The 455,666-nt window shown below is 55.5% G+C and overlaps 5 protein-coding genes, 2 long non-coding RNA genes, 2 other non-coding genes and 1 pseudogene across 16 annotated transcripts; 4 read left to right on the forward strand and 6 right to left on the reverse strand.

Annotated features, from left to right (window-relative positions):
- Window positions 1–24,594: 24,594 nt before the first annotated feature.
- TRNAQ-CUG (transfer RNA glutamine (anticodon CUG)) lies at window positions 24,595–24,667 on the reverse strand. The gene has a single exon. It is a non-coding gene; the product is annotated as a tRNA-Gln (tRNA).
- A 60,950-nt stretch (window positions 24,668–85,617) lies between these two features.
- On the forward strand, window positions 85,618–224,651 carry CASZ1 (castor zinc finger 1). 5 transcript variants are annotated; one of them, XM_072751221.1, is made up of 22 exons: window positions 85,618–85,768; window positions 115,861–116,009; window positions 163,331–163,382; window positions 175,700–175,738; window positions 201,437–201,913; window positions 204,720–205,554; window positions 206,451–206,519; window positions 207,949–208,039; window positions 208,747–208,911; window positions 209,822–209,994; window positions 210,236–211,089; window positions 213,368–213,503; window positions 213,723–213,786; window positions 215,097–215,251; window positions 215,361–215,483; window positions 216,386–216,724; window positions 218,179–218,377; window positions 218,988–219,159; window positions 220,680–220,831; window positions 220,951–221,092; window positions 221,578–221,877; window positions 223,377–224,651. In XM_072751221.1, exons 4-22 carry the CDS (start codon window positions 175,723–175,725, stop codon window positions 224,516–224,518), a joined length of 5,604 nt encoding a protein of 1,867 aa, XP_072607322.1. In that variant the 5' UTR covers window positions 85,618–85,768; window positions 115,861–116,009; window positions 163,331–163,382; window positions 175,700–175,722; the 3' UTR covers window positions 224,519–224,651. The 5 variants fall into 5 exon arrangements, with proteins under 5 accessions (XP_072607322.1, XP_072607323.1, XP_072607325.1 ...); XM_072751222.1 differs by having other exon boundaries at window positions 201,470–201,913; XM_072751220.1 differs by lacking the exons at window positions 85,618–85,768; window positions 115,861–116,009; window positions 163,331–163,382 and adding an exon at window positions 175,078–175,253.
- Window positions 224,652–230,651: 6,000 nt separating this feature from the next.
- PEX14 (peroxisomal biogenesis factor 14) lies at window positions 230,652–371,384 on the reverse strand. Its single transcript, XM_026011907.2, has 9 exons — window positions 371,033–371,384; window positions 352,614–352,661; window positions 316,537–316,621; window positions 256,895–257,023; window positions 239,943–240,028; window positions 236,845–236,947; window positions 235,590–235,687; window positions 232,135–232,226; window positions 230,652–231,504 (listed from the first exon to the last, which is right to left on the reverse strand). Exons 1-9 carry the CDS (start codon window positions 371,066–371,068, stop codon window positions 231,057–231,059), a joined length of 1,125 nt encoding a protein of 374 aa, XP_025867692.1. The 5' UTR covers window positions 371,069–371,384; the 3' UTR covers window positions 230,652–231,056.
- Window positions 257,194–258,838, reverse strand: LOC140598021 (uncharacterized). The gene is made up of 3 exons (XR_012000189.1): window positions 258,652–258,838; window positions 257,971–258,139; window positions 257,194–257,875 (listed from the first exon to the last, which is right to left on the reverse strand). It is a non-coding gene; the product is annotated as an uncharacterized lncRNA (long non-coding RNA).
- LOC112929854 (U6 spliceosomal RNA) lies at window positions 359,718–359,820 on the forward strand. The gene has a single exon (XR_003237004.1). It is a non-coding gene; the product is annotated as a U6 spliceosomal RNA (small nuclear RNA).
- A 1,712-nt stretch (window positions 371,385–373,096) lies between the features above and the next one.
- On the forward strand, window positions 373,097–381,744 carry DFFA (DNA fragmentation factor subunit alpha). 2 transcript variants are annotated; one of them, XM_072751226.1, is made up of 6 exons: window positions 373,097–373,343; window positions 375,278–375,439; window positions 376,920–377,062; window positions 379,840–380,029; window positions 380,213–380,364; window positions 380,969–381,744. In XM_072751226.1, the coding sequence occupies exons 1-6, from the start codon at window positions 373,220–373,222 to the stop codon at window positions 381,176–381,178; spliced, it is 981 nt and encodes a 326-aa protein (XP_072607327.1). In that variant the 5' UTR covers window positions 373,097–373,219; the 3' UTR covers window positions 381,179–381,744. The 2 variants fall into 2 exon arrangements, with proteins under 2 accessions (XP_072607327.1, XP_072607326.1); XM_072751225.1 differs by having other exon boundaries at window positions 373,137–373,343; window positions 380,800–381,744.
- Window positions 381,745–385,432: 3,688 nt separating this feature from the next.
- Window positions 385,433–397,812, reverse strand: CENPS (centromere protein S). Of its 2 annotated transcripts, XM_026011905.2 has the most exons (6): window positions 397,656–397,812; window positions 394,990–395,113; window positions 394,376–394,409; window positions 390,466–390,532; window positions 388,606–388,797; window positions 385,433–388,319 (listed from the first exon to the last, which is right to left on the reverse strand). In XM_026011905.2, exons 1-6 carry the CDS (start codon window positions 397,704–397,706, stop codon window positions 388,266–388,268), a joined length of 522 nt encoding a protein of 173 aa, XP_025867690.1. In that variant the 5' UTR covers window positions 397,707–397,812; the 3' UTR covers window positions 385,433–388,265. The 2 variants fall into 2 exon arrangements, with proteins under 2 accessions (XP_025867690.1, XP_025867691.1); XM_026011906.2 differs by lacking the exon at window positions 385,433–388,319 and having other exon boundaries at window positions 388,444–388,797.
- Window positions 397,813–397,912: 100 nt separating this feature from the next.
- Window positions 397,913–405,883, forward strand: LOC112929733 (uncharacterized). Of its 2 annotated transcripts, none has more exons than XR_012000190.1 (4): window positions 397,913–398,186; window positions 398,269–400,771; window positions 402,049–402,197; window positions 403,188–405,883. It is a non-coding gene; the product is annotated as an uncharacterized lncRNA (long non-coding RNA). The 2 variants fall into 2 exon arrangements; XR_012000191.1 differs by having other exon boundaries at window positions 398,269–400,215.
- PGD (phosphogluconate dehydrogenase) lies at window positions 402,198–418,056 on the reverse strand. Its single transcript, XM_026011904.2, has 13 exons — window positions 417,922–418,056; window positions 416,839–416,914; window positions 416,165–416,344; window positions 413,807–413,872; window positions 412,738–412,856; window positions 410,494–410,563; window positions 408,218–408,352; window positions 406,527–406,716; window positions 403,863–403,993; window positions 403,540–403,673; window positions 403,095–403,194; window positions 402,834–402,956; window positions 402,198–402,736 (listed from the first exon to the last, which is right to left on the reverse strand). Exons 1-13 carry the CDS (start codon window positions 417,927–417,929, stop codon window positions 402,617–402,619), a joined length of 1,452 nt encoding a protein of 483 aa, XP_025867689.1. The 5' UTR covers window positions 417,930–418,056; the 3' UTR covers window positions 402,198–402,616.
- Window positions 418,057–422,629: 4,573 nt separating this feature from the next.
- LOC112929730 (profilin-1 pseudogene) lies at window positions 422,630–423,541 on the reverse strand (annotated as a pseudogene).
- Window positions 423,542–455,666: the final 32,125 nt, after the last annotated feature.

Consider the following 455,666-nt stretch of genomic DNA (forward strand, 5'->3'; position numbering starts at 1 on the left):
GGCCTGCCTTTTTCTGGCTGGGCCTCAGACTTATGTCTCTCCAGTAGTGTCTTCTTGCTAAATTTTTCAGTGTTTTTAACATCAGACTGATGTTACGTATAATTACCAACTTTGCACCCAAATTATATTTGACATGGCTTGTGTGGGAAATTAGACCATTTCAGCGCCTACAAATTCACCTGGGGAAGCCAAGGCAGGCATGAGGGCGTGCTGAGGGGAAGTAATTTAAATATTACATGTGCCCTCGTGAAAATGCCAAAACTCTTTAAACTGTCAGGAAGAAGGCTGTCTCCCCCTCGACCTGCCCCCCGCCCCCGACTCCCTGAGCGCGCTGGGCGACGACGACGACGGGAGAGCCAGGCTCCGCGTGGTGCGTGGGGGGCGTGGGGAGCCCTTCCCACCCGGGCACGTGCGGGGGGCCTGGTTGGCAGGGGAGGGGTCTGCAGAGACCCCCCCGCGGGGCTGGGGGGCCCTGGGGTCACGGCCACTGCACTGTTAGGAGTCTGTCGGGGTGTCGGCCTCTCCCCTCTCCCCCCACCCACTGCCTTCACCCTTGCTCTGGACGGGGGTGGGGGAGGGGACCCCCAGGCCCCAGGCCCCCCGACCCGTCAAGGCTGGGGCTCCGTTATCCGGTCTAAGCAAGAGCCGTCGGACCAGACAGGCCCTCGGGGGACCCCCATCGTCACTTCAGTTCCACAAATGCTGACCCCGCACGATGCGCTGGGCATTGGGGATCCAGGGAGCACGAAACTCGTCCATTCACTCATTCACTCATTCATTCATTCCTCCAATAAACGCCTCTTGAGCATCTACAGCTGCCGAGCACCGTGCTCCGCACCAGGAATGTAGGTGTTTAAAAGATTCATTAATCTGGGCGCCTTGGGGGGCTCAGCGGTTCAGCGACGCCTTCGTCCCGGGGCGTGACCCCGGGGTCCCGGGATCGAGTCCCCATCGGGCTCTCCGCATGGAGCCTGCTTCTCCCTCTGCCTGTGTCTCTGCCTCTCTCCGTGTGTCATGAATAAATAAATAGAATCTTTAAAAAAGAGAGATCCATCCATTCTTTCATTTCCTCGTTTGCCACTTGACTCGCTAGGTGCCGGGTCTGTGCGCGGCCGCGGAGATGACGCAGGACCCACCCTCGGCTGCTGCCCCGGAGCTGGGCCACGCTCCTCCAGGCAGATGAGCAGCGAGTGCCTTTGCGAGGCTGGGAGGCCGAGGCCTGGTCGGTGCCCGGCTGCCCCGGGGGCAGGGGCCGGCCCCGAGGTCTTGCAACCTGTGAGGCTGACAGGACGCCCCGTCCACCTGAGCCCCCGGGGCGGGAGGTGCAAGGCCCAGGCTGGCGGGTGCTGGGCGCTGGGAGGGGCACCGGCTTCTCCTACCCAGCCCGTCCCTTCTGGGGGCCCATGGGGGGCAGGTGCTCCGCGGGAGCGTTCCCGCCGGCTGGGGGTGCCCTGGGCCTGCTCGGGGCATGGCGTGGGAGCCAGGAGCCCCCGCTGCTGCCCCTCCTGCCTGTGCCCAGCGAGCTGTGGCACCTCCCAGGCTTCCCAGGCCCCGCGCGTGGGTTCAAGGCCCTGGGGATGGGGACGGCCAGCATCCTGGGTGCACCACCCCGAAACCCTAACCTGAGATGCGAGCTTCTGCCCCGAAGGGTGAGCGGCCCCCGTGGGTCCCCGCCACTGCCGCTCTGGACCCCCTGGGAGGCTCTTCTCCGCCTCTGAGCTGGGGGGGTCACCCTGAGCCCCGCACGCAGGACACCCCTGGCAGCCGTTGCCTTCCAGATACGCGGCCACCGGCTCTCGCCCCACACGTGCGCCTGGGGCGGTTGCGACGGTCCTGCCGTCCAGTGCTGGGGTCCGTGACCCCCCCTTGAGTGTGGACGGACTTTGTGAGTGCCCGGACCCGCGGACGTGACGGCAGCGAGGCCGAATGGCTGCGACGCAGGATGGTCACAGCCCCATACACTTGTGTCGTGTGTGGGGACAGCAGCCTTGGGGACCTCGGCACCACGCTCAGCCCTGGGGAGGGACCACAGCGGGGGGTGCACGGGGTTCTGGCCAGGAGCCCGCCGAGGCCGGCCGAGGCCAGGTGCACAGCAAGCCGTCCCTGCCCAGCTCCCGAGTCTTCCAGACGGGCCCATGGAATCACGGGACAGATGCCCCCACGTCCCACTCAGTCGTGGGCCTTGTGCCCCTGAGTCCTGGGGTGGCTGTGATGCAGCCGCAGTTCCTAGGACCGGCTCACCTGGGCTCCTCCATTCTCTCTGCAGACGGAATAGACCCAGTTCCCCAACCCCGTGTACCCCCAACTCCTGGCCCCCCGGGCCCCCCCGGGCCCCCCCGGGCAGGTGCGGGCTCCGTCCGCGGGCCTCAGCTCACTGGCCTCCACTGCTTGAGTGACCCCAGTTTCTCCCAGCAGGCCGTGAGCTTTGGGGGGGCAGCCCGCACGCCCTGCTGCTCCCCGCCCCGGCCTCCTGCCCTGGCCCCCCTGCGCCCGGCAGAGGCGTGGCCCGACAGGTGGGGAGGCGCGGAGAGTGTGTGCCGGGCCCTCAAGCTCGCGCGGCTCCTGCCTGAGCTCCCGGGGTCGGGGTCACCGTGGGACACCAGGGCCAGGCCTGGGCTCTCAGTGACCTGGGCTCAGGCTCTCAGGCTTTCCCACTCCCGGGACCCAGTTCCTACCCCGGGAAATGAGGACGTTGGGTGTAGTGGAGGCTGGGGACCCTCCAGCTCCTCTGCTCTGGGCCCCTCCGAAGCGCCGGGGCTGAAGGATGGGAACCACACAGGGGTCGGGGGCGGGGATGGGGACAGGGATGGGGATGGGGATGGGGACAGGGACGGGGATGGGGATGGGGACAGGGATGGGATGGACAGGGAGGAGGTTGTGTGTGGCCGTCCTAGTTCCTTTCCACGGACTTTGAAGTCTGGTGACACGGAGCAGAAGGCGGCCCAGGGCTGAACTGGGGCAGGATGGAGGGTGGGCTGGGAGCGGGTGCACCCTGGGCGCGGGGTCAGGACCCCGAGGGCAGGGGGCGGGGCCTGCCTGAGTCGCTTCTCTTCCTCACCATGTGCGGGTGCAGGCCCCCCGCCAGGCCTCCGTTTCCTCGTCTGGAGACGGGACAGCTGTGCGGCAACCTCAGAGGACTTGGAGGCTGGGGGAGGGGGGTGCAGCCCCCGTGTCCCCGCCAGGGAGGCCGTCAGCGCAGCAGAAGCGCCGCGGGCCCGCGTCACCCACTCTCAGGACGCCAGCTCCCCGGAACCCCCGAATCCCCCAGTTCGTAGGGAACGAGGCTCAGAGAGGCTGCGCGGCTGCCCGAGGCCAGAGCCGGGGGACGGGGGTGGGGGGGTGGGGGGGGTTGGAAATCAGCACCTGGGTCGGGCTCAGAGGAGTCACCAGCTCACCTGAGGCCACACGGCGGGGGCAGAGCCAGGCAGCCGGGCCCCCCCGCCCCGGGCCTCATCCCCGCTGTGATGCTGTGGCCACTGTGTGGCCCTTGCCAGCTGCTCCGTCACCGCCCCCCGCGCCACCCCGCCCGCCCCAGGGCCCCCCAGCACTTTAAGCGTCTGTGCTGCTTTAAACACACTGGATTTGAGCTCTTTGCTCCCCGCCACCTCCCCCCCCCACCGTGGTGCAAACCCCGTAGACTCCCTAGCGAGGTCTGGCCCCTTGTCCCCAGAGTCCCGGCATCCCGCGGGCACCGCGCTGCTTGGAAGGACGGTGCATAAGGCGGGGCCTCCCGGTGGGGGCGCACACGGCCTCTTGCTGTCCCGGGTCCCGGGAGGGAGGCCTGTGACGCAGGACCTGGGGCCACAGATGTCTGAGCTGCAGCCGGGGGCTGACGGGAGTGCCTGAGCGGGGCGCTGAGGGCCCCGGGCTGGCCTCTCCCTCTGTTCTCCCCCCGGGACACCAGGCGGGGGGCACACAGGCCCCGGGCAGCGCCTGGGCAGGAGGGGGGACCCCTGTTCCTGGCTGCCTCCTGGACCCCTGCTGCCCCCGGGCCCCTCCTGCCCCTGCCCGGCCCCCTGCTGCCCCTGCCTACCACTAGGTGGCACCAAGTGCCCTGAGACACTGGGGAGCGGCCCCCGGAGGCCTCAGGGGTGGGTTGGTCCCAGAATCCCTGTCCTGGTGCTGGTGCCCGTCCCAGTGCCCGTCCTGGTGCCCGTCTTGGTGCCCATCCTGGTGCTGGTGCCCGTCCTGGTGCCCATCCTGGTGCCCATCCCGGTGCCTGTCCTGGTGCCGGGTGCTGCTGCCGGTGCCGTCGCCCACCGGGCTTCCTGCCGCCCTGGCCCCCCTTAGAACAGCTACCAGCCCCTAAGCGCTGAGCCCCGTGCCGGTGGGTCTTCCCAGCCGCCTCACCCCAGCAGCCTCACAAAGGCCTGAGGGCTCGACCCCATCCCTCCCCCATTTTACAGATGAGGAACCTGGGCGTGGAGAGGCTGAAGCAGCGTCCCAAGTCCACAGCTAATAAGAAGCAGGGCCTGGGGCTTATTTTTTTTAAAGATTTTATTCATTTATTTGTGAGAGAGAGCGCGAGAGCCGGAGGAGGGGGAGGGGGAGGGGGGAGGGGGAGGGGGAGGGGGAAGCAGACGCCCCGCTGAGCAGGGAGCCCGCTGTGGGGCTGGATCCCGGGACCCGGATCATGACCTGAGCAGAGGGCAGACGCTTCATGGGCTGAGCCCCCCGGGCGCCCCAAGCCTGGTCTCTTCTTAACTGATGCCTCCCCGAAGCTCCCGTCTAAGGGTCAGGGCCCCCCCGAGTGAATACGGGTCCTCGGGGGACGCTGCTTGGGGCCTGGGGAGGCTGTGGAGGGAGGAATGGGGCCTCCCGGCAGGGTGGAAGAGTCCCTCCTGCTCTGCCAGCAGCCGCCCCCCAAGGGGCAGGAAGTGGAGGAAGGAGTCCCAGGAGGGGGTCGGGGCGGGACGGTGGGGAGCAGAGCCAGCGCCCTGGGGTGCCAGGAACAGCTGGGAGAAACTTCCGGGTGGGGGGAGGGCGCAGGATGGAGGAGGAGTCATTTCAGATGTTACGGGAGGTCCCGGGTCCACATGGTGCTGGAATTAGGAGCCGGGTCTGACTGCAGGCTGCCGTGGGCCGGGCCCCGACGGGGGCGCTGGCTCGGTCGGCGCGGCGGGACCCCCGAACGAGGGGAGCTGGGCCTGCCTGGGGCTTTGGGGACCGAGCGGGATGGGCCATGGGCCAGAAGTGCCTGGGCTCGGCCGTGCTCTCGGCTTGGCCACCATGGCAGCAGGAGGCAGCGCGTGCGTCGCCCACCTGTCCCTTCCGTCTGCACACGGGAGGTGCCGGGCACTGGGGCAGCGCGGGGAGCGAGCAGTGGGACCCTTGTCCCCGAGGGGTTACGCTCTGGTTTGGGAGAAATTGGCGATAAACAAGTCAACTACAACAGAGCAATAAGGGGACCCCCGGTGGCTCAGTGGGTGAGCACCTGCCTTCAGCCCAGGGCATGACCCTGGGGTCCTGGCATCAAGTCCCACATCGGGCTCCCTGCATGGAGCCTGCTTCTCCCTCTGCCTGCGTCTCTGCCTCTCTCTGTGTTTCCATGAATAAATAAATAAAATCCTAAAAAAAAAAAAAAAAAGAAAGAAAAACCTGAGCAATAAGATGAAAAGTAATGGAGAGTCTAGTTCAGATTGGATGATCCAGGAGGACTTCCTGGAGGAGGCAGTATTTGATGGAAAGGCCCGGAAAAGACTTCAGGCAGAGGGAACAGCTGGAGCCCGTACTCTACGGGCACAGCAAGCTCGGTGGCTGGAGCAAAGGTCGTGGCCCTGCCACAGGTGAGCAAGGGGCAGGGGCGGGAGTGAGGGCAGCAGAGGAGGGCAGGGGGCAGGGGGCAGGGCCAGACCAGGAGGGTCCCGGGGCAGGATGCTCCCCGCTCCCGGGTGGGATGGAATGTGCCTGGAGAGCCACAGACTCCACATTTTGGAAGAGGACACTGGTTGGGGTTGGCGAGTGGACTCTGGGGCAAGTGGACTCGGGGGTCGGGGCGCAGGTGGGTCCAGGGCACGGGTGGGGTCAGGGCGCAGATGGGCTCAGGGCGCAGGTGGGGTGGGGGCGCTGTGGGGTTGGGGCACAGGTAGGGCCGAGGTGCAGGTGGGGTCGGGGCGCAGGTGGGGTCAGGGCACAGATGGGGTCGGAGTGTTGGTGGGGCCGGGGCGCGGCCGGCCGGGATGGGGCAGGACTAAGGGCCAGCGCGTCCCAAGCCGCAGGCGCAGAGGGTGAGGCCGGAGGGTGGGAGGCGCGGAGGGTGAAGCCCTGAGCCCGGGCTACTTTGGGAGGAGGACCTTGAGGCGCCCCCGGGGTCCCCCGGCTCCGGCTCCCAGTCCCGAGCCGGATCCCAGCGCGCTGACCCCAGGGCCGCCGCGCCGCCCCCAACCCCGTGTCCCTCCATCTGGTTTTCCCCTCGCATCTCCTTTTTAAAATAAAAACGCCGGCCGCTCGCGGCCCGCTGATGTTTATGCCTCAGTAATACATTATGTATTATTTTGTTTTAAGCACAGCTTTTGCATCCTGACAGTAACAATAAAATGTGACTATGGGATTGCTAATACAGACAGACTAATGTTTCCATCGCCCGCCTCTTTTTTTTGCGTCCTAAGCACTTTTGAAAAGGCTCCTTTTATATTCCTAATAAAATTATAGCAAAATACATCGATTTACTGGAAAAGAGTTTAGGGTCGGAGTTGAGTTTTTTCTCTCCCCCTCCCCTCGTGTGGGCTTCTTTCTTTTCCCCCCAAAGCCTGATGAATATTCTGAATCAAAGCTTCTAAGTGCTTTTTGACCTGGGTCTCAGCCGTGCCCGCCGTCGGGGAGCTGCGTGCTCACCCGGCCCCCGGCCAGCGTCAGGGCAGGGGCGCGTGCGCTGGGCACGGCGGGGGCTGGGGGCAGAGGTGACGGTGGTCCGACTGCTCGAGGTCCCGGCTGGCGAGCACCCGTGTGAACGTTTCTGGAGGGGGTGCTGGGCGGTAGGGGCCCATGTGGGGGACCCTGGCGTCACTGGCGGTGAGGCCCACCCCGGTGATGCGGTGCCTGGGCTGAGAGGTGTCAGCGGAGGTCAGGGACCAAACAGGAGGCCAGGTCCCCGTCGGGGGGACGCATGTTGGCTGTTGCCAAAAAAATTACAGATGCAAGAGTCACTTTCCACCTGCAAAATGGGGCCTCCCCGTGGCGGGCCACTCATCCCTTCCCATGTAGCCGCGTGCGTGCGTGCGTGTGTCTACCTGGGGCTCTGCGGGGTCTGGCCGTGTGTGAGCCCGCGGTGGCAAAGTGCTCCCACGCGTACGGGGACCACCGCCGGCGGGTGTGCGGGGCGGGACGGAGGCAGGCATCATCCCGGGAGGCTGCGGTGGCCTCCTGGGCGGAGGTGTAGGGGCAGCAGGTAGGGCCAGGGTCCCAGGCCCTGCGGAGGACACACTGTGGCCGGAGAGAAGGGACGGGGGCCCCGGGGGGGCTGATGAGCCACACTCAGCATCTTGGCCAGCATCGCTGCTGGAGGGTGGGTGCAGGTGCTGGGGGCCGAGCCAGAGGTGGGTGGTGGCCCACACCGTCCGCCTGGGGATGCAGAATCCCGGCGGGGGCGGGGGGAGCCTCTCTTTCTGGCTCCTTCGGTGTCGGTTTCCAGGGACCAGACCCTACCAGCTTGCACCCGACCCCACAATCACAAATCTGGGGAAATAAGGAGACCCTCAGTCCCCGGGGACCCCTCAGCCAGGCTCTGCCTCCGGGGTGCCGAGCTCGGGGGGGCCCCACAGAGAACCACGGCTCCCCTACACCCCCGCTCCGGCTGCGCCCAGCGCCCGCGCTCCGCCTGCCTCTCCAGCCGAGCCTCCCTTCCACCCCGCCCTCCCCGCTCACCCTCCCCGGAGTATATGTGGATTTGCACGATTCAGAAACAGGGAAGGAAAAAAAAAAAAAAAAGAATTGGGTTTTGTGTACTAAGCACTTTTGAGGGCAATCTGGGGCCCCCTAATCCAGAGGTTTATAACCTCCCCAGCTAATGCTCTCTGACACTGTGTTTTGATATCATTACTACATTATACTCACAATTTTTGAGTGAAAAAATACAGTACTTAGAAAGTCGAAATTCATAAATAAATTCATGTCAAACCGCACTTAATATTGATTTTGTTAGTGTTCAGATTCAATAATAAGGTACTGCGTGCATGAATATTTAAATATAATCATCATTTCTGCATCTCCTAATGGCCTCTGCTCCTCTACACTCAATTTAAACACAATTTAAAAACTATAATGTATTGAAAAATACTAGGATTTAGCAATAAATCATCATCGGGAGATTCCAGGCCTCTTATAGGGTGGCTCGATATGGGTTTCTCCGGGGACTGTACAATTAGATTCATGTTTTTAAACTTCTCAATTATCCATATACCATAATTTTATGTGAAAGTTTGTTTCGCTCCCCCCACCGCCGCCCGCCTCGCCCCCCACCCCGCGCCCCCCCGCCCCCCCAGCCTCTCTCTGTAGGAAGCGGTAAAATAGCGCTTAAGTGTTCTCTTAGCCAGAGTGGAGTGGGGTCAAAGGTGGCCGTCCTCAAACTGAATTAGAGGCCAGGCCTGCCAGAGGCAGCCGGCGCTGAGTCACTTAATCACATTATTTGGGAAAAATATAGGGGGGAAAGAGATAAAATGACTTAAAATGAACTTGCCAAGGAGGAAGTGGAGTTTTTTAGATTTATTTAAAAAGCAATCCTTGGCTTGATGAAATAGACCCAGGGCTGCCGGCAGGATGTGGTCAGGGCCGAGCGGGGGCGGGGGGACGGGGTGGGGGGGCGTCCGTGCGGCCCCTGGGCCCAGGCCTCCGGGAGGAGCCTCCGCGGGTGCCCAGGGCCCCGGGCTGCGGGTGCGGGGTGCCCTGCTGCGGCCCCTCCCCTGGGGCCCGATGGGCTGGAGCTCGGGACGGGCCGGGGCGTCTGGGCCACAGGGTGCCCTGATGGCAGCGGCGGCGGCGGCTGTGCTGACAGACGGGTGCAGGGGCCCACAGCACCCGGGCCTGCGGGTGAAGCCCACGCTCGAGCCCGGACCCCATGGCTCACAGGGTGGCCGTATCACCCCCCACTCCTCCAGGCACCTACTGTGCGCTGGGAGCTTCCCACGCGGCTCCGGGAGCCGTTCGCTGGGAGGCGCGGTCGTGCCCATTTCACGGAGGAGAGAGCGGGGCTCAGGTGCTGCGGCGCGTTCCCACGGCCACACGGCTGGGGCGCGGCACGACTTGCCGGAGCCAGCTCTTTCTGGAGCCCACGTTCCTGCGATGGGTCCACGCTGCTGGGAGGGTGCGGGCGGAGGGCGGGATGGCGGGGGCTCGGGCCCAGGGCTCCGGCCTGCTCCGGGTTGCGCGGACGGTCACAGCCCCGGGGGCGGGAGGGCCCGGCGCTCGGCCAGCTGGATTCTGGACCCCTAGGTGAGGGGCCCCTGCACTCGGGTGGGGCCAGCGCGAGAGGAAAACCGAGCGCTGGGCTGACAGAGGGAAGCCCCGGACAGTGACGTCCCCGAGGACCCGCCCGAGAACACACAGGGCAGCAGCTGGCGGCGGAGGAGACCGTCCCTGTTGGGCAGAAACGCCAGGACAGGAGCTCCCGCTGGGGGGCACGAGGGGCACCCCACCCGTCACGGCCCCGCGAGGGCGGCAGCCAGGAGGACCCCACGTACCCGCGTCCTGCGCCCAACACCCGTCAGCCTCTGAGTCTCACGTCACATCCGTGAAATGGGGAGAGAGACGGCCCGGGCCTGGGCGGCCGGTCCCAGCAGGTGCCCGCTGGTGTGCTGGTGGCTCCGCGGGGGCAGCAATCACGGCTCCAGACCTTGCAAGGAGGGAGACGTCGCTCTTCTGGTCCACCTGCCGTCGTCTCCCCGGGGGGGTTCAGGGTGCAGGGCTGGCTGCCAGAGAACCGGGCCTCGCACTGGGGGACCGCCAGGCTGGCTTCCAGGGGGACGCCCCTAGGGCTGCACCAGCAGGTGGCCCGTCGCCGCCCTGGGGCATGGGGGAGGCAGGGGGCAGGGCAGGGGGCATCGGGGCCTGGTGCCAGCCCTGCGGCCTGAGGGGCGGACTCCCGCCGAGGGTGCTCACTCGCTGCTCCGTCGTGGGGCACATGCCCGCGGTAGTGCAGCCACGGGTACGCACAGGAGCAAGGCAGCCCCCGGGGCCCGAGACACAGCCTCTGCCTCGGCCCGTGTCCCGCTGGCCGAGCGCTGCGACAGCACCGAGGTGCACGGGCCGCCCAAAGCTGCCTCGAGCGAGCTGTTGCGCTTTTTCCGATCGATGGACCCGACAAGACGCTCTCGGACCAGATTGTTTGTCTGTGTCCTCGCCAGGCTGAGGCCCCCGGGGCCAAGGGCCCGAGCAGAGGGGTCACGGGGTCCACTGTGGGACTTTGGGGAGTGGAGCCACGGGGGCTCTCGGGCCGCAGTGAGTCCCCGCAGGGGCCGTCCAGGCGGCCGTTCCCAGGCCCGGGGAGGCCGCTCCCGCAGAGGCCAGGGGCTCAGGGCCCGCGGGAGGGACCCGGGAAGGCGTCCCGCTGCCCTGCCCGCCGCCCCGCTCCCTGCTCCCGACCTGGCTGTAGGCCCACCGTAGGGTGGCACGGGAGGGAAAGGGCGCTCCCCGCTCCCTCGAGGTAGGCCCTGTGTCGGGCAGGAAGGGGGGCGCCGGGGAGCACACAGGCTGCGACCACACGGGGTCCCTCCCCCGACACCCTGACTCTCCCCCGGGAGCCCTGAGCCTGCGAGCCCCGCGCGGCCTCCAGTGGGCCTCCACCACGGCTGTCGCGGCCTTCCCGCCTCCGCAGACCTCGGCCGGCCGAGGGGGGCGCCCACGGCCCTGGGGAGGAGCCGCGTCCCAAGGCCACTGACGGCTGCTGAGGACTCGGGCGGCCCGGCGACCAGGCCACGGGAGGGCCGATGCCTCCCTCGGCTCTGTCACTCCACATCCAGGGCCCGTTTTTTTCTGGAAAACAAGCGACATTCATCATGAGTGACAGCCGGGCCCTAATGCAATCTGGGCTGGAGCCATGAATTGCAAATGCGCTGCAGCGAGGAGGCTGCTCCATTAGGCCCCCGGGGAGGTCACACACCCTGCGCCCCAGGGTGCTGGGCAGGGCCCGGGACCCCCAGGCCACTCAGCGGGGTCTGGGGCTCCCTGCGGTCACCCTGGGCCGGCCCCAGTGTCCCAGCGTCCTGGGCCCTGGGGAGGGTGGGGGCAGGCTCCCGGCTCCAGAGTGGATGGGAGTGGGGGCCGCTTCCTGGTGACTCAGAACCTGCCCGTGTCCCTCCGGGAGATTCACGGGGAAAAAATCAAACAGGCCGGCAATTAGCTGGAGCGAGTCAGGTGCGTGGGACCGGGCGGGGCTGCCTGGTGGTCGGAGGACCTCGCCCGGCCCGGATCGGGGAGCCCTGCCCGCTGCCCCCTGTGCCCCTCTGCCCCCGCCTGCCCCACGTCCCGCAGCCTTGGTCCGGGCGCCCACGCCCAGGGCCCTGGTCCGCCCGGTGAGCTGTGCCCCGCTCCATCCCGGGGCCGCAGGCCCCCCACGAGGGGACCGGCCCTTCCGGTTGGAGCTCTGGCCTCACGTACCTGCTGGGGGCCCCCGAGCCCCAGCCCGGCCCCCTGCCAGTCCAGCGCCAAGTCGGGGCGCGCCAGCCCGCCTCTGGCACCCGGTGTAGACGGGTGGGTTTGTTTTTCCCTGTGTTTTGGGTTCAGGAAAAAAAAAATCCCCAAATGAGCTCTCCCTGGGGCACTGTTCCCTTCATTTTTTCTGCCCAGGTGTCTCTAAAGGGAACTTCATTGTCTGTTTCAAATTCATTTGCACTTAACTCATCTGGAAGTTTTGCAAGAGCCGTTTGATGTCCAAGAAGCCTCTGAGCACCCCCTACACACGCTCCCCACCCCTGTAATGAGCCCTTTAACCCTTGGAGACCCAGAGCCCCCTCAGGGCCTGGCTCAGAAGGGCAGGGGAGGCCGCGCTCGGAGGGAGGGGCTGCGGGAGGAGCTGCCCCGTCCCCCCCCCCCGCCGCCCCCCGCACCCCGGGCATCTCTCGGCAGCCCCTGACCAGGGAGCGGCCGGCCCTGCTGGGCGCAGCTCCCAGCTGTTGGGGTTAGAGCTTCCCCCACTAATTAATGGGTGCCTGTGAGGGCTGACCCAATCAAGCACCCAAATTAATCTCAATTACCGCGATTTGGTAACTGCAGAGCTCACCAGCCCTACTGAGCCGGGTGGGGATTTCGTCACCCGAGAATGGGGAGCCGGGACAGCTCAGCCCCGATGTTATCAGGAGGGCGGAGGGTGCTGGGTGGGGCTCAGGGGCCCCAGGCGGCCCAGCCTTTATCAGCACCATCAAATTAGTTCACACCGGCTCGTATCCACGCTGGCGGCCTGGCCCGGGGAGGGTGGAGGCGGCTCCGTGCGTCCCGGCTGTGGCTCGGTCCCCACCTCCGCCCCAGCGCCCAGCAGCTCGGAGCCTGGGGGTGCGGGGGGCGGGGGGCAAGCTTGCGGCTCTGCTACTCCCAGCTGGCGAGCCCGCGGCCTCAGCACCCGGGTCCAGCTGGGCCCCCCCACGGGGGGCAGAGACGGTGGAGGGAGGGCAGCCGGCCCAGGGCTCCCGCGGTTTCCAGAACTGTCGGAGCCAGTAACACTGGTTCGCTCCCTACAACGTCCCGCAGGGCAGGGCAGGGCAGGGCAGGGGTTATTAACTCCATTTTACAGAAGGAGAAGTAGAGGCCCGGGGAGGAGCCACAGCTTGCCGGGCGAGCCAGTGCAGGAGCCAGGGCTCTACACGGGCTGTAGGACTCCTGGTCTAGTGCTCTTCCCACGAGAACGCAGCCTCCCGGGAGACGGTCCTCCTGCTCCCACGCCAGCCCCCGCAGGCTCTCTGCACACTGGGCCCCTCGCCCTGTGCCTCCGGGGCGCCTGCCCCGACCCTTTGCCTTCACTCCTGTGTTCAGGCAGGTGACCCGGCGGCCCCTGCTCCCTGCCGCCCTCACCGGGCACGCTGCCCCTGCACCTGAGTCCCAACCGGGGGCACTTCCCGTGACAAGTGGGGCCGCGGAGGTCACCCCTCTGGTGGGCAGACGGCTCTTAGTGGTGGATGCAGGGGTGAGGCCCGGAGCAGGTGCCTGGGGCTGTCCCTCGCCCTCAGCGCCCTGCCCCACCCCCCACGAGGCCCGCACCCTAACACCCAGCTCCTGGAGGCCTGTGGGGTTGTGGGGGGCTCCTGAGCACGAGGAGGAAAGAATCGGGTCCAGCTTCCCACTTGGGGGGCTGCATGGCCTGCCCCCCAGCCCCAGCCTCCTGGGGGCCGTGCAGGGTCCAGCCGCATCCGCCCCCCACCTGACCCGTGCCCACTCCACACGCCCAGCTCAGGGCCCGGCCCCAGGGAGGGAGCCTAGGACTTGGGATGAGGTGTGCTGGGGTGGCCGCCCCGTCCTCCGCCTGCACCGGCGGCCCCCCCGGGGAGCGGGCGCCCCGAGAGCCCTCCTGCCTGCCCCCGCTTCCCGCAAACGAGGCAGCAGGATGATTGATTTTCAGGAAGAGCGGCCACCGGGGAGGGGTGTGGGGCGCCAGGGGTCCTCACTCCATTTGTTCGTGGCTGTGAGTCAAAGCTAGGTCTCCCTGGGCGGGGCCGAGGTGTTCCCTCGTTGTGGGGGGCGGGGGGCCCTGCGGGTCCGGCAACGTGGGGAGGGGGCCCCTCAGGCCGCAGCCCTTCCCCCAGAGCGGCCCGCCTGGCTCGGGGAGCGGGATGCCCTGGCTGTCCCTTGCATGGCCTGAATTCTGCAGCGACTCCTGGGGCCGGGAGCATCTGCCCCATGGCCCCGAGCATGCCCCGGGACGGCTGGGACTGCGGCCCTGAGACCCGGAGACCCACGGAGCTCACCAGGGGCCGCTGGGGGAGGAGGGAGCTCAGGCATCGGGGAGCCACGGGCGCACGTGCTCCCGGCACAGGACATGCACAAACCTGTGCCGGTTTCCCGGCGTTCACACTCGTGAGCTTGGGCGTCTTACAAAGGCTCCTAGTGGCCCTAGATCCCCCGTCCGCCTCGACACACGTCCACCCACCGACACGCACTCACGTGTGCACAGGGCCAGGCCTTGGGCATCACACCCAAACAGCGAGCACCCACGCAGGTCGCCCCCGGAAGACCCGTGGCAGGAGGGACCGCGCAGCCCCCGGCAGGACCCGGCGTGCGTGATGACGAGGAGCAGGAATTTCTTTTTTCCGAACCAAATCCGAGGAAAGAGTCATGATGCGGCCCCTGCCCCTGGGCGCCAGGGCGGCCAGCAGAGCCTGGGAGGCCCCTGACTCCTGGCGCCCGGGGCCGGCGCTGCAGGAGGCGAGGACTTACGAAAATAAAACCTTTTTTAACATTTTTTAATTTTTTATTTAATTTTTATTTATTTATTATAGTCACAGAGAGAGAGAGAGAGAGAGAGAGAGAGACACAGGCAGAGGGAGAAGCAGGCTCCATGCACCGGGAGCCCGACGTGGGACTCGATCCCGGGTCTCCAGGATCAGGCCCTGGGCCAAAGGCAGGCGCCAAACCACTGCGCCACCCAGGGGTCCCCGAAAATAAAATCTTAAAGGAAATCGGCTCCTCCCTGCGTGGCGATGCTCAGCTGCGCGTGGCCCCACGGCCGGGACGCTGAGTGAACTGCTTCACATTCCACGGTAGTAAGTGGCAAAGCTGGGTCCCAAGGCCGAGCTCCTGGCCACTGTGCCACCCATGCTTTGGTTTGCTCGTCTCGTCCTACAAAAGTGCCTCGGTGCACCTACTGCGTGCCAGGCCCTCTTCCAGGTGGCAGGTATGAACGGCTCTGCCCTACACTCCACCTGGGGAGAGACACGGTAAACACAATCAGGGGAATCCTAGACGGTTAGAAAGTGGGACGTCTCCCTGCAAGAAGGAAAACGGAGGAGAAATGCAGGGGTAGGTGTGCGATTTAAGACGTGGGGGTCAGGGGTCAGGGAAGGACTGACCCCTGAGCAGAGACGGTAGAACGATGTGCCGGTGCCAAGGCCCTGAGGCAGCACTGGGCTGACCGGGAGAGGGGCAGCACGGAGGCCGGGGAGGCCGGAGCGTGGGAGGAGGTGACTTCCGACGGGTCACGGAGGGTCTGAGCCCAGGGCCCCCCCCCCCCCCCCCCGCCCCCGTGGAGGCCGGAGATGGTGGCTCAGCCCACGTGGGCACGTGGGGAGGTGGGGGGCGGGGGGGAGCGGTTTCCCTCCCGATGTGGTGTGTGAAGCGGAGTGCACAGGAGTCACAGAGGCTCGGCTCGGGGTGAGGGTTCAGGAATGTCTCCCCGGGAGCCGGGCGCAGCGCGGTGTGGACAGGTGAGCCGCCGCTGGGTGCGGAGCAGACGCCCCGGGCCTGCGGGAGGGGGACCGCGCCCCCTGAGGGCGAGTGTGGCCTGGGACTCCGGCGGCCTCCTCGCCCCCGCCCCTGCGCCCCGCCGTGGGAGCTGCGCCGGCCGGGGTGGTCACCCCCGGAGCCCTGCGCCGTCGCCAGACACGTCCCACCAGAAATAAACGTTGGTTGTACTGGGACATGAGGTTCTGGTGTCGGTTATTATTATTTTTAAAAGACGTGTTCATTGATTTTAGAGAAAGAGAGTGGGGGGGGGGGGCGGGGGGCGAGGGAGAGTCGCCAAGCAGACCCCCGCTGCAGGAGCCAGCTGACGGCTGAGTCCGGCCTGCGGTCCCGGCCCGAGCGGACGATCAAGAGCCAGACGCCGCCTGGACGGAGCCCCCGGGCGCCCAGTTCCTCCCCGAGGCCCAGAGGCCTTGGCGGCGGGACTGCTCCGGGTCCGGGCTTTCGGGCCTGACTCCCGCCCCGATGGCCCGAGCCTGGCCCCGCCGGCCGCAGCCCCCTGGAAACCCCGGCAGATCTGGGCCCGGCTGAGGGGTGAGCGAGGGGGCACAGCCATGCTCCAGAAGCTTCCCTGCTTCCTAACGGGATACATATGCTTTGGCTACAGATTTAACAAGAAGTCTGATTTATGGAACTGCCATTCATGTGAGGGTGAGCTCGGTGCTACCGATCAGCCCGGGGCTGGCGCTCGCCGCGGCTCCCCCGCTCCCCCGCGGCCTGGTCCGTCCTTCCTACGAGGGCCAGCGCCTGCCCCGGGTGGGGGGGGTGGGGGGGTGGGGGGGCAGCGCCTTTGGCCTTCCTTCCCAAGCCCTTTTCTTAGGGAAACAGGTTATTGGCGAGCGGGGCCTGCGGAGGGAGGTCTGAGCTGGAGACGCAGAGCCGGGGGTGTCCCGCACACCGTGTGGAAGTGCCGGGCGCTGGGGGGTCACCGAGCGGGGAGCTACCTGGGGAGGACATGCCCCGGGCCTCTGGCTGGTGGAGACCAGAGCAGCGGCTGGGAAAGGGGCAGGACCAAGTAAGAGGCTTCCCAGGGGACCAGGGGACCCCGACCCTGGGAGGGCCGAGAGCGGACAAGTGACCACGGGGGTTAGCCGCACGGTGTCCTGCAGCAGAGCGGCCGCGGGGCCTCGGCTCCAGAGGACAGGGTGGGGGGACTGGAGAGGACGAGGCTCGTTGCTCGGACCAAGGTGCGGGGTGGGGGGGGGTGGCGGGCACCCGGGCTCGAGGAAGGGCTGATGGGCGCCACAACGGAGAAGCCGACGAGAAAGAGCCTGAAGGCAGGACAGTTCTGGGCGCAGAGGGCCGCCAGCAGCAGCGTGTGGGGATGGCCCGTTCCCACCCTCCCTGCACACCCCACCCTCGTTGGAGCATCTCATGCCCCCGGGGAGAAGCCTTATGGGGTTTCCATGCCCCTTCCTAGCCTGGGCACTAATCCCTGGGGTGGGGGTGGGGGGCAGGAATTGGGATTCACCCCTGGATGGTGCTGCAGATGGGGAAACAGAGGCCCGGAGAGGCCAAACAGTCCGCCCAAGGTCGCACAGCTATTAGGTGGCCTAGACCACCTACCCTCAGTGCCCAACAGCCTCCCCGGGCTCAGAGAAGCAGAGGGGTCCGAGCTCCTGGGCCAGGGGCTGTGGCTCCGCACCCGCCTCCTCCCACTAGTGTTGGCGGGAGATGCTCACGGCAGGGCTGGCCCAGGCCGTGAGGCCGGGAGGGCCCCCAAGGGCTCGGGACCAGCTAGAGGGAGCCACCAGGGTCCCCAGTACCAGCCGGGAAGCCAGGGGTCGGTGAGAAGCGCAGGGGGAGCCCAGCAGGTCTGGGGGGGCATGGGGCTCGGGAAGGCCTGGGGGGTGGGGTCCCTGCAAGGGCCTGGAGGGGAAGGGAGGGGGTGTGGGAGGGGATGGGGGTGGGGCGTGGGGGGTCCTGCATCCCCGGGCCGCACCCTCTGGCCCGCCCGCTGCAGGTTCCGGGGAGCATCCCCGCCAGCAGGCAGCTGGTGCCCCCACGCTGACCCCGGCCCGATCAATACGCAGGGCTGGAGCGCCTCTCCCCCTGCGCCCCTCCCCGGGCCCTCCCTGGCGCCTCTGCCTGGAGATCCGGGGGCTGGGGTGGCGGAGCCCCAGGTGGGGAGGGGGCGCCCAGGTCAGGGGCTCCTCTGTGCCGCTGTCTGCAGCCTCTGGCCCCTCCCCTTCCCCCCCCCTCCTCCCCTGCTCTTGCCCCTGCCCTCCTGTCCTCCCCTGCCCCTGCCCTCCCCTGCCTGTCCTGTCCCCCCTCCTCCCCTGCCCTTGCCCCTGCCCCTGTCCCATCTCCCTCCCTCCTCCCCTGCCTCTGTCCCTCCCCTGCCGTGTGCCTTCCACCCTCCACCATGGGCCCCAGGCCTCCCACTCCACTCCACGTCTCTGTCTCTCCATCCAGGCCTTGGGGAGGACCAGGACTGGTCAGCTGCCCTGGCGGGTGACACTGCGGCCTCCTGCCCCCCTTCCCCGGCTGGGGCTCCCCTTCACAAGCCCTCTCCCCCCTGGGAGCCCAGGAGTCCCAGGTGGACAAAGCCAAGGCCAGGGAGACTCACATGGGGCGCATGAAGCATTCAGCCCAAACTTGAGGAGCGTCCCCCCACAAATTCCTCAGAAATCAAGATAAAAATAACACTTTCATGCAATATTTTCAGAAAGAGACCTGATGCAAAGAAGTCTGCGGTGAACAAAATATCAGTATTTTATTTATGTATTTTTAAGATTTTATTCATTTATTCATTCATCAAAGACAGAGAGGGAGAGGGAGGCAGAGACACAGGCCGAGGGAGACGCCGGCTCCGTGCGGGGAGCCCAACGAGGGACTCGATCCCGATCCCGAGGCTCCAGGATGAGGCTGGGCTGGAGGCGGCGCTAAACCGCTGGGCCCCGGGATTCCAAATACCAACACCTTAAACGCAGGGTCTGTAACTGCCGAGCGGAGCTGGGCCGGGCCCTGCAGCAGCGGAAACGTCAGGAAGAGGGTCCTGTTTTGTTTAAAATGTTGGTGTTTCGGGGAGCCTGGCTGGCCGGTCCGCGGCATGCAGGGCTCTCGGTCTCCGGTTGTGGGTTCCAGCCCCACGTTCAGTGTAGAGGTTACTTAAAATCTTTTAAAATAAAATAGAAGGAAGCAGTGGTGGTTTGTCCACCTGGGGCTGTCCCCGAGGGCAGGGAGCCTGACGCGGGTTCGCGGACCCTCCTACCCTAACCAGTAAGAGGGCGGCGGGCGAGCACCTTCATTGGCGTTTGGATCCTTTACGTACCGTCCAGTTCACCGGGGCACAGCGTCCAAGTCAACGGTTTCCGGTACATTGGAGTTGTGCGACCATCACCACATCCTTCTGGAACATTCTCATCACCCCTCAACGAATCCCTGCGCCCACCGGGCTCAGCTCTCCATCCTGGATTTCCCCAGCCCTCGGCAAGCTCTAATCTCTTGGTCTCTGCGGATTTGCCTATTCCGGATCCTTCGTGTAAATGGAACCCCAGGGCAGGCGGTGTCCTGTGTCGGGCTTTTCCACGGACTATCGTGCTCTCTAGGCCCCATATCCGGCCCTTTGAGGAGCTGCTGGGCTGTTTCCCCGAGCGGCTCCTGCAGCCCCATCAGCTGTGGGCCGGGCTCCGCGTCTTCACCAACACTTGTATTATCTTTTCTTTTAAAGATTTTATCTATTTATTCATGAGAGACAGAGAGAGGCAGAGACCCAGGCAGAGGGAGACGCAGGCTCCATGCAGGGAGCCCGACGCGGGACTCGATCCCGGGACCCCGGGGTCACGCCCTGAGCCGAAGGCAGATGCCCAACCGCTGGGCCCCCCGGGCGCCCCCAGTGATCTGTCGTTTTGATTATAGCTTCCGGGGCGTGCGGAGTGGTTTCTCACTGAGGTTTGGACGAGCTCATCCCTGAGGCTAATGACGGCGAACACCTTTTCACTTGCTTTTTGGACGTTTGTGTATCTTCTCGAAGAAATGTCTGTTCAAACCCTTTGCCCCTTTTTGAAACGTCTTAATTATCTTCTAACCAGACGCATCACAACCCCGTGCTGACCGGTGTCTGTGTCGGGCAGCAGGTCTGGAGATCTTTCTAGGATCGTTACACATCAGCCTCACTACTTTTTTTTAGATTTATTATTATTATTACTGTTTTAGAGTGTGGGGGGGCGGGCAGAGGGAGAGGGAGAGAGAAAACCTTCAGCAGGCCCCACGCCCAGCACAGGGCCCAACCCGGGGCTCGGCCTCACGACCCCGAGATCATGACCTGAGCTGAAATCAAGAGTCAGATGCGTAGCCCCCGAGCCGCCCAGGTGCCCCCCACTGTGTTTCAGTCGCTGTTCAGGGTTTCCTAGTGTGGCTGCAAAATAAGTATTTACCCCATTTCCGATGGATGGACATACATGGTTTCCAGAAATGTTTTCTATTACGAAAGAGGTAAATATCTTTATATCTTTGTGCACTGAATGAGGTGGTTTTTGTAAGCCCCAGAAGTGGAAATTCAGACTTATATAGTCTGGGTGTGGGTTATTTTTCTCATAGCCTGGTCTTTAATCAAACAGAAATGTTAAAATTTGATGTCATAAAAAGAGGACGACCCTCCTCCTTTTGGGCTCCTGGATTTTATGTCTTATTTTTCCTACCCCAAGATAGGAAATACTTTCCTCTAATATGTTCATATTAAAAAATAAAAGGAGGGACGCCTGGGTGGCTCAGCGGTTGGGCACCTGCCTCCAGCTCGGCTCATGATCCCGGGATCCAGGATGGAGTCTTGCATCGGGCTCCCTGCGGGGAGCCTGCTTCTCCCTCTGCCTGTGTCTCTGCCTCTCTCTGTGTCTCTCATGAAAAAATAAATAAAATATTTTTTAAAAAATTAAAAAATTAGGGGATCCCTGGGTGGCTCAGGGGTTTAGTGCCTGCCTAGGGCATGATCCTGGAGACTCGGGGTCAAGTCCCACGTTGGACTCCCTGCAGGGAGCCTGCTTCTCCCTTTGCCTGGGTCTCTGCCTCCCTCTGTGTCTCTCACGAATAAATAAATAAAATATTTAAAAAAATAAAAAAAGTTAAAAATTAAAAAAATTAACGGAGAGATATATTTTGGGTGTGATGATAACAGTGAAATAAAATAAATTCTTCTTAAATTAATTAAACTAATGCCATCTCAATGAAGTTCCCAATGTAAATTTTTATTCAATGTGTCAGAGTTCATATGAAAAAGAGAATGCACGATTTAAAAAAATTCAAAAGTAAATAGTGGAATAGCTGCCAAAATACGTATTTTGGGTCATAGTACTTAAATTACTTGGGTCATAGTAATTAAAATAGTGTGGTATTGGAGGAGCCCGGGCTGGCTCAGTCAGTGGAGGGTACAGCTCTTGATTTCAGGGTCATGAGTTCAAGCCCCATGTTGGGCATAGAGATTATTTAAGAAAAAAAAAAAAAAAGACCAATAGCAATAAGCGATAGTGTAGTATTAGAATGAGATCAAGTAGATTGATCGGTGGCAAGAAACAGGTCCGTGTTTAGATGGAAGTTCAGCTTACGATAAAGGTGACATTTTAAACAAACATGTGCACAAACGGTCCTGGTTTAAACTGCTATCCGTTTGGTGGTGACTATTTAGTCATTTATCCATCAAATACTTGTGAATGCTGAACACGGGCCGGCACCATGCACGTGGACGCTGGAGTGGAGCAGTGACCAGAACAGACAAAGGGACAAAACCCTGTGGCCTCGTGGAGCTGACGTCTGGTGAGAGAGGCAGTCAATCAATGAAATAAATAGGTAAGTTCTATAGTCTATGAGAGATAAAGGAAGGGTACGGGGTGGGGAGAGAAAGGGCGATTTAAAATAGAAAGGACTGGAAGGACGTCAATGAAAAGGTGATATTTCAGGGACGTCCGGGTGGTTCAGCGGTTGAGCATCGGCCTTCGGCTCAGGGCGTGACCCCTGGAGTCCCACGTCGGGGTCCCCGCAGGGAGCCTGCTGCTCCCTCTGCCTGTGTCTCTGCCTCTCTCCCTCTTTCTCATGAATAAATACATAAATAAAATCTTTTTTTTTTTTAAAAAGGTGATATTTCAGTTAAAACTCAAAGGCGACGAGGGCGTTGGCCTTGCAGACATCTGAAGGGCCATCTGAGCTCCGGGAGTGGGCAGGGCAAAGGCCCTGAGGCAGGAGCATGGTTGTGGGTTTTGAGCTCTAATATATGGACTTGAACTTTCACCCTGAGGGACTGGCAGGCATTGGAGGACTGAACAGCAGAGTGACAGGGGCCACTTTCTGCTTTAACCAGACCAGTGTGGGGGCTGGGGGAGCATAGGTCGTGGGCGCCAGAGCCGGGTGGTGCCTGCGGTTACCAGCTGGGCCGGCCTGGGGCTTGGACGCGTTTCGAAGATAAGCAGGATTTGCTGATAGGCTGGGTGGGCGAGGGAGGAGAGGAGCAGGGCCACTTGGGGGGCTTGATCTGAGCGTGGGGGCCGGAGCCACCATCTACAGGGGAAGGGGTGGGGGTGGAGCTGCTATCTACAGTGGCAGCAGGGAGCCGTCTATGGGGCGGCTGCAGTGGGCTGACCGCAGCTCCCCCACCCCTTCGCGTGTTCCGGAGCCTCCCGCGCCCCTCCCCAAGCCTCCCAGGCCGCCCCCCCAGGGCTCCTGCGCTTTGAGCGGCCTGAGCTGGAGCTTGGTGGCTGCACCCTGAGCCCCCAGCGCAGAGCCCCGCACGAGCCCTCGGCGTAGCCCGCTCCCCGGAGTCCAAAGGTGAAGGATGGCGGGGAAGAAGGAATGAAACAGCTCATTAATGATTGTTTTCTATTGATAAGTGGAAATGACGCTATTTTGGATATATTCGGTCAGATAAAATACAGAATTTACATTAATTTCACCCGTTTTTTTTTTTTTCACCTAAAAAAAAATGTGGCTACCAAAAAGCTGCTTCGCGGTCTAAGAGGCCTGCGTGATGTTTGTGCGGGGCAGCGCTGGTGTAGCCGGGCCCCGCGTGTCAGCCAAGGACGAGCCTGGACCCCCCCAGGTGAGGAGCTTGAGGTGGAGTCAGAGTCGGAGGGAGGCCAGAAGAGGCCTAGGCGGAGGTCGCAGGAATAGCAGGGGGCACCAGGCAACCAGCGCTGGGAGCAGGGGACTCGCCCTAGGCACCTGCCTTGCCGAGCTGGGGGCGCCCCAGGTGACCCTTGGGACAGGCGGCCGGGTCACAGCTGCTGAGAGCGACTCATTCATCCGCTGCTCCCCACTTCCCACAACTGCCTTGGCCAGAGGTGTCACAAGGGACAGGAGAGCAGCCCAGGGTGGGTGTGGGGGCGCAGAGGGTCCCCAGCCGGCGAGCTGCCAGTCACCCCAGGACAGGTCAAGGGGGGAGGTGCCAGAGCCAGGGAAGCCCAGAAGGAAGGTGCAGGGGCCCTGCCCTGGGGCTCGGGGAAAGCCCCCCGCCCAGGCCAGGCCACCCCCTCCCCCCAGGGCCCGCACCAAGGAAGAATAGAGACGCCCGCTAGGGCCCTGGCACGGGCAGAGTCCTCACAGTGTTCCTGAACCAAGTCAGGACTCGGACTCGGGGCCCTGTGGCCCCGGAGCCTGTGTCCTCAGCCACTACTCACTGCCTAGATGGCCATGGGGACACGGGCAGTGACAGAGGCTCTTCCCTCGGTCAGCCCGAGGCCCCGTCTGGCTGGCGGCTGCCCCAGCGCCGCGGCACCTGCCCGCCCAGCTCCCCGAGGGGAGACCCCGCAGCCTTTGTCCGCTCCTCCGTCCAGCGGACCAACCCACTGAGCCACCGCGCTCGCTGCCCGCAGGGACAGAGACGGGCGGGAGGCCGAAGCCCGACCACGACGACCAGGACGCAGCCAGTGTTTTGGAAAGTGCCCCCCCGGGGGCGGGGGGAGGCGGGCAGAGGAATTGGCCGTGGTCCCCAAGGGGAGTTTGGCAGGCCCTGGGGCAGGCACAGCTCCCGAGTCCCTCCCGGGTCGTGTCCCAAGAGCTCTGAGCCCCGTTCCGGTGACCCCGAAGGCCAGGCCGCCCCTCTGGCCCCCGCTGGCCCCTCCTGCCTCTGACTGTCCCCTCCGCACTGGATAAACAGCACCTCCACCCGCCTGCCTCCTCAATCCCTCACGCTTCACCAGAATTAAATTCATCATTCATTTTTTATGGTTTATACATGGTGTAATTTATGTTTTCAAATATATTGAGGTCACACTTTAGCAGAAAAAAAGTATTTCACATTGAAATTGAAGGCATGTGTGTTCCATTAAATGGGGATGTTTGGGATAATTTTAAAAGGCTAAAAGTAGTAGAAAGTAACATTAAAATAAAATTTGAGAGATGTAATTACCCCTAATCGCACCATAAAATAATCAATACTGCATTCCATTATTTCTGACTTCCCTAGTTATAGCTTTTTTTGTTAAGCTCTTGAATATTGATGAGGTGAAAGGGTCGTGTCTTCTGGCGGAGGTCTGATGGAGGTGGAATTAAGGTGGTGTCCTCCCCGATTATCCCGGGGAGACCGCGAGCCGCTCCTCCTCGGCTGTGACTCCCAGGGGCCCACCCCAACTCCCCGCTCTCTGCTCCGATGCTCCCTCGGCCCCCTCGTCCCCCGCGGGGCCTGCGGGAAGGCCGGACGCCAAGGAGGCAGGTGCACTCGCTCGGCTCCGGCCTTGGGCTCTCCCCGCGCCGAGCCCCCACGCATGGCCTCCACGACTCTTGGACAGCCCTGCGCGGTGTCGGTGAGACTCTCCCCTCTACAGGTGCGTCTGCTGAGGCCGGGGGGCGACACTTGCCAAGGGGCTGGGCTGGGAGCCGGGGCGCCAGCAGGGGCTGCGGACGGGCTGCACCCACCGGCCGAGGATCACTTGGGGCCAACCTCGAGGACCGTTGTCACTGGCCGCAGTGGTGTGGAATTAGCCAGAAAACCTCTGGTTCCCTTTGGGACACCTGAGAATTTCCACCCCTTCCCTACCATGTATGTACTTATTTATTTCTATTTTTATTTTTATTTTTAAATATTTATTTATTTATTCATAAGAGACCCAGAGAGAGAGGCAGAGACACAGGCAGAGGGAGAAGCAGTCTCCATGCCGGGAACCCGATGTGGGACTCCATCCTGGGCCTCCAGGATCACACCCCAGGCTGCAGGCAGCACTAAATGGCTGCGCCATAGGGGCTGCCCAAACTCTCATCTTAAAAACAAAAAACAAAACCAAAAAAACTCTACACCCAGCATGAGGTTCAAACTCATGACCCTGAGATCCAGAGTCCAATGCTCTACCAGCTGAGCCAGCCAGGCACACCAAACTGGTACCTTTTCAAGCTGCAGATAGTTCCCCTTGGGCTTAGGACTGGACCCTGTGGTAGTCTACCTACCTAATGTGGGCATGTGGGTGGTCTTTCAGGCCCCAGAGTTGGGATTTTGAAGTCTGTGCACCCTGACACCTTCCTGTCCAGCACCCAGACACTCTGATATCCAGCATACGCAGGTGTCTGCTCTCAGGATACTTGTGCCCCAAAATCACATCTCCCTGCTCAGAATCCAGATGAGCAAACACTCAAGATCTGGACCTCATAGCTGCTTTATTCACAGTAGCTGAAAAGTGGCAACAGCCCAAATGTCCCGGATGGATGGATGGATGGATGGATGGTGGATGGTGGATGGATGGACGGTGGATGGTGGAGGATGGATGGATGGATGGTGGATGGATGGTGGATGGATGGATGGTGGATGGTGGATGGTGGATGGATGGACGGTGGATGGTGGATGAGTGGATGGATGGATGGATGGTGGATGGTGGATGGATGGTGGATGGTGGATGGTGGATGGATGGATGGTGGATGGTGGATGAGTGGATGGATGGATGGATGGTGGATGGTGGATGGATGGTGGATGGTGGATGGTGGATGGATGGACGGTGGATGGTGGATGAGTGGATGGATGGATGGATGGTGGATGGATGGATGGTGGATGGTGGATGGTGGATGGATGGACGGTGGATGGTGGATGAGTGGATGGATGGATGGATGGTGGATGGTGGATGGATGGTGGATGGTGGATGGTGGATGGATGGACGGTGGATGGTGGATGAGTGGATGGATGGATGGATGGTGGATGGTGGATGGATGGTGGATGGTGGATGGATGGATGGTGGATGGTGGATAGTGGATGGATGGATATATGGTGGATGGATGGTGGATGGTGGATGGATGGATGGATGGATGGTGGATGGTGGATGGATGGATGGATGGATGGATGGATGGTGGATGGTGGATGGTGGATGGATGGACGGTGGATGGTGGAGGATGGATGGATGGTGGATGGATGGATGGATGGATGGTGGATGGATGGATGGTGGATGGATGGTGGATGGTGGATGGTGGATGGATGGATGGATGGATGGATGGTGGATGGTGGATGGTGGATGGATGGACGGTGGATGGTGGAGGATGGATGGATGGTGGATGGATGGATGGATGGATGGATGGTGGATGGATGGATGGTGGATGGATGGTGGATGGTGGATGGTGGATGGATGGATGGTGGATGGATGGTGGATGGTGGATGGTGGATGGATGGATGGTGGATGGATGGTGGATGGATGGATGGTGGATGGATGGATGGTGGATGGTGGATGGATGGACAGTGGATGGTGGAGGATGGATGGATGGATGGTGGATGGATGGTGGATGATGGATGGATGGATGGATGGATGGATGGATGGATGGATGGTGGATGGTGGATGGATGGTGGATGGTGGATGGATGGATGGTGGATGGATGGTGGATGATGGGTGGTGGATGGATGGTGGATGGATGGTGGATGGATGGTGGATGGTGGATGGTGGATGGATGGTGGATGGTGGATGGATGGATGGTGGATGGTGGATAGTGGATGGATGGATAGATGGTGGGTGGATGGTGGATGGTGGATGGATGGATGGTGGATAGATGATGGTGGATGATGAATGGATGGATGGTGGATGGTGGATGGATGTGGATGGTGGATGGATGGTGGATGGTGGATGGATGGATGGATGGTGGATGGATGGTGGATGGATGGTGGATGGTGGATGGATGGATGGTGGATGGATGATGGTGGATGGATGGTGGATGGTGGATGGTGGATGGATGGATGGTGGATGGATGGTGGATGATGGGTGGTGGATGGATGGTGGATGGATGGTGGATGGATGGTGGATGGTGGATGGTGGATGGATGGTGGATGGTGGATGGATGGATGGTGGATGGTGGATAGTGGATGGATGGATAGATGGTGGGTGGATGGTGGATGGTGGATGGATGGATGGTGGATAGATGATGGTGGATGATGAATGGATGGATGGTGGATGGTGGATGGATGTGGATGGTGGATGGATGGTGGATGGTGGATGGATGGATGGATGGTGGATGGATGGTGGATGGATGGTGGATGGTGGATGGATGGATGGTGGATGGATGATGGTGGATGGATGGTGGATGGTGGATGGTGGATGGATGGATGGTGGATGGATGATGGTGGATGATGAATGGATGGTAGGTGGATGGTGGATGGTGGATGGTGGATGGATGGATGGTGGATGGATGGATGGTGGATGGATGGTGGATGGTGGATGGATGGATGGATGGATGGTGGATGGATGGATGGTGGATGGATGGATGGATGGATGGTGGATGGATGGATGGTGGATGGATGGTGGATGGTGGATGGTGGATGGATGGATGGTGGATGGATGGTGGATGGTGGATGGTGGATGGATGGATGGTGGATGGATGGTGGATGGTGGATGGTGGATGGATGGATGGTGGATGGATGGTGGATGGTGGATGGTGGATGGATGGATGGTGGATGGATGGTGGATGGTGGATGGTGGATGGATGGATGGATGGTGGATGGATGGTGGATGGTGGATGGTGGATGGATGGATGGATGGTGGATGGATGGTGGATGGTGGATGGTGGATGGATGGATGGTGGATGGATGATGGTGGATGGATGGTGGATGGTGGATGGTGGATGGATGGATGGTGGATGGATGGATGGATGGTGGATGGATGGTGGATCGTGGATGGATGGATGGTGGATGGATGGATGGATGGATGGACAGATGGACGGATGGGTGGGTGGATGGACGGATGGATGGTGGATGGATGGAGGATGGTAGATGGATGGATGGACGGATGGTGGATGGTGGATGGATGGATGGACGGATGGTGGATGGCGGATGGACAGAGTGCGGTACATGCATGCAACGGAATATTATTCTGCTCTAAACCGGAATGCGGTCCTGGCCATGGCATGGATGAGCCCGGAAACGCGATGCTCAGTGAGAGCCGGACACAGAAGGCCAGATGGTGCACGACTCCATTGTGCGCAGTTCAGAGAACAGACGGATTCAGAGATGCAGAAGGAGAAGGGTGACCGGGGACTAGGGGCGGGGGGGTGGGGGTCAGCGTTTAACGGGTACGGCGGAGGCGAATCCAGCAAAGGGAGATCCACAGAGGAAGCAGGCAGATTAGTGGCTGCCCGGGGAATGGGGAAATGGGAGTGACCACTTACTGGGTATGAGGTTTCTCTTTGGGGTGATGCAAAAGTTCTGGAACTGGACGGTCACATAACAATGCAAATGCACTTAATGCCACTGGTCATGTCCTTTAAAAATGCTGACAGTGTTAAATTTTGTGTTCTGTGTATTTCCCCCCAATAAAAAACGAAAATTTAAAAAAACATCTGGATGCCCTGAGCCCGGCCCACGCCCTGTGCGGGGTTCTCGGCACCAGCCGCTCAACCCCAGCTCGCTGGGAGCGGGGACATCAGGGCGCTGACGGGCAGCCTCGCTCCCTGTGTCATTACCATTAATAATAAACAACAATGAGTGTATTTTTAAAACTTTCCCTAATGGAGATTCCCAAGCAGCAACCAGAACACTCAGGTTACCCACTGGTCCCCCAAAGACACTGACACATAAAAGCCGTCGGGCCACGAGGCAGGGGTGAGGTGGCTGCTTCCTGGCATCTGGGCAGCGCCCCTCATCCCCACACCCCGGCAGCTAGTCCCCCAGCTCTATCCGGAGGTGCCAGGGACAAAGCAAAGGGGGGTTTCTGCATCCCGCCGGGTCTCGTCAGTGCCCCCCTCGGACTCAGAGTCACCCACTAATTCCCTCTCTGCCTGTGCCTCTGGGGCCCTGGCCTGAGGGTGTTGGGGTGTAGCGGGCAGCACCGACCACCTGTGCACCCGGCACCTTCCAGCAGCCTGCAGTCACCACTAGTCCTCTGCAGCGTATTTCAGGGGGACCGGGGGCCCCGTCTGGGGGGCGCACCCTCAGGGTCTCCCCGCAAAGAAGCCACAGAGCAGGACTCAGAGCTGCCAACAGGGCCACGGTCAGCCCTAAACTTTCCTGCCGCTGCTCAGCACAGATGGAGCAGTCACCAGGGAGACCTTCCCCCGGGGAGCTCAATTCCCAGCCTCAGTTTCCTCACCTGTACAGAGAGCCACGGCGGCAGCCCCTCCCCGGCTGGGGGGCTTAGGGATGCCGCGTGTGAAGTCAGTGCTGAGCAAACAGTGCGCATCCTCCCGGGCACAAGGCCGAGGCCAGGCCGGGCGGCTCACCCCGGCCGCCTTCCCTGGTCCCCCTGGCACCCCGGCCCCTGCCCGCGGGCTGTGCCGCTCGGAGGCCCACCCTGTGCGGGCCACTCGTTACACGCCCTGTCGAGCCGTCCTCCCGGCGGCCCCGCCCCGGAAAGCCTGTCCCCCACGTCACAGAGACAGAGACAGGCCCCCCCCGGGGCCCAGAGCTTGCGGGGTGGGGGTTCCCAGCCAAGGGCCGTTGTTCCAAACACCGTGGGGTGACCTGCTGGGGTAGCAGGGTCCAGCCATAGGCAAACTCTGCGTCCATTCCTGGATTCTTAAACGGGTCAGAGACAGGCCTCTGGGTAAGTCCCGGCTCCGCACTTCGTGACTCTGCGGCCTTGGGCAAGTCGCTTCCTCCCCTGTGCCTCAGTTTCCCCATTTTTCAAACTAGGGGTTTGCCTGGAAACCTCTCGGAGGCCCCTCCAAAGCCTGTCATGCACCCCTGGATGCTCCGTTGGCCCCTCCTCCCCTCCTCCCCCCCCTCCTCCTGGTCGGAGCCTCGGGCACCTGCAGGGACGCGGGGACGTGGAGAACCTGCCGTGGGCCGGGCGTGCCGGGGAGAAGCAGCGGCCCTCAAGGGCTCTCTGTCCCCAGGTCCCCAGCACCGCCTGCCCCGCTTGCCCTGGAGGCCGGGGAGGGCCCCACCAGGCCCTGTCCAGAGGCCCCGGGGCCCCCGGGTGACCCCGGAGCCAGCCACAGCCCACCCATCGCGGGATTTAATTGGTTTCAATTGACGAGCATAACAAGGAGGCTCTTCAAGGGAGCTTCGGAAATGGAAGGGAGGCCATTAGGAAATTTACATTTGCGAATATGATGTTTAATTAGCAATACCAATAAATTAATAGGAGAATCTTGCTGCGGTTCTGGGTTCATAAAACACCAGCCTCGGTCGGCAGAAGGGGAATGCGGCAGCCGAGGCCCGAGGGGAGGGGCGGCCGAGGGCTCTCCGCCCGCACCCCGCACCTGCACCCCAGCCGTCCCTGGACCCGGAGGGGGGACGGGAGCTGCCCTCCTGGCCCGGCCGCTGGCTCCCGGGAGATGTCGCCGCCTTCTGCGCCCCCAGGTCCCCGTGTGTCCGGCGGGGACCGTGCTGATGCTGTGGGGATACTGCAAAGCCACGCGAGCGGGCTCGGGGCTCGGGGCTCAGGACGCCCGAGGTCCGTCAGGTCGGCGACCCTGGCCCCCAGCGCTGTGCCCCCGCCCCGTGACCCGGCTCCCTGACCCCCGTCCCCGGACCTCTGCCTGGGGCCCTTCTCTGCTGGTGACACCTGCTCCCTCGCAAAGGCCCAGCTGCACTGAGTCTCCCCGACGGCAGCGGCGTGGCCCGGGAAGCAGGAGGCCACAGCCGCCAGAGCCCCCGTCCCCCGTGCCCAGCAGGGTACGGGGCCTGCTGGTCGTTCCCTAGGCCGAGGCTGGTGCGGCCCCCACGAGCCCGTCCTCCCCAGGAAGCCCCCTCCGGCCTCCCCCCAGGAAAGCTTTTTCCAGCTCTTTCTCCATCTTCTCCGTTTCCACCCCACTTGGTTCATCCCTTCACCCCGTAATGGTCTGGCTCCTGGTTGCCTCTCGCCCTGGGCCCCGAGCCCTCCCATCGCAGCCCTTTCTAGGAATAGAGCCTGCTCCGCCCACCGGACGGATAAGCAAATGAATAGACCAGGATGTGGGGTTGAATGTTGCCTCCTCCAAGAAGTCCTCCCTGACTGTCCTAGCCCTGTCTGTATGCGTCGCGTGTGTTCGTCGTCTGTCTCTGCCGCCAGGTTGTCAGCTCCTCCAAGGCAGGAACCTTCGTGGCTTTTCTGGCGCCTTTCCTGGACTGGCCACAGGGCTGTGCCAACTGGCCTTCCCGGGGCCGCAAATGAACAAATGAGTGAGTGAACAGGTTTCTGAGCGAATGAGGGACCCTGCGACTGAATCAATGACTGGAGGGTGGGGGAGACACGAGCCGGAGAGTGAGCGCTCGTCCCCACGAGGGACACGCAGGAAGGACTTGCCAGGCCGTGCAGAGCCCAGCGCCCCCAGCGCCCCCTGTGCCCCGGCCCCGCCAAGATCCTGTTTCCCCAGATGTTTATTAAGTTGTGTCAAGTGCATAGAAAACACGACAATAATTAAAGCAGACACAACAACAGGCAATTAATCATATTTCCCAAATCCGATCCAGCATATGAATGAACGGGGAGGTCACAGCCGCAGTCACAGGGGCGCCCCGCGCACCCCTGCAGGGACAGGGAGGATCTGCCACGGGGCTCCTGGGGGTGGCAAGGATGACCTGGGGGTGGCAAGGATGACCCAGGAGTGGGGAGGATGACCCGGGGGTGACAAGGATGACCCGGGGGTGATGAGGACGACCTGGGGGTGATGAGGATGACCCAGGTGTGACGAGGATGACCCAGGGGTGATGAGGATGACCTGGGGGTGACAAGGATGACCCGGGGGTGATGAGGATGACCCGGGGGTGATGAGGACGACCTGGGGGTGACAAGGATGACCCAGGGGTGACGAGGACGACCCGGGGGTGACGAGGATGACCCAGGCGGCCGGTCTCGCAGCCTCCCCGTCCTCACCCCCCTTGTTCGGCCTCGGCTCCCCCGGCGCGAGGTGGGGAGGGACGACGCAGGGAAGCCCCCGCAGGAGTCTGCCCGAGGGACTCCGGGCCCTGGGAAGTCCGGTGCTCAGCCGGGACAGGGACGTGTCCTTAACCCCATCCGAGGCCTCAGGACTAGACCCTGGGGTGCTTTGCTTGAAAACGCAGAAGCTCATCCTTTCTGGAATGTTCTGAGTCAGCAGGTCTGAGTGGCCTGAGTCCCTGCTTAAAACAAGCTCTTGGGCATTCTGGAAGCTTTGGGAAGGTCTCACTGGTTAGTCTGGGGCAGCGCCTCGGGTCCTCGGGCAGCCCTGCCCTCTCTCCTCACGCCCCCCATGAGTGTCGGGGCGGGACCGGGTCTGCACCCCGCGCGGTCCTGGGGCCCCGGGCGACGGAGGCCAGCGCCAGAAGGAGCTTTGGAGGACGGGGACGTGGGGGATGAGGCCCCTAGGCCCCAGCACGGCCTCCGACTCACGGTTCTGCTAGGGAAGAGTCCCCTCCTCCAGGAAGCCTCAGCACCCAGGCTAGTGGAGGCCCCTACACGGCCGAGGGAACCCCCCTCGTCCTCAGCACTAATTCTACGGAAAAGCGGGGTTCCTCTCTACCTCCTGGCGGGGCGAGGGCTGAGTCGGGCGCCTCCGACCCCGGAGCCTCACCACGGCCCACGGTGGCACCGATGATGACAAGCGAGGCTGGCAGGCCCCTGTCCCGGAAGGCCCCTGCTGCTTTCACCGGTGGTCCCCATCGGTCCACCCAAGGACCCCGTGCCTCTCAACCAACGTGGACCTTGGTGGACAAATACCCGCTGCCCCGCCGCCGACACGCGCTCCACGGGACGGTCCTGAGCCGGGCTCCGGTCTGTGCAGGATCCTCCGGTGACGAGAGCCCCCCGGTCCACAGCAACGCCTGCACCTGACGCCCCCTCCCCGGCCCGTCTCCCCCCCCGCCCTGCAGAGCCCTCCCCGATCCTTGGTCCCGTTTGGGGAGGCCCAGACTAAAAGGGCAACCAGACGAGGACCCCCGCTAACGGGAGCCACCCCGGAGGAGGCTGGCTCGCCCCGCCAAGCCCTGCGCGTCCCTCGTCTCACTCGGCCCCTGCGAGCCTCCGTGGCGCCGGCACCGCTTTTGTCCCCATCTTTACAGATGCAGGAAGCCAGGCCACAGAGGCGCACAGAGGCGCGCAGAGGTCAGATCCTCCGGGCTAAGGGAGCAAAGTGGAAGGAAGCCGCCGGGAACCTCGGGCACTCTCGAGTGGGGCAGGATCCCAGGGTGAGGCTGCCCCCGGGCTGTCCCCACTGCCCTGAACTGCTGTTTTCTTAAGAGCCAAGACTGTTCGGGAAGTTCCTGGGGAGCCATATAGCTCCCGTGGGGGGCGTTGCCATCTGGGCCCGGGGCCCTTGAGTTTGCAGTTGGTCCCTAGTGACCCACAGGGCCTGTGGTGCAGCTGGACGTCCACGTCCAACGTTCGGGGATGGGGTCCGGGACACAAGAGGCCTCTCTGGGTGCAAGGGTGGGGCTCCTCCTCCTGGCTCCTGGTCGCCCCCCTCCATCCTAGGCTCAGGCCCTGCGGAGTGTGAGACTGAGAGCAGGTCTGCCGTGCGATCTGGGGCCCATGACGGTAGGTCTCTGGGCCTCAGTCTCCTCAACAACATGGAACTCGGGGCTTCCAATCCTACTGCAGGGCGTTGCTGGAACTAGAGATCCCAATACGTGCCGGTCCTTCAGCAGGTGCTGGACAGATGGGCTGGAGGCGGGACCCAGAGGCCCAAGGCCCCACCTCGGGAAGGTGGCCCCTCCCTTCCAGCTTCCTAAGGCGGGACAGTGGGTCAGGTGACAGCAGACCCTGGGGGGGTGTGTGGGGCTTTCAGGACAATCAGTCCTCAGTGTCCCCAGGGCCTTGCATGACTGGGAGCTCAATGGGCTGCGGGAAAGCTCCGCCCAGACCTTGCTCCCCTGCTCAGGGCCTGCTTGTCGCCAGCGGGCAGTGGGGCAGGACCCCAGAGGCCAAAGGCCGCCGTGGGGACATGCAGGCCCCGCAGGGCCCGCCCCTGGTGATCACCCTTGGCCCGCGTCCCCTGCCGCCTGGCATTTCTGGGGCGAGGGCAGCCAGGAGGCTTCATTCCCCGAGCCGGGAGCCCTGGGGAGACCCCGCAGGGCCTGATTCTAAACAGGGGGCTGCTCTCAGCTGCGCGGCCTCTCCTCCGTCTCAACTCTTTGAGAGGCGGCGCCTCACGGTTCTCGATGTTCTGCAGAAACTTGGAAACACTTGTGAAACTGCTTGCACTATTTCTTAAAAAAATATCATTAACTTAATCAGATAATTGTATATTTAGGTATTTACCATGAGCTACAGAGACAAAAGTGTCACCAAATCAGTTGTGCTAATTGTTATCGATGAATTAAGTCTGGTCCTCGGTGCTCTCCCGCCTTCCTGCGGGTCGCCCCAGGCTGCTCTCGGGGCAGGAGGAGGTGGTGGGCTTGCCTTTCCTCCCGCGGCCCCAGGCGGTGATGGGGGGTGATGGGGGTGATGGGGGATGATGGGGGGTGATGGGGGGTGATGGGGAGGTGATGGGGTGATGGGGAGGTGATGGGGGTGATGGGGGGTGATGGGGGGTGATGGGAGGGTGATGGGGGGTGATGGGGAGGTGATGGGGGGGTGATGGGGGTGATGGAGAGGTGATGGGGGTGATGGGGGGTGATGGGAGGGTGATGGGAGGGTGATGGGAGGGTGATGGGGGTGATGGGGGTGATGGGGAGGTGATGGGGAGGTGATGGGGGTGATGGGGGGTGATGGGGGATGATGGGGGGTGATGGGGGGTGATGGGGGTGATGGGGGGTGATGGGAGGGTGATAGGGAGGTGATGGGAGGGTGATGGGGAGGTGATGGGGGTGATGGGGGGTGATGGGGGTGATGGGGAGGTGATGGGGGGGTGATGGGGAGGTGATGGGGGGTGATGGGGGGTGATGGGGGGTGATAGGGAGGTGATGGGGGGTGATGGGGGTGATGGGGGGGCTGATGGGGAGGTGATGGGGGGTGGGGGGGTGATTAGGAGGTGATGGGGTGCCGGCCCTGTGCTGCCCAGAAGGTGATGGGGGGGCCCTGCGCGGCCCGCCCCGCCTGCCCCGGGCTCGGTCCTCTGTGTCGGGGTGGGTGGACCTCGGCGACCCCGGCCGACCCCCCCCACCCGGCCAGCGCCCCGGGGAGGGGAGGCGCGGAGGGAGCCCGCCCCTGGGTCCCCGCGCGCCTCCTCCGTCCCCGCCGCGCCCGCGGCCGCCGGTAGGGGGCGCCTTGGTCATGCATTATTCATCGGCTCCGCGCGGCTGCGGCTGCGGCTCCGGAGCGGGACTGGGAGCGGCGCCTTCACAGAATCGTGGCAGCTCCGCGGCCGGCGGGGCGGGGGGAGGATGCTGGGTCACGCGGCCGGGGCGCCTCGGCGGAGCGCGGACCCCGCATCCCTCCCGCATCCCTCCCGCATCCCTCCCGCATCCCTCCCTCCATCCCTCCCTCCTTCCTTCCCCCCACATCCCTCCTCCGCATCCCTCCCTCGGTCTGTCCCAGTCGGTCCGTCAGTCCGCCCTCCCCTCCAACACCCAAGCAAGCACCTCGCTGTGCGGCCACCCGGGAGCCTGGGGGGCACGGTCCCCGCCCCAACAGTACCTAATCTCCACCTGGGGGGAGCAGGTGAAAAGCGGGGACACACATCATTAAGACGATGAGGGGCCGGGACAGGTGCCTGGACCGCAACCCGCAGGCTGGGCACTGCTCAGAGAGGCCTCAGCCCGAGGTGACTGCTGAGTGCGGCCCAGGCCTGGCCTGCATGTGCCTGACCTTGCAACCTTGCGGTCCCTGGGCCCCGGGCTCCAATCTCCCGCCCCACCACGGGCCTCCTCCAGGCGACACAGGTCAGCCCCCCCATGCCAGCGGCGGGGAGAAGCTGGAGGCCCCCAGGGGCCGCGGCCCAGCCCCACGCCGTCCCCTCCAGCCGCCTCTGGGCTGCAGAGCCGAGCGAAGGCCTGGAGCGGGGGCATCTGTGTGCAGGGTGCCCCCTCCCACCCTGCGGCCCGGCCGCCACCCCCCACCTGGTGGCCCCCAGGGCCCGGCTGGCCTTGGCCGCAGGCAGGGGGCACGGAGGGCGTGGGCCGCGGTCATCTCCAGCATCGGATTTCCTTTCACTTGTGCAAAGACTCGTTGACGCCTGAGCACATCAATATCCTTAATGACAGTGAGAGGAGCCGGACTGCAGACGCCCGGCCCCCCACCCTCCCCTCGCCCCTGCCCGGCCTCTTCCTCCTTCCTCCCCATCCCGTGTCCTCTCTCCTCCTTTCTCACACAGGCCCGTCCCTGTCTCTCGCCCGTCTCTCTCTGTCCTGCTGTCTTTCCTGTCTTTCTCCTGTCTCTGCTCTGGGGTCCTGCCTCGCCTCCCCTCCCCTCCCGCCCTCCCCTCCTCTCCCTCTCCCCCCTCCAGGGACCCCACAGCTCTCCCGCATCCACAAACTTTCACCCCGAAGCTCGGGGGGCCCCAGCTGGGCCAGTCCTTCTGTCCGTCCATCCCCAGCTGGGCCCCCGGCCGCCTTCCCAGGAGGCAGGCGAGGGGAGGCAGGGCCGAGCCGTGGGGCCCAGGGAGAGGCTGCTGAATCCTGCAACCACAGCCCCGGAGGCGCACACACACCCCGGCTTGTGCCTCTTGCCCAAAGGCACACGCGCGTCTGCCTCCCTCTGCCTGGCACCCGTGCTGGGAAATTAAAGCGCCAACTTTGGGTGTGGGGCGCCACGGGAGAGGGGAGAGTTTTGGGGAGGATTTTCTGTTTTGTATTTTTTATGACCATATATAATTTCGCATTTCTCCCCTCAGCCCCTGCCTCCTTGGCTCCCAGATGTGTCCCACATTGAAGAATTATCTCTCCTCCCCAGAGTGAAATAAATGCAATCAATATGAGTATTGCTCTCAGGGCCTTGAAATATTACATTAATGTTCCATGTGGTGACATTTTAGCTGGAATTTTCAAATACATTATGATGGTTCAAATTAATATTTATCAGATCAGCTTTTATATTTTGCAAAAGAGAGAGAGAGAGGGAGAGAGGGAGAGAGGGAGAGAGGGAAAAGGAAAGACAGAGCATTATTAAAATACAAAATGCAGATCAAGTCTGAAATCGATGGTCCATTTTGCCAGCACTTTCCAGGGGCTGTCTTTAGCTTTCTGGGTTTGTTTTTAAATTTATTGGTATTTCAGGCGAATGTATTGGGCTCCCTCGGCCCCCTGGCCGGCCTCCCTCCTTGCTCCCTCTTGAAGGCTATGGGCTCTTCCTTTTCTGTCTTTCTCTCTTTATTATCCTGAAATGTAAATTACGACATTAGCCCGGTCCTTATTTTTTTTTAAACTCTCCGATGATTAAATCTGCTACACGACATCCTTGTCCTTTCTATAAATTAAATCATCTTGGCTTTGCACCTCTAGCTCAGGGCGGCCGTCGCCCGGGCGTCGAGGCATGGGGCGGCTGCGGGGAGGGCCGGGGTCCTTGTCCCCCTTGCAGCCGACACGGGGGCGGGGGGGCCTTTGTGGGGCACGGAGGCCGCGCGCCGGCTCCCCGGTTTTCTGCGACAGGCGCTGTGAGCTGGAGGGAGGAGGTGGTAGCGATCGCACATTCCACTTTATTTCAGTCACTTCCAGACTGATTACTCTGTGAAGTGGAAAATCCGGGCAGATTAATGGTTTAATTCTCTCTCTTTTCTTTTGCGTTTTCCCCTCTGCCTCCTGTTTTGTTTGGTTTTGTTTCGCCAGCCGCCCCCCTCCTCTTCCTTTTGCATCTTCTTTCCCCTTCTCAGAGTTGCGTTCACAGGCAGGCAGGCGGGGGCGCGGGGGGCACCCAGGGCCTCGCCCGGCCGGAAGCGGCGGGGTTAACGCTGCCCACGTGCGCCCTCCTCTCCTCTTTGCTCGTCTCCCGTGTCCTCCCTCGAGTTCTGAGTGAGAGTTTGACCGGCTCGAGCGTTCCCGGCGCGTGGGGAGGTGCACACACACACGCGTGCACGCCGCGTTCGCACAGCCCCGGCCCAGGGCGCCGCGAGCACCCGGGCACGGCGGGCGGCCCGCACTGGGGGGGGAGCTGCCCTCTCCCGGTGCCTCTCCGCTGCTGATCCGGCCAAAAGAACGACAGGAAACTTAAAAAGAGAAGGAGGAGGGATCGATTATTCGACCTGTACTTGAACCCGACTGAAAGAGATAAAGCAGAATTTTCAATAGGTCCCCTGCCCTTTTCACCAGGAGGGAAAGAGGAGAAGAAAAACAAGAGATATTTATATGACAGCAGCTGCTGAAAATAGCATTTCAGAGCCATAAAAAGAGGCAAAAAAGAAATTCAATGGTAGAAAAGGCAAGAAACTCCTCGTCTGCTCCCCAAAAGGCGAAGCAGGCGGCGGGCGGCCGGGCTGGAAATGCATGCATGCCTCCTATAGATCTGTTTGAAATTATACTTGTCATTGAGGGGGAATTTATGCTTCTATTGATCTGCAAAAGGAAAATATTAAATGGTTTGGTTTTGATCTTTCAGTGACCCCAAGGTCAAGGGTAGTAGCGGATTAGTATTCATAGAATTCATCACGGAATTGCAGCCTGCATCCACTTTATGCAAACACGCTCAAAACACGCCTGGTGAAGCAGGCGGCAAGCGGCCAATGACAAGGAGACGGCGGCGGCACCCCCTCGTGGGGCTCGCCCCTTCCCACCCTCTGGGGACAAGGAGAGGGGAAGAGCGAGGAGCGAGTGCGTGGACAGACGGACGGACGGCTGGGGCGCTCGGGGCTCCCGTGGGCTGCGGTTCCCCCGCGGGGCCGCCCTCAGGGAAGCACCCCCGGTGGGGACGGGGGTGGGGCCCAGGACCCAGCAGCACCGAGGGGGTGGGCCAGGCGGGCGGGAGGAGCACCCGCCCTGGAGCGGGGCGGCGACCGCACACACGTGTGCACACACTCAGCCAGGTGGGGGGTCTTTCCCGAAAGGAGGAGCGTGACGCCCCGTGCCGAGGCAGCCCGTGCCAGCGGGGGGAAAAGGAAGACCAGGCCCTGCGGCTCCATCAGTGGCCTCGAACCCGTGTCCGGACCTATGTGCCCGAGGGACACTTGCGGAGCCCCTGGGGACGGGCCACGAGCAGCCCTCCCCGCCCCGCGTCCAGCGCACAAGTGCCCTCTTCACAGCGTCTGTCCCGGGGGTGGGAACACTTGCTCAGTAACAGTCACTTGCCAGGGAACTAAAAATAGCCCACCCGGCGAGCGCGGGCGATGGCAGGCGTCCTGGCTGGCCCTTGAGCCGGCGGCCGGGGGGCGGGGGCCCAGGTCCCTGCTCCCGCTGGGGCTGTAGGGGCAGGGCTGGCGGCCTGTGGGTGTGCGACACGCAACGCTGCTCCACGCCTCGAGCTGTCCCTGCCTCATCAGCACCATCACCGCGGGCACCCCACGAGGCGGCGGTTGTCCCCACGAGGCGGCGGTTGTCCCCACGAGGCGGCGGTTGTCCCGTCGGCCGCGTCACCCCATGCAGATGCAAAGCTGAGCTCCGAGGCGCAGTCACGTGCTCACGGTCTCGGCTCCAGCCCGACACCCACGACGGCCACCGTCGCCGCCCCACTTGGCGGCCTGGCACCATTTGGGTAAATCCCGGGGTTGGCTCCCATGTCAGGCCCGGGGAGCGCGTGGGGTGAGGCCGGGGGCTCGGGAGCGCGAGGAGTGCAGGGAGGGTGGCCCACTGCCTCCTCGTCCCCGTGAAGGAGGACAGCGCTCCGACTATTAATCATGTTTCATTTATATTAGCTTGACTCGATCTACTGTATATTTGAAATGGATTTAATTTTAGATCACGCACTATGGAAGGGGGCCAGTGCGGTGTAAGGAGCATTATGAATATTTTCCATAAGCTGGATATACATTATCCAGGGACAGATATACGAGCAGCGGCCCGGGGCTCCGGGCGGGGGAAGGGGCCGCTCTCTCCTCCCGCCCCCACTCCCCTGCAGCCCGGGGCACGCGGCTTGGACGGAGCCCCTGCGCCCCACGCTGCCGTGGGGTGGGGGTATCCGGCCCCACCTCCCTCCTGCCATGAGCTCATCTCCCCTGACCTTGGTGCCGCCGCGTGTGTCCCTGCTCCGGGCCGACCGGCAGGTGTGTGCAGGGAGGGAGGAGCCCCAGGCACAGGCAGCGGCCCCCGGAGGTGCAGGCCAGGGGGTGGGACGGGAGGGGAGCGGGCTCGGGACCCCCCCTTCAACCGCAAGTTCTGGTGAAGAAGGACATGGCTTGGCTCCAGGCCGCCAGGCTGGTGAGTGGAAGCCTCCTGCTTGATGATGGGGGGGCAGATCCGAGCACCGCAGCCGCCCCCCACGCCGGGCAGGGCCGTGCGCCTTCGCCTTTGCCGAGGGCACTAGAGCCGGACACACGGTCGGGGGAGTTAGGGCTCACGGCAAAGGGCAAGTCCGCAGATGCGCGTTGGGAAGGGATCCGGGAAGGGACCTCCCGCCCCGCGGTCCTACCAGCCCTGCCACCCCAGCCTCCTCGTCAGCCCACTGGACGCTGGGTCCGTGCACCCTCGGGGTGCGTCCTGGGTGGCTCAGGGCCCCCAGCCCCACCCCTAGACCCACACCTGAGAGCGGTCGTGCTGCACAGACTGAGGCCGTCGAAGCTCAGGAAGCCGGTGACCTTCGCATCCAAACGTGAACCCGTTGCATCCCTCCCTCGTCAGGCCGCCCCCTCCCCGGCTGCTCACCTGGGATCCGCAAGCCGCGTCCCTGCCACCGCCCCAGCACGCCCAGGACCAGCCCTCCTGCAACGTTGTCCCTCAAGGCTGCCCACGTCTGTCCACCGCCACAGGCGTCTCCTGGGACGGTGCGGGCCCCCGGAGTGGCCCCAAGCCTGCTCTCTGTGCGGTGGCCGGGAGACCGTGGTGAAGTGCGTGGCGGCTGAGGCGTGGGCCCTCCTGTGCTCCCGGGGCTGATCCCGAGCCTGTGTGCCCGCCAGGAGGCCTCACCGGGGTGGCCCTGCCCACGCACCCAGGCCCGCGCCCTCCGCCCCTCAGCCCTGCCGGCCGCCTACCTGCCGTGGTCCCTCCATCACGGACGGCGGCCCCGCTGGTCACCGCTCTTCCGGCTTCGTGACCTCAGGCTCTGCTTCAGCTCCCTGGGAAGACCTCTGATCCCACCCCCGTCCCCCTAAATCCAGTCCGACTCCAGCCCCGCTTCTGCCCTTGGTGAAGCTCACCCCCACAGGGCATCGCTGGGGCCTGGCCGTCTGCGCCCAGCAGGCCAGAGCGGGCACGCGCAGGGCCCCACGGCAGGTACCCGGCCAGCCCCCGTCGTCAGCGCCATCCGCCCATCCATCAGCTCCTCAGCGACGAGGAATATAATACACCCGTCACCCACCCCAGGCTGGGCTGGCAGCCTTTCAGAAGTGGCATGCGACGCTTCCCTTATTCATTCTTAATTTAAGGTTTTGTGAGTTGTAATAACCCCCCTTTCCCCCAAATCACCGGGGATGGGACCTCCGTGTCAGCCCAGGCCAGGAGAGCTGAAGGTAATTGCATTGCACATATGCTAATGGTTGTCTGGAGGCGACAGTGACGGCTGGGACCTGGGACTGGGGGCTCCTCTGCGCTCGGAGACTGCAGGGTGGGGAGCCCGCTTCGGGCCGCGGAGGCTGCAGGCCTGAGGGAGCTGGGAGCATCTGGGGCCTGCGAGTCCATGGGCCTCAGGAGAGGGGAGGCCAAGAGGGACTAGGGTCCCGTCTGGAGGGTTTGAATGGGGACAGATGCCCTGGGAAGGGGATGCAAACCCTCTCCCTCCTCCACCTCCTCAGCCTCGCAGGACAGGAAGGTCGAGGCCGGCGGAGCGACATCGCCCCTCCCTCCTCCACGGAGCTTATCCCAGCTGGTAACTATTTGGTTTCTTGCTTATTGTCTCTGGACGGCGGGCTTCTCCGGTCCCCGGGACAGTGCCTGCCACATAGCAGGTCCTCCCGAATATTTGCTGAGTGAGGGAATAGCTGAATGAGGCCCACACGGAAGAGTGGGAGGCAAAGGGCCGTGGACGGGGGACTCGGGGGTGGGGGCGGCCTCCTGGGCCCTCCTTACTTCCGTCCTGGGCCTGCCCCGACCCCTGGGCCTGTCCCTGTTCTGTCACCAGGATGGACCTTTCCCGCCTCCCTGTGGATTCAGGAGCTGGTGCGAGGGGCTGGTGGGGCTGGTGGGGGCCACGGGTGTGCGAGGGCCCTCTCCGAGCCGGGTGCCCCCGTGTCCTCTCCCAGGCTCTCTGCCTGCCGAGTCCACACCCCGCACCTCCTGGCGGGCCCCTCCCTGGCCCCTGGGGAGGACGATGCTCCGGGACAGTTCGGCTGCCGTCCCCAGGGTCCAAGCACAGGCCTGACCCTGCTGCCCAGGGAGGCTGTCGCCCTCGGCCGTGGAGCCAAAGCCCAGTGCTCCAAGCAGGTTTTGCAGGTGCCCGTCCCCGGGGAGCCCGTGGTAGTGGCCACGGGGGATAAAGAAGGGACTTTGGCAGTGCCCCCCACAGCTCCGTCCCACCGCCACGGCCCACGGGTGCCAGTCACCCGCATCTCACGCCCACCGACTCTGGCGCCAAGGACAGGCCCCCGGCCGGCAGCCACTCACGGCCCGTGTGTCCCTGGGGGGCGGCGGGGACACCACGGGCCCAGAGAGCTGTGCCCCCACCCACGCGGGACGGGGCAGGGGGGACAGCCAGACCCAGAGGCCCGGAAAGATGGCAGGAGACAGATGGGTGTAGGAAAGATGCAGGGGGGAGCGGAGGACCGGGGCCTAGAAGCAGAGCCAGAGGCCTGGGGACGACGGAGAGGAGGGAGGAGCCCGAGTCGCCGAGACCCAGAGGGACGCGCGAGGAGGGATCCCAGAGAACGAGCTGGAGCGCGAGGCCCGCGGGAGCCCGTGTGCGGGTGTGGATCGCGGCCTACACGGCGGGTGTGGATCGCGGCCTACTCGGCCGGCACCAGGTGCTGGGCCGAGCCCCCGGGCACGCCGCTGGGCACACGGCAGCCCGGACGACGCTTTGAGTGTGACGACGACGGAGAGGTGGGGGCAGGCGTTTCGCATCCAAGAGAATGTGTGTCCTCCCCGCGGCACTGTCCCGGGCCCCTGGGATCACATGTGTGGCGTGTGCACGCACGCGAGCGTGTGACGGTGCACGGTGGGGGCAGGGCTCCGTGTCCCCGCCAGCTGTCCCGCCGCCCCGGGTGGGTGGGCGGCCCGACACACGCCCTCGCGGGAGGGAGGCCCGAGCCGCCAGCAGCCGCACCGGGCGGCAGTGAAAGTGAACCGTAAAAGGGCCACTTCTCTGGCCGCGGCTCACTTGACACTCTCTAGCCCAGAAGCCACCTGTTGGGCCATCAGTCACCCAAGGAAAACACAGCTTTCCTGAAACTGGGAATTGGACAGAGCGTCCCGGGAGGGGGTGAGCCCGGGGAAGCGCCCGCCCCTGCCACTTCCAGGGCCTCCCCCGGGCCTGGCGGGGATCCGCCTGAGGCTGGCCTGAGAGGAAGAAAAAAAAAAAACCCAAAAATCTCCATGAAAAACAAAAAACCAAAAACTTCCCGTTTGGCACCGAGGTGACCCACGTGGGGCGCTCGGGGAGAGTGGGGTCCAGAAGGGCCCGCTCTGGGGTGTCCTGGAGGAGCTGCCCGGGCTGGGGGTCGCTGGGGGTCACTGGGGGTCGCTGGGGGTCGCTGGGGGGCGAGGCCAGGGCAGGCGCGGGGCGGGGTGTCACTGGAGCCCGGCGGGCAGGAGGGACCTGGCACCGAGGCAGGCCTGGGGCTCTGCCCGGCGGAGGCGCCCCCCCCCCCCGGCCCCGCCCCGGGGGCTTGCTCCTCTCCCCGCGGAGCCCGTTTATGGCGTCCCAGTTGCTGTTGCTTTAATAAACAAGCATTTTGGTGACCTTCCCCTCCGGACATCAGCTCCGCAAGAATCCCGAGCCCTGAACATTTATAAATAAGCCTTCTCTCAAGTTCCACAACAGGTGTGACCTCTCCCCCGCCCCCCTCCTCTGTCCTGTCCGAAAACCCAACAGTTTCAACAAGCAGGGGAAGCGGCGCTGCCTTAAAGGGGTCGGTGCGGCCAGCGGCCGTGGGCGGGGTGGCAGGTCCCCGCGGGGAGGGCCGGCTGGCGGCCCCGAGCCCCGACCCCACCGCCCCAGCACCCCCGGGCTCTGGCCGAGGGCGCCCGCACCCAGTCGGGCCTCCCCACCCGCACAAGTGTTCACCAAGCTTCACCCCCACTCCCTCCAGGGTCTGCTCCTCACTCGCCCCCCCGCGGCCCCACCCGGAGAATCAGAGAGGGCCGCCCCCTTCCCTGCCCCACGCCCTCCGATTCACGATTCGCAGCATTTTGTCGTTCGCTTAAGGAGCGTGCACGGGTCCACCGGCCCTGCTGACCCCCGGCTGCGCCAGGCTCGGCGCCAGCCCGGAAAGCTGAGGGAGGCCAGCCCTGCCCCAAGGAGCTCACCCCCTCGCGGGGCAGGTGGCACAGCAGTAGGATGAGCGAGGCACGAGGCACGGTGCCCGGGCTCCCAACCCGCGTGGGCAGAGCCGCCGGGGGCAGAGAAGGGGTCCCCCTCGAGTCTTGGGGCGAAGTGCTTGCTGGAGGGGCCGGTGCATGGAGCTGTCGAGGGAGACACAGGGCGAGCAAAGGAGGCAGACAGGGCAGGGCGCAGGGCAAATAGGAATACAGCCCCGGGGGCACCTGTTCGGTGGGGCTGAGCTCAGCGGGAGGCTGGGAAGGAAGGACGCCAACAGCCCGCCGGCCGCACGCCCGTCCCTCAGACTGCCGGGGCCTCGGGTGCACGACCCCAGAAAGCGGGGGCCAGGCCCACGACCATTGGCCCCTGGGCAGGGGGTGGAATGGGCTTTAAAAAGTTCCTTTTGGGGGCACCTGGGTGGCTCAGTAGGTTAAAGCGTCTGCCTTCGGCTCAAGTCATGATCCCGAGGTCCTGGGGTCAAGTCCCACATCGAGCTTCCTGCTGGATGGGCAGCCTCGTTCTCCCTCCCCACCACTTGTGCTCTCTGCGCCGCAAATAAATAAAATATTTTTTTTTAAAAAAAAAGGTCCTTTTGTAGGTAACATAAGATGACAAGATGGTGGCAGAGTGGTGACTGAGAGAGATGGTGAGGGAGACGGGGTGTGATGATGAGATGACGACGCTGGGGCACATGGGGATGCAGATGTCGGTAAGGACAACACTGCGGTGATCACGGTGGTGGTGGTGGTGGTGACGGTGGAGGTGGTCATGGTGGGGGTGGTGGTGGTGCTGGTGGTGATGATGGTGGTGATGATGGTGGTGATGGTGGTGGTGCTGGTGGTGATGGTGGTGATGATGGTGGTGATGATGGTGGTGATGATGGTGGTGATGGTGGTGGTGATGGTGGTGGTGATGGTGGTGATGATGGTGGTGATGGTGGTGGTGCTGGTGGTGCTGGTGGTGATCACAGTGGTGGTGATGATGGCGATGGTGGTGATCCTTTGATGGTTGTCATGGTGATGCCCGAATCAAACCCGGGTGGCCCTAGGCAAGAAGGCGGTAGGTCCTGATCATGCATGAAGAGGCCACAAAGGTCACGGTTGAGTTCTACAAGCCAAGGATGACCATCAAGGTAGGGATGGCAAGAAGCGAAAGGCCTCAAGTCAGGAGGATTGAGATCTAGACAGAGTTGGGACTTCAGGGACAGGCGCAGACCCAAGTCTGTTGACAGGGAGCTGGGGCGGGAGCGGTCGTCTGCAGGGGGCCTGGCGTGGGCCCTGGCGGGGCCTCGTGACCTAGGGGACCTACAGGGCCCGGACTCGCCCCAGGTACCACAGTGTGAGCCCCGGCAGTGTGGGTCCCGGGGGCAGCCAAGGGACACAGGCCTGGGGGGGCCTGAGGACGAATCTGGGGACCTGGGCTGCTGGTCCCTGTCTGTGTTAAGGGTCTAAATACTACTTCCTCCCGCGTGACCCGCAGAACACAGAACTTCCCCTCCGTCCTCTCCTACAAACCCGCAGCCTCGCTTGGGGCTGGGCGCCGCTGTTCACTGACCGAGAGGGAACTGCTTTGCCTGGATTCAGCGTCTCCTTGGGCAGCGCGGGGGTGGGGGGTGTCCCCCGGGAGCGCCCCGGCCTCCTCCTCGGGGATGGCCGCACCCGGGCCGCGCCTGGGCCTCCTCTGGGATTGCCGCGTGGGCCGGCGATCGCTCTCACTCCACATCCGACTGCGTGTGGGTTTGCTGTGGGCAGCCAGCTGCCTCTACCTCCCCTCCGGGGCCGCGGGGGCCCGGTTCAGGAAGTGCCGCATCCGTCCTCCGTGGTCCCCAGCCGATTCGAGCACTCCCCCCCCACCCCCCGCCGCCCCTGGGTTTGGCTCTGCCACTCAGGTCTCGGGTGGGCCTGGGCCTCGGGGCCTCAGGACAGAGGACGGAGTGGGTGGGCCTGGCTCAGCGGCCCATCTTGGCCGGCAGAGGAGGACTGGGGCTGGGGGGTCGCAGCTCCTGGGCGCTGAGCCCCTCACCGCCCCTCCTGTCCCTGGGGCAGCCTGGTGGCTGCCTGGGCACGGGGACTCAACGGCGTCAGAATAAACCCTCCTCGTCTGCCCTTGACCCGTCCCTTCGCCCAGGGCCTGGGGCCTCCCGGGGGGCCTGCCTTGGAGGGGCGGCCGCTCAGGGAGGGGCGCGGGCCGGGGCTGGGCGGGAGGGCTCCCGGGCTGGGTGGGTGCGGAGGGTCCAGCGGGGCCCTGGCCAGGCACCCCGGCTCTCCAGGTCCTGGGCCTTCAGCCCGAGCCCTCGAGCTGCCCCACGTCCCAGGATTAGCCAGGGAGGGCGACGTGGGCCGGCCACCTGTACCCCCGGGGAGAGGCCCGGGCGGGGCCTAACACCTTGTGGTCCTGAGACAGGGTCCCTCGCCTTTGGCTCCGCGCTGCAGACTCGCGAAGAACAAAGTGCTTTCCTGCACCGGGTCACGGCCCGCGAGGACGCAGGGCGCGGACACTAGCGACGGTGGTGCTGGTGGCAGCTCTGCCCTCGCCCACCCGGGGCCCACGGCTCCGACGCCCTCCCCTGGCAGGTGTCCCGCTTGCTTGCCATGGGCAGCTGCCCACGCCCCGCTGTCCCGAGGTGGAAACTAAGGCCCGAGAGGAGCAGCGCGCAGCCCTCAGCTCCCCCAAACCGCCACGGGGGTGCCGGGCCGAGGTGCAGGAGCTGCCGAGCTTCCCTGGCTTCGTCCCACCACGCGCTGAGCACCCGTCGTCTGCCCTATGCCGGCTGGGCTGGGGGTGCGGTGACACACAGGCCAGGCCAGGCCCTGCTTCTGTGGCCGTTGCAGTCCAAGGGGGGGCACTGGGGAAGGGGAAACGGGGGACCCGGTGAGGGCAACCAGGCTGGGGGCGGTGGCGGGACCAGGGCGGCCTCCAGCCTCCGTCGGGGCCTCCGGGGCTCTGGCGACCGGCGGCGGCAGGGCTGGACCGCGACCTTCACCTTCAGCCCTGGCTCCTCTGCTTACTACGCCACTTCGCTTCATTCACTCATTCATTCATTCATTCATTCATTCATTCATTCTCCAGGCAATAAGCCGGGGCCGCCGTGGGACCCACCTTATTCGTTATCCTCTCAGGGACCCCCGGTCAGTCAGAGGGTACGACCCGCCCAAGTCTCCGGGGAGGCAGCATCAAGTCAGGACTGGCGCGGGGCCTGGGCTCCCGGGCCTGCGCCCTCCCTAGGGTGAAGCGGGTGGGGGGGTCCCGGGGCTTTGGGCCCGGCGGTGGGGAGTCCCGGAGCTGCCTGCGCAGCGGTGAGGGGCCAGGAACAGGGGGCAGGGCTCGTGTCGGAGCCCCAGGACGAGCCGGGCACACCTCACGTGCCGCCCGGGTCGCCCCACAGCTGTCTGCCGGGATGCCCTCCGCTTGATCCCCGGCACCCGAGGCTCAGACACGTACAGGAGCCGCAGGCTACACAGTGGGACGGGGTCTGCACCGGAGCTTCGGCCCGCCTGATGCCACTGGAGTCGTTTGGTCAAGTCAAGTCACACGCACACCAAGCTCTGGGCCCGGCGGGGCCGCCAGGGCAGTCTCTGCGCCCGAGGAGGAGGAGCGCAGTGACGGATCAGCACGCAGGCTCTCGACCAATGGCAAGTTAATCTCCAGGAGCTCGTTCTCACACTTTCTTAAGGTCTTGACCCAAAACTGCCTTCCCTCGGTGCAGCTTGCAGGCCTTGTCCAGGATCCCCCCACCCCTTTTGCTTTCTTAGGTTTTGCTTTCCCTTGGCTCTTATTATCCGGAATACCCTACACTTCATGTATTTGTCTCGGTGATTTCCCGTGTCTCCCACCAGATCAGGGGTTGGCGGACTCCGGTCCTTCAGATCTGCCTCGCTGCCCGTTTACGTATGGCTGGTGAGCTAAGGATGGTTTCTGCGTTCTTAAATGGTTAAGAAAAAATAAAAAGAAGAGTATTGGGGATCCCTGGGTGGCTCAGTGGTTTGGTGCCTGCCTTCAGCCCAGGGTGTGATCCTGGAGACCCAAGATCGAGTCCCACGTCGGGATCCCCGCATGGAGCCTGCTTCTCCCTCTGCCTGTGTCTCTGCCTCTCTCTCTCTCTCTCTCTCTCTGTGTGTTTCTCATGAATAAATAAATAAAAATAAAATCTTAAAAAAAAAGAATAGTATCTTGTGACACGTGAAAATGATATAAAATCTAAATTTCAATACCCATAAATAAAGTTCTATTGGAACACGGCCACGCTCACTCGCTTCCGTGCTGTCTCCGCTGCTCTCACGCCGTAACGGCAGGGACCGCATGTGGCACTCCCGCTGCAGCGCGCTGCTTGCTGCCCACATACTACAAATCACGGTGACATGGTTACAACTCGATTTTGCCTCTTGGCCCATGAAGCCTAAATATTTACTATCTGGCCCTTCACAGAAGCCTGCTGACCCCTGCATTAGAAAGCGAGCTTCACAGGGCGGGGGTTTTGTCTATTTACTCGCTACTGACCACGTCCCTGGCATCCAGAATGGTGATTGGACTTTTACGCTCTGGACAGATGGAGCATCAGGGCCGGACTTACCCTCTCACCCAAGGTGTTAGGAAAACTGGACAAAATCTATGAAATGGTGATTTTCAGACATTGGGCAACAGATGGCACGAGACAGAGATCCCCTAAGGGAAGGAAAACACAAAGTGAGCCCTGTCACCGCCCCCCGCTTCCCGCCGAGAGAAAAGAACCCGGCAAGGGAAGGAATGGGTGTGGGGAAGGAAAGAGGAAGCCAAGTGGAGCCTGCTGGTCTCGCTGAGTTGAAGAGACACCATTTGGGTTCAGGGAGGCTGCGCTGTGAGCCTAATACTGAAGAGGAAGCCCATGCAGAGTGTGCGTGCAGAGATGTGAGGAGAGGACCTCTCTTGCACCTCCCAGGGTGGAAAGACTTCCTGCTATGTGGGGCGCAAGCGGAGTCCTTGCAGGGGCATTGCCTTTGTAGTGGGGCCAATGGAGCCCCCCTCGAAGGCTTCGCTGAGCTGACGCTAACAAAGCTTAAAAGCAACCCTTCCTTAACGGTGTCAAACCCATTCCCCGTAGCGTAACTCATCTTGGAACGAAGCCAGGAATATTTAAAGGAATACAACCAAATCCAGTCTTCAACAATGTAAAATTCAAAATGTTGGTGGAGCAAATAAGTACGTGGGTGGAGGATGGTGGGAGCCAGACATCTTATGGTTGGAGAGGAAATTGCAGATGAGCAAGGAGGGGGAGTCAGCATGAAATCTGTGGACTAGATTAAAGACATCGATGTGAACTCGTGTGTAGCGTAACGTAGATACAGATGGATAAATGCTGAACCGGTTATCGATATGTGCATATACATGGGCCGTGTCCGGTGGGAGGACCTAGAAGCATTGATATGCTCACAAGCAAGCAAGCATCCCCAGCCAGATTTTGGTTTTTAATACGATTCTCCAATAAAAGGAGAAATGAAAGATTTTAGGATGAAAGTAGGGAAAATTCAAGATGACCCAGACCATTTTCTATCACTGGAAAGTAAGAAAGTGCTCCCAAACCCAAAGTATGGGGCACATCAAAGGGACACAGGAACCAACCTGAAAGGGCTCCCACTAACCAAGGCAGGAGCAATTTGGACAATAAAATAAATAGTGTCTATTGGATTATAATCCAAAGTGTAAATTAAATATATAAGTTGATACTGATGTAAATATAATATTGAATAAATAAAGTGTGGGGAGATTAGGTAAATCTTTCTTACTGAAGAATTCCCAAAAATATACGTCAATGCTCCTCCTATAGGAGGTAAGGCTAGGGATCCCTGGGTGGCTCAGTGGTTGGGCACCTGCCTTCAGCTCAGGTCATGACCCCAGGGTCCTGGGATCGAGTCCCACATCGGGCTCCTTGCATGGAGCCTGCTTCTCCCTCTGCCTGTGTCTCTGCCTCTCTCTGTGTCTCTCATGAATAAATAAATAAATCTTTAAAAAAAAAGGAGGTAAGGCTTAATTCTCCTTTAGTGTTGTCTAGACCTCGTGACTTGCTTCCAAAGAACAGAGTAGGGAAAAGAAAAGAAAAAACCCAGTAACCTCACAGTGGAGACACCTGACAAACACCATAACCAAGTGAAAAAGTTCGACAACGTTGGTGATGCCATGCGAATACTCGCTGCGCCTACTACGATGTCCTAGGAAGGTACCTTGATGATACTCTTTCCAGAAATCCATATCTTTAATCTAATCACGAGAAACACAACAGACACACCCAGCTCAGGGGACGTTCTATAAGACACCTGGGCCAGGACTCCTCAAGACTGTCAAGGTCATGAAAAATAAGAAGAGACTAAGAAATTGATACAAGACCAGAGGACTCTGGGGAGGCATGACAGTTCAAGGCAATGTGATATTCAGGCTTAGATCCTGGAATGGAAAGAGGACATTAATAGGAAAACCGGTGACTCCCAAATACAGTCTGAAGTTTGGTTAATCGAACGTGCTGATGGCAGTTTCTTAGTTGTGACGAACGCACTGGGGTAACGTAAGATGTCAACAACGGGAGACGTTGATCGGGAGACATACGCGAACTTTCTGCATCATCTTTGCAACTTTTCTGGAAGTCTGAAGTCATTCCAAAATAAAAAGCTTGCTTAAAAAATGCCCAGCATCCTGTAAAAATTTCCAGGTAAGCAAAGGAGAAAATTACGACCCATAACCAGGAGAAAAGGCAGTCAGTAAAGTTTTGGGGCATGTGGCCGGCTCAGTAGGTGGCGTGTGTGACTCTTGATCTCGAGACTCTTGAGCTCGAATTGCAGTTCGAGCTCCATGTTGGGTGTAGATACTACTTAAAAATAAAATCTTAAAAAAAAATGTCAATTGATAGAGGGGCCCCTGGGCGGCTCAGTGGTGGAGCGTCTGCCTTCGGCCCAGGTTGTGACCCCAGAGTCCTGGGATCGAATCCCGCATCGGGCTCCCTGCATGGAGCCTGCTTCTCCCTCTGCCTGTGTCTCTGCCTCTCTCTCTCTGTGTCTCTCATTAATAAATAAATAAAACCTTAAAAAAATGTCAATCAAGGGATCCCTGGGTGGCGCAGTGGTTTGGCGCCTGCCTTTGGCCCAGGGCGCGATCCTGGAGACCCGGGATCGAATCCCACGTCGGGCTCCTGGTGCATGGAGCCTGCTTCTCCCTCTGCCTGTGTCTCTGCCTCTCTCTCTATCTCTCTGTGACTATCATAAATAAATAAAAATTAAAAAAAAAATGTCAATCAATAGAGATAGACCCAGAAATGTCACAGGTGATAGAATCAGCAGACGAGGACATTTAGAACGACTCTTATTAAGATACTCTCCACGTTGAAGATAGTAGAGGAAAGCAGGAACACGAGGGGAGAAGTTTAAAAATGTCAGGAGGACTCTCAAATTCTAGGGGTGGAAAAGACAGTGTCTGATGTGAAAGATACGCTGGATGGAATTAACCGCGGCCGAGACACTGCTACGGTGGTCAGTGAGCCTAGGGTCACCGCAGTAGAAGTGACCTAAAACAAAACGCAAGGGGGAAGACAAGTGAGGGGTGGGAGCTGGTCGCAGAGCCGCAGGCACCTGTGGGACATCAAGAGGTCTAACACACGTGCAATTGAGTCCCACAAGGAGATGGTAGGGAAAGATATTTGAGGAAATATTGCTAAAACGTTTCCAAATTTGATGAGGACCTTATAGCCGCCAATCCCCAATGCGTCCTGAGCCCCGAGAGAAGCTGCACCTGGGAACATCAGGGGCAAATTGCTGAGAACCAATTTGTGATGGAAGAACAGTGCCTGGGAAAATCAATCAATAAATATTTGCCAACTATTGAAACAGATAAAATTAACAAAAATATAGGATGTCAAATAAAAGCTAGGAGAACAATAAAACAAGATAAGAGGAAAAGGGAGTGCCAGGGCCCGGGGAGGAAGTTTTCCACAGGGTGGGTCTGATAAGGTGAGGTCTGAGCAGAGCCCGAGGAGGCAGGGGAGCCAGAGGCTTGGGAGTCCTGGGGAAGGAGACTCCGGGGCAGAAGATGAGCGGGTCCGAGGCCCCGAGGGCCCAGGCCTGGCGTCCTCCAGGAGCAAGAGCCACCAACGCAGCCGGAGGGAGCTGGGCTTCCATCGCACGAGTCAGGAGGTTGGGTTTGCGGGCAATGTGGAGACTTTGGCTTCTACCCCGAGGCGGGTGGGAGCCTTGGAGCCACTCGAGGGGCCGCGGGTCTGAACAGGGTCTGGGAAGGTTCACCTGGGACCTCGAGGGGTGAGCTTGGCAGGAGGGAGACTGTTTAGGGGCCACTGCTCAGGGGCCATTGCGATCATCCAAGGGGGAAATGATGGTGACCCAGCCTGGGGCAGCGCCACGCGGCCGGCGAGGGGGGCGGAGCTGATCCGTATCCTTGGGAAGTAGAGACGCGGACTTGCCTACAGGGGCTGGACGGGGGGTAGACAGGACCTGGAGCCTGGGGCTGGCCGTCCAGGTGTCGAGCTACCATGTGTAGGGACGCAGGGCTTCCTGATGAGCAGCCCTGGGGTGGGGTGAGGGCAGGGGACGGCCCACACGGAGCCACCGTCCTGTCCCCGTGGCAGGCGTCACTGACCGACCCCCGCAGCCTTCTCCGCCCTGCGCGCAGGAGGCCCCAGCGGTGGCTCATGCGGGAGGCAACGGGTGCAGCCGTCAGGAGTTTGCACTCGGGGCTGAGTCCCCGGGGCCAGACCCCAGCTCAGCGCTAGGGAGCCTGTGACCTGGGGCAAGTCACTTCATCACTCGGGACCTGGTTCCCTTATGTGTCGAACGTTCCCGACTTCCCTGGTTTCTTAACCTACTGCCTCGTCCCCTTCGCTTAGCGCATCGCGTGTCTGGAGGATCAGAGGAGAGGGCGTCCCACAGCCCCCCCCCAGCGCCGGGGCGTGCCGAGCCCGCGGGCCGTGGCGGGTGGAGGCCCCAGGCTTGCCTCCGGACTCCCGAGCGCTCGGCCTGGGGGGGCCCCGTCTGGGCCTGGGGTCCTCAGGGAGAGCGCCCGAGAGCCCCCCAGGGCCCAGGTGAAGACCCTCCCGAGTCTGCCCAGGGTGGGCACTCGCGGAAACGTAAGAAGTCCCTGCAGAACAATGTCCCCGCGGCGAGCAGCGCGGGGCGGAGGGGCCGGCGTTCCCGCTCCATCGAGCGGAGTCGCAGGCTAATAAATATTTCAGAATTGGCTGCGTGCAATGCAGCCGTTGTCCCGTTTGACGTCTGTTCTCTCAGCTTTCAGGAGGAGACAGGTGCAGAGGCCGAAGGGGATTTCATTACGCACGTCCTCAACTCCCCACGCGAACGCCGCGGCCGAGCACACGCCTACAGCCACGGGGGCCCTCGGCACACGCGTGCCAGCACGGGCCGTGTCCACGCGCACACCTGCACAGCACTCACGTGGGAGCCACACGCAAGCACACGGGCACATAGTGCGTGTGGGGGAGCCCGCGCCCAACGCGGTAGGGTACCAGGGCTGTTGACGTGGGCGTGTTTGCAGTCCGCGTGTGCGGTGCTTGTGCACATCCACCTACCGTGTGCACACACAGGGGAACATACCAGCAACACAGCCACCCAGGTGCACCTGCTTACACGCGCGCGTGTGACGTTTCTGAGAAAAGGAAAATGTAAAAGTTGTGTGGTTGTCAAAGTGAATCGTCCCCTGTAGGGAAAAATCAGGCAACTGGGGTGAAAAGACAGATGAGGGGGGCATGCACGCTCTCGCTGCCTTTCACGCTGAAGGCTTCTACTTTCAGGGGCGCCCGGGGGGCTCAGGGGTGGAGCATCTGCCTCCGGCTCAGGGCGTGACCCCGGGGTCCCGGGATCGAGTCCCACGTTGGGCTCCCTGCATGGAGCCTGCTCCCTCTGCCTGGGTCTCTGCCCCTCTCTCTGTGTCTCTCATGAATAAATAAATAAAATCTTAAAAAAAAAAAAAGCTTCTACTTTCCTTGACACGTTATTGAGCACGCGCGCCCAACACATGCATGTACCCGGTGCCACAGACCTGCAGGCTCGAGGAACGTGTGCAGCCCAAGACGCACGTCCCCTCGCCTCTGCAGAGACTGTGTCATGCACGCCCGCAGCAAGCATGCCCGAGGCGGGCCACACTCTCGTGCTCACAGGCGTGTGCTCTCGTGGACACACCAACCACGCACACGCCCCTCGCCCCTGAGAACTTGCAGAGTGTCGCTGCCCTCCGGGTGGTGGGGGGACTCGGAGGCCTGGGGGAGCAGCAGTTCCCAAAGACGCCCGGGGGGCATGTGGCCGGGGGCAGAGGGAGCCAGGCCTGTGGGTCCCGTCCTAGCAGCGGGGCGGGGGGTAGGAGAAGCCGGGTCCGTGTGTCCGCTGGGCCGGTCCGCGACCTCCCCACTGCAGGTGGACGGGCCAGCACCTTCTTGGCGGCCCTATTCCTCGTTCTGGCCCGGCCTGATTCTCGGGCACCATCCCCCCACACCAGGCTGTGGGTGCTCAGCCCCCTTGTCTAGCAGAACCCAGCCATGGTTTTTTATCCCCCCAAGTGGGGCCACTGCAAGCAGACGTGTGCGTGTGCATGTGCGTGTGTGCACGCGTGTGGTGGGGGGCTTCCGAATAACCCATCAGTGGGCCTTATGGAAATGTATGCAAATGAAAGGTGCAAATCAGCCGCAGTCTTTTTGCATCTGCAGCCTCGGCCTGCCCAGGTGGGCACTTCCTTCCCTTGCAGGAAGCAGGCCTCGGCTGGGGGCCGCCCCCTCCCCGCCCCTCCCAGCCAGGTCCCGCGGCAGCCTCACCCGGGTCCACACTCGCACACCCTGTCACGCTCTTCTGACGCTCACCTAGGCAATGACTTGAGTCCCGCGGACGTGTTCACAGGTTCACTGTCCACACTCCTCTTTGCACACTGGCGTCCTCGTCTTTGCACATCCACACCCGACCCCGCCGCCCACCTGCTCACACACGCCCACCACCTGCCTGTGTCGGCGCACACCCGCCTGCACACCTGCACACACCGATCCCTGGCCTCGCAGGAAAGTGTCCCATGGGGTGGAGGGTCTGGGGTGCTGGGGGCGGCGGGGGCAGGTGCTCCCTGGGGTCCTTGCGGGCTAGAGAATGAGGTCGTCGCCCTGCCAGGAAGCGGGCCGCGCCACCAGCGGCCTTGTTCGTGGAGGGAGTGCGTGGGGTGCGAGGAGCCCGGCCTGCTCAGGGAGCCCGAGCCCCCTGGGTGGGCCCTGGGATGCTGGCCGGGCCGCGGGGGGCCTGAGAGCTGCCTCACTGCCCTTTCCCTCGACACCAGGTGCCAGACAGGCTGCTGCAGCCCTAACCAGGTGGACCCAAGTTCGAGTCCTGACTCTCCCCGTCAGCCCTGCGACCTTGGTGGAGGCCTGAACCCCTCAGCCCAGGACCCTTCCCGCAGGCAGGGCGTTCGGGACCCCCAAACCCCGTGCCTGGCTGCGCCTGCGCCTGCACCTGCAGCAAGTCCTCCTGCTAACCCCACGAGGACACTGAGGCCGGGTGGGGGGCTGCAGGGGGTGGGGAGGCCTGCAGGGCTGGGGTCCCGTGAGCATGTGGCAGGCTTGGCCTGAGAGCCCCCGTAGCAGGCTGCCCCCCGCCCCCCCGTCTGCCCTGGGCAGGGAGGCCCTCCGGACGTCCCGGGGCCCTGCCTGGTGGCCCAGGGCTGAGCTGTCACAGAAGCTCGGGAGGGCAGGCTGCGGGGTGGGGACGCCCCGGGACCCCCTGCGCCCCAGGCCCTCGCAGGATCCCTTGGGGCTCCTCCTGCCTGATGCACAGGTGCCGTGGCGGGGGCTGGGCTGGCCGGGGGGCTCCGTGCAGTCGCCCACTGCACCTCGGTCCCCCCACCTCCTCCGCAACAGGCCTGGGGCCTCAAGGCCAAGCTCCCAGGGACCCGAAGGTCGCCCCGACTGCAGGGTCTTGAGTCGCCCCGGGCCTATGAAGACAGGCCAAGCATGACCCGCCGGGGCCCGACCTCCGCGGGCCGGGAGCTCCCGCTGGACGCGTCCGGCTGCGCCACTTCCCGCCATGACCTGGGTCGGGAAGCTCAGCGCCCAGCGCCGGGCGAGGCCTCTCACGGTGCTGCTCCTTCAGGCCTCGGTGCTCTCATCTGTGAAATGGGCGTTGATGGGTCTACACTCCGGAGCTCAGAGGCCTCGGGGTGGGTGGACACATGGGCAATGGCGTGACAGGGGCCCAGCGCTGCCCTCAGCCTGGTGCTGTGACCCAGATGGGCCGGCCCTGCTCCAGGCGCCTGGGCTGTCTCCGCCTCCAGGCAGCCCTTCGCCCCAAAGCCAGAGGCGGCTCCTCTCCCGTCCACCTGCGGTCCCCTGTGCCAGGAGTACCCTTCCCTCATGGCTGCTGCCGGGCGGCTCCAGACCTCCCGGATTAACCTCCTGTTTCAAGTGGTGACCTCTGCTGCACTTCCCGCTTCCCGCCTAATCCTGCCGAGTATTCAGTGTCTGCCCCCTGCGCGGGCGTGGGGGGAGGTGGGCGCGGGCAGGGTCTGCATCTGCTTCTCTCCGCTGCGGCTGCGTTTCGGCCGAGCCTGGTGCTCAGCAAGCGCTCCGCGGTCTACAGATGAAGAAACTGAGGCCCAGGGACGTTCTGTGCGCGGCTGCAGTGGGCGGTGGGCCCAGAGCAGGGCTTCTCCGGGGTCCCCAGCCGCGGGGGGGGCCCAGCTCAGGGGGCGGGGCCTGTCCCCCATCCCCGGTGGCCTGGCAGCGGCACGCACCCCCCCAGCTCTGTCCCTCCCACCCTCTCCCACCCGGCGGGAGGAGCCACTGAAGGTGGGGAGGAGCCTGACCCCCACCCCCGCCCGGGCTGGAAATCCGACACCCGAGGCCCATCTGCCGCCCTCCTGTCCTCCCCCTGAGGCCACAGCCAGCGGCTGCGGAGCCGTGATTGTTCGGGGCTGAATGCGCAGGCCGGGCGCCCGCCAGGTGCACCATTGTGAGCCCGACACCTGCCCGGCGGCGCAGGCTGTGCGGCTGGACCCTCCGGGCTGAGAGGAGCTGCCCCCCCACCCCCCGTAGGGCACCCACCGCCCACCACACCCCAGTCCCTGTCCAGGGGCGTCTGTCTCCCCAGCCCCCGCCCCGCAGCCCCCGGGTCCCCCCTTCCCCTCTGAGCCCCCGCGAGCCCCAGCCCGCGACCTGTCCGTGAGGGGCACCACCGCTCGCCCCGCAATGGGCAAGAGACACAGGCCTGGGGCCTCGGTCTGTCGCCTGGAGAATGGGGGTAACGTGGGACACACGGCGAAGGAGCACTGGGAGGATCAGGGGCTGCGACCTGGGCCACGTTCAATACCGCGTGGTGACAGGGGAGAGCCATTATGATTATTAAGACCTGGGAGTGTGCGGACGGGAGCCCAGGGGAGCCAGGCTCAGCCCCCAGCAGGCCCAGCCCGGGGAGCCCCCTGCCCGCCCCCCGCCCGCCCCCCTGCCTGCCTCCCCTTGCCCGGCCTCCCGCCCGCTCTATGAAAATTTAATGCCGGGTAATGACAGTCTGGGCTAATGAAAGAGGCTTCTCTTCTGGCAAAAAGAGAAAAACAAACAAAAATCAACAACCTGCAAGGGGGCATTAACTTTTCATGAGATGCTCTCCCCACTGACACCGCCACCCCCCTGCCCTGGCTCACCCGGGCAGCGCCAAGCGCCCTCCTCCCTTCCTTCCCTCTCCGAGCAGCCGGGCTGGGCAGCCTGCGGGGGGGCGGCGGGGGGGTGCCGGGCGGCCGCTGGGGGGGCGTCTTCGCGGGGCTCCCCCGGCTTCAGGAGGGAGGGGCGCCCCTGGGGGCCGCCGGGGCAGGACCAGAGCCCACGGAATGTCCTGGGCAGCAGGCAGGCGCGGGGGGAACGGGCCCCCGGGGCTCAGGGCCCTGCCGCACCCCCAGCTGCCGCCGCGCAGCCCGAGGCCTCTGCTGCCTGACCGTGCGCTGCCAGCCGGGCTGGACGTGGGCAGAGGGAAGGGCAGGGACCAGGCCTCGCCGCCTTCCCCTCTTTGCGGTATCCTGGAGAGCCATCGGCTGCTGCCCGTGATACCCTGAGAGATGCGACAATTAATTTTCTTTTAATCAAGGTCGGATGAAGTAAATTGGCGCGGTTCTGCAGCCCCTTCATTTTCTGTTTTTGCAGTGATGCAAAACAAATATGATCAAATTATGCTCCTTCTCACCTTATTGAATTAGGAAGCATGAGTGATCAGAGGGAGGGGAGGTGGCCGAGGCCGCGGAGCCCCCCTCGCTCTCCGCCGCCCGGCCGCGGGCTCCCCGGGGTCACCGGGACCCACAGCCGCTCTGCCTGGGCAGCAAGCCCGGGCGCGGACGACAGCACGCGGCGCGACCCCCTCGGCGACCGAGGGATTCAGCGAGTCAACGATCGATCGATCGAGGGAGTGAGCGGCAGTCGCGGCCGTCGTCAGGCCGCGGTGGGAAGGACGCCCGCGCCGTCTCCGGAACGTCACCCGTGTGCTTCCCGTGGCCCGACACCGTCTCGTCCCCGCGTCCCGCCACACGTGCAGGGTCCGGCCCTCCTCGGGCGCTGGCCACGAGCCCCGGCATCTGGCAGGTGTTCGGTCAGCATCAGGCGGCGGCGGAGCCCACACATCCCAAGGGCGCAGCTGGACTCCTAGGTCAGCAAGGGGGACGCTCACGAGGCCCTCGGGCCACGTCCTTGGTGCACACGGGGGTCTGCACCCTGGGCCCCCCAGAGCCCTGATTCTGTGTGTCAGCCTGGAGGAGGGGACTTCAGGGCTGGTTCTGAGATGATCAGTAGGAGGTGGGCCCGGGGACGAGCCGAGGGAGAACCTTCAGGAGGGGCAGCGGGTCAGCGACCCGGGTTGTCGGGGTTGTCCGGGCCGCCCGGCAGCAGAGGCCGCCGCCAAGGGGACTCGTGTGGCCTTGAACTCAGGGGTGTGGCCCTGGGCCTCAAAAATCGTAGATGTCCTCTCACCTCCTCTGCAGTGAGGATGAGGGCTGACCGTCCGTGTGAGGAGCGAGCGAGTGACAACCACGCCCGCTGTCCTCACCGAGCGGGCGCTTGGCGGAGGTCAAGCACCCCTGCCACCATCATCTGTGTTTCTACTGGGGATGGAGGCCTCCTGGGGCTGGACCGGGGGAGGCCTTGAATGCCACACCCAGAGCAGAGGGGAAGGAGGGCTTCCCCGGAGGCTGGTCACCCAGCCCAAGGCGCCCAGGGCGCGGCGGGCAGGTCGGACCCCTGTGGACACGTCCCCCGTGCAGGGGCCAGGAGCCCCGGCGGTTTGAGGGACTGTGGCAGCGTCGGGCCTCCCCGGTCCTGGGCGGATAAGTTACAAGAGTCACTTGCTTACAGCACGTGGGCCTGGCCTGGGGTCCCAGGAATGTGCTGGAAGCCTCCGGTTGGGGGGCTTGGCGCGTCGGCGGGGACAGGACAGTCACACACGGCGATAGATGCTGTGAGGACCCCAACAAGGTGGTTCACGCACACGCACACGTGCACAGACACGCCCATGCACACGCAGCCTGAGGGCAAGAGCAAGGGCCCCGAGAGGTGACCCAGCCACGGCGTGGGGGCGAGCACAGAGCGGCTCAGGAGGCCCAATGGGGCCGGGAGGCTGCCTGGAGGAGGCCAGCGAGCTCTCAGCAGGGGAGGGAGAGGCGCTGGGGGAGCTCGGGGATGCGGGGAGTCCCAGAGGGCAGGCGGGTGGTGGGCTGGCCGCCTCTCAGCCCGGGCACCAGGCCCGCGGGGCCGCCCCTCCCGAGCGTCCCCTGCCTCCTGGGCTCGGGGAGCAGAAGGTGGCCGAGCCGCCCCTGCCAGGGCCTCGGCGAGTGACGACCGTCCGGCCCGCTCAGTGGCCCTGCAGCCCTGGGTCTGCCCTGCGTCAGGGAGGCCGCGGCCCGGCTGTGCCATAAGGAGGCGGGGACCCCACCGTGCCCACGGTGACCCTGGGCCTCCCCCGCACGTCTGTCATGTCCATGGGACCGGGCCGCAGCCTGTGGGACCAGTCTTGGGCGGGGACCTCTGCTCCCTGACTGAGTCACCGCCCCTGGGGCGCAGCTGGTGACCCAGATGGGGCGAGACCAGGGCCATTCCTTCTCCCTGCCACCTCCCCAGTGACGCCAGCTCCCCGCGCTTCCTGTGCTCATCCCCGCCCGCCGCCGGCGCGTGGGCCAGGCCGACACCGCGACTGCTCAGCCCGACGTCCCCTGCGCCAGGCGAGTTCCCTGGTCCTCCCAGGCCCCTGTCTCTTCTTCTCTGAATTCGCCGACCGTAGTCACAGCTGCCGTTGGCTGAGCACCCCCCAGTTACGCGCTGCTTTTCGTACATTGAATCTAATCACTCAGCATGCCGGGCGGGGTTGTCACTATTGTCATCATCGTACGGGGGACGGAAAGGACGCTCAGGGAGGGCGAGCGGCTTGCCACGCGGTCTTCCGCGATGCTTTGGCGGTTTGTGCGCATCGTGCCCTCCTAGCTCCCTCGCGGCCCTCCGTCCTGCCTGAGCGCCGGGGGTCCCCCCGAGCCCCTGTCCCAGGTCCAGGCCCATCGGGGCTCTGTGTTCGACGGCGTCATCTCGGCGTCAGGGGAGCCTCCGGAGACGCCGCCTGAGTCCAGGGGGCGTCTCACCCGCCGTCGCGGTGGAGGAGGTGGGGGCTCGCGGGGTCACGTCCCCACTGTCCCCCCCCGGGGCCTGCGCTGCCGGAGGGAGTGGCTCCCGGGCCGGGGGCGCCCAGCTGGTGAGCGGCGAGCCCTCCTTATCCGGCATCAGCGCCTCGCTGCCGATCCAGGTTTGAATTTCATGTCTCGTTTTCACTCTGGCCTTTGCTCACACCCGGAGGGGGTGGCAGGTGGGCCGGGGGCCGGGCCGCGGGCGAGTGGGCTCCAAGGAGAAGCCTCCCCGCGGGTATCCGCTGTCAGGAGTGATGCTCCGAGGACAAGTGACGAGCGTGGCCGCGAGCCAGGGCCCCGACGCCAGGCCCCTCCCGGCTGCCTCTTGCCCACCCTTGGGCTGCTGTTTTTTTTTGTGTTTTTCAGGCGAAAGTAGCTCTGCTGGGCGGCCCCTGAGGTCAAGGCCCGGACGCTTGTCTGTGAGGCTCAGGCCGTGGCGAAAAGCCCCCGAGCGCCCCTCCCCGTGGCCGACGGGGCCCCCGCGCCCCCGAGGTCGTCCTCCCCCGGGGACACAGGGTGCCCTGCCTCGGCCCTCGGACCGCCTGGCCCACGTCCCGTGCATTCCGGGCTCTGCTCCGGGAGAGCGACGGCCGAGCGTCCTCGCCGCGCTGGGCTCCACCCGTTCCTTCGCACTGGGCTCGGGGACGCGGCCGCCTGGTCAGGCACCTCGGCCTCACCTCGCGCTGTGTCCCCAGCCCCCGGGCCACCAGGGGTCGATGGCACGGACGGAGCCCGGGGGTGGGTGCAAGCCCCTGCGTCGAGGCGTCGCCCGGCCTCGTGTGAACCACGAGACTTGAACAAGCTCTTTATCTTTGGGAACCTCAGTTTTCCAACCTACAAAAACGGTGGGGACATAAACTCATTTTTCAGGCCAATGTGAGGAATCCGTGAGCTTTATGGGTGGGGGCCCGTCCTGAGCTGGGAGCGGAGACAAAGCCACGGCGGAGGGCTTGCCCAGGGAGGCAGGGGCAGGCCGGGCCGGGCGCTGGCGACTCCCACGCCGCCCGCCCCTCTTCCTCACGCCCGCTCATCCTCTCACTCCTATTCTTCGCTTTAAGAAAACGACACGAGGGGAAATCAGGAGACACGTAAGGATTCTAGGGAAGCAGATGAGGTTCCCCGATGGTTCGGCCCCAGTGAATTAACTACTGTGAACATTTTCTGGTCACGGGTTGAAAGCCGGAGCCTCGCCGCTCCCCCGAGGGCCGTCCGCTCCACAGCCAGGAGGTCAGGCCATGGTCGGCGGTTAAGGAGGATTGAAGGCAGACTCGGGAGGGACCGTCCCAGCCGAGAGGGTCAGCGTCCCTGGCTCGGTGACGGAGGGAAGCAGGGGAGGACCGGCCGCTTCCCGACGGAGAGAGAAGGGCCACGGAGAAGGGGCGGTGACGTTTGGAGGTGATGGCCCTGCGGGGCTGGCGGGACGGAGGGACCACGTGCAGCCAGAAGCCTGCGTGTGCGAGGGGGCTGCGGGGATGAAAGATGGTGGTGGGCTCGGAAAATGTGTGTGTCAGCAGTGGGCAGACCCCGCCGGCACTCAGCCGCCAGGCAGGAGGCACTCTCAGGGCAGGTGGAGACAGCGCCAAGGAGCCGGGTCGAGCGATAAATCTCTGGCAGGGCCCGTGCGCGCCCCGAAAGCCCCGTCTCGTCCAGCCGCCCCGGGGAGCCGGCACTGTGGGTGCCCCCGCATCCTCCATCATCCCCGCGCCATCCCTGTGTCCCCAGGAATGTCCTTCATCCGGCCCGCAGGGTTCATGTCACCCCATGGAGCGCGGGCTCCGTGCCACTGTACACTTCGGAGAATCATTAGCAGAAATCATTAGCCAGAATACAGCCTCCCCCATAAATCTCCCCTGCACCTGGATCGTTTGTCCGTGCCTAATTTCCATCTCCCGAACTTTATGATTTGTCCCTCGTTTGATGAGAGCTTCTCCCATCAATTGTGCCGTAAGTGCTTGCAGAGAAGGACCCCCCGCGCTGACCCCATCTCAGACGGACGGCTTTGGGCTCCTTGCCCTGCGTGCTGGGGGGAGGCCCCTCCCAGCCCCCTCCTTGGCTCGTCCCCCAGAGGGCAGCTTAGGGACGCGGTGCCCGCAGCCTCCCATCCCCGCGGGGCTGGACGCGAGCGGACGGAGGGAGGGCCGGCCAGGACACGCGGCCCGTCTCTGCGCCCCCGAGCCCTTGCTTTCCCGCCCGAGCCTCCACTCCCGTCGGAGGCACTGGGCTAAGCGCTGCCCGCCGCTCACGGCTACGGCCAGGGTTGAGGTCACTCGTTCACTCACTTGTGCTTTCACACATTCAGCGTCTCGGGGGCTCGTCGGCCCTGGAAGCCCCCCCCCAGGCGCCCCTGCACCAGGGCACCAGGCCGCTCTGCGCACAGGCAGGACACGCAACACTCGGGCCCCTGCGCCTGGTGCCTGCAGACGTGGTCCAGCTCCCGGCTCCACGCCGACGAGCTCTACGACCTTATGCGAGTCGTTTGCCGTCTGCAAGTGTCAGCCCCTCAGCCGTGGGACGGGGCCGGGACGAGCGGCCGTCGGAAGAGCCCCAATACGGAGCAGGCGCTTGGCTCACGGCACCAGCGGCTGTTGCCGTTTTGTGGCCGTGAGGACACAGAGACGGGGGTTTCCTGAGCCATGTAGGGAATTGGAAAATGTGAACGTAAGGAGCGGGGACGCATGGGCCCAAGGGCTTCTGCCCCGGGAGGTGGGGGAGGGACACTGTCTTATTTATTTATTTATTTATTTATTTATTAATTATTTTAAAGATTTATGCGTTTATTTTAGAGCTAGAGGCCCGCGCTCACATGTAGTTGCAAGGGGTGGGAGAAGGAGGGGCAAAGGGGGGAGAGAGAGTCCCAGAAGGATTCCCTGCCGACCCCGGAACCAACTCCGGGCTTGATCTCAAGGCCCCGGGATCACAACCTGGGCCCAAATCAAGAGTGAGCGGCCCAAGGGCCTGAGCCGAGGGCTTCGCCCCAGGAAAGGCGCGTGAGAGGACGAGAGGCCTGGAACTCAGGTTTGCACCCACGTGGGAAGGGAGGCCCTGGTCTGTCCGGCCTGGGGGCCCACGAGGCGCTCGTTTGCTGCCCCGGCGGCGGCCAAGACGGAGAACCCAGGAAATTGGGAAATCTGGCCCGCGGGTCCCTCCCGAGGCAGATCTGCAGATCTGGAAGGCTCCGCGGCCGTGACACAGGTACCTCTGGGTTTGGGGACACAGATTGAGCCCCGTCCGCCCACGGGAGGGGCTGGGAGGCGCCAGGGCGTCCGCGAGCTGGGGCAGGGCTGGAGGCTCGCTCGTGGGGAGGGTGCTGTGAGCCCCACGGGGCCGGGTGGGTGGGTCACGAGGGGGAAGCTGGGGAGGGGACACTGGTTTCATTCTGGCCTGGCCTCCACCTGGAAGGTGGGGCGCTCGGCCACAGGTGGTCACGGCACCTGCGGGGTCGGCCTCCCTCCCGCTGAGGGTGGCCAGGGAGCCCGGTGGTCGGGCGTCCGTCTGGTGGCCCCGGGGAGTCACGCGGCCTCCCTGAGCCGCGGTGTGTCCTCCCTTAGAGCCAGGGCCGAGAATCTCACAGACCCCTCGGGTCGACCTCCGGGCTCAGCGCCCGCCCCGAGGTGGGCACTGGGGGAGCGGAGGCGTCACCACCCGGAATCCAGCCTCGCTGGCACACACCTGCTTCACTCCCTCCCAGCAAAATCGCAAAGGACAAGACGTTTATGTTTGTTTGAAAGGCAGAGAAGCCGGGATGTAAATCAGCGCAGCGGACACGGCTCCAAGCAGCCAGGTGGTGGCGGAGCTGGGACCAGAGCCCCGGCCTCGCGCCCGTCTCTCAGGGCCACCTGGCCGCGGCCGGCCGCCCGGTGTCTGCCCCCAGCGCGTGAATTCCCAGGAGCTGCAAACAAAGAGCCGGGGTTGGGGTTCGGACTCATCAACACTCCCACGGGGGTGACTCACCTGGGAGCCGAGCAAGAGCACAGAGCACCTGCCCCGGCACATTCCCGCCCCCTGACCCGAGGCCCGTGTGCGCAGGGGAGGGAGGGCCCGTGGCGCAGACCGCAGGGGCTGGGGCTGCCGTCCCCGGCCTGGGGGCCCGGACCCCCGGGGACACCCAGGGCCGCGCCCTCGGTCTGAGAGCGAACGTGGACCTGGGGTGGGAGCGGGGCCTGGGGCCCAGGGCCCGGGGGTCACGGGTGGGGAAGCAGCTTGCAGATTTTACAGGTCACATTATCTTTTATGGGCATCCTAAAAAGAATGTCAGGCACTGGAGGGCTTTTTTCCCCTCTCCCTCTCCCTTCCTCTCTCCCTTCCTCTCTCCCCGTCTCTCCCTCCTTCTCTCTCTCCCTCTCCCTCTCTGATTTGCATCAGTGCAGGATTTTTATCGCAGGCCAGACCAGAAGGGCTGGGGGGCCCCAGAGGCGGCAGCCGAGGGCTGGGCCCTGGGGAGCCAGGTGTTGGGGCCCCCACCCCACGAGGCACCAGCAGGAGCGCCCAGTGCGCCCTTCCCTCGCCCGGCGCCTCCGCCCGCAGGACAGCTGGTCCGTCCAGGGGGCTGCTGGCTTCCAGCATCGGCTCCCTGCCTGCTTCTCCCGCTCCGGGGGCCTCGGACCCCCGTGAAGACCCCGACTCTCCTCATCCGTTCCCAGGTGACTCGGTTTCCCCTTGGGGCCGTCTTCTGCTGATCCTGCGCCCATGGAGCTCCCCAGAAACCGGTTTTTCGGGCGAGAGGTCCTGCCTAGACGGCCTCACCTCTGCCACCTTTAGAATGGGCTGCTCATACCCCAAAGGCATCGTATGTGGGGCCTGGCGCTTACGCTTAATCCGTCCTGGAGCAGACACAGAGAGATCCGGGGGCAAGGGTGCAGGGCCGGGGGGGAGGGTGCACTTGACCCGAGGAGGGACACTCGGAGGCTCTGGGGTCCCTGTGCGTGGTGGCCACTGGCATTGGTTTTGGGTCCCACCTCCACTACGTGACCTCTCTGAACCTCAGTTTCCCCGTCTGTAAAATGGCAGCGATGATCACAGTCTACTTGGTAGGGTCGCTGGAGGAAGCCACCGAGTTCACAGGGCCTGGCCCCTAGTAAGCGCTCAATAAACGCTAATGATCATAATTAGTGTCCTTATTAGTCAAGCCTGGGAACGTGGGAGCTGCCGTTGCGGAGCCCGGGGACTCCTGGTGAAGGGGACGCGGCCGGTGTGGCTGACGTGGGAGCGAGAGGCCCCAGGTGACGCGGCAGGAAGCACTCGGGGCCATGATACCGGCGGCGGCGGCAAGGAGCAGGGGTGTGACAGCTCTTCCCTCTGAAACGGTTAAGAAAGAGGGGAGACCAGCCAAGAAAGCCAGTGCCGCCCAGGAAAATTAGGCAGTGGGCCTAATGAAACCCAGGCAGCGGGCCAAGTAGGAATGTGACCTTCCTGCCGCCTCCCCTTCGGCCGCCGGGCCGCGCTGGGTGGGCAGGGCCTGGGCCCCCGCGGGCTCTCGGGCGGGAGGTCGGGGCAGAGGGGGCGCGGGGGACCCGGCGAGTCACACGGGGTGTCGGGGCCCCCGGAGACGCCCCAGCACTGCCAGCGTTTCACCCCCGAGGAACAAAGGCCCCTGCGGGGTGAGGGGCTCCGGCGGTGGTGGGGGCTCCCCGACTCAAGCTGGACTCTGGCTTCAGCACCCCGTCACCTCCCGGCTCTGGGCGGGGCTGGACGAACCCCGAGTCCTCTGGGTGCCCGGCTTCCTCAGGCCCCCGGAGCGCCGCCGGGAGCGCCCCTCACCTGGGCGGGGGACCCGTGAGGACCCCGTGTGGACTCGGCTCTGCTGAAGCACAGGGTGGGCCCCTCCCTGGCCTTGCCCACCAGGCCGCTGTCCTGGGGTGGTGCAGGCCTTGTCCTGCGGTCACGGCCCCCCAGGCGTGGGGCAGCAGGAGCTGGGGGTCGGCGCCCCTGCTAGAGAAGCTCCAAGGTTATCTGGGGAGGGGGGCAGATGCCCCGCTGAGCTGGGCCCCCCCCCCCCGATGCAGGGCTCCATCCCGGGACTCGGGGATCATGACCTGGGCCGAAGGCAGACGCTCCGGCGACGGAGCCCCCCAGTGCCCCCGTGGCTCGGAGGGTAACGGTCCCTGTGGGCACCGGGCTACAAACACAGGGGGGCGGTCAGTCCTGGGTGCTGCGGGTCGTCAGGGCCCGGAAGGTGCTGGCCACACAGCGGGCGCTCGAGATGCGTGTTGAGGGAGGCTGCGGGGGGCTACGGAGGCGACACCCCGGCTGCGGGTGGCAGGGTAGGAGGTGGGAGAGTAGGGACGAGCCCGGGGTCCGAGGGCACCAGGGCTGGCGGGTGGCTGCGAGAGCGGGCGGGCGTGCGTGGCCGCGCAGGGTGGCTGTCCTCCCCGAGCCGCGGTCCCTGCCCCGTCAAGGGAGAGGGTAAAGGACCCACGTGGGGGGCGCCGGGGGCCAGGAGGCAGTGCCTGCAGCCCGCGGGGGCGACGCTGCTGCTGCGGGACGGGCTGCCCCTGCCCGCGGCTGCGCCCGGGAGCACCTCGGGACCACGGCCCGCGCCCCGCCCCAGGCCCGGCCGAGCGCCCCCTTCCTGTCCCCACGCTCCTGAAGGTCGGGCCTTCCCAAGGTTATCTGTGTTTTTCTCTGGATTCTGTGAAGTCGCACAGGTCACACTCTGGGGCTGAAAAGTGTTGCTTTTTATAGCCTTCCCTGCCGGCAAGGAATGCCTGTGGGGCCCGTCCTGGGGAGGCCTGCCCGAGGCCCGGACCCGCAGGCCCCTGGGTGCCACAGGCGCGGGGAGGCTGCCCGAGGAGGACGGGGCCGGGCGCACAGCCGGGAGCGCACGTCCAACGGCGGTGCCGGGGCCAAGCCACTGTGCTTTCGGCCTCAGTCTCCCTGTCTGTGCAGTGGGGCCCCTGGGCTGCACTTGCCTCGCGTGGCAGTGGTGAGGGTCACGAGGGGTTGGAGCGAAGGGGGCAGGGGACCCGTTGCCCCCTGCCTGGACCCCGGGAGGGCGACGGGGAGAGGGAGCAGGGACAGGGCGGCAGGCCTCGCCTCACTCGACCCTCCCGGCCTGGGCCTTGGCAGGAGCAGGTGTCCATGCTGGGCTCACGGAGCTGGGGGCTCCCGGTGGCTCCCCCTGGCCGGGCCAGGCTCAGGCTCGCGCCCCCATCTGTCTCACCCCCGGGTCACCTCTTGGAGCAGCGCCGGTGACTGCTGGCAGCCGAGGGGACCGGGCGGGGCTGCGGCCGTCCTCGTGTCCCCCCACAGCAGCAGGTGCCTGCGGCTGCCCCACCAGCCCCTGCGCCCCCCGTGTCCCCGGTGTCCCCAGGAAGGGGTCCCGGCCGGGCCGGCGGAGGCCTTGCTCAGCAGCAGCAGGGCTGCCCTTTGCTTCGCTTCCGCCCGTCACCCCTCACCCCACCTCTGCCTCCCCCTCCCTCCCTTCAATCTGGTTCTTATCGGGATGATAACGTTCGGCAATAATAAACCCGACTCCACTTTCTAACAGCTGATTGCCCCACGCCCTGATGCTGCGATACGAAGCCACGTCCAGGACCCCCCCCCCCCCCGCTCCCCCGCCCCGCGGCCCACGGCTCCACGGCCACGCTCGTCCCGGCCCCTGCGAAGGATGAGGCCTCTCAGCTCTGGACGTGTCCCCGAGCTGCTCCCTTTCCTCCGGGGCCCGCGGCCCGTGCCCAGGACCCACCGCGGGCGTCCACCCATCATGCTCTCCGTGACCACGGGCGACCGCTACCATGTGTGGTCAGCTCTGTGGCGAGTGCTCCAAGCATTTTCTCAATAAAGCTTAAATAATAGGCCTCATTCTCCCAGGTTACTCAGAGGTCAGCAAACTAAAGCTGGGAGGGGTCAAGAGGCTTGCCCAAGACCACGCCTCTGGCTGGGGACGGTCAGGATGCCCACTCGGGCTGCTAGAGCCCAGGGTCCGGACTTTGGGGTGCTCCCCTCCCGCCTGGGCTCCGCCAGGTGGAGAACACCTGCCCCGCAGCATCCTGCCTCACGTGCCCCGGGGGAGCCGGCCCTGGGAACCTGCTCCTCTCTCTGCCCCGGGGCCCGGAGTGGCAGGGCCGAGGGTGGGGGTTCCTGCTGCAGCCCTGGGCTAGCTGCCAGGGCCGAGCCGGGGTGCCTGCACCCTGGGAGGACCTTTGTCCCTTTAATAGGTCCTTCTTGGTACAGGACGTCCCAGGGCAGAGGGCGCAGCCCGGGTGCCAGGCCTGGGCAAGCCCTGCCCAGGGCACTCCCCATGCTCTGGGGCTCAGGGAGCACCCACATCTCAGGCGGGCCCTGGTTTCCTTGCCCCCAGGAGCCGGGGCTCCCAGGCATCCCCAGAGCAGGACCGCGGGCTCCCAGGCACGGGGGCCACATGGGCTACTGCATCCTTCCTAAATATGATTCACAGCAAGACCCTCACCCCTAGAGTTTGGACAGATGTCCCCGGCCCCCGTCTGTTTTCCGTCCTGCGGCCCCTGCTCCCCAGCTGGAGCTGCACCCCCACCCCCACCACACTGGACAGTGCCTGCCGCCCTCCTCCCTGCAGGGTCTTCAGGGCCCTGCTCCTAGACGCCCCCCACAAGGCCTTTGGGTCTCCCGCAGCCCCGATGATCTCCTCCCCCTTCACCCCTCCCCGCCCCCTCCCCAAAGTACTAATGGAGACCCCTGTGCTGACGGAGGCCCCCTGTGTGATGTCCCCGTGTCCCTGCATCCTGCTCTCTGCAGGGAGGGGGGAGGAAGAGCATTAACGCAGCCCAGGCTTGAAGGGGAGGGACATGGCCTCATTCATTCCTGGGGCTGTTGTGTAAATAGCACGAGCCCCTCCCCCCCTCGTCCCCACCCAGGGTCCCTGGGTCCCCAGGTCCTAGTCCCCAGGGCACTTGCTCCAGGCTCAGCCCTGCTGTGAGCTCATAGTAGACGCTCAGAAAGTACTGGATAAAGAAGGAAGCGAATGAATGAGCAACGACTGTGGACTCGCCTCATTTTCTCTCCTGGAATCTAAGCTTCTTGAGGGCAGGGACCAGGTGGCCTTAGGTCAGGAAAAGCAGGTGTTGCCAGGAGCTTAGAGGAGAGACAGGTACCTGAGGCTGGGGGGGGGGGGCAGGAGGCGGCGGGGAGGAGGAGGGGACAAGGTGACAGAGGGGCCGCAGCAGGTGGGACCTCGTGTGACCCATCGGCTCGGCCCTGGGAGCCCCCGCGGGCTTGGTTCACGTTGCCGTGGGTCAGCAGGTCAGCAGGGCCGCAGCAGCGGGGGGCCAGCACCTGTGGCCTGTTCGGTGGCCCCAGCGCCCAGAGGCCGGGGCCCCCAGGCCTTAGCTCGGGGTCACTCTGGGCTCGGTCGCCTCGTGTCCAGCTTCTCGATGGGGCACAAGGCCCAGCGCCAGGGCCGGGCTGCGTCCAGTTGGAGAGGGAGCCCCGCAGGAAGCTGGGCCCAGGTCTCAGGCCAAGGGGCCCCTCCACCCCCGGAGCAAGGGAGGGTGCTGGGCGTCCAGGGCGGGGACACCTCGGGCCACAGGTGGGAGGACGGAGTGGATCCGGCGAGACCAGGGCACGGGAATGGATCGGAACCGGGGGCTGAGGATGAAGGGGATCCTGCCAGGAAATGGGGGGCGGGGCGCAGGCAGAGGGCCAGGCTGTGGGGGGAGACAGGGCAGAGCCGACATACGAGGGACCAGGGGCGCGGCGGCTGTGAGCCCGAGGCCCGGACCCCGATGGGCCCACGCTCTGCCGCCAGGGACCGCCGCCAGCCAGCGCGCCGTGCCGGGCCTCAGTTTCCCCCTCTGTGAAATGGGCTGAGGGGAGCCCAACGTGGCTGGGAGGCTTCGGTGCAGCGCGTGGGGCGGCCCCTCAGCTCAGCCAGCGCCAGGGAGACTGAGGACCCGCTCCCTCGCCCCTGGGGTGCAGGGGGGACGGAGCCCGGGGGCCAGGTCCTGCCCTTGCCTGTCCTCGGGGCACCCAGACACAGCTGCCCCAACGAGGGCCTGGGGGACCTGGGGACAAGGAAAGAGCAACAAGCCCCAGCCCAGTGTTTTTGGTTCTGGTCCTGAACAAAGCCGTCCCGGGCTGGTTGCTGAGCAAACACTGCAGGAGGCGGGCCCGGGGCTGACGCAGGCTGGGTGTGCTCAGGCTACGGGCGTCTGCCACCCTGGGACCCCGGGTGCCCCGCCTGCCACCTGTGGGAGGACCCTTCAGGGGCTGGGGTCCCAGGGAGTCCTGGCCGCAGACACGCCCGGCCGCCCCCCCCCCTCACCGGGACAACAGGGGGGGTTTTGCTCTGGACTCTGGGGTTTCTGTGATGGGACTTTTGGGGCTAGAACTGGGCCAGGCCTGAGAGAAGCAGAAGGTTGATCACCCCACGGGGGTGCAGGAATTGGGAGTCCACGGGGAAGATTTCTCGGAGATGATGACACTCACGGCACCCGCTGCTTCCACTGCCGCCACCACCTACCGAGTGGTTGGCACCGTGAGGCCCATTTTAGAGCCGGGAGGATGGAGGCTCAGAAGCTGACCCCGTGAGGCCGCGCGGCCAGGTCACCCCGGGGCGTTCCCACAGCCCTGGGTCCCCGTCCTCTCCCACCCACCCGCAGACTGACCTCGGCCAAGGCCAAGAGAGCTGGAGGGAGCCCCGTGCCCTGGTGGCTGCCCGGCGCCCCTGCCCGGCAGCACTGGGAGGCACCAGCCCTGAGCAACACGCACCAGCTGGTTTGGGGCCATGAGATGCTCCTGGCTAATCTGAAGGGCCCCAAACTTGCCCCAGACGTGGAGGGTCTGCGTGGGCCTGGACTCCTGGACTCCAGCTCCCTGGGGGCCTGCTGCCGAGTCAGCCTCAGGCTTGCTCAGCGGGACAGTCCCACTCAGGGTCCCGCCTCACTGGGCCCCAGAACCCCAGCTCCCACGGGTTTGGGGAACCTGCACCCCCTCGCCTGCGCGGGGTGGGCCTGGGGCTGCCCGCGCGGCCCCCTCCTCTCCGTCCCCTCCGCCTGGCAGGGAGGGCGCTGGCGCTCGCTCGGGGGGTCTGTTTGAGGTTTCCTCCAGCGGCTGGTGGCGGCGGGTACAGCTCACTAATTAATTAGCGCTTAAGTACTTAGCATCCTCCTGCATCGTGTCAAACGAGGATTTGAGTCTTAATTCCCTGTGTAGGTAACGGTGGGAATGTGCCTGGGAGAGCGGTCAGGACTCAGCACAAGCTTCCCCTCGCTCGCGTGCCAGCTGGGGACACGGGGGCAGCGGACGCAGGGAGCGCGGGGGGCAGAAAGCCGGGCAGGCCCACCCGCGCCCCGCACCCCGCCCGGCAGAGAGCGCGGCGCGGCGGCGGCCACACGGCGGGGGCATCGCGTGACCTCCCTGGCTGTCGCTTTGCGTGGACAGAGGTGGTGAGCGAGGGACCCGCCCGGGGCGCCCCCGCGGAGATGCGAGAGCGATTGCGGGCGGTGGGCATGTGGGGCCCCCGAACCCAGCTCTCCGCCTCTGTGTCTCCAGTGTCTCCTGCCAGACGCTCGCCCCGGCGCCCTGCGGGGCAGGCCCAGCACGTCCTGCGGCCCCAGCCTCGGTGGGAGCCCAGCAGGATGCGGCTGCTGACCGGCGGCCTCCGAGGGGAGGCCTCGGGGCCTCGGGGAGAGGCCGTGCACCCCCGCCCTCAGCTCAGGGCTGAGCCCCACTCTGCTAGGTGCTGGCCGGGCCCCAGGACGGCTGAGAGCAGGCAGGGGGCCGCCCCCTTCTCGCCCAGCTGGGCCCACAGGACCCGCCTGGAGAGGTGATCGATCCCTTGGCTGCTGGGGCACTGGGTGGGCCCCCCCAGGCGGCGTCAGGCCGTGGGGACGAGGCGTGTCGTGGAGTCCTCGTCAGGGGGCCGCGGGGCGGGCAAAGCCAGAGCCGCTCCTTCTTTTCCGGACTCTTGTCATGTGTTTGCTGTCCCTCGGCTCCACAGGGCAGGGCCGGGCCCGGGGCTGGTGTTCGCTGCCTGCCGCCACATGCTGGCCTCCAGCACGGCCCCCGCTCGGCCCCGGAGAGGGTCCCCGGCGGCACCCGGGTGCAGGTTGGGGTGGGCTGGCAGGCACAGCGGGGGCGGGCGGCCCAGGAGGACGAGACGCTGAGCCCGGGCTCTGGGTTGGCCGCCTGGCCCCGCTCCTGACCCGCAGGAAGCCCACAACTTCTCTGAGCTTCGGTTTTCGGTCCCGCAGGGGCTGAGAGCTCCGCGCGTGGAGAGCGGGTCACACGACCTCAGGGACTCTGCTATTTGGGGACCAAAACGGGCTGCCGGTCCTGCCGAAGCCTCTGTCCGCCACGGAGGCCTTTACCGGCCGAGACGCAAACGCAGCCGCACCCACCGTGGTCCTCACACCGGGTTTCCTGCTCCGTGAACATCCGAGCCGTCTCCGCAGGCCCCACTGCGTGCCCGGCATCGTGCTGAGCACTGGGCCCTCCACCCCTTCTCCCCCTCGTGGGTGACGAGACCTGGGAGCCGCGCTTCAGTCTCTCGCCCCAGTTCTTCGCCTGCTAAGAGGCGCGGCCGAGATTCAAACCCGGGTCAGCCGCAACGGGCACGGGGCGAATGTTTGCTGAGTGAATAAGCGAGCGGGTGGGCGCGTGGGGCAGGAGGCTGTTGGTCAGAGGGTAACGAGTGGGCTCCTGTTTTCAATGAAGCTGTAAAGGTCGGGGGCGGCCGGGAGAGCGCCCCCCGGCTTTCATGTTACCTCCAGGCGTCACCTGTTACTGCGCGGAGTCCGGAAGTTTAAGGGAAGAAAAGGGAAAGCCCCGGCCTGAAGGGAGGGTCCAGCCAGGGCCAGGCCGGGTCCTGCCTCACCTGGAGCAGCTGCTCCGGGCCAGGCGCTGGGACGGGCTCAGGGTGCCTCCGGCCCCCGCAGGAGGGCCTCGTGGGGGGACCACGTCGGGGGCCGCAGGGCGCTGAGACACGGGGCACTCGCGAGCCGTGCTGCGTGGACTCAGGCCGGGCCTGGTGGCACCCGCGCTCCGCTCCTCAAGCGGCAGGACGGCTCGGGTCCCCTGCACCATCCCCGAGGCCAATGGCCAGGACCTCACGGGCCTTATCTCCCTGGGCCCCCAAACAGCCCTGCTTGGCCGCAAAGCAGAGGCTGGGAGGTCACCTTGCCCAAGGTCAAACCGCTAGTAAGGCGCGGACCTGGGATTCGGCCCGGGGGTCTGAGGTCTGGGGGGCTCTGCTGCCTGGCGAGCCCCGCCCCGAGCTGGGCCAGCTCCCCACAGCCCCGTGTCATGCATCTCGGAGCACAGGACAAGTGGGGGGGGGGCAGAGGCGGGTGCCCAGGGGTGCTGGGGTCCTACCTGCGAGGGAGGGAAGGGGCTGCAGAGCCGCAAGCGCCTGGGAACTCCCAGCTCCGAGGTACGAGCAGCCTGGCCAGCCTCTCCGAAGGCTCCGCACTGTCCCTGCGGGAGCCAACTCATGTATTTTAAGGGAAAAAAAAAAAATCATTAAAGAAGTTAGGACGACGGAGAGGCCGTAAATGTAAAATATCGGTGGTTCGACAGTGTGTCCCCAGCAGCCGCAGGCACGGTTCATCCTCACAGGACAGACCACGGTCCAGGAAGTAAATCATTCTGTTTTCCCGGGATGGCTCCTCCGAACCTTCCCAGGACGTCTGCCCCAAACCTGAACCTGCCCACCTGCTCACCTGCCGCGGCCCTGATGGCCGCAGGTGCACCTGCCAGGGACAGGACGCAGGGTGGGAGATGGAGGGAGCTGCACCCCGTGGGGGCCGCGGCCCCGTCGGGCACGGGTGCCCGGGAGACCCCGTCTGCACCCCCGATGTTGGCTGTGGGCGATCGCGACCATAATGCCACGGGTACTTCCCCGCCTGGGCACTCCAGGGTGTCCTCTCCTCTGTGGCCTGGGCCCCGTAGTGGAGGATGTGCCACCACCCGGCAACCGGGTCCCCCCGCTCCCCTCTCTGGAGGAGCCATAGAGAGAACCAAATGCGCGGACTGGAAGGTGCTGCCCCCCCCACCCCCACCCCCACCCCTACCCCGGCCCTGGCAGCTCCGATCGCACCGCGGCCCAGGCCCCGACCCTGCCGGTGAACCACAGGCTGCGAGGCTGCAGGGAGGATCCCCAGGGCCCCACCGAGCCCCCAGCCCCCACATCCAGGGTGACTTCCAACAAACCACCTGACCCCCGCCCCCCTTCCCGGCTGGGAGACAGGGAGGGTGACATTGAGCGCCGGCTCTGGGGCGTCCTAAGGGTTAACTAATTAATGGTTGGAAAGTGCTTTGAAAAAATAAAGTGCTGGATAATGGGAAGGGCAATTATGTTGGGAGAAACTCCTAATTTGGCTGGAATTGATGTTAATGATAAAGTATCTGAAACATGTAGCAAGCAAGCGTGATTGTATTTTATATGACAGAGAGAGACACTCACACGCAGGGGACACGGAGAGCAGTTAATTTGGTTAAATAAAGTGAAAGATAAAAGGCACGCGGACGCCACAGAACTCGCTGTTTATCTGGACTTGGTGAACACTTCGGAATCGGCTCGGGCCCTTTGGCTCTTATTTATTTGTTTGTGATTGACACAAATGGGGAAGCGCCGGGCTTCCGGCTCGAAAAGCAAAAGCGGCCGTGGGGAGCAGGCTGTGGTTCGGGGCCTCGGCACAGGTGCCGGTGCCCCAGGAAGGAGCCCAGGTCTCTGCCGAGGGTCAGGGAGGCTGAGGACGCCCCCCCGCCCCCCCGCACCCTCCCGGAGGCAGAGGCCTCGCCCACCAGAGCCGGGGGGCCTGTGAGGGTCCCCTGCGCGCTCCCTTACCTCCCGGAGGGAGAAACCGAGCCCCAAAGGGTAAAGACTGTTCGTCGCCCTAGGAACCAACATTTCGGGCCCTCCCGTCCGCCAGGCCCCGAGGCGAGGAGCTGGGACACCGTCCTCGAGTGGGGACCCCCACGGCCACCTATGGGGGCGACACGGAAGCTCGGGGAGGTGGAGCAGCGCTCAAGGTCGCACGGGGGGGCAGGCAGGGCATGGGGCCCGGTGCCGACCGCCCCGGAGAGCCCCGCGGTGCGACTTTTGGACTAGGAGCGTCGGGCGCCGGCCTCCCACGGCGCCGCTCACCTGGGCCCCGTCTGCTTCAGCAGGAACCCGGACAAGGAAGTGGGGAGACTCACACCCGCGGCGAGGACGAGCACCAGGCCCTCCGGCCGGCACCCCGGGGGCACGGTTGAGCCTTGTTCTGTGCCGGGGAGGACAGCACGAGGTTGCCCCGGGGAAGAGCAGGAGACTCGGTTTCCGGAAGGTCTGTGAGGTCCCCGCAGGTCCAGATTAGTATTCAGTATTTATAATATTTCCATAATGGTAAAACAAAAGAAAACAAGCAGAGAGAATGCATTTTTAATCACCAATCATTTCTCTTTGTTTGTTGTGAATGAACAGCGAGGTGAAATAGTATTTCATAATCACCCCATTCGAATTTTCCTCCCCTCCAAGCACCGAGAAATCTCTAAATAAAATAAATAAACAGCCAAGGCCTTAAAATAAATTCCAGAGGGCAGAGTGCTACGTGTGGGTTATCACAGCTGTGGGGAGGCAGGGGCGGGAGGTGGGGCAGGAAGGACAAAGGGACAGGGCCCGGTCCTGGGTCCTCGGTCCTCGGGTTACCTGGGCCCAGGCGCTGCCCCAGGCTACCCACCGGCAGGCCAAGAAGAGCAGAACCCTGGTTTGAAGACCCAGGGAGCGGGGTGGAGCTGGAGCACACGCTCCACCCTTCATGGACTCTATTCTCCCAGAATTTTCTGCTCTTCACTCTCTCACTCCTCATCCTCTCACCTGCCCCCTTGGAGGGGACACTGTCCCTCTGAAAAGCCTACCCACCCAAAGAGTCCTCTCCGTATCATGTCCACTGTCCCCTGAGCTAGTCCAACTCTCTCAATTGATAGAGGAGGAAACCATAGGGAGGGAAGAGAGAATGGAGGGACGCATCCGACACCCCCCAGGACGCTGGGGGCACAGCTGGACCTGGAACGCTGGGGGCTTGACTCCCTGACAGGCCACGCCTCATGCACTCACATCACCCTCCAGGTGTCTTGCAGAAGCCTCCTGTGCCACTGAGCTTTCTCCACAGGCTTTTCCTGGTATTTTGTTTTGTGCATCGCAGCATCCCCAGACCTTCAGGTTCTAGCAAGGTTCCTGGTATATGGGGGCGCTCACCCGATGTTTGTAAGATATAAGGATCAGTGAGTGGACGGATGGGTGGATGAGGGGGTGAATGGGTGGGTAGAGGGGTGGAGGGTTGAGTGGACAGAGGGGTGGATGGATGGATGGATGGATGGATGGATGGATGGAGAGATGGAAGAATGGAGGGATAGATGGATGGGTGGACGGAGGGGTGGATGGATGATGGATGGACGGATGGAGGGAAAGATGGATGAGTGGGTGGAGGGATGGATGGATGGGTGGACGGAGGGGTGGATGGATGATGGATGGATGGAGAGATGGATGGATGGAGGGATGAGTGAATGGATGGGTGGATGGAGGGATGGATGGATGATGTATGGACGGATGGAGGGAAAGATGGATGAGTGGGCGGAGGGGTGGATGGATGGATGGAGAGATGGAAGGATGGAGGGATACATGGATGGGTGGACGGAGGGGTGGATGGATGATGGATGGACGGATGGAGGGAAAGATGGATGAGTGGGTGGAGGGATGGATGGATGGATGGAGGGATAGATGGATGGGTGGACGGAGAGGAGGTGGATGATGGATGGACGGATGGAGGGAAAGATGGATGAGTGGGCGGAGGGGTGGATGGATGGATGGATGGATGGATGGATGGGTGGAGAGATGGAAGGATGGAGGGATACATGGATGGGTGGACGGAGGGGTGGATGGATGATGGATGGACGGATGGAGGGAAAGATGGATGAGTGGGTGGAGGGATGGATGGATGGATGGAGGGATAGATGGATGGGTGGACGGAGAGGAGGTGGATGATGGATGGACGGATGGAGGGAAAGATGGATGAGTGGGCGGAGGGGTGGATGGATGGATGGATGGATGGATGGAGGGAAAGATGGATGAGTGGGCAGAGGGATGGATGGATAGATGGATGGATGGATGGAAGGATGGAGGGATAGATGGATGGGTGGACGGATGGATGGACAGATGAGTGATGGATGGACGAATAGAGGCTAAGGCTGGTTTGGTCCCCTCACTGGCCACCAGCTTATCACCAGATAGGTGAGCCCGTCACAGTGTAGTTCACTTAACCTCTGGGGTCTCCAACAGTCTCCTGAAGGACCCCAGAATAAAATCACCTTCTAGCAAGTCAGACCCCTTCCAGGTAGAAATTTGAGGCAGGGCTCTGCGGCCCGGAAGGCCTTGCTTTCAGGTGGGTCAATGGTAAGGAGCACTGGTCAGGGGTCAGAGGACCGGGGCTCTGCTCTCCTTCTGCCATGAACCTGCGCGGTCTCTCTGGCCTCGTTGCCTCCTCTGACATGGTCTCTAGTAAACGTTCTGGGCTCAGAGTCTGGTCCCGTGGGTGCAGACAACTCCGCGAACTTGGAAGCGCTCTGGGCCTGCAGCTCCTCTTCTGTAGTCTGGGCAGCCGCCTCCGGCCCCGCCCCCCGCTGTTTGGGGGAGCCACTTAGGCCTCTCGAGCCTTTCCCCTGCTCAGCGTTGGAATGGGGGTAGCTCAGAGCAGGGCTGTTCTGGCCACAGCCGAGGCCCTCACTCCCTCTGAATCCTATTGAAAAAATAATAAAAAGGTAATTACTTTGTCATTACTGAACACTGGTTTGTCTCTTTTTTTTTTTTCTTGAGCCATGACCATAAATAACCAGCCCATTACCCTTCAGAGTGGACACACATATCCATACAGGACCTGCCTCCTAAGTGCTGGCTCCCCCCGCCACCGGCCCCGGCACATACCGCACAGCCACACACGTGTCCATCCACACGGGGATGCCGCTCGTTCGCCAGACGTTCTCTAAGCATTTTGCTAGATTCTGGGAGTAAAACGACAGCCACTGTGCAGGATTCCAGGCTCAGGGCCCTGCAGGAATTGTCTCCAGTGATTCTTCTGACGATGCTGGGAGGCAGCTGCTGGTTCTGTCGCCGTTTCACAGACGGGTGCTACGAGCGGAGGCCAGGCCCTAACCGAGGCCATGCTGCCAACGCACAGTCAGCTAGTCAGTGGCAGAGCTGGGATTCGAACCCACTTACCCAGCTCAGAAATCCACGCCCCAATACACCCATTATTTAAAAACCACGCACACACCTAGTCTGCTGCGGGAAGTTAGTTATACCAGTGTGCTAAGCGCCAGGACAGGGGAAGCAAGGGGGCTGTGGGAGCCCGAATAGCAGCATCCGAGCCAGTTTTGGGGAGGAAGACCTCAGGGAAGGCTTCCTGGAAGAGGTGGTATCTGCTGTGGTCTCGACAGGTGAGAGGGCGGAAGACAAGCCAAGAAAGGGGACAGAGGCCTTCGGACAAAGGCCTGGCGGGTCCCTACGCGCCCCCTGCGCCTGAGCAGAGGGTGTGCAGGTGCACAGCCGGGAACTGGAGAGGTGAGGCTGGAGAGGCGGGCGGGCCTCGCTCACATCCGGGCCAGGCTGGCACGGCGGGCGCCCTCCCCTCCCGGCAGCGACCTGGCACGCCCGTCCGCGCGACACGAGGGCACCTCCTCCCAAGAAGGGCCCTTCCTCGCCTCCCGGCGCCCCGCCCTCGAGCCCCCGGCGGCGGTGCTGGCACCTGCGGAGGGCCCGTCGGGCAGCCCGGCCACCTCCGCAGTCTCGGAGCAGGTCCTCGCGGCCCTCCGCCTCTGCCCCCAGAGCCCCGGGCTCCCCCGGGCGCGGCCGGGGCTCTGAGCTCCCCCGGGAGCCTGGCGGAGGCTCTGAGCACAGGCGGGCCCTCCTCTTCTCCATCACCGGGGTCCCTGGCTGTCGGGCCCCAGAGGCAGGCCGCCCCTCCCCGCCAGGCTCAGGAGGCGGCAGCTGTCCCCGCGGAGCCTGGGGTAAGAGGTGACGTCAGCCCGTCACCCTGCCCTCCACCTGGCCGGTTCTCTGCGTTGGGCGGCTGCCGGTCCTCCAGTGTGCAAACAGGCGCAGCCAGGCCTCCAGGTCCTCCAGGACCAAAGCCTCCCTCAAGGCCCCCTGGGCCCACGCCTGTGGGCACCTCACGCTGCAGAGGGAGTCGGGCACGTGCCTCCCCGTGAGCCACACACGTCACTCCCAGCCACACCCCCCCCATCGCCCGCCCGCTGGGGGCCCAAAAGTGTGCCCGGTGGGTTTCATTTCAATTCATTCTTCTAATTTTTTGGAATCCAATTCACACCCAAACACAGGACTCTCTGATCGCGGGTGTTGTTGTTTTTTTTTTTTCCTGCATTGTATTTATATTTGTATTTCTCTGTGTTCCCTCAACTGCTAGCACGGAATGTGAATTACCCTTTTCTTCTGAAATTTAAGTTAGATGGTCCAGAGGGCCATGGAGATCGGAGACCCCGGGACCAGAAAAATGTTTCCTAAAAGGGAAAGAATTAGTCACCTGCAATTCTCATCCTGAGCAGGCAGGAGTAAACACAAATCCACCCCCCTCCCCACCCAAAAAAGTGAGTGAACTAGAACGAACTAGAAAGAGGAGGCTTGCACGGAGCTGAGCGAGAGCCCAGGTGGGGAAAAGGAAAGCAGGTACAAAGTATGGATCCTGAGCTTGGAAAACAGATAGTATTTATGGCACAGAAATCCCCAAGGCTCTGCTGTCGAGAGGTTTCTGGAAGGTGTGGGCGCCGAGAGGTAGGAGGGAGTGGAGCTCATCTCTGTCGAGGCTGAAACACTGAGACAGACCCCACCCTCCACCCCCAGCACTGGGGGGATGCCCAGAAGCCCCTGAAGGACCCAGACCCGCGCCGGAGCCCGGAGCTGGAGGCCGGGAGCCGGGCGAGGCTGTGGGCCCCGGGGCCATGCAGGCCTGGAGACAGCCCCTGCCTGTGGCCGGCAAGGCTCTGCTGAGGACCCATTCCTAGGGTCACAGGCGCTTTCACCCATTAAATTAACAGGGGTTAAAAATTAATTAATTAATTAATTAACAGGGGTTAAGAAAAAAGGGAGAGAGAGAGGGGGGATACTGAGGCTGGAGCGCTTGCCGGGACGCACGGCCGCGGGACAGCGGAGCACAGCCTTCCCGGGCAGGGGCCGCGGGCACCAAGAGCTTGCAGGTGTAGACACTGTCAGGGAGGCGCACGATTCTCTCTGGACCAGGATGTTCACTAGGGGTCTTCAAAACAAGGGAAAGTACTGGAAATGAGTCAGACGTCCAAAATTTTCCCAGCGAATTAGGACAAACCCCATCACCCGGCCATCAAGAATCCCGGCACGCGGGGAGAGCCGATGGCGTGAGAAAGTGTCGGTGCTGCACGCACGTGCTAGCGGAGACGACGGCGACCGCGACACTCGGCCTGGTCCCGAATTTATAAAACAAAACCCAGCGAAAGATAACAAACAAACAACCCTAGACTGGCAGGAAGTTCACCAGAACATCACCAGTGATCCTTCGTGGCGGGCGGGATGACGGGTGACGCAGGTTTTCTCCTTCCTGTTTATCTGTATTTTGTGACTTTCCTACGCTGAAGATGTGTCCCCCACGAGGGGCCAGAAACAACGACCTTGTACTTCGCAAAAAGGATGAAGACCCTCGGGGGGTCGAAGGGTTTGTCAGGTTCAGCATCTTGATGGGATTGAGGATCAGGCCTGGCTCTGGGGACGGGGCGCCGCTCCCATCCTCCCTTCCAGGACTCCCGAGAGAGGCGTTCGTAAATAAAAGAAATGCACTCAGCTTTTTTTTTTTTTTTTAATTACAACTTGCCCAGTAATCACCATAATCACTTATCTCGGGCGTTTGTTTAATTATTCAGTCACTAAGCATCTACTGAGCACCTACTGTGATGCCAGCACCAGGCCAGGCCCGGGACCAGCGAACCGACCTCGTCCACGGAGGTCAAGGCCAGGAGCCGCTTAGGAGAAAGGGAGGCGGAGCGCATGGTGGATAGTTTGTTCATTTAAAAGCCATCACTCTTTGCCAGCACTTATTGAGTGCTTACTGCATACATACAAAATCTGGTGCTCGGTCCTGTGATCTCTTTGGTTCCTTTTTCTCGTCTTTTACAACATTGAGATAAAACTGACGGTTAAAGGACGGGTCTGTGCTCCTTCCTCCCCTCGTCTCCCAACATTCAGATCTCAGCTCTGGGAGCTCAGAGGAAGAATCCCTGTGTCACGTCCCGGCCCAAGCGTGAAGAGCATGGTTCAGGCGGCCACCCCCTTGGAGGTCACTCAGTGTTGCTTCCCTCCTCCGTGTAATGGGCGGATGCCGTATCCCCCTCACCACAGTGGTCCCGAGGGTCTAAGGAGACGACACCGCCTCGTGAGGGCCACACAGATGGCTCGTCCTGCCTCCCCCCTGCCTCCGGAGGCTCCTCGTGGGGCCACAGTCTGCCAGAACCAGCTGTGGGTCCCCACTGTCCCCCCCAGCCTAACATCAAGCAGTGTGGAAACTCGGCAAAGCCCCCGGGGTCAACCCGGCGACTCCCCGGAACTCCTGGGTTGTGCAGCTCCCCCTGCTTCCCCCAAACCTTGTCCGGGAACTCGGCAGCCCTTCCCTTGCAGCACAGGCCCCTTGGAGAAGGGGCCACGAGGCCTCTCTTGATTCAGTGCCCAACTCCCAGGGGGTGAAGGGCGGCCAGGGCCAGGCCCCGTGAAGGTGCTTAGGACACGAGGGGACACAGGACAGAGTCCCTGCCCCCAAGGAGCTCCTGTTCTAGCAAGGGCACCTGGACAGGAAGCGTGGAAACAAGTGAATTAGCAAAATCATTGCAAACAGTGCAACAGGGTAGCGGGAGAGAGAAGGCTGGAGGGTTCGGGAGAGCCTCGGACCGAGGGCCGCGGGGAAGCGGGCGCCGTGGGCCTTCCGGGCAGAGGCCCCGAGGAAGGACGGGCTTCGTCCAGGACAAGAGGCCAGTGTGTCGGGACGGTGTGACTGCCAGAGGTCCAGTGCCGGGCCTTGCTGAGTGGGGACAGGCGTTTGTGTTTTATTCTAAGGAAAGCTTAGGAAGCCATAAAATGAAGCAAGTGAGGAAAAGAGCGTGTAACTTCCGCGTGGGCAAGGGGCGCGGGGCGGGGGTGGGGGCAAGACGGCGAGAGGCTCGGCTCCTTCTCGGGCCTGCGGTTCTCTCCCAGCCCTTTGCTCTGTTTGCAACACAAGTTTTGGCAACCACAACATTTCGGGCGCCTGGGTGGCTCAGTCGGTGAAGCATCTGTCCCCGGCTCAGGTCAGAGCCCCGAGCCCATGAGGCCCCCCGCTCAGCGGGGGCATCTCCTTCTCCCTCTCCCTCTGTCACCCCCTGCCCCGCTGCACCCGCTTTCTCAAATAAATAAATAAATACAATCTTTAAAGAGAATAAAAATAGAACACAATTTTTGCTTGAGTTGGGGGAGTGGGGATTGGGAAAGGCAGAGGAAGCACCCCTGTTCACCTCGCCCCAAAGTCCTCGCCACTTGCCCCATCTTGCCCCTGTTTCCAGCCCCCCCCCCCCCCGAGTTTCCTCCAGAGGAGACAGAAGGGCTCCCTGGACGATGGGAGGATCGTGAAGTGTCGGAGGAAGAATGGAGGGAAGAACAAATGTCTTCATGAAAGTTTGGTGCTGGGGACGCGGCTGCGGGGGCAGAGCCTTCCAGGGCAAGGCGGGAAGGGACCGGCCGGCTCCTTTGTGTCTTCCCCGCTCCTGCTGAAGGACGCCTGTGTGCGGGACTCCTCCGGCGGCACGTCCCGGAGGAAGGAAAGGACAGAGGGGAGGAAGCAAGGGAGAGAGGACAGGAAGAAATGAGAAGTAGAGGGAGCACCGGATGTCCCAAGGAGCAATGACAATTACTGGCATTTATCGATCACTCGCTTGGCTCAGGCACTTTCCCTACATTAACTCATTTTAGCCTCTCGACAAGCCCACGCAGTAGTTCTCTTATTATCCCCATTTTACGGTTGAGGCAACTGAGGCACAGAGGGGTCAAATGCCTTACTCAAGGTCACCCCGCTGGTGAGTAGCTGGGGTCTGACCCCAAAGCACAAGCTGTGAGCCACTTCTTTATACAGCCCCGGGAATGGAATCAACCTCACATCAAAAGCTAGAAAACCTCCCTCCCTGCTCCTCAGGTCATTACCCTCACCGTGCCTCAGTTTCTCCTTCTGCAGAATGGCAGGATTGGGCTTCGGATCTTTAGGGCCGTGTGTTCTGCTGAGTCACAAGGGTCTCATGCACAATAGGCCAGCAAGCCGACTCCTGGAACTGAGGACTTGGACCTGATTTGAGGGTGCGGGGTGGTGAGGGAGAGCAATGGGTCAGTGCTCCGGGAGGACTGTTAGTTATGGATGCGTTGCTGCTTCCTGTTAGTTACGGGGATAAAGCTGAGAGAAAAGTCTCTGAACCTGAGAGGTGTGTCTCACCCCCAAATCTGGCCATCCTGTGCCGACAAATCCCAAACATGGGATTCTCGGACCCATTCCATGCGGTAAGGAGACAAGCTGTATCCTTGAGTTGTTTTATTTTCTCAGCTAGTGTAACAGGTAGAGATCACCCAGCGGCTGCAGGATGAGGGGCGGCCCGGCCTTTTCTCTCAAATCTGGAGGCTCTATTAGGGGACAGGGCAAATCCTGGCCACCTCAGGGCCAGCGGGCCTCGGAGTCCCCAGTCTCTATGCATTTACCAATTAGCTTCCAGCTTAAGGCAGGGCATGGAATGCATCCCAGTGGATGTCTGTCTTGGCCAATTACCATCCAGGGCTTCTGGAAACTTCTGGTCTGGAGAAGCTTTGCCCAAACCTTGCTGATTACATCCCAAAGTCTGCTAGCCCACAACAACGTCTCCCAGCCCGTGGCGTTTCCTCTCTGTTCGCTGCATCCGGTTGGACACTTCTCCAAACTGGGGGTCATACTTTTTGTATTCCTTCATGCGACCCATCGTTTAGCTGCTTCGCTGACTTACTGCGGGCAGTTTTTCACTTCTCTCGCCATCCGAGTGTTTACCCGTTTCTCTCCCCGACTGACGTTATTTCCGTCACGTCCTTGTTAGAGAAGGAAAAACAGGTACAGCGACTAGCTCAGTCCTGGGACAGGGGTGGCCTGGCAGGGAAAGGCAGGACCGGAGCCACCGCGCCAGGACAGCAGCTGACCTCCAGGTCACCTGGGATGCGGGCAGCGGGGACAAAGGGACGGATGAGGGGGGCTCCTCTAGGGCAGTTCCAATGTCCCCCGCCTTTGGAGAGGCCTTTCTCCGTCACCTGGGAGGGATAAATCAGCTCTCCCAAAACGCGTTACCCTATTGCCTTATTTTCTTCACGGCCCCTTTCACTCTCTGAAATAACATTATTCATTTGTTTTAATGCTCATTGCCTTCACCCCCCCCCCCCCCAGGTTCATTCTTCGCGGCCTATCTTCCATCTCGCTCACTTGAGGGTTTATTCCTTGCACAATGGGCTGGATGAAGGACTCCCTTGCACCGAGTAAGATATCACACGGTGAGAACAGCACGTTCCTCCGGCTTCGACCATCCCAACATTCTAACTTGCAGAAAAGAGCTGGGTCTTCAGTGGGAAAGCGGGAGCAGACCGGCTGTCGGGGATCAGAACAGGTGAAAAGTAACCCGCTCCCGGCCCGGCCCCTGCTCCCCCGCCTCGCCCCGCTGTGCCCGGGGCCGGGGAGCTGCCGCGCGGCCGAGGCTCCCCGCAGGCCCCGCCGCGCGCCCCGGCCCAGCTGGGCCCCGCGGGGGGTGCGGGGAAGCCGCGAGCGCAGGTCGGGGGCGCGAGGGCGGAGCGCGGCCCGGGCCCGCGATCCGGCCCGGGTTTTGCGTGCCGCCCGCTCGCCCGCCCGGCCGCGGAGAATTCCATAATCACAGCGGGCGAGAGCGGAGACTGGGAGCGAAAAATCCGGGATCCGGCAACTTTGGGCAGCGCATGCGCGCCCGCGGCGCTCCATCCCAAACACACACACATTTTTCCCTCGGACTTGGAAAGTCACCCAAAGCCGCCCCAAGTGCAGGTAAGAGACTCGGCGCTGCCTCCGCCGCGGGCCCCCCGCGCCCCCGCCCCCGGGGCCCCCCGGGCGCGCCCCCGCCGCGCCCCCCGACCCGCGCGGCCCCCACCCCGGGCTTCGGCTGCAGCGCGGAGCGGGAGCGGGGAGCGGGGAGCGCGGAGCGGGGAGCGGGGAGCGCGGAGCCAGCAGCCTGCCTGCTGCTGCCTGCGCGCGGGCTGCCTCCCCTCTGGGCGCGCGGGCGGCGGGGGGCGCGGGGCGCGGGGCGCGGGGCGCCTGCCGCCCGGGGGTCGCTCGCCCCAGCCCAGGGGCGGGGGAGGCGCCCGCGCGAGCGCAGGACCTCGCACACAGGGTGGGGGCGCCCCCCGCGCTGCAGCCTGGGGGGCAGGTGCTCGCCGGCCCCGGGGCTCGCTCCGGCCCCTCCGCGCGCCCACCCCCTGCTGCAGGGGTGCGTGCGCCCGCCGGGGCAGAGAGGGGGGCAGGGGCGAGGGGCCGGGGTGACTTTGCAGGACTTTGCCCGCGGAAGGGGTGGGCGCGGGCCCCGCGCCGGGCTGTGGGTGCCGCCGGCAGAGGTAGGAGCGTCCGCCCGGGCGCGGGTCCGGCGGCCTCCGGGCGGGACAGGGCGGCGCGGGGCTGCTCGGCCCGGGGAGCGGCGCCCCCTCGCCACCGCCGCCTGCGAAGTTTGTCTCAAGTGCGCTGCTCCGGGCGCGGCGAGCGGCGCTCCCCGCCCCCCACCCCCCACCCCACCCCCACCCGCGGCTCCGGGGCGCAGGGCGGCGGCGGGCGGGCTCGGGGCCGGGGCGGCGGTGGGGCCGCGCCTGTGCGCCGGAGCCCGCCGGGGCCGGGAAAAGTTCGGGGAGTTGCGGCGGCGGCGCGCGCTGCGGGAGAAGTTGCGCCCGGGGATGCGGGCCGCGGGGCGGCGGCGGGCGGGCGGGCGGAGCCGGTGCGCGCCGGGGGCTCGGCGGGGCGGGGGCCCCGGGTGGGCTGCGGGGCCTGGAGGCCGGGGCCGCGCGGGGCGCAGGCGGGGAGGAGGGCAGCGCGCGGGGCGCGGGGCGCGGGGCGCGGGGCGGCGGGGGCAGCCGGGCCGCGGCCCCCGGACACCTGCGCCCGACCTCGGGGGCCGCGGGGCGCGGGGCGGCGGGCGCGCGGGCGGGGCTCGGGGGCGCGCGGCGGTGGGGCCGGGCCGGTCGCTCCCGCAGCCCGCGGGGCAGGGCCCGAGTCGCGCGCCCCGGGTGAGCCGGCCGGGCGGAGCGGCGGCCGGTTTATTTTTACTCGGTGGCATTTGCAGAATGTGCAGCTGATGGCCGTCGGCCGCCAGAAGTTTTGCTTTCTGTTCTTTCTGTCTCCGAAGCCAGCGCGGCCGGGAGCGGGCGGGCCGGGAGCGGGGCCCGGGAGGGGAGGGCGCGGGGCGCGGGGCGCGGGGCGCGGGGGGCGCGGGCCGGCGGGGGCGCGGGGGCGCGGGGGGCGCGGCGGAGCGCTGGGGCGGGCGTCGGTCCCCGCGCCGGGAGCTCCTGGCGGGGAACAGGTGTATGCGCCGTCAATCACGGCGGGAGGGACACTTGGGGGCGTAGACCGAGGTCGTGGTGATAGGCCCTTCTCTGCCCTTCTCTGGGGGGTGGGCGCGGATTCTTGCTCCGAGTCGTCCCCGACCCGGGTCCGGAGTTAGGGCGGCCCGCGAGGGCGCAGGGGGCCGCCTCGGCCGCCCCGCAAGTTCCCGGGACCGGCCTCGGCTTGGGGAGCGGCCGCGGCGCGGCGGGTGCGGGTGCGGGTGCGGGTGCGGGTGCGGGTGCGGGTGCACGACTGTCCGCCGGGGAAGCAGCGGAAACACGCCTCGGACCAGCCCGGGGCTCCCCCAGCCCAGCTGGATCACGGGGGCCCCGAGGGTCCGCGCCCGGCTGCCCCCGCGGGTCCGGGGCACGCCCCCCCCGTGTGCGGTGGGCCCGCGACTGCGACCCCGCGGACGCCCGGAGAGCCGGGGGCGGCGAGGGGCGAGGCCGAGGGGAGTCGGGCGGCAAAGTTGGCGCATGAGGACGGCTCGGAGCTGGCTCGGCGGCGCGGTAAGGGCGCGCGGGCGGCTGGAGAGCGGAGCGCAGGGTGGTCGGCGCCCCCGCCCCCGGCGCGCACACGCGGGCACACACACGCGCACATGCACACGCGCGGACACACACGCGCGGACACACACACACACACGCGCGCACGCGGGCCCCGCGCACATGCACACGCGGACGCACACGCGCCGGCCGGAGGGAGCTGTCCGGGCTGAGCGGGAGCAGCTGCGCCGGGCGTGGCGAGGGGGGTCGCCGGCTCCGGGGGCTGCGCTCCGCGTGCCCAGAGGGGGCGCTGGGCGGCGCCGAGCCCGAGCGCGGAGCCCGGGGCGAGCGGCTCGCGGGCGGCCCCAGGTGCGCCCCGCGCCCTCCGCGCGCCCCCCGCGCCCCCGCGCGCCCCCGCGCGCCCTCCCCGGCGCGTTCCTGCCCGGCTCCCGGGGCCTGCGCGCGGCCGGCCGGGGGGCTCGTCCCGTCCCCGCCCGGGCGCCCACCGGCCCTCCCGGGACCCCGCGAGCCGCACGGGCCCCCGCCCCCGTGTGTCTCGCCACCTTCCAGGCGGGCCACGAGAGTTTATGGGGAATATTGTTGAACTTCAGTAATCAGGTTTCCAGCGATCTTATGCCTCCTGTTTAATTTATTAGACTAGTTATTTATTCTGTTGATGATAATCTGTTGCTGGTTTCTATGGAGATGTTAAACTGATCTCTTTCAGAAATCAAACTCCATATGCACTAAAACGTTTAAAGGGGCAGCGCCTCTCCCTCTCTCCCCGGGCCTTTCTGATTTTCGTGTTTTAGACTTTGCACCTTGCAGAGACTTCGCGTCTCTCCCGGAGTCTCCGTGTGCACTTTATTTCCTTCTTACGAGGGAGAGGAGCCCGGAGACTCGCGCTTTGTGGCAAGTACAGCTTATTATGGCTAGGGGAGAGCGGGCGCTTTGATCTCCAAGTTGCATCATCATTTAAAACAGATCATTTCACCACCACCCCCTTCTTCCCCATCGTATAAGAGCAAAATTCTTTCAAGATCAAAGAGTCCAATCTAAAACAACAAAAAAAAAACCCCAACTATTGTCCAAAAAAAAAAAAAAAAATAGAAAGTCAAATGTGAATCTCTCCTTTATATCTGCTCCCCTTGTGTTGAAATTTTTTTCAGAAGAAAAACAAAACTTGTAGCTCAGCTAATTTTTCATACTTATTAATAGTTTATCTGCCCCCCCCCCCTTTTTTTTTAATTTAAAAAGAAGTTCAAAGTTAGATTTCCCTGCCTGTGGGGGTTGAGGTATATTTGCTTCTCTTCTAGATCCTGACCATCTGTTTTTGGAAAATTAGCCTCTGGGAAGAGGGGGAAAGTTCTTACTCAAAGTTAATGGAGTACTTAAAGAAATTAAAAAAAAAAAAGCCCAAATATTTGACAGTCCTAATTTTCCCACTTTTTTTTGGGGGGGGGGATTATCAGGAACCTCTGTCCCATGTATGAGAGCACATCAACTTTTTCTCCTTTGATCCTCCTGTCGTCTTCTCAGTTCTTTTTCTGTAGACTCCGGACTTGGAGGCGGTGGGTACAGTGAATCAAGAAAGTAAGGCAGAAAAAAAAAATTATCTTGGTTTGTGACACTCTGAAAAATTGCAAACCTACTCTGAACTCAGATATTTATCACGTTGACAGATATGATACAAAGCGATTGCATTTCCTAATGATCCTCTGGGACTAAGTTGTAGGTAAAACCATTTAATGCATTTTTAATTTTAAAGTAAGGCCTGGGTTCCATTTTCTTGGCGGTGGGGGAGTGGATGTCCCTCTGTAGAGCCGATGCTTTCTGAGTATACTGTTTTGCTTTTTCAAGTAGGATCCCCCACCTCCACCCCTTCACATTTCCATTTACTTTGGGGAGGGGTGAGGCACACACAGGGCATTTGGCTTTCATAAATAAATTTATATCTGGCCAGAAGGTCCAAAGCTTAAATAAGAGTACACTTAAAAAAAAAAAAAAAAAAAAAGGAAAGAAGCAAAAACAAACCTGACTCCACCCCTGATATAGGAAATAAAACAGAGTCAATACTTGACTCTCCCCCCCACACACACACACACACCCCATGCCATCCTGGTTCTCTTTTACATTATTTTATTTTGGGAAGGGGGTGGAGTGGTTCTTGCTTCTCAGCTCAGAGGAGAGAGGAGCCATTTCTGATCTTTCCCCCTTTGCTATATTTTTAAAATTTGTTTGATTTGGATTGCAAACAGAACAGGCTTACGGGAGAAAAGAGCACTGTGGCTTTAAACTCAGGAGTTTGCATATTCTCCTTGTATCTTTCCCCTTTGCTAATTATTGTGTTGTTTTCAGAGCAAATATGTCATATCCATGGCGACCGGGCAGGTTTATTGTCTTTCTGAAGCAATAGCTCACATAAGTAATTAATGACTTTCTTTTTTTTCCTCTGGCTTAGGTTAAACAGATCATTCAAGGAAAGTCATATCTCTCTCTTCTCCCTTCTCTCTCTCTCTCTCTCTCTTTTTTTTTTAGCCCAGTGACATAAGAACATGAGTTAGAACAAGAAAATACTTTAACCAAGAAGTCAACAGCTTATTTTCCCCCATTTCTTTTAAAAGCTGAAGTGTCAGCTTTCAGACATATGAGGCTGTCATGCTGGCAGCCGTGAGCAGAGCAATCCACGCCTGGGTTGGAAATCCATTCGAAGGTTGTGCAGCAGGGGAAGTGTTGGCATGGGGGGGGAGTAACCTGCAGGAATTTGCTTTTGAGGTGTGTGGGGGGGGAGAGCACTCCAAAATGAGTATTTCTCCTGTATTTAGCAGAATTTAATTAAATTGTTTACAGGAAAGAATTAATGAGTTGGTAGTAATGTGTCCCCCCCCCCCCTTTTCTTTTTCCTAGTCTACTTAATTGGAAAGACAAAGTTTTTCTTTTTTGATTCACCTTGAGCTTCAGCTTTCTCCAGCCTTTGTCTTCAAGTGTTTTTTCCTGGAAAAGTACCTTTTGGAATCCCCTCTGGTTAATCTTTCCAGAATTATAGCAGAGGTGTTGTTTGTTTTTTTTTTTTCCCCCCTTAGACCCACAGTTCGAAACTGGTTTCTGCTTCTTAGGAATCGACTATGCTGATTGACTAGGACTTGGATTTTTTTCACTTCTTTGGTGGGGGGAGTGGCTTTTTGTGGATGTAAAATCATATAGACGGCCTATCTCTGTCCTGTATCAAGTGACAGTGTTGTGGAAGGTGGGAGAAATGTTTTCCTTTGGAAAAAAATAAAAATCACCATGTATGTCCCACCCTTTTCAAATGGACTCTTTGCTAATGAGAAGTCTTATGATGTCACTGCTTAACTTTTGAAATACGCTGGATGTCCAACCGGATACCCTGCAGCAGCTCTCCTGCCCCCCCCTCCCGGACAGATGTGCATTAATTAAGCACACTTATACCCTGTGCCCCCTCTTGTTGAAATTCCACGTATTGCTGAGGTTCTGTGTGTGTCCTTAAGAAGGGGGAATGAGATAAAGAGAAAAGCATTTCTATTATATTTATACTCGGACACAATTAAAAAGGATCGTCGTCCTCCCTCCCGCCCCCCATTTGAAGCAAGTGAAAAAAGGACCATGAGTCAACTGAATGAATCTTGAGGCTTTTGGCATTAAAAATAAAAATATAAAGCCGAAGAGGATTTCTTTGGTATCTGGTTTCTGAAGAGGAGAAGAGAAGGCCGGGCGAGTCTGGTGCTGAGACTCCAGTGGAGTTGTAATTGAGCCCGTAACCTCTTGATGTCTATATCAGAAAAGCAGACATGAGCACAGGGAACCAGGGAGAGGCAAACAAGCCTTGTAAAGGAGGGAGCTCAGGGGGAGATGCAGAGAGAGGGAGAGAGGGAGGGAGGGAGGAGGGAGGGAGGGGGAGGGAGGGGGGAGATTTAATTTATAGACATTTTAAAAACTGTAATTTCATTAGGATCTGTTCTTCCCCTTCTCTGAAGGGCAGCCCGGCAGACCGATAAGGCCGGTCCCCGTGCTGGGACGCGTGGCGTGGCTCGGTGGGCGCAAGCTTGGCACCCTTTGCCGCCCCCACCCCCCCACCCCGGGCTCCCGCGCTCGCTGTCCGTTTGCTCGTGGCCTCCTGATTTTGGAATCAGACCCCATAGAGCCACGAGTTGAGCCCCGGCTCCTGGCTGCCCGGCCGCCCCCCGCGGGTGCCACAAGGTTCCTCAAGCGGCTCCTGCCTGGCCTTTGGCACCCGCGTGGCTTCCGCCTGGCGCTGGGCCGCAGGAAGCCCCCGGGGAGGGGGTGCCCCCGCTCTGCCCCCCTCAAGTTCACTAGTGGAGTTGCTGTGGTGCGGAGGCCACCGAGTGGGTCGGGGGGTGGCGGTCGGGGGGGACCCGAAGCCCGTCATAAATTCTGCAAAAATTAATCAACCGTTTAAGAGCTGCCCATTAACGAGGTTCTGCAGGCCCGCCGGGCCCCCTGCTCAAAGTCCAGCGGGGTGGGGGGTGGCCTGGAGGGTGGGAAAGACAAGGGGACTTGTTTTTTTTTTTTTAAATCTGAATAATTGAGAATAACTAGGGAGAAGGAAGAAGAGAGAGGGATTTATTGAATATAAATCCTTAAGTACCCTGGTTCCATATTGTTGGGATTTTTTTTTTTCCTTTTGGTCTGGATTTGTCCTGTGTGTCTTTGGTGGAAAAGACACGTAGAGAAAGAGAGCAAAGGAGGGGGTGGGGAGAGAGGGAAGGATAGAGAAGAGAGAGAGAGAGAGAGAGAGAGAGACGTGTGGCTCCTTTGGAACTCATTATCATTCTTAATAAGCCTTAAGGAATAAAGAAGAGCGTTGAGTGTAAATGCTGGGTAATCCTAACACTTCTCAAGGTGAGAGGAGTCTTGAGGACACGGAGGAAAGGGGGGCCGGCAGTCCAGGGCTCCGAGGCTCTGCAGGAGGCCTGGGGGCCGGAGCTGGGGGGGCCCGGAGATGCCCAGCCGGGCGGCGTGTGGGGTGGCACTGGGGCTCCCAGGAGAGGGCGACCCGCGGGGGCGCAGGGCAGGGCGAGGGAAGCATCTTCGCGGGGCAGCCCTGCCTCGGTTCGGGGTGGGGAGGAGGGGCCACAGGGCCTTTGCTCTCTCCTGGGCCCTGTCTGCCCTCAGGCTCGGCCCCTGCCCCTGGTCTCGGTCTCGGGTTCCTGCAGGGGGGCCTCGTCCTGCTCCCGTGGGCCCCCCGCGTTGTCCGCTCTGCTGAGCGGCAGGGACAGAGCAGCGGCCGGAGCTCAGCTCTGGACACTAGGTGGCTTAGAGGATCTTCGAGGTTTTCCGAGACGAGCAGCTGGCTCCCTCTGCTCCCGCTGGTGGGCTCGCTGTGCCCGTCCTCCGTGGGGCCCGCGGGCCGCCTGGCGGGTGGGTGGCCTCGGCAAAAGGGCCCGGCACAGCCCCCGGACTGGTGCTCCCGGAGCAGCTTCGAGGCCAGGCGGGAGGCGGCCGCGGGGGGGCCTCTGCTCCTCCTCTGGAGTTCATGTGCCCCCTCTGAGAATCCTCTTAATAAAGAAAAGTCTCATAAGCGTAAATAATGCTTATTCTTTGAGGGGTTTCGCAGATCTTACAGCCGCAGGCACGGAGCCTCCGGGGTCCCTGCTCCGGTGGCCTCCTTCCAGCTCTCCGGGACTGTGGCGGGGTAGGGACGCAAGGAGGCCACGTCAGTTCTCAGGTCCATTCCCACCTGCCTGCTGGGCTCGGGGAGCAGAGCCTGGGCGGCACCGTGAGCAGGGTCCCCTGCAGGTGGGTGGGGCCGACGCTCCGAGAAGTGCACCTGCGCAGGTAGCTTCCCCTCTGCGGGACCAAGGCCGCGGCCCTGCCACCGGGATTCCAAGGGTACTTGACGAAGGGTCTCAGCCGAGGACATGTCCAAAGCCTGCGTGATTTTCTCTGGGGCCTGACAATTCAGGTCTGACTTGCCACTGTCAGGGCGTGCGTGTCTTCACCGGAAAGCAGCTTCTGGGGAGCTCGCAGAGGGGGTGCGTGGGCGTCAGCGAGGAGGGCTGGTTGGTGACTGCGCTGGGGTGAAACCCGGGGGCAGAGCAGGACCGGGTGGGTGGATCCTGCTGTCCTGTTGTTTGAAAGCAGTGGCGACCAGATTGCACCCCGCGTGTGCTCGCTGCGCTGCCCCTGGGGGGTCTTGGGGTGGGTGTGCATGTGCGTGCGTGTGCGTGCGGTGAGCACGGGGTGGGGAACCAGCCTGCCAGGCTGGCACCCTTCCCCAGCACTAATTGCTGGCGGAGAACCCGCGGGGCCGTGCCAGCGTCTGCAGCCCGCCCGCCCCCCTTGCCCCCGGGGAGCTCAGCTGTGCAGCTCGCTCTGCGAGGGCCATTTCCGGGCCCACTAGTCCTGGAGGCTCCTTTGGGAGATTCAGGGAAATCTGATCCCAGGGGACCGCGGGCCAAGCCCCGCATCCTCAGCCTGGCACCGGGGCGGGGGGAGACCTGGGTGGTCCCGAGCTCTGCGGGGGTCGCGGGGGTCGGGGACCCGCTCCCGGGCTGGCTCTGCAGTAAATCACTGCGTGCTCTTGGGCGAGTCATTCGACCTCTCCGGGCCTCGGTTTCCTCTCTTATCAAATGGCCTCTGACCCGATTTCCCTGACAGGGTCTCCTGCTGGTCGGTTGGCCCTGTAGCTCTGAGCGTTCTTTGAAATCGTGAAACGTAATGAGGAATTTATCACGGTCACGTCGTCAAGTGCGGGTGCCCCCCGCGTCGATGAGCCCGTTTCATATAATGTGGTATCAGTGACTCCAGAAAGCCGAGGGCCTGGACGTGGCGTGTGTGGAGCTGCGGTTGCGTTTTTGTGTCAGGCTGTGGTTTGCTTCTCATCCTGGGGCGCTTGGGGCTGAAGTGTGTCGGGGGAGATGCTTATCGGGCAGCGTGGGGGGTGCCTCGGAGAGCCGTGTGTGTTACACGTCGAGCATCTGGAACCAGTTAGCTGGGCACCGAACTCCTGTCCTTACAGCAGCTATTTAACTAGCCTGTGCCTCAGTCTTCTCATCTGTAAAATGGGGATAACGCTGCCTGCCTTGTGGGTTTGATGTGAAGATCAGATCACCTGGGCTTGGGAAGTGTTTGGAACCGTCCTGGCACCTGTGGGTGTTCCAGACTCACATGGGAGGGAGTGTGGATGCACCTGCTGCCCACCGGAGCGTGCTGTGCTCTCCATCCGGGGCCTGGGATTCCCGAGGGTCTGGGGTGTGATGCTATTAGTTGGAAACTCTGATTTTGTGTTTTATCTTCCGGGGCTCCCTTGAGGTCTCCTGGTACGTTTGGTGATGCGTCAGAAGACGTCGAGAAGCAAAGTCCGACCCTAAATGGGAGGGGGGCCCTTGGTCTCTCGTCCCCATTGCGGCTGGAGTGGATGTTCCGGAGCTGGAGGCAGGGAGATTCCTCACGGGAGCTTTATGGGATGAGAGGCAAGGGGGCTGGTGGCCTCTGCTCGTGTTCCCAGAGCCTGCGAGTTCCTGCCGAGGGCCGCCGTGTGGGGGCCCCGCCGTGGCGGAGCTGGTGCGGCCAGCAGAGGCTGGCTGGACCCAACACGAGCCATGTTTCTCTTGGTTGGGCGGATTCATTTCTCTAATCCTTTGTTCCTGGGTCCATAAAATGGGGTTGGGATTCCATCTGCGGCCCCTGAGTGAAAGCACAGTAGTCACGGCTCCCATTCCCGGAGGCTTGATTTTGCGCGTCATCCGTGGAAGTCACTTGGCCGGTGAGCAGCACACAGTAGGGGCTGCGGGATGAACGTTCGAGGAGTAGCAGGCTGACCTTGGCCCGGGCCGAGCCGGCCCCTGGAGGGCCTCCTACTAAGTGCTCAGCGAGCTGGCAGGGAAGCGGGCACGGTGGGGACGGAGCCCAGGCCTCCCCCCGCCCCGCCGAGGGTGATCCTGCCCTGGGGAGCGGCCCAGCCTGGGCGGAGAAGCAGCCGAGGAGGCTCGAGGCAGTGACCTCAGGAGGCAAGGACACGGGGGCTGCGGGGCTGGGGGCACCCGAGGGGCGAGGGGCGCTGATGGAAGGCGAGGTACATGGCTCGCCCCGGCCTCTCCCATTTCACTGTGCTCTGCCAGAACACCCCGGTTCTTGTTTCACTCCCTGGATCTGGGAGCAGGTTAATTTCCATGACGAACTCCAGGCCACGTGCTCAGAGGATTTATCTAATTAAACTGATGCTTTTTCTTTTCTTTTTTTTTTTTTTCTAAGAAAGAAAGGAAGGGAGGAAGGGAGAAAAGAGAGGAAGAGAGGAAGGAAAGAAGGAAGAAGAAATGGAAGGAGAGAAGGAAGGATGGAGTGGGAAGGAGGGAGGGGCCGAGAGAGGGAGGGAGGATGGAAAGGAAGGAAAGGAAAGAAAGATGGTAGGGAGGGAGGCAGAGGAGGTGGAGGCTGAGCAGTGATTTTGGAAAGGCTGCGCCCACAGGGAGCATAGGCCGGGCGGCTGAGCCGGGCGACATCCCCGCTTCTGTCCTCTGAAGCTCCTACGCTGATGTGCAGCGTCGCTCGTGGGCTGGGAGGGCAGGCGCAGCGGCGGGCTCAGGATCTGGACCGTCCAGGACCGTGGCCTCTAAGCCCAGTGGCAGTTGAGAGGAACCGAGATGAAAAACTCAGTTCTTCAACGAACCGGCCACATTTCCTGCGCCCCAGAGGCCCCCGGGGTACCGTGGGGCAGCGCGGATGGAGGGCGTCTCCAGCTCTGTGGCACCAGGGAGGCAGGTGGGAGAGGGTGGGCGCTTCCTCCCGGAGCCTGGGCTGCGGGGATGCCCGACCCCGAGCCCTGGGGTCAGGGATTATGGGCTCCTGCCTGGGGCCAAGGCCCCCCTGCCGCCGCCTCCTCTTAGGGGCCCCTGCCCTGGGGATGGGGCCACATGGTGCGTCTCCAAGTTAGCAGAACCGGGTTGGAATCCTCTTCTCACTCGCTGTCTTCGGGGCCTGGGCAGGGGTCGTAACTGTCTACGTGGCTGTGGGTTAACGGGAGGCGGTGTTTGCGCCCGGGGTCTTGGACAGCGTGGCCCGAGCTCCTGGGGTGGGCGCAAGCCTTTAGCGTAGTGCTTGGCCCACAGTAGACACGTGGAAAATGGGGACCACGGTTTTTATAATAATCATATTATTATGGTTGATATTATTTTAATGTGATTATTGAAGAGCTTTGGTGGCTGCCAAGTTCTTGGGGACATTCCCAGACCAAATGCTAATTTCTCTATGATCAACACTTTCCAGATTTAGGTTAAAGGAGCCGCCCCCAACCCCGACCTTCTGGGAGCCTAATTTGGATCCCTTGTCATCTCTCCCCATCCCTCCTTTCTTCTGGCAAGAAGAAGAGTTGGAACTGCCCTGGGGTTACTCTTGCAAGCCCTTCTACTTGTGAGAGGCCCTGCTGCTCCCAGCGCGCATGAAGTCGTGCCCATGTGCACATACACACGTGCACATACGTGCACACACACGCACTTCTCTACTGGCCAAACTACATTAAAAAAAAAACAAAAACAAAACAAAACAAAACACAATCAACCCAAAGCATTAAAATAGGGGAGAGCAGATGTGGCCAGGCGGGGCTAGCGGATTGTTTGGGGCCGGGGTGGGGGCGGCGGCCCCTGGCAGGGACGTGTGTGTTTATTCCTGGACACTGCCCAGTGCTCTGTGTGCTAATGTGGAGCTGTAAAGTCCCCTGCATTGTGCAGGCTCCTCTCCCCGTGAAAAGGCAATTGAGTCAGTGAGTTCTGAATGGATTGGAGCTGACAGTAAATGAGAATTTGGCAGTGGGTAGGAAACAAGCTCCCCTCCCGCCCCCCACCCCAACACATACTCACTCATCCCTCCCTAAACTTCCAGAGCCTGTTGGGTTTTTAGAGGGGTTTTGAAGAAAAAAAAAAACACCAAGAGTGACGATTCCTTTTTGTACGCGTCAACGTTACCAGCAGGGGGGCGGCCCCCGCCTGCCCCCTTCCCCAGGGATGCCCTAACCCTGTCCTGTCCCCGCGGTGGCTCCACCAGCGATCCCGAACGAGTTAACGGCTGAATCAACGCTAGACTCAGCTGTACGTTTTACTCTGGGTTCCTGAATGAAGCGATGTGCTGTGCTCAGCACGATTGGAGACTGTCTGCCCCGGGTGGCCCACCGGCCGCCACCCTGCTGGGCTCCGCCAGCTTCCATGGGACCTGCTGCTGGCAATGGGGCAACCCCGTCTGGCGGTCCCCACATCCAGCCTCCCATTAGAGACCTCTTTTAATTTCAAAAGAAGGGGTGGCTCATCTTGAGCTGTACGGTCCCTGGTTTGCAAAGAAGGCTCAGGGTTTTGAGGGTTTGTACATGCCGTGCCCCCCGCCCCGTATTCCCCTCACCACCGTGCCCTCACTAGCAGATTGGTCAACAGACATCCTGGCCCCTGAAAGGTCCCATGTCCCTAGGCCTGCCCACTCGATCATTCCCAAGAGAGCCAGGCAGGGACCGGCCTTGCAGGTGCCGCCTTACAGGTGCTCCTCCCGCCCCCCCCCCTCCCCGTGTTTGTGAAATGGCAGCTCTGAGCTTACCCATCCTCTCAGGGGAGCTGCGGAGTCCCTCTTCTTCCTCAGGAGCAAAAGGCAAAGGAGCAGCACTCACTGTGGCAGGGTGACAGCCTGCTGGTGGCGGGGGGCTGTGTCCCCAGTGCCCGGGGAAGCCTCTCGGGAGTCCCTTTTTGGACGAGACCCAGTAGACTGTGGTTGTTCTCACTGCTGTACTGGGAGAAGCCCCCCTACCCCGTGCAGAGGCACCATAGAATGTTCTAGAATAATGGAGTGCACAAGTCCCAATCCCTGCTTCCTCATTTGTTAGTACTGTGACTTTGGGCCCATCCCTAACCCTCGTGAGCCTCTGTTTTTTCACTTGCAAAGGGAGAATGATGCTAGTGCCCTAAGCCCGGGGTGGCTGTTGGCATTAAAGGAAATAATGCAGCCAAGGCGCTTGGCACGAGGCCTGGCACCTGGGAGCGAGGGGCAGCGACCGTCGTGACCTTATTGTTCCTCCTCCTTGCTCCCGGCTGGAAGGAAGGGGTGAGGCAGGAAGGCGGAGGGCTCCGGAGGGCTCAGGCCTGTCCGCCCCGAGATGTCCCCAGATGCCACCTGCCAGACCGGCAGGGTGAATGTGAGGCGCCTGGACGTGTGGGCCTGGTGTGGGGCCTGGAGGGAGCAGGGGAGGGCCACCCCACCCATGGGGGCTTCCTGGACCCTCACCCAGCTGGTGGCCCGGCTGAGGCCTGGGACCTGCACGCAGCTGGTGGCTCGGCTGAGACCTGGGGACCCGCACTCAGGTGGTGGCTTGGGTGAGGCCATGGGACCCGCACCCAGCTGGCAGCCTGCTGAGGCCGTGGGACCCTCACCCAGCTGGTGGCCCGGCTGAGGCCTGGGGACCTGCACCCAGGTGGTGGCCCGCTGAAGCCTGGGACCTGCACCCAGCTGGTGGCCTGCCTGAGGCCTGGGGACCCGCACCCAGGTGATGGCCTGGCTGAGGTCTAGGACCTGCACCCAGGGGGCGGCCCGGAGGGGCTCGCCTGGGCCTGGCCCGCAGGAGGAGGTCGGAGGAGGGCCTGTCCTGTCACCCCGAGTGCCCCTCCGAGCCCTCCAGGTGAGTCGGTGGAGACGGCAGGGGCTGGGGGTGGCGGGGGGTGGCGGAACCAGGAAGGGGATGAAGGATGGAGAGGATGCGGGGAATCCTCTTGCTTTTATCCCCACAGGGCCGCCAGCAAGCTGAGGCGCTTGTACCTGTTCAGTTTCTTTCTTTCCTTTTTAAATATTTTATTTATTTATTCATGAGAGACACAGAGACACAGGCAAAGGGAGAAGCAGGCTCCGAGCGGGAGCCCGATGCGGGACTCGATCCCAGGACCCCGGGGTCAGGCCCTGAGCCCAAGGCCGTTGCTCCAACCCTGAGCCACCAGGGGCCCCACCTCTTCAGTTTCTTAAAAGGGGAAGGACAGAGACATTCCCGCGCGCCTGCTGGGTGTCAGATGCTGGGCTGTGACCTTTGCGGGACTGAAGAACACAAGGCAGGTCGGGTCGGCCCCTGTTGCGCCAGTCAGGACATAAGGGCCAGAGAGGCCAAGGAACGTCCCCGAGTTCACCCGGCGGCTGAGGGGGAGCCTGCGTCCGGCGCGTGGGCCCCTGCACACGCTGGGAAAGCACAACCACGTTTTAAGTGGCTTTTGAGAATAAATGAAGGGAAAACGTTCAGCCATAACCTAACCATTGTGGTATCACCTGCCCCGGGACCGCGTGTGTTCCGGTGTCTCTCGCCCCTTTGGTGACTGCGTGCGTTCCATAATACACATTTTACGTGATTATAGTAATAAGAAAATATGCTTTTAGTTGAGAAGCGAGAGGGTCTCCTGAGCTGGGGCCCCGGGGGGTGATTGGTTCTCAGCAAAATGGAACTTTGGCCCCGAGCCGTGTCTTCCGCAGCGAGGTTCCGAAAGTTGGGTCGGAAAAAGCAAACGGGGCGCGCGGAGGGGCGCAGAGGACCCTCGCCTTCCCCCCGGGTTGCTCGCGCGGTTAAGTGGTACCATTTTCCTTTTAACTCACTTCCTTCTTGCTCTTGACAAATGGGAATATTTGTACCATTTTCCCGAATGACCTCCTCTCCTTGGGGTAATGAGAAAATGAAAGTCTCTGCTAAGTGCTTTGAGATATTCAGATATAAAAACGGAGAGCAGAGTGCTGTCATGGGCCCTTGCTGCCAGGGCGCTCTAGAAAGAGGAAGTACGGCTCGTGGGGGTGAAGGTCGGCGTGAGGATGAAGGCCACTGGCGGAACCAGCGGCCCGGGCGGCGGCGGGCGCGGGGTGGCTGGAGCCCCTGCCCGCCCTCTGGGCCCACCCTCCGAGGCCCAGGGACCCCGACGTGTGGCCAAGGCTCCAGTGCCTGGCGCGGCCCCGTCCCCTCCGGGCTTCGTCACATCCGCCCAGGAGTAACAGGGCGGAAGAAATACCGGGTCACCTAGACGAGTAATAATGTTGAAGCTGATTTCGAAACGTGCAAAGATGTTTATTACGTGGGGGGCGGTGGGGGGGGGGGAGAAAAAACACCCAAGGCCGCGAGTGAGCGCCACGAGAGAAAGTGTACGGGGGTGGGGGGGAAGATTCACAAATGCGTACGGACGAAGCTTGAAAGGAAATCCTCCAAAATGAAAATTACAGCGTGAGCGGTGGGACCGCGGTGATTTGTTTTTTATTTCACAACATTTTCTTTAAATTCCCCCCTATGATTAAAAACCAACAAAGCCAACGTGGCGGCGCGGCAGGGAGCCTGGGGAGGGGGCGGGGGCGGGGCAGCGCCGGGCGGGAGGGCGCCTGCACCCACGGCCCCCGCAGGGTGCTGAGCTCACCGGCTGTGCCAGCCGCAGAGACCTATGAGATCTCCGGGAGCCGAGGCGTATCAGTGACTCAGACCTCCGTGGTATGCTCCTCAACAATAGCTTTTGTCCTTTGCCCAAAACCCTAGGCCAGTGTGTTAAAAAAAAATTATAAAATTATGAGATAGTTTGTACTTTCCTTATACCAGCCTGTGCCAGCTTCGGGTGCTTTATTTATTCAAGGTGGGGAGGCAGGGAAGGCGGGGTGGGGGTGAGGGGCAGACAGAGAGGAAAAGAAAAACAAGGTAGAACTCGGACAAGGCCCAAGAAACGTTTGAGCCTCAACCAACAAACTTTCTTTTGTTTCCCCCGTGGGGAGGGAAAAGAAAATAAGGCAGGGAAAAACGCAGAGGGCCGGTTTGAACCAAAGAAAACGCCTCGTGTTTGGTGCACGGGGTCGTTCCTTGCAGTGGGTTTTGCCTCTTGCTTGTTGAATAAGAAAGCTGCTTCTGGAAGCTCATCCGGGCCGGGCCGCGGGAGGGTCTGGGCAGAGAGGGCTGGAGCGGGGGCAGCCAGGCTGGGCCGCGGGGGCCTGGAGGTTTCCTTGGCTGCTGCGGCCAGTCACGGCCGCGGCCCTCGCCCCCCTCTGCTTGGGTGTAAGTAAGATTCCGACCCCTGGCGTCCCGGGGGCAGCCCTGTGCTGGGGACTCCGAGTTCCCCGCCGTCGGAGCCTGTCTCGGACCCGCTGGGCCAGGACCTGCCTCCCCGCGTCCAGCAGGAGTGAGATTCGGGAAGAACGACCTTGCGCGGGGTTAGGGTGGGAAGTGGGGCGCGTGTGCGGTCGCGCAGGTAACACGGCGTGTGACTGCCTGCGGGGCCGCGGGCGTGAGACGGAGCGTGAGAGGCCGCGAGTGTGCGCGTGCGTCCCCGGAGCGCTCTTCCCCGGGGTACTTGGGCCCAGCGCCGACCTGTCTCTCCCAGTGCCCCGGCCTGCCCGCCCCACGCCTGCCCGGGCTGTCCCCTGGCGCACCTGTCGGGCGGCCTGGCCCCCGGCTGTTGGTGATTCTTTCTTCACGGTTAGTTCAGAGGATTCTGGGGAACGAGGCGGGGTCTCGGCAGTGGTTTGACCCATAGGGAAAGGCGTCCTGTGGGTGACGGGCCGAGACGCGGCGGTGTGGGTGGCCTGGCCCGGGGCTCGGAGGCTGCAGTTCCAGCCCCACGTCCCCCATCCCAGCATATCCACAGGGTCCCCCTTACCCACAGGGTCCCCCTTACCCATGGGGGTCCCCCCTTACCCACGGGGATACCCCCTTATACATAGGGTCCCCCCTTATCCATAGGGTCCCATCTTATCCACGGGGGTTCCCCCTTATCTATAGGGTCCCCTCTTATCCATAGGGTCCCATCTTATCCACGGGGTCCCACCTTATCCATGGGGTCCCCCTTATCCACGGGGGTACCCCATTACCCATAGGGTCCCATCTTATCCAGGGGGTTCCCATCTTATCCACAGGGTCCCCCCTTATCCACAGGGATCCCACCTTACCCACGGGGTCCCCCTTATCCATGGGGTCCCCTCATCCCTGGGGTCCCCCTTATCCACGGGGGTACCCCATTACCCATAGGGTCCCATCTTATCCACAGGGCCCCCCCTTAGCCACGGGCCCCCCCTTATCCAGGCCGCCTTGGGAACAGACTGACTGTTGAGCTTCCGAGGCCCTGTGGGCTGTAAGGGGCCCCCTTGATCTTGGGGTCCCGGTGATCCCTCCCGAGAGGAAGGCAGGGTGGGGACCATCGTGCCTGTCGTACAGGCGAAGACCCTGAGGCCCGGAGAGGAGGGCACCATGTCATGGTCACGCGGCCGTCGGGCGGACCTGGAAACAGGACAGAGTTGGGGGCCGCCCGGAAATGCGGTCACCGCCGCCAGCGGCCCGGGGCGAGGCGAGGGATTCTGGGTTCTTCCTCCTCCGGGAAACACGGGGAGCCTCCCGGAGCATGGGGCGCCGTGAGGCCGGTGGGAGCGGCCGGTGTGGTTTCAGGGCCTGTCGAGCTGAGGGGGGCGCTGGCTGGAGGGCCCGGCCCCGTGGGCGCTCCCCCGGCCCCGGCCTTGCTGCCCCAGCGGCTCCTGGCTGAGCTTCCTGGCCCTGTCCTGCGCGGGCCCCCGCACCTGCTGGTCCACAGCCCGGGCCCCCTGCACCCCACAGCCTTTGGCTTGACCTCGCAGAGCCCCGGGAGGCCGAGACGCGAGGGCAGGCCGGCGGGGGAGAAGCGTCCCCTCTGCGACAGGCAGCTGCGGTGGCGGGGCAGGCGCCGTGCCCGGTGAGCGCCATCTGGGCAGGAGGCCTGGCTCCAGCTGTGGGGGCTCCGGAAGGGCACAGCCCGGGAGGAATGGTTTTGAAGCCACTACTATGGAGATTAAGGGGATGAGAATGTAAATCTCAAGTAAAAAGGTAATTGAATGTAATAGCAAACACTGCTCGCTCTATGTTAATTTTAGCTCTTCCCCTGGATACAAGGCGCTGTATTAGTGTTTTATTACCATTTTGTTTGCACTAATAAAATAGTAAAATTTATTTCAAGGAAGTTGAAGGATGGTTTTACAATGCAAATTTGAAGAAATTGGACTTTTCATTTATGCCTCTGCTATTTTAAACCCTGACGGGTGTAAATTAGCTACAGGGACCGAGCAGACCCCACTGATGGGGGCTTGGGAGGCGAGAGCCCTGGCACAGGTTCCAGACCAGCTCAGAGCAGGGAGCAGAGAGTGTCCCCCAGGAGGCTGGAGGGGCACAGGGGTCGGATTGGGAGGGCCGGGGCCATGGGTGAGGGCTCGCCAGGCCCGGATGCCTGGTGGTAGGCAAGCATGTCACCCGCTGAACCTGCAGGGAGACACACGTGACCACAGACCTCAGGCCTACATCTTTGCTCTCCGCCCTTTGGCCTCCTTCCTGTCTTGACATTGAGCCCCGATTAACCAGGTGACTCCTTGAGGGGAACTGTTAGGAAGGACGGGTAGACCAGATGTCCGGTCCTTTTTTTTTAAAAAAAAAAAAAAGGGGGCTGAAAATTGAGGGGAGCCTTAGGAGCGTGGAGGAAAGACCCTGAGCCTAAAAGGAGCTGAGGAAAATTCGGACCCTGGCAGGTATCAGCCCAGCACAGGTTCCGAGGCATGTTCCGAACCTTGTCAGCTCTTCCCTCTGACTGATGCGTGCTTACGAGTTGGGGAGCAGAGCATTTTTCAGTAAGCCAGCATCCCTTCCAGTTGGGCCCGGTGGTCCCAGGTGTGGTTGTATCTATGTGCAAAAAGCCTTGAGAACTGAATTTATTTAAAAAAAAAAAAAAAAAGGAAAGAAAATCCAGTTGTCTGAGTTTTAGGGAACCTGATGATGGCATAGGAAGGTGGAGAAGGGAAGGAAATAGATCGGAGAGTTTCATTTTGAGTTTTGGGTGAAGAATTCAGGTTGGTTCTTGTTTTATCCAAACCGGTTTGTTTATCTCTGAGAAATTATCAGCAGCAGTGGCCCGAAGCGATGCATTGGGGGACCAGCTTCCAAAGGGTAGGGACCCGAACAAGTGTACCGATGTCTGGCGAGGTCTGTGACATGTGTTGCCCAGGGTTCTTTGGCCGCCTGCCTGACGTGGGGGAAACAATGAGCTGGTGACACCGGTTTCCAGCCCCAACCCTAGGTCTGGTGGGGCTTTTGTCAGTGTGTTCTGTCTCCCTCGTTCGCAGTGGTGTGTGTGTGTGCGCGCGCGAGAGAGTGTGTGTAGTGCAAAGATTCGAAGTGTTGATACTGGCAAGACCGGAGCTGAGAAACGAGCAGAACGGTGGCAGAAGGCATTCGAAGATCCCTCGGCTGCAGACAGCGTGAGCTCTGGGTGTCAGCACTCTGTGGGTTGCAGGAAATTTGGCACCGGAGCAGAGGAGGGTGGGCACAAGCTCCCGGCCTCTGCTGATGGCTTCTCAGGGCCTATGGGGTCCTATTTGGAGCCGACTGGGTGCTGGGAAATCTCCAAGGGTCACCGGCGTCCAGCAGCAGAGCCAGCACCCCACATGGTTATTGTCAGCGCTGGAAGGTTCTGCATCGGGGCCTCTCGACTTCCTTTCGGATCAAGGGGATTTCTTGGGATCTTGGGGTTCACGTGGAAGGCAAGGGACTGCAGGCCCAGCCCCCTAACAGGTCAGGAACCTCTCTGTCCGCTGCTGGCTACGCAGAAGGCCCCGGTGGCTGATGGGACAGGCAGGGAGGACCGGAGCTGATGGTGGTGGCCGGGCGAGGACGGCTTTGAGAGGGTTGCTGGAGGAAACCGGAGACGGGGGCATTTAGAAGTGGGGTGACTTTTGGAGTAGTTTCCGATTCTCAGAGCGGCGAGATGCACCGTGGCGTACCCGAGGATGTAGAGGGTGCATGGGGTGGGGGCTCACTCCGGGTGCACTGCAATCCCAAACTGTAATTACATCAAGGAGCAGACGGAAATGGGAAAAGAGGATTAGTGGTGTGGCCCGCTTGGGCCTAGAGGTGGAGGTGGCCCCAGGAGAACCTCTCGGCCTCCACCTCTGTGCCAGAGTTGGAGCCGAGGTGCTTTGCCCCCGACGCCCGGGAACAGCGGGACCCTGGGCCCTCTCCTCTGCAGGTCTAGGCTAACAGTCCCCGGGCCACCCCCGAGAGCGGAGGCTTCCCTGCGCGGCCCTGGAGGGGCCTGCCCACCCTCCCTGCTCCTCGCCACGGCTTGCTTTCACGTCGGCTCCAGCCTGGAATAGAAGGAGGCTCCACTTGGGTTGATTTGACTTTCTCTTCGGCATGAGGTAACTCGTGCATGTCGGGGAGAGGGTGACCCTGGAGGACACCTCGGGTTGCTCTCGCAGGTGGCCCGGGGAGCCGGCTCCCTTTCCGTGGCTTCGTCCTGTTTGGCTGGTCCATAGCACCTCCCCATTTGCCCTTTCCATCGGGAGAAAAGGTAGCCAGAACTTCGAGGCCTTTGGCCCACATGCCGTGACCCTTCCTGTCATCCTGCTCAGCCTCCTGGGGTGTGACCGTGGCATCCCCAAGTATTCCAAACCCCCGGCTCACCTTTCTCTTCTCCCTGCCCCCCTTCCCTGCACCTGTCAGCTGTTTCATTGACTGTCTGGCTTGGCTGCCACCCATCCTACCTCCCAGGCCAGCTCCTCCCCCGCCCCCCTCCCCCCAGGCCCACACTCCCTCCCTTCCTGTCTCTGCCCACGTCTGTCTCTACCTGCCCGTCGCCGGCACACCTGAGGATCCGAGGCTGCCTAACGGAGTGCGGGGATGGTTCAGGGTGTTTACCAGACAGCAGGGATAAGGTATTAAATCCTGTTGCTGTCTTCCCAGGGCCAGGTTCCTCAGATGGTTTTCCAAATTCCTAATCTCGGTGCCCACATCCCTGCCCAGCCCATGTTTGATGGGAGCTTTCCTTTCCGATTGAAGCTGAACCGAGCAGGATCTGTCGTGAGGCTGGGTCTGGCTTCCCACCGGTGCACGATGACATGGAGGGCCAGCCCCTTCCTCTCTGGTTCTTCCTTCCTCTCCTCCTTCCTTTCTTCGGGAATCTTAGGAAGTGGGGGCCAGGATTCTGCTGCCAGGTGTTCTAGAGCTTTCTTGAGTGCGCCTTTCCCCACCAGTCTTGCCTTGAGGCCACCTGCCGTACCGTAGGGGAGGGGATCCCGGAGTGGGCTTCGCGTCGGGTGCAAGGGGGACCCCAGCTTGCGGATGGTCTGAGATGGGAATGAGCAGGTGAACGGCAGCCTCTCCCGAGGACATCGTTATGGTTCCTCCCGCTCAAAAATAAAACGGCCAGAGTGGAGTTGAGCTCCTGATGCCGAATACCCTGGCTTGCCCCACGAGAGTCCGCAGGCAAACCCGTTCCCCCGGGGTGTCTGTGCAGCGCTTGGAGACGCAGGACTAGGGAGGAGGTGTGCTCCTGCCTGCGCTTGTTAAGCTGGCCTGGGGGCTGGGATGAGTGACAGGAGGGCCCAGAGTCTCCGCCGTGACCTGGGACACTCAACCGCCCCCGATGTTCGCTTTCTGATATGGGGCAGAGGCAGTTTCTCTGGGATGTCCGGGGCTCATCTACCTTTCCTGGGAACTCTGTCCCCATCCTCAGCCTTCTCTTTCACAAACTAGGCTAAAGGGGCAGGTTAACTTACTTTCCCCATCCACCACCACCCCCCAGGCTGGGAACTTTCTAGAAAGGGAGGAGCAAGGCTCTACACCAGCCTTCTAAAGCTTCACCGCTGGTGGCAGCCTGGATCTACCCTCCGGGGTCGGGGGGTGGGGCCTGGGACGCATGGATGTGTCCCTTCTCTGAGCTGCCCTGTGACTTAGAGCCTGCTCCTTCCCTGGCTACGGGTTCTCTCCTCTTCCTCCTGGGTGCCCCTTCTCCTTCCTCCCCAGTGGGACAATCGCTTGGGTTTCCTTGGCCCTCCAGGTGATCTAGCGTCGTGGATCCTGCTGGTGTGCCACATCTGCGCCCTCTCCCCGTTGCCTGGGCACTCGCGGCAGGGTGCTGGGCTCCCTGTCTCCCTTCCTGAGCTCAGGGCACCCGCAGGAGCGGGGGAATCTGTGGGACTCAGCGGAGAGGGACTCAGGGTCAGGGCCAGGGTCCTCGGCCACGACGCTCACCACCGAGCTGCTTCTGGGATCCTACAAGCCGGGGCTCCTAATATTATGTTGGGGTATTCTTTTTCTAGTACATGTTGGGCAAGGATTAAAAAGTGGAATAGACAAAAAAAAAAAAAAAAAAAAAAAAAAAAAAAAAAGAGGGCCGGGAAGTTCTAGAAGGTGACAGTTGGGAGGAGGAGGAGGAGAAGGAGGAGGAGGAGGGAAGAGGTGAAATTAATTCATTAGAAAAACTTGTTTACTGGCTTTGCTTAGGCGCCTCCATTTTAAAAGTCTACGTTTACAATAAGTCGCTAATTAAAATACAAAATGAAGCAACAGCTATGTTTTTTTTTCCCTTACACTTTAATTGCATGATTTTTTGTGATGTAATTTCTGGAAACACCCAGTGTACCTCACAGGGCTGATTGTTTGATAAACTAGAAGCACCTGAAACCAACCCAAAAAATAAATATATAAATCCAGGGGAAACTTAAGGTAGATTGGCAGTGACAGAGAAAGGCAGACAGCAGGGAACCAGAAATCCATAATGTTAAGAAAAAATAAATTAAAAAGGCCCTAAAAAGTAGGGACGTTTATCCTGTTTGCCCCGAAAGGAGAACCCGTGTGCGCATCTCGGGGTGGGGGGGAGCTGAAATGGAAAGCAGACCAAGTGGGGTAATCGCTCCCTATTCCCCCCCCCCTCCAGTTGGTGCTATGGGGGAAAAAAGGGCAAAAGACGACTTGGAATCTTCCCTGGTTCCACTTCTGGCCGGGCTCAGTACTTGCTGGGGCTGCTTCCTGCATCGCAGACCTTTCAGGAGGATTTCCTTCGTGCCCCCTTGTCGTGAGCCTGGATGAAGCCCCAAGGGGGAGCAAATGGGGGCGATGACCGTCCCTCCAAGCCTCTCCTGGCCACGGAGGGAAGACGGCACGGCCCAGGCTCGGGGCCGGCGCAGAGCTCCTGGCTCCCCGGGGTTCTGGGAACGGGAGGCCCGGTGAGAGTGGCGTGTGTGCTGCTTTGCAGGTGGCCCCGTGGCCCTCTTTACGGTGCAGACCTGGGCGGTGATTGCAAAACTGCTGAGAAACCTGTCAGGAGCGGCCCGTGGGGTGGGGCCGTGAGGAAACCCGGTTGCTGCAGAATCCCAGGCCCCGCATGGTCTGTGGCCCGGCCTTCGGGTGCTGCCCGGCCTCGGGGGCCGTGTCTGTACTGGTGTCTCCTCCAGCGGCGACTTGGAGGCCGGGTGGCCTGGCGGCCCCAGAAATCCCTCTGTGCGCTCCCCACCCGGGGAGGAAGGGTTTGCCTCTTTTTAGGGCCTTTTAAATTATTTATTTTTAGAGCCTTTAAAAAAAAACACACACATCTTTCTCCCCGATTAGGACCGATGCCTATGGCTCATTAGGAAATGCAAAGAAAGCGTGAAGAAAAGAAATAAAAAATCTGCAGCGCGGTGGATAAAGGCGCCGGGCCAGCGGGCAGCCTCGCTTGCGGGGCCTCAGTCTCCTGGTCTGTAAAGTGGGCTAGTGACCGTGTGCACCTTGGAAGGCGGGCAGGCTGGCGGGTCGCTGGGCCGGGCGCGCGGCCATTTCCGACATCGGTTCCTGGCGGTGATGCCCCTGCTTTCAGACACAAGCTTCCAGATGCTTCCGTCCTCTGATGACACCTGGCCCACCTGCGCCGCCCAGTTCCGCAGCCGCGGGCCTCGCGAGGCCGTTCCGCCCGGCTGCCAGGACCCCGCCTGCGGCTCCGGGGCTCCCGCGGCTCCCGCGGCTCCCGCGGCTCCGGGGCGGCCTCCCAGCGCACGCGGTGGGGGCTCCGGGGGCTCCGGGGGAACGTGCGTCGCCGTCGCGGGCTCGAGGCTCAGGTGGCGGAGGCTGAGGCCCGGGCGGCCGCGGGGCCTGCGGGGCGGGGCCCGGGCCGTGCCGCCCCCTGATTGGTCCGCGCAGCAAGGGATTCTGGGGAGGAGCAGAGCCTTGCCTGCCGATTGGTGGGCGGGCGCGGGGGCGGGGCGGGGGCGGGGCTCCGCGGGCCGCCGCTGAGGAGGACGCGGCTGAGGAGGACGCAGCCCCCGCCGTCGCCGCCCGCCCGCCCCGTCACCTCACGGCCCGACCCACCGCGGACCACGACGGACGCGGCTGAGGCGGCGGAGTGGAGCAGCAGCGGCCCCCGCCCGCCGACCCGAGCCCCAGGTGTGCCTCGGAGCCGGGGCGCCCTCCCCGCCAGGGAGTCCCGGGGAGCGGGCGGCCGTCGGGGGGCCGGGGGCGCGGGCGGGGCGGCGGCCTCCAGAGCCAGGGAAGGGCCGGGGGGCGGCGGGCGACGAGGTGGGAGCGCCGCGCTGCAGGGAGATGGGTGCTGGGTGCTGGGTACCGGGTGCTGGGTGCTGGAAGCTGAGTGCCAGATGCTGGGTACTGAGTGCTGGATGCTGGGTGCCCGGTGCTGGGTGCCGAGTGCCGGGTGCTTCGCCGCCGCCCGACCCCTGCCGCCGGCCCCGCGGCGGGTCACGGGCCCAGGGGGCGCTCGGCGGGGCGCGACGGATGGGCCGAGCGCGGAGCGGACCTGCTGATGTGGCCCTTTCTGCCCGCGGCGGGTCGTAAAACACGGCTCCGAGTCCATCTCGGCTCTATCGATTATCCTCGGGCGGGTGAGTTATGGAGAACGTTATTGCATTTTTTTAAGAAGCGAGCGAGAGAGGAGGCCTCTGAACGAGTGGGGCGGCGGGCGGCGGGGGGCCGGGCCGCGGGCGCGCCCTCTGGGGGTCTGGGGCTCCCGCGGTCAGCCCCGGTCGCCGCCGCCTGCCCCGCCCGACCTCGGAGCGTCGCTGTCGCTGCCGCTGTCGCTGCCGCTGCGGTCCCTCAGGTCCGTGTGGGAAGAGACGTCCTGAGGCCCGTCCTCCCGCCTCCCCGCGCCCCGCGCCGTGCAGAGGTGCAGAGTGTCGGCCCTGGGGTGACCCCGGGTCACATCCCTCAGCCTCCGGCCGACTCTCCAGTTGAGCTGATGACGCACCGCCTCAGGTCCTCGTCACCACGACGCGTGTTAATGCCTCGAAGCCCCTCGTCTGTGCTGCTTCACACACAGCCGTTGCCCTCCCGCACCGTGACAGAGCCTGGCAACCCTGCCCCCGCCTTCATTTGGCCTTTTTGGTTATCGTTCCGTTTCGCAGGCGGGGAAACCGAGGCGCAGAGAGGTTAACGTTATCGGCCCGCGGTTGCCCAAACGGTAAATGGCAGCGCCTGGACTCGCACCGACGGTCCGGCTGCAGAGAACCGCCGGTGCCCTGAACCACCACCATGGTGGCGCCGCCCCGTGACCTCGCAGGGTGGCCCGCCAAGGTGTGTGTGTGCGCTCGTGGCGTCCCAGCGGCCTGCGCTCCTGGTGGGCCCGGGCCGGCCCTTCCTCCAGACCCTCCAGCTTCAGGCGGCTCCCTCAGGTCACCGGCCAGCCTGGCGGTTTCTGGGCCCGCGTCGTGCCTGCGGTGTCCCTCCCCGCCCCCAGGCCATGCCCCCCTCAGCCTGGCTTCACCTAGGCTGCCCTGAAAAGGTGGTGGTTTCCATGGTATCCGCCTCTCTCTGGCGACACGCCCTTTTTTTGTAGAACTCTGTTCCCTGGAGTCGATTGTTTTTGGCACAGGGCTCCGTAAACTCATCCAGCGGCTGGGGGGAGGGGAGGAGCAGAGAGGAGACGGATAGCAACTGGGTGAACGACGGGCGGGAGGGGCCTCTGGGGCACCGGTCCCCTGCGTGTCCCCCCGGCCGGAGCGGGACAGCACCTCAAGTGCCGCAGCGCCAGCCGGGAGTTCCGCTTGCGGAGTTCTGAGAACTCGCAGAACTCCACGTTTCCTTCCAGTTGCACCACGATCTTGTCGCCCCTTTATTTCCCCCTCGGACACTGAGGGGCCGGTCCGCAGAGCCAGCACAGCCGTCTCCGGAGGCCACCCGAAGCCCCGAGATGCCAGCTTGGACCAATTTGAATATCTGGTGCCCTTGTTTCTGGTTAATTGTGTGTTTGCTCTGTTTGTGTACCATCAAATACCAACTGCTTTGGGCGGACCCGTGGTAGGCTGTGTGAGATCACAGATGAAAAATGCAGTGAAAAACACTTTCGTGCCACAACACATCATGTAGGATTTTTGTATTAAGATGTGAATTTTTTTATTGTTTTTTTTTCCCCCTTTTCCATACAGCCTGAAGTTGGGCAACGTACACGTCTGTGTTTTTGTTTTCACTCCAGGTGGTTTATGAAATCTGCTCATTAGGGCTCTGTCCTCTCCCCATCCTGGCCTGATCTTCCAGCCCTCTGGCCTCTCAGGCGTCGATCTTTCCCCGTCACCTCCTGTTGTCTCCTCTCCTTTGGGGAGATCCTGGGTGGCTCTCTTGTCCCCATCTCACCGGATGACAGCATTGGGCAGCTCAGCCCCTCCCCCTCCAGGAGCCGTGCCCGCCGCTGGGGTCCCAGGTACCCAGTGGTCCGGGGCATCCTCACCAGAGGCCCCACCTCCCCCCATTCGCAGCCCGGCCAGAAGGAAGCACCTAAGCACGACCCCTGTCTTTCCTCCGGTTGTGATCTCTGGGTGCTTTCTGCTGGCTCTAGGGGGCTCAAGGGAGACACATCTGGGGGCCGGAGGACTGAGATGCAGGAGTGGGATGAGCGTTGGCTGTGTGTCGGTGCTGAGACCGAGGGTGGGGACAAAGGAGAACTTCCATGTGAGTTGGGCCTGGCACCCGTCAGCCCGAGTCCGGGCCTGAGAGGTTGACCTTTGGCAAGTCACTTCATATCTCTGAGCCTCCCCTCCCCTCCCTAACCGATCCCCAGGGACCCTAATCCTTCTGACCTTGTATTGTAAAGATTTGGCGAGATCACATGAGTACAACACTTAACACGGTGCCAGGTGAGCCGGCCTGTTGGCAGAGGGCGACAGGCCCGTGTGGTGTGCCCTCTGCTCCCAGGACGCTCTCTGTCCCATAGTAGGTGGTCAGTCCGTTCTTACTGGCATCGGCTGGAGGAGGATCCGGTGACAAGGGGTCCCCATGAACCTGGAGTTACTCATGGTGCCAGTGGAGGAGCTTGGGGAAGGCCCAGATGCAGGTGGGGTGTCGGGGAGCCAGAGGGAGTGGGGCAGGAAGGCAGCTGGGGAAGCATTCCGTCTCTGGAGAGGGATGATTCTGACATGAGGTCGGGGACTGGTTGAACTCCGCAAGCACTTACGCTGCCCACTGTGGGCCAGCTGTTGTGCTAAATGCTGGGGACGCAGAGATAATTAGGACCTGGTCTCTGCCCTTGAGGAGTTAAAAACCGAGTGATGGGGACAGACTCGCGAACAAATTACTTTAGTCCGGTAAGGATTTAAATGCCGCAATGAAGGATGCGCCAGGAGCGGAGCAGAGCAGAGAGGCATATGGGCCTGCTCAGAGCGGATTCTGGAAGGTTACCTTGAAGAGGTGTGGAAGAAGAAGGTGGTGGTAGTGGAGAACGTTTCTGGAGCGCTCTTACCACCTTGCACATCTCTTGACAATGGCCCAGCCCATCTGCTAGGTAGGAGGGAGGAAGGTGTTACCTCCATCTATGAGGAAATGGGGCCCTAGGGAGATCGTGTGGACTGTCCGAGGGCCCACAGCAAGTTGTGGCCGGGCTGGGACTCAGACCCACGTCTTCTGATTCTCGGCCCAGTGTTATTTCTGTACCTGCACATGGCTTCTCACCCCTTCACCCCGGAGCTGCTGGCCAGAGAGGTCTGTCCTCTGGGCTCTCCACCTACTGACCGAGATTCCTAGTGCCACCAGGGCCCTGGGGGCCGGTGCCGTGGGAGGGCCCCGTCCATGGCAGGCCCCGAGGCCTGTGCCCTGGTTTGGTAAATAGGTCAGGCCACTTGCTTGGGGACAGTCCCTGAGCAAGGCCACACCTTGGCAGGGCTGGAGGATGGCAGGAATGGGGAAGACGGACTAGGAGGGGGAGGAGAAGGCCTGGCCACACCCTTTACCCAGTCGCTTTTGCTGCCAAGGTGAGAAGCTCCCTCTGCCCTGGGTAGGCCCCTCCCTCAGCTGGAAGAGGCCAGACAAGGCCCCCAGGGCCTGGAACACCCCCTTCGCCTATAACTGGAATCCCCTTCTGAACCAGGACAGCAGAGCCTGGTATCGTTCACATTCCCATTTGTGTGTGGTCAGACTCTGGGCTCTGTAGCTCCTTGCCAGGAGTCGGGGAGGTGGGAGCGTTTCTCGTGACCTTTCCCCTGGGAAGTGTACATATGTCTGGAAGGGGACAGTGCAGGCCAGCTGCACGGGATGCTGGCTTTCAGGTGGGGCAGGGGTTGTTCTAATGGGATATTGGAATAGAGCCCTCCCCCCCCATCACCAGCAGAAGTATGTTCTGGGGGCAGGGAACCATAGGTGGGCTGAGGCACCCCTTCCTCTGGCTCGGAGATACTTGGCTGATGGGTGGGCTGCCCCGGGGCTTTGGGGGCTTCTGGACCCACAGGCAGGGCAATGTCAGAGCCCAGAAGAGTAAGTCTCCCAGTGGCCCTGAAGTTCCCATTAAAGTGTTTTTTCCTCTTTTTTAAAGAAAAAAATATTCCCAAACTGGAAAACAAAGGAAATCCACTTCCCCCAAATCACACGAAACTCACATTAGGGGCCTGGCGGGAATCCATGGAAACCAGGAAACCCGGTGTTAACCCTGTACTGTGCTGAAGGGTGGGGTGGGAGCAGGCCGGTCCAAGCCCCGGGCCACTGTCACTGGCCCATCCTGGTGGCAGTGCCCCAGAGCAGAGGTGGGGGGGAGTTGCTGCTGGAATCTGTCCCCTTCACAGCCCAGCAACCCTTCCACTCAAGGCCTAACCTCAGGAGGAGGGGGCGGGGGTGGTGGTGGTTCCTGCACTCCAGGGAGCTGGGGATCCGAGGGCTGGGCTCACTGGAGAACCTGCTGGGTAGCTGCCCACACCACGCCACACCGTAGAGTCAGGCCGAGCCCGCTCACATGCTCCGGGAACACACAGGCGCCGTGGAAGCTGCCATCCCCCGGCTGAGGGGGAAGGAAAGGACCGGAATTTCAGCCACCACCCTCCCTGATGCCAGCCCCATGTGCAGTGTGGGTGTGGGAGCAGATAGAGCAGAGCACCCCCTGGGGTTTCCACACCCCACGCTCCCATCCATGAGGCTGGACCTCCAGGCCTGGGAGCTTGTGCACCGAGGTCAGGTGCTGTGTGTGTGTGTGTGTGTGTGTTTGCACGCGCATGGACTGATTTTTCTAAAAAGGCTGAAAATATTTACAGATTTGAAGTTGAAACACAAACAGGAAAAGCCCTTTAAAAAGTGAGTGTAGTGGATATTCAAAACAGGAATCACCATGGAAACACCACAATATTTGCTTAAATTAACACAAAGGTTGCTGGTAGCAGGGCACCGACTTTCTTTGGCCACATTTTTTTGGCCCAGCACCTATCACATGAATCTCAGCAGCCCCCTCTCAGGGGTGTGTACACACCCTCTATCCTGTTTTATGGGATGAGATGGTACAGGACCAGCATGGACCTGGGGGGGGGGGGGGAGGGAAGAAACCAAACTGACCATCCTGGGTCACTGCAGAGACACCTGTTGATTCCATTTTTAGAGACTCCCACAAGGCTACTGGGGGGTCATGGGAGCAGCTGGGTTCCCGCCCTGGGAAAGTCTGGAGGGAGCGGCGGGCCGTTGGGGAGCCCAAGGCTTGGTTCGGTCGCGTGGGTCTGATCTGGCTTCCACTGTCCTCTTGGACCGCTGTCAGGCTGACCTTTTACCCGGGGTGCCGAGCCCGGGTGTGATCACTCTGTTACTACCTGGGGTGGCATCTGATTGGCCTATTATCTTGATTCTTTTGTCAGGTGTGACAGCTGCTTAGCAGTTGGCTAATAATTGTGCACAGGGTGCATTGGCTGTAGGGTCAGGCATGGCATGCACCACGGCAGCGCCGTCTGCTGATTGGCAGGCAGGGTCCGAGAATCTCTGACCAAGAACTTCTGGCCAACGGTTACCATGCGAAGTGTCAGAACCACGCCATCTGTTGTCCTCCTCTCTGGAGTCGTTTTGTGGGTCTCCACTGTAGCCTACTAATCTGTTTTCCCTTCTCATTTTGGTAGGCAAACAGACCTCGCTGACCGAAGGCAAAGACCCCTTACATCCCACCTGCCCTTCTAGCCTCCACGGTTGTCAACCCCTGCTGTAGAAGGGGATCCTGCAGCTCCAGCATTGGAGTGGACTTCGGACCCTGGCCTCTTGGGATGCAAAGGTAGCTGCTCCTGATCCCCAAGATGTGTCTGGGAAATGTGGGTGGGGGCTATGGTTGGCCAGTTTGGGGGTTCCTTCTTAGGAGAGGGCCTGGTAGGCCTTTCTCAGAGGGTCCTGACCTGGCTGGTAGCTCAGGCACCCAGATGAGAGTAAGAGGACGCAGGATTGAGGACGGACCCCTGGTCTAGGGACAGGATGCCACACGTTGGCCCTGGCTTTGACATTGAGTCACTGCTTTCTCCTCTCTGGGTCTTGGTTTCACCACCTGTAGAATAAAGAGATTGGAATAACTGGCCTTTAAGAGTCCTCCCAGCGTCACCACCGTATGACGTTGAGTGGTGCCAGCAGCACATGGTACTCTAGGTGAGGCCTGTGCCCTAGCAGACAGCACTCCTGGAGCCAAGCATGTCCCCTCTGGGGGCAGTAGGTCCAGTCCTTCTGCATGACCAGAGGCCACTGCACTGCTCTGAGCTCGTGTGTGACTTGTTGGGGCACGCTCAGGTGGTCCTCCAGCCCAGGAAGGACCCTCATAGAGGAAACCAAAGGTGTCTTTTTTTTTCCTAAAGATTTTATTCATTTTCTTAGAGAGAGAACCAGTGGCATGGGGCAGGGAGAGGGGGAGGAGGAGAGGAGGAGCCTGCGTCTCAAGCCGACTCCCTGCTGGGTGCAGAGCCCGGGAGGGCCCCACAAGGGGCTCGATCCCACGGCCCTGGCATCACGATCTGAGCTGAAATCAAGAGTCAGGCACTCACCCGACCCAGCCGCCCAGGTGCCCCCATAGGTGTCTTTTGATGAGCCACTCCCACCAGGGATGGGTGGTCCACAAGGCTGGTGCTATCACCTATCTACCTGTGGGTAGCAGACCTGGCGGTTTTTGCGGTGGGGGTTTGACACACAGTGGGTGACTTCGCGCACACTGGTTGTCAGTGTTCTCTTGGGATCCCGGGGGAACCAGGCCAGCGGGGTCAGGTGCTGAGGCAGTTGGCGGGCACGGTGTGAGGTCAGGGCTGAGGCTGAGTGCCCAGAGGTTGGCTGGGAGGGCGAGGCCGCAAGCCACGCCTCCCGTGTGTGCCAAGCAGCAGTCAGCAGCCCCAGCTTACTTCCCAGCACCGACCCGCCCTGGGGGCGCCATGGGCAGGTGTGTCTTGCCCCTCCCTCTGTGGCTGGGCTCCACAGCTCTGGACTTTGAACTTGCAGGGAGGAAACACTTGGCAGCAACGGGTGTGTTGGTGCCCACTGGGGTTTGAGAGGTCCCCAAAGCTGTAGGCCTGCTTCCTTCCAGGCCGCGCCACCTCGGGGACTAGCGGAAACCTGGTACAGGGCAGGGGTGTGCAAATCAGATGTAAATGTCGCCTCCTTGGGCTGCCGTGGTGGAGCGGCTGGGTGGCCGGCTCTTCCTGGCGTCTGGAGGCCATCATGCTTCAGGAGTGGCCTCTGCACATTTGAGATTGCCTCTGTTGTCCCCTGATGGCCATGTCGAGACTGCTGGCACCACCGTCTTGCTGGGTTTTTGGCACAAGCACCTGCATGTCTGTACCCTTGGGCTCTTCTTGCCTGACTCTGCTTCTCTGATGGTCATGGGTCCCAGGAAGGCAGGCCCTCACATCTCCGAGCCTCCGGCTGGTCTCCCTGGCCCAGCCTGGGCCCAGCGCGGGAGCAGGCTGCCAACGGGCCTGCGGAGCCCCCGCTTTGAAGGTGGAACGTGGCCCCTTCTGTTCTCAGTGACAGGCTTTTTGTTTTCTTCATTCCCTCAGCAAAACATGCCTATTAGTTTTTCCTTTTCTGAAGTTTCCACTCCCTGTTGACTCCCAGGGGTGATGCTGGCGTAGGGGACGGGCTGCGTGAGTCCTGTGGGGCTTCTGCATCCTGGCATCGGCCGTCTAAGGCTTAATAATGAAGCTCAGGAACTGGGAGGGCCCTGGAAAGGGCTGTGGTGGCCAAGGCCCTCCGCGCTCACCCGCCCCTTCCCAGGTTTGGCACCAGGCCTGCGTCCTCTGGGGCAGGGCTGACCCGTGTCTCAGAGGTGTCCTTCCTCACCCGAGCTCCGCGGGGAGTCCGTGCTCGGGCCCGGTCCGCAGACCTACTCCTGTCTGGTTCAGACTCTCCCCCTTTCTGGCGGTGCCCTGTAAGATCTGGTTATACATTTTTAAATAAGATTTTATTTATTTATTTATTTATTTATTTATTTATTTATTTATTTATTTATTTGAAAGCCAGAGCACGAGCAGCGGGAGGGGCAGAGGAGAGGGAGATGCAGACTCCCCTCTGAGCAGGGAGCCCCAGGTGGGGCCCAACCCCAGGACCCTGGGATCATGACCTGAGCTGAAGGCAGGCGCTTAACCCGCTGAGCCCCCCAGACGCCCCTCGACCTGGTTATATTCAATCAACAGCAACTGGGGGCCTGGTGTCTGCGGGCAGAGTGGGCAGGCAGCCCCCGCTCCCGTGGAGTTGTAGTTGGGCCGGCAGACAAGGAGTCCCCTAGAGGGGACGAGGAGCCCATTGGCGCAGAGTGGACATAGGATGAAGTGGTGTGAGGTGAGCAGCAGTCAGAGGAGGCCCCTTGAGGAGGTGATGGTTAGCTGAGATGGAAGGACAGGAAGTGGACAGCCACCCGAGCAGCAGGCAGAAAATGTCCCAGGAAGAGAAGATGACCAGTCTAAAGGTCCTGGGGTGGGGTGAGCTCAGTACGTTCATGGCAGAAAGAAGGTCCTGGTGGCCAGGAGGTGGTCACGGTTGGAAGGGTGGGTGTGCCAGGGGAGAGGGGTTTATTCCTTGGGGAAGCCACCGGATATTTTTGAGCATGGAGGTAATGGGATGTGGCTGGCGGGCCCCCAGGGGGGCTCAGCGGTGGAGCATCTGCCTTCGGTCCAGCGTGTGATCCTGGAGCCCCAGGATCGAGTCCCACATGGGGCTCCCTGCACGGAGCCTGCTTCTCTCTCTGCCTGTGTCTCTGCCTCTCCCTCCGTGTCTCTTGTGAATAAACAAAATCTTATTAAAAAGTAAATAAATAAAATAAATACAAAGATGGCTGGGGCTGCAGTGGGGAGCATGGGTGGCACGAGAGAGAACCTGAGAGGCTGGAGGGGAGGCTGCCGGGGCCGCTGCCTAGAGGACGTGGAAGCGCGTCGAGGCGTTAGGAGGGGTTTGTAGGGCTTCCCTGTGGGAGCAGATGGCGAACAAAGGCACCAGGTCAACGCAGGCATTCTGGGAGCCCCCACGACGACGACGTGGGCCCGCACCTCCTCCCCTCTCACGCCCCCACCCGACAGTGCCAGGAACCACCCGTGGCCCTTGGAGGCCACACATTTTGTGGATGAGGGTGAGGCACCCTGCCGCACTGTGCTGTTGGGTGGGTTGCGCACCGCTGGCCGGCACCACGTTGAGGGAAGGCCAGGGGCCCGCTCGTCTCTGGCACTGTTTTCAGTAGGGATTTCCAAGTTCGCTCTCCTTTTGGCCCAGAGACGGCCCCAGAGGGTTCAGCGCTGGCTTTGAGATTGGGTCTAGTTCATACAGTTCTTGTCACTGCGATTTGGAGCATGATCCGTGCTCTCAAGGGCTGAGCGTCTGCATGCCTTCTCCCCTGCATCCGGTCACACAGCCTAAGACCGTGTTTCCACCGGGGCCAGCTTAGTTCCAGCCCCAGTGTGTGGGCCGGGAGCCCAGCAGCCTTCACGCGTGGCCAGTCATCTCACAGTTCACGGTGTGAATTCCCGTGGGGACCCCATCAGATTAGACTTGGGCCCCCATCCCTTTCTCCCGGGCATCTGATATGAGGCTCTGCTCTCCTGGGCCTTGGTCTCATGTGCTTGGGCCAGGATGGGGAAGGCCCCCAAGCCGTGATGCACTAACAGTGAAGCGATCCTCGACCCTCGGCCGACGGCTGCACGGCTCAAACAGCAGGCCTGGCTGGAACCGGTGGGAGCTGTCACAGCCGGTGGCGGGGGCCCCAGTGAAGATTTGCCCGTGTTAGCAACATATTCCCGGCCACATGGGCCAGCTCGGCCTCCAGGGAAGCTCTGGACGCTTGACCTCCAAGGGGAGGGGCGAGGGAGCAGGAGGGCAGGCTGGCCACGTCCTGCAGGGTGACAGGCATGTCCCAGGATGCGTCTGGTGCCTCTGCCTGGCTCCCAGGGGGTGTCAGCCAGCACCCAGACCCTGGGCTCAGCCCTGGGGCGGGCATGTCTGGGTGGGCAGGTGCATGTGTCTGCGTGCTTGGGAGGCTCTTCTGCTCTCGGCCTCCACGTCTGCTCTAGATCCCTGGCCTTCACTCGTAACTGGCCTGGACAGTTCGACTCCTTCCTCCTGGGCTTTGATCTGGTGTGGGGCTGGCGCTGCAGGCAGGCAGCTGGGGTGCCGTGTGGATGGTGGGATCGGGGAGGTGCTGGCTGAGGGGCTGAGGGGACCAGCCCTGTGCCCCCCTGGGTCACCGCATGCTCTGGAGGATGGCTGAGCTGCGAGGTGTGGGGAAGGGTCCATGAAGAGGTGGGAAAGAAATAGTAAGGTGTGGGAAGTGTCGCTGACCCTTCTGATTTCTGTTCTGTGTGAGAGTTCGGCCTGATGTTGTTGACCCCCGACCCTGGGCCTCACCTCCTTCCTCAGTTGTCCCCTGTTCCCTAGCAGACCGGGGAAGCCCCTGGGTCACACCCAAGGGGAGAGGGATTGGGGAGGATGGGTGGTGCCTGCCTGCCTGGAGCTACCGAGGGGCCCCTCTTCATTTGGTGACACGAGTGCTCCAGGGGGACAACGGCCTGTGGCTTCTGGAGGGCTAAGGTCTTGTGCCCTGCCTCTGTCCTTGTGACCTTGGCACCTCCACAGGGAGAGCACTCTGGGGCATTGGGGGAGCTGGACCACAAGGTTGCATCCAGAGAGGAATGAATCCCAGTGGCTGTGGACACATCGTCCTTTATTGCAGATCTTGGAGCTCCTGCTATTCTGTGTCCCCAGCGGCCCCAGCCTCTGCTATTCCGGGATCCACTCAGGTGTAGAGCTGGTCTGGGTGAAAGCCCTTCAGCCCAGAGGACACCCCACGGGGGCCAGAGGCAGCCCAGTGTGGGGACCCTTGGCCGTCCCCCGCCATTAGCTATGGCCACTCTGCTAAGTCGGCTCAGGGCTTGTTCCTCCCCTTCTGCTGCCCACTCTGAGTTTTGGCTCTGATTTGGCCCCAACGGAGCAGACGCCGTTCCTGCCCCTGAGCCTCCGTGTGGTAGCCTGGGGTTGGGACCCCTGTGGCCTGCGGGTGGAAATGGTAAGGTGTAATTAATCACTAGTTTCTTCTCCAGAAATGCTAATCGGGAGAAGCAATTAAAAGCAACTTTTTTCCTTTAGTAATCTGCACTAAAAGCTGGTAATGAAGTTTAGGGCCGTCGTGACTCAATATTTCAGCTTCACCGACTCAAGTCAAAACAATCCAAGCCCAGGAGTTTGCCGGCAGCTGAACTGGGCCAGGGCAGCAGCTGGGAGTCCCTGCTCCCTCTCCTCACCCCTCACTGCTACCCCACCGCCCCCTGCTTCTGGGACAGAGCCCATAGGGGGCCCGGCTGGGAGGATCGGGTCTGGGTGGCCGGGAGATGGGTCCCCAAGGCCGTCCCTCAGGAGACCCAGAGTTAGAAATGCATCTTAGGGAAGACGGTAGGAGGGGGTAGGAGGAGCACCTACCTATGTGAGACCAGAGCTGGGGAAGGGGGAGTCGGTGGGAGAGGTGGCAGGTGCCGAGGGAGCCCCCAGGGCAGCCTAGGGCTCAGCCACAGTTGGCTCAGAGCTGAAGAGGTGGGGGTCCGAGTCTTGACCTTCACCTCCGTCATTCATTTGTCAAGCCTTTACTGAGAGACACGGCAAACTGGACCCGAACCGCCGCAGTGAATGAACGGAGCAAGGCCTCCTGTGCTGTGAGATTTGCATTTTAGTGGAGGGAGGCAAATGACAAACGAAATAAAGAAGTATAGTATTTGTTGGATGGCCATGTGTGTCCAGGAGAAAGCCAGCAGGTTTGGAGAGTAGTATGCAGGCAGGGTGCCATGGGGGTTTGTAATTCTAGGTGTGGCATCCGAGGGACGCAGCAGTGGGACTGCGACGTTTGGGTAAGGACAGAGGAGGGTGAGGGATCGAGTCCCCCTACTTAATACCCCAGAGAAGAGTGTTCCCACTGGGGGAGCAGCAAGTGTGAGCTCCTGGACGGACGCGAGAGTGGCCTGGCTGGTTGGAGGGCAGTTTGTGGGGTGATGCCACGTGAGGTCACAGGGATGCTTGGGGGGGCCCAGATCCCGCAGGCCTCGTAGCTGTTACCCCAAGTGAAATCAGAAGCTTTTGGAAGACCTCTGGGTGGTTTGCTCTGATTAGGCACAAGCTCTTTATCAAAAAGTGAGACCTAGCTGTCACGGCTTCTCCTCTCCCAGGTCCCGAGGTGCGTCTGCACCGTCCAGGTGTGCTCTCTAGAGCAGGGGAGGGGGTGCTGAGGGCTCTGTTGCAAACCACCCGCCCTTGTCTCTGCCTGCCCCTCGGTCCTCTTCAGGGAGCAGTTCCGAAACAGACTCTTGTCACTTTAAGCAGCCCCCCGCCCAGCTTCCCTGGCCTGCTTTATCTGAAGTCCAAGTGCATGTTGTTCTAGGACCGATCCGCTTTAGCTAATTAATAATCTGACAGGAGCCACCCAGGGGATTAGCCGCTGAGCTGAGCTCCACCAAGCCCCAGCAAATGAGCCTTGTACTCCTTGGGGACGTGGAGGTGACTTTGAGGGGTGCAGGGAGAGGGGACCCCCACAGGTGAGCTGTGGCACCAGACGGTGAGCAGTGACCATGGGAGAGGTTCGGCGAGGGGGGTGGGGGGCGGACCCACAGAGCCTCTGGAAAGAAGGATTGCTGTCCAGAGATGGGCAGGGGTCTCCATCCTCTCTCCCTGTCTGCTGCAGCCCTGCTCACCCACCTGCCAGGTGTCACCTGCTGAGAAGCGGGCTACAGTGGCCAGAGTTAGCAAATGGAAACACAGCCTGCGTGTTGTACACCTGAAATGAACATAACACTCACTGTATGTTAACTAACTGGAACTAAAATAAAAACTTAAAAAAAATACAGGGTGCTCAGTGAAATTTGAATTTCAGATAAACCACAAGTTAAGTTTTAGTTAAGTGTGTTCTATGTAATATCGGGGATGTACACTAAAAAAGTATGCCTGCCAGGTTTATGTGAAATTCAGATTTCGCCAGTCGTCTTGCATTTTCTCGACAGTCCTGAGCAGGGAGGGGCAGAGGTTGCTGGGCTCCCTCCCAGCCATAGCCTGGAGCTCCCTCTGGAAGAGGCAGCCCTTGGGGGGAGCAAGGTGGGGCCAGGGCCCAGTGGCCTCCACTGGCCTGCTGCTGCGGGATGAGGAGGGTGGAGCAAAGGTCAGCTCTATCTGGACCCAGGTGGCCCTTGGATGAGTAGAGTCCAAGTCTCCTCTGAGGAATCAGTGGCCTCCAGCCTGGGAAGGATGTCCCAGGGCCACCTCCCTTCTGGGAATAGTCTGGGCCTCTCCCAAGGGGAAGGCGGGCCGTTGCCAGGGTAATCTGGGTTAGGTGGTCATCATCTCTCTGAGCGTGGGGAGAGGTCAGCAGGAAGGGCCCCCTGGGGGGGGGGCAGACCAGGTCAGGTAGGTCAGGGACAACAGCCTGCCTGACCCCCACGTAGGACCACCTCCAGGTTCAAGGCCTCGGGGCCCTGAACAGGCACGCCCATCTGCTGACCATTCTGCGCCCACCCCAAGGTGGCCGAATAGCCCGGGCCAGGTTTCCAGGGTGCACCAGCAGTGGGGTCGGGCTGCCTGGGCTGCACTCTGGGTGGGCTTTATTGGAGTCCGTCCTTAGTACGGGATCCCACTGTGCTCCCACTGTGCCCTCGGGACCCTTCTCACCTGGCTCCTCCTCCGTTGGCAGTGCTCAGGGCCCTGGGGCCAGGAGAGGTGGGAGCCATTCTCTAGGAGTTCTCCTGTGCCCCCGGGGCCTCCTCTCTCCAGCCCGGCTGCCCCCCTCCCAGCCTTCCCGGCACAGCCAGCCAGGCAGTGGGGGCTGGGGGTGCCGAGCCGGTGGGAACCTCTTCCGCTTGCGAGCTCTCAGCCACTTCCCCAGCGTGCCCGGTGGTTTGGCCCTGTTTCGCGAACCGTCTGCTGCCCGTGCTGCCTCTGACCCACATCGTTAGCATGGGCATTTATATTTCATTAACGACATTAAGCCCAAATGGCATTAAAAGCAAAGCTGGTGATAAATAGCTTATTAATAAACAGGGAGTGCTCCGTGCTGCCGGCCTCTCCCAGCACCAGTGTTAACCCTTGCTACCCTAGGTGATGGTGTTTTGTCCCAAAGATCACCCCCCACCCCATGGGCCTGGAAGGGCCAGTCATGTGCTCTGAGGTGGGTGCCTCGTGGAGCCCAGGTGGGCCAGTTTGGGGTCACGCGGGCTCGTGACACGGCCAGAGCCCTCACAGTCTCTAATCAAATCTTCATTACCCTCTCCTCGCCGGTTTTGATTCTGGACTAAACATTTTGGGAAATGTGGCTTTTCTAGGCGGTGAGCTCAGATGTGCCCCATGACTCTGTAGCTCGGTTTGAAAAGAGGCCCACGGAGTGTTTGGAATCAAAAGGAACGATGCTCCTGAAAACGATGATAATAAGAATAATAACAGTAAAAACCGCAGCTGGCATCTCCTGGGTGCCGACCGTGAGCAGACCTGGTGCTGGCCACGGCCGTGCAGCACCTCCGGCCTGCTCCCTGCAGCCCCAGGGGTCATCCTGCTCAGGTTCCTTTTATAAGTGGGAAAACCAAGGCACCGAAGACTGAGGTTCCCCAGCAGGAGCCCACATCTCCCAGGTGCTGGCCTCCGGACACAGGGCCCGTTGCTGTCCCAACCAGGGCTGCTCAGCTGTGCCTCCAGCTTTGCTTGCCCTTGGGCCCCTGCTGTTCCCTTGCTCGATGCCCGGCTGATTGTGCTTGTACAGGCTGGCCACCTGGCGGGCACAGTCATGCCCCTGACAGGCATCACCCCACCAAGGACCCCGAGGGGTCAACAGAGAGCCAGTGGAGGAGTCGTGGTCCTGCCGAGGCCCCAGTGAGCTTTTTGCTTCTAACTAGAGCAGCTTCTGTGTGGTGCTCTCTTGGGGCAGGGTGGCCGACCCTTGATTGTTTGGGGTTTAAGTTAGTGTGTTTTGAACACAGAGTCATCGCTTAACACTTCCAAGAAATAGGGGCAGGCTCAGCCCTGGGTCCCCTTCCCCCAACCCCCACCCGAGTTGTTTGAAGGCAGGAAGAAAGTGAAGTCTTGTCTAAACTTTGCCTCCGCTTAGAACTGTCTCCACTGCAAACCTGAACCAGCGTTCTCGTTCTCCTTCCTGTCCCTCTGGGGCTCTCTGGGCCCAGGCCTGGCTGGGGGAGAGAAGGGGATTTGCGGGGTGGGGGGGGTTGCAATATAGGAAGGGAAGTTGGAGGCGAGGTGTGAGGTGAGGGTGTGAGGTGAGGGTGTGACGTCATCTTAAGGGGAGGACGGGCGTAGAGGGCACGTCTCTGGGACCATCTGGTTGTGTCTGGTGAGCACTCGGGGAAGACGCAAAGCTAATTAATTAGCAGGATTCCTGCTGCCTCTGCCAGGAGCTTGGACTGCTTCTTCCATCCCGTTCCCAAGCTAGGAAGGAAGTTGGGAAGCAGTGGCCATTGGGCTCATCCAGGAGGGATTCCACTCCCCCTAATGGATGGAAGCCTGTGAGGCCAAGGCAAGCAGCAAGGGGCCCATGGGAGGTGTGGGGGCATGCTGAGGGGGGCTGCCTTGGGAGGCCGGTTCATGTCTGCTTCTCATCCTGGGAAGACCTTCCAGCTTGCTGTGGCCATGCAGCCCTTGACCTTCACCACAGGGCGTGGTGGGGAGCTAGGAATGGAGTCGTGCTTATCACCTGCTTTACACTCTGTACAAGGGACCTGCATTAAACCAGTAACCAGAGAATCCAGCCTCCAGCAGGGAGAGGTCAGCCAGGCCTAGAACGAGTGGCCGGACACGAGAACTGGGTCGGGGAAGAGGCTGATGGAGAGAGCAGCACCTGGGCTGCCGTCCCGCCCGCCCCCGTCCATGTGTGGCCATCACTTCACCGCGCTTCACCTCCACATCCTCCTCTGTAAAATGGACACAACAGTACCGTCTTTGCAGGGATGTGGCCTCTACGGTGCTCGCAGCAGGGTCCGGGCCCCGTAGGTGCTACTGCCCCTGTTGCTGTTTGGCCTCCTGCTAACCTGTGGCTGCTGACCTTCTGTTTGAGAGCTGGGAAAGGAAGTTGGTAAAGAATACAGCATATCCGGCAGGGCACGGCCCACCACTCCAGCAGGCGGTGGTCTTGGCAGCAGGTAAGGGCTGGCCCATCCATTCGGCGGGGTTCTAGAGCACGTCCTCTTAGGAGAGGCTTAGAAGAGGCCAGCCCAGAGGAGGGCCAGGGGAGCATCATGCAGCCCGCTCAGTGAGGGCCCCTTGCGGTGGGGGAGCCAGGTGTGGGGGTGGCAGCTCCAGTTCAGGCAGCTGTGGTGATGCATGACAGCAGGACCGGGGTCTTTTTTTTTTTTTTTTTAAGATTTTATTTATTCATGAGAGACACAGAGAGAGGCAGAGACACAGGCAGAGGGAGATGCAGGCTCCATGTGGGGGGCCTGACGTGGGACTCAATCTCAGGACCCTGGGGTCATGCCCTGAGCCAGAGACAGACTCTCAACCACTGAGCCCCCCAGGTATCCCAGGACTAGGGTCTTCAGCATGGTTGCCCCACTGCCGTTGATGGCCCCAGGGAGGGGAGGCGGGGTCCGATTCGTACAGCTATCTCAGTAGCCTGCCATGCCGCAGGGGCGGGGGGCGGGGGGGGGGGTTGTGTGGCGGGTGGCAGGCTGCCCTATACTGCCTGTGGGCTGGGCCCATTCCTTCCGGGTTCTTCCCCGGCTTTGGGGTGGAATGCCTGTCTTCTGCCACTGGGGCCAGCTGTCGTTCTCACGTGGATGCAGGCCTTTGCCTCTGCAGCGCTAGGGTTCATGCTGGTCTTGGCGCTTCTCAAGATCTGCCCACCATGGGATTTGGTCAGTCTACTGGGTCATCTGTTTATATGACGGGTGAGAGTATGGACATCCTCCTCTGCACACCCCCACCTTCCTTTTTCTTCCCAGCTTCCCCCCCTCCCAGTCCAGGGTCCCCTGTGTCCTCCAAGGACCAGGGCCAGGCAGGGGCTCCAGAATGGATCATGGGGTGGCCAGCGCCGCCTGGAGCCCAGGGCTCTGCACGCTTCCCTTGCTCGGGTGGGACAGCGTGTCATCACCCCGAGGGTTCCTGAGAGCACACCCTCACCTGGAGGGACCATGTGAGGAAAGGCCTTGAGGCATCTGCTTTGCCTACATGACTCAGGGCCACCCAACTCCACAGGGACCCAGGACAAGGGTCTAGAGTCACAGCTTGGAGGACAGCTCCAGGCAATGGGAGCAGTGTCATGTGGGTAGGATTGGGCAGTGGCCAAGGAGCCAGGTCTTGTGACTTGATGGGCACATTTTTCAGTGAGTCAAAGGCCATTCCAGAACCAAAGCTTTCCCCTTTCCTTGCTCCCTCACCTCCAGGTAGGAAGAGCTCAGCCTCCCCTCAGCCTCAAGGCACCCCAATGTTGGGCCAGCCTCCGGGGCCGGGGCCTAGGAAGGCCCTGGGAGAAGGAGCCAGGACCAAGCCTGTCCCTCGCCTGGGGTGTGCAGTGCTTGGCGTGGTGCCCGCGCTCATGGAGGGCCGAGCCGACACTCCGGGGCCCAGCGCAGGAAGGGGTGCCTTCACCCAAAGCTCCTGGCCTGGGGAAGCGGGAAAGGGCCACATGCATATTCCCTCCTCGGGGAGCCTTCTCCTACGTTCATTTTCGTTTTGCCAGTTTTTTCCTGGGGTCTAATTAAAGACTTGGAGCCCTTTACAGCTTGTGGTTGGCTTTTTATTTGGGTCTTTGGCAATTACCTCCTGCCCTAAAATAAGTTTCGATGGAACAGGGGTACGATCTTTCTTTTTGGTGAAGTTCTCAGCTTTAGTTTTCTGTGCGTACGCGCTCACATGCATACACAAGTTGTGTGTGCGTGTGCATGTGTGTGATGGAATGGAATGGAATGAAGCCTTTCCGTCCCCCCGTTCCAAATCCTGCCTCCTTCTCCTTCTCACTGCCCCCATCTCAAGTGTCCTGTGGCCACAGCAGAGCCTGGACAGCAGGAACAGTATGTCCTTAGCCTTGCCCTGCCTGGAGGCGGCTCTGTGACAACAGGCAGGTCATCTGTTGACTCTGTCCCAGTTTTCTTCAATGAGAATGGGGCCAGCGGGTTGGGTATGCCAGAGGCTTCCCTTCCACAGTGCTTTGAAAGCAGACATGTTGCTACAAGGGGCAAGTCATCCTTGGGGTGGGAGGAAGCCACCACAACACGAACTGGCCTCAGTCTTTCCTCTTGGTCAGTGCACTCTGTATTTAAAGAGCGTGCAACCATGTTCCCAAAGCTCTTTGCCCACTTTGCCCCTAAGTCCTCTCCGGCCCCCGGGAAAGCAGGTGTGATCACCCCACTTGATAGGTGAGGCTCCCTGCAGCCAGAGATAATAAGTGGCTTTTCTGATGTCACTTGGCTTATAGGGGCAGAGCCTTGGGATTCACATCCAGATCCTCTGATCTCCCAAAACCCACACCTAGGACCAACCACATAATTTGCAGGGCCCAATGCAAAATGAAAATAGGGGAGATCAGAGTATCTTTTTTTTTTTTTTTTTCAAAGAATTTCATGACATGGCACCTGTGTGGCTCATTCACTTAGATGTGCAGCTCTTGGTCTGGGCTCAGGTCGTGAACTCAGGGTCCTGGGATCGAGCCCCAGCTCAGGTTCCATGCTCAGCAGGGAGTCTGCTCGGGAGTCTCTCTCTCTCTCTCCCGCTCCCTCTGCCCCTTCCCCTCCTCAAATAAATAAATCTTAAAAAAAAAAAGTTTCACAACAGTGACAGCACAGCACGTGCCCTTCTGAGTGTGGGGCCCTGGGTAGCTAGGTGGGTTGCCCACCTGGGTAGCACCCCCAGTCTCCACCCCCTTGGGTTCTGTTCCCCTATTTGCCGACCCTCCTACCTGCCTGGTGAGGCGAAGGGAGGTTCAGTAGGGGTCGCTTGTGCTCTGCGTCCCAGGCCCCCGTGGTTTTCTCCAGCAGGTGGAGGGGACTCTGGGTTCCCCTGACCCTTGGCCTGTCCCACGTGACTGCTGTCCCGTGAAGAGCCACTGCCTTAGCATGGTGCAGGCTTTCTGGGGCTCCCTGACTCTCTTACGGCCTACTTAAGGCCTTCTGAGACTTTGAGTCAGTCGGAGGTGAGGAAATACAAAAGATTTGGTAAGAACTCCATTTCCATAGGGTGGAAGGTGATGGTCTTGGGAATGGATCCTCCAGGCCCGTTCAGGAGCTCTACAGGTCTCTCTTTGTCACTTTGAAGCAGGTGGTGACCTGCCAAAATATCCAAGTCATGCTGGGCTCTGATTGCCGTGCTTGGGGTAGAAGGTCGGGCAGCCATTCCTGGGGCTGATCTGGAAACTTCCTGGTTGGTTTTTGGGGACTTGGAGTAGCTGGAGGATCCTCTGGGGCTCACTGAAGTTTCCCAGTAGTGGATGGATCGATAGAGCACCCGGTCGGGCATATTCCACGTGTGCCGCGGCGCATGTGTGTGTTCTGGTGAGATTGCCGCTCGCTGTGTGCCAGCCGGGCAGCCACTTAAAGGCTCTCGCTGGCTTCGCTGGATGGAGCTGCCTTTGCCTGGCCATCAGGGACCACGTTCCCTCGCCCCTCACATTCTTCCTCTCTCCTACTGATGCAGCCCACTCCCCACCGCAAGTCTGGGAACCAAAGCCCTGGCCGCAGGACCCCACCCCTGGCTCTCTCTGCGCACCACCTGCTTCCTACAAAACCTTCTAGATTCTGGACCTTGGATGAACTTCAGGATGAAACGTGTCCTGAAAGCCACATCAGCTGGTTTTATGGAGGGGGGGGAACTTTATCTAAAATTGGGGCACAGGGTCAGGGTGGGAACCCCACAGACGTGAGGTCTGAGGCGGTGTGACTATGGGAGGGAGAGAGTGCCCGAGTTTCCAAGGACTGATTAGATGGCATGCCAAGTGTATTAAATTTTGCAGACATTTTAACAGCAATATGCTAGATAGTTGGGTGTCCCCCGAGGCGGCTGGATTTTTTATATCCTTCACAGAAGGTCGGAACCCTCTTCTGCCTGCCTCCCCCCCATGCTCCGTGCTCCTCTCTCTCTCTCTCTCTCTCTCTCTCCCCCCCCTCCCCTCAACCATTTCCTCGCTTCTTGCTCTCGCTCCTAGAGAACCTAAGGACACCTCTGATCTCTGCCCGATGGGGCATTCCGCTCCTCCTGCTCCCGCCCCCCGTCGGGAGACCAGGGTCTCCGCTGAAGGGGATGGGCACAAAAGAGGGGCTTGATTTCTGTGTTTTCTCCCTTTCCCCTTCCTCCCCCCGTTTTGGAGACTGTCGTAAGACCTACTCCCCCACCCCTCCTTATTTTTATAGAAAAAAAAAGGCAGGAAAAGAATCCATCTGGCATATGAATAATTGAAATGGCTCAACTCTGTTCCTGTTGCTGCTGTTTGTTCTCGGCTCCCCGGCCCCCCGCCCCCGGCCCCCGGCCCCCTGAGTACAGGTCTCTAGGCACAGGGGGTGCAGGCACTCTCAGAAGGTTGTCACTGGAGACGCAGAGCCCACTCTCCCCGTGAGCCCGTTGGTCTGAGCCAGCGGCGCCCGGACATGTGCCTGGGCCCCTTCCCAGCACCCGAGTGCACAGCCAGCCTCTGGCCTGTCTGCCCAGGTAGTGCTCAAACTGAAGTGGTTCCTTCGTGCCTCGGGCCTCGAGGGGCGGCTCCCCCGACCGCCATTCCCCTCGGGGCGCCCAGAGTGCTGTGGTCCGGGCCCAGGCTCCTCCTGTCCCCAGCCTCAGCCCTTCTCTCCTCAGGGACCCCTGGGGAGCTCCTGGGGACTCCTGTTTGGGGAACTGGCCTTCGTGGCCCCCCTGCAGCTCTCTAGGCACTGACCCCAGCGGCCCCCCTGCTGCCAGCTGACCCCCGCCGCCCTGCCCCGGCCCGGCCCGCCGCACCCCTATGCGGGCCCTGAGCTGCAGGGAGGCAGCCAGCAGGCCGGGAGCTCTGTAACTTTCTCCAAGTTGGGAGAAGCCCCCGCGGCAGCAGGATGGGGGGGGCAGGGGTGGATGGACACTGGTCCCGGCCTGGCTGCAGTCGGCCGCCTGTTCTCCACAGAGCCCGGCCAGCTGCACACTGCGGCCCTGGGTCCGGACGGAGAATTCGCTGTCTCTTTAAAACCATTTAGGGGAAAAACAAAAGAACTTTAGTGCATTAATTCTAGATGAGGATGGGTCTCCAGATGACAGGCTGAGCCACATTATTCCCCACAAGACACCCCCCCCCCCGCCCCCTGCCCGGTTCTTTGTCGCCCTCCACGGTCTGTGCCAAGCTGACACAGGGGTTGCTATGAAGCGCGATCGTGTGCTTTGTGTTTGAAAAGTCAGTACTTCTGTGTGTTTGGGACATCGCGTCTGTGCCACTTGTGAGGTGCTGACTTGCAGCCGTGGGTCCTGTGGTCTAAAGTGCTGCAAGCCAGAGTGCGTCTCAGAGCCGCCGAGGGGCTGTGGGAGGCGAGGGCACGTGTGTCACTGCAGAGTGGTGCCGTGTCCCTTGCTCCTGAGCTTTGTGGGGCAGAAATGTCCCCCCAGAAAGAGGGTCTGAGCAGCACCAATGTGTTGTAGCTTTTTTTCTGGGTGCGTCACAACTGCTCGCTAAGCAGAAAATTCAGATGAAATTCAAATCAGGGTGGTTACTACACAGCCGTATCTGTGCGTATAACCATGCACACGGCGAGGTGGGCAGCGACAAGTGCGTGTCGCTATATACATCGTTTGTAAAGACTCCTACACGTGTTATAAAAGCTGCAAAATGTCTGGCATTCCAGGGCCTGGTACAAATAATTAGATATTTATATCCAATAAAACTGGTTTGATGGGGAAATCGTTTCCCTCTGTGTGGATTCTCAGTTGAGGAGTTTCGGTGGTTGGCTTTGTTTTCTCCCTTGACAATAAAACCAGGGGTTTGGCACCAAGCGGTGTCCATCGGGTAAATGTCTACATCTCTTTGCACCACGGCTTCTGCTGGGTGGCCCGCCGTGTCAGCACCGTGCCGCTGTGCCCTCCTGCCTTGCCATGTGCGCTGGACGAGAGTGCGTGTGGAGCCCGGCCCCCCGACCTCCCAACTCCCTGCCCCCTGGCCCCCCTGAACCCCCGGTCCCCCAACCCCCAAGCCCCCAACCCTGGCCCCCTGACCTCCTGACCGCCCAGCTCCCCGACCTCCCAACCCCCGACCCCCCAGCTCCTGGCCGACCTGAACCCCTGGCCCCCCGATGCCCAGGCCCCCCAACCCCAGAACCCCTGGCCCCCCGACCTCCCAACCCCCCTACCCCCCAACCCCCCGGCCCCTGGCCCACCTGAACCCCCGGCCCACCTGAACCCCCGGCCCCCTGACCCCCAGGCCCCCAACCCCGGCCCCCTGACCTCCCGGCCCCTGGCCCCCCGACCTCCCAACCCCCTGCCCCCTGGCCCCCCAACTCCAGCCCCCCGACCTCTGACCCCCCAAACCCCCGGCCCCCCTGACCTCCCAACCCCCCAACCCCAACCCCGTGACCCCCTGGCCCGCCAGCACCCCAACCCTGGGCCCCTGCAGACCCTGTGCACCTCCTGTGTGCTTTGCGCCCCCATCCTCGGCCCTTGCCCAGCCCACGGCCACTGCCCCTGGGTGCTCTCTGTCCGTTGCTCTTTTTTCCCACGCAGTGGTCTCTGGAGCGGGGCTTCGGCCTCACTGTCCCTCCAGGCCCAGTCTAAGCACTTTTCTAATTTCATGAAGCTCCTCTTATAACCCCAACCTGCAGTTTCCCTTCCTCTGTCTCAGCTTTTAGACCCTTCTCTCCTGCATGTTCCTAAACCCTGCTCAACCTCCCGGCCAGTTGCTTTCAGGGCTGTTCCTCAGTGTGGGGCGGCCCGGGGGAGCCAGGCTGCCTCACTGCCCCGGCTTGGGGAGAACAGCACCCACCGCCCCCCCCTCGATTTCCTTCCATCTGTTACACAGTTGTGAACAGATGGGGCCAGTCGGGCCGGGCTGAGTGTAGCCTCCCTCTCCCATTATACAGACGGAGAACTGAAGCCCCGCGTGGGACGGGCGGAGGCCCCGCCAGGAGGGGCAGGGCCGTGCTGGCAGCGCCACCCTTGCCCGCCAGCCGGCTCTGGGAGTAGGAGGGACCCACAGGCCCCACTGCCCCTTGGCGGGACTTCCTGTGAGACTGGGCAAGCGGCCTCCCGGCTCTGGGCCTTGCTGTTGTGTGTTTGTGACTTGGAGCTGGTTGTCCCTAAGTTGTAAGGTCCCGAGGAGAGTAAACGTGCGAGCACCGGAGAAGCCCCCACCTGGGCACCCGGCCTGGGGATGCCCTTCCACAGAAGGCGGTGGCTTCCGCGGTGCCCTGACTGTAAAACAAGGACCCGGTGTGACGCGGGGCTGACACCCTGTCCACCGAGGGTGCCACCCACACAGGGGGCTGGCCATTACCCCTTCCCCCTGAATGTCTGGGCATCGCCCCTGGAGGGGCTGGGGGCTGTGATCGGAGCCCCTGGCTGCTTCCTGAGCTCAGGTAACTTCACCGGGAAGGAGAGGCGGGAACGATGGCGGAGCATGTGCGGGAGTCGGAGCCCTGGAGCTCGCATCAGGAGCCGCAGCCCGGGGAGAGGGCCGGCCAACGGGAAGATGGCCCGCAGCAGCGGTGGCCAGGGAGCTGGGGCCGTGCTTTTGACAGAGGCCTTTCAGATCAAGAATGTGAAGTGTCTTGAAGGGTCTGCGGGAAGACCAGCAAGGGAAAGCCAGCAAGGCTGCAGAGGGCCGTGGGTCCCGTGGAGGGGCTGGGGCGCTCTGGGAGAGGTCTCTTAGCCAAGTGGGAGCCGCTGAGTTTCAATACAGAGCAGCGGGTGGAGTGGAGATCCACAGCCCTTGGCGTGCGCCCCCACCCGTGCCTCCTCCAGCCCTGGTGCCCTCCTCCAGCCCCTCCTCTCCCGGGTGCTGCCCTCCCTAGGCATTTGTGGCTGGCTGTTCCGGGCCCCTGGGAGCCTGTCCCCCAAGTGGCACGCGAAGAGCAGCACCCGCGAGCTTTGCATGCGCCCGGACCAGGGAGCAGGACCTGAGCACATGCAGGCCGGGGCTGCCCTGCACATCTTTGGTGGCTGTGGTTTAATGACACGCTTTACGCAGAGTGGATTGGACCCTGGCCTGGAATTAGAAACCACCCTTCAGAAAATTCTTGGGTGTCTTGTTTTCCTCCCTCCCTCCCTTCCTTCCGTTCTTCCTTCCTTCCTTTCTTTCTTTACTTTCTTTTTTCCTCCTGCCACCCCCCCCCCATTAAAAAAAAAAAAAAAGATAAAACTCCATGAGAAGCAGAGCCCAAGCTTCCTATGACTGGCTCTCAGAGAAGCCAGTCAAATCTCCCCTCGTTGAGAACATTTTGACAGCATAAAATTGCTGCCGGAATGTGACTTTAGTGAAAAGTAAAAAAAAAAAAAAAAAAAAAAAAGAAAGAAAGAAAAAAATCCTTCCTTCATGCATATGGAGTTTTTTGGAAAAAAAAATGGTATTTTAATGCTTTCTATTAAATTGGGACTAAAAGTGGTGTCTTAATTTGCATGCATTAGCATATTTGCATATAGATCACTGAAATGGTGGAAGAGAGAAGAGCCTTTAAATGAAAATTCTTTTAAAGGCACAGGCCTGCCTCCCTCTCCTGCTCCCTCTGGAATTTGTGCTCACTCTGCCTCTCACCTCCCAGCCCCCTGGTGTCCTGGACGCTAGCAGGTGGGTGGCCAGGGAGGGTCAAGGCCCTCTGTGTGGGGCCCTCATCACCCGTGGCCTCGCAGCTCCCACCAGGCCGCCCTGGCTCCCTTCTGTCCTGCGGCAGCTCTGGAGGAGGGGCCTGTGCTCACAGGGGCGGGGCAGGTGGCCTCATGCCCCTGGGCCTCTGCCAGCCATTGTCTCCCCGTCTCCCTTCACTCGTCCTGCCCTTCCCCAGGCCAGGGGGATGCTCTGCGCCTGCCCGGGGGCACCCATCCTGCCAGCCACTGGCCGAGGTCTGTGGGCACCTGGCACCCGAGGAGGGCGTGGGTGGGTGCCCCTCTGGCCCCTTTGCGTCAGCCCCTTGGGACCCAGACTGGAAGGCCCAGGGTGCCACGTTCCCTTTTATCAATCTGGTCTCTGGTGTTACCTCCTCAGAGGCAGCTCACGTCACCCTCCCTCCGTCCTCTGATCTCTGTATCCTGCTCCGTGTCCTACTGTCCTCTAGAACTCTGGCGTTTCTTGTCTTCGTTATCTGTTCCTCCCCAGCCCCACAGAGGCCAAGCCCCAGGAAGGCAGAGGCTTGGGTCTGTCCCGTTCCCAGCTGTAGCCCCCAGGACAGTGTCTTGCACGTCGGGGTGCTGAGGGATGTCTGTGGGATGAAGCGGTGGGCACCAGGCCCCTGGGCAGGGCTGAGACTGCTCCCGGGGTCTCAACCCGGCTGAGTGCCGCACTCAGCCCACGTGAGAGGTGCCCTTCCTGGTAGAGGAGCGGGACTGGGGATTGGTTAGCACTTTCCATTCTGATTCGAGGCCTCAATGAGAGCGTGCTAGCCTGCTCTTCCTCCTTGGGGCAGTAGGTTAGAGGCAGGCCTGACCCTGGAGGCCAGGAGCCCAGGGTGACCCATGCGCAACTTCCAGCCTAGGGGAGCAGTAGTGGCCAACGGAGCCGGAATCCCCTTGTGGCAGCCCAACCCGCAGACTCTCCCTCGAGCTCCTTCACCTCAGGTATGGAAAGTGGAGGTTCCCCTCTCTAGAAACTTCAGGACCAGCAAACGGGAACCTCAGGTTTCTATGACCAGATGGTACTCAGCAGCTGGCCTCGAGGTGGGTGAAGAGTCCTAGGGAAACCCAGCACCTTCTGCGCAGCACAGGGGCCGCCGAGTCTGCACCTCTCTGCCTCACCACTCGGGTGGGCTGGGCTCTCGGAAAGACCCCTCCAGGCTGACGGCAGGCCTGGCCCGAGGGGGGAGGGCCCGCAGGGGGAGGGGATGCTTAGGCTCGGGGTGGGGCTGTGCCTCCACCGCTAATGAAAATCGGAAACCAATTGAGCAGGACAAGGTGCCCAGCCAGCAGGTTGTGGGAACGAGGGGCCTAATGGATGTGGCTGGGGGGAGCGGATGCCTCATTGATCGCCCAGTGGCTATATTTATCCACCTTGGGCCTGTGGCCCCAGCAGCTGGATGGTGCAGGGATAAATAAATGGCCACTGAAATATTCATGAGCTGCACAAGCACATCCGTGGTCAGGGGGACCGCCACGGGCCTTCTCTTCCTTCCTCCACCTCATCTCTCTGCAGGGGCCTTTCAGGAAATTCCTCCCACCTGGGCCAGGTGACGTATGGCACAGCCCGCTGCCCCAGCCAGGTACCCCAGGGGAGTGCCTACAGCTCTGGGCTGGCTGACTCACTTTGTGGTGACCCCTGCCTTCCCTTGGTTCCCACCATTGCTCCCCTGTCTCTGTGCCCTAGTGATGGGTTGGACACGTTGGGCCATGTCTGTGTACCTGACCCTCCGTGTCCACCCTGGGCTGTGCCCTCCTCAAGGACAAGCTTGTGGTTCCCTTGGTCCCTGTGTTTCCCACGTGGCCCCACATGGTATGTGACAGCGGCCTTGGGGGGGGGGGGCACTGCACGTGGTGGGTGACTGCTGGGACGTGGCTCTGAATCTCAGTTCTGCCCTGTCTTCAAAAGTGACTTAACCCCGCTGGGCCTCCCATTCCTCCTCTGCAAACTGGGATCACACACCGTGTTGCCAGTGCCCTTTAAGTGTGGGCCTGGGACCACCTGTAGCGACCCTCTCAGGGAGCAGGTTAAAAACGTGGATTCTGGTCCCTCCAGGTGGGGAACAGGGTCTCCGAAGCTGTGGCCTGACGGCTCTGCAGGTTTAAGGAAGTTCTCCAGCGGTTCGCTGCTCACTAAAGTTTGGAACTGGCTTTATTGCCTCCTGACACCTCTGTCCAGGTAGCAGGTGGGGCTTTCATCTGTGAACCAGAGTTTTACTTTGTTCTCCAGAAGTCGAGAAACAAGGCCAGGAGCAGGAGGACAGAGGCATGGTTTTAGAGCATCTGTCAACCGGGTGTTCCGGGAAACACCTGGCCTGGGGGTTCCCAGAGACCCAGCCAGACTTGGTCCAGTCGTGCTCAGTGGCAGGGCTGCCCTCAGCAACAGGTGGGTGGCACCGGGGCCTGGGCGCCTGGGCTGCGTACGGCCAGCAGAGCCCCCAGAGGGCGTGGGCACAGTGCTCCTTGGGGTCTCTTCTGCTTTTTACTGTCCGCAGTTCAAGGAAGGCAGGGTCAGGCTGCCCTGCCCCTGGTGGGGGGAGCGGCGTCAATAGCATGGGTGCCTGACCAGCCAGATGTGCTTGTTGCCACCCACAGCCTGTCTCTGGACACCCCAGGCCGCTACCATGAATGCTGCCCACTTGGCCTGTGCTGTTTGCCTGGCGGGTGGCACGGGGCCTGTCCCCTGGTAGGCAGATGCCTGTGACTCAGAAACCATTTGACCCCGTTTAACTGAAGAGAGCGAGGTTAAGCCGGCCATCTGTGGAGGGTGCTCTGGGGCTCAGGGCACAGAACGCCGGAGAGTCATCTGGGATGGTTGAGGGTGGAACCTCTGTCCCCGGCGCTCCTTCTTGCCCGCCTGCCGCCCCCTCCCCCAGCCAAAGTTTGATCCAAACACAAGCAAACTTTGGGAACAGCCCCGGCGCTGCGTGGAGCCAGCTGAGCCTGTGAGTGGAGTGGCGGCAGGAGCAGAGGGAGGCAGCCTCGGCAGCCCTGGCGCCTGACTCCACTGGTCCCCCGTCCCCTCCAAGAGCTCCCCATCCGCGCCCGCATTTGCAGGCGCCTCTCTCGGCAGCTCAGAATGCAGCTTGGGGCCCGTGGCGGCTCAACCTTTCCCTCTCCCAGAGCCCCGGTCTAATCAACCCCTATAATTTATGCAGAAAATATGATTTATATTTAATTTCACCACACTTGCATTGTTAATTTGAGATGTAATTAACCCGTCGCCATGACAACTAATTTTGTGATGCCGTAAATTACCGCCGTCTTTTCATCAAAATTCAGTTACTTTGGCTCCTGTGTGCAATGTACTGATGCAATTAGGTTGCTAAGGGCAACTCAAAAGTGTTCAATTTCTTTTGTGCAACTGCAATGGGGTAGAAGCTCCCTTGCGTCCTCCCAGGGTCCCGTTGGCCATGGGGCGGGGAGTTGGGGGTTTGCGGCCCGCCCTAGAGGAATGTCGTTGGAAAGCCAGACTGGGTGGGCGCCTGCTGCCCCGACTTCTCTCCCTCCTCCCTCCAGTAATTATTTTTAAACAGTGACCCCTGGACACATGCTCCTTGTGCCCCTCACGGGACCCCAGAGCAGGCACAGGGACTCCCTTCCAGGCCCAGACCCTGCCCCTTATGCTTCCCTGTCCTAAACATCCTGGTGCTCCACTTAGAAAAAGAGAGAAAACCACCTCGTCTTTCTTTTCTCCTGGTGTCTAACTTGTTTATATAGATCTTCCCTTCTCCCTCTCTCTCTCTCTCTCTCTCTCTTTTTTTCTTTATTTAAAACAAAAACCCTCTGTGTTGCTTTTGTCACGTTAATTCCCATTTTGCCAACACCAGGGGCCCAGGCAGACGAGTTACCAAGGAACACAAAATTTTAATTAGTGTATTTTAATCATTCAGGCTTTCCGAGCTAATCCACATGCCCTAGAGAATTCCCGAGATGCAGCTCTGCCCTGCTTTACCATTTATTGTTGAGTCTATTATAATTACTGTTAGCAGGTGGGGACTGGGAGATGTTTATTATGAGTTTTTCATCTTTAGTATAATTACCGAAAAAAACAAAATAAAAAGATGTCGTTGTATTTTGTTTCCTAGAATTTTTTTTTTTTCCAGGGGAGGGCATGGCCGTGGGATTTTTTTCCCTGCTTCTTCCCAGGCAGGTGACTTGGAGTTTCCATTGCTGGAGGATAACACTCATTCAAGATCAGCACTAAATCGTGCTCACCGCTCCACAGACCCAGGAGAGGTGGGCAGCTGCCACCCCTGCTTGTCATCTGCTGCACTGGGCCCTGAGGTTGTCCCCTTCCAGCCCAGGGCCTGGTGTGTGGAGGGGGTCAGGGCTGAGGCTGATAGGGCCGGGGGACCTGTCAGTGCTCCCACGTGGTGTGGACCGGTCTGGGGATCTGCCCTGGCTGGACCTGGCGGGGGTAAGAGCAGGAGCTGGCTTGGTTATAAATACAACACCTCATATTTATGTGGCAGTCCTCGTCTCATGTTCTTTCTCTGCATTATTTTACTTAATTCTTCAGCAACCCTATGATGCAGATACTAATATCTCTGATGTACAGGGGAGAGGCTATGGCTTAGAATCACTGAGCCAAGAAATAGGATTCAAACCCAAGACTCCTACCACCTACACTTATCCCGTCTCTTCTGAGCAGGTCTTCCAGATACCACCTCCTCCCAAAAGCCTTCCCGGGTTACCCAAGGCCAGTTAGGGTTCTCTTCCTGTGCTCCCACAGCTTCGCAGTCAAGGTGCCTGCTCCAGTTGCCTGGTTACTTCTCTGAGACCGAGACCTGTGAGGGTGGAGGGCTTTCTGCCATTGTTCCTGATGGGCTCCTAGCCTGTAATGTGGTGCCTGGTACAAAGCAGCTCTCAGTGCTGTATGTGGGATGGATGGGCCTACAGGTGTGTCTGCTGGAGTGCTGCACCCGAGCCTCCGTGTGGGGTGTCAGGTGTTAGGAACTCCGGACACAGACGTGTGGCTGCTTGGGTGTCCAGAGGCTCCCTCTCAAATGCTGCTCTCAGCACAAGCTGTAGGGCCCGTGGGTCCCTGAGCTTCCAACCCCGGGAGGAGGTCATGCCCTGGGGCCCCGGGTCAAGTTTGGGTGCTGTCCTGGGGACTTTGTGTGTGAGGCGAAAAAGGTCATTGCAGCATTCATGTCCCCTGCGCCTGCGTTACAGCTGTGCCTGGGGAGCCCGGCCTGTCTTTTCTGTTCTTTCTCTTCTTCAAGATAGTTTCCAACTGTCTTCCCCTCTCAGTGATGATTTTGATGTTTTCCTGGGAAATTCCACATCTCTGCACCAGAGCCAAGCCTGGGGCGGGGGATCGTTGGTTTTCCCAGCCAGCACAGAGCAACGTGAGCTGGAGCCCGCCTCTGCTCATTTCCAGCCTGGTTACCCGTGGGGACCAGTGGGGGAAGGTAATTAGCACGTCCCTGGGAAGGGCCCGGGGCATCCTGTGAATGGCATGCTGGTGGCAGGATTCCCTGTTCAGCTCTAAATTCTTGGGCACCCCCTCCACTGGCTCCTCCTGACTCTCTGATGGGGCAGGGGGCCCAGGGCCTGTCACCTCTCTTGCAGCTTGCGTTCCCGCGCTGCCACCACCGCCACCCCTCCTCTCCTGGGTCAACTCGGAAGTGGCCGCCTCCTTTCCCTCTCCTTGCCAGTACTGTTTCACCCAGGTCACCATCCTGCCCAGGGTTGCCTCTCTCACCATAGGATGTGATGTGTAATTCTCCTCAAAGGCTCTTACTGAATCCAAGGCCAACTGTGGGGGCAGAGTTATCCCTCCTGGAGCCCTGCCCCACAAAGCACAGCAACGCATGCCCTCTGCCCTCTTCCTGTCTGCTCCCCCCCATGCCCTCAGCCAGTGGTTCTCGAACCGTCAGTCCTGGCACCCCTTTAAGCGCTTAAAAAGTCGAGGGCCCCAAAGGGCTTTGGTTTAATGTGGGGTATAGCCATTGGTATTTACTGTAGGAGAAATTAAAACTGAGAACAAAAATCCAAAACTTACTTATTAATTTCTGTAAAGATAACAGCAATAACACGCTGGCAGTAAGAACATATTTTCATGAGAGTTAACTATTTTCCGGAGCACAACCTTAGTGAGAAGAGTGGCACCGCGTTACCTGTTTGCAGGTTTCTTTAACGTCTGACTTAAGGGAGGGCGGCCAGACTCTCACATGTGCTTCTGTCTTCAATCCTGGCTGATATATTGTTTTGATTAGTCGATGGGAAAAAATCCAGCTTCTCACGAATGTGTATTTGGAAAAAGGAGGATTATCGAAGTAGACTTTGCAGCCCGCAGTGGGGGTTATCCTTTGCTATTACACTAAAACTCGGCAAGTGATGGTTTCCCAAAGGTCAGTCGCAGTGTGGAATCTGAAACCACAGCCGTGAACTCTGCACACTCTTCACTAAAACCCCTGGTCCGCCTGGCACCTTGAATGAATCGTTGCCCAACGCGTGATTTTGTAACCTGACGCGTGGGTCATTCAGAAAATACTGATTCGCCCAGGGGTGCAGGCCTTCCAGATGTCAACACGTTTTGTGACACGCATGATACTTTAGAAAATGATGTTCCTTGGTATCATCACCAGTCTCGTCGGAATGAGCGACTGGTCACCTGGTGGGGCGCTGGCAAAGTCACGGAGGCCTACTTTCCCAAAAGCTCATTGTCACACGAAAGCTCAGATTTTTATCACTGGCACCAAATACGGTCAGTTTTGTTCCCCCTTTGAAGTGAGTCTTACTTTGTTCACTTCTGTGAAGATGTCTCCCGGGTCCCGAGTCTGAGAAATCGTGCTCAGTCATCAGTCAGGCTAAGATGGTGTTCGGTGGAGAGCGGCTGCCCGCGGGTCGCGGGGCACCAGTCCTCGAGGCTGAGCGCCGGAAGCCAGGGCACGCGGCAGAGCAGCTCTGGGTCTATTTCCCATTTCATCCCTCTGAATATTCTAAAGACACGTCCTCAAGGGCTAAGATTTCATAAAAATTAACAATTTTTACGGCTTCCTCAAGGACATTCTAAAGCAAAAATGGCTCTTCTTTCACTGCAGGTGCATGGCGCTGATGAGCACGCGGCTGCCGGTGCGCTGGTTCGAGCGGCGGTGCTGGTGGGTTTGACCTACTGTGGCTTCCGCCATCAATGCCCAGGTCACCACAGTGACAAAAGCTGTTGTGCCTTTCATTATTATGAAAAGGTCTCCGGCACCCCAGGGGCCCGCGGGCCACACTTTGAGGACCGACCGCCCTCAGCCACCCAGTCTCTCTGTCTCTCTCACTCGCTCTCTCGCCCGCCCGCTCTGTCTCCTCTCTGGTCAGGGCTGAAGAGAAGGGCTTTGCTCTGGCACTTGGTCTCCGCCCTGAGAAAAGGCGAAGGTCTTGGCCTGATTCCCTGCCCGGGCCTGGGTCTGGGGACAGGACCCCTGCAGTGGGGTCCTCGCACGTGGCCTGGGGAGAGGGAAAGGGTCACTCCCCCAGGCTTGTCCAGCCCCGGAAGGGCCTCCTGTGGCCTCCGGCTCCCCGGGGGGCGCAGCCTGTGCAGGCCTCGCCCGCCCCCGCCCCACAGTACCGGTTTCCCAGCCGCCACCTGCCTTCCCGCTGGGGTGGGGGAGCACATGCAGGAGCCAGAGGCAGGCCCGTGCCCTCCCTCCGCTCCCCCACGGGCTTCCCCCAGCTGCCTTGCAGCCACCTCCCCCAGCGTGGCGGCCTGGCCCAGACACTGGGTTTTGTCCCCTCGATCCCGGCACCCTGAGAGTGACAGAAAATAGCTGTCCTGTGAGCGGTGGGGGAAGGCCTCTTGTTTTCACCTCCCCGTGGCTGGTCTTCTGAACTTTCCCATCCTGGCTCCTGAGGAACAAAGGGCCCCCGGCTCCCGTGTGCCGGGCCGGGCCCAGGGAGGGGACTCACCAGCAACTCTTTATTGAGTCTTCAAGCGCTGGCCAGGCACTCCATTAAAAAGCCATTCCCCTTTGTGCTGCCCGGCCCCCAGCTGTCCCCCCTCTCATGTGACGGTCGGTCACAGTTGTAAAACAACAACACACAGAGTTGGCAACTAACGAGGCTTTTTTTCAAGCCAGAGTCTCCATGGCAACCCCCGTCAATCACCCCTCAGGAGCGCTTTAACCTGACCAAGAGGGGGAAATAAAAAATAAAATAATAAAAAAAAGCCAAGAAAGAAAGACTTGGAAAGAGAGCGAGAGGCCAGTAGGCAACTCGGAGGGCGGGGAGGGGGGTACAATTCAGAAAGTTTCTGGGGTTTGCTCCCTCAGCCGGAACACAGATGAAAATTTAATCGGTTGGATGGGATTGTCCCAGTGACCGGAGGGGAAGGACATTCCTTTTAATTTTTACATCTAGTGTGTATGTTGCAACTAATTTTACAAAGGTGTCTGGCATTGTCCCGTGGTCCATAAAGTGACCAAGCATGGTTGTCTGTGGACAGAGCGGGAGGTAGGGCAGTCCTGTAGGCCGTTGCAGGGAGTGGATGGTACCATGGGCCCCAGCCCAGAGATGCCCGTTTATGGCCTCAGGCCAGCAGGGAGAACCACTCGAGCCTGGCTGGGGTCCAGCAGAGCGTCTGAATCTTCCATGTGCGGCCGGGTGCCAGTGGGGATGGCCCATGGTATGTGGTGGGCATGGTGCCAGAGGGACATTTGGGGGACCCCCAAAGTCCGTGCCACGCGAGGGGGGAGCGGACCTACCCCTGTGACATGTCAGGGGAAGCCCGGAGTGACAGGCGGTGGTAGGACCCCTACTTCTTCCTACGATGCCGTGCCAGCAGATGCCCACTCCTTGGGCACGTGGCATCCCGCCAGGGGTGAGTTCAACCTTCCACGTGTTGGCATGGTGCCGGGGGCATGGAAAGCCTGAATTCTCACCCCCCCCACCTCACCCCCTGATACTCGTACATGCTGTCTGGCCGCTAGCCAGGGGCTCCACAGGTTCCAAGGTCTGGGCACGGTCTGGGCACGGGCAGCAGGCAGCCTGGCAGCTGCTGCCTGGCCCATCTGAGAACTCTGATTGGGACATAGGCAAAGGCCAGCTTCGAGGCCCAGCCTTCATCTCTCAGGGCTGCCGACAAATGACCCCGCTGTTGGGGGCCTAGGCCTCCTTTCTCCTTGGAAGTGGTGAGAGGTCAGAAGTTGATGGTTCCCAGCTCCTCAGGAGGTCTTCCCTCGTCCCTGGAGTCTAGGAATCCAACCTGGGGTCTGAGGGGAGCGGGGAGGGGACCCCAGAGGGCAGCACCTGTCAGAGTGCGGGCTCTGTGTCTGTGTTTGCTCGGCAGCATTAGGCTGTGCTGAATCTCCCGGTCCCTGGGGATTTTAAAGGGCTGAGGTTCTTGAGCCTGTGCGTTTCTGGGAGGCTAGGTTTTCTTCTGGACTCCCAAGGCCTTGTGAAAACCTGGCACCCAGAATAGAATAGCAAACAGCAGGTGGTTGTGGATGGATGGACAGACGGATGGATGGCCCGGCCAGAGATGAGGTCCCAGAGCCACTTCCCATGCTGAGGGCTGTGGGCTGGCCTTGCGGGGCGTACCCATGCCTCCTGGCTTCGTAGCCCGTGCTCTGCATGACGACCGGAGCTGCCCAGTTCTCCCACGGCCCTCCCTGACAGGCCGTAGGCCTGGACACTGGCTCCCACTGCTCCCTGTCGGCCGTCACTTCAGTCCCGGGTCCCCTGCACTGCACTCGCACTCCTGTGCATGGATCTCTGTTGACGGGCAGGGCCAGTAAAGTGAGAACCTTTCCCTCCTGTCCCCCACCAGCCGTCAGCTCTCTCCGTTCTCCTAGCTTTGATGACAGGGAAGCTCCCGAGGCCCCATACGGCACGGCACTATTTATGTGACATCTCAGCGGGCTTGGCACGGGCTGATGCCTCTGCCCGCCCCCAGCCCTGTTCCATCTTCCCCAAGATGAGGAGGAGGCCAAGGGAGACACCCTGGTTTCAGGGCAGGCCCTGTCCAGCCTCCCTTTGGCCCCCCTTCAGAGCTCTGGATCGCTGCGGGCGTGAGGACCCTCTTGGGACCGAACAGCCTTGGCCGGGCCTCTGTCTTTGCATCTCCTTTCCTGGGTGCCCTGGGAAGCTCCTGCAGGGAAGGAATGCGAGCAATCTGCTGGTGTAGTAAGCTGGCACCGTACCCAGGCGAGGGCCGCTCAGTGCCAGAGCCGAGTAAAGACGTTGGCTAGGGCTTCTCTTCCATGCCCGGGGTTTCCTCTGTCCGGATTGGCGTGCGGCCTTCAGCTGGGCCGGAGGCAGGCGGGGAAGAGGTGGCGCCGGCAGGCCCGGCAGGCCCTGGCCTGGCCTGCCCGGAGGAGCGCACCTCCGTGCCCCCTAGCCCCAGCCCCAGCCAGAAGGACCACGGTGCGGCAATTTTGTGGCATTTGGGGGAAGGAGAAGTGGGGTGCGGGGTCAGCCAGGCAAGGTGGGGTCCTGGAGCTCCCTGGCTGTTGGTCAACAGCAGCTGGCGGTGGAGACCTGGCCTCACCTCTCAGAGCCTCACTTCCTCCCCTGTAAACGAGGATGCGGATGGCCCACCTCCCGTCTCAGGTTTCTGTTACCATTTAACGAGGTCATGGGTACAGAGGGCTTTGCGTGGCCTGGGCTGTGCTGAGCCCTCGATACCCATTAATAAGGCATGTTGGCGTCCGTAGCCCTAGTAGCCGTGGTGGTCGGGGCAGTAGCTGCCCCGGGGTGGTTTGCAGGAGTGGAGGAGCTAGAGCCGGTGAAGCACTTAATACACCGCCTGACATACAGTGAGCTCAGCAAATGTTAGCTGTCACCATTATTATTACTATTATCATTATTATTTCCTGGTGCACTGGTGTGGAGCGTGTCTCCTGCCACGTGCCACTTCCCGGGAGCCCTGCTCGTCCTCCCCTGGGATTCCGGGGATGCTGCCCCCCGCTGAGTCTGGCTGGTCCTCCCAGGATGTTCAGGAGGTCCTCTCACCCCCACATTTACTCCCCGACACCTGCCGCTGTCGTGCGGGCCTCCTGCCGGGCCCTGCGTGCCCTGTGTCGCTCTCACCCCCTGGTCCAGGGCTCCCCAGGCAACCCCCTCCTGGGGTTTCCCCTGCCCCTGCCCCAGCCTGGCCTCCCCCAGGCCCAGTCTGACTGGGACTGTAACATAGTAGCTGAATGAACTCAGGTTTCAAAGGTTAATATCAAAATCTGGAGTGGATTACCTAAAAATTACTTACAACACCATTAAAATTCTGAACTCTTTTTGTTGTGGCTGTAAATTAATTTAAAATGTCAGGTTTTTTGAGAAATCCAATAAGAAATTGAGCCAACAGAGCAATCTGCAAACTGTCTGGCAAAGAGGAAAGTGTGTCTCTTCAATCGACAAGGAAAAATATGGAGCTTAACTGGAACCATATGGCTTAGTACTTGAGAGAAATCTGCTGAAGAGGGAGGGCGGGAGGGGGGAGGCGGTGGGAGCTCAGCTGACAGCCACACACATGCAGCGGAAGGCCAGAGGGGAGCAGGGCCAGCGCTGCGGCTTTGGTGAAGCCGAGGGGCCTGGCAGGCACCTGGCGCGCGGCCTACTTGGCTGCCCCCCGTCCACGGTCACCGGGCTGCCCCAGGCGGCGACGTGGGCAGGCCGCAGCCTGACCGTGCTGTGTGTGTCCACCCGGAGCTCCTGGGCCCATTTGGGGATCCTCCCCCCCTCCTAGGGAGCCCGAGCCCCCTCCTTACAGGGACCGCGGGCATCCTGTGTCCCTGCCTGGGACAGCCACCTGTGTATCTGCGAGGGCCGAGGGAAGGCCGCCTTCCCTCGGCCCTCCGTGGGCTTCCTCCTGGCCAACATGTGGTCCCCATTACTCCCGAATTCCCCCAGATTTACAGCACATTAAGTAATTTGTAGGTTATTTCAACTCCAATCTGCCAAAGTTGAGAAAAATCAAAATGAAATTCAAACCACAAGGGAACTTCAAAGAAAGAGGAAGAGGAGGGAGACAAGAACACTTGAGTGCATTCTCTTCCTCAGGTCTCTGTGTCCCCTTACGTCATCCTCTGGGGGCCCCACTGCCTGCCTTCCCTGGTGTCCGTCCCCTTTACCTGGGCCCCCCCAGATAAGGTGGTGACCCCTGTGGCCCCTCTGAGTGTGGGTGCAGTCCAGGAGCAGGTTGGGGGCTTGGGTTAGCTGGTGTTTGGAGCCAAGGAGAAACAGCCCCTACCCCCTACTTATAACCCCGAGCCCCCCCTGCTGGTTGGGTTGTTCTGGAGCTCCAAGCCTGTCTGCTTGCCTGGCCCATTCCGGGGGACTCTGCCCCAGTGCTGCTCCAGCTCCCGGTGTCCCTGGGACAGCTGACAGCTGGTACGTACCACCTGGCCCCTCCATTTAATAGCTCAGGTTACCTTATTTTGCTTTCTACCCTTTAAAACAGCCTTGTAAATAAGCAAACACTCGGTGCCAAGCACCTTCGGCACTTCGCCAGGCTGGTAAATATTTTAGTAGTGACTTGGTAACAGTTGTGTTCACTTTGATTTCCTCGGAAAGGTTCTTGGTGCTGGGGAGGGGGCCGCAGCTCTGGGAAATGGTTTGCTGGTTATTTATAGTCCGGCTCTGACCATGTGGCCTTTGCTCTAACCCTGTGGATTGTGCTGCGGTATTTTTAAAGCTAGTGTGGCGTTAACCTTACACCCCCCTCTGCAAGGATGGAGGAACGCTTCTACCCTCCTGGAAGCGACCCATGGAGAAAGAGCTCCTAGGTCTTGGACTTGGGAAACAAGTTCTAGACTCTTCCCCACCAAGAACCTGAATGGTCTGGGAGGCTCCAGGAGATCCCGGGCTTGGGTGTGAGTTTGGGGTTGACCCATGCTGCCATGGTTCGGACTCGGTAAGAACCTCGAGGTCCTGGAGAAAGAGAGCTTTGGGGAAGGAGGTGCGTGAAACCGAGCTGAACTAGGTGGCCACCCGGGATGGCTGGTGCGAAGTGGACTGTGGGAGTAGCCAGGTTGCAGGAGTTTGGGGAAAATGCCTCAATTAGACATGTTCTCTAGGCATCTGGTTCTGGAACCATATCGTGGAGGGAAAAAATGGGAGACAGGGCCAAGGAAGGCTGAGAGAGAGAGGGAACTCCCAGTCTGGTGCCCTGGGGTCTTGACCTCCCAGATGAGGGTACCTGAAAAGGGCAGGGCCTCTCTGCCCGGTGCCAGGAAGCTGGTCTAGCTCTACCCGAACTTGATCATCACAGCTTCCATAGGTCAGGCTGCCATATCCAGCTGGGCGCGTGCTCCCAGGCTGGACACCAGGGCAAGGGTGAGGCTGGGGGTGGGGGGTGGCCAGGTAGGTGCCTGGCTTTAGCACACTGCTCAGAGCCACGGCCACTTGCTCCTTTGCTTTATGAGAAGGTCTGCTGTGCAGGTGGGTTGGCTTTGAAGGGACTCTTAAGTCATGGTGCCAGGGGACCACATGGATGTTCCCCGCCCACCAGTGCCCCACAGGCTCTGCCTGAGAGGGGCTGCGGGACGGACACATGCAAGGTAGGAACAAGGCCTGTCCCTTTTCGCTGAACCAATGGTGGAGAAGAGGCCAAGGGGAAGGTGGGCATTTCCGGCCAGGGCAAAGCCAGCCTCCTGCTCCGGGAGGACCCCTCCTCTCGTTCTGCACTGACAGGTGGGGCCCTCACACCTGGGGCTTACAGTCGGAGCACTGTTCAGCTGACCGGCCAACCTGCTGCCACTCCCCAGCCGCCTGCCCTTCCCCCTTTGGCTCCTGGCGCCATGATGCGCGCCTCCCGTCTGCACCCACGCACACCCCATTGGTGCTTAGCCGCCGTGGGCGCGAGTCAGGTGAGCGGCAGACAGAGTGGCAGACCCAGCTCACCTTCTTCCCCGCGGGACTGGTGCCAGGGCTGTGCTCTTCCCGGAAGGCTTCCAAGCTCCCCCGCATGGCATCCTGTTGAGCCTGTTCCTGGGGTGCGGGGGCAGGCCTTTTGGGGGGAGAGTGTCTGCCCTGTGCTGCCCTGGCGCCAGCTCTTCCTGGAGGCCTATGTTGGAGTTGCCAGAGGCAGCAGCTGGGCTGGGGCAGGTGAGGGGGACGTCTGAGATGGGAGTCAACTGGGATGGAGCCACCTTCCCACCACCACCGTGGCTCCACTAGGGACAGCCTCAGTGTCCTGGGCGGGTCCATGTTGGTGCCCACTAGATGGCTGTGGCTTCACTGACCCTCGTGGGACTTGCCCTGCAGGATGTGGACAGAGTCCCTCCCTGTGCCCTCAGCTGTACCCAGCACCCATGGAGGTGCCCAGGGACCCTCGTGGCTCTTTGGCCTGGCCCACCCTGGCTCCCCAACCCCCGTTTCAGTGTCCTGGGACACTCAGGGGTGTTCTAGGGAGGAGGCAAGAAGGTAGTAGAGGACTTCTGAGTTTCCAGAATGTTTGAGCTCAAATGATAAGACATTGGCCCTCCAAGCTCCCAAGCCTCCAGTCTCCCCTGGTCCACTGTGTGGGAAAGAAGGGAGCTTAAGTGAATCTTCTCCCTCTTGGCCTTGAGTTTGGAACTGCCTAACACCTGGAATCCTCTTGTCTTTCACCTGGTATCTTGAGCCAAAAAAACAGTCTTTTCCAGTTTCCTCTTGGCCTTTGGGAATAAGGATGCCTGTCGACACCCTAAAGGGTGTCCCTAAAGGACTCCCCCTAAAGGAAAAGGGGGGCTTCATGGGCCTACTGATGAGTCTAAGCGGCCCTGGGGAGCCTGGGCTGTGGCAGCTGACCCACCCACCTCAGTGCGGTCACACCATGGGGGCTGCCGTACAGGCGTCCGCCTAGCCAGAGTGCGTGCCCAGGCACCTTCAGACTCCCTGTGTCATCTCGGGGGAGGGCACCATGGCCTCTCTCGACAAGTGCTGGGAGAGATACATCTGGAGAAGCAGGAGAAGAGAGTGAGGGGTGGGCACCAAGAGGACCCAAAGGGGTTCCCTCTCCTCCCTTGGGACACTTCCTAGCAGGTGGGAGCAGATGGCAAAAGAGCACCTGGCCGGTGGGGGAAGTGAGGCAGGAAGGTGTGCTGCCTGGGGCCGCCCCCGAGCCCATCAGACCCAGCACACCCGGAGCCTCCCTCTCTGGTTGCGGGCCAGCACCTGAGTGAAGTGAGCCTTAGGAAGGCCAAGGGACTGGCAAAGTCCTGAGGAAGCCGCCCTGTGGGACCAGCAGCCAGCAGAGCCTCACTCTCAGGGGGCCCCCCCGACATAGGTCTGGTGGGGAGGGGCCGGGTGGACAGGTAGCCGGTCTGCCCTGCTTCTCCTGGATGCCTACGTGGATGAGTCCTGGTTTCGAGCTCCCTGAGAGCTAGGAATGGAGGAGATCCTATGAAAATGATGATATGTGACAATCAGTCACAGCAATTAGTGTTTTGGTTAACAGGCCTTTTTTGTTTTCTCTCACCCAGACAGAATGTCACAAATAAATCCTCTCCTGCATTTGCATATTAATTGGATCGGAGACGTCAAGCATCTTTCATTAAAGAAAATGATCTGCATATTTGGAGACATAAAATAGTTATTTTGATGGGTTTTTTTTCCTAAGATCAGGGGGTGGGGGAGGTAGGTGATGGGTGCAGTAGAAATTGAGGTAGAGTGAAGGCAAAGCCAGCCCCTCTGTCTGAGTTAACCCTGTGCAATCTGGAGTCCATGGGCCAAGCTTGGGCAGAAGATCATTAATATGTAAATAAATCCAGGAGCCCAGGGGCCCCAAAGCATCTAGGGGTTGCCCAGGAGTCTGGCTTGGCCCCGGAGTGGAATGGACCCCGACCAGAGACATGGGGGAGGAGGCAGGGTGCAGGCCTGACTGCTGTCCTGGGTGCATTTCCCCAGGGCAGGGAGTAGTGGGCACGGGGACTGGTTCGGTGCCCACCTGGGTCTTGGGGCTCTGAGCTTCTCTGTCCCCCGACCTTGACCTCTGAGTCAGCCTACTCCTCCAGCCTCCTGCTCTTCCTTTCTCCTTGGCTCACCCCCCTGCACCCCCTTTCTGCATGCTGTCTGGCCTTGGGCTTCCCTGCACCCGCCATCCTCCCTGTCCCCACATGGAAAGTTTTCTGGGGGCAGTAGGAGCAGAGCCTGGAGTCATTATCACAAGTACTCGAAATAACCCAGAAAGCTGCTGGCCCCATATTAGGGCATGAGTTCCCGAGAAAGCTGAGTGAATGTAGTTTTCGATAGGCAGATGGGGCTGCAGAAAGTCCTCGTGCTTTCCCCCTCCTGCCTGCACGGCTAGGCCCCTGCGGGCCGCTCATGCTGGGTGCTGGGCAGGCACCAGGGACAGCTTCCTCTAGACATTTCGGAGCGCCCCCAGGCTCTTTGAGGAGCACAGCAGTGAGGCCAGTCAGCAACATCTTATTTGCTCCCCAGCCTCCCTGCCCTCACTGGGCCTAAAGCCACAATCCCTTGTTCCTTATCCTGGCTAGGTGTTTAGGTGATGATGATGATGATGATGATGACGACGATGATGATGATGATGACAATGACGACAGGGATGACTGCCACCACTTTTTGCACATGGGAAATGTGCAGACACTTGGCTAAAGCTCGGCGCTCATTGTCTTCCTGAATCTTCACCGCCGCCCTCTGAGATAGGGACTATTAGCCCGTGCATCTGATAGATAAGGACACTTGACCTCAGAGAGGCCAGATAAGGTACCCATTGGTGCCATCAGGGTTCAGAAGTTGTAGCCACAGCCGCGTGCTCTTCACGCAAGGCTGTGGGGCCTCTGGGCAGTGGGGACCAGTGGGGTCTGGCTCCTGCTTTCATGGCAGCCGACTGTAATTTCCGTGTATGAAATCAGAGGACGTGGGCTGAGATTCTCAGCACTGCGGCCTCCTCCCACCCCGCCGAGAAAGCCCTGCCTGTGTTCACAAGGTTTTGCAGGCAGCTGACTCCAGTGGGTTCTGTGGGCCCCTGAGCCAGAGGGGTCTGTTTCAGGCCCACCCATGCTCCTGGGGTGTGGTTTTGCTTAGAACTGTGAAGTGCCCGCTTCGCACACCCTGCTGGTCCTTGCTGCCGGTGCCCTGGGCTCTTGGACTCCCGGGATCGGGCTGCCCCGGGGGCGTGGCCAGCTCCCTGCTTGAGCTGTGAAGCCGCGCACCTGTGCAGCTCACCTCACCTCAAAAGGTGGGCCAGCCTCTCCTTGTGCCCCGCGGTGGGTCCGAGCATCCCGTGGAAGCCTGTCGGGGTAGTGTTGCCTGTCCCACAGTGCTGCTTCTCGGGGACTGCGTCCCATAAGCACCTAGATCCTGAATATTCGGGGTGTGCAGCCCTGGGCCATCGTCTTAAACTTCAGGGTTCTTTCCTTTGGCCACCTTCACCCACTAGTGGCAGTGCTTGGACTGGAACTCTGCTCCTGGGTCTAAGGGAGAAGGCGGGGACATATGGTAGAAAGAATCAGGGCTTTTCATTCAGAATGAATCTGTTTGGACTCTGGTCTGGCTGTTCTCATGAGCTGTGCTCCTTGGGCAGGATTTCTTCCCCCGGACACGGGCTCGTCTACGTTGAGCGCCCAGTCACAGGCCTGCAATACAAGAGGCCCCCACAAATGCCGGCTGGGGCGGGGGTGCATGTGCTCAGGTCTATTGCCTGGTCCCCAGTGAGCCAGGGCCCTGGAAGGGCCTCCAGGGCTGAGCGGTGGAAGTGATGAGCTCCCACAGGGCCTGGCAGCTTTGCCCAGCTTGTTCATTTTCCTCTCTGGCCCTCAGCCACTTGGTCAGCATGTGCCCTGGCAGGCCAGGTGGGGGTGCCTAGCGGTCCTCCAATTTGGGGTTCTTGGAGAAGGAGCCTTGGGTGCCCTCCTTGAGGAGCCTGTGGACAGGCCGGGTGTTTTATGGAGTCTGGGGGAGTCCTGCAGCAGCTGTATCTGTTAAATGCCAAGAAGCCAAGTTGGTTTAATATGATTGTAGCTGCTGCTTTGATAAATCAAAATAATTAAAAATAATAAATTTGATTCCTCAACCAACAGGCTGTGTGTGGGCGCAGGGCCTGGGCTGCAGAGCTAGGGCCGGGGAGGTGGGAGGGGGCCCCGGGACACGGGAAGGCCTGTCTTTGTGGGATCATAAATGAGGAGGTGGACGTGAGCTTGGCAAATCAATTAGGGGAAGAGGGGCTCTCGCTCCTCAGAGCTGTTGGCCAGCCTGGGCTGGAGCCCCCGCTGGGCCTGCCCCTGGCTCTGTGGCCTCGGGCCACCCTCGGTTTCCTCATCCGTCCACTCACCTCTTGGGGCTGTGTGAGGAGTCAACCTCATGTGAAAGCTCGTCAGCCCCGTGTTGAGTGGGCCCCAGCAGCCCCTCTTGGTCTTCCTTTTACCCCCTTTGGCAGTGCTATGGCTGGGGCAGCCCTCAGGTACTGCTGTGGCCGAGGTGACCGGACGTGTCCACGGCAACTGAGTAACTTTGCTGGTCCAGCAGCCCGCCAGGAGCTCTTCCTCCAGCTGCCGGCTGTTGTCCTAACACAGGATTGTTCTGTTTATGAGGACATCCCCTGTTGTGGGACGTTTCTATTGATAGCTTCCTCCTGCTTCCAGAGTTGGGGCAGGAAGTGCATGCCACTCCCTGTGGCCCGGGGTCCCTGGTCTGGGTGCCGGCAGCTCTGACGTGGGTGGGTGGGTGGGAGTTGGAGAGGGCAGCTGGCCCCTGGGCTTCCCCCGTCTCCTGTCCCCTGCCCCCTCTCCGCTGCCCCCTCCACATTCTCAGGGGCTGTGTTTGGTGTCCCATCCAGAAGAGCCTGAGCGGCTGGAAATCTCAACTGAGCAGAGGGGGCAGGAGCTGGTGGGGTGGGAGGGACAGGGTGTCTGTCTCTTTAAATGCACTTTGTGTCAGTGTGATAAGGAATTTGATGGCTTTATCAGAAATACCAAAGCTTTATTTAGCAGGGTGAGGCTCACACCACTCAGCTCCACACAATCTGCTGATAAATTGCAAAAAAGAAAAAACCCAACATCTCACCAACACCCAGCACAGCAAGGAGAGAAGGCGAGGCAGGCGGAAGGGCAGAGAAGCCAACTGGGACGTTTTAGGGGTTGTGGAGTTGCGGGGGGTGAGGGTGGTGACGGGTGCGCGGGAGCCGCAGGGGCCTTGCCGAAGGTGCCGACGAGCAGTCGGTCTCCCAACCTCCACTGGTGGCCTTTGTAGATTTTTCTGGTTTTCGGCAAAAAAATACAATAAATACCTTCATTCTTCCAGGTGAAAGAGACCTTTTCGTTCTCCTTGGCTGCTTTGATCTGCGGCCCCCGGCCCTCGGGCCCCGGCCCTCGGGCCCCAGCCCACCTCAGTGTCCGGGCGAATCCTCCAGGCCAGTCTGCTGGCTGAGCTGCTGAGGGCAGGGTCCGCCGTGCAACGGGGGAATGCGAGACGGTCTGTCAGAACCGGGTGCTGCCACTTAGAGAACGGGGATCCCCCTCTGCCAAGCATAGCGTGGCCGAGGAAGCCGGGGACAGGAGGGCTGTGACCCCGTGACTCTGTGCCCGGGGCGCAGGAGGAAGCGGGAGGCCGCGTTCCAGGACTTTCCAAGCTATCTGCCAGTTGGTGGCTCTGGGGGAGCCCCTGTCCTGGCCGCTCTAGGCCCCGTAGCTCCTAGAGGAGCAGCCAAGGGGCGCACGGCACTTCCACGTCTGTGGCTTCCTCCTCAGACCTTGTCTCTGTTTGTTGTCACCTCTTTCTCTTGGGGCCTCCCCTCATCTGGCTTTCTGGGCAGCAGCACCCCGTGTTCCTGCCCAGTGACCCTGCTCCTCCTTTGCCTCTGCTCCCCGTGAACCTTTTGATGTGACCAGACCGAATTTAAGCCACAGGTCCCCACAACGCCTTTGTGCATGAGCTGTGAAGGCTTAGCCTCTTCTGGCTTCTTCCAGAGACTGCCATGGAAAAGGAGGCACGGCTGTTCCTGCGGCTTCCTGGGGCTGTCCTCCGCCCCGCCGCACGGGGCTGCCTCTAGCCCAGCTCCCCAGCCCCCTGGCCCCTCACCCCTTTCTCGGGGTGGTTACCACAGGCCAGGGCCGGGGCTGCTGCCGCTACTTTGCTCTACCCAGGGTCCCCCCCACCCCGGTACCTCATGGGGTTGGTTGAAGAGGGGACGTCTCCGCCCACACGGTGGTCCCCAAACAGGGCTACAGGGCCCACGAGCTGACCCGTCAAACAGGGTGGAGGCTGGGCGAGGCCAGAGGATGCCTCAGGGGCAGCTACAGGGAACCCAGAGTCAGGAGAACAGCTGTGCACCCAGCACCCTGTCCCTGGAGCCGAGGAGCAGAGTGTCTGTGCTCCCTGGAGGCGGTGACCCGGAGGGAGCCCAGCAGGCCCAGGCCGGGCCTTGTCCTGGGAGTTCCTAGGCTTTAGCTGCGGAGCTGCAGGGGGGGGGGGGGGGGGCGGCTGCGGAGAGGCCATGCCCAGACAGACAGGAGGAGTAAGTGGAAGTGACAGGGTCAGGCCAGACCTTTGTCCTCCAGCCTGATTAGAGAGTCTGCCCTGGATTTCTGGAACTTTGGGATGTTGTCGGACAAACTGGAGCTTAATTCTGTCAGGGCGCTGGGGAGATTAGAATTGACGTCCTGGGAGCACATTCCTGGCTGGGCACAGATCCAGCCCCGCTGGGAAACCCTGGGAGCACGGCTGCCAGTGTGGGGTGCCGGCGTGGGGGAGTGCCGGTGTGGGGTGCCGATGTGGGGGTGCCGGTGTGGGGTGCCTGGTGTGGGGGGGGGCTCTGGCGTGGGGGTGCCCGGCATGGGGGGTGCTGACGTGGGGGTGCCCGGCATGGGAGTGCCCAGCGTGGGGGGGTGCCGGCATGGGGGGCTGCCCGGTGTGGGAGTGCCTGGCATGGGGGGCCACCATTGTGGGGGTGTGCCCGGCGTCGGGGGGGTGCCTGCAGGCCCTTGGCCACTGCAGCCTTGCAGGCCACAGCCAAGCCTCGGGGGCCCGGGCTGTGCAGAGCCCCTCTGAGTCCGAGCCTGGCTCCGTGCCTCTGTCTCCGGCGCCGCCTCGCTAAGAGAGCTTGCGTTGGTTGAAGTTGTTTTCTCACCTGTGAGAGGGGGCAGGTCTGCCTTCTGGACCCACCGAACTCCCCTGCCCTTTGATGTCCGTGGCATAACCCTGGAAAGCGGGGAGGAAGGAGTCAGGCTTCCCTCGCCCAGCTGCCCAGCCTGGGGCGCCCTACAGGAGCCCGCTGCACACCCGGGGCGCCCCGCAGCCACACCATCAGCTGTGGACAGCCCGCAGCCAGCCTGAGCCCCGCGTGCCTCAGCTCCCAGGAAAGGCCCCGCGCAAACCCAGTGGGCCCGAGTGAGGGATGCGGGCCTGCCCTCCAGCAGTATCCGGTCCAGAAGGGCCCCGCGCAGACCTAGAGCTGGGGTCAGGGGACTGGCGCGGGGACCCAGCACCTTAGCCCCAAAGCAGGCTGTTTGTGGAAGCACACGGTGCCCCTCCCCGCTACCCTCCCAAGTCTAATGACTTCTAAATATTGGTAAATATTTTGGCTAATGCAGGCTCTCATGGCAGAGAGCAGAGCCGTCTGCAGTTCAGGACCTACAAATTATTTATTAAAGATCTGAGATGCGGCGCAATTATGTGGAAAGAACCCCCAAAATTAAATAAATAAGTAACAAAATAAATAAATAACAGCCACACTGGCCGCTTGCAGGCTTGGGGAGCTGCATACATGATTGCCGCCTTGATGAACTCCCCCCGGATGTAATGAGCTGATTTTCTGCTGTTAATATTGCATCTGCTGATGAAGGATTCGTTAGGATAATGGAACGAAGCTAAAATATAAATGACTCCCTGTCAAGAAGCAGCTTTTGTTTGTTGATCTCCTGACAGTTCCCGGGCCAAGGCAGGGGTTTCTGTGTGCACACGCATTCCGGATGCGGGCAGGAGGCCGGGGAGGGGGCTCGGGGGCTGCCCCCAGGGCCTGGCTCTCCCGGTCCCCTGGCTTTCCCCGCCAGGTGGGACTCCACAGTGCGGGGGGACGTCCTTGGTGCAGGCCCTCTTTCCCCTGCCGGAGGGTGGCTTGTTGCACCGAGCGGCTGGGCAGCAGCACAAGGTACCTGGGGAGCCTGGCGCAAACGATGGGATCCACACGACAGGGGCACGGTAGCCTCGGGGGATTCAGGGGCCGAGGCTCCGGGGCGGCGTGTGTGAGGGGACCCCCTTCTGGGCCATCACGGAGTGCGCCTCATGGAGGCCTGGGAGTTCTTGGGCTGTGCGCATGCCGCCGTCCAGGAGCGCGGGCCCGCGTGAGGCTGTGGTGCGTCCCCTGCCGCCCCTGGCGTCTCTGACCCTGCGCTGGGTGCCGTGGGGAGTATCTGCCTCCAGCCTCGAGCTGCCGGGCTTCTCTGGCTGTCCCGTTCTGCCCTGTTGCGGCAAAATGCACGTCAGATAAAACTTAGCTTCGTCCCCAGCTTACACTGCGCAGTCCGACAGCATGGAGTCCCTTCTCGGTGCTGCGCAGCCATCACCAACTCCAGTTCCAGAAATGTTTCATCACCGCAGACGGAAACTCTGTACCCGCCAGCAGCCACCACCCGGTCCCCCTGCCCCTACCCTGCTCTCTCCCTGGACTCGCCCGTCCTGGACATTGCGTGTGAGCAGAATCACACAGCATGTGATCCTTGCGTCTCGCTTCTCTCACTTAGCGTGTTCTCAGGTGCGTGCCTGCTGTAGTGTGTATGAGAACTTCGTTCTGTCCTGCGGCTCTGCCACCGCACGCGGCTTCTCCCTCACCCACCGATGGACGTTTGGGTTGTGGTCACCTTTCAGCTGTCGTGAAGAGCACCTACGAACACCTGTGTCCAAGTGTTTATTTGGGTCTATTTCCTGTTCTCTTGGGCAGACAGCTGGATCTTCCCCCAGCTTCTTTTGTTTTTTTAAGGATTTTATTTATTTATTCCTGAGAGACACACAGAGAGAGGCAGAGACACAGGCAGAAGGAGAAACAGGCTCCATGCGGGGAGCCCGACGCGGGACTCGATCCCGGGACCCTGGGGTCACGCCCTGGGCGGAAGGCAGATACTCCACCCCTGAGCCCCCCAGGCCTCCCACCCCCCAGCTTCTTAGAGGCAGGGAGCCTGGAAGTTAGCAACAGGACATGGATACTGAGCACTTACTCTGCCGACCACAGTGCCTGTGCATTCTTTCAGCAATCCTTCCCGACAGCCGTGAGAACGGAAGCTGCGTGGGGACTGCCTGTGGTTTCCCACAGTTCTCGAGGCCAAGGACAGTATCCAGCACTTAGTAGATACTCAAGAAATACTTACTGAACCACTGCCTTTGGGGCGGGGACTTCTGCTCCTTCTGTCCCATTAGAGAAGCTGAGTCCTGGACAAGGTGAAGCGTCTGCCCGCCAGATCCTGGGGTGATAAGTGGCAGAGGCAGGATTGCAGCCCCTGCCCTTCTCCCGTGGGCCGTACGCTTCATCTGCTCACGTCCAGCACCATGCCAGGTGCACAGTATGTGCTCAGTGGCGACCTACAGCTCCTGTGGAGCAGGGACAGAGAGAGGTCTAGGGTTGGTTTACCTGGTGGGGGGCATCTGTTTGGCAGAATGTGCCCATCTGCCCAAGGAGGCACTGCCTTGACCACATCGAGCGCCGAGCTGACGCAGCGGGAAGGAGCCTGCCAAGCGCACCTCCCGGCACCCCGAAGAAACCTCCTTGCTGACGGCCAGAATTGCCCCTGGCCTTGACCTTCAGGGTTCTCGGAGTAGAGGAGAGCAAGACCAGCCCCAGCCCGGGTCCCTCCCACCAGGAGAGGATGGGTCCCAGCAGGACGGTGTCGGGCACCTGCACTGGGTGGCCAGGCGGGGCCTCTGGGAAGTGGGAGCGTTTCTTCCCCTGCCCCGTGAGGTCTCGGGTGGGTGGGGGGGGTGGCTCCTGTCCTGGAAGCCTGAGTGCAAGGCCTGGCCGCCCAGCATAGGCCAGGCCCCGGCCAGGCAGGGCTGGGTTTCTGAGGCGGGAGAAAGGAGGGGGCAGCTGGGCAGGGGGGCTCGCAGGGCAGCGTGTGGCACAGGCCGGGCGGGAGCGCTTCGGGCCCAGCGGGCAGGCATCAGTGACTGCGTCCCTGCGTTTAGACTCACATGTTCATTAAAAACACTTCCTGATCCGAGACTTGACAGAACAAGGTGGGAAACACCTTTCCCGCCCTCCGACTGCTGGACCCTCTCTCCCTGCTGACCTTGTATGGATTTTTCAGGAATCTGGCCAAATTCTAGCCCAGACTGCATTTGGAAACGCCCCAGAGCCAACCACAAGACCCCTGCCCACTGCCCACTGGCTGCCTTGGGGCACAGGGTTCCTGTCCCGCAAGAGGGGCCAGGCCCCTGCTGCACTGTGCGGAGCCCTGGGACCCCTCTTGGTCCCACTCACCACTGTGTAAAGTTTCGGGCTTCCTTTGACCTTTCCGTTTGGCCTGGTTACGCTGCGGGTGTCGCACTGACACGCATCCCGCATCCCGCATGTTTGCTGAGGTAACTGCTCAGTCCCTTCTCGCAGGCCCTTCTATTCTTTCTTTTCTCCCCTCTGCCCCTCCCTCCCTCCTTCTCTCTCCCTCCCTCCCTGGCTCCCTCCTTCTCTCTCTCTCTTTCACTCTTTTAACATGGTTTTCCTAAAAAGTTTTTTAATCAATCAAATTTGAGGCAGAAAATAGGTTTTGTCACGCCTGGTCCCGGGGTGGTGTGGCTCTCACTCAGGCTCCTGACAGCTCCTCAATGCAGGAAGGAGGCCAAACAGAATATTTCTCGGGGAAAGTGCCCGTTTCCATGACATTGCCCCTTGTTGTCTGTGCTGCTCTCCTCCTCAAGCTGCCGCTGACATGGCCTCAGCTCCTGTGAAAGGGCCGTGGAGAGGGTGTGTGTGTGTGTGTGAGGCTGGGGGAGGGGGCCAGGGCAGCGCGGGGGGTAGAGGGGCGGCCGACAGCTGCCCCGAGCCTCCGTGGCCTGAGAGGGCTGGGGCGCAGGTAGGGGCCGCAGGGACGGGGAGCCTGGCCTGGTGCTGCATAATCAACTGAGCCTCATAAATATGGGGCTGGGGAGCCGTGGGGGAGACACTGCGAAGCCAAGTCGGGGATAGTCGGTTGCTCCAGCCAGAGGGGACCACAGCCGGGTGAGGCCTCTCCGTCCCGGTACATGGTACACGGGTCACAGCAGCTCCTTCAGCCTCCCCTCTGCCCCTGCACCCCCTCACCAGGGCAGCCCCACTCCTCCTCCTCCTCCTCCTCCTCCTCCTCCCTGGCTCTGGCCTCCCTCCCGCCCTCCTTCCAGGCCAGCGCTCCTTGAGCCTGGAGGAGCCTCCAGCACCCCACTCCCCGGCCCACTGCATCCCTACCCAGAGCTCCCAGCTGGCCCTCGGGGTCTCCCCTGTCCTTCCCACTTCCTTCTTCCTCCTCCCCACCTCAGATGTTCACCTTCTCCTCTCTCTTCTACTCTTCTTGCTCTCTTTTATAATTAATGATTAGTTTTAATTGGTTTGCTTAGGCAGCCTGACAGCAAATTAACAGAAGCCAGCCCAGGGCTGCCAGGCTGGGGGAGAGACCACTGCACTCCAGCATGGCCAGGCGAAGGCGGGCCAGGCTGCACGGGGCCCAGGGCGGCCGTGCTCCAGAAGGACAGCTCGCACAGCAAGGGCGGGCCGCACCTGGTGGGTACAGTGGCCAATGGGAGGAAGGCAACAGGACCTTGGTACACGAGGCTCAGGGTTGGCAGCTCTCCGTGCACTTCTGCTCTCCTCCGCCTCACACCCCCTGTGTTCTCATTCACATGGGACATCGTCCACATCATCGAAATTAGGGCCAGGGGCTCGGCCTTCAGACTGGGGCAGGGCTGGCTTGATCGTGAGCCTGCCCATCCTCACTCACACCCTGGGCCAACGGGGTTAGCAGCTTGATGCCTCTGGGGCCAAGCTGCTGCTTTTCATGTGGACAGGAGGGAGCCGGTCAGCGGCCCGTTGGCCTGGTCAGCTCAGCTGCCTGCCTGCGGTCCGGAAGCCCGAGGGCCTCCTTCTGTGTCTGATTTGTCGTGTGCCTCGGCACAGACCTCAGCCTTTTGGTCCTCACTTGTCCAGTCAGAGTGCTTAGGATAAGGACCGTCGGATGGGTGCATGGCCAGTGGGGCGGTGGATGCACAGCCGGCAGAGAATCCGGTGTGTTGGCCGAGATCCCGGACACATTACTCCTCTTTTTTCGCCAAATGTAGAGGCTCCTGCTCTCTGTGCTTTCCTGCTCTGTACCTGTCCCCTGGCCTTGCAGGATCCCTTCCTAAGCCCCACAGCTTTTCTGGTCCTCCACGGGGACCTGGGGGTGCCCGGCCACTAGGTCACACGGGTCAGACCATAGGTCAGGGACAGCCAGGGCAGAGACCAGAGAGGATGCCCGGGGCGGGGGCAGGGGTGAAGCTAAACTTCTCAGGGTCCCCCTGGGCCTCCGGAGTGCACCTAGCTGATGTCCCTGCTCCTGTCTGCCCTGAGAGGCCCCCAACGGCCAGCATCCCTGCCCCTCCCCCTCCCTCCTCCACCCCGGCCAACTCCCGCAAAGTTTCCTGCGATTGTTGTGTGCGATCGGATCTGCAAGTTGCTCTCTAAGCTTCTTGTCACATTTTGACTTAATGAAGTGCAACTGCTGAGGGATTTGGGTTCAGCGCTCCGGCCTCCCTCGCTCCCTTGTTGTCAGAAAACAGGGGCGGTTGGGGACGGCAGCACCGTGCAGCAAGTCGTTATCATTCCGGTCAGTCTGTTTAACACAAAATTAAACAAAGAACTAATTAGTGCCTCATGAATTAATAAATGCACAGTTGCAGGGGAGGATGGGAGGGGAGAAAAAGGTGGTGGAAGGGAGATACTGGAGTTATGGGGTTGGGGGGATTTGGGGGTTCAAGAGAGGCTGCCCAGAGCGCCCAGAGAGATGTCAGGCTGTGAGCTTGGGACGATGCACATCCGGGTTCCGACAGCCAGGCCTGCCCAGCTCCTCTCAGCGGAGGCCTGGCTCTCCAGCCCCTGCCCTGTGGCCCCGCCCTGCCCGGCCTCTGTGTCTCCCAGCTCCCCTCTCTGGCCTCTTCCCCTTTCTGCTCTCACCAGCCTCCCCCTTCCTCTCTACTGCTCCCCATCACTGTCCGCCCAGCCATCTGCAGGCCCCTGCTCTCACCCTCTGGGTCGGGGGCGCAGGAGGCCCAGGAGGCCAGCCTCCCCAGCTGCCCAGCGCCCTCCCCCTGCAGAACCCTGTGCCTGGCAGGGTGGGCTCTGCTCGGGTAGGCACCTCTGCCCAGGCAGCCTAGCAAAGGCCGCAAAAGCTGGCAGGAGACCCAGCCCTCCTTAGGAGGACTTGTCAAGTACAATTAGCATTATCTGTCTAAATATGTCCTGGGAAAGAGAGGGCGGGCGGCAGGACTGGGTGGCATTCCCGGAGCCCTGTACAAGGTCACCTCACCTCTTGCAATCCCCCCAATCTGATTTGGGGATTACACAGCCTAAGGAAATTGGTGTTATTCCTCTTGCATCATTGATAAGCCACAAATGAAGGAGTGGGGAGGAAAAAACGTAATAAACAGAAAATCCTCCCCGAATGTGGGTAGGGTTCTGAGGCCCCTGTGGGGGTGTGGGGGGGGGGGCGTGGGGGCGTGGAGGACGGCTGGGGGGCCGAGGGCTCCTTGGATTTTCTATCTACATCAGGAGTCTGTCTCATTTGAACCTGGCTCCCCAAACCCCAGCTTTGGGCAGGAGGGTCTGAGCCCGGAGAGCTGGGCTGTTATATGTTGGCTAAAGACCCTCTGTGTTGTTGGACCGTGTCCCTTTCCCTGTGTGGGCCCCCAGCGTGGCTTGCTTGTCACTGGTAGGACCTCAGGGTACGTGGTGCTGTCCTAGCCTGATCCTGGGAGGTGAGGCTTCTCGGTGCCGTGGCCCCTGGTCCACCCTTGCCCCTCTGTCACCCCCTTACTGTAGTGAACAGCTTGGCATCTGTCATTTTTATGACGGGGTGGGGGGAAAGCCCCAGGGGCTGGGGAAGAGAGTGGCGGGACGGGCGCCGCTGTATCCTGCTGTCCCCAGGCCCCTGGGTTTAGCCACGGCATCCCTCCACCCACAGACTCCTGTTTCCGCCTCTGCAGAGATGTGTGCAGTAGGGTCTGACTGTTCTCTCTTCGGTTAGGGGTGTCCCGAGGACCCTGTATACTCCCTGTCGGCTCCTCCTGCTTTCTGAATATTTTTAGGTTTTGGTTGGCATATACTTCAATGGGCCAAAATCCATCTTGACCCCCTTCCTTCGGTCCTAGAGCATCAGCCCCTCGGCCCATAGGTGGCAGGGAGCCCTTGGGCACGTAGCAGGGTGGAGGGCAGGCACCGTGTTGCTGTGGGCATCCTGCCTTGAAAGACTAACAGGGCTCCTCTCTCTCCCTCCCCAGGATGAAGTAACGCCCCTACTCTAAGAGAGGAGCCTCTAGGACCCACGACGAGGTAAGGCCTGAGAGCCCTCCCTGGTCCTGCGTCTTCCCTGCACTGGTGGCCTGGTACAAGTGTCGCTCTGGGCTGGGTCCAGCCGTGCAGAGCACCCAGGGGGGATTGGAAAGACGGAGCCCAGGCAGTGGAGCTACCCTGCCCATTTCAACCCAGCCAGAAAAGATGGCGCCAGTAGGAACGTCTCACATTGGCTCTTAGGCTGGATGGGGTACGGACGCGTGGTTTGTGGACCATGGGTATGGAATGTGTCCGAGGGCGTGTGGGCAGAAGCACCTCCGGTGCCAGGGTTCACCGCCCCTCCGGACCGTCCCCAGTGCTCCGTGGCGCTGTCCGCCCGCTGTGGCAGCTGCTGCTGGCGGTCCCTGGAAGCTTTGCTCGTTACTCCTGGGGAGCCTTGTGGACTTGGAAGCCCTGGGACTAGGATGGCAGCCTGGCCTCTGTCCTTGGAGCTGCCCGTCCCCAGTGGCCTCCTCCCCCCCGTGAGTGGCTGGTAGGGAGGAGGCCTCGGGCCGTGCGCCCGATCAGCCCAGGCTTCCCCACGCTGGCTGGGCCTTCACAGGCTGTCTCTGTCACCAAGAGGTTCGAGGAACCTCAGGGCCACCGGGCCTCGGCCCCAGGCAGCGCAGTGTCAGAGGTGACCGGTGGAACGCCAGTGTTATGTAAATAGCGGGACCTGCCCGGCGGGCGAGCTGGCTGGCTGAAGCCATCCATCATCCCAGCTCGGCAGGGCGGGGGACAGACACGGCACCGTGCGCCTGACTCCAAACCTGTTTGTTTTCCCTTTGTCTCACACGGTTCGGGCCTGGCTGTGACTGGCTCCGGGTTTTGTCCTGCCGGCCCCCTCCCCTGGGAGGATGGGGGGAAGGGAGAAGATTCGCGGCTCCCACCGCGGCATCCCTTTGGGACTTCAAAGGCTCCCCCAGCATTGTCTGTGCCTGCGGGCAGTGGCCCTGAAAACGTGATCAGAGGCGGCCGGTGTAGGGCAGGCCCGGCCCGCGCCCTGCGCTCTCGCTGGGGCCCGTAGATTCCTCCCTTTGCCGCCAGCTCCACCCTGGTTACAGCTCCGCTCCCGGGCCTCTGTCCTCGCCTTCCTCTCCCCTGGCGTCCCTTCTGGCCCGCCTGGCCCACTGCTGCCCATCCCATCCCCTTGGCGTCGTCTGTGGGACACCTCTGGGTGGCGTTGAGAGCCCTAGGACGCGGAGAGCTTCGGGTCAGCCCCGCTGGCCCCTTCGTATCCCCATGAGGATCGCACGCCAAGTGAAGGGCTTCCGGGCAGGCTAGGTGCTGGGCCAGTTCCTGGACAGGGGCTGCCCGTACCAGCGCTTGTTCTGTCTTTTTTTTATCCATCCTCTGCTGGTAACAAGAGCCTCTGCCCAGCCCTCCCTCCGCTTCTCAGCAAGGTCCAGATTGGATACCTCTGTCCCCAGGTGGCAGGACGGCATCCTGGGTCTTCAAAGTCAGCCCTAGGTGCTTCCGTTCTCTGGAAGCCCACTGCCTATTTTTGTAAATAAAGTTTTATTGGAGCATCACCCTGCCCGCTCATTTGCATATCGGTCCTGCCTACTTCTTACTCTACAGGGGCAGAGCGGAGTAGCAACAACAGAGGACGCAGGCCACAAAGACTAAATATTTACTCTCAAACCCTTTAGAGGAAGAGAGCCTCCTGACCTCTGCTCTATTTTTTTAAGTGGCAAAACATACGTTAACATGAAAATTACCATTGTGGCCAATTTTAAGTGTAGAGTTTCCTGGCACTAAGTAGGTGCACAGCATTGCCTGTCATGCTGCCCTGTGCTCTCGACTTCATGGGGTTGCGCTGGGGGCTCGGGCAGGGGTGGGAGTCCATCCCCGGGGGCCGTGGGCGGCTTGTAGACTGGGTCTGTGAGGGGCCATGCCCTCTCTCTGCCCTCCTCAGGGCCTTGTCCTCTGCAGCTCCCACCCACCTAGAAGTCCAGGCTTGTCTTCGACGCCACCATTTCCTGAGAGCTTGGCATCCCACCCCAGGAGCCCTGTGTAGCCTTCAGCCTTTTCTAAGCTCTTTTTCTCTTCAGTAAAGTGAGCAGAATAGCTTCTTCTTCTTTTTTTTTTTATTTTAAGATTTATTTATTTTAGAGAGCGTGTCTTTGGGGAAAGGGGCAGGGGGAGGGGCTGAGCGCAGAGGGAGAGAGAATCTCAAGCAGACTCCCCACCAAGTGCAGAGCCCAGCACGGGGCTCAAGCTCAGGACGCTGAGATCAGGACCCAGCAGAAATCAAGAGTCGGACGCTCACCGACTGAGCCTCCCAGGCGCCCCCAGAATAGCTACTTTGGCAGACCAGTGAGTCAGTGTGGTCAGAGGTGCCTGGCTTGGGGCCTGATGGGTCAGAAGAACTCACATTCACTCCTTCCCTCACAGCGTTTCACCTCCTAGAGCCCTGGCCGTCCCTGGGCAGGTTCCAAGGGGTTCCCCACCCCTGTCCAGGGCCCTGAGAGTCTCACTTCTTTTTTTTTTTTTTTTTTTAAATGAGATATTTTTTTTTTAATTTTTTTTTTAATTTTATTTATTTATGATAGTCATACAGAGAGAAAGAGAGAGGCAGAGACACAGGTAGAGGAAGAAGCAGGCTCCATGCGCCGGGAGCCTGATGTGGGATTCGATCCCGGGTCTCCAGGATCGCGCCCTGGGCCAAAGGCAGGCGCCAAACCGCTGCGCCACCCAGGGATCCCGAGAGTCTCACTTCTTAGGGAAGGTGAGTGCCCTCACTCTAGTGGGCACCATGGAAGGAATTGCCCCACAGGTAGCAGGCTGAGGGCATTGGGGTTCTCTGCTACAGGGCTCTGTGAGGTCCATAAGTTCTCTGGGCCCCTCTCTCTCATCCTCCATAAATGGCTGTCCTGCACATGCTCCGTGCCTCCCGGGCTGTTGCAGGCAGTGCTCGGGGAGAGCTGTGAAGGTCGCGTTCAGGGGTGCTGCTGGGAGTGAAGCAGGCCGTGGGAAGAATCTGAGTTAGAACTCAGGCCCCTTCTGGGAGAGGTGGGACTAGGCTGCAGTGGCGGTGGAGAAGGCCCGGAGGTTACGTGCTGGGCACTTGTTCCATTCACAGGCAGGGCCCAGGGCTGCTCTGACGCGTCGCTGGTGCTATGAACAGATCTGGGAGCCTGGCTTCGAGCCCTAGAGGAGCGACTGGCCTGGCGGGGAGGGAGGCCGGGCAGGGAGGATGAAGCACCGCATCCACTGGCCATGCGCTCCTGCTGCTTCTGCTGCCGGCCCTCTTAGGCCTCTTTCCATGGGCTCCTGGCCTATTGTGCATCTGTTTCCCCCTCCCGGCATCCCGCCAGCTTCTCTTCCTCCTGGCCCTCCACCACCCATACTGCCACCCCCAGTTCCATGGTGCGTGTGCTCTCTCTCTCCCTCTCCCTCTCTCTCTCTCTCTCTCCTTTTCATCTACTCCGAAGGCTTTACTTTACTTCCTTGTCACCCTAATTGATTGCATTAACCTTTCAGCGTATTGGATTCCTCGGCATCGTGCAGAGAGCCCTGTGCAATATGCTTATAATCTGAGCCATAATGGACAGTTGCAGTCAACAAGCCCCTTCTCCCTCTGTGCCATTGGCCCCGTGACATCTCTCTTGCCCAGACCACCACGGCCACTTCCTCCACCAGCAGGAGTGGGACAGTGGAATGAGGCTGGTGGAAGCAGACATAGCTCGAACCCCCCGATGGATTTCCCTGCACCTGCCCTCCTCTTGGCTCTGCTCCACGCCTCCTGGCCCGGGTCCTCCTCCAGGCCTCTGGTCGTGGAGAATCCTCTTGGCTCGGCTGTCTGCTCCTGGGACTCTTGACGGGGCCAACATGGATTTGGGGCATAAGAGAGTCCCCTAGTTGAACTAGATGGTTCTCAGAGCAAACCTTGGCTTCTGAGGAGGCTTTGGGGAAAGATAATGGTGACCATGTGAGGTGATGGAGAGATGTGATGCCGGCAGCAGAGCAATAAGCTGGAGGGAAGCCTCTGCAAGGCAAGCTGGCTTAGCCTCGCGGGAGACTTGGCGCAGGGGGAGGCAGGAGAAAATGAGCGCCAGCGTCTCAGGTCAGTAGGGATGGGCTCCCTCAGGTGGGTGCCTGGATGAACACCTCCTTGCCCAGCATCAGGCGAGGGGGCCAGTCTATGCCAGTGGCCTGATCCTGGGAGCCCAGCGAGTCCCGGCCCCGTGGGTCCTGGCTGGGGCTGCCAGCCCTCAGATCCACAGCCTGGTCAGCCCAGCCTTCATGCACAATAGGATGGATGTCGGCTTGAATACATTAGTGTCAGGCCCAGGAGCAGGACGGGAGCCCCCCTCGGCCCTGCCCCTTCAGTCCCTCCTCTCTCCTCACTGTTCCCCGGCCCCGCCCCCACCCTCTGCCCATCAGCCTCTCCTCCTGAGCACCCCCCTCCTGCCGTCACTCCATCACTCTATCACACCGAAGGGCAGGCTTTGGCAACAGGGGGCCGGACTAGGTCCTTCCTACCCTCTCCTAGGGATTTTGGGGGTGGGCAGAGGGCACAGCAGGGAGAAGCCAAGCAGCGAATTAAAGTTTGGTGATTGTCAGTGTCAGGAGAAGCTAAATAACCCTGTAACTAGTATGAAGGTGAATTCACGGTCTGCTGCACATGGAAAATATGAGTGCTCCGTGAGACGAGGAGAGTGAACGGCGGAGGCCGCCTGCCACGGTGGGCAGCCTCCTCTCCAGGGACCCGAGCAGAGAGGCAGGAGGAGGGCCGTGCCCTCTCCCATCCCTGCCAGGGGATGGCCGCCAGGACCCCATCCACGGGTGGGGGCGGCCCAGCGCTGGGGACCCAGCCCCGGCCCTCCGATGCCAACCCCTCCAGCCAGGCCCGTGTCCGTCCCTCCTCACTCGTCCTGACTGAGCACTCCCTCTGTGCCAGGCTACGTGCTACGCCCTTACGACCACTCCGTGCAGCGAGCGCTGCCATTCTCCCCCTGGTTTTGTCTGCACTTTTTTATAATCCACTTTACTGAGCTATAATTTATAAGCCAAATGTACAATTCAGTGGTTTTTTAGTATATTCCCAATATATTGCGTGATCACCATCACTCTCTGATATTTTCATCACTCCAGAAAGAAATCGCATACTCATCAGCAATCACCCTACACTCCTCCTCACCCCCCAGCCCTGGGCAGTCACTCTTTATTCTCTTTGATCCTGAGAAAATGGAGGCTCAGAGAGGGTCAGTGGGTGACTCAGTCAAGGTGGCACAGCCAGTGAGGGAGGGAGCTGGGCTTTGAACCCAGGCAGGGGGCTCCAGACTCAGTGCTCCTTGAGGGACTGCCCACCCCGGGCTCAGGCAGGCTCAGGCAGGCCCCTGCGGCAGCCCGCATCACTCCCTGGGTACACTTGCGAGTCCACACAGAAAAGCCTTGCAGCCCCGGGGGCCCAGCCAGTGTCCCAGCCCAGCTCCTGGGGCTGCAGCCGGGGAGCCCATGTGGCCAGGGAGACCCAGGTGGTTTCAGGGTTTTAAAAGGAGACTCTATCTCCATGTTGCCGTCACTGATCATTGTAGCTGAAATCCAGTGCCAACACCACATTCCAGACCAGGTCCCGCCTCGGCTGGGCCACGGGCTAGGTCGCACGGCGCCCACAGGGAACCCACATCACGCTGGATCTCCTAACGTCCTACTCTCGCGCTCTCCTGGCCTTTCTGTCCTGGCCTTCTCACCTGCTGCTTTCTTCTTTACGCTCCTGCTTTCCCTCCCCAAAACTTCAAAACAAAATTTTTTTGTGGCCATACTCTGACTTGCAAAATTTGGGAATTAATGTGAAACTCGTACTGCCTCTGATAAGAGACGAATACAAGGAGGAGAGACAAAGGGAAAGGTAGACTAGAGAATGAGTCTGTTGGATTTGGTTTGGGGTTTTTTCCTCTTTCTTCTCTCTCCCTCCAAAGCGGAGGATCCGGCCGGGCCAGTTTGGATATTTATTAAGAAAAAGCCAAAGATAATTAACTTTTTTGTTTTTGTTTTGTTTGCGGGTGCCTCCCCTGCTGGCACTCCTGCCTGCCTGGCAAATTAAACCTGCTCCCTGCTCCCTGGGTGCTGGGCTGCCGGCAACTCTGCTGCTGGCTGCCCTGGAGCTGCCGGACCCATCGGCCGCCCACCCAGCCACCCACCTTGGGTTTCAGGCCTAGGGTCACTTTATGCCACCACTGATGCCACGTCCCCAGGCTCTTCTGACTTCCAGAGCAGCCCTTAGAGCTGGGTAAGTGGCCTGTGGGGGATAGAGAGGAGGGCTACCGTTGGGGTTGTGGCCAACACTGCGCTAAAAGGAGAAGCAGTGAAAGAGTGAGTGCTGCTGTGGGGCCAGGGCATGCCCTCTGGCCAGTTGAGGGCTGCCCGCCTTCCAGAAGAGGGTGAGGAGAACAGAGAATGAGTTGCAAGTGGAGGAGAGGCCAGATTTGGGCCAGGCCCACCCCCAGCTCTTCTCCCAGGAGGCTGGTACACTGCCAGGACCCATGAGCCCTGGAAATGCTCTAGAGGAGACTCGGGGCCACAGAGCCATCCCACGATTGCTGTCCACCCTCAACGCCGGGCTCCATCCCACTGCCGCCTCTGACCCAGCACAGGCCATCTGAGGGCCCCTCCAGCGTGTGGTTGGGGCGCCCGCACTGCCTCTGCTCTGCTGCCCTAGAACCATGCAGAGCCCCGAGGCCAAGCTGTGACCTGAGCCTGCGCCCTGTCCACGGGCCAAGAAGGTGGCAGTTATAGGCCTGTCCGTGGGGGACAGAGTTGAGAGTATTTCAGGAGCTGGGACAGCCAGTGAGGAAGGCAGGTCCTCTCTCGGGGCCAGCCAAGCTGAAGCTTGGGGGTGTGGTTTGCTCCTCTGCTAAATTACCGTGCCTCAACCCCTCCCTGGCAGAGGCCTGTCTTCCGTGCCCCTGGATTCATCCCCAACTGGGCAAGTAGGCAGTGATGTGAGGTCCCTCCAGGTGGGGAACCTGCTTCGGAGCTGAGTACAGAAAGGAGGGCATTTTTTCCAAGGATTTTGCTGGCCCCCCTTTTTTTTTTCTCTGAAATATAAGGATGTGCAATTTTTTTGGTTTCAATTTAGCATTGGAGAATTTTATAATTTAGTAATTAAAATCTCTGATAGGCTTTAGAAATTGCGGCTAATTGAATTTAATGGGAAGATGATTTTCAATTTTATTTGATTACCGGGACCCCTGGCATCGGTATTTATGGGAAAAAAATGGGAAATGTGCTGTGTGGGCTAAGATGGCATAATTGAATTAGGGATAATCGGATTTCTCCGTCATGAATTTCACTATAATTTTCCTATAATTTTCCATTAGATATCTAGTTTACAAATATTCACAAAGAAATGAAGCTCTTTCGGAATGGAGATTGCTGGCTAACAGGATTACGGGGCCGAGCGTGCGGCTGTGCCAGCCCCTCTACTGCCATAATGCGATCCCTGTATCTGCCTTATACTCAGCTTGAGCCTGGCCTCGGCCCCTCGCTGCACCACCCGCTCCACTGCTCCTCTCTGCCCTGTGTCTTCTCTGACCCTGCTTGCCCCCCACCCGGGACACCCACCTGTCCAGGGCCCGCGACTTCTGGTGCCCGAGCAGACTGTCCCATCCCCGTGCCGGGGTGCTTCCTGTCCACACTTTGCTCACTCGACGCTCTCCCTGACACCCTCCCACTGTCAGCCGGAGCAGTGCACTCACACGCAAACACACGGACTCCCTCGCAGGTGCGAACATGCTTGTTCACATGTACACACAGTCCTTTGGCCAAGGCTCCTGTGCCCTGGCCCAGTCGCCTCAGAGGGAACCAGTTTATTGGGATCCTGGGGTGGGGTGCAGGAACAAAAGGAGCTTTGTTCAAGTTTATGTGAAAGTTACAAATTCAGAATGAGAGCAGATAAAGCCTGAGATACCTGGTGTGTAAACAGGCTGGTGAGTGAGAAGGCCCCGGGCTCGGGAGGGGGAGAGAATGAGTGGGCCCACTCTGGGGGTGTGAGGGGACCCGGAGCCAACCCCGGACGCGGCCTGGAGAGAGCTGACGGATTTCCCCGGGCCCGCGAGGGGCCTGGCCGCTGGGACTGCTGGGCACGGCTCTGCATTTTCTCTTGGGGATGGGATGGGGCATGTAAGGAGGTACTGGTGTCTCTGGGCCCAGGGCCTTGAGACCGGGAAGAATTGAGGCATTGGGCGGGCTTCCCGTGCCCCGAGTCCCAGGCACAGATGTCCTCCCTGGGGCCTGGCCTTGGGGTCACCGCATTGGGGTTCTCAATGCAAAAATGGGCCATAACCTTAGAGATGCCAGAGTCCTGGGCCTCTCCCCTTCCTCTGAGCACACACCCAAGGGGAGAGAGAGACACAGGAATCTGGGGACCCCCTCCATTATGCAGCCTCTGACTCACACCTCATGACCTCAATGCCTCAGCCTTCTTCTCAGACTTTCTCAAATCATAACACGCCAAGATGGCCTCATTCTCTGTGCCTCCCTGGCCTATCTGCTCTTGGGCAAGCCCTCGTAAGCCTGTAGTGGCCGACTGTGGCTCTTGCCTTGGCACAACAGAGGCTTTACAGGCAGCCCACTCCTCCCTCCACCACCGTGCTTGACGGGTCCCTCTGGCTGGCCCTGTCTGCCCTGCGTCCTTCCACCGCAGGCCCCAAAGTCACCATGCAGCCAAGTCAGCAGGCCTTGTCTAGGTGACTAGAAGGCATGCCCTGAGCCCCATCAGCAGAAGCCCAGAAGGACCTTCAGAGATAGCTAGCAGGCTGTGTGGGCCACATATGCAGGGGGCTCCCCATACGTGCATCATCAAATAAACCCAGAAATCACCCTTCCACTCCTATGTGACGTAGGTCTTCAGGCTTCCTTCCATACCCAGCTGCCCAGGTGGGGAGGCAGACACTCAGGATCGGGTTGGGACTGCCTGCCTGACGTTGCAGCCCAAAGCTGTAAGCCTTGCTTTGGAGAGTCAGAGGTGAGGGCAGCCAGAGCCGTGCGTATACTGCAGAGTAGTACCGGACGCAGAGATGCCTTCAGAGATTGGCCTGCGCCACCACTTGTCCTCACCACCTGGTAGCACATGGCTTGGTTCAGAAGCTCTGATGCTCTGCTCAGGGTTTCAGGGTCAAGGGAATCCTCAGTAAAGTGTCTGGGTCTCTCCAGCTGCTTTTCTACATAGTAACGGGCATGACTGACTGGCAGAGGGCTGCCTGTGTATAGGCAAAGGGGTCTCTCCAAGAAGGCACCGGGGAGGGCAGATAGGGAAGGGATGCTAATCTCTCTGTTGGGCCATTTGGAACAACAACAAAAAAGAAGAAAAAGAAGATGAAGAACAAAAGTAAGGGGAAAGTGGGAGAAAGAATAGACTAAGATTATTCTCTGATTTTTTTGTCCCAAGTTTTCCCTGGGCCTCTCCCTTTGCAAAACAGAAATATTGCAAAAATAAGCCAGTGCCATTTTGCTGAATCCTGCCCAAAGATCAGAGAAAACCCAGGGTCTCTTCCCCTCCCCTACCTAGAGGCAGTGTGGCCTTCCCTGAACCAGGAGGAGAGCAGAGCCCAGCGCTGGCACCCAAGGGACACAGGGAGAGCTAGTGACAGTGAGACCTAAGTACTGGGCTAGCAGAGCTGTCTACGCTCCTGCTCACCTGGCTGCCTCCTTCCTGGAGGCCCTCCAAGTCCAGTGGGTAACTTGGATCATGAAAATAAAGGAATTTCAACACATCTGGCCAGAGCCGGGACATCTGGGGACAGAGAGACCCACCAGAGTGCTCTCTCTGGGGGAAAGAGCAGGGCCTAGGAAAGTGCACAGGAGCTCTGGTCCAGAGAGGGGCTGGCAGACTGTGACCCCTGTCGGAGGGGCAGGTGGCAGGACGCTGGGGCCAAGCTCTTTATTGAGGCCTGCAGGGGCAGGAGGGCAGAGGGAGCCAAGGCAGGTGCTGGCCTGAGTCTGTGTGGGGTGACTCGAGTAAAGGCTGCCCAGTGGAGTGGGGGAACGAGGAGGTGCTGGATGCCCCTCCTGACCCCACTGTGGGGCCAGGGAGGCTGACCTTTAGGGCAGAGGAAGGGGAGAGAAGCCCTAGCGGAGAGCAGGGATGTGTAAGGGGGTCTGGGTCGGCCTGGGGCAGCTGGGGTCCGGGAGGACACCCGAGTGCTTTTCAAGGCAAAGTGGAAGCCAGGGGTCCTGGCTATCCCCGCAGTCTGCAGCGGGTGGCGCAGGGCTCCGCGAGGCCCACGCGTGTGTCCTGTCCCGCTTGCCCCACCAGGCCCACCCCCGCCCCCCGGAGCTTTAACTCCTGGGCACAGAACAGCCTCGCCACTGCCCCCACCATCAGAGTCAGCTAGGAGGGGAAACACGAGCCCGGATGTCCCCGTGCCCTGAGTCCTCAGGGCGCGCGACCCAGCAGGCACGGCCCCGCAGCGCTCACCCCTGCGCCCGCCCTCGTGGAAAAGTTTGCGTGGCCCTGTGCGCGGGGAGTCCCGGGGCCAGCCAGCGCCCGGAGCGCGGGAGCGCGCGGGGCAGGGGCGCGGAAAGGGAGCGAGTCCTCCCCCGGGTGTATGGAGGGAGCGAGGGAGGGAGCGCGGGAGCGCGCGGGGGTGGGTGGGGTTGGGAGGGGCGTGAGAGCACACGAGGGGGAGAGGAGCGCGGGAGGGAGCGCGCGGGGCAAGGGGGGAGCGCGGGAGCGCGCGGCGGGGTTGGGAGAGGGCACGGGAGCACGCCGGAGGGAGCGCGCAGGGCAAGGGCGCCGGAGCGCGCGGGGGGTGGTGTTGGGAGGGGCGCGGGAGCACGCGGGGGAGAGCGCGGGGGGTGGGGTTGGGAGAGGGCACGGGAGCACGCCGGAGGGAGCGCGCAGGGCAAGGGCGCCGGAGCGCGCGGGGGGTGGTGTTGGGAGGGGCGCGGGAGCACGCGGGGGAGAGCGCGGGAGGGAGCGCAGGAGCGCGCGGGGGGGGGGGGGCGCTCGGGGCAAGGGGGGAGCACGGGGGCGCGCGGGGGGGTGGGGTTGGGAGAGGGCACGGGAGCACGCGGGGGGGGGCGCTCGGGGCAAGGGGGGAGCACGGGGGCGCGCGGGGGGGTGGGGATGGGAGGGTCGCGGGAGCGCGCGGGGCAAGGGGGGAGCGCGCGGGGGGTGGGGTTGGCAGGGGCGCGGGAGCACGCGGGGGAGAGGAGCGCGGGAGGGAGTGCGCGGGGCAAGGGCGCGGGAGCGCGCGGGGGTGGGGTTGGGAGGGAGCGCAGGAGCGCGCGGGGGAGGGGGAGCGCGGGAGTGCGCGGGGCAGGGCGGGTGGGGAGCGCAAGGGGGGCGCGGGAGTGGGCGCGGGGACCCGAGCGCCGCCCCCCCCCCCCGCCGCCCGTCCCGCGCCGAGGCCCCGCCTCCCCCTCCCGAAGTCTGAGGTTTGGGGCGTCGCTGGGCCAATGAGGCGGGCCGGGGCGGGGGCGGCGGGGCCGCGCGTCCGCGTGGGGGCGGCGGGGGCGCGGGCGGGGGCGCGGCGGCGGGCGAGCGCGCGCCCATTCACTCTGGCGGCGGGGGCGCGGGCGGCGGGGGCGCGGGCGCGGGCGGGGGCGGGGGCGCGCACGGGCGGGCACGGGCGGGCCGCGCGCTGCTCTTTCACCTGCCGGGGCGGCGCGCGGGGCCCGGAGGAGGCGGTGCCGGGGCCGCCCTGCCAATCACCTCGGCGCCTGGCAGCGCCCCCGGCCCTCCCGCCCGCCCGCTCCCTCCTGCCAAACTGTTACCCTGAGTGTTACCGTCAGGAGCAATGACATCAGGGCTTTAAAACAACTTGTTATTCGGGGAGTAATCAGTTGCAATTAGGCATTAATTAAGTATTATGAAAGTTGATTATTTAAGTGAATTCGGCTTTCGACTCTCCGACTATGGTGAGTGCGGCGCTGGGGCGGGGGAGGGCAGGGGGCGCCGCCGCGGGGCTCGGGCCGGGCGCGGGCGGGGGGCGCGGGCGGGGGCGGGGGCGCGGGGGGCGCGGGCGGGGCGCCCCTCGGCCCGGCCGCCCGGACCCCCGACCCGGGCCGCGTCTATAAATAGTTTCTCTTTTAGTTTAGTAAAGTGGAGAGCGGAGCGGAGCTGCGGAGCGCGCGATGCCGGAGCGCGAGAGCGGCGGGGGCGGGCGGCCGGGCGGGCGGCAGAAACTTGGGCTCTGCCCGGGCCGCTGCCCCGCGCCGGGTCCGGGGACCGCTCCGGCGTCCGCGGGGGGGGGGGGGGGGGGGGCGGGCGGCGGGCCGCGGGGGCGGGGGGGCGGCGGGGGCCCCACGAGACACTAAACAGATGTTTTTTTTCTTTCCCCTTCTGTTTTTGGCGTTCCTCGAAGAGTTTGGGACCAAAGAGAGGAGCATGGATCTTGGTACAGGTACCGGCGGTGGGAACCAGGGGAGGCTCTTTCACTTTTCTTTCGGTTCTTTTACGGAAGTTAGTATTTTTAGCCCAATGAGGTAGCAGCTGAGCAGGGGTGGGGGCTGGCCTGGAGAGGGTCCGGCGCCCGCTGCGCTTCTCGCCCTGGTTTCTGGATTGCGAGGCTTCTGATGATATTATTGTTATTATTTGTTACTTGCTTAGTGACTGTGACTAATTTGATGCTTGTCATTATGAAAGAACCGAGGGGAGAGGGAGCTGGGGGGCACCCAGAGAGAGGATTTAGGGGTTTTTTGTGGGGGTTTTTGTTCTCCGCGTTTTTTGAATGGCTCCGTGTTGTGTGTGTGTGTGTGTGTGTGTGTGTGTGTGTGTGTGTGTGTTATTTTTCTCCGGCAAAGATCTCTGTGTGTCAGGCTCTGGGGTGTGTGTTTTTATTTTTTTAGTGGGGGGTGGTTTAGTTTTTGAAAGCAGCGTCCTGTTGGGAAAGGTGGTTAGTCTGGTTTCGGGGCGACTGTCTCAAGGTAAAGGAATTTAATTTATTTGGGACAAGGCTGTGTCGGATGATCAAGCTGCTTATTATGGCTAATGAGTATTTTTCACCTGAGAATCCGTGGGATGAGGCGGCTGTTATCAGTTCAAAGTGAGGGGCCCAGGACTCTCTCCCCTCCCCTTTTGTAGCTCCCCACACACACAAGGGGTACACCGGACAAACTACTGAATTTGAACTGTGGGTTTTGGGGGGGCCTAGTATGGCACAGAGACTAGGCTCCCAGGTAGCACGGTGCTGGCTTGGGGCAGTTTATCCTGATATTTTGGTGTTTTCATTGGTTTTAATCTAATTTTTTCAGTGCTTTTCTTTTCTTCCCATCTGGGGTTCCAACCGGAGCCCAGAGTGAGGTTTACCATAAGCGCCTCAGGCTTTCAATTAGCCCTCTCTTGAAACCACATTTTGACCAGGACCCTCAGATCCTGGCCTGACAAAAGCCGCTGCTTTCTTTCTCAATGTATTTTGAAAGAAGTCCGTAGTAAACAGACTGATAATTCATTGACGATGATCTCTGAACCCTCCTGTCTCATTTAGAGAAGAATAGGTGGCTGTCAGGGTTGTTGTTTGTAATGGGCCCAAGTTCATGGCGTTGCCCCTTGGGACCCATGAGCTGACATTTGACCTTCTGAGGTCAAAGGGGAGTGGGCAGAGAGAGCAGGAGGGAGGCAGTACTGGGGGGTCCAGGGTGGGTGACACGGTGGTCAGCTTTGGGAAGTGGGTGCGTGTGTGCGGGCAGGGGCAGTGGCTCCGAGTTTTGTCCGTGTCCAGCAGGTGTGATCTCAGGTACTGTGATGTGGAGGTCCTTGGGGCCTGCGTGCCCAGGAAAGGTGTGACACCCCCTGCTGGGCAAAGCTGTGAAGGTCTGTAAGGCCACTGCTGCCCCCACCCCTCCCTGGCCTCCACGCACGCCCACCCCCACTGTAATCAGGTGTAATCAGGTGTTTCATCGCCTCCTGCCCCCGGACCCCACCCCCTTTCTTCAGAAGAAGGGCCCCCGCCCAACCCAGCCCAGGAGCAGGCCTTAGAGATGGGCCAGGCGCCCTGCACCACCCCCTGCCCGGCCTGGGCTCTGCTTGTGGGCGGGCACCGCGGGCCCAGGCATTACTCAGCTGGCAGGCGGGCCCTCCTTGTCTTCCTCCTTGTAACCTGGGTGCCAGCTGGAGCTGGCATCTGTCCCCCTGCCTTACACCAATGGTCCCTCCCCGTCTGCTGGGGGCACATGACCCCAGAGCCCTCCTGGAGGGTGTCCCGGACCAGAGAGAGGCTCCTGGGCCTGTGGGAGGCAGAACCTTCTAGAGCGTCTCCGGGGCTGAGGGAGACGGACTGCTCCAGCGCCCCAGGATTAGGCTCTGGAGGAGCCACTGAGGTGGACAGGTCCCCCTCCGGAGGGAGCAGGGCTCTCCCCGCAGCCTGGAGCTCTGGCCTGTCAGCGGGCGGAGCTCGAGGTGTCCTAGCGCACACTCTTCCTGGAGGAGTCATCTGCTGCTACCAGCTCAGCCTTTTCTCTGAATTTGGAAGTTTCACTTAATTTCAGAACTTCCAAAGAAAAGCACTTTTTTCCCTCTTCACAAAAAAAGGGAAGCAGGTGGGCACTCTGAGATCCCCTGTGAGCCCATCTTGGGGTGCACCCTCAGTGCCTGGGGTGTGCTTCTGGCCCCGGCTGCGGCCGAAGGGCTCGTGGCTAGCAGGGCTCCGCACTGGTGCTGTGAGGGGCTCTGTTCTCGGGGGACCCAGGACGGCTTCCCCGAGAGCTTCTCTGGCACAGTACAGCGCAGTGTGGAGACACTAGCCCCATAGAGGTTGCTGGGCGCCAGGGGCCCTGTAAGCATGAGATCAGGGGTCGACGTCCTCTCCCGCCTGGGACAGGTCTGGGTCCTGAAGCACCCCGTCCAGAAGCCATTCAATGCTGGAGAACCTGGGCTTCTCAGGAGGGACGGCAGGACCCCAGGACCCTCAGGGGCCATGTGGACCCTTGTTCCCCTACCATAGTTCAGCCAAGGGCTGGATCAATCTGGACGTCTTTAGCAATAAAAAATGCCGATGTCGTCCTAATTCACCAGGCCCCGAGATGACAGCAAATTTACATTTTTTAATTAAACTAGCAGCCAGTTTTTATGAGAGGGGGTTGGGTTATGCAAATCAAATGGTTGTGTACGGAAGATTAGGAGAGTTTGGGAATAAATTCCACAAATGCTAATAAAAAAAAAAGGAAAGGGAAAGAGAGGAGGGAGGGAGGAGAGAGAGGAAGAGAGGAGGACATAGTTCCATTAGGCCCTTTTAGAGTGATTTCCCTGGGGGAGGGAGCAGGGCAGGGGAGGGAAGAGGGAGGGAGCTTTCAGACACAGGTAAATCCATCCTGCAGTTGGGAAGCTCCCCAGGACTAGCCCCCGCCCCCCCCCCCCCCCCAGGCTCCAGCTGGGCCCCAGCAGGACTGGAGGCCTGAAGCAACAGTAGAGCTATGAGAAGGAACTTGCCCTTGGTTCTTAGGGTCTGGTTGTGACTGCCCCGCTGTCCCCAGGGAGAGCATGAGGAGGAGAGGAGGGGCTGCCCAGGGCTGACCTGTCCATCAGTGAGGCCCTGCAGGTCAGGGGCCAAGGCGCAAGTGAGCCAGTTCAAGGGGATGGCCTCTGACAGAGAGCCAAGAGGGGTGACACTGTCCACTGGGTCACCATGGTGTCAAGGGGAGGTCAGCGGGAGGAGGGCCGGGGGGCGCACGGACACCTGCACCCCCACCGTTGCACCCCAGCCCTGGCCTCAGCTGTGCAGGAAGCCCCAGCAGGTTGTCCTCAATGTTTCTTCCTCAAGCCTTTACTTGGCTAGATACACCCACTCGACCAGTCTGCGCTGGGCCGGTCCCTGCAGTCAGGTTGGGCACCGGTTTTGCCAGTCTGCCGAGGGGTAGGTGCCATCTTGGCAGGAAGGAGCAGTCAGAGCCAAGGACAGACGGGCTGTCTCGGAAGTAGCCGGCTTCCTGGTACCATTCACACAGGCTGGCTGTGACGTTGGTGGGGCCCCGAGCATCAGAGGACCTCTCAGGCCTCTTGCTCCCTGGCTCCCAACTCCATTGTGCCGCGGAGCTTCCGCGAGGCAGCTCTGGGGGCAGGGGAGTGGACGAGGACAGAAGCACACGGCTTGGGCCTCCTCTCTGGAAGAAGGCATTGCAGACAGGTGTCTCTGGGCTGCGACGTGGCCCTTGAACCAGCTGTGGTCCTAGTCGTGAGATGTCAGAGCGCAATCCAGGGTACAAAGCCCTGGCGTAGCCGTTCTCTTGCAACAGGAGCCAGAGGCAGCAAGGGTGGCTCTGGAAGGATCCCTAGAGGGCCCACCCCAGGCCCTCTCTCCCTGGAGGGCCGGGCCAGGAGATCTTGGCTGTCCTCTCTGAGAAGGGCCCTGGGGCCACCGAGACCCTGCGCGGCCTGGCCGTCCTGCCACTGTTCGCCCAGCCCCCACGGCCAGGGAATCTGGCTGACTTGCAGCTTGGGTTTTTATGATGGAAAAATAAAATAAATGGAGACACCTTTGGAGGGCTGAGTCACGCAGCAGCATCTCCTCATTAGAGCTGCTGCCCCTGGCTCGAGTCCCTGGGCTGGGGATCGGGTGGGGCCGGGAAGAGTCCAGGCTCGGGCTCCCCTGCCCCAACCCCGCCAGGTTAGTGGGGCTGGCCCACCACCAGGCTCCTCTGGCTGGCCCGCCTGCTTCCAGGGGTCAGGCCGTTTCTCTCCAGCCCCAGGGCCCACAAGGCTGCTCCTGTCTGAGTTGGGCTTTAAACCTTGACCCCCTGGTGCCTGCCACATCTCCTCCTACCTCTCATCATCTTTGGGGGGCAAGAAGGAAGTTGCTCTGTAGTAATTCCAGCCTGTGGGTCCCCAAGGTGGGCAGCTGCTGTTCTGGGGTCGCTGGGCCACGGTACAGCAGGAGGAAGAAGGAGCAGGGGAGGAGGAGAAGGCTGGCGTCCCCGGATGGGTGGTGGAAATCGGCCACCTGGCTGCCTCAGGGCAGCCTGACATCCTCACAGCCCGCTTTGGTCCAGACATAGTGTCCCCTGTCCCAGAAGAGGCCCCCTGCGGGTGGTGAGGCCAGGGATTCAGAAGGCCTGAGGGAGCACCTGCTGGAGTTGCTGCCGTGGTGAAGCCGCAGCCGCAGCCGCTGGGGCCTTCCCTGGTCTCCAGGACCTGCCTGGTGGAGGGAGGCAGGTGTGTTCCTCTGTCACACGGCCGGGCCGGGCGAGGAGCACAGGGTGGGGAGCTCAGGGTGCTCTCTGAAGGAGTGGCCTTTGAACTTGATAAAGGATGGGAAGTAATGGGACAGGAGATAGGCAGCCAGGTGTTCTCCGCACACCCAGCACCTTGTGGACTTCCAGGTGGCCTTTCTCCCTGCTGCCTTATCGTCCTCTCCACCCCCACCCCCACCCCCACCCAGGTGCACTCCTGCTTCCCATCCTGCAACCACAGCTTTCTGCCCTTCCCATCCGGACCACCCGGCTCCCTACAGCCAGGCCCTCCAGCCTACCTGGCCCCTCCTCTTTAAAGCCTCCTACCCAGTTGGCCCTGGAAAGAGATAGGAGATAAGGTGCTGGCTGGGGGCCTGCATCTCAGAGGATCTGGTTGGGCCCACGGCAGTGGTGTGTCGGGGTGGCACTCAGACTTCTGTACCCAGGCCCCCAGAAGGTCAAGGCCAGGAAAGAACTTTGCTCTGCTGCTCCTCCTGCTCCGTTACAGTCGCTCTATGTGGACGGTTCCTCCTGGCACTGGGTACGGGGCTGGTCTCGTGCCTTCCCACTGTTAGTGCTGGCGCAGTTGATTGATTGATGTGCCTCTTCGCCAAGTGCCTCCCAGCTTCTTAGTGGGGGCAGAAGGAGGCAGGCAGGAAACGCTGGCCGATTCCCTGGGGACCTGGGTTTTAGCTCCTTGAGAGCTCTCTATAGCCTGGTTTACAGGAAGGAGTGGGGCTGGGATTAGGAATGACATGAAGGGGGCCCAGAGCTAAAGACAGCCGTTGTGTGGTTAGATGGGGCCACAGTAGCTGCTGACTGTGACCGTGGCTTGGGCCTGGGAGAGTCTTTGGCACCTGCAGCCCCCTGCGACCTGTGGGGGACCAGAGGGCGGGGGCCAGGGTGGTCTGGGACTCTACTTCCTCCCCTGCCCGTCTCCATCTCCCCGCCAACAGATCTCCCTGCAGCTTGGCCATCCGTCCTCTCCAGGTCCTGCTCCGGGTCCCAGGGCCCCTCCAGCTAGGTAGACCCAGTGGCAGGAGGAGCCCCCCACCCCCCACGTTGCTAAGACTTCAGGCCTCTGTCCCCTGGCACAGTGTTTGGGCCGTTCCTGAGCTGGCTGGGGTCCTTGGAGCTTCCGTGGGCTGCCTCCTGGGGCTGCTTCTGGCCCTACAGCCTCAGCCAGTGCCCTGGGCTCCAGGCTGTGGAGACTCCTCTGAAGGCCAAGAGGGCCCTGCGTCCCTGCTGCCTCCTGGCCTGAGGGGAGGGCATCGCTGGCTTCCGGGGAGCAGGGAGACGCGGGGGATGGGCACATTTCTGTGTCTCAGGAGACCAGGGGTTCCCAGAGGAAACCCTCTTGAGTTGAGCTTGGCCTGCGTAGGCCTTTTCTTCAGGGCTTTCTCTGTGACCTCAGGGTTGGGGGGGAGCTGCATGAGAGAGGAGAGGAGTAGGCGGGGGCTCTCACACGTCTCCGTCCCTGCGTGCCTGTCTGTGGCCCCCGTTGTCACCTCTGTGTTGGTGGGCAGCAGCGGGAGACCCCAGAGCCGGAGAGCCCAGGCCACAGCAAGCCAGGCGGGCTGCCTTGGGGAGGGGTCGGCCAGGTGCCTCCACTGCCCAGCAGGGGGCGCCCCCGAGTACCTGCCCCAGTTCTAAGGACAGGGATGCAGGGCGGCCTGGTCCAAGCCTTCTGGTCCTGCTGGGGGAGGGGGAGCCTCCCCTCCCACCCCAGAGGTTCCTTGGCTGAGTTTGTTTTGCCAGGGTGACCTGTTTAATCATCTCATTTTCTGGTGGCCGTTTATTCCTCGTTTCCACGGTTACGGCCCCATTAAGGGGAGAAGCAATAAGGCAGCGAGTCAAACAGGTAATAAAAACATTAAAGCCCATGTGCACCGAGGGAGGGCGGGTGGGTGGGAAGGGGGCTCAGTGAGGTGAGACGGCCCGGGGAGAAGCAGAGGTAAGAGGCCGCCGGCCTTGTCCTCCGGAGGCTCCCAGGAGGCTCCTGGCTTGGGGGAGGCAGAGGCCTGCCCCCCGTGCCCTTGCTTCTAGGCTGTGCCTCGTGGGGGCCGAGCCCCAGTACCCGCTCAGAACCATCCCAGCCCCCGGTGCCCTGGCAACAGGCTGTATGTTGGGAAGTAAAACAGGAAGGAGAACCGTGAGAGTGACAAAAGCCTCCCCCAGGACTCTTCCCGGCTGGCTGTGCAGCCTGGTTGCAGGCCTCACCTCACCCTCACTTGCTGGGGGTGGGGGATGATTTCTGACATTGTTTTGAGCCCTAGAACTTTTTTTCTGCCAACTTTATCAGAAAGCATATTTGTGGTGAGTGCTGCTAACAGGGCCAGTCTGGTGAGTAAATATTCCTGGTGTGGACAGCCCCGTGACCTTGAGAAGGAAGAGCAGGGCAGGGGGGCCAAGGGCACGTAGGGGAGAGGAGACCAAGTGGTCCCGTGCTGTTGGGGGGCCTCCCGGGATATGGGGTGACAGGACCGAAGGGTTTGGGTTCATCCCTAACACTTTCTTCCCGGCAGTGTGGTCCGTCTCAAGCTCAAGTGACACTTGGCTCAGGCTGGGGTGTGTGACTGTGCTGCTGGTGGACTGGGCCGGGAGCCCTTGGTGTTGCTCCCACAGAGGAGCTGCTGGCAGGTTCTCCTCTGGGCTCCATAGAGACCCAGCCCTCCCTTCCTTTCGGAGATGGAAGCGAAAAGGAGAGTCAGCCTCTTGCCAGGCCCGTCTGGGACCTGGGACACGTGCCTCCTTCCCTAGGGGCCTCCTCAGTGTCCCCAGCCCCTCTGGGTGGCCCTCGAGATCGAAGAGTGAGCAGACGGTCAGTGGGGCTGACCGAGGGGAGCGAGAGAGACTGCGAGTCTTCCTCAGCCAGGAAAAGCGGGGTTGTGGCAGCAGTGGCGGTGCCCACGTGTGCTTGGATCAGCAGCTCGGGAGGGGAGCAGAGGTCCGTCCCGGGGCCTTGGGGTGAGGGGTGTCTGCTTTATTTTCTCCCCAGTTCTCTGATCTTTGCAAAATCACCGAGGTCTGTGTCTCCAGTTACTAATTTTGAAGTTGGTTTCTGACTCGAGAGAGGGAAAGAGAGGAAGGTCTGGGAAATGGGGGAAACCCTCTGGCCGGGAAGTGTGTCTTGGGAGCGGTCCTAGATGAGTTAATATTCCTATTGAACAATTAAAAATAGAAAATGTGCCCATGGCCCCAGCTGCCGAGGCTTTTCGGCAATTGCCACCAGGAGCTTCATGGGCAGGTGGTGCTGGAAAGGCCGTCTCCCACAAACAGCAAATATCAGAGGCTTCCGTGTGCCCCCCACCCCCACGTCCCTCCCAGGACCCAGGACCGGTGTCTAGGGGCTCCCCGCTCTCCCCGAACTGCCCTCGTGGGCCTGGAGCCAGGGGTCTGTGCAGCTTCAGGGCGGCCCTTCTGCCCTGCAGGGCCCAGCCACGGCGGTGAGGTCATCGCCAGATGCCTTGCTAATTGCTTTAAGAATCTAACTCAAAATAAGATGAAAACTTATATTCCTGGGTGAGGAGTAATTTCCCATCGAGTAGTAAATTAATGGAAGGCTTGTAGCATGGGGCCTCGTTGGGAAGCCGTGCTCATCTGATAAATCCCAGAGGCTTGGGCAGAACGGGTCTAGACCGGGAGCTCCCCCAAACCTCAGGTCAGGCCCCCGCTCCTCTTGGGCTCCACCATGGCCTGCTGAGTTGAGGGACGCATTCCATGTGTGTTCAAGGTCCCTGTCCATAATGGGGGCAGCTTTTCAAATCCCCCAGGTGGAGAGGCTCGTCTGATGTCCCTGATGCATAAGAAGGCCCTGTGTGGTCCTTCACCCAGGAGCACGTCTTGGGTGTCAAGGACATGCGCTCTTGACAGGCAAGAAAGCAGAGCTTCAGGAGCACTTTCCAGCCGTCACACTGCATAGTCACCAGCATGGCGACCAGTCGCCCTGGTTTGCCCAGGACTGGAAAGACCCATGTCCCGTGAACACCTCAGTTCTGGAGGCAGGTGGATGGGCTGGTTGACATGGTGCCTCCCTTGGGGTCCTGGAGAGCCTGTGGACCAGAATATTCTCTGTCCAGGATGGGTGGGTGACAACTGGCTCCACCTAAAACACCCAGCTCCATGAGCTGCTGCATTCAGCTAGGTGCACGTGAACTCCGGGGGGTGTGACACGCACCTGCCCAGGCAGGACGAGGCACTGCCGGGGAAACCTCTGCTGGACATAGGAGAGGACTTGCACCTGTGCACCCACCTCTGCACCCCGCCCCTTTATGGCTGAGTCCTTCCCCCTATGGCGAGGATGCCACTGCACCTGTGAGCTTACCTACTACCTGCCTGCCTTCTGAGAGATGCAGAGCGTGCCACATTTAATATCCCATTTCTTGTCCTCAGTTCCCTGAGAGAAAGACAGGGAGTTGTCCTGTTTCACAGGTGGGGAAGCAGGAGTCCCGGGGACAATGATGAGTATGTTCCCAAGTGCGGGGGTAGGGCTGCCTCCCAATGGGAAGACGGGCTTTCTGGAGGACCCTTCCCCTGGTAGCCCAGCCCAGGACGTTTACTGTGCAGTCTGGCCCCCTTCCCCAAACATCTCTGGGTCCCACCTCTCTCCCACCTGTAACATGTGGACACATCCCGGGCCTTCCTGCCAAGTGAAATGCACTAGTTCATGCAGTTTGCATTCGCAGCATTTTGGAGGAAGCCTCCCCTAGAGGCCCTGGTTACTGCCTATCTCCTGAGAATGGGAGTAATCCCTTCTGTTGGCCGGAAGGGTGAAAGGAGAGTTGGAAAACATTCTGACTTGTCTCTTTGGTGAAATGGAAATGAGCGGGCCCTTCAGAACACAGGGCCCCTCAGGAAGAAAGTCTAAGTGAATGGGCTTTCTCCTAGGAGTCAGGGTGGTGGACGCATGTGTGTCAGATGTGTTTCCGTGCGAGCAGAGACTGCGCCAGAGGGGAAGGTCGGGATGGTTCCCGGGGTCATGGGAGGCCCCAGCTAGGGGGTGAATATCACCACTGGCCTTCATCGCTTCTAGAAGTGATGGGGCCCCCTTGGGAACCGTCAAGGATGAACTTGCTGCTTTACAGACAGCTGTCCCTGCATGGGGTTTGAACCTGGGGGCCGTACGGGGTGTGGCAGGTGTCATCCCAGAGAGGCCCCAGCTCCCTTCGCAGGTGTTGACCACACTGCTTTCACAAGCAGGGAGCAGCCAGGTGTCCTTGGGCCGACTGAGGCAGCTTGAGCGGCCTCTTCCACCCTCCGACCGCACACCTACCCCCCACACACCCCAGAGGAAGGAATTAAGGGGCAGTAGGACAGAGCCTATCTAGCATGAACAACTCAGGAAAGCATGCTCCCAAGAGCGCGCCAAGCCGGCACCGCAGATGCTGTGATCCCGGGCTGTAGCTCTGAGGACAGTGACTGGGAATGTTCCGTGTTATATGGCGGTTGCTGTTCAAGCAGATTGGTGAACGCCAGGCGCTGGGGCTCTGGGCAGGCCGGCCTGTGTTTGCCGCCTCTCACCCCCGGCCCCCTGGTCGGGGAGCGAGGCTGGTTGGACAGAAGGGACAGCCAGCCAGCCGGCCCTAGAAAGGCAGGTGGAAGGGGCAAGAGGCAAATAGGCAGCCTGGGAGCACCCAGCCGAACCACCGGAGGGTGAGCCTCTTGCTCGCACCGCATGGGCCCCTTTCCCTGGCCTCTCTGACGGGAAGGATCGCTCTAGGGTCGTGGGAGGCCTGCAGATGGGTGGTGGATGGGGCTCCTCCCTGGGGACCCTGGGGCAGCGCCAGGAGCACAGGGATGGAGACGGGGATGTTTTCTGTTTCCGGGTCCCTTGGGGGCCCAGGGGCAGATTGAGACAGGCTCCTTGCAGGGAAGGTGTTAACAAACAGCAGGTGATTAAACATGACAAGCGGTGACATTTCTGTGCTGGGTTCTCGGTCCCGGCAATGCCAAGAATGAAGCTATAAACCCTGACATTTTGTGTTATGCACTGAGAGGTTTTTAATAGACCTCTCTCCCTCTTCCCCAGTCAACTTCTCCTTCCCTCCTCTCTGCCCCCCGTTGTAGCCACTGCCCCACAGAAGCCTCCTGCCTCCCCATTTGGCCTGGCCTCCGGGAGCCTCCAGGCGGCCTCCCCGGCCCTCATCCCCGCTCTCCTTCCACTTCAGGGCCAGATCTCCCGCCCCCCCCCCCCCCACAGCCCCTCCCTGGCTTTGATCTCTCCCCACAGCCTGTACTCCCTTCTTCTTTTTTTGGGTCCTGATGTCACGGCCTCACCCTTGGCTGTGGCTGTCCCAGTTGTTTGCAGTGGCAGGTGGCTGTCCCCGTGCCCTCTTGTGTTCATGACCTCTCCAGACAGACTCGAGGGGCTGTAGGGCGGCGCAGGGCTCGGGATGGGATTTTGCCCCAACTTTTCTCAATTTCCTTTTCTCCTTTTCGGGACAGAGACAGGAGGTGGAGGGAGTGCACAGCCCCCAGTGCAAACAGTTGCTGGATTTATTCCGAAGGGGCCTGGCTGGCAACAGTTGTTCCTCTCCCAGAGAAATGTTGGAACAACTGGGGCCTCTTTTGTTCTCCAGGCAGAGCCCTGTGAAGGGCATTTGGAGGTGAGCCTGAGGCTCAAGAGGGCCGGGGCCCTGGGGGCTTCAGCCTTGGCAGCCCAGGGAGGAGAGATTCCTAGAGCTCGTGGGGCTTGCCTGGTGCGGCAGTCCCGCCACGCCCCCGATCCCAGCTCTTCCCCTAATGAACTTGAGAAGCACTTAGTTTTCTGTATTCATTCAGTAAATATTTATTTGGGTCAGGCGCTCTGCTAAAGCAGTAGTCCCGTCCTACGGATCCCGCGGTCCAGGGAGATGGAGGGTAATTAAACAAGTTCTTACAGAAGTGCTGCCACATGGGGCAGGGCATCGGCCGAGCACGAGGAGGAAGGGACCCTTCAGAGTGTGGTGATCTCAGAGGGCTTCCAGGAGGAAAGGAAATTTTGCCTGGGACCTCTGAAGGATGCTGGGGGCAGGGGAGGGCCCAGGGGGGTGGCCAGGTCTCTGTTCCACAGGTGCTGGCTGGCAGGCCAGAGATGGGCGGTGAGCTGTGCCAGCCCCCCAGGGCCGTGCCCCTTCAGGCTCTGGGTAACTGGCCCAGGACTTGCTCTTCTGGACGCCCTTCTACGGTCGGCCCATCTGTGCCAGGCACCGTGCTTAGGGGCCGAGCAGGAACGCAGTTCAGCCCTGTCCCTGTGGGAGGAGAGCAGCCAGGAAGTCAGCAAGTGGCACTGAGGAGTGGGCCGCTCCCACTGTTCCTCCTGCGAGGCACCTCTGCCGATGACTCACTCAAGAGGGGGGCAGGAGAAAGCTTGCCAACCCGCGTGGAGGGCCTCGCTGCAGCGGGAGCCGGAGCCGGAGCCGGGGAGCCCAGCTGGGGCCTGGCGCGTCTGTGCCTCTGCTTGTGTCTACCCCTCTTTACCTCCTGCACCTGCTGGCCTCCGGGAAGCCCTCCCGGAACTCACAGCTGGCCTCCCTCCTGTGCCTTCAGTGGTGCTGGTGTGTCTTCCCCAGTAGACTTGGGCCATCTGAAACCATGCTCCCCGAGTCCCTAGGGCCAGCGGGACCCCGGGAAGTGTCTGCCAATAGCTCCTGGGGATGTGTTTGAGAACCTCACCTGGGCCCCAGAAGAGGAGAACGTGGGCTGACCCTGAGAGCAAGACCAGTGAGGCACCAGCAGACAGAGCGCTGGGCCCCTGACGCCGGGGAGGCTAGGCTCTGGAGGTCCAGGTTCCGATTCCCTGCCCCACCCAAGCTGGCCTCACACCCACAGCCTTTGGGCCTTTGGGTAAGGCCTGCTGCCTAGGAGGGCCTCTCCAGGCCTGCCCCACCTGGCTCTGCCTTTGCCCACAGGTCAGACCCAGGACGCCCAGCCTCCATCCGGTCCAGTACCCGGGGAGGACCAAGTTAGCTTCCTGTCCCCATTAAAGGGTCCAGGGTAGACTTCAGCCATAACTCCCCTTCCCCACTGCACCCTGATCCTGCCCTTCTGCCAGAATGGGCTGGGTCCCCCGATGCCACCCAGTGTCATCCACTTGTCAGAGTCCAGCCAAGACCCTGGGAAGGACCCTGAGGCTCAGCCTCCCTGGGCCCCTGGCAGCTGAGAGGGAGGTGGCAGGCAGCTGTGGGAGGGCAGGGGAGGGGAGTCCCAGGGCCAGAACTTGGCCCCCTGCCCCTGTAGATCCGGAGCCAGGTTTTCCTGTAATCCCCACATCCTGTTGCAGATCCTTAATCAGCTGGAGCCCAGGTTGGGCCGGACCCTGTGGTGACACTCGGGGCTGTAGCGTGGAAAACGTGAAGTGGAGCTTCCGGAGTTGGGGTTGGGGGCTGCGAGGAGGAGGCAGGTGGAGAGGAGGAGAAGAGAGACCTCGCAGGCACAGGATGTGGACGGAGCCCAGAGCCGCCACCCACCCGACCCGGGCTGGGGGTGGAGGAGCAGCTGTTGCAGGCTGGGAACCAGGGACATGAGAGGACAAGGAGGGGCCCACGTGGGGCCCCCTGGAGAACACCAGGGTCTGTGGGGGCTGCTGCGTTGCCCGTCAGCACCATCCAGACAGCTGGCCCTGGAGCCGCTCAGATAGCGCTCAGGCTCTCGGCCCAGGCAACAGCAGAGAGGGGACCCGGGTGATGTGGGTTCTGGGGGTCTGCACTGGCCGGGGCCTGAGTGCCAGTCTGGAAGGACTCCTGTGTCCCTAGGAGCCCTGCTTGCTGAGGAGGGGTGAGGCAGAGGACCAGAACTGTCCGCTCGGGGCTCGGGGGGGCCTGGGCGGCCAGGGGACCAGGCTCCCCAGGGGAGCAGCAGGGGCCCCTGAGCAAGAACGCCAGGTTCTAGGATGGGCCATTCCTCCAGCCAGGAGCAGCGGGTCCTGGTCCGGGTCGTCCAGCCCGGCTCTGGCTCCTCAGGCCCCCGTGAGTCAGGGGGCGTGTGCCCCCAGGAGCAATGGTGGAGCGGGACGGGGGAATGCACAGGCCAGAGACAGCCACGGAGCGCGGGCCAGGAGCGGGCAGGCTGGCAGCGGGTGGGCAGACGGGCGTCTGTCCTGCCAGGGGCCCAGGCTGGCGATGCAGACAGCCTCTTTTCTATATGGAAATGAAGAATTTAGGCTAATGGAGCTCAACCATCTCTAATTTTGCGATGGCAGGAGGATTTTGATTGAAAGTAATTAAGCAAGCTAGCTGTAAAATTAATTAAAGCAAAAGGGGGGGATTTTTTATTGGATTGGATAGCGATATAGCGTCTGTCAGGCGGGGGACGGATGGGGGTGACCTGAATCCTCTGCCCTCCCCCCTCCCACTCGGGACGTTTATGTCACTTTAATCTCCTTACAGCGGCTGCTGTGCATTTGTTTGAAATAATCAAGGAAATATGGTCAGAAATTGTCAGCTTTCAGATCTAATTTACCTGACGGCCCCTGCGCGAGCCGGCGCGGCCCAGGGAGTGAGCGTGCGTGAGCGGGCGGGGGAGCCCGCGTGGGCACAGAGCACAGAGGACCCTGGGCTCCCGGGCCCCCCTCCCCAGCCACAGGCCCCCTCCTAGGGCAAGGGAGGGGCTTCTGGGCCTGTGGGCACCTCCCTGGGAGGGGGCCCCGCCCCACCCACCTGCTGCCTCCCCCTCGAGCTGGTAACCAGCTTTGGGTTTAGGGCTATAGGATCAGGGAGGTGACAGTAATTCCTTACTCCAGATGGCTGACAACTGCTAAACCCCTCCACCAGGGCCACTGTTTCAAAAATACTCCTAAATTAGTCCCCTCGTGTCGTTGGCGGCCTTAGCAAGGGGATTGTGGAGATGGGCTGTAGGGAGGGTGGGGTGGCAGCGTCCGGCAAGGCACCCTTCTGCCACCTGCTGCCGTCCTCGCCTTCCCTCCTGGGGCTGTCTCTTGTCCAGACCCTTCCTCTGAATCCCAGAATGCTGCTCTGCCCTGCTTGCCCCTTCGCAGCACAACTCACAAGTCCCGGGAGTCTCAATCTCTGCAAAAGGAACGTCCCCTCCCTCCCAATACGCGCACTTCTGCCCTGCATCCCACACCCTCTCCCTCGTATAGTCACCCACCCACACGTCCTGCCCCTTTCCAGCAGGTGAGCTGGGCCACAGACCCTCCAGCAGTGGGAGCCTCAGTTTTAGGCCCTGTACCCTGGAAGCGTTGCTTTAGAGCCCTTTGGGGTCCTTGCCCAGATGGGCTAGTGTGGGGCTGAAGCTTTTCCAGCAGGGAACCCTTGTGGGGTTTGGGGCCAACGGGCTACAGAAAGTTCCCCTTTGAAGCATAAATTCGTGGCAGTTTGATCCGGTCACGAGAGGGCCCCGGTGGGAGCTGAGGCTCCGGATGTGTCTGGTCCTGATGCCTTAGTGACTTGGACTTCGAGTCTCCCAACGTCCTGGGCCTCAGCTCCCCTCTAGCTCTAAAGTTCTTTGCAAATCTAGGACATGTGCCCCAGCCGCTGCCACCCTTGGGAGCTCCTAGTCCAGCAAAAGCTCCTTGCCGCACCCCCGGGACAGGGGAGAAGGTGGAGGGTTCTAGGACTAGCAGCAGTTTGCCCACATTAGAGCACACCTGTTAGGGGCCTGCTGTCCCCACCTGCCCTCCTCCCATCAGTCCTTATCCTAACCCTGAGTGTGTCTCCAACACCCCCACCCCAGCTTTGGTGCTGGATGACTCAGGGGGCCTCCTCCAGCTGCAGGAGGGTTGAGCCCCTGACCTCCTTCCAGGCTGGCTCTCCAAGGAAGCATCACCTGCCCCCCTTGTCCAGCTGAATCTGCCTGGCCCTCCACTCTCTTGTCACCGTGAGTCACTCATCTTGGGGCAGGGGGTGGAGCCCCAAAGAACTCTGCCCAGGAAAGAGGGGGAAGGGAGCTCTGCTCCACATCTTCAGGGCTGTCCCCCATGCCTAGAGCCAGGCGGCACTGAGGTCGCGTGGGCCAGCACTCCCCAGGCTGTGCCCGCAGGAGTGTGGCGAAAGGCAGGGGCATGGCTGGGCACCAGAGCCAGAGTCCCTTCCCTGTGTGCCTGGCAGCTGCCCAGGAACCAGATCCCAGGAGACACAGGGCTGGAGAGCGTGTCTGGCCCCGGCCCAGCGCCTCACCTCCACGTGTGGCTTGCAGCTGCTCACGTCACCCCCTGCAGCTGTGATGTGGAGAACCAGCCTGGGAGCCTGTGCCAGGGCCCCTGAGGGGCTGCCCTCCCCGGGCCAGGGGCCGGTTTCTGGGCTCCAAGCTGGTCCAGGCCGCTGGTGCCAGACACCGAGGTGGAGAGAAGTGACAGGAGAACTTACATCCCCAGGAGGGCCTGTGCAGGTTGAGGTGGCGGGGAGAAGTGCTCTCACGGCCCTCACTGTCCCCAAGTTGGCCCTTTGCCCTGCCCTGGTGGGAAGAACCTGAATTGAAGATGCTGTCCCTTCCTCCTCGGCCCCCCAGGCTCTTGGGGCCGGTGGAGCCTGTCCTCCCGGGCTCATCCCGGGCCTCCGCTGTCTCCGACCTCCACCGTCCCCTGCAGTCAGGTGCCTGAGCCTGTGCGGGGAGAACCAGACGGCGTGAAGGATGACCGGCTCGGCCCTGGACCCGCGCTCCAGGCCCGGCTCCCCAGGCCCCGTGTGATGAGCAGCCCCACCAGTGGGGTCCCACCCTGGCCCCCTGCTTCCTCCCTTGAGGTGGGGCCTGGCGTGCTGGGGCTGGCTGGTGGCCCCGCCACAGCGGGCGGAGGGGACGGTCTTCCCCGAGTCCCTGTGGTGGGCGCAGTGGCCAGGGGTGCCAGGTGCCCCAGCACAGGATCCGGGGGAGAAGCCGGGGGTGGGGTGGAGAACTGGGGGCCAGGCCCAGGAATCACAAACGGCAGGCCTGGCGATGCCCACGGCGCTCCCCCATCCGGGGCCAGGCTCCCGGAAGTGCTCGGGCCCCACAGAGCCTCAGCCACCGGTGGTGCCTCCTGCCGCCCTGCACCCGCCCTGCATCTCCGGGCCCCCCCTGCGCCTCGTGCTTCCTCACCCTTTGGGCCTGAAGCCGCCTGGCCCAGTCCCGGCCCGTTCTCCGTCCCCCCTGGCTTCACAGTCGCAGTTTGCTGCCAGCACAGGGCACTGAAAAACTGCTGGCACTGCCAAAAACCCTGTGTGTGCTATGACTCCCCAAACATCCCTTTATTTTTATTGTTCTGTTAATTACTGTTTAAACTTTAATAAGTCACTTCGTCAGGAGGGGGGACCTGCCGTGAGCTTTTCTGTGCAAACACGGGCCCGGGAGTGACTCGGGTGTAATATAACCCTTTATGCGATGTGGGAATGTTTAGATTGTAACAGAAACTTGTTATTTTAATGACAGTTCGGGGGGTGGGGTGGGGATCTGAACACAGAAGAAGGGGAGGGTGGGCTCCCCTTGGGTCCCCACTGCGGGCTGGGGTGGCCTGGCTACCGCAGGGGTGCTGTCTGGCTCTGCCGAGGGTCCCAAGGCCGCAGAGGGGCGCTTCTGCTCTGCCGAGGGTCAGGCTCACCTGGGCCAGGGACGCTTCCCAGGAGATGCTCTGGGGCGAGGGCACGGGCACGGGCATTCGGGTCTCAGTCGCCCAGACAGCTGACGGCCCAAGGAGAGAGCGGCGCTGTGGGAGATCTAGGGAGATCCTAGATCTCTGGGAGGCTGGACTCTGGTCCCGGAGGAAGCGCCTTCCCCCTCCCCGCCCACAGTTGCTGTCTGGGCAGGCCCCACGTGTTCCCTGCAGACACGTCCCTCGACGCCGTCCTTTCAGCAGTCCTATTTCAGACGAGGACACCGAGGCCCAGGCACAGACCTAACTAGGTTCTTACAAGTGGCGAGCTGTTAGAGGACTGAGTTCCTCCTGTCGATTTGTCTGATCTGGAAGCTGCCACAGTCCCCATGCCCAAGCGTGGTACAGGGGTCGGGGGGGCAGGCACTGTCCCCAGACGGCAAGGCGGCGGAGGCTGCAGGATCGTCCCCTCTGCTGCCCATCAGGAGGAGGGGCTGCAGGGTGAAGGGGACCCGGCAGTAAGGGCGTAGGATGCTTGTCCTCTTTGGGGAGTTGGGGCTCAGGCCCAGGGGAGGGTGGCGGCCAGGCTGTCCCCCCACCACCACCCACTGTCTCCTCACTCCAGTGCCCCCCATCCTCTGTACCCAGATGCACACCTGCCCCAGGCCCCCTTGCAGGGCTGGTGATACCTGGAGAGGGAGCCTTCCCCAGCATCGCTGGTGTCCTGCTGGGGCCTGAGGGCATCTGGGCCTGGTTTCCTAACTGTGTCTTCGCTCAGTCCCTCCGTCCAACCGTCCGTCCTTCCATCCGCAGAGCCGAGCTTCTGCTCTGTGCCAGCACTGGGTGTCAGAAAGGCACGAGTCCCGTGCCTGCCCTCAAGGGCCCGTGGCCGGTGGGGCTAGTGAGAGGGTGTGGGGGGAGAGCACGAGGGGGCCTGTCCCCTGGCTGGCCCGCCTGGGTGCTCTCGGCCAGCCAGGGCAGGGCCCCTGCCCTCCCTCTGCCCTCCCTCTGCCGGCTGCCCTGAGGCCCCCCACCCCGCGGTGGGCAGGGCCAGAGGTTCAGGGCCCCGACTCCCTGGAGCTGGAGACGAGAGCCCCCCAGATGGCGGCGGCGTAGGTCACGAATCGCTGAGGTTTTCCTTTTCCGAGCAGCGCGTTTCCCTAAATTGTCTTTGACTGCGTGCATGGGTAATGAAAGTTTATGCCCTTGTTAGAAGGACAGGCGGCCAGTTCCAGTTAGAACTGGGGCTGTCTCCCTGCCAGCCCCCCCCCCCGCAGCAGGAGAGGGAGCGGGAGGGGCACAAGCGTGTGTGTGCGTGTGCGAGTGTGTGCCCGCCCGCCTAGCCGCGCACCCGTGCACACACACCCCTCCCTGGCGGGTGAAAAGGCTGTTAGGGGAAGGGAGAGGGGACAGGGAAAAAAAGAAAAAAAAAATTTCCATATTTGTGTAAGTTGCTTTAAAAGCATTTTATCATGTCATAAAAAAGGGAAAGTACTCTCAGAAATTGATCCTCTCCGCCAGCCCATTGGACAGAAGGACGTTGGGATGTTAATGGCCATCCTGCTCCAGGGTGGCTTATTAAAAAATTTATACATAAATGCTTAAAATTGCATAAATTATTTAAAAAAAACCAACAAAGTAAGCAATTTGAATTCCCTCTTTTCCTCCCCTTCTATCGGTCCTCCTCCCGCGACCCCCGCTTTTCCGGCCCCTGAGCTGGTCCTCCTGTTCCCCGGCCCTCCCCTTGTCCCCCCCCACCCCCCTCGGGGCTCCCCTCCCACTTCTCCCACTTCCCACCGCACCCCCAGCGCCGTCCGCCCTGCCCTCCTCTGGGCTTTCCCAGCCTCACCCACAAATTAACGGAACAGCCGGCCCACCACCAAACACTCACATGCACAGTCACTAATAAAAACACCACTAATAATGCCCCAAATCGCGAAATTAAATATTAAGGCCAGAGGAGGCGGACGTGGAGCGGAGCCGCTGCCACCGTAGCTGAACTTGGAGCTGATGAGTGTGTCTCTCACAGGCGTGGAATGTCACCCACACATCCCGGAGACTGGAGTGGGGAGTTTTATGATGGTTTTTCATTGATTTGTTTCCCCAGCGCAGCTGCCGACCTCTATTGAGGGACAAACATAATCAGCACTGACGCAAATTAGATGGTTATTCGTTTTGAAAATTGACAGAAAAACAATAAAAAAGATGAAATGCTCCCAAATCAATAGATATAATGAAATTCAAATAATCCGAGAGATGAGGTCTCCATGGCAACTGATAATGTGGAAAAGAAAACAATTTAATAAAGGACAGACACACTTTGAAAACAGATTGGGCCCAGGGAGGGGGGCGGGCTGGCGGGCGGAGGGCTGGAGCGGGCTGGCAAGTGAAGGATCACTGTCCGTCCCAAGGACACCCGCCATAATTAAGCGAGGCTTTCGGCCCCAGAAAGTGCAGATTCAGGTTTTAATACACAAAATTATTTCAGGAGCAGTGAATCGGAAAGTCGTTTGTAATGACCTTCCTGAGAGGCCCGGGCGCGGGGCATGTTGGAGGCTGGGCGGCCGGGCCGGCTGAGTTATGGCATATTTGTGTTTTTATAGTGCGGAGGGGAGGGGGTGGGGGGAGGGGGGGAGAAGGTTAAACAGTATTTACAGCTCAGTTGTTTTCAGAGAGGAAAGAGAAATAGAGTTCACGGGAGATGCAGCGGGCAGGCGGGCGGGTGAGGCCTCGGGGCGAGGTGGGAGACGCGGGCCGGCCGGCCGTCCCCCCACTCGGGGTCCACACGGGAGGCCTGCAGCCTGCAGCCTTTGGGGCCTGTGTCCTCATGGCCGCATGCGGGGCCACACCTGCTGGGGTGAAGAGGTGGGGGCACCCCGAGGCCACCTGGGCGGCAGCTCTGGCCACTCTCCTGGCCTTGGCTCCCTCTGAGGTGGCCGGTGAGTCCGGGATGGTGCCACCCTCCTGGAGTCCCCTGTGTGTTGGGGGCGTGGCCGGGACTGCCCCGCTGCTGGGTCGCCTGCACCTCCCTGCTGAGTGCTCACCTCGGGCACAGCAAAGGGGGGGAGCACGGTCCTCCGGGTTTGCAGGCACAGGGGCCACAGAGAGTAGAGTGGTGGGGACCCAGCGAGTGGAGCCCCCTCCCTCGGGCTCTGACTCCCTCTGGGCCGCAGGAGCCCCGTTTGGGCTCTGTTACCACAACCACAGGCAGCAGGGCCAGTTTCCGGGCCGCTCTGCATGTGCATGTGTGACTTATAACATGATTGTACAAATACAGAGACGCCCGAGTGTGTGTGCGCGTGCTTGGTCTATGTGTGCGCCGTGTGTGTGTTTTAAATCTCCCCTGGGTGGTAGCTCTTTTTTTCTCCCCTTCCTGTTTGGCTGTGACCTGGGGGAGATTGATAGCCAGCCTGTGCGGTGGATGCTAACAGTTCCCCTGATTTATAGAGTTACTTACGCTAAGTGAGGCCACTTAGACGCGTCTGGATAGTAAACCTTTTAACTGGACTAAAAAATCATAATAAATAAATAAACAAAGGGGGGTGAGTAGGGCTCAGCGGCCGGGGCCCCCCCACTTCCCGTCTCAGAGCTGTTGGGGACCAGGGGGCGTGGTCAAGAGCCCTGGGGAGCCGTAGCCTCTGCTCCCACCTTCGAAAGCCGGGTGGCCCTTCTGTTCCGAGCTGGGGGTGGGCTCAGGCCCAAGACAGAAGGACCCTCCTCTCCTAGGGGACAGGTCCTGGCGGGGGGTGGGAGTCACAGCTGGAGAAGATGGGGGACCAAGCGATGAACGCAAAACAGGCTGGCAGTGGGGGCGAGGAGAGAGATGGGAGGGACGGTCAGGGGGCTGGGGGGCAGGGGATGCAGCACGGTCTCTAGGGACCCCTCCTCACTCCCCAGACTCGCTGCCCCTGTGGCCCCTGGACTCGCAGACAGTGCTGGTGCTTGAACTGACTTGAACGTCTGCCCCTGGTCCAGATCTGAGCTGGCGGCGATGGCGGGAACCCGGACGGTCTGTCTGTCTTGCTCACAGGGTGTCCTGAGGATAAGCCCAGGGCCCTGCCGGCACAGGGAGCTCGTGTTGAGTGGACGCAGACACATCCCCCCAAAGCCGGGGCGTGTGGCCTGGCAGGTGCAAGTTCTCAGGGATGACAGGGTGGAGGCTGCATCGTTGCCGCCCCGGTGATTGGGAGGCCGTGAGAATGGAGGCACCCGTCCCCTGGCCGTGGGGGTGCTGGACCTTGGACACCCGAGCCCCGTGGGAGTCCAGTTGCAGTACTGACCCTGGGCGACCGGAGGCAGCTGCCAGGCTCGCTGGGCTCTGCTTCCTCGTCTGGACGTGGGGACAGGTCAGAAGCCTCCTGGGCTGTCGGGGGTCAGGGAGGCGACACCGTGAAGTGCCCAGGGTGATCCCTGGCACGGCGGAGGTACTCAGAGGGTGCCAGCTGCCCTGCCACTTGGGCCTGGCGGCGTCTGTGGCCCTGGAGCTGCGTGGCGGCGGGCAGGTGGGCCCCGGAGCACCCGCAGCCCGGGGGACGGGTGCCTGGCCCCTGTCCCCCCCTGCTGTACAGCGGGCGTTAGGCTGCCCAGAGGGGACACTGCATCCTTAGGAAGAAATATGTCCTCATTTTTCTTAAACACCGTTTCCACTGAGTGAAATGTTTAGAAGGGACGCAGAGGGAGAACTTTATTTCCTACCAGGGAGTTCAGAGCCACCAGGCAGGGCCCATAAAGCACCCGGAGCCTGGTAGCTGACAGGCCGCCCGGCCCCGAAACACATTACTCACGGGGCAGGGGGGCGGGGGTGGGGGTGCCAGGCCTGCCCAGCCCCCAGGGGCTCCCCCCAAGGCAGGACCAGCAGCCTGAGACCCCGGGCTTCTCCCCTTGAGCACGGGTGGCCCAGGCACGGTGGTTCCAGCCGCCCCCACCCCCTTAGTCCCCAGAGATCAGGGGCCAGGGCCCAGGTGCAGCCCCAGGAGCCCCCGTCCCCCCGCAGCTGGCAGGAGCCCTGGCCTCCTCAGCCTGTGGAGGGAGTGATGAGATTCCTGCCATAACGGGCCTTCCTCCCGAGGCCCTCCCGTCATTGGATTTCTGAAGCTGGCTGATTTGAATATTTATAAATATCAGTAAATTATTTATTGTAGCAATCTGCTGCACCATTTTACCCATCACAGTTAACACTTTAGGGGGCTCCATGTTGTGGGAACTAGGAGTGGGGGTGAGGGGGCCATGGGGCCAAGAGGCCTGGGACTTCTGCAGCCCACCCAGGAGCCTGAGTTAAGGACACGGTGGCAGCCCTGGTGCCTCGCTCAGCCTGCGGCCCTTGTGAGCCCGGGCTCTGGGGCGTCTTTGCGGTTCCAGGATCGGTGGCCTCGTGTATCGAATGGGATGATGGCGGCACCTGCCTCACTGGGTCACCACGAGGCACAGCCTGAGATAGGACCCCAGGGATGTACCAGGAGCTCCGGGTTCTGTCCCCCTGCCTGCCGCCAGGAGAGCTGCTTGCAGGTGGTCTGGTGGAGCTTGGAGACCCCGGGAGCTGGGACGGGCCGTTCGTTGCTGAGTGGGCAGCCTGCCCCCCTCCCCCCCCCCCCCCGGGGCCCCAGCCTCTCCGCTCTCCCCTTTCTCTTCTGGACCAGATGAGGTTTCCAGGTCTTGGGATCGCCTGCCTGGATATGCACTGCACCTGCCGGCTCGGCCCTCCAGGGCTCAGCCGCCCTCTCCCAGGTCCTCGTGTGCCGGGATCCTCCCCCCTGACAGTTACCGTGGCTCTTTCACGGGGAGAGAGCCTGCCCAGGGCCCTGAGCTGGCAAGGGGGAGAGCCAGGCTGTGCCCTGGTGCCGTGCCACCTCCGAAGGCTCACCCCACGGGGCCAGAGGCTAGAGGCCAGGAGAGGCCCTGGGCCTGTGGCCTGGCTGCAGGGCCTGGCTGCTCTTTCCCGGGGCCGGACTGGGCCCCCGCAGCTGCCCCTTGTCTCCTTTCTGGAGCCCGTCCCTGAGTAAGCAGCGCAGGAGTCCCCTCGCCTTCCCACCCTCTGGCCCAAGCCTGCCTCCTGGGCAGTATTGTTCCCAGAGGAAGCGTCCAGTGTAAATAGAGCAGCGGGCAGGCTGGTGGCGGGAAGGAGATGAAAGGGGGCAGTGACAGGGCCGGGGACGGATGGCTTCCTCCCATTGAGGCCTGGCCACGGCGTTTATATTTTAGGGAAGAAAGTCGGGGGAATGTTTACATGGCCAGGAGCCTGGGGTCAGACCACGAGGGGGGTAGTCTGTATGTCCCAGGGCCCTGATGGGGGGCGGGGGAGAAGGACTCCACGGAGTAGGCCGGAAGGCGGGTGGGCAGGCGGCTTGGACCTTCGCTCTTTCATACTCTCTCCCACTGCCCTGGCCTCTGCCTCCTGCCCTGCACCCCAGACCCACATGCCTTCTCCACCTCTACCCCTGGGACCAGCAGTAGAGTCAGAGGGAGGGCAGCATCTGGAAGGCAGGTGGGCTGGGGCAGAGCAGCAGCTGGAGGGCAGGTGTGGGGGGTGTAGGCGGAGCAAAGGGGCCTGAGGGCTGGGGGTGGGCCCTGGGCTCACAGCTGCATCACAGCTGGTGGGGGCCCAGGAGGGACAGAGCCGGGCCCACGGCTGAGACCAGGAGAGGGTGGGCTGGACTGGGTGGGCCCCAGTGGCGGGAGGCTCCAGGATGGGTGGGAGCCCAGGGAGGGGGTGTCACCAGCAGCAAGTGCAGCCCTGGGAGCTTCTGCTTCCCTCTTCCTTGGGATAAATATTTATAGATCCATTTGCTGTCTGCCATACACACTTGGCTGCTTACCTCCTCCTGGTAAAAATAGAGCAGGCTCCCCGACTACCCCCTCCCCTCCCCACCGGGGCAGGGCGAAGGGGGCCAGGTGAGGCCCGCTGCCTGTAGGTCTGCTGCAGGAAGCCTGGCAACTGGCCCAGGGGTAGGGGCTGGTGTGACTAGGGGACCCGTCACTGAGCTTCGAAGAAGAGCCGCATCCGTGCTTGGAGGCCCGGGTGTGGGCAGCACGCACCCGGAGATCGGGCGTACTTGTAGAGTGGGCCCCTGGCCTGGGCAAGGCTGAGAGCCCAGAGGAGCCTTCTCTCCCTCCCTGGGCTGGGTCGCTGGCCGGGCTCCCCGCAGGCAACCGGCTTCGGGCACGTATGGCTGCCGGGCGTCGTACAAGCACCCGTGCGTACAAGCCGGTCTCCTGTGGGCGGGCAGTGTAGCCAGCCCGTCTGGGCAGGGGGGCCCTCCGGGCGCTTCCAGGTGTGGGGGTTTTCAGGGCATTGACCCATCAGAGGGAAGCCCCATAGCCCTCGGCCCTGGGAGCAGAGCCCCTGCCCTCACTCGGCCTTTTGACCACTGTGGGTGGATACTCAGACGTGCACGTTCCTCCGCTGAGGGACACGCGAGAGGCCAGCAGGCCCCCTGTGGGGTGGCTGAGCCTGTCTGCCGGGCCCACCGCAGGGGCTGGCACACATCGGGGCTAAGTGACGGAGAGGTGCAGGACAGAAGACAGACACAAATGTGTACGTGCGTCCACCCTTGGCCTGGGTGCCCCACTCGGCAGCCGTGAGGAGGCGCCAAGACCCCGGGCAGCCTAGTTAGGGATCACTTTCGGGACTTAGGCACCAATGCTACAGCTTTTGTGCCCTCTGTGGGGTCTGAGGAACCCCAGCCTGCTCCAGCTGCGGCTTCTCCAGGCTGGGAATGGGCTTCCCAGAGTCAGCCAGGCCCCAAGGACGCCGAGTGAGGTCCCCGGACAGGGACGGGCGGCTCTCCCGGGACCGTGAGGTGCTCTGCCCTTGAACGGCCCTCGCTGAGGCTTGGGGACAGGAAATGGCCAGAGAGGACGGGACTGAGGAAAAACAGAGGCCTTCAGAGGGCCCGGGTGGCTGGGGGAGCCGGAGGAGACCTCGGGGCTGTCTGGGGAGCAGAGGTGGGAGTCGGTGGGGCCCGGGCACTGGTTCTGGTGCCTGAGATGCTCAGGTGGGGAGGGTGCCAGCCACCTGTGGCCGGGCCAGAAGGCAGGAGGCTGGCGTGGGGCGGCTCGCGGGGCGGCGGGCTCACGGCTAGAGCAGGCCTGCGAACGTGCCTCAGGGTCCTTGCGTGCCCCCTCCTCTGCCCGGGATCACGCCTGGCCTGCCTCTCGGAAGAGGAGTTTAGGGAACGGGTGTAGGAGGGGCTTCCAGGAACCAGACCAGGTGCTCAGGAGGAGCCAGCCCCTCGTGTTGGAAGATGGGCCGTTGGTGTGTCCTTGAGCCTCCTCGCACACACCCGCCCTGGTGCGGGGCCTGGAGCGCGGGGCGCGGGGCGAGCCTGGCCCCTGGGGCTCACGGGCTGGGGGGGGCAGGCAGGCTGCGGGGCCCTGGGGTCAGGGGGTGGGGGGGCGCTCCCGGAGGGCTGGGCTCTGACCCCTCCGTCCACGCCCGCAGCTGAAGGCACCCGGTGCACCGACCCGCCCGCAGGCAAGCCCGCGATGGCGGCCAAGCGCAAAGGCGGCCTGAAGCTGAACGCCATCTGCGCCAAGCTGAGCCGCCAGGTGGTGGTGGAGAAGGCGGCCGACGCAGGCCCCCAGGCCGAGGGCAGCCCGCTGCGGCCGCGGGACCGGGAGGCCGGCGTGGCCCGGGGTGCCCGCAGCGAGGAGGACAAGAGGCGCGCGGTGATCGAGAAGTGGGTCAACGGCGAGTACAGCGAGGAGCCCGCGCCCGCACCTGGCCTGGGGCGGATCGTCCGTGAGGGCCTGGAGCTGCCCCCCGAGGGCGTCTACATGGTGCAGCCCCAGGGCTGCAGCGACGAGGAGGACCACGGCGAGGAGCCCCCCAAGGATGGCAGCGCCGTGGCCGAGGAGAAGGAGTCCGATGGCGCGGCCTCCAAGGACGACAGCGGCCCCGCCACCAAGCAGGCCTCAGGTAGGTGTTGGCCGCCCGGGCTGGTGGACGGAGGGGCAGAGGGCATGATGCCGTGGGGGGCCCAGCGGGAGAGGGGGGATCCTGGGGCCACGGCAAGAACAGGGGAGACTTGCTAGGGGTGGAGCGTAGCTTCCCAGGTGTGTGCGGGCTGGGGGCGGCCGTGCGCACAGTGGGTCCGGGGAAGCAACGGATGAGGATAGACTACGGTGCCCACACCTACGTCAGGGGAGCCTGCGGGGGCCGGTGGGCCCCAGGAGCGCAGAGCGGAGCTCCAGGCTGGGCCTGCTCACCCACCCGCCCCAGCCCTCTCCTGGAAGCCGTCCCCTTCCCAGGGACACTGGCTGCCCCCCCGCGGGACCTCGGGCTGGGGCACAAGGGCCGCAGGATGGCCCCAGCCGGCCAGTGTGCATATCCCGTTACACCCACCTGCCCCGGGCATGCTCCTCTGGTTGACCTCTTCCCACGAGGTGGCCGAGGCCCGGCCCTCCACTGCCTCCTTGTCCTTAGACTCAGAGCTGCCCAGAGCTCCTTCCACTGCACGGGGAGGGCCTGCAGCCTCGGGGGGACAGGGGTCACCAGCGCTAGGGTGGAACCCCGGGTCCGGGGTCCCGGCTCTGGCTCCCAGCCTCCCTCAGGCCTGTGCGTGGGTCCCCGAGCTCCCCTGCCTGCTCCCCGACCCCTTCCCCTGCAGCGAGGGGCGCATCTCATCCCTGCGCGGGGAGCCCTGCGCAGCCACATAATTATGCATATAAGATATAAACAGAGCTGTTTAATTATCCTTCGCCACATCAGTGACAGAGTAATTAACAAACATTGCAAGATCAATGAGGAAAAGTGTGACCTTCAGTTTCCTCTGATAGGAAAAGCCCTTGCCGTTCCCAGACACAAGGTGATTGTGCTGAGCCAGAGGGGAGGGAGGGACGGGGACCGGCGGTGGTCCGTCGGGGCCCCGCTCTGCCCTGCTGCTGGCCTCGCTCTCCCCAGGAGGACAGCTGGGACGTAGGGGCCGGGCTGGAACTGCCCCCGGCGCTGCTCCCCAGGCTGGAGGCGCCCTGGGACCCCGTCCAGTCCGCCCTGGGCACCAGGGAGAAGCCGCCGGAGCCCTCGCCGCCCACCAGGCGCAGACCCCTCCTCGGGGCCGGGGGCTCACGCGCGTGCAGGCCTCTGGGCTGCCCCAGACCCCCGCCGGGCCCCCTCCCTCCTCTGAGCCGCCTGCCCTTCTGAGCCTCCTCTCTGCCATATATAGTGAGGGCCAGCTGCCTCCTGCTATTTTTAGCCCCTTTCCCTGGTCCCTGAACCACTGACTCTCGCAGCCAGCGCCCACTCCTCCCAGGCCGGGCCCCCAGCCCAACGTGACCTGAGGGCAGGTCGGCGCCCCCCCCCCCAGCCACCCCGCTCCAGGGAACGGCCGTCTGCCCACCTGGGGTGCCAGGTGCTGCCTGCGACTGTCCTCTCCTTACTAGACCCCGTGGGCTGGGATGCAGGTCAGGAGGTGACCCCCATGGGTCCTGGGCTTCCCAGCCCTTCGTGGGCTGCGCCCTCCCCTACGGAGCCCTGAGGACTCGCAGCCTGGGGTCCTGCTGCTCTGAGCGCGCCCTGCTTTGCTGGCTCAGGCGACCGTGGAGGAAACACGCGTGTCCCTGAGGCCTACGGGGGCCTCTCCCCCGTGCACGCCTGCCCCCCAAGCGGGGCATGGCACGTAGGAGGTGTCAGTGTCTGCACGGGAGTGAGCACACCTGTGTACACCGGGGCCCCACACGTGTGCTGTGTGCGCAAGGAGGCAGGTCTCCACAGGAACCCCCCTGGCAGAGTGGGGTCGTCTTACCTCCACCATCATGAGACTCATCCTGGGAGACACATGTAGGGTCTGGGGTGGTTTGTGGACCTGCGAGGGTGGCCAGGGTGTGCGCACGTGTGTTTGCTCATGTCCCAGCGGGGATGTCGCTCCAGGATCTCGGTGAGGCCACAGTCAGTCCGCGGCCAGGGCTGGCGAGGCCAGCATCTCAAGCCCCAACCCTCTCCCCAGGGTGACCTTCCGTACCCAGAGCTCCAGGATGACGGGAGGAGGCTTGTAGGGTTCCCCACAGCATGACCCTCCCCTGGGGCGAGCAGCCCCAAGTGAGTCTGGGTGAAGGTGCTGGCAGGGCTCCTGCCCCCTCAGCCCTGTTCCCTGGGGCCCTCAGCAACCGTGGGGGGGGGGGGCTGGTGGGGAGACAAGAGGCCAGCTCCTGGGGATGCTGGGGCAGGCCCTCCACCTCCGGGGACGAGGGGCTGCGTGTCCACCTGGAGGGTCCGGGAGAGTCCTCCATGCAGGTGGGCTCAGCCAGTCCCGCCCCGACCGTGTCCACCCCCCGGGGGTTCCCCCCCGACTGCCCGCCGCCCCATATCGCTCCTGTCCCCAGCCCCTGTGTCACCCCAGCCCTGGAGGCAGGTTGGGATCTGGCCTTACTTCCAGTAAAGTGACTTCTCTTTCATATTAGGCCAAGGCGAGAGAGAGGAGACATTTATGAAACTTTGTTTAATGTACTGAAAAGCCATCGGCCAGAACATTTAGGAAATTGATTTTCCTGGCATTGATGAACTCGTTTTATTTTACCCCGGTATTAATTACTTTTTTTTTAAACAAATTAATTTAAGAGTCGTAAAACCTAACAAGTGAGCCAAATGTCCATAGATCATGTCGTGCTCCGCCCCCTCCCCATGCCAGCCTCCTCCCTCTGTGGGTGGCGGCTCATGGGAGGGGTGCCCCCCACCCCTTGGCGACCCTGCTGCCTCCCAGGGGTGACTGGCTCTCCCCATGCCGCAGGAGAGGCCTCCTCGCTCCGGGACTACGCTGCCTCCACCATGACCGAGTTCCTTGGCATGTTCGGCTACGACGACCAGAACACGAGGGACGAGCTGGCCAGGAAGATCAGCTTCGAGAAGCTGCACGCGGGCTCCACCCCCGAGGTGGCCACCTCCTCCGTGCTTCCCGCCTCCGAGGACGCCCTCAGCAAGCGGGCACGCTTCTCCAAATACGAGGAGTACATCCGCAAGCTCAAGGCCGGCGAGCAGCTCTCCTGGCCAGCCCACAGCAGCAAGGCCGAGGAGCGGGCGGGCAAGGAGGTTGTGGGGCCCCTGCCCGGCCTGCGGCTGCCCAGCAGCACAGCTCACCTGGAGACCAAGGCCACCATCCTGCCCCTGCCCTCCCATAGCAGTGTCCCCATGCAGGGCCTGGTGGCCCGCGCCTCCAAGTACGACTTCTTCATCCAGAAACTGAAGACAGGCGAGAACCTGCGGCCCCAGAATGGGAGCACCTATAAGAAGCCATCCAAGTACGACCTGGAGAATGTCAAATACCTACACCTCTTCAAGCCCGGGGAGGGCAGCCCCGACATGGGCGGGGCCATCGCCTTCAAGACCGGCAAGGTGGGGCGCCCCTCCAAGTACGATGTCAGAGCCATCCAGAAACCAGGTCCCGCCAAGGCTCCGCCCACCCCCAGCCTGGCTCCTGCGTCCCTCCCCAGCATGCCCAGCGCTCCCAGCGCCCCCGGGCCGGGACCTGAGCCACCTGCCTCCCTGCCTTTCAACACTCCCGAGTACCTGAAGTCGACCTTCTCCAAAACAGACTCCATCACCACGGGGACTGTCTCCACCGTCAAGTAAGGCACCCCCCATCCCGAGCCCGGGGCCCGGGCCTAGGGTCGCCAGGAAGGGAGGCCCACGTCTCTGCCTCCGAAGCCCGTCCTACCTTATGCATGTCCAGCACGCACCCCGGTTAACATACGCTCAGGTTCCCATCCACACACACACACACACTCGCTCATGCCCGGGGTGTGGACCGGATGTCTTGCTGCATGCACACTCGCTCTCACATACCGCATGCTTCTGTGCATGTGCTCATCTGCTGACACACACGCCGGGCACTACTGTGACCCCCATTTGCCAGTGACAGGCGCTCTCTGCCTCAGAGGCAGCCTTGAGCGGGGCTGGGGCAGCCCAGGTCTGAGTTAGGGGCTCTGGCTCCACCCTGGTGACCTTGGCTCCCCCGGTTGAAAGCCTGGGCCCTGGGGAAGGCAGCCTGAGAAGGCAGGAGTCTGGGGTGGGGCTGGCCACACTCATTGCTAACCCCCAGGCAATGGTAAAATTACCTGTGGCTCAGTTGTGTGGGGCTGGGAGAGGCCCTCCCCACCCCCCACCCCCACTTGAGGCAGAGCCCAAATCCTAGGAGTTGACCTAGGGAGCTACCCGCTGGCTTTGGAGCTGGGGGAGCAGGTTTCTGACCAGCTAACCGCTTGTGCTTGGCACAGCTCTCGCCCCTTCCCCTGGGGGCTTCCCAGCGTGCAACGGGGGTCAGGCCCCAGCTTCAGGGCTTCCTAGCCTGCTGGACGCCCGTCAGGCCCATAACTGAGGAGGAGCCTCAGGACACGACAGAGCAAGAGAAGGAAGGGCCAGGGCCCCAGGGCCCCAGGGCCCCAGGGCAGAGAGCTGCCCCCAGCCGCTCCCGGGGCGTGAGGCTACCCTCCGCTAATCAGCTGTGCCCTGTGTCTCTCGCCAGGAATGGATTGCCCACAGATAAACCAGCTGTCACCGAAGATGTAAACATTTACCAGAAATATATCGCCAGGTAGGCCCCTGGGGCGGAGACTGCCCCGGAGAGAAAGTGGGGTGGTGCCAGGAAGCCTGGGGCCTGTGGGACTGTAGGTGCGTGTGACGGCCAGTCCGGGGGGCCTGCTGCTTCCCCCCCCTGCACTCATGCCCTCAGATCACCCGAGGGTCTATCTGCGCCCCGTCTCAGAGTCCCTTGGGGTCTGCCCCCTTGATGTGGTCTGGGCCACACACCCTCAAGCCCTCGGCAGGGCCTGGTCGCAGGTGAGCCCAGGGTCCCACCACAGTGGACACAGAGCCTCGGTGGGATGCGGGCCAGCGCAGAACGGCATGGGGTGTGTGGGCAGGTGTCCTCTCCGGCCTCAGTGTGCTCCCTGGGCCAGGCCTTGATCCTCGCCGCCCGACTCCAGACCGGCTCCTGAACATTTTTAAGGCAGGTGAAGCACCTCCCCTCCGCAGACTCCCCAAGTCAGGCCGCCGAGGGCCGGCTTCTGACCAGGCGGCACAGGGCAGGGGCCGCTCCCGGCCTCGTCTTTCTCCTGACCTTCTAGGTTCTTCCCATCCCTCCCTGTCTTTTTAGCTTTGCTCCGTTCTCTCTGTTATTATTATTATCATTATTATTAGGGCCTCAGCAGATGGCCCGTTTGGCAGCTTCGATGTAAATGTGTGTTTGCAAGTGGGGGTGTCCGCCCCTGCCCTGCAGTCTGAGGCCAGCCTTCTCCCTGGTTGTGGGCTCTCCCCAGAGCAGCCGTCACCAAGACACATGCATGCCCCCGCGGCCTCGGGGCCCAGGCAAGGCACGGGGTTTCCTGGGCGGCGGGCAGCGGTCAGGCAGCGTGGGGCTATTGGCTGCGGAGTCGGCTGGAGAGCACGCTCCCTGCCGCAGGAAGCCGAACAGATGCTGTGCTTTAAAAATTCATAACCCTGGGCTGTTTCAAGTGTCAGGAAAGCCCAGGACAGACAGAGGCTTTAACGCCTCTCAGCAGCCGGGCCCTCCCAGCCTGCATCTCCAGCACCTGGCTTAGCACCCGGGGGGCCCACGGGCGGCACCTGCAGGATAGGCAGCGGGGCCTCACTGCCCGCCTGCCCCAGGCCTCTGCGCCTGTCTCTGCTCTGACCTCTGGCCCACCCCAGCTTCTTCCTCTCCACCTTGGTGCTAGGCCCGTGTGCCTCAGTGGGCCCTCATTCCCAGGACAGGGAGACAGGTCTGCAGTTCAGTGGCTCGAGGATTCCCCGCAGGAGCAGTCACTCCCCCTGGCCTCCTCAGGTTTCTGACACTTGACCCCATGGACTACCTGCCCCTCCTCCGCCCCAGAGCCCCTTGTTTCCCAGGGACACTGTCCCGGTGAATGGACAAAGAATTTCTTGGCTGCTCTGGCCAGGGGCCTGGGAAGAGTCCTCCTGGGGCTGCTGCCCGGAGAGGCCTGAGCTCACCGTCCTCCCTGCAGGTTCTCGGGCAGTCAGCACTGCGGCCACATCCACTGCGCCTACCAGTACCGAGAACACTACCATTGCCTGGACCCCGAGTGTAACTACCAGGTAGGACCCAGTGGGTGCCTGCCCAGCCCCTGCCCCTGAGAGGGGCTCCTCAGAAGCGGGGTGGGGGTGCTCGGTTCCACTCAGGCTGCCTGAGCTTAACTCAAGCAGGCAGAGAACCCAGAAATCTAGCAGCTGAATAGGCATCTGATGGGATCTGGAGCCATCTGCATCCCTGGGATGGTAATTGGAGCTCCCCTCCCAGGGAGCCTGCCTGGCCCCAGGGCCAGGCCAGCAGGCGTCGGCACCTTACCTGACCCCTCCTGGTGTCCTCATGAGGGCGGTAGTCCTGCCCCCTCTAACAGGATAACCCTGAGGCTCAGACTGTGACTTAGGGTCAGGGCCTCCCCTGGGGAGCACGGGGCGGGTCAATAAGAGAGGAGTGCGGGCTGTCCCCTCTCGCTCACCAAGGAGCCCAAGCTGGCACAGCCCGCGTGTGGTCCCGGGCAACCTGAGTTCTCAGCCATTGGAATCTGGGTCTGAGGGGCCCGGCCTGATTCGGCTTCTTTGCTCCTGGGCGTGACCACTGGGAGCCTGGCAGGAGGTCAGGGCCGGGTCCGTGGCTCCGGAACCCTCTGAATCGCTCCGTGTCTGGTGCCCTGTGCTGGCCTGGGGCCCTCCAGGAGCAGGAGTGCTTACGGGGAGGGCGAGGCCCAGTGCTCGGGGCAGGTGGCTGGCCCGGCCCCCACCCACGCAGCTGTCTCCCGCAGAGGTTCACGAGCAAGCAGGATGTGATCCGACACTACAACATGCACAAGAAACGCGACAACTCCCTCCAGCATGGCTTCATGCGCTTCAGCCCGCTGGACGACTGCAGCGTCTACTACCACGGCTGCCACCTCAACGGGAAGAGCACCCACTACCACTGCATGCAGGTGCCCCTCGTGCTCCCAGGGCAGGGAGGCCGGGGTTGGGGCGCGGTGGGGGACACGGCCTCGGGCGAGGGGCCTCCCTGTCTCCTGGCCCGGCACGGGGGGCGCAGGCGTGGGCAGTGGCTGGCGGGCCAGGGCGGGGCTGTCCCCATGGCCATACTTGGTGCGGGTGAAATTCAGGGAGCTGTTTATACAGACCGACATTTTTCAGGCTTTAACACCAAGAGCAGAATTGCAAATGGTTCCTGAGGAGGTTTTTGTTTAATTCTCTGTTTTAATGCCACGCAGAGTCTGGGCTTTTTCAAGGTGTCAGGTCCAGGGGGAGCGACTTGGGGTTGCAAATAGCAGCCGGCGCGCCTCCCCCGGTATTTGTCAGGGGGTTGTTATGGGCTCCGTGGAACAGCCGGGGCCGGGAGGAGAGGGGGGCTTGCTCTCCGGGCCCTGAGATGGTGCAGACACTGGCACAGCCCAGCCTTCAAGAGTGCTCAGATTCCACTGGTTTTTACTCAATATGGCAACGTTGCCTGCCTTGGCCCAGCTGGGGTGGGGTGGGGAGGGCCCCGTGCCAGCAACTGTCCACTAATCGAGTCCTGGGCTGAAGGTGACCGCTAGGCCCCCAGGTCCGGCCCTGCCCACTGCCGGGGGCTTTGGAAGTAGAGCCACAGAGTAGGACCCCGAACTCACCTCCTGTGGGACAGGACCACTGCACCTGTGCCAGCAGGTGTCCAGAGACCCGAAGGCAACTCAGCCCTCGGCAGAGGCCAGGCCAGGAGGGCCGGGGGGTGCAAGAGGCTTTCCACTGCCTGGATGGATGTTTGCGGGGCCGGTGCTGCCCCTAGGAGGGAGGTCAGCCTCTGTCTGTGGCCCAGGGTTGCCCGGCCTCTGTCCCCCTGACGGCCAGTCTGCCCTGCAGGTTGGCTGTAACAAGGTGTACACGAGCACGTCAGACGTGATGACCCACGAGAACTTCCACAAGAAGAACACCCAGCTCATCAACGATGGCTTCCAGCGCTTCCGAGCCACTGAGGACTGTGGCACGGCCGACTGCCAGTTCTATGGGCAGAAGACCACGCATTTCCACTGCAGGTGAGCAGGGCTGGCCAGGCCGCGGGGAGGGATGGGGACCAGCCATGGGGATGGGGATGGGGACGGGCCCGCGGGGAGGGATGGGGACGGGCCATGGGGATGGGGATGGGGACGGGCCCGCGGGGAGGGACGGGGACGGGCCACGGGGCCGACGGCTCAGGGGGTGTGGGCGGGGGGCCGCCCAGAAGCTCCTCCGGGTGCCCGCCTGGGCCCTGCCACAGGCTCCCCGTGTCCCGTCCAGGCGCCCTGGCTGCACGTTCACCTTCAAGAACAAGTGTGACATCGAGAAGCACAAGAGCTACCACATCAAGGATGACGCGTACGCCAAGGACGGCTTCAAGAAGTTCTACAAGTACGAGGAGTGCAGGTACGAGGGCTGCGTGTACAGCAAGGCCACCAACCATTTCCACTGCATCCGCGCCGGCTGCGGCTTCACCTTCACCTCCACCAGCCAGATGACCTCCCACAAGCGCAAGCACGAGCGCAGGCACGTCCGCTCCTCGGGCGTGCTGGGGCTGCCGTCCTCGCTGCTGGGCTCCAAGGACACGGAGCACGAGGAGTCGAGCAACGACGACCTGGTCGACTTCTCGGCCTTGAGCAGCAAGAACTCCAGCCTGAGCGCCTCCCCGACCAGCCAGCAGTCCTCCGCCTCCCTGGCCGCCGCCGCCGCCGCCACCGCCACTGCCACCGAGGCCGTGCCCAGCGCCGCCAAGCCTCCCAACAGCAAGATCCCCGGGCTGCTGTCCCAGGGCCTGCCTGCATCCATCCCGCTGGCGCTGGCTCTCTCCAACGCAGGCCTGTCCACCGCTGCCCCCTACTTCCCCATCCTGCCGGGTCGGAGCAGCACCTCCCTGCCTGTGGGCACCCCCGGCCTCCTGGGCGCCATGTCGTCGGGGGTGGCTGCCTCCGCGGCTGCTGACACCCCCACTCTGGCCGCCTCGGGAGCCGGCGACTCAGCCCCGGCGGCTGCCACCTCCGTCCCGGTGCCACCCGGCTCCATCATGGAGAGGATCTCCGCGAGCAAGGGCCTCATCTCGCCCATGATGGCCAGGCTGGCCGCGGCCGCCCTCAAGCCCTCTGCCACCTTTGACCCAGGTGAGCAGGCTGGGCTCTGCCCAGGAAGCACGCGGCTCACAGACCCCCGGAGCCCGCAGCCTGGGTGTGCAGAATGGAGCGGGAGAGGGGTGGGGGTTGGCGAGGCCCGTGTTCTCCTGCACCCGCAGCCTCTGCCTGCCCAGGCCCCCATCTTTGCCTGGTCTCTGCCTCCTACTGTTAATTTGCTTTTCGGGGCCTCTCGCTCTGGCCTGTGCACCCCACCCCGGGCAGCTCTGTTCCTTCATCTGTGAAGAGGAGGCGGTTAAGCCAGGCCTCGGCCTCGTGGGGAGCTTTTGCATCCTGGGGAATTGTTCCTCGCCAGCTGCCCTGACACCCACCCCACCTCGTCCCAGGACCAGCCCCCGAGGAGAGCAGTCCCAGAGCCCCCACGTTTCCCTGGGGCCCCCTCTCTGTCTCCTGGCAGGGGCTGTCAAGGGGTGCTTGAGATTCACACCCATCCAGCCCCACGAGGCCGGGGACATCCTTCTGGCCTCTTCCTGTCAGTCAGCGAGGTCTGATAGAACTTTCTGCCACCACGGAAATGTTCCATCCTGCGCTGTCCACCACGGCAGGCAGTAGTCACAGGGGGCTGCCAGGTGCTTGAAGTTGGCCGTGAGACCAGGGAACTGGATTTCAACTGGAATTGTTTAACGTAGTCACGCCCGGCCCTCAGCTGCCACATGGGACAGCACGGCCACAGCCTCATGGTGGCCCTGCTGCCCTCCCTCTGGCTCACCGAGGACCGCGGTTCTCCTTTCTCACGTTTTCTACTTTTTAAATAAGTCTTCTGTGTTTCTGAAACTCTCCGGCTTTTCTGTTCACCTGGCTCCTCCGCTCCCTCCCCCGTCGTGCTTAGCCGTCCAGCAGCCCTGTGCTCGGGAGGGCCTCCTGGGCAGCTGCGGGTGCGAGGGACCCAGCTGCGGGTCGAGGGCACAGTCCTGCCTGGAGGAGCTGAAGGAACAGTGGGGGCGGCCAGCTCGGGCCCCACAGTAGGAGGTGGCCAAGCCCAGACTTGCACCTCGGTGGCCCGGCTCCTGAGCCCAAGAGCCCTGCTCCCCTGTGAGACCTAAGGTCCTTGCGGCCCAGCCCAGGGACCTGCCCAGAGCTCCCGGAGGGCCTGCCAGTGCTTGGCCAGGGGGCCCAGCCATTTCCCAGGGGGTGGGGGAGCTACCGGCAGGTGGACTCAGACTCTGAAAACCGTGCTGTCCCAGTGGGACACTCCTGTCAGCAGGAAGTGGAGCGGCCCACCTTCCATCCCAGGTGCGGGAGGGACAGCAGGTCTGCCCGGGGCCGGGCCCCCCTGGGCAGCTGCCGGCCGGCTGGGGTGGGCCCCCTTCAGGGCCACGCTGGGCTCTGTGGCCACACGGGCATATTCTTCCCTTTCATTAGAAAAGTCTCCTTCCCCCAAAAGAAAGGTCAAGGGGAGGGGGCCCACTTGCCTTTATTTTTTAATAAAACGCCACTTGCTGCCTGTGACGAGGCCCTGTCAGCCGCAGCAGCGCCTCGGGGCACGGTACTAGTTCAGCCCCTTGGGGACGGCGGGGCGAACTCGGTGGACACGCTCCCGTCAGCAGCCTCCTCCGCCCCACTCTGCTCGGCCTCCCAGTCCTCTGCCCACCCGGCTGCAGCCTTCCCCCAGTGGCCGCACCCCGCCAGCCCCCTGCAGCCCACCCGGCCTGAGTGGGCCTCACGTCCCTGCCCTGGGCAGCTTGACGGCGAGGTCACATAGTTTGAACCGCTCTGATTGGCCGTCAGCTTTCGTAGCCCTGACACAGCGGATGCCCCTCCTAGGCATGCTCAGTGGAAGGCAGGGCGGTCGCCTCGGCAACAGGGGGCCGGGGACCCGCCAGGGGCGGGGGGCGCAGCTCCCAGTCTGGATCTGCCACTTCCCCTCAGCATTAACAGAGTCTTTAATAAAAGCCTAAGCGGCAGCCCCACAAATTGACTGTGACAGTCGGTGGAGAAAATGAAGGGCCCCCACCCCCGTGCCAGCCCCCTCCCCAGCCTCCCGCCCTGCTCCTCCAGGAGGCCCTGAGCCAGGACAACTTTGACATAATTTTGCAATAATTATCACTTGAAGAATTGCCACACAGGGGTAAGCGTCACAAGTGATCATGTCAGTGGGGAGAACCTCTGACCAGCAGCCGGGGCTCCCCCAGGGGCTCCTGCCCACCCAGCCCCCCCGCGCTCCCTGCCCTGGGGGTGGGGGGGTCCAGTGTGTGCCCCCCACCGAGGCCCGAGGCCCCTCTAAGGCCGTCTTCCCTCCCCTCCCCTGTAGGAAACGGGCAGCAGGCCACCCCTGCCAGGTTCCCCCCGGCCCCGGTGAAGCAGGAGCCCGGTGAGAATGCTGGCGCCCCGGTTCCCCACGAGGTCTCCCAGGACCGCAGTTTAGACCTGACGGTGAAGGAGCCCAGGTGAGGCGAGGCCGGGGCCTCCCAGCTCTGCGCCGCAGCAGGAGGCTCTGGGACCAGCTCCCTCAGAGTCAGAGTTGGACCCCACCGAGCAGGGGGCCACCCTCCTGCCTGGGTGGATGCAGCAGGCGCAGCGGGGCCCTGGGCGTGGGCTGGGACGGGTGGGAATCTGGGCTCCGTCCCACGTACATCTGAGCTAAAGCCCCTTGGTTTGTGTTCCAGTAATGAATCAAATGGCCACGCAGTCCCGGCAAATTCATCTCTTTTATCCTCGCTTATGAATAAGGTAAGAACCATCCATCACACGCCTCCCGTTCCCCCACCCAGAGAAATTAAAGCTGTGCTGGGGGGTGGGGGGGATGTGTTTGTTTTTTAATGTTTTGCCTCTAATAAGATGAGTTTGTACCATTTAAATTTTGAGGCCATTTTTCATCGGATATAATTTCAGAGCCACTGCTTACAAATTAATTTAATGAACTGGCTGAAGAAATATATTCCAGCCTCTGACACCCTTTTTTTCCCTTCAGATGGAGGGCTCCAAAAGCTTTTCCGAGCCCTCTAACTTCTTCTGCTCTCAGTTATTAATTTTATTTATTTATTTTATATATTTTTTTGTTTGTTTAAAAAGGGGGTGGGGGAGGGGCCCTAAAGTGGGAGCAAAGCATCAATTTCCACTTTTCGGGTTGAGTAATGGTCTCGGACGCCTTCCACAGAGGTCGCTCTGAAATATTTATTTTAAATAATGCAGGGTCTTTGTAAATTATACATCATCTCAAATATATTTTCCCCCTTCACATGATAAATTTGACTGTAGCAAGATTAATTTGGTTACCGCACACGAGTGACTGCCGAGGCAGCCGGGCCTGGGCCGGACCTCACGGGTGGGGGGGGTCCCGGCTGGACCCTTGGCAGCGAGGGAGCCTCCAGTGCCCTTTGCCCTCTGCGGCGGGCCCGTGCCCTCCCCTTCCCGCCCTCCCTCCTTGCTCTCTTGCTCTCCTTTTTCCTTCTCGGGTCACTGCCGCCCCCCATTCCTTCCTGTTGGCGGGGGGGGGGGGGGGGGGGGGGGCACGCGCCATGTGGGTCGAGCCTTGTCACGGGTTCACCCTCCCCACTCCCTGTTGAGGCCCAGCAGCCCTGAGCCACCCTCATCTCCCCCAAGAGCCTCCCGCCCTCCCTCTCTGCTCCTCCTTTGTGTGCCTTCTCTTGTTCTCAAGGAATTCTTAGGGGTTCCCCCTACCTCCTCCTCCTGCACTTCTTTTGAAAACCTGGCAAGAAAATAAGCAGGGAGCCACGAAGTCTGGGAAAAGCTAGGCTGGAGTGTGTGCCCAGAGTCCCGGCCTTCGCTCTAGTGATGGATCTTAGCACCACGGGGTCTGTGTGGAGGAGCCCTGGCATCTCCACGGGGCCAGGGTAGCGCCGCGCCCCGTGGCAGCATCCACCCATAGTGGGCTTGGCTGTGGCCGGAGCTGCATGGGGCCAGGCCTCCTCTCTCCTCGGCTGCGCTCATCCTCTGCGAGAGCCGTGGCAGTGCCCACAGTGGCACGTTGTGTGTCTTGAGGTCCCCAGCCTGCAGCACGGCCCCTGTCCCCTTTGCAGATGTCTCAGGGCAACCCTAACCTCGGCAGCCTGCTGAACATCAAGACGGAGGCGGAGGCCAGCGCCGCCGTGGAGTCCTCGCCCTTCCTGGGCAAGGCTGTGAAGGCGCTGGTTCAGGAGAAGCTGTCTGAGCCCTGGAAGGTGTACCTCCGAAGGTGAGGGGCTTCCTGGCAGAGCAAAGGAGCAGGGAGGGTCGTGGTGGCCGGTGCCCTGTCGTGGTGGCCGGTGCCCCAGGGTCTCCTCTGACCATGGTTCCTCTGCCAGGTTTGGCACCAAGGACTTCTGTGACGCCCAGTGTGACTTCCTCCACAAGGCCCACTTCCACTGCGTGGTGGAGGAGTGTGGCGCACTTTTCAGCACCCTGGACGGAGCCATCAAGCATGCCAAGTGAGTGGGGGTCCCGGGCCCTGCACCCCACCTTCGGGTGAGGCTGGGCGAGGCTGGGGGCTGCTCGGGCCTCCAGCTGCTTTCCAAGCAGGACCGTGTGCAGCTCCCAGCAGACCTCAGAGGCTGAGCTGGCCACTTAGAAGGTACCGCCTGAGAGAAGGCGGGCTTGCCCCATCCCTCCACCTGCTCAGCTCCTAGCAGGGTCCTCGGAGCCCGTCCAGGCGCCACTTAGAGCCCCGGAGCAGAGTCTCCTGCTGCCCCCCGCTCCCCACACCCCACCCCCTGCAGCCCGGCAGGCACCCCTACCTGATGCTCCCTGAGAGTTAGCTGCACAGACCCCTGCTCTGACCCAGGCAGGGACCCTAGGAGCAGGCCTTTCCAAGCCTAGCATCGTGGATTTGTAGATCCTCTTTGGCCTAAAAATAATGAAATTAATTTGTAAACCCATTGAGCTGAAAAGCACAGGCCAGCCGCCTGCTGTAATGGAACGCAGGACGCGCAGACATTTAAAACAGACTTTCTCTGCTGCTGGGCCCCAGCTCAGGCTCCACTTGCTGCAGGAGAGCCAACCTCGGAGGCTGAGACCCACCTTTAACTCTCAAGCAGATTCTGGAAGCACAGACTTCATGCCCCAGGGCCTGTTGTCAGGGGTGGGTCACCCCACAGCACGAGGGTCACAGGGGAAGGTGTAGTGAGGGCCAGGCCGGGAACCCAGGTGCAGGACCAGAGGACGCAGCCGTTGGCTGCCAGTCCTTCCTTCCTGGTAGGACCCCGCCCCGAGCTGGGGGCTGGGGAGGGCACCACGGCCCCTCAGGTGGATGGGGCCGACCCCAGGGAAGGGCTCCCTGCTCCGGGCTCTCGTCACTTCCCACCCGAGACGCTGGCGCCTCTGCCTGTTGCAGCTTCCACTTGCGGACGGAGGGAGGAGCTGTGAAGGGAACCGCAGAGGCCGCCTTCCCCGCCACCGCAGCAGAGACCAAACCTGCCTTGGCCCCCTCGTCCCCGTCGGCACCTCCCGTCACCACAGCCACGGTTTCCGCTCTGGAGGGTCCCACTCCCATCCCGGCCGCTGTGCCCTCCACCCCCACGCTGCTCGCCTGGAAGCAGCTGGCTTCCACCATACCCCAGATGCCTCAGATTCCAGCGCCAGTGCCTCACCTGCCCACTTCGCCCTTGGCAACGACTTCTCTAGAAAACGCCAAGCCCCAAGTCAAACCCGGATTCCTCCAGTTCCAGGAGAAGTGAGTCCCTCGATGAGCCGGGAGTCCCGTGTCCCCCGCGTGTCTCGGGAGTAGGTGCTAGCAAGGGCAGCCGCGGAGGCCACTGCCGCTCCCTCTGCAGGTAGCCCTGGCCGTCCCCAGCCTCTCTGGGACACCGTCGTCGGGCCGGGTCTTTCTAGCCAAAGACACTGCTGCTCTGACCTCCCTGCCTGCTCCCAGAGCGGGCAGCTGGCGAGGGGTGGGGGGAGATGACACTGTGAGGACCGGCTCGGGTGGGCTGGGAGGGGCGGTCGTCGCCTGGCAAGGAGGGCAGCATCGGCTCTGCGCCTCCCTGTCGGTGTCTGTGGCTCGCTCCCGCGGCCCAGCCTCTGCAGAGCAAGCTAAGTCCTGGGTCGGGGGCGAGGGGGCTAGGCCCCCTCCAGGCCCACGCCCACCTGCACGGTGGTCTGAGCTCTCAGGGGTGGAAGGGCCCTTCCTCATTGGATGGTGGTGGCGCCTTGTGGCGAGAACGGTGACTCTGTATCGTGATGTGTGCGGCTTCCTGTTCTCAATAAAAGTAATAAATTGGATGTGAACATACACGGCCTGAGTGGCAGCTGTCCTCCCTCTCTGAGCACCTGGGGCTGGGCCTGTGGCATGGAAGGGGACCTGCACTCCTCTCCGTCCCCCCGGAGCTCCCCTTCCTCCGTCCCGCCCCCCACGGCGGTAGCCCTCCCAGTTTCCCCAGCTTGGAGGATTCCCAACCCGGGGCCACCGAGGGGGCAGCCGGCCAGGGCAGGGGGCCGGGGCAGGGCACCCCCGCACCTATGTGCAGCGCAGGAGGCAGGTCGTGGGGCAGGGCAGCTGCGGCCAGGGCAGGCCGGCACGGGGGCTCCGCCCCGCACCCCACCGCCCCCCCCAGGCTCTACCACTCAGCTGGCCTGTGAGGTCCTCTGAGTGGGCGGGAGCCCCACACCCCAGGCCGACCCTGGGGGCCCCCCTGGCAGCCATGTGCCTCAGCAGGCCCCGCACCAGGTGCACATTCCCACTGGAGCTTCCTGGTAGGGCTGCCCACCCATCTGCACCCTGTCAGTCAGCCACACCCTGGGCAGTGCCCGTGCCAGGCCGCCAGGCCCTCACTGGCCCCCTGCCAGGGCTGGCCGCGCCATCTCGCACTTTCACATCCAAGAGGTTACTGCAGCCGTCCTTATCTATAATCCTGAGGTGTGGCCATGGAAACTACGTGTCCCAGCATGCAATGCTCTGGGCAGCCTGCACACTGCAATCCTTCCTGCACCTCCGAGCTCCAAAAAGAAGGCAGGACTGCATGCTGGGATCTGTAGTCTCCTCTGGCTGGAGCCACTCGTTGAGCAGAAGGGCAGCCCAGGGGCCATTCGTCCGGGCCGCACCACAGCACGAGGACTGTCAGGGCGTCAGGGTGTCGGTGGGGAGGCCCCGGGATGCCACTGATCTTCTGGGCTGTGGTTTCATTCCAGCGATCCCTGCCTCGCAACGGACTGCAAGTATGCCAACAAGTTCCACTTCCACTGTCTCTTCGGGAACTGCAAGTACGTCTGCAAAACCTCGGGCAAGGCGGAGTCGCACTGCCTGGACCACATCAACCCCAACAACAACCTGGTCAACGTGCGGGACCAGTTCGCGTACTACTCGCTTCAGTGTCTCTGTCCCAACCAGGTCAGTGCGGGGGCAGGGGGCGGGGGGGCCCAGGCCCAGCTCCCCCTGGCAGGGATTCTGTTCCTTACGCCCGTTTGGAATGGTTCTCCTCCCGTCCCTGGAGGCTGCCAGGAGCGTCCAGGTTGGTGGTCCGTCAGGAAGGTCCCGTGTTGTCATCCCTGCCCGCAGTGGGGACTCATCCGGCAGCCACTGTGCACTTGGCATCGTCCCGCCCGTCCTGGAACTATGCTCCCTTCCCCCGGACGCCTACAATTTTAAAATTCTAGGCCCGTCAGACAGCTAGAGATTGAACTGTCCGTGCCCCAGACAGGAAGGGCGGATCAAGGTCACACACAGGCGGGGCCTAGTCCTGGAGGGGGCTGGTGGGCAGAGCGCCTCGAGAAGGAGCCTGGTCCCAGGGCTGGCGGCCAGAGGACAGTGCTAGCATTGATGGAGCGATGTCTGCCCCGGGTGTGGGATTGGCTGGCAGGACCGCCAGGTAGGATGTTTCAGTCGAGTGGCCAAAGAGACACACTGCTTTCTGACCCGAGATTCTGAGCAGGGAAGGGCACATGTGCCGGGGCCTGCCACGGCCCGGTGGGAGCTCCTGACCCTCCCGCCCTCCCTGCAGCATTGCGAGTTCCGGATGCGCGGCCACTACCACTGCCTGCGGACCGGCTGCTACTTCGTGACCAACATCACCACCAAGCTGCCGTGGCACATAAAGAAGCACGAGAAAGCCGAGCGGCGCGCAGCCAACGGATTCAAGTACTTCACCAAGCGCGAGGAGTGTGGCAGGCTAGGTACTGGCGGCCGGGGTTGGGGGCAGCGGCAGGCGGCAGGGGTCGGCTCTGGCCCCCGGGGCCCTGGTGGCCTCGGCCCCCTCTCCTGGTCCCCACCTCTCAGCCCTGCCCAATGGCAGACCAGACACCGAGGGCGACTGGGGGCAATGGCCCCCTCCCTGCCCCCCGGGAACTGCCACGTGGCAGAGGCAGGCCCTGACCCTGTGCTCTTTACTTCCCCCTCAAGAGGCCACGCAGGTGACATAGGAGCTCTTGAAGTTGCCCGCCCTGGGCTCTCTTTCCAGGGCTTTCCCTCTGAGGGCTTTGTGCAGAACGGACTCTGCTTCGTCAGCTCATTGGTTCGTTCAGCAGGTGCTTAGGGAGGAACAGCTGCACGCGGAGCAGCTGTGGCAGGAGGTGGCAGGGGTGGTGGCAGTAAGGGTTTTCAGGGTCTGCTCTGGCCGGCACCACGCTTGGTGGCTTGTCTGCTGGACAAGCAGGTACACGGTGGGTCAGCCCAGAGCATGTGACCTGTGACCCAGGACGACCCAGGAGGAGGTGGCCCCGGGGCCGGGAAGGCCACACATGATGGCCCTGAGCTTTGCAGCAGATGCTGGGGAGCTGAGTCGGGGAGAGCTGGGCCCTCCGCAGGGAAGCTGTCTGGAGGCCCCCCCCGACCGAGGCCCCCCGTCACTCCCTGCTCCAGCTGCCCTGGGGATGCCCATGGGGCGGGGGGTCTGCAGGTGAAGGGCCTCAGGATAGAGCCCCATGTTCAGGGCCTGCGGGTATGGGGCGGGAATCGGTCAGGGAGACACGAGGGGCCGGGAGGCGGCTGGGGTGCTGGGCGGGCCTGCCGGGCCTCAGGTGCTGGCGCCCGGTGTGGGGGGCAGAGGTGGGGCCGCTGCCGCTGCAGACAGCCCCTCCATAGGGAAGGGGTGAGCACTCAAAGCCCCTGCCAGGAAGGGCAGGAAGCAAACCTTCCTTTCAAGTATTAATTCAGAAAGAATTCAGAGGGTTGGTAGCCGTAGCAACAGGTGTCAACATTCGGTGGCCCGTGCTGTCCTCCGGCTCCTCTGACGGGTGTCGGGGTGCTCTGGAGCCATCTGTATTTACTCAACTTTCGGGGTCGTCGGTGGTAGTTGGGGCCAAACAAAGCTGGGGATGATACAAGACACCTGGCCAGCCCCGGTGCCATAGCGACGGGCAGGCCTTCACCTGCCCCGTGCTGACACTGTTTCAGCCCTGCCTGCTGTTTGTTCTCGGCCCAGAGGGAGGCGGAGGTGGGTGGGGGCAGGGCAGGGCAGAGGCTCCCCGGCGGCGGGCAGGCCCCCGGGCTCCCACGGGGGACATGGAGACATGTCGTGCTTGCCGGAAGGGGGCGGACCTGGGGACAGGTCATCAGGGCCTCTCGCCCCGGGCCCGGGCCCTCTGAGGGCAGGGGAGGGGGCCCGGCCTGCCACTGTCACGGGCTCCACGCCAGGCCGCAGGGTGGGGCCAGGCCTGGGGGGCGCGGGGGCTGACGGCCGTGGGTGCGTCTGCAGGCTGCAAGTACAACCAGGTCAACAGCCACTTCCACTGCATCCGCGAGGGCTGCCAGTTCTCCTTCCTCCTCAAGCACCAGATGACCTCCCACGCCCGGAAGCACATGCGGAGGATGCTGGGGAAGAACTTCGACCGCGTGCCCGCCTCCCAGGTAAGGGCGGCGTCCCAGGCCGTGCCCCCTCCGCCCGAGGTGCCGACGTGGCCCGCGTCCCACTCCTGCTTCCGGCGGGTGGGCGGCCCCCTCCTGAGTGCCCTCCCACCGCCTTTCAGGGCCCCCCGAGCCTGATGGACACGGAGACCGATGAGTACATGGACTACACGGGCTGCAGCCCGGGCGCCGTGTCCTCCGAGTCGTCCACCATGGACCGAAGCTGCTCCAGCACCCCCGTGGGCAACGAGAGCACCGCGGCAGGTGAGCGGCGGCCGGGCCCGAGCAGCGGGCCAGGAAGAGACGGCCGGACCGGCCAGGTGGCCCGAGCGGGGACAGGGCCCGCCGGTCAGTGGGACATGGGTCGTGGAGGCCACCGCCCGCCGGCACCCAGGCGTCGGCTTCAGTTCCCAGGCGAGGACCCAGGCTTGTCCTCCGAGCGCCTGGACCAGCAGCACAGGCCCCGGCGGAGGGGCAGGTAGGCCGGGGACCACCAGCGCCCGGCCCGGCCCCACCCCCGCAGCGCCGCCTGAGCCCTGCGAGAGCCCCCGCACAGCCTCCCCGGCCTCTACTCCTCTGCCGTCTCCTTCCCGTCTCTCCTGGCGCCTCTCTGCTCCTCATCTGTCCACGTGTTTTCATATCATACTTGCTTCTGCCATCGGGTTTCTCATTTTGGTTCTTTTTTGTTTGTTTTTTGTTTGTTTTGGTTTTCTTTTTTTTTTTTTTCTGCTTTTCTCCACCCTCTCCAGGCTGCCCGGCTCCTCCTCCTCCTCCTCTTCCTCCTCCTGCTGCCGCTGGCGACGAGGCTGCCCGCGTGGCTCCGCAGCCCGCACTGACCCCGTCCTTCTCAGCGGCCGTGCTGCGGGCACCCCTCCCCTCCCTCCCATGCCTCTTTTCTCCGCCCTGTCTCTCATACTCTCTGCTCAGTGCCACTCTCGGAGCCACCCGGGGCCTGGGCCACCCTGTCAGCAGCCCACCCCGCTTCCCGCCCGCCACTGCCACTCCAACTCCAGTAAAAAGTGACGTCCCCGTAGTTCAGGATGCCGCAGGTAACTCGCACGTGCCTTTTCGCCAGCCTTTGTCACCCCAGCTGACCCTTGAGGCTGTGATCGGGGACCTGGCCTTTTTCCTGTGGCCTTGCTGGGCTGAGGACAGGGCCACCTGGTCCCCTGCGGACAGCTCCTCTACACTCCCGCTCTGCGCTGGGTCCGGGCGGGCTCCTGCCACCAGCCAGAACCCGCAGCCCTGGAGCCAGGCAGGAGGACAGAGGGAGGCTCTGTGGCCCAGGCCCTGGCCGTGCTCAGTGATGACTCCTGACCCCCCCCCCCGCCCCCCTGCAGATCTGATGATCTGCAGGGGTGGGACCTGCCCTCCCGGCCCTCTGGTGCACCCATCACCCGCCTCTGCACCTTCCTTTGCTCATTTGTGTCTCCCATTCTGCCTGACTGCTGGGCCAGCACGGCACCAGGTCTCAGGCTGTGGCCAAGGACAGGGCAGGGGCCCCGTGTAGGGGGTGCAGCCCATGGAAAGCCATCGCAGGCATAACCAGACGACCCTGTGACCTTGGCCCCAAAGCAGCCACTCCTCACTCACCTGACCTCCAGGCCCCAGGCCTGTGTGCTGTGCTGGGCACCCCCACCCCGCGACAGAGCTTGGTGTCCCCTGTTAAGGGTGGGTGGCTGGGTAGGGCCCCTAGGCGGATGATGCTGCCCAGCGGGGCCCCGGAGGCTCGCGGCTCTGTAGGCAGGTTGGGGCGGGCTGCACGGTCAGCCCAGGGGGAAGCCTGGAGGAAGCCCACCTTGGCCTTGCGCAGGGCCGGGCCCCAAGCTTTCTCTCTGGTTTCTAGGGTGTGGAGCAGGGAGTGCGAGGATCACGGCCTTCCCCCCGGGGGCCTGTGCCGCGCCAGGGGGCTGCTTGCCCCTCACCCTGCAGCTGTAGGGCCCATGGTGCGTCCCAGAAACGGGGTATAGGACTAACCACGCTGACGGGTGGAGGCAGGCAGCCCTGCCACTGGGGCATCTTAAGTCTAGGGGTCTTAAGTCTAGGGGAGCCGTTGGGGCACAGATGGGCGCCCCTCTGTTGGCCGAGGCCTGGCCACTCAGCAGGGCCGGTGTCTCCCAGCAAACGGGGGGCCCACGACCCCAACAAGACCAGAACGAGCCTTCTGGCAAGAAGCGGGCAGGTGTCCCTCCCGCGGGGAGTTACAGTCCCCCGGCCCCCCTGGCGGACAGGTGGGCGCCGCGGAGGAGGGGCCCTCATCAGAGGCGGTGCAGGCCCGGGCCGCGGTAGCCACGCTGCGCCGCCCACATTCCCCCTTCGGCTTCAGTCCGAGCCCGCGTCCCCACTTCCTGCCCGAACCGGCCAGAGCTGCCGAGCGCCGCCCACCGCGGAGCCTGTGCGGCCGCCCCGCAGGCGGGGGTGACCGAGGGCCGGCTGGGGGCGTGAGCGGCCGCGGGGCCCCGGGAGCCGGGGTGGGGGGGAGGCGGGCGGCGCCCTCGGGTCAGCGCTCCGGGTTGCTGACCCCGCCCCGCCCCGCCCCGCCCCGCAGGGAACACCATCTCCATGCCCGCGGCGTCCGGGGCCAAGAAGCGCTTCTGGATCATCGAGGACATGTCGCCCTTCGGCAAGCGGCGCAAGACGGCGGCGTCGCGCAAGATGCTGGACGAGGGCATGATGCTGGAGGGCTTCCGGCGCTTCGACCTGTACGAGGACTGCAAGGACGCCGCGTGCCAGTTCTCGCTCAAGGTCACGCACTACCACTGCACGCGCGAGAACTGCGGCTACAAGTTCTGCGGCCGCACGCACATGTACAAGCACGCGCAGCACCACGACCGCGTGGACAACCTGGTGCTGGACGACTTCAAGCGCTTCAAGGCGTCGCTGCGCTGCCACTTCGCCGACTGCCCGTTCTCGGGCGCGAGCACGCACTTCCACTGCCTGCGCTGCCGCTTCCGCTGCACGGACAGCACCAAGGTCACGGCGCACCGCAAGCACCACGGCAAGCAGGACGTGATCAGCGCGGCGGGCTTCCGCCAGTTCAGCTCGAGCGCCGACTGCGCCGTGGCCGACTGCAAGTACAAGCTCCGCTGCTCGCACTTCCACTGCACCTACCCCGGCTGCCGCCACACGGTGGTCGGGATGTCGCAGATGGACTCGCACAAGCGCAAGCACGACAAGCAGGAGCGCGGGGAGCCGCCCGCCGCCTCGCCCGGCCCCGCCGGCGCCCCGGACGCCGCCCTGCCGCTGGGCCCCGAGCCCGCGCTGCTCTTCCTGCCGCCCGCCGCCGCCGCCGCCCCCGCCGGCCCCGCGCCCGCCGGCCCGGGGCTGGGGCTGGGGCTGGCGCTGGGGCCGGGGCCGGGGCCGGGGCTGGGGCCGGGGCTGGGCGACCCCGGCGACCCCGGCCCGCCCGACGGCCCCCGCGACGGCCCCGCCGCGCCCGCGCCCGGCCCCGCGGCCGGGGAGTCGTCGCAGGAGGACGACGAGGAGGAGCTGGAGCTGCCCGAGGAGGACGCGGACGACGACGAGGACGACGACGAAGACGACGACGACGAGGACGACGACGACGAGGACGACGACGACGACGAGGACCTGCGCACCGACTCGGAGGAGTCGCTGCCCGAGGCGGCGGGGGCGGCGGGGCCGGGGGCGCGGAGCCCGGAGCTGGCGGCGCCCGCCGCGGCCTCGCCCTAGCCCTAGCCGGCGTCGGGGCGGGGGCGCGGGGACCGGCGGGGACCGGCGGGGGCGCCCGGGGCCGCTGCGACTCCCGCTGTACGAGACGCGATTTGTGCGTCGGCCGAGCCGGGCGCGCCCCCGCGGCCCCCGCCCCGCCCCGCCGCCCCGCAGGTGCTTCCGGACCCCGAGTCCGTCTCAGGACAGAGGCGGGGCCCCCCTCTGGTGCTCCGGGCCCCCCGCCCCCCGCCCCGCCCGCGAGGACCGGCTGCGAGCGCCCCTCCCCCCGGCTGCCGGCGGGGTCTTCTTCAGGGAAACAGAAGGTGCTCTTGTCGGGGTGTCCTCCCCCGGGGAGCGGCCCCGGGCCCCACGACCGCGCCGGCGGGACTCCTCATGCTCAGGACTGGGGGGCGCGGCCCCTGCGGCGGAGACGCGGCCCGGGGCGCGGGGCGGAGGGAGCCCAGCCGGCCCCCGGGGGTGGGGGTGGGGCGGGGGCGCCGCGCGGGGACCCCGGGGCGCGGCCTCTGCGGCGGGGGCCTCGGGGCGGGGGCGCAGGGCCCGGCGGGGCCTCGGCCACCCACGCCGTGGAACCGGAAGGATGCCGCTCTCCGGGGCTTTAATATTCAAAATGGGGAAAAACGCGAGAAAGTTGTACAGTATTTTTCCTGTAAAGGTTATTATTCTACATAGAACAAAAAAAAAAAAAAAAAAAAAACACAAAAAAAAGGCAGGCGGGCCGCGGGAGCACAGGCCGCCGCGACCCAGCCCGGTTGGACGCCGAGTGCAATCGCTCACGCGGGACTTCGTTCCACTCGTTTTCGGGGCCTTACCCGAGTGAGGCTGTCTCGACAGTAGCACTGACGGGAGCTGCGCGATTCCAACTTTTAACTTGAATTTTGTAGAAACAAGGAAAAAACGACTATTACTGTTGATACAAGTTTGTAGTTAACTTAATTTTGAGTTTTTCTCTATTGGTTATGCGTGTGGCTTTATAGGGCTTTTTGTTTTTCCAGTTTGTTATTTTTAATTTTTTTTGTTTGGGATGCTTCTTTGCTGGTGCAACCCACCCAGGCCAGGTCCCCGCGCCCCGAGCCCGCAGGTCCGAGCGGGCTTGGGAGGAAGGCCCACGCGGCAGGGGCGCCCGGGGCGGCTCGGGTCCTGGCCACCGGCCGGGCTGGGGGGACCCTGAGACTCGGCCTGTCACCCCGATCGCCGAGGGGGCCTCACGTGACGGCAGGGGGCACTGGGTTTTTTTTTTTTCTTTTTTGTCCGTGTGTGTGTGTGTGTGTGTGTGCGCGTGCGCGTGCGCGCGTGTCCTCTTGGCCGCCCACAGCCCGGGAGCCAGGACCACCTGCGCTTGGGGGGGGTTGGGGGGTCCCACTGAGCGCACCTGACGCAACAGGAGCAAATCCTTGTCCGAAACAGCCCCGCGCAGAGCCTCCCGAACTCTGTGGGCGCCGCGCTGCTGCCGAGCGCTCGCCCAGACTCTGCCCTCCACCGCCCCTGGGTGCGTGGAGGGAGTTTTGTAAAGGAAAAAAAAAAAGAAAAAAACAAAACACAAAAACATTTTTCAATGTAGCAGACTCTAAAAAAAAAATTAAAAAAAAAGAAAATCGAAGATGCCGACAGTGCGAAGTCTAGCCTTTTGTAACCTTCATATTGCACACTAGGACTATAAGCCATTGCTAGCTCATTTTGAATTTTAATGTGTAATTTTTGTTTTATTTTCTTTCTGTGGGGAAAATGCTTGATCCACCAATGCTCTTTTTAATGTTTTATAACTATGTATGTGTATATATATAAATATAAAATAATATGTATGCACATATGTGTGTGTATATATCTATATGTATATACATATATAGATATATAGAGATATATAGAGAGGTTTTGAGACGAAAACTGCAGAACGTGAAAACCGAACTGAACAGCGTGTGCTCTGATTACTTGAATCTGGTCTCCTCGGCACCTGGTTAACTGAATATTTTTCCACTTGAATTTAGCGCTATTAGAAATTTAATATATGTGTTTTATTTATTTGATTTTTTTTTTTTTTTGCATGACTGATGCAAGGTTTGACATTTTCACTCAATAAAAACTGGAAAAAAACCTATCAAGTTTTTTATTTTTAAAAGGAGCCCCAGGTGGGCTGGCGGGGAGCCGGCGGTGTGGACTGCGCGTGTGCCAGGGCGGCGCGGGGAGGGCCCGGCGGGCGGGTCTCGCCTGGGCTGGGGCCGGTTGGGGGGCGCAGGCCCTGCCCACCCGGGGCGGCCGGAGGGCACCGCGCCTGGCGAGGCCGCTGGGCAGGCGCTGGGCAGGGTCCTTCCTCCTTCCTGCAGGGACCTGCCCAGGCGGGTCGGCGCGACCCGGATCCCATCCGGATGCTGGCCCGGCTCCTGCCTGGAGCACCCGGCGGCATCGCTGGGCCTCGGAGGGAGCGGAGGCGCGGGGTCCACCGTGAGGAAGTCGGGGTGCCGCACCCCGCAGCGCGTTGCCAGCGCGGCCCCAGCCCAGGAGGCCCTTCCTTTCCTGCCTTCTCCCTGGAACGCAGCCCACGGGCTATTTACATAAACATGTTAGTAACAGACGCGAAAATATATACTTTTTTCTGTCTTATTAAAATGTTCAAGTTGGAACTCGCCTATTGTTTGTGGATATCTCGATTCTGTTAAATAAAACAGTGACTAATTTATGGGGGAAAACGCAAGTTCAACAAATTAAAACCATTATTGGAGCTTCGCAGGCCCTGGTGGGCCGAGCAGCCCTCCCGAGGGGCCTGAGGGGCGGCCCAGAGCCAAGCCCGGGCCTGGCGGACCTGGCGGCGAGGCGGTGCGGAGCGCCCGGCTGCCTGCGGCCGCGGGGGGGCCCAGAGGACGGGGCGGGCAGCGGGCCCCCGGTCTCCACGGCCCAGAGGGCCCTCGGGGTCCGCCCGCGGGGGCGGGAGGGAGGCCCAGCCTAGCTGCGGGCAGGCAGGAGGCACCAGGGCTGGGGCGGGGGTCACTGGCTCTCGGGGCGACCCTCCCCACAGCCTGAGGGCGACCAGGCCCGTGACCGGCAGGATGCCCGTCAGATGTCGCAGCAGCTCCCCGCCGGGGCCAGGCCCTGCCCGGGATGAGGACAGAACGGAGCGGCCACCCCACCCAGCGGGAGCCGCCCCACAGACCCTGTCCCCACGCCCACGACCGAGGGGCGCAAGGTGGGCCCGGGCGGCACAGCCCCGCCCTGGCTTGTTGGGCTCGGCGGGAAATGCAGTGAAACACGTCTGCGGTCCTGGATGCGGTTAGCTGCGGCGGTGTGATGCTCCCACACCAAACTGGGGCAAATTCAAGAGTTTTGTAACCTCTTGGTTAGAGCCAGAACCAGCTGCACAGGCTCACGCTGAGCTCAGCGGCCTGCCCACCTCCCACAGACCTGGCCCGGCCCGGGTGCTCCTGGCGGCTGAGTCACCCACGGCAGCTGGGCCCCGTCCCCACCTGGACCCACAGGGACAGCAGGGTCCCCTCCGACGGGCTGCAGCCCTGGGGGCCTGGGGGGCCGACCGGACAGCAAGGCTCCTGGGGGCCCTGGCACTGCGGGAGGCGGACGGGACCTGGGTGTCCTGCCCCCCGCCCCCGCTGCCACTGTGAGCCCCGCACCCCCTGCTCCTCGTGGGACACGTGTGGCCTGCGGAGTCCAAACTTGCTCCCGACTGCTGACGCCCCTTGGCCGTGGCCAGAGCCCTCCCCCTCCAGGTCACCCCGTGTCCAGCAGGCACCCCAGGGTCGCCAGCGCCCGGACTCGAGGCCTGGGCACCGAGCGCGGGTACCTTTCACTACAAAGATCCTTCCGGGCCTCTTCAGGGAGCAGGGGAAGGCTCCGGGCGTCGTCCTTACGGAACAGTAAAACCTCATCTCCTCCCCTGGAAGAGCGTGACCTCCAGGGAGCCCGAGAACCCCTGAAGTCTGTTGGGATTCGGGTGAAAGGCACCCTGGAATGCTGGGGCGCGGCGGGGGAGCTGGGCGCTGCAGAGAGCGTCCCCCTAGTGTGGGCCTCGCACGGACGCAGCGGGGGACCCCTGTGTGGGGCAGGCCTGACCCCAGGTGAGCACGACCCCGAGGCCGCAGCCACACCCGCCGCCTGACCAGCACCTTCGCCTCTGCTGCTGGAGCCCCGACCCTCCACGAAGGATTAAGTAAACTCCTGGGGATCAGGTTGTCTCCTGCCTGCCCTTCCTCCTGGGGGGGGGGGGGCTGGGGGAGGCGGGAGGGGAGGGGAGGGGAGGGGAGGGCAGGGGTGGGGGGGGGGCGAAGAGCGGGAGGTGGGGGCCCAGACCCAGGGATGCTCCTCAGCGCTCCCGGCAGAGGGCGAGGGCGGGAGGGGAGCCGGGGGAGGCCACACCACCCGGCCCACTGGGCGCGAGCCCCCCGAGCCCCCCGAGCCCCCCGCAGACACGATTCACTTCCAGGGAGACAGCAGGCCGCAGAGTCAGGCCGTGGGGGGGCTTCTCATCTTTATTAAAATAAGGGGGGACCCTTGGCCTGCGCTCCAGCCCCTGCTGTGTCCCCACCTCAGCAGCCCCCGACCTGTGCTTGCGCGACAGCAGGTCGCAGGGGCAGGTCCCCCGAGGGGCGAGGGGCGTCGGGCTGCGGGGCGAGCGCAGGGCCACGGGGGGCGGTGGGGACCCTGGGCCGTGGGGCCGCCCGACCTCCCGGTGCTGGGGCCGCTTCTTTCCTAAAAGACACTTCACAAAACTACACTGTCACTGGGTCTAAGAACCTTCCTCCTTCCAGGAAGGCCTGCGGGCGCTGCCTGCCGCTCACTTCTGCCCCTTTCCAAATATTTTTACCTTATTTGGATGAAATGCATTATTTTTCTAATGAAAGGCTTTTTTTTCAAAGGGCTGTTTTCCCTCCGTCCAGCAGCTGCCTTTATTAGGCAGCGCTCACGCCGTTTTGGGGAGGGGTTTTTTCCTCCCTGAAACCTCGCCAGGCCGCTGTCCTCCAGCGCGGACACGGGAGCCCGGGACCCGCAGGGCAAAGGCCTCCAGGTCCGTCCCCGTGTGTGCGCCGCAGGCCGGGGGGCGGCGAGGCCCGGGAGCCCTGTCCAGGAGTCCCCCACGCCCCCGCCCCCCGCCGGGCTCCCTGCCCTCTGCTCGCCCCGTCTGGTGCCCCCTCTGCAAAGCTCGAGACCCCGTCAGAGGCGACAAGTGGCCCCCAGCCTTAGAGCTGACGGGGAGACCCCTCGGCACCGTGGGGACCAGGGGCTCCCAGGCACTGACGGGGTGGTGGCAGGCCAGCGCGGGGACCGGGCCTCCGGCCTCTGCTCACTGGTCTGGGGTCCGTCCGCCTGGCTCCCCGACCCTGGGAGCTCTCGGCCGGGACAGGACGGGACGGGCTGGTTGCCCCCGCAGGCTGAGCAGACGGGCTCCTGGGGGGGCAGCAACGGGGCAGAGGGGACTCGCGATGCGGGGTACGCTCGGTCCGGGGGAGCGCGTGCTGGGAAAAGGGACGGCAGGGATGTGACAGGAGGTGCGAGCCCTGGAGGGGACACCGGAGAGCCAGGGACCGGACCCCGAGTCACCGTCACCCGCACGGGGCCCTGGGCCACGGGGCCAGCCAGGAGTCCGCAGCAGCAGGTGGGGGGCTCCGAACCCCCAGAAGGGCCCAGGGGGGAGGAAACGTCCTCAAGGCAAAGCAGCTACAGTGCGGAGCGTCTGCCCCGGGGCTCCGGGTGGGCGGGCGGCGGGCACAGCATCCTCGGCCATGCTCCCTGCACCTGGCGCCCGCCAGGCACCTGCACGCGGCCCTCCCCACGGGGCTGCAGCCCGGGCTGGGCGCAGGGGCTCCTGGGCGCAGGGGCTCCCAGGGGGAGGGTCGCGTGCATTTTCTGGGCACAGCGGAGCCGCCGTGAAGGTTCCAGAGGCGGGAGGGCGGGGAGCCGGGGAGGCGGACGAGCGGGACACACGCTCTCCCGGGAGCACTCGCGTCCATTTAAGGAAGGGGAGCTGGTCACGCTCACCCCAGGCCCAGATGCCGTGGCGAGGTCCCTTCCCCGCCGGCACCAGGAGGTCGCCCCGCGGCACGGGCACCGGGAGCAGCTCGGGACCTCGGCCTGGGCAGGGCTCAGCCCCTCCGGGCCCAGGGTGCCCGCGCACACACGGAGCGGAGGCAGCAGGTAAATAGTGACAACTCGTATTTATTACAATTATGTACAGCAGTAGCGTCTAGCGGGGCACGTTCCCGGGTGGGCAGGCAGCGAGGCCTGACGCCGGCTTGGGGAGGCAAGGACCAGTGTCGCCACAGGGGCAGCGGAGTCGCGAGGCGGAAGCAAGGCCGGCAGACGGGAGGGGGCGGCCCGGCGGCAAGGGCACGGGGTGAGGCTTCTGGAAGCGCCGATCCCGGCCCCTGGGAGGTGGGCAGCAGGGGCGGCAGCAGCCCCCGAGGGTCAGGAGCCAGGTACTTAGACTACCTCTTGTCATGCAGGTGCGAGGTCGAGGTTGGCAGGTGCTCGGCGACCAGGCCCCCGCCCCGAGCCCCGCAGGCGAGGGGGCCGCCCCGGGCCCACCGGGAGCCCCGGGCACTCAGTCCCGCTCGTGCTCGTTGCTGGCGCCCTCCGGCCGGCGCAGCTTCTCCACCTGCTCGTTGATCTGCCCGTCCCCGCCCCGGCGGTCCTCCCGCTGCACCCCGAGGCAGTCCTCCTCGTCCACGTGGCTCACGTCCTCGTCCTCCTCGTCCTCCTCGTCCTCCCTCTTCTCCTCCTCGCCCTGCACCTCCATCCTCACCTGGCCCTTCACGTCCAGCACCCCCTGGCCCTCCTCCTGGGGGCCCAGCAGGTGGTAGGTGGCCGTGGAGCCCTCGGGGCTGTGGCCCTCCTTCACGGGCGAGGACGACGTGGACTCGTTGCTGACGGGCGAGATGTCGCTGCTGCTGTGGTGGTTGGCGGCAGCAGGGCTGGAGGGTGACGGGGACTTGACGGGGATCTGCCAGGACGGGATCTTCGGGGCCGAGGGGGACGGTGGGAACTGCCTCCTGACATGGGGGACAAGAAACAGGGTTGGCGGTGCCGGGACCTGGGTCCTCCCTTGCAGAGCCCCCCCGACCCCCACCCCGGGCAGCCATGCAGGATACACGGTGACACCCAGGCCCCCAGGCCCCTCCCTTTCCCTCCAGAGACCAGGCCCTGGGGCGGCTGCACAGAGCCCCCCGCCCCCCGCAGGGTGCCTCCTCGGGGCCAGGCCTGCCTCCCCTGGGCCCCGGCCCGTGGGCGGACCCCCCTGGTCCCTCACGCCCGGGAGCGGGGTTGGGGAGAGGGTGGGCGCCTGCAGGGAGCGGAGCCCCGGCTGGAGACCGGGGCCCCATCTGCCTGGTCTGTGGCCTGGATGGGCGGGGGAAGGCCCAGGCTCAGGCTGTGGGGTCGGTGGCCTCGCGACCAGCAGGGTGACAATGCCCCACTTTGCTAGAAAACCTCCGTGTGTGACACTCGGCAGGGAGCTCAGGTCTCCGCTCCTGCTTCCTGCCCCGAGCGGCCGGCCAAGACCGAAGCCGATTCCATGGGGACCAGGGGGTCAGGTCCGCTCAGCAGGGCTCGGGGGCGCGTGGCGAGCGGCCTGGGCCCAGCCCCCTCCTCCGCTGCCCCCGGCCCGCGCCGCCCCCTCCTACCGATTTAAGAGCAGCCCCTTCAAGGAGTTGATCTCCGACTTGAGCTCATTGATATTCTGCGACTCCAGGATCCAGTTGGTAGACGTCGTGGCCTGAGGTCGAAACACGGGAGACGAGGGTCAGAGCGGGGCCCCCTCCCGCCCCGCACAGTGCTAGCCAGGGTGGCAGGAGGGGCCGCAGGCTCGGGGGGCTCAGGGTGTGAGTGCCCCACGCGGCAGCCCGGGGCCCCTGGGGACGCCCTGCCCTGCCCCTCAGGAGCCCGCCCGCCAGGCACCCCAAACCAAGCGTGTCCACCTCTCCTCCCGGACGCCATCACGCATCCGTGGGGTGTGCGGGGGAGTGAGGACGATGCTCCGACCACACAAGGAACAGCGACGCCAGAGCCCGAGTCGGCCTCCAAAAGACGTGAGCCTCGTGTTTGCAGCAGGAGAGTGAGGGGCGCGGCCTCAGCGGGGACCATGCCCGGCACGGGGTGGCGGAAGCACAGGGTCCGCCCTGCGGCCCTCCGTCCCCACGCGTGTCGGAAATATCTCGTTTAAACTAATAAAGTAAGGGAATCCCACGTCCTCACCAACCGCTGCGCCGACGGCATCGGGCGGCGCCCACGGCCTCCGGGACCGCAAGCCCAGCCCGTCTCCCTGTGCTCACGCCCCGAGCGGGGCGCCACGGGCGGTGCGTGGAAGCCTCGAGGGGCGAGCCCGTCGCCACCATCTTCCCGACGCCATTCGCTTGGCTTTGTGTCCGGGCCACGTTCCGGCACTTGTCGCGCTGCAGACTCCCATTGTCATCGTATTTGCTACAGCGACCGGTGATCAGCGACCAGGACTCGCTGGCAGCTCCGCTGACGGCTACCGTGTTTTACTTCTGTTTTTTGGCGATAAAGTACTTTCAAGGCGGGCGTGCACATTTTGGGTGCGTAACGCTCTAGCGTCCGCAGCGGAGTCCGGGACAGCGCGAACGTGACGTCTACGCGCGCTGGGAAACCGAAGAAGTCAAGTGCCTCGCTGGGCTGCGGCATCCACTCGGCTGGGCCCGGGAGCAGACCCGGCGGCCCCGCGGCACCTTCCCTCGCTGCCGGGCGGCCCGAGGCTCCCACCGCGCCCCGGGCTGTGCCCGTGATCCGCAAAGCTGCGACAGCATCGGCCCCGCCACCACCCACAGCCACTGCTGCGGGAGGCTCCGGAGGCTCCGCAGAGAAGGAAGCTGTCCCAGAACCTAAGGCCAACGGCCTCCCCGAAGAGGACCCGCGGGGGAGCTGCCACAGCGCCCCGCCCGCACAGCCGTCCCGCAGACCCTTCCCCCCTGCCCTGCACCGTTTTCCACACCTTTCTGGGGCAAACCTTGGTGGCACAGACAGAGGGGAGAGTCCCAGCGGCGGTGCCCCGGACGCAGCTGCTGGCGGCCACGCGGCCTGTGAGGGTTTCTGGGCCAGTTCCAGGCATGAGGGGCCCAGGCGTGAGGCCCTGCACCCACCAGGCCGGAGGCCACCCCAGGAGGCTCCAAGGCACGGAGTCGTCGTGCGGGGCCCCAGCTTCCCTAACGCCTCTGCCCCGGCCTGACCCAGAAAACCTGAACCGTGAGCTCAGGAGAAGACGGGGAGGCCCAGGCCGGCGGAGAGCAGGGGCCAGTGGCCGGGGGGTCCTGGAGCGAGCGCACACGGCCCCCGCCCCCCGCAAACAGCAGTCGCCGTGCACACGTCCCCTCGGGGTCTCCCCTGCAGACCAGACAGCGCAGATCCGGGAGCCACTGTTCTGGCTTCTCAGAGACCCCGAAAGCCACAGCAGCCCATTAACAAGGGAGCAGTTTCCACTCACCGGCCTACAAAGGACTCAAATTTCCAAACGCATATGGTGCCAGATGCCAGGATTTAGAAATAAAATCTGACATCTGGGGCTTTTTAGCCAGTCTCTTTAAAAAACAGTTGTAGAAAACTCCCAGCCTTCGGTTTTATGTAGGTTTTTTAATTACTTAACGCTCTTCTTTTTAATTTTTTACAGTGCTGCAGTAGGAGCTTGGAAGCCAGATATAAAAACTTACATTACAGCTGACAAAACACAGCTCTGAGTCTCTGGTTTATGGGGAAACCAAAGTCTTCACGCATGTGGGTTCAGACAGCACAGCAGTGAGCCCCGCTTCAGCGCGGGCGAGGCCGGGCGGGGCCCCGCGGGAGGGCCAGCACCACTGCGCACGCAGGCGCCGCCCGGCACAATCTGGGGCCCCCTCCCTTCTTAAAATGCAACATGTGGTCTTAATCTTGATGCTTAAGGTCTGCAAACAGTTTTCCAATTTCCGGAATGGCTTCTGGCCATTGGCAGGCCACCGCTCCCAAAGATAATAGGTCGGGGGGTGGGGGGGGTGGGGGGGTCCGTAACCAGGCCTTCCCGGCTGCTTTACGGGCCGCCCGCCCACGGGGAGCGTGCACAGTGGCTGGAGGTGGCCCCGGGCAACCGCAGCCAGCTGAGGAGGAACTGTAGGCAGCACCTCCGTGTGGGGGACCCAAGAGGCGATTCTTGGGGGCCCTCTTCACAGAAGCCACCCCAGATTCCTTCGGAAATGGAAAGATTCCTGTTTCCCTTGGTCTTCTAAATGCGAAAGATTTGAGCTCGGGCTCCCATCTGGTTCTGTGCGGGGTGGGGCTTCTCCCGGGAGAACCACTCAGAGGAGGTTCCTTAAGGGGCTGCAGAAGCAACCAGAAAGCAGCGCGGGAAAGGGGATGGGGTGGGGAGCTCTGCGGACGTCCTGCCTCGGAAGGACCCAGGCTGCAGCCTGCAATCCCGGAGCTGGAGGAGCCACGTGCCCCCGCTCCCGGCGCTCCCGGCACATGCGGCGCTCCCGGCACATGCGGCTGGTGGAGGAGGCGCCCCCACAGCTCCAGCTCCAGCTCCAGCTCCAGCTCAGGGACGGAGGAGGAAACTAAGCCTCAGCGAGGTTAAGGAACCTGCTGTGCTCACACAGCGCGCTCACCCGTGGCCCAGGAAGCCGGGTTCGAGGGTCTGCGCGGCATGGACCTGCCCGGGCAACCCCTGCTGGTGCTCCGGCAGGGAAGTCTGACTTGCTGAGGCCTGGCCTGGAGAACCCGCCCGCCGCAGCAGAGTTCACCCAGAGCCTGGGCACCGTCCCCCCACCTCCCTGTTGCCTGGACTTGCTCTTGGCGATGCCATGACCTGTGGCCTAACATGCTCGTGGAGACCACCCTGTGTCCACACCGACCACCTCCCGAGCTCGGGCGTGCGCGGCCATGGGAACGGGAGGCCCCCAGGCAGAGCTGCTTCTCCTCCCTCCTGCTAGGAGGGAACAGGGAGGCGGTGACCGCCTCTGCGGAGGGCGATGGGGGCCCCTGCTGCGTAACGGGCAGGAGGACGCAGGGGAACCCCGCACAACACAGTGGCCTGGGCCCCAGGCCCCACGGAGCCCGAACAGCGGGCCCGGATCTGGGGAGGGTCGGGGAGAAGTACCTTGGCTGCAGCCAGTTCGTGCGCGAGCTCCTGGACTTTCTGCTGCTGCTGAATCAGCAGCTCCTGGACAGACGCTAAAGTCATCTGCAGCTGAGTCACTGGGAGGAGAAAGCAGTCGCATCTCTGTTAAACGACACACAGATTCCTCCCCTCCCGGTCCACACACCTACAGCTGCCGCATCTAACTTGTCTGCAGGCACCCCCTGCCCCGCACCCCGCCCGGCGCCACGCACGGCATCTCCGTGCTCCGGACCAGGTACCTGCACCGAGTCTAACCTCTCGCATCCCCGCTCCATCTTTCCACTGGGCACGTGTCCGTGGCCAACAGTGTACCCGTCCTGAACCTCTCCCCTCCGATGACACGTGCTTATGGCTTCAGTGCTGCCCGCACGTCAGCCCCTCACGGGTCCCCGTGGAACGCTCGGGCTCCCCGAAGCCGGCAGGAACGCACCTCAGGCCTGCGATCCTGAGGGCCTGGAGAGACTACAAATCCTGCTCTCCTGCTGCCGGCCCCTCGCTGCCCTCCGCACCCAACCCCGAGGCTGCCGGAGCGCCCCCGGGTCATGGGGTCACGGGACTGAGTCTCCTTGGGCCCCCGCATCAGCCTCCCCGGGGCGGACACACCAGAGTGTTTCCGGGGCCTCTGCAAACACACCCCAGGGGGACAGACTCCCGCCTGGGACCCAAGTTCTGGCGCTTGCCTGAGTTTTTAGATTCAGAGCCTCCGTCTAGTAAACAAGTTTTTAAAGAGGAAAAGCCACCTCTAGTGCGACAGGTCCCAGCTAATCTGGGCCATCGCTGGGGCACCGGGTAATGAACGCCAGCCCCGTGGAGTCGATGACAGAGGAGGTGGCCGGGGTCCCCGGAGCCGCAGTAATTACAGCCTTTCTTGACCTTGCGTTGGATTCTTAGAGGGAAGGGGGAAAAATCACTGAAACCCCCCTGAAAACCTCACAGAAGCAGAAATTAAAAATGAACTTTACAGCCCTTAGAAAGGCTGTCATTTTATTCCCCTTATTAATATTCTGAGGTTGGGAGCCTTTCCGTAAAAACATAATTAATTGAGGCCGCGCCGACAGTAAACAAGCAATTTCAAATTAAACCGAAATGACGGCGGCTTCATTTGCAAATGTGAACAGATTCTCAGAGCAGATAAATGAAGTCACCACATAAAGTGGAGGGGGGGGGGGCGGGGCAGAGACGGGGCTGCTTACCAAGGCTCGGAGGGCGACTTGATGGAGTCATTAATCTTTACCTGTCTGTGCCACGCTGCCACTCAGCTCCGAGAGGCTCGCCTCCATCCTCTCCAGGTGCTTCCTGTCCTCTCGGCCGCCCGTGATGAGGGGGAGCAGGTATCTCTATGAGGAGCAGGCTGGGCGTGAGCCCCCAGGCGTGGGCGCTCGGGGTCGCCCCAGCAAGGTCTGGGATTCTGAGCACCCCGATCCCCCCGGCCCTCTGGGCTTGGGAACCCGACGCAGACACCGCGAACGCGGTACTCGAGTCACGAGGCTGATGAAGAAGCTTCATAAGGACGAGGACCGGGAAGTAGGGACAAGTTAAGGTCAAGTTGGTCTACTTTTGGTCCTTTTATTTAATTATCTCAATGATACTACGTATATTTCTATAACAGCAACAACAACAACAAAAATTTGAAGTTCTGCTTTAAAAGTTGTAAGATGGAAGTGTAGACGGGGATACAAGACCCGAGCCACAGGTGGCCTCAGGGAGCGGCGGAAGGCACGTTCCCACTGTACACTTCCCTGATCCTTTAGGCGTTCTGAGCCTTGCGAAATGAATTATCATTCAGAGACAAATGAGTAAAAGAAAATAAACAAAAAAATTATTGGAGAAACTGTATGGAAATCCACAGCAGATTTCTGGGCCACTGGTCCTTTCACTAGGGAATAACGTAAGGTATTCCGAGGCCGTCGAAAGAGGGCACACCTCAGTTTTTTTCTAGACCGTGCCCTGAACCCTCAGAACCAGTGTCCTTCGGGTAAGAGCCAAATGCAGTCAAATGGCCCCGGACACAAGGGCAGAAGCTGAAGACACCGACCCCGGGGAGAAGGAAGCGGACGCCACAGGGCAACCAACAAGGGGGCCCAGAATCCGGGAGCCCAGGGCAGGGTGAGGGTCCTAGGATGTTCAGAAAGAAGGCAAGGGGGACGTGGCCGGTAACCGGCTGCCTACTTTGCGGTGGGAAGGGGCAGGCGCGGGCAGCAGGGTGACGCTGGAGGCCCGCGTGACGCTACTCGCGCTTCCCCTCTGAAAGCTCAGGACTCGGCGCCTCTCGTTTCAGAAGCGTGAGCCCAGTCCCAGCTTTCTCGGGGTGCGCTGGAGGCAGCACAGCCCGGCTGGCAGGCGTGGTGACCGGCAGGCGGGACCCAAGCCCGTGGCTTTCCTGATCCGTTTGGGGCCCACATGGGGAAAAGAAAGACGGCAACTTGCCCACTGGGGTTTCTGTCCTGGGGAAGGAGAAGGAGGGCTCTCACGAGGGGTTTGCGGAGAACTCACTTCCAGAGCGGCTCCTGAGTGGAGACCGTTATTCAGCAGACGCAGAGAAGCATCTTCTATTTTGCAAAGTGCTTTCCAAGCACCGTGTGAGTTATTACCCACAACTGAGCCGAAACTCATCCAATGTGCAGCCTGACACTCCAGGTTGAAAGGTTCCTGAGATTCTTACGTGTAACAAACTACAAATTCTACCTCTGAGATCAAAAAAGCCGAAGGAAGGAGCACACACGCTAGCTGCCCCCGCCTGGATCATTACATATTCATAAGATAGTAAGGTGGTGGCTCTTACTGCTTCTTTAATTTAAAGAAACTAAAGAAATTCTCGTCAGCATTGCAACCGATCTTTCAATGTCTCTTTGATTTTTAAGGCCAAGAATAAAGATCAGAGCTTCGTGGCAAGAACCGAAGACACCTCTGCTGTGCCCTGATGGGAGCTGCACTCCACTTCCGCTGGACCCCGGCAGTCCGAGGGGGCCACGTGATGCCTGGGCCCCACTTAGTAGAACTGGGACGTTATTTTGAGGATTCTATCTTAGCTTTTTATTCTTCTCGGCGACCGTACGCAGTTAGCTACTTGGAAACAGGCTCTTCGTACACAGGGTAAGGAGGGGCGTGCATCGGGTCGCGGGAGAAGCCCCAGGACCTAGGACATTTTGCTTCGGGATTCCTGACATGGAAATTTCCAATTCCAAGAAGAGACGTTGCTCTGAAAAAATCATACTCCCCTACCCCGCTGTCACTAGCATTTGCACGAAGTCAAAAGAATCCCAGAGCACAGTGTTTAAACACGTTTCACGTACTAAAAGTTACAACAGTGACTGAATCTGGGTGTTCATTCGGATTCTTTTTTTTTTTTTAATCACCAAATAAGGGGTGGAGTTGCAGGTGGCCTCAGGGGGAAAGAGGCCTTCTCTCCGGGACCAGCAGACGGCAAGTCCTCCGGTCCCTATTTTACCTTTTGTCTCCGGGACTTAACCCGGCTCTGCATCTTCCAGAAAAGACTCACTTGCTTCAAATCAAAGTGAGGGTCTGGTAGTTTCCATCTGGCCAGTATTTGGTACCAAGGGAGTACACGCTCCCGTCATGCCTGCAGCTCTGCTGTAAGCAGTGACGTCTGGGATCCTGAGGGCTGACTATGAAGTTTGGGAAAAAATAAACCTAGGGATTTACACAGACGCCAACAAAATATATAGGAAACAAAAACAGAGCCCATAAATATGATGATACTGAGATTCCAAAGCCAGTTCCAAATACTCGAGTAGAATAATGGCACATGGAGCGATTCCTGTGTGCCGGCACATGGCGCTTTCTGAGGGTGCGCTGACCCTTGGAGCCTCACAGCGGCCTCGTGAGACCAGTACCGTTGTCCCCACTTTACAGATGGGACCACCGAGCTCCTACTAAGTGGCCGAGTCGGGATGTAACGCAGCAGCTGGGCTCAGTGTTCCTGCTCTCAACTACCTTGTCATTCTGTCTCTTAAAAACGTCCTGACTACTCAGGACGTGCGGGCACTGTTCTAAGTCCTCGACGTGGCCTGCTGACCGACGGGCCCCGGAGTCACTGCAGCGGGGTCTCTGAGGTGTGACACCCAGGGCAGCAGGTGCGCAGGGTCTGAGGTCGCCAAGGGCACCCATCCAAGCGGGGGGCAGGTGGAGACTGAACCAGTGAACCGGGCACCCCTTGCCCCCCACCCCCTGCAGAAACCGTGCTCACTGGTGCACTCTGCCTCCACACGGCCCCTCTCCTGCCATCGTGCCCCAGGGCTGAGCGTCTCGACACAGGTGAACCTTGGGACTGGGGAGAACGGGGTCGGGGGACACGGAGGGGGGCGGACATACCTTGTAGAGCTGGTGAAAGCCGAACACGATGCCTGTCGTGATGACGGCCAAGGCCCCGTAGTCTCTCCATCGGGACCCCACAGGGCCTGAGGGTGGGAGCAGAGGCGCGTCAGGAGGAGCACACGTGTCTCTCCCGGGCAGGGGAGAGCACAGGTACCGCCTCCTCCTCTCGAAGGATCGGCAACTGTGATGCGGCTGCACAGGACAGCGGGACAGTGGGGAACAGCGCTCCAGGGACGCCCCGCCTCAGCCGCACCCCTGCTGCGGGGCAGTTGGGTGGCAGAGGCGTCCACACTTGGGACCGAGGGTGCGGTGAGGCTGACGCAGACACAGGTCCCCAGGCCCTCCCTCGGACAGGGAGGAGCAAAGAGCCACCTCAGAGCCGGGGGAGGGACAGGAGGAGGCTGCATGCTGTTTGCAGGACCGCATGAGGCGTCAGCTGTGCGCCCGACAGGGTCGGGGGCCCCGGAGCGTGTGGTGGTGAGGCCCTGAGCCCCGTCTGCTCTGCCCCAGAACCACTGCAGGACGCAGCTTACAAGTGACCAAACAAGGTCAGTGCAGAGACTGCTCGAGGAGGCCCAACGGGTGGGGCGCCTGGCGGGCTCAGCCATATGACTGCAACGTACGACCCTTGACCTCGGGGTCCTGACTCGAGCCCCACGACGGGTGGAGAGAGGACTTCAATAAATAAGATCTTCAAGCAACAAGAAGGCCCAACGGGGCAATGAAAGTGGGGGAGTGTGGGGGAGGGGAGCCAGGGGCCGCAGAGCCTCGGAGGAGGCAGATGCTGAAGCATGTGGGGTCCCTGGGCCAGAGATCCAGGCAGGGGACAGCAACGTGGCGGCGCAGGCTGACCTGCGCTCAAAGGACAGAAGGCGGCCAGTGTGGCCCGAGTGAGCCCCTGGGCCTACCCAAGAGGAGAGGCCAGCAAGAACAGGGAGGGTCAGCCAGGCGGGAGCGGTGGAGGGTGGAGTGGGGGGGGAAGGAGGTGGGACACGCCGTGGCCGGGTGTGGAGCGTGGCCAAGGAACCAGATCGTGTCACAAACAGTAGGGTCACGGGAGGCTCTGAGCCCACGAGTGACCCAGTCAGCTCTGTGCTCAGGGAGAACAGCGTCGGGGACCCTCGAGGGCAGAGGGGGGTAGAGGTGGGGAGGCGGCTGCTGCCCGGGACCATGGAAGGTAAGACAGACAGGACAGGACGAGAGGCTGGGGAAAAGCGTGCTGCTGCCGTGGGGGACCCGGAGTCACGCGGGAGCAGGCCCCCGGCCTGGGGCTCCAGAACGCCACTTAGGAGATGCCCCCACTGCCGAGCAGAGTTCCGACCCCACAGGAGCACAGCGGGGTTTGCTACCTCGTAATCTTTCCCACGGACTGTTTACAAGGTGCCTGTGTGTCCATAATCTTCTCTGACGCTCTGCCTCCGCTCAAGGGATCGGCCGTGGAAGGCACTGCCCACCGTCTCCACAATGACCGACACTGCAGGACACTGGTCAGTCTGCAGAATCAGACCACGGTGCCCGTGCCAAGTCATCCAGGAGGCACCCTCTCTGCTATGACAAGGGAGCTGGGCTCCGGACGCGCATTTGGGAGGGAAAAGGTGAAGCAGGAAGAGCAATCCAAACTTCCTGAGAAGAGCGCCACTGCTCTCAGGGCAAAGCCCACGGGACGCCATGTGTCCCAGCCTCCTCCTCCCCCCCCCCCGTGCCTGCAAGCCCCCCAGGAGCCCCCCGCGTCTCCTGACCAAAGGGGAGCAGGAGAGGGACCTCCTCCAGGCTCAGCAGCAGGACGCAGGCCACCAGGGGATCCAAGGGGCCAAGACCTCCCAGGGGACGGGGTGGATGCTCCCTCCTCCCTGAGCTGCTGAATTGGGTCTTAGGAGGCAGATGTGACAGTGATGCAGGGGCCTGGAAGGGTCTCGCGTTGGCCACCTGCCCCCACTGCCGGCACAGCCTGTGGATCCCAAACCAGCCTCCCGAAGTGGCCCAGCCCTGGACTCTCCTGCACAAACTGTGATCAACAGGTGGTCTCTCCCTCAGCCCTCAACTCCCTTTCTCTGTTTTACAGCTTTTGAATCAGCCGATAGACGCATGTGGTCCAAACAGCACGTGGCTCCGTCAGTCTACTGCCAACAGGCTCCTCCACAAGAGCCACTGGAACAGCCTCCCGTCCGTCCCGCCGGAGGCTCTGAATGCACATGTGAGGCAACCCCGACATGCACCGTGTTCCTTCTGCTTCCCTACTTCGCATCCTGCTTTCCTCATAGCCGTGTGGCATTCCACTCAAGCTATCCCCCCACTGATTTCCGGCCTCTTACTATTCCCCAAGGGCCGTGTACATACGTCATCTCACGTAAGTGTTCGAGCACACCTGTACAGGTGAACTCGTAGGAGCCTGGATCGGAGGAACGCGCAATCTATAGTTTTGAGAGATCCTGTCAGGTGGTCCTCCAGGGAGCTGAGCCAGGCCGCCCCCACCAGCCACGTCCCAGAGTGCCCATCCCCTCGTGGCCACTCTAACACCACGGGCTCAGCCACTTGGACTCCGCCCACACCAGGTGGAAAGGAGTACTTCACACCCATTGTCATTTGCAACCACCTCACCGTGCGTGGGGCCTGAGCATCTGCACCGCCACGGCCCTTTCGGCACATTGTATGTGATCCCTACTCTTCTCAGTTTCTTTATCAATTTCATCAACTCGTAGAAAGTTCTTATATAGCTGAATGGAGTTTCAGGAGGCAGAGGCGACAGTGATGGAGGAGCCTGGACAATCAGTCTGTGACAAAAATCCCTCCCCGTATATTTTTCTTTTGACTCTGCCTATGGTGTCTCCTGGTGTGTAGTTTTTCCACATTGTGTATAAATGTGTCCATCTACTCTCCCACGGGCTCTGGGAAGTGGGTTATGGCAAGCCCGGACCTCCTCATTCCCTCCCAGGGTTGTGCAGGGACACTCAGGGTCCCAGGAACTGCCTCCAGAACACAGCTCCACTGGGGCGCCTGCGTGGCTCAGTCGGTTAAGCGTCTAACTCTTGATTTTGGCTCAGGTCATGATCTCAGGGTCCTGGGATGGATGGAACCTGCTTGAGAGTCTCTCTCCCTCTCCCTCTGCCCCTCCTCCATCTCCAAAAAGAGAAAGAGCTCCTTTCTGCTGCTCTGCTGTAGTGAACATCCCACCCCCATCCTACAAGCGTCTACGTGGTGTTACGTGAGCACCGCGGCTCACTCAACCCAAAGCTCTGAGACCCGTGACACAGATGGACCTCTCACCCTGACCCAGCGGAGCCAGGAGGCTCTGAGTGCTTGGCAACCTTCTCATTGGTCTCATTCCGAGCCCTCGCTGCTCCGAGCGCTCTGACGCAACAACCAAGATCCAGTACAAGCTCATTTTTAAGAGGAAAAGGTGGAGACAGAGTAACCCTGTCACTCTTCAAGAGACTCACTGGTCAGAAGAGCTTCCACACCCAGCACACCCGTCTGTGCTGTCAGAGTCCCCAGAGACAACACCTTCAAGATGGGCATGCATCCAGTATATCGTGTTTCACCACTGACTTCTCAAATCCCCACTCAATACCCTGCAAGGAAACAGCTGCAACAGGGCAAGAAACTGGACCAGAACCCAAAGTGTTCCTGGGTCCTTCTTTCCTGCAGTGTATGGCGTCTTGGGAAGCACAGCCAGTCACCGTGGGTACTGGAGCCGGGAGGCTGAGCAGGTGCTGGCAGTTCAGGGGTGCGCGAACCGGAACCCCCGCGACAGCTGCTGCCACCTTCCCAGAACTCTGACCTCCTGAAGCACCAAGCAACACCTGTGGCTCCCTGCCGGGCACACCCTTCGCCCCCCGCACTGTGGCTCGTCCCTGACATGCTCACGTTAAGAACATTTTATTGCCCCTTGGTTTTCATTATTAATGAAAAGGGACCAGAATGATCTTTCCTAAAGTTCAGAGAGTCTATAAAGACAAGAAGCCGAAATGCCATTTTACTCGTTTTGGAGATGTGTGATACAATTCTGTCTTGTGGCAAAATGAAAAAAAGAGAGAAACTAAGATAGAGGGAACTCTGACCTGCCACACGCCTTTCAAAGGGGAGCCGAGCAGAGCGACTGAGAAAGCACTCGGTGGGATCCCAAACTGGCTCAAAGCCCCAGCTCTGACCACCTGGAGTCCTCCCTGTTGCCTACCCTGGGGCCCATCTTTGCCAAGGCCAGTGCAGACCCCCACGACGGAATGGAGAGCAGGGCACCGGGTGCCCAGGCTCCCCAAATGTCGAGAATTTTACAGTCAAGAACAGAGACCAGACCAACCGCTTTTCTGCTCTTGCTCAGAAATAAAAGTAGTGCAATGAATGCGCTTTTTAGAAGCTTCAGAACCTCGTCTAGAAGCCTGTGTACAAAGAAGACAGGGAGCCTGAGATCAGAGATCCCATGGTGGTTGGAGCCACCAACCCGATGGCACCCAAGGATGTTCTTCTCTTCTTACCAAGCGGGCCACTTGACTGAGGACGGCAGAGCTTTGCTACGTTGGAAGAATGGAGGGATGGTGATGTACTTACTGTCGCTCAGACTCCAACTGTCCCCAGCGCGTCCCCAGCAGGCACGACCAGCTAACAAGCTGCATGGCCTGACACTTTACCAAGACCGCATCGCTGGCATCCCGCAAAGAATGGAGAGACCGTCAGCCACCCCCCAACTCCCCCACACTCCCGGCCCCCAGGCACTGCCCCCTGCCTCAGGCTGTGGCAAGGTCAGAGGGCAAATCGCTGCAGGGAGAAGAGCACAGGACTCTTGGAAACAAGGCCTCCTTGAACCTCCCAGGCACTCTGTCACTAGCTTGAGCTCAGATGGTCTCCACGGAGGTCTGTCGGCCCAAAGGGCCGGGGTTCAGGCGAATCCACGGCGGAAGGTGCCCCGTCAGAGGCCGGGAGACGCATCCCTGTGGCTCCTAAACCATCGATGAACACAACTAAACTGACGTTACTCCATTCTTTTAGCCAAACCTCCACTGACCAAGAGAGCCTGAGCCAGCAGGCGGGAACAGACATCAGGGAACATGGGCGGCCCGGGACTCCCACAACGACTCAGCAGCGGTGAACCCGAAGCTCCCAAGTCACGGACCTGGACTCACTGATACCGTGGAAATCCCACGATCCAGGAAAGGTTCATGAACTATACAGAGCTGGCAACCGCACAGACGCGTCCTGCTGGGAGAGGGAGGGAGACACTGGCGCAGCCCCGCGGAGGCGGACGGCCTGAGCGCAGGGCGAGGTGCTGCCAGCAATCGGGCGAGCCTCGCTGCTGTCCCCTCTGCGCTCACCCACCGGGCCTGGACTCCACGCGCTGCCGTAGCTGCTGCTCACATCAGCCCAACAAGCTACCCTGAAAATGAAGTAAGACGGGCTCTTCCACAGTGAGGTCCTGGAAAAAAAGCCAGCCTGCCAAGCCAGTGCTTGTCACAGCACGGAGTGGCAGGGCTAACTGCATGTATGGACCCGCCGGTCACACGGCGGAGCATGGCTGGCAGCGGCCGCAAGGACAGACCAACCAGAGCGCAGCGACCAGAAACACGACAGCTCTGCTCAGGACAGATGCACCTGGGCAGCGGTGAGGCAAAGGCACCACGGACGCCCCACAGTCATCACCTCTGAAAATTCAAGGCCTCTCTTCACACGAACATCACACGAAAGACAATCTTGCCACTTCTCTTGGGCTGCGGTGCTGCAGGCAGTGTCATCTTTAGGCAGGAAGGACACTGATGGTCATTACCCTCACAGATTAAAATACATGTGCTCAGTTAACCTGTAAGAATTCAGAAGAGTCCAGGAACAGACCCAGGCTTACGTAGTCAAGGGAGATAGATAGATATATATAAATATATAAATTTTTAATTTATATTTATATATTTTTAAATTTAAAATTTATATATAAATATATAGATAGATATATATAAAATATATAAATTTTTAATTTATATTTATATTTTTTTAAATTTAAAATTTATATAATTTTAATATATATATATATATATATATATTTTTTTTTTTTTTTTAAATGAGGAGGCCCAGGTACTTCTATGAGGAAAGGATAATCTGTGTAATGACTGTGCTGGTATAAGTGGAGCGCCACAGGGGAAGAAGTGAATCTCAACCTTCACCTTGTGTCATGCACAAGCATTAACTCCAAACGGATCACACCGTGAAGCCAAGAAGCAAAAGCTCTAGAGCTGCTGTAAGAAAACAGAGAAGAAAATCATTGGGGTGGGCAACCACATCTTAAAATACAAAAATAAGCCATAAAAGTGGAAAAAAGAATAAAATGGACATGATCAAAAGATTAAATTGGGGCTTTTCAAAAGATGCTGCCAAGAAAACAAAATGGAAAGTTACAGACAGGGGGAAATATCTGCAAAACATCTATTTGATAAAGAGCTACATCCACAGAACTCAACAATAAAATAGACAGAATTTAGAAAAAAGCGTGAGAAAGACTGGAAGAGATGCTCCATGAAAGACCTATGAATGGCCAATATGCACACGGAAATGTCATTAGTCATTAGGAAGATACAAATTAAAAGTACAATGAGATTCCATGACGTACGTACACATTAGAACGGCTAAACCTAAAAACGGAGAAAACCAAGTGCAGACAAGGATGTGGAGCGTCTGAAATTCTCTTGCGTTGCTGATGGGAATGTAAAATGGTACAACCACTTTGTAGGAGAGTTTTATAATTTCTTACAACGTCAAACATACACCTAACGTGTGGACAAGGCAGTCTACTCTCAGGTATGAGACTAAGAGAAAAGGAAGCACGCATACACACAAAGGCTTGGACCTGCATACGAACGTTCACAGCAGCATTTTTCTTAATAGCCTCATACTGGAAATCCAAACAACTATCAATGGTCAATGGACAAACTGTACAGTCAGTAACAGGAGTTTGCAAACTATGCCCATGTGGCGAAGCCCCACCTCGGCCTGCTTTTATTCAGCTGTGAATTCAGAATGGTTTTTATATTTTTAAAGGAATATGAGGAAGAGGAGGGTGGGGGGAGGGGACAGCCTGCCCCCTCCCCCCCCCAAAAAAAATTACACAGAAGCATGTGTATTTATAGATGTCTGTGTGTGTAATTTGATCAGTATTATATATATATATATATCTTTTTTTAAAAAAAGATTTTTTTTAAAATTTTTTTTTTTTAATTTTTATTTATTTATGATAGTCACAGAGAGAGAGAGAGAGAGAGAGAGAGAGGCAGAGACACAGGCAGAGGGAGAAGCAGGCTCCATGCACCGGGAGCCCGACGTGGGACTCGATCCCGGATCTCCAGGATCGCGCCCTGGGCCAAAGGCAGGCGCCAAACCGCTGCGCCACCCAGGGATCCCTAAAAAAAGATTTTATTTATTTATGAGAGAGAGAGAGACACACAGGCAGAGGGAGAAGCAGGCTCCATGCCTGATGCGGGACTCGATCCCGGGTCTCCAGGATCACACCCTGGGCCAAAGGCAGGTGCTCAACCACTGAGCCACCCAGGCGTCCCTTATATATATCTCAACATGGATCAGTCTCAAACAAGGAAAAGAAACCAGACACAACAGACTACAAGCTATATGATATCATTCACATGAAAATTTCTGAAAGGCAGAACTTCCATGACCCAGAATAGATTGGAGAGAGGACTGGTGCAGGGGGCGCAAAGATGATTCCTGGGGTCATGGGGATTTTCTTTTTTTAATAATTTTTTTTTTAATTTTTATTTATTTATGATAGTCACACAGAGAGAGAGAGAGAGGCAGAGACACAGGCAGAGGGAGAAGCAGGCTCCATGCACCGGGAGCCTGATGTGGGATTCGATCCCGGGTCTCCAGGATCGCGCCCTGGGCCAAAGGCAGGCGCCAAACCGCTGCGCCACCCAGGGATCCCAATGGGGATTTTCTATATTGTGAATGTAGGTGTTGGTGACATGAGTTAAATGAGTTACAATTTGGGAACCCACCAAACTATATACTTAAAACTGATTAATCCTTTTTTGATAAAAAAAAAAATCCTTTTTTGATAGATTGTGTATTTGAGAGAGAGAGTGTGCGCACCCACATGAGTGCACACGCACACACGTGGGGGAGGGGCAGAGGCAGAGGGAGAAGCAGACCCCCCATGAGCAGGGAACCCGACATGGGGCTCGATCCCAGAACCCCAAGATCATGACCTGAGCCAAAGGCACATGCTTAACCAACTGAGCTGCCCGGTGCCCCTAAAACTGATTAATCTTACTATGTATAAATTATACTTCGAAAAAGCTGACTAGAAAGACAAAAATTAATAAAAATCTAGGAATATAAAACTGCCATAGGACCTAGCAATTTAACTCCTAGAGATCTATGCAAGAGGACCATAAACATACATCCACATCAGACTTGCACACAAAGGCTCTTAGCAGTGCGACTCAGGTCAGCCAAAACTGGAGACAATCTAAATGTCCGTCAGCTGGTGAACTGCCAGACACAAGACAGCCTGCCCCCTCCGCACCATCCCCCCCAAAAAAAAAGACAGCCTGCCCATACAGTGAGTGCTCTTCAGGAATAGGAAGGAAGTGCTGCCATATGCCACCACACGGACGAACCTCAACTGTGCTCAACTCAAAGGAGGCAGGTGCATGGGACCACATAGAGTATGATTCCATTTACGTGAAACGTCCAGAAAAGGTAAATTTGTAGTGATTAGATTAGTGCTTGCCTGGGGTGGAAGGTGAGATTCTCAGAAAATGGGCACACAGAATCTTATTTGGGGGAATGAAGTGATCTAACCCTGATTATGAGTGTATCACTCAATAAGATACTAAAAGTCATCTGAAATGGGTGAGTGTTACAATATGTAAAATATATTTCACTGTTTTGTTGAAAAAACATTTTTTAAAGAAGAGTCTAGAAACAGACCCACGCATATATAAACAATTGATTTTTGATAGGACAGGTAACTCAATGGGGATAGGATAATCTTTTATACATATGGTGCTGGCACAACTGGCCATCCAGGCAGACAAAACTGAACCTTGACCTTCATTGTACCATACATAAAAATCAGCTAAAAATGAATCACAGATCTCAACATTAAAGCAAACGCTAGATAAGACTTCTAGAAGAAAAATGGGGAAAATCTCTACAACCTTGGGGAAAGGAAAGTCTTCAGAGATAGGTCACCAAAACCATAAACTGTAAAAACAAAAACAGAAAACAAACAAAACAAAAGCCCCAGAGATAAATGGACATCATAAATTCTAAAATCTTTTGCACAAGGCAGTAAAGGAAAAGAAAAAGCTAGCCACAGGCCAGGAGGAAATACTAACACACACACACATACACCTCCAACAAAACACGTGAATCCAGAAGATATAAAGAACTCTTGCAACTCAAGAAGACAATTAAAAAGAGCCAAAAGATGGAACAGTCACTTCACAAAAGAAGGCCTGCAGAAGGCACAGTAAGCATGAATGTACAAAGACACTCCACAGGATTGGCCATCCCAGAAACGTAAACTCAAACCACTAAGAGACACTACGGTGGACGCATGGAAACTACCAGTGTTAAAAAAGACCAAGGACACCACCAACAAGGCTACGCACTGACCACATCGCTCATGTGCCGCTGATGGGGACATGATATGTGCGCCCACTCTGAACCAGTCTGGCAGTTTCTTCCTGAGATAGACACGCACTTAACATGTAGCCAGAAACTGCACTCCTAGGCATTTACCCAAGAGACAGAAAGACATCCAGACCCATGCGCAAAGGTTCCTGAGAGCTTTCGGTATAAGAGCTCAGAAGTGGAAACGGCCCGCAGCCCATCCGCCAGTGAACGGACAAGCAGGTGTGGCCCGTCCGTCCTACGGAGTACTGCTCATTAATAAAAAGGAAGGGACCCCTGATATCCACAGCGACTTGGGTAAAGCTCAAAAACATCATGCTGAGCGAAAGACCAGAAAAGGGAGAGCCCACACTGTATGATTCCCATTTATATAAAGCCCCAGGAAAGAGAAGTCTAGTCAGAAGCAACAGAAGGCAGACCAAGGGTTGCCCCAGAATCATGCTGGCTGGGAACGTGGCACAAGGGAACATTCCGGGGTCCTGCAAATGTTCTACGGTGTGGTGATGCCTACACAGCAGTGTACACCTGTCAAAACTCAAAATCGTACAAATAAAATGGGTGTACTTTATTTTAGGTAAATTATACTCAATAAGGCTGATTTAGAAAAAAAACTATTAGAATTTTCTAAGATTTTATTTGTTATCTGACAGAGAGAAAGAGCAGGAGAGCACAAGCAGGGGGAGTGGCAGGCAGAGGGAGAAGCAGAAGCACACTCCAGGCTGCATGGAGAGCCTGACATGGGGCTCGAGCCCAGGATCCTGGGATCACGACCCGAGCCGAAGGCAGACGCTCAACTGACTGAGCCACTCAGGCTCTGCTGGAACTTTTAAAACAAAGAGAAAAGATGAAGGGAGCCAGCCGAGACTGTGAACAGCCAGCAGCATGGGCTCTAGGTTCTCTCTCTGCTCAGTTAGCAGCTGACACCAAGGGGAAAAAGCAAGACCTGAGAATTCGAATTCAACTTTTTAAAATCCCTCCTCTGATTTCTGACACATACAAAAGAATAAACATTTATATAACTTATGAAGCATGATAATAAAATCAGCGATCCTCGTGATGGAACGAAAGGACTCTTGCCCTGCCGTATCCCACCTGAAGTTTTATCTGTTTCCCATCAATAGTTATCGTTCGAGCACCAAACTCTACACCGATAGTCAGGTCATGCACTGGCTGAAACCTCTTGTCTGTGAACTGTAGCAACAAGCATGATTTACCAACACCTGTTTCGCCGATGATGATGTACTTCAAGAGACAGGGATGCGCCATGGCCGCGGCCGCTCGGTGCCAGGGCACACACCTAGAATCAGCAATCCTAAACCCACCTATTTCACCAGGTAAAGCTTCCCAAACTCCACTGAAACTAGCCGTGTGCGCCTTCCTGTCCACCCAGGGGAAAACCAACATCCTGAGATTAGGGTTTATTCTAATTCAAAACGTCCCGCAGGACGGGAGAAGCTGGGAACGTGTCCCGCCAGGTCCAGGGCTGCGCTTCTCAGGCTCCTACGTGGACGGGTGCGGCTGCGCGACTGATCTCCAGCCCGTGGGCAGAAAGTGAAAATGATGTGAGCGGTTTCCAGGCCGTGTCCTCGGACGGCTGCTCCTTTTCCCTCCTCGTCCCTACTCTTGCTGGGTGGACAGCAGACGGGACAACTGGCAGCCACACTGGAGCCCGGGACGGATGCCAGCCAGGTGTCAGGGATGAAGAACACAGAGACTCAACTGCCCCTGTTTACACAACTGAGAAATAGTCTTCCATTTCACGTGAGCCACTCTTACTTCGGGTTTTCTGTGATTTGTTGTGGACTCTTACAAGAGGAACACAGGCTGTACCGTGAGCACAGATATAATCCTACCCACCACCACCACCAAAGACCCTTTCAATGGCCTAAGAAACCTGAGGAATGGGCTTCTGTACTTGGTTCTTTCCTGGGACACTTGTCCTCCTTGCTATCCACAAATGGCGTTTTATGCGGCACCTGCATGGCACCATAATGGGTGTAGCACAAAGCAAACAAAACAGACAGGGCACTGGCTCTTCAAAAGCTGCTGTTCTAAACCAGTCACACGGACAAAAGAAAAACATAATTTCCTAAAAATTGGAGAAATGTTGTCTTCAATATACAGACCAGAAACTACTATATAAGCCAAAATTGAGCTCTGTCTTCATAAGTTCCAAAAGCTCTCACCATCACCCCAAGCAAGATGCCATGGGTCGGTCTTCACTTCCCCAAGCACTGGGCTTCCCACTAAATAGCTGGATGGTGGCCTCCTGAAGGCAAGGCCTGTCCTCCACCCCTGCAGCCTGCACAGCCGAGCACACAGGAGCCTCCACTCAGCGGCTCCCTGGAGAGCTCCCCCCAGCCTCTGGTATTACAAGACAACCTTTCAAATCCCAAGCATGTTTCCACCACCATCTATCCATTCAACAAGCATTTCTAGAGCACCTACTCATCAGAGCCCTGGGTTACAGAAACAAAAAAAAGCCTCTAATTCAAGTAACTCCAATTTAATAGAAAAGACAAGTGGATAAACATTTAAGTGTAGTGCAGCAGAGAACAGGGGACTGAGCAGGCCGACGGGACCTCCATCCCTCCATCCCTCCATCCCACCGAAATGGAGGCACTGGAAAGAGTTCCTGGAGGGGCTGACGGCTGCCCCCAACCCTGAGGGGCAGCAATGAGCAGGCCAGCCAAAGAGCGTCTGGACAACACCTCGTGCACTCCCAGAGTGTCTTCCCCAACTCCCCACACTGCATCTTCTGGGATGATACAAGAGTTTTAATACTAGTCTAAGAGTAACATGGTCAAATAGACAACATAGCCTCAAAGGTAATCAGATGACGCATTTTGAAGTTAAAAAAAAAAAAAAATCCACGTGCTTCTGACTGCCATCCATTAGGGTGATGGCCTGGCTGCCACCTCCCTCTCCAGGCGTCTCTTCCAACACCGCCATCCCAGACTCCAGCCACTGAACGTCCCGTGGGTCATGTCCATATGCCTTTGCCTCAGCCTGGTTGGTCTTGTCCATGTTGGCTGGTCAATGAACTGACCCTATTCCCCATCCCCACCTCCCCACCCCCGCCATCCAGTTAAACAGCCCCTGCTCTCTGAAGTGCCCCTTTGCCTCATCTGTGCCACTGGCCTCAGGTCCCGTTGGCCTGGACCTACCCCACAGGCACTGCTGTTTGCCTAACTGCCTTTCCTTTTTTTTTTTTTTAAGATTTACTTATTTATTTATTCATGAGAGACACAGAAAGAGAGGCAAAGACACAGGCAGAGGGAGAAGCAGGCTCCATGCAGGGAGCCTGACGTGGGACTCGATCCCTGGACCCCGGGGTCACGCCCTGGCAGAGTCACCCAGGCGTCCCTTAACTGCCTTTCCTATTAGATAGGGAAGACTGGAGAGGGCAAGGGGGCCTTAGTAATCGTTTCACTGACGGGGGCCTAGCACAGTGTCTGGCCCATAGCAGGTATAGGATAATAAATGCTTGCTCAGCAAATGAAGATAATCAAGGGTAAGTATACACTACTAAACAGGGCTAATAAGAAATAAAGTGAGAAAGACCCCACACTCTTAGGATTTCTTTCTTTTTTTTTTTTTTAAGATTTTATTTATTTATTCATAGAGATACAGAGAGAGAGAGAGAGAGAGAGGCAGAGACACAGGCAGAGGGAGAAGCAGGCTCCATGCAGAGAGCCCGACGTGGGACTCGATCCAGAGTCTCCAGGATCACGCCCTGGGCTGCAGGCGGCGCTAAACCACTGGGCCACTGGGGCTGCCCACTCTTAGGATTTCTAATCAAATGTCAAAGCCTTCCAACAACCTCACACACAAACATCCTAACTGAAGCTATACAGGTTAATCTTTGAAGGACCTAAGTTGGTTATCAAAGACAGTGAGAGAAAATATTTGAGCCTAAGGGGGAAAGAAAAAAACATTATCCTACAAAATTTACACTGGCCCTGCCTAAATCCCAAAGCTACCGTGCTTCTTGTTTCTTTGGGAGGAACAAAGAAATCAAGCAAGCATTTATCAGAACTTTATGTTCGGGACTGGGTAGGTGCTGTGTAGCCTGATTCAAAGTCAAACAGAAAGAAAGCAAAACGAGAAGCAGAGAATGTCAGATTTCCTTTCAAATCCCAGCCTGACTTTTCCTGAGCTCTGCCCGACTTGCCTTAGAGCCCTGACAACACTGGTGTATTCTCACATCAGGTGACACCAAGCTTCCCCTCAGCGTCAACCTCCTACTGCTCTCACAAAGCCTTCTCTGACTTTCCTAGCCCACATTAATTTTTCTCTTTTCTGTATTCTTATGGAATTTCTTGTCTGTATAATTAATCTTGGCATTAAATCACAATGTCTTATATTATTATCCTTTTCTTAAGAGTCTATCTTTTCTCTCCCAGAGAGCCTATAAGATTTTTAAGGATCACGTTTTGCATTTCTGACGATACTGTGCTAAGCACACAGTAGACGCTTAATAAACACGGATGGATTGACCCCAGTACCTTCCTGGCAGGTGTCCAAGTTCTCTCCGCTGACATGGGAGGCATTTACTACCGTCTCAAGGTCAACCACGTTCACCAAAGAACAGAGATACCAAAAGAGGTACAAAGTGGGACACCTGCCACCAAGCAGAAGGGCTGGCGAGTGCAGAGGTGACACTCCAAGAGCACCAAGCTCCCTGGAGTCATCTTGCAAAAGCTTACACTTCCCTGAGACGTGAGCGTCTGGGACTGCGCCCAGAGAATCCCATTTTCCAGGATTGGGTTCAGAGATGGAATGTCTGTCCTTAAAGAGCCAAGACAAGGGAAGGAAGGGGCTCTAGATATAAAATAGGCAGGAACACACATGAGTGGAGGCCATAAATCCCTCCCAGGACGCAGACAATGCCTCAGTGATAAGCATGCAGATTGCACACCTAGTTCAGAAACTCCCCTGAGTTTGCTTGTAATTAAGGGGGTTAGAAAGGTAAAAAAAATATATAAACCCAATTAATCATTTAAATATTTAAAGTCAGATTTTTTTCCTCACTCCAGGATTAGTATATTTCATAACGCCAGCAGCAGACAGCCCTGGTTTTTACTGGGGTTCATTTTAGAGCATGTTTAAACTAGTCAGATTGAGTGATGCTTCCAGCAACTAATCGCATGTCAAATAAAAGATATTTTATGTAATAAATTACCGCTACAAGTAATTCAAATGTCATTTATCAGTTTTATTATCAGTCAGGCAAAGTCTTGTTTCTCTATATTAATCAAAATCAAGCTTTCTTTTTTTTTCTTTTCTTTCTTTCTTTTTTTTTTTTTTTTTTTTTTTTTTTTTTTTTTTTGAGCAGTTTTGACACCTCTTGGCAAAAGTACAGAAGTGAAGAGGTAGAGAGAGTCACCCCCGGAGCTGAAAGGAGCAGTGTAACAGTACAAGAGGAATGAAGCTCAACAATGACAGGTAGAAACTTCAGGGATTTAAAATTGCCATTACCATTGTTTTTATACTAGCGTCAGAGCAGGAAGGAGTCTGTCTCTAAGATGTATTTTATTTTTAGGGCTGGGAGACTCTTAAAAATACTCCTACCTAAATACCTAAACGCGTAATGCTTTTTCTCAGAGAGACCTGGACAGAAGAATTCAGAGGACAGCACTGTCTGCACCACCCCCCACCCCAGCCTTTTCAGCCCTTTCTTTTGCCTCTTTCAGAAAGGCCCACAGTTTAACCCTTTGTGCCTACCAGAAAGTAGGCGCGTGCAAGATGTTTTAGGCCAACTCTGTGACCAACCAGAACAATGTGTTCTGAGCAAGAGGTTTCCAAGTAGCCGAGAGACCTGTTTGGTTTTAAGCCATGGAGGAAACAGCTGGAATGGAACAGATGTGCATCTTAGAAAATTCTGCACCCCAGCTGCCAGTGCCTGTCCTCAACAAATCCCATTAACTGTCTGGGCCCAGGGACACAACTAAAGAAAAAGTGTGGAGACCTAGCCTTTGGATAGAAGGAAGCACGGAGAGCATGTTCAGCGACCCAAAACAAAAACGGTAGATGGGCAAGAACGCTGGCCAGGAGGGAGACGTGAGTCCCAGGCCGACAAGTAGTTGCTACTGACTCAGTGGCTCCAACACAAGGCTCACCGCTGAGCACCATTTCTTGGGTCTCAGAGGTCACCTGTGAGTGGTTTGTGAGACAAGGTGACCACGGATGAGGTGAACTTGAGCTCGGGCTACTCGATCTCACCCATTCAGCCCTATCCAGAAAGCTCGAGAACGGGCATATCTAAATGGGATCTGAGACATCATGATCCACCTCCTGCCCCTCCCTTGGCCCCCGACTGAGCCAGTGAGGAAGACAGCAAAGCAAGGGCCAGAGGGGCACTCCAGACCACGTGGTGGGGGTCAAAACAAGCCTGGCATTTTAAGTTATGCCTTCCAATATCTGGCATCTAACACTTTTAAATTAACATGTTTTGAAAAACTAAAACTTCTGAGATAGACAATTAAAATGAAGATAATGATAGAAAAACCATTTTGAAAGACAACAGATCCAAGGCTGAGTTATGTTAAAGACACAAAACTTGAGCTATTTTCCATCACTTTGAAGTAATTTTAACCTTTTCAGACTTTTTATAAGTGACTTAAAGAAGGGGTTCTGGCTGCATTTTGGAGATTGAACACTTATTAGTAGTTTGAAGAACCATTATTCTTCAAACAGCTTCACTTAAAAACATGGGTCATGTTCTCATGTAATAATTAAAAGCTAATTCAAAAAGGACCTTTACATTTAACCTGAAATTCTCTAACAGACTGTCACCACATAAATATACATGGCACAGCCAGGACAGGGAAGGAGGGAAGGAGGGAAGGAAGAAAGGAAGGAAGGGTGGAGAGGCCACCCCAAGTCTGCTAATATTAACTTTAAAAAATAAAATTAGAAGTGGAGTCATTTCAGGGAACAAACAAGAATGCAGCCATGAATCAGATGTTCAGGTTCTTGTTCGTGAAAGAGTGACACACAAAAGCATGATGTAAGTAAATAGAAACAGAACCAAGAAATACTTTTATAGATTCTTACTTGTAACCAAAATATTTGAAACAACACAATAAACTCATTTATTCTGGTCCCTCATCTCTTCTTAAACCTTTGTCGCATACTTAAAAGTTTTTCTAGGAGAGGATTTGGGTGTGTCACATTCTTTTGGAAGAACCCAAGAACGGTCTATTAGTCCCGGTTTCTCCCGGCTTGCTGAGTCTGGGAGATGGGAAGCCCTGCTCTCTGGCCGGAATCCCGAACCCCAGTCAAGGTTAAAGCAGGAGTTTGAGCGGGTGACTTACTGTACGGCTGAGAAATGAGGTGAGGGGGCTGGACAGGAACCACCTGTGTGGCTGGGCCCAAGGACGAAGGCTCGTCGGCAGCCGTGCCCGACTGCTGGAAAGCCAAATCAATCTCTTCATCTGTCAGCCCTGGGGGGAGAAGAGGACATAATTGCAGGTGAATACCTTTTGCCACCGTCCCAGGCTGCAAGGAAATCTCCCCTGAGACAAGACCCTGGGAGCCACAGAGTGCCTAGGATCCCGGTAAGCTTCCACCCCGATTTCGGATTCTCCGGAACCTCTCTCAGTTGCAATTTAACCTTAAGCGACAGAATATTAGCCTCCACACTGCTTCCAAATGTGGCTCATTCAATTTCCTTAATTTATCCTTGAGTTTATTGCTGCTTTTGAAGTCGCTCCGTACTGCAATTCTCCATTCTTCCCCCGAAAACAGATACCATCAACTGCAAATGTGACTCATTTTAATCTGTAATGGTGTTAAAAAAAGAGGGGGAAAAACTAACAATAATGCATGAAAACAGACAGGGAAACAAAAAACTAATTATTGGGTGAGACGACTAATTAGTCTCGATCGTTTCCGAAGACGGGAATAATTTGCTTTATTTTATGACAAATGCAGAAATAAAAAGAAAAATCAGGACTGACTGTGATTAGTATGAATGGGATATAGAATGTAAAGAAGAAAATAAAACAAGAAAACAGATCAAAACAAGGCCAGGCCCAAACTTTCAGATGGTTATTGCTCTAGCCTAGCCGAGGCTGCCTGTATCGCCGTCGGCTAGCTTTTCTGCTTCCCTTTGTTTTAATCTTCCCGACATGAAGGCACACTGCGCTCGGGACAGCAGGGGACAGCAGGGGACAGCAGGGCGCCGCCTGCAGTGGCTACGCCCCGTGGAGAGGATCTGCCCACGGGAGGGTACCGGGCCGGGCAGCACCCATTTCCAGGGGGCACGCGGCTGAGGCGGACCGGGGACGCGGGCCCTGGGGGAAGAGGACAAGGGTGTCAACCAAGGGGAAGAACAGGAAAGAGGCGTGAGAAAGGCCCCCCACAGGGCCGCCCCCCCACAAGCGGGTACCGTGGGTGCAGACGTGCTCGGGCGCTGGGCCGGCAGCGCAGGGAGGGGACTGCCAGGTCTGCAGAGGGCCCCCCCAAGCCGGGCTGTCCAGGGGTCCCGTATCCCATGCAGCCGCCACGGGGGCCTTCACACCAGGGCCGAGGGCTTCTTCGGTCCGGGCCGCAGCTCCCTGGGGTGGATGAAGTACCCGGAGCTTCGGGGATCAGCACCTCCGAGCTCGCGCCCACTCCGCCCAGGGGCTGATGCACCGGGCACTTTACTGCGCCAAGCGCCGCGCGGCCCCACGCCGCTGCCGGGAAGTTGGCCGAGCGCCTCTGCAACTGGTCAGGCCCTGCCCTCGGCCCCCTCCCTCCGCCCAACAGGTGAGGGCTGTCCCCCACCTTGAAACTGCAGCCCTGCCCCTTCCCCTCCCCCCGGGGGGAGCCCGAGTGGAGTGCTGCGGGGGGGGGGGCCGCGCACCCCGCTCTCAACACACGGCCGGGCAGGTGAAAGGGCAGGTGACAGCACCCTCGGGCCCGTGGGGCTATATGGCCGCTGCGTTCCTCCTCCCAAGCTCCCCAGCTGGCCACAAAGGCCCCCCGAGAGAGACCAAGGCAGGGCAGACGGCCAAGCCCCCAGGAAGGGAAAACTCATCAGGTACCCTGAGCGCCGCCTCTCAGGCTCCATCCACCTGGGACTGACCTCCGGTCAACTTCCAAAGACAAGGGGAGGCCCTTTCAGAGTTCTCGAAGGAAAGACACGGTTTTAACCAGTGCATCCTCCGCCGCAGGGGAGGCAGGCACGCGTGCGGCGTCAGCAGGACGGACGGTCACTGGGACACCATGGAATTTCATAAACCTGGTGCTTCATGTGCCTTGTCAGCCGCTGGCTGCAAATGAGGATAATTTTCCCAAAAGGAGCATTCAGTTGCTTTCTCATGTTCCCTTTTGGCTCTTTCAAATATAAACAAGTACGATAATGTTTAACGCTGGGGAAATATACAGTAAGTCACAGGCTGTGCTGCGGCCCTGAGAGCCAGAGCCGGTTAAAGGGACAGCGCTCCCTGCCCGCTGCTCTGCCCTCTGGCCCCGAGCTCTTACGAAGCCTATTTTCCTAATAAAACATGTTCCTTGCATTATTGCAGCCGAGCCCACTAGTGAGGCCGTGGTATAAAGGGCATCAGCACTTCCTTCCAAGCTCTTGTTTTTCAGAGACCTTATCATTTGATGCTCTAAATTTACATTGGCTGGAATTCTGATATGCCCAGTCCTCCAGAGAGTTAGGGTTTTGATTTAGTTACATAAAATGAATCACTTTTCTTCTTGTAAAAAAAAAAAAAAAAGCATTTTCATGATCTCACTGAATAATACAATTTCAGAGCTGGACCATGATCCCAGCCATCGTGTTCATTTAACAGATAAAGAACAACAAGTAAGGCTGGAGGATGGTGGAAACGGGCCTCAGACCCCACGATGCAGGGCATGGTGCTGCAGGCTCTCCATCTGCCCCGGTGACCTCCCTCCCCCTCTAGCACAGAAACCACTAATGGCAGATTCTGAAATCACGTCTTAAGTCTCCCAGCTGGTGAGAGGTCGAGAACAGCGCGAAATGGTCTCTCTCAGCCCCACCTGGCACCCCATCCACAGGTGAGAGCCGGTGAATGGTGTTTGGGGGCCTAAATCAAAACAACACAGGATCCTATCTGCAAGTGACACCTGAACAACTTTTCTGAACCCCAGAATGACAAGGGGAGAGTGTCCCTGTCCCCGTCTCGTTCTAATATTCTAGCTCCCAATAAATCCAAAGGCCTCTCATAGCCCGGTGCCTATGCTTCCCTTACAGCCCTCTTCCTTGGGGCACCCCCAGCTTGGGGGTGGGGGTGGGGCACTGGCCAGCCAGGTTCAGGCCTCTCTCCACTCAGGTGAGTCATCTGGAACTCACGGAGACTTGGCGGGAAGGGGTGTCATCTCCTGCAGAATACAACAGTTATCCACCCAGACGGCCCTGTGCTCCTGGTGCTGAATCGACCCTGCCCTCAGGGAAGAGGGACTGCCCCAGGACCCACACACAGGGCCTCCAGGTCCACCCTCCCCACCCCCGCTCCCCACGAGACAAACAGCAGAGAGCTTAGACTGAGACCTTGCAGAATCCCAAAGGTTAAAAGGAATAATAAAGGAAACCGCCAATTGGAAGTGAATTATATTTGGCTGCGAAAGCTGAGGCACAGGCTATATTATAAAAGGCATCTCTTTGCGTTGTTTACCATCACCCTGACTAATGCAGACCTTTTTTTTTGTTGTTGTTTTAAATAATCTCATGCAAATTAGACACACACACTTCCTTCCAGTTGATTGCTATCTGCAAGGAATAATCTAACCGCAGAGGGACCTAGCAAGGGCTGAGCAGAGCAGAGACGGGGGCAAAGGGTGTCGCTGTCCTGTGGCGGGCAAACCTCCTGCCCTCCCCGTGCACCACCTCAAGTCTTTCCTTTAGCTGCTGCTTTTGGAAGAATTAACTAATTTCAATAAAGCCTACGATTTCCTTTTAGCTGGGGTGTCAGTTTGCATTATCCGATATCACTAGCACTTTGCACTGAGATGCTTTCAGTAACTTCACCTCTGCCACTTGCCAATTCCAAGAGCTACCAGCCCTGGTCTGTGACAATTAAAACGTATCACTGCTAGAGAGTAAAACTAAGAAAGTCCTGCTCAGTTATTCCATCCACTCGCTAGCTTTGGCCAAGAGGAGGAGAAAGGAGCGAGGGCACCTGTCCAAAGTGAGCGGGAGGCCAGGACGCCTGCCTGTGAGAGGCAGTGTCATTTCACCTCTAAGACCACCGCTCCCTGACTGGCAAACCCAAGAGGTCTCAATTCACATTATGCAAACGAAGGTCCCAAGCACCCCCCGGAATCCACATGGACTCCTTGTTCTCTCAGTTCTCTGGAACCTACTTCCAGAACCGGTGCCCTTTACAAGGAGACCGTGCTGCCCCTGTGCAGAAGCTGGCCAAAGATTTTCTTTTCCAACACTTTCCCCAGGGTGGGATTCTTTTAAAAGAACGGAGCAAGCAAGCTACAAGCTATTGATTAATAAAGCCCCTTGTTCCTGCTGTGGCAACTGAAGTGAAAGGCCTGGGGGAGGGGGCAGCTGCTGCACCTGCTTATTTATATCCCCTAGAAGATACACAGATCTGTTTTCTTTTTCTAAAGGTTTCGGTTCAAATGCAAACAAAACCAAACTGGTTGACTTTGTGAGCTGGGAGCGTTACCACTGCAGGTCCCTTCCCACGGAATCAGACAAAACCGGGCATTGGGAGGAGCTGACTTTTTCCTGCGGGACCTGACTGTGCAAGAGCTTCTCAGAATAAGTCAGCTCGATGCTGTCCCCAGTAACTGCTGGACACTGCCACGGGGCCTGGCCCTATGCAGGTGAAGCAGAAAGACAGTTGACAGCGGACAGCAGCATCCCTTGCATCTCGTAGGTCAAACAGCAACCAGGACAGTAGGGGTAGAATAGTTTGGAAATAAGCAAGGTGATGAACACCCAATGGCAACTTCCAGCCCGGCCTGAGTTTTATAATAAAAATGTCAAGTCTGGCTGGGATCAGGGAACAGGGCCAGAGGGCCAGCAGCAAAGGGCGGCCGTCACAGGCTGGCCACCGGGGCCATCTTCCTCCCCGGTGCACAGGACGTGGGTGATTCATCTGGGACGCGCAGAAACCATGCGGGGGTCACCTCTCTGAGAACACTACGAGTTATCTCCCCATGCACACTCTGAGAGGAGATGAGGCAGAGAAGACAGCTGGCTAAAAATACTCCCCAAATTAAAAGAAAAATCAACTCTCTCAGAGAAGGCTAGGGGAGGGAAGAGGGAAAAAAGTATTTTTATTTTATTTTATTAACATTTCGTTGGAACAGTAGAGTACAATAAGGACTCTCAGAGCCTCTAAAAGTCGTTGGATGACCTGTAGACCCCTATTTCCCAGTGCCTTGTATAAAATTGAATTTTTTAAACATAAATTACACGTAATGACGACACTGTAAAAACTAACAGTAATGGAAAGCTGTGCTGTATTTCATTAGCCTGTATTATTCCGTGCCACCTGATCCAGCCGGGCCTTGTTTATGAGTTAGTGTGTTAGCAGATGCCGATGGAAGCATTTGCTTCGACCTTGCTCTTCTCATTGGGGCATGAAATTACGACGGCAGCACCTTGATATTACAGCCATAAATACAGTAAACTGCAAATTTAAGCCAACGGCTCCTATTGTCTCTGAACATAAAGCTGATCGGTATTTATTTAAAAGGAGAACAAAAAAAATATTATATATCACCTTGTTTATGGGGCCTCCCCCACCCACTTTCTTATCCCCTCCCCCAGCCCCCCAACCTGTCTAATTCACTCGGTTAAAATATTAAGCAAATAAGCCAAGTGCTTTCTCCTCTACTGATTAACTATTCCCAAGCGGTGAAAACAGTTTTTGAGAAAACTAGTTCCAAATATCATTACCCCCTGAATGAAAGAGTTTTTTAATAAAAATTGATGCCATGTTAGGCCGGTTCCCACCATCCTGATGCTAATATGTAAATTCAGGAACAAGACATGAGACTTTGCTGTCTCCTTAAATGAGGAAAGTTCAAACAACAGGAGAAAAGTTGCTGATGATGCCCTGAAATTCAATGTCCTCTCGGTACCCTTCTAAAAATCGTTAGGTAGAAATGCTATTTCAAAAAGCAGCAAAACACTGCCTCCTGCCACCTAAGGAAAGAAAGAAAGATACCTAACCAAGAATATAATTCTCATCTCAACGCAGGGAGCCGGGGACCTCTCATTAAAACTTGCACCCACCCCACCCCCTTATCCCAGTGAACCATAAAGACAATATATCCTTTAAATACATTAAATGTGCAAGAAAAATAAACACAAAGACAAAAGGACACTGGATATCACCCAGCCACGTCTCCTAGTATAAATCACTGAGTAAAAAGCCAGTGCAAAATGTACTGCGCTGTTAGCTTCGAGCCTGTGGAAGCCGGCGGCCTCTCTCCGCCGTGAAGTCTGAAAAGGGAAGGCAGGCAGCTCTCCTGATGTAGTGCAAGAGGCTCTCTGGGCGTCTCCGAGAGGCAGACGAGAGATGTGAAAACTCAGCCAAGTCCAAGTTTGGAGGTTTCAAACCGCTGGGGAAAAGCCCCGCACGCCAGCGGCGGGCTGTGCAGGCCCCACCGGCCAGGCACGCGGGGCTGTCCACGCGGTGATGTCCCCCAAGTCCGGGGGAGCAGTTTCATTCCAAAGCGGACAGGCCGGGGCCACGGGACCCCGCTCAGCAGGATCAATGACCAGGATCACAAGTTTGTACCTTTCCTTCAGATCCGTTAGTCCGCCGGAGCCCTAAATTACTTCAGGCACACCAGTCACCGAGCTTAGCTCCTTCCGCAGAAGGAGGAAACTTCCCTATAAAATTTATTGAGCTTCTCTGGGGAGTAGTATAACTGGTGAACAAGACAGAAGTGAGCTGCCCCTCTGTGTAACACAAATTGAGATCTCTCCTCTGAAAGACTGGGAGGGCTTCCAATCAGCATCCACAGTGTCTGCTTTTAGATCTATAGTCTAAAGGGTTTTTTTTTTTTTTCCTTTTAATCCCTCTCCGCTAAATTAAAAACAAAAGCAAAGAGGAGTTGATTTTGTTATTTGATCATCAATTCCAAAGGATTCATAGCATGGCAAACACCGTCACCGGCTACTGTGGACGGCAGCATCTAAGCTGGCAGGGCCCTGGCAACAGGCTGAGAAGTCAGCCCTGCGCCCGAACAAGTCCTGGGGCAGGAACTGTGTCTTTAAAGCCTGAAGGGCGTGATAATCAGGAATCATAGCTACTTGGATGCCAAGGGCCAGATATGCCAAAGTTATGTTTGTGCATATGCAGAATAGTCAAATTAATAAGCACTTTTAATTATACTTGAATCCTGCTCCTGTTTTAGAAGAAGCAGAGAAGTGTATTTTTAAAAAAAATTTTTCTTTTTTTTCCCACCTTTTAACAACCATACCAAGAAACAAGAGATTCAGATCTGGAAGAAAAGCTGAAGCTCATCTGGTTGCTCTGCTCTTTTCCTTTCCTTTTTCTTGTGTTTTAAAATCAAGAGAAAAGGACACAGAGAGGGACAGTGACTCACCCACAGCCCCTGGTGAGCCCCAGAGGCAGATCCAGATTCTCAACAGTAAGTTCTTTTTACGGGGCGGTGGTGGGGTGTGTGTGTCAAATACAAGCAGCCTGACATGCCTGCTCCCCTCTACTGTTTGACACACCTAGCACATTTTTAGTAAGCAAATTCTTAGAATCAATGGTCTTGAAAAGGAAGAAAAATAAAAAGAATATATATGAAGCATAGGGTGAAAACAAGGTAAATGGTATACAGAACCTCTATTAAAAAAAAAAAAAAAGAATGTATACGTCTACACACACAAACACACCTATTTAGTTGTGTGAACAGGCATAAAATAGAGAGGACACAGGTAACGCTGGTTACAGACAGCGAGGGGACTGGTAGCTGGGGACAGAGCCTGAAGGCAGACTTTTCACTGTCTGTCCTTAGGAACTGTATTCCATTTCCCATTCAAAGGGATAAATTATTTTTTAGGAACAGAGAGACTATCTGGAAGTGGGGGTGGGGGGGACCCTCCCTGAATCCTGAGCAAAATCACTTAAAACGGTTATCCCCATTTTCTGGAAGAGAAAAACCAAGACAGAAAAAAGGTACAGAGCTGGGCCCAGAAACTGGGATTAGAATATTATCCACATTTTCTAATTTCTTGCTTAACCCATTGTGGCTGTAATCATAGCAGCCAAGAACAAGGTGGCTTTCTTTTCCTTCTTTGTGTGTGTGTGTGTGTGTGTGTGTGTGTGTGTGTGTGTTTAAAGACAGGCATCTGTTCTATTTTGACACATCCTGGCCGCCCAAATGTTTCTTTCAGCTCTAAATATTTGCTTCACCAATGGAAATGTTTCCATCACTGCAACAAAACAAACATTTGCTTTGGGATGGTAGGGACAGCCATACGCTCTGTTTCGTATGTTACTGATTTGGGAAACAACTTACTGTGGGTCCCAAATCAAGGTGGAGATTTTTGTTCCTTAAGGAGAAGCTGGCACAAGCGCTCAGTGTACCAAGACACTCTTCAGACACAGCTGAATGCAGTGATGGTTCAATGTACATTTGGGGTTTTCTTTAACATATTGAATCTTAAATATATGATCAGAAGGCTTATGATTTGGCATTCAACTTACTTCCTCAAGTTTTTTTTTTTTTTTTAAGATTTTATTTATTCATGAGAGACAGAGAGAGACAGAGAGGCAGAGACACAGGCAGAAGGAGAAGCAGGCTCCATGAAGGGAGCCCGACGTGGGACTCGATCCCAGGTCTCCAGGATCGTGCCCTGGGCCGAAGGCAGACACGCAAGCGCCGTGCCACCCAAGCGTCCCATTCCTAAAGTTCTAAATTACCATGCAGCTATCAGACTTTTTTGAAGTCCTCATATTAATCTGATATTAACACATTAAAACATGCTATGTCCTAATAGGTCAATATAGTACATAAATTATTTTGTCACCACCTATTTGTATAGTTCAAATGAATTTGGTATTGGTTGCTATAGTCAACATTACTAGCGTAGAGATAAATATTTAGTACTCAACCAAATCCATAAATATTTGAGTGCTTATTTTGCTAGGCAATGTGAAAGCCAAGACCTCATCTTCCCTACCTGTTAAATGGCAGCCTCCCTAAGACCTCTTCTCCAAGAAACTTCCCCGTAGTTTCTTATGCTGAAAGAGTATTTTGTCTGTCTTCTATTTTTAATACATGTAATATTGTATAATATATAAACAGAAGATCTATAATACATAGACCCGCCTATCTACTGAGGGTAAAAATAACACCTATTCGTATAGTTCAAATGAATTTGAATTTTCAACTACAGAAAAAAAACACGGAAAATAAAGAAAAACATGGAAAGTAAAAATCATTTGTATTTCCATCATCCACCTAGAAATAACAGCCAAAATTAATTAAGCTCAAGTGTTCAAATAATAATTTTAGGAGCTTTTTACATTTTAAACTGTTTGAATCCCAAACAGCAGCACGGCCACCAAGGAGAGCAACTCTGGGGCTCCATGTCACTGTGCCCGGGGCACCTTGTGAGCCTGTGCAGTGTTTAGCCCAGGTGGCCAGAGGTGGCAGGGGTGGCCCCTTTGGCTCCCAATTTCCAGGTAAGGAAGCGGGGCTACCGGGACAGTAAGCAGTCTATCTCAGGTCCTACTGTCTATGGGCGCAGATGGACAGGAGTTTGCACGACTCCAGCCAACACAGGGGAAGTATTCCAAACCTGTTCATGTTGAAAGGAGACACTGACATTCCACCCTGACTCCTGGTGTATCATTCAGACGTGTTGGTAAGATTATTAAGACTGAATTTTTTCTAAATAAAAATGACATTTTTGGCATTAGAATACCAAAGCTGGCAAAGGTGCTGTGGAAGTGCAAACTGAGAAGCTTCCAGAAGACAATTCGGCACTCTATCTCAGGAGTATTTAAAAATACTGTTCAGGGGCACCTGGGCGACTCAGTTCGTTGAGCATCCGACTCTTGATTTTAGCTTGGGTCACGATCTCAGGGTCACAAGACTGAGTCCCACGTTGGGCTCTGTGCTCCACATGGCGTCTGCTTGAGACTCTCTCTCTCCCTCACCCTCTGCCCCCCCCCCCGCCAATAGGAAATAAAATCTTAAAAATAAAGAAATAAAGAAATAAAATCTTAAAAAATAAAAATGTTCATAACCCTTTGACTCAACAATTTTACTTCAAGGAAATAATTAAATACGGTAGTATAAGACCAATGCACAAAGATGGTTCCTCACTATATTTTCAAGAAGAGCATAACATTTAAACAACGTAAATGTCCAAAGAGGGCTGATTAGACAAATTAGGACACATTTCAGTAATGTGATATTATTCAACTGTGCACATTCTCACAAACAATTTCTGATAGCATGGGAAAATGCTTTTGGTACATTAAGACATAAAAAGCAGATGTTATATTCATAGCTTGATCTTAATTACATTTTAAAAAAGAACAAAAGGAAGCAGGAGAGTTGCATCACTTTTAACTTAATCTGAATCCAACTTATAGATGTTGAGAAAAGAAAAATTACACTACAAGCAGCAGGGAGGGCCCTCCACTCCATTCAAGGAGTGCTGTGTTTGCAAGCGGGTGCAACATAGGACGTCTGAATTTGCCGTCTGACCGTCAGCTCACTGTACACACCCAGCAGTGTGAGCACCTTGCCACGGGGAACTTTTCCCCCATACATCTTGGCACCCACATGCAAAAAGCCAACTGTGTCATCTGGTGTTAAACCGGAGATCTGTTTCAATGTGAAAAAGAACGTGGCCATACCAGACTTACTGAGAAGTGATACAGTGGTATCCTGCAAAACACTTTTCTGTAGAATTTTTAACAATTGTTTTAAAAATTAATATTTAAAAGATATATTCCCATAGTACAATTCTGTACTCTAAAGATGCAAGGAGTATACAGTGCAAAGGTGCCTCCCTCCCACTCCTACCACCTGGCCATCCAGTTAGATCTTCCAGAGAAGATCTAACCACTGCTACTAGGCTCTCACATGCCTCCTAGAGACAGTCTATGAATAGGAAAGTGCCTTTCTATATCCATGTAATAGACATTTTATGTATTAGTGTATACATGTGCATGTATATTTTTTGTACAAATAATATCATGGTGTAAACATTATGCTACAACTTGCTATTTTTAATTCATTTATCTTTTTTATTTTTATTATTTTTTAGAGATTTTATTTATTTATTCATGAGAAATACAGAGAGAGAGACAGACAGACAGAGACACAGGCAGAAGGAGAAGCAGGTTCCCTACAGGGAACCTAATGTGGGACTCAATTCCGGTACCCAGGGATCACACACTGAGCCGAAGGCAGATGCTCAACTACTGAGCCACCCAGGCGTCCCTAATTCATTGATCTTTAGAGCATTCCTTATTACTACCTGTACCACTCTCTCATTCTCCTTAGGGGCTATCAGGCATTCCATTTTGTGGACATGCCATAATTTATTTAACTCGTCCCCTACAGAACACGTATCACAAAGCCCCAAAACAAGTCCTTGTATGTGCCATTCGTACATGTGCGAGTTGTCCCCAGGAGTGGGCCCAGATATGTGCAGTTTTAATTTTGATAAACACTGACTAACCCTTCCTCCTCGGAATGGTTTCCACTCCCTTCCCACCGGTGTGTGTGTTTCCACAACCTGCCTTCCTGATGCTACCAAGATTTTTCTTTGTCATCCTGAAAGATAAAAAAATGGCCTTATTGTAGTTTTAAGTACATCTGTTGGTGTTCAACAAATATATAGACGAGTACACATTTTATTTTTTTATTTAATTTTTAAAAATTTTTGTTTATTCATGAGAGACAGAGAGAGACAGAGAGACAGAGAGAGGGAGAGGCAGAGACACAGGAGGAGGGAGCAGCAGGCTCCATGCGGGAGCCCGACGCGGGACTCGATCCCTGGACTCCAGGCCCAGGCCCTGGGCTAAGCCGCTGAGCCCCCCGGGCCGCCACGAGCGCCCCGCATAAGCCCACGGCTTGACATATTTTCACACGGTGTAAATATCCTTGTGGATACCACCCAGATTTTTTTAAAAAATAATAAAGCAAGAGCCTCCGGCAACAGCCCTCCTGTGTCCTCTCCCCGCCAGGAGGAACTGGGTCTGTTTTGAACGACGCAGAAAGGGCGCTGCAGAGCAGAAAGTCTCTCACGGGACGCGCCGCGCTCCGCCCGCCCTGACTGCCCAGAGTCGCCTCCACAGGACAAGCCCGAGCTGCAGTTTACCCGTCTGTCCCACAGCAGTGCTGCTGATCACATTTTTACACGCAGACTTCGGGGGAACTGCCGGATCACACGGGGGTGCGTATTCTCGGTGGAGCAGACACTGTCAGCGTTCCGGGGTGGTCAGGCCGATTCACACGCACCCCAGGAGTGCCGGAGACTTCCAGCTGTTCCACAGCCAACACCGAAGTCCAAGGGTTTTCCATCTCGGCCATTCTGGTGGGTGTGAAGTGATCATCTCATTCTGAACTTAATTTGCATTTCTCTGATGACTAATGAGGTTGAACGTCTTTTTGCATATTTAGTGTCTTGGTTTGGTGCAGTGTGTGTCAATACACACTGTTTTATATACACAGCCACTGCGTGTGTAACAAACTATCCTAAGTCTGTGAACTGTGCTGTTAGAAACTTCACTGCTGTCTGTCTGTACAATCAATTAAGAAAGAGGTTTTAAAACTTTCCCTTGTGATAGCAGATCTGTCTAGTTCTCCTTCAGTTCTGTCCATTTTTGCTTTCGCATAATGAAGTGATGCTATTTGGTATATACATACTTACAAAGGTCAAATCTTCCTGGTGATTGATCATTCTGAAATCTCCTTATCTCTCACTCCATTCGTAAGTCCATCTTGTCTGATATCAGTACATGGTTTCTTTTGGTTAGTGTTTGTGTAGTATCTTTTCCCATTGTTTAACTCTTAATCCTATGTCTTTTCATTAAAGCTGTGTTTGCTGTAAGCAGCACTGAATGGGGGTTAGATTTTTTTTTTTTAATAAAATCTAATCTTGACAAACTTTGCTTTTAATGGAGTAGTTAGTCTATTTACATTTAACATGACTACTGAAATTTGGGGGTTTATCTCTTTCATCTCACAATTTGTTTTCCTTTTGATCTGTTTAATGCCCTCCTTTCTCTTCTTGCCAACTTTTTAATTCAGCTTTCCCCTCCATTGGCTTGTAGTCAAGGTGGCTTTTGATGGATTTCTTCACTGTAGTGTTACTAACTTTCCTTTTGTAGTTATAAAACAGCTTGGAGGAGAGACTCTCAAACTTCCACCTCTAATTTCAGCATCTGTCAGTGGACTGTGTGTCTGCAATGATAATTACCATTGTGTTTGCCTAATGGGGGAATCCTCGATTTTTAAGAGTGAAAGGGGTCCTAGGTTGGAAATGTCTGAGAACTGATGCCCTAGATACCACAACACACCCTTGACTATCATTTCACAGAAATGAGAAATGTTACCATTTTGCCAATAATTCCAACACTTCATCCATCCTTCTGCCTGTGTTATCATCATACATCTCAATTATACATGGTTTTTTTAAAATTTTTAAGTGCTTTCTTAATTTTTTTTTTTTTTTAAGATTTTATTTATCCATGAGAGACACACAGAGAGAGGCAGAGACGCAGGCAGAGGGAGAAGCAGGCTCCATGCAGGGAGCACAATGTGGGACTCAACCCCAGGATTCTGGGATCACTGAGCTACCCAGGTGTCCCAATTATAGATGTTTTAAACCCCACAAGAGGGGATCCCGGGGTGTCTCAGCGGTTTAGCACCTGCCTTAGGCCCAGGGCATGATCCTGGAGTCCCATGATCGAGTCCTGCATCAGGTTCCCCAAAGGGAGCCTGCTTCTCCCTCTGCCTCTCTCTGTATCTCTCATGAATAAATAAATAAAATCTAAAAAAAATAAAATAAACCCCACAAGAAAGACATTGTTATTTTACACAGCCAATCTCCATTTCTATTTGTCCCTTCCCTTTGCCTGTCTGCATTTCTGTGTCTTCAGGTAAGATCATTTTCTTTCTGCCTGAAAACCCCATTAGTTCTTTTCAGTCCAGGTGTGCCAGCAATGAATTCCCTCAGTTTTGTTTATCTGAAATGTCTATATTTTTACTTCGCTTTTAAAAAGTGTTCTATTGTGAAATAATTTCAGGCTTACAGAAGAGGTGCAAGAATAGTACAAAGAATTCTCATATATCTTCCACCCAGATTCTTTAAATGCTAAATTTGCTTTATTATTTACTCTATCAATCTATCTATATATTTTCCCCAAACTGTTTAAGATTAAGTTACAGTTAAGATTAAGTTCTTTCTCCTAAGTATTTCAGTATTTATTTCCTAATTCTTGGGCAGGGAGCCTATGCTCATATATAACCACAATACAATCAGCAAAATCAAGAAGTTAACGTTGTTTAAATTTGTATCTGTAGCTGAGACCTCCCCTCTGTACTCGATTCACACTAACCCGTCTGCCCACTTGGGATCTCCACTCGCCTCCCTGATAGAGACCCCAAACCTACTGTGTCTAACACTGAGCTCCTCATCTTGCCCCACCAAGATTAATGCCAACTCCATCCTTCTAGTCACAAGGTCAAAACCCTTAGAGCCATCTTTAACTTCTGCTTCTCTTTCAGACTTCAGATCCAACAGATCAGGATATTCTGCTGGATTTACGGTCATACGTTATGTTAGCCAAGGGATGTGACTGGGAACTTATCATCTGACTGCTCTCCCAGTTTCCATCATTGTTCTCCAACTGTCTACTCTTAACGTGGCAGCCAAGGTGATCCTGAAAAAGCTTAAGTCAGATTATGTAAGTCCTCTGCTTAAACCCTATGATGGTCTCCCGTTTTATTAAAAGTAAAACCAAAGCCCTCACGTGGATCAACACTGCTCTATACGACCTCACCTCCTGTCAATGCTGCGATCTCAGCTCTCACTGCGCTCCACCTTGCCTGCACTCTGGCCTCCTTTCTGTTCCTAGAATTTGCCAAACATGCTCCCTCTTCAGGCTTTGTACAGGTGGTTCCCTTTTCCTAGAACTCTTTCTGCCCAGAAATTTGCATGGCTTGCTTCCTCATTTTCTTCCAAGTTTTTGCTTAAATGTCATCTTGGTGGAGACTTTCCAGACGATTCCACTTAAAATTGCAACCTTCCAAGAACTCTCTATTGCTCTTATTCCACTTATATTATGGTTCCATTTTATTGCCCTAATGATCTCCTTTCCTCACCACCACTAGAATATAAGCTCCATGAAGGCAGAACTTGGGGGCTATTTTATTCACTGCTATACTCCCAGCAACTAGAATACTGCTTTGATTCTACTGGCACTGGTAAGTGTTCAACAAAATTGTGTAGAAGGAATAAATAAATAAATAAATAAATGGAACTTAATATGCAAAAGAGCTGCTTAGGTTTGGGGAGAGACACCTGGCGCATGGAGCAAACACAGAGTCCCACCTTCTTGATCCCTCTTTGCCCCTGAAACATCTCTTTAGAACCTCCGAGGAGCCCCAGAGCTGAGTGTAAAACAGTAGCCATATATTCACCCTGCACTAGCCCGACGGGCCTTGCACTCCTCACTCTACCCTGATGCTCCACCCACTGCAGACTCCTTCCAGTCCTACTCCTACCTTGTCCCTTGTCCTGGGCTCTCTCCCACCATCAGAGCTTTCTCTGGTCACCCGAGGCAGACACTTGTCCGTGGTGATTGCCATCTATACGATATTCCCCTGGTTGCCAAACTTAGATAGCTTTGTAACCTTCCTTTTGTCTTGAACGGTCTTCTAAGGATTCTAATGTTGTTTAACTTTTACTGTCTTATTCACTGCTGTATCCCCTAAGCCTAACCTATGGATCAACTTGTAGTGGGCATTCACTGAACACTTGTTCAACTTGTGAATAAACGTGAATAAAAGCAAACTTAAATTTAATGGACTGCAGACCGTTAATAGCTGAAAGATATATTTGTAACACTTGGGGACAATCTATTTTTTCTCTCTTTAAAATCATATTTTAACATAAAACTCATTACCACTGCCACAATCAACATATAACATTATTTTTGAAGTTCCATCCCATGCAATAAGGCAGGACATAAAATATTTAAGAATTGGAAAAAATATCAAAAATAATCAGTTGTAGATAATAAGATAACATATCCAGAAAAATCAATTCAAAAAATGTTTTTTTTTCAAAAAATGTTTAATGAAATGGCTAGATTTGTTATACTTAAAAAAATTCAATAGCATTCCTATGTACCAGCAACAATTAAAAAAAAAAAAAGAAAAATTCCTTTCACAGTAGTCACAAGAAACACAAAATTACTATGAAAAATCTTTAAATATATTAGATCTATATAAAGAAACCTTGCAAGAGAAATAAGAATGGTGAAATAAATGGAATAGACTTTTCAAATTATTTTGAAAGATTTGATCCAATAGAAACTCCAATATTTTTTTATTTTTTCAAAAGTTCCAAAAGTTTACCTTGCAAAAGCACATAAAAACGTACAAGTGAGGATAGTAAGGAATGTTTGGGAGTTCATTCGGTCTCCTCTTCTGAACATTTAAATATACTTCTTTGTATTTTATTTAGACTAGCTCCTCTAGGGATTTCAGTATGCTTCCTTAACTCGTCAGAATCTACTGTGAATTAATGTTATACCGCTTCACATATTAAGGACCTTAAAATGATACATATCATTATATCTGCATATAGTGTACGTACTGACATGTTTTACTAAAAATCAACTTCAGTTACACCCCCTTGTGCCTTTTGTGTTGTTGTTCTAATGTTCATCACATTTACGTATATGTTTGTGTTATAAATCCAAAAAACATCTTATTATTGCTTTAGACAACATTTACAAAATTTAAGAATAAAAATAGTATTTTATATTCACCCACAAATTTCACATTTCCCATGCTCTTTATCCATCTGAGGACCCAAATTTCCACTGGTATCATTTTCTCTTCAGTATGAAGATCTTCCCTTGATATTTATTATGCTGACAGCAGTCTCAGCTTTTGCCGAGAAACAGTTATTTCTTCATATTTGATGGGTATTTTTACTGTGTATAGAATTCTAGGTCGACAGTCTTTTCTTTCAGTGTTTTGAAGATGTTCTTCCACTACCTCGTGGGCTAACCGGCTTCCGACTGTAACTCAGCCATCAGACTGATGACTGTTCCCTTTTCTTGTCTTTAGTATCCAGCAGCTTCACTATAATATAATAGATGTGATTTTCTCTGTATTTATCCTGCTTGAGGTCGGCCACGCTTCCTGGTTGCTGTGTGTGTGCATGCTGTAATCAAAACTGGAAGTTTTTCAGCCAACATTTCTTCAAATATGTTTTATGTCTCATTTTTCTCAGATTTTGGGACTGTGATTACCTGAATGTTAGGCAACTTGATCAGTGAAGCTCTGGTCCTGTTTTTTCAATCCCCACACCCACTTTGTACTTTAGTTTGGATGATTTCTACTGACCTGTTTTCAAGATTGCTGATCCTTTCTTCTCTCATGCCAAATTGGCTATTAATCCCATCCAGTGAAATTTCAGTGGCAGGTTTAATCTTTTTCAGTCCTAAGATTTCACTTGGTTCTTTTTTATAGCTTCCATATCTTTAAGATACTCCACACCTCTTCATCCTTTCACTCATATTTTTCACATACATTCTTTCGATATATTTTTTCAGTTATTTTAAAGTGGTTGTCTTTTGTTTGAGCCTATTTCTATTGATTTTCACTTCAAGTAAGGGTCACAGGTTCTTGTGCGCTCATCTTCACATGTCTAGAAAGTTTTTATTTTATACTGGGCATTGTGGATGATAGGTTTTAGAGGCTGTGGGTCCTGCTGTCTCCTTCTGAAGAACTGAGTTTTGTCCCAGTAGGTAGTCAAATTACTGGCAGATCACCCTAATCTGGGGCAGGCCATTTTATACTTTCTTTCTTTTCTGCGCTTAATCCTAGGGAAAATGTCACAGATGTAGGCATTTCCTACTTCTCCTCCTAATGGGTGTTCCTTCTGGGGATTCAAATGAAAGTCCAAGGGGTTTACCAAGACTCCCTAACTTGATAAGGCTCAAGCTCTAAATGCTGCCTTTTCCACAGTAGGTGGCCGCTGAAATCAGCCTGAAACCTGTGACACCTGCCCTGTATGTGGGCAGTTCAGGAGATAGCCTAGAATTTGAAGAGCACTTATATGCAGGCTGGGGTTACTCCCTCCAAAGTTTTCTTCTTCCTGCAACTTCTATTTCAAGTTCTAGCCACTCTGGCATCCTTGAAATCCATCCCCCAATTCTTCAAACAAACATGCTGGCAGCTTCTTGTTTAACTTCTATTTGCTAGAACCCGATGGACTGGAAATCCCTCAAGCAAAAAGTCGTAAGATTTGGTTCTCACTCAGAGTTGTTCCTTCTCTCAAGAATCAAAAACACTCCATTTTCTGGTTGTATTTGGTTGCTTTCTTGTGCCTTCAAATAACATTTTCTTTTTTTTTTTTTTAATCTTTTTTTTTTCTTTTTTTTTTTTTTTTTATGATAGTCACACGGAGAGAGAGAGAGGCAGAGACACAGGCAGCGGGAGAAGCAGGCTCCATGCACCGGAAGCCCGACGTGGGATTCGATCCCAGGTCTCCAGGATCGCGCCCCGGGCCAAAGGCAGGCGCTAAACCGCTGCACCACCCAGGGATCCCTCAAACAACATTTTCAAAATATTTTGTCCAGAACTTATATCTGTTATTGGTGAGAATGTTATTCTGATACAAGCTACTTGGTTATTACTAAAAGCCAGAACTCTAACTCAGAATGTTTAGGTTTTTGTTTTTGTTTTTTAAGATTTTATTTATTTATTCATGAGAGACACACACAGAGAGAAGGCAGAGACACAGGCAGAGGGAGAAGCAGGCTCCATGCAGGGAGTGCGACTCGATCCCCGGACTCCAGGATCACACCCTGGGCCAAAGGTAGATGCTCAACCGCTGAGCCACCCAGGCATCTCTGTTTGGGGTTTTTAAAAAAGATTTATATTGGAGAGAGACAGTATGTGCATGTGCAAGCAAGGGAGAGGGAGAGAGAAAATCTCGAGCAGACTCCCTGCTGAGCATGTGGCTGGATCCCACGACCCTGGGATCATGACCTGAGCTGAAATCAAGAGTTAGACACTTAACCAACTGAGCCACCCAGGCACCCCTCAGAATGTCTTTGAAAAAGAAAAATGATGGGAGTGAATTTTGTTCTTATACATATTAATACTGATGATAAAGATACAGAAATTAAAACATTGTGGCAATTGTGCAAGAGTGCATAGGTTAATAAATACAACAGATATTCCTGAAAGAGACTTTGTTATATACTAAAATTTAATATATAATAAATGAAGCAAAACAAACAAATAGGAAAAGACTATTTGAAGAACAGTTTTGGGAAAACTAATGTTTGAAAAGAGTGTCACTTCATATCATTTCATTAAATTCAAGAATCAAAGAGTTAAATATAAAAATACAAACCCACATACTAGAATAAAATGTGTGTGAATATTTAACTTATTGCTGTTTTGGTGTTTGTGGATAAACTACTGAACCTCTCTCATTAGTTTCTTTCTCAAATGCAAGAAGATAATAAAAAAAATACCCACCTCACAGGGTTCTTGTGATTAAATAAAGCCACTTAGCCCATTGCCTGACACATAATCACCCCTCAATAAATGTTAGCTGTTGCTGTTGTTGTTACTATAATTATTATTATTTAATAATTATGGGGAAGGAATCTCTTTCATAAAAATAATAGAGAAGTTATTAGAAGATTGATAGATTTGATTATATGAAAATAATCACTTTTATATATTAAAAAACATAAAAGGCAAGGAACAATGGGGAAAATGTTTGCAAACATGACAAAGAATTAATATTCTTAATATATAAAGGGCATTTAAAAATCAATAAGCAAAGCACTAATATCCCAGCAGAAAATAAAGGATTGAATAAACATTTCTGAGAAGAAATAAACATATTTTAAAAGTTCAACTGTGCTATTAATCAAATAAATGCAAATGAAAGTAATCTGAGAAAGTGGTCTTGTTCCTGTTTTGTTGTTTTTTAGGGACCAGACACATTTAGTATATTAAGAAGGATACTCTCAGACTCTGGTGAAGGAATTGGTAAAAATATGTGGAAAACTACTGCTATGTTTCCAGAGTCAATAAAATCATACCCTATGTTCAATACTTCCTCATTTCAGTAATCTATTTTGAGGGAATACCAGACTTCTCTGTTTTTTTTTTTTTTTTTTCTAATTCCTAAAATAAAAATTAAGGGGCATCTGAGTGGTTCGGTTGGTAGAGTGCCTTCAGCTCAGGTCATGATCCCAGGGTCCTGGGATCGAGCCCTGAGTCAGGCTCCCTGCTCAACAGGGAGCCTGCTTCTCCCTCTCCTGCTTCCCCTGCTTGTGTTCTCTCTCTCTCTGTCAAATAAAGTAAATAAAATATGTTTTTTAAATTAAAAAAGAAAAAGAAGTAAAAAAAATAAAATTAAGAAAGAAAAGAAAAGAAATTAAATACTCATATCAAGAAACTAAAAGAAGAATGTCAGAAAAATCCAAAGTAGATGAAGGGAATTCTGTAGAAGAATGTTTTAAATTTTCCAAGTGGCCAAAGTTTCTTGCAGGTCTTCTTATTGTAAATTCTACTTTCATTGTCTTCTAGTCAGAGAAAGGGGTGCTATGTGATTTCTGCCTTTCGACTTTGAGATTTTTTTTGCGGTCAATTTACCTAACTTTTTATAAATGTACTATAGGTACTGAAAAATTAAATATTCCATTTGGTGGGTATAAAATTCTATATATTTATATACCACACAAGTTTATTCATTGTTATCTGATTATTTCACATTCTTATTTATTTTGTGACTGTTGATATGTTAAATTCTGAAATATGTTAATATCTTCAGCTATATGATTTTAAATTCTTGTATGTCTAATAGCTTTTGCTTTATATAGTTTTATAAAATGTTTTCAAGTACATTAAGTTACATGATTATTATGCCTTCTGGGTGGAGTGAACTTTGTAATGGTATAAACTGACTATTCTTTCTAATATTTTCTAACTTGGAATTTCTAATCTGCAAATATGAATACTGCCAATTCTGCTTCTTTTGGATTGTGTTTGCTCACTATATACGGCCCATTGCTCATTTTAAATTTTCCTATGTTGTTTCATTTCAGATGTTTCTCCTGTAAACAGCATAAAACTGGCCCTTTTTTCCGTCAGGTTGTAGTGGGTCTGGAATCTGTTGTTTAAAAAGGAATTGTTTTATTGCATGAATATTTATTATATTCACTGCCTCTAGTTTTATAGTTTTTGTTTTTCCTTTCCTGACCTTTGTCGATCTGATCATCTTTTCTTCCCTCTGAATGCAAAGTTCCAACTTCTATTTTCCTCTAGTCTAATGAGTCCTGTTTTTTTCTAAATTGAGAGATAATATACTAGTTAATTTTATGTACACAACTTGAAGAATTTGTACATATGCATATATTGTGTAACCACTACTCAGATGGAGACCCAGAAATATCCTACTACACCAAAAGGCAGCCCTTCCCATCTACACATTCCTCAAGGCAATGCTATTACTCTGATCCTTAATACTAGTCTTCCCTGTTCTGGAATTTCATATAAATGATATGTATTCTTTTACATCTGACTTCTTTGACAAAATTCTTTAGGATTCATCCATTTGGCGGCACAAAGCAATAACTGATCCTTTTTTTCTGTGTAATATTCTGTTATGTGTTTATATCACAAATTACCCATTATTCTGTTGATGGACATTTCCTCCCAAGTTTGGACTATTTTTTTAAAAGATTTTATTTATTTATTCATGAGACACACACACACACAGAGGTACAGACACAGGCAGAGGGAGAAGCAGGTTCCCTGCAGGGAGCCTGACGTGGGACTCGATCCTGGGTCTCTAGGACCACACCCAGGGCTGAAGGCTGCGCTAAACCACTGAGCCACCTGGGCTGAGTTTGGGCTATTTTTAATAAAAATTAAAACTGCTACATAAATTTAGGTACATGTCTCTTCATGGAGATTTCCTTTGGGTCTATACCTAGTACTGGAATTGCTAGGTCACAGAATAAGGATATATCTAAGTTTAATGGGAAGTGACAGTTTTTTCAAAGTAACCGCACTCTCACCGGCAATGTATGGGAGGGTTACAGCTGCTCCACATTCATGTTAACACTTAGTATTCTCAGTTTTTAAAATTTTAGTCATTCTGGTGGGTGTATAATGGTGACTTGCTGCAGTTTTGTATATTACCCCAATAAGTAATGATATAGGCATCTTTTTTATATGCTCGTCAACCATTTGGAAATGCTCTTTAATAAAACATCTGTTCAAATCTTCTGAACACTTTTTTTTTTAAGATTTTATTTATTTGAGGGAGAAAGAGCACATGAGTGAGCACAAGCGATGGGGGCGGGGCGGGGGAAGGAATCAAGCAGATTCCACGCTGAGCATGGAACCTGATCTGATGCAGGGCTCAATTTCATGACCCTGAGATCATGATCTGAGCTGAAATCAAGACTTTGCCACCCAGGTGCCACTTTTGAACACTTTTTAAATTTAGGTTATTTGACTTTTTCTTACTGATTTGTAGGAGCTCTTTATACATTTTTTTTTAAAGATTTTTAATTTTTTATTTATTTATTTATTTATTTATTTATTTATGATAGTCACACAGAGAGAGAGAGAGAGGCAGAGACACAGGCAGAGGGAGAAGCAGGCTCCATGCACCGGGAGCCCGACGTGGGATTCGATCCCGGGTCTCCAGGATCGCGCCCCGGGCCAAAGGCAGGCGCCAAACCCCTGCGCCACCCAGGGATCCCTCTTTATACATTCTAAATATGAGACCTCTGTTGAATACATATATCATGAGTAACTTTTTCCAGAAATATTGTTTGTCCTCTCGCTCCGTTATTGCTTCATGAACAGAAGTTTTTACTTTTTTTATTATTATTATTTACTTATTCATGAGAGACACAGAGGGAGAGAGCCAGAGACACAGGCAGAGGGAGAGGGAAAAGCAGGCTCCATGCAGGGCGCCCAATGTGGGACTCGATCCCGGACCCTGGGATCAGGTCCTGAGTCAAAGTCAAACACTCAACCGCTGAGCCACCCAGGCATCCCAGAAGTTTTTACTTTTGATGTAGCCCTTTTTTTTTTTCTTTATATGGTAGTAGGTTTCACAGCCTAAATAAGAAATCTTTTCTTACCTAAAGAATATGAAGATACTCTTCTGTGTTTTTCTAGAAACTTCACAGATTTACCTTTATTATTTATGTATATTGTGAGGTAAGAGTCAAAGTTGATTTTTTCACATGGCTATCTGGTTATTCCAAAACCATTTTTTTGGAGCAATGGCACATTTTGTTAACTTATTTATCCATCAACATATATAGCAGAGAGCCTACTAAATCAGACACTGTGTTGGAGCTGAAGACCAATCAGTAAACAAGAAAGATAGCATTCTTGCCCTCATGGAATCTAGTGAGCAGTTTAACAAGTTGGCTATGTCAACTCTTAATTTCAGAAGATTCTTGGTCTGAGGAAACAGCTGATCTAGCTGTTTGTGTCCAGGATCTAGCCACCTGATTGCACTAAAATAATTAAACTCCATGTTCTGCTTCAATTTTTCCAAATATCCTACAGACTGATGATGTTTAAGGGAAGGAAAATGGAGAACACCCACTGCTTTTGATATTTTTCTGATCATGAAAGTAATATTCCAAAACTGAAAACAACTGTTTTAACAGAGAAAAACTGAAAGAAGCCAAATGAGAAAAATCACCTGCAGCCTGTCATCCAAAAACAATTACTGTTGATTTGTTGGACATAAAATGAAATCACATCATAGCCAGAGATTTTAGTTATGTATAATACAGTAAAAATTTTGTATAATCAAAATTGCTCTTGAAATCCCTTTTTAAAGGAGACTTCCAGCTGGACACATGGCAGTTTGAACACCTCGCTCTGATTTTTATTTTAACTCATTCTATATTAACATGCTAAAAAGGATTCATGCCCAGGGACCTTCCAATTAGTTTTTTCACAGCCTCTGTCTTAAATGTTAGACAGCAAAAGACTGCCAGACATTTTTCTTTTTTTGACTACCAGACATTTAAAGGAAATCTCAAAAATAAAAATCAGAGCCCTGAAAACAATAAAAAAAGAACTGAGTGGAAACAAATTATTTAGACAACAGGAAAAAATAATAATATTCTCAGGGAAAAAAAAGAGATGCTGCATCCAAGAAACAAGAACAGAATGCCAGAAAAAAGAACACTCAGAGAAAAAAGAAGTCACTTAAAGATCTGAGAAAAAAAATCTTTTCACAAGAGAAATATTGGAAGATAAAATTATTACAAGATAAAATATTGGAAGGAACTGTCCACAAAGTAGAGCAAAAAAATCAAAATGATGGAAAACAGGAAATAAAAAGTTTAAAAAATATATTTGAGAATCAACCAGGACATCTAACATCCAACAGGAATTCTTGGAAAACAAAAGAGAACACAAAGGAGAGAAAATGATTAAAGAAAGAATATAGGAACATGCCACAGAGCTAAAGGATATGAGTTTTCTAATGAAAGGATCAACAAATGATGAACACAGTGAATGGAAGAAAATCTCCCTAATGCACAGGGAAAATTTCAGTGAAATTTCAGAATATATAGAATAATGATAAGAAGTAAGGCATCTGGGTGGCTCAGCAGATTAATAAGCATCTGCCTTCAGCTCAGATCATGACCTCTGGGTCCTGGGATCAAGCCACGTTATCGGGCTCCCCGCTCAGGGAGGAGTCTTCCTCCTCTCTCAAATAAATAAATAAAATCTTTAAAACAAATAAACAAACAAAAAAAACAAAAAAAGAAGTAAACCTTTCAGGGGCACCTGGGTGGCTCAGTGAGTTAAACATCTGCCTTCAGCTCAGGTCATGATCCCAGGGTCCTGGGATTGAGCCCCACATTGGGCTCCCTGCTTAGCAGCGAGTCAGCTTCTCCCTCTCCCACTGCTCCTCCCCGTAATTCATGCTCATTTTCTCTCTCAAATAAATAAAATCTTAAAAAAAAAAAAAAAAAAGAAAAGAATTAAACACTTCAGAGGGAAACAAACAGTTCACAAAGAAAGGATCAGGGATCTGAACGGCATCAGACTTCTCAGCATCAACACTGGAAGGTTAGAAGACAATAGAAGGTACCCACCCTCAAAATTCTGATGCAACATTATTTCCAATCTAGAATTCTAAATCTAGCCAATCTAAAAATGGAAAGTGAGGGTAAAATTATGAACATTTTCAGAAATGGTTGGTCTAAAAATGTTTACTCTCCCACTCCCCCTCCCACCTCACCTGCTTCTTAGGAAGCTTCTGAAGGATTTGTTCTACCAAACCAAAAAAGCAATCCAAGAAAGAACACAGAGAAACCAGACGAGGAAACTGATCAAAGGGAGAGATAAAGGGACTACCCAAAATAATGGCAGAGGATGACAGCTACACAGCAGGTCTTTAGAGCAAAAAGTTCAGACTAGAGCAGGAGAGCAAATGGCACCAAGAAAAAAATAAGTCACCTGATGTCTTCGGTGATACCAGGGGGAATTTTACAGCTCCAGCCGAAATTCTGAGGATTATTTAGTGATTAGTACACAAAATACTCAGCAACCTGCCCCACCACAGAAATAGTTCTGGGGGGATCCCTGGGTGGCACAGCGGTTTGGCGCCTGCCTTTGGCCCAGGGCGCGATCCTGGAGACCCGGGATCGAATCCCACATCAGGCTCCCGGTGCATGGAGCCTGCTTCTCCCTCCGCCTGTGTCTCTGCCTCTCTCTCTCTCTCTCTGTGACTATCATAAATAAATAAAAAAATTAAAAAAAATTAAAAAAAAAAAGAAATAGTTCTGGGATCTCTTAATAAATATTTTTATGATATATTAATAAAAACTCTTAATAAATATTTTCTTAAAAAAAAGATTTTATTTATTCATAAGAGAGACAGAGACAGTGAGAGAGAGAGAGAGAGAGAGAGAGAGAGAGAGAGGCAGAGACACAGGCAGAGAGAGAAGCAGGCCCCATGCAGGAAGCCGGATGCAGGACTCGATCCCAGGACTCCAGGATCACACCCTGGGCCGAAAGCAGGCACCAAACCGCTGAGCTGCCCAGGGATCCCCTAATAAATATTTTCTTAACATGATGGGAGGCTGGGGAGATGCAGACAGACAGATTTACGTGCGTTAGTGTCACTATCCAAAGCTGACATCATGTTTAACAGGGAAACATAAATGCATGTTATTTAGAGCCAAGAATAGGACACAGATATTTACAAAGCATCACATTATTTACCACTTTTCTAGAGGCATAAACTGATGCCACTGGACAAGAAAAGACAGAAACACTGTAAAAAATAGGTAAAATGTGATTTCCCAATATGTGTTTTTACCTGGAAAAATGATACACCAGAAAAACTAATATGAATCAACTAAAAAAAGAAAAAACATCTTTTATAAATCATATAGTTTTATATTGACATTGAAAATTAGTACAACTGACTCTGAACAACATGAGTTTGAACTGCGTGGGTCCACTTACATGCAGTTTTTCGGTCCGGTACTGGAAATGTAATTTCTCTTCCTTATGATTTCCTTAATAACATTTTCTTTTTTCTAGTTTATTATTATAAGAATATAGTATATAATATATACAACACATAAAATCTGTATTAATCAACTGTTTATGTCATCAGTATGGCTTCTAATCAACAGTAGGCTATTAGTGAGATTTTGGGGTAGTCAAAAGTTATACAGATTTTCAACTGCACAGGATGGGGGGGGGTGATACCCCTAAGGCCCACACTGATCAAGGGCCAACTATATATGAAAATCACTTTTAAATTTAAAGGCCAAGTGCACCTGGGTGGCTCAGCTGGTTAAGCATCTGACTCTTTGATTTCAGCTAAAGCCATGACCTCATGGTCATGAGATCAAGCCCCACATCAGGCTCTGCACTCAGCAGGGAGTCTGCTTGAGATTCTCTCTCTCCATCTCCTTTTGCCTCTTCCCCTGGGCATTCACGTATTCTCCCTCTCTCTCCCTCTCTCTCTCAAAAATAAATAATCTTCAAAAAAAATAAAAATAAATTTAAGGGCTGGATAGAAGATATAATGAAAGAACAGATACAACACTAAACAGCAAAAAAAGACAAAATATCAGAACATAAATTTAAAAGTAAATGGGCAAGATCTATATAAAGATAATGGGGGATATTAAAGAAACCTTGAATAACTGGAAAGGATTACCTTATTCTTATACAGGAAGTGTCAATATTATAAAGATTTCATCTGTCCTAAACAAATCTATAAATGTAATGTGATTCTAATACTTAAAACATCAACAGTCTTATGTCTCTTTTCTAACTAGTCAAGCTAATTTTGAAAATTTTACAGAAAGTAATAATAGCAGTCAAAAAAAATTCTGAATAATGGAAAAGACAATGTGGGAAGATTAACCCTAAGAGATAATAAAACATATTCTAAGATAATGTGGCACTGGTACACAGAGAGATCAATCAGAGTAGATGCAAAGGAATCAAACAGAAACTCTACAACTGTAAAATGTTTAAGAACTCAATAGATAGTTTAACAGCAAATTGGACGCAGCAGAAGAGAGGATTAGTTAACTAGAAGATAGGTCAGTAAAGAGAAAGAAGAGGAAATGGATGGACAACACAGAATAGAGCATAAAAGACATACAGAACGTGGAGAAAACACCCTAACATAATTATAACTGGAGTCCAAGAAAGAGAACTGAACAAGAGCAAGGCAGAAGGCATATTTAAAGATATAATGGTCAATAATTTTATAAAGCTAACAAAAGGCAATCAAGCCACATATTCAAAGGCTCTATAAAACTCAAGCAGGATAACTATAAAGAAAACCATCTTAGGCAAATCACAGTAAAACTGCTTTAAAAATAAAAAGAAAAATCTTAAAAGCGGCTAGGGAAGAAAAAGACATATTACCTTCAAAGGAGCAATAATGAGACTGATAAATAACAATGGGAGCCAGAAAATAACACAATAACGTCTTCACAGTGCTGAAAGAAAACAGCTGCCAATCTAGAATTCTGTACCAGCAAGAACATATTTCAAAAGAAAGAATTAGAAAATCACCAGTCAGCAATCCTCATAATAATTGATCTGAGGCAACTAATATGAAGATTCAGCAATCCTCACAAGAACTGATTAAAAATCATTAATGGGTGGCAAAAAGAGTAGATGCAAGTTGATGAAAAATAGGATGTTTACATGATCTCAAACTATCTCCCCAAAAGATACTTATTAATTACAAAGGGGAAAAATAGTAAATTTATAGTAGAGGAACATTGGGAGGCACACAACCTACACCGGCAGAGCAAAATGAAAGCAACACCAGTGGGACAGACCGATGTCGCACACCGCCTACCATGATGCAATGAGAACACCACGGTATATCACTGTAGTGGTATTCCCACTCGGAAGTGCATGAACTAAATCTAGCCATCAGGACACACCAGAAATGCAAACCAATGTACAGGGTACAAGACTGTCCTATCTCCTACAAGAATGTCAGGACGAAGCTTTTCATGTTTCAAGTCAGAGGAGGCTAAGGAGACAACGGGAGTCATAAGCAACTCATGATTATGGCCTGGATGGCAAACCAGGAAAGAAATTTCTTTTTTACTGCAAACGACATTATAATAAGACAACTGACTCTATTTTGAACAAAGTGCATTGATTCTAATTCTATATTCTAATATAGAACTTTATCAAACTATTTTCCTGATTCTAATACATGCACACACATGTGTATAGGAAGGGAGAGAGAGGCCAAGAGAGGGAGGGAAGGAAGGAGGGAGGGTGAGAGAAGTGGGCAGAAAGAGTATATATAGTGAAGTAAATCTTAACATTTGAGGAATCTGGGTGAAAGGTATATGGGAACTCATTGTGCTACTATTGCAATTTATTTAAAAATATTAAGGAGGGGGGATCCCTGGGTGGCTCAGCGGTTTAGCGCCTGCCTTTGGCCCAGGGCGCGATCCTGGAGTCCTGGGATCGAGTCCCGCGTCGGGCTCCCGGCGTGGAGCCTGCTTCTCCCTCCTCCTGTGTCTCTGCCTCTCTCTCTCTCTCTCTGTCTATCATAAATAAATAAATAAATCTTTAAAAAAATATTAAGGAGGGACAACTGGGTGACTCGGTCAGTTGAGTGACCAACTCTTAGTTTTGGCTCAGGTCATGATCTCAGGGTCGTGAGATCAAGCCCCATGACAGGCTCCACACTCAGCACAGCGTCTGCTTGACACTCTCTCCCTCTGCCCCTCCCCCTGCTCACACATGCTTTCTCTCTAATAAATAAACTCTTTAAAAAAATAATTTCAAAATTAGAAAGCCTTTTTAAAAATGAAGAGAAATGAAGTCATTTTTATTTTATTTTTATTTTTTTTATTTTTATTTATGATAGTCACAGAGAGAAAGAGAGAGGCAGAGACATAGGCAGAGGGAGAAGCAGGCTCCATGCACCGGGAGCCCGACGTGGGATTCGATCCCGGGTCTCCAGGATTGCGCCCTGGGCCAAAGGCAGGCGCCAAACCGCTGCGCCACCCAGGGATCCCATGAAGTCATTTTTAGACATAAAATCAGAGCAATCATCACTAGCACACCGACACTAAATGAAACACTCAAGGAATTCTTCAGACAGAAGAAAATGATCCTAGACAGAAGGCGGAAATGCAGGAAAGGGGGTGCCTGTGTGGCTTAGTCAGTTAAGCATCTGCTTTGGCTCAGGTCAGGATCCCAGAGTCTTGGGATTGAGCCCTGAGTCAGGCTCTCTGCTCAGTAAAGAGTCTGCTTCTCGCTCTCCCTCTGCCCAACCCCTGCTTTGCTGTTTCTTTCTCTCCCTCAAATACATAAATAGAATCTTAAAAAAAAAATAAAAAGAAATTCAAGAAGTTATGAGGAACAAAGGAAAAAACAAATACAAATAAATATTGATTGTATAAAACAACCCTAACTATATAGTACTAAATAAATCTATATAGTACTAAATAAATATATAGTAGTGAATAAATCTATATAGTACTAAACTACAAAAAAATCCCACAACACAAGAGGGAGGAAGAGAGTAAACGGAAGTGTTGTAAGGGGCATGTTGGGAAGCAGTAAAGATCCTCACTGATATGAGACTTCAAATCTCATATCTTCATCAGGAAAATATAGAAAATATGAACAGGATTACTATTACTATTACTAGTAATGAAATTGAATCAATAATCAAAAAACTCTCAACAAACAAAGTCCATGACCAGATGGCTTCACAGGTAAATTCTACCAAACACGTTAAGAGTTAACATTTATCATTCTCAAACTGTCCAAAAAACTCAAGAAGAAGAAATGCTTCCATGCTCACTCTATGAAACCAGCATTACCCTGATACCTAAACTAGACGAAGACACTACAAAACAAAATAAAACCACCACCAACAAAAACCCCACATAAGCCAATATCCCTGATGAACATAGGTGCAAATACCTGCAAAACTGAATTCAGCAATATGTTAAGAGTATCATAATCCATGACCATGCGGAATTTAATCCAGGGATGCAAGCATGGTTCAATATCCACAAATCAATCAACACAACATATCACATCAACAAAATGAAGGATAAAAATCGGGTCATCGGGCAGCCCGGGTGGCTCAGCGGTTTAGCCCCGCCTTCGGCCCAGGACATGATCCTGGAGGTCCTGGATAAAGTCCTACATCGGGCTCCCTGCATGGGGCCTGCTTCTCCCTCTGCCTGTGTCTCTGCCTCTGTGTGTGTGTGTGTGTGTGTGTCTCATGAATAAGTAAACAAAATCTTTAAAAAAATTAGGTTATCTGGGGCGCCTGCGTGGCTCAGATGGCTAAGTGTCCAACTCTGATTTCAGCTCAGGTCATGATGTCAGGGTTGTGAGACCAAGTCTCACGTTGGGCTCTACCCTCAGCGAAGAGTCTGCTGGAGATTCTTCTCTTTCTTTCCCTCTCCCTCTGGTCCTCCCCTCACTCTCTTTCTCCCTCTCTCTGAAATAAGTCTTTTTAAAAAAATCAGATCATCTCAGTTGATGCAGAAAAAGCACTTGAAAAATTCAGCATCCATTTATGATAAAAACTCTCAACTAAGTAGGTAGGGAATGTACCTCAACATAATAAAAGCCCTATATTACAAACACCCACAACAAATACCATATTCAATAGTGAAAAGTTAAAAGTTTTTCCTCTAAGATCAAGAATAAGACAAGGATGTCCACTCTTGCTTCTTTTAGTCAATACAGAATTGGAAGTCCTAACCACAGCAATCAGGCTAGGCAAGGGAAAGAAATGGACAACATCCATGTTGGTAGGGAGGAAGTAGAACTGTCACTATTTGTAGATGACATGACACTACGTACGGAAAACCCTAAAGCCTCCGTCCAGAAATTATCAGAATAAATGAATTCCGTAAAGCTGCAGGATATAAAATCAATATACAGAATCTGTTGTGTTTCTATATATCAATAACTACCAGAAAGAGAAATTAAGAAAACAATCCCATTTATAATTGCATCCAAAAGAATAAATGATCTAGGAATATATTAAACCGAGAAGGTGAAAGACCTATACTCTGAAAACTATGACACTGATAAAAGAAATTGAAGACAACACAAATAAATAGAAAGATACACCATGTTCACGGATTGGAAGAATTAAGAATTAATATCGTTAAGGGGGCACCTAGGTGTCTCAGTCAGTTAAGTGTCTGCCTTCGACTCAGGTCATGATCTCCGGATCCTGGGATCAAGCCCTGCATTGGGCTCCTTGCTCAGCGGGGAGTCTGCTTCTCCCTCTCCCTCTTCCACTAACCCCACTTGTGCTCTTTTTCTCTCTCTCAAACAAATGAATATCCTTTTTTTAAAAAAAGAATATTGTTAAAATATCCATAGTACCCAAAGCAATCTACAGATTCAATACAATTCCTATCAAAACACCAGTTTGTATTTTTCACAGAACTAGAACAAATAATCCTAAAATTTGTATGGAACCACAAAAAGGCCCTAAATACCTAAAGTGATCTTGAGAAAGAATACGTTGGAGAATATATTATGCTCCTAGATTTCAGACTACACTACAAAGCTACAATAATCAACAGAATGGGACTTGCACAAAAACAGATGCAAAGATTAACGGAACAGAACAAAGATCCTGGAAATAAGCCCAATATAAATGGTCAATTAGTCTACAATCAAGAAGATAAGAATATACAATTGGGAAAAGGTAGTCTTCAATAAATGGTACTGAGAAAACTGGACACCTACATGTAAAAAGATGAAACTTTTTTTGCTTTTTAATAAAATGCATCTCCCATTTTTTTTTAGATTTTATTTATTTATTTATTCATGAGATATCAGAGAGAGAGAGAGACAGAGAGAGGCAGAGACACAGGCAGAGGGAGAAGCAGGCTCCATACAGGGAGACCGATGTGGGACTAGATCCCAGGTCTCCAGGATCATGCCCTGGGCTTAAGGCAGGCACTAAACCACTGAGCCACCTGGGCTGCCCAAGATGAAACTTTCTTACACCATAAACAAAAATTAGTTCAAAATGGATTAAAGATTTAAATTAAGACCTGAAACCATAAAGTTCCCAGAAGAAAACATGCAGTAAGTTCTTTGACGTTGGTCTTAGCAATATTCTTCTATATCTGTCTCCTCAGAGAAGGACAACAAAAGTAGAAAAAACAAATGGCACTATGTCAAACTGAAAAGATTTTACACAGCGAAGGAAACCATCAAAGAAACAAAAAGACAACCTACTGAATGGGAGAAGATATTTGCAGATGATATATCCAATATAAACATACAAATAATTTATATAAATCAGTATAAAAATCAATCCAATTTTTAAAAATGAGCAGAGAACCTAAAAATAGACATTTTTTCAAAGAGGACATACAGATGGCCAACAGGCACATAAAAAGATGCTCAACATCACTAACCACCTAAGAAATGCAAATCAAAACCATAATAAAATATCACCTCACACCAGAAGGGCTGTTATCAAAAAGACATGAACTAATAAGTGTTGGCAAAGATACAGAGAAAATGGAACCCTCTTGCACTGTTGGTGGGAATGTAAATTGGTGCAACCACTATGGAAAACAGTATGGAGGTTCCTCAAAACATTGAAAATAAAACTATCCTACAATCTAGCAATTCCACTTCTAGGTGTTTATCCAAAGAAAATGAAAACTCTAATTCAAAAAGATATATACGCTCCTATGTTCACCACAGCATTATCTATAATAGCCAAGATCTAAGGGAAGTGTCTACCAAAAGATGAATGGATAAAGAAAATGTGGTATATGTACAATAGGATATTTAAAAAAACGAATGAAATCTTGCCATTTACAATAACATGGACAGACCTAGAGGATGTTAGACTAAGTGAAATAAGTTAGACAAAGACAAATACCGTTTGATTTCATTTATATATGGAATCTAAAAAATAAAGCATTAATAAACTAATAGAAACAGAACTGACGGCTGCCAGAGGGAAGGGTTAAGGGAGAGGTGAACAGAACAGGAGAAGGGATTAAGATGTACAACCTTCCAGTTATAAAATAAATAAGACATAGGGATATAATAATGTACGGCATAGGGAATATAGTCATAATACTGCAACTTTGTTGGTTTTTTTTTTTAAGATTTTATTTATTTATTTATTCATAAGAGACAGAGAGAGAGGGACAGAGACACAGACAGAGGGAGAAGCAGGCTCCATGCGGGGAGCCTGACGTGGGACTCGATCCCGGGTCTCCAAGATCACACCCTGGGCCGAAGGCAAACGCTAAACCGCTGAGCCACCCGGGCTGCCCACTACAACAATGTTGTATGTGACAGATAGTAACTAGACTTATTCTGGCAACCATTTCATAATGTACATAAATGCTAAGTCACTATGTTGTACACCTGAAACTAATACAATATTTTATGTCAATTATTCTTCAATTAAAATTCAAAACTGAAGGGGCGCTTGGCTGGCTCAATCAAAAGAGCATGACTCTTGATCTCAGGGTTGTGAGTTTGAACTCTGCGTTGGGTGTAGAGATTATTTAAAAATAAAAAATCTTTACAAAAAATCAAAGCTGAGAAATTTATTATGTGTTAATATGAATAACATTTTTATTTTAAAAAACATAACCAGGAGCTCCTTGGTGGCACAGCAGGTTAAGCGTCTGACTCTCGGTTTCAGCTCAAGTCATGATCTCATGTGTCCTGAGACTGACACTGACATCAGGCTCCATGTTCAGTGGGGAGTCTGCTTGAAGATTCTCGCCCTCTGCCCCTCTCCCCACTTGCATGCACACTCACACTCTCTCTCTTTCAAATAACCTTAAAAAAAAAAAATAACTAGTTTCCAGAACAAAAAATGGCTAGTGAGGAGAGTAGCACAATTTAGCTTTTCTGCAAATCTCTTTTGCATCTGGCTTAATAGAAGACAACTGGATGCTCATATCTGCTTCTGCATTCCATCTGTTGCGATATGTTGGTTTGGTTAAAGCAAATGAAGAAAATACAGTCTAATACAAATATACAGTACAAAAAGAGAGGAGTCTTTTAAGAGCTTTCTCAGATAACTGTGGGTATTGTTCTGTGATACTACACCAAAACTCCACAAGCGGCAGTTTCTTAAGGATCAGTTGCAATGTGGTACCTGAAATCATTTCAAGAAACTTTCATATCCTGTTCCATTAAAATCCATTGGTCTATCTCGCACTTTGGACATTTTACTCACTGTGTAATTTTATAAAATCATGTGTTGACCTTTCAGGAAATACTGGTTCACTAAGTTATGCAGAGCTTCCAAATGTTGACATACTTTGTATACGCTATCAAAACAGCACGCTCATTAGCATCACCATGGTCTCATCAGAATTCTTTTAACTACGGGGAAACTGCCTAGTTCATGGTGGTGGATACATGTTTTTCCAAAATTCTAATTTCATTTGAAGGTTCAACTTTTATTATTGACAACAAATATCGTCCGGTATGTTTTCCACAAAACAACAGGCTCACTTTATTCATTTTTTGAGAAAATGTCTTCTAAATACTAAAGTCTGACTTTATCACAGTTCCTGTCATTCCCTCAAGTAAAAATGATATCCAAGAGAAAAGCAGCCAGTTCAGCTCATAACTCAACCAATCACACAAGAACTTCTCCTCAGGTAACCACTCTGCTGCGTACACAGAAGGGCTTTATGCTGATTTCCTATTTTGTCACATGAACATTACAAAGATGCATACTCAAGTGGCAAGTTTTAATAAAATTAATCATTTTTACTCTTTTATCAAGGACGGTCTTCAATGAAATGGCTTTAAAAAAAAAAAAAAAAGCTGCAAGTGCACAGCAATAAAAACTACAGCGAGAGGCCAGCAGGTTTACCCACCATTACTTCTGCACTGTCACTGCAGATGTCAACACAGTGACATGGGGAAATCATGTCTTATTGCTGGCTATGAAAGTCATTTTCGGGACACCTGAGTGGCTCAGTGGCTGAGAGTCTGTCTTCGGCTCAGGGTGTAATCCTGGGATCCCGAGATTCAGTCCCACATCGTGCTCTTTGCATGGAGCCTGCTTCTCCCTGTCTGTGTCTGTGTCTCTCATGATTAAATAAATAACATCTTTAAAAAAGAAATAAAAAAAAATAAATAAATAAATAAAAAAAATAAAAAAATAAAAAAGAAAGAAAGAAAATCACGTTGATCTGACTCCCTGTGAGGGTGTCAGGGGGCCCTAGGGGTCTATCAAAAACTTTGAAAACTGCTAAACTGATCCAAGGACAGAAAGATCTGCAAAGATGGCTCAAACTTTTTTCAACTCCTCAGTAAGAGAAATGTTGATAATAATATTAGTTTGTAACTTAAAAACCATTTTTATTAGAAACAATAAAAGATAACCATTATCAAATGTCAGAATCCAGTTTTTCACTGTAATATATAAATGCAAAATAAAGAGATGTTAAGGAAAACCCTGTAATATTCAGCTTGAATTGTGTATATGTACATACATATGCATGTACCATGTGAATAAATATAAATAAAATTGTGTGTGTGTAAAACCAGTGTGTAGATCCCAGCTTCCAAGTACATTCCTACTAAATGATACTTGAGGAAAATATCTAATTCCTGGCTTCAGGCTCAGATAGGTGCACCCGAGACATTTGTGTTGAAAAGCTAGGGACCCAGGAGCTAACCTGAACAGGCACCCACTGATCTAACTTCAAATAATGTGAGCATTAAAATGAAATATGATAAAAAGGGACTATAACACTCTGAACTCTTTAGTATATACTCTTTAGTATATGGTGATACTCAAAGTAAGAGCAAGAATGAGAGACAGAAGAGGGAATGTAAGAAAGTTCTTCTTTACAGAAAAATACTAGACAAATAAATGTATAAAAAATAATAAAATTAGAAAGTCACTATTTCTAAAATCCTCAAAAAAATAGTTGATTCAAGCAAGAATCTCCAATGGTCACTAAAACCACTGAATGACAGGTTGTTGTGTAATAAGAGAACATGTTCTTTGAGATGCACTTCTCAGCTGACGTATTCCTTACAAAGGAGAAAATGTGCCTTTACAGTGGAGAAATCTGGTAGCCACCTGACAAACCAAGTGATTGACTTAACGCCACATTAGGAAGAATGTAACGTTTCTCACCTTCTGACTTGATGCAATAATAAGGACACGATACTGCTTATCAAGTATCCTTGCCAAAAATGTTTAATTTCAATCTTATCAAGGGGAAACAATGAGACAAATCCAGTATGTATGATATTCTATAAAACTGACCTGACTAACCTTTTCAAAGCAGTCAATGACAAGTAAAACGAGAAAAGGCAAGAGAATGGTTCCTGATGAAGAGACCTGGCAGTGAAATGCCCTGAATGAACTCTGATGACAAGGTACAGGAGAAATCTGGGGACTGGGAAAATTTAAGTATGGACTAAACATGAGATGATTTTACAGAATGAGTGTTAATTTCTTAGGTGTGACAATGTGGTATACTTATGTGAGGGAACGCCCTATTTTAGGTGACATGCTGATGTAACTGGGGTTGAAGTATCATGATATCTGCAGCTTACTTTTAAAACAGAAAGAAAAATTGTGTAGGAAGAGAGTGAGAGAGAGGGAGAAAGCAAATGTGGTAAAATGTTAACTGAGAGACTGGATAAAAGATATCTAGATGTTCAGTGCACCATTCAATTCTTCTATAGTTCTGAAATTGTTCAAAATTTAAAAACGGCAAAAAAATAAATAAATAAAACCAGGTTGGAAAGAGTATACACAGGCAGGATTTGATCCTACAAGAAATGAAGAACTAAAGGTGCACGTGGGTGGCAAAGTCAGTTGAGCTGTTGGTTTTGGCTCAAGTCATGATCTTGGGGTCGTGAGATTGCACCCTGCATTGGGCCCGGCGCACAGCATGGAGGCTGCTTGGGATTCTCTCTCTCCCTCTGCTCTTCCCACTCATGCTCTCTCAATGAAAGAAAGAAAGAAAGAAAGAAAGAAAGAAAGAAAGAAAGAAAGAAAGAAAGAAAGAAAGAAAGAAAGAAAGAAAGAAAGGAAAGAAAGGAAAGAAAGGAAGGAAAGGAAGGAAAGGAAAGGAAGGAAAGGAAAGGAAGGAAGGAAAGGAAGGAAGGAAAGGAAGGAAGGAAAGGAAGGAAGGAAAGGAAGGAAGGAAAGGAAGGAAGGAAAGGAAGGAAGGAAAGGAAGGAAGGAAAGGAAGGAAGGAAAGGAAGGAAGGAAAGGAAGGAAGGAAAGGAAGGAAGGAAAGGAAGGAAGGAAAGGAAGGAAGGAAAGGAAGGAAGGAAAGGAAGGAAGGAAAGGAAGGAAGGAAAGGAAGGAAGGAAAGGAAGGAAGGAAAGGAAGGAAGGAAAGGAAGGAAAGGAAGGAAGGAAAGGAAGGAAGGAAAGGAAGGAAGGAAAGGAAGGAAGGAAAGGAAGGAAGGAAAGGAAGGAAGGAAAGGAAGGAAGGAAAGGAAGGAAGGAAAGGAAGGAAGGAAAGAAAGGAAGGAAAGAAAGGAAGGAAAGAAAGGAAGGAAAGAAAGGAAGGAAAGAAAGGAAGGAAAGAAAGGAAGGAAAGAAAGGAAGGAAAGAAAGGAAGGAAAGAAAGGAAGGAAAGAAAGGAAGGAAAGAAAGGAAGGAAAGAAAGGAAGGAAGGAAAGGAAGGAAGGAAAGGAAGGAAGGAAAGGAAGGAAGGAAAGAAAGGAAGGAAAGAAAGGAAGGAAAGAAAGGAAGGAAAGAAAGGAAGGAAAGAAAGGAAGGAAAGAAAGGAAGGAAAGAAAGGAAGGAAAGAAAGGAAGGAAAGAAAGGAAGGAAAGAAAGGAAGGAAAGAAAGGAAGGAAAGAAAGGAAGGAAAGAGAGGAAGGAAAGAGAGGAAGGAAAGAGAGGAAGGAAAGAGAGAAAGGAAAGAGAGAAAGGAAAGAGAGAAAGGAAAGAAAGAAAGGAAAGAAAGGAAAGAAAGGAAAGAAAGGAAAGAAAGGAAAGAAAGGAAAGAAAGGAAAGAAAGGAAAGAAAGGAAAGAAAGGAAAGAAAGGAAAGAAAGGAAAGAAAGGAAAGAAAGAAAGAAAGAAAGAAAGAAAGAAAGAACTACCCAAAGTTTCCGTGCAGGAAAGAGCTAAAAGCAGAGTTCGGATCTTACCATCTGATGACAATGGAAGCACAAGTGCCCCTTACCTGCGCTGCACAATTAATAAAAACACATTAATAAAACAACTCCATGTCCCATCCATTGCCATAATGTGTCTCGGGGTGAGGGTAGCAGCAGCCTGATGACACAGAAGCTGCCTTTAGTGCACACATCCCTGAGAATGGAGAGGTCTCTACTTCTGTAGAGATGTCCTACAGTATTCACGTTCTCTTTAAGTCAAAAACTTGCCCTTTTCTCCCCAGACTTTACACTGCAGGGAGGGCCGTGGCAGTGCTGGCGAGTGGCAGCAGCTCTATTTAACCACCAGCCCCCCTCCTTCTCCCTCTCCAAGGCAGTGGCTCTGCTTCATGCAAGGAGCAACAATTCTGGAGTCTAGTCATTGATCTATTGGCCAAGTGACTTTGGAAATCATGTCCACTGTCTTTCAGCTTTCCCATCTGAAAAAAATTGAAATAATGTTGACTTTCTAGTCTAACACAAAGTTGTTATGAGTATGTCAAACAATTTTGGCCAAAGAATACATAATGGCCAACACAGGTGAAAAGTCCAGGGATCATTATTATTTCTTTCATATTCCTCTGCCCTTCATTTCTAAACTGATGCTTTGAAGAAAAGCATTTTACCTCCTTAAGCACATGTACTTAATTAATCCTCTTCTGGAAGGCACAGCCAAAATAATAACGAAGTCACAGAACACTGGAAAGTGAAAATGTTATTTTCACATAATGTGTTACTGAGAAAACCTAAGAAAAGTACCTAAGATAAGAACAACTAGGACTATTAGAAAGAACACAGTAAGATAATTTTTAAAACATAAAAACCATAGCTTTTCTAAATATCAGCAAAGATCAATTTAAAAATATAATGAAAACAAAGACCCAAAAGTGTAAATACAAGAACTGTCAAACTTTATCAGTGAGGAATATATTTTACTTGAAAGATACACCACATCCATGAGTGGAAAATGCACACCACAAAGATGCTGATTCTCTTCAAAGCCATTTCTAAACTGGATATTATAATATAAATCCCAAAAGGATTTTATTTTTGATTGCCGTGGGAAGGGGAGGGGTGGGATCAAGGAGAAGAGGAGGAAATGTGATACGATGATTCTGACAGGAGCTGAGAAGGACACAAGGGCCAGAAGACCCAGGAATATTCTTCAAAAGAACAAAGGAAGAATACAATTTAGGCTACACGGATTAAAAAAAAAAAAAAGTAACAAATCTACAACAATCAAGATAACAACAAGCAATATATACATCTGAGAACAAGAACAGAACATCCTTGATCACACATCAGCATCTTTAAGAGTTTCATATATGATAGTGGTGATATGCGACATGAGTGGGAACTGTCCGAAAAATGGTGCTGGAACAATTCAGTTGGTCACTAGGAAAAAACAAAATTATACTCCCTGTTACTCTACTAACAACAAAGCAAATTCCATAAAAGAAAACTAAATCCATAGAAAAAAAGCAGGTGAATATTTCTATGCTTTTGAGGTGTGTGTGTGTGTGTGTGTGTGTGTGTCTGAATAGGAGGTTCTACGCTTGATCAAAAGACGGTGCAGTGAAGACGACATGCCTGACGACAAGGAGCCCGCGCTCGGGCTCAAGGGCACCACCAATGGCAGCTGCTGACGTGGGAACCGGCACAGCCTGCCAGGGTGCAGGCCAGCACTGCACAGTAAGGCGAAGACGAGCCCATTTCCCTAACCCAGAGATCCACTCTAAGGTTTTTACCCTAAAAAAGGTAATCGCAAAAGTAAGAAAATGCCTATTTCTCAAGGACATTAAAGAAGAGTCGCTATATTGGTAAGAAACATAGTCTAGATGCCCATCAAGGGGACTGGCTGAAATGAACAGGGGCAGAGACTCCAGCAGCAATCAAGACTGATCGATCACAGGGGTCTGTATTGATGAGCATGAACTTAGGTCCCAGATGTAGTGTCCAGTGGGGATCAGGGGGAAGGATGGGAGGGGAAGCAAAACCCAGGTGACTGTGTGGCCCCCGTCCGGCCCGGGTCACAGATTCTTCCAGGTGCCTCAGTTTCTCAGTCTATGAAACGGAAAGTAAGAGACAGCCCTGCCCTTCTGATCCTCTGCACTGTCCCCAGGGTGCTCTGAGGATTAATTAGCTGCTGTCTGTAGGGTGAGGTGCTGCACTGAGTCATTACAGAAAATTTCCATTAGGTTCATCAGCTCTTTAAAGTTCTTAAGCAAAACCGAAGAAGTCTTGATGAAATGCCCCAAAGACAAGCAAGACTGATAATAATGAGGCCGGAGAAGAAACACCCTGCCCCCCCCCAGGCGGCGCGGAGCCTTTCGTCAGCTCTCCCTCAGGACGGGCCGGGCACACTGCCTCGGGCCCTCCCCTCCAGGGGACGATCGTCGCGGTAACCGGCGTCCCCAGGGCTCCTTATTCGTGTAACAGAGAAACCATCCGTGCTCGCGAACCGACCCGGGACCGTCCCCGTGAGCCTGGAGGGGACACGAGTGTCAGCAGCCGCGCCCCAGTAACCGAAGAGCTCGTCCCTAGCGAGGGCGCGGGGCAGACGTGCGCGGCAGCCCCACGCCGGGGGTCGGCCTGTCCGTGGGCTCTGGAGCCGCCGAGCTGCGGGGCTTCTAGACAACAGAGCAGGGGCCAGAGGGCCGCAGCGTCCGCACCACCAGCCTCCAGCCGGGGCTGCGGAGACGGGGTCACGGCGCCGTCGGGGCAGACGGACACTCGGCCGATCCCTGCCCGCACGCAGGCCCCTCACGCAGGCCCCTCACCCCTCACGCAGGCCCCGCACGCAGGCCCCGCACGCAGGCCCCTCGCCCCGCACGCAGGCCCCGCACGCAGGCCCCTCACGCAGGCCCCTCGCCCCTCACGCAGGCCCCTCGCCCCTCACGCAGGCCCCTCACGCAGGCCCCTCACGCAGGCCCCTCACGCAGGCCCCTCGCCCCTCACGCAGGCCCCGCACGCAGGCCCCTCACGCAGGCCCCTCGCCCCTCACGCAGGCCCCTCACGCAGGCCCCTCGCCCCTCACGCAGGCCCCGCACGCAGGCCCCTCACGCAGGCCCCTCACCCCTCACGCAGGCCCCTCGCCCCTCACGCAGGCCCCTCACGCAGGCCCCTCACGCAGGCCCCTCGCCCCTCACGCAGGCCCCTCACGCAGGCCCCTCACGCAGGCCCCTCACCCCTCACGCAGGCCCCTCGCCCCTCACGCAGGCCCCTCGCCCCGCACGCAGGCCCCTCACGCAGGCCCCTCGCCCCGCACGCAGGCCCCTCACGCAGGCCCCTCGCCCCTCACGCAGGCCCCGCACGCAGGCCCCTCACGCAGGCCCCTCGCCCCGCACGCAGGCCCCTCGCCCCGCACGCAGGCCCCTCACGCAGGCCCCTCGCCCCGCACGCAGGCCCCTCACGCAGGCCCCGGGGCTGCTCCGGCAGGGTCAACCCCGCCCACGGCCCTGGGCGCTGCCAGAGGACGAGGAGGCCCGACGACGGCCTGGGCCGCCCCGAGGTCCCGGGGCCGGGGAGCAGCGGGCCCCACGGCCATGGCGCAGCGCCGGCCACGGGCACGGACTGTTCCGGGAGCCCAGTGAGCCCAGGGACCGGGCGGCAGCGGCCCGTGTGCCGACCGCTCCAGGTCCGACAAGGCCGACCCCGACCCCGGGGGCTCTCGGGAGACGCGCGCGCCCGGCCCCTCCCGCTCACGGGCTCGCGCACACGCAGGCGCAGGCGCACGACAGCCCCCGCGGCTCAGCTCCCGCGCCCCCCGCGCCCCCCGCGCCCCCCGCGCCCCGAGAACAGACTGTCGGACGATTCTCTCCCTGAGGACTAGAGCTGTGATTTCAGACCCGCAGCTCCCCGGCTTGTCGCTCACATGCAGAACATTCTGATAGGTTAAACGCTGCCACTTAATTACTATAATGACAGGTGCTTTTTTTGGGTTTCCTTAAACACTGATCTTTCCCTCTCGTTTTACACTGGAAGTCACCTCCAGCATGTTCTCTCCGTGATTCCCCCCCCGCCCCCGCCCCCGCCACGTGCAAAGCGAGGGAGGAAGGAGAGAGGCTCTTCGGGTCGATGTCTAGAGAAGTCACCAGACGCGAATGGACGGGAATACAACACCCAAACCACTCGTTGACCATTTCTTGTTAATAAAATGTTTAAAAATTTTAATTTAAAAAGGCGGAAGGAAGAGGCAAAAGCCCCCACAGCGGACGCCAACAGTGACCATCCCAGACAGACACTGTCGGCGGGAGACCCGGCAGGGCGGGGGGCGTCCTGCAGGGGACGAAGGAGGGGACCGACCAGAGGGCCGGACCCTGCAGACGTCCAGCTTTAAAGCAGCCCCGAATCAAACAAGGAGGCTGTTTTCTCTGAAAGGGCTGGACAAAAGCCAACTGAGCCAGACACCTACAGGAAAGAAACTTGCTTCCACATACACTTTTTTCTTTCTTAAGGTGTCTAACATATATGCTTTTTAAAACTGCAGATCATAATCTCGCCCCAGAACAAGTGCACGCTGCCCCAGGCACAGGCACGGCCCGGGGGGGGGCTGCAGGGCAGGAGGCAGGAGGCAGGAGGCTGAGTGCCTGGGCCTGGGGGGGCGTCGGACCAGCAGCAGAGGAGGAGCCGGAGGAAGCGAAACACTCTTCCCAGCCCTCCTCCAGGGGACCTGCGCTGAGTCCTGACCTGAGCACTAACAGCACCAACTGGGGCTCTTTCACCCTCACTCCTGCCTTAGGCTTCCTGCCCTAGCTCCACAGCCGTTTTACCCTCTGACTCATCAATCCCTAAGAGTTAAGGTACGGAGAAGGCCATCTGCTACCAGAAAACCAAAGCACACGCAGGGTCAGGTTGCTGTAAGCATCAGGTCGTACGCTGTGCAGGGACGCCCTGACACCCATGGAGACCACATCAGCAGAGCCTACTGGCCATCATGAGTAGATCACTGGAAATACACACAGACATAAATGGACCAAATAAAAAAAGTAAAATAAACAGCCAAACTCAGGGAAGAACAAATAAGGAACAGAGAGATGGCAGGGGGAGAGAGGAACTTTCTGGAAGAAGCATTTTCAGTGGCAGCCCACCGTGATCATGGTCTGATTTGGTGGGACCCTCTTCTTGGAAAGGAGAGGCCGGCTCCACCACAAAGCAGTGACAGCCTTCTCACGGAGAACTTGCTTCACAAATACCATCTTCTCTTTCTTCAGGGAGCTTAAAATTTCAGTGAAACCATTTACCAAGGTCTCTCCGCACAGAGAGCAAGCCTGACAGTCACCCGTGGCAGCGGCACGACAGCCAGGAGACCCACACCACACAGCTGGTGTCTGGTGTTTACATACCGTGGCGCAGCCAACAGCAGCCAACAGCGTAAGCGCTGAGCACACCACAGGGGGCTCCAGGGCTTCCTCAGGGCCCGCCTCTGGACACCGCGTCGTGGTCGTCTGACTCCCCACCCGGCACGCTCTCCACTCTCTTCTCCTCTATCCAGGTCCACAGGCCAAAAACCTTGGCAGTGAGCGCAGACACCTCCCTCGCCTTCACTCCTTGCATCATTTCATTCAGCCACCAACTCCCACAGACTCGACTTCACACCCTCGCTAATCCACCCTCTCCAACCCCGTACCACCTGCCCTTGTCCATCCATCACTTCTCATCTGAATTACTGCCGTGAACTCCCCACTGCCCACCCTGCCTTCAGAGAGAGCTTTCCGAAACGCAAACAGGATATATTATTCTACATAAAACTCTTCATAGCTTCACCACTGAGCACGTAATAAAACCCAAACACATAAGGTCTGACCCCTGCCTACCTCTCCAACTTCCCAGTCTGTTTCCTAAATATCCAGGCCATTCCTGGTCTCAGAGACAATGTTCCCATCCCATCCCTGCAGAGATTAAAGTCAGCACGCTCGCCAAAGCCTAGAGACAACTAATCCTCTCGGGGACTCCTATGAGGGTAACCTCCCCTATAATGACACCTTTTCTAACCCCTCCACTCCGATCCTCCTCCACCAGCACAAGACTGATCTCCTCCTCCCTTGGGCCCCTATAAGTACGCCTACTACAGCCCCCTATATATAGTACACCTACTATAAGTACACCCGTGTGACACCTGTTTGCATATAACAGAACCTCGCTAGACCACTAATATTAAATCCTCCATTTTTAGTGCTTGGCACAGCACAGATGTTGCCACGGAGGAAACGGACATTCAGTAAATTAGAGAGTGGATGGACAGATTTTCCCACTCTATCGTACTGTCTCTGTGTATGAAATTCAGAACTAGCAATTCAGACAAACACATGGATAGACATATATAACAATCCATATAAAAAAGAAACAAACTCAGAGCAATGATTCTAAGAAGCAGATAATTTAAAAATGTTTTCTTCACTTAAACATGCACTATAACTTCCTGATTGAGTTTGTTGTGAGACTGACATGAAAACTAGTTAGCATCCCACATCCATCACTGGTTGGAAAGGGGACAGAGCTACTGAGAATTAAAGACCTGATTTAAGATTAAACTTCTGTGATGAATACTCGCCAGCAAATAGCTGAGAACTAACCATACGTGTGTACTACTCTTGATTCATCACGAACTGCTTTTAAACAAACACCTACCATTTCCTCAAAACAAACAGAGTGATTATGGTAAGGCCTTGTTAGCGTTCAGCTGTATACACGGTACACATTAACAGCCCTGGAACCACCTCGAAACAGTCTCGAAGCCAGATCTGTGTCAGTGGGGCAAGGCTTCCTAGGTCCTGCGCAACGTAATGACAGCCGAGCCGAGGTGTGCGAGCTCTGCTCAACTGAGGTTCAACTCCTGAGAGTGGATCTTAAAGGTGAGGCACGGCGGCTTGGGAGAAAGTCGATTTAATTTGTTTAACATCATAAAAAGGGACATTTCCACATGGACAGCAAGGACATGAATATCATGTGTGTACGGCAGAATTATAAACGCATTTTTGGCGAAATTCAATAAAGCTGATTCTACTGCATAAGGTCAGCAATTTACTATAAAAAATGATATGATTGCAATTTTTAATATAACCCATGTATTTGCTGCAAGATGCTCTAGAAGATTGTGTAACGTAGCCGTTCGACCTCTCCACTGGAGCAGAGATCACCCTATTTACCCTTTATTGTCCTGATGGAAGCCTCCACACAGAACAACAGTCACCGGCACTTAGGAACGCAGCCACCCCCTCAACCCCGACCCTTCCTCTCCTCAAGCGCAAGAACGAGCTCTCTGGGCGAAAGCCCTCGCGGAGGCAGCCAGAAAGCCTCCCCGACTAAATAAAACTAGAATTACGTTCACCTTCTATTCCTGATAACAGAAATGAAAGGGGTGCATGAAATAAATGACCTCCATGGTCACTCCGGATTTTATTTCTAATACTGGGACCCTTCCCGGAGGGCATCCCAGCAGGTGGTGCGCAGCACGTCGATGGCTCAGGGTGACAGACGCCCGTGCCTCAGACTCCGTGGGTGGCCCGAAGCCTCCGTGCTCATGGGCACTATTTTTGAGAACTAATTTGGGTCACCATGAAGAGTAAATGAGTCAGGATATGTGAGAATGCTTTTTTACCTATAGCGCAAACTGCCTAGGCCAGAGGCGATCCTACAGGCTCGACATCGAGCCACCCTGAGCTTGCTAACTAATTGCAGGAACCGTATCCCTGGTCATTTCTACGGTCTCACCACCAGGTCCTCCACTGGCCTGGGCCCTTTGTGTCCTCACTGTGGGCACCTAGCATAGCGCCCAGCACACTGCACACTAGGAATGCCTGGTGACCGGGGATGAACTTGCTCACTGATGGAACAAAAAAATTACAGACTGAGGGATATGAAACTCCAACAGAACTTTTCTTTTCAATGGCATCTCTAGGATGGAAGCTGGGTAAGATGTCACTCTTCCTTTCCCTCATGCTTACTATGGGTTCTTGGATCAAATCAGCCTCCTCTCCTGCCCTGCCATCTTTGAGCTGGCTGTCACTCGGCCAGCACGGAGTACTCTGGTTTCTGCAACCCTCCCGATGCAAACCTCCCCACCCCACCGGAGCACCTTGCTTAACTGCAACAATTCTGCACATTTCACATTTCTGTCTCCACCCCCAGAACGCTGTGTCTTATTAACCCTGAGATTCTTGGTCCTAGGGCCGGCACAATGCCTTGTAAAAAATATGCTCAATAAATATTTGCTGGGATGAATGCATGAATGAATGGTAAAAATCTTCCAAAATCAGGTATTCAGGTCTTGCACACAACTGCACTATTTTCTGTTCTATTTTAATACTTAGTCTGCTCTTATCAGGACTGCTTCACGGAGAGGCTCTGACTGAAAAAAATTTAAGTAAATATCAGAAATGGACTCAAAAGAGGTCATCATGAATCTCCATATTTATTCTCTTTCAATTACATTCTGTACAAATTAGCTCCATTTGTAAGTTAAACCGATTTTTCTAACAGCCTCTTCTTCAAACTCAACCTGTGTTCTTTCGGCCAAGACCCCAAATTTTGCAATTAGAATAATTTAATTGACAATTCTGTTTGTGACTCGCAAAGCAGGAGAGGGTATGGCTTTGTTCTTTAGCTTCATATTCCTGTCAGTGGTAAAATATTTTTCTTGTTGGCTGAGAGTACAGATCCAGCTTGAAGCCAAAAACAGAGTGGACGGGAGTCCCGTTCCTCTGCACTTTTAGGTTTCATTGAAAAGATGACATTTGTGTGGTTGTGATATTTAATTTATCACAGAGGGTCATGATTTTTTCCCCTGAAATGCCATGATAAGGTAAACTTCAACTTTATGAATGAAAGCCTCTGCAATCACTTAAACTAAAAATCTACACAAAATTTAAAGACCACCGTCTTAGTACAATCTCCTCAACAATCTAATTACAGAAAGATGGCTCGAAAGGGTTTTAAAACTAAACAGAGTAATTAACAGTAAGAGACCAGAGCATTCGCAAGTCTTCTGTCTGAAGAAAGGGGCGTCATCTGAGAAGACTAGTTCCTACTAGAAAGGTTTAGAAACCAGACACATGCCTGTGGAAAGTTGGAAGGGAAAAAGTAGTCAAGTTGTTCATTTTATTTTATTATTTTTTTAAAAGATTTTTATCTATCCATTCATGAGAGACAGAGAGGCAGAGACACAGGCAGAGGGAGAAGCAGGCTCCACGCAGGAACCCGATGTGGGACTCGATCCCAGGACTCCAGGATCATGCCCTGAGCCAAAGGCCGGCGCCCAACCGCTGAGCCACCAGGTGTCCTAAGTTGTTCATTTTAAATAGGAGCCTAGGTGCCCCAGCATGCCACTGCCTGAGGACCGTTAGGAGCGACATCTACTTAACTATCACTAATGGGAAGAAGATAAAGCTGTCGACTGACCAATCTAGCAAGCCTACTATGAAAAGTAAATTTAAAATAAAAGCACACTAACTCATGCTTCACAAATACAGATCCTCTTAACACACACACACACACACACACACACAAAGCAGGAGAGGCTCAAAAATGTTACTAAAACAATGGATTGGTACATTAATGAATGCCAGTCCAAGTTACTTTCTAACCAGAGTCCCATCAAGATAAAATATCATAGCGATTGCCTAATGTCGGACGGACCGTAGCTTAAGTTTCTGAAGTCTCTGCGTCCGACTTTTCCAGACAAACCCACATATCATGCAGTCCCTTTGCTGAAAACCCGCTTGCCCGCCCTCAGCCGCTAAATCTCATTACAACTCCCATCCCCAAGTGAGCCAGAGAGGAGTGACAAGTGTTCTTACAACCATCTCACGAAGCCACCGGCGATAAGGACCACGTCAATATTTATCTCCTGGACAAACTAGAAAATACATCGCCACAGCTTTTGTTAAAAATTAAAGGCACAGCTTTTTCTCAAAAACAAAAATAGTTGACTAAAAAAAAAAATCCTTCTTTCACATATACATACAATTTGCTCTTTGTTGAATGAAATAACTTCAGATTTACAACTAAACCGCTGCCACCTGCTTAAACACTGAAACCACGAACTCTCTTTTGGATGACTTTTTTTATTAGCCAGCTTTGGAGCCAAATGAATGCTTCCCTCATTTTGTGGGCCGTTTACCTAAATGGCCTGAAAAATTCCAAGTTAAGCCTTCGGTAAGAAAGAGGCTTGTGACAAATAGATGCTTAGACGCTGTTTTGGGGGCGAAGGCGCTGTGCGGGTGAGTCTTCCTCTTCCACGGCTCCTCCGACGGCACTCCGCGTCTGTTCCCACCTCTTCCTCGAGCGCCTTCCTCCGTAGGAGAGGCCGGCTACTAAAGCTGCCCTTCCCAGACTCCTTGGCACAGAGAGTTCTGGATGGGAGTTAGGTACACTCACCGGTGATATGGAAAGTGGAAACGAGGTGACAGACCTGTACCTGCTGCTTTAGACGGTGGCAAACATGGGCCAATCGGCAGGCAGGACACGGGTAATACCTAGGTTCCCTACGGCGAGGCCCGACCTCAGGCCTCCTTCACGGGCGTCAAGGGGCACTTTTATAGATGCAGAAGCCAAGCTCGCACTCCAATGTCCTGTCACTGTTTGTATGAATGTCGGACGCGCTGCAGTGGGCGCAGCGGCAACTTCCTGACCCCTGAGTCACAGCTACGAAGCGCGCTCTTCAACTGGAACGTGCCGGTGGCAGCCTCCCGATGATTCCCCACTCTCCTGACGGAAACAGGAGGGCGGAGCGGCTCCCCTGGCCAGTCAGTCCTTCCATGTTCTGAAAGTCATTCCTGGAGACCAGGCCTTGGTTCCACTCCTCTGGCCCTTTCTAGAGTGAGCAAGCTCCTAACTGCTGATATTAAATCCCTCTCCGCTCAAAATTCCTAGACGTTCCTGTGACATGAATCTTTATGATACCAACACCTTTGTCTTTTTAACATGACATCACAGCAAACTCTCTACAGCCCGTTAAGAGTAGGCCTTCCAAGAAGATACACTCTGTCATACTGTGGTCATTGTCAACCAAGCCCTTATTTTCAGCGCCAGGCAGTCTGTTAAGTGCTTTTCACCTTATTTTCATTTAACTCTTACAAGAACCTTTTGTAGTAAATGCTACCTCGAACTCCATTTTACAGATAAAGAAATCACAGCACAGTGATGTTCAGTATTTTATCCAGAGTCACATAGCTAGAAAGTGGTGACGCTAGCATTTCAAACCAGGCAGTTTGCACTATTACCTCCCATGCTAGAGTACTCCACACATGACCTATTATTTAGTCTCTCTCTCTCTCTCTCTCTCTTTCTTTTTAAAGATTTTATTTATTTATTCATGAGAGACACACAGAGAGAGGCAGAGACACAGGCAGAGGGAGAAACAGCCTCCCTGCAGGGAGCCCGATGCAGGACTCAATCCCAGGACCCTGGGGTCACGCCCTGAGCCAAAGGCAGACAGTCAACCACTGAGCCCCCCAGGCGTCCTATTTAGTCTCTCCTAACACTGCTTCCGAAGCCATGTGGCTTTACCACTGGACAAACATTACAAATATGATACCTACACCTTCCTCTTTTCCAGGTTCCAAACCCTGCACACTCATACACAACTATGGAGAACATACAATGACACAAGCATTTTGAAAAACAGTCTGGAAATCTGTTCAGGAGTTAGACATACATGATCCACCACATGATCCAGACATTCCATCCCTCAGTACCTGCTCAAGAGAGAAAGATTCATATGTCCCTGCAAGATTTATACACAAATATTCAGAGAAGCTTTATTTTTAATAGCTAAAAAACAGACACTCAAGTATTCAACAACAGGTGAATGGATAAACAAGCTGTACTATATCCAAACAATGGAATGCTATTCAGCAATAAAAAGGAATGAAGCTCTAATGCATGTAACGATGTAGATGATGCTCAAAATAATTATGCTATATGAAAAAAGCCAGATAAAGTACAGATACCATACAGTCCCATTTGTATAAAATTCTGGAAAATGCAGAGTAATCCATATGAAAGAAAGCAAATTGGTGCTTGTGTGGGAACCAGAGTGGCAGTGTGGGCGTGTGGCAGGAGGAAGGCAGGAGGAAACGTTTCGGGCTGATTAGGGTGCTCACTATCGTGACTGCAATGATGGTTTCCCAGCTATATATGTGTCAAAGTCATAAATCTTGCACAACTTAAATACGTATAGTTTATTATATGTCAGTTATCCCTCTATACAGCTATACACACCAAAACCACCCTAAGAGTCACCTTTCGTCCTGTCTCCTCCACCTCACACCCCTAATCTACTACTGAGAACGGCTTATTCTTTTTCCTACAAAGTCTGTGGCTCTGTCCTTCCTTCCCAGAAAGTACATGGTAGAGTTCAAGGCATTCTAGTCAGAAGACTTGGTCCTACTTCTACTTCTGCCACATATTTGCACTACTTAATCTTTCTGAGCCTCTGTGTCCTCATCTGTAAAATGGAGATTTGTTAAATCATGTATTCATTCATTCAACAAATATTTATTAACTTGGGATCCCTGGGTGGCTCAGCGGTTTAGCGCTGCCTTCGGCCCGGGATGTAATTCTGGGGTCCTGGGATCGAGTCCCATGTCGGGCTCCCTGCATGGAGCCTGCTTCTCCCTCTGCTTGTGTCTCTGCCTCTCTCCCTCTCTCTCTCTCTCTCTGTCTCTCATGAATAAATAAAATCTTTAAAAATATATATTTATTAACTTGCCTACTAAAAGACCATGGTGAAGAAGAAATTAATCTGTCTTTTGTAAACCACAAAGTTTTGGGTTTTTTTTTTTAAAGATTTTTATCTATTTGAGAAAGAGGTAAGAGATGGCAACAGACAGCACAGGAGCTGGGAGGAGGAGAAGCAGGCTCCCCGCTGAGCAGGGGGCCCACTGTGGCGCTTGATCCCAGGACCCTGAGAGCATGACCTGAGCTGACGGCAGACACCCAGGCGCCCCTAAGCTGGCATTTTTATTTCCATCTTTGCTGCCACCTCCCCAGTCCAGATCCTCCACACTTGACAACGGACTTGGCAGTGCCTTCTTTGTGGCTGGTTCTACCACTGCCAGGCCTATTCGGTTTAAATATAGAGCCCAGAGTTAACTTCCTCGATAGCACTGTCACAGTTTCAACTGGTTCAAGTAATGTTGTCAAGCGTGATTTGTAATAGAGTCCGAAGGCTGCCTCCTCCCTCGCTGCCCATCTCACCAACCTTAATTCTGTCTCCTATGGAGCCCACAGGCCAATCCAGCCAACAGCACCTTGAGCCTCCACATGAGCCTCTCTCACCAACGCTTTCTTCCGCACTCTCCTCTGACCATTTACAACCCCTGCCGCTCACTCCATGTCTGCGTTAGGGCGGTTAAGAAAACTCTGCCAACCTAAGTCGCTGGAAAAGCGCATTTTCACTGGATACTGTAAGGCTAAAGACAGAAAGGACTGCATGCAAACACTGTACTCTAGTTTGGCAACGGCGTTCAGGCAGGCAGCCCTGAAACCACCTTACAGGTGCACCAGAGATGAACAGGTATGTGCAGTGTAGACTTAAGAAAAGCTGAGCTCCTCCTGCAACTTGTCCTGGTAAGTGCCTTCTAGTTCTGTTTTGCTCAGCCCCTCCCTCATTAGCCTCTCGAACCTGGGCTGGGGGCTGGCTCTGCTGGGCGTGGAGGAAGCTGGGAAGAACGAGACCCAGTCTCTGCCCTCGAGGGACTCACGGCCCAGTGAGCTTGATACTCCAGTCTCTGCTGGTCGGACAGGACCAACTTCTAACTGCCACCCTGCCACCCTTCGTGGATCAGTGTAGACACAGTTCCGGAGCACTCCGCCCCCATCCCTGCCCCCTTTTAATGAGCCTTTTGCGCCGTGGAAGACAGGTGCTTCATTTTTCTCTCAGCAACAGCCTAATGTGATAATATTCCACAAACAACAGGTACTGAATAAAGGCCGACCCCCTGACCGACGGCCAAGGACCCATGAAACGTCCAATAATGACAAAAGAAAATGAAACCATGTGTTTCATTTGGAACAAATTGTAACTACGTTTCTGAAGCTTTCCGTTTATTCAAATTTTCAAAAATTAAACTTAATGAGCCTATATCCCTTCAAAAACGGGCTAAAAAAGGATTCTTTTAGAAAGAAAGCATTTTTCTTGTAACCAGTGATCCGAAAGTCCCCTCAGAATCCAAATCTGTGCTAAGCGTTAACAATTTGTTACGCAGCCTTTTTTCTCTACTTTCTACCTATAGTCATGTTTATAATAGAAAACAGTTTTATGTTCTTTATATTCATAGTCTCACAAAATTTTAAGCAAGAAAAATATACCCTTGCCTACTCACATATGCAAAACACTTTTTAATTTTTTTTTTTTTAATTTATGATAGTCACACAGAGAGAGAGAGAGAGGCAGAGACACAGGCAGAGGAAGAAGCAGGCCCCATGCACGGGGAGCCCGATGTGGGATTCGATCCTGGGTCTCCAGGATCGCGCCCTGGGCCAAAGGCAAGCACCAAACCACTGTGCCACCCAGGGATCCCAAAACACTTTTACATTAACCTAGTGCCAGACCCAGGGCCAACGATATCTATAGAAGAATATTTACCGGGGCATCATCGGAAATGGCAGAAGGTAGGAACCAGTCTAAATGTCCACTAATTTGGAACTGGTTTAAAAAAATTCTGATACATGCTCATCCTGGAGTACTACGCAGCCACTGAGAAGAATGAATCTAATCTGCAGGTGCTGATGTGGAATGAATGCCCAAATGTAATGTCAAGTGTAAAGGTGAAGTGTAAAATATGCTACTACTGCATTTAAAATTGTTTGTGTTTCTCTGGGAGAACTAATAAATATTAACATTCCTTTATATGGATAGATGATCTTGGGAATGATACATAAGAAACTGAATAAACAAGCATCCTCTGGAAAAGAGAATGAGTGGTGGGATGGGAACAAGAGACAGAAGGAAGACTAGTTTTCACTGTATATGCTTCTTTACAGTTTGAATTTTTGAAGCCACATACATAGCTTACCTTTCCAAAAAATAGGAAGGAAGGAAGGAAGGAAGGAAGGAAGGAAGGAAGGCAGGCTTCAAAAATACTACTACCATACATGACAATGTCACTTTGGGTTTCTTTGCAGCACTGTCACAGACACACAAGGCTAAGAAAAATCATTCTTCATTTTTAGGGAAAACCTGAAAGCAATTGGGTAAATCCAAAAGAGCTTTGTTTTCTTCCCCACAAGCTCCTCTGGGCCACAGTCCCCCCAGGGCAGGGTGAAGTGTAGGCACCTAATGACCCAGTCTTTTGGGGGTAGCAAGTGTACCAGCTCCCCCTCTGGACAGGGAAGCCATGGTGCCCCCATTTCCATGGCCTTCAGTCGGTCTAGCGGCTGCAGCTCTCATCCTGGATGCTGAAAAAAAATCTCTGGAGTTCAAAACAAGTTTGGATAACAAGGGGAGCAGGAAAATTGATGGGGGGAACACCAGTCAGTGTGATGAATAGGCTGGTCCAGAACAGCAGGTGACGGATATGCAGATGCAAGACTGGCGGGGAAGGAAGATGGTCCGTTCACAACAGATGGATGGAGGTGCTCAATCATCCTCAGGAACAAGCCCGAGGCTGCCATACACAGCCCTGCCTGCTCCTTACTCACCTGCAGGGCATGGCCCCAGCCCCAGAGACTCTCTGTACCTGGGGCCCCAGAGGCTCCCTGTGCAGGATCACACCACACCAGGGCGGGGCCTGCGGGAGTGACAGCAGGCAGTGTTTGAGGAAATGCCACTTGGCTGCAGGCGGGATTTGACCTGGGGACCGATTTCCGGTGAACTTCTTCCTCCAGCTTCCAAAAAAACCCACACTTGTCTGTCTCGATAGCTCGCACTCAGGGGTAAGGCTTGCCCTGCCAGGGTGTGACCTGTTTGTGCAGGCCTAAGGGGTACAGGAATCCCAGGACACAGGAATTCCAGTGTTAAAGCCAGGACAGTGTTGAGCAAACGGGGACCAGTGGACACCCTACTTACCAGCCACCATCCTCTCCTTTTTCTTTCCCTATTCATCATCAGTGAGAAAGAACCTAGATCACCAAATGCAGTTCAAGCTCATGACTGAGCACAACTCCTCAGGTAGGGTATTTGGTTTCTCCCAGTCATCTAAGACTAACAGATAAGACAATAAAAAAAAAAAAAAATCACCCAACCCTTATCTTTGCCCAAAAGGGGAGCACCTTTTTAAAACGTCCACCTTCGGGGCTCCTGGTGGGATCAGACTGTGGAGCATGCGACTCTTGACATGGGGGCTGTGGATTTGAGCCCCACTTTGGGGGTAGAGATGAATTAAAAAAATATAAAGAAATAAAATAAAATATATTTTTTTAAAAGAAATAAAATAAAACATCCATGTCAGAGAAGGCACAATTACTCCAGCAAATGCAGGAATGAATCTAAAACTCTGGTGCCACAATCCGCATCTCATTAACAAAGAATCAGAAGGGCCAGACAGCCCCTCACAGAGCCAATACCCTTCCTTCCAGCTCAGCCACAGGAGTTTTTGAGGGTGAGGAAATGGGCCACAGCCAAGCATGGGATCTCCCTTCCCTGCCCCCTCCAAGCTCTCTGCTGGACCCAAGCTCTAGAAAAAAAACAGCGTTATAAAAAGACTTCTGGCTTCACTAAGACACATTAAAGAATTAATTATAAAGTAAAGCTGAAGGAGAAAATTAATTTTAGAAACACATGAGGTTACAATTTTTTTTTCCTGGAGATGGGGGAGGAAACACAGTTATTTTCATTCTCATCCTGGGGGCACAAGCTGGGAGCTGTCCAGTCGATAACCTGGCCATCAGAACAAGGTTTGTAATTAAAAGGTCAGTGACCTGGAAAGCCAGGGCCCCACTCCCAGAGCTTCTCAGTAATGACGGAGCTATTAAATTAAGACTGTTATGAAATCAATGCTAAAAAAGCTTTCATGGTAACGAGATTCCATTCAAGGACATGCAAACTACCTCATGAAATGGACGTAAATGATAAAAAAGAAAAGTAATAAAAGAGAGTTAAATTGAAATCTGCGTTAAGAATTTACTCCCCCTTGAAATACTCCAGTGAGAGCAGCCCTTCACCTCTACCCCACTACCAAGGTTGAGACCATCAGGTTTCTTCCTCAAGTTCATTTCCAGCAAGGAGGCGGCTTTGCTACCGGGGGTTCCGCTTCCAGGAACAGAAGAAAGATAAGATCTCGTTTCACCTTTTAGAATGAGAAAGGATGGTGATGTGTCCCCTTTGTTTGGTTTTCCTTTTCCCCCTGGACTATGTATTAGATGAGCAAGAACACAGCCCTTAACTTACACACTTCAGAAAGGCACAATAAGCAAAAGTCTCGGCCAACACCACCTAGACCCCATTATGCAGGACTATACAGAGAAGCATATGATGCTCATCGTTTTTCTAGAAACCTGCTTTGCAATAGATACATCAGAGTAAGCTAACAGACAACGCTATCTTCCCCTCCGCCTCACCTACTCCCCTCGCCCCCGCCCCCAAACAGGCATCACTTTTACCCACCTTACACTCAGCCTGCCAACATGTTTGGAAGCAGCCTGCCTCCTACATTTTGTGGTTGGATAGGGTGTCAAATCAACATAAGCCTATTGACAACGCTGTCCAAGCCTCTAACTTTCTGGACCGATTCTACTGCTGTTTTTAAGCTACTCTAATGTCCTGGACTGCAGCCCACTTAAAGGCCAGACATGATGCCTGCCTGGTGAGAACTGCCTCTGTACGCAGTCCGGTTCCAGGAGGGCTTAAACCCCACGCACAGTCCAGTGATGCTCATGCGCGGCTGACTACACGGTCGATGTGCCATCTGCAGAATCAAGTGGTTGGAAGGAAAACAAAAACATTTATTCTAATACTCCGAAGGTGAACAGCTGCTTTTCTCTTTCATCCAAAAAATTCTCGATAAAACAAAGAAATGTTGTAAATTACACAAAATGGCAGTACAAACTTCAAGGAAAATGATAAATGATTCCAATAACTTCATGTTTCTCATTAATGACTCCATATTCAGACTTTGAAGCATCCAAAAGAGAACTCAAAAAAACAAAAAACAAAAAAGCCCCCACCGACAGAAGATCTTCGCAAACCAATGCTCTTGCCTGTCTCTCCCATTCACTGCCCACTAGCCTGCCCCCAGTCTCCCCAGCCCCCCGAATGAGAGAGCACAACATTTAACCTGTCGGTAACAGAGGCAGGCTGCAGCCCTGCTCCGGGCTGTGGTTTCACATTAAAACAAACTCAGCTGATGTGCCTAAAGTAACCCTCATTTTCTACTGAACTGACATGCACTACAGGGACCTCAATTTCTATATTAAATATTAAATAATATTAAAAGAAAAACAAAATTGGATTTGCCTTTTCAGGAAAGAGATGTTTATTAAAAAAAAGAAAGTCAAGATTATAATTCAAGGCAGTGCTGCACTGCAATTCCCTGAAGTGACATTTGCTAGGAAAAGCCAAGACTACAGTAGCTGCGAGCTCGCCCAAAGCCGGCGCTCCATACCCACCCCTGCAGCCAGTCCTGTGGGGACAGTCCTGCGGGGAGGCGTGGGGAGCATGCCAGAACCTTGGTCCCTCCCCTCAGGACCCTCTCCCTGCCCCCACAGACCAGCCAGCCAACTCTCTTTCCTTCCCAAGAACAGTTAGGAACACGGGAGAGGTTCACTCCTTTGCAAAAGTCCCTCCTCCCTCACCCCATCAGAGCTGGCGCCAAACTCCGCAGACCATGTACACCTGACCCAAGGAACAGCCGGAAATTCAAAAAGTGAAGTGTAAATTCACGAAGGGGCTCTTCTTGCCCAGATGCCCATCAAACCTTGGAATCCTCTGCCCAGAAAAGGTCCTGCCAGAACTTACCCTACTGGGATTCAACTCGGAAACAGATAATTACTGACTGAAGCAGCATTTTACAGGATAATGGAGATGGGTGATTACGTCCAGAGATTCGGGACTGAGGCTCAGGGTAGACTCCTATAGCTCTCTTCAGAGGAAGAAGGGTAGGAGGCCCCTCGGGGTTCCTGCTGCCTGAAATCCTAAAGACTTGCCCACATTAGGGGTCGAGGAGGAACTGTGCCCACTCCACACCGACAAACTCATCTCCCTCAGGCGTGTGCTCGTGCCACCCTCTCAGAGAGGCCTCCTCGAGTGGCCCTGGCTAGGCGTGCAACCCGTTCCCACCCCAGCACTGGGGATCCTCAACCCCGTGCGCCCCGCATTAGTTTTCTCCATGGCACTTGCCACTCGAAATACCATGGCTCTCGTTTTCCTGCTGGTTAACTGTCTAGCTTTCCCCATTAGAATGTAAGCCCGGGGAGGGCAGGGACGCTGTCTGCCCTCTTCTCTGCGGGGGTCCCCGGAGCCCAGAACGGGGCATGGCATAGGGCAAGCACTCTTCGCTGGATTAACTCATCGATCGGTTTTGTTTCGCACTGTTTTTAAAGGAGCAACAAATAGTAATTGCACAAAACAGTTTCCTCTCCACAGTAATTATTAGCCAACTAACTCAAAAGAAGTATTATTTGGTCCACAGTTTCTCTCTCTTTTTTTCTCTCCCTCTCCCAGTCAGGGATTTATTAAAATTAAACAGATTAGATGGAGCTCCTGATACTAAAACTGCTCAGCAAAGCCTGCGGTGGGGAAGTGCCGAGCAAACACCAGAGACATTTGTCTCTAAATTGCTCTAAATACCTTCTGCAAATGAAATTCTAACCCGGCTGCGTTTGAGAGAAAATGAGGAATAACTGGTCATTGTCAGTGGAAGAGAAGATCAGGCAGTTATAATACTGCACAATATACTGGGGCAGAGGATCTCTCGGCAACCATAGATTTTGTCTCAGGTTACCCCGGGTAATCAGCACAGCTTTTAGGCTCAGCTTTCGCCGGCTTCAATGCTTTGATGAGAGAGCTGAAATCCCCAAGCTTTTATGATTAATTACTCCCCATAGGTACACATATTTCAAGGAAAAACTCTTTTATGGCATGATGGTTGCGGAGTGGAGAGGCCGGCCAACGCACTCCAAATTGTAATAACCTCCTACTGATGGGGGGCGAGCACGATGCCGCCAGCAAATGCACAACACCCCTCACAGCTCCGCTGCAGGGGCCGGCCCCGAGGCTGCCTTTGAACAGATGCCTGGGAAGGGAGAGCTTCAGGCTCGTCCTGCCCAAACCCCAGGGGTGTGGGCCTGGGACACGGTCCGGCAAGCATCTCTGTGGTGGGACGCCATGGAGCACACTGAGGAAACACCACCAAACCACTCGGTCTTCTCTTCCAGCCACAGATGACTTAAAGCTCACAACGTAGAATTCTAAAGCTGACATTCCAGCTCCTGAAGAAAAAGGGTTTTGGGGAGGGAGGGGGGAGAAACTCACTCCCCCTACCATGGTGTAGAAGGGCCTCTATACAACTTTCCAGCTTTCAAGAAAATTACATGCTCAAAGAGTGAAAAGTCAGATCCCTTTTTTGTTTGTTTTGGGGTCTGTTTTTGTATTTTACAAAAAAAGAAAAATATCCTAAATTGCAACAGCCAGAAGGGATTCTTTCTGCTTTGGACAATATTGAATTTGTCAAGATCCATTTAATCCTCGCTTACAGAAATACCATAAAACCAGTAATTTACCACTTCGGTCCGTGAACCAGGCTGACCCAAAGCTTGACCTTAACCTGACCTCGTTTAGTCCCCTCATTTCCCCTCCTCCTTCCATTTCTTTCTTCCTGATTCTTTACTGAGGCAGCTGACCTCCTAACCTACAGCCACTGTGAGCCAGGCTCACACTATCAGAAGAATGGATCAGAATCAGGCATCCTCCAATGGGCCTCTTCTCGCTCCCCGTGCCAGGCTGTCCTGGGCTGAGGTGTTGGCCTTAAATCCAGACGGTATCATCTCTCTGCTCCACTGTAAGGAAAGAAGCCCGGGCTCCTCTGAGGGGGTGCCCCTCACCCCCACACCAGTGGGACAGCTACAGCAACACTGTGGCTTCCATCTGCCCCATGTCCCATCCCTTTCTGCAGGCCACAATGCATGGCTGTGAGGAATCTGTACCTTTCTTCTTAAGGAATGCTCTCCTGGTTGCAAGTGGGCTCTGGCGGACACGGGAATTCTGTAGAAACTTCACCGCTGTGGCAATCTGGTCAGGGAGACAAAAGAAGAAAAGTAAATTTCAATAGTCTCAATTTAAAGATTAAAAATCCTACCAGTTTATCCCAGGTCCATAAAAATAAGCACACCACTGTGGTCAAATTTATAAGCAGTTATTTCTCACATTTAAAAATCTACCTAAATAAAAGGCGATGTCAGTTAACTGGCTTCCTATACCTGTTTCTATCAAATCTAATCCTCTCAGCCTAGCTTTTAAGAACTGCAATAATCTTTTCCTCTTCTCCTTGTTTAAGCTGAATCTTCATACTCCTCAGCAGGTAGCCCTCTCCTGGTGATGCGAACCTACGTCCCTATACTTGTGCTCGAGGTATGCTCTTGTTCTTCGAGGCCTGCCTTTCCCGCCTCTACCTGTCTAAATACTGTGTGCGTACCCACACACACACACACACACACGCATAATCGTGTATACACACACACACACACGCCAGCACAACCCTTTCATAGCCTGTGCTAACTCCTCGAAGCCTTCCCTAAATAAGCAAACCATCTCTGATCTCCCTATTCTCTTAAATTCTTTAATGCTCGTAGTGTGTACCATATAATTGAAGACATAATTATACTGTCTTCTAACGTTCAGGCTGCCTCCCCATCTACGCTGCAAGCATCTGAGAAGAGACCACGCTGCCTCCACAGAGCCTGGCAAAGTGCTGAGCACAGACCGGCTGGGAAGGATTATATAAGAGACAACGCACGAAGCCATTCACACTGGTCCCTCTTATGCAATGGAGCTCAATCCTGAAGAGACTTCAAAGGACAAAGTTTGGGGTTTCACGGCTAAAAGCTGACAGACGGACAGATGATCCCCGTACCTCTGATGATGACATTATTTACTGAAATCTTCATATCTACAAATAAGCCAGGGAGGGGGTAGAAGGAAATCAGTTGAAAAGGTATTAACCTTCGCATCACTCAGCACACGTGAAGCATGTGTTTGCACGTGGCTTGCGTGCTCTCCATCCCTGGCGCTAGCGCAATGGGTGGGACATGCCAACCTGCCCCAGATAGGAAAGGGGGCTGTTCTAAGTGACTGGCATTATTCATCTCACCAAGACCAAAGGAATAATATCATCTCATGTTACAGGTAAAGTCAACAGACCCTGGAGTTCGCTCCTTAGCTGTTGAAAGAAACATTTCTAAGGGACTAAATATAAGGGACTCTTCTAAGATCCTTCAAACGAAGGCGAGCAGCTATCCAGAGATGCAAGCATAAGCTACCGTGACTACCAACGAAATACGACTTACAATATTCTCCTCCTATTTTATATGAAGTTAGTCTTGAGACCGGACAGACTTCTCTGGCAACAAAAGATATGAGGATAAATGGGAAAGAAACACAAAAAGCCAGGTCAATTCCCTTTTGTATCTTCCCCCGTAATCCCTCTATTGGAGGCTAGCCTGAGATGTTGTCCCTAGAGGATGAATTCAGGGGTCCCACGCCTTCAGATTCGGACCTGGCAGCGATAAAACGCTAAGATGCACCCATGTTCCCGGAGACTTGTCGTAATCCGTCCAGCACTGCAAACCCCTTAACCCCCATCAGGAGCTGCAGTGGTAACCAACCAGCTCTGGACTAGAGAGAAGCTGATGCTCCAGATTCTAGACCTGAAAACTCCACACTGCGCCCCCTTGGCAACTCAACCACATCTCCTCAGGTCGCACCAAACTTAAGAAAAATCTGAGAGACATCTACAAAATGGATGCAGATGCATTTTAATGAAAAGATGGGAGAAGGGAGGGAAGGAAGAGGAAAACAGAAGAGCGATTGGGGGGGAGGAGGGAGCAGCAGGGGAGAAGGTAGCCATGGGACAAGTGGAGCAGAAGGGGAGGCAGAAGAAGAGGGGAGAGGAGAAGTGGGAGGGGGACATGGGGAAGGAGGGAGGGGAGAGACATGGGGAAGAGAGGCCCATGTCCAGGAAGGAGTGGACAGCTACACAGCCACAGGCCCCACACAGTCGATGCCCATTGGCCTGGTTCCAACGGCTTGGGGAATGCCTGTTCTTCACCTAGAGAAAAAACTACACCTTCCACGCACAAGACAATTACGGCATCAGTATCACACGGCGATGCCTGTACGCTGTGGTGTGTGCTCCAGGTGTCAGAGGGAATGTGGATGAGCAGGCCGTAAGCAGCAGATATTAACAGCATGGCTCCTCTCATTTACCCATAGAAGCATCGACCTTTCCTTCATCCTTCCAAAATTTTCCATGACAGAGAAAGAAAACAGAATCCCACCACTAAAACGCACAGGTTTCACCTTGCTTTTTTAATATAGTCCTTGGTATATGCATTTCTGGTCAGAGAGCAAAGTTCTGATGGGTTTAATGGTGCACTCAATGCAGTGCTTGGCGCATTCCATCAATTTTTTTTTTTAAAAATTGCATCTCTTATTTCTTTAAATACATTAATCAGCCTACTGTAGGCAAAACGGATCCATCGGACAATGCAATAAACATGAATTATCATCTATCCAACACGCATAATGGCTTAAAAATACATAATAGCAGGTGTAGTTTAAATGATTAGTTATTACACCTGTGGTGGGTCTGATTCAATTGGGAAAAATCATCTTTAATAGGTTAAAAGGTTTAGATCACCATGCTTTCCTTAAAGTGGCTGTAGAGAGGGAATGATGGAGTGCTCTGTCATTAGTAATTCATTTAAGAAAAACGTGGGGGATATAGCAAAGAACAGCATAAACGAGCGAATCCAATTTAAACATCAGGTAAAGTAGAAAACACCTTTTAAAAAAGCAAGATAAATGAATTCGGAAGGGAGATGAAATTGACGTATTTATTTTAACGGGAATTTGACAAAGTCCCGGCACACTTCAAACTTGCAAAAATATGAACAATTTCTTTTAAAGTTTCCATTCACTAATTTCAAGCCATATAAAATCATACTGCCAAACACCTACATAAAGTATATTTGGGGCTTGTTTATGTTCCTCTTGATCTTTGTCTGAAAATGCAGGCGACAGGCAAATCACATATTTAACAGCATCGATATCACTATACCAGATGCAAAAATATAAAGCATCCAAACTAACAGCCCCAACATAATGTGCTGAACAAGAAAGATACCCAGATAAGCAGCTATGTGAAAGTGTGAACATATGAAAACCTCTCTCCCCCTTTCACTAATTATTTCTTCGGCTACTCTCTACGCCTCCCCACCCCCCTTCCCTCACCCAAGGACCCGGTACCACAATAGGGGGGGAAAGGCCCGTCCAACCTGGAATTTTATATGCCGGGGATTCATCCACAGATGGTAAGAGGTTTTCCCCAAATCTTTCTCCATAATACAAAGATCTTAGTGCACTAACTGCCAGCGCCCTCGGTCGGCATCTTTCATTCGCCCATTGTTGGACACTTTTCATTAACTTCATAAAGCAACTCAACTGACTCTTCCTCTGCAGAGGTCCAACACACACAGCCTGCTTTTGTTGGCCAACATGATGGGGTGCCTGCAGCCTGTCCTGTATTATCGTCTGATTTTCTAATTAGGAAATGAATGTGACTATTCATGGGTTATATTTGTGCCCAACTAAATTACATAAATTCAGGCCAAATCTTCCGCCTCAATGTCAAAGATGTAAAACGGAGACAGGAACTTTATTGCACATGTTGTGGGAGTGCAGCAAGCCCGGGAAAATTCTGGCGCAAAGCACCTGATGCCGCTGTTGGAAGCCACTTGCCGTTGAGTCCACGAGAAACGGCAGAATCGGTTTCCCTTTCCCCCTCCTCTTGCACTGAGAGTTCTTACCGAGTGCACCTCAAATGACCAGGAACCGGTGTCATAAAAATATGGACGGCCACCTCGGAAGAAAACTGAAGCAAAGTTTCTCGCCACCCCTATTCCTGTGGCCCTGCCTTCTGCCCGCTCCAAAGCCAAATAAAACGACGCTGGCACCATCAACTCCTCAGGCTCAGGAAAATGTGATCATTTTCCCTGTTTATCACTAAAGTGACAGCCCGCCTCTGCAATGGGCGCTCCAGAGGGCCTGCCACAGCCAAGGGGAAGGGGACCCCAGATGATCGGCCACCCGCGAGAGATCCTTGTTTGAGAGCCCAGGATTTGTAACTGTGAAGCAATGGAACGCAGTATCCCCGGGGGCTCTCCACGGTGAGCAGTGCTGTTAAACACACTGTGTAGGGTAAGTAATCCCTGGTGAGGAGAACCGAGGTTCTGACAGTCTTTGCTGAAAAGGTGCTTCCTGTGTGTTTCCCACTCGCCCACAAGGACCTACACACTGTCATCTTCAGGACGCGCACTTGATCTCCTGCACGAGGGAGACGGGAGAACAGAGCTTGCCTGATAACGAACCTGGGGTGTGAGGAAGCCTTAGCACTTTGCACCTGACGCGTAAACCGGATGCATTGTCTCCGGTGACACTTATTTGGAATGCCACCAATTCCAGCACTCCTGTGTGCTCCATACACATCTATCTCCTAAAATGTGAGCATTCATTAGCCATTTTAAAATATTAAAAATATTCAAAAATTAATGACACTAACAACCGAAGCCAAGTCCTTTTTAACCCAGAGAGATCACAACCAGAGGGCAAAAGAAATGACCGATGTGCAGGCCTGCAACCCCACTCCGCCGCCGCGCCGCCACACGTGCGCTGCTCAGAAGATTAAATTGCCTGTGAAAGGTTCCTACACTCCTGCTCTAAAGTAGATAGATACCCAGAATCCTGTTAACAAGCGTTAGACCAAAGCCAACTCGAGTTTTAACAAGGGCTGACTTTAAAAGCCGGGCAGTGCCGAGAAGGAGAGTACCCTCTTCAAGCAGAAATGCTACATTTTAGTAAGAAATCAGTACTCTGTCAGGAGTTCCTTGACAAATATGGTCATCGGTGGCACAAGGAAATAGTTGCAAAGCAGCTGTTAATCAGAGAAACACATCGTAGAACGCTGATGCTAGCACTCGTGAAAAAATGCAACGGGCTAATTATGAAGCTATATATCTCACTAAAGAGGCCGTGTTCCTTGAGATTCCAGGCAGAGCACTCTCAGATCCAGGGTCCTAGGACAACATAATTCTGGCTCTCTGCATCCAGAATCCTCTCTTATCTGTGGCCGCCAAGCTCAGATTCTTCGTTCTCTTTCAAGCCTCCTTGCTCTCCTTCTAGTTAGGGAAGGGGCTGAGAAGGGTAACGGCCCTGGAAGCGGGGGCACCCACGAGCCACATACCAGGACACTGCACGGATGCACCCAGAAGGTGTCAGATCCTGAGCCAGAGTGAAAGGAAATCTAGGAGCCCGCACAAGAAACGTCAGAACCCTTGCTCTCGCGGCAGCAGGGGATCAAACGTGGGTGAGCTTTGAGCCAGGGGAGTCGCAGCCACCCACCCCCCACCCCTAACCGCCCCCACCCCGCCCCCCGGTCACCAAAATTAAAAGAAAGAAGAAAAAGCAGCAGCAGTAAACACAAAAACCGGGACTGTTCTGCTTGAAATCCCCAAGGGGGGAAGGGGGCGGCCGAACGCTGCTCTCCAGAGGAGGCTGCCTCTCAGGGAGGCCGAGGGAAAGTTAATATGCGCAGGAAGGCTCGGTCAGCCCGAACCCGATCCGCGATCCCGCGCAAGGGCAAGGAGGAGCCAGGCTCCCCGAAAGCAGCCTAGGCGTGGGGGAGGGCGCCTGAACGGCGGGAGGGGAATAACCTTGAGGTGGCCGCGCAGCCCAAGCGCAGAGCCAAAGTGCCCCCTAGCCGGAGCCCGCGGCCACGCAGCCCAGGGCGGCCGCCCGCTGACTCGCACGGCCCCAGTGAAGTGTTTTCACTCAGGGAAAATGAAATGTTTTGCAAGATGAAACAGAATGAAAATTGAGGTTTTAGGTAATTACTAGTTGGCATTTACATATCACGGGCTGGTTCAACACCTATTCATTTTCCTCTTTTATTTTCAATTTTTTAAAATTGCTCATTAAAAATGAACAGATGACAGTGACAGGAATTTTTTTTTTTTTTTTTACTCATTCTCCTTCTCTGAGGGTTACAAAATCAAGAGGTACTTTTAGCCCGTTTATCTACAGTTAACACACACACACACACACACACACACACACACACACAGAGGTATGTTTCATTTACATCAAGGGGGGAAAGGAGAGGGGAAAGTCAACAAAAGCCAGGAAGTTCAAAGATAACGACAGCGTAAGGGGTACGTGCGCCAGCCTCTGCACCTGGACCAGGAGTGTGTGGGCGCCCTGCACTCGGCACTCGGCACTCGGCACTCGGGGGTTAAAGGAAAGAGCCTCTCTTCCAACTTGGAATTTCCTGGTTTTTGTCACTGTGTCCTTCCCATTGTTGATTTGGGTTACAACCCTATACTAATTAAGCTTGTGGGCCCTAATTTCCTTTGTTTTACTTTCCTCTGTCCTTCTGTTTTTCACATTAAAGAAATAAAGTATCTCTGGCTGAAGTGCACAGGAGCTGACATGATAGGACATAGTATTTTTAAGGTCTACTGTGTAAATCTGTATTTAGGGAATTCCAAAGCACGCATTATTGACCCTAGTCTCTCTTAAAACACACTGATATATGTAGTAAAAGCCTTCACGAAAAGTGGCAACGTCGCGTGCACAAAAACTACCTTTCAAAGTGAAATACCTCTGCATTTAAATTTTTCTTCTTGGCCCGAGTTAAAAATATTGCATGAACTGCTTGTCAGAATGTCATTGTTTTGTTATTTGATTAAACTAGTTCTTCCAGAAATGTGTATGGAAATAAAAAGCATCTTAAGCCAACACGCACTGTTTAATATCAAGTGACAGTGATTTTAGGGGGATGGGGGAGACTCCGGCGAGTACTCTAGGTGCCACCCTGCAGCCCACGGGGAGCTGGTGCAGTTGGGGCAGCCAGAGCCTTAAAAGCCGAGGAGCTGCTGCTGCACAGCTCGACTGTCACGGCACCACAGACAGGGCCGTAGTACACACACTTGCCGTGGAGGAAATGAAAACCCTTGCTTCTGGGTTGAGAAGATCAAAGTTCCTTTTTAGGAAAGGTTGAGATGGAAAAGGATTTTCTCCTTCAGGGAGAAAGAAAAGCAAATTTAAATGCCTTGTCCCCATGCATCCCCACCTGAATTTAGATAGCAGCCCCTCTAATTTTTGATGCAACCAACAAAGCAGTTACCCAAAGAAGGGAGGAAAAAAGGATGACATTTGCCTTTTCCTTGGCTTTGAAATCCAACTGGCAGCAAATTGTTTGAAGTCCTGCTTAGAGAAGAAACTGTAATAGCCTCCATACTGAAAAGAGGAGGGAAATGCCATTATACACGGATCACAGTAGCAGTGACCTCAGCGGAGAAGGCAAACGAGCTGGCTGCAAGTCGGAGGTCCAGCCGGCGTGCCAGGAACAGAAATAAAAGGTTTATGTGCCAGAGACGTGTGGCAAGAGTTGGGTGCTCGGTCCCAAGAGATACCAAGAAAAGGCAAGGAGTTCAATTCCTTAACACAGTGTCTTTCAGCAGCTCCTTGATGGCTTCTTCGGCCAGTTTCCCTCGGTTTTGCATCTTCTATATTCCTCTAATTTCCCCGCGCTGCTAAAGAGGAAGCAGAGAGCACCCAGGCTTCGTGTTGTAAAATTAATGAAGGTGTCAAGCTGTTGAGTTGAATCACTCCAAAAGAATGTAATGACTCAGTGTCCAAGATGCTCCCTAGGAGAACTGTGAGCTCACTTGGTGACGGTGGCTGGTGACTCCAACACTACAAATATGTAGTATTCAGTCCCCCGGACCTTCCTAATGATACCACTGCTTCTACTTCCCCGTCCCTTTCTCTCCACCACAGGCTGAATGTTTTACTTTCTGAAGGTTACTGCTCTCAAACACCAGTACCTCTCAGATGCTTGGCAGATGAAACAGTGCTTCAGGCCCCACTTCTTTTGAAGTCGGGGCCACACAGAGGTTGGTCAAACCTCCTCCCTGGTCTTGCACTATCGATACGTGGGATGATGAGGAAGGGGATGAAGGTTATGTCATGAATGGATGACCACCAGGCGATGCAGGACAGGGTCCCTTCATGATAGTTTTGCACCTTGTGCTCCGAGGGCAATGAGATGGGCTCCTGGATTCCACAGAAGATAAGCTCTGGACTAAGAAATTCTGTCTATAGTCACCTCACACACAATACAACACTAAGACCTTTGAGGTGTCACTAAATGGCACTCCTACCAGACATCCTACCAAAAAAATAGAGAGAAACTAAATGTTAAGAGATAGATTTGAATACAAAAGAAGCAGACATAGCCTAGAAACAGTTTGAATGCAAAGATAGCAAGAAAAGAATTTAAAATGACAAATGTCATTATTTACAACAGCCAAGATATGGAAACAACCGGTGTCCAATGGATGAATGGATAAAGAAATTATTATGTGTTCTCTCTCTCTCCCTCCCTTCCTCCTTCTCTCTTTCTCTCTCTCTCTCTCTCTCTCTCTCTTTCTCACACACACACACACAGAAATACTATTCAGGCATTAAAAAAAAAGAATGAAATCTTGCCATTTGTGACAACACGGATAAACCTCGAGGGTATCATGCTAAATGAAATAAGTCAGAGAAAGACAAATACCATATGATCTCTGCACGGCTCACTCAGTCAAGCGTCTCACTCTTGGTTTCAGCTCAGGTCATGATCCAAGAGTCGTGAGATGGAGCCCCCCACCCCCGCCCGCAGTGGGCTCCCCGCTTAGCAGGGAGTCTGCTCGGGATTCTCCCTCTCTCCCTCAGCCCCTCCCCGCCACTCCCATGCTGCAAATAAATAAATAGATAAAACCCTTAAACCCCCTCCCCCCAAAACAAGCTCACAGATACAGAGAATCCATTGGTGACTGCTCAAGATAGGTTGAAGGGTAGGAGAAATGAGGGAAGGGGTAAAAATTCATTTTAAAAAAAGAATCTGTGTTTCAGCTATAGGACAGAACTTCATTGAAGGGCGTATGGGAAAATCACCTACATACCTTAGGAAACAAGTGGAGACTGTAGTCTGAGGACTGAGGGAGCCATACATAAGCACTGGCCTGTAGTTAATAAAGTTGTTTCCCAGGGGAGTACAAGTCTACAATCCTGATACCACTGTACACGTGTACTGGGATTGAACAAATAAGCAGATGATGGACAGTCTTAAAAAGAAGGTATCAAATTGTTCTCATAAACAGAAGCAAGGATACCTCTAGCTTTATAGTGCTGTGCCACAAACAAAGGAGAGACAGGTCCTCTTTCCATACTGTGACATTCTGCCACACTGTTTTGCTTTTGTACTTGATCCTCCCTCTCTGCATGTAGTACTCCCTCCTTAACCTACTGAATTAATTTGTACTCTGCCAAAACAAAAAAAATAAAGAAAGAAAAATTTAAAAAGGAGAATTTTCAGCTAGGCCGGCCTGCACGCCATTCTAGCTCACGTGCAATTGCCTTGGCCTTGAAGCTAGATATTGCTTAACTGGATAGTGTATTATTGAAAATATTTTGTATACAGGAGCACCTGGGTGGTGCAGTCGGTTAGGCATCTGACTCTTGGTTTCGGCTCAGGTCGTTATCTCAGGGTCATGAGATCGAGCCCTGAGCGCAGAGTCTGCTTAAGTCTCCCTCCCTCTCCCTCTGTCTCTCCTACTCATGCTCTCTCTCTAATAAACAGATAAATCTTAAAAAAAAAAAAAAGTAAAATATTTTGCATGCAAATAAATAAATAAAATATAAAATATAAAATAACACATGTGGATAGCCTTTAAATCACCTTTCACATCCAGGGGAGAGCACAAGAAAGTAAAATAGTTAAGATCTGCACTAACAGAAGACCACCAAGTCCTAGTTTCTGCTCTTAGTTTAGATTCTCTTATGGCCTAAGGGAAAAAAATAAAAGTATGAGATTCAAAAGTATGATTCATAATACTGGCAGACTCAAAAGTCTTCAAATTTACAGTAAGATGATAGGGATTAGAAACAGTTTCTATTCAAAAAGTAAAATGAAATCAGCTCCTGTCAGAGGAAAAGCATCCTCCTCCTCAAGCGCACAAGCCCCAGAGAGTGGACAGGAATAGGCTGTCTATAGAGATAGGCCGTATCGGTGGAACCGACTCTGGCTGGGAGGCAGGGTGACAGATGACAGAAGTACCTAATATCTATATGATATTAGAACCTTGAAGGCCAGGTTCCATCTTCTAAGAAAGTGGTATCTGACCTAGGTCACACCTCTGTAGCTGACTTTAGGAGGAACTTATCCCCAACAAGAGTACGGAACAGAAAAGCAAGTCAAGCTATGCCTCAGACAGAGATGGGGAAAGAGTCACCACTCTTATATCTTCCAGAAGCACTGAAACAAGGGCTGTAGACCTGACTGGCATCCCCATTGTCAGATTTGTACTCACAGGACCACGATGTAAATTCAGAAGAGTGAATCAAACACAATCACTCCAGTTGCCTTCTCTGATAAACTCCAATTTAGAAACTTAGAGCTCAGCGAGGAAATCCACAGCACACAGGAAGAACCAACTGGTAATCATCATGGCTCTGAACCATTCCGTAATCTTTCACTAAACATCGTGAACATTCCTATTATTAACAGCCACAGCTACCAACAAACAAACAACCCCCCCCCCAAAAAAAAAACAAACAAACAAAACAAACAAAAAAAATCCCCACACCTTTAAAAATAAAAGATTCAAGAGAGGCCTACTAGACACCAGAGCCACGTTGGCCATGAGGCCCTCCTTACAGATCTCCCACCTCTGATAAAGGAGGGTCTTTACACCCTACATCTGACATTCTAACCAATCTTGGTCATCTAAAATGAGCATGTAATTTACTTACAATTAACGCAACATTTAAACAATTTTCACCATTAAGCAAATCAGTTCCATTGAGCACCCTCCTCTTCCTCCTCCTCCTTCCCATCTAAATCAATAGTAACTCATTTCTAATTCCTTCCAGCTCTGTCTGGGAAACAGAAGTTCACTTTTTGCTATCTGAAGGATTATAAATTGCCATCTTGCTCTGCAACCTTCTTGACTCTCCACACCCCACTCAGAGGGTGAAATACTTGGAAATCACAAAAATCCCTGCATTTCCACAATCTGGTAGAAGCTTCTTGAGACCTCACTCATCATTCTCTGCTCATTGTCCTTTCTCTCTCTTCCTGCCTGTTTAAACACATGGACACAGAGTTATTAACTTTTACAGGAAAACCAAATAAAATAATGTCGAAGCAAAACTGCGGTGATGTCAGGCTGTAGCTAGCACCATTCATCTGTGGGAATCCGATTAGCGCTCGAGTGGCAGAGCTACCTGGAAAAGTGCTCACAATCAAATAAAAAAATGATACCAAAACATTAACCTGATGGCTAAAAACTCCACATTTAAACAGTTAAAGTAATAAAGGAGCTTTTATTGAGTATTTTTTATATTTCATTATGCCCCGAATTGACGAGGACTCCCGGATACATTTTCTAGACTTTTGGTTTCTCAAATCAAATGCTCTCTTGGACTTTTTTTTTTTTTTTAAACTAAAAGGAAACAGCATTTCTTGTAAATTTGAATGAAAGGATTAAAGCTTCCCCTATAATATCGATATCAGCCTTGAGTGCAAACACAGCCAAACATTGCAACAAACAGAAGCCTTTTTTGGTTTATGTACTGGTTCATTCTGAACCTGCCAGCAGAGAATTTTTCTCCATGACTTTACCTTACACAAACCCTCTATTTCTTCATTCACCCATGTTTTGCTCCAAACTGGTAGGGAACGGAACCTGGTGGGATGGCAGGAAAGAAAGCAGGGTGGGTCTCAAGATATCTGCACATGGAATACAGTCCTGACACTAACATGTCCTGAGACCCGGCCTCTCACGTCCCCACTCCGTGCCACAGATTCCTTCATTTCTGTAAAACGGGGGCTTACACAGATGACTTTCTGGACCCTCCAGCCATGCCACTCTATAAAATTCTAAGTTGACTCCCAGAGGCAGCCTTTGATACCTCAACCAAGAATATCGGCTCAGGTCAAGAAAGGTCAAGGATAAGACCCAACCGTTCTGGAGCTCAGCTCTCTAATCTCATCCAAATAAAAAATATATATATAAAAGTTCAAAAAAAAATTTTTTTAAAGGAGAAAACCAACAGAGAAGAGAAAGGAGAGAAGGGAGAAAAAAAAATCAACATTGCGGAAAAACAAAAAACAAACAACAGATTCCACACATTTTGCACATAGCAAAGCTTTACTAACACTACTTACTTAACGATTTATTTTACATACAAGCTTAGTTATCTGATATCCAAATTACAGAAGATTAAAACTGCAAAAAAGAAAGGAGAAACGATTCTGGACTTTGGGAACTAGTGGTTTATTAACCTTGTTTTGAACCTTTTCCATAGTGATTCTGTACCAGGTAGAGGGTAAATTTTGTTTTTAATAAAATCCATAATCTAGAACATGAAAAAAAAGAGAGGGAGGGAAGGAAGGAAGGAAGGAAGGAAGGAAGGAAGGAAGGAAGGAAGGAAGGAAGGAAGGAAGGGAGGGAGGAAGGAAGGAGAAACGAGCCAGCTAACAGAGAGATACTTATGGAACAAAGACCAGATAGCGAAAAAAACCTAGCAACAAATGTCAAGAGAGAAACATCTATGAAAAGCAAACAAAAAACTCAAAAAGTTTATTAGTTTGGGGTCGTTTGCAAAGGTGGAACCATTCCAAGTAAGGGCAAATATACAACATATCTAAATTTCAGTTTTTGAAAACAGAGCTACACTTACAACACAATATAAACATTTATGTCCACAATGACAATACTGAGTCATGATGACTAAATTATATTCCAGATACTCTGCCTAATAAAGTAAGAAAGTATATAACTCATTTTATGTAATTCCCAGCCCAAAGTTGCAGAGTGTTTTGTTTGGTTTTCCTACAGATATCAATGGCCATCTCACTGTGCCTATCCAAAATGACTCCTCTAGGAGGGAGCCAGAGATGGTGGTTTTCTCGGACTGAACAAGAACAGTTTTTATTCAAGTTAGATTAAGAAGGAGGAAGCCAAAGATTAAATAATGACTAGTTACTGAGCATCCACCGGGTCTGCACAGTGCACCAGGCACTTACAAAGCCAGTACAATAAGCAAAGATGCTGCTTTTGCTGTTACAATCCAAGACAAGGAAAGAAGTCAAAAGGGATCTTAGTAGGCCATCTGGTCCCACATATGATCTAAGACTCCTCCTTCTTCAACAACCCTGACAAATGATCAGTGGGCTTCCAAGTGAATGCTTACGATAAAACAAGATAAACATGAGAACTCACTCTCAAGAGACTGTCGATTCATTTTCAGGAGTCCTTTTTTTAAATTTTATTTTAATTTATTTATTTATTTATTTATTTATTTATTTATTTATTTATTTATTTATTTTGAAGTAATCGCTACATCCAACGTGGGGGCTCAAACTCACAACCCCTGGGATCAAGAGAGTCACACACTCTACCGACTGAGTCTCAGCCTGGTGCCCCTCAGGAATCCTTCTTTAAACGGAGCTGAAATCTACTTTCCTGAGCATTCTATCCAGTGGCCCCAGTTCTCTGTAGGAGAACAATAACAGATTCAGTTTTTGAAACAATGCTGGATGAGGAATTAGGATAGCCTCTGTCACTTGGCTATCTTTTCTATAAAAGCATTTCCCTTACTCTGCTTATTAACTAAATGTGAACACCAGTTTCGCTGTATAAAACAGCTTCATGAATTCTGCTCTTAAGCTTGGTAAGAGCAGCCTTGCCCTTTGTGGGAGGGCCAAGGCTACACCTGTAATGTCAGAACGCATTAGCAATAATAAAGGCCACAATAATGCAAGAGACGACTTCATACACACGTCATTCCCGAATGGCTAAATTCAATCAAATATGGCAATGCTTCCTACAATGCTCTGATCACTGGGGCCAGCGCGTGTGACGTGGGCCCACTTACGGGAAGCTGCTGGAAGCAGAAAGTGAGGGCTCTGCTTCAAGACTGTAACGGACGGGTTTTTTACCAGCTCCTAAGTGGTTTGGCCTCCTCCTTTCCCAAGAATTACCTAGAAATTCATTTAATGTCTAAAGACTACAAATGTAAAAAAAAACTTCAGAAGGCTAAAAGTAAGTACATGAAAAGAAGGGCAAAAAGGCACAGTATCCCCACAATGTCGTCTTACAGATAGAGGATTCTTACGGGGAGAAGAGTTAAAAAAGGAGGGGATCGTCAAAGAAGCAAAAGCCAAAGTTGAACTAGTCCTATTTCTAACTCAGTCACCAACTTCTCTGATAACTTTCTAAGAGGTGCCTACCTTTCCCATTTCTACCTCCTCATCTGTAAAATGGAACTAAGGCTGCCAAGAGACACACCAAAGTGTCACGTGGAAGAATTAGTTAGCATTTATACCACACTTTTGATCTTCAAAGTAAGATTATTGGACTATAAACTAGAGTAGATGTGGTTTGAAAAATCGTTTTAAAACCGAAAATAAAGCATGCAAGCAAATTCAGAGAAGCAAAACAGGCTGACGTCACCTCCCAGCAGCCAATGCCTCTACCTCCACAGGCACCGACTTTCTGCCCTAATCTGCATCTGCATGTGGAGACAAAGGTATAAGAACGTTTTATTAGGAAAAATGGGAGGGGGTGGGAAGAAGAGAGACAGGAAAAAAGAGCAGGTTGAGGAAAGGCACTGAAGAGAATGTCAAAGGGAAGCGTGACCAGTGAAGGGGAAGAAGAAATAGGGAACGGAGAGAACTCGGGAGCAGGCAAATCCGATCCCCTGGAAGAATATAGCAAGGAGAGGAGGGGAGGAAGAAAGAGAAGAACAGAGAAACGGAAAAGCAAACATCGAGGGAGCAAATATGAAAAGTGTGTCTTGTTTTCAAAGAAAGCAAGGCGGTCAAAAGTAAAAGTTAAAAATTGAAAATTAAAAAAAAAAAGAAAAAAAAAGGACAAAGAGCAGAGGATAGAAAAGGAGAGCATGAGGCTTTCCGGGGTCTGTCTGGAAACCAGAAAGCTGGAGGAGAGATCATTAGCAAGTCCACAGTGCGTCTATAGCAATACCGTGCGGGTCAATTCATTTAACGCTGCCCTGTACATTTACAGAAAAGTACCTCTGATATAATAAAGGCTCATAAACACGCAGAAATTGGGTTAGACCCGTTTCGAATTCCTGCCAAACAATGGTTCAGAAAAATGAAGCTCTATTTTAATTAGCTGGATTCGCGAGTGATTTGATAACAGCAGATGCTGTCTGGATGCTTTCAGCTTGATGGGCTCCACATATATGAACTTAGAGTGGTTTTGATGCAATTAGGTATTTCTTTCTGCTCTAACATGCCAGGCTCAAGGACCTGAGCCTATGCGTAGCCCCTGCATGTTACTGTATTAACCTACATGTCAATATTTCAAATCACAAAGATGAGAAAAGCGAGCACATAAGATTAGAAAAGTCATTTTTAAGTCACTAGTATGTAGAAGAGGACGCTCTCACCACGAATTTTTCTTGCCACTGGGGAAAGAAAAGTTGGAAAGCTGAGAAAAAGCCACACAGGGCAGCACCTGTAACAGAACCATTTACTGCCAGAGCTGGAATACAACAGACCGCTTACTTCCAATTTTGCGATTCTACTCCAGTGTTACGGCAAAGGATTAGCCGCCTAATGCACAGCCTGACCTGAGACTAAGTGGCCTTCAGAATGTTCTTTGTAATCAGGCATCCTATTATAGCCCAGAGCACCGCTGCTGAGACAGGCGGTGGTGTTCAGGACCGCAACCCTGCAAGTCCAAGTATTTTCACCAGGTGCTTTCAAGCTGGGCACCTTACTGCCCCCTCTCTCCCTTTTAAGCACTCTCTCTTCCAAAGAGCGTTTCTGTTCGCTTTCCCCCACAGCACTCCCTGCCCTCTGCTAGGACCACTTAGAGCACCACCACTCACAAGCGCAGAGCTGCTAACCGACCTGCACAAAGCGAGAGCAGCTTCCAGCATCGGGACTCCCCTAATAGGAGGACCCGATCTGTTCATTACCCGCCAGTTTGTCACGGCTGGGCTGAGAAGGAGAGGAGGATGAAGGGGGGTGGTTGCTGGGAGGAAGCTCTCTACTAGGTGGTGTGCTACTCTTCCTGAAATTCTGAATTAGGCTTTCAAAATCACTCACCCCCCTGTTGGATGACATGTAGTAGAGAGGGTGGGAAAGAGACACAAGAGTTCTGGCTGACTCATTTGGACAGAGTGGGGGGCACCTGAACCCCGCCGCTACCACCACAAGCACACAGGGAGAAACACACACCCCTCACTGTCTCTCCAAGAGGACAAAACGGACATAATGACCTTCACACCATCTCCCCTTCGCCGGCGCTAACAAGCTGAGCACTGTAAATCAAGGATGAAATCCCTGTGCCAGGAAAGCAAAGGAGAAGCATTTCTTCTGTAAAGAGCCCAAAGATGCTGCCTGCTTCTGAATCAGCACTTCAGGGCAAGTGTTTGGAAGGCAGGAAGCTTGATGCCAGCAAGTGAAGGAAAAATAGGTATTTATTATATGTAGTAGGCCTTCTTCAAAAGTTATTTATTTCACAAAACCACTCTGCTAAATAGAGGTTTCAATCTAATTGGAATTGCAATCTGCATATTGTAAATGCAGCAAATGACAGCCTTCAAGACTTTTGTTCTACTCCACATTTTATGGGTTCACTAGTAGAAGATTTCCCAGTATACACACATAAGTGAATGGAAGAAAAGAGCACAGAAGATTATCTTTTAACATATATATTTATATGTCTGTGTGTATTTATTTATTTATAATATTTTCCCAGCCCCTCGTAATTCCCAAAGGAGAGGCAGAAGGTCCATACCGTGAACTGGGGTAATGTTTGCAAGACCCCCCCCAAGCCGTCTTCTTGGGACAGCCAGTACGGACAAGGAAAGCTCACAGAGGCATCAGGTTTGTGTTGAGCTGGGTATTCAGAGACATGGGTCTATGGTGAGACCCCACTCACCATTTGCCTCCTCTTTCCTTCTTGGGGGAGGTGAGGAAGGGACCCCTATTCATCTTAATTTCCCCCCTCCTATCCACATTCCAAATTAGCCATGTTAATTAACAGAGATGCAAAATAGTCACGGCCCAAAATCAAGGTTTTTAACAAGAAGTAAAAAGAGATCTTATAAATCAGATAGACAGATCCCTGGGTGGCTCAGCGGTTGAGCGTCTGCCTTCGGCCCACGGTGTGATCCCACGGTCCCGGGATCGAGTCCTGCATTGGGCTCCCTGTATGGAGCCTGCTTCTCCCTCTGCCTGTGTCTCTGCCTCTCTTTCTCTCTCTTTTTCTGTGTGTCTTTCATGAATAAATAAATAAAATATTTTTTAAAAATAAATAAATAGAAAAATTTTTAAAAAGAGATGGGGAGGGTAGAGAGAGAAACCACCCAAAGCAAAAGGTCAACCTACAAATGATTAAGGAAACGAGAAAGAAAAGGGACAGGTCAGGACTTCCCACAAAGGTCTGAAATTTTCTGTTTGTACTTCTGGGTCCACATCGAAAAGTGACTTATGGCAGAGGGGACACTATTCTGGGGAAGAGAAGCGGCTCAGAGATTCTAGAGTCCCGTACATGCCTGGGACTTCTCTCCTTACGTCGTATTCAAAATAGCTTTCTGTTCGGTTTCCCCCTCACTCCTTTCAAGAAAGCAATTACTTAATTTTTTCGAACACTACATCCCTATAACCCAAAGATATCCCTTGCTTCCTTAAAAACTAAGCATCTTCTAGTTTATACTTTTTACCCTCATTCTCTGACAATACCAGCCTATCACAGGGTGTAAATTTCATCCAGAAAAATAATGATAATAATAATAAATAAATAAATAAAAATCTGAGCTTCGGCTTCCTATTAAAAAAAAAAAAAAGAACGAGAGAATAAATATGAATTTGAAGGGGAGTTCTGCCAAAACCCGAGCCTCCCAAATCTGGTTCAGCCACATTCTTGCCCACAGCCTGTATTTCTTGGTGCCTCCCTACATTTTTCAAAATGCAGCTGCACAGACCTCTTAAAATTCAGATTTCTAGCACCTATAATTACAGGGCGCTGGAGCCAGGCTCCTTTAATTAATGAACCTGACTCCTCACTCTTCAAAGGAAATCTGCATAAGGGATATATCACAGGGGTGAACTGACCCCCAAGCAGCACTATCTGCTCGCTCCGCCTCATGGCAGCCGGCGCAGGAGACTGAGGCCGTCCCCAGCATCACCCCCACCTCCGCTGCACATCCCAGTCTAGCACAGGCCTATTATGCGGTTAAGGCCATAAAACAGTTCTTGGAACTTGAGGGAAGAGAAGCAGGCTTCCCTGGGTGTGACCAGCAAAACCCAAAGAGAATCAGACTCCCCCTGGTCCTAGGGCTCCCGATTTCACTTCCTTCCCTCTGCCGGGATGAAGTGGGGAGTGCAGGCTGCAAAGGCAGACACGGTTCAAGGGTCAACAAGCAAGCAACAGAGGGAGCAGGCTTGGTCTTTGAAAAATTCTGGAAAAGAAAAAGGTCAGTCAGACCTGGGACTGACATTTCATCCCAAAGCTGAAATGAAACTGGCCAGGAATGCCGCGCCTCTTTAACGCAAAACAGGAGGGGAAGGGGCCGTGACATGAAGACACTGTTCACAAGGTCTGGAAAAGAACCTGAGTACATCCCAAGGATGACAAAATGACCTCAAGATCTGTTTCCAGGGGGCCCTCACCCATACCTGACACTACTTCCTTCTAAACCAATGCTTGATTACCAGGTTTTAAAGAACTGGTTTTCCTTCTGGCCAGTCGTCTGGGCAGCACAGCCCAATTCTGTGTGTACATTGCCCACACGAGGCCAGCCTACCCGCTCCCGAGAATCGTCATGAGCTGGCTTGGAAGCACGTTTGCTGGAGAGCAGGCTGCCTTTGGCTGCAACAGAGACTGGAAACGGTTGCAAACAAAGCCACAGATGCCAGAACAGACGCGGCCTAGGTCAAATCAAGACGACCCCAGGTAAAGTTTCAGGTAGAAGGTCTGAGACCTGACTCCAACAGATCTGGTGATCACGAGAACAGGTTCTGTCCGGTCACTACCATCTGATGGCCATTTCTCAAGGGTCCCTCAGGCCACAGCCAACCCAGGCGAGAGAACCTGCATCACTGACCAAGTAAACACACCACCCCTACAAGTAGAAAAAGTTCTCAGACTGTGTGCCCTAGAACACATCTGCTGAAGGGTTCTCCGGTTCTCGTGTGATTCAGGCTACAAGACGATGCTGGGGAGCTACCAGAGAACAGCACGAGGGCCAGGAAACCAGACCCTGAGACGCGCTGTCCAGGCTTCCTACTCTGCGGGAGGGCACGCTACAGCACGGGTGCCAAAGGCCAAGTCCAGCCCCTCTGCCTTCTGCCAGAAAGGGGGGCTTTAACTCTCCAGTGTTTCTGCTGTTGTAAATACGATTTTGGAGGATAGGGTAACAAACTAACATCAGTCTCTCTGATGGTTAAACCCTCAAATCAGGGCGGCCCCGGGGGCCCAGCAGTTTAGCACCACCTTCAGCCCGGGGCGTCATCCTGGGGTTCCGGGATCGAGTCCCACGTTGGGTTCCCTGCACAGAGCCTGCTTCTCCCTCTGCCTGTGTCTCTGCCTCTCTCTCTGTGTGTATCTGTCATGAATAAATAAATAAAACCTTTAAAAAAAAAAAAAACCTCAAATCAAAATGAGGCATGATCAGTCACCGACGAGAGTCTACCTCCACAGCACCTGTCTTGTTTCCTGGCATGGTGACCTGCGGCCTTTACGCCCAACACCCAGAGGCCAACACCCAGAGGCTAACACCTCTGCCCTCTCACTAGATCTGTCTCCAAATCCATCAGTGCACTGCAACCCGGACTCACTGACCACGGGGCTTATAGGGGCAGGGGGGAGTTCCAGGCGGAGAGCACCACTGATGATGATAACGACCACTTCCGTATTCCCAGATACAAGCAGCCAGAGCTGGGTGAAGGATTTTTTTAATTTGGCTTGGTTTTCCAACCAAGACACTCTCAAAGTTCATTGGTTTTTGAAGTGGAAGCATTTGATTTTCTAACAAACAAATAATTAGAAGCACGCAACTAGCAAGAACATGGAATTGAGGACGAAGGTCGGGACATGCGAAAATGTGGGGCTGGGAGGCAGCTGAGATCAGAAATGTCCAGGGATTCTTGGCATGGGAGCACACACCAGCAGGCCAGGCACTATCTTCCCAGGGTGTCTCTAGGGGAAATCACCCATCGATCCTAGGACACACGCCTTCTAGGACCAATCCCTTACCTCAGAACAGCCTCTGCCTCAAACTCCTGCTTGTGCTTTAATGTTTAAATTATTAAATGCATTAATGTATTTACATTATTCAAGTCTTATGTGCATTTTTCTGAGATAATTTATGTATAAGAGTTTGAATGTCCATGACTGTTAATGTCTACAACCCTTCCTGTTCATTATTGATCCTGGAAGAAAAAAAAAAAGTCAGAGTTTTAATGCCCTATTTTTAATGTATTAAGAGTCTGAATAAGTGCATTCTCTTTTTTCTTTTGTAATTTCATAATTTAAGCAGTGCATTTATTAAACTGACACAGTATGAATTGTGGTGAAGCCTGGCACGGCTCCACGCTGCCGGAGCAGCCAGCTGGAGGAGCGCGCCCGCTCCTCTGAGACCAGGCGGCAGCTTGGCGCTCAGCACACTTGCCACCTCCACGAGGTCCAGGACGGGCTGCAGGCACTCACCAAATTTAGGCTGTGTAAGGGGATTTCCCTTCCTCTGTTTTAAAGTTCTTGCTCAAACCCTCTCTCCTTGTTCAATAAGGGTTTCCAGAATGCTGTTAAGCTGCCTCTTTTTATCAAGGTGGAAGTTCTCTGCTCATGGGAAGTCCTCATCCTGTGTGCTCCGGCTGGTATCCAAACTGGCCATGAGCACACGGTTTTCAAGAACAATAAAAATGCCAGGGCTTGGCAGAGCAAAAACAAGCAAACGAAACCACTGTCTTTAGAACAGGGCCTCAAAATGCAGACAAACCTCTCAGAGACAACACCTCCAACTTGAGCAGAACTTCTTTCTTTCAAGATCTAGTTTCCCCAGCAGAAAAGCTCTTTCAACTGTAGCCAACAGAGCGCGACAGTGACACCCAATGGCCTGTTAGCTCAGTCCCAACTGAGCATTCCCCATGGCGTTCCCAGAGGTGGGTCTCGGGCCCAGAGTTCCTGCGTGAACACGGAAGCTCCAAAGAAAATCAGGTATTAGCTAATCATCAAGAAACTGAATGCTAATGGACAAATTTCCCCCTGCTCCACAGAGTACCTACACACACTGCATGGAGTAATACACGAGTGTGCAAATGGCCCAGCAGAATGCACATCAGTACAGCCTCTGGCAGGGGATGCAAGCACACGTGCGTGCGCGTACACACAGATGCACAACACATGGACTTGGCCACGCTGTATGAGCCGGCCTGAAGTCGGAGAAAGGATGCCAGAAGTTGTTCTCTGCTGTTTCTAATGTCATACGAGTACACGCTTATGATACGTGTACGTTACATGTGTTTTTAATATATCTTCTCCCTTTCTTTTTTTTTTTCTATTTTTCCTCCTGTTTCCTTCTTTTCTTTTTTGGCTACTCATTACCATTCTTTAACTGTTACAATTTATATCAGCATATAATGTTAAATAATTACAGGGAGCAGAGCTCACTCTAGTGAGGATATAAACGCGCTGTGGGAATCTACAGATTTAAACAAATAACACTCACAGCAGGGGGTGAGCGGATGAATTAGCATTAATATCCTGCCTGGGAGATCCCAGTGCACTGGTACTGCTTAAATACAGATCTTTTCTGGAACAGTCAATATGACAGCTCCCGGCAATACGGCCCCTTTCCCTTTCCCAGTCAATATAGCAGCCAGTGAAAATAGAAACGTCCCTGTAGCAATCAATATAGCAGCCAGCTAAAATAAACCCTTCCCTTTTAAGGGCTATATAATAGTCAGCTAAATGGAAGAATTGGCACCCCTGCTGGATAGCTCAGCAGAGAAGCCATGAGCACTAAATGATCCTTCTGCTTCTCAAACAGGCCCTGCCCAGGAAGGGAGAAAACATCCATAGTTAGGGAATCCGGGGGGAACCTGCAACGGACACTTGGCAGGCTGCTCCTGGTCCCAAGGAGTAACGTCCAGGTCATACACAGGCTTCGGGGCACTTCTCGTTGAGGTTTAATTAAAATGGCCAGCAACTCTAGAATCTTTGCTCAAATGGTCACCTGGAACAGGGGAACATTTGTCTCCAGTGGAGAGTTAGAGGATCTTGATGTGAACCCAGGGCCCCTCTCCCTGCCCCTACCTGCTGGCTCGATTCTGCCCTGCTCCCACCCTGCTCCCACCCTAGCCCCAGAAGGGAAGAGTATTAAGTTAACAGCCTGTGGTTTTCTGTTTTGCAGCAGCAGGGATGGCGGTTGTGTCAGAATCAGACATCCAGCCAAGTGGGTGAGAAACAGCATTCTACGTTGAATGCTGCCCAGCAGATAGATACACAGAACTCATTTTTAAAACTCACAGTCATCAATCTACTAAACATTTTAACAATACCCTATCCCTCCTCCCCCACCCCCTGCCCGCCACCGCCCCACCCTGATTCACTTGGAAAACACTCTCCTTCCTTGGAGACATATAGGAAAGAAGTTGAATCATAACAGAATTCAGAGGATGGCTCACTCTGAAAGCCAAAACAGACCAAAAGCCTTTAAAAAGAAGAAAAAGAAAAACAACAAGGAGTATCCGATTAAGAGAGATTCCTGTATGTTTGAAGTTCTCGCTCTTTTTAACTCTAACTAGCTACTTCTAAAATTAGTTCAGTTGGATTTATGGATTTAACAAACGTGGCAGAGAACCACTGACACCAGTGCAGGCTTCCAACCGACACTCCTGAAGTTCATGCCGGGATTGTGTTATGCCTCAAAGCAGATGAACATCAGGGACCCACCCCACCTTCATTAAAATTCCACAATCTGTCTGCCATCCTTTGGGGAAATCCACTGAGGGTCCCTGTTTCCCTGGCCAGGTGTTTAACACCCAGTGATGCTCATGTCATCAATCAGGTGACTCAGTCAAGTGCCACAGTGTCAGAAACTGCCGAAAAATAAGATCCTGCAAGTCCTGATTTAAGCGCTCAAGTCCTTAAAAATTTAGATCCCAATATCCCACCTGAGCTGTAAGACTCAGCAGGTGCTCTTTACTTCAGGAACTCCAGTTAAATAACATCTCAGAGTGGAAGAGGTCGGCATGCTTGCTCCAGGCCCTCTTACGGAATCAGCACTTCGCTGAGGGAGACTGGCGCTTGGTCCTCCAGTCCATTCTAGGGAATCCTAGTGCCCTCACCGCCACTGCAGCAGCCACAAAGGCAAGAGATGGATGCATGGGGAGACCTGGGACACACCCACAACTGTGCAAAACGTAGACACACAAAAGGTGAGTAGCTCTTATGGTCCAACATGGCACTTAGCTTTTAGAGCTGCCACCAACGAATACTTTACAAACTCTGATGTTCATGGATGTTTGCTTCCAAGTCTAAGCCCCACACAAAAACTTGAGGGTGTAGACTCTCAATCAGGTGGCTGGAGAGAGCTCACCAGGATGTTAGCACAGGCTGCTCCGACGCAGATGCCATGACAGTCCTCAAAAGGCAGAGCGGAGGCAGGGAGAAAGGGAAAGAGAGAGAGTAATGAAAGGAAAGAAATGAAGTATGAAAGGGAAGGAGAAAGGAGAGGCATGAGAGAAAAGATGAGAGATAACACAAGAGGAAACAAAATGAAAAAGAAAGACGAAAAGCCCACTTTGGCATTTACAGTTTAAAGCTTTCAGGGCATTTTACGAAATGACAGTTGCAATAAAACAAACAGAACGGTGAGTCATCTGGTTTCCAACTTCTGAGTCAAAAGGGGCTGTTTCTAGACAAACTGCAAAGCAGCTCTGCTGCCTGCACACTTACGATGCCTATCACTGCGACAGAACAGGATGTGGAGAGAGGACAGGGAGGTGGGAGTGAGCGCTGTCTTTGCTGGTCCCAGTGTCACTACGAATAAAGACTGTCAAGATTTAAACCATAATAATGGAAAGGCTATAAAGGTCTCAGCTATAATGTTTCCTCTGATGTTCCCTGTCATAAAATGCCCGCTTTATGTTGCTTACGTGGCAATGATACACTACACACCCGCGTACGTAGGCACCAGTGGGAACCTCACACCCTGAGTCCCCAGTCAGGAGCCAGGCAGCAGCTGTGCTCTCCAGCTCCCAGGCTCCTCATCACCATCTACCAGAGTGAGTATACGTACACATGCACACGCACATGCACAACTTCACAAACATGTACTGAGCGCCTACTTCCTGCCCGGATCCGAGCTATAAGGATATCTGCCCATCCCATAGCGGGGTTAGCAAGATGCCTGGGTGCTGAATACCCAGGAGACAAACAAACGAAACATACCCTCTGCTTGGAAATATGACCATACAACATGGGGACTCCTAGGCTACGTCTGCACCTAACAACCTAACAGTGAAATGCAACTCTCTTCCTTCCTGTGTCTCCCATAATACAAATGAGATAAACACTCGAAAAGGGGGCTAAAGTGAGCACCCACTAAGACTTGCCTTCACTTGGACTCAGCAGACAAAACTACAGAAAACCACTAATTTTGAGAGCATCTTTTATCTGCAGCCTGCCACCTAACCTTTCTAGGCCTACAGGGAACCGCAAAGAAAAACAGAAACAAAACCTATGTTGATACTTCATAGACATAACAAAGAGGCAGGAACCAAGCAAGAACAAGATGGACGTGAGAACCACACACATGGGGATAAATGAAAAGGACGTTGACATCTGTAAATCAGGGAGACCGTGCGCGGCAATTAGGAGAGCCAAGGTACAAAATTAGGAAAGGACTGATCCAGTCGAGCCTGGCCCGGTGGCAGATACACAGTGATAACTCACATTTGCTAGGTGGGCAGCCAGTGCCAACCACAAACCATCACTGGGCTGTCTTCCCTGTTGATCTATAATTGGCGAGTCTGTGATAGAGCTACCAATTATCCTTAGGCCCCCTGTATTTAGTTCACAGACAAAGGGAAGCAGGAGAGACCAGTTAGTAATGAGTAAGTAATGGCCACTAAAATACATTGTATTTTACGGAGTTGCTTCGGCAGGAAAAGCCACTCGGAAAATAAAAAGTGAAAGAATAAAATAAGCTAGAGAAACTCAATTTTCTTCTCCCTTCCTCCCAAAGCCACACTTAGGATAAAATGAGGTTTGTGCAGGTTAATCCTTATGAGGTAAGAAAAAAATGATTAAATACATTAAAAAAATCAATTGTACATTAAACCAAATCCAGGAACTGCAAAAACAAACATCACAGCGTTCCTGCAGCCAGTTAGCTCTGCGGGGGCTGGCCAGTGGGGGATCCCCCACCTGATGGAGCCCCTCTCCCCCACCCCCCCTCCCAGGTCCTGGAAGATACGCAGAAAGGGGAGAGAATGGAGCTGGGGGTGGGGGGAGGGGGGCGGCAGCCAGGGGGAGGGCTCCCCATCTGGATTTCACTGGAATAAAGTTATTTTCTAGACATTACAAAGAAAGAAATAAAATGTTGTATCAATGGGGCTCTGGAGGCCAGGCTGAATTCTTCAAAAATCCAATAGAAATAACAATAATAATAATTATAATCGTTTGATAAACAGAAGTTATAAACCACTTCACTGTCAAAACGACCTGCCACTACTTCTAGTTATTTCTTCTGTTCATTAGCAGATTCTATTAACTGCCATTTTTCAGAGAGACAACAGAGAGAGCTGGAGAGGTGAGGTGAAGAGGCATGCCTTTGTCTTTGAGGAAAGCAACTCTCGGAGCTGCAGTGGAAACTCCCACCCGTCCCCCGTGCTCTGGGGTCTGCAGATGAAAGCCCCGCAAGCCTCCAGAGCCCGGAGAGCGGCCATCAGTCACGGGCTCCTCCCACAGTGGAGCCGGGGCTGAGAATTCTTAGCTAATCCTGAATAAACCTCCCAGGGCTGAAATGTCGTGGCCAATTTGCTTCTCGTGCCTACTGCAACCATCCGGTTCTGCCTGCAGCCAGGCCTTCCCCTTCCGTCACTCGCCGGAGTCACAGAGCTGGAAGGAGATCTGAGAGCCAGGGCCCTGGTGAAACGTGGGCTTGTGGGAAGGTGGGTGCCAGCCTCTCACTTCAACAAGGCACAAGCTGGCCACGTGTCAGGCTTGGGCCCCAAAGTCTAAAAGAACTGGCAAATCCAAAGTCCCCCCTTCCATATGCTCCCAAAGTGCATCATTTAGAATCCAAAACACACCTCTGCAAACCCAGGTTGGGGTGGGGCAGGGAAGGGGAGGGGGGGCGAGGGAAGCGCCCAAAGGAAGAACAGGTAATTGAGCATATGACAGTCGTGTTCCCGACAGAGTAAAGACACGTGCCCACAGGGGAAAATTTCAAAACATCTACACATTATTCAAGTGGGTTATCAATGGCAACAAGTAAGATCTGACAAAAAGAATTTACTCTTAAAGACATCTCTGCGGCTCTTATCTTCAAAGCAAAGTGAACTCTGCTGCGAACTCTGACAGTGAGGGATTTATGGATGCTGATGGGGACGCAGATAAAGAATCTACCTGAGGGGGGGGCAGAGAAAGCAGGATGGAATATCCTGGATCCTGCAGTTTCTTTACTTAATGTGGGTTCAGGTGACTCCCTGAAGACCTGCACAGCCCAGCACCACGTCAAGAGCCAGAGTCAAAAGCAAACCGCTGGGCTGTGGAACCTCTCCTCGGCCAGCAGGCGGTAAAATAACAAGCAGCTGCTGCCCCCTAGAAGCTACCGGGGGACACAGCACCTTGCTCTAGAGACACAGATGAAAAGATCCTATTATCTCGCCTCGATCCCTTAACCTGTCATTAGTGAGGTACATGGGTGCAGACGCCTCCTCCAGCACGAGGAGGCCCACATCACCTGTGATAAATTAATAGGTGCCTTTTCAACAGCTAAGATGCATACAAAAGACTGCAACCAGGGAGTGCGCACGGAGGCAACAGCTTCCGAGGCAGCACAGACTCACCAGGCAGCCCCCGAACAGAGCAGAGCGGAGCCAAAGCCCCCCTTGCGCGCCCTGGCTCCAAGCAGAGGCGAGCTCACAGCACGCCGTCCCGCCCGTGACGCCCAGGACAGCTGGGCTGTATGCGCTCGTGAGGTTAAATTCCAGTCCCGCCCCTTGCAAACTGCAGGAACTGGACGGCCCCGGGCTGGCTTCCTCACTGTAAACTGAGGAAAAGAGAGTAGTTCTTGCCGGTTTGTTAGGACGAAACAAGCTGACAAACAAAGAAACCAGCACCAAGGCCAGCAAAACGCACGGGAGCAGCCCTCCTGACCTAGGTCATCAGAGCCGGTAATTGGTCAGTTAATCGAAAAATCGGTTAAAGCCGGGAATCATTAAAAATGGAGCCTACTCTGCATACCTTAAACAATTTACTTTAACTTAAAACCTATAAACGTACAGTCATTTGCTAATTTTCTGATGTGGAGCCAAGACCTTTTCTTTGAGTGTGGGCCCACAGACTGAAGTTCCCAGACGTCTTTCTTGCATAAACCCCACCCATGACACACCCTTCACAATTTCTAAAGCAAAGTGAGAACTTAAAGACACCAGTAATGCAAATCAAAGTACTGAATACTTCTAGATTTTTATGATCTTCCTCTAGTTTAACTATCATCTTGCTCACACCTGAAAAGACCTTCTATTTGCAATTTACATTTACCAAAGCTTTCCGCTTAGCTTTCACAGAACCCTCTTTTCCCATTTTTGTTCATAAAACACTCTCTATTTGTAGCTCCTTCCGTTCATGTTTGTATTTCACCTGTTTACAGCATATTTAACAAAACCGCCCCATTCACTAACAAAACACAATTGGTACACACAGGTTCGGGGCAAGCCGACAACCTCTTGGCCTGCAGAACGGGGGCGAGCGCGCCCAGCCGGGGAGCCGTTGGGCCGTCACTGCGCCAGGGGCCTCCCGGAGCGGCTTCCGGTGCCCTACCGCGCGCGGGTCAGTCGCTTCGAGGAGTGCGTCTAGGGTGAGATCTTGACACTTTAAAAAAATATGTATTTACTGATGCTGCCGCTTCATGTGACAAGAGGTCTGAAATAACTCCCGGAAATACAAGCCAAAAGGACACAGCAAAAAGAAGTAGGAGGAAGGGGAAGAAAAGACGTTTAATACATGTTGTCTACTTTCTCCCCTTCTCCATCCAAATGCAGTGCCGTGTGGGAAAACTAAACAATTTATACAAATAATCAATCTGTGTGCCCGATCCTGTCAGCAGCTCCTCCCCACCAGGCTGGAGAAGGCTGCCCTGCCCCACAGACCCTCTTGCTCTGGCCAACGGGAGCCATGGCAGACAGAGGGAGACAGAGACGGAGACGGAGACAGAGAGGGAGGAGGAGAGACAGAGGAGAGGCACAGAGACAGAGAAAGGCCTCCTGACGGACACTGCTGGGTGAAAGGTGGGACTGCCGACCCAGAGCGCCACCCCACAGACTCAGGAAGCACACACAGGCCCCTGTGCCACCAGGGACACGACTAAGGCAAGAAGTCACGAAGGTGACAGCACGTCTTTTTCTCGACAGGGGCAATTTATCCGATCCACTGGGGGCTCTGAGTTAGCTCCTCTGTGACTCTGAGCATCAGAGAGTGCCCCCGGGTAGATTTACCTCAAGAATCACTCAGTGTCGGCCCCGTCTCTAGACTGCTCAGACAAACTCATAATGGCAGGGAGAAGATTTGTGGAGCAACAAGCATAAATCTTGGTTATAACTACAAACCATAAAAGAAAGGAGAGCTGGGAGGGAAGAAGGCAGGGCGGCGAACGCATCCTCCTGCAAAGCACCACTTCATCTTCCTGCGGCTTCTCCTAGCACAGAAGTGGGATTAACTACAAGATCGTATTTTTCAAACCCAAATTGGTCTGCATGGTTTGAGGATACGCGAAAATATTTCAACTGAAATTTTCCTGGAAAACATCGGGCACCTGGCTGCCCTCCGTACATCAGGCCATCCAGGGCTTCTCAAGCCAGGGGCTCGGGGGAGGTTTACAGAGTTTGCCACAGGGAATACCCATCCTTTAGGTCGTGCTTTAAAAAAAGCAACAACAAAAAACGATTTTAAATGAAAAGTCTTTCAAATAAGATAACAGTTGATTTTAAGCAAAAGAAAAACCTTTGAGCGTCCCTCGGCCCAAGTAAGAGCTTCCTTTACACCCTCCTCAGCAATGACTAAGGGCGCCTGAAGAACTCGGAGACCATCTCCAGGAGACGGGGAGCAACCTCAGCCTCTCCTTCTGGAAGAATGATGCAGGTGACAGGATTACAGACCGAATTCGCCCAATCTCTGTGCAACTCTGCAAGAGCACACGGGTGCTCGGCTCCTCGGTCCTGGTTCTCTAAGTCGGGACGCTTGCCTGCTCAGCTGTCCGGCAGTCAGGGCCTCTGACCGCAGGAACTGTAACAAATAGCAAGTATTACTATGAAAGCCAGGAACCCAAAGGATAAACAAAGCTCAGTAACTATTTCAAATTCCATTTCCCTAATTATTACTCCTCCGAGTTTCGATTCATCTAATAATTATTTGTAAAAGGATACCTCACAACTGAAGAAAACCACCTCTTCACTGGCCTGAAAGAGGAAAGAACTTAAAGGGCCCCACCTAGTCTAATTCAATAAACCTCCTCTAGAACAGGAAGGACGAAGTAGGGAGAGACAGTAATTTCAAAATCAGTAAGTGGCCTAGAGATTACAGACCAGCCACCGAGAGCCCAAATGAGGCTTTTCTCAAGTTCATCCAGCTCCCAGGACTCTCATCGGCTTCCTCCCCACCATGACCTGCAGGACTCTCTGGCACCCTCCCCACAAGGGGTGTCGGTGTTCAAAGAGTAGCATTTTCATCACTGAAGGATTTCCACCATTGATGAGAGTGGGGAAGGAGGAGAGCCAACCACCTTCCCCATCCGAACGGCACCAGGCCACAGGCCTGCTCCCAAGACAGAGGCATCATCAGAGGGGTGTCCTGACAGCCCCGCCTGACAGCTGTCTACCCAGATTTCAGTCCCAAGTTTCTCAGCAGCAGTCGTGGTGTTCCCCGCCCCACCCCACCCCACCCCTGTCATGTGCTGCTAACAATAGTTTACTAAAATTTGCACAGGATTCGCTTTTTAAAAATAAGTAGAGCAGATTTAGGGTTATCCCTATAATGTCACCCCCACTCACCTGTATCCAGAGAGATGTTCCTGAGTGGGAATTACAGCTCACTTGAATAAACCTAAGTCAGCACAGGAATCAACCATGACAGAGTCTTACAATAATAATGCTTAATGCTTTAGATTTGTCATGTTTATTTATCTTTCCTGAAAACAAAAAAGACAATTTTCTGAAATTTTTATATGGGCTAGTTTCATGAATACCCCTGTGCTTGTGAATGCACCTTCATGAATACAATATTAAAATGAATTTAGGGCCACCTGGCTGCCTCAGTCCACAGAGCATGTGACCACTGATCTCGGGGTTGTGAGTTTGAGCCCCACGTCCAGTACACAGATTACTTAAAAATAAAGTATTTTTTAAAAATCCACTTTATTTCTCTACCAATTGCTTTGAAGTTAATGAAACTTATGTATTATATGTTCTATATATGCACATAGACATACCACATATGCACATGACTCTACACAAAGAAATGGGTTGAGCACATGAATGACAATCTCCTTCAGATTTCTGGTGGGGACAAAGCATGAGAGGCACCTGTCCCCAGTGAGCCCGCCAGCAAGAACAACTGAAGTATTCCAGCCATAAAAGATAGAAATAAAGGGTGAGTGCCAGGAATCCACTGGAGAGGGCTCTAGGAGACAGCCAACTAGCTATAGGTATTCTTAAAGAGCTCACAGGCTAACTCCCTGAATTCATCAAGATATTAATGGCCTTTTGATTCCCAGCCTTTGTTAACTGACTTAAAAACCAAAGAGAAAATCTTCAGTGTCCCAGGCATAATGTGGATGAGCTCCCCAAGAAGAACTGGGATCAGCTCCATGATGCAGGACCCCCTAGGCAAGGTTCTGTGAGCCTGAGGGAGAAGTCAGAGGCCACAGGATACTTCTGTAGTTAGACAGCAAAGCTGACATATGGCCTGGCTCTGTGAGTGCAGAGCATCCTTATTTTTAAAATAGTTCAGCCTACTACAAATGATTAACCCTAGGGAAGATGATAAAGTAGAAATGACCATCATATTTTATAAAAATAAATTCACTGTAGTTTGGGAGTATTGGGATGGATACAGGGGAAAGATAAAAACCGAAACAGAACAAAAAAACTACACCTGTAAGTCAGAGAAAGAAAGAATGGCCGAAGACTCATTCATTAGGAAGAACTTGGGTTCAAAGAGCAAAAAGTCAAAATGCTAGTTTAACCCAAATCTATAAGCATTGTATAAAGTGGGCGGCCTGCAGTATTGCTGCATATGGAGGAACCTGTGTTGAAACCAGTGAGCAACGTGCAAACGAAACCTTATTTATTGCTCACTTCAAATAACCTAAACTCAGATGACTAAAAGGACTCTCAGATGGTTACTTAACCGTGGTTTCTGAATCCCAGCAAGACAGAACCCGAGTTATCATGCAAACTACCGCCTACCCACTCTTTTTTAAGGTTATTTATTTATTTATTTATTTATTTGAGAGAAGAGAAAAAGAGCACAAGCAGTGGGGAAGGGCAGAGGGAGAGGGAAAGCAGACTCCCTGCTGAGCAAGGAGCCCAATGTGAGGCTCGAGCCCAGGACCCTGAGATCATGACCCAAGCCGAAGGCAGATGCTTAACCAACAGAGCCACTCTGGCACACACACACCCCCACCCCCCTCCCCCGTCCACCCATTTAAAGACCCACCAGCCAAATGGGGCTTGATCCTGGGCGAGTGGTGCAGGGACTTGACCCAGGACCCAAGTACATGCCTACACAGGGGATGAGGGGCACCTGGATGGCTCAGACGGTTGAGTGTCTGCCTTTGGCTCAGGTCCTTGGATCTCAGGGTCCTTGGATTGAGCCCCACATTGAGCTCCTTGCTCAGTGGGGAGTCTGCTGTCTGCCTGTCCCTCTCCCTGTGCCCCTCCCACCACTCATGCTCTCTTTCTCACTCTCTGTCTCAAATAAATAAATAAAATCTTTTTTAAAAATTTAAAAAAGAGGGATCCCTGGGTGGCGCAGCGGTTTGGCGCCTGCCTTTGGCCCAGGGCGCGATCCTGGAGACCCGGGATCGAATCCCACATCGGGCTCCCGGTGCATGGAGCCTGCTTCTCCCTCTGCCTGTGTCTCTGCCTCTCTCTCTCTCTCTGTGACTATCATAAATAAATAAAATAAATAAATAAATAAATAAAATAAATAAAAATTTAAAAAAGAAAACTCGGGTCTGAGGGAATTTACAAGTTTTCAACAGGTATGGGAAGGGGGTGGAGGTCAATACTCCGGAGGACTGTCAAATCTCCTTGAGGCCAACCTCAGGGAAGAAAGTATAAAGAAGGAAAAAGCAATTGGCCATTTTAACTTTGGCACACAGTTTTATCATCAATAATAAGGGAATTTCAACTGGGAGTTTACAGAACTTATCAAGACTGGTCTGTTCAACAATCTCCAGCCCTGAGGGCATTACAACATTATAGAGCAACTATCTCATTAATATGGCCAAGGTTGCCCAGGTGGTTTTTTTCAAGGGGGGGAGGAGACTGAAGGGTGAGAGAAGGTAACATGCAGTCACTACATGGGTGGAACCAGAAAGGGGGTGGCTAAAAACACCAGCGTATTGTTTCGAGACTTCAAGACGATACTCCTCAACAACAAAATCACAAGACTGTTCTTCTGGTCTGGAGAGCAGAAATGAAAATCAGGCCCTCCTTCTCTGACAGATAAAGCAAAAAACTAATCCTAACCCCCGAACATCACCGTCCATGTCATCGGCATTGTACTGACTATTCCATGGAGCCTCTTCTGTCATAACTCACCTTTCCAATAAAGGGAAAAATTACTCCAAAGTGATCATCTAGTTAAGGAGACCAAGAATAAGGTTATATGCCTTCAGTATCCTATGCTTAGCCCTTTTAGTGTAGACAGCAGGCAGCTTCCACGACAGAATTTGGCGGGGTGGGGGGGTGGGGGGGGTGGCGCGGGGCAGCGGATCCCGGGTGGCTCAGCGGTTTAGCTCCGCCTTCCACCCAGGGTGTGATCCTGGGGTCCCGGGATCAAGTCCTGCATCAGGCTTCCTGCATGGAGCCTGCTTCTCCCTCTGCCTGTGTCTCTGCTCACAACAACGCCCCCCCTCCCCTTACCTCAAATCTCTGTGTGTGTCTCATGAAAAAATAAGTAAAATCTTAAAAAAAAAAATTGTTTTGTGGAAAATACGCTCTCAGTTAAAAACAAGAGTGAAAGACACTTAGCAGGGTGTCCCCCCAACACTTGAAAATCCTATTCCTCAGGACCCGGCTTCAAGTTTCACAAAAAAAATCCCTAAGTATACCCCGGGCAGATCTCATCCTTCTCTGAATAATGAGGGCTCTTATACTCCCAGCCAGGCAATTCTGCACCAAATTATATGCGATTTTGTACTGTTTGCTAAAATTATATATGGTCTTGTGCTGTCTGCTAATTGTTTCATGTGTACAAATGCCTTTTCTTCCCCCAATAAAATGCATAAATTACTTAAGAAGAAGGCTTAATTTTATTCTTCAATTGTCTGTTCTCCCTGAGCATCCAAGAGCCCACAAATGTGCATGCCTAAGAAAGTTCCCCTAGGGAAGGTGGACTAGGACAGAGGACTGTGGACTTTCTCTGGGGGACGGATACCACCCCATCCATTTGCCAGCATCCTGTGACTCTCATCCAACCTACTGCCAGCTCAAAGTCCTGTGCTCCCACCTGCCACGAGTCCTCACAAGTCCAGAAGGGGCCCCGCTGCCTGGCACCCTCCCACCACCACTCTTGAGAGGCAGAAGTAGCTCACACAAGACCATACAGCTCGGCTGGTGCCCTCATTTAATCAGGCTGCTGAGAATGGTTGGCCAAAAGCAATAAGAGCATGACTGAGAGACTGTGGGAGTTTAATATAAAAAAATTAATAAAAAAAAAAAAGAAGGGAAGGAGAAAGGGTCCACCTTTTAATAGGGCCCTAATTACCCAACTCATAGGATCAGCCCAAATGAGATGGGAGTTTATTTCGGGGTTTTTTTTTTTAATTATTATTTTTTTTATATATATAAATTGCTGCTATGTGTTTTCTTTCCTCTGAGCAATTATGTAGCAAGTACGTAAAGAGGGAAAAAATATTAATTAAATATAAGGTAATTGTAGAGTTGGCCTGGAGAGAATGAGTCTGAACTCTGGACGATCACAGGCTACTAGGGTTTGAAGACTGCTCGGGGCCTCCCAGAAAAGAAAGAAATGAACATACAACCAAACAACAAGCAGATGCGGAGTACAGCAGGAAAAGAACAGCATCCAGAAATGTGAGCAGAGCAAAGGGGCTGGCTGCAGGGCTCCAAACATCCAGAAATCAGCAAAGCTGCCGTTGCCTATGGGTCATTGCTAGAAAGAACCCCCAAGAGTTTACCCAATCACGCTGCAAAAGGAGGACCGGCCAGCTCTGCCGGTGATCAATAGTTAAGTCAGTAGATAAAAATGTAAAAGGAGACCATGGAGAGAAAGGGCTGCAGAGAACTACAGCATTCAGTTTGGACTTGAGTCCAAAACCAACCACAATTCCAGCCTGCGGGGCACTAGCAGACCCCAGGGGCACATTCCAGCTCCCTAGCTAAGTCCCTGGCAAAGCAAAGCCTTTCTGAAGCCTCAGGCTCTCCTACCATCCTGACCTCCAGGACAAACCCAGGTAATACCAAGAGAAAAACGAAGCCACTGTGGGGCGTGGTGGGAAGGGAGCCGGACTTAGTAACACGTGGTAACAGCGGGTGTCACGGACGACAACAGCGCTTCCCAACAGGGCTTGCATCACCCTGGTCTTTCTACAGCTCAGCCAAGTCCAACTCACCTTCATCTTGGGAAGCCTGGGTACGGGCTAGAATTCAGGCCTGTTCATGCCAGCTAAGGCCCTCACATCACCTCCTCCCACTACTGCCAGAGGAGAGGGAAGAGAACCAGGCCTGGGAAACCAAAGCTGGGCGGTGCATCCCCAAGCTGGCTATCACCATTCAAACAAAGACAAAGTTCTAAAAGCTGGCCCTTCATAAATTTATCTGATGGGTGCAGAACAAGTCTTACTACCCAACGAACAGGATTTGCGGCAGTCCCTGAAATGCAAGCTAGGATGAAAATGGGGGGTGCTGGCAGGGACAGGGGCTCAGACCACCAAAGCAAAAGCAACTCAGTACTCAGGAGGCTGCCTCCCTGTCAATACTAAAAGCAGATAATGTTGGTAGTGAGCATCACAAATTACTGGCCAGGCCAAAAAGAACTCCCTGTCTTACCTGCCCCTCAAAGGCCACCTGGCAGTGCTCTCACCCTGAAGGATAGGATTGACTTGATTAGACAATCAAGTAGCAACTTGGTCCCAACTCCACCTCCAAAGGGTTCAGGCATCCCACTGATTAATACCGATCAGCAATAAACAAAGTGGTGCATCACGCCCTGGGCTAGATCCTTTCTGTTCAGAAAAGACCAGGCTTTACTAAGGAGGGACCCCACTAACTCCAGCAGGCCAGAAAAGAAGTCAGAAGTCAAAGGTCACTAAGTTAGTCTCCACAAAGCAACTACTTTTGAAGAGAGACTAATGATGCAAAACTATAGGATCCTTGGGTTTCTCCACACTCACACAGTATTTTAGCGATTAGAAAATGACACTATATATCTTGAGTACTTACCAGAGGCTCTCGAGGCACCACATTTTCACTTCCTGGAGTAGAGCTTGGCTGCACAGAAAAACAGAAACAAAAATAAGATCACAGTGCCACCCAATGGACATCAAAAAACCAAAGATACTCGTTTCTGAAGCATCACAACATCTATTCCTCCTGGTGGTGAGAGCACCAGCTTCTCAGACTGCGGAGCGTGCCACGGTGGGCTGCCTGTAAGAAGGAGCCCGCCCGTGGGGTCTGAACTTGCCAGTGAATGTGAAGAGACTGCTGCTGGTTTCACTGCCACAGCACCTCCAGGAGAAGGCTAGGTTTGGCTTAGGAGGGCCCAAGATCAGCAGCCAAGCAGCAAGGGCCGGGGACCATCACAAGATCCACAGAATGGCAAAATCCAGAGGAAAGGCTGCACGAGAGCAAAACTTCCCTTTTGCATCATCTTCCCACCAAACTGATGGGAGAAAAGCAGAGCTGAAGTGGAGAACCGGATCCAGCCACAAGGGGGCCCCAGGTGCCCACACTCAGGATTTTCTCCAGGCATCTACTAGGAGCCAGGAAGCAAAGAAACTGGCCACTGGTTCCTACTTATCACCTGTCGCTGAGGACATGGAATCCCAGCAGTAAAGCAGCTTGAATCTGCTGTGTAAATAAGCCAGTGACGGGCCCACGGACTAACAAGCAGGCAGGGAGCATGCTGCCCGCTCGCCTGGCTCCAGTCTGTTACCCTCTCCTCTCTCTGCATCTTACATTTGCCTTCAACCCTTGGCTGATGGCCCCCGGGGGGCTCAGTGGTTGAGTGTCTGCCTTCGGCTCAGGTTGTGACCCCGGGGTCCTGGGATCGAGTCCCATGTCGGGCTCCTCGCACAGAGCCTGCTTCTCCCTCTGCCTGGGTCTCTGCCTCCTCTCTCTCCGTGTCTCCCATGAAGAGATAAAATTAAAACAAAACAAAACAAAAAACCCTTTGGCTGATGATCTGACCACTTAGAGAAAAGGGAGAGACTGAGACAGACAGACTAGGAGGAAACTCACAAATCTCCAAAAGAATAAAACAAGCAGTTTGAGAGAATTAGGATTAGTTTATTGTTACTGATGTCCAAGCCAATCTCCAATCATCTACAGATAATATCCAGACAAGTGCAGCTAATCTGTGGGTCTCGAGAGCCAGCCTCCAGCCTCCATATTCCTCCCAGGTCGTTCAGATGGCAAGTGTCAGGCCTCCTGGTGGCGGAGGGGGAGGCAAAGAAGGTGGGAGAGGAAAGAGTCCAGGCCACAGAGAGGCCCCAAAGATCTCCCCACACCCCATTGCCTTACGGCTGGCACACACCGCAGTGGCCAGGCCTCTGCTGGGAGCACTCTATCTCCTCATTCAAAGACCCGGGACGAGGTCAGCCCACAGGAAACCAAGTGGAAAGTCTTAGGGAATCTGAGCTTGCTCCCTCCCGAGGCTCCCTGCAGCAGCAGCAGCGACAACCTCCCCCATTCAGATCTCTGGCCCAGTCCCCTCGGGGTTCTATATCCAGCCACCTTCCGGCCTCCTCTGGACTCAAGTTCCTCCACGGATTCATCATCCTCTCCCTCGCCACACCTGCCCTCTTCCAATGTTCCCTGTCTGAGAGAATGGCACAGCCTTCCACCAAAACATACAAACCAGAGTCCAAAAGATCATTCTGGATAGCTCTTTCTCCCCCACTCACCAGAGCTAACACACGATCAATCCTGCCAACACTCCTTCCTAAATACCCATGGAATCGTCCACCCACTTCTCTCCACCTCCACTGCCATTGCCATCACTTGGGTCAAAGTTTCCAAAATCTCCTGCCTGGACCACTGCCAAAGCCTCTGCGTGGGTCCCTCCACATCCATGCCGGGCTCTCTTCTAACTCACTTCCCACACCGCAAACAGACTATCACTTCAAAATGGCAATAATTGGATCTCGCCTCGTCCACCCAGTAAACAACCCCAAAAGCTCTAATACAGAAAACCCTCTCGGTGTGGCTGTGAGGCCTCGTGTCCACTGACCGCAACCCAGGTCTCTGTGAACCACACTGCCCAGCTCCACCCCCCAGACGCACAGGCCTCTGCACAGGCTGTCCCCGCCCCCCGACAGTTTGACTCGTCCTTCATTTCAGCTTTGTCACCTCGTTGGGGAAGCACTTCTCTGACATCCACGACAGGGTGAACCCTCTCAATTACATCCTAACACCATCCACCTCTTTCAAGGACTGAGCAGAACTGCACCTTTACTTGTGTCTGTGTCCCTCACTGGACTGTGAACTCCAGAGGGGCAGAAACTGTGCTGCTTACTGTGTCCCTGGGGCTAATGCAGGCACACACTAGGCTTCCAAGGTATTTGCTTAATGAATGAAAGGAAAAAACAAAACAAAACAAAAAAAAAAAAAACAGGGATCCCTGGGTGGCGCAGCGGTTTGGCGCCTGCCTTTGGCCCAGGGCGCGATCCTGGAGACCCAGGATCGAATCCCACATCAGGCTCCTGGTGCATGGAGCCTGCTTCTCCCTCTGCCTATGTCTCTGCCTCTCTCTCTCTCTCTCTGTGACTATCATAATTAAATTAAAAAAAAAAAAAACCACAATGGTTCTTACTCAACTGAATGGATGACAGACTCAACGTCATTATCTTCCTGAGGGCTCCACTTGGCAAATAACGAAATGCTAACATTTATTTAGTTCTTATTTAATTCTACAATGTCTGGAAATCATTGCTGATGAGAAACTGAGGCAAAGGAGGTTAAATAATGTGCCCATGATGACTCAGTCAGTAACTGAGACTAAAGGGATTTGAACCATTCTACTTAAAATCGAGTTTTGTCCAGACCGCATTTCATGAAGTGACACTCTTAATGCAACCCCCCAAATAATAATGCGGGCTATTTGACTTAAATCTAACCCAAACAGCTTTAATATTTAGGAAGCCTTCTTCTTGTTTAAATACAACTAATCACTAGGAATTATTATCACCAAGGAACTTCCTTTAAAATTAGTTCATCTCTTGAAGAGCTAGCATTTGGTGGAGTGCAAACAGTATTATGGTACTAACAATACACCCTTTCATCATATACCCTTTTGTACCTTTTTAAACTGTGAGCTACAGAAGTGAACTCTGCTTGAAAAATAAATAAAATATTAAAAATTTTAAAAAGATGGGATGCCAGGGTGGCTCAGTGGTTGAGCATCTGCCTTTGGCTCAGATCGTGACCCTGGGGTCCCGGGATCGAGTGCCCCACTGGGCTCCCCGCAGGGAGCCTGCTTCTCCCTCTGCCTGTGTCTCTGCCTCTCTCTCTCTCTGTGCCTCTCATGAATAAATAAATAAAATCTTTAAAATAAAATAAAATTTTTAAAAAGAAAGCTTCCCTCTCATTCCAACATTCCCCTCTTCCTAAGAGGACCCACCACTGATGCTGGTTCCTTATAGATTCTTCCAGGGATATTCAAAGTGTTTAAGAACCGAAACGGGGGCAGCCCGGGTGGCTCAGCAGTTTAGCGCCGCCTCCAGCCCAGAGCCTGATCCTGGAGACCCAGGATCGAGTCCCACGTCGGGCTCCCTGCATGGAGCCTGTTTGTTTCTCCCTCTGCCTGTGTCTCTGCCTCTCTCTCCCTCTCTGTGTCTCTCATGAATAAATAAAATATTAAAAAAAAAAAAAAAAAAAAGAACCGAAACGTGTGTGCATACCCCCATCAAAGAATGTGAATAGCGACACTCTCCAAATTCCTCAAGTCTTGACTTCCAGAGCCTTCGTCAGCACACCAAAGCCAGGACTCCAGGCCCAAGTGTCAGGGCTACTAAAAAGAATAAGATTTCCCCATACCCTATTCAAACTCACAGAGCTACTAAGGTCTGTTAGACGGTATCAGTGAGCTCACAGAAGCCCTCACACCAATCTAGTAATTGCCTAAGCTGATTACATTTTTGATGATTCTCCAGCTCGTTTTGGAATACCTGCATTCTAAAATGGACCATGCCCCATTTTTCATCTTAGTATTTTTAGAAAATAGTTTCTTGATGACCAAAACAGCCTTAATCTTTACTGCTCTCCACACTGATTTCCTTGGTAATACCACCCAAAAGTCTTCATTGGATAACTAGTTTATTACCTATCTATCCCCACTGATTTTAAGCTCCTTAAAGGCAGGCACTTTACCATCTTACTGAAGGCCAATCTTCAGCACTTAAAATATCACTGGTACCCAATAAATATGATCTTAAGCTTCTTTTAACCAAAAAAGTTAAAACAAAGGAATCATGTCATATATAAACACACAAAGGAAGCAAGCAGAGAACCACAGCAGGACACGTGTTCACCCCTGGGACACTTCATCCACAACTTAACACAAACCTGGCCTACTCCCAGTGTTTTGGTCCAATGGTTCTCAACACCAGGCCAGAATCACCTTGACACACACACACATCCCAGAGGAACATTTGAAAATGTGTGGAAGTGTTTCTGCTGTCACAATGACCAGGGAATCTCACTGGCACTTAGAAGGCAGGAGCCTGGGAGGCTCTATGTCCAGCACTGCATGCAATGAAGAACTGTCCCATCCAAACACCAACAGGACCCCTTGGAGAATCCTGACCATTCTGCTTCCTTATGATGAGGAGGGGCACAGACTCCCATCTTTAACGTGCAGCTCTAGGTGTCACTTCAAAGAAGGGCAAAGGTCTAAGCAGCCACCTGCTTGTCAGAAGTTCAGTCCTCCCAGCACTTTCAGGCCTGTCGGTCTCACCAGCCCAACTTTAATGACAGCCCAACAGTTCTCAAACACCTACCCCTGCATCGACCCCCTTTAAGTGGTCAAATCTATTTTCTGGCTTGAGACAAATCTCTACAAATTATCTTCCACCTTGATCTTGGAAATTTTGACAAAGTGGTCTTGACTTTAATAATAATAATAATAATAATAATAGATAATAGTAAGGCTTAGAAATCACCAGCTGAGGCCCACTGCAAAGGTATAAGAAACAGGCTCTAAGGCAATGCATCATCAGGATCCTTAGGGGCGAGAATATAGAGAGCAGAAAAGAAGAGCAAGAATGTAAGACAGAGGGGAAAAAAAAAAAAGACCCCAGTGACAGAGAGAAATGCTCCCAGTTTGACAGGCACAAATGTGCTCTCACTCCTGCCACCCAGGCTCTGACGTCCCTCAGCCAAAAGGTGCATCCCAGTGCTGACCTTGAGACATGGCCAAGACCTGCTGCACACGTACCCCAGGCCCGAGCACCTGGCAGACCATCCAGGTCTAAGAGTGACCATCCCGCACCTGCCACATGGCTGCGTAACTCTGGGTATGTCCTATGCCAGTCTGGCCTAGAGATCTTTGCAGAAAAGAACAAGGTTCAACTCAACAATTATTTTTTGAGAGGTCCTGGCACAGAGGCAAGTGCATGAAGTTTGGCAACAGTAACTGAGTGACTGTGGGTATACTGCTCAACCTCTCTGAACCTCCATCTCCCCATCCATGGGAGTAACGGGAATAATACCACCACCCCACACTCAGGGTGAGATGAGATGACAGAAGTTATATCCTAGCACTCCTCTGCTCAAAATCAACCAAGAGACTTCTGCTTTGTCTGTGATGGAGTAATTGGGACCAGATTTAACCTCCCACTGTGAACAATTAAAAACTAAACAAAATACATGACACCACTGTTTGCAGACATTGGACAACAGTGATTCCCGACAGAACAAAAATAAATGATATGAGCCCTAAGATCACTCTGCCTTTCTGCTGGGAGGCATGTTTCAGACCAAGAAGGGGGAGGTGGGGTCCCAGCAGAGCATGGCAGGTGTCTTACTGAGCTGAGGAAACAGAGACTAGGGTTCAGGGAGGCTAAGGCAGCTAAAAGTTGCAGGATAGAGTTCTAGAGGAGAGGGCTACAAAGAAAGAGAGCTCCAAAAATACACACAGAGGTTCCCTTACATCTTTGCTGCATATTAAAAGTGTACGCTCACAGAGAGAAACTCTACAAGGCTGAGAAATCGCAATGAAGAAGCCATGAGATGAATGGCTCCCAGGGTCCTCGCAGGCCTTATGAGCCGCAAGCACCAGAGTGGATGTCCTCACTGCTCAGTCAGGGCACTCAACTCAGTAGAGACCTGAAGGGCCATGTCTTGGTAGGGGAAGGGCAGATTATCCCTAGGGTAAAGGCCACCCTAGATCCACCCTAATAAAGTTTAAAAACGGGACTGGACATTATCAAAATGAGCCAAAAGCAACTTAACTACCCACCAGAACAAATCTCAAAACTCTTCAAACTAAGGCCTCAAAATCCAGATCCTCAACAATGTAAAATTCATAGTATCCAGCACCCAATCAATAATCTCAACAGATGTCAGGAGGCAGAGAAGTGTGATTCATAATAATAAGAAAAATTAGAAGAAATAATTTGCACACAAGAGAACATTAAGACAGGTGTTATAACTTTATTGAAGAACTTAATGCAATTTAAAAAAACATACTGAATCATTATGTTGTGTGCCTGAAACTGATAATGTTATGTCAATTATCCCTCAATAAAAAGAAAATTCAAAGGAAAACAGGATCATAGTAACGGAAGAAATATATTGCATAAAAAGAAAGCAGAACTTCTAGAGAAGAAAATATAATATCTGAAATAAAAAATTCACTCAATGGGAGAGCCAGCAGACTAGATACTGCAGAAGAAAAGGTAAGTGCATCTGAAGACACAGCAATAAAAACTGACCAAAATGAAGGACAAAGAAAAAAGAAAAAGAATGAAAAATATCTGAAGAAATAATGGCCAAAAATGTCCTAAGTTTGATGAAAACTATAAACTCCCAAATCCAAGAAACTCAGCAAACCCTAAGCAAAGCATTCTAAGGCATTACACAATCAAATTATTAAACCCATGAAAAGGAGGAAATCTTACAAGCAGCCAGAAAAAAAGAGAACCTTTACCTACAAATATTAATCAAGACTAAGAATGACTTCAGACTCCTGATCAGAAGATATGCAAACCAAATAAAAAATACAATAGTATTGTATCTTTAAAATACCTGTGGAGGAGAAAACCTGTCAACCTAAATTCTATGTCCAGTGAAAATATCTTTCAAAAATAAATTCAAAATAAAATATGCTTGCTTCAGCAGCACATACACTAAAATTGAAACAACACAGAGAAGACTAGCATGGTCCCTGAGCAAAGAAGACATGCAAATTTGCGAAGCATTCCATGATTTTTGTAAGGTATAGAATTGTTGCATAACTGTGCACCTGAAACTAATACAACACTATATGTTAACTACACTGGAATTAAAATTTAAGTCTTTTTATTTTTATTTTTATTTTATTTTTTTTTTAACTTATGATAGTCACACAGAGAGAGAGAGAGAGAGAGAGAGGCAGAGGCACAGGCAGAGGGAGAAGCAGGCTCCATGCACCGGGAGCCCGACGTGGGATTCGATCCCGGGTCTTCAGGATCGCGCCCTGGGCCAAAGGCAGGCGCCAAACCGCTGCGCCACCCAGGGATCCCAAAATTTAAGTCTTAATAACATTTTAAAAATAGGGCAGACTGAGTGGCTCAGTGGTTTAGCACCGCCTTCAGCTCAGGGTGTGATCCTGGAGACCCGGGATCAAGTCCCACATCGGGCTCCCTGCATGGAGCCTGCTTCTCCCTCTGCTTCTGTCTCTGCCTGTGTGTGTCTCTTGTGAATAAATAAATAAAATCTTAAAAAATATAATAATAAATTAATTAAATAAAAAAAAAAGAAAAAAAAAAAAGAAACTGTTCAGGGGAAAAAAAAAAAGCCAAAAGAATTTGTCAACAGTATATCTGTACCACAAGAAATGTTAAAAGAAATTCTGTAACCAGAAGAAAAATAATACCAGATGAAAACTAGATCCAGGGGATCCCTGGGTGGCGCAGCGGTTTGGCGCCTGCCTTTGGCCCAGGGCGCGATCCTGGAGACCCGGGATCGAATCCCACATCGGGCTCCCGGTGCATGGAGCCTGCTTCTTCCTCTGCCTCTCTCTCTCTGTGACTATCATAACTAAATAAAATAAAAAAAAGAAATGGATTCACTCAAGTTAAGAAAAAAAAAAAAAAAGAAAAGAAAAGAAAACTAGATCTACACAAAAGAATGCCAGAAATGGTAAATATGCTGGTAAGATATGTTAAATATACATTTATTTCTTTAAAAAGATATAAAGTGTACCACAGGGTTGTACATAGGTACAAGTAAAACCTATGACACTAATGACATAATGGATGAGAGAAGCAACAGAAGTATACTGTTCTAAGGTTCTTACACTCCATGTGACTTGGTATATCATTTGAAAGCAGGCTCTGGCAACATTAACATATCATAAAAACTCACAGCAATTACTGACAAACAAAAACAGAAGCTAAACCAATAGTAGAGATCAAATGAAACACTTAAAAAACAATTCAACCCAAGAGAAGACAAGATAGTAGGAATCAAAGAACAGATGAAAAGAATTTCAAGATGGTAGGCTTAAACCCAACCATATTTATGTTTACTTCAGTGTAAATGAAACACTCCAACTAGAAGGCAGAGATTGTCAAACTATGTTGGGGGGGCGGGCAAGGGGTGGTGGGAGCTAAGATCTAGCTGCATGCTGTCTAGAAGAAAACCATGTTTAACAAAAATAAACATAGGTAAAAGGCCAAAGGATGGAAGATGACACCCCATGCAAACAATAGTCATAAGGAAGGTGCAATACATATATTAATCTCTGACAACTCAAAATAGCAGATACTACCAAATATAAACAGGGACATTTCAAAAATGAAGGAATCAATCAAGAAGACCTAATAATCCTGAATAAGTATGCACACAATAACGGATTTTCAAAATACATAAAGTAAATCAGAATTAAAAAGCTATAAACAAATCCACAATTACAGTTGGGAGACTTTAATAATCTTTCCTTAATCAAAAAAGTCAGTAAGGATACAAAAAACTTAACTATCAACTAACTCAGCCTAATTGACATTAATAGAACACTCCACCAACAACCACAGAATATTCATTATTTTCAAGTTCACAAGGAAAATTCACCAAGACAGACCATAAAACAAATCTCAAATTTAAAGGATTTGAAGCCACATACAGGATGTTCTCTGACCACAAGATTAAACTAGAAATCCAGGGGCACCTCAGTGGCTCAGTGGTTGAGCTTCTGCCTTTGGCTCAGGTCATGATCCCTGGGTCCTGGGATCTAGTCCCACACCGGGCTGCCTACAGGGAGCCTGCTTCTTCTTCTGCCTATGTCTCTGCCTCTCTCTGTCTCTCATGAATAAATAAATAAAATATTAAGATCAATAAAAATAAAAATAAATAGGGTCGCCTGGTGGTTAAGTGGCTGCCTTTAGCTCAGGTCATGATTCCAGGATCCTAGGATCAAGCTCCATATCAGGCCTGCTCAGTGGGAAGTCTGCTTCCCCCTCCCCCTCCACCCCTCCCACTGCATGTGCTTTCTCTCTCTCTCTCTCAAATAAATAAGATATTTAGAAAAATAAAAATAAGTAAACTAGAAATCGATAATAGAAAAAAAAGTGGAGGGCAGCCCCAGTGGCTTAGCAGTTTAGCGCCACCTTCAGCTGGGGGCGGGGGGGGGGGGGGGGGTGGGGGGGGGTGGGGGGGGGTGATCCTGCGGACCAGGGATCAAGTCCCACGTCAGGCTCCCTGCATGGAGCCTGCTTCTCCCTCTTCTCCCTCTGCCTGTGTCTCTGCCCCTCTCTCTGTGTCTCTCATGAGTAAATAAATAAAATCTTTAAAAAAAAAAAAAGTGGAAAAATCTCAAATGTTTGGAAATTAGATTTCTAAATTATGGGTGAAAGAAGAAATCACAGAGAAATAAAACATTCTGAACTGAACAAAAATGAAAACAACATAATTTAAGTTTGTGGAATGCAACTAATGCCGTGCTGGAAAGGAAATAACATTTTAAGTACCATACTAACTTTAGAAAATATGCTAGAAAAATAAGAGCAAATGAAACTCAAAATAGAAGGAAAGAAATACATGAAAAAACTACAATCAATGAAATAAAAGCTAGTTTTTCTTTTTTTAAAGATTTTATTCTTATTTATTCATGAGAGACACAGAGAGAGAGGCAGAGACACAGGCAGAGGGAGAAGCAGGCTCCACACAGGGAGCCCAATGCGGGGACCCGATCCCAGGACTCCAGGATCATGCCCTGGGCTGAAGGCAAACCCCTGAGCCACCCAGGCAACCCAAAGCTAGTTTTTTGAGGAGTATTAAAATTGGTAGCCCCCAGCTAAACCAATTAGTAATAAAAAAGAGGAGACACTAACTGGCAGTATTTGGAATGAAAAAGGGAAAATCACTGCATATCTATAGATACTTAAAAGGTAATATTATAAAAAACCTTAAAGCAACAAATTTGACAACTGAAATGATGACAAATTCCCTGACACAGGGGCACCTGGGTGGCTCAGTGGTTGAGCGTCTGCCTTCAGCTCAGGGCGTGATCCTGGGATAGTGTCCCCTCGTCGAGCTCCCTGCAAGGAGCCTGCTTCTCCCTCTGCCTGTGTCTCTGCCTCTCTGCCTCTCTCTCTCTCTCTCTCTGTCTCTAATAAATAAAAAATCTTAAAAAAAATAAAATAAAAAATATCAAGTCTTCAAAAATAAATATATAATATAAAAATAAAAAAGAAATTAAGTATGTAACGAAAATTTAAAAAGAAAATTCTAAACCCAGGTGGCTTCATTGGTGAATTCTTCCCCCCCCCCCCCATTGGTGAATTCTAATAAACATTTAAGGAAAAAGTAATGCCAATCTTATACAAACTATTTCAAAAAATAGAAAAAATGGTAAAATTTCCCAACTCATTCTATGAGGCTGTTACCTTGATACCAAAACTATACAAAAATGTCACAGAAACACACACAAGAAAATTACAACTCAATATCTTTCTTAAGCATAAATGAAGAAAGCCTTAACAGAATACTAACCAAATCCAGCAAAATATGTGGATAATACATCATAACCAAGTAGAATTTACCTAACAAATAGAAAATTGATTTAATATTTGAAAAATCAATCAACGTGAATCATCATATTAATAAAGAAAACAACAGGATCAACAGATAGCAAAAAGAGCACTTGACAACAGTCAAAACAATTTTTTTTTCAAAAACACTCAACAAATTAAAAATAAAAGTTGAAAAAAATTGAATCTCCTCCACTTGATAAAGTGCACCTTCAAAAAAACTTACAGCTAATATCATATTTAAATGTGAAGACTGAATGAATTTTCTCCTAAGATCAAGAATTGAAGACTATCTGTTCTCGAGCAGCCCCGGTGGCTCAGCGGTTTAGCGCTGCCTTTGGCCCAGGGCCTGATCCTGGGTCCCGGGATCGAGTCCCATGTCAGGCTGCCTGCATGGGGCAGGCTTCTCCCTCTGCCTATGTCTCTGCCTCTTTCTCTCTCTCTCTCTGTGTCTCTTATGAATAAATAAATAAAATCTTTAAAATATATATATCTATTCTCAATATTCCTATTAACACTGTATGAGAAGTCCTAGCATACAAATTGGAAAGAAATATGTAAAGCTGTCTTCATTTGCAGATGACACGATTATGTACAGAGAAATCACACAATCTACAAAAAAGCTATTCAAATTATAAGGGAGTGTAGTAAGATTACAAATACAAGGCCAACATACAAACTCAATTTTATTTATTTTCTTATCATGGTAAGTGCACTCTTTAATCCCCATCACCTGCTTCACTCTTCCCCCCCACCAACCTCCCCTCTGGCAACCATCAGTTTGTTCTCTACAGTTAAGAGTCTGTTTCTTGGTTTGTCTCTCTCATTTTTTTTTCCTTTGCTCATCTGTGTCTTAAATTCCACATGAGTGAAATCATATGGTATTTGTCTTCCTCTGATTTCAGTTAGCATTATACTCTCTAGCTCTACCTATGTTTTTGCAAATGGCAAGATTCCATTCTTTTTATGGCTGAATAATATTCCATTATATATTCATTTATATATGTATGTGTATGTATCTTACATCTATCAATGGACATTTCGGCTATTTCCATAGTATGACTACTGTAAACAATGATACAATTTTATTTCTATATACTAGCATTCAACAATTAAAAACGAAAATTTGCATGACTTCCATAATCAGTGTACCAAATTATGAAATATTTAGAGTAAAATTTAGCAATATGTGTACATGACCTATAGACTTAAAACTACAAAACACTACTGAGAAAAATCAAAGACAACTAAATGAAACACATGCCATGTTAATGAATTAGAAAATCAATATTGACAAAGTGTCAATTCTCCCCCAAATTGATCTATAGATTCCACACAATCACAATAAAAATCCCAACAAGCTTTCTTAAAGAATTGATTCTAAAATTTGTAAGGAAATGAAATAGACCAAAGCTAAAACAATTTTGGAAAACAATAAAATCAAAATATATTACACTACCTGATTTTAAGATTTTAAGATTTACTATAAAGCTACAGCAATAAAGACAGTATTTCATGTGCAATAGGATAGACATAGAGATAAATGAAACAAAATAGAGCTCAGAAACTAACCTATGTATATATAATTTTTTAATTTTTTTTTTTTAAAGATTTTATTTATTTATTCTTGAGAGATAGAAGGAGAGACAGAGCCAGAGACACAGGCAGAGGGAGAAGCAGGCTCCATGCACCGGGAGCCCGACGTGGGATTCGATCCCGGGTCTCCAGGATCGCGCCCTGGGCCAAAGGCAGGCGCCAAACCGCTGCGCCACCCAGGGATCCCTAATTTTTTAATTTTTTAAAAATATTTTGTTTATTTAGAGAGAAAGAATGAGAGAGAGAGAGAGAGAGCGCGCGCGCAAGCGCGCGCAAGCACAGGCAGGGTGAGGGGCAGAGAGAGAAGCAGACTCCTTGCTGAGCAGGGAGCCCAATGTGGGCCTCCAGGATCACAGCCTGAGCCAAAGGCAGATGTCTAACCAACTGAGCTACCCAGGCACTCCCAATTTTTCAATTTTTGACAAAAGTGGCAAGACAATTCAATGGAGAAAGTGTAATCTGTTCAACAGATGATACTGAAATAAGTCATATCCATAAGGGGGAATAAAATGAACCCCGGCCTCTACCAGTAAGCATATGAAAAGATCCTAATGTTAACAGTCATCACAAAAATCCAAATCAAAGCCACAAGGAAATACCACTACATACTCACTAGAATGGCTAAAATTAAAAAAGACACAATACCAAGTGTGGGTGTGGATGTAGGACAAATGGAATGCTCATATATTGCTGGTGAGAATAAAAACTAGTACAACTTTGCAAAAACATTTAGGTAGTTTATTATAAGACTAAACATATACTTATCATGTGACCCAACAATTCCACTCATAAGTATTTACAAAAAAAAAAAAAGAAAAGAAAAGAAAAAAGAGAAAGAAAACCTCTCTCTTCACAATACACGTATTTATAGTAATCCCAAACTAGAACCAATCACGTGGGGGAACAGACTCGAAGGTGACTTTCAGGATCCCCAGCTCCTAGTATCCATGCCCTGAGTGGTCCCATTGGCATGAATGGCCCCTGTGACTCGCTTCTAGCCAACAGGGCATGGATGGCAAAGGTGGCAGGAAGCATGTAATTAACATGTGTTTGGTTACACTAGTAAGACTCCCCTACTGGCTTTGAGGAAGCCAAGTGACCATGTCAGGAAGACCCCTGTGCCAAAAAACTGAGGGTGGCCCCTGGCTGACTGCCAGTAACAAAGTGAGGTACTCAATCTGCAGGCCATAAGGAACTAAATGCTGCCAACAGCCATATGTGCTAAGAAGCAGATCCTTCCCCAGTCAAGATCCACATGAGATCACAGCCCCAGCAAACACCTTGATGTCTTGCCTTGTGAGGCTCTGCTAAACTGTGTTCTGACTCATGAAAACTGAAACAAAGAATGTGTGTTTTTGGTAATCTATATAAATCTATTGTAATACTGTTATGCAGTAAGAGATGATTAACAGAATCCAAATGTCTATAAACTGGTGAACAGATGAACAAATTGTGACATACCTATACAAGAGAATATTACACACGAATAAAAAGTAATGAATTACTGACACAACAATGTAAGTTAATGTAAGTTCCTCAAATGTTACTCTGAGCAAAAGAACTGAGACACAAGGGGCACCTGGGGGGCTCAAGGGTTGAGCATCTGCCTTCTGCTCAGGTCCTGATCTCAGGATCGTGGGCTCGAGTCTCGCATCGGGCTCCCCGCAGGGAGCCTGCTTCTCCCTCTGCCTGTGTGTCTGCCTCTTTCTGTTTGTCTCTCATGAATAATAAATAAAATCTTAAAAAAAAAAAAAAAGAGAGACACAAAAGAATGCATACATTATGAATTCATTCAAAAAGACTAAAATCACTGCCGAACGTAATCAATAGTGATAGCACTTCAGATTTCCTGAGGCCAAAGGCCAGTACTTACTGGGACACAGCATAAGGGAACATGTAGGAATACCAGAATTGTTTTGATCTTGATTGTGGTAGTGGCTACACAGGTATATACATTTGTCAAAACTCATTAAATTGACCACAACACACCTACTAGAATTCCACAGTAAAAGTTTTGGCCATAAGGATTCTGTCACTCAATAAGCTATTAAATTAATCTATGGATTATGAATAATGGATATAGTCAGACTAGGGGCAAACTTTAAGGGGTTTGGACAGTGACAGGAAGGACACCAGGGAGGCTTCTGAGGTCCTTGTAATGTTTGATTTCATAATGTAAGTACTGGTTACATATGTATGTTCACACTGAAAATTCACCAAGCTAGATACAGGGCTTATGTGCTTTCTATGTATATGTTAAACTTCAGTAAAAAAAAAAAAAAAAAAAAAAGAAAAGAAATAGAAATTTAAAGACTAGGGGATCATTCTAGATTAAAGCGTACTAAGAGAAAAATCAATGCAATCCCTATTTCTTGATTGGATTTGGAGTTTTCTTAATAGGGAGAATCTGAATGTGGACTGTATTATTAAACATTTTATCGATATTAAATTTCTTGTGTGATAATAGTATTATGGTTACATTAGACAATAATCTCACTCTTATGACAAGGTGAAGTATTCTAGGATGGAATACCATGATGTCTGTAACTCACTCTCAAATCCTTAAAAAAAAATACATGTAAAGAGACAGAAATAAAGCAAACTCAGCAAAATGTAAACACTGTATCTCAAAGTTCTTATGGGAGTTTTACAAGAGTTCCCTCTGTTACTCCTTCAACATTTCTACAGGTTGGAAATTTTTCAAAATAAAAAAAAAGTTGAGGGGGAAAATACCTCATTTGAACTACTATTACTCAAGAGTTCGGCAGACTTCCAAACCTGTGCATAGATTCTTCAAGAAGGAAACTAACACTCACTGAGCACTTAGTGTGCAGCAGGTGTTCTTTACATTCATGATTTCAGTCAACCCTCAGAACAATGCTTCAGGGTAATCATTTATTTTACAAAGGGAAAAATAGGTCAGAGAGGTGGAGTGGCAAGTGAGTGCTGGAGTTCAAAGTCTGTCGAAACACAAGGCCATGCTCTTCTACTCCTTACTGTCTCCACTGGGTTCTTCTCCATTCCCTGCTTCTGTGTTTTCTCAATCCCAAATGTAGTCTATCCAGGGAATCTCAACGGACCTGAAATCTATATTCTGTAATACGTTCCATATTCAATAACCACTAAACAATCAGACTGAATCATGCTTCTGCTCTTCTGGTGGAGAAGTGCAGAAACAGGATAACAGGGATCCCTGGGTGGCGCAGCGGTTTGGCGCCTGCCTTTGGCCCAGGGCGCGATCTTGGAGACCCGGGATCGAATCCCACATCGGGCTCCCGGTGCATGGAGCCTGCTTCTCCCTCTGCCTGTGTCTCTGCCTCTCTCTCTCTCTCTCTCTCTCTGTGACTATAATAAATAAATAAATAAATTAAAAAAAAAAAAAAAAAAAGAAACAGGATAACAGCTCCCACTCCTATGGGCCATACCACGAACAGACTAGAAGGGCCTCTCCTAAGAGATCAACCATGCAAACTAGAGTAACATGGGGGAAACAGAACAAGGATGAGAAGCAATAAATATGATTTCTAAGTCCAAGAGAATGTCTTGAAAAAAGACCAAAAAGATCAGCATTATGAAAAAAGCAAGTGTGTCACCATCTGAGAGTCACAAAGGACAGCTAGGATAAACACCAGCATTTGGGGTATTCCTTTAAATTGGAAAGAAATTGTTCCAGAACAAAGAAAAGAACAGCTTTAGTGGGCTGGTAGTCAACATGTGAAAAATGATATCCTAAAACATTATAATAAGGCTTGAGAAAGATTTCTCTCATTGGCGAGTGAAAATCCAGAGTTTAATGAATGCAATAATAACATCACAGCATGACAAGCACTATTCCAAAATAAGTTAATTTGGGGACACCTGGGTGGCTCAGTTGCTTAAGTGTCTGACTCTTGGTTTTGGCTCAAGTCATGATCTCTGGTCTGGGGATGAAGCCCCCGGCTGGCTCCACACTCAGCAGAGAAGTCGGCTTGAGACCCTCTCTCTCTCTCTCTCCTCTTCCCTCTGCTCCTGCCCTGCTTGCACACACGGGTGCACACATTCTCTCTCTCAAATAAATCTTTAAAAGGTTTAAATAAGTTAATTTATTTACTCCTCAGAGAAACCCTCTAAGACAGGCACCAGAATTATTCCTAGTGGTGCAGATGGAGAAACTAAAGCCAAAGAAAGCTGTAAGCAGCGAGGCTAGGATCCTAAGCCGGCAGGACGGCCCCCGGGCCCATGCCGCTGTTCTCCGCGGCCTCTCAAAGGAAGAAAGGGTTGACCGTCACCCTGTGTCTTTCAGAACGAGAGACCGAGGCCACAAGGCCGACCGACGGAGGCCTTCTGTGAAATAAACACTGACTCGGTCCCGAAGGTAAAATGTGTTATTTCTTGCAAACCAGGTTTACGGGAATTTGCAAGTAATCCTTTCCATTCCACTCTGCTTTGACTGCAGAACCAGGGAAGCCGAGTGGATCAGGATCTGACAGTGAAACGGCAAGCGAGTCCTGCGGGAGCTGGTTCCTGGTCAATGTGCACCTGCGGCTTAGTGCTAGACACGGACAGGATCCGGCATGGAGGGATCTAATGGCCCGCACCCGGCCAGCGTCCTGGGGCAACCCCAGTTCCAGCAGCTCTGGACAGGAGGGCGAAGGACAGGCAGAGCCGACACGCAAACAGGTGCGGGCCAAAGCCCCGCAAAGGGCCTGGGAGCCGCTGCACACCTACCGGGGGCACAATCTCCTGAACCAAGGGGCCCTCGGGCACTAGGACGGCTGCAGGTGGCGGGCTGTTGGGGGCCTTCCCCGCGCTGGCGACCTAAGGCCCTGGAGCAGTCGGGGCTGACGGCCGCGGTCCGAGCGGTGGGCGATCCTAGCACGCGGCGGTCGGCAGAGCCGGGGTTCCAGGGGCCCCGCGGCGCGAGGCGGGAGGGGGCCCGGCCGCCCCAGGATCCCAGACCGCCCGGGGCTCCCGCCGCTCCGACCCACACGTCGTCTCCGAGTCGCTCGCCGTAGCAGAAGCTGGTCTGGGGGCAGGTGCTGTCCGCGCCGGGCCTGAGGCAGCCCCACCGCCGGGGACGCGGAGGGAGCGGCTTCAGGCGGCGCCCCCCGGAGACGAAGGAGGGAGCTGGAGCGGGAGGGGCGGGGGCGGGTTCGGGTTGGGGTCAGGGTCGGGTCCGCGTCGGGGTCGGACCGGGGTCCGGGGTCGGGGCGGGGGCAGGGGCGGGGTCGCGTCGGGGTCGGGGCGGGGGCGGGTCGGGTCGGGGTCCGGCGTCGGGGTCGGGTCAGGGTCGAGTCGGAGTCGGGGTCGGGGTCGGGTCGGGGTCGAGTCGGGGTCGAGTCGGGGTCGGCGTCGGGGTCGCGATCGGGGTGGGGTCGGGTCGGCGTCAGGGGCGGGGTCGGCGTCGGGGTCGGGTCGGGGTCGGGGTCGCGGTCCGGCCTCCGGCTCCCCCGCCCGCGCCGCCCCGCCCGCGGATCCCGTCCCGGAGGCCCCGCACCGCGACCTGCTGGGGCCCGGCTGCGGCAGGAACCCCGGGCCCGCGAAGCGTGGGGCCGACCCCGCGGCTGACGGGCGGGAGCGGGCGGCTCTGCAGGCGGCGGCCCCCCCCGCGCCCCCCCGCGCCCCGAGGCCCACGGCCCCTCGCGGCCGCCCCCGGGCAGAGCCCCGCCGCCGCGGCCGCCTGCGCCCCGAGGGTCCCGCCGCCTCCCGGCCGAGCGCAGGCGGCACCGACCCGCGCGGGGCCGCCGGGGGCGGGGCCGGGGGCCTGAGGTCGCGGCCGCGGGGCGGGGAGGCTCGGGGCGCCGCGGCAGCCGCGGCGGGGCAGCCCTCTCCCCTCACCTGGCTCGGCGGCTCTGCCTGCTCCGAGGACGCCATCTTCCTGAGGCCTGGCTAATCCATCGCCGCTGGGCGAGCGCCTCCCAGGAGCCCCCACGCGCTCGCCCGCCCAGACCAGAGCAGCCGGCACCGAGCAGTCGATGAGGGCGCCAGCGGGAGCCTCGCCCGCGAGCAGGGCGCGCTCGCACGGCCGGGTCACCCCGCGTGTGCCCTCGGGCCCCGCTGCCGGCAGCATCCTGAGCCCGTCCTCGCTGCTTCATTCTCTCTGCATTACGTCGCGGTCCAGCCCCACGGTGCCTCGGGCACAGGCATGGACTCGCTAGGCCTCGCACGAATGAACGAATGGGAAGGAACGTGGAAATTAGTCAAGAAATGGGCCGGCTCGGTATGGTTTGCGGAGAGCCTAGGCGGATGCTCAGCCAACCGCAGCGTCTGAGGAGCCCGCCCGCGGCTTGCACGCCTCCGGGGGACGCTGAACGGGGCTTTCCGCGGAGGAGACCCTTCTCGTCCTCTAGAGTCATCGAGTTGTTAGGGTTTAGGCCGAGTGTGGGGTCGCACATAAAGATGGCACGTGTTACACAGTGGGTCAGTCCGTATTGCGGTGTTTTGATGGATTCTGGAGTATTCAAAAGGGCTGCCTCAAAGAATAGTTCTCCCTACAAAGACTGTTGTTTTGTGTTTCTTGGTGTGTTTTTGTTTTTAAGATTTTATTTATTCATTCATGAGAGACAGAGAGGCAGAGACACAGGCAGAGGGAGAAGCAGGCTCCACGCGGGGAGGCCAAGGTAAGGCTGAATCCCAGGACCCAGGGGTCATGACCTGAGTCAAAGGCACGCCCAACCACCGAGCCCCCCAGGTGCCCCCAACACTGTTTTAAATGCTTGCCCTTATCTTATGAGATAATACCTTATTTTCTTATAAACAAAGTATGGAAAAGACTGAATGAATATGGCCTATTTCTCATTTACACAATAGGCCTCCCCTTTTAAGCGACGAACTTTTTAAAATTTTTTACTATTATTTTAATATTAAACGTTTTTCAGAGGGGGTAAGTACTAGTATTAGAAGAAAGGAATATGGGCAGCCCGGGTGGCTCAGCGGTTTAGTGCCAACATTCGGCCCAGGGCGTGACCCTGGAGACCTGGGATCGAGTCCTGCGTCAAGCTCCCTGCAGGGAGCCTGCTTCTCCCTCTGCCTGCGTCTCTGTCTCTGTGTCTCTCATGGATAAATAAATAAAAATTTAAAAAATAAAGAGGAATTTATTGCCAAGCAGCAGCTGGACAACGTCAAACAGTGATGTCGTTCGAATCTTTCCCTTTCCTCTCTGATTTCTTTGAGACCTGAATGTTTAATCTGGTTATGTAAGTGTTTCGCTCCAGGATCCCAACCCAATTTGCACAGATAAAGCTGGGGATCCAACTGGTGGAAACGTATCTTACGCTTCTCTGTTAAATTTTCAACAGGACTGAAAACTACAGTCATCAATTTTTAAAATTCCTTCAGGGGCGCCTGGGTGGCTCAGTCGGTTGAGCATCTGCCTTTAGCTCAGGTCATGATCCCTGGGTCCTTGGATCCAGTCCCACGTTGGGCTCCCTGCTCTCTGAGGAGCCTGCTTCTCCCTCTCCCTCTACTTATCATTCCCCCTGCTTGTGCTCTCTGTCTGTCAAATGAATAAAATCTTGAAAAAAAAATTGACTTCCTTCAGATTATCCTGAGGTTTGAGACCTCTCGCAGATCCTTTAAGCATGAAGAGGGAAAACAAATTAATACGGCACAATGATAGACTGTTTAAGTATTAATATCATGCATCTATGTATGTAAATAAGAGTGCGCTAAAAACCCAAGGGAGTATATATGTGTCTTTCATAATGCAAAATAAATCCCTATTGACCCCATTTTGATCCCGCTTTTGAGACTAAATATAAAGTAGAAAAAACACTTCTCTGCCAAATCCAGCAACATAACGAAGTAGGCTCTGAGTGCAGAGACTACATCTCCCGGCATGCCCCCGGAGCCAGACGTGATTAGCGGCAACTGGAACTACAGCTCCCGGCGTGCCTCGGTCCCACGCGTGACGTGCCGCAGCGAGAACTACATCTCCCGGCACGCCCCGGGCTAGGGAGGGGCGGGACGGCGTCGCACAGGGCCTCGCCTGCTTCCCCGGGGTCGGCCGGGCCCGCTCTGCGGAGGATGGCGCTGGTCGGGGCCGCCGAGGCCGAGACCCGGACTCTGAAGCCGTGTGTGCTGCGCCGCAACCACAGCCGCGAGCAGCACGGCGTGGCGGCCTCGAGCCTCGAGGAGCTGAGGCGCAAGGGTGGGCGCGGGCCGCGGGCGGGGCTGAGGGCGCGGGCGCTGCCGAGCCGGCCTGGCGAGGGTGTCCGCGGGGCGGCGGGGTCCGGGCGGGCTCCGTGCGGGATCCTGGGCGGGCTCCGGGGGGGCTCCCTGCAGGGTCCGGGGCGGGCTCCGGGGGGCTCCCTGCAGGGTCCTGGGCGGGCTCGGGGGGGCTTCCTGCAGGGTCCTGGGCGGGCTCCGGGGCGGGCTCCGGGGGGCTCCCTGCAGGGTCCTGGGCGGGCTCGGGGGGGCTTCCTGCAGGGTCCTGGGCGGGCTCCGGGGCGGGCTCCGGGGGGCTCCCTGCAGGGTCCTGGGCGGGCTCCGGGGGGCTCCCTGCAGGGTCCTGGGCGGGCTCCGGGGGGCTCCCTGCAGGGTCCTGGGCGGGCTCCGGGGGGGCTCCCTGCAGGGTCCTGGGCGGGCTCGGGGGGGCTTCCTGCAGGGTCCTGGGCGGGCTCCGGGGGGGGCTCCCTGCAGGGTCCTGGGCGGGCTCCGGGGGGGCTCTCTGCAGGGTCCTGGGCGGGCTCCGGGGGGGCTCCCTGCAGGGTCCGGGGCGGGCTCCGGGGGGCTCCCTGCAGGGTCCTGGACGGGCTCGGGGGGGCTTCCTGCAGGGTCCTGAGCGGGCTCCCTGCAGGGTCCTGGGCGGGCTCCCTGGAGGGTCCTGCAGCTCGGGTGAGGAGCACATGCCATAAGCCGCCCCACGCGCCCCAGCTGCTGCACCTTCAGCTTCCTCACGAGCAGAATACGAGATTTCCAGTCCTATTTACAGGATTGTTGCGACTCTCAAAGTCGATGATGGGTTTACATGAAATATTATGAGCCAGTAGCAATAGATTGTTTATTCAGGGAAGCTCTGAAAGGTGAAAGGTGAGAGCCGAGCCCTCCCGGGGAATCTGCATCCAGGGTGGGTGTCGGTGCGCGGTGCTTCCTCTCAGAGTCACCGAGACCCACAAGATCCCACAGATCCAGAAGCAGACAAAGCATCATAAAGGCTTTAGTGACGTGGTTCTTGCTGCATCAGTGCTCGTATATTTCTGGGGCATTAGGGTTGCTGAAGTTTCAGTTCCCCTGAGCGCGTGGTCCGGATGCACGGGGCACAGAAGCTGGTATCGGAGCTTGTGTTCTCTGGAGCAGCCTCGGGAGGCTTGCTGTTCTGTTTGGGTGCCCGACAGCATCGCCCAGCCCGATCGGTAGTCTCGGGGCCACTTTGCTGTTCTCTCTCCTCCCTTTCACATCTTAGACTTTGCCATCGCTAAATGGGATGGTCACAGACCTGCCCTGGACAAGCCTCTTGCCCTTTGACAATAAAGATGAGAAGCCATCAATACAAACTTTTGCTTTTCTTGGGCCTTCGTGTAGGGTTAGAAAGGCTGCAGAGAATGACGCCACGAAGAACACAAAGCCGTTTCCTTTTTTTCTATTTCTTTCTTTCGACATTTGACAGAATTTGAGGTGACCGCTACTTAAATGAATGAAAGGCCACTCGTTCACAAGGAATCAGACTTTGTTTTTCATCCAAGTAAAGATGCGAGTGCCTCCCAATGTGGATATAGAGCAGCTGGAGGAAAGTCTCAGGAGTCAGGTTGTGGGTTTAAATCTCAACTCTGACACTTACTGTGGGACTTTGGACAAGTTACCTAAGCTCCCTGGGCCTTGAGTTTGACATCTGTAAAATGGAAATAGCAATCGTACCTACCTTACAGGATTTTTAGGAGATTAAATACTGTATACAAAAGGCACTTATTACCAGGCATGTGGGAAGTGGTATATTAATGCTAGTAACTGTAGTTATTATTGTAGTTCCTGTTAACTACCAAGAATTCTGCTGTGCTCCGGGAACACACGTGTAGTGAGAGTCCAGAGACTGATGTAGTTTCCTTATGGATACTTGTCAACTGCCAAATATTCTATTCCTCTCAGCCTGTGACATTCTGGCCATTGATAAGTCCCTGGCACCAGTCACCCTGGTCCTGGCAGAGGATGGCACCATCGTGGATGATGACGATTACTTCCTGTGTCTGCCTTCCAATACTAAGTTTGTAGCGTTGGCCAGTAACGAGAAGTGGACATACAACAATTCAGGTGAGAAACTCTGGCCATGGGATCCTTGGGTGGTGCAGCGGTTTGGCGCCTGCCTTTGGCCCAGGGCGCGATCCTGGAGACCCGGGATCGAATCCCACATCGGGCTCCTGGTACATGGAGCCTGCTTCTCCCTCCGCCTGTGTCTCTGCCTCTCTCTCTCTCTCTGTGACTATCATAAATAAATAAAAAATTAAAAAAAAAAAAAAAGAGAAACTCTGGCCATATACAAAATCACCTGCAACACGACAGCCGCCCTGATTCGGTTTAGTGCACAGCCACCTGGTTGCCGCTTGTCTGGTTCGGCATTTATGCAGCTAACGTTTACTGAGAGCCTTCTACATGCCAAGGCATGGTGCTGAGTCTTGGGGGAAAGATGAATGAGATGTGGGCTCAGTTATCAAATAACTCATAGACCAAAAGTAACTAAAATGCAGCATGGCCATGGGAGATCAGTGCTGTAGGTGGAGTCAGGCTGCCAGGCTTCACTCCAGATTGTTATTTACTAGCTGTGTGACCTTGGGCACTTTTCCTAACTTCTTAGCACCTTACTGAGGTAATGATTATAGTACCTCTCTCTCCTAGGGTGTTGTAGGGATGATAGAACATAATATATATCAAACCAGGGTTTCTTGACAATGCTATTGACATTTTGGGCTGGAGAATTCTTTGTTGTGGCATCTGTCCTGTCCGTTGCAGGATGTTTGGCAGCGTCTCTGCACTTTGCCCACTAGATACTAGTAGTGTCCCCTTACCCCAATCCTGACAGCCAAAAATGCCTTCTGACATTGTCAGATGTCTTTTTGGGGAGGCAAAATCACTCCCAGTTGAGAACCACTGATAAAAAGCATTTAGGTCTTGCCTGATACCCAGAAAGGACTCGGTAAATGTTACATCGTCACCATTACTATAGATACAAAGGGACTAATATTGATGAATGGGATCGAAGGCTAAAAAAGTGTTCCCCGTTGAAGACGGTCCCCATGCCACTAAATTGAGGGAATCCCTCTTCAGCAGCGGCCCTACCAGCCACCTTTGTACTCAGCCCCAGGAACTGTGTCTACCGTTCCTCCAGTCAGGGACAAGACTAATCCCAAGCACAGAAGTGCTGGCGACAATGAATGTCTTTGTATACAAAAACAAGCCCCAGAGACACAAAAACTCACCTAAAGGGAAATGTGGTAGGGTCCTGTGTGTGCATGACAATGCATCCGGTTTAAAGTGGCTTCTTTCTGTAAGGAAGATACAGAGCAGCTTCCCACGGAAATAAATAAAAGGTAGAAGAGAAGGGAAAATCTAGGCCTTGGATGAGGATTGTGCTTCCCACGAATCCTTGAGAAAAGGCGCTTCCTTCACCACTGAAATTAAATGGTCGGTAGGAAGGACGTACAGATATCCTCAAGGCCTGTGTGTTGGAGGAGGAGGTGAAAACAGCACTGTAGGTCACTCTGACTGTGACTGGTCTTTTTCTCCCCTACATCAGATGGAGGCACAGCCTGGATTTCCCAAGAGTCCTTTGATGTGGATGAGACAGACAGTGGGGCAGGGCTGAAGTGGAAGAATGTGGCCAGGCAGCTGAAGGAAGATCTATCCAGCATCATCCTCCTGTCAGAGGAAGACCTCCAGGTGAGGCCCCTCTGCATCCTGCAGCCACACTCGGTCACCCGGCCTCCGCTGCCCCCAACCCCTTAGTTTCCATGTGCCTTCCCATAATAATTCAATTATTTCTTAATTTTTAAACAGTATTTTGTTGACAACCAAGACTTTTCATTTTCTAATTCTCGCACCTACAGTGGAAAATACAGATGCCTGGGGGCACCTCGGGGTGCAGTCGGTTAAGGGCCCGCCTCTCGATTTCAGCTCAGGTCGTGATCTTGGTGTTGTGAGATTGAGCTCCACGTTGGGCTCTATGCTCAGTGCAGAGTCTGCTTGAGATTCTCCTTCCCTCTGCTCCTCCCCTTGCTCATACTCTCTCTCCCTCTCTCTAAAAATAATAAAATCTTGGGCAGCCCGGGTGGCTCAGCGGTTTAGTGCTGCCTTCAGCCCAGGGCATGATCCTGGAGACCCAGGATCGAGTCCCACGTCAGGCTCCCTGCATGAAGTCTGCTTCTCCCTCCGCCTATGTCTCTGCCTTTCTCTCTCTCTTCTCTGTGTTTCTCATGAGTAAATAAATAAAATCTTTAAAATATATTATAAATAATAATTAATAATAAAATCTTAGAAAAAAAAGAAAGATGCTCAGGCTCCACATAGACCTAGTTTGGCTCACCAAAGGAGTTAAGGATGTAGTGCCAAAGAATGTGGAGTCAGGAGGAGCCAGATTAAATCCCAGCTCCATCACTATGACTCTGAGCCAGTAAGCCTCTTTGCATGCGTTTCCTGTCCAGTAAAACTGGGATGAAAATAGTATGTGTTAATTCCAAAAAATATTTCTTGAGCCCTTGCCCTATGCCTGGCATGGTTCTGTCTGGGGGTACAGTGATGAACAAGCCAGACAGAGAATTCCGATGGAGGGAGGCAGACAAAACAGGAAGCATATTGGAGGAGGAGTAGGTGGGGCAGTGTGCGGAGGGCGGCGGGGCTAGTAGTCTAGATTGGGGGCTCCAGGGAGGCCCCTGCAAGGAGGTGGCTTTTTAATAATTTTTTAAACTTACAAACTTACATATTTTTGAATAAATAATGAAAATACATTCACATGGCTCAAAATCCAAGAGGTACAGAAGAATATACTGGTAGCCAAAAAGTGAAACCAGCCCAAATGCTCATGCACCAATGAGTGAGTAAATGTGGTCTGTCCACACAGTGGAATATTATGCAGCCCTTAAAAGGAAGGAAGTATTAACCCATTGCTGTGACACGGATAAGCCTTCAAAATATGCTGAGCAAAAGAAGCCAGACATGAAAGGCCACAGATGGGGGATCCTTGGGTGGCTCAGCGGTTTGGCACCTGCCTTTGGTCCAGGGCATGATCCTGGAGTCCTGGGATCGAGTCCCGTGTCAGGCTCCCAACCGGGATCCTGCTTCTCCCTTTGCCTGTGTCTCTGCTTCTCTCTCTGTCTGTGTCTATCATGAATAAATAAATAAAATCTTTAAAAAAAAAAAAAGACCACAGATTTTATAGTCACATTTCTATGAAGTGGCCAGAATATGCAAATCCATACAAAGTAGAAGATAGGTTAGGGCTGCCAGGGCCTGGGGTTGGGAGCTTTGAGGAGAAATAGTACATACTAAGGAGTACAGTTCTTTTCGGGGTAGTGAAAATATTCTAAACTGGATCGTGATGATGACTGCACAACTCTGAATGTTCTAACCCACTTAGGTGTACGCTCTACAGGGGTGAATTGTGTGGCATGTGTCTTCTATACCAATAAAGCTGTTTTTTGGAGGGTGGGTGATATACACGAAAAATCTGAGTCCTGCCTCTAGCCACCGGGTTTCCCTTCCCAGAGATAAGCAATATCTCAGTTTCCCATTCTAGAGATATTTTATATACCAGACAAATATGTTTTCTCCTCCCTTCTATTACACAAGTGGAAGCATATCTACTTTTTCTTAAAGAAATATTTGGAGAGCGGCACCTGGGTGGATCAGTTGGTTGAGCCTCCAATTCTTGATTTTGGATCAGGTCATGCTTTCAGGGGTCGTGGCTCCACGCTCAGCAGGGAGTCTGCTTGAGACTCCCTCTCCCTTTCCCTCCCCCCCACCACCACGTGCACACACACATCTCTCTAAAATAAATCTTGGGATCCCTGGGTGGCGCAGTGGTTTGGCGCCTGCCTTTGGCCCAGGGTGCGATCCTGGAGACCCGGGATCGAATCCCATGTCAGGCTCCCGGTGCATGGAGCCTGCTTCTCCCTCTGCCTGTGTCTCTGCATCTCTCTCTCTCTGTGACTATCATAAATAAATAAAAATTAAAAATAAAATAAAATAAAATAAATCTTTAAAAAATATTCCAGGGTTGCTGGGTGGCTTAGTTGGTGAAGCATCTCCCTCCCTCTGCCTGCTGCTCCCCCTGCTTGTGCTCTCTCTCTCTCTGTCAAATAAATAAATACAATGATAAAATGTTTGAAGAGTATTCTAGATCAGTATGTAAAAGACACTTGTTCCCCTTTTTTCACCACTGCATAATATTCCCTTTTGTACGTGTACCATGACTTGTTTAAGGGGTCTCCCCCACTCTTGGACGTTTGGGTTATGCTGCAAAAAACTTAGACCAATGTCATCTCACACACATGCTTGTCCATAAAACAAATTCCCAGCAGCGTGGTTGCCACACCCTGGCAGGTTCGCAAGAGGCGGCAAGTACACGGATTGCTGAAGGAAGGAGGGAGCCTGCCGAGGACAGGTTGGGGCCGCCGTGTGTTGACAGTATCTTTAGGTTAAAGTCTGTGTTTGCTTGTTAGGTGCTCATCGATGTTCCGTGTTCAGACCTGGCTCAGGAACTTTGCCAAAGTTGCGTCACAGTGCAGGGGCTCCAGGACACCCTCCAGCAGGTTCTTGACCAGAGGGAGGAAGCCCGTCAGTCCAAGCAGCTCTTGGAGCTTTACCTCCAGGCTTTGGAGAAGGAAGGCAGCATCCTGTCAAAGCAGCAAGGTAGGACTCAGCGGCCAGGGGAGTCACCCTGAGGGCCGAGGGCCTGGAGAGCCTTTCCTGGGGGAGCCGGCGTTCCTGATGTGCTCCAGGAAGGGCGAAGCCACAGCTGCTGGCCTCCTGAAGTGGCGCGCTCCCGTCTTGCTCATTGCTGCTTGCGATCCCTGTCTCACGTCTGCTTTGCAGCATCCAGCGGCGACCTCAGCGACGAGGTGGATGCGGGCGACCCGGGCAGTAACGGCGAGAGCACCTCCAAGATTGCACTCGCGAGCCAGGTCCTCGCAGCGCTGAAGGAGAAGCCGGCCCCGGAGCTGAGCCTGTCCAGTCAGGATTTGGAGGTGGGCGAGAACCGGGGGCCCTGAGCCCCCCCCGCGCCCCCCCCCCCCCCCCCCCCCCCCCCGCCAGTGCAGCCCTGCAGACCCCCGGGCGGGAGGGCGGGAGGGCGTGCGGCTCAGCGCAGCTGACTCGGAGCTGCCGTCCCATTTAATCTCTGTCAAAATGGCTTGAACGAAACGGGGCCCTCGCTCCGCTCCTCAGACATCATGCTCTGGGCCCAGGGCTACAGAACGAGCCAAGCTGGCAGGGGGGACGCAGGGCTCAGGCTTCTGGCTCTGTCGGCACCTGAGGCTCCGTACTCGTAAACCATCGGAGGGAAAGGCACGTCCGGGGGGTCCCTCGCGTCCTCCTCGGCGAGCGCCTCCCCAGTGTAGCTGGAAGGGGGGACACCTGTGACCGGCGTGTGGCCGCGTTTCCCTAAGTGGAGGACTTTACAGTTGCTCCCGGGAAACTTCCCTGCAGAGACCCTCTCCTGTTGGCGTCAGAGGGTAAGACGAGGCCGTGACCGCCGACTGGGCAAAGCCGGCATTGGAGCGCGCAGACAGCGCGGGCTGTGCCCCTGGGCGCGGGGCCGCCGCGGCTCTCACTGGTTCTCTCTCGCCGCAGCTGGTCACCAGGGAAGACCCCCGGGCGCTGGCCGCTGCCCTGAGCTGGGGCCTCGGGAAGACGGAGGCCGTGCAGCAGGCCTGTCGCCAGGAGCTCAGCCTGCGCCTCCAGCAGGTGCAGAGCCTGCGCTCCCTGCGGAGCGTGTCGGCGAGGAGCCCGCGGCCCGCACGACCGCAGGAGCCCAAGCGAGCCAGGCGGGAGCCCACGTAGCCACAGCTGGAAGGCCCGTGACCTTGTTTTATTTTCCATAAACCCCTCGTGCCTGGATCTCCTGAGCTGCTGCGTCACGGCGCGACCCCGACCCCGACCCCGACCCCGACCCCGACCCCTGCCTCGCCCGCTCTCCTGCAAGTGGCCAGACGCCAGCCGCCGCCGCCCGGAGAGCCCTCCGCCTGCCCTGGATGCTCGGCTGCGGCAACAGCGCCCCACGCCTTCCCAGGGCACCTCGCGTCCTCCGTTGGACAGAAGCTGTAGGCGCAGTGGACAGCAAGGGTCGTGTTTCAGGCTCCCCGTCCTTGTTCTGAAGCCAGAGCTGCAGAATGTCAGACACAAATCATGGTGGAGAAGGTGACGTAACAGAGTTGGTTTACAGCCGCCAACTTGTTTCTCCAGGGGTTTCTCGGTTTGTGTAAAGGCGCGTAGTAAGTCTGCAGACCTAGGGACACGGGGAGAGTGTGGTTCGCCATTTCCAATTGTGAGATTATGTCTGTTGCCAGTTGTCTAATCTGTTTTATCGGCCGCTGGGAGGAAAGGTCATTAAATTGATCTCCATGCGATACGACTGTGTGTGTCTCTGGGTGCAGAGCAGAGGCTTCTGGTCCATATACATCCTGTTCCTGTACAGACTTGTTCTTAGGGTTTCGTACACCGATTTGGAACAGATTTTCAACATCTCCATCTTTGCCCCACGAATCAAAAATACTGGCTGGGGTTAGTCTGTCCGGTCCACCGCAGAGCTTCAGTCGGCAGCTCGGGCGACGCCGAGCAGAGCGGCGAGCCCAGCCCGCAGCTGAAACGGTTAAACGAAGCAACTAAGGAAGAGCCGGGTACCTGGCACGGAGCAGGTCCCCTCAGCTCCCCAGGGGCGGCGCGGAGCAGGAGCAAGACAGCTGCGGAGGCTCCGGTCTGGGTCCATGAGGCGAAGACCTTAGTCTGCAAACTCCAGCCAAGTGCGTAGCGTGCACAGCTGCGGACGCATTATGTTGCCCCTGGTGCCGTTTACCTTCCCCGTGCCCGTGCCTCCAGGCCTTCTAGAACAGAAACGTAGCAGCACAGCAATATATCTAAAAATAGGAGAGCAAGCAGGGCAGCCTGCCCTTCTCTCTCAGGGGAGGAGAACGTCCAAGGAACCGGCGGGGACTAATGAGCTCCGCATTAGCCGTCTTCCATTCCTCCGACTCCAGTCAAATGTCGGTCCCCATTAGGCAATTGGCTTTGACAGGAGCTGTGCTAATTACCACTTACCAACCTCTAATTTCGGGAAAAGCAAAAGCAAAAAAAAAAAAAAGCGAATGGGTTTTCATTTTTCAGAGAGAAGGGATAAAATAATAGTCTGGGAAAAGAAAACCTGCATTAATTACAAAAATGATTAATGTGCCTTTACTAACCAGATTGATTGTTTAGCTGTTTTATTTCTTAGTCATCCACAAAATTTTTTTATTTTTTGCCTTCAGGGTTTTTCTCCATTCTATTTTATTTGTAGGGTTTTGCCTTAAATTATCTCAGCTGTGTCTTGTATTGAAGTTTTTTTTTTTAAAGATTTATTTATTCATAGAGGCAGAGAGAGAGAGGCAGAGACACAGGCGGAGGGAGAGGCAGGCGCCAAACCACTGAGCCACCCAGGGATCCCCTGTAAAATCTTTTTTAAAAGAACACACTTTGGGATGCCTGAGTGGTTCAGCTGTTTAGCGCGGCCTTCAGCCCAGGGCGTGACCCCGGTGTCCTGGGATCAAGTCCATGTCGCTCTCCCTGCAGGGAGCCTGCTTCTCCCTCTGCCTGTGTCTCTGCCTCTCTATGTGTCTCTCATAAATAAGTAAAATATTTAAAAATAATAATAAAAAATAAAAGAACACACTTTGCAGTCACAAGGAAGTGAACCAACTGCTTCATGCATAAATACTGGCTTTTCCTCAATATTTCCAAGAACTATTGCCAAAAATCTAGCTTCTCCGGCAGTTTATAATTATGTTAAGAAGACAAGTGGGGGATCCCTGGGTGGCTCAGCGGTTTAGCACCTGCCTTTAGCCCAGGGCGTGATCCTGGAGTCCCGAGATCGAGTCCCACGTCGGGCTCCCAACATGAAGCCTGCTTCTCCCTCTGCCTGTGTCTGCCCCCCCCCATGTCTATCATGAATAAATAAATAAAATCTTTTAAAAAGTGCATGTATTTTTGATCATTTAATTATAAGTGGAACAGATAAATTAGCATTACTTTTATTAGGGTTTATTATGACAAGCTAGAAATAGTGGGTAACCCAGGTGCCCTTTGCCTCTTCCTTTCTTGTCTAGAAATTGAAATTTTCCTTCTTTTTAATACCTACCTGACTTTTCCTCTTCTGATTTCTTGAAAATGGAACTCGGGGGCTCCCTAGGTGGCTCAATTGGAAGAGTGTGTGACTCTTGATGTTGGATCATGAGTTTGAACCCCACATTGGATGTAAAAATTATTTAAATAAGCTTAAAAAAATAGAATCCATATCTCTACTGGAGAAGCTGCTATTAAGATGTGGGTGGTGCCTTGAGCAGCTGCTGTTAAATTCTTGAAGTGTATTGGTCTGAGTTTCCTAAAGCCTAGAACGGTTGGCCGTCAGCCCTGAAACATGAATACTATGAAGGATTTCCATCAAAGGTTTATGTCACACTCAATTCTTCCTCAGAAGTTGAGGGTCCATTCTGGTGCCAAATATTAGAACTAAGCAAGCGGGGTGCCTGGGTGGCTCAATTGGTTGAATGTCTGACTCCATTGCGGCTCAGATTGTGATCACAGGGTCGTGGGATAGAGACCTGCGTCCGGCTCCACACTCTTGTGGGGAATCTGCTTGAGATTCTCTCCCTCTCCCTCTGTTCCTCCTACTCACTCTCTCAATCTCGCTCTCTAAAATAAATAAATCTTTTAAAAAATGCATGAAAATGAATTATAAGTTGTCCAGGTGCTGAGGCCCACATCCACACACTTGTCTGTACTGAACTACAGAAAGGTATACATTGAGAACAGTCTACCCAAAACCTGATGATAGAAAATGACCCTAATATACCCTTTTTACCCTAATGTATTCATCATGAGCATATTAATCTAGTCTAACATGCAGTCAAAGCCAGTTAACATTTTTTTAAGTCCCCTGGACTAAGGTAAGCTTAGACTTACTTGATGGATTTCCTCCCAGTCTCATTAGTAGGGCCTCATTATCCTTCAGCTATAACTTAGTTCAAAGTTTTAGGTCCCTCATCCTAAGGACTGTGTATGTGTGACCCCAATTGAAACTGAAAAACAATCAGTATGTTTTTCTTCTAGAAAAACGTTAGAAGGCAAAGTTCTGAAGGTTAGCTGGCCTTTCAGGCTGGCATCTTCCACCAGTGCACTGACCCAATTACTGGTCTAAAGCTGCTGTGTTTGGAAATATGGATGCTATTAAGGCTCCTCCATCACATTATACTTTACTCAGCTAGTAATTATGAATATGAACTCAGCTCTGCAGAAAACAGAACGGAACGGTCAGCAGTCATACTCCACGTCTGCTCCCCTGGTGTCCAGAGAAGAGAGAAAGATTACAGCGCTCCTCCAGCTGGCCTTTGCCGATTTTCCTGTTAGGCCTGACCCTCAGAAACTTCCTATAACTCTAGGTATGAATCTCTGAACTTCATTTTTTTTTTTTTTTGAATCTCTGAACTTCAAAGTTTAGCATCTAAAAACCTTTGCCCTGGGATCCCTGGGTGGCGCAGCAGTTTAGCGCCTGCCTTTGGCCCAGGGTGTGATCCTGGAGACCCGGGGTCGAATCCCACGTCGAGCTCCCGGTGCGTGGAGCCTGCTTCTCCCTCTGCCTGTGTCTCTGCCTCTCTCTCTCTCTCTGTGACTATCATAAATAAATTAAAAAATAAAAATAAATAAATAAAAATATTCACCCTGGGCAGCCTGGGGGCTCTGCGGTTTAGCGCCGCCTTCAAATCCCATGTCGGGCTCCCTGCATGGAGCCTGCTTCTCCCTCTGCCTGTGTCTCTGCGTCTCTGTGTCTCCCATGAATAAAATTTTAAAAAATCTTTAAAAAACAACCACCACAGCAAAAATGATCACTTTGGGGTGCGCCTGGCTGGCTCAGTTGGTGGAGCACAAGACTTTTCATCTCGGGGTCGTGAGCTTGAGCCTATGTTGGGTATAGAGATTACTAAAAATAAAATATTTTAAAGTATAAATAAAACTTTTCAAGTTACACGGGAAGGAGAAGACAAGTGTGTAAAGAAGAAAGATTGCGGCTGTTCAAACATTTTATTCCAATCCATCATTACAATCCTTTATGTGGGTACTCAGGGGTGGAGTTTTCCTTTCGGGAGGAGGTCTTCCAGAAAACCTTGCCAGGTGCCTTCTCCTGTAGGGACCTCTGAGGGGGGGACCTGCTGCCACTCGGGCGCCTCCCCTGCTGCCCCTCCTGAGAAGGGCGCTGCACCTGCCTGGGGGGTCCACTGGGACCCCCCAGACAGGAGAGTCACGAGGCTTTTCTTCATTTCTATCACTTCCTTCCTGCAGATGCTTTTGAAAAGCAGCAGAGGACAAAGGAAAGAACAATAACCATCTGGATTGGCCAGCATTAAAAGATCCATAACTCCTTCCTCAAAAAAAAAAAAAAAAAAATGATGCTTAAGAAGAATAAATCGTATTTCCATTAAAAGGATGAGAAAGTTAGGGATGCCCGGAGGGCCCAGGGCTTGACCCCGGGTCCCAGGATCGAGTCCCCCGTCGGGCTCCCTGCATGGCGCCTGCGTCTCCCTCTGCCTGGGTCTCTGCTTCTCTCGCTCTCGCTCTCTCTCTGTCTCTCGGGTATAAATATATAAAATCCTTGAGAAAAAAAAAAGGATGAGAAAGTTAAAAATGAAGGATGAGAAGGCTAAGCAAAGGCCTTAAGGAAATCGCTCTAGTCAGAGAAGGAAAAGTTGCGAATTTTCCATCAACGAAAGAAACGGCTGTTGGGCCCGTGGAGCTGGCTGAGGCGGCCGCGATCCGTCATCCCCGCGGGGGGGCTCCCGGCGCCCGCAAATCACTCGGGAGAGCGACCGGGTCGGGGCTCATCTGCCTCCCGGGGCAGCCGGTGATAAACGACTCGCCTGAAACTCGGCTGGCAATTTCAGAGGAAAATCCGTTTTTAATGGGCAACTTCATGTACTTTCCTGGAACTTCTTCCAAATGGAAAAGCGAGAAAAGTCAATCACCTCACGAAGTCGGGAGCCCCCGCGGGGAGCGCGATGACGTCGAGGGCTCGGAGCCAGCGGGCGGCGTCCAGGGAGGCCGTGGGGGCCCCGCCCTCGGGCAGGAGCCGGCAGGGGGCTCGTGAGGGCCGAGGGGCCGTGCCGGGGCGGGCCGGGGCCGCGGGCTGCAGACGCCAGGGAGTCGCGGAGGAGCCGGGGGCAGCGGGGTGGCGCAGGGTCACTCAACGGCCGGCACTCGCGCTCTCGTGGGAAGGCCGGAGCGTGGGGCCCCCTCGGGCTGCCCCCGGCCTTGCCCTCCCGGATCCGGTCCAGAATCTCACAAGGACACGCCGACCCCCGGCAGCCAGCGGAGACAGCGGGGAAACCGAGGCACCGCCCCAAGCCTGCTGCACGCGGCACCAGGCGGCTTCCGGGTGGGAGTGAAGCCACGAGCCAGCCCTTCGCCGCAGAAGCGAACGCTGACGCTGACGTGTTCACTTTCCCAAGGTCCGGGCTCCCCGCCCTGCAAGGGAAATCTCCATCTAAACTCGAGGCTGGTGAAGATTCCAGGCTAAAGTGGTGGCCCAAGGAGCGGCAGCTCCTTACTGCATGTGCTCCGCCCTTTCTTTCTAGACGGATTCTTTTGCTTAAGAAAGTTCCCACAAAAAATAAAAAAATTTAAAAAAAAAGTTCCCACAAATGGTATTAAAAATTGAGATGCTCAGGCATCTGGGTGGCTCAGCGCCTGAGCACCTGCCCTCAGCTCAGGTCACCATGCGGGGTCCTGACAAGCCCGGCACGGCGCCACTCAGCCGGGCCTGCTCGTCCCCTCCTCCCCGTGGCTTCTCTCTGCGCCGTCTCGGTCTCTCTCAAAGAAAACCTTTAAAAAACACAAGCCAAGACCCATCATAACAGTCCTACGCACCTCCTCCGTCACACACAGGCCACTGCCAAGTACCGGGGACTCTCCTGCGCTGATGAGGACACAAAGCTAGAGACACGGCCACGAGTCGCAAAACCAGGAAGCCACCGGAGTGCGGACCTCTGCAAGGTCACAGCATCCGGCTCTAACCTCTCCTGATGCCGTGTCGCAGAGCCTTGACCCAAAAAGGAAGCTGCTCACACACACGGAGTATGACCAGAAGGACAGAAGCTTTAGGGTTCCTTTTCTTTTCACTGATGTGACACACGGATGTCACGGTCATTTTCTGAGGTGGAAAGATAACATCATTTGCAGAACGTAGGCCGGGAAGCTTGGCTTGAGTGCTTTCCTGGGGGCACCGCTTACCATGTCCCCTCGAGAGCCAAACGGGGGCGGGGGGGTGTCTTCTACGGATCATGCCGGGCATGGGTGGTTCTATCCAGAACGGGTGTCCTCCTGAGGCAGCACCGTCAGGGTGAACGCTTCTCTTCGGCCCAGCAGATCGGGCAGCAGGCTCACCTCTGAGCCTCGGCCTGCACATCAGGAAGACCCGGGGACAATCAGATGCCCCCCATCAGGCTGAGGACGCGCTGGGGTTCCACGCGGGGCCCCGGGGCAGCCTGGCGCACAGGACGGCCCCCAGACGCAGTCCTGCTCCCTGTCCCTCCTGCCCACGCGAGGAGCGGTACGGCCTGGGCCCCCAGACGCCCGAAGAGAAGGCAGCAGGAGTGGAAGCTCCGGCCCTCGCTGACTGAACCAGCACGACACGTGGCAGCGCTTGGGAATGCAGCAGGTCTTCCTCTCAAGCAAACTCCTGCCCGGTGGTAAAATTACAAAAGAGCCAGAGAAAAACTGCATAAACTGTGTTTCTGGGGAAAATCACCTTTAAAAAGTAGAACGGACACTTTCCAAACATCCACCTGTGAGCATCACATTGGCTTCGTGGCCACACGTGGCACAGGCTTCAAAGCCACACTGGTGATCAAAAGGACAATATAAATGCAGAGAGCTTCATTCGTCTTTCGGGGCTGTCAGCCTGAAGAATTATGTAGAAGAATAAAGAAATAACTAAGATGTTTGCTTGAAGAAGCCGACCACATTTCATTGCTGATATCATTTTATTAATGGCGACAGATAACGATTTCCGACCTCTGCCCCTTGGAGTCGTGTGTCAGAGCGGGGGAGACGGGAGCATTTTCCTGGAGACTCTCCAGCTCTGACACTAGTTCTGCAGTCACGACCCGAGCGCGCGGCCCAGCAAGCCGCCTCGCCTTTTTCCTTTAATCTCTACTGATCCCTTCGAAAATCCCTCAGGGCCGCACCTGCTCCTGGCGGCCCTCCCCGAAGGCTGCTTCTGCCCCTGGCGACGGAGCCGAACTGTCCCTTCCCGAGGCTGCGGCCTCTGCCGGTGCCAATGACTTTGTCTTGTCATCCTCTAACTTCTTCTTCTTCTTCGCTCTTTGCTCTATGTTAAACTGAGTGAGCTCTTCATTTTTCTCTGTAATATATTTTAGCTACAAAAAAAAAAATTAAAGAATTCCATTTTGATCTGGTTGTGAAGCCACTCTATAAACTAGGGGGCGGGGGGGTGGGAATCTATACCCCTCCTAACCACTCCTGCCCTAAGAGTTTGGGTGGAAAAGCTTGGGTTATGTTCCTTAGAGTAAAATAGAACTTCCAGTTTTTCCTGGAAGAGGTCATCAACTACAAAAATCAACCAACTGCTGCCCACACTCCTACCAAACTGGTAGGAGCTCCCCGAGGAATCAAGAGTTAAAATGTGGAGTGTGCAGGAGCACGCCAGGCCTATGTATACTCTACGAAGCACCAGTACAATCAACACCCGCCTCTAAGTGTACCCGACGAACGTCACTGAGCAACTGCTATGCACCAGGTACTAGGGATACTAGGTAAGTAACACAAAGTCCCTGCCCTCCGGGAGGATTTTCTCAAATGGGTAAATTTAGCTGCACCTCTGTCATGAAAAAAAAAATTAAGAGCCCAAAATAAAAACAGTATTTGGAAGTAAACAAATGTGCAATAAACAGGTAACTTCCCAATTAATATTCTAAGATGACTTGCACTGACCATTCCTTTGCAAAAGAAGAAACTGCTCACTGAGACCAACCACCTACCAGTATGACCCGCACAGAACGTATGGAGAGAGAGAAGGGTCCTCCCCACGGATACACAGCCCCTCCCGCCACCTTAGCTGTTTTCCCGAGGAATCACAGTGTCTTTCACCTTGACTTAGACTTCAGAGAGAGGACGGTAGAAGAGCAGAGGGGGAAAGAGAGCCCAGGGGAGGTGGTGCTGGCTACTGCGCCTCTCCACCAGGGAGACTCGAGCTCAGCTCCGGGAAGTTACTGAACTCCAGCTGCCTCCCCTGTAAAATCGGGCCAATCGATCATTACTAAAAACCTCAGAGGGTGGTTGTGAGGTTTTAAATAATGTATGTAAAATGATAACGACAAAAGACCCCTGTCAACTGCTATACAGACTCATTCAACAACTACTTATTGAGCACCTGCTGTGTGCCAGGCCCTATTCTAGGCACAGCAGATGCAGCAGAGAAGAGACAAAGATCCCCGCCCTGGTGGAGCTCACATGACAGGGAACGTAAAGTATTTTTACTGCAAGGATTAGACAAGGTCAGAGAACCTCACAGGTGCCCTGGGTGGGCCCCAGGCCACAGCCACTACCCCGGGATGATCACAGCATCACCTGTAAAATGAGGGCACGGTCAAGACGATGTCTAGATTTCTCTGGAAAGAGAAAAAATGTGTGCGGTTTTCTGCCCGTCCCAGCCGTGCACACACTCCTTCCACAGCTGGCCCATCAGAGCTGTGGTCACCGTAACACAACTATCCCCACACGCTCTAACCCACGGCCTGTCTCTGACATCATGCTGTAAATGAAATACAAGGCCAAAGTTTTGAGATGTTACAAAAAAGGCAAATTATGAAATCCAGAGAGTGCTGATTAGAAAATTTCAAATTGGCTTAGCAAGATCCATCATGATGAAAGAGAGACTATAAATTGCGGGCAGGTCTGAATGGTTCAACCGTCTCTCGTTTTTAATGCAAGGTGCCCTAGGGAATCGCTTCATGGCTGCAAGTGATTAATTGGGAATAATGTATTCTGATGGGAAAGGGGAGTGAGGAAAGAAATTCATCTCTCACCAGTGAATTACTCCTCCTGGCTAAGAGCTTCACATCTTCAGTGTTAATTGTGCTTCTTTTCGCATGTCTGTAGAAAGGGCAGGAACAATTCACCAAAATGTTTAGTATCATTTCAAGTTTTGATGAAACCCAAAAGTTCATGGTCAGACTCCAAACTAGCAAGGATCTCTAAGTAGCCCATCTTTTTAGATTAAATTCATTAACCAACAGTGACATAAAGATGAGTGAAGTGACTTAGCCAAGATACTAATTAAATAAAAAGACCATGGAAGGCAGAAGCCCATCTGTCCACCTCCAGCCGAGGCCACGGGTGCCCGAGCGGGGACCTGCATGGGCACGACGCTCACAGCACACGCCGGGGTCGGGGCAAGTAGTGTCTGGGCACGCCTCTAGTGAAGAGAAAAAATGACACAACACGGTATCTCCCAACACAAAGATCGCCTGTGCTTACACAGACGTTAAAGACAAGAACAAAGATACCAAGATCCTGAAGCTCTTCTCCAAGGGCTAAATTACAGGAAGAGGCTCGGGGAGGTGTCCCCTAACACCCCACTTCCCAACAAGGAGCTAACGTGCTTCCTCGTTGACAGCCAAGCCAGAACAAAGAACATCCTTGGAACTGGGGTCTGTGTCTTGCTCACAACTTGGGACTCAAATTCTCATTCCAGTTCTCTTATCTTTGCTTTAAAGGTAATTTCAGGGGTGCCTGGGTGGCTTAGTCGGTTGAGCATCTGCCTTCAGCTCAGGTCATGATCTCAGGTCCTGGGTCCCGCGTGGGGCTCCCCACTGAGGAAGGGAGCTTCTCCCTCTCCCTCTGACCCTTCTCCTTGCTTGTGTGCGCACTCTCTGTCTCAAATAAATAAAATCGTTTAAAAAAAAGAGGTAATTTCAGATAATAAGCTCTAGTTAGTAATTTATTGCTCTAAATACACCATTCCTTGCCATTTCCAATTTCCTCCAAAAATACGTAGAGACTTTGCACAAAGGAGTAAGTAGGCATCTCTGTACCCTTAATAACCAGTTAAGTGGCCAACATACATAAAGTCCTCACCGAATACCTGTTAACAGTAAAATCACACAGAATCACACTCTATAATTTGGCCGAATTAAACCTTCACATCATGCTAAATGCGCAGATACCATGTGTCCCTCCTCACGACTGACAACCCCGCCTGCGCTGACTGGACCGTTCCAGGAGACAGCCATGTGCAAGGGACCAGGAGAGTAGGGGAGAGGCCGCAAGGGGCCACAGCAGGTGGAGGCGGTTAGGTGCCAGGCGCAGCGGGGCCCTCAGGCCCACCGTCCGGCCGCTCTGCCCGTGTTCACGTCCTTCGCCAAGTCCACAAAAGGAACAGATGAAAGGAAGCAGCCTACTGAACTGTCTACAGGGTAAGTTTAGTTTGTTCACAAGGAAGCATTTAGGAAGCGGCAAAGCCAACCCCCTCCACCACCCGCCTATCTAAGTAAGGCTAACACTGCCCTAAACGGAGGGGCAGGTACAGCCTGCGCCGCCGCCACACCTTGGAGACTCTCCTAAATCAAACCTCTGACTCCAGGAAATCACCCAAGGGAAAATTATAAAGCAGTTTTTCATGTAATACTTTCAGCAACACAGGTTTTAAAGACTATTCCCAAAATATTCCTGGAATTTATTTACTGTCTAATATCTATCTTCTTCAAAATGTTACATCTTGAACATATTAATGCTATTAGATGACTAGAGATTTCAAAGCTAGATTTAAGGGAAATTCACAACTTAAATCGGGAGATGATTTTCCAAAGTTTACAGGAGAACTATTTAAATTTAAACACATTTTCCATAGAAACAATGTTAAAATACTGGCTGGGTTCCCAGCCAGCCTACAAAGACCCTTTAATACACAGTGGGCCTGAAAACAGTCCTTCAGACTCCTTGCAGGACTCACAGTTCTAGAAGACAGTGGCCGCGGGGACAAAACAAAGCCACACGATAAACAAAGCTGACCTGGGAATATCAATGTCATTCCATGACAAACTTTATTTTTTTTTTGAAGATTTTATTTATTTGAGAGAGAGAGAGAGAGAGAGAGCAAGAGCGGGGAAGAGAGGCAGAGCAAGATGGAGAGCAGACTCCCGGCTCAGCAGAGACACCCCCTCCCCATGAAGGGCTCGATCCCAGGACCCTGGGATCATGACCCAAGCTGGGGGCAGACACTTAAACAGCTGAGCCACCCAGGCAACCCCTGTGAGAAATTTTAAAACACTATTTTTTTTTTAATATGATAGCAAACTGAAGTATTATGAAGATCAGTGTGAAATTAGGCAAAGGTCCAGTCTTCAAAGAAAATTTGCACTTTGCTGGCTCAGGGTTTGGGGGCTGGGGGAGTGTGAAGAGCATTGGACACCCCTGGACACGCAAAAGGTGAGGCAGCTCAGCCAGCAAGCCTTGCCTCTCTCTTAGACAACAGCAGCTTGACAGCCTTTGCACAGACCCCTTGGCTTAGGTGCCGGCCTTCCCTAGGGAGCTTACAGCTCAAGTAAAACACACACACCACTCCCTCTACCTGCCAAGTACCCAGCAAAGGAAATCAACCTCTTAACATAAAAAAAAAAAAAAAAAAAAAAAAAACCACAGAGCCCATGAAAGCTCAAGGTATTACAATGCTAAATATTTCCAAATTCGTTATTTCTAGTGTTTTTATAAAAGCATCTAAAAACCTTGTCTTTTCCCACAGCTACCCCACAAATGACAGGAAAAGTCACAGCTGAGGGCTTACTGCTGGCATCTACCAGGCAGAGGGCAGAGAAGCCCATGAACACCGTACAATGCACAGGACAGTCCCCACCACAACCCCGAATTAGCCAATGTCAGTGATGCTGAGATGGAGAACCCGTGCTGTGCTGATTAACTTTACGCTCAAATCAAATAATCACTGGCTTACATATTCATATTTTTGTGCCACTCTGTAATAAAAATAAGTTGTATTTTCCCCAAAAAAAGGAAAGAAACAGCAAGGAAAGGTGATAAAGGTACTTCACAGGTGATGCAGCAGCTGGGGGGTGGGGTTGGGCGCCACGCAAAGGAGCCACCACCTGAATTAATGATGAATAAACTGCAGGAGCTATTAGTATTCCATATTATCTTTCCCTTTTTGGCCAAGTTGGAGATGCTAAGCAGTTTTTAGGGATTCATACACACAGAGGCAGCAAAGATTTAGAGTCTGCCCTCTGAGAACCTACTGCTTTAATTCATTCAAAATACTCACCCGAGCAAACAAGAGCTAAGAGGAGCAAGGTGAAAAGCTCCGGGTGCGGGAGAGACTGGCACCAAATCAGAAGTGTGAGCAAATCGGAAACCCTTTCCGGCCTCAGTCATTCAAATTGCTTCATAAAAGCAATTCGTTGCGATTGTTTTCAATTACCTGAGGTACTAATTGAAGAGATGAGCATAAATCACCTGTAAAAGCCAAAGCTTACCCGCTGAAAGCAAGTCACCTGCTTTTCAAGGAGTGCATGTCTCTCTGGTGACAGATGCTGCAAACCCGAGGCTGACTGCGGGCGGGTGCGGGATGCTGGGTGCTGGGTGCTGCCCCGAGGCCCACCTGCAATCACTGCCGGGCACTCAGCGCACACGCGCCCCGCACGTTCACAGCCCCAGAGCTGTTCTTCCTACCTTCTTAACCGGGAACTGAACGACTCTGCGGCTTTGACAAAAAGGTACTCGGAAGGCATCGAAAACAAACAAACAAGCCAAATCAAGTCTGAATGGACGTGATTAGAGCAGATTTCGTATTCTTGCAGAATCATGATTAGAGATAAGCCTCCACAAAACGCACACACAAGAAAGACTAAAGCCCTCCTGACATACACCACCAGGCGGAGGGTATGAATAGGATGCAAACACACAGCAAAACGCAAGCTCCTTACTCACCTTGCAAACATTTCAAGGTCTTTGGCAAAATGTTCTGAAAGAGAAAAAGATGTGCTTTAGCTATCCTTGCGTCACTCTTTCCAAGGCGGGTGGAGGCACTTTGGGCCACCCCATCCCCAGACCGGGAGCCTTTAGCCGGTCTTGGTTTTGTGTTTTTCGAGCTATCAGCCGTTTTATTCATTGCGACCTCCTCCTCATAATTGTGGTCATTGTGGCCACACCTCCTTCCATGAAACTGGCCCTTAACTTTAAATCTTGCTACAAGTTAGGGCTTGAGAAGATGTTACTTTCCTGGAACTTCAAGCAGATACCAATGTTACAGGCTCAGCTGTCAACTAAACCCTGGCACTGGCAATATACAAATGTTAGAGAGCAATGATCTAAAACTTTAACGTGTAACGTTCCAGGCAATTAAACACAATAAAATAAAGGTCTTCATGCCCAGTGTTGGGTAATAGAGAAAACAAAAGTTCTGCCCATAAAACATCTGGATGTTACAGCCAGGAAGTGTTTCCTGCACAGCGCCGGATGCTAACCCGCCCACCCACACCTTGCTCCCAGGAAAAAGCAACTCTGGGGATTTCTGTACATAGAGGAAGGCCCTGGCTTCATACCACACTGGCGGAAGGTCAGCTCTGAGATGGCTGCAATGGTCTGCTTGCTGAACTGCACTTCTTTGTCCGATGCGACATCCTCACAAAGACAACCGACAGTGTAGTGCACAGCTGCTTTTAGCCTCTGGAGCAAAAAATGAAACACTTCATAGGTCAGGTTGCAAAGAAGAGGTTTTCACATTTTAGAAAATTAAGACCAAGGAGAGGGTCTGCTCTCAATTCCTTGGGCACTTTCCTAATGGCTGAGTGACTTTTCAAGTGTACTAATAAATTAATGAGGCCCTCTGGAGTGTGACTTGTAGAAACGTTACTTCCTAGTTAATGGTTATGATTTAGGTCAAGTAAAGATAAGGAATTACAGCGGCAGGTCGGCAGGGAGAAAAGTCAGACTTGCACTTAGAAAGAATCTGCACGACTTTACTCAGCTACTCCATAAATACGTACCCATTCCCGCTGAGTAAAGGCATATGCTAGGTGTTTCAGGAACAATGAACAACCAGACAAAGGTGAATCTAGTGAAATGCAAAAGGATCCCATCCTTCTGCTCTAAGTCTCTGCCAGACCCAGGCCTGCATGTGACAAAGGACAAATGCTTAGGGCCATGTTGGGAAAGGCCTGTGAGGGCACATCGGACCCTCCTTGGACTTGCTGGCTTGCTAGCCCACCTCCCCAGGACCCTCACTGCTCCTCAGCAACCCTTTCAGATACTGAAGAACATATCTTTCCCATGCAGAGGAGGAGCAAAGGAGTAAAACAAAGCCAAGCCAGGATCTCATGTCCACAAACTTCTTGCACCCTTGGCTGTGTTCCTTCTCCGTGCTGGAGACAGAACTGAACCGGACAGGGGGACAGCTGTACCCCAAACAGCATAAGCTCTCTCAGCAAGTGTTCACAGCTGAGACAGGATGAGGAGGAACTGCAGAAACACAGGTCCAGGACCCCAGGGTAGAGGCCAGGCAGATAAGCAAGGGCAATTACCTTCCTTAGTTTCAGAAACCAAAAGACCGATGGTAGGAGGAGACAAAAGGACCATCACCCTGGGAGGAATATGGCCTGCCACCATCATCTTTTTTAGGTACGAGTAGCAGTGTCCTTAGAGGAATGGGACAGGGAGCCTCTCAGGAAGTTTTCTGACCCTCCTCCTACATGCCTCCTGGGCAGGGCCAAGTGCCTCTTCAATGCCACAGATGACACCGCACTTCAAGGCTAACTCCCTAGACCCTACATTCCCCATGGGCAGGACCCTGTCAGTTGTGTTCCCTACTCTGGGCCAAGAACAGCTGCTTGAATGGGTGGTGGGATCCTCAACCTGCTCACCGATTTCTCAGCCCATCTTTGCAGCCTTACTCATCTCTTCAGCCAGCAGGTACTGGGGGCTGAGAATATTTAAAGGAAAAGCACAGCACAGCCCGGCTCTCAGGGTTTCTCTCCCACTACACCTTTGCCATCAGTGGACGCTTCAAAACCACCAGTGTCGGAAAGACAGAGAGAACTGTCCCAGGACAGATCAAAGGGACGGGATTACTAAATGAAAGTTATGACCCCTGCCTGGACCCTGAAGGAAAGAAAACAGATCAGGAGAAACCGCTTTGGGACCACTTGGGGAAGTGTGCGTATGGACGGATCATTCATTAGACACCAGGATTCACCGCATTAAACTTCCTGATTAAAATAAATAAATAAATAAAAAATAAACTTCCTGAGTGTGCTATTTGAGGTTGTGTAGGAGGATCCTCGTCGTCGGGGGAGGCACACCAGAGCAGTCAAACCTAACGGGAAGGTGTCAAGGTACCTGCAACTAAATCTGAAATGATTCGGAAGAAAGAGAGCAGAGGAAATACTGCAAAGGGTTAACAGCTGGTGAATCCGGGTGTGGAGCTGCGGCCGTGGACTGCGCTGTGCTTCCCCCATACGGGAGGCCGCGAACGAAGGGCTTCCGAAGCCTAACACCGGCGGGAGGACTCTGGTGCCCTGGGCTCGCCCCCGGTTCCCCCCGTTACAGGGTCCGCTCTCGCGGCTCTGCCCCGTGTGCTCCCCGGGGCCGCCCGCGACCGTCACGGTGCCCGGGAGGAGGCCAGCATCAGCCCCACCCCATGCCGCCTGCGGGGGGCGGGGCTGCGGGGCGGGGGCGGGGCTGCAGGGAGGGGTGGGGGCGGGGCTGCGGGGGGCGGGGGGCGCGGGGCGGGGCTGCGGGGGGTGGGGCTGCGGGGAGGAGTGGGGGCGGGGCCGCGGGAGGGGCGGGGTGCGCGGGGCGGGGCTGCGGGGAGGGGGCGGGATTCACGCGGGGAGGAGCCCGCTGCGCACGCGCGCTCCAGGACCGCCCCGCCCGTCACGGCGGCCACGCGCCGGGCCCGCGCCAAGTGCGTGGGCTGGAGCGTGTCCCGGGGCGCAGGCCCCACGCGCAGCACAGCCGCGTCCGAGCCCGGAGACCGCGGCCGCCCCCCGCAGCCCGCCCCCAGCCGCCCGATGGCGACCCCGTCACCGTGGAGACCGCCTCCCAGCACCCCCCGCGGCAGCCGCGCAGGCGCAGGCGGGTCGAGCGCGCGCTCCGGCCCGGGGGACGCGCCCCGAGGAGCGCCCGGGCGAGGCCTGAGGCCCTTCCGTCCGCGGGAGCTGGACGCCGTCCTCCCCCCGCGCGGCCTGGCCGGGACCCGGCGTTCCTGTACCTGCCGGTGGGAGAATCGCTCCTGCTCCTCGGCCCCCTCGTCGTCCTCCATGACAGCGGTCCGACGAGGCCGGCGCGCGACGGCAGAGGGAGGCGGCGGCCGGGAGGAGCCCCTCGGATTTCCCGCCGCCGCGCCGGGAGACGGGCCGCGCTAGGGGACAAACCGCGAAGCGCCCCGCGCCCCGCCCCCCGCCGCCCGCAGCGCGCCCTCTGGCGGCCGCTCTAGGAAGCTCCTTCGCGGTCCGGGCGGGGCGGGGCGGGCGGCGCCTCGGGCTCCAGCGGGTCCACGCGGGTCCACGCGGGCTCGGCGCCTCCGTCACGGCGCAGGCCCGGGGACGCCGAGTTACCGAGCCGCCCGGCCCCGCAGCCGCACCGCAGCGGCCCCCACCTCAAAGGACTTGTTGAGGGCGTTCCGCCCGAGGTGCCTCTGAGTTTTTACTTTTAAAGAACTTATTTACCATTCATGGAGTAGCAGGTTGCACGCAGGGAGCCCGACGCAGGACTCGATCCCCGGACCCGGGTCACGCCCCGGGCCGCAGGCGGCGCCGAACCGCCGAGCCCCGGGCGCGCAGGGCCTGACCCGGTCTCCGCCCCAAGTCACGGTCTGGGGACAGGCCCCACGTCGGGCCCCACATGTGCGCCGTCGGCTTCAGATCCTGTCCCTCTGCCCACCCGCCCGCTCGGAAAAAAGGTGGAAAAACTGATGTGCACGTGTTCACGCTGGTGCACGTACGTGTGCGTCCGCGTGCAGAAGGCCGCGGCCTCCCCCGGGCGTTACTCCAGGGGCCTGGAAGAGTCCGCGGAGGAGCGTCTGGAGCCGAGTGACCGCATCGCGGAAAACGGCCCAATTGCGAGGGAGCGATTTCGCCCCGCGGAGGAGCCACACAACGCGGCTGGAGGCGACCCTTGTGCACACCGAGCTCGGCCCGGTTGGGACCTCAGCGGCCACCGCGGGGAGGTAGGTGCCCCGCGCGACAGGCGAGGGAACAAGGCCCCGAGGGGAGAGCGCTCTGCCCGAGGCCCGCGTGCCCAGACCCCGTGGGCAGCCGGGCTTCTGAGCCGCGGCCTCGCCATAAACGGGCCGCGGACGTCCGGGGCTCACTGGGTCCTTCTCCGCGGCCCCAGACTGGGCACCGTGAGCGCGTAGTTCAGTAGGAGTCATCACTTGTTTCCTCGGAATGGCGCTGTGAAATGCTGATTCAAAAACAAACCTGCATTGGCTGTCGTGTGGATTCTACAGGGTCACAGAGTCCGGGCCTCCCGTCTTCAATCCCCACGGATGTGAGGCCCCCGGCACAGCGCTTGGCACATGGTAGGTGTGCAGTAGGTGTGCCAGGGGCCGAGGAAAGACGTGAATTGTACACGTGGAGCGGTCAGACAGTCTAGTGGTTGAGGGCACAGACCCGCGCCGGGTTGCCGAGGTTCTGGTTCCAGGGCTCAGGAGCTCCGTGACCTCAGGCAAGTTACTTCCCGCCCCCGGGCTTCATGTACAAATGGGAGACGTCGCCAGGGCCTGCTGCAGAGAGTGTCATGCTAAAGGAGTTCACTTAGAGCAGTGCCCGGTGCACCGTGACTTGAATTCCTGTACTGCGGCTCAGGAAGATTCCCAGAGCAGGCCCGAGCGCCTGACGTCTCCGTGTAACGAGTGGTCTTTCTCCAGGGGAGCCCGTGTGACAATCACATTCCTCAAAAAATCCGGTCAGTATCTGCGGGCCCACACGCTCCCCGCATCCTCTGCCACCTAGAGGTCACGTCTAACCCTCCCCCCGTTGAAGCGGAGGTGCTAATGACGTGCTTGTGCCTGCTGCACTGTGGCTGACCTGCAGCTGGCTGGCGCCCAGGCTACGGCTTCCAGGGCGGTGTCCTGTCTGCTGTTAGCAGGATCCCTCACCTCTGGGCGGGCCCCGTGTAAGAGGCCAGCCCAGCCCGAGGCTGCCGTGCTGTGAGGCAGCCCAGCACCACGTGAGGCCACGTGTGCCTTTCTCCGCCCTTGCTGAGGTCCCAGCCAGCGGCCGGCAGTGACCACCAGAGTCATGAAGAGGCCAGACTCCTCCAAATGACCCCAGCCACGGAGTGGCCCGGACACTGTGGAACAGAGACAGGCTGTGCCCCCGGGCCCTTCCAGGTCCTAACCCACAGAACTAGGACACTACTACTAATGGCTCTTACCTGTGCTTAGGCTGGTCTGTTACACAGCACTCGGTAGTACCTGGGACAACATAGAGGATTTCTAGACGGCACAAACGTGCTACCCATCCCGAAGGCCTCTGCTCCTCCCAAAGGGATGGACTCCGCGTGTCAGAGAATGCGTACCACTTGCCCATCCCCCGCCTCAGGTCTCCTTGCCGAGAAATCCTGTCTACTCGCTTGTCTGATCCAGCGATCTTTATAACCAACCTGTGTCCCCAGTAAAGTAGGAGTTGTGGCTGAAGACGAAGGGGCCTGGGATTTCTGCACAGGGAGGCCCTTTGCTGGACTAGCCACCAGACTGTCCCTGCGTGCTCAGGTTGGCAGGGACAGACTTGGCCAGGGCCAGAAGTCCCACTTTCCACACGAGCTGGGTAAGAAATGGTGAACCCTGAATAGTCGTCACTGGTCGGGCACTCATTTCCTCCTCAGAACAGCTCATCACCCCCTTCACGTGGATGAGAACAGACACGGGCACCTGGGCTCAGTAACACGGAACGCAGCGAGTTCCTGGCGGGACAGAATAGGGACCTGGGCTCCTACCCGGAAAGCTGGGCAGCCCGTACTAGAGCCCGTACAGGTTTTTACTGATCTTTCAAGCCAGTCACAGAAGGTAAAATTCAAAAGCACAGGAGCCTCTATAGTAAAACCAGTTTCCCCACCAAGGACGTCGGCAGAGGACCAGATTTCTATGCCCTTGCTGTGTGCCAGCTACTGTGCCAAGTAGTTTATCCATAATCCCATTTGTTGCCCCAATAACCCGAGGAAGTGATTTTTAACCCCACTTTGAAGATGTAGAAATGGCAAGGTGGAAGACTCGGGTGACTTACCTGTGGGGACAATGCCGGTTAGCAGAGCGGTGTACCCTCCGGTGTCCCGGCTCACCTGTGCACTGACGCCCCTCCGTCTGTGCTCTAGCACTTCCTGTGGGTGAGTGGCCAACGTGGCGTCGCGCAGTGTGGGGCCACACCCACACACCCCGCCGTGCAGCACACAGGGGAGCCCCACCAGGAACCTTCTGAGGACTGGTTTGCAGAGTGAGCTCCCCACTGGGTGCTGAGAAGTAATTTGGTTTCTGACTCTCAGAAATCCCACTGCTTCAGGGACAGGTACACCCTGACATGGTCGTAATAACACCACATACAGGAGCTTATCATGCGCCAGGCATTGGCCTATTCTTACTCCGCGAATCCTCAAAGTAGCCTTGAGGAGACGGTACCATTATTGTCTTTTACAAATGAGAAAACTCAGAGCAGAGATAGTAAATAATTTGCCCAAGTCCAACAGCCAGTAGGTGAAGGGCCTGGATCTAAAGCTTCACGGCTTCCGGAGGGTGAGCAGGGGCTTCTACTGCAGGTGATCATTAGGATTTCAGACATTCTTGTGGACAGTCCAGCCTCACATTCTGTCCCCAACCCCTCACCAGTTTCTCTGAGGGAACTCACTCTCCATCCTAGGAACGCCTGTCTGCCTCGAGCAAGTGGTCACCAGTCACCTGTGAGAGAAGCTGCATCGAGTGGTTCTTCCCCCTTCCAAAAGAGCCCTGTCCTGGGCAGTGACTCAGCACCTCTTAGACTTGCAGGTGGGGCGGGGAGGGGTGCTGGCCCTCTCTGGCTAAGTAGTCACATCCAGGCTGAGAGCTTCAAACGCCGAACATTTAATGAAAAGGGTCGCCTCCCATGATAGCTCTGTGAGCCCCTGCGCTTTTCTGAAAGAGGTCAGAGGTCAGATTCCGCACCAGCTGTCAAAACAAGGAAGCCCTTTGCTCTATTCTAGGGTACTCTCAGGGCTTTCTAAAGCATTCCAGAGAAATCTTCCTGGAGTTGGGCTGCTGGAATAAAACAATTACACTGGCATCAGGCCACAGAACACTACGAAGTATGCTGGCAGGAACTTTTGTCCTTGAGTAAATAAGATAAAGTCGATAGGCCAGATTAGAGGAGGCTTGGTTGCTAAAAATCCCACCCCAAACCCAAGCACCTGGCTCAGGGCCAAAGAGAAAGAGGTGGGCACCCTGAGCCCACCATGTCGTGTAGTAGTATCAAGTGTGACAACACAAAAGGCATGAGGACTGTCATCAGTGCACGTCCATGGACCCAGTGCCCAACCTGGGAACACATTCGGGTCCCCTGTATCCCCCTTCTCATCCTTTCCCACACAGTTAATCAGGATCCTAACTTTGCTGTGTTTCTTGTATTATTCTGGAGTCTTCTTTTGGAGAAAACGCAGAGGAAAAAGTGAACAAGGCTCAAAGGAAACAGACTCCAATGTGATGAAACCTGCTGCAAACCTTTCTGCCGGGGGTGAGGACGGCTCACCGTGGCCAATGTGAGACTACTGAAGTCTAGAGAAGACGGTAAGTAGAATGTACCTTTTATTAAGTGGAGAATGGGAAATCTATTACATGATACGAAGATTCCAGTTTGAGAAAATCCCACAGCAACCCTTCCCATCTATGCGTGCCTCTATCAGGGGAAATTGCCCTGCCTCCCTAATCACAGGGGACACGTGGAAAACTGCTGCTGGGAGCTGATTCATGATTCACGCTGGTGTGCACGCGGGCACCTCCTGCTCGGCCCCAAGGGGCCAGGCCAGAGGGCACGGTGCTGCTCACCCAGCTACTTTACAAGTAAGTAAACTCACATTAACTTTTTCAGGAGTCTCTTATGAGAGACCACTTTAAAAGGTCTGAGCAGAAAGTAGGGCAGAGGGCTGTGTAAGCAGTGGCAAGTGGAATGTCCCAGTCTAGGGAATCGTGGCGGGTAACCAGTCTGGTCAGGCATTGTATGAAGAGGACGACACGCTGCCACCGTGGCCTGTCCAATTGGTGTGGATAAACTGTCCAGGTTTGGCTAAGAGTTCGTAAGTGTGAGCCCCAAAGTAATCCCGCTGAGCCTGGAAAACAAGAAATTGGGTTGGTTGGAGTAATATGTGGACACGCCGCCCTCGGCACCAGCCAGGTCGATGTTTGGCACCTACTCCGAGAGCTCACCTGGATGAGGTTGGCCGGTAGCATCTCGTGTCTGTATCCATCATAGAAGGAAAGGGCGGTGGTGAAGCAGGGCATGGGGACACCCGCCTGGACTCCGGTGCTCACTGCCCGCCGCCACGAGTCCTGAGCAAACACAAGCCACAGACAGAGAAGATAACCGCTCCCAGTCAAAGCAACAGAATTCCATGTGCATCGACGCCCGTTAAGTGAAACACAAAACCTGCTGAGACGGTTCCCACCACCCAGCCGGGGGCTACCTACCTGGCAGTTTTCAACCGCTGACTTAAAAAAGTCATCAAGTAGTAGATTCTGAAGTTGTGGGTTCCGATCAAACGCATCCTTTATCTTTCCCAGGAACACGCTGAAATTAGGAGGGAAGAAATGAACGAACGTTAGCCTCAGCACGCTGAATGCCGGCAGAGCAGGGAGAGAAGTCGGGAGCAGACACACGCCCTAGCGGGGTACAAGCTTGCTCTCTCATCCCTTTAAGCCAGCTGCTGGCTCACTGAAGAGTGCCAGAGTCCCAAGAGGCAAGGCCAGAGGGCACGATGGTTCTCACAGGACCACTTTAAAGGGTGTAGCGCAGACAATCTGGTTTAACAGCTGACATACGGCATAAAGGCGGGATGTGACCATGTAAACCAGTCCCAGGGAAACTGTCCACACAGGCGCAGAGACCACCACTCTCTGTGCCCCCCGCACTCACCTCCTGATGATGCAGCCCCCTCTCCACATCAGGGCGATGGCACCATAGTTGAGGGTCCAGCCAAATTCTGTAGCTGCCTGTCTCAGCAGCATAAAGCCTTGCGCGTACGAGATGATCTTGGAAGCATAGAGGGCCTAAAGAACCATGGCCCCGTCAGAGCGAGAGCCAGCCACGTGCCCCCCGCCCGCAGTGCAGGTCCTAGCATGGACAGGGGTCACGGGGCGGGGCTGGACTCTGCTGCCCCCACCTGGGTCTCCCACGTCCTCCCACCCCACTGCCTCCCGAAGCACCAACAAGCACCACTGCCAGGGCCTGGGCCCCACCTTCCGAATATCTTCCAGGAATGCTTTCTTATCACCTTCAAACTGCATCTTCTGGGGACCCTTCAGCTTTTTGCTAGCCTGAATCCTTTCATCCTTCAGAGATGATAAGCATCGAGCAAAAACCGCTTCACCTGTGCAGGGGAGGGGATAACATTACCAAAGTTCACACAGAAAACCGGAGGGAAAAGAGTACACATAAGCCAGAGAGGGTGAGGAAAACTAGAAAAGGAGCTGGATTTCCAGCAGTGCAAAGAGCTAAAGTCTCAACCTTGGGCCACAACATCTAACCTGGTGCAGAAAGCACTTTTAAGCTTAAAAAAGGTTTTGAATTTTGAGAAAGCTCTAGACAATTTGAGAACTACAAGTCCAAACAAGTCAATCTTCCAACATAAATACAGGTATCAACCACAAAGATCAACACAACATTCAGAAGGGGAATTGGAAGTGCCTGGCTGGCTCAGGCGGTGCGACTCTTGATCTCAGGGTTGTAAGTTCAAGTTCGAGTCACAACACAGGTGAAACCACTATTACTCAATTTGTCCATTGGTCCATATATAAAGTTTCAGTTTCACTTGAGAGAAATTTAATTTTAATTTTTTTTAAAGATTTTATTTATTCATCAGAGAGAGAGAGAGGCAGAGACACAGGCAGAGGGAGAAGCAGGCTCTATGCAGGGAGCCCGACACAGGACTTGATCTCGGGTCTCCAGGATCACACCCTGGGCTGAAAGCGGCACTAAACCGCTGGACCACCTGGGCTGCCCGAGAAATTTAATTTTTAAATGTTCAAACTCTCTTCCTTAGAAGCACTCACTACCCCTCGAAAACTAGTTACCGTCAGGCTGCCTTGGGATTGGGCTGGACGCTCGGCTACGGTTGCACTGCCTGGACATGGGGCCCATCTGAAACGAGTACTGAGGAATAGCACAGGCTCACCCCACAAAAACTCCACGTGTAATTGTTAAAATTTAGTTTCTAGTACGTCCATCAGCACCACGATTTTATTTGAATAAATGACATCATGATACGGTATTTTAGTATCAAGACATTTACCATCTTCAACAATTAGCCCTTATAGAAGACTCCTGCTCCGCTGACAATTTATATAATTAGGATAAATTACTCGAAATATTCCTTCCCCCACAGACAAAATGAAGTCAAATCCCTGGTCTTTGTTTTCAAGGAAAAGAACCAGCCCTACACCTGACCACCCTGCCCAAACTCCAAGCACCCCACGAACAGGCATCGCTCATCTTGGGGCAGCACCCCTGCCGTGCCAGCAGCGCACACGCACGGTGGCTGGGTGCTGGAGGGGGACTCAGCGCGGGAGGGCGGAAGCCTCTGGGTAACAGCTGGCGCAAGGAGGCCAGCGTGGCGCAACACTCGGTGTTACCCAAGTATCAGCCCGAGACTCACTTCCCCCTTAGTTCCCCAAATGAGAATGGCACCGAGCAGGGAGTAGGCCTGGCCCGCCTTCCACTGGCAGAAGGGGACCAAGTCTCTCAAGCGAGAGGAACCTACAGTACTCCTGTTGGGGTCCGCGATGAAGAAACCGTCCCCCGCTGTCGTCCCCGAGGTCCCTGCCCAGGGCGGCACCCAGCGACTAGCAAAAAAAGTGACTGCTTCCTTCTGCAGAGCTGGCTATGCAACCAACTTGTCCTCAGGGCACCTCCCAGCACTGTCCCTGGTCACGGGGAGCCATAGTTCTACCAAATGAAAAGGAGGGGGGAGACGAGGGAGGGAAAGGCCGCCCGTGACCGGATGAGCAGAGGGGAGAATGTTTTACTGGAGGGGGAGCAACAATTAGCCCTTCATTCAGCATGCTCGCCACCTTGTTTTATTCTCCATTTTCAATCTTGCCAGAAGTGTACCTATCTTATTCTTAAAGGACTAACTCGTAGTTTTATTAATCCTCTTATTACTTGTTCTCTGTGGGTTTCTACTTTATAGAATTTCCTTTCCCCTGTATCTTGAGTCTGATGCTTAGCTCACTGCTATTAAACAACATGCATGAAAAAGAAACACATGAATGGCCAGAATGGTGGATTTTTGTTCTAAAGGGGGAGGGAGGGAGGGAATATAAAGGACCTGAAATGTATAAGTAATACTCTCTTTTTAAAAAAATATCTGGGGGAAGGGCACTTGGCTGGCTCAGTAGGAAGAGCAGGTGACTCCTGACCTCAGGATCATGACTTCAAGCCCCATGCTAGGCAGAGATTACTTAAAAATAAATAAACCTTAAATAAAATAAAGTAATAAATATCAGGGGAAGGGGGACACCTCAGCAGAACATTTATAATAAATGCTGAGTACGTAAGCTTATGTCATTTGGTAAACTTGTGTATGAAAAATTTCGTACAGTGACCTTCCCCCTTAGAAAGTCATGGGGGTCACCAGCCACTGTTCAGTCACTCAGACAAAAGCAACCCCGAAGGTCGAACTGGGTAGGAAAGCCAGGCACTCCCACATGCATCTCAAAGCCACAGGAGGGAGAGAAGAGATTCAAGGGCGTCAGCCTCTTGCGCTGGAGCAGAAGGCACCAGAGGCCGCCCACGTTCCCCCCGAAGACCCGCTCCCTAGTAGTCAGGCTACCCCCATTTTCCAGGACAGCGAGAGCAAAACCAGTGAGACGAGAGGCTTCAGCGGAAGCCAGGCCGCACGTTACCGATGAGGGTGACAGGAACGCCGTACTCCAGGGCTGAGATGGCAGTCCACTTCCCCGTGCCCTTCTGCCCTGCGCTGTCCCTGATCTTGGGCAGCAGGTGTTGGCCATCACTGTCTCGGAACTTGAGAATATTGGCGGTGATTTCAATGAGGAACGAGTCGAGCTCCGTCTTATTCCATTCCTCAAATGCCTAGTGCGGGACGCGAGAGGAAACCGGGTGAGAGAAAGCAGGGGCTGCCCAGAGGCTCCCTTCCCTGGCTCACCGCCTTCCTCTGCGAATACAGACCCTCGCGCTCCATCTGCTCCGCCCCGAGGCTCCAGGGCTCTAAGTGCGTGCGAGCGCTGCCTCCCGAGCTGAGTTTTCTGCTCACCACCAGTCAGCGGTGTGTGAGGTGGTATGTAAGGTACGTGACTTCAGGTGGTCATGCCGGTGACTGCCAGCACCTGCCAGCACGTTCTTCCCACAGAGCCGAGCGCTCCTCACCTCACACTGCTGCCCCCTCAGAGGCCTTCCCTGCTCCCCGACCTCCTTACTCCCCTCTCCTCTTCTGTGTAACAGTTACCGCCAACGAATGTCTGCGTAGTTGCTAGCCTGGCTTCCCAGCTCTGTGCAGACAGGGACTTTGGTCACATCCCCAAGGTTTAGAACAGTTTCTAGCACACAAAGCAGCAGGCGCAGTATTTGTTGAATAGATACGTTAACCTCTAAGTCAGTCAGTTACATTTGAACACAAAAAATGAAAAGCGCTCTTCCAATGAAAATCAAGTTAAACTGTTTTGGAAAGAACAGTCAAGGCAAATCAGTGAAGCCAAGTGGGGACTGCCAGGAGGACGGGTGCCCGGCGGTCTGAGTCGGTGGAGGGTGCAGATCATGATCTCAGGGTCGTGAGTTCAAGCCCCACACAGGGTGAAGACGATTAAAAAGGTAATAAACTTTAATAAAACAAACAAAAAGTGAGGAGGAAAACCTGTAAAAAAAAATTCTGGAAGGGTTCTGCTGCAGACATCTCACAAGTAAGTATTCCTAAATCGTGTTCCACATGAAGTCACTGGGAGCAGAAATTGCAAATGGTGAGAGAGAGGACTACGGTGCTGGCCAGCAGAGCCACGCCTCGAGAAAAGGACTGGCAGGGTGATGAATGCGCCTTCCTCTTTTCAGTTAAAATAAATGTTACCTAGTAATGATGCAGACTGTCTAGAGAATGGAGTCCTGACATTTACCTCGACGTGATATTCGATCAGGTTTAGTAAAATGCCAGAGGAGAATCTGGGTGGTGCCCACACAAGCATTCTTTCAACTCTGCTGTACGTTTGAACATCTGGTTCATGATAAAATGTTCCCCCCCCACTCTGACCTTTTTGATTAACTGTCAAACAGCCGGTTCCAACCTGACCAGGAAAGCAAGTTTTGATTCCGCCTCCCGTGGGGGACGATGAGAGGACCAGTAAAAGGCCACAGGCCTGACAAGGGAATGGTCACTAAATGGTGGTAATGACTGCCGCCCAGGTAACCTGGGGACTCGGCTCAGTGACCAGCTGTCCTATCTTACCGCGTCCCCTGATGGAGGCTGAGACCAACCTGCCACCAGCAGTGGCCACAGGAAGGAGGCCGAGGAAGGCTTCGTCGTGGCCACAAACCCCTCTCATCTGAGCAGAGTCCCCTGCGGCCGGGGGCAAGGCCTGGGACTCACCTCCGCCATCCCGTTATGCTCCATGCCCAGCACATCCCTCATTAGGTGGTAAGCCTCACAGATGAGCTGCATGTCCCCGTACTCTATCCCATTGTGCACCATCTTCACAAAGTGTCCTGCTCCTTCGTCTCCCACCTGTCAGAGCAACGAGCACCAGGAGGCCGTCAGAGCGGCGGGTAATACCTCAGAAAAGCCACGTCAAGTTCTTTGGCAAGGCTCCTTCCCCCTATAAAAAATGACAAATATGAAGCAAATATCTGCAGTGTTTTTAAAATTAAGAATCGCTCCATAACAGCTCCACACAGCTCAGCACAGTCCGGCGTGACTGCAGACTCACTCTGAATTCATTCCTCTCAAGGTTTTTCCAAACATCCCAATTCACTGCGAGCGCCCACAGCTCCTCAGCCACTGTCTCCCATCCTCCCCCGTGCCCCCAGCCCTGCCCCCAAGTGAAAGGAGCCCTCGTCCTCCTGAGGTCACCGCTCTCCTACTCACCGGGCTTACAGTAAGTCGGCTAAGTAAATCACTTGTACTTTTAAAAACATATAAATGTGTCGTGGTTGTTTCTAACGGCTACCAAGCCCAGAAACGTGTTCCTGCCAGTCTCCCAGCGGCCAAGACACGGACTTATAGGAACACTGGCAAGATGTATACAGTCAGAACACCAGCCTGTGAGTTAGGGCAAGAAACTCGACTACGGATCCTTAGTGCTTACAGTGTCAGTCCCACTGGCTCGTTCCGTCCCTGCAGGCAAGCTGCGCGGGAAGCCAAATAATCTGAAAACTGTCTAGTGGGCCGGGAGTCAGAACAAAGGGGTATTGTAGTCAAATACTCGGTGGCATCGGGTGCTGCCGTCAGTGCATCCATCCCCACGACAGGCGTCCCCTGCGATGTCTGCCGGGCCTGGTGTGCCGTCTCTGCTCTGTCACCGCCGGGAGCCATACTGTGGACGCCCACATCACAGACTTCCACCCTCTGAGCTGCCCCCTTCTGATTTGGACACCTTCTGCGGCTGCTGAGTAACAGGGCTAATAACATCTTGCTTCACCCCATCCTTCCTGTAACTTCACGAATGAACTAAGGCGTCCCTGCTCTTAGTATCTCTACCAGCTTTTTCAATATCCTGAGACTAACGCCCTGAGGCTACGGAAAGTCAATCCCCGACTTGATCGGGATGCTTGAGGGCCAGTGCTAGTTTTTTCTTCACCATTCTGTCCTAAGCATGTCTACAAAGAGGGGACTGTTGCTGTCCTGTTACTGTAGTAATCAGCGACTGAGGCCCGAAAGTTCCCTTCCTAATCCTTCATACTAATGAGAAAATCCTCAACCCTACAAACCCAGCCCAGCACCTCTTGGCCTAGGCAGACTTTGCCTGAACTCCATGATGGCTGGTTAAGACGTATGGACCAGCATGGGGTGCCTGCTGCCATCACTGGGCCTGGTCAGGCCTCCCCAATTCCTCGTACACCTCAGGCCTTTTCCATCTCCCCTCTTAACCTCCCTCATACAAAATAAAACTAAAAAATGGGATTAGGAGCTAAAGAGACCTCGGAGACCATCCAGCCCACCCCCCATATTTTATAGACAAGAACACTGAAGCCCACATACTGTACTGAGTCACTCATGTCACACAGTGAATGGAGAGCCAGAATTACAGGCCAGGTCTCCCAGCCTAGTGCCTTTCCCACCCATGACATGGTCCGAGGCTGCAGCAGGGATAAAACTGATTTTAGCAGCAACACAAAATGCAGGGAGGGAGGCATTCAGGAGTGAGCCTGGGCCTCCCTCCCATTTCGTGAAAGCAAAAGGCCATGTGTAGCGTACTCTGTTCAAGCACAGAATACCTGCGTCCCAGGCTACGGGCGAGATTGTCCACATCCGTGGCCAGGACATCTGACCGCATCAGCCACTCAGTCCTCCTTCCATGCAGGCAGAGAAAGCCCGCTTTTGATTCTGACATTTTCTTCATTTTCATGAAGTCACACGGCTAAAACAAATCTCGCTTCACCTCATCCTTGCTGTAACTTCTTAAAGAATCCAACTTTTAGATGAATTGAGGAGGCCTATTTCTAATACCAGCCTCAAGGCTCTGAAATATTAAGATGCAAGGACATGTAAAACAGATATGCATCTTGGGCCTCAGCTGCGCTAGCGACTTCAAGACGGAGATGCTTGTCACACAACTAACTGCTGCCACAAGGTGGTCCTGGCTGTGTGCACTGTGTCATGTTTGCGCCCAAGTTACCACCTGGCTTGAAAGAGAAGCCAGAACTTGCCCAGTCACAGCAGGGTTCCCCCGATCCGACCTTCGCAGCAATGCCTTGGAAGATGGTCTTGATGTGGGGCCTGTGGGGTGGAACCGTGTAGTTTAGCTGCTGAAAAGAGGGCTGAGATCTCAAATATTCAAGGACCTCCCGCCACCCCCAATTTTTTTTCTCCAAATAGGAGGTGGAAGCGCCCCCCTTCATGGAAAAAGTAACCAATGTGCCAAGACCACAAGGTAAGCCCGTCAGAGGCTGCGAGTCTGGATGCAGGTCACCAGGCGGGGCGCGATCCTGGGAGTGCAGAACTGCACAGGTTTCCCGGAGCAGCGTTCCTTAAGGCTGCTGTGCTTCGTCCCTCCCACTGCCCCGCAGGAGGCCAGGTTAGCTCACGAGGCTTTCTGCTTCTGGTCTCCTCACTACTTACTAATAAAGGCTTCTTTACAACAAGTTTTTGGTAAAGACACAGAATTGACAGAATTGCAAAGTTAACGTTCAGGATTAGAGCTCAGACAGCTAAATGTTAAGCTTCAGAACATCACGGAGCTCATACTGAGCATTTCAGATTTCGGTGTGGCTTCTACTTCTCCAGCTGGGCCTGAGAGAATGAGTCCAGGAGCAACTGGGGCACCTGCGCCTTATCAGATGTTCTCACGTGTATCGTCTGTGTGCCTAGCCCAAGATAAATGTTCGTAAGCTGCTGAGAGGCAGGAAGGAAGGCCTCTCTCTACTTCTAGATTTCACATACTGCAGGGGTGCCTGGGGAGGCTCAGTCGGTTAAGGGTCCGACTTTTGATTTTGGCTCAGGTCATGATCTCAGGGTCCTGGGATCGAGTGCTGTGCTGGGCTCTGCACGCAACAGAGTGTCTGCTTGGGATTCTCTCCCTACCTCTCCCCTTGCTGAAACTTGTGCACCTGTGCACACGCTTTTGCTCAAATAAATAAAATCTTTAGATTTCACATGCTGCAGAGAATTCCCCAACCTATCCATCAGAGAGGGAATTTTTTATTTTTTTAAGATTTTATTTATTATTTATTCATGAAAGACACAGAGAGAGAGAGAGAGGCAGAGACACAGGCAGAGGGAGAAGCAGGCTCCAGGCAGGGAGCCTGACGTGGAACTCGATCTCGGGTCTCCAGGATCACACCCCGGACTGCAGGCAGCACTAAACTGCTGCGCCACCCGAGCTGCCCGAGACAGGGAGTCTCAGGTTATATTAAGGTTATATTAAAGGTTATATTAAAAAATAACCTTCCCCAGTAAGCCCTACACCTCTGGGAACTAGACTGGGTCACTCCTTACTTTTATACTTTTTTTTTTTTTTTTTTTTTTTTTTTTATGATAGTCACAGAGAGAGAGAGGCAGAGACATAGGCAGAGGGAGAAGCAGGCTCCATGCACCGGGAGCCCGATGTGGGATTCGATCCCGGGTCTCCAGGATCGCGCCCTGGGCCAAAGGCAGGCGCCAAACCGCTGCGCCACCCAGGGATCCCTACTTTTATACTTAATATAATTCTAGCATATTTGGAATTCAAACTCATTCAGAAAAGAATGGTACTTTTCCACATCTCCCTCAACAAGATCCCTCCTTTGCTCGCTCTTTCTCTTCTGCTTCTCCAGCCCTATCTGGCTCTCTCAGTCTGTGTCAGGGGTGATTACTACTTGCACCTTTTCATTTGGATTTTCTGTCCTGCTTGCCCCCCACCCCCACGCCTTACCCACTCCTCCTCTTACATCACCAGTGCGCCTCCCCCTCTATGGCCAACACTTCCTCTTACATACAGCACAGTGAACAGTGCAAAATTTGTTTTTCCCACAAGTCAAATAGAAAACTTCTACCTCGTTTTCCCAGGCACAAAACAGGCAGGCCGTGTCAGATTTTTCCATTACTCACAATTGTTAAATAAACAGTTATTTTAGGACTGTGCATCAATTATAGAGGCAGACATTACTTCTAACTTCAAACCGTGCCCAGGACATTATTCGAACAGAACCTTCCTTAAAGCCTCTGAACTCTGTTAAGCCTGTTGAGAACGTCCTAGTGTCAGTCTTGGAGGAAGTAACAGAAGACAAAACGCAAAAGAGAATATGCACATATGTGATGTCAAAGTAGCGAAAGGTATAGATAAAAGAAATATTTCCAGCATCTCCAACACTCAGGCACCACTGAGATCAGGGTGGCAGAGATGCCCATGGCTCACCCTCCTCACAGCTCAGGCTCCCTTATGCTGACATGGGGGTGGCATCTTGGATACTCACCAGGCCTCTTTGTCCCCTCCTGGCATAAGGGAGGGGCCATACCGGGCCCCCTCCTCTCCACCACTGACTCCACTCCCCACAAACAAGATTCCCTTGGCCTTGAGGTCTCGACACCGTCTCTGGCAGGAGAGAAAAACAATTTCATTATGCTTCCACTATTCAAAAATAGTTTCTCTCAATGAATGAAGAGGAGGTAGAGGACAGGTATGGAGAGCCCACACTGGATGCGAAATGGCCCAAGAATCCAAGAACCTGATCATTCAAGAAATTTTATCCTGGGGCACCTGACTGGCTCTGTGGTAGAGCACACAACTCTTGATCTCAGGGTTGTGAGTTCAAGCTCCATGTTGGGGGGGAGTCTACCTTAATAATTAATTAAAAAATAATTAATTAAAAAGAGAAATTTGATTGCCTCAGTTTGAGTTAGGAAAAAAAAAAATCCGGGAGCCCAGCTGGCTCAGTCAATAAAGCAGGTGACTCTTGATCTCGAGGTTGTGAGTCTGAGCCCCATGTGGGTGTAGAGATTACTTAATAAACTAAAAAAAAAAAATTCATGAAGTTTAAAATAGCTACCCTTCCCCCAAAAGGAAATAATAAGGCCAACACACATTCTCAGTTCCCTAGAAGATCTAGGACCATAAGACTCCATTAAGAGTTGGTGGGTTTTCCACGGTTTTACTTTTAAGAGCTGGTTTCATACAAGTATGACTTTCTGCCATTCAGCACTTGAGATCATTCAGGGTCTCCTACACATGAGGTCAGTAGAGCCGTGGCTCTCAACCGTATTGTACACGGACATCTCATGGGCTGGAGGCGGAGGGACGAGCTAGGCACACACGGGCAGCCCTACTCTATCTAAGCAGAAGTCATCTTTCTGAGTTCCACGTGTGATTGAGGAGACCTCAGGTACGTCTTAGCAGAAGCAATGGTTGAGGATGGCAGCTCCACACCAAGCCCCAGGGTCGGCACTACAGAAGGACAGTCCACTCCTTTATCACAGGTGCTATGCTGATACATTTTTCTACAATGTTCTCAGACCCAGGAAGAACTCAAACTGAAGAATACTTACTGTGGTGTCCCTGTATTCAGAATTTCCTCCATCGATGATGATGTCACCAGTGTTCAACAGTGGTACCTGTAACCAGATACTAGCGTTAAGGTGGGCCGAAGAAATGAAAGACAAAAACAGAATGTACTTTGACCAGTTGAAACAAGAATTTCTCTCAAATAAATCCAGCCTGAAACTTTAGTTTTCAGTAGTCCTCCCTCCCTTGGCTAGAGCTGGATCCTATGGACAAGGGTAGGGCTAGCAGCCTAGTCAAGAATTCTCTGCCAGTAATACTGTTCTCTTTAAAATTTTATGACAACCAAAACCTACCTGCAAAATTTTGTATTTCCATTGTGTGTCACTGGCTGCTTTACATCCCCAAACACTGGGAATAGGACTTGTTCTAAAGGATCACGTCACTTCCTGTAAAATCTGCTCAGGGCAGAGTGGAGGTCCATAAGTAGCCATCAGTTGGTTTGGTGCCTGACCAAATGACGTGATCAGCCCTGTCTGGAGATGGCAGGAGACCAGACCTAGAACTAGCACACCTTTCCACAGCACAGCTAAGTCCGACTCTATGAAGTTATTATTCAGACTCCCTGCACGAGGCTCCAGCAAACACGACTTCGTATTTTCTTATGTTGAAGAATAAACTGCCACTTTCCAGTCCATTCTGTGCGTAGCTAATGGTGACCAGCTTAGCATCCTGCTACACAGAAAGCTTGGTACGTCCTTTCCTTATCACAGTGTTCTTCCTTTCTAGATCACTTTTTTTTAATGGTGGCACACTGGTTACAAGGTCCTCTCCCGGCGGAGACACCCCCACTGTTAACATGACTCCCGTAAAACATCTCTTGCCTTTGTTTATTGTCACTACATTCTCACAGTGAAACATTTCTTCTAAACAGCTAATGCCTTGGTTTTTTCAGAGCTGTTCCTACAAAATGGTTTTGACTATCTTTTTTCTTTTTTAAGGATTTTATTTATTCATGAGACACACACACACACACGGAGAAGCAGGCTGCTTGCAGGGAGCCTGACGCAGGACTCAATCTCGGGACTCCAGGATCACGCCTGGGTCTAAGGCTACACCGCTGAGTCACCCAGGGATCCTGGCTTTGAGTATCTTCTTAAGTCATTTCCCCAGGTTCTGCTCCACCCATATGCCGTGTGTAGTTTTGTGGGTTCTGCTGGAGGAAAGAGCACCCAAGGCTGCACGGCACTGGGAGCGAGCTTGTTCCCAGAAACTGTCTGTGAGGTGTGTTGAGGGAAGGGCCCCAGAGGTGCCCCAGAAGCCGCTCACAGCATCGGTGCTTCAACCAATGTTGCTGGGCACAGTCCCCGGGGAAACAGCTATTTTCGCCATTGGCTCCTCCTCTCCCCTGGCCATCCCATTGGGTGAGTGGTCCTGGGCCCTTCTGTGAGGGGACAGCCTGGCAAAGACCACATGCCCTGGCCCTGGGGCCATGGGGGGGGTGCCTAAAAGAGAGGTCAGACTACAGCATTAAAGAACCAGAATTAGCACCTAACGCAAAGCAGTCCCCCTTCCGCTGAGACTCAGGGCCAGAAGTACAACAGCAGAACCTCTGGGGCACTTGGGACTTTGTCACCTGCCCACCCTAGCATGGCCACTGCAGCCCATACACGTATTTTTCTTCCAAAAAAAGATACACTTGCTAGAGTCAACAAATCATTCAGAAGTACCCAGGGCAGCCCGGGTGGCTCAGCGGTTTGGCGCCGCCTCCAGCCCAGGGCCTGATCCTGGAGACCCGGGATCAAGTCCGCGTCGGGCTCCCTGCATGGAGCCTGCTTCTCCCTCTGCCTGTGTCTCTGCCTCTCTGTGTCTGTCATGAATAAATAAATAAATAAACATTAAAAAAAAAGAAAGAAAGAAAGAAAGAAGTACCCAGCATGTAGTTCCTAGGATTCCCTAAGGGAATCTCATCATTCATATTAAATCATACAATGATTTACAAGCTGTTACTTTATACATATGCTGAGAAAAATGAAATCTTCTTTTAGTGAAGAGAACTAAACATGCTTAACGTACAACCAAAATAATAAGTTCTTTTGAATATCAAAGACAGGGACTTAGATGAATACTGTTTGTTCTTACTGTTGATGAATTCTTATGGAAATGTCTTAGTGTCCTCAGAATTTCATTCTTACGTAATTATTACCACCTGAGGATATGCGGTGACTTAATTAGTGCCAATCACGTTACCAAACACCGAGACATTTAAGCATGTTTTGTCTGAACTGAGGAGTTCGCATCCAGACAAGGGAGAGAAAAAAAAAATCTCCTAAATAAAAATAACCGAAGGAAGGAAGGGGAGAAGCTGCCCCGCTGGCAGCAGCTGGGCGCAGAGCCGGCCTCACCAGTTTGCTGATGAAGTCGTCGACGGCCTGCCCGGCCTTCACCAGCAGTATGATCCGCCGCGGCTTCTTCAGCTTGGAGACCATCTCCTCCAAGGAGTGAGCACCAACCACTTTGGTTCCCTTTGCCTCGTTGGCCAAGAAATCATCCACTTTGGAGACGGTCCTATTGAAGGCGCAGACCTAAAAGGACAAAAGGTCGGATGAGGAGGACCCAGGGCACAGAGGACCTTCAGACCCTAGATCACGGGGAAGCTGCTGGGGCCGAGGCAAGGAGTGAGCCCGGGCAGAGGCCAGAGGCCAAGGGCCGCGGCAGGTCAGCGGGGTCGCGCGCCCCCCCGCCCAGCTCAGCGTCAGGCCAGGAACCAGCAGCCACCGCCAGTACTCGGGTCCGAGCGGGCACCTCCCGCTGCGCCGCTCACTCCTCGCTCGGCCCCGGCCTCACCCGGCAGCAAAGTGAGATTCTCCGCTCCCGGGACGGGGCGGACGCCTCCTCGAGGATCGAGGATCGAGGCAGACCCGTGGCGTCCGAGCCACACTCCACGAGGTCGCTGCTTCTGCTTCTCGTCCTGGGCCAAGGCCCCGTCCCGCGGGAGCAGCAGCAGCAGCAGCAGCAGCAGCAGGTGGTCGGGCCCCGCGCCCCTCCCCCGGCCCCGCGGGCAGCGCGCCCGACTCACCACGAAGCCGTGGTCGTTCATGTTCAAGATCAAGTTCTGGCCCATGACCGCCAGCCCGATCAGCGCGACGTCAGCCCTGCAGGGGGGCAGGGGGGCAGGGGGGCAGGGGGGTCAGCTCCGCTCCGCGCGTCCCCACCGCGAGCGCCGCCCGAGCTCGCCGCGCCTGCGTGCCCCCCCCCCTCGCCCAGGCTGCTCCCGCCCTCCCGGCCCCCTGCTCCCGCCCCCCTGCCCCCCTGCTCCTGCACCCCGCCCCCTGCTCCCGGCCCCCCTGCTCCCACACCCCACCCCCCCGGCCCCCCGGCTCCGGGCCCCTGCCCCCGGCCCCCCGCCCCCCTGCTCTCGCACCCCGCCCCCGGCCCCCCTGCTCCCCCCCCCCGGCCCCCTGCTCCCGGTCCCCCGGCCCCCTGCTCCCGCCCCCCCCGGCCCCCTGCTCCCGCCCCCCCCCCCCGGCCCCCTGCTCCCGGTCCCCCGGCCCCCTGCTCCCGCCCCCCCCGCCCCCCCCCGGCCCCCTGCTCCCGCCCCCCCCCCCGCCCCCTGCTCCCGGTCCCCCGGCCCCCTGCTCCCGCCCCCCCCCCGGCCCCCTGCTCCCGGTCCCCCGGCCCCCTGCTCCCGCCCCCCCCCGCCCCCTGCTCCCGGCCCCCCTGCTCCCACACCCCACCCCCCCGGCCCCCCGGCTCCGGGCCCCTGCCCCCGGCTCCCGGCCCCCCGCCCCCCTGCTCTCGCACCCCGCCCCCGGCCCCCCTGCTCCCGCCCCCCCGCCCGGCCCCCTGCTCCGGGTCCCCCGGCCCCCTGCTCCCTGCCCCCGGCCCCCCTGCTCCCGCCCCCCCCCGGCCCCCTGCTCCCGGTCCCCCGGCCCCCTGCTCCCGCCCCCCGCCCCGGCCCCCTGCTCCCGGTCCCCCGGCCCCCTGCTCCCGGTCCCCCGGCCCCCTGCTCCCGGCCCCCTCCGCCCTCCCCCGCCCCGGGCCTTCCAGAGGCGGCGACCCCGAAGGACCCGGGCTGCGGGCCGCGCTCCAGGGACCGCGTGGCCCAGGACGTGTCGGGGCGGCTCCGCCGGGAAGTCCGGGGCCGCCGGGCCCCACTCACTCGGCCATGGCGGCGGCGGCAGCCAGGCAGGAACCAGGGCGCCGAGGGCTGAGGGCGCGGCGCGGCGGCGAGACTGAGTCTTATCCCCAGGCTCCCGGGCCCCCGGGCCCCTCCGGCGCCGACCAATCGGAAGGAGGAGGCGGAGTCGTGCGGCCGCGCCATTGGCCCCGCCCGGCGCCTGTTAGACCACCCGACGCAAGCCGGCCCGCCCACCCCCAGGCCGGCCCAGGAGAGCGCCGAGCACATCGATGACCTCGCCGGAGCGGGCGGGGGACGGGGCGCCTGGGACCTGCACGCGGAGGCTGGGCGCGGGGCCGCAGGCGCTGGGACAGCGGAGGGGGCGGGGCGCGGAGAGGGGCGGCCCGGGACAGGCCCGGGGGCCCGGGGAGGGCGCGGCGCCAGCGGAGGGCCGGGGGAGGGGGCACAGGGGACGGCCGGGGGTACGGGGGGCCGGGGGGCACAGGGGGCGGGGGGGGCCGGGGGAGGGGGCACAGGGGGCGGCCGGGGGTACGGGGGGCACAAGGGGCACGGGGGGGGGGCCGGGGGAGGGGGCACAGGGGGCGGCCGGGGGTACGGGGGGCCGGGGGTGCACAAGGGGCACGGGGGGGGGCCGGAGGTACAGCGGGGGGCCCGGGGCACAGGGGGCGGGGGGGGGACCAGGGGGCTGGAGAGCACTGGGCGAGGGCCGGGGGTACGGGGGTGGGGGGCCCTGGGAGCACAGGGGCGGGGCCCGGGCCCGGGCGTGGGGGGGTACCCGGGACTGGGACAACGCCTGTCGCCTGTCGCCTGAGCGCCCCCCCCGCCCCCCGCCCCTTCCTGCCATCGCTGCCGCGCGCTGCGGGGTTCAACCCGGTTGGGCCGGTGGGTGTAGCGGGAGCGGGGAACGCGGGGGACGCAGCAGGTGCCGAGAGGCCAGGCCGGCGGGGCGCTGACCTCCCGAGGCGCTGAGGACCCAGGGGCGACCCCGCAGCCTCCCGGCATCTCCCGTCGCCCTGCACCCCCCTGCCTCCCCGCTGGCCTCCGGAGGCCGGTGCTGCGGAACCAGGCTTGGCGCCTCCAGCACAGGTGAGGATTTTTTCTGCGAACCCTTCATACCGTCTACCACGCACCTTGCACACAGTGCTCACGAGAAACGAGTCACAGGGGGTTGATGGCTCGTTAGTGACCCAGTTGTGACTAATTCAAGGCCTAAGCTAGTTGGATCACACCAATTGCACAGATTATACAGGTTTTAACAGATACGTTATAAATGACTTACATGTAAGCCCGTGTCCAATCGTAGTGGTTTTTTCCTACTGGAGGATGGGTACGAATAAAATCACAGTTAACAAGGTTTTTAAATGCATTACGGAATCTCATTCTGAATATTTAAAATCTCACAATCTACCTTGCATGTAAATATTTTCTAGAGAACATGAAATTTATTAGATACGAAACACAAAAGTCAAACCATCCGAATCAGGACCCAGTGAGCTCCCACCCCAATCCCCATAAAAACATTTCACATACACCCACAATGGCTTCAGCGGTTTTGGATGAACCAGGCTGGCAGGAATCTTGGGGCTCTGCCAACCAGGTATCTCCACACTCCAGTGTTCAAGGAAGTTTGATCAATATGAACTCTGACACCACAGGTCGGGGCTAGGCCAGGAAGTGTGTGTTTACCACCCCAGGTGGTTCTGGACGACCTTTGGAAATAGTTCTCAAAGGGTGGTCTGGGACCCCTGCAGACAATTGGGCCCAAAACGATTTCAATAGCACCAGCAAGATCTGACTTGCCTTTTTCATCCTCATTCTCTTTCATCCTCATCCTCATCCTCATCTCTCTTAGAGCTTTCCAGAGGCTCTGTGACACGTGATTTGAAGAGATGAAATGCAGAAGCAAATGAGAGAATCCAGCTGTCTTAAACTGTAGTGAGCCAGACGTCAGAGAGATTTGCACAACTGCCAAACAATGACATGGATCACTGAATTTCCTTTTGTTTTGGGAAATTGTTATTCAAAAGTTTCTCAGTTTTTTTTTTTTTTAATTTTTTTTTTTATTTATGATAGTCACAGAGAGAGAGAGGCAGAGACACAGGCAGAGGGAGAAGCAGGCTCCATGCACCGGGAGCCCGATGTGGGATTCGATCCCGGGTCTCCAGGATCGCGCCCTGGGCCAAAGGCAGGTGTCAAACCGCTGCGCCACCCAGGGATCCCAGTTTCTCAGTTTTAATTTCTAAAATGGTGATATTGATAATACATAAATGACAGCTCTTTGTATCGTCAGTATTTTTAAGAGTATAAAAGGGTCTGAGAGCAGTGGTTTGCAAACCACTCTTGTTTTGGAGAGGAGGAAATTGGGGTTCAGGGAGCCGAGACTTGCTTAATCCAGCCGTGCACCAGAACTGCCCCTCGGGGCCGGATTGGATGCTCTCCAAGGTCCTTCTCAGTGGACCCTGGGATCTCGAGACGGTTCAGTGGTAGGACAGCACGATGTCGCAGAAGTCAGATCAGATGACTCCTCAGACCACCTGGAATGTCTTTCTTGGAAGCTGTGTGATAGAGAAGGAGGAATGGGTTCTGCTGTCACACTGTCCGTAGCTCGCTCCGTAGCTTCTTTCTGGCTGTGCAATTTGGGACAAATTCTTGAGTCTCAGGAGTTTCAAGTGTAAAACAGGAAGGACAAAACCTCAGAGGTAGCTCTAGGGTGAAATGACCCAAACAGGGACTCGCATCTGGACCTCATGCCCACATGCCAGCCTCTGCCTTTCTTGACAGAAAGGACAAGGAAGAAATGCAAACTGTAGTGGAAAATAGGATCGAATCGAACCCTTGTCCCAGGCTTCCTCATGCGTGGTAACACTGTCTTGTGCATTTGACATTTGCTGGGAGAGTAGAACTGAAACGTTTCCCCAAGATACACACGTATACAAATGATACCAGGTGACAGATGGTTGACTAGATGGGATGTGTCTTTTTACAGCTTATATGTACACCAAATCATCAGCAGGTACCCTTTAAATCTTAGTATACCTCAATAAAGCGGAAGAAAAAGAGCATATCTTCAAAAGCTCATTAGGTATTCATACACTATCTCTGATGAAACATCCAGATTTTTTCCTTTTGTTTTTTTCTTTATTTTTTAGAGAGAGGAAGGGAGGAAAGGAAGGAAAGAGACAGAGGGAGAGGGAGAGAGAGAATCGTAAGCAGGCTCCCACCTAGTGCAGAGCCCGACGAGGGTCTCAATCTAACGACTCTGAGATCATGACCTGAGCTGAAACCAAGAGTCAGAGGTTTAACCCTCTGAGCCACCCAGGTGCCCCTTGTTTGTTTGCTTTTAATACATTTTAGAATAGATTTTTAAAAGAGTTGCAGATAGTTCAGAGAATAACCTTAGAAGCTTTACCTAGTTTTCCCTGTGGTTCCCATCTTAATATTACCACGATGTTTGTCACAACTGAGAAACCAGCATTCGCATCCACTGGTGACAACGCCAGACGGCATTAGAACTGCGTTTTCTAGGAACACACGTTTCCTGTGGGGGGGCCATCTCGTTATCACATCTTCTTAGTTTCCTCTGGGCTATGACAATTTCTTGTTTGTTTGTTTGTTTTTCTTGCTTTTAATGACATTCCATTTTTTTGTAAAGATTTTATTTTTGGGGCGTCTGGGTAGCTCAGGCGGTTAAGCGCCTGCCTTCGGCTCAGGTCATGATCTCAGGGTCCTGGGATCGAGTCCCACATTGGGCTCCTTGCTCAGCAGAGAGTCTACTTCTCCCTCTCCTTCTGCTGCTCCCTCTGCTTGTGCTCTCTGTCAAATACATAAAATCTTTAAAATATATATTTCATTCTTAAGTAATCTCTACTCTTAACATGGGGCCCAAACTCACAAACCCGAGATCAAGTCACACGTTCCATCGACGTAGTGAGCCAGGCACTCCTCCTGACCTTCAGTTCTGAGGAACGCTGGTCAGGGGTTGTATAGACCGTCCTTCGGTTTGGATTTTTTACCTCATGGTTATACTGGGGTTGTGGATTCTGTGGAAGAACACCACAGAGGTAAGGGCCGTTCTCCTGCCATCGTATCAAAGGTACGTGCTATGGACAGGGATGGTGTGAGTCCCGACCACCGGCCGAGGCAGTGTTTGTCAACCTCCACTATAGGTATTTTTTTCCTCTTTTCCATGATCTATTCTTTGGAGGCCATTCACTAAGTACAGCCTACTTTTTTTTGCCTGTTTGTTTGTTTTTTAAAATAGGATTATTTGTCCTATTGAGTTCTAAAAGTTTTTGTGTATTCTCAATACAAGTTCTTTATTAGATATATGATTTGCAAACATTTTCACACTGTTTGGGGCTTGTCTTTTTGTTTTCTCAGTGGTGTCTTGTATAGGGTAAAGATTTCTTATTTTGATGAAGTCCAATTTATCGTGCTTTTGGTGACATAGCTAAAAAAAATATTTGCCTAACCAAAAGTCACAAAGATTTTCTATGTTTTCTTCCAGAATTCTTATAGTTTTAGCTCTTGCATGCAGGTCCGTGATCCCTTTTGAGTTAAGTTTTGTATATAACATGTAGGGTAAGGGGCTGAGTTCCTATTTTTTGCTTCTTTTTTTTTTTTTTTTTAGTAGAATCTTTTTTATTCAGAAAAAAAAAAAAACCCAAAAAACAAAAAAGTTTTCCAACCACACACAGGAGGGGTTTGGGTAGGGGGAGGTGTCTGTACGTGTGTGTATGGGGAGGAGAGGGGTGCAAAAGCAGTGGGGAGTGGTAGGGGGTGGGGACAGACGAGGTCAGTACTGGGAACGCCGCAGGTGGGAAGCCATTTCATAACATTTCTTGTTGATCATACCACCGTGGACACCTTCTTTGCCCATCAGCAGGACTAGCGTCTTGGCAGTCATGGTGACAGTGATGTTGAAAGTGGGCGCTCCACCTGCTCTCGGTCCGAAGGTCCATAGTAAACTCCCCATCCTGCAGCGGCGAGTCCCGGATCACAGAACACTTCTGGCCTCCCAGTGTCAGCCCGTTCACGAAAAAACTCGACCGGTCTTTGCCAATCAGGACACCGACCCCAGCTGGCGTGATGTTGACGAAGGTCTTCCCGGGGACGGCGGCCCACACGGAGGGCGAGTCCTTATAGCCCACGATGGCCGCGTCCTGACAGGTCCCGTCCGCCATGAGGTTGTCGATGTAGGCGATCCAGCGGGCCAAGGCTGCTGCGGGGCTGCGGCGGGGGCCACCGACTGGGCTCGGGGCCTCGGGCTGGCGGGCGGGGGGCGGCGGAGAGCTCGGGGCACGCGCTGCCGTCCGGACCGCGGCTCTGCTCACTGTGTCTATTTTTTGCATTTTTTGCATTGTATATCCAATTGTTCAAGGAACAATCGTCAGAAAGACTATTGAATACCCTTGGCATTTTTGTAACAAATCAGTCGACCCCAAATGGCAATGTATGTTTCTGGATTTTCTACTGTGTTCCATTGATTTGATGCCAGCACCACACTGTCTTGATTACAGTAGCTTATAGTAAGTTTTACAGTGAGGTAATTTAAGTTCTTCAACTGAGTTTTTCTTCTCCAAAAGTTTTCTATTGGCTATTCTAGGTCCTTTTTATTTTTTTATTTTATTTATTTATTTTTTATTTATGATAGTCACAGAGAGAGAGAGAGAGGCAGAGACACAGGCAGAGGAAGAAGCAGGCTCCATGCACCGGGAGCCCAATGTGGGATTCGATCCTGGGTCTCCAGGATGGCGCCCTGGGCCAAAGGCAGGCTCTAAACCACTGCGCCACCCAGGGATCCCCTCTAGGTCCTTTTTAAAAAAATTATTTACTTATTCATGTGAGACACGGGGCGGGGGAAAAGAGACACAGGCAGAGGGAGAAGCAGGCTCCATGCAGGGAACCCAACGTGGGACTCGATCCCGGGACCCCCGGGGTCACGACCTGAGCCGAAGCCAGATGCTCAACTGCTGAGCCCCCCAGGTGTCCCTTTTGGCTGTTCCAGGTCCTTTGCCATTTCCATGTACATTTCAGGATGAGCTCGTCAGTTTCTGCAGCTAAGCACCCTGGGATCTGGTGGGAATGCACAGAACATATAGGCTAATTTGGAGAGGATGGTCACCTTAAGGATGCGGAGCATGAACATGTTATATGTTCATGAACATGTTATCATGTTTCCATGTACTTAGATCTTCTTTAATTTGCTTCAGCAATATCTGTAGCTTGAGTGCAGGGGCTTTGCACGTTTTTTAGCTGAATTCTAAATACTCCGTTGAATGTTATTGTGGATGAGACGTTTCCGTGTGCAGTTTCAGACTGTTCGTTATCGGTACATAGAAACACACCTAATGGTTGGTTGTTGATCTTGTGTCCCGACGCCTTGTCATCTGTGATCGTGTTATCTGTGAATGAACACAATTTCAATTCTTCCTTTCTAATCTGAATGCCTTTCGTCTTCCTTGCTTTCTGGACTGACCATCTTGCATCTAACATCATGTTGATGCCATAAGAGGAGATATGTTTGCCTTGTTCCCAATCTTAGGGGGAAATCATCAGTTTTTCACTACTATGAATGATGTTTTAGGTTTTTCATAGATGCCTTTATGTTGAGAAATTTCTGTTTTATTTCTCACTTGTTGAGAATTTTTATTTTGAATGTTCAGTTGCCCACTTTTCCTCTCACTTCTCTTTGCCTCATGTAATAGGCACATAATGATCATATCGGTGATATCTTCCTGATGTAGGGATCCCTCGCCAACATGAAATGTTCCTCTCTGGATCTGTTAACTACATTTGATTAATTTATTAAGATTTTATGTATGTGTGTGTGTGATCTCTCCACCCAACGTAGTGCTCAAACTTACAACCCCAAGAGCAAGAGTTGCATGCTTTACCATGTTGGTAAAGCATGGCGCCTCCAACCAAGTACATTTTAAGGATTTAATGTACTTGGTCGATTCATGAATCAGCAGCATCCTGTCTAACACCCAGAGGGGAGCTCCAAAGGGCTATAGACAAGGACAGGCTTTTATTTTTACTAAGATTTATTTATTTATTTATTTATTTATTTATTTATTTATTTATTTATTTATTTATTTATTTATTCATGAAAGAGAGAGAGAGAGAGGCATAGACACAGGCAGAGGGAGAAGCAGGCTCCATGCCGAGAGCCCAGTGCGGGACTCAATCCCGGGACTCCAGGATCGCGCCCTGGGCGGAAGGCGGCGCTAAACCGCTGAGCCACCCGGGGATCCCAAGCACTGGCTTTTAAAGGTGGAGAGAGGAGTGGAACGTAAAGAAACTGTTAGCAAAGAATTCGTTGTTTTAGGCAAGGTCACTCTCCTAATGGGAACAGAAGGGTCTCTCAGTAAATTTCCTAATGCTGACCCAGAAATTCCTATGTTAAAGGTTACACACCGGGGGGTGGGGGGTGGGGGTGGGAGGCTGAAACTACAGTTAGATTAGGTATTGTTTACTGGTTTGGGGTCTTAATCTAGGTGAAACCAACTTCAGGTCTGTAGTTTCTCTTTAACAATTCCCTCTTGATTAGACTCTCAGCTTAGCTGAAAGTTGTGATCAAAATTTAGGGTGTCAACGCCACTCTCGGCTACTGCTCTATTTTGCAAAGCTTCTGTTGATCCTTTGTGTGGTATTCACAGTTCATGACGTTTTTACTTAATCTCTTGGAATATTCACAGGTTAGGACTTCAGGGTCACAATTTTTAAGCTGGTTGTCCTCTATATTATCCATTTTTTTGATGTTCCGGTCTCAGGGAGATCATTTGCTGTGGGTTAGTGGCTGCAAAAATGCATTTGAGGCTTTTAAGAGAACATAACACACCAGGGAGATTATTATGATGACTACAAAACTTCCAATGTTGGCAGTACTCTTTGAAGCCATGGCCACTGCGAATCAAACTGGAATCAAGTAAGTTAGAGAAAGACCCTGCTGAAAGAGATACTTTTTTTTGTTTGTTTATTTTTTATTTGACAGAGAGCAAGACCAGGAGCAGGGGGCAGAGCTAGAAGGAGAAACAGACTCCTCTCTAAACAGAGAGCCCGATGCAGGCTCGACCCCAGGACCCTGGTATCATGACTTGAGCTGAAGGCAAATGCTTAACTGAGCCACCCAGGCGCCCCTAAAAGTTTTACTTTTCTTTCCTTTCTTCTAAAATATTTTTATTTATTTATTTATTCATGAGATACACAGAGAGAGGCAGAGATACAGGCAGAGGAAGAAGCAGGCTCCCTGCAGGGAGCCCGATGGGGGACTCGATTCCAGGACCCCGGATCACGCCCTGGGCCGAAGGCCAATGCTCGCCTACTGAGCCACCCAGGTGCCCTAAGTTTTAATTTCTGATAACACTAGAGAGCTAATTTGTTAATAACTCTAGAGACAAATCTATTTTAATTAAACCAGCAACTGAATATTTTCCCAGATCATGTGAACTTAAAACAACATTTGGATTAGCTTCCATGTGTCTGAGAGTTTTAGAAAGCCCAATACTTACAAGCACTTGTCCAACGAAATAGAGCTCTTCAACAAATTAAATTTAGCAATACTCTCAGAGGTAGAAAAATCTCACATTTGTACCACATGTATGTATGGAAACACACAGAGAGACAAATGTAACGGTCCTGTAGCTACGAATATTTTCGAAGAAGATTTTCAAGATTTTTATTCTTCTTGGAACTGATCTTAAGAGATGCTAAAGTTTGGGGCACGAGAACCCCTTCAGCTTATATTTAGTTTATATTATAAAAAGGCTTCTTTCCCCCTTTTTCTCCCCTTCAATCTCAGGTGATTGTGGGCTGTGTTTACCTTTCAAAGTCCTGATAAGACGTGTAACTTTGAGGGACAGAGAAAGAAAAAGAATGCACATTCCTCCAAAGGACTTTGGTTTCCTGAAGCCATTCACAAGCTGTTTAAGATAATTAGGGCAAGTTTGGAGATTGGGAAAGAAACAGGTGAACTTTGAATTGCCTCTAGGGCTGCGTTTCTAGTTTTGTAAAGATTTGAAAGATGAGGACAGTTGCTTCCAGTTCCTCAAATAATTGGGTTATAACTTAAATGATATCACAGTCGATCCACCTATCCAACTACATTATCTCAATTTGCTTTCTTCCCTCCCCGTGCATAGCTCAACTTTGAGATATTTCTGACAGCAGTGAATAATCCCCTCTTTGGTGTGAGACGGTCCAGAAAGGGGATGCAAGGGACAGTAACTTCCCAAGATGCAGTTACTCTCAGGGAGAGACAAAGGAAAGAAACACAGCCGCAAGTCCTGGGCACGCAGAAAGCCAGGCCCAGCTGTGCCAAAGAGAGGAGCAAGGTGGGAGGAGCTAGGGCGCAAACAATCAGTGACCATTGGGTCTGGATTTGGAAAGGGACAACATGAAACTTTCCTCTCGCGACTGGGCACTCCACACAGAGATTCAGAAGACCTGATTCTGGTAAGAGTTTCCACCCTTTGCTGGCTCCTGCCAGTTCTTCCAGGATCCTCTCTGCTGGCTCTGATATCTAGCAGTTTCCCCTTGGCCATTTACCAGAAAATCCCTCAGTTTTGTCACCTCTGGGAGGGGCCCACGTGGGGGCCCTTCTTTGAAGGTATCTATGGGTGTGTGTGTAAGGCCACTGACTCGGTGGACTTGTGTTTATGGGATGGTCCTTTCGGAGTGGGAAAACAATGCAGAGGATTAGTGCATCGAACGGAGGACAGAGGGGGAGCAGCAGGCTTTCGTTTTAGGTAATTTTTAGTGATTTTATTTATTTGTTCATGAAAGAGAGAGAGAGAGAGGCAGAGACACAGGCAGAGGGAGAAGCAGGCTCCATGCAGGGAGCCCGACGTGGGACTCGATCCCCCGTCTCCAGGATCAGGCCCTGGGCTGGAGGCAGGCAGCGCTAAACCACTGAGGCACCCAGGCCACCCTCATTACCCTTTTGCAGTGCATCTTTTAATGAAACCATTTTGGAATTTTGAAACCTTTTAGAGGCTTCTGCTTGCCAATTAAAACAGGTATCCCATTTGGCTTAATTTGAGAAACTTTGCTTCAAGGGTACTTCTTAAATGATCTTTTCTAAGTGGAATCTTCCCCCACGGTGGCCATTATATTTTTAGGCTGCAATTCTCCTAAGGGCTTGCAGCTCGGTAGGGCCCTGGCTCCACATAGAGCTAACTCTCATGTTTGTAGGGCCATATCCAACCGCCATGGGGGGTGGGGTGTCACTCACATTTCCGTCTGGCTTTCTTTAGGGGCTCCAGCCTAATGGTTACTAAGCCAAATTGCTCAGGACACAGAACAAGCCTAGTGAGATTTTGCTGTTTTTGCTAGGTATCTACAACTTCTGGGACTCTTGTTCTTGGACATAAAATAAGCAGGTGTGCTGGAAGCTTAAGCACTTGACTCTATTTTATTTTATTTATTTGACGGAGAGAGAGAGAGCGCACAAGCAGGGGGAGCTACAGGCAGAAGGAGAGGGAGAAGCAGACTCCCCGCTGAGCAGGGAGCCTGACACGGGCTCGGGGCTCAGGGCTCGATCCCAGGACCCTGAGATCATGACCTGAGCTGAGGGCAAATGCTTAACCTGATGAGCTACCCAGGTGCCCCCAGCATTGACTCTTTAGCATTTAAGGATCCCATTAGCTCAGACTTGGGGTGTCTCGTAGCCGAAATGATACCTAAAAGGAATGTGCCACGAGGTTGAGGGCTGTGTGTGCTCCACAGTGCGCCTCGTTGCACAGAAGTTTTCTTGAGGTTGGTGGGTGACCTGATGTCAGTCTAATCTGTTCCGTGACCAATTTCTCTTATCATGGGAGTCTTCTGGAGGTGGCAAGTCTCTCATAATCCTTAAATGTTCAACCTGTGCCCACTGATTTTTGTGGCTTTTGCCTCTTCTGAGATCCCCTCTAGGAGGCCTTTATCTACGTAAAACAAGACAAACATGCGCATCGTAATGTATTGACAGTAACCAAGAGATGCTACGGTGTTCTGGCCCCAAGACAGCCCGGTGTGTACCACCACCAATACCCGTGGAAACTTGCTGAGGTTTTCCATCCCGGGACTTGTGATCTGAAAGGCCAGGGCCTCGGCTCTGGGGAGACCCGCTGCCAGCTCGACTGTGCTCCAGGCATAACTCTGCCACTCAAACGGATCTGCCCTGTAAAGGAAAGCTAGTGAGATCAGGAGCCTGGACACAAAAAGGGCAGAGCTCAGATCCAGGAGGAACTCACCAACAGCCCGTAGAAGTATCGAGAAAGGCAGTGAACTCAAATGGTTCATGGGTATCACACCTGTTTCTCGTTGTCCCTGAATGCTGCTGGAAGTTCACTTTGGTTTCCATTGCTGCCACCAAATCTGTTAAATAACTAAAATTGAACCAAATATATTTTAAGGATCTAATTGGCTTTTTTAATCGATTCATGAATCGGCAGCATCCTGTCTAGCCCGCAGAGGGGAGCTCCCAAGGGCTACAGAAAAGGAAAGGCTTTTAAAGGGGTAGAGAGGGGAGTGGAAAACAAGGAAATTGTCAGCAAAGAATCCGTTGTTTTAGGCAGGGTCCCCCCCTAAGGGGAGCAGAAGGATCCATCAGTTAATTTCCTAATGTTGACCAGGAAATTCCTATGTTCTCTGGTTAAAAGTCACATTTCTGGGGGGTTGGAACTGCAGCTAGGTGAGGTACTGAGTGTTGGTTTACTGACTCGGGGGCCTGACAAGTGCAGGTTCTGGTGGCCGGGGATGTGCCGAGAGCTAACCCACTCCTTACACCTTCTACCTTCTAGAGTCTTCCCACTAAGTTTCTGGCTAGCTGGCTGCCTGCCCAGCTGAGACCTCAGGCTAGCAAGCCTTGGGTTTTTCCCATTCATTTCTGACCACCTGTGCTGCTTTTAGCTGATGAAAATCCTACAGCTCTCCTCTGCGACCCGCGAACAAAACATGATCAAATACGCCCCCTTCAGAGCAGAGCCCGATCTGGTCCCGCTGCTTCCCTCACGATCAGAGAGCGCGGGGCAGGGAGCCCCTCCGGCCTCGGGGGCGCCTCCACTGCTCCCACCTGAAGCTCTAGTAGTTTTTCCCAAGAACAAGTGCTTTTTAATTTGTTTGCATTTGGTCAATTTCCAGAGCCTCGAAACGTTTTTTTTAAGATTTATTTATTTACCTTAGATTGAGCAAACACAGCAGAAGGGGCAGAGGGAGAGGGAGAGAGAATCTAAAGCAGATTCTGTGCTGAGCGCCGAGCCGGCTGTGGGGCTCGATCTTACAACCCCAAGATCATGACCCAAGCTGAAACCGAGAGTACGCCACTTAACTGCAGCACCCAGGTGTCCCGTCCTGAAACATTTTTAATACTTCTTCCAAGTTCGATGATTTTTATTTTTTGCAGAGAGCACTGCCTCTCCTCCCCCCACCGCCCAAGCCAGCACTCCCTCCACAGTGCCGCCCTATGTCTGCAGTGAGGGCCTTGCCTTGAGCCCCCTAGAGCGCAGTCACCCTGTGGTGACCTGGCTGCGGCCCCTGCAATCCTGTTCCACGGGCTGCCCTCGGCACCAGCCTCCTAGCAGAGGAGGGGACACAGCAAGCAGAACATGGAGAAGCTTCGGGGAGGACAAGAGCGTCAGGAAGCTCCCCCAACTCCTGTGATTCCCCAGCGGCCTAATAAGAGATTGCGGGGTCCTTTGGGGTCTGGCTGGCTCAGTCAGTAGAGCAGGTGACTTTTGACCTTGGGGTTGTGAGTCTGAGCCCATGTTGGGCAGAGTTTATTTATTTATAAATATCTCATTTATTTACGAGAGAGAGAGAGAGAGAGAGAGAACAAGCAGGGGAGGGGGGCAGAGGAAAAGGGAGAAGCAGACTCCCGGGTGAGCAGGGAGCCCGATGTGGGGCTCGACCCAGAGGCGATTCACCAACTGAACTGCCCAGGCACCCCAAAGAGAGTTTATTTAAAAAAAAAAAAAAAAAGTCTGCAAGGTCCTGTAGGGGTACTCCTCCTGTCTGTCTGTCCTGCCTCCTTCCCAGGGCGGGCAGATGAAAGTGAGCTTATAGTAGGGAAGTTCCTTGGAAACTTCCAATTGCTACGTGATTTGTTTTGGGGTTTTTTGTTTTGTTTTGTTTTGTTTCGTTTTGAAAGAGAAACAGAGCCAGGGCTGGAGGGAGAGGGAGAAGCAGACGCCTCTCTGAGCATGGAGCCCGACAAGGGGCTCGATCTCATAACCCTCGATCATGACCTCAGCCGAAATCAAGGGTCCGATGCTTAGCCAGCCGAGCCCCACGGGCACCCCTCGGACGTGGGAGGAGGCTGGTCGGGCAGGATGGACTGTGGAGGCCACGCAGGCCCAGTGCTCCCAGCCTCAGGCGACCCAGGAGATACGGTTCCAGAGAAACTGGGTTTAGGTGCATATTCGTGACCTTCAGTTGACTTTTAAAGGAAAACTACAGGGGATCCCGGGGGGCTCAGCGGTTTGGCGCCTGCCTTCAGCCCAGGGCATGATCCTGGGGACCCAGGATCGAGTCCCGCGTCCGGCTCCCTGCATGGGGCCTGCTTCTCCCTTTGCCTGTGTCTCTGCCCCCCTCTCTCTATCATGAATGAATAAATAAAAATCTTTAAAAAAACGAAAACTTCATCGGAATTGCCTTTCTGTGACTAGTTCTGCAGAACAAACCACGCTTCTGTAACTCGTGCGGCCGAGCAGCCCCCACAGGCGACCCTCCGGCTGCACCTGCTCCGTCCTGGGGGCTCGTGGGCTCAGGGCAAGGAGTCACCGACGCCTGTCGAGGGACAAGCCGATTGCTCTCGCCTGAGATTTAGCAAGAGAAATATGCTGAGTCAACGTGACTAAACATCTGGACACACCCAATTATTACGGAAGAACCTTCACTTTATGCCAACACGCTTAAGTATCTAACCCCGCAGCCCCTGTTTCCTTCTATTACTAATGTTACACGAATCTGGCCCTTCCCGTTTCTCTGCTAAGGTGCTGGGGCGTCCTGAGCCTTGAGGCCTGTGAGCCCTAAGAGCTAACGCCCCAACTTTCTGAATACTGGATGTGGTGGACGTTGTGGTCGCCTGTAATTCTTGTCAAGCTTCAGTCAAATATCATGATTTCTCTTCTAAGTCTCCGGAGATGGCGGGCTAAGCCGGGGAGGTCTAGGGCCTATACCCTCGGCATCTCTTGCCACAGCTCCTGGGCCCTTGGCCGGAGCTGGCACTCCCTAGCAGACCCCGATTTGTGCTTCCTAAGTAGGTGAAGCGGCGCAGAATTGCAGGTGGGGTCCCAACATTCCCAGAGGCACAGAAAGAACAGGAATGCCTGAGCCTGCAGAGTTCCCAAGCTTTGAAGTGGGGAAATGGGTTTAGGTGAGTGAGCCCAGGAGGGGCCTCTGCTTGTTTGGCCATAAACCTTCACCTCCACCCCATGGGGTGATTCCTTTCTTCCTTAAGTTCCAGCAAAGGACTAGAACACAGCAACACTCTGCCTTCCCCTGGGAGGGGTGGAGCTGGTGTGCAGGTGCCTGGGGGAAGGCTCTCGGCCCGGGGCCCAGCAACGGACAGAAACAAAGCAAGCCTCGGACTCCTCCCGGAAGGGCAGGGCCGGTGCTCGGAGCGGACAGAGGCTCTTCCTGCCAGAGTGCTGCAGATTGCACGAATCTGTGTCCCTCTGCCTTAGGAGTCTGCAGAGTTTGACTCCCGCCCAGGTCTCTCAGCTCTGGGGCTGCAGATCCAGGCATGGCCATTTTATTTTCACCTTCTAAATAGGAGCAGAAAGCTTCCAGGGAACAAAAGCTTCACACAGCAAAAAGCTCAGCTGAGTCTGGCCCCCTGACCAGGAGCGGTGCTGAGAATCAGCACAGGGCCCGCCTGCAGAGGCCCCGCTGCGAGAACTGGTGAGCAGCAGGTTTACTGAACTCACAGGACTGGAAAACTCCAGGGCTAGGGGAAAGTAGTATACAGAATTTGAGGGTTTTTTTCCCTTATGATGCATTTAATAATTTCCAGTTTGGGCACCTGGGTGACCCATTCGGTTAAGTGTCTGCCTTCCACTTGGGTAGTGGTCCCAGGGTCCAGGGATCCCCATCGGGCTCCCGGCTCAGTGGGTAGCCTGCTTCTCCCTCTGCCCTTCCCCTCTGCCCATGATCTCTTTCCCATTTTCTGTCTCAAATAAATAAATAAAATCTTAAAAAAAAAAAAAAAACCTCCCCAGACCAGGTCCTTCCTGCATGGCTCCTTCACCACACACCCCTCTGCATCCCACTCGCAGCCCTGTGGTTGGTGCATATCATGGCTTTCTTGTGCTGCCTCCTCTCCCCCTTTGCCCGGCCCAGCCCGGCCACGCAGGCTCTGCAGGCTCCTACCTCGTGACCTTCCTCAGCTGGCCCCGAGGGCCTGGGCACTGGGGCTGGGGGAGGAGGGGAAGCCGACAGACACCCAAGAGTCCATGCAGGGCCTGTGGCAGCCTGGGCCCCAGGAGCCAGGGCCCCCCCCCCCCCCGCCAGCCTGATCCCCACAAGGCAGCAGCCAGCCCCTCGATGGCCCGTGCACCGTCCCTCTGCCATCTCCATCTTGCTCGCTCGTGCTGTGGGTCATTGGTCCTCCCTGCCCACCTATTCCAGTCTCCTCTGAGCGCCTGCCAGTGGTGCAGGAGGGAGGACCGGGAGCCCTGTGTGGCTTTGGGCAGGCCACGAATCTGCCTGGAACTTCATTCCTCCAACTGTAAAATGAGGTCAGTCATCCTGTTCTGCTGTCCCCATGGGACTGTCCAGAGGCTCTGAGGCAGACAGTGTGGGTCCCTCGTGAGAGCAGAGGTGCTGGGAGGCAGTATCACCACTCGTGGCCCCCCCAGACCACTGCTGCCCTTGCCCCCCCCCCCCACAGCCCCCACAGCCCTCTGCTGTAGCACCAACTCTGGTGTTCATTAAACATGGTCTCTTTACATGAAAAAAAAAAATAGTATATAGAACTTGAGGGGTTTTTTTCTTATGATGCCTTTATCTTTCAGTTTAAAATTTTCTGACTTTTTTCTCGTTTCCATTTCACCTAGTTTCTTATTTTATAAACTCTTTGTTTTTAAGTCTTTTGGTTTTTAAATTTTACAATTACATGTTATAAACATATCCTTCATTTTTGGCTTCCTTTATCTGTATTCAATTTTATTTTTGTAAATATATATATATATATATATTTTGCTTTTTTATGCCATTGGAATTTAGTATCTCTTAACACAGAGAACAAAATACACTCAGAAACAAGTGGATCACCCTGTTTTGTCCACTCTGTGAGATTATATTCTCTCATTACCACCCATTCCTCTCTCTCTCTCTCTCATTTTTCTTTTCTTTTTCATTGTATTTTTCTATTATTTTCTGGTTCCTGAACTATTCACAATTGTCTAGTCTGTATTTTGTTTACGTCATGGTTGATATTTTTGACTCTGCACACTCGTACAGTCATTCTTCTGGACAGTCTGGACAACAAGACTAGAAAAAGGAATTCACAACAAAAGAAAAAACCGGAGGTAATACTCTCTGCCACAGATATAATGAATATGGATTTAGGTAAAATATTGGAGTTGGAGTTCAGGATAACAATTATAGTTATAGTTGGGCTTAAAAAAAAACATAAAAGACTGTAGAGAATCTCTTAGGGCATAAATGAGATCCAATTAGGCTGAAATTAAAAATACTCTAATGATATGCAGTCTAAACTGGATGCTCTAACAGCTAGGGTAAATGAGGCAGAAGAAAGAGTAAGTGACATAGAAGATAAGTTGATAGGAGCTGAGGAAAAGAGAGAAAAACAACTAAGAGCCCATGAGGAGAAGCTCTGAGAAATAAGTGATGGTTTGAAAAAAAAAAAATTATTATTAGAATACCTGGGAGCACAAAGAGAGAGATAGAGTGTCAGAAGATATATTCGATGAATTCATAGCTGAGAACTTCCCTAGTCTGGGGAAGGAAATAGGCATTCATATCCAAAAAAGTAGATAGGATTACTCCCAAAATCAATAAAAATACAGCAAGATCCCAATATATAACAGTTAAGCTTGTGAATTTCAGAAATAAAGAGAAAATCCTGAAAGGGGCTTGAGAATAGACCACATACTGGGTCACAAATCAGGTCTCAAACGATACCAAAAGATTGGGATTATTCCTTCATATTTTAAGATCACAAAGCTTAGAAACTAGAACTCAATCACAAGAAGAAATTTGGAAGGAACTCAAACACTTGAGCTAAAGAGCATCCTACTAAAAAATGAATGGGCCAACCAGGAAATTAGAGAAGAATTTAAGAAATTCATGCAAACTAATGAGAATGAAAGCACAACCGTTCAAAACCTTTGGGATACAGCAAAGTTGGCCCTAAGAGGGAAGTACATTTCAATACCAGCCTCCCTCAGAAAATTAGAAAAATCTCAAATACACCAGTTAACCTTATCCCTAAAGGAGCTGGAGAAAAAAATAGCAAATAAAGCCTAAACCAAGCAGAAGATGAGAAATAATGAAAAAAAAAGAGAGCAGAAATCAATGAAACAGGAGATAGAAGAATAGTAGAACAGATTAATGAAAGTAGAAGCTGATTCTTTGAAAGAATTAAAAAGTTATATAAACCCCTAGCCAGACTTATCAAAAGTAAAGAGAAAGGACCAAAATTAATAAAATCATAAGTGGAAGAGGAGAGCTCACAACCAACACCAAGGAAATAAAAATGATTTTAAGAATATATAACGAGCAACTATATGCCAACAAATTAAGCAACCTGGGAGAAGTGGATGCATTCCTGGATACCTATAAACTACCAAAGCTGAACGAGGAAGAAATAGACAACCTGAATAGACCAATAAATTGGTCTATTTAGCAAGGAAATTGAAATAGTCATCAAAAACCTCCCAAGAAAGAAGAGCCCAGGGCCAGATGGCTTCCCAGGGGAATTGTACCAAACATTTAAGTAAGAAATTATACATATTCTATGGAAGCTCTTTCAAATGATAGAAATGGAGGGAAAACTTCCAAACTCATTCTATGAGGCCAGAATTACCTTGATTCCCAAACCAGACAAAGACCCCACCAAAAAGAATTACAGACCAATATGCCTGATGAACACGGTGCAAAATTTCTCACCAAGATACTGGCCAAAAAGATCCAACAGCACATTAGAAGGATCATTCACCATGACCAAGTAGGATTTATTCCTGGGATGCAAGGGTGGTTCAACATTCACAAATCAATCAATGTGATAGATCACTTTTTTTTTTGAAGACTTTTTTATTTATTCATGAGAGACACACACAGAGAGAGGCAGAGACACAGGCAGAGGGAGAAGCAGGCTCCATGCGGGAGCCCGATGCCGGACTCGGTCCTGGGACTCCAGGATCACACCCTGGGCCGAAGGCGGGCGTTAAACCACTGAGCCACCCAGGGATCCCAATAGGTCACTTTAATAAAAGAAAAGACAGGAACCATATGATCTTCTTAATACAAGAAGAAAAAGCACTGACAAAATACAGCATCCTTTCTTGGTTAAAACTCTTCAAAGTATAGAAATAGTGGGAATATTTCTCAGTATCAAAAAGCCATATACGAAAAGCCCACAGCGAATCATTCTCAATGGGGAGATCCTGAGAGCTTTTTCCCTAAGAGCAGGAACACGGCAGGGATGTCCACTCTCACCACTGTTATTCAACATAGTCCTAGAAGTCCTTCCTTAGCAATCGGACAAGAAAAAGAAATAAAAGGCATTCAAATAAGCCAAGAAGTCAAACTCACACTCTTTACAGATGACATGATTCTGTACGTAGAAAACCCAAAAGACTCCACCCCAAGATTGCTAGAAGTCATACAGCAATTCGGCAGTGTGGCAGGATACAAAATCAATGCCCAGAAATCAGTGGGATTTCTATAACTAACAATGAGACTGAAGAAATAGACATTAAGGAGTCAATCCCATTTACAATTGCACCCAAAAGCATAAGATACCTAGGAATAAACCTAACCAAAGAGGTAAAGGATCTATACCCTAAAAAATACAGAACACTTCAAAAAGAAATTGAGGGAGACACAAAGAGATGGGAAAAAACATTCCATGTTCAAGTTAGGGTTAGAGTTCGGGTTCGAGTTCAGGTTAGGGTTTGGGTTAGGGTTAGGGTTTAGGATTTGGGTTAGGGCTACAATTAGGTTTAGGGTTAGAGAGTTAGGGTGAAGGTTAGGGTTAGGGTTCGTGTTCGATTTAGAGTTAGGGTTAGGGTTAGCGTTTAGGGTGGGGTCAGGATTAGTTTTATGGATTAGAGGCTAGGGATTAGTGTTTGGTGTTCGGTTAGTGATACGTCTAGCGTTAGGCTAGTGAAGGTTAGGGTTAGGGTTAGGGTTATTTTCTGTGTACAGTTAGAGTTTGAGTCTGGTCATATGCCTCACATCTGGGACTCCCAGTATCTTTGCTGGGTTAGTTTTAAGTGGTATATCTAGGTTTTGGTAGAGGATGGTCTGGCTCCAAGAATTCAGACGCCTCACCAGAGAATCAAACTCCAGGCCCTGAGGGATGAGCGCAGACATGGCCGGCATCTCCTGAGCTGAGATAAGGAGGGAATTTGTGGCTCTAAATACTCTTTATTTGGATTTTCATTTTCCTTTCTGTTTTTCTCTCTCTTGTGCACCCATTTAATGAATACTAATTATTATTTTTAAAGTTTTCTTTAAATTTATGTTTGTTAACACAGTATAATATTTGTTTCAGGTGTACAACACAGTGATTCAACACTTGGATACAAGTCCTGGTACTCATCACAGGTGTCCTCCATCATCCCCCCCCCCCCCCAACTTCCTCTGGTATTTACTAGTTTATTCTCTATGGTCAAGAGTGTGTTTCTTGGTTTGCTTCTTTCATTCCTCCCCCCTCCTTCGCCAGTTTGTTTTATCTCTTAAAATCCACACATGAATGCAATCGTATGGTAATTGTCTTTCTCTAACTTAGTTCAGTTAGCATAATTCTTTTTATGTTGTAAATGGCATCATTTCCTCCTTTCTGATGCTTGAGTGATATTCCAGTGTGTATATATACCACAGCTTCTTTATCCATTAGATGAATGGACATCTGGTCTGTGTTGAGAATGCTGCTACAAACAATGGGGTACATGTACCCCTTCGTATTTTTGTATCTTTTGGGTAAATACCTAACTGTGCAATTTCTGGATCATAGGGTAGTTCTATTTTTAACTTTATTTTTAGCAGTATGGAGAGAAACTTCATACTGTTTTCCACAGTGGCTGCACCTGTTTGCATTCCCACCAGGAGTGTAAGGGGCTCCCCTTTCTCCCCAGCCTCACCAATACCTGTTGTTTCTCGTGTTGTTAATTTTAGCCATTCTGACAGGTGTCGGGTGATATCTCATTGTTTGGGTCTGCATTTCCCTGATGACGGGTGATGCTGAATGTCTTTCCGTGGTGGCCATCTGGATGTCTTGTCAGAGACAATGTCCATTCATGTTTTCTGCCCATTTTCAGTTGGTAATTTGTGTTTAGGATGCTGACATTTATATTTGCTTTATCTATTTTGGACACTAACTCTTTATCGGATGTGTCGTTTACAAATATCTCCTCTCATTTTGTACGTTGCCTTTTAGCTACAGTTGTTTCCTCCACTGTGCGGAACCTTTTCAACTCGATGAAGTCCCAATAGTTTATTTTTGCTTTTGTTTCCCTCGCCTCAGAGGCGTATCTAGAAAGAAGATCCAATGGCCAATGTCAAGGACATTTCTGCCTATCTTTCCTTCTTTTTATGGTTTCAGGTCTCACATTTAGGTCTTTAATCCATTTTGAATTTATTTTTCATATATGGTGTAAGAAAGTGGTCCAATTTCATTCTTCTGCATGCGGCTGCCTAGTTTTCCCAACACCGTTTGTTGAAGAGACTGTCTTTTTGCCATTGGATATTCTTTCCTGCTTTGGTGAAGATTGATGATAAAGTTATAGGTTTGTATCTTGTTTCCGTTTTCCATTCTGTTCTGTTGATCTATGTGTCTCTTCTTGTGCCCACCCCACACTCTTTGGATCACTAGAGCTCTGTAATATAACTAGAACTTTGAGATTGTGATGCCCAGCTTTGGTTTTCTTTTTCAACACTGCTTTGACTATTTTCAATGTTTTGTAGTTCCATACAAATTTTAGGATCATTTGTTCCAGCTCTGTGAAAAATGCCATTGCTATGTTGATAGGGATCGCATTAAATGTGTAGATTGATTTGAGTAGTACAGCCTTCTTAACAATATTTGTTCTTCCAATCCTTGAGCATGAAATGCCTTTCTATTTTATTTGTGTCATCTTCAATTTCTTTCATCAGTGTTTTATAGGATTTACAGTACAGGGCATTCACCTCTTTGGTTAGGCTGAATCCTACGTATCTAATTGCTTTTGGTGCTAGGCTACATGGGATTGAGTCCTTAGTTTCTCTTTCTGTTGCCTCATTATTGTTGCATAGAAATGCAACAGATTTCTGCAAGTTCACTTTGTATCCTTTGATTTTACTGAAGTTATCAGTTTTAGCAGTTTTTTGACAGAGATTTGTGGGTTTTCTATACAGAAAATCATTCATAATCAAATAGTGAAAGCTTGACATTTCCTAGCTGATCTGGATGCCTTTTATTTCTTTTCGTTGTCTGACTGCCGTGCCAAGGGGCTTCCGGGCTGCGTCCAACCAGAGTGATGAGGGTGGACATCCCTGTCTTGGTCCTGGCTGTAGAGATAAAGTTCTTGGTGTTTTCCTATTGAGGATGATAATCTGGGTTTCTCGTCTAAGGTTTTTATTATGTTGCGGTACATCCCTCAAAACTTAATCTGTTGAGGGTTTTCACCATGACTGGATGTTGTATTTTGTCAGTGCTTTTTCTGCATCTGTTGAAATGATCACTTGGCTCTTATCCTTTCTTTTAAGACCACTCTACAGCCGTGGTCTGGAGCGTCCTCCGTGTGTCCTACCGGGGACCCCAGCGTCACGTCTGTAACCGTCCGGCTGCTGTCTGACAACAATCGGGGGATTCCGACGTTTGTTGGGTTTGGGGTGTGTGCGTGTCTGTCGCTGTGACGCGATCTGATCCTCGGGCCGCGTCGTCCTGACGCCGAAACGGTTGAAACACCATCATTTCTGGTGCTGGCGCTGGGCGGCTAGCTGGGTTCTCCCGGCCGACCCGGGCTCCCTCGTGCCGTCCCGTGCCGTCCCGTGCCGTCCCGTCCCGCCGGGGGGTCAGCTGAGCTGGAAGGTCCGGCTCGGCCACATTCCCGTAGGTGGCAGCGGGTCCCCGCCGAGCGCCAGCGGCTTCTCTTCTCCCCGATGCCTCTCCAGCGGGGAGCCAGACCTCGGGGCCACCCTGGGGGGAGCTCCTGAGGAGCCGGCTGCCCGTGGGGGGAGCCCTGGGGCTGCCTGTGTGTGTGGGGGGGAGTCGGGGTGGGGACGGGGCTGGGGTCCCTCGGTCCCCTGTGCTGCTTGCCCCCAGGCCGAGCCCCACGCTCACCCAGCCCCTACTCTCCAGGGCGTGCAGGGTGCTCTCCACACTCTGGTGCGAGAGATCCAGCAGCACCGGGTGTGCACGCTGAGCCCGCCCGGTGAGGGTGGCCCAGGTGTGAGAGCTGCAAGGGCCTGCTGTCCTGACGTCCGCTCCGGGGCCACGCTGACCGCCCCGCGGGCCCTCTGTGCCCCAGGTGCACAGGCCCGGGGCGGGGAGGGGAGGAAGCGCCCCGGAGCCCGGGCAGCCCAGGCCCCCTGGACAGAGGGGGCACAGACCTCCCAGGGCGCTTAGCACAGACCCTGGTGACCTGAGGCTCCCCGGCTGTCACTCTGTCCCAGGCCCGTCCTGGCCGCGGGCGCAGGCTGAGTCGCAGTAGAGTCTGCGGGGTCCTGACCCTGGCGTCTGGCCGCCCCGGGAAGGCACGTGGGGACGTCAGCCGTGTGTGCCTGGCGGCGCCCCCGCAGGGGCTGGTCGGGGCCTGGGCGGTGCCCCCTCCTCCTCTCTGGGGGTGTCTCCGCACCCCGTGCACAGAGCCCCGGGAGACGCAGAAACGAGCCGGCCGTGCACTCTCACACAACAACACTTTATTGAACTTGCAACAGCAAACAGGGGCTCAGAGCCTTGGGTGCGCGCCTTCCCCTGGGAGACCTTCCTGTCCTTAGAGGAAAGCGGGAATCCCACAGGGGTGCGGGTGCTGGAGTCCCCCGCCTGGGAGCCTGTGCGGACTCGACTCCGGGTGGGGGCGCGTGTCCTGAGGTTGGGGCGTTGAGAGGCGGTTCTGGGGGCGGCAGGGCTGACGCGGACCTGCGGCCCATGGGCTCCTGCGCTGGGTCCCCGCAGGGCAGCTGGACCCCGGCCTCGGGCCCCCGGGGCCGGGTGACTGACTGCTGGAGCCCCAGCACGTGGAGGAGCCTGCCTCCTGGTGTGGGTGTGGGTGTGGGTGTGGGTGCGGGTGGGGCCCACGGGCCTGCCCCTGCTGCCCTGCTCTGGGGTGTCCCGGGATCCCCAGGGCTGCCCTAGGTCAGCGACCTGGATCTGTGGGGCACGCCCAGGGCCCAGGAGGCCACATCCTGCTGTGAGAGGGCTCGCTCAGCCCAGGGCCAGAACGCAGGCCTGGCCAGGGCCCCGGGGCGCTGGATCCCATTAGCGCGGGGCCTGGGGCAGGCGCTCGAGTCGCCCCTGCCCCCAAAGAGCCCGGGGCCAGGCCAGCCCAGGTCCCTCTGGGTCAGGGGCTGGTGTCCCGTGCGGGGGGTGCCGCCCTCCGGGAGGGACAGCAAGACGAGGCAGAGCACGGTGACGGCGGGCCGGAGCCTTCGGGCCCCCGCCCTCACCGCCACGCTCTGCCCCCGAGGCCCGCGAGCATTGAGCTGCCCCGTGGACGCGGGGGGCAGAGGGTCCCGGGCCTGTGCGGGGCCTTGGGGCAGCGGGCTCAGCGCCGCCCTGGCTCTGCCCTGGCTGTGCCCGTCACTGCCCAGCGAGGGGCACGAGCTACAGTGGCCGCGGGGCAGGAAGGGTGTCCTGGGCCCGACAGCGTCATCCCTAGGGGGCTGGGGGGTACCCCGTGATGGGAGTCCCGGGGGTGCTCCAGGGTCCGGTCCGTCGCGGGGCCTCTGGGGTGGCCCAGGCAGGTGCCGAATGGAAGGAGACCCCGTTTTCTGTCTTGAAGCCCGCCGTGTCCCGGGGCCGCCTGCCTGCACCGCCTTGTTGCACTGGGAGGGTGGGGAGGGAGTTCCACCGCCGGGGCTGGGGGGCAAGTTGGATGATGGCCTGGCCTGGAGGGGGTCCGGGCGGCTCAGGCCAGGCGGCTGGGCCCGGGGAGGCCGGCTCCTCCACCCTGGGCGGTGGCTCAGAGGCCGGAGAAGGGAGGAGAGGCCCGGGCACCGTGGACACTGGCTCCAGGCCCAGGGGCCTCGTGGGGAACTCCTCAGGTCCCGCTGGAAAGAGGCCGACGGGGTCAGCGTCTCCAGCAGGCTGTGTGTCCCCCGCTGGGGGCCCCGGGGGTCCTCACGGCTCCCGCGTGGCCCCCCCGGCCTGACCCTGTGCTCAGCCCCCCACACTGCTGCCTGGGCCCTGCAGTGGGTGCCCGCCCAGCCCTGGCCTGGGGTCCCCGAGGCTGGAGCAGAAGAGGAGAGCCCCAGAGATGAGGACGGGAGCCCCGGGGGCTCTGTCCCCTGTGGGCGGCCCCAGCAGGCCGAGTCGGGAGGGGCCGGGGCCCTGAGCCCACCTGGCGGGGGCAGGTCGCACCGCATCCTCCAGAGCTGGGTCATGGAGGCCCGAAGGTGTCTGAGCACCGCCTCGTCCTCCAGGGCCCAGGGCTGGGCCAGAGAGTCCTGGAGGAACTCCCGGAGCCCTTCCAGGGGCAGCTTCAGGAGGCGCTCTGGGCGGTGGGCGAGAGTCAGGCCAGCGGCTGAGGTCCTGCTGTGCCCAGGAGCGCCGCGGGCAGTGCGCTGGCCGGGGTGGCCCCTGCCCGCTGCTCCACTCGGGGAGCCCCGCTGCACCCGCCTGCCCGCCGGCCCCCCGCCCCAGGTCTGGGTGCTGCTCAGAGCCCAGGGTCACCGCCCCTGCCCCCCGCCCCCGGCACACCTGGGCTCCCAGGAGCTCACTTACTCCTGTGCACCTTGAGGATGGTGTAGGCCATGGCCGTGAGCATCCTCTCCCCATCCAACACGTAGGCATCCCACAGCTTCAGGGTGAGCGAGAAGGGTGTCTAGGGGACGGCGGGGTGGGAGGAGCAGCCTGAGCAGGGCCCCTGGGGGGCTCGGCTGGGGCTAGGCTAGGTCTGCCATCTGGCCCCCGGCTGCCTCCGACGAGGCCCCGCAGCCCCCCCCCCCCCCCCCCCGTGCGTGCCCTCCTCCCAGGGAGATCAGGGACTCCCGGCCGCTCCAGGTTCTGACCCCGGCCAGCACCTCCCACACCCCTGGGGGCACAGACTCTGCCCGCACTTGACGACAAAAGGCCTCGAGAGGACCCCAGGCTGGCCGCCCGATGGGCTGAGGGCCCGTCCACACCCCGGGCTGACCCGGCCTCCCCCCGGGGAGCTGAGGCAGAGACGGCCCGACCCCCCGGACCTTGTCCAGGGACCCTCTGGGCTTCTTCAGGACGGGCTGGGCTGCGAGCCTCAGCCTCAGCCTCAGGGCCCCGGGGTCGGGCCTGGCTCGTCTGGAGGGTGGGGCTGAGCTGGGCCCTCCCCGGGGGCAGAGGGCAGGTCCGGGAGCAGGGGTCCCAGGGGGGCCTCACCCGGCCGAGGAAGCACTGCAGGAACCATTTGGGGCTGTAGATGCCGGTGGACATCTGCTCCTCGTCCTGGCGGGAGGGCAGGGGGTGCTCAGGCCCCACGCCGCGGCCCCTGGAGCCGGGTGGACGCGCTCCCCACGGCCCAGCCCAGCCCCGAGGGCACCCCCGGGCCCCAGGGGGAGGAACGTGACCCCAACTCTGGGCAGCTCGGAGGGAGGGCCGTGCCCCCCACCCCCTGCCCCAGGCTCCGGGGACGGAGCCTCAGGAGCTCCCACTCGCCCCCACTCGCCATGTGCTTCCTCAGGTCTGGGAGAGCTCTTTGGAGGACCTGCTCGTGATGACTCTGGAACCTGAGGAGCTTCGGGAAGCCCGGGACGAAGAAGCCTGAGAAGGCCCCAGGCCCCCACGGTCAGGGCCTCCTCCTGCACCAGGCGGGGTGGGGGGTGTCGGGGCAGGGCCCCCCCCCACGCCCTGACCCCCGTGTGCCCACCGCCCTCGGAGCCCTGACTGGATCCACTCTTCCCAGAGGGCAGGGCTTGCCTCCCAGGCCGGGGGCGCGGGGCCCGGGGACCCTCGTCCTCACAGAGACCCCGCGGGGCATGGGCTGGGGGCTGAGGACCGGGCCCGGCTGACCCAGCACCCTCTCTCCTGCGGGGGCCGCCGCGGGGACAGGCAGGTCGCCAGCCCCGAGGGGCAGCGGGTGCAGGCCACGGGGAGGGTGATGGGTGTGCACGGCCCTCTGCTGTGGGGCTTGGGAGTGAGGCTGGGGGCCCCCGGGAGGGGGAGACGCTGCCCCCTGGGCCCCGTGTGGCCGTGGGCTGGCAGGGGGGCCTGGGGGACAAGCCGGCAGCCCGGCGGGAGGCTGGGGGAGCAACGGGAGTGCGTGCCTGGCCTGCAGACGGTGGGGCGGGTGGCCGTGGCTCCGGGACCCCGAGGCCACCGGGGAGGCAGGGCCCTTGCCCGTGGGGGGGCGATCTGGGGGGTCCCCGCCTGCCCCCTGGTGCAGCAGCCTGCAGGGAGGCCCTCCTGAGCTCCCCTCCCGCCCGGCCGCCCGGCGGGCCCCTACCGTGCATGGAGTGCCGGTCGCCCACCATCAGCTGGGCCAGCGCCCAGAAGGCGTCCTCCTCCGGCAGGAACATGAGGAGGACGGCCGCGATCTCGCTCATGCCCTGGCAGTAGCCCACCTCCTGCAAGAGCCAGAGCCCCACGGAGGGCGTGCGCCCCGAGGCCCCCTCTGAGCCCTCCCCATGGGCGTCAGGCTCCCCAGCTCCCTCCCAGCCCGGGCTCCCGGAGGGGGCTCCCAGAGGGCAGGGGGGCAGGTGAGGGCCACCCGGACCAGCTGGGGCGCCAGCACCCCGGGCCCCGCTACCGAGCCCTGCGGCCGCCGTGCCAGGGCCCCCGTCCTCAGGCCAGCAGGAGGGGCCTCCGTGAGCTGTGCCAGGCTGTAGGGGACCCGCCAGGTCTGGAGTCCCCCCGGAGGGCAGGTCGGCGGGGGGGGGGGGTGCCTGACTGTGGCCCCTGGCAGGTCCCACGAGGGGAGCTGGGCCAGGACACCCCGCGGGGCCGGGGAGCGTGTGAGCTAGGGTCCTCGGGGACCCTTCTGGAATGCGCCGTGGAAGGGGGCGGCCTCCTGGGCGCCTCGGCCTCGTGCTTTCGGGGGAGTGGGAGCCTTCCCCGCCCGGGCTCTCGTCGGTAGTGCCGTCTGTCAGGGTCCAGACCCGAGCTCTAGGACGGCCGCGGTGCACGCGGGGGCCCTGGGCAGCCCCGGCCCTCGGGCACGCAGGCCCGGCCTCCCCTGGGAGGTCTGCACCCTGCCCCCTGCCCGTCCCGGAGGAGAGAGACCCTCCCCGGCATCTCGGGGCCTTGGAGCTGGGGCCCTAACTGTGAGTCCCGCTGGTCACCAGCACTCAGGACAAGGCCGCCCGCGGGGCAGGAGGCGGGGGCAGGGACACTCACCGTGTCGTACACCAAGTAGGCCGCCAGCACATAAAACAGGGCTCGCTGCCTAGGAGGGGGGACAGCGGGGGGCTCTGCTCAGTCAGCCCCCACCCAGCGAGGCCGCCGAGGTGCCGACACCCGCCCCGCAGGCCCCGCGGCCCGCAGGACCCCTCCGCGGGGGCCGATCTCTGGGGTCAGGTCTGCGCACGGGGACAGGCGGCGACCTCACACGTGCAGCGTGCCGGGGGTTCAGTGCACCCTGGGGTGTCCGACGCCTCCGAGCGGCTCCCGCCGTGGGGTGTGCAGCTCCGGGCTCCCCCAGCGCCGTCAGCGCCCCGGGCCTCCAGCCCTGGAGCAGCGCCCCCCCCCCCGCACGCCCCCATGGGAGCCAGCGCTCCCCCTGCCCCGGTCCCCGCAGCCCCTGACGCCTCTCCTCCGCTGCCCTGGCCTGGCCTGGCCCCGTGTCCCGGGAACACCACCAGCCCCACGTGGCCCCTGCCCCAAGCCCACGCAGCCGGGGCGTCCGTGGCCCTGAGCGCACCCCCAGGCCTTCACAGGTGTCCCTGGGCTGGACTCTGGGCGGGGGAACCCGGGCCCGCCCATCCCAGAGCATCTCGGGGCTCCAGGTCTGAGCCGCCATGAGGAGAGCAGGGAACGTCGTGCAGGTGTGACCCCGATACAGGCTGCGAACCCCTGGGGTCACTATATGAGCACGGGGGGGTACGGGGTGCGGCCCCCTCAGCGCTGCCAGGAGCCGCCCGATGCCCCCCGCACGGCGGCCTGAGTCTGCACCCCGGCTCCGCGGCCCCCGGGCCCGGGCTGCTGGAGGCCGGCTCCCCCCGGGCCGGGGGTCACAGGTCAGCCTGACCCGGCCGCGCTCTGAGGGCCGCGGGGGCCCCGGGGGGCAGCAGGTTCCCTGCAGGGAGGAGCACCGAGTTCTCGTGGGGAGACGGTCCGAGCGGCCCGCCCGGGAAGCCCAGCCACCCATGCCTGGCGTCTCCCCAGCCCCGCCCCTGGCGCCCCTGCAGGTCACCCCTGGGGTCCCGGGCTCCCACACACCCCGCCCGCTGCACACACAGGTAGCTGCACCCTCTGCTCCACTCACCTGCACCCCCCTGTCGGGGGCTCCCTGCCTTCCCCACCTCCCCACGGCCCCTGGGGACTCTACGGGACACCCGGGCTTCTGACAGGAGCAGGCCGTCCAGAGAACCCCAAGGTGGCCGGGGAGGCTGAGCATGTCCCACAGGGGGCAGCTGCACCGCGTCCTTGTGGGGGTGGGGTGGGGGTGGGGGCGGGACCGATAGTGTAGGGGTGGGGGGTCTGGGGTTGTGGGGGATGGTGTGGGGGGTGATGCAGGGGGATGGCATGGGGGCAGTGGTTGAGGGGATGGGGTGGGGGGCTGCGGACACAGGGCACCCCCTTCTCTAAGGTGCACACGGAGACGTCTACAGATAAAGGCGACCCCAGTCTGGGGTTTGCTGTGACCCCTGCCCCTGCCCCTGGGGCCCCGTGTGCTCCGCGCAGGGCCTGCCTGGACCGGGGCGGCGTCTGGGGGGGTGGGGGTCGTCATGCCGTGTGTGCTCACCAAGTGCAAATTGTCTAAAACAAAATGCCCAGAATTCAGAAGTACATAAAGCCCCGAGGGTGGGTGTCACCCTGACCTGTCCGACCCTCGTCGGGTCCACGTGTCCCGGTCCAGCCACGGCCATGCACCCTGGCCCCCAGGTCCCCTTCGTGCTCCCCACGCCCCCACCCCGGCCCCCTGCTCTTCATGGAGCCGCCCCTCACCCCCTTGGGGTTCAGCTCAGACGGTGACCCCTGGAGGCCCCATCCTGGGGCCTCCCCATCCCCGAGACCCTGGGGGTGGGGGCACGGGGGTCATCCCCAGCACCCTACCACGTGGCAGTGTGTTGTTTGCTGCCGTCGCTCCCCCCGGCCTCGGAGACCCTGTGTCCCCAGCACAGAAGCCCCCGGGCCTCTACCGGGCCGGGCCCCTGACCCCCGAACCCCACTGGCCCAGCAGCCTCACCCGACCCCGTAGCGGTCCCAGAAAATGGTGTGACTGCGGAACGTGCGGTTGACGTCCAGGTCGATCTGCACGATGTCCCGGGAGGAGACCAGGGCCGCCTCCTTCATTGCCTGCGGGGAGACCCCGGGAGGAGGAGCCGGCGTCAGGGACACAGGGTTAGGGTTAGGGTTAGGGTTAGGGTTAGGGTTAGGGTTAGGGTTAGGGTTAGGGTTAGGGTTAGGGTTAGGGGTTAGGGTTAGGGTTAGGGTTAGGGTTAGGGTTAGGGTTAGGGTTAGGGGTTAGGGTTAGGGTTAGGGTTAGGGTTAGGGTTAGGGTTAGGGTTAGGGGTTAGGGTTAGGGTTAGGGTTAGGGTTAGGGTTAGGGTTAGGGTTAGGGGTTAGGGTTAGGGTTAGGGTTAGGGTTAGGGTTAGGGTTAGGGTTAGGGTTAGGGTTAGGGTTAGGGTTAGGGTTAGGGTTAGGGTTAGGGTTAGGGTTAGGGTTAGGGTTAGGGTTAGGGTTAGGGTTAGGGTTAGGGTTAGGGTTAGGGTTAGGGTTAGGGTTAGGGTTAGGGTTAGGGTTAGGGTTAGGGTTAGGGTTAGGGTTAGGGTTAGGGTTAGGGTTAGGGTTAGGGTTAGGGTTAGGGTTAGGGTTAGGGTTAGGGTTAGGGTTAGGGTTAGGGTTAGGGTTAGGGTTAGGGTTAGGGTTAGGGTTAGGGTTAGGGTTAGGGTTAGGGTTAGGGTTAGGGTTAGGGTTAGGGTTAGGGTTAGGGTTAGGGTTAGGGTTAGGGTTAGGGTTAGGGTTAGGGTTAGGGTTAGAGGGTTAGGGTTAGGGTTAGGGTTAGGGTTAGGGTTAGGGTTAGGGTTAGGGTTAGGGTTAGGGTTAGGGTTAGGGTTAGGGTTAGGGTTAGGGTTAGGGTTAGGGTTAGGGTTAGGGTTAGGGTTAGGGTTAGGGTTAGGGTTAGGGTTAGGGTTAGGGTTAGGGTTAGGGTTAGGGTTAGGGTTAGGGTTAGGGTTAGGGTTAGGGTTAGGGTTAGGGTTAGGGTTAGGGTTAGGGTTAGGGTTAGGGTTAGGGTTAGGGTTAGGGTTAGGGTTAGGGTTAGGGTTAGGGTTAGGGTTAGGGTTAGGGTTAGGGTTAGGGTTAGGGTTAGGGTTAGGGTTAGGGTTAGGGTTAGGGTTAGGGTTAGGGTTAGGGTTAGGGTTAGGGTTAGGGTTAGGGTTAGGGTTAGGGTTAGGGTTAGGGTTAGGGTTAGGGTTAGGGTTAGGGTTAGGGTTAGGGTTAGGGTTAGGGTTAGGGTTAGGGTTAGGGTTAGGGTTAGGGTTAGGGTTAGGGTTAGGGTTAGGGTTAGGGTTAGGGTTAGGGTTAGGGTTAGGGTTAGGGTTAGGGTTAGGGTTAGGGTTAGGGTTAGGGTTAGGGTTAGGGTTAGGGTTAGGGTTAGGGTTAGGGTTAGGGTTAGGGTTAGGGTTAGGGTTAGGGTTAGGGTTAGGGTTAGGGTTAGGGTTAGGGTTAGGGTTAGGGTTAGGGTTAGGGTTAGGGTTAGGGTTAGGGTTAGGGTTAGGGTTAGGGTTAGGGTTAGGGTTAGGGTTAGGGTTAGGGTTAGGGTTAGGGTTAGGGTTAGGGTTAGGGTTAGGGTTAGGGTTAGGGTTAGGGTTAGGGTTAGGGTTAGGGTTAGGGTTAGGGTTAGGGTTAGGGTTAGGGTTAGGGTTAGGGTTAGGGTTAGGGTTAGGGTTAGGGTTAGGGTTAGGGTTAGGGTTAGGGTTAGGGTTAGGGTTAGGGTTAGGGTTAGGGTTAGGGTTAGGGTTAGGGTTAGGGTTAGGGTTAGGGTTAGGGTTAGGGTTAGGGTTAGGGTTAGGGTTAGGGTTAGGGTTAGGGTTAGGGTTAGGGTTAGGGTTAGGGTTAGGGTTAGGGTTAGGGTTAGGGTTAGGGTTAGGGTTAGGGTTAGGGTTAGGGTTAGGGTTAGGGTTAGGGTTAGGGTTAGGGTTAGGGTTAGGGTTAGGGTTAGGGTTAGGGTTAGGGTTAGGGTTAGGGTTAGGGTTAGGGTTAGGGTTAGGGTTAGGGTTAGGGTTAGGGTTAGGGTTAGGGTTAGGGTTAGGGTTAGGGTTAGGGTTAGGGTTAGGGTTAGGGTTAGGGTTAGGGTTAGGGTTAGGGTTAGGGTTAGGGTTAGGGTTAGGGTTAGGGTTAGGGTTAGGGTTAGGGTTAGGGTTAGGGTTAGGGTTAGGGTTAGGGTTAGGGTTAGGGTTAGGGTTAGGGTTAGGGTTAGGGTTAGGGTTAGGGTTAGGGTTAGGGTTAGGGTTAGGGTTAGGGTTAGGGTTAGGGTTAGGGTTAGGGTTAGGGTTAGGGTTAGGGTTAGGGTTAGGGTTAGGGTTAGGGTTAGGGTTAGGGTTAGGGTTAGGGTTAGGGTTAGGGTTAGGGTTAGGGTTAGGGTTAGGGTTAGGGTTAGGGTTAGGGTTAGGGTTAGGGTTAGGGTTAGGGTTAGGGTTAGGGTTAGGGTTAGGGTTAGGGTTAGGGTTAGGGTTAGGGTTAGGGTTAGGGTTAGGGTTAGGGTTAGGGTTAGGGTTAGGGTTAGGGTTAGGGTTAGGGTTAGGGTTAGGGTTAGGGTTAGGGTTAGGGTTAGGGTTAGGGTTAGGGTTAGGGTTAGGGTTAGGGTTAGGGTTAGGGTTAGGGTTAGGGTTAGGGTTAGGGTTAGGGTTAGGGTTAGGGTTAGGGTTAGGGTTAGGGTTAGGGTTAGGGTTAGGGTTAGGGTTAGGGTTAGGGTTAGGGTTAGGGTTAGGGTTAGGGTTAGGGTTAGGGTTAGGGTTAGGGTTAGGGTTAGGGTTAGGGTTAGGGTTAGGGTTAGGGTTAGGGTTAGGGTTAGGGTTAGGGTTAGGGTTAGGGTTAGGGTTAGGGTTAGGGTTAGGGTTAGGGTTAGGGTTAGGGTTAGGGTTAGGGTTAGGGTTAGGGTTAGGGTTAGGGTTAGGGTTAGGGTTAGGGTTAGGGTTAGGGTTAGGGTTAGGGTTAGGGTTAGGGTTAGGGTTAGGGTTAGGGTTAGGGTTAGGGTTAGGGTTAGGGTTAGGGTTAGGGTTAGGGTTAGGGTTAGGGTTAGGGTTAGGGTTAGGGTTAGGGTTAGGGTTAGGGTTAGGGTTAGGGTTAGGGTTAGGGTTAGGGTTAGGGTTAGGGTTAGGGTTAGGGTTAGGGTTAGGGTTAGGGTTAGGGTTAGGGTTAGGGTTAGGGTTAGGGTTAGGGTTAGGGTTAGGGTTAGGGTTAGGGTTAGGGTTAGGGTTAGGGTTAGGGTTAGGGTTAGGGTTAGGGTTAGGGTTAGGGTTAGGGTTAGGGTTAGGGTTAGGGTTAGGGTTAGGGTTAGGGTTAGGGTTAGGGTTAGGGTTAGGGTTAGGGTTAGGGTTAGGGTTAGGGTTAGGGTTAGGGTTAGGGTTAGGGTTAGGGTTAGGGTTAGGGTTAGGGTTAGGGTTAGGGTTAGGGTTAGGGTTAGGGTTAGGGTTAGGGTTAGGGTTAGGGTTAGGGTTAGGGTTAGGGTTAGGGTTAGGGTTAGGGTTAGGGTTAGGGTTAGGGTTAGGGTTAGGGTTAGGGTTAGGGTTAGGGTTAGGGTTAGGGTTAGGGTTAGGGTTAGGGTTAGGGTTAGGGTTAGGGTTAGGGTTAGGGTTAGGGTTAGGGTTAGGGTTAGGGTTAGGGTTAGGGTTAGGGTTAGGGTTAGGGTTAGGGTTAGGGTTAGGGTTAGGGTTAGGGTTAGGGTTAGGGTTAGGGTTAGGGTTAGGGTTAGGGTTAGGGTTAGGGTTAGGGTTAGGGTTAGGGTTAGGGTTAGGGTTAGGGTTAGGGTTAGGGTTAGGGTTAGGGTTAGGGTTAGGGTTAGGGTTAGGGTTAGGGTTAGGGTTAGGGTTAGGGTTAGGGTTAGGGTTAGGGTTAGGGTTAGGGTTAGGGTTAGGGTTAGGGTTAGGGTTAGGGTTAGGGTTAGGGTTAGGGTTAGGGTTAGGGTTAGGGTTAGGGTTAGGGTTAGGGTTAGGGTTAGGGTTAGGGTTAGGGTTAGGGTTAGGGTTAGGGTTAGGGTTAGGGTTAGGGTTAGGGTTAGGGTTAGGGTTAGGGTTAGGGTTAGGGTTAGGGTTAGGGTTAGGGTTAGGGTTAGGGTTAGGGTTAGGGTTAGGGTTAGGGTTAGGGTTAGGGTTAGGGTTAGGGTTAGGGTTAGGGTTAGGGTTAGGGTTAGGGTTAGGGTTAGGGTTAGGGTTAGGGTTAGGGTTAGGGTTAGGGTTAGGGTTAGGGTTAGGGTTAGGGTTAGGGTTAGGGTTAGGGTTAGGGTTAGGGTTAGGGTTAGGGTTAGGGTTAGGGTTAGGGTTAGGGTTAGGGTTAGGGTTAGGGTTAGGGTTAGGGTTAGGGTTAGGGTTAGGGTTAGGGTTAGGGTTAGGGTTAGGGTTAGGGTTAGGGTTAGGGTTAGGGTTAGGGTTAGGGTTAGGGTTAGGGTTAGGGTTAGGGTTAGGGTTAGGGTTAGGGTTAGGGTTAGGGTTAGGGTTAGGGTTAGGGTTAGGGTTAGGGTTAGGGTTAGGGTTAGGGTTAGGGTTAGGGTTAGGGTTAGGGTTAGGGTTAGGGTTAGGGTTAGGGTTAGGGTTAGGGTTAGGGTTAGGGTTAGGGTTAGGGTTAGGGTTAGGGTTAGGGTTAGGGTTAGGGTTAGGGTTAGGGTTAGGGTTAGGGTTAGGGTTAGGGTTAGGGTTAGGGTTAGGGTTAGGGTTAGGGTTAGGGTTAGGGTTAGGGTTAGGGTTAGGGTTAGGGTTAGGGTTAGGGTTAGGGTTAGGGTTAGGGTTAGGGTTAGGGTTAGGGTTAGGGTTAGGGTTAGGGTTAGGGTTAGGGTTAGGGTTAGGGTTAGGGTTAGGGTTAGGGTTAGGGTTAGGGTTAGGGTTAGGGTTAGGGTTAGGGTTAGGGTTAGGGTTAGGGTTAGGGTTAGGGTTAGGGTTAGGGTTAGGGTTAGGGTTAGGGTTAGGGTTAGGGTTAGGGTTAGGGTTAGGGTTAGGGTTAGGGTTAGGGTTAGGGTTAGGGTTAGGGTTAGGGTTAGGGTTAGGGTTAGGGTTAGGGTTAGGGTTAGGGTTAGGGTTAGGGTTAGGGTTAGGGTTAGGGTTAGGGTTAGGGTTAGGGTTAGGGTTAGGGTTAGGGTTAGGGTTAGGGTTAGGGTTAGGGTTAGGGTTAGGGTTAGGGTTAGGGTTAGGGTTAGGGTTAGGGTTAGGGTTAGGGTTAGGGTTAGGGTTAGGGTTAGGGTTAGGGTTAGGGTTAGGGTTAGGGTTAGGGTTAGGGTTAGGGTTAGGGTTAGGGTTAGGGTTAGGGTTAGGGTTAGGGTTAGGGTTAGGGTTAGGGTTAGGGTTAGGGTTAGGGTTGAGGGTTAGGGTTAGGGTTAGGGTTAGGGTTAGGGTTAGGGTTAGGGTTAGGGTTAGGGTTAGGGTTAGGGTTAGGGTTAGGGTTAGGGTTAGGGTTAGGGTTAGGGTTAGGGTTAGGGTTAGGGTTAGGGTTAGGGTTAGGGTTAGGGTTAGGGTTAGGGTTAGGGTTAGGGTTAGGGTTAGGGTTAGGGTTAGGGTTAGGGTTAGGGTTAGGGTTAGGGTTAGGGTTAGGGTTAGGGTTAGGGTTAGGGTTAGGGTTAGGGTTAGGGTTAGGGTTAGGGTTAGGGTTAGGGTTAGGGTTAGGGTTAGGGTTAGGGTTAGGGTTAGGGTTAGGGTTAGGGTTAGGGTTAGGGTTAGGGTTAGGGTTAGGGTTAGGGTTAGGGTTAGGGTTAGGGTTAGGGTTAGGGTTAGGGTTAGGGTTAGGGTTAGGGTTAGGGTTAGGGTTAGGGTTAGGGTTAGGGTTAGGGTTAGGGTTAGGGTTAGGGTTAGGGTTAGGGTTAGGGTTAGGGTTAGGGTTAGGGTTAGGGTTAGGGTTAGGGTTAGGGTTAGGGTTAGGGTTAGGGTTAGGGTTAGGGTTAGGGTTAGGGTTAGGGTTAGGGTTAGGGTTAGGGTTAGGGTTAGGGTTAGGGTTAGGGTTAGGGTTAGGGTTAGGGTTAGGGTTAGGGTTAGGGTTAGGGTTAGGGTTAGGGTTAGGGTTAGGGTTAGGGTTAGGGTTAGGGTTAGGGTTAGGGTTAGGGTTAGGGTTAGGGTTAGGGTTAGGGTTAGGGTTAGGGTTAGGGTTAGGGTTAGGGTTAGGGTTAGGGTTAGGGTTAGGGTTAGGGTTAGGGTTAGGGTTAGGGTTAGGGTTAGGGTTAGGGTTAGGGTTAGGGTTAGGGTTAGGGTTAGGGTTAGGGTTAGGGTTAGGGTTAGGGTTAGGGTTAGGGTTAGGGTTAGGGTTAGGGTTAGGGTTAGGGTTAGGGTTAGGGTTAGGGTTAGGGTTAGGGTTAGGGTTAGGGTTAGGGTTAGGGTTAGGGTTAGGGTTAGGGTTAGGGTTAGGGTTAGGGTTAGGGTTAGGGTTAGGGTTAGGGTTAGGGTTAGGGTTAGGGTTAGGGTTAGGGTTAGGGTTAGGGTTAGGGTTAGGGTTAGGGTTAGGGTTAGGGTTAGGGTTAGGGTTAGGGTTAGGGTTAGGGTTAGGGTTAGGGTTAGGGTTAGGGTTAGGGTTAGGGTTAGGGTTAGGGTTAGGGTTAGGGTTAGGGTTAGGGTTAGGGTTAGGGTTAGGGTTAGGGTTAGGGTTAGGGTTAGGGTTAGGGTTAGGGTTAGGGTTAGGGTTAGGGTTAGGGTTAGGGTTAGGGTTAGGGTTAGGGTTAGGGTTAGGGTTAGGGTTAGGGTTAGGGTTAGGGTTAGGGTTAGGGTTAGGGTTAGGGTTAGGGTTAGGGTTAGGGTTAGGGTTAGGGTTAGGGTTAGGGTTAGGGTTAGGGTTAGGGTTAGGGTTAGGGTTAGGGTTAGGGTTAGGGTTAGGGTTAGGGTTAGGGTTAGGGTTAGGGTTAGGGTTAGGGTTAGGGTTAGGGTTAGGGTTAGGGTTAGGGTTAGGGTTAGGGTTAGGGTTAGGGTTAGGGTTAGGGTTAGGGTTAGGGTTAGGGTTAGGGTTAGGGTTAGGGTTAGGGTTAGGGTTAGGGTTAGGGTTAGGGTTAGGGTTAGGGTTAGGGTTAGGGTTAGGGTTAGGGTTAGGGTTAGGGTTAGGGTTAGGGTTAGGGTTAGGGTTAGGGTTAGGGTTAGGGTTAGGGTTAGGGTTAGGGTTAGGGTTAGGGTTAGGGTTAGGGTTAGGGTTAGGGTTAGGGTTAGGGTTAGGGTTAGGGTTAGGGTTAGGGTTAGGGTTAGGGTTAGGGTTAGGGTTAGGGTTAGGGTTAGGGTTAGGGTTAGGGTTAGGGTTAGGGTTAGGGTTAGGGTTAGGGTTAGGGTTAGGGTTAGGGTTAGGGTTAGGGTTAGGGTTAGGGTTAGGGTTAGGGTTAGGGTTAGGGTTAGGGTTAGGGTTAGGGTTAGGGTTAGGGTTAGGGTTAGGGTTAGGGTTAGGGTTAGGGTTAGGGTTAGGGTTAGGGTTAGGGTTAGGGTTAGGGTTAGGGTTAGGGTTAGGGTTAGGGTTAGGGTTAGGGTTAGGGTTAGGGTTAGGGTTAGGGTTAGGGTTAGGGTTAGGGTTAGGGTTAGGGTTAGGGTTAGGGTTAGGGTTAGGGTTAGGGTTAGGGTTAGGGTTAGGGTTAGGGTTAGGGTTAGGGTTAGGGTTAGGGTTAGGGTTAGGGTTAGGGTTAGGGTTAGGGTTAGGGTTAGGGTTAGGGTTAGGGTTAGGGTTAGGGTTAGGGTTAGGGTTAGGGTTAGGGTTAGGGTTAGGGTTAGGGTTAGGGTTAGGGTTAGGGTTAGGGTTAGGGTTAGGGTTAGGGTTAGGGTTAGGGTTAGGGTTAGGGTTAGGGTTAGGGTTAGGGTTAGGGTTAGGGTTAGGGTTAGGGTTAGGGTTAGGGTTAGGGTTAGGGTTAGGGTTAGGGTTAGGGTTAGGGTTAGGGTTAGGGTTAGGGTTAGGGTTAGGGTTAGGGTTAGGGTTAGGGTTAGGGTTAGGGTTAGGGTTAGGGTTAGGGTTAGGGTTAGGGTTAGGGTTAGGGTTAGGGTTAGGGTTAGGGTTAGGGTTAGGGTTAGGGTTAGGGTTAGGGTTAGGGTTAGGGTTAGGGTTAGGGTTAGGGTTAGGGTTAGGGTTAGGGTTAGGGTTAGGGTTAGGGTTAGGGTTAGGGTT

This window comes from Vulpes vulpes, chromosome 2 (assembly GCF_048418805.1).
Source record: "Vulpes vulpes isolate BD-2025 chromosome 2, VulVul3, whole genome shotgun sequence".
Taxonomy (NCBI): domain Eukaryota; kingdom Metazoa; phylum Chordata; class Mammalia; order Carnivora; family Canidae; genus Vulpes; species Vulpes vulpes.

What these genes read in the sequence shown, in the direction of transcription:
- CASZ1 (XM_072751220.1), top strand. Translation starts at nt 175,205, where the DNA reads ATGAAAGTTGATTATTTAAGTGAATTCGGCTTTCGACTCTCCGACTAT. An exon ending in ACCACGCATTTCCACTGCAG is followed by an intron (nt 209,995 to 210,235) that starts GTGAGCAGGGCT and finishes TGTCCCGTCCAG; the next exon opens with GCGCCCTGGCTGCACGTTCA. An exon ending in TGGAAGGTGTACCTCCGAAG is followed by an intron (nt 215,252 to 215,360) that starts GTGAGGGGCTTC and finishes TTCCTCTGCCAG; the next exon opens with GTTTGGCACCAAGGACTTCT.
- PEX14 (XM_026011907.2), bottom strand. Translation starts at nt 371,068, where the DNA reads ATGGCGTCCTCGGAGCAGGCAGAGCCGCCGAGCCAG. An exon ending in TGGTGCCTCGAGAGCCTCTG is followed by an intron (nt 316,622 to 352,613) that starts GTAAGTACTCAA and finishes CTCCCTGACCAG; the next exon opens with ATTGCCACAGCGGTGAAGTT. An exon ending in AAGGGGCTGCTCTTAAATCG is followed by an intron (nt 231,505 to 232,134) that starts GTAGGAGGGGGC and finishes CCCCCATGTCAG; the next exon opens with GAGGCAGTTCCCACCGTCCC.
- DFFA (XM_072751225.1), top strand. Translation starts at nt 373,220, where the DNA reads ATGGCGCTGGTCGGGGCCGCCGAGGCCGAGACCCGGACTCTGAAGCCG. An exon ending in GTGGACATACAACAATTCAG is followed by an intron (nt 375,440 to 376,919) that starts GTGAGAAACTCT and finishes CCCCTACATCAG; the next exon opens with ATGGAGGCACAGCCTGGATT. An exon ending in TGTCAGAGGAAGACCTCCAG is followed by an intron (nt 377,063 to 379,839) that starts GTGAGGCCCCTC and finishes TTTGCTTGTTAG; the next exon opens with GTGCTCATCGATGTTCCGTG.
- CENPS (XM_026011905.2), bottom strand. Translation starts at nt 397,706, where the DNA reads ATGGAGGACGACGAGGGGGCCGAGGAGCAGGAGCGATTCTCCCACCGG. An exon ending in GCTGACCTTCCGCCAGTGTG is followed by an intron (nt 394,410 to 394,989) that starts GTATGAAGCCAG and finishes TTTCTCTTTCAG; the next exon opens with AACATTTTGCCAAAGACCTT. An exon ending in GGGAGGGCCGCCAGGAGCAG is followed by an intron (nt 388,320 to 388,605) that starts GTGCGGCCCTGA and finishes ATAATTCTTCAG; the next exon opens with GCTGACAGCCCCGAAAGACG.
- PGD (XM_026011904.2), bottom strand. An exon ending in CAGCGGTTGAAAACTGCCAG is followed by an intron (nt 402,957 to 403,094) that starts GTAGGTAGCCCC and finishes GTGTTTGCTCAG; the next exon opens with GACTCGTGGCGGCGGGCAGT. An exon ending in TACCGGCCAACCTCATCCAG is followed by an intron (nt 402,737 to 402,833) that starts GTGAGCTCTCGG and finishes CTTGTTTTCCAG; the next exon opens with GCTCAGCGGGATTACTTTGG.